General features: G+C 39.0%; 5 protein-coding genes, 1 long non-coding RNA gene, 1 other non-coding gene and 2 pseudogenes across 10 annotated transcripts; 4 read left to right on the top strand and 5 right to left on the bottom strand.

Annotated features, from left to right (window-relative positions):
* Nucleotides 1-21,901: 21,901 nt before the first annotated feature.
* On the bottom strand, nucleotides 21,902-22,306 carry LOC137755880 (small ribosomal subunit protein eS25 pseudogene; annotated as a pseudogene).
* A 14,188-nt stretch (nucleotides 22,307-36,494) lies between these two features.
* On the bottom strand, nucleotides 36,495-43,873 carry LOC137755827 (uncharacterized). The gene is made up of 6 exons (XR_011072117.1): nucleotides 43,831-43,873; nucleotides 41,230-41,305; nucleotides 40,435-40,580; nucleotides 39,392-40,265; nucleotides 37,544-37,714; nucleotides 36,495-36,770 (listed from the first exon to the last, which is right to left on the bottom strand). It is a non-coding gene; the product is annotated as an uncharacterized lncRNA (long non-coding RNA).
* PLEKHA2 (pleckstrin homology domain containing A2) lies at nucleotides 43,054-98,684 on the top strand. 4 transcript variants are annotated; one of them, XM_068531917.1, is made up of 12 exons: nucleotides 43,054-43,201; nucleotides 54,211-54,374; nucleotides 67,963-68,019; nucleotides 73,735-73,783; nucleotides 75,180-75,277; nucleotides 80,818-80,958; nucleotides 81,791-81,937; nucleotides 82,269-82,337; nucleotides 82,690-82,760; nucleotides 86,544-86,607; nucleotides 94,248-94,325; nucleotides 94,763-98,684. In XM_068531917.1, the coding sequence occupies exons 2-12, from the start codon at nucleotides 54,234-54,236 to the stop codon at nucleotides 95,123-95,125; spliced, it is 1,278 nt and encodes a 425-aa protein (XP_068388018.1). In that variant the 5' UTR covers nucleotides 43,054-43,201; nucleotides 54,211-54,233; the 3' UTR covers nucleotides 95,126-98,684. The 4 variants fall into 4 exon arrangements, with proteins under 4 accessions (XP_068388018.1, XP_068388020.1, XP_068388021.1 ...); XM_068531919.1 differs by lacking the exon at nucleotides 43,054-43,201 and adding an exon at nucleotides 43,459-43,569; XM_068531920.1 differs by lacking the exon at nucleotides 43,054-43,201 and adding an exon at nucleotides 51,562-51,633.
* A 285-nt stretch (nucleotides 98,685-98,969) lies between these two features.
* On the top strand, nucleotides 98,970-114,435 carry HTRA4 (HtrA serine peptidase 4). Its single transcript, XM_068532126.1, is given in 14 exon segments — nucleotides 98,970-99,090; nucleotides 99,093-99,207; nucleotides 99,209-99,372; nucleotides 99,749-99,799; nucleotides 99,802-99,847; nucleotides 100,592-100,784; nucleotides 101,614-101,782; nucleotides 101,785-101,807; nucleotides 102,238-102,270; nucleotides 110,017-110,101; nucleotides 110,626-110,683; nucleotides 111,091-111,186; nucleotides 114,284-114,333; nucleotides 114,336-114,435. Coding segments are annotated over 14 exon segments (1,254 nt in total). The 3' UTR covers nucleotides 114,386-114,435.
* Nucleotides 114,436-114,688: 253 nt separating this feature from the next.
* On the bottom strand, nucleotides 114,689-121,300 carry TM2D2 (TM2 domain containing 2). Its single transcript, XM_068532173.1, has 4 exons — nucleotides 120,978-121,300; nucleotides 120,061-120,148; nucleotides 118,253-118,368; nucleotides 114,689-117,263 (listed from the first exon to the last, which is right to left on the bottom strand). Exons 1-4 carry the CDS (start codon nucleotides 121,202-121,204, stop codon nucleotides 117,050-117,052), a joined length of 645 nt encoding a protein of 214 aa, XP_068388274.1. The 5' UTR covers nucleotides 121,205-121,300; the 3' UTR covers nucleotides 114,689-117,049.
* Nucleotides 121,301-121,566: 266 nt separating this feature from the next.
* Nucleotides 121,567-226,550, top strand: ADAM9 (ADAM metallopeptidase domain 9). Its single transcript, XM_068532078.1, has 22 exons — nucleotides 121,567-121,879; nucleotides 132,505-132,602; nucleotides 135,176-135,234; nucleotides 150,422-150,500; nucleotides 156,435-156,511; nucleotides 157,531-157,726; nucleotides 159,400-159,465; nucleotides 161,401-161,472; nucleotides 164,098-164,267; nucleotides 167,411-167,492; nucleotides 168,022-168,155; nucleotides 174,690-174,861; nucleotides 181,362-181,454; nucleotides 182,495-182,690; nucleotides 188,254-188,359; nucleotides 195,178-195,361; nucleotides 209,696-209,776; nucleotides 210,026-210,131; nucleotides 215,243-215,384; nucleotides 217,062-217,149; nucleotides 223,402-223,469; nucleotides 225,198-226,550. Exons 1-22 carry the CDS (start codon nucleotides 121,783-121,785, stop codon nucleotides 225,289-225,291), a joined length of 2,460 nt encoding a protein of 819 aa, XP_068388179.1. The 5' UTR covers nucleotides 121,567-121,782; the 3' UTR covers nucleotides 225,292-226,550.
* Nucleotides 154,477-154,549, bottom strand: TRNAR-CCU (transfer RNA arginine (anticodon CCU)). Its single transcript has one exon. It is a non-coding gene; the product is annotated as a tRNA-Arg (tRNA).
* Nucleotides 226,551-245,338: 18,788 nt separating the features above from the next.
* Nucleotides 245,339-445,559, top strand: ADAM32 (ADAM metallopeptidase domain 32). The gene is made up of 22 exons (XM_068531996.1): nucleotides 245,339-245,345; nucleotides 245,660-245,739; nucleotides 257,297-257,358; nucleotides 260,962-261,037; nucleotides 263,787-263,863; nucleotides 265,225-265,402; nucleotides 279,613-279,681; nucleotides 282,890-282,961; nucleotides 283,397-283,563; nucleotides 313,039-313,120; nucleotides 333,399-333,535; nucleotides 345,251-345,428; nucleotides 358,295-358,387; nucleotides 360,051-360,249; nucleotides 380,122-380,227; nucleotides 380,586-380,766; nucleotides 384,539-384,622; nucleotides 421,166-421,265; nucleotides 422,379-422,432; nucleotides 429,767-429,799; nucleotides 441,802-441,840; nucleotides 445,513-445,559. Exons 1-22 carry the CDS (start codon nucleotides 245,339-245,341, stop codon nucleotides 445,557-445,559), a joined length of 2,121 nt encoding a protein of 706 aa, XP_068388097.1.
* On the bottom strand, nucleotides 341,924-343,145 carry LOC137755974 (L-lactate dehydrogenase B chain pseudogene; annotated as a pseudogene).
* Nucleotides 445,560-462,655: the final 17,096 nt, after the last annotated feature.

The raw sequence follows: 462,655 nt of genomic DNA, 5'->3' as shown, positions 1-462,655 counted from the left end.
TGTTTCCCACTAGTGAGCCCGCTGAACTGCCTGGAGGGAATCCTGTAAAATGACCAAAGGAGGTGGCACAGCATTTAATAAATTAATAAATACATAATAAATATAAATTAAGAGAAAATACTGCAGGAAATAGAGTGCATTGCACAAATGAAGGATAAGTATTGCTTCATGAAGTTTGTTTCGGATATAAGTGAACGTGAGCTAGGTGATGGAGAAAAATTAACTTCTTGCTGTGTCTAGTGGTCAAAGCAAGAAAAGCCTGGTCTAGTTGACAGAAGTCACTTTACAGCGGAAGACAATGAGGCCCAGAGAGAGCAGTGGTGTGGCCAAGATCGCAGAGCTCGAATATTAGTGAACATTGCTGCCCTCACTCAAAATGGGCAACAGAATTAATTGCCTCTTAGTAGTTCTTTTGGAACTCTTGAAATCCAAGTTCTCCCAGGTTTGGATAGTAGTATATTTACATCACTTTCTAAGTCTGTAGGCATTTAAGGACCAATCAAAGCCAAAGACCTTTTTTCTACATTGATTCATTCATTCATTTACCAAATACTGCATTTGCAGAGTTAAAGTGAACATACAGAAGTTTCTGAGGCTAGTTATCTAAAGAGAAATGTTTTGAAGTTTCACTGAAACTTCATTTCAATATAAACAATATGCTAATTAAAACTATTCTTTCCCAGAAACAAAGACCCTTTACATCAATCAGCTAGGAAGGTGGCTGGCGGGTGAACCCAGGTCTCTTTGATCTCAAATCCCGCTCTTCTTAAGGCCAGTATGTGCCGGGCGTACATTGGAAAATCGTCCTCAACAGGACCAAGGATGAACTTTTTATTCACTAAATGAATTTTCTTGCTCTTTTCTCATCTCAAGTGGGAATATTTAAGTGGATGTCAGAGAAGCCATTGCATAATCATGTCACCAAAGTTTAACAGTGTTAAGAACATGGAACCTAGTCAAAGATGCATCATTTGTTACTGTACTGGAAAGGCACAGGAAGGGAAATCAAAGCTCCAAGTTCTCATTTTTGCCATCCCTGTTTGCGGAACAAGCTTTGGCATGAAGGCTGAGATGCGGTTTCTAGTCCCAGCTTCTGTCAACTGCCTTGGACGGGCCTTTAACACCCTCATTTGGACTGAGGATGCTAGAAGCCCCTTTCCTGTGATTTGCGATTTCACAGGTCTGCCTAAAGTGCTACCTATAAGGCAACAGTCCCTGAGTGTTTCTTTCAGAATCATTCTGAAAACGCCTGTCGTGAGATGTTCTGACAGTAGTGGACTTGCCACAAGATGGTGGGTCCACAGGACTTTTTGCTGCGTCCACTGTGGCTACAGCATTCAGAAGAGTGAACGCCAGCCCACATCACCCAGGAAGGGAAAAGGCCTGGGCCCAAGCCCTACACCCACATCCAAGTCCATGCTCTCATTTTCTCTGATGACTGCAGCTCTCTGGGCCTCCGTTTTGTCCTCAGGATGGAGAAGCTGGGTTTATCCTGAGGCCTCTCCCAAGAAGTGAGAGTGTCATGTTCCTGGGCCCTTTCCAGATACTTGGACAGCAATACCGTAGACATGAATATCGCTTCCACAAGACTTAAGGCAAGCAAAGCTTTTTGTTAAAAGAGATAGCTTGTGCGCAAGGGAGAAAAGAGGGGGGTGGGGAATGCCAGCTCCCGGAGTATAAGGGGAAATTGCTTCTAAAAGGGAGGGTTTGGGGGCTTCCCTGGTGGCGCAGTGGTTAAGAATCCGCCTGCCAATGCAGGGGACACGGGTTAGATCCCTGGTCCGGGAAGATCCCACATGCTGCGGAGCAACTAAGCCCGTGCACCACAACTACTGAGCCTGCGTGCCGCAACTACTGAAGCCTGTGTGCCTAGAGCCCGTGCTCCGCAACAAGAGAAGCCACGGCAGTGAGAAGCCTGTGCACTGCAATGAAGACCCAACGCAGCAAAAAATTAATTAATTAAATAAATTTTTTTTTTAAAAAAAGGGAGGGTTTGTCTCATGATCACTGATCATTTCTATTGATAGAAATCGTCAAACTTCTTTGATCAGCTTCAGGTGTCTCCATGGTGGCTGTCAGGAATAGGGAGGACTTCTGTAAGGGGAAAGAAATGCATGAGAATTTTCTGCAGGAAAGCACCGGAACAGATAAGGTTAAAATTTATAGTTGAGTTTCTTGTCTTGTGGCAACTAGGTATACTCGTGGGTGTAACAGAGATAAAGTTAATCTTTTATTCCTGTGAGCCTGGTTTTTGTCTCTGGGACTCGGGCCCCCAGGACCTTTGTTCTTTAGCTTCCAAAGCCTGTCTTGCCTAAGGCCGTTCCCTGGTCCTTTTCCAAAATGGCTGTGCTCTTGTCTTCCTGTCTCAATTACAGCTGCTGTACCCACCACTCAACATTTCCCCAGTAATGTGCCCGCAGACCCTGTAGCTCAGTTGCACGCCCTGTGAAGCTGGCCAGCCTGCGTTGCCTGCATTCCTGAGAATAAGCTGACAAAACATGTCGAAGTCTTAAGATGTGCGAACTCATAATCACAAATATTCGGGAATTCCCTGAATGTCCAGTGGTTAGGACTCTGTGCTTCCACTGCAGGGGGCACTGGTTTGATCCCTGGTTGGGGAACTGAGATCCTGCATGCCGTGTGGCATGGCCAAAAAAATAAAAAATTTAAAAATTAAAAAAAAAAAACAAATATTCAAACATAAGACACTCTGTGGGTTCAAAAAGGCATTTTTGTTCTAGGCACCAAAAATGACAGCACAATGAGTGAATTTGACGCATTCAGGCATAATCACAATATTTTACTAAAATCCTTGAGTCCAGACAGAGCAGTCCAGACCTCGTGGTGATGTGCCATGATGTGCCTTCTATTTCACTGAAAAACTGGCACTGCAAATTTGTCTCTTATGAAATCCTGATTTTTTTCCTGACACATTTTTGTGTTTCTTTCTCCCTTTCAATTGATCTTTGTAACATCACCAATTTTTGGCAAAAATAAGACATCTAAAATACAGTTTTGGGAATTCCCTGGCAGTCCAGTGGTTAGGACTCCACACTCTCACTGCTGGGAGAAACCGTGGGCCCAGTTTCAATCCCTGGTCGGGGAACTAAGATCCCACAAGCCTCACGGTGGGGCAAAACAGAAAAGAAAGAACGAAATAATAAAATAAAATATGGTTTTATTTCCTGCATCAGTTTCCAGTGCAAATGTGTGTGAATGGTCACTGGGGGGTCCCAATCCCACAGGCTTACAGTCAGCCTTTTGGACCATGGTTTTCAAACTGCAGGTCAAAACCCACTTTAGAGGATGTGGATGCGAAAAGGACAGAAAAGAGCATTTGTAAGAGTAAATAGTGGAGGAAAGTATTGTTTTGTGGAACTTTCATTTCACTTACATGCGTATACTGGGTTGCAATTTTATTTTTTTTTATTTTTATTTTTTTAATTTATTTGGCTGTGTTGGGTCTTCATTGCTGTGCACGGGCTTTCTCTAGTTGTGGCAAGTGGGGGCTACTCTTCATTGCAGTGCGTGAGCTTCTCATTGCAGTGGCTTCTCTTTGTTTCAGAGCACAGGCTCTAGGCATGCGGGCTTCAGTAGTTGTGGCATGTGGGCTCAGTAGTTGTGGCTCACAGGTTCTAGAGCACAGGCTCAGTATTTGCAGCACATGGGCTTAGTTGCTCCCCGGCATGTGGGATCTTCCTGGACCAGGGCTTGAACCCGTGTCCCCTGCACTGGCAGGCGGATTCTTAACCTCTGTGCCACCAGGGAATTCCCTGGGTTGCAATTTTAAATGTCTTAGGTTGGGGGCCTGAAAAGTACCCCCAGAAAATTTTTTTTAAGTTTGAAAGCCACTAACTTTAGGTTATGGGGGCAAGAGGGGTTGCTGAATCAGTCGAGGGTTTTATGGGAGGAAAAAATAACTTCCGTTTGCAGTATCCATCTTTTAAAAGTACGCTAGAGTTCCAACATTTAGTAACCGGCAACCACAGTTTATAGTAACTTAAACAAACGAAAACTTCAGCACGTGAAGCTGCATTCAGGAAATAGGACATAATAAGCATTCCTTTCTAATGCTCAGTTGAGAGGGAAAGAAGAAAAGAGGAAGTCAGCGGGGGAGCATATGAAGAACAAAGTCCTCTGAACCTAAAACTGCTCTAAAAAATAAAGCGTTTTCAAAAATAAATAAAAGCGCAAGTCTTCTTTCCTTCCCCAAACTCTTCCTCCCCCTCTGTGGCAGCAGAGGGCGAGCTACTTGGGTTCAAAAGCCCCATTTCTATTTTGTGACAGCTGCTTAAAAAAAAACGAACCTGACTTACATCTGAAAACATGAATCCTCCTCTGTTAGAAGCAAGAATTCTCCTTGATTGTACTTAACTCTCTTTGCACAGTTCAGTTCTAAATGATGAATGTTTGTATCTGCAGCCACCAAGATCTCATGAAAACCTTCACTAGATGGGGGCGATTTTCTATGACCACATATGCCATTCTTCAGCTCAGTAACCACAAGCCGTTCATCCACATGTATGAGGTAAGTGACTAAGTCCCGAGGTGACCTCGAATTTGCAGAAGGGTGATACAAGTTTGAAGTTGAATCCGAGCGTTTGAATCAAGGACATAAACGTAAGGAGAAAACAGGAAGGTTCACCACAAGGTCACGCGGGTAGAAATCAGAGAATTCCAGAGGTCTGGGAAAATAATCAGTCAGTCGGAATATTTGTTGAAATAACCACAGGCTTCTCTAAACATTTTAAACTTATTTTGGAATAATTGCAGATGTACAGGAAAGTGGCAAGTCAGCACTCCCCCCCCACCCCTTTTACAAGCATCATTGTACGTGTGTGGTAAGTTGCACAAAGGGAAAAGAAAGGACCGTGAGCTCCTCACCCCATCTTAGAAACAAGCATCCTTGTGGTTCTCACTAAGCAGTGGTGTCGTGGGTGATCTCTTACCCAGTAAGATGTAGCACTCTAAATTCTTTAAGGCTGCAAATTGATATGTGATTATTCATCTTAGATGAAAGAAAGGCCCCCTTCCTTTCCCTGCCTGCATCTTCTATGCAAAGAGCCAGAGTCAAGTGGGAGAAGAGAGCTTGGCTGAAGGCCTGGCCTGACAACGGGGCTCTGGACAGTCACTGTGGTGCGTGGACCTCCTTCCTCACCAGAAGTTGGGACTTGCTCTATGACTCTCTGCTCTTTTAAAAATCGTATAGGTCTTTAGCCATCCTATCATTTTCTTTTATTTTTTTTTTAAAATTTTATTTATTTATTTATTTATTTATGGCTGTGTTGGGTCTTCGTTTCTGTGCGAGGGCTTTCTCTAGTTGCGGCAAGCGGGGGCCACTCTTCATCGCGGCGCGCGGGCCTCTCACTATCGCGGCCTCTCTTGTTGCGGAGCACAGGCTCCAGACGCGCAGGCTCAGTAATTGTGGCTCACGGGCCCAGTTGCTCCGCGGCATGTGGGATCCTCCCAGACCAGGGCTCGAACCCGTGTCCCCTGCATTGGCAGGCAGACTCTCAAACACTACGCCACCAGGGAAGCCCTCTTTTATTTTTTAAAAATAAATAAATTTATTTATTTATTTTTGGCTGCACAGACTTTCTCTAGTTGCAGAGACCGGGGGCTACTCTTCGTTGCGGCATGCAGGTTTCTCATTGCGGTGGCTTCTCTTGTCGAGCAGCACAGGCTCTAGGTGCACAGGCTTCAGTAGTTGTGGCTCGCGGGCTCTAGAGCACAGGCTCAGTAGTTGTGGCGCACGGGCCCAGTTGCTCCGCGGCATGTGAGATCCTCCCAGACCAGGGCTCGAACCCGTGTCCCCGCATTGGCAGGCGGATTCTTAACGACTGTGCCACCGCCACCAGGGAAGCCCTATTCTATCATTTTAAATGTGTCTTTACAGAGGAAGACAAATATCATGTGATATCACTTATATGTGGAATCTAAAAAAATGATACAAATGAACTTATTTACAAAACAGAAACAGACTCACAGACATAGAAAACAAACTTATGGTTACCAAAGGGGAAAGGGGGGGAGGGATAAATTGGGAATTTGGGATTAACATATACACACTACTGTATAAAATTAACATATACACACTATTGTATATAAAGGACCTACTGTAAAGCACAGGGACGTATATTCAATATCTTGTAGTAACCTATAATGGAAAAGAATCTGAAAAAGGATACACACACACACACACACACACACATATATATATAAAACTGAATCACTTTGCTGTACACCTGAAACACTGTAAATCAACTATACTTCAGTTTTTAAATTTTTTAAAATTTACTTTTAAACAATAAATTTAAAATTTAAGAAAGTTTTAATTAATTAATTTAATTAATTAATTTTGTAATTAATTAATTTAAAAAATCAATGTATCTTTAAAACGAGCTCTCTTCCAATTTCTGTTCCGTTTTCCTTCGTATTCCAGAGAGATTCCTGACATAGCTGTTCTCCTAATGCATCTGGTCATAGCCCTGCATTGAGAAACGCTGCCCTTTATGGGCTTCCTATTTGAAAGTTCACCCTCCACACTAACAACTGCCTGAGCCCTGAATGAAATCGGAGGCACAAAAAAAGAAATAGAATTATGAACCCTAAGCAAAAATACAGCCGTACCTTTGTGCAGGTAACTTCGGTAACTGTGTTCAGGGACCAGGAGCTTCAGGAGGAGACGGTCCACTGGGCTGGGGGCAAATGCCTTTGCTGGTCTGGGAGACAGTACAGGGGGGCATGGGGTGTGCACACCAGGAGGCCAAGCCGGCAGCATCTGGAGGCTGCAGCTGGAGCCTGTTCAGTTTCGTAGGTGGATCCAATTCTGGGCCTCTGTGTTTTTGGACACTGTTATGCCAGTTTCCTATCTCTGGAAAATTCCTAAATCTGGTCTATGAAATTGACCGGTGTCGATATAATATAGTCCGACAAGTTCTAGCTTGTCTGGAGAAGGTATTTGTAATATGATTCAGGTCACATTTTCTGATCAGCATAGGCTATTTAGACTTATTTATAATTCCATTTTGTTCTGAAAAGGATTTTAAGGCAGTTTACAGGCAGACTATAAAATCATGAGTGTCACTGAAGATTTCAGTTAAGAGTGATTATGGGGGACTTCCCTGGTGGCGCAGTGGTTAAGAATCCGCCTGCCAATGCAGGGGACACGGGTTCGAACCCTGGTCCGGGAAGATCCCACATGCCGTGGAACAACTAAGCCCATGTGCCACAACTGCTGAGCCTGCACTCTAGAGCCCGCAGGCCACAACTACTGAGCCCACATGCCACAACTACTGAAGCCCGCGCGCCTAGAGCCCGTGCTCCACAACAAGAGAAGCCACCTCAGTGAGAAGCCCACGCACTGCAACGAAGAGTAGCCCCCGCTCACTGCAACTAGAGAAAGTCCACGCGCAGCAACGAAGACCCAACGCAGCCAAAAATAAATAAATAAATTTATTTTTTAAAAAAACAACTTAAATGTCCCTTCAAAATATTTTCCTAAACAAAAACAACTGCCTCCTTCAGAGGGATTCTTGCAGAGGACTTTTAAAAAAATTCTCAGTATTGAAAGATGACCTCAAATCCACTCTAATCTGTATTTTCAAAGCGATCACTTTCAAAGTTGAGTGCTCTAAGTATTAATCAGGAATAAATTACTTACGATATTATGCTCCCACCTCCCACCCCTGCTCTAGTGGTTGAGAAGGACTGTTTTTAATTTTCTAATTCTGCACATGTGTTAGATTACAAATCTTTCTTGAGGTTCAGGAGTACTGTTTACGAGCTGTCTCCTCACAACCGGAGCTCCTGACAAATGCTTGTTGGATGCAGCCAACTAAAGAGACTTCTCTCCCGAGCCTCCTTCCTGGGACTTGGGATGGCAGAGCTGCTCTGGGATTGGCCAAGTGTCTCTTCCTCTGTCCTCCATGGCACTGGTTTATGACCCTTGGCAGAAAATGTTGGCCAAGTTGTGATTTGATAGGAAACAAAACCCAGGAGGAGCCGTGATTCAGCCCCCACTGCCCCAAACTTAGAACGGAATGCTTTGTTTCCTAAACCCCCAAACTTATCTGGTCAACCTTCTTGCCTCTTTTTTTTTTTTTTTTTTCTTTGCAAAAGTGAGACCCAGAAGGGTTACAGCTGCTATTGAACCTCAAGGGACCACCTCAGTTAATTCCTCAGATTACTACCTCTGGTTTTAATGGTGCAGAAAAGATCCAAGCTCAGAAAATCAAGGAAGAAAATTGGCCTGGTGAGTCCACATTCACTGGACTTCAAAATCCACAGCCTTGCAAGGGGAGTGCGAAGTCAGACCTGGGCTGAACAGCTTGAGATGCCAGAGAGACAAAGGAGGAAAATGACTAAGCCAAAGCTCCTCATCATGGAACGTAATGATCAAAGACATCTCACTTTTCTGCTGATCAGAAAACATCATTGCCAGAGAGCAGGATCCTTAGAGATGATCTAGTCCCATTTCCTTACTTTGCAGATGTGAGACGTGGGTAGCAAGGGGACCTGTCCAAGGCCACGTGGTAATTCTGTGGCAATGATAGGACCATTAGCAATGATAGGTATTCTTTCCACTCAACCAGCTTACCTTTCCTAACGTATAGAAGAAAAATAAAAGATGTCACTAAGTTTTAAAGACAAGTTGCTTGGTTGTTTTTTTGTTTGTTTAATTGAAATATAGTTGATTTACAGTATTGTGTTAGTTGAGGAGAAGTATCTTATTTTGACGAATATATTGTAGTCTACATGAATGGCCCCCACTGGAGTTGTGACCAGTCCCTGTGGCTATTCATGGTGCCGTGATAAAGGGACGTGTTTTAAAACTGAGAGATAGAGTCTGTATAAGGAAAATTGCACCAAATTAGACAAAGCTTTCAACAGCGATGTTGGAAGAAAAGACAGGAGGAGAGGTAACTCTTGTGGGCCTGTTACAAAGAATGATGACATTTGTGGCTGAAGAAGAGGATGTAATTTGCCTGCTTTTCTGGTTGTGACTGCCACGCTCCTGTCAGTCTCATAATTAGAAAGCTGCTCCCCCTTTGCTTAGTCCTGGAGCTAGTCCTCCGGCCTCACGCTAAGCCTGTCTTGTGGGTCCTGAGGCCCCTTCTCAGGGCAGCCCTGGCCTCCGCCGACCACACCTGCATGCACAGTGATGGCTCCCCTTTTTTGACCTGGGCTGGCTTCACTCATCCTAGTGGGTGCAGCTTTGGCTGCGGCCCAGGGGAGATAACCCTGAGAAATGGAAATTCCAGAAAGTTGGGGAAATATTTTCATAAACAGTAGAATTAGTTTGAATTTGAGAAATGGGGAAGTGGGTGAGTGAGAGAGAGCTGAACTGCGGGTGGTAAAGGGAACAGAAGAGGAATCAGTCTGACTGGCCGCTTGAAAGAAGCTGCCTCAAGATGTGAAAATAATTTGCAGGGGAATGTTTACACAAAAACTAATCTAAAGAAAAAACAACTTACACACCAAAATCTAAATGTCACTTGTTCCCAGAGGGAATGAGCTCAGAAGTTAAAAGGAGGGGGAGCCTCTCCAACAATTAAATGTATTTTTTTAAAGGCTCCTTTGGGTTTAAATTGGTTCCAGGAAGCACACAGACTCTCATCCCCAGGGAGGTATCTCTGCAGATGTTAAGAGGAGCTGAGAAGCTCCGGGTTCCGAAGCCGGGTGGCTGGTGCAGAGGGCAGAGAGGTCAGCCAGAAATATTCTGTCAATGGTGGTTTCAGCCGATAAATTCAGCCAGATTTTGAGATCAAACATTTGGAGCTTAAGAAACTCCCTCCGGGACTGCTTTTGTTTATCATACTTTCCTGGCCACTGGAGTTCACAGAGAGTGATATCAGAGAGAGAACTTACAAAGTAGGTCCAAGTTTGCAAAGGCACAATCTTAGGAATGGAAAACAGCTATGGGGTCGGTTTGAAAGGGTCACACATAAACCAGAGCGGGCATTCTTACTAAGCGCTGCCTGAACAGTGAAGGAAGTTGAAAATACAGCTGCCCAAATGCAGACATCTAGCTGGGCACCAGAGGAGAGAGAGGAACCAGGCCTCCTAGTCTAGTTCTTTTATTATAAACTTCATCCTATGGTATAGAAGTCAGCCTCGTAAGTATAAAAGTGCTTCCAAAATGAAGTTGATTTATGTACTAAGTGCAGAAAGAGACAACTAATGTCCTCAGGCACTACACAGAATCAAGACCTGGAAGCAACTTGTCACCATCAAAGGCCATCAAATCAAAAGGGAATCAGGAAGACACTGTCCCCCATCCCGAGAGAAGGGGAGCTTGATCCCCAGGAGGCGTGAGCTAAGGGCCTGGGGAGGCCTCTCTTACCGGTGCTGTAATTTCAGGAGGCTCCAACTTCCCCTTTTGCAAAACCTCCGACTTCCTCCCCACTCTACAGGCCAGGGCCTAAAGTTTTACCTCTAGAGCTTCATTTGTTTGCTTCTGAACCCACCTTTGTCACTGTGCTTTAGGTAGACAAAGGCTGGAGGAATTAATTTTACTGCAGGTGACTTGAAGGGAGTACTGGTAATTCCACCCTCCCCTCTCTATAGGTCTCTCCTCAGCTTTACCTGGGAATGCACTCCCCTCCCCACCTCTCCCTTGTTTTGTTGTTTTTTTTCCCCTCCATTGTTTTGTATCAAAAAGTATCCAAAGTAATTACTGAGATCAGTGTGTGGTCTGCTACCCGCTGAGTCTTCAACAATTTCCATTCACTCAACAAATCTTCCCCAAATGCCTTCGATCCAGGTGGTGTGCTGGAAGTATTAGGGACTCAAAGGCCAGTCCTGGTCCCTCCATAGCCTGGGGGTTGGGGGCCAGACACAGAGTAAAGTACTAAGGACAACTTGTAATGAGGACCCCGTGCCCAGGGGAAGGGGGCTAAGCAGGAGGCTTGCTTTGCTTGGAGATCTAGCAGGGGACAGCCCTGCGGGTAGGATGCAGGGAAAGGGGACCAGAAAGTTCACTCTGGGAGTTTGGGGTTAGCAGATGTAAGCTTTTATGTAGAGAATGGATAAACAACGAGGTCCTACTGTGTAGCCCAGAGAACTACATTCAATATCCTATGATAAACCATAATGGAAAAGAATATTTAAAAAAAAAAGAATGTATAAATATGTATAACTGAACCATTTTGCTGTACAGCAGTAATTATTATTAATTTTTTAAATAAATGATTTAGTTTTTTTTTTTAATCTTTTTTGGCCACACCACGTGACATGTGGGATCCTAGTTCCCCGACCAGGGATTGAACCTGCATCTCCTGCATTGGAAGCGCAGAGTCCCAACCACTGGACCACCAGGGAGGTCCCTGTATAGCAGTAATTAACATGACATTGTAAACCAGGAAGAGAAAAACAAATATCGTATATTAACGCATATATGTGGAATCTAGAAAAATGGTACAGATGGACCTATTTGCAGGGCAGGAATAGAAACGCAGACGTGGAAAGGACTTGTGGACACAGTGGGGGAGGGGGAGGGTGGGATGAATTGGGAGATTAGGTTTGACATAAATACACTACCATGTGTAAAATAGATAGCTAGTGGGAACCTGCTGTATAGCACAGGGAGCTCAGCTCGGTGCTCTGTGACGACCTAGATGGGTGGGATGGGGGGGAGGAGGGAGGTCCAAGAGGGAGAGGATATATGTATACATATAGCTGATTCACTTCACTGTACAGCAGAAACTAACAGAACATTGTAAAGCAATTATACTCCAATAAAAAATAAATAAATAAAATAATAATAATAATAAAAGAAAGTTCACTCTGAACCCAGGGGAAGCTTGTGCAGAGGAATGGGGTGAGAGAGGTCATTTCTGGGGACCATGGTAGTCGGGGAGTGGCAGGATCCCAAGTTGAATGCAAAGGCAAGGGTCAAATCATGAAGGGTTTGCCAACCAGGCTAAAGCATCCCACAGTCTGGGCTTTAAGCTGGAAGGAACGGGAAGCCACTGAAGGTTTTTAAGCAGGAGACAGAGGTAACCGGATTTCTGATTGAGACAATCACCTGGGCTGGAGTGAGGAGGATAGACTGGGGAGAGGTGAGCCTGCAGGCAAATTAGATTGGGATTCCCAAGTGGGTTCTTGGCAACCTTTGTCCCGCTTTGGCAAGTTCTAAATTCTAGAGAAAGTGGCCCATGTGCAGAGATGGGCAATGATCCCCTCGGAGAAGAACTCTACTGAGGCCTCTCCACAGACAGCTGTGGCCCATTTCCTAGGACTCTTCTTCAATCCTCAAGTTCCAGGTAAGAGAACCTGAGACATTTCGGACACACCCGTACAGCAGTGGTTCCCAGAGTGTGGTTCCTAGACCCGCAGCAGCTGCCATGAAAACTCTAGAAAAGCATGTTCTTGAGCCCCACCCCCTACCTACTGATCAGAAACACAAGCCTGGGCTTCCCTGGTGGCGCAGTGGTTAAGAACCCGCCTGCCAATGCAGGGGACACGGGTTCGAACCCTGGTCTGGGAAGATCCCACATGCCGTGGAGCAACTCATCCCATGTGCCACAACGGCTGAGCCTGAGCCCTAGAGCCCGCGAGCCACAACTACTGAGCCCGCATGCCGCAACTACTGAAGCCCACGTGCCTAGAGCCCGTGCTCTGCAACAAGAGAAGCCACCGCAATGAGAAGCCGGCGCACGGCAACTAAGAGTAGCCCCCGCTCGCCGCAACTAGAGAAAGCCCGCGCGCAGCAAGGAAGAATCAAAGCAGCCAAAAAAAAAAAAAAAAAAGCAGCAGCCAACCCACAGCTGCAGCCAGTTTAAAAAAAAAAAGAAAAGAAACACAAGCCTCAGAGGTGGCTCTGATGCAAGGCTAACGTTTGAGGACCATCCCCCTGTGGTATCACACACGAGAAGGAGCTACACGAGAAAACTGAACACAGGCTCAGAAGATTCTTTTTTTTTTAAGAGAGAGAAAAGCGTCTACTAAGCAGGGTAGAAGTTCCCAGACATGGAACTATTATAATCATCATTTATTTAATACAAATCTAGCAAATGATTTTGAAAGCCTACTAAGTGCATGGTACTCGCTGGGCAGAGGGAGGGGAGAGATTTAAAAAGGCACAGGGTTCCTGCCTGCAGTACTATCCAGCCATCATCAGCATCAACATCATCATCTTCAAAAAACCCTTCTTAATGCTAATAATAGTCACTTATAATCCACGTATGAGACCTCACAAGGCTTACTGAGCACGAATGTGGCACCAAGCTCTGTGCCCTAAGGTTCCTGCCCCCATGTGATTTACTGTCAAACTGGGTCAGAACTTGAACACAAGAAGCAGTCATGGTCACCCAAGGTGTCGCATAATCATGAGCTAAACTGTGACAAGGCTACACAGGTCTTGTCAACTGGAGTCCTCCTCCAGCTGTAATCACATGGCCTTCATTCTCACTCTTTCTCCAAAGTCTTGGTTTTTTGTTTTCTTCTGTTTTGTTTTTTTGGTGTGGCATCTTAGTTCCCCGACCAGGGACCGAACCCGTGTCCCTGGCAGTGGAAGCATGGAGTCTTAACCACTGGACCGCCAAGGAAGTCTGTCCAGGGTTTTTTTTTTTTTTCCTTAATCCAGATGGTGGCAATTCCGTTCTCCAAGACATGCAAAGTCAGGCCCCTTTCCATCTTTCTTCTCTCTTATTCTATCAGCAATTTTCTCGTCTGCTTTTCAAAGACCCCAAAGAGATGGTCAGGTCAACCAGACCTCAGATGCTGCCAGAGTTTCCCAGGAACTTGAGTCACACTCTCTGAGGCCACTGAGCCCAGAGTCCCCAAGCAGGAGCATCTGGCCACACCTCTGGGGTTGTGAGGAAGGAAGTTGTAATCCTCAGTGGTCAACCAGCCCTGGGAACTTGGGCCTCCTTCGGTTTGCCCATGGAGGTGGGGAAAGCAGTCCTTTGGTGCCCTGACCCTGAGAACTCTGGCCTTTACCCCTGGAGCCCTGGGCCCACCCCTGTCAATCTGTCATCTATCTCCCAGAGGGGGTGTTGAGGATATGGCAACAGACACTAGGAAAGAGAGGAAAAGGCCGGTTCTATAAATAAACGGGCTGCTCCCGGATGAGGCACCGTCCTTCCACTCCCATCCCCTCACCCTTGTGACAGGCAGAGCAGAGAGCAGCCTTACGCCAGGGATTAGTGCAATCACAAGGTCACGGTGCCAAGGATTAGTGCAATCACAAGGTCACGGTAGATACCCAGGTCTGTAAATACTCCTGGAGAGCTTTAGTCATTGAATAGGAGCCAGGAAGGGAAAGACCGAGGGAGGAGGGAGAGCTAGATGCCGGCTAGAGCTAGCTTGAAAATCTACAGTAAAAACAAAAAGGAAAGAAGCCTGGCTTTCCTCCAGAATGTGAAAATCTATAGAGGGAGTGGAGAAGGGAGGGGAAATGCGCAATTCCCACAAAAGTACTCATTTCTTAGGGTGGTTAGCCTGAACCTCAGAACACAGATCTGTCCCCCAAATGTTGTAAAAAGAAACGCAAGAGCTAATACTGCCAGAAGTTTCAGGATCTCTGGGAATACAGTCAGCATCAGAATTGCTGAAAGTTCAAAGAAGATGAATTTTTGGCACCTTTGCTGGGGGGAGTCTCAGAGAAGCAGGAAGAGAGAACAGGGCTCCTGGGCTGATAGGGCTGGGGGAGAGGTTATACACAGTCTCCTTGGATAAGCAAGGACCACAGAGCGAGGAGATCACTTGTTGAAGGGGCCGCTCTGTGGGTTCTGGGGACCCTCGGGATCCTTAGGTCCTCACCCTCTTTAGGGTCGCACTCTGGGTGGTGCAGGCAGATAGAAGTGGTGGAGAAATGCAATCGGGAGATGAAAAGCTCCACGTGGGAGCAACTTGCCTAAGTGTATGGTACCTAAATAAAGAAAGCCATGGTGTGCTGGTGACAGAGCCACAGAACTGATATTCTGCATTTTCACCAGATGAGGGGAGGGCAGACGAGGGCGGGTCAGCTGCACTCTCACCAGCAGAGACAAATTCCAGAGCAGCTTGGATGAATCATCTTGGCACACATACACTCCAAAATGTTAAATATGGAAGGTGGGGAGATGCCCGTTAGCAAAAGCTAGATTTGGGGTACATGATTTTTGGACCTGGTGTGTCTAATTCTGTTTTCAATGATTGAGTTGTTTGGTTGCTTTTAAGTGAAACTTGGAGTGACTTATCTAAAGACAGACCACCACGAAGCTTCTGTCGTCAGAAGGCAAAGACCTAAGTGACTTAGGGTGACGTGGTTAATGCAAGTAGCTAATCAGAAAACAAATGGGCTAATTGGGACATGGTCACACATTATTAACATCAAATGCTATTCATATCTTTGTTTTCCTTTTAAAACCAAGGTTCCTAGCTCCAGAGTGAGTTTGTGTTTACAGCCGATGTTCAGAGGAAAGAGCTGGAACACAGCCTGCCCTTCCCACACCTCCCTTGGAATCTGTGCTGGAGACAGGGCATTGCCTCGGGCGCACAGCAGATCTGACGCATCGGGCCAGTTCTTATCCACAGAGAAGAGCCTTGAAATTAAATTCCTCCTTTGCCTTTGAGGACATGGGTTCTACCTCTGCAGAAAATAAGGATTAAGGAAGATTGTGATCAAGCACCTGGGAATATAAGAAACTCTCTTAAGAGGTTCAGAGGTTAAAAGCTAGCCAACAAGAGCCATAAAGGCCTTTTGTGTGCTCTTGGAGCTGTGCGAATGTGGACTCTATTAGGTGATATTTAATCAACATGAAATGTCTTGCTGTCATCTAAAAAGTGAAAACTCAAGGTATCAGTCAAGCGACAGATATTTAGTACGAGTTTGTTGTGTGCAATGAACTGCACAGGCCCCTGCTCCGAAGACATCATGTCGCGTATCAAATTAGATTGGTGACTCAAGAAACGTATGGAAAGCTACAGGAAAAAAAAAAATCAACTGAAATTTTGTACCATTAAATGAGGAGATACACGGACTTGAACTTCACCGAGGAGGTGTACATCGTTTGTTGCTTGAGACCAAGTGAAGGCATCACAGTTAGGGTTAATGGAAGGATGAGCCATCATAATCTGTAATTTGATTTAAAGTTTCAAGTCTTTCTTCAGAAGTCGTTAATGATCACATCTCATCTGAGCTCCAGCCAGCCGCCCTCCCCTCAGCATGGCTCCGTGTGAAGTCTCTGCAGGCAATGATGCCTTCTTGGCAAAGCTCCTGGGTGAACTGCTGCAGCTGCAGCTGTTTGGAGAGCAAGAGAATTTATGACCTTCACAAGGAGCACATTTGCCTTTGGAGTCCCATTATGACTTTTTTCAGTGAGAACTCGTAAAAAAGTCATCAGCGACAGCAGAGCGCTCCTGACCCCGGTCAGCAGAGTGCACGGACAACACACATCCCATGTATACTTCCCAGGACTCAGCAAACCTGGCCGCCTCTGAGCTGAGCTCCTCCAGGTCAGTTTTGCCTCCCCTTCTGCTGAGATGCAGCTGCTGAAAAAGGCAGGGTACATTCCGAGTGCATTTCTCAGTACCCGCAAGCACTCTGAATAAACAGCAGAGACGCCGCTCTGAGCACCGGGCAGAGTCATTTTCTGATTCTCCTTTGGTTCATCCTCATTCGGGTCCCACCCATGACAAGCAGATCCAAGCTGGTAGAAGCCACACATTGACCATCAACATCAAGGTCAAGAGACCCTGAAAAAAAATCTACAGCAGTTACTGCCTAGAACATGCCGTCCAGCACTTGATTATATAGTCCTGGGTTATTTTGTAATTATGTCTCACCTATCAATGTGTCAAGTGATAAATACCAATTAGTGTCTTCTGTAGATATCATGATCTCCCATCCCCAAAGAGAGGGAACAAGTTACTTCTTTATTCTCCCCAGCCTACACTCCGCAGTGCTGAACACCTAGCAGGAAATGATAAACTGATAAGTTCAGTCTCCAACCATCCTGCACCAACCAGCTAACCGATGTCCTAGCATCATTAGTCATGGGGTGAGCGCTGCAGAGACAGTGGATGACACGGACATGGCAGAATGCGGAGAGGTGCCTGACAAGCAAAGAGGTTTCAAAACCCATGCCCCATAGATGTTTTTACCTGGTCAAACTCTTTCCCAGTCTCAGCCTTACCAATGAGAATCAATGCACTGATGTAGCTAGTGCTGGGGACCCTGTTAGCTCAGAGACCGGTACATCCGCTACAAGTCTCATCTGACGTGGTCATTACAGCTTTTCCTGAGCTTCAATAGTTCTGGCAGAATTATCCTATGTAATCTTAATATGCAAAACAGAGAAAACTACTTCTCTTCATACAATAAGGTATTCCAAGATCTATGCTAAGTGGTAGGGAATACATAGGAGTAAGAGAGGGTTACGTGTGAACAGGGAAAGATGCATGTAAACTGAGAAGGGCCATGAAGTGTTAACGGGGTTATGCTAGAAGGTCATCCAGGGCACATCGAGGATGGACACAAAGGAAGGAATGGTCCATTCTACTGGGGGGCAGTGACAGGAAAGATTACCCAGGTGAGGGGACATTTGATCTTCGTCTTGAAAGGTGAGTAGGTTTCTGTTGATGATGGGGTGGGGATCACGGTGCTCAGAAGAGACGAATCATGAGTAAGGACTCGGCAGTGAAATAGCAGCTACAGGGACTTCCCTGGAGGTCCAGTGGTTAGGACTCTGTGCTTCCACTGCGGGGGGCACGGGTTCGATCCCTGGTCGGAAAACTAAGATCCCACATGCTGCTTGGTGTGGCTGAAATTAAAAAAAAAAAAAAAAAAGCAGATCCATCAGGGGATTTGGAAGTCGCTTCTCACAGCCCAAGCAAAGGGGTTAAGGAGGCACAGGGAGAAATAAGGGCGGGAGAAATGTGGGGCAAGGTTATGAAGGGACTTGTAAAGCCAGGCTAGGGGGTTTGGGTGTCATTCTGCAGGCAAACAGGAGCCACTGAAAGTTTTTAAAACCACAGAGACGCATAATCAGATCTCTGTTACAGAGGGATCAGCCTTGATGCTGTATTGAAGAAGGATTGGAGGGGCAGACCGAGGAAGACATCTCATTCTCCTGCTTGAAATATTCCAAGGGATTAAAATAAATCCCGGTTGCTCAGAAGGGCCCCGCCTACTCCTCCACCGCCTTCTCAGGGATCTACAGCCACCGGGCCCTTTGTCAGCGCTTCTCACACGTGGCCAGTCTTTCTGCCTGAGGACCCTTGCACTTACTCACTGTTTCTTTTGCCTGGAGTGTTGACCTTGGGCTCTGCCCAGGACTCCTTCTCAACCAGGAGGCCTCCGTTGGAATCTCAGACCATTTTAATGTACTGTATACATGTGATTCTTTAGCTTTTTAAATTACTATCTTCTGTCCCCTCAAAGAGCCTTCACGAGGGAAGGGGTCGTTCTTGTCTTATTCACCAACCTTAGACCCTGAATGAATGAATGGAATTAAAGAGTGTGAAGCAGCGAGAATTCATCCTTGGTGACTAAATGGACATGGGCGGGGAGAGAGAGGGGGGAGGAAGACCGAGATTTAGGTTTCCAGATTGGGTGACCCAGCCGATGGTTATCCTTGACAGAGACGGCGAATGCAGGGGCGAAAGATTTTTTTTTTTTTTGGCCACACCCGCGGGGCTTCTGGGATCTTAGTTCCCGGAGCAGGGATCCAAGCTGGCCGCCCGGACAGTGGAAGGTGGAGTGCTAACCATTGGACCGCCAGGGAAGTCCCGGGAGAGACTTCCGAGGCAAACTGCGTGAGCTCAGTGTTTGTTAGGTGAATTCACTCTGGGACATTTCGGGGTAGGAGACCAGGAAGCAATTGGATATGGGAATCTAGAGCGAAGGACAAAGGTCCAAACTGAAGACACAGATTTAGGAGCTGTCAGCACGTTCGGCAGCTGGAGTCCAAGGAAAGACATCAGTTAAACCGGAGAAGGAGAGGGCGTGGCTGTGAGGGCGAGAAACAGGAGGCGGGCACTGGGCCTGAGAACATGCCTCCCACGTGGGGAAGAAAGCAGGTCCGTGCATCCCAGGCTTCCCCAGGACTCCTGGGATGGTGGTCCCACTGCTGGCTGGGCAGATGCCACGATGCTGGGACTCAGGAAGGGTTTCTAGAGCCTTCCAGGGCTTGGCCTCAGAGAAAAGAACAAAAGGGTTCAGTCCCCCAGAGACCCACCAAGGAATGAATGGCGTTTAACCAGCTGCTTTGGACCCGTGCGCAGGAATTTGATCAATACAGTGTGTGCACGAATCCTCAATCTAAACAACATAAATAGTTTCCTTTCTGAAAAAGAGACATTCTGGGAGAGTGTATAAGCCCACTTTTACAATTCTCCATTGTACCTGTTTATTTGAATAAGTTACACTTCAAATAACAATAGTCTAAACTCATTAACAAAGAAAGGAGAATGTAAGTTATAATCTTCTAAAACTAACACTACAAGTGTTTTTTTCTTCCTTCTAGTTTTTTTTTTCCTCCATGGGCTTTGCAAAGCATAGTTAAAATCATATATATTATCATATATATATATGTATATGTATATATATGTGTATACATGTATTCACTTCCTTTGGATGTAGTCAGTCGTCCCTTGGTGTCTGCAGGGGGGGATTGGTTCCAGGACCCTCCTTGGATACCAAAATCCGTGGATGATCAAGCCACTTACACAAAATGATGTAGTATTTGCATCTAAGCTACACACATCATCCCATCTACTTCAAATCATCTCTAGTTATAATACCTAATACAATATAATTGCTATGTAAATAGTTGCCAGCGCTCAGCAAATTCAAGTTCTGCTTTTCGGAAATTTCTGCGTTTTTCTCCTGAATATTTTTGATCTGCAGTTGTTTGAATCCGCAGATGTGGAACCCACGGACACAGAGGGCTGACTACATCCCTATCTATCTGTCTATCTGTCATCTATCTATCTATCTATCTAAATCATTGTATCTTGCTTTTTCTTCCAAACATTATCTTGTATTTTTTTCCATGCAGCCTCAACATTTTGATGACTGCATAATATTCTTTCCTTATTATTGAACTTTTAGACTATTTCTAATTTTTCTCTATTTAAAATATATAATGATTTTTTTAAATTGTTGGGGCTTCCCTGGCAGTCCAGTGGTTAGGACTCCACGCTTCCACCGTAGGAGGCCCAGGTTTGATCCCTGGTCGGGGAACTAAGATCCCACCTGCCTCTCGGCATGGCCAAAAGTTAAAAATAAATAAATAAATAAAAATAAAAATTGTTGTATGTTAGTTTGCTCAGGCTGCCATAGCAAAGTACCACAGACTGGCTTAAACAACAGAAATTTATTTTCTCACAGTTCTGGAGGCTAGAACTCTGAGGTTAAGATGTGGGTAGGGTTGGTCTCTTCTGAGGCCTCTCTCCTCGCCTTGCAAATGGTCCCCTTCTCGCTGGGTCCTCATGTGGTTTTCCCTGGGTATGTCCTAATCTCCTCTTCTTACAGGACACTAGTCATATTGGATTAAGGCCCACGCTAAGGGCTTCATTTTAACTTAGATCTTTAAAGACCGCATGTCCAAATACAGCCACCTTCTGAGGGCATTAGGACTTCAACATGGCAGTTTTGGGGGGGACACAATTCAGCTTACAGCACATTGTGTATAATTTTTTTTCTCACCTGCATTTCAGATTATTTCCTTTGGATAGATTCCTAGAGTGCAAATCACTGGGCTAAAAAGTAAAAAATACTTTAAGGCTCTTGAAAATTGCTTTCCCCAAAGAATGTAACAATCGGTACTGTAGCAATCCACTTTAAAAAATATTTTTAAAACAAGAGAATGAATCAACGTAGGATTTTGTTCTGCTGCATCTAACAGAAACTCACCTCCAATAACTTAACTCAACAGGGGTTCGTTCTGGGACTTACATTGCAGCCCAGAAGCAGTCTAGAATTTGTGCAGGGGTTCTTACAGATGCACAAAGTATCTCTGGAAAGACACACGAGAAGCTGTCAAAGATGACTGTGGAGAGGGGCAATGGGCGGGGCACAGGTGGGAGAGGTGACTGGCCACCGTGAGACCCAAGGATACCTTTGAATATGGTTACAAAAAGATAAAACGGACAAAAGACCCAAACTCTTCAGTCAACGCATTGCCCCAGCTGCATCCTGCTCATCGTGTCAGATGTGAGCGCTACCCCATGCAACGTGGCCCCGCGCACGTCTCTGACCTCATCGCCTAGACATTCCCCTTGTATGGGGGATACACTCGCTCCAGCCACAAGGGCCTTCTTGCTGTTCCTTGAACAAGCAGAACTCGGTGCCACACGGGGCCTTTGACCTATGTTGCCTTGGCCTGGATCCCTCCTCCCCATCCTTGCACGTCTCACTCCTTCACTCCTGCAGGTCTCTGCTCCGCTGTCACCTCCTGGGGGAATCCTTCCCTCACCACCTTGGATCCCCACTGCTCTCCACTCCTCCCATTCCACTTCCTCTGCCTGTCACTTACTCATAGGTTTCCTTGCTCATATGAGCGCCAGGAGCCAGGGACTGTTTTTCCGAGCACCTAGAATAGGGCCCACCCCAAAGACAGCACTCCATACATGTTTTCTTTTTTAAAAAATTTACTTATTTATTTATTTATTTTATTTATTTATTTTTGGCTGCGTTGGGTCTTCATTGCAGTGCGCGGGTTTCTCACCGCGGTGGCTTCTCTTGTTGCGGAGCGTGGGCTCTAGGCGCGCGGGCTTCAGTAGTTGTGGCTCGTGGGCTCAGTAGTTGTGGCTTGTGGGCTCTAGAGCACAGGCTCAGTAGTTGTGGTGCACGGACTTAATTGCTCCCCGGCATGTGGGATCTTGCTGGACCAGGACTCAAACCCGTGTCCCCTGCATTGGCAGGCGGATTCTTTTTTTTTTTTTTTTTGATTTAATAAAGTTTTCTTTTTCAAAATATACAGTTGGTGGGACCTGTTCGTGCATCTTCACTAGCAGCTGCAGCATCTCCACCCTTGGTATTTCTGGTATGCATTACTTGAGCTCTGTGCTTTGAAACCAGTTTAATAAGTCCTTTACTAAGGAGCTCCTGCAGGGCTGCCCTGGCCAGCGAACCACGAATCTTCAGTCTCTCAGAGACGACAGCTGGAGTTATAAGCTTATAGTTGGGAACTTCTTTACAGAGTTCCTCATATGTTGCTTTGTCAAACAAGACTAGGTTATTGAGCTTGCCCCGAACTTTGCCTTTAGACCACTTCTTCTTTTTGGCCTTGCCCCCAGATTTGTTCACTGGGTCTTTGTCTTTTTTGGCTGACTTTCCAGCATCTTTCTTCTTCTTCTTGTCCTTGGGCGGCATAGCGAAGCCGGGAGAGCAACTGCTACCACTGCGCCTCGCTAAGATGTCGGACAAAAAGGGCAGGCAGATTCTTAACCCTTGAGCCACCAGGGGAAACCCAGCCCCTGCAACTCTTTATATTCTGTTTTTTCCTAACCTGGGGGCTTCATTTTCTCAGAGCAACTTTCTTCACCAGCCATAGGTAATCTCACACCCAGCTTCGACACACCCAAGAGGACCTGGATGCTTAAATTCAGCTCTAGGCTCTCTCGGCCTTAGTGCCATCTTCTGAGAAACCCCAAGCCACGAGAGCCAAGTGGAGGAAGAAGAAAATGTGCAGGCTGACACACAAAAGAAGAAAGATGAGGCAGAGGTCCAAGTAAACTTGTACACCCATGGAAGCCGCAGGAGCAGAGACAAGGGCAACCAGGGGCCAGGGACGCTGGTACAAATTGTTGGACTGCATGCCCACTGTCTAGAACTTGTCTCAGTGGATCTAAAGCATCTGTGGCCATTCTGATCGCCTCAGCCACCTTTGAGAGACCCACCTTGCTTGTATCAAAGTGGTCTCTTTAGGTCCTTTGCCCTGGACGTGGACAGACGTGGGTCACAGGCCCACCCCTGAACCAATCAACTAAGCCATGTAGGTGGGACAGGGTGATGGGCTCAAATTAAAGCAGGGATCCATTGGTGACCAAGTGACGGTACCAGGGAGAAGATGGAGACTCCCCTCTGGAACCAGAGCTGGGCGGGAGAAAGGGCGTTCTCAAGAGATCCGAGGTGTAGGGAGGGGCACTCTCCAAAGCTGAGATACATGAGCAAGTGCACTTGGCCGCTGAGCACGGGAGCCAGTCCCCCGTGACTGGTAATTATAATATAATCTGCTTTCCAGCTCTCCCCTCAAGCCCTCCCAACCCTCGCACCAAATGCTCATTGGCTTTTTGCCCCACCTAGTTACCAGCGATCCTCTTCCAAATCAGTGACTTTAATGGGAATTGTATCGTTACTGTTTTCTAGAATTACTGAGCTTTGTCATGGGCACAGGCTGCAGACCAGCGGCTCCTCTTACCAAAGTCACCTGAAGTGATGTGGGCGGAGGTGCCCTTTTCCTCATGAATTATTCCACCTGCAGTTGACTCGCGCTTTATTTTACTTCCCTTTTCGCATCTGTCACCCAGCTCGGCCCTCTGCCACCTGCTGTGACTGTTATTCCTCCTTCCTTCCATATTGAGCAACGCCGTTCTCTCCTCCCAAGGGCGACACAGGGCCCCGGCAACCCCGGCAGTGTGTCCACTTACTCGTAAACAGTCGTGACTTCTGCAATCTTAGCACGAGAAGGGCCCATAGCAATCAGCTGGTCCAACCCTGTATCTTACCAGGGAGAAAATGAAGCTAAACTATTATATCTGAGTTTCTCAAGGTCACCCAGGACAGCAGGGGCACAGGATAGCTGAGGTCTTGGTGCTTTCTGGTTCCTAACACAGCGATGTCGCCAGGAACAGGACAAAACGACCAGCAAAAAATAGAAACGGGGGTGGTGCAGAGAACCACACAAGCAGTTCCTCGGGTCCTGTGACCAAAATTCCCCACGGTCATCCTGCTCTTTTTATTCTCTCTTAAAATAAATCCGTTCCCCTTATGAACACATGCACTGCAGGACCCCTCACCAAGACAGGACGAGACTCCTGTCTTGCTCAGCAGATGCTTATCAAGCCACTATCATGCTCTGTGGGGAATGGAAAAACAAAACAAAACAAACAAAACACTCCAAACCAAAAACACCCCAGCCAAGCAAACAAACAAAAAACACATTAATTATGGTCCCTGACCATGGGAAAGTTTTCAACCGGTTTGGGGGGAAAGACCAAAAATATTTGATCAAGTTTAGGATACAAGGACTGTCAGAGAGCAGGGTGGGATGTTATTGAACACGTGGTAGAGACCAGCTTCCCAGTATTGCCCTTACTCTGCATCTTGTCATCGTCCTATGTAAAAGAAAATGTAGGGCTTCCCTGGTGGTGCAGTGGTTAAGAATCTGCTTGCCAATGCAGGCGACACGGGTTCGAGCCCTGGTCTGGGAAGATCCCACATGCCGCGGAGCAACTAAGCCCGTGAGCCACAACTACTGAGCCTGCACGTCTGGAGCCTGTGCTCCGCAACAAGAGAGGCCGCGACAGTGAGAGGCCCGCGCACCGCGATGAAGAGTGGCCCCCGCTCTCCACAACGGGAGGAAGCCCTCGCACAGAAACGAAGACCCAACACAGCCAAAAATAAATAAATTAATTAATTAATTTAAAAAAAAAAAAGAAAAGAAAATGTAATACAAACTTCCCCCAACCTCCATAAAGATGCCCCCAAGTCTCCTCCAGTTGACTTTAGAGGTTGAATAAACGTAATTATTGTGGAAAAGGGATAAACATCAAGTGCCAGGAGCTCAGAGGACGAGAAGAGTATTTGGGGAAACGCCTCCCGAGGGCTCTGATGACTGCCCCTCTTCTGGCTTATTCACCAGCTCCTCATCTGATGTATGAGAAACTGAAATCCTGTAGCAGAGGAGGGGAGAATAGGACCAGAACTCAGATTGCCTGGTTTGTCAACTTTCAAACGATCATATGGAAGCAGCAGATGCACACAGGTTTTAAAAAATCAAATAGTGCTACAAGGCTTATCACAAAAAAATAACTCCTTTCTTCAACTGCCACCCTTACCTGAGAGGCGGTCACTTTCACCTCGGCTGTGTCTGATGCGCTTTACCTTCTTAGTTTCATATATCGTGCTTATGCTGCTAGTTCTTGATTTTTCCTTCTATGGACATCTTACTATGAAATATGAGATTTTAGCTCCCTTACTACTCTTCCTTCCAGTTACATAATGATTTTAAAAAATTTTTTATTTATTTATTTATGGCTGCGTCGGGTCTTCATTGTTGTGCGCGGGCTTTCTCTAGTTGCGGCGAGCGGGGGCTACTCTTCGTTGTGGTGTGCAGGCTTCTCATTGCGGTGGCTCCTCTTGTTGCAGAGCACGGGCTCTAGGTGCGCGGGCTTCAGTAGCTGTGGCACACGGGCTCAGCAGTTGTGGCTCACGGGCTCTAGAGCGCAGGCTCAGTAGTTGTGGCACATGGGCTTAATTGCTCCCTGTCATGTGGGATCTTCCCAGACCAGTGCTCAAACCCGTGTCCCCTGCATTGGCAGGCGGATTCTTAACCACTGCACCACCAGGGAAGTCCCACATAACACTTTTTATCAAATCAATGTTCCATGTTCACGTTAGTATTAAATATTTATGTAAGCTTTGTTCAGAGAGGAGCCATGTAGCACACGGTGATTACCTTTTCTTTCCTATATAACTTTCTGTTTTTCCTGGAATTAATAATTGCCTCTTTGTTGTTATTGTTGTTTAATTGGTTTTTTATGTGTCTTTAATTCATCTTCTAACTTTATGAATTATAAAATTATAATTTAAGAGTTATAAAATTCTTAATTTTATAAATTAGAATATAACTCTATAACTAATAAGAGCTATACAATTCTTCCTAATACATCCAAACACATCAGGTGATCTCCCAATTTCTTATTTTTTCTTTTGAATGTCTCTGAGATTCAACAATCCTGAATTTCTCTGACCTCCAGCTCAGATATGGACTGCTTTTTCGTAGGTCTGATGCACAGCTGTGATTCTGAAACTTCCCTTCATCTTCATCCTGGGAATTCCCTCCACTTGTCTGCTGTGTTAGGCCTATTTTCCAGGGATCTTAGTTTGTCTCTTCTTTTGTTTGGGAGGAATGCATCTTCCAGTAGCCTTTTTGGAATGGGGGAAAGGAAAGTGAATTTTTTGAGACAATGGATGCCTGAAAAATAACTTTATTCTGTCCACATGTTTGGTTTACACTTTTGTTGGGTATAGAAGTCTAGGTTATAAACCATTTTTCCCTTTTGAGGCCTTTTGAAGGCCTTGATCCTTTTGTCCTGCTGTTCAGAAGTCTGATGCCATTCTGACTCCTTGACTTCTCTGAGTGTGACCTGTTTCCGGAAGCTTTTGGGATCTTCTCTTTATCCCTGAAGTTCTGAAGTCTCACAGTGATGTATCTTGGTGACGGTTTGTTTTCATTCACTGTGTTGGACACTCATTGGCCCTTTTAATTGGGAAACTGATGTACATCAGTTCCAGGATTCTATCTTGATTTAGTTTCTGTTTTCTCTTTTTGTAACTGTTACTTAGCAGGTATTGAGACTCCTGAATTTATATCAATTTTTTTCATCTTTCTTACTTTCCACCTTTTTGTCTTTCTGTCTTACTTTCTGGTAGAGTCCCTCAACTTTATCTTTCAACCCTCCTATTGAATTTTTTTCTATCATATTTCTAACCTCTATGACGTCTTTCTTGTTTTCTGTATGCTCTCTCTCTCTTTAAAGGGCATCCTGATATTTTTTAAAAGGTATTATCATTTAAAAAATAAACACAGTATCTTTTTTACCTCAATATTATAGTATTTTTTCTCTCCCTGAATTGCCTCTGTTTCTTCAAAGTTCCCCCTACTGCCCCCATTTGTTTTAGTCTACCTTTTATGTTGGAGGATTCCCTCAAATATTCGATGTTTCTTTTTTTTTTGGCTGCTCCATGCAGCTTGTGGGATTTTAGTTCCCCAACCAGGGATCGAACCCACGGCTTCAGCCGTGAGAGCTCAGAGTCCTAACCACTGGACTGCCAGGGAAGTCCCTATTCAATGGTTCTTGGTGGTGGTTCACAGTTATGAGCAAGGCACTAAAATCTATTTGAAAGTGTTGAGCATAAGTGAGCGGCCTGAAGACAGGTGGGTGCACCAAAGCCATTGTACCAGGAGACAAATACCTGATTCTGTAGCCTTTGTCCCTTGAGCTGGAGTGTTTTCCAATTAGATTACACCCCCACGTTCCTGCCTGGGGTTGGGGGTGAGAATTGGGGAGGTATAAGCCTTCTTCAGCATTTTTCCAGCCAAACAGGGCAAGGGAGATGGGGGGTGAGTGGTGGCATTCTGTTCATTATACGGGCTGTCACTCCACTGTCTTATTTCTGTCCTCAGTGGAGCCTGGACCCTAAGCCGTGAGCCTTCCTTGTTCAACCTCAGTCTTCTTCCTCCTCACGCAAGCTTTCAACCCATCTTCCTGTTTCCAGCCCCACCCAAACCATACCTCCCTCCCCACTCCTTTCAGAGGCTCCTGGTCCTTGAATCCCCGAACCCGTCTGGGGCTTGGAGATGACGAACAGCTGGTTTCTTGCTGCTTCCAATCTGCACAGGTCTAGGTTTTCCTGATATGGCAGGTTAGTTTCCACTGATCATAGCTTTTGTGTTTCTTAAAGGTTTAACATTTATTGTTGGTTGTGGCTGTTTTCACATTCTTTGTCCTTGAGGATGTATGCTCCTTTCTTCCATTACTGCCATTTCAGTGGAGGTTTACAAAGCAGCAGCGATAAAATTATGTGTTCAGTAGACCATGCTTGACTCAGATTTCCGCATGCCTCTTTGAAAATTCACTGTTCCAACTTTCTTTCTTTCCTCTGTTTCTCTCCTTCCCTTCCTCCCTCCCTCCCTCCGCCCTTCTCTCCTTCTTTCCTTCTTTTTCTTCCTTCCTCAATCCCTCCTCTCTCTTTCTCTCTTCTAGAACGCTGTTCCTCCCTCCTTGACTGCGTTGGGGAGGCTGATGTCCTCTGCTCTTTAAAATACTTCGAATATAAGTAGTACTTTGGACTCTGGTTTTAATTTAAACACATCACGGTTCCACAATGGACTTAGAAATACCAACAATCCACAGTCTGCCCTTCCTAATCTCTTGCCTTCCTTGTGCTTGCTGGGAAAACTCTTTGGTATTTCTAGGAAGTAGAGTACTGGCATTTCATCCATTGCAGGTCCAACAAATTTTGTTCAGAGTTTGAGTTCCAGAACCTTGGTCCAGGGAGCATAGTGAGAGAGGGCAAAGAATATACTCTTGACCAGGAAGGAAAATGGGGCCAGGTGAGGGTGGGACAGGGTATTAATTAACTGATGAATTAATTCAAAAATATGTATTAAGTGTCTACTATATTGCAGGCATTGTCATAGGTACAGGGGTTACGGAAATGAGTAAGACATTCAGAGTCTGGGGAGTAAGACAAACAGGTAAGCAAACACAACATAAGTGTAAGTGCCCTTCATGCTCAACAAAATTAATTTAGCATCTACTATATGTCAGGCACTGTGCTACTAGGCATTTTTATTTTATTTATTCCTTATAATGACATTGTATGTTAGGCATTATTATACCCATTTTTAAAATTTAAAAAATTTTTTATTTATTTACTGTTTTTAAGAATTTTTTATTGATATGTTTCTTTTTTTAAATTTTTATTGGAGTATAGTTGCTTTACAATATTGTGTTAGTGTCTACTGTACAGCAAAGTGAATCAGCTACACATATACATATATCCCCTCTTTTTTGGAATTCCTTCCCATTTAGGTCACCACAGAGCACTGAGTAGAGTTCCCTGTGCTATACAGTAGGTCCTCATTAGTTATCTATTTTATACATAGTATCAATAGTGTATATATGTCAATCCCCATCTCCCAATTCATCCCACCCTACCCCTTTCCCCCTAGGTATCCATACGTTTTTTTCTCTATGTCTGTGTCTCTATACCCATTTTAATATAAGGAAGCTGTCAAAATAGAGGAATATACAAATTTACCCCCTCTCTCTCTCTCTCCCTCTCTTTCTTTCTTCCTTCCTTCCTTTTTTCCTTTTACTTCTTTCTTCCTCAGTCCTTCCCACTCCCTCCCCCCATCTCTTTTCATGGGAGAGGTGAGCCATCCCTCTGGTGCCCCTGCTGGGCTCAGTGTCCATCTGCAGAACTGAAGGCAGGGGCTCTGGTTAGCGCAGAAGATCCCGTCTGAAACTGGCTCTTCATCCTTGGACATCACCCCTGCCATCTCCTCCCTCCCAACTCCCAATCTAGGGAGAGCGTCTCCTGTTGGATCAGAAGGAGAATACACGTCCCACTGGTAACCAGCAGCTTTACTGAGCGCCGTCTTCAGCATGGAAAGGACCAGGGGATATCAAGTCCTGAAAACCTTGAACTAAAACGGTTCCAAACCACAAACAACTCAGATGTGCCATCCTTTTTCTCTTTCTCATTTTTTTTCCCTTTCCTTTTTCTTGTCAATAACAAAAATGTACCAGAGTATTGAGACACCAGCTAAGGAATGGCCATGCGGACGGAGGGGCGGGGAGGGACAGGGTTAGGTCTAGAGAGATTCTTTAGAAAAGCAGATCAGCTGTCCCCCCTGGGAAGATCAAGGGGGTCATGTGGGTGAGTTGGGGAGAGGGAAGTACACACACCCCTCTCTGAACTTGATCAGTTTTTCAGTTTTTAAAACTGTCTCAGAAACAGGAACTTGCCTTGGGTCTCCTGAACCGAGGGGCTCAGGTCTAGCCCTCCTCCTTGTCACTGTTGCCTTGTCCTTGGCAGCAGTTGGCTGGCCGAGCTGGCTCCCTTGGCAAAGAGCCTTGTTCTTCCCAAACCGGGGCGGGTAAGTGGAGGCTGGGCATTCCTGGGGGGATCTTCTCACTAAGGATGAGGTAGAGAAGGTTTGGGGGTGGAGGCACCCGAATGCCCCATGTATTAAGAACGGGAGGTGGTGGTGGGATGCGACAGAGATTCTGTCAAATTACGGATGTAGCCGACTAGATCCAGAGCAATTCTCAAGGGAGGTCCTCCCACACCCACAGGGAGGCCAAAAAAAGGCTTGAAATTCAAATTATTTTTGGTGTTTGGGAGTGCAAGAGAGGGCAGTGGTAGTAAATAGAACAGAAGGGGAAAGAGAAAACAAAAGGCCTGCTTGGTGTCTTTCCTAAGAAGCAGCTCAGGATGGCGGCAAAGGTGATCCGATATGCAGCTGGACTTGAATAATATTTTCTCTTATGTATCCATGGGCTAGCCTGCAAAGGGGAGTATTCACAAATTTTATATAAATTTGGTGTCTGCCCTGAAGGCAGCGGCTGCTGTTCCCTCTCCTTTTTTTAGCCGCTGTTTTCAAGGTGACAGGGCAGAGATGCTTTGCCCACACTGTACCCACACGCTGTCTCTGCTTCTCTCAAACCAATTCCTGGACCTGGTTTCCTCCAAAACTTTCATCCTTTCAGGAATACCATCATATTTTGTTATTGTTGTTGTTTTTGCTTTGGGTAAGAAGGATGGGAACACCATGGGAGGACAGGTAAAGATGGGCCCCATGATGAGAGGTGAGAAAACAGTAATTACATTTGAGAATCAGGTAGAGGGAGAAATAAAAGTCCCTTGGTCCAGTACTTTGTTCTTTCCAGGTCTCAGTTTTTCTCATCTCTTAAAAAGAATGATGAGGATGAGAAAGGGTTGCCAGATAGACTGTAGATACTGGACTCCCAGTTAAATTTGAATTTCAGATAAACAGCGAATTCATTATTAAAAATCTGACCTTATAATTCTGTGTATTTGAGGTAGCCCTTAAATCGCCACCCTCAGGTGATGTTTAAAGGATGGGCACCCACGGGGCACACAGTTTTAGGGAATCAGTTTCTCCATCTGTCTGAGATGGAGAGAGAGTGGGGTTTCATGCCCGTCTTCTCTGCTCCCACCTGCCCTTTCACACCGGCCCTCTCTCTCTTCTAAAAATGGAAAGAAAGGCATTGCTCTTTGTTGTAAAAACCTCCAGGGCCAAGACAAGGGATGATTAGAAATATCTGTGTTTTTGTTGAGAAAGCAGAAGCCTTTCGTAACTGAGGTACAAATCATTTCACAAGGTAGGTGGCTTCCAATTTATGGCTTTCCATAAAACTTGGAGGAAAAAAGCCTAATTGAGTTGACCACTGTAGATCATTACAACAATTAAAAAAAAAAATAAGCTTTATTTTTTAGAGCAGTTTTAGGTTCACAGCAGAATTGAGCAGAAAGTACAGAGTGTTCCCATATGCTCCCTGCCCTCCAACCTCCCCCACAGAGTAATTTTTGACGTGATGTCTTACCTATAACTCGAAGGAGTTCAAAAATATTGAATGACACTGCCAAATTCGGCTCTGCTGAAAAACAGATTTTGAGTTCCCTGGCAAAGGTGGACTCGCTAGAAATCTTCACACAGGGTTTGTGTTCATTGAGTCATTCCAGACCCCGCTCTGAAGCCATGAGCCCAGAAGTATGTCCCAATTTTCCCTCCTTCTCATGAGCCCTAAGCACTGTCGTAATAAAACTCCTTACAGCCTCACCAATTTGTTCATGTGAACAAGGTTTCTCAGTGCCTACGTTCACAAAAATGAGAAATAGATGGGTCTCTAAAGCTAGAATTGGATCTTGAGGAATAGAAATCTTCTAGTTCTCAAATTACATTGTGATTGCCATATAGCCCAGGTATGTGTCTGTGGCTGTCTTTACATGACTTCTGGTTCTGTTGCTGTTACTTAGTTCCCATGAGGCCTTAGACACTTCTTTTCTTTACTCTTTTTCCATGTGTTAAAAAAAAAAAAAAAAAAGAGAAAGAGGGATAATACTTGTGCTAAACCAGCTCATTCTTGCCCTAAGTAATATTAATTAATGGATATTTTAACTAATTACATATGTATGTAAATATATAAAAATACATATGTTTATGTATTAAGGGAATAATTTCCAATAACATTTTACTGCTCTATGTTTAGTGAGCAATAACATACATATTTACCTTGTTACAAATAATTGTAATGATGACTTAGTTTCCAAAAAATGTTTTAACACTTGGGAGTCTGAAGGTCGTGGGATAGTTTTAAAATTTTAAATTGGAAATCTATTTACATAGGCATTTTTGCTTCAGAAGATGTGAGGGGGTAATCAATAAGAGATGTTCAAATAATAGATATTCAAACAATAAAACATGTCATAAAAATATGAATTTGGATACACTTGTTTAGAAGAAGTGGAATGAATATAGAGTTCCAGGAAGGAAGGAAAGGATTTAACATTTCTGACTTTTAAAGAACTGCTTGTTCATTTTGAAAAAGGAATGATGGTAAGTGTCAAGTTACTGTGGTATTAGATTCTGTTGGATACATTTTAAAAGAGTGTTATGGGAATTCCCTGGTGGACCAGTGGTTAGGACTCCACACTTTCACTGCCGGTTCCCGCAAGCCCTGCGGCACGGCCAAAAAAAAAAAAAAAAAAGCTATATGACAGTTTTATTTTAAAATATACCATGCTAACAGAATACATCCTTTGAACCACTCAAACCTGTGATTAAAAGTTACAGATGTCAATTTAAAATTGTATGCAGAGATATGTAGTTTTCTAGCATTTTTTAGTGGGTGTTGGTAAAGAAAAGTTTGAAGACCACCACTTTATATCATTGTCTTCCCAACATTTCTGCTCATAATCCTTATATTTCTAGATACTTTACAACTTTGAACAATAAAAAATGTAGGCATCATTTTACCTACAGTTTCAGAGGATTCCTAGTCCCCACTTCTTTGTACCTCATCATGTTGCCCATCTTCTCTGAACTGGGTGGTAGTTCCAGGGTCATGATACAAGGGCTTAAATTGGAGAAACCAGAAATAAATCAGCCCCTAGATCTCACGGCTGAACTATTTCAAGAACATGCAGTTACATTTCAGTGACCATGATTTGACTCATGGTGTACTCAGTAACATGTAATTACAAGCTGCGTTCTAACGGACTTGACTTCTACTGTAATGCTTGCTTGTCACCTTCTGAGTATAGGGGAGCCACCTCAGGGTTGGACGGTAACTAATTGAAATGATCTAGCTAACCCTGATGTGCACCCCTCTGGAGAGTGACTGTCTCGCATACTAGCCAAGGTTCTGGTGGACTTTCTTTTCAAGGAGGGCAAAAAAACGAACGGAAGCAACCATATGCCCAAATGGCAAAGGAAATCCACATGGAGGGAAGCTCGGTCACAGGGATTGTAGCAGTTGAAATAGGAGAGAAATGAAGCACCGTTCTTCACATCAGAACTGAAAAGTAAATGATAGTTCTTTTCTGTCATGCGCACTTCTGAGATCTACTCTCTTATCAACTTTCAAACATACTATATGGTATTGTTAACTATAGTTACCATGCATCCATCCACACCATCCATCCCCAGAACTTATTTATCTTATAACTGGAAGTTTGCACCTTTTGACCACCTTCACACATTCCCCTCACCCCACACTCACCTCTGGCAACCACCAATCTGTCCTCTGTTTCTATAAGTTCAGGGTTTTGCTTTGTTTTGTTTTTTTAATAGATCTTTATTGGAGTATAATTGCTTCACAATACTGTGTTAGTTTCTGCTGTACACCAAAGTGAATCAGCCATATGCATACATATATCCCCATATCCCCTCCCTCTTGAGCCTGCCTCCCATCCTCCCTATCCCACCCCTCTAGGTCATCGCAAAGCACCGAGCTGATCTCCCTGTGCTAGGCTGCTGCTTCCCACTAGCTAAGTATTTTACATTTGGTAGTGTATATATGTCGATTCTACTCTCACTTCACCCCAGCTTCTCCCTCCCACCTCGTGTCCTCAAGTCCATTCTCTATGTCTACATCTTTATTCCTGCCCTGCAACTAGGTTCATCAGTACCATTTTTTTTTTTTTTTTTTTTTAGATTCCATCTAGGTCCATCCACCTCACTACAAATACCTCCATTTCATTTCTTTTTATGGCTGAGTAATATTCCATTGTATATATGTGCCACATCTTCTTTATCCATTCATCTGTTGATGGACATTTAGGTTGCTTCCATGTCCTGGCTATTGTAAATAGTGCTGCAATGAACATTGTGGTTCATGTCTCTTTTTGAATTATGGTTTTCTCAGGGTATATGCCCAGTAGTGGGATTGCTGGGTCATATGGTAGTTCTATTTTTAGTTTTTTAAGGAACCTCCATACTGTTTTCCACAGTGGTTTTTTAGGTTCCACATATAAGTGAGATCATACAGCATTTGTTTTTCTCTGTCTCACTTTACTTAGCATAATGCCTTCAAGGTCCATCCATGTTGCTGCAAATGGTGGGATTTCCTTCTTTTTTTTATGGCTGAATATATTTCATTGCATATATATATATGTGTGTCTATATATATATATATATATATATATATATATATATACACCACATTTTCTTTATCTATTCATCTGTCAGTGGACACTTTGTTTCTATGTCCCGGCTATTGTGAATAATGCTGCAGTGAACATGGGAGTTCAGATATCTTTTTGAGATAGTGATTTTGTTTCCTTCTGATATATACACAGAAGTGGAACTGCTGGATCACATGGTAGTTCTATTTTTAATTTTTTGAGGAACCTCCATACTGTTTTCCATAGTGGCTACACCAATTTGCATTCCAATGGTGCCTGAGGGTTCCCTTTTCTCCACGTCCTTGCCAACTTGTCATTTGCTGTCTTTTTGATGATAGCTATTCTGATACGTGTGAGGTGGTATCTCATTGTGGTCGTGATTTGCATTTCCCTGATGATTAGTGATGTTGAGCATCTTTTCATGTACCTGTTGGCTATCTGTATATCTTCTTTGGAAAAATGTCTATTCAGCTCTTCCGCCCATTTAAAAAATCAGATTGTTTGTTTTTTTGTTGTTGAGTTGTATGAGTTCGTTACATATTTTGGATATTAATCCCTTATCAGATATGTGATTTGCAAGTATTTTCTCCCATTCCATAGGTTGCCTTTTCATTTTGTTGATGGTTTCCTTTGCTTTGGTTTGGTGTAGCCCCACCTGTTTATTTTTGCTTTTGTTGCTTTTGGTGTTAAATCCAAAAAAATCATTGCCAAGGCCAATGTCAAGGAGCTTACCCAGTATGTTTTCTTCTAGAGTTTTATGGTTTCAGGTCTCCAATATTTTAATTTATACACTTTTCTTTTCATGTACTTTTTATTTGTAAAGTCTTTTGTGGGGGCATTAAATAATTTAAAAAAATTTATTATTACGCAAAAGAAACATAATGCACATAATATAATATCTGAAAAATATACAAGAGCATGAATGAGTCCTGTCTCCTCTTACCACCTCAGAAGTGATCTCCTCCCCAGAGGCCACCACTCTTACCAGCAAAACTATATGAAAATTTCTCATCACAGTTCAAACACATTTTCCTACCCCAAGGTCATCACTGGGTATGAAGAAGACTGTCTGGGGCACATATAACCTCTGGGAATGCTTGTTAACTTTTCTTTCCCTCCTTTGTTGTTGTCAGCTAATCCATTTACAGAGAGAGGAATGAACTGAATAAAGTCATTTTCCCCTCCCCCTCCCTCCTCCATCTCCAAAAGCTTTTCTATTTTCTTGGTTTCTAATCCACTGAGGACTGGGAAACCACATAACTGGACCTTCTGAAATTAGATCTTCAGCCAGAATCAATAAGCAAGCCTAAGAAAGGCATCTCCATGAAGATGCAGGGACTTGGCTACGCAGAGGCTCTTCCCCTCTTACCTTCCGGTTCAGAGTTCTGTTCCAGGGATTGAAGTTACCAGAAAGTGACCTCCAGGTCAGGACCATGTTCCTGATATGTGTTTGCAGCAAACCAGGACTGTGACATCTTCTGACATCATATGCTGGAGGGAGCATTTGGCCACTTATCCAATTAGAACATCCAAACCATCATTACGCATTAGGTGTAAGGATAAATCTAGCTTGTTATTGTTTAATTACTAAATGAAGGAGTTAAACTGGACTGGGCTAAATCCTCCAGCCTAGTGTTGCACTTAAGTTTAACAACATTTGACAGACACGTGGAGTCATCATACAAATTAGGATGAAATTTGAAAGAAGATTCCTTAGCAAATTACCTGTCTCCAGTGACTCATGCTGAGTTTCACCAGTTCTCGGGGTTCAGACTGCCAGTCAGTTTTGTATATCTTTTCCAGCGGCAGGAATTTTAACGTGAATGGATACAAAGTTGGCTAAAATTTCTTGAAAAATATATCCAAAGACACAATTATTTTTAAGTTGAAGATAGAGTTAGTGGTATGTTGTTGCTTTTTTTTAAAATCACAAAGCAGCTATGAGATCTCTGAGGTACTTTAAAATTAAAAACTAGTTATTTGCTTATAAATCTAACTTTTTTCCTATAATCATAAAATAATACATGCTTATTGAAGAATACTTGGAAAATTCAGAAATAGAAAGGATTCTTTTTATAAATTTATTTATTTTATTTATTTTATTTTTGGCTGCGTTGGGTCTTCATCGCAGTGCGTGGGCTTTCTCTAGTTGCGGCGAGCGGGGGCTACTCTTCGTTGTGGTGCGTGGGCTTCTCATTGCGGTGGCTTCTCTTGTTGTGGAGCATGGGCTCTAGGCGCGTGGGCTTCAGTAGTTGTGGCACGCAGCCTCAGTAGTTGTGGCGCACGGGCTTAGTTGCTCCGCAGCATGTGGGATCTTCCCGGACCAGGGCTCGAACCCGTGTTCCCTGCATTGGCAGGCGGATTCTTAACCACTGCACCACCAGGGAAGCCCCTAGAAAGGATTTTTAAAAATAAAATATTTGTTCACTCTTCCTCTTTTGTACCTTTTGAACTTTGTACTGTGTGCATATATTTCCTATTGACAAAATAATGGAAGGACATAAATCCATCTGTTCAAATATCCTGTTTGATTTTCTTTGTTTTGTAATCACCAGCTTGTGTTGTGAACCACTGAAGTAACAGACAACCCGCTTCACTGACCACCATAGGCATCTCTTGGAATAAACCAGATAGTTTATTTCAGCTGCCAACTTTAACTATATTCACCCCCAGTATTTTCTAATCGTAGTCCCTGTGTAGGCTCGGTGCTGAGGAAATGAATTATGAAACTAGTCTAAGCAAAAATAAAGTTAAATTTAGTACGAAAGCAAGGTCAAGGATCCAAACCTAAGGTATCTATCTATTCATTCTCTCTCTCTGATTCCACAGTCCCATTTCTTCCCTTGCAATCACAGGGCATCACTGGGGATGCAGGAATCCAAGCCATGCACTGCCCTTGTTCAAACTGACAGAAAAACAATGCCATCAGCATGAATCAATAGGAATGGTGCATTTAGCCAGGAGACTGTTATTTCTGGGGACTGGATGGGCACTTCATTTTGAAGTTTATATTAGTGTCAGATTTAGCAGTATGGCAATGTTTTCCAAACTTTGTCACTGGGAAGTAATTTTGGCATGTGTACATATGTAATGTCTCTATATATGTATGAGTATAAAAAGTACTATAGAGTGGGTGGCTTAAACAACAGAAATTTATTTTCTCACAGTCTGGAGGCTGGAGTCCGGGATGGGGTTGCCAGTACGGTTGGGCTCTGGTGAGAGCTCTCTTCTAGGACTGCAGACGGCTGCCTTCTTGCTGTGTGTTCACACGGCTTTTCCTTGGTGCCGTGGAGACAGGGAGAGAGATCTCTTCCTCTTCTTATATGGCCATCGATCCTATCGGATTAGGACCTCACCCTTATAAACTCATTCAACCGTAATTACCTCCTACAAGCTCTATCTCCAAATGCAGTCAGATTGGGAGTTAGGTCTTCAACATATGACTTTTATTTTGGAGGTAGTGTAATTCACCATATATATATATATATATATATATATATATAACAAATTTGATTTTATATACACACTTCCAGGTATTTCACCAAAGTTTTCTCGTTTTTGATTTTACTTTATTACTGTCCCTTATTGCTGTTTCCCTTATCCTATAAACAGAAATTGCCAACGTTCTTTTATTTTTCCTATTCTCAAGGCTCTGAGAATTGGAGCTAAGCGATAACCCTGGGTGTTGGGCAGGGACCACTGAACCAGGACTCACAACTCATGTCTTGCTATGTGATTCTGAGACTGTATCTCTCCTTAAAAACCTAAATTCTTCCACCTGTAAAATGGGATTAATAATCTATAAACCTGTGAAAGTGTGAAGAAAGAATAGTTAATAATTTGTCGTGTAATGTTAGCTCTTTGTAATAAAAGTTTCAAAATGAAATGCAAAGATTTTAATCCAAAGGTATGAAGCTAATTGTTAAAGTTTAACAGACATTCTCAGCAATTACCATGTGCCCTAAAAACATTAACTCACTCAGTCTCAACAACAATGGTATGAGAAAAGTTATCTGTTATCACCACCTTCTCCATTTTATAGAAATACAGAGAAGCAGAGTAACTGGTCCATGGCTATAGAGCTAATTAGGGACAGAGTCGGGAGTCACATCCCGGTGGCAGCTTGGTGTTAAGAGACCAGTTACCATGCAGTCACGAACTACAAAATTGCTGCTTATTTACTTCTAATTGTGTCACTTCCTCGTTCAAAAACCTCCAGTGGCTCTTAAAGTCTAAAGTAATAAAGTAAAACTCATTTGCTTAGCAATAAAGACCCTCCAGCAACCTTTCTTTCTTGTTTTGTTCCCCATGAAAATCCTTCCTTCATCCTCCCTGCTCCCACCATGCTCCAGCTGCACAGGACCAGTCACTTTATCTGGAACCCATTTATTCTCATGCCCCTCTCCACCTTCCACATTTTACACTCTCTACACCTTCAAGGTTCTTCCAAAGCGCCATCTCCTTCATACATTTTCTCCTGCACCTCTCAACTCCAGCTGGTTGTTTTTTTCCCACAAAATTTTCTCTTTCCTCTTGTCTCTGCGTGTATCAGTTTCTGGCTTTTATGACATTTCTTTCTGTTTGTTACATTCCCTCCCAACTAAATGATGGGATTCTTGAGGGGTGCAATATGCTTTCTCATAGAACTTAAAAATTTTTCATTACAATTTTAAATCATTATTGTTCTTCTTTGATAAGCAAATGTATGCAGGCTTATTGCAAAAAATAACACATTACAGAAATACATCTCTTAGAAATTGAGATTAGTCATTATAGCCCCTCTTCCCATGCCCTAAGAGAACTGTGGCTAACAGTTTGGAATATAGTCTTTTAGACTTTTTTTTCATGTAATAAACATGTACGGTTTTTATTTACAGAAATGGGATTGTACTATACAGGCACCTTTGTACCTTTTTTATTCCTACTTATTTAGTATTTTTTCATATAGAGATGTATCTCATTCTTTTTTAACAGCTGCATAGTATAAGATTATATGACATTAATGGTATTTACCTGTTCAATCCCTTGCTGATGAGAATGACTGATTTCCAAATTTCACTATTATGCTGCAGCAAATGTGCATATATATTCCACATATACACTTCAAATATACACGTAAACATACACTCCATCTATACTATATATATCTCCGGATGACTTTCTGTAGGACAAATCTTTGGACATGAAGTTCCTAGCTGAAAAGGAAAGGAGATTCTAAATGATGATAATTAACAAAAATGTGGAGGGAAAGAGTCTTGTTTTATGTCTTCCTGAATCCTTCACAAACTTGGTGGTTAAGAGGGGGCCAGCTCTGGCATCAGACTGCACAGGCTTGTAACTAGGCTTGGTTTCCATGTTTTAGTCACCTCATCTATAAAATGGGGAAATAGTAGTACCTTACTCCCAGTGTTGTAAGACTTAAATGAGACAATACATGTAAAGCAATTAACATTTAGTAAGTACCTGGAAAATAAGTAAGTACAAGATATATGGGAGGAAAAATGGTTAATAGGTTCAGATCATTGTTTGCTGAATGAATAGGACTGAATGGAACAATAGTAGTTTGAGTAATCTTTCTAGAAATGGATGGTACTTTGCTATTGAAACCAACAACAACTCTTTATAAAATGACCAGCTAGCATTAGAAGTGCAATGGCCTTGGAGCAATTCATCTTTGTGCGAAATTAACTGGCCTGAACCAGGATCAACCACTGACCTTGGCCCCTTCAGTCCCACACTTTCCCCAACGGAACTACCTGGCCCCAGCTGCAGCCTGGTACCTTCTATAATGGGTGTCTCTAAGGACAGAGCACAATGTGGTTCCCCGGAGGATGCCCTGGCTCACCACTGAAGGTCGTTAGGGCGTCTAGTTACCCAGCCGTGAACACTGAAAATGAATAGAAAAGTGCATAAATGGCTATAGAGTATAAGGCTCTCTGTTAAATTCTTAGGTTCTGGACCAGTAGTCTCCATCTTCATGGAAAGGTTCCCATATCAATACTAGAAGATTCTGGGGGTAGTCAACCCTGGGTTCTAGAAACATCTCTGCCACTAACCAGCTGCAAAACCTTCAGCAAATTGTTGAACCTCATCTTGCACTGATACAACAGGGGACTGAGATAGCTGATGTGAAAGGCCCTTTTTGACATTCTTTTCCCAATAGGCAGAGTCACATTTTCAGACATCCAGGCTGTTTATTGCACTGAAAAAAATGAATGCATAAAATCAGTCAATGGAAATACTTCCAAAATGTGTCAGAGATGGCAAAAGGACCACACCAGGGCTCAGACTCAATTGACACTCTGTGCCACTAGGGGAGGGGGTGGCGGGAGTCCTCTGAGGAAACAGCGGAAATACAGGAGTCAGAGAAGAAATTGTAGTCTAACTGGGGCCAGGTCCTGGCTAGCGACAAATGTGGCAGTAAACGGGGATCCCAGTGAAGTACAAGCATCAGCCAAAGTGCACTGATGAGCCACCCCCCCAGCCCAACACTGGAGTCAAATTGCCCCCATCTTCTCAGGCCCATTTCAAAATTCACTACTTCCTTCTCGAGGACCCCTCCCAAACACATGCGTGCGCACGCGAACACACACGTCTTTTTCCTCTAAAAGTTGGTAGTACTTTGTCACTCTGTGCCATTTTCATGGCATTTCCAGGAGGCAGACAAGGCCGCGTCAACCTCCTAGTAACACTTGCATCCTCTCAACGAGCTTTGCCTCCCAGGCATCCAATACAGTAGTGCTCAGGAAATATTTGTGGCTCTGTGACTGAGTAACTCAGGCAGGCCCCACAGGGACTAGAGTGTTATGGGTTTTAATATGAACCATACCGTGGAATCTGAGACTTTTTACCTCATGGCTCGCACTGGAAACCATCCGTTCCAGTCGGATTTGCTGGGAGCTGGATGGAATTTTGTTCCATTTCACCCTGAAAACCATAATCTAATTTTAAAATTCAAAAACATTTACATAGCACCTACTTCACGTTCGGCAGTAATCCAAACACTCTACAAATGTGAACTCATTCACTCTTTGTAAGCATCCAGATGTAGAAAATAAGGCATGGAAAGGTTGTCACTTGCTCTGGGATCAAAGCTAATAAGCACCACAGCTGGGATTCAAACCCAGGCCATCTGGTTCCAGAGTATATGCTCTGCCTGAAATTTATGTGAGTGGCAAAAATCTTCATGAGCAGATAGAAAAAAAAAAAAAAAATGACGTTGATGTATTTATTTCAAAGGAAATGCTTTTTTTCTTGTGTCCCCCTTTCCTTCCTCATTCAAAGCAAAATGTTCTAAAGCAAACAGTCTTTTTTCACACCTGAGAGAGCGGGGCGGTTCATTTTTGCTTTGGCAATCAAAATGGAAGAGGAAACTTGTGTGGTTTCATCACTGGTGCTTTCGGGGTGTGTGCTGAGCGTGGTCCTACCTTCCTCCCGGCTCATCTGGCTGGGGCCCCCCTTCCCCCAGGCTTTGCTGCCTCAGGTCCTGGAGACTTTTTAACAGTCTGCCTTTCCCCTTCCAACACTGGGACGTGGACCAGCCTTTCCCGCAATCCCGTCCATCCAGACTTTGAGCCTCAAGGGTCTTCTTCGGCCCTCCCCTGCGTCAAAGCCTTGTAACTAGGACTCGGACCTTATCAACTATATTTGCACCAAAATCCCCAGGAATCGCAGCTCCCGGTCGGTCCTCCATCCCAGGGTGAATCCACTACGTTTCTGTTTCGAATGTTATGTGCCTGGCTGCATGCACATTTAAATATCTATCTCCTCACGTGGGAGGCCGGCGTCAGAACCTGACAGACGAGCCATTGATAACTGTGGGACCCAGGGCAAACTCCTTAACGTCTCTGAGTCTCGGTTTCCTCATCGTGAAGGGGATTGATACCCATAGGGTTGCAGCGTGGATCAAATGCGATAACGCAGAGGCTGCACCTGCACCCGACAGTTCTCTTAGGTTCCTCTTGGCAATATTACTTAATACCTGCTGCTTGTCTGTTTCCCATTTTCCCCCAGAGCTCCCTCCCGCTCCGAGGGCTGGAAGGGCGTCTTTGCGCCACGCTCTGAAAAAGTCCCTATACAGCCGTTAGAACTTACGACCCCCCTGGGCTCCTGGGGCACATGCATGACAACCCGGGACAATCTGAGATGCTTCCTTCGACGCTAACCCTAAACCCCGATGGCTGAAGGCTCCGGGTCCGGGGAAGGCCCGGCTGAAGTCGCTGGAGCGGGGTGGGGGAGGAGGTGGTTGCTTTGGGAAGAAGCAACGGGGTAAAGAGTGAGCCTGCGGGCCAGCTCGTCTCCCTGTTTCTAGGATGCCCTCATCCCCGGGCCCCTTTCCCACTCGGACACCTGCTGCCCGGGGCCGGCGTCGGAAGCAGGGCCTCCCCCGGCGCGGCCGCCCGCCCGCCTGGGCGAGGTGGTCCCGGCGTGCAGCCTCGGGGGCCACCTCCGGGCGCCCCGCCCCCGCCGGGTCCGCGCAGCCCGCGCGCCTGGCCGCGCCCCCTCCCAGCCCGCGGCGCCCCGGCACCCCTCTCCGCCCCCGGCGGGCTCGGCGGAGCATTGTACTCACATCCGGGGCTGGGTTTTGCTTTAATGCGAAACGTAATTAACCCGGAAAAAAGAGCCGAGGGACAAGAGAGAAGGAGGGAGGAGGGGAGGGGAGGAGGGGAGGGGAGGGGGGAGAGGAGCGAGAGGCGCGAGAGACCCCGAGAGTTTGGCGGCGACAGACATCCCCCGAGAGCGACGGCCCGCGGGGCCCCAGAAGCGCTTCCCAGCCCGATGTAACCCACGCACCCTGCCCGAGCCCCGGCCCTGCGCGGCGGGGTAAGTGGGGCGCCCGCGCGGGCCCGGGAGCGGCGCGGCGCCGAGGGGCGCGCGGGGCGGGGGGAGGCGCCCCCGTGCGGGCCGAGGGGAGGTCGCCGCCGCCCCCGGCCGCCTCCGGTGGCCCCCGGCGAGCCCGCAGGGCAGCCCCTCCTCCGGCCCTCGGGAGCGCCCGGGGTGGCCAAGGTCGCGGCCGCCAGGGGTCGGGCTGCGGGGTGGGGCCGCGGGCAGGGTGGGGGCGGGTGTTCTGCGGAGCTGCGTTTTCTCACGTTTGCAGCGGCGAAACTTCTCCGCGGGTTCTGGCGCTGGGGCCCCGGCCCGGCCACGACTGCCCGGGCAGCGGGTAGGGGAGACGAGCAGAGAACGTGCAGGCAAGTCCCCGGGGGCACGGATAGGGCCGTGGAGACTCATCTTTCTCTTCCCCTATTACCTTATTCCGTGGCAGGCCTAGAAGGCTCCCGAGGGAGATCCCTCCCTTTCCTCTGTGTCCAGCCCGGGCCCCTCGGGCTTCTGGAACTACGGGCTCTGGGGTGACTTAAAGGAAACTGTCCTAAAATGCAGATTTGGTGTCAGGTTGGGAAAGCACTCGAGGGGAGCTGTCTGTCTGTCTGTCTCACGAACGTCTTCCTCACCTTACACGCTTCCCTCTTCTCCAGTTCTGAAGACTGCTGTTTCATCGAATTAAAAAAAAAAAAAAAAAAAGAGGAAAGGGAAAAGAGAGGCCTTGTAGGAACGAAGAGTGTGAGAGGAGGCGCGGCAGGGCCACCTCACGGGGGGCGGACCCATCTCCTCCCCAGGCCAGCCCTGACCCCCCCCCCCCCCCCAGCCTCTCGCTGTAAGGTTTCCTTGCTTCTTGGTGAATCTTCCCCTTCTAGCTCCTTCTCCCGCCACCCGCCCCGTCTTTCTTTAGGACTCCAAATGGGGATTTTCAGAGGAGAATAACCCGCAGAGAAGGGGAGGGGACAGGCATTCTGCCGCGACGCCAGCGGTGACACCCCCGAGGCATCTCGGTCCGCTGAGTGGCGGTTGCACTTGGGCTGAAGTTCCAAAATTGTACTTCTGTTTTCTTAATATATCTAAGTCACTCCCCTTTTTCCTCCTTTCTGTAGCTTCGTCATTTTTCTTTGGTGGCAAAGCCTTCAGAAACAGTAAAGCCAAAGATCTTGAAAGAATGGAAGTGTTTGTTTTCTATTTCAGCTGCATTCAGCTGACATTTATTGGGTAATTAAGACACGAAAGGCAGTGATGAACAAAACGTAGCCTCTGTCTTCAGGGAGCTTACCATCTGATGGAGGACACAGGCGGTACACCAGGACCTAGGACACAATGCAGATTGCTAAAATAGAGATCCAGCATGCTTTGAGAAGCCAGAGGAAGCTTTTAAAAAGCCTCCTCATCCTTTCATATATTAGCCTTCTCCATTGTGTGCCCCTTGAACGCAGGTGACTTTTGCCATAGCTTGCAGTCTAGACTCTGTGGCCTAGACTCTGTGTATGACATCTACTAGGTGCTAAGTAAACGTTTCTTGAATGAATGAGTGAGTGACTGCAAGCACATAAATTGTTTGCCCCTATCCAGATGGAAGAGAAGAGAGCAATGTGGTGGTGCCTCAGGCTGGTTTGAGCTGGTTCATGAGGGTTTCCCTTGGGTGTTGCCTTTGGACCTAAGTATCCTTCGCCCTCTTTGTAAACCCCGCTTTTGACAGAGTGCCTATGGCACTCCTACTGATGGGAGCCTCGCTCACTTCACAGATGGGTAATCACCTTGGTATGGACTGGGGAACCACCTGCCCTTTGGTGGAGAGTGTGCAATGCTTCTTTTCCCTTGTCGTTGGTGCTTGCTTCTCTCTTCTGTATGAGGAAGTAGGGCCTGCAAATCCCATCGTGTCATCGTAGTGTGCTGAACTGTAACTCAGCTCGGTGTTTTCCCCCGAGGTTAAATAAAGTAAATCCTGGAGACATGCAGATTTTGGTCAGTGCCTACTTATGGAGAGATTCTGCAAAAATGGGAAGGGAGAATCATCAGCCCTATCAGCCAGCCAAGCCCCTCCGAGCAGCTCTCCTGCTAGCTTGCCTGGTATTTGCTGAAAGTGCTGGATCACTAGGGAGCCGGGAGCAGCAGGGCCGCGATCTCCGGATGTGCATCCAGCTGGCGCTTCATTGATCTCGGGTCTTCTTCATGGGGCAGGTGGGCAGGTGGGTGATGCCCCTGTTAAAAGGCTGGAATGCCTCAGATTAGATCTTGCTGTGGCCCCAGTGCAGTAAATATCTCTTCTGTTTCCCTGAAACTGTAGTAAGTAGTTATTTTGGCCGAGATAGTCGTGGAGCTTGGAAAAGATGATCTGGGTGCTGGGGCGTTGCACTGCTCGGCGTCTTCCCTCTTCCCACCGCTGCCTTACTTTCAGTTTTCCACGTGTCTTAGTGAGCTGGAGAGGACTCCGGCAATCCAATCTGTTAGGCTTTGGAAAGGAAGGAAGCAGAGCAAATATTATAGTGTGACAGTCTATGGCAAGAGCAGAATCCCAGCCCTGCCTGATAAAAGCCCATCATTGAGCCAGGGAATTGGCCAGGGCAGGGAGACAGGGCTGCTGGGGGGCGGGAGGGATGGGGTCCCTTGCTCCCCGTTCTGCACAGGCCTGTGGTTGCTGCAGTGGGACAGTCATTGGAAGGCCCCGTTGACCTTTACTCCGAACCTTGGGCTGCCTTTCTGCCCTGCCAGCTGAGATAAAGAGGGAGGTCCCCTTCTCCCTGAGAAACGCTGTGGTTAAAGTGCAAAGGCAAGGGCTCGCCCTCCCATCAGCTAGGACTCCCTTTTGGCCATCCATGTGCAGAGCGGATCTCTGCTGCTGTGATTCTCCCACGGGCCGTGCAGGAGGTGGCTCCAGAGGCCCTTCCTTGGCATCTGATCGCAGGCCTGGTTCTGTTAACTTTCAGGGTGGCCTGGCCGAGATGGAGTCGGTGGATCTCTCAGACTGTTTTTTTTTAACCTTTTGGAGAATTTTCGAGATGAGAAATACGATGGTTCTTGGAGTAGACAGAAGAGTAAGGGCAGCTTATGCCTTTCTTTGTGAGGGATTCCAGCGTCACTGCTTTCCCAGTGGGATTTACTTATTGACATTTGAGGGGTGGAGACGGCCTGCAGCTGCCTGCCGTGTTTTACGTAGTGGTGGGAGCCACGTACTACTTGTGAGGCACGACACACGCACACATCTTAACTACAACAGTTACCCAGTGCTTAGTCTTTGCCAGACCTCCTCTTAAGCACTTTTCACATATTATTTCGTTTAATCCACACAGCAGCCTTTGAAGTAGGTACAGCGATTCTCTCCATTTTGCAAATGAGGAAATAGGCCCTGAAGCGTTTAGTAGAGTCTGTCTGACTCTAAAACCCATGCCCTTTCACTTCACTCCAGCACATCGGTGGGTAGCTGAAATCAGCACGCCCTCTTCAATGGTCACGTTCTTGCAAGAGTTTCGTCAGATGCTCTCAGACCGATCCTTGTCACCTGCACGTGCTCCGTGCCACACCTGGCCCCTCCTCCTTCCCTACATCCAGAGACGGGAGCACGGTGCCTTTAGACGGGCAGGCTTAGGCCGTTTAGACTTTCCCTCAGCACTTTGCAAAAGGCTAGTACATAGGAGAAATAAGGATGCTTTCTTTTCATTCTCCTACTGCCCAGGTGTTAGTGGGTGAGAAGGTCAAGTTTTAAATGAAGATCAAGCTCCTGGGCTGCTACCATAAAGAGGCCCTACAGTGAAACTGAATCGCAGAGCCTAGTAACTGGATTCTGAAAGTGGGAGATCTCCCCTGGGGCTGCTCCCTGGGCTGGTGAACTCTGGGGTGGGCGGGGGGAGGGAAGGTGGTCTCAGGAGCCTTGAGTCAAGGGCAGGCCTTTGTTTCCTACCAGCTCTAACAACCACATTTTCTCTGAACGTAGATTAAGCTGCTGTTCAGAGAGGTCATGAGTGTTTAAAACGTTTTGCTGTTTTTGGCATCTTTGTTGGAGTGGTATCAGTAGTCAGTCGTTCCTGCCTTTTCCCCAGTATTTTTTTCCCTTAAAAAACTCCTCGAGTGTCTCTTGCCCTCCATTCAGAGTTCTCGGGTCCAGGGGACGTTGGGCACCTTCTCTTGCCCTCCCCATTTCTGTGGATGTCTGCATTCCTCAGCCTGTTCTTCCGCTGGGAATGCGTTCTCAGTACATTCCCTTCTCGCTCACATCATTCTCCGGCCTCAGACTATTTGGAATGTGCTTTATGACAGCTTCAGAATGCAATGATATTATAACAGTAGGAAATAGATGTTCCCACATTTTGGAAGTTAGAGTCTTTGGCCCAGCCTCAGAGCTGTGTTCTGAAATAGCCATGCTTGCGTTTTGTTGTTGTGGTTCTTGTGTTTTCACTGGGCCCTGGGCGTCCGTGGGCCCTCCGCAGTGCGCCCTTATGTAGGCGGGAGATGGAAACATAGGCGAACTCTCTGTTCGCATGGCCCATACGTTTTCTAACCTCCACACCCCAGTTCCTGTCTGCTTATTACAGCCCTCTCTGAGACCTCTGATGTCATTTCCCGATTAACTTTCTCCTGTAGAAATGTAGCAATTTCCTGTTGGTATCCCTCTCACTTACCACTGATCTGCTTCCGCCCTCGGGGATGACAAGATAGCAGATGTGTTCACTGCATCCCTGCCCGCCCCACTATGTTTAGAAACACCTTCCTGACTTTTCTCTGGAGCAAAATCCCTGAAATTCCCTTTCCTACCAACGCCAAGTAACATGAAAGAAAAATATCCAAATTTAAAAATGGATTCATTTTTTTTGAGTTTTGAACTACCGGAGATTATAGTGGATTATTTCATCCTGGGGCCAATACCATGTAAGGCTTTATCTCTGTTACCACTTTCTTTCGTTTGCATTTACCTCAGAAGTATCAGGACGATCAGGCAGATGAATCTCCCTTATTTCACTCTATTTTTTCCTGTATCTTCAAGCCACATTAGAGATCTTAAAAATAAGACGTCCAGTACAGTAAGCCAGAGCTTTCATGACTTAATAGCTCTTTAGCTTTTCTTTAAAAAAAACCAAACCTATTTATCCATCTTTTCATTCATCTATCTAGACATTTAACTTAAAGATGTCAGTCCCATCTCCCAAGTTTCAAGAAGGAAAATTCCACTGGGGGGGAGGGTCTTTGTCAGGATCCCTGCTTCTGGGCTTGCTGTGTTGCAGGCTCTGTGACAACAGAGGGAAAGAGGCACTGACTTGGGTGTGAATCTTCAGTTAGTTGACCCCCAGGACAGGGGCTCCTCTTATGAAGACCAGAGAGCAAGCAACCAAACCCAGAGAGGAAAGAAAGAGCCTCTCTTAGGGGAGGCTGCAGTAGGAAGTAAGAAACCCAACTAGATTGGAGGGTGCCGAAGCCCTCTGGGTAGGTACCTAGCTTTTGGGCAGTTGTGATGGGTGGAACATGGCTTTATTAGATTTAAGACTTTGAAACACTAAGAAGTCCCAAGAGTGCTATAATTTAGGCAAGGTTTTGCTTGTTTATGGACTCTGGAGAATTGAGAAATTTATTCTCAGCTTCAAAACTTGTACCCTGGGGATGGGGGTGTGTGTGGAGTTAAATAGCTTTCCCTCCTGCTAAATAAAGTAACATACATTTCCTGTAGAAAATTTGGAAAACATGGAAAAAAATATAGATGTAGATAAAATTCGCCCGTGACCCATAGATAATAACTGCTAATATTTTAGTGCCTGGATGTCAGTCTTTTTCTATCCAAATATAGAAATATAAAAATAATACTGAGAGGACTGGGATCATATTCTAAATCATATTATTGTATCTTTAAAAAACTTTTGGGGAGTTTTTCCCTAATTCATTTAAAAGTACTTGAAAACATAGCTATTTAAAGATTGTGAAGCATTTCCTTATGTGAATGTCCTATCATTTATTTATTATTCCCTAATCATTTGGACATTCAGGGCATTTCCAACTTTGTGTCATTATAAATTCTGTTGCAGTTGCCATCGTTTTATTTTAATCTGTATTTGCATCTTTGTTTATTTACTTGGATGGAATTCTAGAAGTAGAATTTCTGGGTCAAAGGATATGAACATTTTTAGCTCTCTTGTTCCATACTGCCAAATTGCTTTCCAGAAAGCTTCATACTACTGTCCCGGGTGTATAAGAATCCTAAGAAGTGTCTTCAGGAGACAGCCTTCTTGCTTTTCTTCCCCGCTAAGGCCTCAGTCTCCCGTTGGGACATGTTTTATTTTCTTAGGGTCTTGGTCCCAAGTTGTCTCTCGTGTATTAATGAGCCTGATAAAGATGTCAGTTGTCTCAGTTCCTAGGGGAGAATTTTATTCTTGGCTTGAATCTCCTCCAGTGATGGAGGCTTAGGCACTGGAATGGGCAGTAGAGGAGATATTTGGGACAGGGATGTTGCCCTGTGCCCTCACCTCATTCGATGGTGGGCAGCCATTGATTCTTTTCTCACGAGCTTCATCTCGTCAGCGGGCAAGTGTTGGCCAGGAATCTCGGGTTAGTTGACATTTAACCCATTTTCTGCTGCTGATCAATGGGTAACTCCATGCAAAGTCCCTTTCTTTCTTAAAAGTTTCACTTTTGGGAGTTCCCTGGGGGTCCAGTGGTTAGGACTCTGTGCTTCCACTGCAGGGGGCCCGGGTTTGATCCCTCCCTGGTGGTGGAGCTAAGATCCTGCAAGCCTCGCGGCCAAAAAAAAAAAAGTTTCACTTTTACCATCAATTAAATATTTAACGTATTTTCATTTGCAGCACATGCTTAGCAACTTATGTACTAAGGAAATCTAAATGGTGTAAAACTTGCCTCTTTTCTATTTTACTTTTCATTAAGGTACATTATTTACTTATTTGAATTATTGAGACTATGTTTTGGTTTTGTTTGGGGGGTGTGTGTGTGTGTGTGTGTGTGAGAGAGAGAGAGAGAGAGAAAGAGAGAAAGGGAGGGAGGGAGGGAGGGAGAGGGAGAGAGAGGGAGAGAAATTGATTGTGTGCACACATAATTTTGATTTGCATTTAACAAAGTCTAGGAAGGAATGTGAAGCAGGAAACAAACATGAAAAAATGTTCTGCCTCACTGGGCGTCATTATATATTTAAACTAGCCACAGTTTAAAATAATGAGAACATTATGTATGTAAGATTATAGCAATGGTAACAATATGTTGCTGGCTGCAGTGTAAACAGATGAAATACTTTTAGAAAGCAATTTTGTAATAAGTCTCAAGAGTTATAAAAGTTCATAACCTATGATCTAGTCTTATTACTACTTGGAATTTATGCTGTATCCATGTGTAAAAGAAGAAACAAAGTATAAAAAGATGAATCTTAGCATTAGAAAAATTGGATATCATCTAACTGTCTAGTCATGGAGAAATGGTTTAAGTAAATTATAGTAAATCCAGTCCAGTGATGTTATGCAACCATTAAAAACACTGATTATAAAGACCGTGTAGCAACATGGAACATGTTTACGGTATAATTTAAAGTTTTAAGAAGGTTGATTATGTGGACAGAAGCATGAAAAAGCATGCAAAAGTGAAAACAGTTGGCTAGAGTGATTTTTTTTTTTAATGCCAGCATTGTTATATTGTGAATTTTGCACTAGAAACGGAAAACGCTGGGGAGATTGGCATGCTTTGGAAAGACAGGGTGCTGAGTGCGGTGGACCGAGGTCCCTTCCTGCGCACAGAGTCTGTGCTCTTTGTCGTGCATGTGTTGTGATGGCCTAGGAGCTCCTCGCTGGGTGGTCTCGTTAGGAATTAGAGCGAAGGTGGAGGGGCTGGCCTGAGAGAGTACCGTCCGGTGCTCTGACCCAGCCAGAACACTTTGCGTGCTGTCCCAGGAGATGGGCCGAGAGTCACCGTCCAGGTGAGGGACCCAGGATACGGTGGGGCTGGGGATATGCATGGGGCAAGTGCTGGGGGCGCATCACCCAGTGTCACCCTCCCCCCAGTATTTTTACACTGGGGAACTCGGTTAAAATGAAATTTAAGATAACAAGTGATTTTAAAGTTTATAAGACAGGCTAGAACCGTATAACCGAGGAGCGTCATGCAAGTTGGAAAGGACATTTCGAAGAGGTGATAGACAGTATGTGTATGTGCATCAGGGTGTCCTGCCCCTTATGGATCGGTTGCTGGCACTTCCTTTTCTCCCCTCCCTGCCTGGTTTTCGGGGCTGGGGGTGGGGGTGGCAGAGTTAATCGCATGTGAGAGGCCTCTCTGGGAGAAAGGGGAGGAGCCAGCGGAGACTTGGACGGTGCTGGGGGGCAGGTTGAAGAAGCAGGGAGAGGGGATTGGGGGCCGGGGGCGGCTGGCTCTCTGTACCAGCAGCTGCTGGGACAAGGGATGCACCCACAGGATGAGGATGCAGTGTCAGAGGGCCGGGCTCAGGACCTCAGGTTTGTGTGTCTGCGCCATCTTTGGGTTTGTCGCTTGTGCGTGGGTGGGCTTGTTCGTTCTAACCACACTTCCGTGTGATGCTTGGTTCTCCTGCCGCCCATCCTGCCCCCACCCACCTCCCACATGCTGATGAGCCCTGTGACTCAGCTGCTTCTCAGGACATCTGAGCAGCTTTTTTTTTCTGGGCTAGAACCACAGTCAGGAGATGTGTAACCAGATTTCTTCTTTTTATCATCTTTCCTTTTGGTCCCTGAGGGTCCTCTCCCACCATGCAAGTGGGAAGCCCCCTCTACAAGAGTAGACTGTTGGAGGATTGTGGGAAGAGTGGCTCCTCTGGCCTCTGACTTGAGAAAAAGGCCCCTTGGGCTGAAGAGGAGACATTGGAAAGGCAGCGTGAAGTCGGGTGCTGTGCTGACCGGCTGCACCCAGAGACGGTTGGCTTTGTTATCCACTGCAGTTTATACCCTTCCCCTTAGGGATGTCCCGGGGTGGCGACAGCGCTGAATCCCCCGGAACGTCTGTCTCTGTGGCTGGGCTGGCATCAGGGGAATTTGCTGAGTTTTCTTGGGGGTTGGGTGCACCCTCACTGCAGGGCCGACCCAGCCTTTCCGCCTGGGACTCCTGATTTCCCCTGATTCCCTGGGGAAAGCCGCATCCTTTCTCAGGGATCCGCTTCCTCCCCAACCAGTGCTGGGCCTCTCCCTCCCCATTTTTGACCCTACCCCTTGGCTTGAACCCATCTCTCTCTCTTTCCTGAACTCACATTGGCCAGTGGTGAGACAGGAGCTAGGATGGAGGCTTAGTTTGGGGAGGTACCGAGAAGCTGGGGATCTGGCCCCAGGGACCTCTGACCACGTGATGCACTGCGTGCAGGGGTGTCCCCACTGGCCCTCACCCTCGGGGTCTTCCTCTCCCACTGTGCTGCTACTTCGTTCTCCTCTGCCATCTTTTTAAACCTCCTCTTTCCACTTTTCCTCCTTTTCTCTCCTCCTCTTTTACTCCTTTCTAGCTGTGCTGTTTCATCTGTGTCCTGTTTCCCTGCCTGCTTTCCTTTTTTGTCCCCCATCATTGCCCAGCGAGTCGCCGTGGGATCCCCTGACCCGTCTCCCTCCTGACTGAGTCATCTGCCCCGTTGGGATTCTGCCTGACCTTACCTGGAATCAAGGGATTCACTGTTTCCTGGCATCCTGGTGTGTGAGCAGGGTATTTTTTTCTTGGGGCAGCGTCTCAGCACCGCAAGGCCCCTTGCGGGGGCAGGAGAGAGCAGACCACGCCACCATCCACATCCTTAGAATTCGCCCCGTCTTGTGGAAATGTGCGTCTCTGCATGTGGGACTTTCCTCCTGGCCAGGAAGCCTGCGGGCGTGGCATCTTGGTAGCTCACGGGCTGACCTAGGGTCATGGTGCAGGGCACGGCCCGAAGCCAGCCGTCTCTCAGTCGTGCTTAGTCATAGGCTCAGGGCCATGGCGGGCTTGGGTCACAGTGAATTTTTGCTTTGTTGGAGCCAAGCAGGACCAGGGGTGGGTGGGGTGGGTGGCGTCTGTCCTTGAAGGTCTGACTGTCACGTGGGGTTTTCTAACCCTTGGGCACCGTGTCCCACTTCTGCAGTGCATTGTGCGTCCAGGTGGGGTGTAGCTGCCTGTTGGAGGGTGGTTTTCCTCTTGGGGAGGAGAACAGAGCTCCTGCCTTTTCCTTTGGCTCTTCAGACAGACAGAAGGGAGCCAGGAGAGGGGAGGCCCGTCTGAGGGTGTGGATTGTCTCAAATCGCTGGACCCTCTTCTGCAATCAGGAAAGTGTTCAGGGTTGGGCTTTCTTCTGCTCCCTCATTCCTTCGATTACAAGTGGCTTCTGGGAAACGGCAAAGTGAAGGAAGTGATCCTGGGGCTGAGGGGTGTGGCCCTGCCCCAGGCCCCAGGAACCCCTCGGATTTGATTCCTTGGTACCTTCATGGAGCTGCAGGGGCAGCTCTTCACACCTGAGTTCTCGGCAGAGTTTATCCAGGTGTTTGCACTGGAGCTTAAATCCTCTCTGCAATAGTTTCTTTACGTATAAAATTGGGTTATAACCTACTTTACAAGGCTTTTCTGAAGAGTGATAATAATACCTAGTGTTTATGAATGCTTTATGTCTGTCACGTACTTAATTCTCAACAAAATCTGGTGTAGGTCCTATTATTATCCCCATTTTACAGATGCAGAAACTGAGGCATGGAAAGGTTAAACAGTTTGTGGTCACACAAACATCAGTAAGTGGCCAGAACTGGGATTTGAACCCAGGCCCCTGACCCAGAGTCTAGACTCACATCTTCCATGCATGTAAAGTTGCCTAGCACTCTGCTTGGCACGTAGTGGAGCCTCAGGAAAGTTAGTTGAATTAATGGATTTTGGTGACTGTTCATGGAACAGAGTTGACAGAAGTTTCCAGGGTCTGGTTGGGCTGGGGCATCTGGGGCCCTGGGGAAGGACACCAGTGGGAGAGGGTGCCAGCCTCCCTTCTGGCAGAGGGGAGTCAGGCCGGAGTGAGGCACCCGCTTTACTCTCCTTCTCATGGCCCCTCCCTCCCTCCTGCCACACAGGGTAATGTGAGCAGAGCCCAGGAATGCCTTATGTGGATCGGCAGAACCGAATCTGTGGGTTCCTGGACATCGAGGAGAATGAGAACAGCGGCAAGTTTCTGCGGAGGTACTTTATTCTGGACACGCAGGCCAACTGCCTTCTGTGGTACATGGACAACCCCCAGGTAAGAGATGGTATGGGAAGAGGCAGGGCGGCCGGCCGCCCATCATTGCTGGGGGGATGCACACAGGGTTAGCCTCAAGGGCTCCCTCTCTCATGGGCAGCACAACCTGCTGGTCAGGAGGGAGGGAAAAACCCCACAAAGGCACACACGCACGCGCGCGCACACACACACACCCACACACACGCATACACACATGCACAGGAAACCATCCCAGGTCTTAGCTGGAGGAGGAGGAAGCTCATCTCTCTCCTGCCCCGGGGGATCTGGTGTCTTTTCTCAGGCCTAGGAATTTAACACTTGCAAAAGTCCGGCAGAGGCTGGCTGGGCTGGATGCAGGCTCTGAGGCATGGCTTGCTTCCTCTTACCTCTGTCAGGAGTGCAGCCTCGTGACCACTCCTGCTCTTCCAGTCTGGGGCTCCTACCCAGCAGAGAATTGACCTGGTTCCCTGAACTGGACAAAGGTTGGACCTGTTTGGTCTCCTGCTCAGGCAGTCATAGGATCCTGGGTGGGAGGTGACTTTGGGGCCACCCAGTTTGTGACAGACGAGAAACTGAGGCTCACATTGGAGTTGACTTTGGCAAGGACGCAGCAGAACGGGGTGACTCACTTAGCGTTTTGGGGCATCAGGCACGAAGACGGCCCCCGAGGCTTTATTGCTGTGCCCGGGAATCCCTTGAGTCATCACCAGTCTGGGAAAAAGTTGCTCTGCTCCTGATTTGGGATCTCAGGTCTTCTTTTCTGGTGCTGTGAGTGTGGTTCGCTCTTCCTTTCCTGCTTCCCTGGAGCAGTCTGGTGGGTCCCACACCCCTTCCCGCCCCAAGGCCTGGCATGGCCTCTGGACCCAGCAGGGTCGTGGGTCACGGCCCTGTTGGGGCGGGAAGGGGTGTGTGGGCTGAGAGCTGGCTCTCGTTCAGAGACTTGGGCAGAGGAGAGTCTGAGTGTTAGGGGAGGGGTTTTGCTTTAAGAGGTGAAGTGGAAAAAATCCGGGTACTCACCCTCTAGAGGCCTTTGGCATTTGTCCTCTGGATTTGATGGCTGAGAGAAAATGCTATAAATACAGACAACGTACTCAGGTCACTGCCACTAATCGCCTTCTCTGGGAAAGACTTGACCCTAAATAGAAGCCCCACGTTTCACCCCACATCCCTGGTAAACCCTTCTGTGGGCGACTTTCATTTAATGTGCTGAGCGTGCAGAGTGAAACCTACACGCAGACACTCCCATCCTTGACGTACCTGGAATGCTCGCCTCTTACGATGTTTTGGTCTTGGGTTTGCCTTTGGGCTCTGCTGCATCATTTTCCCTCCATTGCTCTGCACGGCTGCCCACAGCTGGGTCAACACATCTACTATGAAAGGAAGTAGCATTTAAGGTGCTGCCTTCCCACCGTTGGAGGGATTGGAATCAAGTCTTTGTTGCCAGTACACTTGGCTTCTGATGGGCCAGGGCTGAGCCCCAGGCTGGGGTCTCTGGGTCTAATCTTTTCCCTTTTCTCCCTTTGTGTACCTTCTCCTGCTCACCTGCCTTATTAGCTCAGGTGTTTCGAATGGATTTTTGTCCTGATTTACCTGCTTAGTGCCATGCTTCCTGCCAGGACTGTTGCTAACTGAAATTCACATGCTTGGGGAATCCTGCCCAGCTGTTGCCAGCTCCCTCCCCTGAGAGTGGACCCTCCTTCACGCCCTGGGCTACAGGCCGAGAGTCTTGCTGTTGGTGACGGATCACCCAGGACCACATTGCCACCATCTCGGATCTCAACTGTTGCCAGTGCTAGGGATTTCCCTTGCTGTGTCCTGCCCTCTGACTTGGCTGTCCCTTGGTTCCAGAACCTGCACTTCCCTCGGACACTGTGCCTCGGGCCGCCTTGCTGGGATCCCTGGGGTCAGCCTCTGCGGCAGGTCGCACCCTGCCCAGGGCAGCCTCCTGCACCTCTCTGCCCCCTGAGCTGTCAGGATGCTCTTTGTTCTAGAGCCTTCTTTGAGTTTGAGTTACAAATAGAACTTGTGGTCCCTGCTCGAGATTCTTTACATTTTCCCTGGAAGCAGAGGTTTTAGCTGGCTTGGCAGATGCCTAAAAAAGGAGAGTCTTGCTGTGACATAGCAATAGTTCAGAACATTTTACTTCGTCTTCTTCAGTGGTTAGCTTAGCTCTTTGTTGTGTTAACGCCAAACAGCCGTTCCAACTAAAGGGTAGATCTTTTTTGTAAGCTGTAAAATCGTATCAGTGAGCATTTATTACTATGTGCCACGCACTGTTCTAAAGACTGCATTGTTTTTTTTTTTTTTGAGTATATAAATGATTTTACTGCATAACAGTTAGTAGGCATTTTGGATACAATTACTCTAACTTGGGACTTCCCTGGTGGCGCAGTGGTTAAGAACCAGCCTGCCAATGCAGGGGACACGGGTTCGATCCCTGGTCCGGGAAGATCCCCCATGCCACGCAGCAACTAAGCCCGTGCGCCACAACTACTGAGCCTGCGCTCTAGAGCCCACGAGCCACAACTACTGAAGCCCGCGCGCCTAGAACCCGTGCTCCGAAACAAGAGAAGCCACCGCAGTGAGAAGCCCGCGCGCTGCAACGAAGAGTAGCCCCCATTCACCACAACCAGAGAAAGCCCACGTGCAGCAACGAAGACCCAATGCAGCCAAAATTAAATAAATAAATAAATTTATTTAAAAAAACCAATTAATCTAACTTTAAGACTTTTTCACTTTTTCTAAATAAAACATTTAGAAAAATGTTTTTATTATCCCACTCTCTTATATTTTTTATTTATTTATTTAATTTTTATTGGAATATAGTTGATTTACAATGTTGTGTTAGTTTCAGGTGTATAGCAAAGTGAATCAGTTATACATACGCATATATCCACTCTTGTTTTAGGTTCTTATCCCATATAGGCTCATTGGGTTTTCATTTCATTCCGACAGGTCTAGTTGGTAGGCATCATTATCCTCATTCTAAAGGTGAGGTGGGTGAGGCAGAGAGGGAAAGAAATTTGCCCATGGTTTTGTCATAAAAAAGTGACTGAGCCGGTATTCTAACCCTGGCCATCTGAATCCAGCTCGCCTGCTATTATTACTGAGAATGAGACAGTCATCCTAATGCTGCTTGGGAGGAAGGAGAGCTCTCAAAGGTGAGTCTGTGATTAAGAAAGAGAAGCGGGGGGACTCGCAGGGCTGGGACGTCCTAGAGGGCAGGTGCTCATCTGGCTTTTGATCCAACTGTCCAGCATTTGATAAATGTGAGCTCATTGAATGAATGAATGAGGCTATCAGAAGGGATGCCTGTGTGAAATGCAAAGTGTCCAGCACTGCTCTACCTGGGACTGGGGATGGAGTCTACACCCAATGCAATCTCTGCAAAGTGGGGCGAAGCAGGGAGCCAGGAGTCAGGAGGAGATGGATGGGAGGTGACCCAGAAAAGCAAACTGCGGGGGGAGGGGGGTTGGCCTTTCCCTGTGGAGAAGGACATTGGGGACTGTGTGTAGTTACTGAACATCTTAAGTGTATAAGGAAAAGGAGACACCTGATGTAATAGTTTAGGTATTTAATAGGCATTAATAAGCAGGATTTTTTCTGAACTCAGGTCTTTGGTCTTTGCCTGTTTAAACCACTTGGAAGTCGGTGTTTGGGAGCCTGCTTTTACTACCACTGCTACTAGTATTACTAACTGCAGGTTATACTTACTGAGTGGTTGCCATATACCAGCCGTTGTGCGGAATGCTTGGCATGTGTTATCTCATTAGGTCCTCCCAGTAATCCTGGGGCCCGGGGGCTCTCTCACTTTCTCTGCAAGGTGCAGAGATGGTCCGCGGCTTTGTTCAAGGCCATGCAGGTGGTAAGTGCAGAGCGGGCACTGGAGCCAGGTCTGTCTGACTTCAGCGTCTGCACGCTTCATCTTTGTCCGCCTCTTTCCTCCAACGGATATGTGTGCTCCGTCCTGTGCAGGGTCCTGAAGACGGTGTGGAGGGGAATTCAGAGAGGTCTTTGCCACCAGGAAGCTTCAGGTTTAGTTGGGGAGATGAAAACAGCACACATAAAACTACAGTGCTAGTGGTTGCTGAGGGGGGAGGGGGGCAGGGGAGGGATGGAGTGGGAGGCTGGGGTGAGCAGATGTAAGCTTTTATGTAGAGAATGGATAAACAACAAGGTCCTACTGTGTAGCCCAGAGAACTGTATTCAGTATCCTGTGATAAACCACAATGGAAAAGAATATATTTAAAAAAAGAATGTGTGTATATATATATATATATATATATATATATATATATATATATATACGTATAACTGAATCACTTTGCTGTACAACAGAAATTAACACAACAGTGTAAATCAACTATACTTCAGTAAAAAAAAATTTACTGGTAAACAACAACAACAACAACAAAAAGCAAAAAAAAACCCTACAGTGCTAAAAATCCCAGTCCGTCTTTATTATTTTAAAATAAATTTTTAAATTTTATTTATTTATTTTTGGCTGCGTTGGGTCTTCGTTGCTGCACATGGGCTTTCTCTAGTTGCAGCAAGTGGGGGCTACTGTTCGTTGCAGAGCATGGGCTCTAGGCGCACGGGCTTCAGTAGTTGTGGCTCACAGGCTCTAGAGCGCAGGCTCAGTAGTTGTGACGCATGGGCTTAGTTGCTCCGCGGCATGTGGGATCTTCCCGGGCCAGGGAATCGAACCTGTGTCCCCTGCGTTGGCAGGCAGATTCTTAACCACTGCGCCACCAAGGAAGTCACCCAGTCCGTCTTTATAACAAGGTAGCTATCATTAAAGTGAACAGCCCAGATGCCAATAGTTTGGGTGAAGGAGAAGGGGTTGCAGTTTTCCCCTGTGGTCCAGGGAAGATGTAGGGCCTGGAGGTGGGGTCTCAGATGGAGCGGTCCCAGGCCTGGGAGACAAGAGATCAAGGATGAGGTCCTGGCTCTGCCACTGAGTTGCTTTGTACGTTAGGCATGTCATCGTAGGCACTTTGGGTGATCCTTAACCCGGCTTTTCGCCCTTCTGTTTCCCAAGGGGCTGAGACTAGAGCAAGACCTTTGAATTCAGCATCGTTATTTAACACATGTTTGCTAAATACGCCCCATGTGCCAGGCACCAGCCTAGATGCTGAGGCTGCAACAGTGCATAAGACAAAGAAGTCTGGGCCTTCATGGAGCTTGCACTGTAAGTGAGGATATAGAGGATTAGATAAAATTGTGGCAGGGAGAGCTGCAGGGCACCCCTTCAAGGAGGGGTGGCTTAGATCCAGGTCTGCAAGGATGAGCGAGGTTGGAGTCATTATTGCTACAAGCGGTTCACGTTTGTAGCGCATTTTACAGGTTTAAAGTGTTCTCACTTATAGTATCTCACTTGACTGTTAGGCGCCTTGTCCTAAGCACAGCCTAAGGGGACAGGAGGGCACCTGTGAGGAAAGCAGCATCACTATGGGACAGAGGCAGCGCCCAGGAGGGAAGGCGAGCTCGCCTGCTTGGAGCGTGTTCAGGCTCCAGTTCCCCAGAAGCAGACCCTGAGACCAGGGCTCACTGAGACAAGGATTTGTGGAAAGTTCTCTATTAAGGAGAGAACTGGGAAGCAGGACAGGGAAGGGGAGGGAGCCCGACGAGGGTCTGAGCTCAGGCCGAAGTTGGCAAATGCTTAGCCAGATGCCCCGGGGGACCTGCCGTGAGTCAGGCCCAAGAGTGGTCCCAAGGGAGCTGGCTTTGCACGCATACTGCACTGTGGACGGTCATGGCCCTGGCTCTACGCAGGGGGACGGAATGGATCCAGTAACCTGAGGACAGCCCTTGGAAGCAGAGCTGCAGCAAGACGGCAGATTTAGGAGGCCAGCGGCATGTCCGCTGGCGGGATGGTGGTGGGTGCGTGTCGGGGGTCAGCGTGGTGGACCAGGTACAGCCTTGAGTGCCTGATGGAATTTAGAATCCATGTGATAAAGTATGAAATCAAGGTTTTTTTAATCCAGGCAGTGGTGGCACCAAACAGATAGAGGATGAAACCCATTAGCTAAAAAGGACCCTATAAATGGAAAGTTTCAATACTGTTGACTATGGCCCCTGATTTGGTTCATGCATTTAAAAATCAATCCGCTGACAATATCAAGCACACAAATAATTCCTGAATAGAGACAAACATGGGCTGGATTTCCTGCCAAACGTCACAATGATATTATGGCACCAGCACATGTATTTAATTTAATGTTGGTCCCTATCATGACAGAAAAGGTGAAATTTCTTAATTAGCCTGCTCTACTTTATTACCGACCGAGTAACCAACTATGTTTTAGTTGCACGGGGATGCTTACGTTCAACTCTTGTGATGCCCACGTGGATAGGTAATTGCGAGACTAAATTATATAGTCCCGAACAAAGGATAAACAGAAGCATGAAAACAGTATTGCACTAGATAGTTGTCCTTGTCAGATTTACTCTGTAGATTGTATTTTCTCTCTTTTGCCAATAAATACTCAGATGCTCTTACTTTACAAAGGCCATGATGTGAATTATGAATCATCGTAATATCCAAAAAGATAGCATTTCTCCTTGTAACTCTGGGGCCCCGATAAAAGCCCTTTGCTTTTTGCTTTTTGTTTTTTTTAAAGCTGAAAGCCGTTCTTTCCACTGAAAGGGGCAAAGAGCTTCAGCTGTATTACAGAAAGATGGATATTTGGCTGCATTTTAGTAGAAAGAATACAGAAGAGTGGTAGAAAACGATGTTAACATATAACATGGAATGGACAATAGTTTTGCCTTAAAGGCTGGGTGAAAATTGCTATTTTTTTGAAAATTGCATTTTCTGTATCAGAAACCTCCTTGAGCAAAATTTGGCTGAAATCCAACAATGTTTAAAAGATTTTTGCATCATATGCTAAACCTGCCAAGAAAGTCAAAATGCCAAGAAGCAGGAAGATAACTTTCTTTAAAAAATGGCCAGTACATACACATGGTATAAAATTCTAAATGTGGGAAAGCTGATTTAGTGACACGTTTCTCCCTTCCACTCCTGGCCCCCAGTCACAGGTCCCCTAACTAGAGGCAGCCAGGGTTTCCAGGTTCTTGTGTGTCTGTCCAGAGATATTCTCAGCACATATAACCATCATGATAACTTTCAGATCTTTATCAGTTTTAGGGGCAAAATATTGTTAATTCATGGATTTTATGTAATTGGTATATTAACTATCCATGGAGACACATGATTTCAAGGGTTAAGTGGAATTTCTGGCCTGTTTTTGTCCATACTGGGTTAGAGTAGAATGCAGAATTCCTTTGGGGAAAAAAACTCCAAATAGAAGATTTCGAGCAACGGATCTTTTTTTTTTTTTTTTTCAGCAAAATGCAAATTCTGCTTAGGGTAAATTATTATTAAATTAATGGTTTTAGAATTAAAATGTTGTATGGACTTTCTGAGAGTTAATATAAAATACTGTAAGTGTAGTTTTGTTTTATGCGCTTTCTATAGTAATCTTACTCTTTAGGGCGATTCTCGTTTTTATAACAAGATGTACTTTGTTTAAATTAAAAAGAAGTAAAAATTAAGAAGCACTTTGGGACAATCATGTTAATAGCTAGCACTACTGGATATTAAAGTCCAAGCAGCTAAAGAGGTGGAAGCTATGAAATTTAGCAGAGGTTTTACTAATGCAGAACCATGGTGATGACTGTTTTAAGTTTTCTTAAAATTTGTCTTCGGTTATATTGTCGTTAAGTTTTGCTTTAGATTGTAACCTTCAGCATTTGTTTAGTGTATCTATTATATACATCTATTTTTATATAGTTATATATCTATTTATATACAAAAGAATGCCATTTTATTATTTTAAAAAATGTCTCTAAGGCAAAGCAGGCAATGGTGTGTTTGCGAGAAGGGCTGCATATCAGATTTTGCTTCAGAATCCATCTTGTTAGTTATATCAGCCAAGCACAGGACAACTTGATGAACACGTTAATTCGGAAACACCCCTTTTTTTGAGCCTCTGTTGTCTCTACCTCTGACATTGTTGCTGTGAAGATTAAATAAAGTAATGAATGGGAGAGTGCTTTGATAAACTCTAAAGCGCTACAGAGGTGCTATTTGTTAACGTTTGTTCTGGCAGTGACATCAGGATGGACGGGGAAGTGGGAGGGCCTGGAATTGGGGAAGACAGCGAGGAATTTGTCCTGGATTTTCCTGGGGTGTCAGCACGCTGGTGGTGCAGTGGGAACAGAGAGGGAGGGACAGATAGATCTAAAGGCCGATTGAAGGAAGACGGTGGCAGGCTTGGTGACTGACCGAAGGGCGAAGTTCAGCGGTCGAAGGCGTGGTAACCCGGTTGACTGTGGGAGAATGTGGAGCGGCTGATGGACGTGGGGAGGTTGGGGAGGGAATCATTTAGAGGGTGCAGGGGACGTGATGATTGAGTTTGAAGCAAATGTGTTGGAGGCTGAGTTGAGGAAAGGGGTGAGGAGTGGGCTTATTGAGTTTAAGGTCCTGACTGCCTGCTGTGTGTCTTGCTGTCTGCCAGGCACCCAGGAGACACATAGGAGAAGGTCAGAAGGCCCAGCATCTCTCCTTCCCCCTATTCACTCTCTGAATCCTGGTCTTCTGGAGTTGGCACCCAAGAGCCAGTTTGACTAGTTCTTGCCCTGCCCAGTTTGGGCAACTGTTTAGGGCGTCTTGGTGTAACCCTGCTGGTCCGGCTCTTGTATTTACCTTTCGGTGATAATCAACTCTTAGATAATGAGCAGGTCCTGGTAGATGTGAAGGACTGTCTCACAGGAGGTGGCCTGGTATTAAAGGCAAGTGCATGGTATTTGAGAATCAAGAAGGGCTGGGTTCAAATCCTCGCCTGACTACCCAGTACCCATGTGACCCGGAGCACTTGCTTCTCCTGCTCCATCCCGAGTTTCTTCACCTGTGAAATGGGTTGTTAGGATGAACTGACAGTGTGCAGCAGGCTTGGTTCAAAACAGACTCTAAACATTTGTCAGTTTCCGCCTTCCTTTCTCGGGCTGTGCTTTGCCAAAGCACCCGATTGACTCTGGGAGTTCGGACCTCTGTCTGTCTTCACTTGGCTCCTTGAGGAAGTCATTTCCCCAAGGTGAGGCTTAGAGGACTCGTGGTGAATGATGGGGCGGCCGCAGAACCTTCTGGCTCTGACATTCCATGAATTTAGGAATCTGTAGGTAGGTCTTCTGGTCATTTCTGTGTTCTTGTTACTCTCACTAGAAAATGGGGACATTTTTCTCTTTCAAGAAACAATGTTGCTTCTAGAAAAAAGGCTTCCCCTGGGAGGTGTGTCACATCTCTGTGGGCACCTCACTCAGCTCCTTCCTTGGTGATGGGAAAGAAGCAACCCCCTGCTTCCCACTCAAGGGAGTGGGAGGTCCCTTGAGGCCCTTGGTGGCAGGAGAACCCTTGAGCAGAAAGCAAGGGTTGGCCACGTCTTCCTAAAACCATCTGCCATTAAATAGGAACGTGCCCTGTGCCCTACGTTGTTCCAGAAAATTTAGAAGCCCCAGAAGTGGACAGGCTGCTCCTGACTCACAGACACCCAGCGTGGTGCTGGGATCTCCTTTCCCCCTCTCTGCCCACTGCCCTGGCGTCTTCCTCTTCCCTCTTGGTGATGGTGCAACGACAGGGTGACTGGCCTTTCTCACCCGCTGCTGGGTCTCCAGTGCAGAGTCAGCAGGCCCAGCCAGAGTCTGCAGCTGGGGGCCTGAGACCTGGCCATAAGGTGGAATCACCTTCGAGCTTTAAAAACATACTGGTGCCTGGGCCCTACCCTTTGTGTTAAAACCCTGGCATGAAGCACGGGCATTCTTTGTATGAAAATGTCCCCAGGTGATCCATACAGGCGGCCTCCCCACCAACCTCTGTCTCCGCTCCCCGCCTGCTGGCCCCTCCCTAACCCCTTCCTCAACTCCCTCCCCCAGGTCCTTGACTCCCTTCTACTGGGGACTCTTTCCTTTCACTCCCCCCCGCACCCAGTTCCTGCCCCAGGACAGGGGAACTGCAGACTCAAGTGACACCCAAGCTCGAGCTTGAACAGGTCTTCTCGAAGGCACAGTGTTTGCCAGTGGTAGAGAGAAGCTGTCCTGGTTGTCCAGTATCCTATGAGGGTAGCAGGCTCTTAAGGACTGGTTTGCGAACTTAACCACCATGCAAATTGTGTTTTCATTTAAAAATCGAGTTGTCTCCTGGGTAGAGGAATAAGATGCTACTCATGTCCTCAAAGTGCTTAAAATCTAGCAAGAAGAGACTTAAACTCACAGTAAGATACACTCCAATACAAAACTCAGGGCTGGGGACTTCCCTGGCGGTCCAGTGGTTAGGACTCCGCACTTCTACTGCAGGGGGGGGCACGGTTTTGATCCCTGGTCGGGGAACTAAGATCCCGCAAGCCGCACCGTGTGGCCAGAAACAACAACAAAAAGTCCAGGGCTAGATTTTGTCATGTAGACCAGTGTTCTCAAACGTGGGCCTATTTAGGGGATGCTTGAAAAATGAATGTGCACTTTCTGACCGTACTCCACTTGATTCTGATTCAGTGTTCTTTCGGGTGAGGCTTGAGCCTGGGCCTTTTAAAACAGGCTGCCCGGGACAGGCTGATGTGCACCAGAGTTGGAGGATGGCGTGCACGAATTCAGGCGGGGGCGGGAGGGCAGGGCAGGCTGCAGCGGTGGACAGCAAGGCTTTGTGAAGGCAGGGCCTCCCATCCTTTCCCCGGAGGAGATGGTGCTTGCATGGGCTCTGACACCTGGCCCTCCCCAGGTGCTGGCTCCTGGTGTCCTTGCCCTGACATCTGGCTGCAAAGCCCTCTGCTCAGGCAGCTGGCACATTCTTCCTGGCCCGGGAAGTGCCTGCCCCGGGCTGCCATCCTGGCAGCGAGCTGTTGTCATTCATCTCCAAGGTCCAGCAATCGGAGTGGACGCTGAGCCATCCGTCTGGATCGAGCCTCTGTGATCTTGGTGCTATTTTCTCCTGTCACTCACTTCCCCCTGGGTGGGGAGGAAGGTGGAGGGAAGCTGCATTTTCAGACATGCGTCAGATTTTCCTGGCTCCTCATGGTGGAGGGAGGTGCCTGTGAGCCTAGGAGCAGGCAGGCCGAGCGTGGGCCGTGGTGAGGGGCGTGGGGACACCCCCGTCCCAGGGTGGCTGGGCCGGGAGACTGATGTGGCCTTGTCTCTGAAGCGGGAGAGCTCAGGGGGGCAGGGGCTGAGGGTGGAGCTGCCCTCCCTCTGGAGGGTAGGGGGGATGAAGTCGTTGGAATGGGATCAGCTCGTATCTGGCAGGACGCACAGGTTAGTGTCTGAGTGGCTCCCCAAATCCCACTTCATCGCTTGTAATTCAGGCTAAGGCTCTGGAGGCCTTCAGGCTGCGGTCTGGGGTGAGGAGAGCAAGTTGAGCAAGAGTGGCCCTGAGACTTGGCATCTGCGTCTTGTAATTAGCGCTCTGGGTCGGGGATGGGAGCTGCCCTTTGCTGGACTTGTGCTGTTTATTCTTATGTAACTCTCACAACAAGCCTAGGAAACGGGGTGGGGTGGATGAGCCCCATTTTATAGGTAGAGAAACTTGCCTGAGGTCCTAGGGCGATAATGTCTCAGCTGGAATTCCAGCCGCTCAAGGGTTTGAAAGGACAGTGTGCTGCGTCTAGGGCATCAGCGTGGAAGTCAGGAGACCCGAGCCAGTTGTGTGACCTTGAGCAAATCCCCTCACTCATGAGTCACTCTCCTCAAGTGCAGAACGGGGGCTGGGGGAGGGCCAGGTGCCCAGTGTCCAGCAGAGGCCTGGGGTGGTTCACGGCCTCCTCCGGGGAAGTGTCAGCTGCTCACTGGCCTTTTGGGGTGCTGTCGCTCCTTTATGGACTCTAAGTTAGGGATACAAGGCCTATCTTTCATTACCCAATAGAGTTTTTTCTAAAAAAAAAAAAAAGAAAAAACAAATGCAATCACTATGTAGTTAAAACAAATGTGTAAATCTAATCGTCCATATTCAAAATGCTAAATCAGCTACTCAAAAGCAGCTTTTAGACTTATGGCCTCATTTGCAAAAGGGGGGAGCTGTCCTTTCTAGATTTCTCTCTGAATTTCTTGAGCTCTGAGAATCCTTCCGTTGTGGTTTTATCCCCATCCATTTTCTTGTGAATAGGAAACTTCACACATTGCCTCTGCTTCAAGTGATGCATGTTAATTTAGGTAATTGGGCCTAGAAGGACACTCCCCTGCCACCTAAGGTATTTCTTAAGGGCAGTCTCCTGGAATGACAGGTCATTTCACCACTGACCCTTTAGGAAGTTTACTAAATCCCCATTGTCCTAGATTTGCCTCTGTTTATTGCTTTGAGAAGACCCCAGGTCTTCAAAATGAGGGCTTCCAGGTTATTCTTTGAGGCCTCTGGCAGCAGTTTAAGAGGCCACCAGGAGCTATGGACACGTTCTCAGGTCCCTGTGGGATTGGATTTGCCAAGTTATAAATGAGAAACTCCACAGCTGTGATTTCTCATCTTGGCCATTTTTTTTGGTACGCTACCGCCCGTGTGTCTTCATCACTTCATTTCTGACAGTGGAGAAGTTAGAAAGCCAAAGAGATTGTGCCAGGGTAGAATATTGCCAGACAAGGTGCCTGTGAGTTTCTTGATGTTTTAATAGTGCGCTGGCTTAGTGTCTTATAGTGTACAGACATCATTCCATTTGGTACTCGTAAGTGTCCTTTGAAATATGTTTTCTCTTTTCTTTTTTTTCTATATTGTGTGAACCTGTACCCTATTTGTTAAGAAAAGAATTTGAATTTGAAGAATTATATATATATGTATATATATATATATATACATATATATATGTGTGTATATATATATATATATATAAAATAGCTAACACTTGTTCAGAGTCATCTACATACCAGGGACACTTCCAGGTGGTGTAAATCTATTAACTCATCCTTAGAACTGTCTGGTGAGGTAGGTACCATTATTATCCCTCTTTTTACAGAAGGGAAAACTGAGGCTTAGCGGTGAAGGAACTTATTCATAGTCAAATGGTGGAGCCCCCAGTTTTAACCACTGTACTAGAATACCTCTCTATAATAAATGAGGCCAAGGGAAGTGTTAAGTCCACATACCCACGGCAAGAATTACCACTATTTTACAGACGAGGAAAGTGAGCTGAAGAATAGGTAAAGGACTAGAGAACGAACTTATGGTTACCAGGGGGGAAGGGTAGGGGAAAGGGATAGTTAGGGAGTCTGGGACTGACAGGTACACACTGCTATATTTAAAAAGGATAACCAACAAGGACCTACTGTGTAGCACGGGGAACTCTGCTCGATACTCTGTAACAACCTAATTGGGAGAAGAATTTGAAAAAGAAGAGATACATGTATACGTGTAACTGAATCACTTTGCTGTACACTTGAAACAAACACAACACTGTTAATCAACTGTACTCCAATATAAAATAAAAAATCAAAAAAGAAATAGGTAGGGTGACTTGCTCAAGGTTGCAAAGCCAGAAAGTGGCATCAACGGAACCAGAATCTTGGTCTTCTGTCTCTTAGTCGTGCTTCACTGCCTCAGATGGCATCCTTCTTAAAACGCAAAACATGTGTCTTTCAGAACCTGGCAATTGGGGCAGGAGCTGTCGGATCTTTGCAGCTGACCTACATCTCGAAGGTAATGTTGGCCTGAAGCTCTGGGGATTCATGGTCCGTGAGTAGGTTGAGGATGTAAACCGGAGGAAGCGTCACACCTCGGGCATTGGCATCTGGGGATGTTGCTTGGCCATAAAGTGCTCCCCTTCCTCACGGTGGCCCGTGGAAGCTTGCGGCTGACCGGGGCGGGGTGGCCTGTGGTCAGCAGGTTCTTGGAGGGTGGCCTGCGGCCTCTCACTCCTGGCACCCAGCAGTCAGTGATGCTGCCAGCTCCCGCAAAGGAGGGATGGGGGGTGGGGGGAAGAGTGGGACGTGACTTTGTTTTTGTAATCGGGACAAAAAGGAACACAGACACGACAACAAAAACCCTGGTGACTGGAAAGGATCCTCCCAAATGGCGTGGTTGCACTGGCATGGCTCACAAGGAGCGAGGGCTGCACTGGGATTATATGCATCACCTGGACGGGATCGCTGTGGCGGGGAGGCTGCGAGCGCCCCGAGGAGGTTCCCAGATGAGCCAGGAAGCCATTCAGCGGCCAGATAAGGGCTGGAGGGTCCGGCGGGCAGGCCGACAGTCCATCCGCTCCCTGGTCCTGTTTGCACAGACAGGGCGAGAGCAGCCCCTCTTCCGTGCTGAGACCTGGGTGGGGCCTGGGGCTGGCTGCTGATGCCCAAACGTAGCTGCTGAATTCAGCTTTGTTTAGCGGCCCCTCCCTGGAGCAGGCACCAGCGCTGAACTGTGGTGCAGCAGTGATAAAAAAAAAAAAAGGCTGGGAGATTTAGAGCCTCGTTAGAAAGAGGAGCTCTGTCCAGTGAGGAGAGCCAGGTGGCGCCCAGCCAGGACCGAGTTTCCGGAAGGCCCGCTCTCCCCACACACCCCTCACGTCAAGTCTCTTGGGGACCTCGGCTTCCTTGTCCACGTTCTCCCATCCTCAGGGGGATGAGGCCCTGATCTGAGTGGCCCCTGGCTCCTTTTTGGAACAGGCTTCGGGAGTCCTTGGGCAGCCCTCCATCTCAGCTGGGCCGGAGGTGGGAGCAGCTGCAGGGGCTGCAGGCCAGAGTCCGGCAGACACAGCCGGGTGCCAAGGCAGAAGCTGCAGGCAGTGTCTGAGCGCCTTAGAGGGAGCAGGGAAGGACCTGGGGAGGGGGAAGGGCCTGTGGAAGCAGGCAGTTTGCATGCCTTGTGGTTAGAATGTGGCCGCCTCCCGGCCCAGCGGTCAGAGGCCTGGGCCCTCCCCTCTTCTGTCCTGTCTTGCTGAGAGCTCATTAGGTCATTTCGTTAGGAGGTTCAGAAAAAGAGGATTCAGAGAGCGGGGAGCAGAGAACCTAAACATTAATGAAACTCCAATCCCTCTCCTGTTTGAGAGGGTTTTGTCGTCGTTGTTTTTCCTGATGGGAGAAGAGTGAATACAATCTCCTGCAGAATCGTGATGTATAAACGTAGCTCAGATGAGGGTTCCTAGAATTCTCAGCTTGGGAGGCTGCCGTCATTTAGCAGGGGTGGTCCTGCCTTTTACCCTTCATGGATGGGAGAGGCAGGACTGGATGGGTTTTGCAAAACCCCCAGCTGCCACTGGGTCAGGTTTCACAGAGAGGAGAGCCTTTAACTGCTGCCTGACCCAATGTCAGAAAGCAGGGGTTTACCCAGAAAAACATGTAGCCGGGTGCTGGTATCAAATTCAGCATTCCGGGTTACTTCTTGTTAACCCCTAGGTGTTCCCTCCCCGAGGAAAGCGTTTAACCGGCAGTGGCAGCCTGGCCGGAGCATCTGTGTGGCCTCTCCGTTCAGGGGTGCTCCTTCTTGCAGGCTGGTGTCCGGAAGATGGGGTCCTTCAGAGAGGCCAGCAGAGATAAAGGTTCTTGACTTGATGTCGTCCAGGCTGTTGACAGAGGCAGGACCAATTCTTGGGCAAACCAGAAAAAAATGGATGCTGGCCTTTGGTGCTACCCACCTCCCCGCTTTGCCTGGGGGCCCTTCTCTTCCACACAGCCAGGCCCACCGTCCCACCTCCAGCTCGCGTTCCGTTTTGTCAGGGCCTGGCCCTTCCTTAACTGTAATGAAGACCCTCCTGGAACAGTGTTCCTGGCTTTTGCGGGGGCGGGGTGTCAGGGATCCTTTCTAAAGTCCGATGAAAAGCGTGGTCTCATTTCCCAGGTAAATCATGCATGTGTGCACGCACCCTGATTTTGCCTGTGACTTCAGGGCCCCTTGACTCCCTGAAGCTGGTCCAGAGACCCCAGCTTAGAGCCCCTCCGACTGCTCTGGGTAGGTGGCCGCTGCTTCCCCTGCTCTTGGTGCCACCTCGTGGGGCAGGGTCTCTCTGGACACGGAGGCCACGAGCTGCACCGGAGCTCCGAGACCGTGGCCTGCTGCTGCTGCTGCTTCTGCCAGAGGGGCCCCAGCTCCACTTCCGGCCGAGGGCAGACAGGGTGGGGCGGGCTAGCAGTGCCCCGGCGCCCCACGACTTTGCTGCTCCTGTGGTCTGTGCGCGATCTGATAAGAGCAAGTTCCTGAGAGTCTGTCGAGCTGTGGGGCGGCCTCGCTTGCGTCACCCTGCGGGTGACCCGTGCCCGTCCCTCCCTCACGTCCCGACCGCCTCTCGCTGCCTTCTCACCGAGGACCCATCGGTCAACCACCGTCGTGCAGCTACTTAACTGCGGCCAGCGTCAGCCTCAGCCACGCTGCTTCTTCAAGAGCCTCTGTTCCTTTACTTCTTGTGAAGGAGGCTGCATGGCCTGTCCTGGTGACCAACAGACGGTAGGGGTGGGAGGAGTGGGGTTATGCCTCCCAGGAGGCAGGGATTCTGCTGGGGGAAGGCCAGAGCTGTACCTCTTCATGGTAAGTGAGACCCCCCGCAACCCTGGCCCTTCTCTTGGAGGGCACAGCAACCAGTAGCTATGACTTCGTTTTCTTCTTTTGTCATTCCCGGACTCTAAGAAGGGGACTAGTCATTCCACTCTGGCTTTGTCAATCGGGAAGCTGATCAGAGATGTTGAGGGTCTTACCCTTGCTCAACAGCCCATGGGGGCTGACCTGGAACTGACGTCCTGTTCATTCAGCAAGAGCTGCTTTGCCAAATAATCCTTCTGTGGTCACCATGAGGCAAATTATAGACGTGCATGCGTGTAATTGGTGTACCCCCAACTGAACGCTGGATAAACATACAAAAACAAATGAAAAACCAGGCGATCTCTTTGAAAGCTTGGGTTCCGGTAATAAGCACATTCTCCCCGGATAGGCTGGTGATAAGTTGTGGTCAGAGTGGGCCTGTTTGTCACCCAGCCAGGGCGAAAGTGTCCACAGTGGTGCTCTCTCTTGTTGATGATAAATTGTCAGTGTCGGGGAGAAAGAGCAAGCCTCCTAATAAGCCAGAGAAAAGTCTCGAAGCACCCAGCTTTTCACTGCCATTTGAAAGGCAAAGGTAGAAGGGCAGCCGTGAGAGAGGTGGGTACTGAGGACCGGGATGGCCGAGGCAGTTCTGCGACGGTCAAGGTTATACAGGAACCAAGGGCAGGACGCGCAGGAGCTATGGGCTCAAGGACCTGCAGGAACACAGATGCTGAAGGAGGAAGCGCACGAGTCACCGACAGAGCATCAGCGGCAAGCAGGATGAAGGCACACAGTGTGGTTCAGATTGAATTCTGGGGTCTGAACCCCAGGAGAACAAGATGGCACGGGGGCCAGGACTCAACGTCATGAAGCTCCAGCGCACGGTTCCTGGGAGTGCTGACGATGTAACGGAATTTGCATTGTGTGTGTCTGTACTCAGGATATGGGGGCTTACCTTTGCATAAATCTTCATGTTTTTCGGGACCATTTAAACACTTTCTTAGGCCCTCTGTCCTCCACCTCACATCGTGGTAAACATATCAAAATGCACCCACATCCCTCGTTGACTCTTAATTGTCTGGCTGTAAGATATTTGAAAGGATTTAAATCATTTTACTTTTGGAATGATTTGGCTGTAACTCATTTAATTTATGATTAGCTCTAATTTCTCAGCTGTCATTTGCACATCCAAGGATTCTTATGAACCAAGAAAATCGAAGCTACTATTTTCGAATGTAGTGCGATTTTTGTGAATGTTTAATTGAAACGTGAATGAAGTTGACTTAATGTGTGACATCTTGTAGGCGTTTATTTAAATACTTGTCAATGAGGTTGATATAATGTTATACAGACATTTAATTAAATATTTATTAATGTTGCATTTTCTTAGCCCCCGGAGAAGCTCACAAGGCCCTCAGCGTTTTGCCCATCGTGCCAAGCACGGCACGGCTTGTACTGGTATGTGGAGTGGGTGTATATAGCCCCTGCTTGGTTGAGCAGCTCCTGTATGACAGGATGGCTTAAGTGCTTCACCTGCACTGTCACATTTAATCCTCACCATAGCCCTATGAGAACGTGATTTACTAACCCTATTTGATAGAACAGGAAATGGGGTCTGACGACTGGGCCGCCTGGGATTGGGGGCCTGGTGCTCTGGCACCGAAGCCCAGGCTGTACCGCCTGTCCTTCCTTTTGATCTTTTATAGGCTGCCACCTTGGTTCCCGTCTTGAGTATTCCGGGCAGTATTAATTTTAATTCCCAGGTACAGTGGTGGATGCCTGCTCCAGGGAGGTTCAGGTTCCATCAAGGGCAGTCACCTAATTCCATATGATGGAATATGCTTTCCTTTATTTGTTCAGTGTATTTGAACCTGAATGAGGTGGGCTCCCAACATGCACATACTCAGGAATATACATGTAAGAGGCAGGCTTGAAAAAGCAAGATAACACAGCAGGAGATAGAAAAACCCTTCTACTTCAATACAGGTAGGTATGCTCTCTGATTCCATCGGCCCCTCTCTGGGCAGGTGGCAAGTGCTTATTTTCATGGTGAAACAGTCAGGGTAGAGATAAGGGAAATTGATCAGTTGTCCCAGTGCAGTGAGTGACGGGCTGTCTCACCTTTCTGCGAGCTCTGATTGGAATCTATGTATTTGTGACAGTTCCACCTTTAATTCACAGAGCTGTTTAGGGAGGACGTTGGTGGTTGAGAGAGGAGTGGAATCTTGCTTGTGTGAATGGGGCCAGTGCATGTTTGTGGTCCAAAGAGAATTTTATCAGGACTCTGGATTTTAAGAGTTTTTGCAAGGATGAAGATTCAACACAGATATCAAGATAGTGATTATCTCCGAGGGGTGAGGATGGGATTCTATCAGGGAGGGGCACACAAAGGGCTTCTAAGAAATAGGACCGATAGTGGCTTATTTCTTTTTTTTATTATTATTTTATTATCTTTGGCTGTGTTGGGTCTTCGTTTCTGTGCGAGGGCTTTCTCTAGTTGTGGCAAGCGGGGGCCACTCTTCATCGCGATGCGCGGGCCTCTCACTATCGCGGCCTCTCTTGTTGCGGAGCACAGGCTCCAGACGCGCAGGCTCAGTAGTTGTGGCTCACAGGCCCAGTTGCTCCGCGGCCTGTGGGATCTTCCCAGACCAGGGCTCGAACCCGTGTCCCCTGCATTGGCAGGCAGATTCTCAACCACTGCGCCACCAGGGAAGCCGCTTATTTCTTGATCTGGATGATGAGTACAGGGTTTCCACTTAATTATTAGTTTTTAAAATGTTCAAATATATTTTATATACTCTTTGTATAAAGTTTTCCCAATTTAAAAAATTTGAGAAAAAACCCCCCACAACTTTACAACACTGTTGGAAACATATTCATGTTTCTTTTATTTTTCATTTGATTTAGGTGAGCATAGCCACCCCGAAGCAGAAACCCAAGACTCCGTTGTGCTTTGGTGAGTACTGAGCCCAGGATGGGTTTTCTGCACACTCCTACAGCAGCTTCCTCTTTCGAGTGGAGACAGTCCTGTGACCTCATGTGACTTCTACCCTGTGTGTGTGAGTGACTGCTGTCCCAGCCATGTCCGTGGGTCTCAAGTGATACTCCTTTCCTTGGTCTCCCTGCAGAGATTGTTAACAGCATGAGACAGAGGCACAGGGGCCAGTGATGTCTCAGTTCTCCTGGCTCCGCAGGGCAGGGTGCCGGGTATCTACCTGAAGTTTTCGGGAACCTTCATCTCAGAGCAGAGTAATGGTGTGCTCAGGAAACGTGGAGACTCGAAGGAGTTGGGGGATAATAGTAAAGAAGGAACGTTCTGTTGAGAGTCTTGTTGCCAAATGAGTGACCGGTGGGAGTGACACAGGAAGCAGAGCCGCTCAGTGGAGGCAGGTCATTGAATCATCAGCATTTAATTGCCTTCTACTGCCTTCTCAGTGCTGTACTGGGTGCTACGAGCAGATGCTAACAGATAGCTTCTGTTGTCTGTCTGGTTCTGAGTGGGAGCTCCATGAAGGGAGGGATGCTTCTCTGCTTTGTCTTTGCTGTATCCCCAGCACTTGTGTGGTTCCTGGCACACAGCGGGTCCTCACTAAATATCTGCTGAATGAATAAATGAATGAACTAAGGGATTCTGTGTCTACCCCACAATGCTCACCTCCTCCAGTTCCGGCTTATTTATGCCTGGAAAGTAAAATGGTCCTTTGAGCTGTCCCCTTTCCCAACTTCAGGTTGCTTCAGACTTCTTTTGTGCTCTTTCTCCCACTCCCTTTAAATATCATGACCAAGCTCAAACATGACTCTCAGATTTTGTGGTCAGCGGATCTTAAAAAAAAAAGTGAACCCAGAAGTAAATTGTTGACTTTATGGGGTGCTCAGAGGAAAGACCGGGTTGAAAATGAGGTCCAGGTCACAGACTTGATGGCAGGCAAGCTTAGTTACATTTCTCAACCACAGACAAGACCCCTAACCTGGGTCAGTTGTGCCAGTGGAAACTGGGAGCACTGGGGCCAAAATTATATGTGTATCGTCATGACTGTCAGTCTCTTGGCGCCTCTGAAAAGCTGTCCAAGCGTGTGTCTTGTGGATGGTGGATGAGCCGCCTCACTGCACAGCAGCACGTTAAGGCTATTGTTGTTGTCTTGTGGCCGATGGAATAATCCACACCTTTTAAAAATGAGAGCCCGCTGCTTCCCAGATACTCACGCAGGTGACTTTGCACCGTGGGAAACGTCTTCGTCTGCGTGGCGGGGATCCTCCGCCCTGCTAGTTGAAGCGCCTTAGTTTTGTGGAGTCCCTGTGTTGTGTGTGTTCTGACCTGGGTTCTTCTCTCTTCGTCCCCGTGCCTTTTGCAGTCATCAACGCCCTCTCGCAGAGGTATTTTCTTCAAGCCAATGACCAGAAAGATCTGAAGGACTGGGTCGAAGCCCTGAACCAAGCCAGCAAAATCACCGTACGTATGATCTTTCTCCTTTCTGGAGGGAGTCAGGGCCTCTTCCCCGCACGGGAACGACCCAGATGGCGGCGGGGACTTTCCCAGGACCCTGTTCCAGACTAGTTCCCCTACCTCTTCTCACACCTTGGCTGACTAACCACAAGTTGAACTGAGAGTCTGAGTTTGAATCAAGCTCAAGGGGAAGTTTATGGAGTGTCCCCTTTGTGCTTCCTGGGAGGGCTCCTGGTCGGTCGTGGTTTGGGTCATTCTGGGATGCTGATTCAGAATGTGGCGGGATTGGAAGATGGATTGCTGACTCCGAGAAGCAGAGTAAAGGAAACTCACATGAGGAGGGAAGTCAGAACTTTTTCCTGGCTTGGGGGAGACTCTTCTGACTTTAAGAAGCCACCTGGGGACCAGTCCAGGCCATCCACCGACCTGTCCTGGGGAAGCCTTCCGTTTATAAGCACCAGTTTACTGGCTGTTCTGTGAGGACTCTTGTTTTCCTTGACTTGGCTAACTCCTTTCTTAGAAATACAGAAAACGAAAGGGAGATGGGTAGGGAGGAAGAGAGGGGGAAACTATGTTTGGGAAAAAACTAGACCTTTAACCGATAATACAGGCAGGCTTCGGGCATGCAATCCACGCTTTGCTGAAAAGCTTGATTTTCTGTAACATACAGTCAGAAATGCTTACATTCTAGTGACTTCCAGTAACAACCAGTCTGTGCTGGGGCAGATCATTCTCCCCGGTATCTCAGGGTTCCCGTGAATAAAGTCATAGAAGAAACCTGTACACTCTACCCAGCGCTAGTGATACCGCACCCAAGCAGAGTACAAAGCGGATTTGCTTGTTGGCTCGTTAGTCTGATAAATGTTGGTAAACCTATGAAAAGAGAGAGAAATGGCGGGGTGGCATGGGGGAGGAAGCTGTTAACGCCCTTCTGCTACCCACATGTTTGTGTGTGTGGCTCTAGAATGCTGACTTTAGTAAAGGTTTTCTTCGTTCAAGCTGAGGTCTTCACCCTTCTGTGTCTTCCACAGTTTGGGGAGTTTCTTTCACTGTCTAATACCTTCTTCTCGTTAAGTGTTTCCTCCCTTGGTCCTGCCTGGTGAACAGGGCTACACAGCCTGCAAGGCAGCGGTGGCCTCTTTGCCTTGCTGTTGTGCCTTGAGTCTAGAGTTGCTCTAAGCGGCTAGTTCCCTGTCCTCTTTCCTGGCCCCACTGGACAGAAGTGATAGGCGACAGGAGTGGGAGGGAGCGGGATGGTACCCAGAGGCCGGGAGTCCAGAGGCCTGCGGGGAGGGCACAGCCTCTGCAGGGGCTCCGTAACCTCCAGGGTCCTCCTGACTTTCCTTTGCTCCGTTTATACACCTCTTCACTCCTCCTGCCAAAGGTCCTGTGCGACAGAAGGAAGAGGAGGGGTACCCTACTGCCTGATTACATGCATTTTTATCTTAGGGCACCTTGTGTGCAAAGTGAAGCATCCCAGGGGGGATGCAGAGATGAAAGGAACAGACAGCGTATCCAGTGAACCAAGCTTTCTCACGGGCCACATCCTTCACCCCTCACGTCACTCCTGTGAGACAGGTGCATTCACTGCCATTTTTAAGATGAGGAAAACGGAAATGAGAGTCTTGCCCCAAATCTAGAGTTTAGTAAATGGCAGAGCTGGGATTCAAACCCAGGACCTTCTGACTTCCAAGATCTCAAAGAGTTTATAAATATATGAAAAATGAGCAGCAGTTGTAAAAGAGGTTAGATTACACACCACTTTTATATCCATGGCTTCTTTTAGCCTTGTGAAAACCTTAGGTAGGGAGGGCAGGTATGATTATCTCTGTTTATAAACGAGGCAGTGGAAGTGCCTGGAGATCAGTGATTCTCCCATGGTCAGGAGCCAGTTTTTCTGCCCGCAGATCACTGGTCATTTAGTGCTGGGTCATTGAGTTCTTATGATTGAAGATAATGGTCGACATAATGGTATTTAAAGAATTGAGTCCGCTTGGAGTATCAGTATTCCTGTGTTAGTTTTCTTGGGCTATCGTAACAAACTGCGTGGCTTAAAGCAACAGAAACGTATTCTCGCATAGTCCTGAGAAGTCTGAAATCAAGGTGTCGGCAGGGCCCTCCATGTGCCCCCTGAAGGCTCAAGGGGAGAATCCTTGCTTGCCTCTTCCAGCTCCCAGTGGCCCCCAGCCGTCCTTGGCGTTGCCCAGCTAATAGCTGGATCCCTCCATCTCTATCTCCACCATTGTATGGGCCTGTGTGTCTGTGTGACCTCTCCTTTTAGGAGGACATCAGTCATTGGTCTTAGGGCCCACCCTAAACCAGCATGACTTCATCTTAAGTTAATTATATCTGCAAAGACCCTATTTCTAAATAAAGTCATGTTCTGAAGTTATGGGTGGACAATTTTGGGAGACATTATTCAACTCACTAAAGTTTTTCAAAAGGGTTGAAAATTGAGCAGTAAAAGTAAAGCACAGCTTACCCCCGTTCCCTCCCAAGTTGGATTATTCCTTGTAGCAATCTAGCCATGCCTGGTGGGAAGAAAGATGAGTCCCTGTGGACCTCCCCCATCAGAGGACCCTCCACGGTGGGTAAAAGGGGTCCCACCTTTCATTGGGATTCTGGGAGATACACAAACCAAGAGGATGAACTTGTTTTCAAGATCTGGAGTGTAGTTATTGGTGAGTTTGCCCTCCACAGGCTGATTCAGAGTCTCAGGAAGTGGAAACAGCTTTGCAGAGGCTCCAGGTGGTTGGCCAGAGGCAGCCCACGATGCAGGGGCGTGAGTGGTGACAACCAGCGGTTCTCCGGGTGGGCTGACGGGTTGAGAGGCAACACAACAGCCAAGTCACCAGGAGTCCTCTTCTGGCCACCGTGAATGCTGAAAGGCCACTTCCCTCCTTCTTTGCTGGGTTTCAGGAATTCATTTGGGTCATTTGGAGGCAATTGTGTTGGTCCACGGTGATTATATCTCTGGACACCCCAGCACTAATCCACATCCCTAAAGAATTCTATCATATCAGAGCAAAACACAGAGAAATCGGAAAGGGTGGTCCAGGTAGGTAGGTAGGTAGTGGTGTTTAGCAGTGGGGCAATTACTTCATTTCAATGAGCTTTAGTTTACTTCATCTATGAAATGAAGAAAATAAGGCCTACCTGATAAGGTCGTCTGAGATGAGAGATAATGCAGTAAAGAGATGGGTACTGTGCCTGGCACTGAACAGAGGCCCAAAGCAATGGGAGCTGCGGTTGTCCCTCAGCCAGAAGGAAAGGACAAGGTGGATTTCTGGCCCAGTCTGCAGAGGTGGTGGGCAGAGCTCACCATGGTCTAAGCTGAGTGCACAGGCCAGGAAGAGGGGCCCTGTCTCCTTTCTGGGGCCCCAGTGTAATAATTGATGGTCTTAGTCCTTTCAGTAGATGCCAGGGGGTATGGCCCTTGGTCCCTGTCCTTGGCAGGCAGAGTTCTCCTATGGCCCTGAGCTGTGAGCTCTTTTTTTTTTCTCCCCGTGGCTTGCAATAGTTTATTTTTTAAAATTTTTAAAAAAAATTTATGTATTTATTTATTTATTTTATTTTTGGCTGCATCAGGTCTTAGTTGTAGCATGTGGGATCCTCTGCTGTGGTGCGTGGGCTCCTCGGTGCGGCGCACGGGCTTCTCTCTAGTTGTGGCGCACGGGCTCCAGAGCGCGTGGGTGCTGTAGTTACGGCACGGGGGATCTTAGTTCCCTGACCAGGGGTTGAACCTGCGTCCCCTGCATTGGAAGGCGGATTCTTAACCACTGGACCACCAGGGAAGTCCCTTAATTTTTAATTTTTATATAGTTTTTAAAGGTTCCTTTCCATTTGCAATTATTACAAAATATTGGCTATATTCCCTGCGTTACACAATATATCCTTGGGCCATGAGCACCTCAACAGTCTGGATTTTTAGGTCTTTCTAGCTCCCAGGGCTGTAGAAGAAGTGGAAGAGGATGTTAGTTTTTCTCGTGGTGTCTGCAGTTACTTTCCTGGCAGATCCACACGGGACGTTGAGTCCTTGTGAAGAACAGGCTTTTTTTTTTTTTTTTTTTTTTTTAAATTTAATTTAATTTAATTTTTTATACAGCAGGTTCTTATTAGTTATCTATCTTATACATATTGGTGTATACATGTCAATCCCAATCTCCCAATTCATCCCACCATCTCCGCTCCCCACCCCTCCACCCCTGCTTTCCCCCCTTGGTGTCCGTATGTGTGTTCTCTACATCTGTGGAAGGACAGGCTTTGTGGTGCTGTGGGTACTGCATCGGCAGCGTCAGGGGCTGGTCTCTGTCTAGGTATTAATCGGCTTTGGGCAGAAAACTGGACTACTCTGGGCCTCTCTTGTGATGAAAAATTTTCCCGTATAAATGAGAAACGGACAAGGAGGAAGAAAAGCGGCAACATGAACGAGGATAAATGACCTCGCGTTGGGAGGATGTTCAGGACTGCGGCAAACTGAAGAATCCGTTCCCCATCCTTAGAGCCGACAGCTGCTTCACTGGAAATCAAGATTTTTACGTGAAGTATCCCAGATTTTGACAACAGATTGAAAAACACACTGGACAGGACAAATGAAACACAGTTGGGGCAAGTCTACCTTTGGGCCACCAGTTTGCAACCTGTGGTCTCAAACTTGCCCTAAAAATTCCGTGATTCTTTCATCAGCAGTGGTGCTGGAACTCCGTCACGGAGAGGAGGAAAGATAACTCGTTCCGCAGAAAGGGCTGCATTTGTAAATGTTAGCACCATTTATAAAAAGTTACTTAGAATATTTTGACAATTAAAATACTTTTGTGTTTTTATTCATATTTCTAAAGGGTTGAAATTTATATCCTCTATCATTTGATGACCGTGACAACTCTATGACTATGTCACTCAGTTAGTGACAGGTCAGGAGTTACACCCCAGGCCCTGGGGCTCCAGAGCTCATGCTCCCCGAGTCCTGTACCATATACCACAGGCAGCTTACCCACTGCTGAGCGTGCTTTCTCCCGTCTTTATGTTCCTGGCTCCTTTTCGTCCTCCAGGTTACTGTTTCAGCATCTTCTCCCCTTGGAGACCTCCACCACCCACACCAGCCACGCCAAGCATTCCATTTCAGGTCGTTCCCCTGCTGCTGTCAGTCTCAGCTCCTGTTTATCGTCTTCATGGCACTCTCCACGATTTGTAATTACTCTGATTGTCAGTCTTGCTCTGTATTTTTGGTCAGTCTCCCTGATCAGCACGTTATGTGGTGTGAGGGCAGGACATGTGTCTGTGTTTGCTGGTTTACCTTTAGTCTCTAGCCAGGCAAGGGCTGACTCGTAGTAGGCGCTCAGTACATTTGTTGAGTGTGTGTGCGTGTGGTGGGCGTGGCTTGCTGAATTCCTCGTATACAGGTTTGGATGGATGGAAGGGTAGCGGGGAGAGGGGCGTCGTGCTATAATTTCGTACATTAGCTTTCCTCCCCTCCCCCCTCCTGCTGTTGCCTCCCCACTTTTCCTAGGCCTTCTGTTCCCTGTTAACTGTTCTGTCATTCTTCCCAGGTACCCAAAGTTGGGAACCTGCCCCTGACGACCGAAGTTCTCAAGAGCCTAGCAACTCCTCTGGCCCTAGAGAAGAAGCCACAGGTGGCCTACAAGACAGAGATCATCGGAGGCGTGGTGGTACACACGCCCATCAGCCAGGTGCTGGGGCCTGGGGCTGCCAGAGGGTGGGGGGGTTCGGGGGTGTCCGTGGTGTGTCAGTGACATGACAGAAGGGCTGGACCGAGGAAAGGGTGAGGGTAGTGGAGCCAGTACACATGGGGTGGTCAAGAAAATACCGGCAGTGCAGAAATTGAGGCCACCGCATCTGAAGTTCCGTGGCAGCACGGCTCTGCATCATCCACGGGGACCGGCACTTGTGAACCCCGTGAGAAGTGGGGTCGAGCATGGCTGGAAACAAGCCCCACTGTCCCTTGGCCTCGTCCGGTTTGCGTTCAGAGTCTTCCCTTTCTCCCGGGTCTGCCCAACCTCCCCAGCCTTGGTCTGTGAACGCACCCCGTACAGTGCCTTCCCGGGGCAAAGCCAAAGGTTTTTTTTTTTCTGGTTTCTTTCTTTCTTTCTTTTTTTTTTTTAGCATCTTCATTGGAGTATAATTGCTTTACAATGGTGTGTTAGTTTCTGCTGTATAACAAAGTGAATCAGCTATACATATACATATGTCCCCATATCCCCTCCCTCTTGCGTCTCCCTCCCTCCCACCCTCCCTACCCCACCCCTCTAGGTGGTCACAAAGCAGCAAGCTGATCTCCCTATGCTATGCGGCTGCTTACCACTAGCTATCTGTTTTACAGTTCGTAGTGTATATAAGTGCATGCCACTCTGTCACTTCGTCCCAGCTTACCCATCTGGTTTATTTCTTACTTGACTGCCATCGTGGCCCAAGAGGAAGAGATGATTGGCCGGAGAGGGTGGGGTCAGGGGTGTGGCTGCGTCAGGAGCGGGAGGCGCTAATCCTGCAGCTGTTTCCTTGTAGAACGGTGGGGATGGGCAGGAAGGGAGTGAGCCCGGCTCCCACGCCATCCTTCGAAGGTCTCAGAGTTACATCCCCACGACAGGCTGCCGTGTCCCCACCGGGCCCCCCCTCATTAAGAGCGGCTATTGTGTGAAGCAAGGGAATGTGGTGAGTGTCCGTGCGGGGGCTGGGAGGGGGTCTGGGGACCCCGGCAGCCAGTGGGTGTGGGCGAGGCAGAGGGGAGGGCAGTTTGCAAGGAGGATCGTGGAGCCAGCCACGCCCAAACCGCCCATACCAGGGAGAGGCTGGGGTGGGGAGAACTCCCGCCCCGCAGCTCGAGGTGATCCGAGGAGTCGCCCCGTGAGAAGTCCTTGCCCCTGACCCCCAACGTGGGAGCCTGGCTTCGGTGGGACGGGGTCCCCCGGAGCTTAGAACCAGAACGCACCCCCGGAAATGCTGGGAACTCTTCTCACATCCGGCTCTTTACCCTTTATTTCAGCGCAAGAGCTGGAAACGACGCTTCTTTGTGCTGGACGACTTCACCATCTGCTACTTCAAGTGTGAGCAGGTTTGTAGTCACTCTGGGGCCCACCTGAGAGGCCGTGCAGGGCAGAGGCACAGGAGTCGCACCCACGTGTGTGTGTCTGAGCAGAGATGTGGGCACACAGCCTCCGGGGGTGCTTGTGTCTAACCTCCGTCCGCCTGGTGTGCGCATCTTCACGGTGATGTAAAGTGGCCTTAACTCCCTGCCTTTGTGGTCAGGGCCACAGAGCGTCTTCTTAGATTTCTTTCCTCTCTCGATTATTTTGAGACCTTGTCTTGTTTGCGACCTGGTTTCAACCAGTCATCTCTGATGATGATGGCTCCTGGTCTGGGCGTGGGGCTGACAGCCTCATGCACTCCCTCTGTTTCCCCCCCAGGACCGAGAACCACTGCGTACCATATTCCTCAAGGATGTTCTCAAGACCCACGAGTGTCTGGTCAAGTCTGGGTAATTGTCGCTGCTTATTCTTCTCTGGTCAGAACTCCGTGTGCCCTCTTAACTCTTTTCTTTTTTTTTTTTTTCTAAACATCTTTATTGGAGTATAATTGCTTTATAATGGTGTGTTAGTTTCTGCTGGGTAACAAGTGAATCAGCAATACATATACATATATCCCCATATCTCCTCCCTCTTGCGTCTCCCTCCCACCCTCCCTATCCCACCCCTCTAGGTGGTCACAAAGCACTGAGCTGATCTCCCTGTGCTCTGCGGCTGCTTCCCACTAGCTATCTCTTTTACGGTAGTGTATGTAAGTCCATGCCACTCTCTCACTTCGTCTCAGCCTTAACTCTTCTGTTACTCCCCTTCTGAGGCTCTATTCCAGAACCTTCTTCCACGAGCAGGAAGATGTTGTCTCCCTGACATCTGTGGCTGACTCTCCACATCTGAGCTGCCGCAGCTGTGAAGTGGCGCTGGGCAAACCCACCCTCTTCCCATGCCCTTACTCTCACTCCTGAAATGAGCCTATGTGATAGTTTTCTGATGGAGAAAAAGGAAGGATATAGAACAAAGGAGGGAGAGGTGCTTCTCAGGTGTCAGCTGCTCATCTCACAGGAGGACTGGGCTTGGAGGTGGAGGGGGGCTGTGCCCTTAGTCACTTGCTTTTCAGTGCATCTGCTCAGACCCCTGTGTATGCCAGTGCCTCTGCCCTGAACTTGGTATGCCTTTCTCTTCTCCTCATTTTGACAAAGTCCCTGATGTCTTCTTAACACGAGGCTGATTCACAGCAATGCTCTTGGGCAGGATGAGGAAGTATTTTTAATGTGTTCCTCTTTCCACTAGGAAATGGTCACCTTTCCAGTGCCACAGAGCGTAGGACGAGTTTGGGACCTGGGGCCTCTTCGAGGGCTCTCCCATATCCGACACCCATACAGGTGCCCCTGGAACCAAACTTTAGAGACCCAAGGGCATCCAGGCATCTAGCAGTCCTCCTTTGGCCCTCAGTCTGCAGTCTGTAAGGGTGTTATATTGAATCTCCGTCCCACGGACTGTGCATGCAGAGCCTGCGTCCCCAGGGAAGCTGTTGGCAGCAGGCTGACTGTTCTCACATGAAGACATGGGAGGGTCTTGCATGAAAACGAGGTGTTTTGTGGCCCAAGGAAGCAGGGACTGTCGTGAGCCTTGCAAACGGCAGTTGCAGAGTATGGAAGATTAGGGAAGTTCCCACGGACAAATTATCATTCGTGAAAGGTGCTACAGATGGAAGTTGCAGCAGCGTGGCTCCAGAGGTGACAGTGGGTGGAGGAGAGATGGGGCTTGTTCCTGACCCTGGAGGCCCGTGCAGGTTGATGGGCGTATTGGGGCAGCTTAGGGAACCCAGATAAGGTTCGTTCCTAAGAGCGCTTTGCACTTTGCCTGAGCCAGAGTCAGACTGAACTCCGAGGAATAGAATTGAGGGAGTTGAAGATCCTCGGGGAATGAAGTTGCTGAGGCTCTGCAGGTTCCAGGCATGTGAGACTGGGGTCTCCCAAACCCAGTCACGGGGGTCAGGGCATCTGAGTAGTCAGTTAACGTTTTGTTGAATTGAATTGAGTTGAATTAAAAGGCGACGTGTAGCCTGAGAAGTAGATATGAAAAGGGTGGGGACTTCCTCCCTGTTTTGCTTTTACCTCCTCTGTAGTAGATTGCATGATTGTGCTGTATGTGCATGAATAGTTCAAAAGTTTAAACCATCTTATCCAGAAAGAAGAGCCATCTCCACTCAGATACTCAGAAAGTAATTATAATAGCTAATGAATGCATTTCAAACGGCCACTGTGTGACATTCATTGTACCAGGTGCCTCATATAACTTATGAGATGCCTTATATAACTTATAACTGATCTTTGTGGTAAGAAGCTTGATAGAGGAGGGCTTCTGATTTCCATTTTACAGTTGGGGTAGAAAGGCTCACAAAGTTTTAAACATATTCCTAAAATACCTTTTCCCAGTGGAGCCAGGATTGGGCCCCAGGTCTGTCTGAGCCCTGATTGCTGTCCCCGCCCATGTGAGTCTTTAGTCTCACGCTCCTCCTTTGCCCGGGAGCCCATGTCACTGGCAGCGCACCTGCCGTTTCCTTCCAAGTCATGATTCCTGAAGCCAGCCCTGCCTGTGATCAGTCCTTTCTTTCCTTTTCTTTTTCTTTCTTTCTTTTTTTTTTTTTTTTTTTTAAATTTTTTGACCGCACCACATGGCATGTAGGATCTCAGTTACTCAACCAGGGATCAAACCCGGGCCCCCCTGCAGTGGAAGCACAGAGTCTTAACCACCGGACCGCCGGGGAAGTCCCCCTGTGATTAGTCCTTTCTTGGAATTATTCTAACTCTTGGCATATGACACGCAGTCTGACATCTGACTGTATAGTTTTGCTTTCTTATGTTCTTTCGTGGGGAAGGAATTGGATCTTTTACTCCTCATATGTTCCCCACAGTGACGGCATACACAGAGCAGGCATTTCACCCTGTAAATAATTTCGGCCGATGGGAGGTTTGTGGTTGAGCATCAGCTCCCTCTCGCCTTCTTCCTTGCGGAAGCAGGGTCCCTCTTCCAAACCTCGCACCCACTGTGAAGCATCTTCAGGTGGTCGCCTCTCTCCTTCCCTCTTTCCTCTCGAGCATCCAGTCCCCTCCTGAGAGCAGGGACTTGGTGAAGCTGATGCAGCTGCTGTGTGGGTGGAGGAAGGCTTTGGAAATAAGAGATTCAGGTCCCTGAGGAGAGGCACCTGGTAGTGGAGTAACTAAGAGCGTAGACTCTGGAGTCGGACCCGGTTTCAAATCCTGGCTCTGCCGGTTCCTTACTCCGGTGCCACGGACACGTCACGGAACCTCTCTGAGCCTGGGTGTCCCCATCCATAAAGTGGGGAAAGTCTTAACTGCCTCATTGGATTGTTGGGAAGATTGGATGAAATAACACATTAAAAAACACAAAGAACAGATTGGTGGTTGTCAGAGGCGGAGGGTGGGGAGTGGCCGAAATGGGTGAAGGGGGTCGAAAGATACAAGCCTCCAGTTATCAAATCAGTAAGTCCTGGGGATGGAATGTGCAGGACGGTGACTGTGTGGGTGACAGCACTGTATTCTATGTTTGAAAGTTGCTAAGAGAGTAGATCTTAAAAGCTATAATCTCATCAAGAGAAAAAAAATTTGAGTGTTACGAGACAGTGATCATTTGCAGTGTATACAAATATCAAATCATGTTGTACACCTGAAATGAATATACTGTTTTTTATCTTACAAATACACCGCTATATGTCCATCTCTCAATAATATATATGCATATAAAAAATATATATTTAATGGAGCATAATGGACATAGAACAGTGTGTGCTTGTGTATATATATAAAACCAATAAAATTTTCATCTACTTGACCCTCAAATAAAAACACTTGAAACAGTACTTCTCACCAAGCACTTTGTATCAGTACATCTGAGCCACTAAAGAAACACACAGTCGTAGACAGTGTGGGGTGCATGTGAGGCAAGAGGTTTTGGAGGCCAAGGAGCTTTGTCCTGTTAGAACTGGTGGTGGTGTGTATTGGGGAGGGAGATCTATGGGGATGGTTAAACCACTTGAGACCCTCCAGGAAGTGAAGCTAGAGGAAACCCTGTAATGCCGTCTGAGGCAGGGCAGCAGGAGGAATGGCCTGTGAACCCCCTTTTTAGGGTAGGGGGCACGGGTACCTGCCTCAGGGTGAATCAAGTCCTCAACGGGTGACCAGCAGGCCTGGTAACTTTCTGTCTCTTTCTCTGTCTAGAGATCTGCTGATGAGGGACAACCTGTTTGAAATAATAACCAGCTCCAGGACCTTCTACGTGCAGGTAAAAAGCTCGCAGCCAGAAGACGCTGACGTTCCTTCTCTGTGGATGGTGTACTTGTAGGCCTGCCTTTCCCTTTGCTTTCTCTTTTATTTTGTTCGAAGTTTCTAGGTGGTAAATTTAGCCCCCGATAGTCAGTCCGAGTCCCATTTTATTCTAAACAGGATGTTTGCCAAAAGCTTCCCAACCGTAAAATAATAAGGGCGGGTTGAGCCGCTACACTGGGGAATGTGAGTTTGTACCAGCTGCTCGTAGCTGCTGGGCGCCAGCTCAGCAGAGAAAAGGAGAACTGGTCAGTGGTTTCACTTCTCCCTTGGAGGGTATTTATAAGCCCCGTCTATGTGCGGACAGTACTGTGTGACTGTGTGCGGAAGGACAGAAGCACAGAGGGCCCTGTGCGGGCACCAGGTGCACAGCCAGCTGCACAGAGAAAGCCATTGTTTGGGCTCCGACGGTTCGGCTCTCAGAAGCATCTCCCCTCCACCCACAGCCTTGGAGTTCTCCCAACTCCTTCTCAAATCATAGGAGCTAGAAAGGCAGATTTCTAGCCTCTAGCACGGCCTAGACTTTCAAGGCCAAGTCCTCGCTGCAGCCTGCCTAGCCGTCCACAGAGCGTGCCTTGATCCCTGCGGCCTCGCGGTGACGGTGCCCGTCTAGCGCCAAGACTGCCATGGAGTGTGTTGGTTGAAATGTGGGGCTCCCCGACCAAAGCTTCTCAGGGTTCCCCGCGCACTCCCCCCTCAACACCCTCCCTTTCGCGAGGTCGACCCTCACGCATTTCGTGAGCAGCAGGTCCCTCTGAGCGGGTCCCCCTGCCTGAGCCCAGCAGACATGCTAGCAGCCTGAGGCGTCTGTGTGTTCCGTTCATTTGGACAAGCATCTGGGAAGAGCTGTGGAAAAGTGCTGCTGGGGCCCTCGAGCAGCCTGCACTGCCGTTCAGGGACATGGTTGAGCAGTCGGTGCCCCAAAAGAGTTTCCAGTTCTTGGACTTGACAGATAGTGGTAGAGCCTCCTCAGGGTGCCGGGCGTTGCCTCATCCTGGGGACCCCGCATTCAACAGAATGGATCCTGAACCTGAGGGGAAGATAGTCAGGTAAACAGGCAGTTAGAACAGGGTGCTGAGGTGGGGAGGGCGTGTTGGAGAGATGAACACAGGGGAGCTTTCGGGGCAGTGAAGCTGTCCTGTGTGATACTGCAGTGGCAGATGCGTGAAATCGAATTTCACAGCACAGAGCATAAACCTTTAATGTATGCAAATTAAAAAAAATCATTTAGGAGGTCAGGTGATCCTAGCATGGCATGCAGAATATGACCAAAGAACCTCAATGTGTTACAAGTATGAAACAACCTCACTCATGGGGGTGGGGGAATAAAACAACAAAAAACAAAACAAGAAAACAGTGTGAGAAGGGCTACCCTTAGAGTGAGCAGTGGTTGCCATGGGAACTCCAAGAAGGGTACCTCCCCCAGTCGCAGGAGTCAAGGGAGGTTTCCTGAAGGAAGATACGCCGAAGCCAAACCCTTGGAGGAAGAGTGGCCCAGGCAGAGGGAACAGCAAACCACAGGGGTTAAAAAAGCTTGGAGATGAAAGGGGCACAGGTGCTGGGAAGCTGATATGGAGGGCCCGTGGCCCGTGGGCCTTGTTCAGGAGCTTGTATTTTATCCTGGGAGGTAGGGTCCTTGGAGGTTAAGCTAAGGGAGTGACCCAATCAGATCTGCCTCCTAAAAATCCCACTTGGGCAAGTGACCTAAGAGCCTTGTTTTCCTCATCTGTAAAGTGGAGATGAGAGCCCTCCGTCCCGGTCCTGTTGATGGGATGCTGGCGGTGAATGTCCTGTCCGGTGCAGTGGAGGGGACAGGTAAGAAAAGGGTTAGACAGGAGCCAGGGAGAGCAGTTGGAAGGCTGTTGTAATGGTTTCAGTGAGGGATAAAGGAAGCCTGCACTTGGATGGATGGAGAAAAGTGGAAACATTTGAAGCTATTGATGAGTCCTTTCCAGGGCTTGAGAGTTGATTGGATGTGGGGTGAAGGGAGCGATTATGCTGGGGTTAAGAGTCTAGAACAGAGCCTTGGACTGGAGATAGTGATTTGGGAAACATGAACGCCAACCAAAAAAAAAAAAAGTTCAGAAGACACTGCACCATTGGCACGAGTGTCTGCACATTGACCAGAACCTTATCATCATTTATGTCCTACTTTGCCATCTGCTCCCACATTTCTAGGATAAAAGAGCACTCACATCCCCCTGAATAAATAAATGAGCGAATGGACAAATCTGTGTATAGCACCAAAACTCAGAATAGAAGGTTGGAGAAGAGTAGAGATTAAAACTCTTTAAGAATATGTATTTATTCATTTAAAAACAACAACTATAAACTCATTTATGTTAACACAAGTAACATTTAATGAAAAATAACGCTTTGTAAAACAAAAAAGCAACAGGAGTAGCATTTTTTTAAAAAATATATTTTTGCAAATCTCTTGAATGGCTGGTTTATTAGAAGACAGCAGGATTCTCATATCTGCTTCTGCACTCAGTCTGTGGCCATATGTTGTTTTGATGGAAGAGTATGAAGAAAATCTGGCCCCGCAGAGACATGTATTTGGAATAAAGGGATATTTTAATAGCTCTTTCAGATAATTGTGGATCTTCTTTGATTCTATATCGAAACTTGACAAATCGTAGTTTCTTAATGTTTAGGTGCTGTGTGGAATCAGAAGCTGATATCAATAAACTTTCATACTCTCACATTAAAATCCATTGGTCAGTTTTGCACTTTGAATGGATCATATGTGGCAGGGCTGTATCTAAAGGTGGGATTGGTTCTTGGGGAGAGGTAGGGGTTATTAGCTTGTTGGAAAGGGAGGGCTGCAGAGGTTGGGAATAAGATTAAGATGGAGATGCCTAAAGCTTTTGGATAGCTGCAATGGAAGTAACCAGAGGTACATATGGGAAGCCTTTTATTGATGGCCCGTTAGAACTCAGTGCTTGAAACCATTGCAAATGTTATGATACCGGGCTCATACCAGATCATCAAAGCTTATCGGACTGCAATAAAACCACAGACTGCAGTGACTCATTTAATACCCTTTGTTCCTCTCACCTCAAAAACTGCCCTCAAGGACAGAAACCCTACTTTTCCTGTTGAACCAAGCAGCAGAAACATGTACACACTTAAGCAGACCAGGAAGAGACAAAGGTATAAGCTTGGCACTTCCCTTCTTGTACTATTGAGTTTCAAGGCTTTTTTTTTGTTAGTCTCTTAGTAATTCACCACAGGGTGGGTGGATTTCAGCTCTGTGTTTTACTGGTTCATGGAGCTACCTTTGTGATGTGGTTTTAAGATATTTTTGAGTTTTTGATGAAAGCTAAGCACAGGCTTTCCATAAAAGATAGATATACACATACACTGTAATTTTTGCATATAATTTTTGAGGTTTCACTGAATTTCTGTTGCCAGTGGAGTCCAGTTCTTAAAACTACTAATAGAGATTTAAACTGTGATCTCAGTAACGTAATATCCTATTTCTTCTCATGTGGGATCAGTATCTGCTTTTCTCTTTGAATAATATATATATATATATTTTTAAATACATTTAATTATTTTATTTATTTATTTTTGGCCGCGTTTGGTGTTCGTTGCTGCGCACGGGCTTTCTCTAGTTGCGGTGAGCGGGGGCCGCTCTTCATTGTGGTGCGCGGGCTTCTCATTGCGGTGGCTTCTCTTGTGGCGGAACACGGTCTCTAGGTGTGCAGGCTTCAGTAGTTGTGGCACGTGAGCTCAGTAGTTGTGGCTCGAGGTCCCCGGAGAGCAGGCTCAGTAGTTGTGGCGCAGGGGCTTAGTTGCTCCGCCACATGTGGGATCTCCCCAGACCAGGGCTCGAACCCGTGCCCCTTGCACTGGCAGGCGGATTCTTAACCACTGCGCCACCAGGGAAGTCCCTTGAATAATGTTTTAAACATCAGTGAACATTAAAATAATGTTTACTACTGTTTATTATCCTCATGGCTGGGTTCACTACCTAGGTTATCTGACAGAAAAATGTCCTTAAACGGAATTAGAGCATTAGGGAAGAAATGTAATTAGCAAACAATTTCCGTCTCAAATACTAAATGTTTTAAGAAAGAGATTTAATTGTTTTCCCCATCATATTAGCAAAGATTTTTTAAAAATTGTAATATTTAAAGCAAAAAAAAATTTAAAAATAAGAGGGAATTCCCTGGCAGTCCAGTGGTTAGGACTCCACGCTTTCACTGCCGTGGGCCCAGGTTCCATCCCTGGTTGGGGAACTAAGATCCTGCAAGCCGCGCACTGTGGCCAAAAAATAAAGAAAAGTTTTTTAACTGTAATATTTAATTCTAACACGGGTGCATGTAGTATACATACATATATATATATATGTTTAAATGAAATCTATATTATTGACTAGAAATCACTCTGGCCATATATAAAAAGAGCCTTAAAAGCACTGATACTCTGGGCCTTTCCCGGCGGTCCAGTGGTTAAGACTCTGCACTTCCACCGCAGGGGGCGTGGGTTCGATCCCGGGAACTAAGATCCCACATGCCATGTGGTGTGGGCCCCCCCCCCCCCCAAAAAAAAAAAGCATGCATACTCTTTAGCAACTTCCCTGGGAGCTGAAGAATCTTAAGTATGAAAAAAGCTTTATACGCAAAGATGTGAATAGCAGTATTGTTTATATTAGAGAATTGGAAATGATCTGAACGAATTTTAGAGGATCTGGATTCTTGTGTTTGAGTTTCCAGCTGTTAAGTCAGGGGATTCCCAGTATTCTCTGATTCAGGATTCCTTGCTAAGTGGAGCTGGGGTGAGCACACCTAGGCTGGTTGAGTGATTGCTCCTAGAGAAGGAGTGAGTGTTTGTTGACTGTCTCAAAGGACAGTCAGGTAGGTGGTCTGTGGCTTGTGGGTGGAGCGTTTTTTGCTGTGGTGATAAAAGGACTAAAAGTAGCTTAAAAAGCCCTGGAAACTGGCTATTGGACTGTCATCATGGGGGTCTTGCGATCTGTTTAATGAAAGAAAATGTTCCATCTCCTGTGTGATGCGGGAGACCTTTGTCTCTCCCTTAGCTCCCATCCCCATCTTTCCCTCTGTCTTCTCACATTTCCCCACCAAATCAACTTCTGTTCCCCTAGAAGGAAAATCTGTAAGAAATGCTTTTCTGCTGATGGACAATTTAATTGCCGCCGTCTCATTCCAATTCAAAATAGCCTTTCTTCTCCCCCAAATATGTTATCTTATTTGGGTTGGTTTGTTTGTTTTTTTTTTTACAGAAGTTCCCTTTACCTTTTGCTCATATTATTTTAATTTACTTGACAATGACAATAATTTACATGCAGAGGCTTTTTACATATTGACTTGATAAACGCCCCCCCACCCCCCGCCCCCAGAGTTGCAACTTGCTGTCTTCTACATTACTTTTTGTTCCCAGGGTCATCTCTATGATGTAATTGACTAGTGAAGTAATTAAGAATTTGAATATGACTTTCTACATAAATTAAGAAGCATGCTGTAATATTATTCTGCTTACAGTTGAAAAATTTTTTAATTAGCAAAGTATTCTTTTGAAACTGAGATTGGAAAATGCAACGTATAATTGGTCACTTTATCCAGAGAAAAGCAATACAACTAAGGTGAATTGAGATATAATACAGTTTTACTTTAAATTTCCTAACTGTAGAAATAGACATTAGCATTTATGGATAATATTATTTATAATAGAAATAATTATTAATATCTTTTCAAACAACCCAAGGAATCTGAGAGACTTCAAGAAATATAGACATGTGTACAGAAATCCTTAAGAAGGCTGAAAAGAATACAATAGAAAACAGGTAGGCAGTGAAGACCTGGTCACCGTCCCGTCTGTAAGCCATTTTATGGGGCTGATAAACAAGCATATGAAGAAAAAGTATGTTATCTTATTTGATCCCAACAATTTGATCCTTTAGGTAAGAATTATCCACAGTTTGAGTATGAAGAAAATGAAATTAAAAAGTTGTAGGGAGAAGGCAGCAAACATATTTATAATATTGGAATTTAAGGCTTCATCTGTGTCCCTCATATAATAATAATAACAACAACAATAATGACTAATATGAAGCCCTTTCTGTGTATCAGGCACTTTCAAACTGCTTTACCTAAATGAGTTCATTTAATTTTTCCCAATAGTTCTACTTGTGGAACAGGTTAGCTAGCCCTGCTCTCAGTAAAATACCTTCTGGAAGAATCTTGGAGACCATGTCCTGGTTATCTTTTTAGACTAGGGATGGATTTCTCTTTCTGGGAAACCACCAGGTTGTCAAGTAACTGGGAAAAGAAAAGTCCAGGGAAGAGAGCGGGCAGGTGAATTTGCAGCTATGGTGCGTGAGAGGGGTCTTCTCCTGGGGCACCGTTGCTGCCTCTCTTTGGCCCAGCGTGCCAGGGTGTGAAACTGTTCCCCTTGTAAGTGTCCTGCACACACCTAACCAGGGACGGTTGGTTTGGGGACAGGATGGGGTAAGCATGCAAATTTGAGGGTTTTAAAAAGACTGGTCATGTATTACCTTGATATAATGCAAAGAGAAAGAATCATTTTAGGGAAGGGGAGAGTGAGGGGTATATGTGGAGAATTTTGCAGGCCAGCGTGTGTGGTGTTTGCATTCGTGTATGCACGGGCATGCAAATGCACTCTGGTAATTTTGGATGGCTCTATCAGGGGAAGGTGCAGGGCAACAGAGAGAGGTTAACTAATAAAACGTTTCTGGAGGTCAAGGCTTCATTCAATCTTGGTCCCATCTCTGTGCCTGGTACCTGATGTCACGTGTCACCCTGAGTAAGGCCTCAGTAAATGTTTGCCAGGTTCACTTGGATTCAACTCCTGTAAAGCTGGAAAGCACTGAGAATTCCCAGGGCTCTACCTACTGTGGCTTGGCTTCTGATTTTCCTCTTTCTTCACAGAGCCGCTGCTGCCCCCTTCTGGGGTTGCTCGGTATTTCTGGGGGAAGAACTTTTTAAGGCCTCGGCTGTGCCCTCCCTACATGTTGGTGAGCTTGGTGCTGCAAGTCTAGCAACCCTTGAGGCCTGGATGGGACTCAGGACAGACCCAGATCACTTGTGCTTTGCGAGAAGCCCTGTTCCTGGAGAAACCACCTGTCTGGGAGGATTTGCAGAGGATTTGGTTTTAATGGAACTGGAGCTGAAAGTGGGATCATTTGTTGGGATAGCTGTGGTAGAAGGATGACTGCACTGGGTGTCAGGAGAACTGGAATCTAGACCAGCCCTAAACCTTGGGCTCTGGCTTTCTGGGCTTCATTTTCCTTTTCTGTAAAACAGGGGGTGAGGCCAGGCTGATTGTGTTCCAGAGGGGGTGAGGGACTTCAGTAGGGATGGGCCTCTAAGCTCTCTCCCTCTGTCACGACCTCTGCCCCACTTTGAGCCCTTTTATTTATGGGATGACAAATATGATTTTGCTGGGGAAAAAAATGTCCTCAGAAGTCTGAAAGCCACTGGCCTGGATGGTCTCTGAGATCCCTTCCAGCTCTAATGGTGTGATTTTATGAACTTAGAATCGAGTCACAGGCGTGAAAGCTGAAATCACAGCGCCAGACGTGTCTCTGTAAGTGTGGTGGGTGTTTTGCAGGCAGACAGTCCAGAAGACATGCACAGCTGGATTAAGGAGATCGGGGCAGCTGTCCAGGCCCTCAAGTGCCACCCCAGAGTAAGTTACTTCCTTCCTGTCCACAGTCACTGTCAACCTCGTGATGAGTTGTCCCGAGTGGGTGGGTTTTATTTGGTGATGTAGGGAAGCAGCCCGGTGCCCAGATGCAGCTGAAGCCCCGGGCTGTCTTGCTTGTTTTTCTCTTTTGACTGGTTTGGGTACAAATTTTTATTTTTTTGTTTTTTTCAGTAGTTGGAGGAGGTGAGGTAGGGTTGGATAGAGAACCAGAGCTTCCGATGTGTCCTGCACATCTCCCTGCCAGGCAGACCTTGACACTTCTGGGGTGAATGCCACTGGCTATATTTAATTTCTGTAGACGTGTGTCTCTGGGCCTGTGAGGTGGTGATCCTGGAGGGGGTCCTCTTCCTGGGACCTTGGGATAAACATTGTCAGGAAAACTCTTACTTTCCTTTTTTTCCCGCCTTTTATTTTTGTAGGAAATGTCCTTTTCTCGATCCATTTCTTTGACCCGCTCTGGAAGCTCCAGCCTCTCAGGGGGGCCCAACTCTGTCTTGTGCAGAGGGCGGCCGCCTCTGGAGGAGAGAAGGGCCCTCTGCAAAGCCCCCTCCGTGGCTTCCTCCTGGCAGCCCTGGACACCTGTCCCCCAGGCTGGGGAAAAGCTGCTTCCCACTGAAGAGACTCCTGAGGACTCTTTGTTCATGCCTCGACTTGGGGAGAGCAGTACTTCTGGGGTGCTGCCCAGCTCCCGGATAAGGCACAGATCGGAGCCCCAGCACCCCAAGGAGAAGCCATTTGTGTTCAACCTCGATGATGAAAACATACGGACCTCTGATGTGTGATGAGGCGCAGTGCCCAGGAGGGAGGGGGAGGACTCAGACGTCCAAGGGGCCGTGACTCGGTTTCTCCACCTGCTGGAGGACAGTCAGAGGCCTTCCTGGCACTCACATCCCTGTGGAGCTCTCTTGGGGGAGGGGAGCATCAGCTGGTTTTTTTTAAAAAAAAAAAAAAATCAATGCAGTGTTTTTAATTCGGGAAAGTCACTAGGTTAGACCTGTAGGCTTGCTCAGTGGAGAGCGGGGTGCCTCTTACTTTGACTCTTCCATGGTCCACCTGGTGAGAGGAGGTTGGAAGTCCAATTTCATCCCTAACCAAGTTTTAGTTCCTTGTCCTTGTCTTATTAGTTTCTTCCCTTTGTTTTCAGGCCGGGCGCAGAACCTTGAGGCCAGTCATCTGGTTTTATCCTATTCCTGTTCATTGGCTGAAGTTTGACTGTGAAGTAGGAGGGTGGGAACTAACCCAGCTGAAACTGGGGGAAGCGGTGGGGGACACCCAGGCTCCAGCTTGGCCGGGATACATTCTGAGGGAAGGTGTTAAAATCTGGGTGCTGGTGGGGGGGGCCCTGAATGTCGACCAGGGCAGATTCCCCCCTCCTCCAGGGGACCTCCATCGGGGAAGAAATGGGACCTCTTGTAAGGAATGGGAGAATGCACTCCCAACCCCAGTGCATCAGCCAGTTTTGGGAATTACTCTGTTCTCTTTGAGATGTTCTTTGACCCCAAATACTGTCCCCGTGAGAGACAGACCTGCCCACCCTGTTGCTGTGTCAGGCCCTTAGGATGGGTTTATCAGTGTTCAGTGCTGAGAACAGAACAGACATTGCCCTTGATATGGCGTTACTTGGAATGTGTGGAGGGTTGATGAGTGTATGATAATTCACTTGTGTGATAACATCAAATCTGTATTTTAGAGTTTGAGAGTTGCTTTAAAGCAGGTGCCGGGAAGAGATGGAGTTTAGTTCATCCAGCTAAAAATTTTTGATCCATGTTTTCCAGACAGAAGAAAAGGTCTCTTTTCGCAAAGACAGATTATCTTGGGTCCTTGCCTCTCAGCTCTTCTTTCATGGGCCGATAGTAGTCTAATTTTAAGTGCTGTATATTGTATACCTTGGCAGATTTGCTTTCTTTCTGTTCTTTGTGTTGCCCTTTGGATGATGCCTCGTGTCTGTACTTGCATGATGAAATCTTGTCGTCTGACGAGGTTCTACGTACTTAACAGTGAGGAGGTAACAAAGATAATCTTGAGAGATATTTATATCTTTAATAAATTAGAAACTGTGCAGAGAAACATTGCTTTAGAGGCTATGCATTGCTGGTTAGAGATTTCCCAGGTAGAAGAGCATAGATTGTATTTCCCATCCCGTATTTTAGGATGTACCTTCTTCCATTTGACAAGAGATCGTATTTCCAGGGTCCCTGGGAGAAACTATCTGTCCAGCTTATGTGGTGAACTGCTACCAAGGTGCCCTAAAGGGAGGGAGCTTAACTCAGTTCTATCTAGAACTCTTTATCAGCTAGATCAGTTAATTTTGTCTTTAAATTAAGAATTAACGAGTAGAGGCGAAGACTGTGATCAGAAAATCCTTAGTGTCTTGAGGGAAATCTTCTGTTTGTTTCGGGCAGTGTAGTTTCCTTGAAGTCTGTGTCAGGTTGAGAACTTTTCTTGACCGTACTGCTTTGGAGGTAACTTTCACTTAAATTGTTTGCCCTAGTGGTCCTGGTATAAAAAAGGAAATCTACTCTAGATTTCTGTCTCTCTCTTTTTTTCCCCTCTTTTCTGCAGCCTCCTGTATACTTTTGTCCTTAGAAATCCCTGGTTTGGAGATTATTTATTTATGAGTGATCAAGGTGGCAACATACTTCAAGTAGCCTGATTTCAAGAAGCCATTCCCAATTCTTAAAGTTCTTTGTCTCAGGTTTCATCTTCAGATTTTCCTCAAGAAAATTCTTTGGCTAGGTGAAAGAAAGTGCACAGAGATATGGAACTAACAAAGATAAATTAGGAACTTTTGAGATCTCTGTAAACATTCCCTAACTCATGGAAAGGTGTCATCTCTTGGTGTTTAAGTTGTGAAAATCTACCCATTTCTTCCTCTTCTAAATAAACGCTCTGCTAGATTACTACTGCTAAATTAATTGGCCATTATGGTAAGCTGATCTGTTTTTTATTCAGTAAGGTTTATTTTGAGAATGTATTAAATTAAACATACTTATAAATCCAGATTGTATTATCATAATAGAGGGGAAACAAGGATTCTAGTTGGCAGATACTTGGGAATTCCAAGTTAGAGCGTTGTTAATGTAGTTCCAACACCAGATAAATATAATTATCTTCAATGAAGCTTAGAGGCATTCTCATTGCCAAATCTTATTTCAGAATTCCTTTTGTGTTCATATTTCTTAGCTTCTGGTTAATTTCACATCACACCTTTTAATGTCACTACACATGTGAGCCAAAGATGGTGCATATACGACCAAAGCGTTTGGTTTCAAATGTGAAAAATGGAACCAAATGGAAAAAACAAGGAGGGGATGCAATATCGATTAGTAGTTAAGTGCATAGGCTCTGGAATAAATCTGTTTGTTTTGTTTTGTTTTTTTTTTTAAAAAAGGAACCAAAAAAGGTACTGCATTTTTTTGTGTGTGTAAACGTTCTCTGAGTTGTGCTGTTTTCATAAGACTTTTGACATGGTCTTGACCCACTGTGTGTAACAATTTCAGGTGTCTCCCCATAGGTGAACTATTATTGTCCACTGTTCTTGAAAGTTAAGGAATTGCTTGCTCAGGGTCAGCTGATGGCTGGTGAACGTAGTTTGGCCTTTTGCATTCTGTGAGATGACAGTCGTACTAAGGTGTCCATCAGGTAAAGCGATCTCAGGTGAAAATTGCAGAGTTACACATCTGTTTCTGAGTAGAATGCTGAGCTCCCATGAGAAAGAGTCCAACTGCATAGTTCACTTGAAGCAGAAGGTGGTTTGTTTTTGTTTTATTTTTTTCCCCCTGAATGTAACTGTGCTCTGATATGGGCTAAAAGGATCCAATAAATAAGTGGCAGATTCAGTAGTTGAGCAGTGGGATTTGATATGTTTGTTTTCACTGTTAACCAGATAAATAGGCATAAGGAAGTAGCAGAGTTTTGGAAACTGAGTTTCCCAAATCAGCTTTGTTTATAAACTTTGAACATGTCAGAAATGGACAGATTTATTACATCTTTTCTACCAATGTCACTTTTTTTCCTTACTCCCGTTTTCTCTCTTGTTACTGCCTGCAGTAGTGAATTACAGTCACTCATGCTCGGTAGAGTTTGAATAAAGCGAATATTTGGCCAAAAAACATACTGTTTGACCCCTTCCCCCACTGCTCCCCAAGGTGTAGCATGATTCTGTGTTTTGAACCAGTATGTTTCAGCTGTGAAATGCACTGACTGTAGGCTGAGCTGAGTGCATGGAAACTCTTAGGCTTCTCATTTTAAGCGATCTCCTACTTCGTATGTAGCAAAAAATAATTTTCTAAAACTGTTTTGTCGCTTGTTTTGTAATAAAAACCATGTGAAATACTGAAATAGGGTGTGTGTTTTCCTAACTCGGATCGTCTGTCCGTGGGTGGGTGAGTTGTCAGTCTGCCCCGGTTCTTGGTGTTCTGAATTTCACGAGGTGGGGAAGGGCCGGGACGCGGGGCGGGGTGGGGAACGGGTGTGTGTGGAGAGGGCTGCCAGGTTCTGCCCCTTAAAGTCGGGGGCTGCAGGAGGCGGCACCCCAGTCCGCAGAAAGCGTTGCTCGGCTGAGAGCAGCTGCGGGTCCAGAGGAGAGTCCTCGGGAAAGTGGGAGGCAAGGAGGAAGGGAGCGGGATGACGAGACCCCTGCTGCGGCCCGCCGGGCTCGGACCGTTCGTCCTGCCGTGGCTGCCGCTGCCCGCGGCGCCGGGGCGCGGAGTCCAGGCCCCGAGGGCCAGGCCCGCGCCGCGCTGCCCGCCGCTGCCCCCACTGCTCGGCGGGGGACGGCCCCGGGGCTCGACCGCTGCGGGGGCTGCCGCGTCTGCGCCGCGGCCGAGGGCGAGGCCTGCGGCGGGGCGCTCGGCCGGCCGTGCGCCGCTCGCGCCCCGGCTCCTCGGCGGCGGGGGGGCGGCCGTGTGCGGCGGCGACGGGCGCACCTACCCCAGCCCGTGCGCGCTCCGCGCCGAGAACCGCGCCGCGCGCCTCCGTGGCGCGCTCCCGGCCGTGCCGGTGCGGAAGGGGGACTGTGGAGCCCCAGGTGAGCGGAGGGCCGCGCGCTCTCCGCGCCCTCTTCAGGAGCGAGTTCCGTTCGCGCCGTTCTCCCTGCTGCATCGCCAGAGCGATTCAACGCCTCTTACCTCCCTATTTTCTTCCCTCCTTAGGTGTCCGGTTACCGGTTCCCATGTGGTTGCTCCCCAATTTCCTCCCCATAGCTGGTGGCCGCCGTCTTCCCTTTTAAGTTATTTTCAAATCGGGGTGAGCGGTCTGGTCTCCTGCGACCGCGGTGAAGAGAGGAGGGGGAGGGAAAGAGGAGAGAGAGGGAGGAGAGAGGTGATGCCTGATGCGGGCAGGTAGCGAGCGTCGTCCCCCCACCCCCCACCTCCCCGCCCAAAGAATGGAGCACCTCTTTGCAGGGACCAGAAGCGCAGGCTGGCTCAGGAGCAAGTACAACTTCATCGCCGCCGTGGTGAGGCGGTGGCCCCGTCCGTGGTCCACTTACAGCTGTTTCGCGGGTAAAGGAGGTCCGAGGAGGACGTCAGCTCCCCGGGCTAACTGTTCCCGAGGGCCTCCCTGCTCCAGGCGCCGCGCAACCACTCTCCCAGCACAATTTAGTTGTGAAAACCACGGTGAGGAAATCAAACAGCTCAAGGAGGTTGCATAGCCTGTTGGTCGTTTAGCCAAAGAGCAGAGCCATAAGGATTCTGACTTCCAAAGCTGGGCTACTCCTCTCTCTCAGACAAGTTCAAGGTCAGAGGTAAGAGCCAGAAGGCACCTTGATGGTGATCTTGTCCGGCCCCTTCTTTTGCACGTAAGGAATCCCAAACCCAGAGAGCAAGAGAAACTTGTCCTATGTCACAAGGCCAGTTAGTAGTGGAACCTAAGCCGGGACCAGATTTCTCTGACTCCCTCCCTGCCTGGGTGCTGGATAATGTGGCACTAGGTCCACTTTTGCCCCCAGTATTACGATTAGGTTAGTCGTCTTTGAAGCAGAGGGGTGCTGCTTTTCCTGGAAAAGGAGAGTTGGAATCAGCTCTCAGTCCTGTTCGCAAGAGATGGCCAGGACATTGAACACAGACAGAGTCTAATTACATGTGGAGAGAATGAAAACAGACAGGGAAAAGTAAACTGTCTGAGGAAACTGTGGTGGAAGAATGTTTGATAAATGCCAGGTTCCCATGCTTCCAGACTAAGGCGATGCCCTGATTTGCCCGCCTTCTGCTTATGCTGTTGTCTTGCTGAGACAGGTCGCCTCTCAGCAGTGAGGATATTTCTGCATCCGGTGGCTCTGGGTTCATAGTGTCTGAGGATGGGCTTATTGTTACCAATGCCCACGTCCTCACGAACCAGCAGTGGATCCAGGTGGAGCTCCAGAGCGGGGTCCAGTATGAAGCCACTGTCAAGGACTTTGACCATAAATTGGATCTTGCCCTGATTAAAACTGAGCCAAATGTGAGCCTGCGATTCAAGGATTTTCATCAACTTGCTGATATTTTCTTCCCCACCCCACCACATGTCTTCTCTCCCTGGCATATACTTTTTTTTTTTTTTTTCTAGTTTGCTTTCTTTCTATTCTTCACTCCTTCTTTTGTTTATTTTCTTCCATGCCTATCTGTATGTCTGTAACAATTTTTATTAACTACCCAGCTGTCTTTTCTTCTCCTTCAGTTCCTTCTTCAACAGATGCTACTTCTGGGAAACTTACTTCTCTGCTTGTCTCAGAACACCGGAAATGATTGTAATGGATTCAGAGCTGCTAAGGCGTGCTTTGAGTTCCTTGCTATACAAAGTGTGGTCTGCACCCAGCAGCATTGACATCATCTGAGAATTTTTTAGAAATACAGAAACTCAGACCCTACCCAGGTCTACTGATCACTGGGAGATTCATATGCACATTAAGGAGAAGCACTGCTTTGGGTGACCTCCTTTCTGTTCGTGGCTTATTAACTTTGTAAACTTCTGAGCTGGAATGGTGCTAAGTAAATTGCTAATGTCAGTTTATGTTCATCAGTTACTTCACTGGCGGTTTACTTATTGTAATTTCTACAGGCAATAATTTTAGATCTTTAGAGATGATCCCTATCATCTTAACAAGTGAGAGTTTAGTGGTAGTTGGACTGTAAGGAGGAAGACTCAGGCAGTTGTAGAAACTAGGTGGGTGGGTGATTCTTGCATTATAGATGCCGAAATGGTGGAGACCGTGTCATATATGGGTTGTATACAAACGCTGACTGATTCCATTCTTAATTTGTCCATCTGGTCCCTCCTCACCCACGTGCAGACTGGACTTCCTGTATTGCTGCTGGGAAAGTCATCTGACCTGCGAGCTGGCGAGTTTGTGGCGGCCTTGGGTAGCCTGTTTTCACTGCAGAACACAGTGACGGCAGGCATTGTCAGCACCACACAGTGAGAGGGCAAAGAGCTGGGGCTGAAGGATTCAGGCATGGACTATACCAGACGGATGCCATAATTAATGTAAGTCACAGGGGTAGGCTGTCCTCAGCCCATAAGATACTGGCAACGCGGTGGGAAGAACACTTCACGGTGCCTTCTTTTCCCTTTGGCCTTTCAGGGATGTCCAGAGATCAGGTCTATCCTCGTGAGAGGTACGGAATGCCACGCTGTTAGAGGTCAGCCTGTTTGGTGTGATAACTGGCCTCTATGATATTGGATGGTCTCCTAGGGTCTGTCGCAGAGGTCACTGCTGCCGTAGGAGGTGGTGGTCCTCTTGCTGTTGTTCTTTACCTGCACTGACTTCGGAGATGATCATGATGGGGCCCAACTTTGCCTGCCCTGGGGAAACAGGGGCTCACTAGGGCAGGCTGTTTTTGGTAAACCTCTTTGGGAACTATATATAGATGACTGGGAGAAAAGTACTGATGGCTTTTTCAAATTCTGTCTTCAGCACGGGAATTCCGGGGGGCCTCTGGTGAATTTGGTAAGTGACCACTTTCCTTGCTGCTTCACGCTTCTTCTTAACTTTCAAAAACTTGACAAATTTCATGATGCAGACTGGGATGCCGCTCTTGTGTAGAGATTTGTGGTACGATGCTTTTCTATTATTGCATCTTAAGTAAAGGGCTAGGAAAAATTTAAGATCTACGATGGATTTGTCACCTTGGCATGTGAGCTTCTCCAGCCGAGGGCGTCAGGGTTTCCTTAACACCTACTTACATCTCTTCAGTGTGCTTTCTGCTTTCATTGGGTACTTAACAAAAGTCCTGGGTACTAAACCCAAATTATGTCAAATGACAACTATACTATGTAGTGTATATCCTTGAAGACCCCCTGCTTCTGCATGTGAAGAACTAAGTCTCATCCCAAAATGCTAATTTAGTATTGACCTGCTTAGACACGACAAAAAAGCCACAACAACAATCCGTTGCTCTATCATGTATTTAATTCTTAAATTTTATTCAACATCCCTAATGGAAATGCCAGGGTTTCTAGTTGCTCAGATACAACAAGAGAGCAGTGCTGTTTGACACACGGCCTGTGATCATGCTCTCTGAGTCCCTTGAGCTGATTGTTTCTGCTTTCTCTTCACATATTACATTTGCTTGTAGGAGGAGGAATTGTGTGTGAAATCACTGAGCGCTTTTTACTCCTAATATATTTTTTTTCACATCTTCATTGGAGTTTCAATGCTTTACAATGTTGTGTTAGTTTCTGCTGTATAACAAAGTGAATCAGCTGTATGTATACATATATCCCCATATCTCCTCCCTCTTGCGTCTCCCTCCCACCCTCCCTATCCCACCCCTCTAGGTGGTCACAGAGCACCGAGCTGATCTCCCTGTGCTATGCAGCTGCTTCCCACTAGCCATCCATTTTACATTTGGTAGTGTATATGTGTCCATGCCACTCTCTCACTTTGTCCCAGCTTACCCTTCCTCCCCATGCCCTCAAGTCTGTTCTCTACATCTGTGTCTCTATTCCTGCCCTGCCACTAGGTTCATTAGTACTGCTTTTTTAAATTCCATTTTTTTTGGATTCCATATATATGTGTTAGCATACAGTATTTGTTTTTCTTCTTTCTGACTTACTTCACTCTGTATGACAGATTCTAGGTCCAACCACCTCACTACAAATAACTCAGTTTCGTTTCTCCTTATGGCTGAGTAATGTTCCGTTGTATATATGTGCCACATCTTCTTTATCCATTCATCTGTCGATGGGCACTTAGGTTGCTTCCATGTCCTGGCTATAGTAAATAGAGCGGCAATGAACATTGTGGTACATGTCTCTTTTTGAATTATTGTTTTCTCAGGGTATATGCCCAGTAGTGGGATTGCTGGGTCATATGGTAGTTCTATTTTTAGTTTTTTAAGGAACCTCCATACTGTTCACCATAGTGGCTCTATCAATTTACATTCCCACCAACAGTGCAGGAGGGTTCCCTTTTCTCCACACTCTCTCCAGCATTTATTGTTTGTAGATTTTTTGATGATGGCCATTCTGACCGGTGTGAGGTGATACCTCATTGTAGTTTTGATTTGCATTTCTCTAATGATTGGTGATGTTGAGCCTCTTTTCATGCATTTGTTGGCCATCTGTATGTCTCCTTTGGAGAAATGTCTATTTAGGTCTTCTGCTCATTTTTGGACTGGGTTGTTTGTTTTTGTGATATTGAGCTGCATGAGCTGCTTGTATATTTTGGAGATGAATCCTCTGTCAGTTGCTTCATTTGCAAATATTTTCTCCCATTCTGAGGGTTGTCTTTTCGTCTTGTTTATGGTTTCCTTTGCTGGGCAAATTTCATTAGGTCCCATTTGTTTATTTTTATTTTTATTTCCCTTACTCTAGGAGGTGGGTCAAAATGGATCTTGCTGTCATTTATGTCATAGAGTGTTCTGCCTGTGTTTTCCTATAACAGTTTTATAGTGTCTGGCCTTACATTTAGGTGTTTAATCCATTTTGAGTTTATTTTTGTGTATGGTGTTAGGGTGTGTTCTAATTTCATTCTTTTCCATGAGGCTGTCCATTTTTCCCAGCACCACTTATTGAAGGGGCTGTCTTTTCTCCATTGTATATTCTTGCTTCCTTTGTCAAAGATAAGGTGACCATATGTGCGTGGGTTTATCTCTGGGCTTTCTATCTTGTTCCATTGATCTATATTTCTGTTGTTGTGCCAGTACCATACTGTCTTGATTACTGTAGCTTTGTAGTTTAGTCTGAAGTCAGGGAGCCTGATTCCTCCAGCTCCGTTTTTGTTTCTCAAGATTGCTTTGGCTATTCAGGGTCTTTTGTGTTTCCATACAGATTGTAAAATTTCTTGTTCTAGTTCTGTGAAAAATGCCATTGGTAATTTGATAGGGATTGCACTGAACCTGTAGATTGCTTTGGGTAGTATAGTCATTTTCACAATATTGATTCTTCCAATCTGGGAGCATGGTATCTCTCCATCTGTTTATGTTATCTTTGATTTCTTTCATCGGTGTTTTATAGTTTTCTGAGTACTGGTCTTTTGCCTCCTTAGGTAGGTTTATTCCTAGGTATTTTATTCTTTTTGTTGCGATGGTAAATGGGATTGTTTCCTTAATTTCTCTTTCTGATCTTTTGTTGTTAGTGTATAGGAATGCAAGAGATTTCTGTGCATTAATTTTGTATCCTGCAACCTTACCAAATTCATTGATTAGTTCTAGTAGTTTTTTGGTGGCATCTTTAGGATTTTCTATGTTTAGTATCATGTCATCAGCAGACAGTGACAGTTTTACTTCTTCTTTCCCAATTTGTATTCCTTTCATTTCTTTTTCTTCTCTGATTGCTGTGGCTAGGACTTCCAACACTAGGCTGAATAACAGTGGTGAGAGTGGGCAACCTTGTCTTGTTCCTGATCTTAAAGGAAATGCTTTCAGTTTTTCACCATTGAGAATGATGTTTGCTGTGGGTTTGTCATATATGGCTTTTATTATGTTGAGGTAGGTTCCTCTATGCCCACTTTCTGGAGAGTTTTTATCATAAATGGGTGTTGAATTTTGTCAAAAGCTTTTTCTGCATCTATTGAGGTGATATATGGTTTTTATTCTTTAATTTGTTAATATGGTGTATCACATTGATTTGCGTATATTGAAGAATCCTTGCATTCCTGGGATAAACCCCACTTGATCATGGTGTATGATCCTTTTAATATGCTGTAGGATTCTGTTTGCTAGTATTTTGTTGAGGATTTTTGCATCTATGTTCATCAGTGATATTGGCCTGTAGTTTCCTTTTTTGTGACATCTTTGTCTGGTTTTGGTATCAGGGTGATGGTGGCCTCATAGAATGAGTTGGGGAGTGTTCCTCCCTCTGTTATATTTTGGAAGAGTTTCAGAAGGATAGGTGTTAGCTCTTCTCTAAATGTTTGATAGAATTTGCCTGTGAAGACATCTGGTCCTGGGCTTTTGTTTGTTGGAAGATTTTTAATCACAGTCTCATTTTCCGTGCTTGTTATTGGTCAGTTTATATTTTCTATTTCTTCCTGGTTCAGTCTCAGAAGGTTGTACTTTTCTCAGAATTTGTCCATTTCTTCCAGGTTGTCCATTTTATTGGCATAGAGTTGCTTGTAGTAATCTCCCATGATCCTTTGTATTTCTGCAGTGTCAGTTGTTACTTCTCCTTTTTCATTTCTAATTCTATTGATTTGAGTCTTCTCCCTTTTTTTCTTGATGAGTCTGGCTAATGGTTTATCAATTTTGTTTATCTTCTCAAAAGACCAGCTTTTAGTTTTATTGATCTTTGCTATTGTTTCCTTCACTTCTTTTTTATTTATTTCTGATCTTTATATTTCTTTCCTTCTGCTGACTTTGGGGTTTTTTTGTTCTTCTTTCTCTCATTGCTTTAGGTGTAAGGTTAGGTTATTTGAGATGTTTCTTGTTTCCTGAGGTAGGACTGTATTACTATAAACTTCCCTCTTAGAACTGCTTTTGCTGCATCCCATAGGTTTTGGGTCATTGTGTGTTTTCACTGTCATTTGTTTCTAGGTATTTTTTGATTTCCTCTTTGATTTCTTCAGTGATCTCTTGGTTATTTAGCAGCACACTGTTTAGCCCTCATGTATTTGTGTTTTTTACTGTTTTTTTCCTGTAATTGATTTCTAATCTCATAGCATTGTGTTCGGAAAAGATGCTTGATATGATTTCAATTTTCTTAAGTTTTCCAAGGTTTGATTTGTGACCCAAAATGTGACTGGAGAACATTCCATGTGCACCTGAGAAGAAACTGTATTCTTCCTCTTTTGGGTGGAATGTCCTAAAAATATCAATTAAGTCTTTCTGTTCTATTGTGTCATTTAAAGCTTGTGTTTCCTTATTTATTTTCTGTCTGGATGATCTGTCTATTGGTGTAAGTGGGGTGTTAAAGTCCCCCACTATTATTGTGTTACTGTCGATTTCTCCTTTTATGGCTGTTAGCATTTGCCTTATGTATTGAGGTGCTCCTATGTTGGGTGCATAAATATTTATAATTGTTATGTTTTCTTCTTGGATCGATCTCTTCATCATTATATAGTGTCCTTCCTTATCTCTTGTAACAGTCTTTATTTTAAAGCCTATTTACTCTAATATGAGTATTGCTACTCCAGCTTTCTTGTGATTTCCATTTGCATGGAATATCTTTTTCCATCCCCTCATTTTCAGTCTGTATGTGTCCCTAGGTCTGAAGTGGGTCTCTTGTAGACAGCATTTATAAGGGTCTTGTTTTTGTATCCATTCAGCCAGTCTATGTTTTTTGGTTGGAGCATTTAATCCATTTACATTCAAAGTGATTATCGATATGTATGTTCCTATTACCATTTTCTTAATTGATTTGGGTTTGTTTTTGTGGGTCTTTTTCTTCTCATGTGTTTCCCGCTTAGAGAAGTTCCTTTAGCATTTGTTTTAAAGCTGGTTCGGTGGTGCTGAATTCTCTGAACTTTTGATTTTCTGTAAAGCTTTTGATTTCTCCATCAAATCTGAATGATATCCTTGCGGCGTAGAGTAATCTTGGTTGTAGGTTTTCCCTTTCATCACTTTAAATATGTCCTGCCACTCCCTTCTGGCTTGCAGAGTTTCTGCTGAAAGATCAGCTCTTAACCTTATGGGTATTCCCTTGTATGTTATTTGTTGCTTTTCCCTTGCTGCTCTTAATATTTTTTCTTTGTATTTAATTTTTGATAGTTTGATTAATATGCGTCTCGGTGTGTTTCTCTTTGGGTTTATCCTTTATGGGACTCTCTGCGCTTCCTGGACTTGACTATTTCCTTTCCCATATTAGGGAAGTTTTCGACTATAATCTCTTCAAATATTTTCTCAGACCCATTCTTTTTCTCTTCTTCTTCTGGGACCCCTATAATTAGAATGTTGGTGCGTTTAATGTCCCTCAGGTCTCTGAGACTGTCCTCAATTCTTTTCATTCTTTTTTCTTTATTCTGCTCCCTGGCAGTTATTTCCACCATTTTATCTTCCAGCTCACTTATGTGTTCTTCTGCCTCAGTTATTCTGCTATTGATTCCTTCTAGACTATTTTTAATTTCATTTATTGTGTTGCTCACCGCTGTTTGTTTGCTCTTTAGTTCTTCTAGATCCTTGTGAAATGTTTCTTGTATTTTCTCCATTCTGTTTCTGAGATTTTGTATCATTTTTCCTATCATTACTCTGAATTCTTTTTCAGGTAGGTTACCTATTTTGTCTTCATTTATTTGGTCTTATAGGTTTTTACCTTGCTCCTTCGTCTGTAACATTTTTTTTTGTCATATCATTGTGTTTTTTTTGATGGGTGGGGCTGTATTCCTGTCTTACTGGTGTTTGGCCTGAGGTGTCCAGCACTGGGGTTTGCAGGCAGTTGGATAGAGCCGGGTCTTACAGCTGAGATGAGGACCTCCGGGAGGCCTCACTCCGATTAATATTGCCTGGGGTCTGAGGTTCTCTGTTAGTCCAGCGGTTTGGACTCAGAGGTCCCATCACCAGGAGCTCGGGCCCGACCCCCAGCCTGGGAACCAAGATCCCACAAGCCGTGTGGCACGGGAGGAAAAAAAAAAAGAAAAAAGGAGCAATACAATAACAAAGAATAAAAAACAAAATAAAATTAGAAAGACAAAAGATATATTAGGAAAAATAAAACTATAATTGAAACAACTGCAACAAGGTAAAATAAAACCACAACAGAAAAAAGAAAAAAAAAAGGGAACAAGCAAAAAGGAGAACAATAACAGTATAAAGGATAAAATTAGAAAACTAAAAGATTTATTAGAAAAAACAAAAATATAAATGAATCAAGGTAAAACAGAACCCCAATCTAAGAGAGGAAAAAAGAAAAAAGAAAAAAAAAAAAAAGCCTTGGCTATTGGGGGTGGAGTTCAGGTGGGGGTGGAACTTCGGCAGGGGCGGGGTTTAGGGTGGGCGGGAACTAGGCGGGTGGGAGGTGATGTTTGAGCATGGGGCGGGGCCTAGGCGGGTGACATTCAAGCGTGGGGCGGGGCTTCTGCTTAGGGCCTGCAGCGAAGGGGAGAGGCAGCACGTGGAAAGGAGGGCCTCTGGAGTGTGGGGTTCAGGAGTTTGGTGGTAGGGCCCTGGGTGAGGGTGTGTGGGTGGGGTTTAGGCCCAGCACATTGGAGGGGGTCTCTGAGGGGGTCTCCGAGTGTAGAGGTGGGGCCCTGGGTGGGGGTGTAGGGGCGGGGCTTGGGCTCTGTGCGGCAGGAGGGAGGCTCCTAGGGCAGAGGATTAGGCCCGGGAGCCCAGCAGGTTCCCCGTGCCTAAGAGGACAGGGAAAGTGCTGGCCCCGTTCCCTTCCGTTCCTCCACGCCCCTCCCCCACCGTCTCTCCCAGGGTCTCCCCCATTGCGGCTGGATCCCTAACCGTGGGTGTGTCCCGCTGGGTGTAGGAACTCCTCCCCTCCCCCAGCGGCCCCTCAGGGGCGCCAGTCCTGTCCCGCCTCCACTTCTCCTCCCCCTTCACTCCCCCAAGCCCCGCTTCTTACCTGGTCGATGGGGGTTCCTCCCGTCCCCTTAGGTGTCCATGGTCCCCCTCTGGTGCATGGTCCCCTTCCGGTGCCCTAGTTGTGAGGAGACGCGAATTCCACATCCTCCTAGTCTGCCATCTTGACTCCGCCCCTCTTTACTCCTAACGTTGCATGTGATTTTTGTGCCTGCTTTTTCTCCAGTAAACAATGAGTTTACTAGAGCAGGGATGAAATGCAGGATTTCAAGCCACACTCCAGACCTATTGAATTATAATCTGTATTTTAATGTGATCGGAAGTCTCTTTTCTATCCTTCCCGTTACCTAACAAAGGCTAAGGGATGATGAAATGCACAAAAAGGAAAGTATTTCCCACTTCATAAGTTTAGTTTAGTAGAGCTTTGTTCCTAAGGTCAATTTGCTGAATCTTCTGAGTAGTTTCATTGAAGCGTGGTTGAAAGTCAACAGCTTTTTGCCTTTTCCGTGTTTACTTTTAGTCTCATTTAAGGAATGGGAAGACATATACTCCTTGCCCTCATATCTGTGTCAAAATACAAACTGTGGTTCACTTTGAAAAGCAATGTAATTTGGCCAAGAAAAAAAAGAGCTCAACATTAAAACCCAGAATTCCTCAGCAGGAATTTGCACGCCTTGGTCCGCTAAGATGCCACCTGTTGCTCAACCCTAAGTGACCCTAAGCTTCTCTCCTTCCTTTGCTTGTCAGTCTGCAGAACTGCGCTGCTGAACTGACGTCTCCTCCCTTGTCAGGATGGTGATGTGATTGACATAAACACACTGAAGGTGATCACAGGAATCTCCTTTGCAATTCCCTTGGATCGCATTCGACAGAAAGGTAAGGGGAATTAGGACTTTTTCTTCCCCTCCCGCGCTTTTCAGGAGCCCTCAAAGGGCTCCACTGTGGTGAGGACAATCCCTTTTTTTGGCCATGCTGTGTGGCTTGTGGGATCCTAGTTCTGCTACCAGGGATTGAATCCGCGCCCCCTGCAGTGGAAGCGTGGAGCCCTAACCACTGGACCTCCAGGGAAGTCCCTGAGACAGTCCTTTGAGTTCTGTAGAAAACAGAGTCACCGGTACTGAGCTCTGATCACAGTGATCCAGGCAGCAGTACCAGGGGACTAGGTGCAAAACCCAGCCTGAGCTGTACCCAGAGATAGTTGGATGGAATTATTGTGGAAAGGAAAGCCCTGGGCTGGACGTGGGGAGGTGGGCCTGTGTGAGTGACAAAGGTTCTCTGAGGCATGTTTGTCTTGGCTGGCAGCCTGAAAGGGCAGCTAACATTGGAAGGATATTCTGTGACTCGGTCTGCCAAAAGGAAAGGAGGCTTTGTTAGTAACGGGTTATAATTCTCCTTTCCAGGAAAGGCTGTTTCACAGAAGAAATAGCTGGGTCTGCGCACGCTGTCCCTCACTATGAGGTAAGCGCGGGTGTGACCATGTCTGGGTTGTTTTTCAGAAGCACAAGCTATAGGTAGAGAGCCTGAACGGGGAAGGTAAAGCATTTGGACAGCGGCTGGCTCCTCTCGTGACCGCAGGCCCTACTTGTCACAGGGTAGGTGACTGCATCTGCTGGCACCAGCATGCACTGTACTTTTCAGTGGTTTCTTTCACTGTGTCCAATGGTTCTAGGCTTCGGCACAGAGAATCAGACCACCCCTGGGGAAGAATGACGGTGACCAGCTAGAGGGCATCCTCGTCCCATGTGTGTGAGCCTTGAGCAGAGCAGAGAGAGTCCCCACTGACAGTTGGAGGGTTGTCCAGGGCTCAGGAGACTAATTCACTGTGCTTCCTAACCTCATGGGAAAACTCTTCTGACTTTTCTTAGCCTGCTTCAGGAAATGAAAAGGCAAGATCCAGATTTCCCTGATGTGACCTCTGGAGTTTTTGTATATGAGATGATTCAAGGAACAGCTGCCGAAAGGTAAGAGCAGCTCGGGCCTCTGACCATCCTCCTCTGTTCTCACTAGATGTGCCCCGTGGTAAATGTGTGTAGGATCTAGACTTGCCCTGATACGGTGGGCCCTGCCTGCCATGAGGCTATTGAACACCTACCTGAGGGGTGGCTGGTGTGACTGAGGAACTGCATTTTAAATTTTATTTAACTTTAATTAATTTAAATACAAAAACCCAGAAGCAATGTAAAATATTTTCCCCTGAAACACACTTTTTTTGTTTTGGGGAGACTGCGTTTCACTTTAATAACTGCATTGTGTAAGAGATGATCATCGTATAGCAGCATATCGGGTGTGTGCTGTTTCTAGAGGATTTCAAAGACTTAGAACAGAGCATAAAATATGTATTAATAATTATTAAACTATGACATGTTAAATGATACTTTAGATATAGAGTTAAGTAAGATATTATTAAAATATATTTTTATATTATATATTAGTTTCATCTGTTTAAAAATTTTAAAAAGTTTAAAAATTAAAAATTTTTTGAATGTGGCTACCAGAACATTTTAAATTATGTATGTGGCTTGCCTTACATTTCTATTGGACAATGCTGAGTGTACTAGTAAGGGCCCCCCCCCGCTTTTCTTTTTTTGAAAGGGATGGTTCTCTGCAGCCCAAGAATAAATGATGTGAGTTCACGACAAAAGTTTAATTTTGCTAGGAATTCCCAAATCTACTCTTTTGCTACCTTACTTATTAAGAATCAGAAGAATCCAGGGGGTTAGGAGTTTAAGAACCTATTTTAGGTACTTTAAAACACTTTTTTTCTTTGAATTCCGGATGACAGTATCAGAGGCCAGCACTAAACAAACAAACAAACAAATACATACAGTAAGTAAAGCAAAGGCTACAGACGTTTTGAGACATTTATAGTAACTACTGAGAGACAGGCTGACTTGGCCTACAAATATTCTCCTGGTCTCTCTCTTACACTTCTTCCATATCCCTCCCTCACTGTTTTTGTTTTTCAAGAGCTCAACAATCTGCTTAGATTATGGCAACTCTTTTCAGAGGGGAAGAATCTATAGGGTACTAACTGTTCAGAAGAGCTAAGTGTTAGGCCTCCTGTTACTAAATTTGACGCGTCACAGGCTTTTCTAGACGTTCTTGGTCCCTGCCCACCCCCCCACCCCTCCCCCCCACTTATTTTTAACTTCTGGTTCAAGGCCAAAGCTATCTCTTTCAGCTCTTCAAGTCCTTGCTCCTCAAAATGTGGTCTGTAGACCAGCAGCAATAGCATCAGCTGGAGCGTTTTAGAAATGCAGTGACAGGGGCACCACTGAAAAAGAATTTCAAAAAGAACTGGTATGTGTATAGGTATAACTGAGTCACTTTGCTGTATGCCTGAAACTAACACAACATACTCCAATATAAAATAAAAAGTTCAAAAAAAATCAGAATCTGCTTTTTAAACAAGATCTTCAGGGGATTCAGATGCACATTAAAATGTGGGAATTACTGCTTGCTTGAAGGCCCTGATAAACCGCAAATCATTCTGGCGTCACCCACTTATATCTAAGAATAATGACAATAATTCCAGTAATAACAGCTGGCATTTATCAACCACTTACTATGTCAGGCATCATTTAAAGCATCTTACGTACTTGTTCGAGCCCCCAGTAATTCTGGGATATAGGTGTTATTTTACGGAGGCAGCAGCAGCTGTGGTGCAGAGAGGTTAATTACCTTGAGAGTTACACGGTAAGTCAGACGGCAGGGATAAGCACCGTAGCTTAGCCCCTGTATTATCCTGCTCTTGCGGCTACTTTTCTTGTTTCTGAGAGGCAGAGTGATTGGCAAGAAGATGGGTTTTCAAGTCTGAGAGATCCAGGATGAAATCCTACTTTAGCCTCTTACAAGCTGTGGGACACGGAAAAGGTCTTTTATCCTGCCTGAGCCCCACTTCCTCATATTTGGTGCATAGTTTGCATTCAGTAATACTTTGCAGGTTTCTTTCTCACAGAACTTTCATGAATTAAGTTCTTTCTTTATGTACTGTCCCAGGCATTCCCCTGAGCTGTCCTGGTTCTTGAGGCTTTCCCTGCTTTTAGTTCTACACTCCAACTTCACATCCTCTTCCTTTAAACTTTCTTTCTTTTAAAAAATAAACTCTACATACCTTGGTAATCTTCCCACATTATCATTCTTCCCTGGGCTTCCCAGCTTCCAGTTTCTCTCTCTCTTTTTTTTTTTTTTTGGCTGCACCTCACGGCTTGTGAGATCTTAGTTCCCTGACCAGGGATCGAACCCAGGCCCCTGGTAGTGGGAGCACTGAGTCCTAACCTCTGGACCACCAGGGAATTCCCCCCATTTCTCATAAATGGTGTCTCCTGCAGTCATTTAATTTGACTTCCAGGCTATTTTTGACTTTAAGACAGATCATCAGCATGGCTATATATTTATCCTAGTGTTTTGTATTTGGAGCTGGTTTTTGTTTCTAGAATATATATTCTACATGAAGCAAATATGTTGGAGGCTGAATATAATCACAACTTTGAGGAAAAGGAGCCTAGAACCAGAGCCTTAAATATTTAGACCTTGGTGACTGGTTTTTGACTTACTGGAAGCTGCTTCTATAGTGCAGCTCAGCATACCCTCCAGGTCCATAAACTGTGGGTGAAGATGGGGCAAGTAAGTGGGCTGTCAACATCAAACTGATTAGAGTGTAACTGTCTGGAAAAGTATATATTGCTTGGGCTTTTCACGTTTGTTGGTAAGGCCGAGTGTATGCTTCAGGTTAAGTGAGGTCAGGGATTAATAGAAATGAAAAGCTCAACTCCCTATTGCAAACCAAATCTCATATATGGGAGGAGCAAACTTCTTACACATGATTCTGGTAGAATATTAGTTTTGGAAAGGCAAATAGGGTTGTTGCCCTCCAGTGATTTTGCAGAATATATTAGAGCAGGCCTCACATTCGGAAGGATGGAGGCTATTTCTGGTTTCCTGGTTTGTATGTTTAATGCCAGCAAAATGGTAGTGCCTTAAGAGACAGACATTAAATTCTAGATGGGGATAAGTAAAACTCTTACAGTTTCATGGTCCTTTCTTCTCCCCTCCCAGCTCTGGGTTGAGAGACCATGATGTAATAGTCAGCATAAACGGACAACCTGTCACACGACAACCGACGTGATTGAAGCTGTTAAGGCCAATGATTCCCTTTGATTCCCTTTCTATCCTGGTTCGTCGGAGAAGTCAACTGTTGATCCTGACAGTCACACCTGAAACAATCAATTAAGTGTCTTGCTTTAAAAAGAAATGATCTAACAAAACCAAAGCTTTACTACCTGGTTTGTATTGAAGATGTGCCAAAGGTGGCAAGGGGTTTTAGGATCTCTTTTTCATAAAGGAAAATGAATGCTTTAAAACACACATACACACACTCCGGAACCATTAGGTTGGGGGTGTTGTAACTGCTGCTAAGAAGCATTCCTAAGGCAAGTGGAAGAAGGACATGGTGCCAGGAAGTCTGGGGAGCTGATAACATTTTATTTAAAGACAGGAAACAACTGAAAACAGGCAGTTTCTAGTTTAACCTTGACAAGAAGGACACTTCAGTATTTAAAAACTTCTCTACAGTCACAAACTGGATATAACACAAACATACACAAATAGATCTATCTACCAAATATTAAGAAACAAACTGAATCCAGAGTGTAAAGGAAATCACACTTTTCAAAATATTCCTTTATTCAAATAGTTTTTCAGGTTGTATCACATTTGGCCAGGGTTTGTGAATACAGAGGATGGGCATCACCTAGAAGCCGCACTGAAACTGACAAATGCGGATTGTCACAGAGGAATGTAAAGATTCTCAGGCTGTCACCTAGCAGTGGAAACAACTTCGATCCCCATCACCTTTTCTGTGAGAAGGGCTTCTTCTATAAAATACAAAATTTAATAACGTACAGACTTTTACCTCTTTACCCAAGCTCTTCCTCCTGGAAACACTAATGATTAATGATTTTGAGTCTGAAAGCTGCCACAGTTTATTTTTTATTTTTAAAGGAAAATAGCTTTTGATGGGGTTTGTGAATATCCTTAAGGAGATTTTTTTTTTTTTTTTTTGGTGAGATGAAGCAGGATTTGTGGTTTTAAAGTAGTATCTTATTTGGGGTAAGATTTCAATTTTAGTTTGTTTTCCAGATTTTTCTTAGAAGTTTTTTTTTTTTCCTTTTCTTTTTAAAAGGGGGCATCCTTGAACCCTCTTAAGTTCTATGCAAAATTTTATGTTTCTGTGCATTTTTCTGGGGAGAAGGTCCAGTTTCTTCATGACCCACAATTTAAAATATACTGCCTTAGAGTATAGAGATTATAAATAAGAATCTGTCAATTATTACTGTTATAAAGAAGATTAAGGTCAACGTGGTACATAACTTTCAGGAAAAATAGAATAATCTGTTTTAATTTTTACATAATTGCCACCATTTAATACTGTAAGAACAGTGGTCATATTAATCAGAGATAATAAAGCTGAAACTCTTAGGAAAACTTCATAATGACAGAGCATATTCAGAGTTATTTTAACTGGGATTCTTGGTCTTTATGTCAATTATTATGAGACTTAACTTTGAGCAGTTCTACCTTGTTTCTAGAATTTATAAGTTGCCCAAATAGCAGGCTCTTAGTTTGATTTACCTTACAAACCCCATTTTTACTTTATATTTTTGCCTTATATCCTTTTCAACTCAGATTGCAAGGGATGGGAACTAAGTTTTAAAAACCACTTATAATTCAGAACATTTTCTTTTATCCCCAGTGATTTGGGAACTCGAAACCTTGGCTATCTCTTTCCCTATGACTGATTGCTATAGCCCACACTGACAGATATTGGTACCATGCTTATTTTGACAGAATGTGTTCAGTTTCTCTTTGCCCCCCAGATCACATCCTAACTCTACCCAGCACTCAGTAGTAATATCCTTTAAGGAAGAGTCTGCTTTTCTTTCCAGGGGCCTGAGGCCCCTCATATTATCTTACCTAATCATGAAGAACAGATTTACAGTTACTTGTATGAAATCTTTTTTTTTTTTTTTTTTTACTAGTCTACAACATGGGCTCTCTAAACTGGTAAATACTACTTTTTTGATAGGAAAAGTCTGCCAAGAGGATAGCTGAACTCAGCCATGTTCAGCTATCCAAAACATAACTGGAATGAGGAAATTACTGTACTGGATATATTCCCTCTCAGGCATAATAATGATGAAACAATAGGGTTTATTATCAGGCTCAGTTCAAATGCTTAGCTTTAAGCACAACAAATATAATTTTGAGTTTCACTCTACATACTGAAAACACCCAAACGAGCATTCCAGGTTGGCAACATCTATTCTGCAATTTAAATTCAGAAAGTCAGAATTTCAGTGTGTATTAAAATCCATCGCCATTTCTACCTCTGAAGATTTTCATTGGTTCAGCTTCCGATCTCCACCGCATGAGGACTCAGGGTCACAAAAGGCACAAGGCTAAAAATATTCACTTTGCTTATCCTGTTGGGTCCACTTGCTCCAAAGGATTGATTATACAGCAACGCACAGAAATAAAGAGTATGGAGACCCTTCTGCAGCTTATAAGTTAATCACTATCCTTTATATTTTTTGTATATGAGGAAAGGTGCAAACTTGATACCCACAATACTGTTTGCTTGTCATTTCTAGTCTGCAAGGTAAAGTTTGGGTTGAAAATCCACAGTCCAAAGAATCCTTCCCAACCAAAGCCATTCCCTCCAAAGAGGAAGGCAATGGTCAGGTCTGATAATAAGGAAGAGTTCTGAGCCTGTAGAGATGAATTCAGGAGACTTACCTCTCTGGGCCACGGTAGCAGCTCTTTTTAGTAAACAGTGCACCAATTGCTGCCGTCACTTGGCATCAGCCCTCCAGTAATAAGCAAAATAAGGTCAACAAACCACCAAATCCCAAGTCCTCCAAGTGTCAAGAGCTTCCCCACTGCTGTGCCAGTGTGTCCCAGACAGAAACGATCTACTCCAAAACATCCCAGGAAGAAGGAGTAGAGCAAAGTGGTTATGAAGTAGTGTCCGGTATACCTACACAAAGGGAATTAAGAGGAAGATGTTTACCACGTGAAAATGAAAACACTTAACGATTAGTGAATTTCACATAAGTGAAAAGATGGTGGGGCAGTCCCTCTGTGACCTGTTAACTGCCCCCCACCCCGCCCCCAAAAAGGAAAATCTCTAGTTTGTCTAGAGTCTCAAAAGAGTACTTGCTAAGGTATGGAGGACCTATAGGAACCAATACAGAGCTGGACTGGACAAGAAACTATCAAGCACATTTGCACGACAGGTATCCTGGTAGGCGTGGAGTCTGGGCCCCCATCCCTCCTACACAGGCTCCTTTCCTGAGGGAGGCTGCAGTGCTGAATGTAGTTCTCTAAAGAGGTGTTACCTTCCCTTAAATGAATACTGATCTCCATATTCCTTTTCTGCTGTTTTGTGGCACCTAAAAACGGGACTTCTTTGTAAGGTCTTCTGTCTTGTGTACTGTGATGACAGGCAATTGCAGATGCTCTAACAGCATCACTTAACACAGTCACAGACTCTCCATTAGCAAATGGTATAGTAAATTCTGTGCCTTCAAGCGGAGTTTACAGAAATAACCCTAATTCTTTAAGGTAATACCTGATTTTCAGGGAGAATGGCCCATACTTTTTGTAATAAAATCTTTATTCCTGAAATTCTAAGGCTGTTTTCAAAGGATTTATGCCTATCCTAGGACTTCTGGAGCTACATCATCTGGTCCAACTCCTTCATTTTTCAGATGAGAGGATAGAGACTCTGGGTGGCCAAAGGTCCTTAGCTGGTTGGTGAAAGAGACGTTTAGAATGTACAGCCTCTGGTCTCCTGTCCAGTGTCCCCTCTGTTATAACTACATTGCTGGTGTCCATAGAGGATGCACAGTAGTGATCATGTTGCCCCTTTAACACTTACGGTAAAAGAAAAAGTCACATCAAGAAATCACAAAACAGCTCCACCTCCATCCAAGTAACAACGACTCCATTCAGAGTCACACTTACTTTATACAAGGTTTATTCTCTCGTAGGAAGGTCCTAGGACTGGCACATTCGATTCCGTCCAGGGCGTGGCACTGTACGGAGGTGTGTTCCACGTCACTGTAGGCCTGACCACCGAACTGGGCAAGAACGACCAAAACAAAACAACCAACCAAACTCACCAGAGCAAGTAACACAAAATATATCTTTATATTAGTAAAAGCTGACTCAGGACAATAATTATTCTAACAAAGGTGAGGTAAAGCTATGCTAAAGAGCAAGGAATGAATGCAGTGACATGCTTCAAGTGATTTTACATTAGTCCATCCTAAATGTACATTGTTTTAAATAAACTCCTCTTTTTTTTTCTTTCCTTATGACTGCCTTCTTTAATAATATAATAAAAAAGTTTATAATCAGTTTCATTAAATGCCATTTAGAATAGACACAATGCTTTATCCTGTATTTACGGGAAAAAAAGAGCACGTTACTGAACATTTGGGGAAGGGTATTTAAAAAGTCAATGTGTAGTTGAGGTCTGTTTTATACATATTATAAATGAACATCATTAGGAAAGAACTCAGAATAGCAACTGACTCAGGACTTCACCTCGGTCACGAAACTGTGATTTTCAGATGTCTGTAATACATCTATAGTATAAGTTTTAATTCCAGCAAAAAATTTCAGAACAGGACCTCTGACCCTTTGTGTAACTGAATGCTTGCACAGAAAGCACAGCTGTACATTCTCCACTGGCACCTTATTAAGTGCTTCACTACTGCTTTTGCTGGAACATTCCTCAAAGGGAAGGGGTGGGTCCTCCCCCAGGACACGGGTGCCTGAATGCTGACAGTCCTCCAGGACTTCTGGGGGAAGTGACAGTCCAAGCACCTTGACAGGATCAACACAGTGTTTAATGAAAAGGGGTAAAAGTAAGTGATCTCTATACAATACTCACTCAAACTTTTATCAATAATTACCCATAGAACAAAATCTCATTGTATTGAAAATATTTCTTTACACATGACTGCAGTAAGAGTGGCCTTTTTGGCCTTATTACTTTCAGGTTTATTCCTCTGTGTCTGATTTAGCACAAAGAATATTTTCCATAATTCTCTTATAGCTGACTCTGTCTTGACTTGCATTATGTAGCGTGATATAACATAATGGTGAGTCCACAGTGGGGAGGAAGTATGTGAACTTCACTGGTTTTGGGGAGACTGACTAGGAAGCATGCATCCAGCTTTAGGGATATTATTAATGGAACTGAATGGCTTCTTTCCATTCCAAGAGGCCACTGTTATCAAAGGCTTCTCCTAAATGCTATAACCTCCTACAAAGACATATACTGATAGACCCTACCTATTTCCTAAGGACACAGTGGAAACTGCTTGTGTGGCGAAAAGAAAGGTCACTGGCAAGAGGATCTTTGCCCCAAATGCATGTGTAACAAAGATACTGCTCAATCCATCATCAGTTTTAGAAACTGCCTAAACCTTTCTTTTGCTCTTTCGGGGAAAGTACATACCTTGAAGGACTGTCAGGGGTGATATTTGAGTTCCAAATCTGTCAATCTCAATGGCCAAAGGAACCAAAGACAGGTTGGTCTTTGCACCTGGGTAGTTTTGGCACAAGAGACTGCTTCTTCCTGAGGAAACTAAATGTCTTGTTCAGCCACTGACCCTAGCCATGCTGTAAATTTCCAGTAGCAGTCATTCCAATGAATTTTACAAAAAGGTAACTTCATGCCCCTTATACTTTTCTGTAACAGCATTTAGCCAGTACTATTTCTCTATGGAAGAGTTTGCTCACAAAACAAAACAAAAACCCACCTTGAGACAACCATAACCGAGTTCCTGGGATGCCGTTGCATTTCCAACATGATCCACTGGGTCTTCACATTCTATAAATTCATCGGGTCTGTAAATCACCAGTAAAAGCATCATTGTCATCATCATTAAGGTTTTGCAAATGGCTGTTTACATGTATATAATCAAAACAGGCAAGAGAAATTTAAGTTTTCTGGGGGTTAATTTCATTCTGACTCTTCCCAAAGACAAGAAGTGCTGTCAGTTAGGCTGAAGCACCGCCGGTCAAACAGCCATCCAAATGACCCTTTGGTTGTGCCAGGGGCGTGTTTCTGGTCCTATTTCTACACGGATTCTACCTCTGCCATGGCTTCATCTCTTCCTAGGCAAACAGCCACAAGGTATGAGGGCAAAATTGAAGCCGAAGGATTCCCAGCCCTCTTTGCATTTCCCAAACGCCTTTTCTTATTTGACTTAAAAGAGATGTTAAAAATTTTGACTTGGCTCTGCAACAGTAAGGATATTCTTTTTTTTTTTTTTGTAAGGAAGTGCCTTGTAGGTACAAATAATTTACTCCAATTGTGCCCCACTCAGTAGCAGCACCTACGATGGTTTCTCCTTAGGTTAAAGGGAGCAGGACAGAGAAGGCACAACCCGTACACTTCTTCCGGAGGCTATATGATGGCACTCCTCCCTAGTTCTCCTCGTTGGGGATCCCAAAGGATCTGCCACCGACACACAGGGTTTTCCCCTGCATGAGTGAGACAAGTGAGAAACCTGTCACGATATTTACTTCCCGCGTGTTGACTATCAGGTCCTCAGGTGGAGGGGTCTGGGGGAAAAAAGCAGCCTGCCTCCCTCCCTCCCTCTCCCCTGCATAACACCCATATGTCCCAGGCCCCATCTCCATCTCCACCCGCCTCGACGACTGCGTAGCTTACAGGTAGGAGCAAAGGATGACTGGAGAGTGGGGGTCGCCATATTCCCAGCTCGCGGAGCCGGTGGAGCCCTCCGGGTGGGCGGCGCCAGCGGATGTGGGCTCGGGCTCGGCGGTAGTGTTGTGCGAGTGGCTCCGAGAGACACAATGCAGCAGCAGGAGGTTCCCCATCAGCAAAGCCGCCTGGCCGCAGAGAAGTAGGTAACTCACCGTGCAACCACCCAGCACCATCTTCCCGGGCCCAGTGGCGGAGACCCAGGCTCAACCTCAAACCCCGGCCGGCACCGCCGACCCAAGCCCTGCCTGGTCAGGCCTCTCCGCGTAGCCCCGCTCCTCGCCGCCAAACAGCCAATGGGAGAGCAGCTCGACGCTCCGCCCCACCCCGACAGCTAATAAGAAGAGGCTGCGCAGGAGGCGGGGCTGCGCTTCCCTTGTGCCTGTCAATTCCGCTTCTGGGTCTCACGCTCCGCCTTCTTTTGCCTCGATTGCTTCCTCCAATGGGCTCCCTCGACCCCCGAAGTAGGCGGGCCTTGGAGGGAGGAGGCGGGGCGGATAGTGATGGGCGGAGCAGACTAGTGAGGGTCTTAGGGGCCCGAAAGAAAGTCCATTCTCCCGCCGGGGACGGATCGCTCTCTACGTCAGTGTAGCCAGCGCCGCGTCGGGAGCGAGCTCGGACCAGAGCCGACTTGCGTCAGTGCCGAGCGCGCGCATCGCTGCCAGCTCTGGGGCCCCGGCAGGGCTGGGAAATGGTGGAGCGGGCGGAGGCAGGGGCGACCGAGTGTTGAGGGGAACCTGCGGACTCGGCCGAGATGGGATCGGGCGCGGGCTCGCCCTCTGGGACCCTCTGCTTCCTGTGGCTGCTCTTGTTCGGCTTGGTGAGCCCAGCCCTCGGTGGGGCTCGGTCAGGTGGGTGTCCGCCCCCAGGACCCTTTGGGATTCGGGTTTCCTAGGGCTGGGATGCTCGGAGTTACCCCGTGGTGCCTGGGAGTGGAGGGGCCTGGCCTGGGGACTGAACCCGGAGTCGGAGGCGGAGCCGCTCAGCTGTGTGTGGACAGTGCTCGGACCCGAGGCTCGGGGTCTGGCGCCCCAAATTCTTCTCGGCACTGTTCTCGGGTCTGGTTCCTCGTCCTCGGTCTCATGCTGGGCAGAGCCTTTTGCGGCGCGCCCCACCCCCATCTCGCGCAAGGCTGGGGCCCCCAGACCCTCTCGGGGCGACTCTGGGTGCGACCCTGACCTCGGGGACTCGGCTGAGAGCCTTGGAGGCTGGGTGCGAGCGGAGGTTTTGAGAAGTGCTTTGAGAAATGGAGCTTGCTCTTGCTTGTACAGTCAGTGTCACTGGGAAGCAGACCGGGAGATGGAACTTTTGCTCCAGGTTATCATGATTTGAAATTTTGATGTTCATTTTATTAGCGGAGTCACCACTAGGTACACAGAGCTAAATTTAGCGATGGAATGGGGGGGGGTTCTTATTTTTTTCTTGGGCCATTTTGTTGTTGTAGTAAGAATACTTTTTTGGAAACGAAGTGCTACATTTCTATAGCCAAACGGTCTTTTATCTTCTTTTTTATTGGGTTGGTAATATCTGAAATACGGACAAATAATCCCTGCTCTGCTTAACTCACAGGATTATAGTGAGAATTAGATCATTTATGTGAAATCGTTTTTGACTTGTGAAACTAACCTTGAATATATAACGTATTTGTATTGGAGATGCCCGAACATAGTGGAAACAAATCGCCAACACACTAGCTTCTTTCTGGAAACACCTTCTTTCTTTATTTTGGCTCGTGTTAAATTATTGTTTGCACGGTTGTGTTTTCTTTATCAGCCATACAGTATGATGGAGAATGGGGGTTTCTACTAAATCTTTATCTTGAGAGTTGTTCAAAGGTGAAGATTTCAGGGCAGGACTAAATTTAAATTTTTTCTTATGTTTGGTTTATTCTTTTTCAATTAGGTAAATTTGCCCCATTGCAGGAATTTTGAAACTCTAAATGCTGAAACTTTATTGAATGGGAAGCTACCCAATCTTTTATGGTTGAGACTTTTTTTGCTGTAGTATTCTATATGGTTAACATTTACCAACATTTAAGGGGAAGTAGGTTAAACATCTGGAGTTTTAGTAATCCATGATTCTGTCTGTTTATTGCATACCCGCATATAGATGGATGGAATATCCTTATGTTTTCTAACAGCAGCTTTAACAGTTTATGGCCAGTCCCTCACTGAAGCATGTGTATGCTTTCAAAATTTAGTCAGCGTTTATCAAACGCCTATAAACACCAAGCTTAATGCTTGTGGAGGGGCAGGAGGTGACCAAATGTGCTGAGTCTATCTGAGGGATATAGGGGAAGGTTTTATCGAGAAAGTGATATTTGAACTGATCTATATAGGTGAATGTTCAAGGAAAGGAGTAGGAATTCTTTCTAAGCAGAAGGGTTTTTGCAAGAGTATGGAGAGGTATGAGGACACGACTAGTTAGGGAATTATGAGAATGTCACCAGGCAGTCTACATGAAAGGGAGGCACGGAAAAAACCAAGGTAGGTTGGTACCAGCTGGGGAGAGTCTTCTTGTGATGTGCTGTGGGGTTTGGACTTTACCCTGGAGGAAGTTCTTTGGGCAGGATGGTTTTTAAGTAGGGATGTGACATAACTAGATTTGCGATTAATATAACTGGCTACACAGTGGAGGACAGAATATAGGAGGGAGGGACTGGAGGCTGGGAGAGAGCAGTTAAGAGGTTTTTGTACTAGTGTGCAATGAGTCAACTCATGTTTCCCTACGGGAATGTTCTTCCAAAATCAGCTGACCGAATTTTTGCAATACAGGATGTTTAAAGCAGCACTGAAACCTTTTTTGCTAATGAAAGAGGAATTTGCTTACTCAGTAAGTACCACCTACACATCCAGTTACATTAGGAGTTAAATAGGTTTTGTAGGATTTTTTTTTTTTTTTTTTTACCATTTATAACATTGTGTCGATGAGGAAATGCAGTGTAAATTCTCAAAAGCTGACACAGTAAACTATATATTTTTTTAAACTGGGGATGACAAAGGTACCTTTGTATCACTGTGAACAATAACAAAGGGAATCAGGCAGGTATGAAACCTCATCTGATTTCTTTTAAGATAGTGATCATGATGTGCAGACCTAGAATTTTTTTTTTTCAAGACTAGAATTCTAGAAGAAATGAGATTTAAGGCTTACTCATGGTGAATCACTATAAGATGAACTACATGGTAAGAACTTAGGTCTGTACTAATTTTGTTTTTAGGTGCCTGTGAATTATTTGAATTTGGTATGTTTGTTCTGAATAGGAGAATGTAGTCTCCTATATAAATAAAAAGATAATTTGAGTTTCAGACTTTTATGTAAAAAACTAAAACATTTATAATTAAAATATGCACAGAACAAGTTGCTGGGTTCCAAGACAGTTTTCCAAACACACTTTAAATTTTACCTTACCGGGAATTCCTTGGCGGTCTAGTGGTTAGGACTCCATGCTTTCACTGCCGGGGGGTGCAGGTTCGATCCCTGGTGGGGGAACTAAGATCCTGTAAGCTGAGTGGCGAGGCCAAATTTAAATAAATAAATAAATAATTTTTACCTTACCAAAGTTGACTTTATATGTGTGTGTGTGTGTGTGTGTGTGTGTATATATATATATATATATTTTTAATCCTATTTTATGGTAGAATCCCCCCAAAGATGCAAGCTTTAAGTAACTGGAAGCATTTTCTTGGAATAGCCACAAGCTCAAATATATGACATAGATAGCCTCATGATATTTCTTTTTTTTCTTTGATGCCTAGTATATAGCAGAGTCTTGGAGTTATGCCACCTTTGTGTCAGAACTATGGGACTGCCGCATAAGTAAATCTGGTCCTCTAGGTATCTCAGTAACTAACCTCCCAACCACCCTGCCTTTGAATGGGGCCAACATGGACCGAATTAAAGTTGAATTGCACTTTGAATTGTATAGTCTTGTTCATATATTATTTGTAGTTTATTTTTCATTTTGTGAAAGTGTTATTTCAGTCAAATCGTTTTCCCCAAAGTGATCATGTGTCGGGTACTGCTTGAATCACGCCCTTTAAGAATGAGTTAGGGAACCTGAGAAGTTCACTTATAAATACTTTGGTCAGTTTTTAAATATGCAGTTGTTTTCGTATCGGTTTATGTTGATTTTAACGTAAGAATTAGAGTATTTCAGCTTATAATAAGTAAAAATGATGTCACCGCCAAACATTTGTCATACTGTAGGACAAAACCCATTCCCATACATGGGAAATGCTTCTTTCCCTTTGACACATTTTCCTTTTAATGAGATTTTTTTATGGCTTAACTCATTTTTGGAAGGTGCCCCCTACCCATTCCTTTAGTAGCCCCTAAGAACTCTCATACAAGTAGAGCCTGGGAGAGCCTGTTCCCCATCTATTGACACATTGGCTGCTTCAGAGGGGAGGGTAAGCAGTCAATGGCAGAGTAATACAGTGAAATGTGGCATTGCATTAACATGACAAATGTGTGGGCCGTGAGGATTTGTGGAAAATTGATACGAAAGATGCTAATCATAAAAAATAAAGCTTATTTTAGGTTGTACATGATAATTTGCAATTATGAGATCTATGTATGTATAGCTGTAAAGATCAAAAGAGGTCATTTACTCAATACATTTGTTGAATATCTACTGTACCAGTGCAGGAAATAGGGGATGAGTAAGGTACCGTCCTTTGTTTCAAGAAACTTAAATTCCTTGGTAGAGGAATTAAAATTCTTTAGGGCATTAAATCTTATAAATGGTGAGCGTTTTTCCCAGAGGGCCACTTACAAACAAACAGTAGCAAAAGCCCTGTTTCTTTTTAAATGTAAAAAAAAAATTGTAATGGAAAAAATGTCAGAATGTAGGACATAACAGTGGAAATTATAATTATGTTTGAAGATAGCTATTAATATATAATATATGTTTACTTGGCACTGACCTTGTGAATGGAATGGAAATATATGGCTCAAAATAACAGCAATTTATGGATCTAATTGCAATTTCTCTTCAAGAAATAACTCAGACAACAGAATTATCTTCTTCATCTTGTATGTGAAACCCAGGTTTATTTTCTATAGTGAAAGTACTTAAGGGTGGCTCTTTGTTTACACAGTAGGCGGGAAGGAAAGGAGAAAAGCCCTTGGCTGAGGGTTTACATTTGTTTCCTTTGCAATTAGGTAGAATTCTTTTAACTGATATCCGTCTACATTTGTAACTGAGGAAGGGCTTCTGTGTCCAGGGCACAGAAAGCCAAACTCTGACAGCGGGTGTTTGCAGCAAAGTAAGGGTATGTTGCAGGGCGCCAAGCAAGGGAGTGGAAGACAAGTCTCAGATCCACTCCAGCTTGGCTTTTTGAGTGAAGTGTGTGTGTGTGTTTTTTTTTTTTTTTTTAAAGGGGAAGAACAGGGGCTTCCCTGGTGGCGCAGTGGTTGAGAGTCCGCCTGCCAATGCGGGGGACATGGGTTCGAGCCCTGGTCCCGGAAGATCCCACATGCCACGGAGCAGCTGGGCCCGTGAGCCACAATTACTGAGCCTGCGCGTCTGGAGCCTGTGCTCCGCAACAAGAGAGGCCGCGATAGTGAGAGGCCCGCGCACTGCGATGAAGAGTGGCCCCCACTTGCCACAACTGGAGAAAGCCCTCGCACAGAAACGAAGACCAAACACAGCCATAAATAAATATAAATAAATAAAATAAAATTTAAAAAAAAAAAAAAAAGAACAATTTCAAAAAAAAAAAAAAAAGGGGAAGAACAAAGATGCTGGGATTAATCATCATCTTCTGACATTTCTTAATCCTGGTTTTGGGAGTCAGAATGCCTCTGGTTTGCATTCTCTGGCCAGGTGGTCCATGGCTGGGGGCCTATGAGGGCATCTTGCCCTGGAGAAGCAACCTGAGTTTGTACGTGAATGATAGTAGTATCTACAACAGCAGTTTTAGGCACATAATGATGTTATCAACAACGGCAATCTTTGTCATCTGACTCTGGTTGATTAGTGTTCAGTTAGCTCAGGATTGAGGTCAGACGGGGCAAGAAAGGGGATAAAGTTTTGAATAGAGAGATTAATCATAAACTCAGTAAGGGGACTCATTTTTAGGGGGACTCAGTTTCTCAGATGCTATTACAAAACATGTATTTAGACTTCCTCCAAAACACAGTACGTAAAAATATCTAAGGAGTTAAAGGAAGAAAGAAGGGCAACTAACACCTTTTTCTTTCTTTTACTAAGTTTAAGACACTTTAAGTTTCATGTTTCAACTCTTACTTATTTTTTAATACATTTATTTATTATTTTATTTATTTATTTTTGGCTGTGTTGGGTCTTCGTTGCTGTGCGCGGGCTTTCTCTAGTTGCGGCGAGCGGGAGCTACTCTTCATTGCTGTGCGCGGCATTCTCACTGCGGTGGCTTCTCTTGTTGCGGAGCACAGGCTCTACGCACGCGGGCTTCAGTAGTTGTGGTGCGTGGGCTTGGTAGTTGTGGCTCTCAGGCCCTAGAGCTCAGGTTCAGAAGTTGTGGCGCACGGGCTTAGCTGCTCCGTGGCGTGTGGGATCTTCCCGGACGAGGGCTGGAACCCGTCTCCTGCATGGGCAGGCGGATTCTTAACCACTGCACCACCAGGGAAGCCCTCAACTCTTATTTTTATCTCTGGCTCATGTTTTCTAGTAATGTGACTTTTGACGGTGTGCATCAAATTCTGTCAAGTTCTGATAAAATAGTTTGTATTTTCCATGGAGCTGATTGTATTAAGATTTTAGTTTTCATTGTGAACTCTATACCAGTGGTTTTCAGGGGGGGTGATTTTGCCCCCAGAAGGCATCTGGAAGATATTTTTAGTTGTCACACTGGTGGTGCCTCTGGCCAGTGGTGGGTAGAGGTCAGGGATGATCCTAACTATCCTACATTGCACAGAAAAACACCCACAGCAAAGAATTTTCTGGCCTCAAATGTCAATAGTGCTGAGGCTGAAGCTTTATAGTACAAATAATGTTGATGCACGTCCTTTATAGTGACGTGGGAAACTTGATCTTTAGATTCCCATGAGAAAGTGCTACTATTTGGAATTAAAAACAAAAAATAAAAGGAATTTGGGGAAAATCTATGCAAGGTATGAACGGGAAAAAGAATAAAAATAAGCCAGGACTAGGGATGAAGGAATGTTGAAAAAAATACAGGAAGAAGGCGTTTCATACAACCAGTGTATATTGTTTTTCAATGACATAAGCAAAATATGTGCATTTCTTATGATGTTTTGGAACTCCTATGGCGTTCAGAAAGTGGATCCTTGGATTTTAAAACCAAGAAGTCAGTATCAGAATAACAGCTCTTATATGTAAATAGAAGTTATTTTGGGGTGGTATAATTTTGAAAGCCTTTAAAAAATAAATGATTAGTTTTTATATTTTGTTCAAAACAAGAATTGTGCATTAAAATGGAAGAAAGGATAGAATGTGTCTTATATTCCTTTATTGGACTTTCATTCTTCTCTAACAATCTTGGTAAAAGAGCCATAGCTTCAGTCTTGGCCTGAAACTAGCTATGTGACCTTATAAAGTCACTTAACATGTTTCAAAATGAGAGCTCTTTAAATATGTGCCTGCTCATTTGTAGTTGTCTTTTCTGAGGCATTTCTTTTTCTCTGTGATGTTTGCTTCTGAGTTGTGATGAAAAGATTTCAGTTTAGTTACATATTGTTTAGCTTCTAGTATAACAGTTGCCTGAGCCTATTAACATTTTATCCCTGCCTGTAAGGATTTACTTAAGAAATCTTTTATTTTGAAATAATTATAGAATCATAGGAAGTTGCATATAGTAATCTTTTATTTATTTATTTATTATATTTATTTTTGGCTGTGTTGGGTCTTCATTTCTGTGCGAGGGCTTCCTCTAGTTGCGGCAAGCGGGGGCCACTCTTCATCGCGGTGCGCGGGCCTCTTCACTATCTCGGCCTCTCTCGTTGCGGAGCACAGGCTCCAGACGCGCAGGCTCAGTAGTTGTGGCTCACGGGCCCAGTTGCTCCGCGACATGTGGGATCTTCCCAGACCAGGGCTCGAACCCGCGTCCCCTGCATTAGCAGGCAGATTCTCAACCACTGCGCCACCAGGGAAGCCCCGGACGTTGCATATAAATTGCACAGGATGATCGACTTTTTTTTTTATCATATAAATGCACAGGATGATCGACTTCCCAGTTTTAAAGCATTTATTCCTGCCATCTGTTCCTGCCGTTACTTCTAGAGTGACTGTCTTAGTAGTTGAACAAATTACCATGATCTAAAAGAAAAATATTAAGGATAATACTGAAATTTGTGTTTTTAGGAATTTGAGCAAACTGAAGGTCTTTGAAAGGTTTATTCTGGGTGAGGAAATAGTCCGGTACCTCAGTTAATTTAGGATGAAGGATATTTCTACTTAGTGATTTGAAGCCTGCTTCTATCAAGGCCATGGATTTCTTTTGACACGGCTCCCATTTGGCAACTCCAAATATCTGAAGGATATTTTATCATAGTATGTCATAAGTATGCCTTAGATCAGCCAGCCCCTGGTTGCTTTTGTGAGTATTGGAGTCTATTTCTGGTATTTTTATGTAATGACGTGAAGCCCCATTTAGATGGTATGTTATGCCTAATTATTAAGATTTAAGGGGTTGACGGGTAAAGAGTTTGCAGAGTGTTAGTATGACATGTTGTACTGAATGAGATATAATTTATATTTTCCTGTTTACATTGTATCTTTAAAAATTCCAAACTAGACAAGGTTATAGACATTTTTATGTACAGTGTTAGCTTGTGGAAGGTTAGGTGAACATGCTTCATTTTAATCTGCATTTGAGAAATCTGAGAGGCATAAGGCAATTAAGGAGTGAATGAACATAAGTTTGGATCCAAAGGAGAGGAGAGAGCGGGAGTGAGAAGGTATCATAGTCTGGATGCGATGTTAATGAGGCTGATGGGAAGACAGGAGGTGTTGAGATAGTAGATAATCAGCACTTTAAATAGTTTGTGCTTTTCTTTTTTAGTTGAAGAAACACTCCTTTTTCCCCCTTTTAATTTCAATGGTAATTTGGGGTTTCAAAATACTCATTATAAAAACAAATTCAAACAATACGGACGTGCATGAGTACAGGAAATAAAGCCTGAGTCCTTATCTCATTACTCTCTGGTTCTATTCCATCGTGGTAGCCACTTTAAACAAGTTTGGTACATTTACTTATGATACTTACATGTTTGTTTATGACACATCTTATAGTCTCATATATATGATATATGTTGTAATTGTAACGTTTCATAGACACTGTAAATAATACAGAGCTTATAAAGTGAAAAGTCTCTCCTCTCATCCCACTCCCTATAGATAACTACTTAAAAAATAATTATCTTACTATCAAAAATTTTAAACATACACAACAGTAGAGAGAAGAGTAATGAACTCCTCTGTACCCATTACCCAGTTTTAATATAGTTTCATATGTATCTCGTCCCTCAAACGCACACTGGATTATTTTGATGCGAATCCTGGATGTCATGTCATGTTGCCCTTGAATATTCAGAATGAATCTCTATGACATAAGGACTTTTAAAGAAAACATCACCCACAATATGCCTATTACACTTTAAAAAATTAATACTAATTCCTCAAGATCATCACATATGTATACAGTGTTAAAATTTCCCTGGTTGTCTTAGAATTTTTTTTTTTTCTGTTGATTTATTTTAATTAGGATCCAGATAGGTCCAGATATTGCTTGTGGTTATATGGCTCTTTTAATTTATAATGGTCCCCTCTTCCTCCTTTTCATGACATTTATTTGTTCAAGAAATTCTACTTAATGAATTTATTTCCTAAATTGATCCCCACTGAGTAGAAGCTGTGAATCTGTTCTTCCCTCAGTGTTTCTGTTTGTGTATGCCATTCTCAAGCCTCCTCATAACAAATGTGGTTTTGGTATATGGAGATATATAGAGATCGAGATTTTTCATCCGTGGTCCTTAGATGGTGACCATCTACTTCGTCAAGTTCTCTGAACAAACTGACATGCCATCATCGGCAGTTATGCTGGAGGAAGAAGAGATGTGTTGGTTGTATTGAGAGACTGTATCAGATGCCAACATGGGGTGTGCCTTCCTAAGGGATTTGAATGGGCCATTTTAATTATACCCAAATTTTGCTTAAGTGATGACTTTACTTTTTTTCCAGTTATCTTATTTTTTAAATAATATATGATTAGTTAATACCTTTGATAATTTCAGAAATACAAAATGGAAACCTAACAATAAAACTTTGTATTTATACATAAATCCTGCTTGACTGCTTCAATGCAATGAACCAAAATGGCTTTCTGCTCATTGTTTTATTTACTTATTTATTTTCATTTTAATTTTTTTAGGTAGATTTACTTATTTTTTTTTCAATGAAGTATAGTTGATTTACAATATTGTATTGGTTTCAAGTATACAGCAAAGTGATTCAGTTTTTTATATATATATATATTTTTCAGATTATTTTCCATTATAGATTATTATAAGATATTGAATATAGTTCCCTGTGCTATACAGTAGGTCCTTGGTTTTTTTTTTTTTTAATTTTATTGGATTATAGTTGATCTACAATGTTGTGTGAGTTTCAGTTGTACAGCAAAGTGATTCAGTTATGCATATACATATATTCATTCTTTTTCAGGTTCTTTTCAGTAGGTCCCTGTTGTTTATCTGTTTTACATATAGTGGTGTGTATCTGTGAATCCCACACTCCTAGTTTACCCCTCTCCCCTCTCAAGTGATGAGTTTAGAACCCAGGCCCCACTCAGACGTGACGCCACTGTGTGGTGAGCTGTACAGGATTGGAATTGGGAGGAAGTCTTGCATGATGGTTCTGAGTACTTCATTTTTAATACATTTAATCTATTCAGCTTTTTAGGACAGATTAGTGGCAGTAATTTCATTGGAGATAATTGCTACATTGTTAGGTATGTATTTATTAGAGTTAATCCATCAGGCATTAAAAGTAACTTTTCCCTCTTATTGTCCTTTTGACTGTTTCGTAAGTATCCCCGTACCATCTCGGGATGTCATTCATGTTGGGTGAGGGTGGGAAAAGAGACAGGAGTGAACGGTGCCAGGTTCTAGATGCCTTCCCTCCATTTCCTGACCGGAGCAGTTTTTTCCTTCTGTTTATGCCTTAAGATTTCTTTTCAGACAAGGGATTAGGGTTTATAGCTAAAAATTGTTTGAAAATGATTGCTGTGTATATACTGTTTGGATAAAGGCTGACATCCTTTTTTAAGAAATACATTTCTTCCCCCTCATACTTATCTAGTATATTGCTATTTTCCTATAAAACTTTGTATAAAGCTATATATATTTTAGTGTGGGAACATCAGATGATTTTTCTATGAATTGAACATTCAGCTTTTGATTTCCATTGTATTTTAGGACATGTAGTTTTTCAGGTTCAGTTGTTATATAATGTTTGTTATTCCCTTTTCTGTAGGCTTTCAACAGACCTCCCATCTCTCTTCTTATGAAATAATAACTCCTTGGAGATTAACTAGAGAAAGAAGAGAAGCCCCTAGGCCCTACTCAGAGCAGGTAAGTTATCTCTTGAGAAATATATATGTATTTAAATTTCACTTTTTTTAAGACAAGCGTGTTATTTTCAGGAGTGATTGGTTCAGTGAGTAATGTCAGCCAGTGATTATGGCACTGGTGTCCATTGGATATTATTCTAGTAAAGTGACATACTGATCCTTAGTAGCTTTTTTTTTTTTTTAAAGACAAAATAATCAACTTGAAACATAAGAGGATGAAATAGTCAGTTAAGTAAACTTCTATGACCAGGGTAGGATGCTGGTTACATAGATTTCTGACCCTTACCTGACTGGTGATGGTTACAGTGGTCTTGTTATACGAATAAGAATTCACCTCTCTGTCACTCTGTCAATGTGTGATAGGTAGAGTACTACATGCTGTATCTTTACTGACACTGGAGAATAGTAGTGTGTTATATGCATGTATTTCATATCTGGGAATGTTTGCTCAAAAGTGAGTTTTATCTCCATATCAGAAGAAACATAATATGCTAACAGGGAAACCAGTGCACAAAAATTAATTTTATGCTATTTTTCTCTTACTGTAAAGCTCAGAAATAATATATTTGGATATCAACTGACTTTGCAAACCCTTCAACTTTATAGAAGTATAATTTAACTTTATTATAGTCTAACAGTAACAGGTGATGAAGGATAGAGAGTTTAGCTTATTACCTCTGAATTGCCGATATATTTCTAACGATAAGGCAGCTTGTCCATTGTTTAGGGACTAGGCATAGTGAAGAGAACATTGGAGTTACCATCAGGAGCTTTTAGCTTTAGCCCTCCCTCTGGGTGCTACCACGAATTGGGTAGATCATTCGTCTTCATTTACTTCTTTATAAGTAAGGAATAAATGACTCTAAGATCTCCTTCCAGTGGAACAGTTTATAATTTTTCCTTGTTTTGTTTTGAACTGGACATTCTACTCTTTGATTTTTGTTTTGCCTTTAGAGTAGAATTAATTTGTGTTTTCATTGTTATTTTTCCCCTTTTCTTCACTTAGCAGCACAGGGACGTTTTCCACTTTATCGTGTCTCTGATGACCTTTATCAACACTGCACACATAGCTACTTGGGATTGTAGTAAATGTCCTGCGTGCACCCTGATAAATATTTGGGGAAGAGGTGGAAGCACTGTTTAAGCACTGGGGATATGGCAGTGAACAAAACAGACAAACTCCATGCCCCTGTGGAGCTTCCATTCTCGTGGGAGGAGAGGAAGAGACAAATAAGCAATATAGATTAATAATAGAGATTACTTAAGATGGTAAGAAGTGCTATGGGGAAAATTAAATCAGGGAGGGGGTGGAGAATGTTGGAATTGGGGGTGAGGGTGAGGGGGTAGGAGGGTTTGTGTTTTTTAATAGGACAGCCCGGGAAGACCTTACTAAGAAGGTAACCCTGGAGCAGAGCAAAGACCAGAAGCAAGGGAATGAGCAACCCAGGCAGCTGTTTGGGGGAAGAATGTAGTATCACAAAACAATTCTCAGATCCTCAGAATTCTTCTCAGAGGAGATGACAGTGATGTTTTTACGTCCTATGTTTGTCCAAGAGCAGAAAGGATAGAAAGGCACATGCCAAAACTGTGGTGTTGGAAGGAGCTTGGTATTTTTGATGCCTCAGTGGAGAAGGAGGTAGATGGCAGAGTCCTGAGGTCCCCACACAGGATGTGGAAGCAGAACCCCGGGACCTGGATCTCGGTCTCGGCCCTAGAAGTCAGATGTTGAAGTGCCCTAGGAAAGGAGATCCTGCTGTTTCTTGGCAAAACGTTCACTTAGAGTCCAGAAACAGTAGGGAGAATAAGAGGACACTTCTGATACTATTATTATTTGTTGAGTCCCTCCATGACTGTCTTTTTTATGAGAATTATGGCAAAGTTGAATCCCCTGGTTCTAGAGATCACATTAAGTGCTTCTTGCTAATGAAACAGTGAGTCACTGGGCAAGTTATTTTAGCGTTTGAGGTAGAGAAGAGGCTCCCACAAGCTGAGGATGTGTCAGTGTAAGTTGCCTCATCACACTGTTATTTAATGTACCACTAATTAAGAAAGGAACAGAGCGCTACCAGTTAGAATGCTCTGCCTCTGTACGATGTATCCGGATTTCAAAGATGTTCACGTGAGGGGGAAAAAGTCTGTATAGAAGTGATGAAATGTGTTGAGCCATGTGAAGATATAAAATCATAAAAGGCTATTAATTTCGTCTAACCAGAACGAGGGAATATCTTTCGAAACTAAGAGGTTCATTTCATTTAAAACGAAAGGAAGACCTACTTTATACTATAGGTAATATAGGGATGGACTTAGTAAAAATAATCCCTTAAGTTATAGCTCAATTATAAATGAATTTAAGAAGAGTTTAGATAAACATGCAGGTCGTTTTCCACAGTAGTTTATTAAAGGAAGGTAGGGATGATCAGAGTATATTTTTATTATTTACGAGTATATTTAAGGTTCTTTCATAAAATAGTTCTAGTCAGTACCAAGTTATTTTCATTCAGGATGGAATTTCTGTTGTTGAAAAGTTATTTAGAAGATAGTGTTTTATTGTTCTTTTCTCCTTTGTGCATTTAGGTATCTTATGTCATTCAAGCTGAAGGAAAAGAGCATATTATTCACTTGGAAAGGAATAAGTAAGAAATTTAATTTACTTTGGCTTTTCAGTAATTTTTTTTTCAGTGCTATATGGGTATCTTTTCTAGTTAGATATTGCTTAGTAGATTGATAAAAAGGTGAGAATATTAAGAGTAGAAGTATGGAAAAAGCCATACTATTTTGCATTTCCATTGACATTAGAACAAAGGAAAATAAATCTAAATTAAAGGAAGAGAAAGTTGTATTTAAGAAAACTTTAAAATCATGATTGGCCCAAGAAACAGCTGAGCAGGGGGTAAAGAAGTCTTTAGTAGTTTTATCAGTCTGCTAGAGCTGCCACAGCAAAGTACTACAGACGTAAACAACAGACATTTATTTTCTCACAGGAATGGAAGTCCGAGATCAAGGTGCCAGCAGGGTTAGTGTCTGGTGAGGGCTCTCTTTTTGGGTTGCAGACGGCCACCTTCTGGCCAGTGCTCACGTGACCTCTTCTTGGCCTGTGTGCACAGGAAAGTGGGTGGATGGATGAGCGAGCTCTCTGGCTTCTCTTCTTGTGAGGACGCTAATCCTGTTGGCTCAGGGGCCCGCCTTATGACCTCATTTAACCATAACTTCCTTAGTGGCCATATCTCCAAATACAGCCACTCTGTGGGTTAGGGCTTCAACATAAGGATTTTGGGAGGGGGACACAAACATTCAGTTCATAGCAGTGGTCTCTCACCCCCCTTTTTAATCTCTTCTTCTCATTTTGTCATTTTCACCTGATCCCACCTCAGTAAGTCTAGTGATGTATATACATGTGCGATGTCTGGTCTGCATTCCTATGCTTGTTTTTCTTTTTCTTTTTTTTTTTTTTAACATCTTTGTTGGAGTATAATTGCTTTACAATGTTGTGTTAGTTTCTGCTGTATAACAGAGTGAATCAGCTATATGTATACATATATCCCCATAACCCCTCCCTCTTGCGTGTCCCTCCCACCATCCTTATCCCACCCCTCTAGGTGGTCACAAAGCACCGAGCTGAACTCCCTGTGCTATGCAGCTGCTTCCCACTAGCTATCTGTTTCACATTTGGTAATATATAAAAGTCCATGCCACTCTCACACTTCGTCCCAGCTTTCCCTTCCCACACCCCGTGTCCTCAAGTCCATTCTCTACGTCTGTGTCTTTATTCATGTCCTGCCCGTAGGTTCATCAGAACCATTTTTTTTTTTTTTAGATTCCGTATATATATGTATTAGCATACGGTATTTGTTTTTTGCTTTCTGACTTAACTTCACTCTGTATGATAGACTCTAGGTCCATCCACCTCACTACAAATAACTCAATTTCATTTCTTTTTATGGCTGAGTAATATTCCATTGTATATATGTGCCACATCTTCTTTATCCATTCATCTGTCGATGGACACTTAGGTTGCTTCCATGTCCTGACTATTGTAAATAGAGCTGCAATGAACATTGTGGTACATGACTCTTTTTGAATTATGGATTTCTCAGGGTATATGCCCAGTAGTGGGATTGCTGGGTCGAATGGTAGTTCTAATTTTAGTTTTTTTTAAGGAACCTCCATACTGTTCTCCATAGTGGCTCTATCAATTTACATTTCCACTAACAGTGCAAGAGCATTCCCTTTTCTCCCCAACTTCTCCAGCACTTATTGTTTGTAGATTTTTTGTTGATGGCCATTCTGACCGGTGTGAGGTGATACCTCATTGTAGTTTTGATTTGCATTTCTCTAATGATCAGTGATGTTGAGCATCCTTTCATGTGTTTGTTGGCAATCTGTATATCTTCTTTGGAGAAATGTCTATTTAGGTCTTCTGCCCATTTTAGATTGGGTTGTTTGTTTTTTTGATTGAGCTGCATGAGCTGCTTGTAAATCTTGGAGATTAATCCTTTGTCAGTTGCTTCATTTGCAAATATTTTCTTCCATTCTGAGGGTTGTCTTTTCGTCTTGTTTATGGTTTCCTTTTCTGTGCAAAAGCTTTTAAGTTTCATTAGGTCCCATTTGTTTATTTTTATTTTTATTTCCATTTCTCTAGAAGGTGGGTCAAAAAGGATCTTGCTGTGATTTATGTCATAGAGTGTTCTGCCTATGTTTTCCTCTAAGGGTTTTATAGTGTCTGGCCTTACATTTAGGTCTTTAATCCATTTTGAGTTTATTTTTTGTGTATGGTGTTAGGAAGTGTTCTAATTTCATTTTTTACATGTAGCTGTCCATTTTTCCCAGCACCACTTATTGAAGAGGCTGTCTTTTCTCCATTGTATATTCTTGCCTCCTTTATCAAAAATAAGGTGACCATATGTGCGTGGGTTTATCTCTGGGCTTTCTTTCCTGTTCCATTGATCTATATTTCTGTTTTTGTGCCGGAACCATACTGTCTTGAGTACTGTAGCTTTGTAGTATAGTCTGAAGTCAGGGAGCCTGATTTCTCTGGCTCTGTTTTTCTCTCTCAAGATTGCTTTGACTATTCGGGGTCTTTTGTGTTTCCATACAAATTGTGAAATTTTTAGTTCTAGTTCTGTGAAAAATGCCATTGGTGGTTTGATAGGGATTGCATTGAATCTGTAGATTGCTTTGGGTAGTAGAGTCATTTTCACAGTGTTGATTCTTCCAATCCAAGAACATGGTATACCTCTCCATCTGTTTGTATCATCTTTAATTTCTTTCATCAGTGTCTTATAGTTTTCTGCACACAGGTCTTTTGTCTCCTTAGGTAGGTTTATTCCTAGGTGTTTTATTCTTTTTGTTGCAGTGGTAAATGGGAGTGTTTCCTTAATTTCTCTTTCAGATTTTTCATCATTAGTGTATAGGAATGCAGGAGATTTCTGTGCATTAATTTTGTATCCTGCTACTTTACCAAATTCATAAATTAGCTCTAGTAGTGTCTGGTAGCATCTTTAGGATTCTCTATGTATAGTATCATGCCATCTACAAATAGTGACAGCTTTACTTCTTCTTTTCCGATTTGGATTCCTTTTATTTCTTTTTCGTCTCTGATTGCTGTGGCTAAAACTTCCAAAACTGTGTTGAATAATAGTGGTGAGAGTGGACAACCTTGTCTTGTCCCTGTTCTTAGAGGAAATGGTTTCAGTTTTTCACCATTGAGAACGGTGTTGGCTGTGGGTTTGTCATGTATGGCCTTTATTATGTTGAGGTAAGTTACCTCTATGCCTACTTGCTGCAGGGTTTTTATCATAAATGGGTGTTCAATTATGTCGAAAGCTTTTTCTGCATCTATTGAGATGATCATATGGTTTTTCTCCTTCAATTTGTTAATATGGTTTATCACATTGATTGATTTGCATATATTGAAGTATCCTTGCATTCCTGGGATAAACCCCGCTTGATCATGGTGTATGATCCTTTTAATGTTCTGTTGGATTCTGTTTGCTAGTATTTTGTTGAGGATTTTTGCATCTATGTTCGTCAGTGATATTGGCCTGTAGTTTTCTTTCGTTGTGACATCTTTATCTGGTTTTGGTATCAGGGTGATGGTGGCCTCGTAGAATGAGTTGGGGAGTGTTCCTCCCTCTGCTATATTTTGGAAGAGTTTGAGAAGGATAGGTATTAGCTTTCCTCTAAATGTTTTATAGAATTTGCCTGTGAAGGCATCTCGTCCTGGGCTTTTGTTTGTTGGAAAATTTTTAATCACAGTTTCAATTTCAGTGCTTGTGATTGTTCTGTTTATATTTTCTATTTCTTCCTGGTTCAGTCTCGGAAGGTTGTGCTTTTCTAAGAATTTGTCCATTTCTTCCAGGTTGTCCATTTTATTGGCATATAGTTGCTTGTAGTAATCTCTCAACATTCTTTGTATTTCTGCAGTATCTGTTGTTACTTCTCCTTTTCCATTTCTAACTCTATTGATTTGAGTCTTCTCCCTTTTTTTCTTGGTGAGTCTGGCTAGTGATTTATCAATTTTGTTTATCTTCTCAAAGAACCAGCTTTTAGTTTTATTGATCTTTGCTATCATTTCCTTCATTTCTTTTTCATTTATTTCTCATCTGATCTTTATGATTTCTTTCCTTCTGCTAACTCTGGGATTTTTTTGTTCTTCTTTCTCTAAATGTTTTAGGTGTAAGGTTATGTTGTTTATTTGAGGTGTTTCTTGTTTCTTGAGGTAGGATTGTATTGCTATAAACTTCCCTCTTGAACTGCTTTTGCTGCATCCCATAGGTTTTGGGTCATTGTGTTTTCATTGTCATTTGTTTCTAGGTATTTTTTGATTTCCTCTTTGATTTATTCAGTGATCTCTTGGTTATTTAGTAGTGTATTGTTTAGCCTCCATGTGTTTGTATTTTTTACAGATTTTTTCCTCCAGTTGATATCTAGTCTCATAGCTTTGTGGTCGGAAAAGATACTTGATACGATTTCAATTTTCTTACATTTACCAAGGGTTGATTTGTGACCCAAGATATGATTTATCCTGGAGAATGTTCTATGAGCACTTGAGAAGAAAGTGTATTCTGTTTTTTCTGGATGGAATGTCCTATAAATATCAAGTAAGTCCATCTTGTTTAATGTGTCATTTAAAGTTTGTGTTTCCTTAATTTATTTTCATTTTGTATAATCTGTCCATCGGTGAAAGTGGGGTGTTAAAGTCCCCTACTATTATTGTGTTACTGTCGATTTCCCCTTTTATGGCCGCTAGCATTTGCCTTATGCATTGAGGTGCTCCTAAGCTGGGTGCATAAATATTGACAATTGTTATATCTTCTTCTTGGATTGATCCCTTGATCATTATGTAGTGTCCTTCTTTGTCTCTTGTAATAGTCTGTATTTTAAAGTCTATTTTGTCTGATATGAGAATTGCTACTCCAGCTTTCTTTTGATTTCCATTTGCCTGGAATATGTTTTTCCATCCCCTCACTTTCAGTCAGTATGTGTCCCTAGGTCTGAAGTGGGTCTCTTGTAGACAGCATATATACGGGTCTTGGTTTTGTATCCATTAAGCCAGTTTATGTCTTTTGGTTGGAGCATTTAATCCATTTACATTTAAGGTAATTATCGATATGTATGTTCCTATTATCATTTTCTGAATTGTTTTGGGTTTGCTTTGGTAGGTCTTTTCCTTCTCTTGTGTTTCCTGCCTAGAGAAGTTCCTTTAGCATTTGTTGTCAAGTTGTTTTGGTGGTGCTGAATACTCTTAGCTTTTGCTTGTCTGTAAAGGTTTTAATTTGTCCGTGGAATCTGAATGAGATCCTTGCTGGGTAGAGTAATCTTGGTTGTAGGTTTTTACCTTTCATCACTTTAAGTGTGTCCTGCCCGTCCCTTCTGGCTTGCAGAATTTCTGCTAAAGATCAGCTGTTAACCTTATGGGATTCCCTTGTATGTTATTTGTTGCTTTTCCCTTGCTGTTTTTAATATTTTTTCTTTGTATTTAATTTTTGATAGTGTGTTTAATATGTGTCTTGGCGTGTTTCTCCATGGATTTACCCTGTATGGGACTTTCTGTGCTTCCTGGACTTGATTGCCTATTTCCTTTCCCATGTTAGGGAAGTTTTCAACTATAATCTCTTCAAATATTTTCTCAGACCCTTTCTTTTTCTCTTTTTCTTCTGGGACTGCTATAATTCGAATGTTGGTGCCTTTAATGTTGTCTCAGACATCTCTGAGACTGTCCTCAATTCTTTTCATTCTTTTTTCTTTATTCTGCTCTGCGGCAGTTATTTCCACTATATTATCTTCCAGGTCACTTATCCGTTCTTCTGCCTCAGTTATTCTGCTACTGATTCCTTGTAGAGAATTTTTAATTTCATTTATTGTGTTGTTCATCATTGTTTGTTTGCTCTTTAGTTCTTCTAAGTCCTTGTTAAACGTTTATTGTATTTTCTCCATTCTATTTCCAAGACTTTGGATCATCTTTACTATCATTACTCTGAATTCTTTTTCAGGTAGACTGCCTATTTCCTCTTCATTTGTTTGGTCTGGTGGGTTTTACCTTGCTCCTCCATCTGCTGCTCATTTCTCTGTCTTCTCATTTTGTTTAACTTACTGTGTTTGGGGTCTCCTTTTCTCAGGCTCCAGGCTTGTAGTTCCTGTTGTTTTTGTTTCCTGTCCCCAGTGGGTGAGGTTGGTTCAGTGGGTTGTGTAAGCTTCCTGGTGGAGGGGACTGGTGCCTGTGTTCTGGTGGGTTGGGCTGGATCTTGTCTTTCTGGTGGGCAGCGCCTCGTCCGGTGGTGTGTTTTGGGGTGTCTGTGAACTTACTAGGAGTTTAGGCAGCCTCTCTGCTAATGGGTGGGGTTGTGTTCCTGTCTTGCTAGTTGTTTGGCATGGGGCGTCCAGCACTGGAGTTTACTGGCTGTTGGGTGGAGCTGGGTCATAACATTGAGATGGAGATCTCTGGGAGAGCTCTCGCCGATTGATATTATGTGGGGCCGGGAGGTCTCTTGTGGTTCAGTGTCCTGAATTTGGCTCTCCCACCCAGAGGCTCAGGCCTGACATCAGGCTGGAGCACCAAGACCCTGTCAGCCACACGGCTGAGAAGAAAAGGGAGAAAAAAATAATAATAATAATTTTTAAAAATTATTATAAAAATAATAATCGTTTAAAAAAAAGAAAAGAGCAACCAAACGAATAAACAAATTCACCAATGATAACAAGTGCTAAACACTAAGCTAAGATAAACATAAAAATCGGAAACAAATCAGTCACAGACAGCAAACCCCAAGTCTACAGTTGCTCCCAAAGTCCACCGCCACAATTTTGGGATGATTCATTGTCTATTCAGGTATTCCACAGATGCAGGGTACATCAAGTTGATTGAGGGGATTTAATCTGCTGTTCCTGAGGCTGCTGGGAGAAATTTCCCTTTCTCTTCTTTGTTCACACAGCTCCTGGGGTTCAGCTTTGGTTTTGGCCCCACCTCTGCGTGTAGGTCGCCCCCAGGCATCTGTTCCCACCCAGACAGGAGGGGGTTAAAGCAGTGGCTGTTTAGGGGGCTCTTGCTCATTCAGGCCGGGGGGTGGGAGGGGTACGGTAGTTATAATTGGAATGCGGGGCGAGCCTGCAGTGGCAGAGGCCGACGTGACGTTGCAACAGCCTGGGGCATGCCGTGTGTTCTCCCGGGGAAGTTGTCCCTGGATCACGGGACCCCGGCAGTGGCGGGCTGCACAGGCTCCTTGGTGGGGTGTGGATAGTGACCTGTGCTTGCACACAGGCTTCTTGGTGGCTGCAGCGGCAGTGTTAGCGTTTTATGTCCATCTCTGGGGTCCGCGCTGATAGCCGCGGCTCGTGCCTGTCTCTGGAGCTCATTTAGGCAGTGCCCTGAATCCCCTCTCCTCGCGCACCCTGAAACAATGGTCTCTTGCCTCTTAGGCAGGTCCAGACCTTTTCCCGGACTCCCTCCCGGCTAGCTGTGGCTCACTAGCTGCCTTCAGGCTGCGTTCACGCCGCCAACTCCAGTCCTCTCCCTGCGATCTGACCTCTGAAGCCCGAGCCTCAGCTCCCAGCCCCCACCTGCTCTGGCAGGTGAGCAGACAAGCCTCTCGGGCTGGTGAGTGCTGGTCGGCACTGATCCTCTGTGCGTGAATCTCTCCACTTTGCCCTCTGCACCCCTGTTGCTGCACTCTCCTCCATGGCTCTGAAGCTTTATCTCCACCAGTGAAGAGGCTTCCTAGTGTGTGGAAACTTTTCCTCCTTCACAGCTCCTTCCCAGAGGCGTAGGTCCCATCCCTATTCTTTTGTCTCTGTTTTTCCTTTTTTCTTTTGCCCTACCTGGGTACGTGGGGAGCTTCTTGCCTTTTGGGAAGTCTGAGGTCTTCTGCCAGCATTCAGTACGTGTTCTGTAGGACTTGTTCCACATGTAGACATATTTCTGATGTATTTGTGGGGAGGAAGGTGATCTCCACGTTTTACTCCTCTGCTATCTTGAAGGTCCCCCCTATGCTTCTTGAATTAGTGGGCAAATGTACTTTTCCAGGCATTTGTTAAGAGGGGCCAGGTCTTTTTTTTTTAAATTTTATTGATTGATTGATTTTTGGCTGTGTTGGGTCTTCGTTTCTGTGCAAGGGCTTTCTCTAGTTGTGGCAAGCGGGGGCCACTCTTCATCGCGGTGTGCGGGCCTCTCACTATCGCGGCCTCTCTTGTTGCGGAGCACAGGCTCCAGTCGCGCAGGCTCAGTAATTGTGGCTCACGGGCCTAGTTGCTCCGCGGCATGTGGGATCTTCCCAGACCAGGGCTTGAACCCGTGTCCCCTGCATTGGCAGGCAGATTCTCAACCACTGCGCCACCACGGAAGCCCCGGGGCCAGGTCTTTGAATGTCTTTGAAAGGCAGTCATCAAAGCTAATGATCACTAGCGAAAAAGAGTTAGGGTAGATAGCCTATTATTATGGCTATCAATGAAGGGGGTACTCTGTTTGAGTGAGTGCTTATTTTTTTTCTCCCAGGGCCTCTACAATGGCAGTCTTAACCTTTTTTGGTCATGAATCCCTTGCTGAAAGATATGAAGCCTCCTTGCAGAGGGGTGGACATAATTACTTCTGTTGGGTTATTTGGCAGGGACTGGGGGTTGTGGGGCAGAAGATAGCACACCTTTTCTCTGCCTGTGCTCAACAACTTTAAACATAAACTAAAAGGGTGAGTTAGATAGGAGGTCAAAATACCGCTTTTATTTTTGACAAGGGCTGGGTTAGAGGATTTACCATAGAATGAGAGCCTGATGGACCTGCCCGTCCTGAACCCCGGGTTAGGCAGATTCAGCCACTCACGTCAGCCTGCATGGTGGCAGGCCTGCTCCTGGAGGAGCGTGGCGGACTCTGTGGTCCCACTGGCAGGCAGTTACCTGCAAGGAAGAGGAAGGGCAGAGCAAAGCCAAGTACCATCTCCAGTTTATTCTTTTTAAATTCACCACCAGAGGGAGCAAAGAGTGTGTATGTGTTGGGGAGAGAGAGGGGAGAGACGGGGCGGTGACTGAACAGGGTTGGATAATGGAAAGGACTCAAAACTCCACGGGCTACTCCCAAGCTCACTCAAGGAGACTTTCATAAAGGTAAAGGGTACAGGACATCAGGACAAAGAAAGCAGAGGAGATCATCAAGGGGTTTGAACACTTCCAGACAGAGCCCCCCAGGGTCCTTTCTCAGTTGCACAGATGTGCTTTGTCTTCAGATTACAAACCACTGAGATATGACTGAAGCATCACCTTTTCAGGGTAGCCCAGGCACACGTTTACCGGGAGGGTCTTTTATACTATACTGGTCACGTGGCTAAAGTCAGGCTGTGTAACTGATTAAACAGCACGTAAACCATCGATCTCTCCATCTCTTAAACAGTCTAGACAGTCTGAACCTGGAGTTTAGAACGTTAAGGGTCACAGCGTAAACCACTAGCTGGCACCCTGCATCCCTGACTTGTCCGTAAGCCTTGGAGATAAGTATACTGCTCCTCCATTGCTGCTGCAAATGACACAGGTTCTTTGCTTGACCAGACTTTGGTCAGGCTACTGAACTTTCTCCTGGGTCCATCTCTACACTTCCTTGGAAAATCCAGTTTTAGCCGGAACCCTGCTAAGTGAGTTTAGCAAGAACCCCCCACCCTCAATATCTGATCAAATTCCTCATCTTCCACCATCCCCTCGGGTGATGTCTGATCACCGTGGCCCGTCTTCAGTAAGAATCCGTTAGTCGGTTTAGCCAGAGCTTCCTTCACCGCGGTGTTTCATCTTAGTAATTTTCCATCCACTGACCCCCACCCTGCTCACTGGGTACAAGTTCCCGCCTGCCCGTGCTGTGCTTGGAGTTGAGCCTGGTCTCTGTCCCCCGCTGTAAAATCCCATTGCAGTGTCCCCATACCTATTGCAGTGGTCCTGAATAAGCTTGGCCTCACCGTCTTTAACACGTGTCACTGAATATTTTTTTTCTTTGACAGCCATGGCGCCATGACTCGTATAGGATCAGATTCATCACTGGACCCCCCGACCTCTCACTCTGGACCCTAAGTATGCACCTTGAAGCCCTTGTCTTCAGTCCTGACTGACTGATCGGGGATCCATTGGTGACTCGTGACTCCTGAACCATTGCTCCAGACAAGCATCCATTGAATCTGACTTGATTTTTACGGTTTTGAGCATACCCTCTGAAGTTGGGTTAGGGTTCCAGGCTTCTTTCGACAGGTACCTCCTGGGCTGGAAGGTCCTCCTGGCTCCGTGTTCTGAATGGGGATTATTCCCTGATGTCCTGGGCTGGAACTCCTTTCTTCCTGACTCTGTGTGAAGTCTCTCTGTTCTCTCTTTTGGATCTGGCTTCTCCCATTGGAACTTCTCAGCCAACTAAACCACCTCTTCTCACATCCTGCTGACTCTCTGCTGTGCCAGCTCTGTCTGCTTCCTTTCTTGTTGGCATGTTTTGCTGAGGATAATTTGGAACTTTGTTGGCGTCTTTTGGAAACTTGAGATCTCCCCAGGTTGACTGCTCTAATACTGCTCCCTCCCTGTTGCTTCTGCTTCTCCGTCCTCCTCTTACCACCATCAATCTTCCCCCCAGTTCTCTTGGATCCTTTGATATGTCCCACTTCAAACCGCCACCTCCTCCATCCCTCTGTCCACACCTGTCAGACTTTCCCCTCCCACTGCAGCCCCTCAGCTCCCCACAGTCGCTTCCATTTTTGGTCCCTTGCCGTCCATCAGGGGCTCTCAAGAAACTCAGGTAGGCTTGAAAGCAACTACTTGAGTCTGAAAAGAAGAACAAAAGGCTATTTGGAAACAGAACTGAATGATGTGTCCACTCACATGGGCTTTGGAAACATCCAGACAGCAGTTAGATGTCTCTTCAGTCTGTTGCCTAAAATTTAGACCACAGCAAAGGAAGATTACATATCATGGCAAAAGAAAATCTTTAAAAGTCTCCTCCAGAAGTATTGGTAGGCAGGTGACCTTAACTTGTTTTATTTGCCAGAGACAATTCAGATGAAAATACGAAGTGGAGATAAACAAATGAGATTGTATTGCTGTTTTACTGACTCATGGCTAAAATTTTAAAATGAAAACTCTAAGTTCTCTATTTGCGTCTGTATGTTTATGTATTTCTCTATATATGTATGTTATAGGTGTGTGATAGTTTCCTACTTCTGGATGGTATTATCACATTAATTTATAAAATCCCTTAAAGAGTTCTATTCAAATTGGTTTAGAGATAAATGAGCACTTAGATAAATTATTTTCTTAAAACTCTCAGGAATACAGAAACTAACCCAAGTTTTTTTTCAGTTCACATGACCTTGAATAATCTTTTTGCTAGTTCTTATATTGTTGATACAGTTGTTGATAAACTGACAACTTCAGGGTTGTCGGCTTTAAATATGTAATGCAGATATGCAGTTTTTTCCACCTATGTTTACTATTCAAACAAGCTTATGTTATCTCTACCAGATATTTAAGATTATAAATTATAAATCAACCCTTAGAACAAAATGTATAATAAAAAGGAATTGCTTGATGTCAAGCATGGCAGTTAAAAAAAAAGAGGGAAGAAGCATAAATATATAATTTTTTGTTCTTCGCTTTTGTGATTGTTTTTTTGACACTTGCATGACTTGTCAACAAGAAAAACAACTTAAGATGATGGATGGCTAGCTTTGTTTAATTAATGGCTCATGAAATTTTCATGAGTAATTCAAGTATAAATGTTCAGAACAAGTAAATTAAATAGAGGTAAGTGGAATAAAAGTTTATAAATGAACTTTTCAATGGTAATTATGTTTTATGCCTCCTGAAAAACAGTTTCAAAAATTTTTTTTCATAACTTGAAACCTTAAAGCTATACGAAGTTAAGTCAAAGATGGATAATCATTGACTACATAATTTCCAAATAAGATAAAATATTGAAATATTAATTGCTGAAGAGAAATTTAATTTTATTTACTTTTGGCATCTTGTTTTCATATGGTATAGAGAAGCTAAATATATTTGGGTCTGTTAGTAAGCATGAGGAATTGTATTGTGAAAAAGACACATGTCTAGAAATTATGAAATAATGTATTGATTATTACAGAATGATAGTATGTAGCAGACAGTTTGTAATTGCCTGCTTCCTAGTTTTTACTGAAAATTAGAGTTACTAATGATTAATAAATCTAATCAATATAAATAAACGAAACTACCAGGAATACTAAGGGTAAAGAAAACAAACTGTATGCAAGGAAAATATAAGGTGTATTTTTGATAAGGAAGGGTATGAAAGATATGTTTTGCTAAGGGTAAGAGAGAATAATTTTGTCCCAAAGTAGAATGAATGGTTGTTTTAGAATGAGAAAGAAGAAAAATGTAGGACAAAAACTGAGTGATGTAAGAAAATTTCTAAAGAAAGTTTGTGGAAAGGGGACCTTGGAAAAGGAATCTTTCCTTGTGTGGTCAAAACTGGCTAATATTGGATGGATTTATTTGTAAGGTTTTTTGGTTTGTTTGTTTGTTTAATTTGCCTTAGTATTAATAGTACACTGATACAAAACCAGAATTTGGTTTTCTTTCTCTGTTAAAACACAAGGTTTTCTTAGATTATTGGTTTCCTCTTAATAGGAAATGGTAAAAAAGGTTGTTTTTCTTTACATTTAAGTAATCAGCTTGGGAAGATAAGATTTTGTGTTTTAAGATAATTTCCTATGTGTCATGTGTTTATCAGGTCTTTGATTATTTAAGAAAACCAGATCTTCTCAATATTAAGAGAGCTAAGAGTTTGTTTTTTGTTTTTTTTAGTAACTGTGTAACTTTCTGTATTTGCCTTGAAATCTTTAAATTGTGACTTTGGTTAAATGGACAGCTAAGTGTTGTTTCACAGTGACACCTGTGATCCAATTTAGTCAAGTGTTCAAACCTTTTGGCATTTTTGACAATTTCCCCAAATCAAATTCTAAGTGGAGTCTCTTTGACCCCAAACTAACTTCGATATTTCCAAAACGGCCCTTGGAAAGTCTCAAAGGATTTGTCTCTCTCCTTATAAAAAGAGAGTTATTGAACTAATCAGGTTTATTTGAAGTGTTAACACATCTTATATTCACGGCAGTATAGTTATTTGCATAAGTTCAGTCAAAATCTATCCTCCTTGTAACACAAAGCAATTGGAAACCTTGCTTATATTACCAAGGCTTTGATTGTAATGTCATATTTGGGAATGACGTGTACTGAATCAGATATGACCAGATAGCTCTAAGGAACTAAGGTTGACTTTAAGAAGGCAATGTTTATACAGCTCCCCTTGGGAGAACCATCCTGTTCCTGGCTTACAGGGCTTCCTGCCTTACAGGTGAGTAAGGAAGGTCACTTCTGGCAGGCCCAGGAACCTCAGGATATTGGGGGACCTTCAGAAGAGAGGAATTCACCCAAATCTATAGGTATTGCAGTCAGATCTGGTGGCAAGTTCTTGACTTGGCTTCTTAGCCTCGAGAGGCAATGCTCCAGCAAAGCAAACTCACACAAGGTACTATGTGGTCAATCACTATTTTTGCTGTACTTATGTAAATAACCAGGCCAAGTTTAATGAGACCAAACTTCCTTGCAAACAAATTAGTCTTACTTTATCTTTCACGGAAATGGGGGTGACTGTAGAGAGAATGTGCTTTTTTTTTTGTTTCAATGGAAAACTATAGTGAACTGTTGCCGCTTTCATCTTGAACATGTTGCCAGCTTTACCAAATCCTGAATTCTTCTAGTTTCCTCCAGTATCTGGCTACAACTCTCTAAGTTAACATTTCCAATTTTTGTCCTTTCTGATTCAGAATCATTGACAACTAAAACTGCCCTTTTCCTGAAACTCTGTAACTCTGCAGCTGGAAGACTTGATAGAAACTTCAAAAAAAAAAATGATTACAATAGATCATGTATGGGCAAGCTTCATGCCTCCTGCTGTGTGGACCTCTCAGGAAATTCATCAGAATACCTGATGCTATCACCAGTGACATTCAAACTGCAAACTAGGAAAATGTGTCAGGTGGCCAGTCTAACACCTGAATATGCTCCAAGCTCAAGTCTAAAAAATCTTGATGGCTTCCTCCTGGACTCAGAAACTGGGTTTCTAACTAGTAATCTTTGTTTTTCTTTTATTTTTCATAGCAACACCCCTCATTAAATGCCTGACTGCTAGCACCACCCAGCAAATATCCTCTACTATCAGGTTCCAATAGATGATTCAGCTGGTCTGTAATGAACAAAAGACAACTGAATGAGGAAATGGACTTGTATTATTCAGAGGAAAGAAGAATGTCTTTTCTTTCCTTGAACAAGAAGGGAGACTGACAAAGATTCTTTGCTTGACCAAACTTCAGTCAGGTTCCTGAACCTTCTCCTAGGTCCGTCAGTGTAGTTTGTTGTAAAATCTAGTTTTAGCAAGAACTTCCCCCTCCCCACCATATCTGATCACTCTGGATGTCTGATCAGGTTCTTTATCTTCTACTTCCCTTCCCCGCCCAGTGATGTCTGATCACCCTGGCCTGTCCTCAGCAAGAATCTGTTAGGTTGGTTTAGCCAGAATGCCCCTCACCCCTGTTGTTTCCTCTTAGTAATTTTCCATCCACTGACCCTCACCATGCTCCTTGGTTATAAATTCCCACTTCCCCATGCTGTATTTGGAGTTGAGCCTGGTCTTTCTCCCCACCGCCCTGTAAAATCCCTTTGCAGTGGTCCCTGTACCTATGTCGATAATAAAGTCTGCCTTACCACCTTCAACAAGCATCATTGGATATATTTTCGTTGACAAAGCTAACCCTATTTTGCACGTGTGGTTTCCACTATCAGTCTACCTTAACATGGAAGGAAGCTTCAGGAATCAGCAATGATTGTTTCCTCCAACAGCTGACACAGATTTTGCCCCCATACTTAGGAGGTCAAGGAAAGGAGTGCTGCTTCTTTATATAGGACATTTAAAAGAGGGTAAAACCATTTATTTTCTTCTAGAAATATGATGTACTATATAACCTAATTTATACTTTTCCTATGAGATGTATCAGAAAACTTTAAGGATGTTACGTATTTTTTTATGCAACCAGCATTTTATGACCGTGAGAACAAGTGTGCAGCGTTACCATTCTTTCTGAGGGAGTAATGCGCATGATTTCAGATGCAAGTCCCTTCATGAGCTTTTAGTTTTACGGTAGCTCCTTCTTTGAATAACAATTTATCAGGTGAAAGTTTTTATTCCTGCTCATCTCTTCTGGAAATAATGCCTTATAAGTTGTGTCCTTAGTTGCAAATAGATAAAATAATTTTAAATGGTGTGTTTTATTCCTCTTGCAGGGACCTTTTACCCAAAGATTTTGTAGTTTATACCTACAACAAGGAAGGGGCTCTGATCTCTGACTACCCTGATATACAGGTAATATATTTTCCTCTTGACCCTATAGCAGAATTTAAAACAATTATAATTTTAAAGTGCGTTCTCTTCAGGTACTCAGGGCTGTTACCTTGTGCTTCCCCAAGGGCCTCTTTTGATATTATTATATATGGCATTGTCCTGCGGTGGGAGTGTGAGTACACTGACATAAATTAAACTGTATTACCTTACAGCTCTCCTGGTTCTCCATGGTCAAGTGATTTTTAAAAGACCAGGAAAATAATCTTCTATTTAATGATAATCCTTACTGATTATGAAGGGGAAAAGTTTGATTTATTTTTTTATTTTTTATTTTATTTATTTTGCTGAATATTGATGCCTCTTAAAGTACATCTTACTTGCTTATTAAACCATTTGACTTGCCATTAGTACTTAGTAAAGAACAAACACTTGTTTCCTATTATATGTTCTGATTTTTTGCTGAAAACAATTCTTTTCTTAAGAAGTGTGGTCCTTTTTGCATCAGAGAACAGAGTTTTCCTGAGGACAGAACTGGCCAGGAATACTTGAAATAATTGGCAGATGTCAACTTTGCTTTATGTGTTATTTAATTAGAGCATAAACATTTCTAATTTTAGTTGGGAAGAGTGTCTTAAAGTCCCTTTTGGCAGTTAGGTATTATATATTATTATTTTTTGCTATAGTTTTCATGAGAAATCTTTGTTACCATTAAACGTGTATTATTTTTCCCCTGAGCTTTGTTATGTTTTGCTAGGTGGAATTGTTTATGTTAGTTTTGCACTTTTGCAGCTCTCTTCAAATAAATAGAAGGCACAACCTTTATTTTATTTATTTTTAACATCTTTATTGGAGTATAATTGCTTTACAATGTTGTGTTAGTTTCTGCTGTATAACAAAGTGAATCAGCTATACGTATACTTATATCCCCATATCCCCTCCCTCTTGCGTCTCCCTCCCACCCTCTCTATCCCACCCCTCTAGGTGGACATAGCACCAAGCTGATCTCCCTGTGCTATGCGGCTGCTTCCCACTAGCTATCTATTTCACATTTGGTAGTGTATATATGTCAATGCTACTCTCTCACTTCGTCCCAGCTTACCTTTCCCCCTCCCCGTGTCCTCAAGTCCATTCTCTACGTCTGCGCCTTTATTCCTGTCCTGCCCCTAGGTTCATCAGAACCATTTTTTTTTTTTTTAGACTCCATATATATGTGTTAGCATACAGTATTTGTTTTTCTCTTTCTGACTTACTTCACTCTGTATGACAGACTCTAGGTCCATCCACCTCACTACAAATAACTCAATTTTGTTTCTTTTTATGGCTGAGTAATATTCCATTGTATATATGTGCCACATCTTCTTTATCCATTCATCTGTCAGTGGACACTTAGGTTGCTTCCAAGTCCTGGCTATTGTAAATAGAGCTGCAATGAACATTGTGGTACATGACTCTTTTTGAATTATGAAAACCTTTATTTTAGATTAATTATTAGTACTCAAAAAAAAAAAAGGCAGTGCTGACTTAGATCCATCCTTTGCTGGCCCGTTTTCTGATTCCTTTATCTTAGTGTTCTGTTTGTCCACTGTTTTACTTTATTTGTTTCGTTTTGTTTTATTGTTTGTCCATTGTTTAATAGCAAAATAGTAGAGGGGTTTAAATGTATGTGATAGCATAAACCAGAACACAGATAATCCGTTCAGCCATTCATCCATCCATCCAATCATCCATCTGAAGATTACTATAGCATGAGACCAAAAACCACATAATTTATGCCACTCAACGAAAGCAGTGATTTTAAAAAGGCATTTTTTCTCTTGGAACGGTTTCTTGGCCTGGATTTTGGTAACACACATTGCTTGGACTTGATTCCTGGCTCTATTATTTATTTGCTGGTCAAGTTTCTTTAACCTGTTTGTGCCTTGGAATCCTCACCTTAAAATGGGAATAATAATTATAACTTCATGGAGTTATCGGAAAGCTTAAATGAGTTAATACTTGTAAGATACTACTTAGAACAGTCAGTCCGACAACTGTGAACTCAATAAATATTATTTTTTACTATTATTGAAAGTTTATATGCTTAAAACTGCTAAAAATAGATTTCAGTTTTATAGAAATTTATGCAACTGTTATCGTAAAGTATTACCATTTAATTATGTTTTCCTGGGTGTTTGAAAAATATAAACTAAGACAGATGGAGCTTTTCACTTATTGGTTATTGAATATTGTTCAAATAGATAAAAGTGTGACTATAGATTGGAGATAGTAATTAAAACTTTGGTACTGGGATTTTTTTTGTGTGGCAACATTGTCAGATATCATCATGGAATATACTTCTGTTCATAATATGCAGTTAAGTTACACTGAGAAAATGTAAATGCTTTCCCCTGTGATTCTGTTATTTAAATTAATTTGTAAAGCTCTTATGTGGCTTTCATCATCAGCATCTTTCACAAGGCTATTTTTCACAAAGAAACACAGTTTTAATAACCACTTGATATGAGTTGCTGTGTGAAATAAAACTCCAAATTAGTATTAGTCTTTGAACTTTGGGGTACCTTGCAAATGCATTAGAAAGTCTCTCAACTAACTCCCTCAGTTAATTAATGCTCCTTCTTTCCTCTGAAAAATTTGTTGACTGCCCCAAGCTCGCTGGCTCTTGTGGCTGGTTGGCTCTTCTCAGATACTTCTGAGTACTTCTGCTCCCTGTAGTTGAGTTTTTTGCTTACAGTTTTTGTGTTTCCAAAACTGTTTATGCCATTTATACCTTTACTCTAATCATGCGATTCAATTGGATGTTTTGTAAACTTGCGAAGTAGGATTTGTTGTTTTTTTAAAAAACTAAATTGAAGGCTTTGGAAAGATTTAATAAAACCAAGTTATTAAAGAAATACCATCAAGTTGGTAGATTGAGTGATCAAGTGCTGGATTTCAGTCATGTCAAATGAGAGCTTCTATTATAGTGGAAGTGAGAAGCATTTAATTTTTGAGCGCTTTGAGTTACTGTATTACTATCTCATAAGTGCTACCTCATCTGTAATAGAAGAGGTGTTTCTTTTCCTCTAGTGAGAAGAAGACAATATCAAAGCTAGACTTTAACTACAAAGCACTAGAAAGAAAACAGTGGTTGTAAATAGCCTCACACTGGAAAAAGTTGTAAAATGTTGAAATTTCACCTGCTGTTTAGTGCATAATTGTTTAATTTTTAAAAAAATGTTCACAGTTTTAGACTTATAGGAAAAGTTGGAGTAATAATAGAAAACATTCGTGCATACCCCTCACCTAGATTCTCCAAATGTTAGCATTTATCACATGTACTTTATCCCTTCTTCTCTCTCTTTTTTTTTTCCTGAAGAGTATATTGTACACCTGGTGTCCCTTTACCCTTAAATACGTCAGCGTAAATTTACTAAAAACAAGAATTTCTTTTATGTCACCATAGTATAATTCTCAAAATTAGGAAGTTAACATTGAAGGCAATACTGTTACTCAGTTACATACCTTATCGGTATTTGTTTTGGTCCATTATCCTAATAATGTACTTTATAGTGAAAGGAAATCCAAGTTCACGTGTCGTGCTCAACGGTCTCCCGTTTCCTATAATCCGGAAGTCCGTAGTCTTCCCTTGTATTTCACAACATTGGCATTTTTGAGAAGTACAGGCCGACTTTTTGTAGAACGTCCTGCAATTTGGGTTTGTGTGGTGTTTACTCATGATTGGATTCAGGTTATGCACTTTTGGCAGGAATCCACCCTGAAGGGACATTGAGCCGTTCTCTGTATCATATCATGAGCATGTGCTGCAATTAGTTTATCACTGACAGTGTTAACATTGATGATTAAGGAGTTGTCTGCTAGGTTTCTTCTCTGTGAAGTTACTGTGTTTTGCCTTTTTTGATTAGATACTTTGAAGCTTAGTAACTATCCCAATGCTTCTCAAATTTTTACCCACTAGTTTTGGCTGCGCTGGGTCTTAGTTGCGGCATGCGGGATCTAGTTCCCTGAGCAGGGATTGAACCCGGGGCCCCTGCATTAGGAGTGCAGAGTCTTAACCACTGGACCACCAGGGAAGTCCCGCCCACTAGTTTTAGTATTTAGTATTTGCCTGAATCAGTTGTTATGATGGTTGTCAAAATGGCGATTTCCTAATTTCATCAGTGCTTCTGTATTCACTGGTGGTTTCTACTGTAAGGAAGAGTTTTTCCTTCTTATTTGTTTATATCAGCATAGACTCATGGGTTCTTACTGTATCATTAGTGAAATTGAAAGTCTTTTCATTTATATAAGGGCATTTTTTTTTTTTAATTTTATTTATTTATTTATTTATGTTTGGCTGTGTTGGGTCTTCGTTTCTGTGCGAGGGCTTTCTCTAGTTGCGGCAAGCGGGGGCCACTCTTCATCGCGGTGCGCGGGCCTCTCACTGTCGCGGCCTCTCTTGTTGTGGGGCACAGGCTCCAGACGCGCAGGCTCAGTAGTTGTGGCTCACGGGCTTAGTTGCTCCGCGGCATGTGGGACCTTCCCAGACCAGGGCTCGAACCCGTGTCCCCTGCATTGGCAGGCAGATTCTCAACCACTGCGCCACCAGGGAAGCCCCTATAAGGGCATTTTTATATCTTCTTTTGTGAATTGTCTGTTCAACTCTTTTGCTCCATCTTCTATTGGGTTTAATCTTTCCCCTTTAATGTTTCAGAGTTCTTTGTATTATATATAATATAGTATAGTTTTATCTATGATAAAAGTTACAGATACTGCTCATCAGTCTCTGAGTTGTCTTTTGACTTTGTTTTTTTGGTGTTTCTTGTTTTTTTTTTTTTTTGGTGTTTCTTTTAATGTAGAAGTTAAAAAAATATTTTTTTAATACAGTGAAAATTATCAGTCTTTTCTTCTGTTGACTCTAGATTTTGAGTGATAGAAAGTCTTTCTCTACACCAGGTTAAAGAGGAATTCACCCATGTTTTCTTTTAGTTCTTTCATGGGTTCATTTTTTTAAATGTTTGGATTCTTGATCCATTTGGAGCTTATTCTTATGTATGGTGTGAGGTATGGATCTACTTTTATCCTTTTTTGAATGTCTAACCGGTTGGCTGAGCTCCACTTGTTAAAAAGTGCATCTTTGCCTCAGTGATTTGAGATGCCACTTTTATCATATAAGGTTCCACATGTATTTCAGTCTGTTTTGAGACTGTATTCTGCTCCACTAGTTGGTCTCTCAGTTAACGCACCACCAGGACCCTACTGTTTTAATTATTAAGGCCTGATGATATGTCACAAGGTCTGGCAGGGCTGGTCCTCCTCCTCCTCCTCCCACTCCCCTTGGCTTTTTTTTTTAGTGCTTTACAATTGTTTTAAAGATGAAAAAATCTCATTGTGTACTAAAAAAATCTGATATTAGTAAGTGATATGCTTGCATTTCCACTGGTCAATTTCTTGCTCAAGATTAAGGATAAAGTCTCTTTAATTTTTAAAGATGGTTAAATGTATAACATAATAATAATAATAATAATAGTATGATCAGTATGCTTACATGAAGAAAAGAAAATCATCGGATCGAAGTCACTGTTTTTGCCGTGTACTGAATTTTTTCCCCCTTGGTGTCATTAGCCTGTCACAAGGTGCTCTTCTGTATTGGATTTCAGTTGGCTGCTGTGGCATCTTCTTGCCTGTGATTAAAAATGTTAAACATGACGTTATGCTTCCTTGTTCTGCTTCTAGTTATAGGAGTAGAGTTGTTTGTACTTAGTGTCCTCTGGAATTCTGCCTAAACATTTGTGTAGCTGTAGGGTGATAGTAGACAGTCTGAAGATAGTACAAAGAATGCCATGTGATAATTATGGGATGCCAATAATAAAAATTTTTAGTTTATGGACCTTAAATAATTTTGTTAGTTCTGCAGTTTCTATGATGATTTTCAGCAATGTAACAGTATTTGAAGATAATACAGTTTTTATCATTTAGAATCATTGTCATTATCGGGGATACGTGGAGGGCGTTTATAATTCATCCATTGCTCTTAGCAACTGTTTTGGACTCAGGTAAGGAATTTTCTTTATCAATTTTTTGTTTTTTTTTCATTCCCTTATTTCTTTCCCCTTTACCTATCTCTGTCTCCAGATCAAGTCATTTTAGGGGACTTAAATTTAGATTTTACTTTGATGTTGCTGAAGGTCTTTATAGCTGTGTTTCAGATGTCATTTTCAGCATGTTTATTTAGGACAATCTTGCAGTTGATGAATTTTAATAACTAAAGAAAAAATTTCATTTTTTTGAGTCCACTAAATAAACTTTATTTATTTAAAATATTTAAAGTAAAGCATACTTTAAATTTCTGTCACCCTTTAGGTTTATAAAATTTTCACCTATATTCTTTCACCTAAGGTGCATAATGACTGTGAAAAGGGGCTGATTATTTCCATATTTAGGTGAGCAATTTGAGGTTCAGAGAAATCATACCATGTATCAAGTGAAGTGATAATAATATTAAAATTAAATTTATTAAGGGCCAGGCAGTATGACACTGGGCTGGTTGATTTTTTGCATGATTGATTGAACTAAGAAATATTACTTTAAATTCTCAAACCAGCTATATAAGATGGCTATGACTACTATCTCCATTTAAGTAATGATACTTGTAGAACAGTTACTGTGTGCCAGGCAACGTTCTAAGTATTTTGTGTGTATTAAATAATTTAGTTTTCAGAACAACTCTATGGAGAATGTAAACTAAGGCTAGTAGGAAACATTTGGGATTCAAACTCTGGTCCTCTGGCTCCAGACTTCACACTTATAGCCACTGTTCTGAATTGCCTTTCCTTATACAGCAAACCCTCAGAGAGGTTAGGTAACTTTCAGGCAGTCATGCTAGTGAGTAGTCATCTTGTGCTTTAAGTTTAGGTCTGCCTGCCTCTAAAGCCTCTCTGTTTTTCTCTATACCATTCTACCCCTTCTTACATATGTTAAGAAGTAGGACTTTTATTCAGGTTTCTTAATTCCTTTTCCTGTGTATTTTTTTTTTCATTCTAAAACACTGTGTATGTGTAATACAACACTTAAGAGGCTTGCTGCATATAGAGAATGTGAGTTATGGGATTGAACCCCTGCAAAACAGCTCTCATTTTGAGCACATCTTTTATCGAATGGATGATGTCCACAAAGAGCCTGTGAAATGTGGGGTTTCCAACAAGGATATAGAGGAAGAAACCACAAAGGATGAAGAGGAAGAGCCTCCTAGCGTCACTCAGCTGCTTCGAGTAAGGACATAATGTATTTCTTCATGGCTAAGACTCAAGTTTAAAAAAAATGATGTGTTTGTGCCTTAAACCAATACCTGTTATTACTGTGTTTTTGCCAACTGTGTGCCAGACACTGTGATGGGTACTAAGGGGATAAAAAGACGAGCAATACGCAGTTCCCTCCAGCAAGATGAGTACAATCAGGCTTCTGTGTTTTGGAAACTAGGGCTTAAGTCTTAAACAGTAACTGTATTTCTTTTTGTCATTGCTACTTTGAGAGAGCAGTGGGCTTTTAAAAAAATATTTATTTATTTATTTACTTTTGGCTGCATTGGGTCTTCATTGCTGCGCGTGGGCTTTCTCTAGTTGTGGCGAGCGGGGGCTACTCTTCGTTGCGGTGCGCGGGCTTCTCGTTGCGGCGGCTTCTCTTGTTGCGGAGCATGGGCTCTAGGTGCGTGGGCTTCAGTAGTTGTGGCTCGAGGGCTCTAGAGCGCAGGCTCAGTAGTTGTGGCTCGCGGGCTCTAGAGCGCAGGCTCAGTAGTTGTGGCTCGCGGGCTCTAGAGCGCAGGCTCAGTAGTTGTGGCGCACGGGCTTAGTTGCTCCATGGCATGTGGGATCTTCCCGGACCAGGGCTTGAACCCCTGTCTCCTGAATTGGCAGGCAGATTCTTAACCACTGCGCCACCAGGGAAGTCCAGCCGTGAGCTTTTTGATGTGGATATGCTTTACACAGACTGGCGTGGTAATTCTGGAGCTCTAAAGTGAGAAAGAGAGAGGGAAAGAGAGAGATTGAGTTTTAGGACTTTAATGATCTCAGATTTTTTCCAGGGACACTCGTGGTATCCCTGGTTTGAGACTTCTTTAGGATTCCTTGGCTTACTCTTGACAGGAGTCTCTTAACCTGAACTGTTTCTAGGACCAGAGGAACCTCAGTTGCAGAGAAGGCGGCTTTCTACATAATGAGATGATGTCGCTGTGTTAGAAGAGGCTTGTGCCTCTTCTTCTGGTGTATTTTAATTAACTCATACTAGTTTATGGCATTATTTTCATTGCCTCTCGTGCCATTCATTCTTTTGACTTTTGTACTGTTCTTTTTAATCATTGGAAAACATTAAATTTTAACTCATTCTGTACTTTATCTAAATTTCTGTAAGATCACAAAACTAATTTTTTTTTAAAGTGGCAACCTTGTATGTCAGTGTCAATTGTATCTCAATGAAACTGGAAGGAAAAAAAATAAATAAAGGACAACAACAACAAAAGAAAATGACAACCTTGTCCTTCCTTCTGCTCTGGGTTATTGGCAGATATTCTGTCTTCTACTCCCAACAAAGTGATGGAGTTTCCTATTAAAATGTGTGTGTGTGTGTGTGTGTGTGTGTGTGTGTGTGTGTGTGTGTAGTTTAGATATTAGAAGATCAGTTATTCTGCTTTGGAAACTTGAATAACTCATATTATCTTTAACTAGATAGAATTTATCTCAGATCAGTACAGATGGCAGATATCACTTTTTTAAAAAAACGTGGTTTTTTGGCTTTATTGATCTAGGATGTGTTAAAATCATTTTATGAAGTTCTTAACAGACATGAAATAAGTGACTAGAGGTTAGGGTAAGATCATTATGTATGAAAAACGTGTAGTCTTATACCTTTTTTTTTTCTTTTGCCTTTATAATGTTTGTGTGTTTGACAGAGAAGAAGAGCTCTCCTGCCACAGACCCGCTATGTGGAGCTGTTCATTGTCGTAGACAAGGAAAGGGTAGGATTGGTGACAGTTTTTCTTCTTTTTCATGAAAAGCAGATGAGAAGTGAGCATCCCATGAAGGAAATATTAAATATAACGTATTTGTATTGATTTTTGTTAAATGTAATTTTAAAACTAAAATGACTTTTTTTCTTGATATTCATACATGATATTCCTAATACCTCCAGAACTGAATGTAGCAAATGAGATTACCTCTACCTTTATTTTTTACTGGTGATTTTCTTCCCCCTGTTCTTTTGGGTGGTTTGCATATGCCACATTTCTTAAGTGAAACTGTTCTGCCTCTCAGTTAAGCTCTTGAGACTTTTTCAGAGACATTTAAAGGACTGTGGTGATAAACCCAGTTAATCAGGTATTGCTTTGTTGCCTAATAAAATTGCTTTTCTTTCTAGAATTTCAGCTAACCTATTTAAGAGATAGAAAACTATCTATCTAAGAGAAAGATATCTCTAAGAGATATCTATCTATCTGTCTATTCTATTTAAGAGTTAGAAAATTTCCAGTTTCTGGCATGCTTTAGAAGGCAGCAGAGAATGGGTCACCTTAGCATTTACTATTTATTCTATTGTACAGGATAACACCAGGGCATTTTCCTTATTCATACTTAAGAACTGTGCTTTACTCAACTAAAAAAAAGTTATGTATCTATTTCAGCATTTACAGCATTATCAAGTTTAGATACAGCTGCTATATAATTTAACCTATAGATTATTTGAAATGTTTTGTCTGACTTGTACTGCCAACTTTGTTGTTTGTGCGAATAAGCTGTTTGCAGAAACTTAACACGATTGACAAGTCCTTTCTTGTAACCTGCAGAGACAGTTTTGAGGATTTTTATGGTGTTTTTAAAAAAAAATCCCTTATTGTATGTAGACTGGAAAAAAAACAAGCCGTATTTTTAAGAGATAGAAATATATTCAGATTTGTTCATTATAGGTTCATTATCCTCAAGTGTAGAAGGAAGAAGCATAAAGGAATATGAACAGGCATGAACTTTGTCCCAGATAATGTGTAAAATGTTCCTGTAGAATGTTGTGGACAAGTGACAAAAATAGAGATTTGAAAAGTTTTTCTTTATTACTCTCTCCACATAGGTAGAAGATGGTTCAAAATAAAAATGGTTCCATTTTAATCAAACCTTGTCAAATGTATTAAAAAAATTTTGTTTCTTGTTTAGGAGAATCATGATAAAATGTCTAATTAATAAAATCTGATATATTCTGGTATTAATGCCCTTATCATAGAGCAAAACCACATATTCTTTTAAAAATGTTCTTTTAATTAGTTATTAAATTGGTTATATTAAAATAATATTAAAATAGACATTTGGATTTAGCTAGATCTCAAAGAAGTGAATCAGTCATAATCAACTGTTTGGCTTAATATGGTTAAACTTTTATATGTCTCTATATTTCTATCTACATATAATGTTTTCACTAGTGAACGTTGGTTAATCTCTGATAATTAATTTAGCCCAGAGTTTAGAAATTGATTATTGGTAATGTCATTAGCCTAAGAGGTGAAAGGATCAGGAAGTCTTTCAGATTGTCTTTCATTCCTTTATCTATGCATTTTGATTGTTTTAAACTCTACCTTTGTGAAATGCTTGAAAATATTTTTGCATTAAAATGAATTAAAGACTGTTAAGTACAAAACTCATTTTAAAGTTGTACTGCTTTGGAGAAAATTAAGATTTCAGTGCTTTTTCATTATTATTCATTTCACCCATGTACCTGCTTTGCTTTTATTCCTATTTATCACTAAAATGTATCCTTTAGACTTATTAGTTTGAAATGCAGGAGAATGTCTAAGTGCCTCAGTTTTTGGTTCAGAGGAAATATTTGGATTCTTATCTTCATTGTAAGAGATTATAGAAATTTTATTCTTAAATTGCTTTGGTGATAATGATTTCCCTTCTTTGCTTTTCAGTATGACATGATGGGAAGAAACCAGACTGCGGTGCGAGAAGAGATGATTCTTTTAGCAAACTACTTGGATAGCGTGAGTTGTATTTTCTATCAACTGGGATTATTCTGTCCTCTCCTCTCACAGTCTCTGAATAGAATTTTACAATTGTCTCATTTTGAGCTCTGATTATTCTAGAGCCTAAGTAAGTAACTCAGTCTTTCAGGGGTCTGCTCTCTAATTTGTTTTGTAACTTTTTTATGTTTAAAAGTAAAGTATAATTGTAGAGAGAGAGACTCTGAGACAAGCAAGAGATTTCGAATTAGCATCTACTTTATCTTTAGAGTAGTGTCAACGAAAAATTCATCAGCTGATCTAAGAAAGAAATGGAAAATTTTATTGAGCCAAATTTGAGGATTATAACCCAGGAAGAGCATCTCAGAAAGCTCTGAGAACTGTTCCCCTCGTTAGAAGTCAAGGTACAGTTACATAAGTTTTTTGAGACAGAGAGCTGTACATTCAATGAGGTATTATTGACAGTTTACACAATGCAGACTTAATTATCATCGTGGCCCCTAACAGGTCAAGAAGGAATGTTATCTTTTTTTAAAAAAATTAATCAATTTATTTATTTATGGCTGCGTTGGGTCTTCGTTGCTGTGCACGGGATTTCTCTAGTTGCGGCGAGTAGGGGCTACTCTTTGATGCGGTGCTCAGGCTTCTTATTGTGGTGGCTTCTCGGCACGGAGCACGGGCTCTAGGCATGCGGGCCCCAGTAGTTGTGGCTCGCGGGCTCCAGAGTGCAGGCTCAGTAGTTGTGGTGCACGGGCTCAGTTGCTCCGCGGCACGTGGGATCCTCCCGGACCAGGGCTCAAACCCGTGTCTCCTGCATTGGCAGGCAGATTCTTAACCACTGCGCCACCAGGGAAGCCCAGGAATGTTATCTTTTAAGGAGTTGTCTTATTGATGCTAGGAGCATGCTGCTCTTTATGGTTGAGCAGGTATTTCTGCCAATGGGGGAGGTTTGGTCGATGCCTAATGCAGATACACAATGCATAGTGCGGGGAGAGAGGAGGCCAAAGGGCAGAGAAAAATGTATTTGTTTAAATTTTTCTCATCTTGCCATAAAATATGACTTTTATTTCATAGCAGATAGGCTAAGGTACTTTGGTATTTATAAAAAGATCTTTGAATTTTTACAGAGAGAATCTTATTTTAAATAAGGCTGCCTCCTCTGAAACTATAATATGACACTGTGTGTGTGTGTGTGTGTGTGTGTGTGTGTGTGTCTATGTGTGTGTGAGAGAGAGAGGGGGGGGGGGGGGAAGGAGGGATTTGGTTTGAGATTTTAGAGTTTATTCATCCAGTGGGAGATATTGGAGAATTAGCTACATGTCCTTATAAGATAATTTCATCTCTAAGTTGTTCCCCTAATACGCATACCAAGCATAATAATGATGATGATGATAATGATAGCATTCTATTGGATATTTATAACATTCTAGAAACTGAGTCAATTGCCTTATATTTATTAACTCATTTATTCCTCACAGTATCTCTGTGAAATAGATATGAGTTCCATAATCCTTTATCTGAAACCTTTGGGGTGCATGTCATTAGAATTTTAGATAAGAGTTTAGATAGGTAATATAGTTCACTTCACATACATTTATAACATATAGTTCACTATGTATTACATTACACCTCCAACAGGGTCCTGGGGTAGCACCTTGTAATCAACCTCATTGATATTTCTGTAGTGAAATATATGAATATTTACATTAAGTGAGCTAAATATGGACTATAAATAGGCTTGCATTAGTTTAGGGAAAGTTTTGGAATCAAAATACCCAAAACTTTAAATATCCAGACTTTGTCAGATTTTGGAATGGAAGATAAAAAGGATTTTGAAACTTTACTTTTGTTTTATGGATGAGGAAACTGAGACCCTTGAGAAGTTAGAGTCTCATTATATTGAAGGGAATTTTTTTTGGAGGGGAGGAGTCCTGTTTTAAATTTAAGCAGTTGTGTTACTTAAAAGATATTCTCAAATTCTTTATTTTATTGTATTATTTTTTATTGAAGCATAGTTGATGTACAATATTATATATGTTACAGGTGTACAGTATGCTGATTCACAATTTTTAAAGGTTATACTCCATTTATAGTTATTATAAAATATTGGCTACTATTCCTTGTGTTGTACAATATATCCTTGTAACTTATTTTATATATAATAGTTTCTACCTCTTAATCCCCTATCCCTGTATTGCCCCCTCCCCACTGGTAACCACTAGTTTGTTCTCTATATCTGTGAGTCTGTTTCTTTTTTGTTATATTCACTAGTTTGTTGTATGTTTTTAGATTCCACATATAAGTGATACCGTACTGTATTTGTCTTTCTCTTTCTGACTTATTTCACTTAGCATAATACTGTCCAAGTCCATGCATGCTGCTGCAAATATTTCATTCTTTTTTATGGTTGAATAATATTCCATTGTATGTATGTGTATATATATACCTCACCTTCTTTACCCATTCATCTGTTGATGGACACTCAGATTGCTTCCATATCCTGGCTATTGTAAATAATGCTGCTGTGAACATTGGGGTTAACATATCTTTTCGAATTAGTGTTTTTGTTTTTTTCGGATATATAACCAGGAATTATTCTCATATTCTTTAATAAATTTTATATATTTTTATTTGTTTTCTTTCCAGATGTACATCATGTTAAATATTCGAATTGTGCTAGTTGGGCTGGAGATTTGGACAAATGGAAATCTGATCAACATAATCGGAGGTGCGGGTGATGTGTTGGGGAACTTTGTACAGTGGCGGGAAAAGTTTCTTATAACACGTCGGAGACATGACAGTGCACAGCTAGTTCTGTAAGTGATTTTTTTTTAAAGATACTATTAATGGCATGGTCAGAATAATAATTTTTGCTTTTTTGCTTTTATTAGAATCATATTCTCTTAAGGTTTTTGAGCATTCATTTAAATGAGGGAAATTTTTGCTACTATAGGACAAGTGACAGTATGATAATAAGACCTCTCTTTTGTGTTGGAGCCTCTGTAAACTTTCTCCCATGTCCTTCTTCCTCTTTCTTGGGTTACTTCCTCATTTTGGTATGGCATGTTTTCTAGTTTCTTCTTGTGTAAGGATATATTGAAAGAAAAAATTTTGACCTCTTGCATGTTGGAAAATGTGTTTCACGGTCTCGAAACAGAATTTAAAAATTATCTCCTGTACACCAGAAAGTAACAAAACATTGTAAATCAACTGTACTTCAATTAATAAAAAAATAATCTCAATTTGAACTCTGATTATCCTAGGGCTTAAGTAACTCAGTTTTTCAGAGGTGTGCTTTCTAGTTTGTTTTGTAAATTTCAGGTTATTTTGCTGAGTATAGAATTCTAGGCATGAAATTTTTTCCTTCAGAATTTTGAAGGCATGGCCATTGTCTTTTGACTTCCAGAATTACTATTGAGAAGCTTTAATTCATTCTGATTCCTGATCTTTTGTATGTGGCCTTTTTTTTTTTTTTTTTTCTTTCTTCTTTCGAAACTTGTAGGATCTTCTCTTGGTTCCCAGGCTTCTAAATTTTCCTGATGCTATGCTTTGGTGTAGGTCTTTTATCACTCATCATGTTGTGTTCTTAGTGGGTAACTTCAATCTTGAAACTGCAGTTCTAGGAATTTTTCTCAAATTATTTTGTAGATGATTTCATCCTCTTTATTTTTATTCTTCATTCCTTCTGGGATTCCTTTTACTCAGCTATTGAGTTTCTTGTGCTTGTCCTCTAATTTTATTATCTTTTGTCTCCTTCTCTTTGTCTTTTTGTTCTGCTTTCTGGATATTTCTTTAAATTTACCTTCTAAGGTTTTTATTGAGTTTTTCATTTCAGCTATCTTATTTTTAATGTTTAATATTTAGCTCTTTTTTGTCCCCCTGAAAATTTTTATATGGTCAAATTCTTTTTTTTTTTTCCCAACAAAAGGTTCCACATATTTACTACTGAGCCAAAGCATTAGTGCAGAAACACTGACACAAAGAGAAAAATCACTTTCCTAATAAAACCCATCCAGCTGTTTGGGTAGTAGTGATGTTCTCAGAGTGATATGGTAAGATGCAAGTGTCCTTGACCCAGCAAAAATGTGTGCCACCTCATATGCGAGGCTCCTTACAGACCTAGCTTGGTTCTTCTCCAGTGTCTTCTCTTGGAGTTGTACCTGATTTTATTACCAGTTTTCATTTGAATCCACTGGGGAATGGAACGATTCCCTGCTTTTGTTTCTTGGCCAGGAATCACTTGATCCTGAAAGTCTTGTGAGAAAACATGGCGAGGAGCAAATTTAACCGTACATAGGATGGCGGAGAAGAGAAGAGAAGAGAGCTGGTCAAATTCTTATTTCATGGATATAATAATTTTTTTAAACTCTCTTTGAGATATTTCTGATATATTTTTTAAAATTTTCTTCTTTCTACATAGTATTTTCATGGAACCATAATAAAACTTAAGCTTATGTAATCACTTAATACAAATATATTCCAAAAGTTAATACAAAACCCTCACTTAAAAATACTAAAAAAATTCTTTCTTCTTAAAAATCTTCTGGTTGGTGGGCTGACATTTTGCCAAAAAATGTTTCATGTAATAATTTTTGCCTCCCTTAATGTTGATGGTACCTAAAACTCAAAAGTTTTTCTGAGGAGAAATTTCCCTTGATTTTATTTATTTATTTACTTATTTATTTAGTCATACCAGTTAATTTAAAGCAAGGCACTGAGAATGCCTAAATGGATTTTTATGGCCCCATAACCACAAAAGCTTGATCCTGACATTTTTATTAATTTTTAGTAAAATTGCACCTGGGAGTGTCCTCATACCCTGGCGGTGAGCACGCCTTCTCGTTCACAAAAGGGACAGGCACCAGGCACACTCCCTGTGCTTTGCCCACCCACACCTACCAAGCTGTCTCCTCTGTTTGTTCTCCATCTGCCATGTTAGAGGCGTTTCCCAGATGTCTGATAATCCCTGGTTGTTTGTGGTTAGGAATGGGGTACTAAAATGCCTTTTGGAAGCATTGAGGACATAATTGGGGCTTGGGGACTGTGGGGTTCACTACAGGGTGATCTGGCTAAAAATGTTTTCTTGGCAATCCCCTTATGTCAGTATCTCTAGGCGTCTTGTCCCGGCTGTTCAGATGCCCGAGAGAAGGGTTTATTCATTCATTTAAAAGATATTTATTAGATGTATTCCTAGGCTCTGGGGTATAGCAGTGAACAAAACAGACAAAAATTCTTGCTCTCATGGAGTTCATATTGTGGTGGAGGAGATTTATCTCATAAGTGAGGTAAATAAGTGTATATAATATGCTAAATAATGATAAGTAGTAAGGAGGAAAAATAAAGCAGGGAGGGTAGAGATAGAAGTATTGGGGGGAGTGAGGTTGAAATTTTAGGTAACTTGGTGAGGGAAGGCCTCAATGAGAAGATGACCTTTGTGTAAAGACCTGAAGCAGGTGAGGGAGTGAGTTAGGGCTGTATATTGGGGAGGAGAGTTCCAGGCAGAGGGACCAGGTCCTTAGACACAGGTGTGTCCACGACGATTGAGCAGACACACGGAGACCATCGTGACTCTTCTGTTCCCTGTGCTCCCTGCCTGCAGCCTCCTGTGTGAATATGTCATTTTGTTACCTGATCTCAATAGAGTTTTTGAATAAATAAATATACTGCATTTTAGGAAGGTTTTTCATGTAGAAGGTACAAAACAACTTGGTTTGATATCAAAAATGTATCTTCATTTGTCTGAAAAATGAATTTGTAATATTAATCTCCACTCTGATAATAAAAAAGAGATGTCTTTAATTGAATTGTCATTTTTAAAATGTTATTTACCTTTGCCATTTTTCTCCCAGTTTTCGTAGGGTCTACCAATCAGTTTAAGATTACCCAAAGAAATAGGAGCAATGTGTACCTTTTCCTCCCGAAGTAAATTTTATAACTTTTACCTGTTCTCTTCATCTAGGAAGAAAGGTTTTGGTGGGACCGCGGGAATGGCGTTTGTGGGAACAGTGTGTTCAAGGAGCCACGCGGGCGGGATTAACGTGGTACGTTTTGTTCTTGATGTTCATCTTTGGAATCTGCATTAGGAAATGTCCAGCATTCAGTGACTCTATACTTCCTCTCCTAGTCCTTACAGCAATATTTTGGCTATTATGAGGGACATGGTAGAAGTGGCAGATGTGTTCTTTCCCTGGAGACTGGATTAAGTTTTCTAATATTTATTGTGTGTTTATTAGCACCTCACTTTTTATGGATGAGGAGACAGAGGCTCCATTTGAGAAAATTAAGTCAGAACAATGAACTTGTATTCCCATCAACCACCATGAATAATCTGTTGATGCTAAAGGAATTGATCTGTTGCTTAAAGAGTCTATCTCTATCATCAGTATGTTAAGTCACACCAGTTTCCTACTAGACTGCAATGTCTACACACTGATGTTGGATGCTTGCTTTATCACGTAGGCTATCAATATTGTAGTGATGAATTTCCTTTTGTGAAAAAGTAATCTGAGAAACAAAGAGCATATCCTTTTTGTTCAGAAACCTAATGAATACCTTCCTGTGTTTGGGCAGTTTGGGCAAATCACGGTGGAGACATTTGCATCCATTGTTGCTCATGAGTTGGGTCATAACCTTGGAATGAATCATGATGATGGGAGAGATTGTTATTGTGGAGCAAAGAGCTGCATCATGAATTCAGGAGCATCGTGAGTAACTGAATTCTTTCTTTTTATTCTTTTTCCTTTTTCTTTTTTAAAACTACTTATTGAACATTTGTTTAATGCTAAAAATAAACAATGAATTGTTTGGATTGGAGTAATGTGTATCTTTTTGAATTAGAGTTTTCCCCAGGTGAATGCCCAGGAATGGGATTGCAGGATCATATGGTAGCCATATTTTTAGTTTTTTAAGGAACCTTCACACTGTTTCCCATAGTGACTGCATCAATTTACGTTCCCACCAACAGTATAGGAGGATTCCTTTTTCTCCACACCCTCTCCAGCATTTATTATTTGTAGACTTTTTAGTGATTGCCATTCTGACTGGTGTGAGGTGATAACTCATTGAGTTTTGATTTGCATTTCTCTAATAATAGTGATATTAAGCATCTTTTTATGTGCCTGTTGGTGATCTGTATGTCTTCTTTGGAGAAATGTCTATTTAAATCTTCTGCCCATTTTTTTGATTGGGATGTTTGTTTTTTTGATGTTAAGCAGTATGAGCTGTTTGTATATTTTGGAAATTAATCCCTTGTTGGTTGCATTGTTTGCAAATATTTTCTCCCAGTCCGTAGGTTGTCTTTTCATTTTGTTTATGGTTTCCTTTGCTGTGCAAAAACTTTTAAGTTTAATTAGGTCCCATTTGTTTATTTTTTGTTTTTATTTCTGTTACTCATTTTTTGGAGAGGGATCCAAAAAATATTGCTGCAATTTATGTCAACAAGTGTTCTGCCTATGTTTTCCTCTAAGAGTTTTATAGTATCTGGTCTTATATTCAGGTCTTTAATCCATTATGACTTTATTTCTGTATATGGTGTTAGAGAATGTTCTAATTTCATTCTTTTACATGTAGCTGTCCAGTTTTCCCAGCACCACTAATTGAAGAGGCTGTCTTTTCTCCATTGTATATTCTTGCCTCCTTTGTCATAGATTAATTGACCATAAGTGCGTGGGCTTATTTCTGTGGCTTTCTATCCTGTTCCATTGATCTATATTTCTGTTTTTGTGTCAGTACCATACTGTTTTGATGACTGTAGCTTTGTAATATAGTCTGAAGTTAGGAAGTGTGATTCCTTCAGCTCCATTCTTCTTTCTCAAGATTGTTTTGGCTATTCAGAGTCTTTGTGTTTCCATACAAGTTTTAAAATTTTTTGTCCTAGTTCTGTGAAATATGCCATTGGTAATTTGATAGGGATTGCATTGAATCTGTAGATTGCCTTGAATAGTATGGTCATTTTAACAATGTTGATTCTTCCAATCCAAGAACATGGTATATCCTTCTATCTGTTTGTGTCAACTTCAGTTTCTTTCATCAGTGTCTTACAGTTTTTGGAGTACAGGTCTTTTGCCTCCTTAAGTTGGTTTATTCCTAGGTATTTTATTCTTTGATGTGATGGTAAATGGGATTGTTTCCTTAATTTCACTTTCTGATATTTTGTTGTTAGTGTATAGAAATGCAGTAGGTTTCTGTGCATTAATTTTATATCCTGCAACTTTACCGAATTCATTGATGAGCTCTAGTAGTTTTCCGGTAGGGTCTTTAGGATTTTCTGTGTATAGCATCATGTCATCTTCAAACAGTGACAGTTTTACTTCTTTGCTTTCAATTTGAATTCCTTTTATTTCTTTTTCTTCTCTGACTGCTGTGGCTAGGACTTCCAAAGCTATGTTGAATAAAAGTTGCGAGAGTGGGCATACTTGTCTTATTCCTGATCTTAGAGGAAATGCTTTCAGCTTTTCACCATTGAGAATGATGTTAGCTGTGGATTTGTCCTATATGACCTTTATTATGTTGAGGTATGTTCCCTCTCTGCCTACTTTCTGAAGAGTTTTTGTCCTAAACAGATATTGAATTTTATCAAAAGCTTTTTCTGCATCTATAGAGATGATCATATGGTTTTTATTCTTCAATTTGTTAATGTGGTGTATGGCCCATTTTTAAAATTGCGTTATTTGTATTTTTGTGGGCGAGCTGGATTTGACATGAACACAAGTCATGTCTTTCCTCAACGTGTGTTGGAAGCTATCACCTTAGCAGGGGTTGGGACTGGAGATGGGGGGGCTGGAGCTGGAGCTGGGTTTGTGATGGGACTTCCCCTCTGCTTAGTGGCCAACACTGCCATATCGGGCATGGGGTTTGGTCCCCAGTTGCTGGAGCACAAGCGCTGAGGATCGGGTCTGAGCCCGCTCTGTTCCCTTTAAGTGTGTGCTGTCCCCTTTCCCAGCACCAGCACCCTCTCCCTGGGTGGGGGGGAGCAGTGCTGGGACAAGAGGGGCTGGTGTGGGCACTCAGCATGGGTCTGGGCACAAGCTGCAGCAGTCCAACAGCAGGCAGAGATCTGCAAACAAAGACAGTTTTGTTTCTTTCTTCCCAATTTGTATGTCTTTCATTTCCTTTTTTATGGCATTAGCTTGAGTGGTCAGTTTTGTCTGATATTAATTTAGCTGTCCCAGATTTGTTTTTTGTTTTTGTTTTTTTTTTTGGTAATGTTGACAGTATATGTTTTCTATTCCTTTACTTTGAACTTTTCTTTATTCTTGTGTTTTAGATATATGCTTCTAAACAACCTATATTTAGGTTTTATTTTTTTAATCCAGCCTGGCAATATTTGTCTCTTAATTGAATCATTTAATCTACTTATGTTTAATATGATCACTAATACACTGTATTTATGCAAATGTAGGTGACACTGATTATAAGATACCATTATTAACATACCACTTAGAATGAAAAAATGGTGCCTATCAAGTTAATACAAATTTTAAGATGAATCTCAATTTCAGGGTATTTTAAATGTGTAAAGAATGTGTTTTAGAAAAACACATCAAATCTGCTGTATTACAACTGTGGATTTTAGCTCCGTGCTAAAATTTTCAAGCTTCTCATTTTTCTCTCTGACCATAGCAAGCAGAGATTTTCTCTTTTGGGGTTATTGTTTGATAATTCTAGTATCTGGAGACTTTATGGAACTATATCTGTTTTTTTTTTTCCCTTATAGTGTCTTTTAATTTCTTTATAGTTGTTCTCACAGTATCTTGTGTCTTCATGTTATGTTTTGATAAAGTATTGGACATTGTATTTGAACAATTTTTGGTAAGAAATAATTTGAGAAGTAGGATTATGTTATCCTTGGCGTATTAAATCTTCTTTTTGAGGACAGATTTCCCACCTTCTACTTCATATGCTATTTCATGAACATTAGTTGACTGTTGTAAGTTAGGCTTTTTTTTTAGATGCAAGTGATATAGATGCTAGAGTTTTTCCAGATAATCAGTTGGATCCAGTTCTGTTTAAAAAGTGGATAATCTAACTTTGTAACATAATTTTTATCATTATTTAAGATATTTGAGGGACCTGGGAGTATTCCCCTCACACACAGCTCTTGAATTCCTGGACATGTGAGGGGTGCTCTTCCTGGGAGGTACCTTTCTAGAGAAATGGCTTTCTTAATTCTGCCCCTCAATGCCACGTACATCAGAAAGCCTCCATAATCGGAGGCTTTTAAAAGAGTGCTCTTTTTTTAAAAAAAAAAAATCTAATTAAGTGTCATCACTTAGAGTTCTTTCTTAGGACTTCCTATTCCTAGGCTGTGGGGATTAGGATGGTAGTGGTGGAAATGTGTTCTGCTTATTTCCAGATTAGTCATAGAGAGAATGTTTTAAATGATAGTTGGTTTTTTTTGGTCATATCCTGGTAGACCATTTCCATCACTGTTAGTCCCATCTATGTCCTTTTGAATCAGTTTTATAAAACTCACCTAGATGTGACAAAAGAGATTCGGAGATGCTTTAGATTCATATCTTAGTACCCAGAAGTGATAGAGAGTAGGGGTACTTTAGTTGCTATTATTCAAGCCAAGGATCAGGAGAAAGGTCATCCTTCTTATTACTGTAGGTGACATCCAAGGATGACTAGGGAGAGAATATCTTCATTTTATTATCCACAGTGTTAGTGAAGGCCAACTTGGGGATGTTTGTTATTATCCCACATACTAAACAGCATAAGAAGTGGTTATGATTTTGTTATCCTTTTCAGTACTATAGTCAACTTCATTGTGGGTGAAACAGATTTTTTTTTTTTTTTTGTAGATTGCTTTAGGATCACACATATAAAACATTGTTTCTATGAGAAAATGTGTTCCAAGGACTGTATAACAAGCTTATTTCAAAAATAATCTGTTCAGAAGCGGTGAACTTTGTAGATTAAAATTAGGAGCGCAAGTGTAGGAAATATACACATATGTCTGTACAACTCCTGTGACTATCAGCTGATTAATATATTCTTACAGAAAACATTATTGAATGTGTACTTTGTGGTAGGCACTGTACTAGCCATATAAAGAACAATAATAGGAAATAAAAAAACGATCGTTTAAATTGAAGTCTCCTTGTTTATCAGATAATTATCACATGCTCTAGTTTGACATTTCTACTTGAGGTCCTTAGACTCAAACTCTTGTTGTCTTTCCTAAAACCTGCTCTGCCCCCATCTTCCCGTGATAGTTAATGATAGCGCCTTCCTTCTAGTAGCTCAGGACAAAAATCTCAGTCACCCTTGACTTCTCTTTTCTCACATTCTTTGCCTTAATGTCTATTTCTCTAAACCACATAAATAATCCAAACGCTTCTTACTGCTTTCACCACTGCCACGTTTGTCCGTCATCATCTGCTGAGTGGACTTCTTCCTGCTTAACATAGCAAACATGGTGATCTTATTAAAACATAAATCAGATCACATCATTCCTGCTTCACGCTTTCCATTGTGTCATTCCCCCCTCCTTATTTCACTCATCGTAAAAAGTCAGATTCTTGCAGTGGCCTCTTCCCACCTTGCTGTCTGTATCCCGCGCTGTCTCACTCCACTCCAGCCGTGCTGGCTTCCTTATCTGTTCCTTGAACAGGCAGTCTTCTCCCTTCGGGCTTTTGCACTTACTGTTTGTTCTCCCGGCAATGATCTTCCCCTAGAAATCCAATTTTGATTCAGTTGTCTCAGTATTTGAAGTGCCTGTCCTGACAGCTCTTTGAAAAACTGTAGTCGCTCCTCCCCCTGCAAAGGTCATCTTCTTCACCTCCTCATCTTTTTCCCCAACGTCACTTGTCTTCTAATGTACTGTTGAATTTATTTCTTCATTATGTTTATAGTCTGTTTCACTCAGTAGAATGTTGCCTTCACAGGGGCGGGGATTTTTGTCTGCCTTGTTTACTGTTTTCTCCCTTGCACGAAGAAGAGTGCCTTGTACATGATAGATGTTCCACAAAGATTTGTTGAAGGAACAGTGTTGTACAAAAGGACTCCTCCTTACAATATTCCTAAGCAGAGAGTAGCAAGAAAAAGAAGAATGTGGAAAACGAGTGTTTTGGTCATTGTCGGAAATCTTGTGCTAGGTCTTTACTTTCTGTGTGACTGCTTTCCAGTCCGAAGAGCCAGGAGCCAGGAGCCAGGACTGTCTACTTCCTGGGAGACTCTGGGCCGGTTAGCAAAGAAGAGTTTACCCAGGGAACAAAGTCTCCCAGAAAGGATCTGTTTCTTAGATTCCCTGGATGTACAGAAGACACGGAATCAATAGGAATGCTTTCTCAATCACTGTAACGTAACACGGTTCTCATTCCCACTGCTACTTTTGGTACCCTTGCTCAAACTGATAAAAAAGAGATTCTTTCAGGGCACCAAATGCCCCCAATAAAATTTTAATGTGACTTGGATTTCTCAAAGGTTCTTGTTTTATAGTTGAGTGTGTCTCCCACTAGTCTTCAAAAGTGAACATAGCCAGTGGGACTATCTAAAAATATCGTTATTGAGTAAAACAATAACTAAAAACAACCCAGCAACACAAAGAAACACATCAAAATTGTGTTCGTATAAATATCACATAGACGGTTCAGGTTGGACCGTTTCTAGAAGCCCATCTAGCCTTCAGAGTATTAACTACAGTTCTTAGAAATTACCATCAGAGGCATTTAAACCTCAAACTGTAGCTGACATTCTGCCCTGTGCATGCTGCTTCTCGGTAGCTATAGTGCGTGCGTCATCGCTGGATTCACATTATTGTCACATAGCTCCTAGTAAGCGTTAGTGAGGGGAGCGCAGGAATGTCGTTCAGCAGAGTGAAAAGAGGTTGGGGAAACAGAGCTCGCTTCACATATTTGAAGAACCTTTACTATGGAAGACAAATAAAACTTAATTCTAGAGAGGACTAGATAATTTTTGAGGTCTCTTCTGATGCTGAGATTTATGATTCTGTGAATATTTTCTGTATCTTTTGCCATTTTGTTTTTTATTTTTTGCCATTTTATTTTTTACTTTTTTCACCATGTCTCGCGGCTTGCAGGATATTTGTTCCCCGACCGGAGACTGAACCTGGACCCTTGGTAGGGAAAGCGCAGAGTCTTAACCACTGGACAGCCAGGGAACTTCCTCTGTCACTTTAAATGTTCACTTCTTGATGGTTGAAGACATGACTTAAGATTTTCAAAGTGAGTAATTGCTATGACTTAAGATCTTTTTCTTCATGTTTATTACAGAGGTTCCAGAAACTTCAGCACTTGCAGTGCAGAAGACTTTGAGAAGTTAACTTTAAATAAAGGTGGAAACTGCCTTCTTAATATTCCAAAGCCTGACGAAGCTTACAGCGCTCCTTTCTGTGGTAATAAATTGGTGGACCCTGGGGAAGAGTGTGACTGTGGTACTCCAAAGGTCAGTTTAATGTGTGATGTTTGCTTTGCGAAGTTACCTTGGGATTTGCAAAAAAATAAAATAGCTCACTTTGGGCAACTCTAGCATAGGAGCTAAAGTAAAATTTAGTGGCAAAATGAGGATTGGTATTTTGCTTGTGGGGATATGTTCCTGGGGTTGATCATCCCCTCGTTCCTAGAACATGACCAATGGTGTCATCTGTTTTGGTGTCCAGGAAAGCGCCATGTTTGTTCTTCTGTTTTTTTGCTACCTTCTACCATTTCTGTTATGGTTACTGAGTCATTTATTTATTTTAAAGAACGAATCAGTTTTTCTCTTGGCTCTTTACTTATAAGCTTTTACTATTCTGGCACTGCCATTGCAGAAACATTTATTCAGTTGACCTCATTTTAATAGTAAATTGAAGCTGGCCCATTGTCCAAGTTCTTCGTTAACAAAGTTCTTGCTACTCAAATTAACATCCTCCCTTTAGTAAGCTTCAGTTCACCTACCGCTCTCTGGCTTTCTCACACCTGTTACCCACACTTACTGCCATAAGTCTGTGCCCATCTTTATTATTATTCTTCTATATCTCAGCCATTCTCCTCTCAAAATGGCCTACTTAAGACTTCCTAGACAAGGCTTAGGAGGAAAAAAAATTTTAATTAAATTTCAAAAATTAAAAAAAATTAAATTTAAATTTTAAAGAAATTGGTTCAATTGTATGTAAACTTTACTATATTCTCAATCTTTTCCACAAGTGCTGCTTCTTCTCCCTTACCTGACCACACATCCCTGGCTTTTGCCAGAAGGCTTTACATTCTAGAAAGACAGTATGTTTTTTTGTTTTTGTTTTTGTTTTTGTTTTCTGGGGGGAGGGGCGCGCCGCTTGGCTTGTGAGATCTTAGTTTCCCAACCAAGGGTCGAACCTGGGCCCTCGGCAGTGAGAGCACAGAGTCCTACCCACTGGACCACCAGGGAATTCCCAGGCAGTATGTATTTTATGATGAAATTGTCATGGGCCTTCATTGCACTATTGCTGCATGTCAGCAGCCTCTGCTAAATGTTTTCCATGGTATGATCCTCACAATAACTCTAGGAGATTGATATTTCTTTATATTCTCATTTTCAAATGAGGAAAATAAAGCCTAATGAGGTTATGTTTAATCTCTAAATTAATGTTATACTGTTAGGATGACCAAGCTCTTCTTTCCAGGCATTCTCCTAAAATATTATATATGTTTTGATTTCTCCTGACTGTTTACTTCATTATCGAACTAATTGAAATAGTCTATATTTGCTTCTCAAGCTTTTTTTTTTTTAAAGTATTTGTTTATTTATTTATGGCTGTGTTGGGTCTTCGTTTCTGTTTGAGGGCTTTCTCTAGTTGTGGCAAGCAGGGGCCACTCTTCATCACGGTGCGCGCGCCGGGCCTCTCACTATCGCGGCCTCTCTTGTTGCGGAGCACGGGCTCCAGACGCGCAGGCTCAGTAGTTGTGGCTCACAGGCCCAGCTGCTCCGCGGCACGTGGGATCTTCCCAGACCAGGACTCGAACCCGTGTCCCCTGCATTGGCAGGCAGACTCTCAACCACTGCGCCACCAGGGAAGCCCCGCTTCTCGAGCTTTTGCACTACAAATTACTCTTGAAAAAAGTACCACTTCCCCCTCAAATATCACAGGTGTTGTTCTTGGTATAAAAGTTTCAAATAGCAAGCACAAGCAAAATTCCCCTTTATTTCTCCCATACATTTTTTCACTTCCTTCTGCAGTGGTAATCATTCTTATAAGTTTAGTGTGTTTCTTTATAGATTTTATTCTATGCATTTATATACCTATATACAGTATGTACATTTGTACCATAGTTGGGTTTGTTTTAGGATTTTATTTTTTTACATAAATGAAATCCGACTTAATACATTGCATGCAGAGTTTTTTTTCTATTAATATATCCTGGAGATTTTTTCCGTGTCATTATGTTATTTACACATAATCCTTTAATCTGCTGATTAGTATTTCAGTATAAGGATATACTGTGATTTATTTCACCATACTCTCATTAAAGGACATTTACTCACTGTAGTGTATTTTTCTGTTGCAAACAGTACATCCTTGTATATGCTCCATGTATGTGTGTGTGTGTGCATACCTACATATACAAGTATTTCTCTAAGATAATTACCTAAAGGTAGAATTATTGAATTGCAAAGTATGTGTGTTTTTAATTTTATTAGAGACTACCAAATTTCCTACAAAAAGGCTGTGTCAGTTTGCACTTTTACCAACAGTATGTCATGGCATTTGGTGTCCCCCATAGTTTTGTAACTGAGCAAGGTACAAGTTTTACTCCTGTTTCAAGATTATCACCATATAGCCCCTCTATAATTTTTTCTAGCATTTTTGTAATTACAGTTTTTTGTATTAGCTCTATAATTGGTGGGGGGGGGTCATGTGGAGTGAGCTAGAGAATTAACTTTTACCCATTAATTGTCAGTTGTTGCAAAACCATTTAAAATGGTACTTTCACCATAAATAAAATTCCTGTATACATAGTCTATTTCCAGATTCTCTTTTCTTTTATGAAGCCATCTGTCTGTCTTGCACAGTAGCTGTGAAAAAAAATTAACAGCTGTATTGAAGTATAATTGAATACAATGTCAAAAAAAACCACCCCAAATTCAGACTTAGATAAGAAAAGGCTTTATCCAGAAGAAAGACTATTGTAGTAGGGAGAACACGCTGATCTCAGACATCTGGAAGCGTCTCAAAATCAAACAAAAAGGTTTTTCTTTTATAGGTTAAATGTGGGAGCAAACAGAGATAAGCAGAATCTTTTATGGGGAAGCTGGATAAGCAGGGGAGAATAGCCAGTGAGGTCTGATAGGAAGTTGTCTTTTGGTCAGCTGATTGCCAGGAGAAGCTGGGAAGGGGTGGGGATACTTGTACCCTTTTTTTTTTGTGGAGACAAGCAGAGTTCAAGGGCCTACAGGAAAGAGAGAAGGCTCACTAAAGTTTGGTCAAGACAAAGCAAAGGGTAAGAAACAGGCAATTATAAACACTTGTCAACAATGAACTGCACCCGTTTAATGCATACAAGTTAGGTTTTGATACCTGTTTGCATATGTGAAACATATGTTTTTGTGCTTTTGGTGTTACATCTAAGAAATCTTTGCCTAGTCCAAGATTGCAAATGTTTTCTCCTAGAAGCTTTATCATTTTAGGTTTTTTAAAAAAATAAATGTATTTATATTTTATTTATTTACTTTTGGTTGCATTAGGTCTTTGTTGCTGCACACAGGCTTTCTCTAGTTGTGGCGAGGGGGGGCTGCTCTTTGTTGCGGTGCGCAGTCTTCTCATTGCGGTGTCTTCTCTTGTTGCGGAGCACAGGCTTCAGGCACGCAGGCTTCACTAGTTGTGGCACGTGGGCTCAGTAGTTGTGGCTCACCGGCTCTAGAGCACAGGCTCAGTAGTTGTGGCGCACGGGCTTAGTTGCTCCACGGCATGTAGGATCTTCCCGGACCAGGGATGGAACCCGTGTCCCCTGCATTGGCAGGTGGATTCTTAACCACTGTGCCACCAGGGAAGTCCATCGTTTTAGGTTTTACATTTAGGTTTATGATCCATTTTGACTTAATTTTTTGTACGGTGCAAGGTATAGATCATTTTTCAAAGTTTCAGATTTTTATTATGAAATAATTATAAACTAACAGACTGTTGCAAAAACAGTCCAAAGAGTCCTATGTATTTTTCGCCCAGTTTCCCCCAAAGGGTGACAAATTATATAGTGATAGTGCAGTATAAAAACCAGGACACTGACGTTGGTATGTTAACTAGATTACAGACTTTATTCAGCTTTCACCATTTTAACCTGCATTCGTGTGTGTGTGTGAACTTTTATGCAGTTTTATCCCATATATAGATTTATGTAACCACCACCTCAATTAAAATACAGAACTGTTGCATCACCACAAAAGAACACCCTCCTGCTACCTTGTCGTAATCACACCCACCCTGACTCCAGCCCTTATCCCTGCCCCTGGCTTCCATCTGTGGTTTTGCCAGTTCAATAATGTTTGCCATTTCAATAATAAATAGAGGGACTTCCCTGGTGGTCCAGTGGTTAGGACTTTGCCTTCCAATGAAGGGGGTGTGGGTTCAATCCCTGGTCAGGGAGTTAAGATTCCACATGCCTCGGGCCAAAAAACCAAAGCATAAAACAGAAGCAGTGTTGTAACAAATTCAATAAAGACTTAAAAGAAATAATAATAAATGGAGGGACTTCCCTGGTGGTCCAGTGGTAAAGAATCTGCCTTACAATGCAGGAGACGCAGGTTCGATCCCTGGTCGGGGAACTAAGATCCCACATGCCTTGGGGCAACTAAGTCCACGCGCCACAAACAATGAGCTCATGCGCCTCAACTAGAGAGCCCGTGTGCTGCAAACTACAGAGCCCACGTGGCTGGAGCCACGACTAGAGAAGAGAAAACCCGCACGCCACAACTAGAGAGAAGCTCAAGAGCTGCAATGAAGAGCTTGCACGCCGCAAGAAAAGATCCCACATGCCTCAATGAAGATCCCACGTGCCGCAACTAAGACCCGACACAGCCAAAAATAAATAAATAAATCTTTAAAAATAATAATAATAAATGGAATCATACAACATATAACCTTTTGAGACTGACTTTTTTTCACTAAGCGTAATGCCTTTGAGGTCAGTCTAGGTTGTTGCATGTGTTAATATTTTTTTATTTTTTATTAGTGAGTAACTGTCCATTGTATGGATATTACTTCAGAGATTTGGAATAATGTTTAGGTTGGTATTTCCACCAGCCCAAAGGGCCTATCTGAAGTTTGTTTAACCATTCACCCATTAAAGGATATCTAGGTTGTTTTGCTGTTATGCATTTTGCTATTATGAATAAAACTGCCATGAATTATAGTCCACTCTTTATCATCAGAGAATTAAAGAAAAATATGGTCTTCATGAGTAAACATATGAAGAATCTCAGCAGAGAAATGTATAATAAAGAACCAAATGGAAATTATAGAACTAAAAAGTCTAATAAATGAAAGATTCCCTGGGTAGAATTAATAGCAGACTAAGATGGCAGAAAAAGAGTCAATGAACATGAAGTAGAACAAAAGAAATAATCCAATCTAAAGAAAAAAGAAGAAAGATTAAAGAAAAATGAACAGAGCATCAGGGACATGTAGGCAATATCAAAGAGCCTAATGTAATTATAAATGAAATCCCAAGAGGAGAGTGAGAACGAGATGGGAAAAGTATTCAAAGAAATAATGGCTGAAAATTTCCCATATTTAACAGAAAATGTTAAGTTACAATTCTAAAACACTAAGTAAAGCCAAATCAGAATCATTACTAAGAATGATTATAGGCACATTGTAATCAAAGTGCTGAGATAAGCAGAAAATAATGCAAGAAGTCAGAAGAAAATGGGGAACAAATGTATAAATGGCAGGTGATTTTGGGAGCAGAAGACAATAGAACAGCAGATTTATAGTTCTGAAAGGAAGAAACCGTCAGCCTAGAATTCTGCAACATAGGAAAATAAATATTCTTCAAAAATTAAAGCTTATTTCCCCTGCCCCCTTCTCTCCTCCTCCTCCTTTCTCCTATCTTCTTCTTTCCCCCTCTCCTTTCTCCTTCCCTTCTCAAACAATTGATACCTGAAGACATTAGTTGGAATATAGGAGAGTAGATGTCACTGGGTGGAAGGTTTGGGGCAGGGGTAGGGAGCCACGGTGGGCCAAAGTGGGGTGAGAGAAGCCAAGCAAGATAAAAAGAATGTCCACATGGGCGGAAATCCACCCAACAGAGAAGTCAGACCCTGAGCATGAAGAGAAGTGCATTTATGGATGCTTAATTTCCTGTGATCATTAAACACACTGTTGTAAACTGAATGTTTGTGTCCCCCAAATTCATATGTTGAAGCCCTAACCCCCAAGTATGTCTGTATTTGGAGAAGGGACCTCTAGGAAAGTAATTAAGGTTAAATGAGGTCATAAGGGTGGGCCTTGATCTGATAGGATTAGAGTCCTCATAAAAAAGAGACACTGGAGAGTTTGCTTGCTTTCTCTCTGAACACACGCACTGAAGAAAGGCCATGTGAGCACACAGCAAGAAGGCAGCTGTCTGCAAGCCAAGGAAGAGAGTCTGCGCCAGAAACTGAATTGGCTGGAACTTTGATCTTGGGCCTCTAGCCTTCAGAGCTGACGTAATAAATTTCTTTTGTTTAAGTCATTAGTCTATGGTATCTTGTTCTGGCAATCCCAGCAGACTAAGACACATACTTTCTGTGATTTCAGTCCTTTGAAATATGTTGAGACCTAGATAATAGCTAAAGAGTCACTGGTAAATCCAGAAGGATAGTAAGGGACTGTTTCCAGAGAGTAACTGTTACAGCCAGGTTAGAAGGAAGCATAGGTCTAAGATAAGAATTTTAGTAATGAATATTGATGACAATAATTTATTTCTTTATTGACAGTCATTTTCTCTTCACAGGAATGTGAATTGGACCCTTGTTGTGAAGGAAGTACTTGTAAACTTAAATCATCTGCTGAATGTGCATATGGCGACTGTTGTCAAGACTGTTGGGTAGGGAATTCCTCCCTATTTGGAAAAACTAGAAAAAGGAAAAATATGCATATATCAAAATTGGTTTTCTCTGATCTGTAAGAGAGTACTATTTTTATTACATGATTACATGAAAAGTTTTATGACACTTGTTTGCAGTTTTGTATCATGTTCTTTTATGACAAGTGGTCTAAAGAGATTTTTTTTCTTAAGTAAAAACATTTTATTTTTCTGATTTAAGAGTGGTCTATGTTTTTCATTAAAAATTCAACAATAGAAAGTAGACACTGAAAGACCCTCTATAATTTTACCCTCTTCAGGTAGCCATTGTTTGATAATTTGTTATTAGTCACTTTTTCCTATGTAAATGTGAGTATGAGTGTGTGTGTAGGTGTGTGTTTGTGTGAAAGTGGGTAAACATGGGTGTACATATTTTTACTATGCACTGTTTTCAGTAAGATACCATGGATTTTCTTCCATTCATGTAGTTCTACAAGGTTATGTAGTTAGTATTCCTTTGTATGGCTGTACCATAATTTCTTTATCTGGTCTACTAATGATGGACATTTAGATAGCTTCCAATATTTGCTTGTAAGTGGAATTGTTGGGACAGAGTATGCATATGAAAATTTTTGACACACATTTTATATACCTTCTACAAATGTGCCAGTCTGTAATTGCCAGTATAATCAATACACTGATTACTGTACAGTGTACAGTATTGATTACATCATGTAAGCACTATTTTTGTTTCCTCATACTAACATTGGTTGCTAGCCAGTGTTACGATCCAGGTTAGTTTGATAGGTGTAAAGTGCTTTTATATCTTAGTTTAGTTTGCATTTCTTTTGGTTATCAATGAGGCTATGCTTTTTCATTTTCCATGTTTCATGACTTTTATGAATAGCCTATTATGGGCCTTTGTTCATTTTTCTATTGGGTTATTTAATCTTTTGTTTTTGTTAGAACTTTTTATAGATATAAATACTGTGGTTTCCAATTTGATTAATTTGTGGGAATTTTCCTGATATTCCTGTTCAATTTCAATCCTATTACCCTAGTTCCTTCCAGGAGGTACTTTGTGCCGAGGAAAAACCAATGAATGTGATGTTCCAGAATATTGCAACGGTTCTTCTCAGTTCTGTCAGCCAGATGTTTTTATTCAGAATGGATATCCTTGCCAGAATAACAAAGCCTATTGTTACAATGGCATGTGCCAATATTATGATGCTCAGTGTCAAGTCATCTTTGGCTCAAGTAAGATATTTTATTTATATTGATTGCTTTGATTTTATTTTTTTGTTTTAGTTTTTGTTAAAACCTCTTTCCTTCTCTGTAGGCAATCATGGTCATGAATTTGATGTGTCCAAGTTCAGTTGGTGATTTTTGTTTTTATAATACTTTCTCACCTCTCTATCCTGTGTATATTAACATTATATTTATACATATATATGCACAGTATTGTAGTCTAGATTTAATAAATTCATGTAAATAGTATGGGGACATACATATGGGTCTTCTGTTTTAATTGTTCACTCAAAACGTTTTTGCAGTCCATCTGTATTGCTATATTTATTTATTTATTTTTTTTGAGAATGATGTTTGCTGTGGGTTTGTCATATATGGCCTTTATTATGTTGAGGTAGGTTCCCTCTATGCCCACTTTCTGGAGAGTTTTTATCAGAAATGGGTGTTGAATTTTGTCAAAAGCTTTTTCTGCATCTATTGAGATGATCATATGGTTTTTATTCTTCAATTTGTTAATATGGTGTATCACATTGATTGATTTGCGTATATTGAAGAATCCTTGCATCCCTGGGATAAATCCCACTTGATTGTGGTGTATGATCCTTTTAATGTGTTGTTGGATTCTGTTTGCTAGTATTTTGTTGAGGATTTTTGCATCTATATTCATCAGTGATATTGGTCTGTAATTTTCTTTTTTTGTAGTGTCTTTGTCTGGTTTTGGTATCAGGGTGATGGTGGCCTCATAGAATGAGTTTGGGAGTGTTCCTTCCTCTGCAATTTTTTGGAAGAGTTTGAGAAGGATGGGTGTTAGCTCTTCTCTAAATGTTTGATAGAATTCACCTGTGAAGCCATCTGGTCCTGGACTTTTGTTTGTTGGAAGATTTTTAATCACAGTTTCAATTTCATTACTTGTGATTGGTCTGTTCATATTTTCTGTTTCTTCCTGGTTTAGTCTTGGAAGGTTATACCTTTCTAAAAATGTGTCCATTTCTTCCAGGTTGTCCATTTTATTGGCATAAAGTTGCTTGTAGTAGTCTCTTAGGATGCTTTGTATTTCTGCGGTGTCTGTTGTAACTTCTCCTTTTTCATTTCTGATTTTATTGATTTGAGTCCTCTCCCTCTTTTTCTTGATGAGTCTGGCTAATGGCTTATCAATTTTGTTTATCTTCTCAAAGAACCAACTTTTAGTTTTATTGATCTTTGCTATTGTTTTCTTTGTTTCTATTTCATTTATTTCTGCTCTGATCTTTATGATTTCTTTCCTTCTGCTAACTTTGGGTTTTGTTTGTTCTTCTTTCTCTAGTTTCTTTAGGTGTAAGGTTAGATTGTTTACTTGAGATTTTTCTTGTTTCTTGAGGTAGGCTTGTATAGCTATAAACTTCCCTCTTAGAACTGCTTTTGCTGCATCCCATAGGTTTTGGGTCGTCGTGTTTTCATTGTCATTTGTCTCTAGGTATTTTTTTATTTCCTCTTTGATTTCTTCAGTGATCTCTTGGTTATTTAGTAACGTATTGTTTAGCCTCCATGTGTTTGTCTTTTTTACGTTTTTTTCCCTGTAATTCATTTCTAATCTCATAGCGTTGTGGTCAGAAAAGATGCTTGATATGATTTCAATTTTCTTAAATTTACTGAGGCTTGACTTGTGACCCAAGATGTGATCTATCCTGGAGAATGTTCCGTGCGCACTTGAGAAGAACGTGTAATCTGCTGTTTTTGGATGGAATGTCCTATATATATCAATTAAATCTATCTGGTCTATTGTGTCATTTAAAGCTTCTGTTTCCTTATTTATTTTCATTTTGGATGATCTGTCCATTGGTGTAAGTGAGGTGTTAAAGTCCCCCACTATGATTGTGTTACTGTCGATTTCCTCTTTTAAAGCTGTTAGCAGTTGCCTTATGTATTGAGGTGCTCCTATGTTGGGTGCATATATATTTATAATTGTTATATCTTCTTCTTGGATTGATCCCTGGATCGTTATGTAGTGTCCTTCCTTGTCTCTTGTAACATTCTTTATTTTAAAGTCTATTTTATCTGATATGAGTATAGCTACTCCAGCTTTCTTTTGATTTCCATTTGCATGGAATATCTTTTTCCATCCCCTCACTTTCAGTCTGTATGTGTCCCTAGGTCTAAAGTGGGTCTCCTGTAGACAGCATATATATGGGTCTTGTTTTTGTATCCATTCAGCCAGTCTATGTCTTTTGGTTGGGGCATTTAATCCATTCACGTTTAAGGTAATTATCGATATGTATGTTCCTATGACCATTTTCTTAATTGTTTTGGGTTTGTTTTTGTAGGTCCTTTTCTTCTCTTGTGTTTCCCACTTAGAGAAGTTCCTTTAGCATTTGTTGTAGAGCTGGTTTGGTGGTGCTGAATTCTCTTAGCTTTTGCTTGTCTGTAAAACTTTTGATTTCTCCATCAAATCTAAATGAGATCCTTGCCGGGTAGAGTAATCTTGGTTGTAGGTTCTTCCCTTTCATCACTTTAAGTATATCATGCCACTCCCTTCTGGCTTGCAGAGTTTCTGCTGAGAAATCAGCTGTTAACCTTATGGGAGTTCCCTTGTATGTTATTTGTCGTTTTTCCCTTGCTGCTTTCAATAATTTTTCTTTGTCTTTAATTTTTGCCACTTTGATTACTATGTGTCTCGGCGTGTTTCTCCTTGGGTTTATCCTGTATGGGACTCTCTGCGCTTCCTTGACTTGGGTGGCTATTTCCTTTTCCATGTTAGGGAAGTTTTCGACTATAATCTCTTCAAATATTTTCTCTGGTCCTTTCTCTCTCTCTTCTCCTTCTGGGACCCCTATCATGCGAATGTTGTTGCGTTTAATGTTGTCCCAGAGGTCTCTTAGGCTGTCTTCATTTCTTTTCATTCTTTTTTCTTTATTCTGTTCCGCAGCAGTGAATTCCACCATTCTGTCTTCCAGGTCACTTATCCGTTCTTCTGCCTCAGTTATTCTGCTATTGATTCCTTCTAGTGTAGTTTTCATTTCAGTTATTGTATTGGTCATCTCTGTTTGTTTGTTCTTTAATTCTTCTAGGTCTTTGTTAATCACTTCTTGCATCTTCTCAATCTTTGCCTCCATTCTTTTTCCGAGGTCCTGGATCATCTTCACTATCATTATTCTGAATTCTTTTTCTGGAAGGTTGCCTATCTCCACTTCATTTAGTTGTTTTTCTGGGGTTTTTTCTTGTTCCTTCATCTGGTACATAGCCCTCTGCCTTTTCATCTTGTCTATCTTTCTGTAACTGTGGTTTTTGGTCCACAGGCTGCAGGATTGTAGTTTTTCTTGCTTCTGCTGTCTGCCCTCTGGTGGTTGAGGCTATCTAAGAGGCTTGATGGGAGGCTCTGGTCTGTATTGCTATATTTAGATCATAGAGCATTAAAGTATTCTGTTATATAAATGGAATCCATTCTTTTCCTAGTAGTATTTAATATATTTTTTATTGTGTCTCTTTTTAAATATTTCATTTTTATCAAAGTTATACATACAGTAAAGAGCCAAATCATTCACAAGATTTTATGAAAAAGTAAAGTGTGCCTCCACATAATAGCCCCATCCCTTAAGGCAACCATTTTTACCTTTTCTTGCTGATTTCTAGTCGATTACTTTGTTACTTGCTCCAGGTCTTTAGATAATTTCTTGGTAATGCTACTTTTTGATTTTTCCATTCTAGGTATTAACTGTTAATTTTTCACTGCGGAGGATGAGAATTTAATTTCTTACCTTCTCTTCTCTCAACACTTGTCAGCTCTCATCCTACTCATGCTCATTTTTCATTCTCCATCCTCTTAATATGGATTAATTATAATTTTAGGTAGAGCAGTGTTGACTGTTGTGATGTTGTAATTTATAACAAACCAAAAAAAATTGGTCTTTGTCCAGTTCCTGGCATGAGCTCCTAAAACCCTTGGAATTTCCCAAGTAATGAGAGCTGTAAAAGTGTCTTTTGTTATGTCAATGAAGTGACTTTTGGAAAGCCCCTCAGTGACTTAAGGATGGGGCTGGTTGCCAGGGAACTAACCCTGTGATTAGTTGGAACTTTCAGTTCCCTCACCTCTGGGACTGGAGATTGCTGTACTCACAAGTGGCCAGTGATTTAATCAATCATGCCTATGTAATGAAGCCTCCATGAAAACCCAAAACGACAGGGTTTCGAGAGCTTCTGGCTTGGTGAACAAGTGGAGATGCAGGGAGAGTGTCACACTTGGCAGGGCCTGGAACCTCCAAGCCCCTTTCTCTATACCTTGCCCTATGCATCTCTTCCATCTGGCTGTTCCTGAGTTATATTCTTTGATAATACACCAGTAATCTAGTGAGTAAAATGTTTCTCTGAGTTCTGTGAGCTGCTCTAGCAAATTAATCAAACCCAAGGAGGGGGTCATGGGAACCTTGATCAGATAGGGTCGGAGGAGAGAAGACTAAGCATGAAATGGGACTTCATTTATGTTAGGTCATGGGATACAGTGGTAGAGATCTGTGAACTTCTGATATATTTTGCAGGAATGGACAGGTTACTGCAGACCAAAAAAGTACTTACAGATAGGCATTTTAGAGAAGCAAATGCTGTTATTTAGCAAGTATATTATCTTTGTAGAGGCCTGCAAAAAAGTCTAGGATGACCGAAGGAACCACATTACTGGGGGGGGCCTTGTTATTAATTTAGTCACTTTTTCCTAATATAAATGTGAGTGTGAGCATGTGCTTTGCTAGAGTTATTGCCATGTGATGTTTATCCTGTGCAAGTATTCTGCATCCATTTTCAGATTACTTGATCCTCCACCTCTTTTTTCTTCCAACTCCTTTCACTGCATATCCATTTTCTTGTAAACTGAACAACGTAGTATCAGGTGTGTAAGACAGACACATGAATTTCCATTATTAGATAGAATGTACTGCCAAAATGGCTTCAAAATATTTCCAAATAAAACATTTTTAGGAATATATAATTAAGTGGAAAAATCAAACATTAAGTGGTACATATATAAAATATAAGAAAACAAGAATGGATTGATACTTTATTAGCTGTCATGGCTATTTTTCAATGTAATTAATACCTAAAGTAAGCGTCCATATATGGTAAGTTAAAAAAAATAATACCTGGAAGTGTTTTCACCAGCCCTCACAGGCTGATCTAACCAGGGGTGCAGTAGACCTGTGTTTGAGAGCAATGAGAATTAATATGCTGAAAGTGCTACCATACTGTGCATGGTTTTTAATTTCATCATGGTTAATAATTTCATCTTGTTTAATGACACTTCTTTGAGGACTTGAGTGCTCGAGTCCAGGCTAACTTTTAAGTACCATCTAAGCTTTATTTTCACATTTTGTTGTTAATTATAAAATGTGGAACAAAATGTTTTATCTGTAGGTCCTGAAACCTTTTCAGAGGTGTTGAGGCAGTTTATCCAGGCGTGTGGACTGTCGTAGGGAATACTTGTATTTCTGAATCAAATTGCCATAACTTAAAAAAATTTTTTTTTTAATTTTGATTTTATTGGAGTACAGTTGATTTACAATGTTGTGTTAGTTTCAGGTGTAGAAAAAAATTTTTTTTGATGTTACAGAAGCCAAGGCTGCTCCAAGGGATTGTTTCATTGATGTGAATTCCAAAGGTGACAGATTTGGCAATTGTGGTTTCTCTGGCAATGAATACAAGAAGTGTGCCACTGGGTAAGTGGAGGCGAGAGTATAAAAGAATATGAAAGACTGTAAGATCAGTCATCTTTAGTATCTTTTACAGCTCCTTGTGACTGCCGACTGTCTCCCCCTTAAACATCTAACTTTTCAAACTTAGAATTTTGTAACACATGACTTCAGAGAGATTCTGAATAGGAAGGGTAAAATTATTCATACCTTTTGACATTATCTGTCTAAAATATAATGATTTTTAGAATGTTACTTTTGTTTATCCTGTTCTACAATAAGAAGCCCAAATAAACACTCTTCTCCCTCTTCCTTTCATTAAAAGATTATGCTGCTAAATCCATACGTAAAGGTATCTGCAGAATTAATTCTGGACTTCATCATTTTCTTCTGGCTCCATATAATTTGAAAGTGACAAATAAAAAGCCTCTTTTGTTTCTATAACATTTGCACATTGTAAAAAAATTAGTATTATTACAAAAATGTAAACAAAAGTCATCCATAATCTCTGTCTGTATGTATTCACTAATTTCAGTGTATGTCTTCCCTTTTTTTGTTGTTTCTGTGCACTATACATACACACACTAACATTTTGCATAATTGGAATTATTCTATAATACTGTACTTCTCTTCTACTCACTTCACCTTCTACTCTGCCAATTAGGCTAAGCAACTGAGGTAAAACAGTGCTTACTAAGAAGAAATAACAACCGTGACCTCCGTGTTCCGAAATCCAACAGACATCTTTAGGTCTTCATGCTTCTGGACCTTTCAGTAGCATTCAGCTATGTTGACCATTTTCTCCTTGAAGACACCCCTTTCCTTGGCTTTTGTGTAGAATGTTCTTCTAGTATTTTTTTCTGTTTCCGGATGCTCCTTTAATGTATTTATTTGTAGGCTCATCTTTCTCTACTGAGCCATTAAATGTGAAATACTTCAGCTCTACTGGTCTACATGTCGTCCTCTGCCACAGGGCCTTGGCACGTGCTGTTCCTTCTGCCTGGCATGCTCTCCTCTCTGCCATTTTAAGTATAACTTCTCTAAGAAAGACTTCCTCAACTTCCTTAACAGGGTCAGATGTCCCTCTTATAGATGTTCTTAATGCTGTGTGCTTTTATTTTTTTAATGTTAGCCAAATTATGTTGTTCTAATTCTTTACAAATTAGTTATCCACATAAAGTATATTTCACAGAATATTTAGAATATACCTTTCTTGATATATAAAACAGAGTAGGTTGAAGGAAGTTAGAAAAACAAGAAAGTATTTCAAAAGAGGGTATGAACATAACTGTTTTGACTACCTTGTACAGTCTCAGAACTAGTTGTAGATATAAGTTCTCTTGCATTTATATAGCACTCTTTTTCTGGGGAAGTCAAACTATTATTCTTAATAAATTTTTAGTATATTTAAATTGCATGGGAAGGTTATGTCCAAACCATTGCCTTAGCAAGAATAATCACTTAAAAATGATACTGCCTTAGAAAAGATATTCGGTCGGCCAAAAAGTTCGTTCGGTTTTAAGTAAAAATAAAAGACATTTTAAATTTTCACGAAGAACTTTATTGATCAACATATTCACTGACCGAATTAACTTTTTGGCCAGTCCAATAGATAGTGTAATAGGTAATTTTCCAGATAAAGGGAAGGTCAGATACAAAACCAGTTATAGGCATAGCATTTTCAAGATTCTTTTATGGTGTTTAGAAAAGACCAAGGAGGGCTCTGTCCTGCACTTGGAGGAATTGGACCCATCTTGGCTAACATAATTAGGCTAAATCAAAATGAGAAAAGTAGCAATTTGAAAGTTGAAGGAAGGATGAACTGGTTAAAAAATTGTATGTTTCTCTTTCATTGAATTTGATATGTTGTATTTTCCTTATTGTTCAGTTCATGATATTTTCTGAGTTACAGTGTGATTTCTCCTTTGACTCGTGTTATTAAAAGTGTATTGCTAATTTCCAAATATTTGGGAATATTCTGGTTATCTGTTTTTGATTTCTAGTTTAATTGCATTGAGAACATACTCTCTATGATTTCAGTTCTTTTCAATTTATTGAGATGTGAATTAGTGTCCAGCATATGGTCTATTTTGGTGAATGTTCCATGTTCAATTAAGAAGAAAAGTGTATCTTGCAGTTGTTGGATATATTATTCTATAAATGTCAAGTTAATTAATGGTCTTGTTCAAATCTTGTATATTTTGGGTGTGTGTGTGTGTTTATCTGTTTACCCTTCAGTTTCTGAGAGAGGTGTGTTAAAATCCCCAGCTGTGATTATGACGTTGTCTATTTCTTTTAGTCCTATAAATTTTTGCTGTATGTGTTTTGAAATGTGTTCTTCAGTGCTTATGTTATTAGGTGCATACACATTTAGGATTGTTATGTCTTCTGGAAGAACTGATCCTTTCATTACTACCAAATTTAATACTTCAGAATTTTTTTTTGTAGTATTTGTCTCCTAAAACATCTCATTTGTTTAAGTGACCATCTGGTTACCACCCTTGTCACTACACTGTAAAGTCCATTCTGTGTTTAACATAGTGCCTGGCACATTGTCATAGTAAGTGCCTATTAACTGTTTGTTGAATGAATGAAGGAACAGATGATTTATCTAATGGGTGGAATTAGTGTAACTAATTGAATGAGCTGAGCTAAACCTTGGGATAAGTGGATTGATGCAAACCTGTAAGGGGCTTGCTACATATGCCTTATCCTTGTCTTTAGCCTGGTCCCGTTTCCATATTTTTATGAATATCTTAATGAAATTATAGCAACTACATTTATAAAACTTAAATTACTGGGTAGCTGATTTGAAAAGCATTTTATAATAGTAATATAAGGATAATGTAATATAGTCATTAGGAATACACATTTGAAGTTAGACTCTGGGTTTGAATACTGCTTTAACCACTTAAGATCTCTGAAACTTTGGACAAGTTACTTCGCTTACATACTTCATTTTTCTCTTCTGTAAAATGGGAATAATAATGGTACCTATTTCTAAGTGTTGTTTTAAAGACTGAATGAGTTGGTGGATGTTAATACTAAGAAGAGTACCCGGTTCATTGTAGGACTTATCATCATCATCACCCTCTTTATAATCATCCCCATCACAGAAAATACATAAAATCTAGAAAAGTCTCAAGAAACTGGTCACATATGGTCCTGTCATCCAGAGATACTGTTAAATTTTTATTGTTATTTCCTTCTCATGTGTATTCATAAGCATATAAATATATATCATACACATGTATACATACGCATATGTGTACTCAGAGACCCACATCTGTGTGTATAAACAAAATTGCATAGTATGATTTATACTGTTTTATAAGTTGATATATTTACTTTCCACTCTATTAAGGGCATTTATAGGATATACCCAGCTTCTTTTAACCATTTCCTTATGTTAGAAATGTAAGTTGTTTCCAGTAATTTGTTTTTTTAAACAAGGCTGTGATAAATACAGTTTAAGTATTTATGTCTCTGATTGTTTCTTTAGTAGATTTTTCTCAAAAGAAAATGGAAGATAGTTTTAAAGGCTCTTCATAGATGCTTCTAAATCGGCCTTCAAAACGTTTGACTGATTTATACTTCCACTACCCCCTCATCAACGTCAGAGTATTGTCTTAAGAAATACTTTTCCAATTTGTTACATCAAATAGATATTTCATTCTTGCTTTGAATGAATTTGTAAATACTTATTTAATTTCTTGTTGTTGTTTTTCAAAAATGTTTAAAGGGATATAGAGAAAATGTGGTTTCCACTCTTACTCTCTTTTTCCCTCTTCCCACCCTGCTCTTCAAGTGTGTCTTTGAGCTTCTTGTCTGCCTTTCCAGAGTTCATTATGCACATATACACTCCTGGTTCCCACCCGACTCCCACCCCCTGCTGTGCACATTGTCTTGTTCCATTTCACCAAAAGAGCTGTCCTCTCTTTCAGAACATAGATGGTGTCGTCTTTTTAAACTATTTATTTATTTACATTTTTTATATTTTTATACAATTTTTAAGGGTTCCTTTCCATTTACATTTATTACAAAATATTGGCTATATTCCCCATGTTGTATTGTACAAATACATCCTTGAGCCATTCTTAACACTCAATAGTTTGTTAAACTTTTTAAATGAAAAGTTTTAAATACACAGAGAAGTAGAAAGAATAGTATGATGAACACCCATATATCCTAGATTAAAACATTGTTAATATTTTATCATATTTACCTTGTCTAGATTTCGCTGAACCATTTTTAAGTAAATTATCAGCATTATGATGCGTCACTCCTAAATTCTTGAATATTCATCTCCAACATATAAGCCCGTTCTCAATACTGTTATCATACCTAACAAAATTAAGAGTTTCCTAATGTCATGTAATCCCTGGTCAATATTTACATTTCTCCAATTGTCCATGTCCTCAAATTGTCTTTCATAGCTGTTTTTTTTTTTCCACATCAGGACTCAACCAAGGTTCACACATTGTATTTAGTTGTCATGTCACTTAAGGCACTTTTTAAAAAAAAATTAATTAATTTTATTTTTGGCTGCGTTGGGTCTTCGTTGCTGTGAGCGGGCTTTCTCTAGTTGCGGTGAGCCGGGGCTACTCTTCGTTGCGGTGCGCGGGCTTCTCATTGAGGTGGCTTCTCTTGTTGCGGAGCACGGGCTCTAGGCACATGGGCTCAGTAGTTGTGGCTCGCGGGCTCTAGAGCGCAGGCTGAGTAGTTGTGATGCACCAACTTAGTTGCTCAGCAGCATGTGGGATCTTCCCGGACCAGGGCTCGAACCTGTGTTCCCTGCATTGGCAGGCAGATTCTTAACCACTGTGCCACCAGGGAAGCCCCACTTAAGTCACTTTTAATCTAAAATATTCTTCTTCAGTTTATTTATTTTTTTCTTTTCAATGACAGTGACCTGAGGAAATGACTGGGCCAGTGGTCTTTTAGGGTGGCCCATGTTCTGGATTAGTTTGGTAGTTTTTTCTCAACATTGCTTAACTTGTGTCTTTATTCCCTGAATTTTCTATACATCAGAAGTTAAATCTAAAGTCTTAATTAGATTCAGGTTAAACATTTTGAATACTTCATAAGTATTTGAATACTTTGTAAGTGGTAGATGATGTCAAGGAGGCACGTAATTCTGGATTGTCTTATTATTACTGTTACTAAGTGGCAGTGACCAGATCTTGCTCTTGTAAAGTTAGGTCTTTGCCACTGCAACTATCAAGTAGTATGTGGAGTGATGATTTTGTATCGCATAAATATCCAGTTCCCCACCAGTGTTTCACCTCATGGTTTAAGTGTGCATTGATGATCCTCGCCTGAAGCAGTTATTCTATTGGTGCTTGCAATATAATTTTTATTACTATAACAATGAGCATCTCTTAGCTTTGTTGGCTGTTTGCATTTCTTATTTTGTGAATTGCCTATTTGCATCTTTGCTAATTTTTTTCTGTTGAAGTGACTATCCTTTTAATGATTTGTGACAGTTTTCTTTTAATATGTTAAGAGTATTTTCCTTTTACTTCTTAATATGTCACTAAGACTGTACATGAGACATTAAGTATATCATAGCAGCATGAATTTTGGTAGGTTCCAGTAGATGCTAACTGAGATCTGCTTTCTTCTATGCTTTGTTTTAGAGGTTTTCATAGCTAATTTCAACTAATTACGTGAGATAGGCATCATTATTTAGCTCTTGTTTTTCAGATGAAGAAACTGAACTTAAGAAAGTTTAAGCACTTTACTCAGGTTACCTCGTGAATAAATGGTGACATAAGAATAAATGTAAAGATGGGACAAAATAACTAACTCTTAAGTGAAGGATGGAAGGAAGAGGACGCTTAATAGCAGCATGTGCAAAAAGTAAATAGGGGTGTTAGCTGAGGATAAATTCAAGGACATCAATAATGTAATGTAGTTACCATAAGAGCTACTGTCATCCTGGGCTTCATAGAAGTACCGTATCTAGAATAAAGGAAATGACAGTTCACCTTGTTCTTTGCTTGTCAGGCTGTAGCTGAAATTTCATGTTTTACTCCGAGCACTGTGCTTCAGGAGGGAGGGAGACAAACTAGAACATATTTAGAGGAGAGCTTCCTTGTTACATGAGAAATGATTGTAGACTATTGTCCTGTGAAGTAAGTAATTAGGACCTACGTGATAATTGTCCTAAAAAGCTGCCATGTGGAGGAAAGAAAAGACATTATCTGTGTGGTCTCCTGTCGAAGATCTGGGACCAATGAGGAAAAGTTATAGGGAGAAAGATTTTAACTCAAGAAGTAAAAGATATGATAGCTGGTATGAGAATATTTAGGAGGTGATGAATTAGAGGAATTGGAAAACAATATCCTATAATGACTTGGCAGTGATAGCATAAGGGAGATTTAAGAATAGGGTAGGTGCTTGGATCAAAAGACAATCAATTAGGACTTCCCTCATGGCACAGTGGTTAAGAATCTGCCTGCTAATGCAGGGGACACGGGTTCGAGCCCTGGTCCGGGAAGATCCCACATGCCGTGGAGCAACTAAGCCCGTGCGCCACAACTGCTGAGCCCGCATGCCACAACTACTGAAGCCCGTGCTCCTAGAGCCCGTGCTCCGCAGCAAGAGAAGCCACCGCAGTGAGTGGTACCCTACTAATTTGCATCTTTGCATTCACTTACCTGTTCTCTGCCATATTTAAAGAGAGCTACTTTGATCTCTGTTGCTTTCACACACGTTTTCTGTTGAGATTCCCTTTAGCTAAACAGCAATATACTCCCTGCCTATATACTAAAAATATATAATTTTTCTTTTGTATCTACACTGGATGCATTGTAGTTTGCGTTATTTCTCTATCTTTCCAGGAATGCTTTGTGTGGAAAGCTTCAATGTGAGAATGTACAAGAAATGCCTGTATTTGGAATTGTGCCTGCTATTATTCAGACTCCTGGGAGAGGCACCAAATGTTGGGGTGTGGATTTCCAGCTTGGGTCAGATGTTCCCGATCCTGGCATGGTGAATGAAGGCACCAGATGTGGCGTTGGAAAGGTAATCATAATGTTTTCTAAAACAAAGTAAAATTTTAAAAATTAAAAAAATCATTATATAAAACTAGTGGTTCTTTTCTGGGTATAAAAGAAATCTCTGTTTATTGTAGAGATTTGGGAAAATAGAAAGCTGCCAAGAATAAAAATAAGAACAGCTATACCTCCTGATGATTTATAGCCATATAATGCTTTCGTTTTTAAAAAAAAATTTTTATTGCAGTATAGTTGATTTACAATGCTGTGTTAGTTTCATGTAATGCTTTTTTAAACTTTAGAAATGATCACTTTTCATCATGGTCACTGGATCTGCTTAGATTAGAGTATTCATTATCTGCATCTCATTGGATAATTTCCACAATTTCATTAAAGAAACTTCTGCATCCATTAAACAGCTATAATTCTATTATCCCGATTTCTTCATTGGGGTCATATATTAGAACCTGTGTTTTCTATGTTGTAATATACTGGGCATATCCCCCCCTCCCCATCAACGTGCTATAATTTATTAGCCAGGCTGCTATTACTGGGATTTCCAGGATTTTGTGTGAGTGTGTGTGTGTGTGTGTGTATGCATGTATGTGTGCATGCATCCGTGTCTTTGTACTAGAAATGTCATAACGCTTGTCCTGCCCATGCATCCTGCTACCCTGGCCACAGCTGTTTGGATCCAGTGTGAGCCAAGAGTTAGCCGCTGACTTACTACCAGCGGTCCCGGATGACAGGAGCTAGGCCTAATTCCTTTTTTGGGGGGGAATATATAAGTAAAGAAAGGTAGTTAAGAGTAGCGCTGCAACTACGAATTCTTTGAGAGATAGCATGATGTAGGAGGAGGGCTAGAAGGGTTATGGCGAGCTTAAGCTATATACAAGAGACGGAGAGGGCAGGATTGTTGAACAAGTTGAAGAAACCAACTCATGGGAGAATAGAGGAGGAGAGAGCGAACACAATCAATTGATTATGGGACAAATGAAGAAGACAGAGGGACCCACAAGTTACCTCAGTTTCTACCAAGTTTTCAGTTCCAATTCTGTTGCCCCTCACTTCTTACCAAAAAGACCCTGGTATTCTTGTGCCTGCCCTTGCCACGCCGTAAACTCAACTGCTGCAGGTACTATAAACAATGCTGAGGTAAATGGCTTTCTAAAAAATTTCACAAAATCCTAATTATTTTCTGAGGTTAAATTACTATAAGGGGGTGTGTACTTTTAAGGTTTTAGATATAGTTTTGCCAAATTTCTCTTTAGAAAAGTATTTATTAGTTTATCTTCTAAGCAGTTTTCAAAAATAAATGTTTTAACTCTCTATATCCTAGTCAGGATTAGGTGCTATTGTTTTTAAACTTTCATTTGGTAATTTTCTTTTTACTCTTTCTCGATTATTAGTGATGTTGAATTTTTTTGTCTCCATATATTTATTCCTTCTTTTGTGATTTGCTTGTCGATGTTATTTGTTCATTTAAAAATTGACGTGTTTTTCTTATTGATTTTAAAGAACTTTAACATATGTCATATAAGATGTCATGTAATACATGTAATATGTTTGCCCAGTTATTACTTGCCTCTTCCTTTTGTTTTTAGTATTTTTTTGCCATGTTTACATTTTTATGTAAACAAATCTATTATTCCTTTCCTTTATGGTTTCCAACTTTACTTACATGTTTTACAAGACTTTCTTAGTATAGTATCAGAGCATTATTTTCTAGTAGATTTTTAATTTTTTTTAATACTTAACTCTTTAATCCAGGGGAATATGGAGTGTATAGTATGAGGTTGGCATTCTTTTTTTCCTTTTTCATTTTATTCATTCAGAGATGATGACTATATGCTGATTTCTAATGTTACTTTTTTTCAGAATGGTTTGTTATTTGCCTTCACCTCAATTATAATCTCTCTTTTAATTTGAAATCTTATTTAAATTACTTATTAAATTTTTACATACACTTGGGCTTGATTTCTGCTTTTTCTCTTAATGTCCACTGATTGGTCTGACTACTCATGTGTCAGTATTACCTTCTTTTAGTTTTTGTCAGTTTTATATTTTTATTATCTGGTCATACAAATGCCCCCTCATTCTTTTTTCCTAATTTTCTTGGCTATTAATATTCATTTATTATTCCAGATGAACTTGAGATCATTTTGTCAAGGGGCAAAAAAAAAGTTTTTAAATAAAAGCTCTTTGGAATTTTAGTTGGGATCAAATCAAATTTATGAATTTGTAATGGGAAAAAGTGACATCTTTACATTATTCAGTCTTCCCATAGAAGAACATGGTATGTCTCTCGATTTTTTGGGGGGTCTTATTTTAAAGATTTAGTTATAAAGGTCCTTTTTATTTTTTGTTAGTTTTATTCCTAGGTATTTTATATTTTTATTGTTATTATGAATAGCCTCTTATTATGTTTTCTAAGTTGTTATGTTACATTTTCTAATTGGTGTTTATTGATAAGAGAGACTGGTTTGTTTATATTTTTACTGGCTATTATTGATATTCAGAAAAATATATTCACTTGTATATATTTATTTTGTTACCAGCCATATACTTAGTGTCACATATTTTTATTGTTGATTGTATTAAAATTTTCTAGGTAAACAATCATCTGTAAATGATAGAAAGTTGATTTCCTTTCTGATACTTACAATTTGGATTTATTTTCTTGTGTAATTGCAATGATAGAGCTTTCAGGATAATTTTAAAAACAAATGATAATAGTGTACTTCTTTGTCTTCTCCCTAACTTGACTGGGAATGCATCTAGCCTTCCAAGGTTATATATGATTTTGGCTATTGGCTTGGGGTAGGTAGTATTTTTCATTTAATGGAGAATTGTTTTAGTTGTGATTAGTAAGAATAAAAGGACAAATAGATTAAAAATTTTATAAGTAGTTTTTTCAACAGCTATTTAAATAATCACTACATATTTTCCTTTGACTTATTAATGTGCTGGGTTATATTGATAAATTCCTCGACATTAAATTGTCTTTATAAATTGTCTTTACATTCCAGGAGCAAATACTGGTAATGTAGATTTATTCCTGGATTCTGTGTGCTGGTGAATATACTACTTTTATATTTCTGAAGCTGTATACTTATGCTTTTTTAATTTATGAAATTTTACTCTGTGGATTATAGTCAGTACTCTTAAATCTCACAAAAACTCAGCTAAGACTGAATTAAAGCATAGCAGGAAATTTACTGATTCAAACCACAGAATCAAATAAAGAGCTCTGGAACCCAGAATCTGAGATAATGTCCCTGTGGTTCTTTTCCTATATCTTTCATTTCTGCTTCTCCCTTGTTGGTCCCCTCTCCGCCCACCCCCGCCAAGCCCAGCTTTATTGAGATACAATCAATATATAACATTGTGTAAGTTTAAGGTATACAATGTGATGATTTGATACACATATATATTGTGAAATAATTACCACGATAAGGTTAGTTAACACATCTATCACCTCACATAAATAGAACTTTTTTTGTGGTGAGAACGTTTAAAACTTATTCTCTTATTACCAACTTTCAAGTATATAATACAGTATTGTTCACTATAATCACCATGCTGAATATTAGATCCTCAGGACTTGTTCATCTTATAACTGGAAGTTTGTACCCTTTGACCAGTGTCTCCCCATTTCTCCCCTTCCCTGGCCCCTGGCAACCACCCTTCCACTCTCTGTTTCTGAGTTCAGCTTTTTAAAAGATTCCACATATCAGTGAGATCATATGGTATTTTTCTTTCTCTATCAGACTTATTTCTCTTAGTCTGAATGCCCTGAAGGTCCATCCATGTTGTTGCAAATGGCAGGATTGGTTGTTCAGGAATGTGTTGTTTAATTTCCATATTTTTGTGAATTTTCCAGTTTTCTTTCTGTTACTGATTTCTAATTATACCACTGTGGTCAAGATAGAGACCAGATGGGATTTTGATCTTCTTAAGTCTTGCTCTGTGGCCCAGCATATGATTTATCCTGTGGAATGGATACATACAGAATATGTATGTACAGAATACATACCAAATATGTATTCTGCTGCTGTTGCATGGATTGTTCTGTCTATGTCTTTTGGTCCGTTTTGGTCTATAGTGTTCTTCAGGTCTGTTTCCTTATTACATTTCTGTCTGGATCATCCATCCAATATTGAAACTGAAGTCCCCTATACTATTATTGTATTGTTGTCTATTTCTCCCTTTAGTTCTGTTCTTATTTGCATTAAATATTAGATGCTCCAATGTAGGGTGTATATATACTTACAATTGTTATACCCTCTTGATGAATTGACCCCTTTATCACTATGTAGTGACCTTCTTTGTCTCTTGTGATTGATTTTGACTGAAAGTCTATTATATGTGATATAAGTGTAGCTACTTCTGCTCTCTTTTGGTTACCATTTGCATAGAATATCTTTTTCCATCTCTTTACTTTCAACCTATGTATGTCCTTAAAGCTAAAGTGAGTCTCTTGTTGGCAACATATTGTTAGATCTTGGTTTTTTAATCCATTCAGCCACTTTGTGTCTTTTGATATGGGAATTTAGTTCATTTATGTTTAAAGTATTTAATTATTGATAGGTAAAGACCTACTGACTGTCAGTTTGTTAAGTGTTTGTTGACTGTTTTTTAGTTCTTTTGCCACTCTCTGTCTTCTTTTGTGATTTTTTTTTTGTAGTACATGTTTTAATTCCTTTCTCTTTATCTTTTGTGTTTAAGTTTTTTCCCTTTGTGGTTACCATGAGGCTTACATAGAATATTTTATAGCTATAACAGTCTATTTTAAGCTGATAACAACTTACCTTCAATTGTATACACAGCTCTACACTTTCACTTCTCCTTTCCTTGTATTTTATGCTATTGATGTCATACTTTACATCTTTTTATATTGTGCATCCATTAACAAATTATTGTACGTATAGTTATTTTTCATCATTTTTTCTTCCATTTTTATTGAGATATAATTGATGTACAGCACTGTATACGTTTAGGGTGTACAGCATAATAGTTTGACTTACATACATCATGAAATGATTATCACAGTAAGTTTAGTGAATATCCATCATCTCATATAGATACAAAATTAAAGAAATATTTTCTTCTTATGATGAGAACTCTTAGGGTTTCCTCTTATAACAACTTTCATTTGTAACACGCAGCAGTGTTCATTACATTAATCGTGTTGTACATTCATCCCTAGTACTTACTTATCTTATAACTGGAAGTTTGTACCTTTTGACCCCCTTCATCCAGTTCTCTCTCTCCCGAACCCCACCTCTGGTAACCACAAATCTGATCTCTTTTTCTATGAGTTTGTCTGTTTGTGATTTGAAGTATAGTTGACCTACAAAACTATGTTAGTTCCTAGCGCACAACATGGTGATGCGATATTTTCAATTGTTACGAAATTATCAGCATGATAACTCTGGTTACCAACTGTCACCATACAAAGATATTATGTTATTATTGACTATATTCCCCATGCTGTACATTTCATTTCCATGCCCCATTTGGTGTTTGTGTCTCTTAATTTCCCTCACTTATTTCACTCATTCTGCCACCTTCTTCCCCTCTGGCAACCACCTATTTGTTTTCTTTATCAGTGACTCTTTCTACTTTGTTATGTTTGTTCATTTGTTTTGGTTTTTAGATTCCACATATAAGTAAAATCATATGGTATTTGTCTTTCTCTGTCTGAGTTATTTCACTTAGCATAATACCCTCTGGGTCCATCCACGTTGTTGCAACATTCTTATGGCTGAGTAATATTTCATTGTGTGCATGTGTATGTGTGCGTGTGTGTGCATATGAACATAGGGGTGCATATATCTTTTTAAATTAGTGTTTTTGTTTTATTTGTAAAACTACCCAGAAGTTTCACTTCTGGGTCATATAATAGTTCTATTTTTAATTTTTTGAGGGACCTCCATATTGTTTGCCATAGCAGCTGCACCAATTTATATTCTCACCAACAGTGCACAGGAGTTCCTTTTTCTCCACATCCTTGGCAACACTTGTCATTTATTGTCTTTTTGATAATAGCTATTCTAACAGGTGTGAGGTAATATCTCATTGTGGTTTTGATTTGCCCATTTCCCTGATGATTAGTGATGCCTGTTGGCTATCTGTATGTCTTCTTTGGAAAAATGTCTATTCAGATTCTCTTCTCATTTTTAAATCAGGTGGTTTGTTTTTTGGATGTTGAGTTATATGAGTTTTGTGTGTATGTGTGTGTATTTTGGATAATTTACCCCTTATCAGATATTTCATTTGCAAATATCTCTTAGTGTCCTTTCATTTCAACTTGAAGAAGTCTCTTTATCATTTCTTGTAAGGCAGGTCTAGTGGTGATGAAATCCCCTAGCTTTGTTTGTCTGGGAATGTCTTTAACTTTCCATTTCAGAAGGACAGGTTAGTACTCGTGGTTGGCAATTTTCTTCACTCAGTACATTGAATATATCATCTCACTCTCTCTTGGCTTGCAAGGTTTCTTTAGAAAAATCCACTGATAGCCATACTGGGCTGCTGGTGGATTTCCCTAATATGTGATGAGTCATTTTTCTCTTGCTACTTTTAAAATTCTCTCCTTGTCTTTAACTTTTAACATTTTGATTATTGATTATAATGTGTCTCAGAGCAATCTTCTTTGGGTTAATCTTGCTTGGGGTCCTGTGAGCTTCCTGTACCTGAATGTCCATATTCTCCCCAGGTTTCAGAAGTTTTCTGCTATTAATTCTTTTTTTGAAAATTTTTGGCTGCATTTGGTCTTCGTTGCTGTGTGCAGGCTTTCTCTAGTTGCAGCGAGTGGAGGCTACTCTTTGTTACAGTGCGTGGGCTTCTCATTGCGGTGGCTTGCTGTGGAGCACGGGCTCTAGGCACACGGGCTTCAGTAGTTGTGGTGAGTGGGCTCAGTAGTTGTGGCTCGCGGGCTCTAGAGTGCAAGCTCAGTAGTTGTGACACACGGGCTTAGTTGCTTCGCAGCATGTGGGATCTGCCCGGACCAGGGATTGAACCTGCATCCCCTGCTTTGGCAGGTGGATTCTTAATCCCTGCACCACCAGGAAGTCCCTGCTATTAATTCTTTAAATTTTCTTTCTGCCCCTTTCTTCCTTCTCTTTCTGGGACTCCCATGATGCAAATGTTTCCTTGATGGTGTCCCATAATTCACATTGGCTTTCTTCACTCTTTTTTATTCTTTTTTTCTTTTTGTTTCTCTAATGGGCTAATTTCAAGTGATCTGTCTTTGAGTTCACTGATTCTTTCTCCTGGGTGATTAAGTTGGTTGTTGAAGCTCTCTGCTGAATTTTTCATTTCTGTCATTGTATTCTTCTGTAGGGTTTCTTTTTGCTTACTTTTAATGGTTTCTATTTCTTTATTAAACTTCTCATTATGTTCATTCATCATTTTCCTGATTTTGCTGGATTGGCTACCTGTGTTCTCTCACATTTCATTCAGTTCCTTAATGATGATTATTTTGAGTTCTTTGTCAGGCAAACTATAGATCTTCATTCTTTGGGGTCATTTATTAGAACTTTATTAGTTTCTTTTCGTGTTGTCATATTTGCTTGATTCTTCCATGTAGCCTTGCATTGGTGTCTGTGCATTTGAAGGAGCACCAGTCTTTACAGACTGGTTTCAGCTGGTAAGCACCTCCTGTCTGTTCTGTGTGCTGATGGGATTACCTCTGGGATCTCAGTCTGCCTGGTTTGGAGCTGGTTACAAAGCTGTTTCTGGATGTGCAGCAGGGCCTGCAGTTGGTGAACTTTTTATCACGGACTTGGTAGGGCATGGGTGCTGACTGGTCCCTGGGTGGATTGAACTGCCTCCAGTACCTTTCTCAGGAGGTGGCCCCAGGACAGGGGTCTGCCTCAGGGTCCACAGTTGGGTCCTTAAACAGCAGGCCTATTACCAGTTGCATAGACGGGTGGGGCTCCCATCAGGTACCTAAGAGGGCTGCTGTCTGTTCATTAATTGGGTCCCTGGATGGGCAGCACTAGCCCTGGACTGTGACTGAGATTGGCTGGAATGAAATCCCAGAGCCGTTTCAGATTCCACAGCCAAAACTGAAGTCTGTAGGCCTAGTTCTTGAGGCATGGATGTGCATGTCCCCAGCCAGGTCCTTGGACGTGCTGGGCTGCTTCCTGACTGTGGCTTGAGGGACTGGAGCTGAGTGTAGCACCAGTTCAGGATCTCATGAGGCACAGGCATGAGTATCTCCTTTCTAGTGTCTCTTCATATAAGGGCACTAATCCCATTGGACCAGGGCTTCACCATCATGACCTCAACAAACCTTAATTACACATCTTCAGATACCATCACATGTGGATTAGGGCCTCAACATATGAATTTTGAGGGGAACACAATCATTGAGTCTGTAACAGACAGCCACTAGAATGGACTTTAGTTAATTGAAGTTGGATAATATTCATTCCTGCCTCATGCCCACGTAGCTTTTGCTGTTGAGTCGTACATTGCACTTGGTGGGCTAAAGTCTGGTTTACCTCAACATTGGTGCATTTCAGTTGTTTTGGGTTGTTTATTCTTGGTTTGGGCATAAGGAAGAAATATTGGTCAGGGTTCTCCAAAGAAACAGAACCAAAAGGGTGTGTGTGTGTGTGTGTGTGTGTATGTGTTTATATATATAAGGCTTTTTATGAGGAATTAGCTTACACAATTATGGAAGATAAGAAATCCCAAGATCTGCAGTGGGCAAGTTGGAGACCCAGAAGAGCTGATGGTGTAGTTCCAGTTCAAAGGCTAGCGGGTTTGAGTCCCAGAAAGAGTTATGATTCAGTTTGAGTCCAGAGGCAGGAAAAAAACCAATGTCCCACCTAGAGGGCAGGCAGGTAGGAGAAATTCTCGCTTATTTGGAGAAGGGTCAGCCTTTTCATTTTATTCAGGCCATTAACTGGTTGGGTGAGACCAACATACAGACAATCTGCTCTACTCATTTGATCAACTTATGTGTTAAGCATATCCAAAAACATCCCACAGAAACATCTAGAATAATGTTAGATCAAATATCTAGGCACTCTGTGGCCCAGTCAAGTTGATACATGAAATTAACCATCACAGGTCCACACCTTGTCAGCTTGGTGTCCATATGCATCTCCTTAAACCATACATAATCTCCAAGACAATAACAATCTTCAAAACAATCTTGAAGACAATAGCATGATCATAATTCTACCTAACATGGTAGAACTAACTGTGTACAACCATTGTATCCTGCTTACAACCGAAAATGCACTAAATCCTACTTCGAAAAGGAGATAAAATCTTTGGCCATTGTTTACTTTTCTTAATATCCTGTAACTTAAATCCTGTGATGTAAAATTAACAATACTTAAAGTCAATACATTGTGAGTTACCTAAGGGACTAAGAGAGAGAAGAAAAAGATATTTGATACACATATACACCCAAGCATATTCATAACAAAATAAGGAGGAAATACTCATGATAATTACAGTTTTTGTTTCTGTAATACAGTTATAGCTGGCATTTTTAACTACCTTCTTCCCTACTATTTCTGTATTCTCTTTGCCTTCAGCAAGGACCTCAGCTGATTATGGTTCTTTACTTGGCAGGATGCCCTAAACCTTCATTCCTGAAGGCTCTGGGCTAGTAGTAGTCCTGCCAGGATTGGGTTGTTGTAGTTTTCTATTGGTCTTTATCACAGGGTATGATAATACTAAGAAACACCCTAAGGGATCTCCTGTATTCCAGACATACTCTTCCTTATTACCATTGTGGAGTAGCAGTCCAATTTCCCCTTGGGAGTCAGGATCAGTCACCCCAGCCTACAGTAACTCCCTTCTTTGTTCATTCAGAGGCATGAACTTAACTGGAAGTCTTAACTTCCAGTTCAGTGGCGTCACTGTTGTGTCTCCTGATGGAAGCTTTCCTCCCTCTAGAGCTAAGACTTCTAGGCCAACAGAGCATAAGGTCCTGGGAGCAGTAAGCAAACATTTTGCTAGTGGGTCACAAAGAGAAATAGTAAGTGGTGCCACTGCACTTCCACCCCTTCATTCCTGGACCCATGGATCCTGGCGCCCTCTGTCTCATATAGGTGGACACATAAAAGTAATCATCACAGTCAGTTATTACAAGTTATGAAGTTCAGAGTGAAAATATGAATTGGAAAAAAAATCTGTAAAAGATGGTGGATTGTAATATTCATTTATCCTGTTCGTCTTGCCAGTATCTCTCAAAATATAAAGGAATAAATTAGGGAATAGATTCCAGTGTGTGAAGTATATGAGATTTCATCAATAGATAAAAACTTCAACACGTTTTGAAACTGAAAGAGGAGAGAAAGTATTGATAGTTTGACTGAGTAGTGGGACCTACAACTTACAGTGCAGACTGATAGGGTGTGAACAAAGAGCCTGTATCTTAGTCTGGCAGAATCCTAAACAGATTGGTGATTTGGAAACAGTGGTTATAGCTGAGAGAGGTTGGTGGGGGGGAGGCATGGTATTGAAAATGGACTTAAATTTATTCTACCAATGGAGAGGCTAGCTCTTCTGTCTGTCTGCTTCTCCTATCTTGTCAACAAAGCATCAGCAACCAGTTGCCTGTTCCCCTAGGAACAGGTTGGAGATGAGAAGATAAGATTTTTGATATTATTTGGTCATCCTCCTAGGAGATGTCTGTCTCCCTGTCCTAACCCTAGTATACTGTTGTCTCCCTGTCCTAACCCTAGTATACTGTTGTCTCCCTGTCCTAACCCTAGTATACTGTTCTCCTTCATGCATATATAACTGAACTACAGATGCATTGTTACATGAACTTGGACAATTCTGTGAGGAAGCTGAACAAAAAGACTGAAACAGAAAAATGAGAGAGAAGATAAAAGCCTGCAAGGATCAACTAAAGATTTTGAAATCCAACTAATTTAAATCTCTAATTTAGAGAAAGAGAACAGAGAAGCGAACTTGTGTCGGAGTACTTGTGAAAAATAGCTTCCAGAGACAAACTCCCGGCCCCCCCAAAACAAACAAAGGTCACATATAAAAGGATAAGATTGAGAATTGAAATCTGGAAACCAAGGGAGCAACACATTCATGTTTCCGAAAGATTCTCAACCTAGAATTCTATACACAGCCAAAGTAGCAATCAAGTGAGAGGGCACAATAAAAACATTTTAGACAACGTATCTTTTCAAATTTTCTTTTCAGAAAATTTATCTTTATTTATCCTGTCTTAGGAAATCATCTAACACAATGTTCTAACAAATGAGGAAGTAAACCAAAAAGAGAATTATAGTCTAGGACACAGAAGAACGTCAAAGAGAAATTCTAAAATAGCAGCTATGCATCAGGCCAGGAGAGTAATCAATTTAGATTGGAGCAAGTGGACCCTGCGGGAGGTTTCTAGAGAAAGAGGGAACTTGAAAGAGGAAAGGACGTGAGAACTTTTTTTTTTTCTTTTTCTTTTTTTTGGTGAAGAGATTGAATACTGATATGACAAAGGCCAATTGTATAAGAAGAAAGACAAGTATTAGCTGTAGTAAAAACAAAAGCTATATAAGAAGGAAAATACACTCTTAGTAACTCGCTTTGAAATCGACAGTGTTTTGTCCTAATTGTTGGCAAGGGATATTTATTCCCTTCTTCATTGTTTCCTTGCGGAGGAACTTCCATTAGAATAACACTCCCAGGCTTTTAAGTGACATCAGCAACATGGCTGAATAAGAGGTCCCTCATTTTTGTCCCCCCGCCCCAGCAATAACAATTTGGCATCCATCCACGGACAGAAGTGCCTTTGGGGGAACTGTGGGATCCAGTACCAAATGTTAGGGAACCTGGAAGGAGTCTTGCCCCCCATGTATCAGGGTAATAGGCAGACGGACCTCAGTTCTTGACGTGGACCCTGCCATGGCCTGTGCCTGGCTTCAGCCCTTCTGGGCTACAGTCTGGAAGCCTCTGGAAGATACTGTCTTAGTCACCCACGATGAGAGAGCCTTTGTGGTAATCCCAGTTTCCAGAGAAGAAGTTCCAGCACAATGTTGGAGCAAAAAAATATGAGATTGGATGTATTGGAGAGGGTAAGGGGAATGGTTTGATTTTACCCTCAGCACCCCTCACCCAAGATGGCACAGCTTAGGGCTCTGAGAGATATTTTCAGCTTGTGATCTCTCCTGTGAGGGGGAAATGAGAGCAGGTGAGTGAGCACCTGGCTTCCCCAGCTGTACGGGGACCGTTCTGTTCCCTCCTGTTCAGAATACTGGCTTGTGAGCTGCATGACTGGGAGGTGAGAAGAGGCTGGGAGAGTGGCACATAGGACTCTCCGAGGATATTAAAGGAATGCAGATCCTACTGTGAGGTGGACACCATCAAGAAGCCCACCCATGAGCGGCTGGGGATGCTTTGCCTGCAGATCCCCCCAAGTGGCCAACAGGAGCCTCCAGCTCGCTGCATGCCTTACCCAGACACCCTTCACCCTGTGGCCAGCACCCTACGTGCCCTCCCAACAGTGGTGCAAGAGTGCGCTTTTGCAGACAGCTAGTGAGCACGTGCAGAGAGAGCCAGCTAGAATCTGCTGGCCAGAGAGGGAACGCAGATTTGAGCTTCAGCTTTGGAGAGGGTTGTCAGCACTTGTTGGCTTGGTGTGTTGCAGGACTGAGAGAAGAGAATAGGCTTAAGAATTCTTCCCTAAGAGGGAGCAAGAAGTATGGAGCGGGCATATCCTAGAGAATCTGAGAAAGCCTCAGAATCCCTAGCAGGACTGAAAGAAGGTATTTCTCTCATAAAGGTAGTTAGTAAAGACTGGAGGAGTTGATTGCTACTTCAGATGTGAAGATAGTAATGCAGAGCTTCCAGGAACATGAAAAGTCAAGGAAACATGACACCACCAAAGTATCACAATAATCTTCCAGTAACTGATCCCAAAGACATGATGATCTGTAATGTACCAATAAAGAATTCAAATAGCTGTTTGAAGGATGCTCAATGAACACAGAAAACACAATTTAATGAGATCAGGAAAACAATACACGAACAAAATGTTAAGTTTAACAAAGAGATAGAAATCATAAGAAAAGAACCAAACAAATTCTGGAGCTGAAGAATATAATGGACGAAATGAAAAAAAATATAATAGAGAGCATCAATCTTAGAATGGATGAAGCAGAAGAAAGAATCTGTGAGCTGGAAGATAGGAACTTTGAAATGATCCATTCAGAGGAAAAGAATAACAAAAGAATGAAAAAGCGTGAAGGAAGCTGATGTGATCTATGGCATAACATCAAAAGAAGCAATTTGTGAATTATTGAGTTCCAGAGGAAACTAGGGAGAAGGGGGCAGAAAGCTCATTTAACGAAATGATGGCTGAGAACTTCCCAGAGCTGAGGAGAGAATTGGATATCCAGGTTCACGAAGCAAATGGGTCATCAAACAAGCTCAACTGAGAGATCTTCTTCAAGACACATTATAATAAATCTGTCAAAAATTAAAGAAAAAGAATTAAAATGAAAGAAAAAGAATTAAAGAAAACGCAACAAGAAAACAGAAACTTGCAACTTACAAAGGAAACTGCACAAGGCTATCAATGGATTTCTCAGCAGAAATCTTACAGGCCATATTCATATTCATATTCATTTATTCTGCTAAGTCCATATTCATATCTTTCTGTTTTTCTGTTGGGTTATCTTTGTTATTGTTTTTACAGGCTCCTCATATATAAAGAATATTAACTGATAGTCAGTTATGTCTGTTGTAAATATTTTTTTACAGTTTGTCATTTTTTTGCCATAAAAAATTAAAATATCATGGAATCATTTCAATTTTGTCTCTTAAAAAGAATGTCTGTATATTTCCATGAATTAGTTTCATAATTAGTCATGATATTGGAAGACAGGTTTTGTCTTGTCAACAAAGTATCCTTTTATTCTTATTTTGGAAAGAATTTTAAAAATTAACATGAGTGCCAAATTTTATCAAATGCTTTTTTGATATTTATTTTAATAATGACAATTTATGTAAGGTATTATAGTAATAGATTTCCTATCATTGATCCTTTCTTGTAGTAGTGGGATCATCTCTGACTTGAAAAAATCCATTTGTGAATGTTTTACTTTGGATTTTCACATCTATATATGTATGGAAGGATAGATTATAGTTTTATCTTTGTTTTTGGCCTTTGTGTCATCTTTGATCATTAGTTCTATCCAAATTAGTTAATTTCACTTATTTTTCTAAGTTTTCAAATATGTGATATGGGAATTAACTATTTCTTAAAAGTTTGAAAGAATTCACCAATGAAATAATCTACACCCAGGTCTGTTTTTTTTCTGGCTAGTTTATTAATGTGTTCAAGTTTTCTTTACTCATTACTTCTTTTTTTTTTCAGATCTGTAGAAATTTCCAGTGTGTAAATGCTTCTGTTCTGAATTATGACTGTGATATTCAGAAAAAGTGTCATGGACATGGGGTAGGTAATAGCCTCTTTTGGTTTGTTCATGAAAGTAATGCTGAATAATGAGAATTCTTAGGGAGTATTCTCTGTAAGACTTCTTAGATTTTTAGATATTGGGGAATTTAGATACCTGATAAATTGTTCATTCTTAAAAAGAGTGTCTATGGATTTGCATGAATTTAGTCTTTTCTCTTGGTTTCTATTCTTGAGTTCATCATGTAGAGCAACATTCACAATTAACAAAAGTGGTATTTTGTTTTGAAGGTATGTAACAGCAATAAGAATTGTCACTGTGACAGCGGCTGGGCTCCCCCCTATTGTGAGGCTACAGGGTACGGAGGAAGTGTGGATAGTGGACCTGCATACAATGGCAAGTAATGTGGAGGGAAGTTAGTGTGGTCTTTCAGTGGCCCGTGTCAAAAGTGGGGCATCCTTGTACCTTGCCCTCGCTTCCACATCTGTTAATCCATTTGTGTCTTTATATTTAAAGTTGGTTTCTTGTAGGCGGCCTATAGCTGGGTCTTGGTTTTATTTTTAATCCACTCTGCCCATCTCTGCCTTTTGATTGAGTTGTTCTGGCCAATTATATTTAATTTGATTATTGATATGTTTGGGTTTAAATCTACCATATTGATATTTTTCTATCACAGTCTCCCTTTGTGTGATATTGTGCCATTTCAGGATCCTTCCATTTCTCTCCTCTCAGCTTTTGTGCTGTTGTCATCATACCACATATGTTATAAACCTATAATACATTGTGATTATTTTTGCTTTAAACAGTTGATTATTTTAAAAAGAAATTAAGATAATAGAAAAGGTCTTTACCCACATAGTTACCATTTCTGGTGCTCTTCATTTTTTTGTGTAAAGTCAGATTTCCATCTGGCATCATTCAATTTCTGCTTGAAGGTCTTCTTTTCACATTTCTGCTGGTGACAAATACTTTCAGCTTTGTATATCTGAAAAAAGTCCCTATTTTGCCTTCCTTCTGGAATGATGACTGGGTAAAGAATTCTAAGGTAACAGTTTTTTCCCCCCTTTTACTTCTTCACAGATGTTCCTACGTTGTCTTCTGACTTGCACTGTTTTTCCTGAGAAATCTGCCATCATCTTTTATTTTTTCATTTTCTGTTTATAGTGTGTCTCTTTTTTACCCTCTGGTTGCTTGTAAGATTATCTCTTTATCTCTCATTTTTAGTATTTGATTATAATGTGCCTTGGTGTGCTTGGAATTTCTTAAACTTTTTGGATTTGTGCTTTTATAGTTTTCTTCAAATTTGGGAAAAATTTTGGTTATTATTTCTTCAAATATTTTTTTCTTCCTTTTTCCTTCTTTTTCCTCTCCCTCAGGGACTCCAATTACATGTATATTTGGCTACTTGGAGTTCTTTCACATCTCAGTGATTTGCCTTGATTTTTAAAAATTCTTTATTCTTTGTGTTTAACTTTGAATAGTTTCTATTGTTATTCTTCAAGTTCAGTCTTCTTCTGTGATGTCTGATCTGCGGTTAATTCCATCCAGTGTATTCTTTATCTTAGACATTGAAGTTTTTATCTCTGTAAGTTCTATTTCTCCCTCCCTTTTCCTTTCTTTTTCTTTCTTTCTCTCTCTCTCTTTCTTTCTTTCCCTCTCTCTTTTTCTTTGCCTGCTTTCCTTCCTTCCTTCCTCCCTCCCTCCATCCCTCCTTCCCTCCCTCCCTCCCTCCCTTCCTCCTTCCCTTCTTCCCTCCCTCCCTCCCTCCCTTCTTCCCTCCCTCCCTCCCTCCCTTCTTCCCTCCCTCCCTCCCTCCTACTATTTCTCCATTCCTCCCTCCCTCCCTTCCTTCCTCCCTTCCTCCCTCCCTCCCTTCCTTCCTTCTTTCCTTCCTCATGTCTCTACACAGCATGTTCAATCTTTACTTATCTTCTTGAACATGTAGAATACATTTATAATAACTTCTAATGTCCTTGTCTACTAATTCGATCATCTGTATCATTTCTTAATTTTGATTGATTGATTTTCTCCTCATTTTGGGTCATATTTTTCTGCTTCTTTGCATGCCTTCTAATTTTTTTACTAAATGCCAGAAATTGTGAATTTTGCCTGTTGTATATTAGGTATTTTTGGATTTCTATTGCTGAACTTTGGGCTTAAGCTTAAGTGGGCTTAAGTTACATGGTTGTAGTACAGTTCTTTTGAATCTTTTTTTTAAGCTCTGTTGGGGGGACCTGAGCAGCATTTAGCCTAGGGCTGACTTTGCCCCATTACTGAGGCAAACCCCTTCTGTTTATTCTACTCAATGCCATTAACTATGGAGTTTTCCACTGGAAATGGCAGGAACAGGCATTCTTTCCAGTCCTGTGTGAGTTCTCGCGTTTGTTCCCACTAATCCTTTCGGGTGATTCTTTCTCTGGCTTCAGATGGTTTCCTTACATGCATACACTGATCAGTACTCAGCTGAGTATTTGAGGGGAACCCTTTGCAGATCTTTCAAGTTCTGTCTGTGCAGCTGCCTCCCTTCTGGTACTTTGCCTGTGAACTCTAGTTGTCTTGGCTTCTTCCTCAGACAACTAGCGTGCATTCCTCAACTCGAGGAGACCCCTGGGTTTTGCTTGGATTCCCACACCCCTCATCACAGTCTGTTAACTTTCTCTAGGCAGCAAACTGGGATTGTTGTAAAGCTCACCTTATTTGCTTTCTGTCTCTCAGGGGTCATTGTTCTTTATTGCCTTATGTCCAATGCCATGAAAACCATTGCTTCATGTATTTTGCCTGGTTTTCTGGTTGTTATAGCTGACAGGATAAATCTGGTCCCTGTTACTCCATCTTGTCTAGAAGCAGAAGTCAGAACTGTGGATATTAATGGCTGTGTATCATTCCATTGATGGATGTGCCATAACTTGACTTAGCTGTTGTCTAATTATTTGACATTTAGGTTGTTTCTAAGTTTTTGATACACACTGATAACATTGTAGTGTACATCTTAATACTCATGCATTTTTCCCAATTGAAGTATAAATTGCCAGTTATGGTATTATTCGATTGAAGGGTATAATACTTTTTATGATTCTTTTTTTTAAATTAATTTATTTTATTTTATTTTTTAATTTTTTAAAATTTTTGGCTGCATTGGGTCTTCATTGCTGCCTGCGGGCTTTCTCTAGCTGTGGTGAGTGGGGGCTACTCTTCGTTGCGGTGCGCGGGCTTCTCATTGCGGTGGCTTCTCTCATTGTGGAGCACAGGCTCAAGGTGCATGGGCTTCAGTAGTTGTGGCACACGGGCTCAGTAGCTGTGGCTCACAGGCTCTAGAGTGCAGGCTCAGTAGTTGTGGTGCATGGGCTTAGTTGCTCTGTGGCATGTGGGATCTTCCTGGACCAGGGCTCAAACCTGTGTTCCCTGCATTGGCAGGTGGATTCTTAACCACTGCGCCATGAGGGAAGCCCCTTTTTATGATTCTTGATAAAAATTCCAAATGAACTTGTGTAATGCCACTGACAGTATGAAGGTACCAATTTTAACATAACCTGGCCAGTGTTGGATGCTTTAATTTAAATTTTGTCTACTTATTAGTAAGTATAAACTGATATATCAAGCTTGCTTTAATTTTTCATTTTTAATTGGGTTGAGCGTTTCATGTAGTTTCATATAACTTTTGAAACAGAAAGTTTTGGTACTTTTACAAATTTAAAACTATGAGGATAATTTCACAGTTTACCACTCGTGTTCATATTTACTATATTCTTTCACTAAAGAACATGACACAGACAAAATTAATGTTAATGAATGAATTTTTAAAGTTATAGTAAGACTTTAAATCCATAAGCCATAAAAAGTAAGATTGATAAATTCAGCTACCTCAGAACAGTAAACTTATGCATGGAGAAAAGCATTGTACCATAAGACAAATGACAAAATGGGGAAAATATTTCCAACTCACATACAGATAAAACTATTCTCCCTAATATGTAAAGGCTTTTAGAAACTGAGAAGAAAAAAAACCAATAGACCAACAGAAAAACAGTCAAAGGACTGAGAAGGAAAAGAAATACAATGTTTCCTTAAACATGAAAAGTTGCTCAAATCATAGTATAAAAAGAGAAGTGCAAATTAAAATCATAAAAGATAGAGTTTTTCACCTTCCAGGTTAGCAAACATGCAGAAGTTTGACTGTATAGGTGAGGCTATGAGAAATTCTTATATATTGCTGGCTGGCCTTCTAACTTTTAAAAAAAATTTATTTTATTGAAGTATAGTTGATTTACAATGTTGTGTTAATTTCTGCTGTACAGCAAAGTGATTCTGTTATATGTGTATATACATTCTTTTCCATGTTCTTTTCCATTATGGTTGATCACAGGATATTGACTATAGTTCCCTGTGCTATATAGTAGGACCTTGTTGTTTATCCGTTCTATATATAATAGTTTGCATCTGCTAATCCCAAACTCCCAATCCATCCCTCTCCCTCCCCCCATTCCTCCTGGCAACTACAAGTCTGTTCTCTATGTCTGTGAGTCTGTTTCTGTTTCATAGATAAGTTCATTTGTGTCATATTTTAGATTCTGCATACAAGTGATACCATATGGTATTTGTCTTTCTCTGTCTGACTTACTTCACTTAGTAGGGTAATCTCTAGGTCCATCCATGTTGCTGTAAATGGCATTATTTCATTCTTTTTTATGGCTGAGTAGTATTCTATTATATATATATATGTACCACATCTTCTTTATCCATTCATCTGTCGATGGACATTTAGGTTGTTTCCATGTCTTGGCTATTGCTGTTATGAATATAGGGGTGCATGTACCTTTTTGAATTATAGTCTGAATATATGGCATGCTAACTGGTAACCACCACTGTGGTAGAAAGGTTGATAGTGCCTTAAAAAAAATGATGAATGCATTCACCTTCCGATACAGGAATTCTACTTGTGGGAAATTATTCTACAGATATACCTGCACCGAAATGATATGACATATGTACAAGGCTATTCATTATAACATTTTTTTTTGTAACAGCAAAGATTGGAAAAATAAAAATATTAGTAGGGTACTTACTGACTGAATAAACTACAGGACATCCTTGTAATGGAGTTCCGTATAGCTGTATAGAAAATGAAGTGGTGCTCTATATATAGTTTGGGAAGATATGTAGTATAGCTAAGTGATAAAAGTAATGTGTGGAATAGCATTTATGCCATGCTATCTTTTGTGTAAGAAAGGGTTAACAATAAAACATATTTTGTTCTTGCTTATATTTACATGAAGAAATACTGTAAGATTATATAAGAAATTAACAAAAGTGGTTATCTTCAGGGAGGCAAAAATGAAGTGGGTAAGCATGAGGAGTGAACAAGACTTCTCAATGTATTTCAGTTTATATCAGTGTGACTTTTGAACAATGTGAAAATTAATGTAAAATGTATCATCACCTAATATGTTCTAGTTAATATGAGTTAACTTATAATTTAATGATTATTAATGTAAAATCCTTCTCTGTAGAAAAGAATACTGCCTTGAGGGACGGACTTCTGGTGTTCTTCTTCGTCATTGTTCCTCTTACTGTATTGGCTGCTTTTGTCTTCATTAAGAGAGACCAGCTACAGAAAAGCTACTGCAGAAGGAAGAGATCACAAACATATGAGTACTTAGATTATTTTTCTTTTAAATTCATATTAAAAAATTTAAAGTATAATAATTATTAATGATGATAGTCATATCATAGAGGCTGGTTTAAAAATAGGGTTCTAAAAAAAAAAAAAAATAGGGTTCTAAGTTATCTCTCCATTCTTTTGACATGATTAGCAGGAGTTAAAGGGCAGTGGTGACTTAGCCACCTCTTATAATGGTGAGGGGAAAGGATTATGGTGACCAGCCTGTATGCTACTGAAAATGGCTGCTAGGCTTCATTTTACTTGACTTTGATTTCTGATAGTGGAGTAATTGGACTACAACTTCTGATTTGGGCTTCATTAAAAAATTTTCTTCCATGTCTATTTCAAGTATCAGTTCTCATAGGAGAAGTGTTCTTCAGGTCTGTTTTGAAAACAGATTTTGTGAATCATCAGCTTTTAAGAAATAAGCTTTGATGGAAGAAAGGGTTGTCATAATTCAGACAGCTGATATTTCTAGTCTATGTGTTGGACACTTATACAACTGTCTCTCAACGATCACTTCTAATATGTTGGCATTGGAATGTAGCATATATTAGCATGGGCCTTGTAGTCAGATCTAAGTTCAAGTTCCAGTTTGTCATTTGCTAGAATTATGAACTGGAATAATAAAAAAAGTCTCTGAGCCTTGGTTTACTTCCTTTAAAATGGGAATAAGGATATTACCTATCTCTTCGGGTTGATGTGAGGATTAAATGAGGAAATACTAACAAATAAAACCCATAGCACAATGTAATTACTTAATACTAATCTTTATTATGATAATGATTCCAAAATGTTCAAATCTCGCCTCGATTGCTCACCTTTACTTCATTGCCCTATTTCTCACTTACCTCACTTACTGCATAATGTTTTCCTAGAGTATCCTGATGTTAGCTTTATTTTTCTTAACGTATTCTAAAACAGATTTATATTTCTTTTTTTTAAAAAATATAATTTGTTGAGGTGTAGCGCCCTCGCCCACCCTTTTCTTTGGCCACACTGCACTTGGCCAAGCACTTGGCTTAGCGGGATCTTAGTTCCCTGAACAGGGGTTGAACCCAGGCCACAGCAGTAGAAGTGCCAAGTCCTAACCACTGGACTGCCAGGGACTTCCCCAGATTTATGTTTCTATCCTTTTTCTTAACTTCAGACTGACCAATCCCTATAGATAATTCCCCAGTCTGCATCTCTGAAATTTTAGTTCCATAGCAATAGCTATCTCCTATACACTTCTACCTAGCTGACTTACTATCATTTTGGCATGTCTAAATCTTAGCTTTCCAGCCAGCTTGTTTGCTCCTCTTGGACTTCCTAATATTCAGAGTGACTACTTCAAACCTAAGAATATGCTTTTACTCCTCTCTCATTTCAGGAAGACTTGAGGAGAGAAGTTGGAGAACACTGGCCCAATTGACCAAATTACATAATTTCTTAGAATTTCAGTTTATTTAATTGTAAAATGAGGTTAATAAAACTTTCTAGTACTCTAAGGATTAAAACAGGGTGAAAGCTATTAAGAATGCCATAAAAATTTTAGTTGTCTTCATGATCATCATCACCACCACCAACAACATTGTTCTGTACTTGGGAAAATGCAAGGTCTATGTAATATATCATGTAGAAATGTTTTAATCTTAATTTAGCTCAAAAGTAATTGTATCTTTCAGGTCAGATGGCAAAAATCAAGCAAAAGTTTCTAGACAGCCAGTGAGTGTTCCTGGACATGCTTCTTCAGTGGCTCCTCCCAGAGAAGTTGTAAGTTTAAATGAAAAATTCTTTTTCTTTACTATATTATGATATCAAATTTTTAAAGATTAAAAAAATTGTTACATCATATAGGAATAAACATAGATAATTTCCAAAGAATTTAGGAGCTCTGAGTCCGAACCACTGGACTAACAGAGAACCTCAGACCCCAGGGAATATTCATTGGAGTGAGGTCTCACAGAGTTCCTCATCTCAGCACTAAGACCCAGCTCTACCCAATAGCCTACAGACTCCAGTGTGGGGAGCCTCAGGCCAAACAACCAATAAAACACGAACACAATCCCACTCATAAAAAAAAAAAACAGACAGCAAAAAATACGTCATAGATGAAGGAGCAAGGTAAAAACCTACAAGACCAAATAAATAAGAGGAAATAGGTAATCTACCTGAAAAAGAATTCAGATTAATGATAGTAAAGATGATCCAGAATCTCAGAAATAGGATGGAAGCATGGATTGAGAAAATACAAGAAATGTTTAACAAGGACCTAGAAGAAGTACAGAACAAACATAGATGAACAGCACAATATCTGAAATGAAAAATACACTAGAAGGAATCAGTAACAGAATAACTGAGGCAGAAGAACGAATAAGTGAGCTGGAAGACAAAATGGTGGAAATACTGCCCTGGAGCAGATATAAAAAGAATGAAAAGAATTGAAGACAATCTCAGAGACCTCTGGGACAACACTAAATGCACCAACATTCGAATTATAGGGGCCCCAGAAGAAGAGAAAAAGAAAGGGTCTGAGAAAATATTTGAAGAGATTATAGTGGAAAACTTCCCTGACATGGGAAAGGAAATAGTCACCCAAGTCCAGGAAGCACAGAGAGTCCCATACAGGATAAACCCTAGGAAAAATACACCAAGACACATATTAATCAAACTAACAAAAATTAAATTCAAAGAAAAGACATTAAAAGCAGCAGGGAAAAACAAAAAATAACATACAAAGGAATCCCCATAAGGTTATCAGCTGATTTTTCAGTGGAAACTCTGCAGGCCAGAAAGGAGTGGCAGGATATACTTAAAGCGATGAAAGAGAAAAAGCTACAACCAAGACTACTCTACCCAGCAAGGATCTCATTCAGATTCAGTGGAGAAGTCAAAAGCTTTTCAGACAAGCAAAAGCTAAGAGAATTCAGCACCATGAAACCAACTTTACAACAAATGCTAAAGAAACTTCTCTAAGCGGGAAACACAAGAGAAGAAAAAGACCCATGGGAAAAAAACCCCCAAAACAATTAAGAAAATGGCAATAGGGACATACATATCAATAATAACCTTGAATGTAAATGGATTAAATGCCCCAACCAAAAGACACAGACTGGCTGAATGGATACAAAAACAAGACCCGTATATATGCTGTCTACAAGAAACCCACTTCAGACCTAGGGACACATACAGACTGAAAGTGAGGGGATGGAAAAGATATTCCATGCAAATGGAAATCAAAAGAAAGCTGGAGTACCAATACTCATATCAGATAAAATAGACTTTAAAATAAAGACTGTTACAAGAGATAAGGAGGGGCACTACATAATGATCAAGGGATCAATCCAAGAATAAGACACAACAATTATAAATGTTTATGCACCCAAAATAGGAGCACCTCAATACATAAGGCAAATGCTAACAACCATGAAAGGAGAAATCGATAATAATACAATCATAGTAGGGGACTTTAACACCCCACTTACACCAAGAGACAGATCATCCAAACAGAAAATAAATAAGGAAACACAAGCTTTAAATGACACAATAGACCAGATAGATTTAATTGATATTTTTAGGACATTCCACCCAAAAGTGGCAGAATACACTTTCTTCTCAAGTGCACATGGAACATTCTACAGGATAGATCACATCTTGGGTCACAAAGAAGCCTCAGAAAATTTAAGAAAATTGAAATCGTATCAAGCATCTTTTCTGACCACAACACTATGAGATTGGAAATCAATTACAGGAAAAAAACTGTAAAAAACGCAAATACATGGAGGCTAAACAGTACGTTACTAAAGAACCAAGAGATCACTGAAGAAATCAAAGAAGAAATTAAAAAATACATAAAAACAAATGACAATGAAAACATGACGACCCAAAATCTATGGGACGCAGCAAAAGCAGTTGTAAGAGGGAAGTTTATAGCAATTCAATCTCACCTCAAGAAACAAGAAAAATCTCAAATAAATGATACACTTTTAAAACAACTAGGGAAAGAAGAACAAAGAAAACCCAAAGTCAGTAGAAGGAAAGAAATCATAAAGATCAGAGCAGAAATAAATGAAATAGAAACGAAGAAAATAATAGCATAGATCAATAAAACTAAAAGCTGGTTCTTTGAGAAGATAAACAAAACTGATAAACCCTTAGGCAGACTCATCAAGAAAAAAAGGGAGAGGACGCAAATCAATAAAATTAGAAATGAAGAAGGAGAAATCACAACTGACACTGCAGAAAGACAAAGGATTATAAGAGACTACTACAAACAACTATATGCCAATAAAATGGACAACCACGAAGAAAAGGACAAACTCTTGGAAAGGTACAATTTTCCAAGACTGAACCAGGAAGAATTAGAAAATATAAACAGACCTATCACAAGTAATGAAATTGAAACCATAATTAACAATCTTCCAACAAAAAAAGTCCAGGACCAGATGGCTTCACAGGCGAATTCTATCAAACATTTAGAGAAGAGCTAACACCGATCCTTCTCAAAGTCTTCCAAAAAATTGCAGAGGGAGAAACACTCCCAAATTCATTCTACAAAGCCACCATCACCCTGATACCAAAACCAGAAAGAGATATCACAAAAAGAGAACATTATAGACCAGTATCACTGATGAACATAGATGCAAAAGTCCTGAACAAAATGCTAGCAAACGGAATCCAACAGCACATTAAAAGGATCATACACCATGATCAAGTGGGATTTATCTTGGAATGCAAGGATTCTTCAATATACACAAAACAATCAATGTGATACACCATATTAACAAATTAAAGAATAAAAACCATATGATCACCTCAAGAGATGCAGGAAACGTTTTTGACAAAATTCAACACCCATTTATGATAAAAACTCTCCAGAAAATGGGCATAGAGGGAACCTGCCTCAGCATAATAAAGGCCATATATGACAAACCCACAGCAAACATCATACTCAATGGTGAAAAACTGAAAGCATTTCCACTAGAATCAGGAACAAGATAAGGATGACCACTTTCGCCACTCTTATTCAACATAGTATTGGAAGTCCTAGCCACGGCAATCAGAGAAGAAAAAGAAAGAAAAGGAATACAAATTGGAGAAGAAGAAGTAAAACTGTCACTATTTGCTGATGACATGATACTATACATAGAATATCCTAAAGATGCCACTAGAAAACTACTACAACTAATCAATGAATTTGGTAAGGTTGCAGGATACAAAGTTAATGCACAGAAATCTCTGGCATTCCTATAAACCAACAATGAAAAATCAGAAAGGGAAATTAAAGAAACACTCCCATTTACCATTGCAACAAAAAGAATAAAATACCTAGGAATAAACCTGCCTGAGGAGGCAAACGACTTGTACTCAGAAAACTGTAAAACACTGATGAAAGAAATCAAAGATGACATAAACAGATGGAGAAATATACCGTGTTCTTGAATTGGAAGAATCAATATTGTGAAAATGACTATACTACCCAAAGCAATCTACAGAGTCAATGCAATCCCTATCAAACTACCAATGGCATTCTTCACAGAATTAGAACAAAAAAGCTTACAATTCATATGGAAACACAAAAGACCCCGAATAGCCAAAGCAATCTTGAGAAAGAAAAACGGAGCTGGAAGAATCAGGCTCCCTGACTTCAGACTATACTACAAAGCTACAGTAATCAAGACAGTATGGTACAGGCACAAAAACAGAAATATAGATCAATGCTACAGGATAGAATGCCCAGAGAAAAACCCACACACATATGGGCACCTAATTTATGACAAAGGAGGCAAGAACATACAATGGAGGAAAGACAACCTCTTCAATAAGTGGTGCTGGGAAAACTGGACAGCTACATGTCAAAGAATGAAATTAGAACACTACCTAACACCATACACAAAAATAAAACTCCAAATGGATTAAAGACTTAAATGTAAGACCAGACACTATAAAACTTTTAGAGGAAAAATAGGAAAAACACTCTTTGACATAAACCACAGCAAGATCTTTTTTGACCCACCTCCTAGAGTAACAGAAATAAAAACAGAAATAAACAAATGGGACTTAAAAGCTTTTGCACAGCAAAGGAAGCCATAAACAAGGCAAAAAGACAACCCTCAGAATGGGAGAAAATATTTGCAAATGAAACAACAGACAAAGGATTAATCTCTAAAATATACAAACAGCTCATGGAGCCCAATATCAAAAAACCAAACAATCCAGTTAAAAAATGGGCAGAAGACCTAATTAGACAGTTCACCAAGGAAGACATACAGATGGCCAAGAGGCAGATGAAAAGATGCTCAACATCATCATTTGCATTAGAGAAATGCAAATCAAAACTACAATAAGATATCACCTCATGCCGGTCAGAATGGCCATTATCAAAAAAGCTAGAAACAATAAATGCTGGAAAGGGTGTGGTGAAAAGGGAACCCTCCTACACTGTTAGTGGGAATGTAAATTGATACAACCACTATGGAAAACAGTATGGAGGTTCCTTAGAAAACTAAAAATAGAACTACCATATGACCCAGCAATCTTACTACTGGGCATATACCCTGAGAAAACCATAATTCAGAAAGAGTCATGTACCAAAATGTTCATCGCAGCTCTATTTACAATAGCCAGGACATGGAAGCAACCTAAGTGTCCGTCATCGGATGAATGGATAAAGAAGATGTGGAATATTACTCAGCCATAAAAAGAAATGAAATTGAGTTATTTGTAGTGAGGTGGATGGAGTTAGAGTCTGTCATACAGAGTGAAGTAAGTCAGAAAGAGAAAAACAAATACAGTATGCTAACACATATATATGGAATCTAAGGAAAAAACAAAAACAAAAAAAAGGTCATGAAGAACCTAGTGGCAAGATGGGAATAGAGACACACACCTACTAGAGAATGGACTTGAGGATATGGGGAGGGGGAAGGGTAAGCTGTGACAAAGTGAGAGAGTGACATGGACATATATACACTACCAAACATAAAATAGATAGCTAGTGGGAAGCAACCACATAGCACAGGGAGATCAACTAGGTGCTTTGTGACCACCTAGAGGGGTGGGATAGGGAAGGTGGGAGGGAGGGAGATGCAAGAGGGAAGAGATATGGGAACATATGTATATGTATAACTGATTCACTTTGTTATAAAGCAGAAACTAACACCATTGTAAAGCAATTATACTCCGATAAAGATGTCGAAAAAAAAGAGTCATGTACCACAATGTTCATTGCAGCACTGTTTACAATAGCTAGGACATGGAACCAGCCTAAATGTCCATCGACAGATGAATGGATAAAGAAGATGTGGCACATGATATACAATGGAATATTACTCAGCCATAAAAAGAAACGAAATTGAGTTATTTGTAGTGAGGTGGATGGACCTAGAGTCCGTCACAGAGCGATCTAAGTCAGAAAGAGAAAACAAATACCGTATGCTAACGCATATATATGGAATCTAAAAAAAAATAGGTACTGATGAACCTAGTTGCAGGGCAGGAATAAAGAGGTAGACATAGAGAATGGACTTGATGACATGGTATGGGAGGGCGAAGCTGGGGCGAAGTGAGAGTAACATCGACACATATACACTACTGAATGTAAAATAGTTGGCTGGTGGGAAGCAGCAGCATAGCACAGGGAGATCAGCTCGGTGCTTTGCGATGACATAGAGGGGTGGGATAGGGAGGGTGGGAAGGAGACGCAAGAGGGAGGGGATACGGGGATATAGGTATGCATATGGCTGATTCGCTTTGTTGCGCAACAGAAACTAACACGGTTTTGTGAAGCAATTATACTCCAATAAAGATCTATTAAAAAATATATACAATCTTAAAAGAATTAAATATTCTACACTCAGTAACAAAGACATGTTGAATAAGCAAAGTATTTTAAAATGTCAACATTACTAGTCATCTATTCATTGATTTTTAAATAGATTGATTACTTTTATATAGAAAATAAACTTTATAGAAAATATAATTATGAGTGCACTGTGGTAATAACTTTTTTTTTTTCCTTTTTAGCCTATATATGCAAACAGATTTCCAGTACCAACGTATGCAGCCAAGCAGCCTCAGCAGTTCCCATCAAGGTCTGAAGTAAATTTGCTTAGATTACTTGACCAGAATAAAACCCAGGGTTAATGTCTAAATAGTTCCCTTGTATTTTTAATTTAATTTAGGACAAGGTATTTGTTGCTAACAGTTTAGATAGAACACAATTTGCAGAAAAACTTTTAAGAGCTTTTATATAAGTTTTATCATATTAATGCAGTGTCGGAATGAAATTTTAAAGAAGCCCAAACAAGACAGTCAACAGCTGCCGTAGCCTTTGGTGTCTGTAAGATTCAGAAGCAACGACCTTTAAAATAACCAGCAACAGGAAATCAGATAGGCTGAACCAGCCTTCCTATTAGGAACAGCTAGAGAAAAGCTAGACAATATAAGAAAATATGTATTTGAAGGCATCAGAAAACTACCAAGGAAATGAGAGATTATGGGACTATGGTCCAGGAGAGGAAGGCAGTCCAGAGATAATCTCAGCTTTTGGGACCATTTTTCATCCTAGATTGTAAATATCTACCTATTCTGAACGTGAGAGGATACGAAGCTGAGGAGAGCTTTCAACAAACTCATAGGGATGAGGGGACAAAGACTGGAGCCCTGTCAAGGAGGTGGTACCCTGGCAAATATCCCAGTCTTTGTGTTGGGACCCTGGGGTAAGGGTGAATCAGACCCTCAACTTATTTCCTACAGTTTTATTATTATTTTTTTTAATGTTTGGCCCCCAGTTTAAAAAGCTAAACATATAAGAAAAGAAAATGTGACTAAAACCAAGAAAAGCAGACTCAGAGGGTATCCAGTTAATATCAGGGATGGACTTTAAAGTAACTATGACGATTACGTCACGGAATTAATAGTCAAGATTGAGAATTTCAGCACAGAACTAGATGTGCTGAACTTAAAAACCTAAAAAAAGAATTAAATGGAAATTCTAGAACTGAAAAACACAAGAAAAATAAAAGACTCAGTGGATGGGCATAACATCAGCAAGAAAGGAGAAAATTTATTATAACATTTTGCATCACATAAAATACATCTCACCCCTCCTTCCCCGCTAAAGTCCTTCAAATTACAATTGAATTGCACACTGAGTAGTATCCTCAAGTATAATCTTTATTATGCAGTGAGAGTGTACTGAAATTCAACTGAGCATCAGGGGCAGAATATATAAATTGTGAGACACATATTCACCAGGTGAAGTTCTAATATGTTATTGAAATAGAGGTATACTAGAATTGGATGAAGAAGTTAAGGAAGGGTATCCACAGGTTAAAGCATGAGAACTGAGAAGGACAGGTATAGAAGTCATAGCAGGTTTAATTCTTGGGGTGGAAATTGTATTTGAGAGAGCTGGAATTTCAGCTTTATATATGTATGTAAGGTTTATACTTAGTTGTGATTTGCTCCCCTTAAATCCTAACAGGACAAGAGGTGCTTAATTCACATAGTATCTTCACTTGTCTTTTACAGTTTGTCTTTTCTATTTCATGTACCGTACTTTTTAAAAACATATACACCAGAACCTTTGTACATTGTTGATTATACACTAGCATGACTTTAAGGTAGTTACTCCATTTTCGACTCCGATTGGAGACTTTTAACTATTACATACCGGATTCATAATGATCTCAGAATATAATGTACCCTTAAGAATTGTCAGTGATGTCAAGAATGGTGTTACGTTGGGCTTGTAATGAAGGTAGCATTATTTCATACGGTTGAAACATACGATTAACTGTCTTTTTTCCCCCTCACAGGCCACCTCCACCACAACCGAAAGTAACATCTCAGGGAAATTTAATTCCTGCTCGTCCTGCCCCTCCACCTCCTTTATATAGTTCCCTCACTTGATTTTTTTTTTTTTTTAACCTTTCATTTTGCAGACATCTTCAGGGAACTGAGCTAATACGTTTTTTTTCTGATATTTTCTTGAAAAGCCTTTCTTCCTGCTGCAGTTATGAATGAAAACAAAATACCACAAAACAAACTTTATTAATACAGAAAAACAGAACTTGAGTAGTGGGAAATGAGAAATAGAAGAAATGCAGTAAAGCCAGGGAATTTAGAATAACATTTTCATTTCCATTACTGAATCCATTTTATTCAGTCATCTGTGAGGTTAATGCACCTGACATGGATTATGTTATTTGAACACGTTATTGTAATGATTCTCAAATTAACTGTATTGGTTTAAGTTTTGTCATTATGTGCTTAAATGTAATTCTGAATTTTGACCTTAGTTATCATTAATGTAGTTTCTGATTGAACATGTAATAATCTAATACCTGTGAAAACTAATTAGCTGTCAATTAATATCTAATATTTTTAATCTTGCACAGACTAATAATCATCACACGCTAGAATTTTGTGTATCTCATTCACTACATGAATAAAGGAATACTCTGTCTTCAGAAGAATGCACAAAATACAGAATTAAGATATCATAAGACAAATTTAAAAGTGCAAAAACACACTAAAAGTGTGTATGTGTATACTTACACACAGTTATTATCTTCCATTTTAATGAACATTCTATGGATATATGATTCTATGGATTCTATGGATAATAGATTCTGTGGATCTATCTATGGATAATGAATATTAGAAAAGTTAATTTCATAATAGAATTTCTATTATGAATCATGTTAAAGCATAGCATCCTTTTACAATAGCATTATTTTAAATTAATTATAAACTTTAAGGTACGAAGTATTTAATAGAACTAATCAGATACGCTGTTGATTCTTGGCTGTAATAAAAAGCAGGAACAATTATAATATCTTCAATCAATTGAGCTATCATAAAACCACTTGAGAATTTCATAAGCACTTTAATTTTAAGTCCAAAATCTGAAACTTCAAAGATTGCTATTAATATAATTTAGAATGTTTACATTTACTAAGGTGTGCTTGATAATGTCTCTGTTGACACTAATATTTTTAAAGAAATTAGGCTGGAGAAAGGAAGGAAGAAAAAGTTTTCTTAGATAAGTGCAAAAAAGTTAGTGGTATCTGTGAGTTATTTTCCCAGCTATGATAAAAAATGAATTTTTACTGTGGAAGAAATGGTATGAATGATAAAAATTTAAGCACCTAAATTTTTTTCATAATTTTTCATAATAAAGTTTATTAATAAGTTTATTAACTGAATTTCTTTAATTTTTAAAAAATTTTTGGTTTGTGTATACATACATATACAAACATAAGATTTACAATAAATAAAATACTTGAAATTCTGATTTGTGTTGCCCAGTAATTTCTTAAATACTCAGCTACTTATAACCTTATTAATTAAAACATTATACTAGTTTTAGGTAAAACTACTAGTCAAACGTTTACAGATACTATCTCACTAATTTTCCAGACTTCTGCCAAATTGTGAACAGTGGCTTTTTGTTAAAAAGAAAAACAGATTGGTTTTGAAGAAGACACATATCTGTCTTCTGAAGATGGTACATTATTTTAACAATCAGGTACATGTTAAAAATTGTAAACAGTCCCAAATAAAGATTCTTCATTTCAATTTAAATCTCTGAATGAATTAATATATGACCAAAAATGTTTGTGTTTGTCACTGAGATAGTCCCACAGTTTTTGCACAGTTTTGCAATTGTCATTCATATCACTGAAATTTCACAGTTGGTAATAACTAGGCAACTTAAAACTTTTTTCAGAATTAGATAATTCCTTGGATCTTTGCATATTTAGAAAGTTTTTCTAAAAGACTATTGATCAGTCTGAACTTCTTTTGCTTTTATATATATTTTTACATATTTTATATTCTTTTCACTTAGGTTTGTCTTTGATTTATCTTGGATTGTTATTAAAAATTGTAAAATTTCTTGGTCATAGATGCCACTTAAAAATTTGAAAATATTAAAGGTATTCTTTGCCATCTGCTAAAGATGTTTTAATAATCAAGGATAAATTGTATGTAACTTTGGTGTCGCTGTATGACTGTGTTCACAAGCTTATTACCTTGTTCGAGGTATTGCATTTCCCCTTTCTATCAGGCAGCTGCCTGGGTCTCTAACCATATAGTAAAACATGATCTAGGTTTTCTAAGCACAGATCAGATTTTATTAAATTCTATAAATGTTTACTGAAACTCTGCCATCTTGCAGGTAACACAGTAGGTCATTAGGTCCTGTGATATATAAGTTCTGGATGAGACATGCCTCCCATTATAGAGAGAGCCATATACACAAGTAAGAATGACATAAAGTCTGCTTTTTAAAAGATTTAAACAGGAAAGGTTCTGGAGAAGGAAATAACAAAGAAATGAAATAACTGGAAATTCATTCAAAGTACTTACCACTAATTAACAAGTCTAAGCATTTACTGTAACGGTTCTAATGCTGTGAAGCAAGATGAAACCAGCTTTTGGCTCAACTACCCCCTAAAAGAAGTGTTAGTCTAGCATTTTTTGTTCCTGTTGAGATGCAAGCTATGTGTATACAGTTGACCCTTGAACCACGTGGGTTTGAACTGCGCAGATCCACTTGCAAGCTTTTTTTTTTTCCAATAAAAATACAGTGGCACTCCATATCTGAAGGTTCACATCCGTGGATTCAACCAGCCGCAAGTGGCAAATAGTTCAGTATCCATGGTTGGTTGAATCTGCAGGTACGGAAATCGGAGTACCAACATCGGGACTTGAGCATCTGGGGATTTTGGTATCCACAGTGGGTCCTGGAATCAATCTCCCCGTGGATACCGAGAGGCCAGTTGTATTTTTGTTGCCGTGTTTATGCTCATGATATTCTTTTGCAGGCTTAGATTACCCTGTTGAAATCCTATGCATCCATAAAATCACATCTCATCTGTGAGTTTAGATGTGGTGATTCCCCAAATGAACTTTCTGTGTCACCACGGGACCTTTTAGTTTGTGTATCTGCCGTTCTGTTAATTGGTGTGAGAGATTAACTCATTCTTGGGGATTTGAAAAGAATTAAAGGATATTGCATATACGTAGAGACTGGGGGGGTGAGTCTCGGAGGGAGGAGGCATTGCAGTCCAAGGTAATAAGGCAATTTTCATTCAGGAAAGACCGGAAGTCATAAGTAGTCCTAGCGCTGGAGATAGAAGAAAAGAGGCAGCAGCCTGGGCTCCGAATTTAGAAAATTTTGAATACTATGTTGAGGAATTCGGCTAGAATTTTCTACTGGAACATATGTACTGTAATTATGGGCAAGAATCTTGTCCATTTCATTCATTACATGAATGAATGTTTATTGTACTGAGAAGTTACTGAACAAGAGCCGGCCATCACATGAATTTTAGCCAACGGTTTGGGGAGAACCTTTTTGATTGGAGGCAAAAGTAGACACAGCCTGGTTACAAGGTATATTTGGGTAGTGGGTATGGAAAAAACCATAGCAGGTACTTTCCGAAGATACCAAAATCTACTCACTTTTCCCTTTCTTGGAATCGTTTTAAAATCTATCTGGATTTTTGTTGTTGTTGTTGTTTTAATTAAAAAACCTCAGCTTTAGGAAATATGAATGTATAATTCGTGTGTGTGTGTGCGTATGCGCATAGTTTTAAATTCAGCAAGTAGTGTCTGATACAAAACAGCGCACAATAAATATATTAGTTCTTTTAGGTCCATCCACACGAAGCGAAAGGTTTGTGGGGGACGATGACCGCGACGGAGAGGGCTGGGGTGGTCGGGGACCTCCAGACGAACTGCCCATCGGGTAGAGCGGGCTGCTGGGAAAAGAACGCCCTGCAGACCCGGACGCACGACTATAAAGGGGGGCGTGCCCTGCAGGCGATTGGTGGACGGGGCGCTGAGTACCGGGCGCTCCGGCAGGTGCCGCAGCCTCGCGAGAACGCCGCTCACGGACGGCGAACGGCAGTAGAGCTCAAGTCTCCGCTCGAAGTCAGGAGTCACACAATGTTCCGCCTAATGATGTTGCTAGCGGGGCTCCGTGGCTTGCTAACGTCAAGACCCGGTAAGGCCGAGGATGCCCTGTTTGTTACTCCGGTATGGGGAGGAGGAAGATTTTTCTTTTCCTTCTTCCCACGCGTACCTGCTTGGGTCAAACTGCGCCCCGACTCGATTGAAAACTCGGCGCCCTTCCCTGCTTTTAGGTTTCTTTTGCCAGTCAGGAAACCGGGCCGTTTTTAGGCGCTCCGTAGGGATACAGAACTGACTCATGAGAGAGGAAGATACTTTTAATAAGCTCAAGGACTAAATCTCTGACGCTCTGACTCTCTGAATCTGGGTTTGGGGCAGCCTTTTTTTGTAGGTCTGTTAGGCACTCACAGAACTACCTCACAATTTCTTGCGCTCAGAAGCACCCCAGAAACGTCATGAACTCTACTCAGACTCCAGAAAACTGCGTCTCCTCAGATATCATCTGTTCCAGTATAATTTGTCCTGCATTCAATAACTTGTCCTGCAATACCAAAAAAATATTCGATTGCTGACATTGTGACAATACGGGGAACAGTTACAGAGAATCCTCAAAAAATTTAAATATATTAGGGGGGGATTTAGATGCAAGTAAAATTTTAAGATATGTTCTTATTTTCCTTCCCTTTTTATACACTGTTCTGAATCTTGCCGTTCTGTGTCAGTACATGGAATATCTTGTCTTCTCCTCCCCCATCTGCATAGTGTTCTGTGGCTTGGAGGTACCACAATTTATCAGCCAGTTCTCTTATTAAAGGACTATTGGATTGTTTCCAGTCATTTTGCTGTTACATGCTACACTGCTGAACTCGGACTGCGCCCCCCGTTCCCCCAACAAAATACCCTAGACCCGGTGGCTTAAACCACAGAGATTTATTTTCTCACAGTTCTGGAGGCAGGAAGCCTGAAATCAGGGTGCTCTCATAGTGGGGATCTGGTGAGGTCTCTCTTCCTGGCTAGTAGACCCTTCCCTTCTTGCTGTGTACTCACGTGGCCTCTTTGTGAGCAGAGAGAAGGAGCAAACTCACTTGTCTCTTCTTACAAAGGCGCGAAACCCATCATGAGAGATCCATCTTCACGATCTCATCTAACCCTGATTACCTCCCAAAGATCCCATTTCTAAATACCATCACATTGGGGGTTAGGGCTTCAATAGGAAAATTTGGGGGGGGGACACACCCTCACCATAACACCTGCAACATTTAAATACAGTGTTTCTGAAACTTTTTGGAATGTTTCTTTTAGCAAAGAAATGAACAAAAATGTAACAATTATTGAAGTTCTCAGAGAGCTTTTGTTTATGTTTTGCTTATATTCGTCAGTATTTGTCATACTAGAAATTAATGTAGAAATTTAAGAATTTTTATTAATTCGTTAAAAAAATAACAGTAATGTTACTGATCTCTGGTTTGGCTGCTCGTGGCTCGAAAGCCAGTACTCGAGAGACAGGTATTGGTAGGAAAGGAAAGGTTGCTTCATTCAGGAGGCTGGCAACCTGGGGAGAAGGTAGACTCGTGTCCAAAAACCAGCTTGGTTGTTGATCAGGGGGCAAGAGCTTTGAAAGGGGAGTTTGAGGGTTGTATAGGCAGAGGGAGGGGGCTACGACGTGAAGAACAGCACAGTCAGCTCTGACACTCATCTTGAAATTGGTCATGTGGTGGTCTGATCAGTGTCATCTTGATTGTTTTAAGTTCAGTTAATCTTCAGTTCCAGGGTTGGTTCCCATTTCCTTGAGGCCAGTTCTTGGAATTGTGCAAGATGGAGCGGCTTATGCCTTGGCTGCAGTCTGGTCATTATGTAGTTAACTTCTCCCACCTGGTGAGGGTTTCAGTGTCTGCAAAACAGCTCAAAGGACATGGCTCAGAATATTATCTGTAGGTCTTGAAGAGGAACTAAAGGTCCTGGACTTTGTTTAATGGCTAAACTATTATTATTTTGTCTTGTTTGACTGCTTTCCTTTGGTTCTGCTTTTTTTTTTTTCACTTCTCTGATTGAATTTATTCTTTGACTAAAGTTTTTCTACAGACAGGAGGCAGGCAGAGGACATTGGGTGGGGGAGGTCTGTCCTGGGAAAGCCCCATAGGGTCCCGCTCAGTTACAGTAATAGACCTATTATATGTTAACGTAAGTAACATATTTAAAAAATAAAAACTATATTTTCCAAAACAAAGAATTTAGAGTGGTATTGTTTTACATTTTTGTGACTCTCTTTAAGGTTTGGTTTAGTAGATGACAGCTAGAGTCTCATATCTACTTCTACATTCAGTCTGTTGCTAAATGTTTTGTTTGAAGTATATGAAAAAAATCCAGCTTGTGTAGTTGGAAAAGGGAGTAGTTTATGAGCCTTTTCAGGTAATTACCAGTATTCCTCTTTGGAAACTACACCAAATACAGACTTGATAAATGGTAAAGTTTAGTTGCAATGTGGAATCTAAAACATATCAATGAATTTTTCTTAATATGTTATGTTAAAATCCATTGGTCTGTTTTGAACTTTAATGGATATTTTACCCATCTGTTTTTTTTTTAAATGCATTACCTTTGTTTGTTTGTTTTTTTAACATCTTTACTGGAGTATAATTGCTTTACAAAGGTGTATTAGTTTCTGCTTTATAACATAGTGAATCAGCTATACATATACGTGTATCCCCATAGCTCCTCCCTCTTGCATCTCCCTCCCACCCTCCCTATCCCACTCCTCTAGGTGGTCACAAAGCACCGAGCTGATCTCCCTGTGCTCTGCAGCTGCTCCCCACTAGCTATCTATTTCACATTTGGTAGTGTATATATGTCCATGACACTCTCTTACTTCGTCCCAGCTTACCCTTCCCCCTCCCCGTGTCCTCAAGTCCATTTTCTACGTCTACGTCTTTATTCCTGTCCTGCTCCTAGGTTCTTCAGAACCAGTATTTTTTTTTTTTTTTTTTTTTTTACATTCCATATATACGTGTTAGCATATGGTATTTGTTTTTCTCTTTCTGACTTATTTCACTCTGTATGACAGACTCTAGGTCCATCCACCTCACTACAAATAATTCAATTTTGTTTCTTTTTATGGCTGAGTAATATTCCATTGTATATATGTGCCACATCTTCTTTATACCTTTGTTTTAAAATTATTTTAAATTGTGGTAAAATATACAAAACATAAAATTTACCATCTTCAACTATTTTAAAAATGAATAAACTTTATTTTTTAGAGTGTTTCAGGTTCGTAGCAAAACTGAGAGAAAGGTACAGAGATTTCTCACATACCCCTGTCCCCACACATGTACAATCTCTGCTATAGACGTCCTGCTCCACAGTGGTATATTTGTTAGAATTGATGATCCCACACTGGTACATCATTATCACCCCAAATCTATAGTTTACCTTAGGGTTCACTCTTGGTGTTTTACATTCTATGGAATTTGACAAATGTATAATGACATGTATCCCCCAGAGTAGTTTCGCAGCCCTAAAAATCCTCTGCGCTTCATCTGTTCATCTCTCCCTTTCCCCTAAGTCGTGGCAACCACTGATCTTTTTACCGTCTCCATAGTTTTGCCTTTTCCAGAATGTCATATATTTGGAATCTTACAGTATGTTGCCTTTTTCAGATTGGCTTCTTTCACTTAGTAATATGCATTTATGGTTCTTCCATGTCTTTCCAGGGCTGAATAGCTTATTTCTTTTTAACAGTGAGTGATATTCCATTGTCTGTATATACCAGTTTATTTATCCATTTACTTACTAAAAGACATCTTGGTTGCTTTCAAGTTTTGACAGGTATGAACAAAGCTACCATAAATATCTGTGGGCAAGTTTTTGTGTGGACATAAGTTTTCAACTCCTTTGGGTAAATACCAAGGAGTGCTATTGCTGGATCATATGGTAAGGATGTGTTTAGTTTTTAAAATTAGTGTCTTTTTGTTTCAGTATGAAGAACTCGCTTTAACATTTCTTGTGAGGCCATTCTAGTGGTGATGGACTCTGACTTTTGTTTACGAAATTCTTTATCTCTCCTTCAATTCTGAAGGACAGCTTTGCTGGGTATGGTATCCTTAGGTGGAATTTTCTTTCTTTCAGTACTTTGAATATATTATCCCACTCCATTCAAGGTTTCTGCTGAAAAATCCACTGATAGTCTTATGGGAGTTCCCTTGTAGATAACAAATTGTCTTTCTCTTGCTGCTTTTTAAGAGTTTCTCTTTGTCTTTAATTTTTGGCAGTTTAATTATAATGTGTCTCAGTGTAGTTCTCTTTAATTTTTTTTTTTTTTTTTTTGGTTTTCTTTGGGCTTCCTAGATTAGGATGTCTATTTTTCCTTTCTTTTTTCGCCAGGTGAGAGAAGTTTTTAGCCATTATTTCTTTAAATAAGCTTTCTGCCCTCCACCCCCACTCCTTCTCCTTCTGGGACTTCTATAATGTGGATACTGGTCTGCTTGATGGTGTCCCATAAATCCTTTAATCTGTCTTCACTCTTTTTCATTCTTTTTTTTAATTTTAATTTTTTGCTCCTCTGATTGGGTGAATTCTATTGCTCTGTCTTCAGGTTTGCTGATCCTTTCTTTCACTTGATCTAGTCTGCTGTTGAACCCCTCTACTGAAAATTTCAGTTTAGTTATTGTATTCAGCTCTGTGATTTCTATTTTGTACTCATTCTAACCTTTTTTAAGTGTACAGTTCAGTGGCATTAAGTACATTCACTTTGTTTTGCCATCACCATCATCCATCTCCAGAACATTTTTTTTTTATCTTCCCAGACTGAAACTCAGTACCCATTTAACGCTAATTCCTCATTCTTCCCTTCCCCCAGCTCCTGGCAACCACCATTCTACTCTCTGTCTCCATGGATTTGACTACTCTAGTTTCCTTGTGTAAGTGGAGTTATGCAGTATTTTTCTTTGTGACTGACTTCTTTCACTTAGCATAATTGCCCTCAATATTTATTCATGTTGTAACATGTGTCAGAATTTTCTCCTTTTATTCTGACACATGAATAGCATTCCATTGTGTGAAATACATATGGAAAAATACACATTTCATTTTGTTTATCCATTCATCTGTTGATGGATACTTAGGTTGCTTCTACCTTTTGGATATTATGAATAATGCTGCCATGAACATGTATGTACCTGTACTTGTTTGAGTCCTTGCTTTTAATTCTTTTGGGTATATGTCCAGAAGTGGAGTTGCTGGATCATACGGTGTTTCTATTTTTAACTTTTTAAGGAACTGTTACATTGTTTTCCATACTGGCTGTGCAATTTTACATTTCTACCAACAGTGCACAAGCGTTCCAGTTTCTCCACATTCTTCCTAATACATGTTATTTTACTTTTGTATTTTAATGATTATAGTCTTCCTAATGGTTATGACAGGTTATCTCATCGTGGCTTTGATTTGTATTCCCCTGATGGTTAGTGATGTTGAGCATCTTTTCATATGCTTATTGGCCATTTGTATATCTTTTTTGGAGAAATGAGTATTCAAGTCCTTTGCCATTTTAAAGATTAGGTTGTTCATTTTGTTGAGTTACAAGAGTTCCTTTTATATTCTGGACACTAGACCTTCAGACAAATGATTTGCAAATTTTTTTTTCATGCTGTAGGTTGTCTTCACTTTCTCGGGAGTGTCCTTTGACTCACAAAAGTTTTAAATTATGATGGAATCTAATTTTGTTGCTCATGGTTTTAGTGTCATATCTAAGAATCCATTGGCAAATCTAAGGTCATGTATATTTACTCCTATCTTTTCTTCTAAGTATTTTATTGTTTTAGCTCTTATGTTTATGTCATTGATCCATTTTGAGTTAATTTTCGTACATAATGTGAGGTAGGGTTCCAACTTTATTTATTTGCATTCATTCTGGTTTCTTTTTATTAACTATATCCTGCCCCTGTTTATTCCTAATAATGCTTTTTTCCTCCTTTGAGTCTATTCGTGCTAATGTTAACATAGGTATGTCAGCTTCCCTTTGGTTAATATTTGCTGTGAACATATTTTTTCCCATCCTTTTATGTGGCAAAGTCCCCAGTGCTCACTAAGTATCAATCTTCTTGCCTACATTTCTGAGCCTTTTTCCATTTAGTTTGGGTCAATTTAAATACTATTGCTCATGGGGTTGAAAAGCAGTGATTTGCATCACTTTAGATCAAGGCAATTAAGAGCTGGTATTTCTCTTCCGTATTTCTTTTCTGATGCCAGATTTACCTTAGAAGCTATGAGCTGAGTTTATGGTGTTACCACTTGGAGGGAGCTTGGATCTCTGAGTTACTATTTGAATGAGAGCCCGTGGTGACTCCCATCATATTTTGCATGAAAAACAAATAAACTTTTATTGTGTTAAGCCACCAAGATTTCAAGGTTTATTTATTGCCATTCCATAGCCTGGTCAGCCTAAGTTGACTAATATAGAAATTGGAGCTTTGAAGTGGTGTGCTGCCATGATAAACTTAAAATATATGCCTTTGGCTTTGCTGCTGGTTATTGATGGGTATCAGGTGACAAGAAATGGAAACCACCTGGAAAAAATGGAAATCAATGATAAGAAGTGACAAAACATTTGGTAAAAACTGTGGGACAGACTACATTCTGTAGAAGTTAGATAACAGATTGTTAGCAGTGGAGGTTGGTTTCATTACCCAAGTTTGTCAGAGTGTTAAGAGAAAGCGATAATCTCAAGAAACAGTTGACCAGTTTGCAAATCGAATTAATAGGGAATAAATCCAGAAACTTGGGGCCTTTCAGGACTTTAAAGGGTGACCAATTCCAGATTCCAAATAGTAAGAAATGGGATTTAAAAAGGTTTGAGCAACAAAACCTCAGTAAAAACTCTCAGTTAGAGAAAATTGCAGTCAAGGGTGTGGCCTTACATTATATTTTTCTAGGCTGACTTATGGTTGCCATCACTTAGTTGAGAGAGAGAGAGAGATGAGAGAGGAGGGAAGGAGAAATAGGAGTTAGGCAAAGAAATTACAGGATGAGAGAAAATATTTGTAAATGATTTGTCTGAAAAGGGTCTAGTATCCAGAAAATAAAGGGCAAAGAAATAAAGCAGATTTGAAAATTATGACTTTAAAAAGTTTTATATGTGTTTTAATTGCATGACAAAGTTACTGAAGACAACTAGATGAGAAACTTCTACGTTTTTGATGGTAGTGTACTGCCAAACTTCAAACTCAGATTATACAAGCTTTTGACTATTTGAGAATTAAAACAACTCTTGAGCCCTTTACTTCCAGGAAGTAAACTGGAAAAGCCATGCTGCTTTCAAGGAGAGTATATTTGTATTTAATGCTTTTATGATATTTTATGCTTTCTATTTACTATGCTTTTTATTTGATATCATTAGAAATCTTATTTCCTGTCTTACATGTTTTTCTAATTTTAATGTAACATGTATAATTGACTTACAGAGTCTACAATTAAGTAGTGTGTCTTCTTCTAAAAAAGACAATGACCTTAGAAAGTTGTCAGACACTGCCTTTATCATCTTACATGTTATTGTTATTTAGTATTTACTGCCACTTTTATGTATTGTTTCCCAAATGAGTCATCATCTTTATTGTTACTTGTTTACTCAGTCAGTGCTTGCTTAGATTTATCCACAAGTTTATAGCTTTATTTGCTTACCTTCTTTCTAGCACCCTACTCTTTCCTTCTTAGTATCTTTTTCATCAAGAGTTTGAGTGGTAAATCGTCTGTTTACTTGAAAATGTCTTTATGTCTCCCTCACTGTTGAATGACAGTTTAGTTTGATAGCCAATTTCAGACTGACAGTTATTTTTCCAATAGCACTTTGAGAATGTTACTCCATTGCTATTTGGCCTCCATGTTATTAAAATTTTTTTTTTAATTATGAGGATTTCAAATAAATGCAAAAATAGAAGAGTAAAGAACTCAGGTTCAACAATTATAAACTCGTGGTTAATTCTGTTTCTTTTTTACGTTCCCTACCACTTCCTCTATTCTCATATTATTTGGAGCAAATTATAGACATTATATCATTTCGTGTCTAAGCATTTCAATATATATTGCTAAATGGCCAAAAAATATAACCACAGTATCATGATCATGGCTTAGAAATTAACGATTTCTTCTATCACCCAATATTCAGTCTGTGTTCAAATTTTCAATTGTTTCATGAGTGTAATGAGTTTCCTTACAGTTTGTAATCACCTAGAAAATAATGTCCACGCGTTGTTTGAATCAGCATACAAAAGATCTACTCATTGAATTGGCTCCTTCCCTACTCGATTTTATTTAGTCTATGGTTTTTAGTACCATGTTGATGCTGATAACTCCAAATTTATATTTCTTCTCTTGCACTCTCTTAGGCAGCCTGTGAGATGGCTACCAATGTTTCCCACATCCTGGTAATCACGCCCTTGTGTAATCCCCTCCTCTTAAATGTGAGCTGTGTTTTATGGTTTGTTTCTAGTGAATAAAATGTGGTCAGGATGATGGGATGTCTCTGGTGAGATTAGGATACAGAAAGACTGTGTCTTTTGTCCTCGGTGCCCACTTTCAGTCTCTCTTTTTTGAGCCCTTGTTCTGAGGGAAGCAAGTTGTCATATTGTGAGTAGCCTTATGGAGAGGCCTGTGTGGCATGGAACTGAGCTTTCTCATTAACAGCCTGGAAAGACCCAATGCCTGCCAACAGCTAAGTGCATGAGCTTTGAAGTGGATCCTGTGCTAGTCAAGCCTTGAAATGGTTGCAGCCCTGGCCTACACTTTGACTGCAGCTTTGTGAGAGACACTGAGCCAGAGGCATTCAGTTAAGCTGTGCCCAGATACCTGACCTAAGGACACTAGTGATTAATAAATGTTCACTATTTTAAGCTGCTAAATTTTGGGATAATTTGTTATGCAGCAATAGATAACTAACACAACATCCTTCAGCCTATTCTCAACATAAAGTTTTCTTGTTAAAATCTAAGTCAGCTCATGTCCGCCCTCTGCTGAAAATCTTGCAATGGTTTCTTATCTCACCAAGAATAAAAATTAAAGTGCTAACTCTGACCTGTAATGCCCTACAGGATCTCAGCAGCTTGCCTCCTCTCTGGCCTCAGCCCTTACTCTCTTCCTCACTGCTCATGCTACTCCAACAGCAGTAGCTCCCTTGCTGCTTTTCAAACATTTCAGGCAGTTCCTCCCAAAGACCTTTACACGTGATACTTTTTCTTCCTGGGATGGTCTGCCAAAGATATTCATTTGTTCCCCTCCTCACCTTCTTCAGTTCTTTGTCCAGATGCCATCTTCTCAGTGAGCCCTATTTAAAACTGAACTTCACCTTCATCAGCCTCTGTTCTAGCACATGATTCCATGGGCTGGTGGGGCTGTTGTTCTGGTTTGAACTGGCTTAGGTAATCTGTGGCTCATCTGTGCTCTTTCCTGGATCTGTCATCAGCTCCTGAGTTGGTTGGCAGCTGGATGATCCAGATGGTCTCACGCACTGGTCTGTCTGTTGGACTGTGTTCAGCTAGGGTGCCTTGGCTCCCTTTCACATAGTCTCTCACCCTCTCAGGCTTGTTTACATGTGCTTTCAGGGTTCCAGGGCAGTGAGAGGGCAAGCCACAGTGCGCAAGCACTTTTCAGGTTTGCTTCTGTTGCATTTGCTATTGTCTAGTTGACCCAAGTAAGTTACATGGCTAAGTCTAGAGTTAGTTCCTAAGAAGTATACCAATGGGAAAGAATACTTTCTATTGTATCTATCACATCTGATTTCTGTTTTAGAATTTTTCTAGAATCTCTCAACAATGATCACACTTCCATCGTTAGCTTATCTTCCAGAAAATTGTTTGAGACCTCTTAGCTGATGATAGCATCTTTCCTTTGTCTATTTTTAGAGGGTTTTCACTGAGAGAAGAGATAAACATGTAGTGAGTCAGCCACCTTCAATCATAAATCATATTATGGATGTTAATCCTTTGGCTTTTATACTTTGTATTTTCTTCCAATCTTTCCTACATCTTTAAAGATTTTAAAAAGATTTCTATGTATGCAAATATGTTTATCTTTTCCTTTAAGACTTCTGGGCTTTGAATCTTAATCGATTTTGAATATATATGTATTTATGTACATATTATATAGAGAAACATATAAATAAATTTTATTTATTCTTTTTATATATATATATACACACACATATGTATGAATCCAACTTAATTACTTTTCAAATGGATATTCAGTCTTCCTGCCACTATCCATTGACTATATTTCCCCCAGTGATTTGAAAGCCTACCTTTTCATATATCCTATTTCATTAAATTTTTTTGATGATGCCTATTTCAGTTGATTTAATTATAGTAGTTTAGAGTTTTCCTATTGATTCTCTAAGTACTTTTAAGTAGATAGTTATATCATTTGCAAATAATGACATATTGTTTTTTCCTTTCTAACATTTATGCCCTTCTTGTTACCATTTTATCATATTAACTAGGGCATTCAGAACATTTTTGAAAATGGCAGTGATAATAGACTTTGTTACCTAGTTTTATTTGAATTTCTCTGTAGTATTCCATAATTTACAATTTTTAATGTTTGCTTTTTGATACTTTTTCTAGTTAAGGCAATTTCCTTCTATTTCTAGCTTACGTCCCTCTAATTATCTTTGTCAGAAAATTTTGGTCAATTTCTTTTTTTTTTTTTTTTTTTGAGCATGTGAACTTTAGAATCATCTTACGTTGTTTCAGAATACTCCTGTAGACTTTTCCATTGGATTTCATAAAATTTATAAATTAGTTTAAAGAAAATCGCTATCTTTATATTCCGAGAACTGGATATAGCTTTCAATTTATTTGACTTTTTTTATGAACCATTTTAGAATTTAAAGTTTTTTTAAAATTTAAATTATATATATTCCTTTAGGAATTTATTTACATGGGTATTTTACACTTTTTGTTGTTATTGTAAATGGTTATTTTCTAACTATTTTATTTGTGTATAGGGAAATGATTGGTTTATATATTAATTTTGTTTCTAGTCACATTACTAAATCCTCTTTTTAAAATAATAGTTATGATGATTCTTTTGGGTTTTCCAGATATATAATATCACATACAAAAGAATGTTAGGATCACAAAACCTTAGAAAGTACCGAAGAGTCAGGTTTAGATGCTACATAGATGCTACAATGTGGCTAGGGTCACAAGCAGGGAAGAATATCTAGTGATACCGTGGGAACTATACCGGAAGAGTATTCTATTGAAAATACCACTATGGTGTTTGGGCTAGGCAGCAGAATGTCTGTCCCAGCAGTCCAAAAGGACCAGATAATTCTATTACTACAAATGTCAGACGGACCAGATATTCACACATGGCTGCCATCTGACAATGCTCACTTCTGCAACTAAGTCTTTTTTGGGTGAATGAATAGCAGGAACTAGTAACATGCCAGCACCTTAATTGCAGTGGAGTCTGGTATAGAGTTGTTAGGTTTCCAATGTCTAATAGCACAGGGAAACAAGGTAGAAATAGTTTGAATGATTGAACCTCTCTACAGTATCCCACAGTCCACCTCTAGATGGGCTACTTAACATCCATATTCACCCTTCTTAAGGTTGGTAACATTCTTAAACTTTCAAGAAACAACATAATAACTTGCTTCTGCCTCATTTAATGTAATCAGTTCTTATACAGGAAAACTAGACATGTAAGTGTACCATGTGAAATTCTAGTTATGGGGAGAATTTACTTCGCTCTATTCTCTTTTAGGGCCAACTATCTATGAGTTTTTAAGATTATACCTGTGGACTTACTTTTGTGTACTATTGGCATATCATACATCTACTTCCCCTCCTTCAGTTAGCTGGTCATAGGATACCATAAATGTAGGTTTTAAGAAATGATGGAAATGTGATAAGAGTAGGCCTACTGGAGTATTAATCACCTGGTTATGCAACTTAAAGCTTTTAGGACCTGTTCAAACCCAACCATATATATATATAAAACACTTCCATTTGATTAGTACTCCTGCAAATGCCTGATGATGTCAGTCTGTGAAGAGTGGTTCAGGTTGCAAGATCATATAGTCTGAAGATCACATGGTCTGAATTTTAGCCTCTATCAGAGCCCAGTAGTGAGCTACAGGCTTTCATAAAAGAAATATACTTACATACAATATTAGATTCCTGTGGCTGCCATAACAAAGTACCACAAACTGGGTGGCTTAAAACAACAGAATTTTTTTCCCCTTCTGGTTCTGGAGGCCAGAAGTCCAAAATCAGGGTATTGGCAGTGTTGATTACTTTTGGAGGCTCTGAGGGAGAATCTGTTCCATGCTTCTCTCCTAGCTTCTGATGGCTGCCAGCAATCCTGTGCGTTCCTTGGCTTGGAGACATGTTACTCCAGTCTCTGCCTCTATCTTTATATTGCTGTCTCCTCTGTGTGTCTTTTCCCCTGCTCTTACTTATAGGATATTAGTCATCGGATTTAGGGTCCACTCTAATCTGGAATAGTCTCATCTTGAGATCCTTAACTTAATTACACCTTGCAAAGACCCTTTTTTCTTTGCAGGGTTATAAGGTTATAGCCACAGGTTCTGAGTGGACGTATCTTTTGGGGCACCATCATTCAATCCACAGCATATACCAATGAGGGCATGTCTTTGCTTACAAACCTCAGGAGCCTCTGCTGTGATTCTCCTAGAGGGGCTTAACACAGGCTCTGTCACAGACCCTAAGTGTAATATAGTTTCTCCTGGTCATAAAGGAAAAACAGTAGAGCTCCTTGCACAGTAGACTCAGGTAGCTGAGGAGTCTAGTACTCTGGCATCTTACAAATCTGGCAGCCTATGGTTTGTTCAGTAAAAATGGTCAAAGCAACATAGCTACATATGATATATATTGCCTCCAAAATCCAAAATGGTCTACCAAGTGTTCTGCCTCTTACCATTTCTTATGGAGGATATTTTCAAGTGTGGTTTAGACCACTAGACCATTATAGGTGGATTTGTGTGTGTGTGTGTGTGTGTGTGTGTGTGTGTGCGTGTGTGTTAAGACTCTGGCACACCTGCTTCTTCAAGGCATCTAATGTACCTGCTACTTCAGGTCTTTCTCTTAGATGATATGTTAGTTTCCTATTGTTGCTGTAACAAGTTATCACAAACTTAATAGCTTAAACAACACAAATTTATTATCTTACAGTTCTGTAAAATGGGTCTCACTGGGTAAAATCAAGGTGTTAGCGGTGCCCTGTTCCTTCTGGAAGCTGCAGGAGACAATCTGTTTCCTTGTCTTTTCCAGATTCTAATGGCTGTTTGCATTTTTTTGGCTCATGGCCCCTTTCCTCCATCTTCAAACTCAGTGGTATTGGGCTGAGTTCTTTCCACATGGCCATCTCTCTGGTTCTCTTTTCTGGCTCTTTCTTCTACTGTTCAGAACCCTTGTGATTAAATTAAGACCACAGTTAACCCAGGATAACTTTCATATTTTAAGGTCAGTTGATTAGCAACCTTAATTCTGTTTTGCCATGTAACCTAACTGGTTCTGGGGATTAGGACATGGACATCTTTGGGGGCATTATTCCATCTACCACAGACAGTGAGATTTTTAGGGTCCAGGTAGAAGAAGAACCAGATGATAAAGATCTGAGGCATCTGAGGCAATATGATTGGTGAAGGTATACTGTCATCACTACTAAGCAAAAATGGAAACTTGCTCCTGGAATATCCTGCTTATTGGGATAGAGAAAACAGTACATTTTTCTATCCGTGGCTACATACAGGTGCCAATGCCTGTGTTGATTTGGTTCAGTAAAGAGACCATATTTGGAACAATATTTGTTATTGCAATCATTACCTGATTACACTTAAGACAACTCATTGTCATTCTCTATTGCTTATCTATCATTTGCACAGATCAAACAAGTAAAATAACAGAAATCATTGCCCTTGTATATACTTTCTTGGTATAGAAGGATTTTTGGTTTAATGTTTTGGTGATGGTGCAGGCGATATTCAGAGGTTTCCATTTGGCCCTCCCTACCATAACAATCCTCATTCTATGGGTCAGGGAGACAGATGGGCATTCCACAAGTTACTGATTATATCTATTTTGACACACTGTTCCATAATTGGGCAGATTATGATAGGATGAACTTGTAGACCCATGAGTGTGTTCATGGATGTGAACCTAATAATTTCCATTCATCACCTGACTTCTCCTCCTAATCATATATCTTTTCCCGAAGTGGACCACAGTCTTATTTTAGGTACTCAGAAATCATCATTAGGGGACTTCTTCAGTGGTCCAGTGGTAAAGAATCCACCTTCCAATGCAGCGGACGTGGGTTCGATCCCTGGTTGGGGAACTAAGATCCCACATGCCGTGGGGCAACTGAGCCCATGAGCCACAACTACTGAGCCCGCACGCCTCAACTAGAGAGCCCACGTGCCATAAACTACAGAGCCCGTGTGCTCTGGAGCCCGAGTGCCACAACTAGAGATAGAAAATCCACATGCCACAACTAGAGAGAAGCCCGCACGCTGCAACTAAGAGCCCGAGCGTCACAATGAAAGATCCTGCATGCCGCAATGAAGATCCCACATGCTGCAACCAGACGCAGCCAAAAAAAAAAAAAAATCATTATTAGTTTAAAGCCAGTGTTTAATATTCCACCAAAGGTCCGAGTAATTGGGTTTTGATTTTGTGTATCCAATCTGAGAATTTTTCTTTTGTTTTTTTTTGATAACAGAAAAATAGCTTATTAATGTATACAGCATGCATCATGGGAGAAACTTAAACCAAAAGTAACTCAAAATGGCAGCTTTGAGTTCCAGCTTATCTTCAACAAAAAACATTAAATTTGTAGAGAAGTGACAGACATAGGAAGGCAGTTTTAGGCTTCCAAGGGCAGCAAACTGGGAAGGTAAATATATGGGTGAAAACTAATGAGGTAAAGTTTTTTCGTAGATTCCTCTGGTCCCGCCTCTGGGCTGATAAGAGTCTGTCTCCAGTATGAGAGTTTTTCTTTAGGTTGGTCACTTCATCCTACTCACATTTACTGATATGACTGAGATATTTAATCTTAGTGCTTCTTATTTATATCATACTTTTCTGATTTCATGCTTTTCTTTTTTGGTAAATGTTTTCAACATAAAAATATGAGACTTTTTCATTTATTTTCTGGATGCCTTGTGTTTGTATGCTTTTTTTTTTCTTAATATGGAATATTTATAATCTGTTTTACATAATAGATTTAATTTTTTATTTAGGTAGTAACTAGTGATTCCTCACTGTGAGTGTAAGGAAATTTATTTCTTACTGCTTCTTTCCACCTCGTGCTCTCCTCTTTATTATATGACTATAGCTTTAAAAAATCTTAGTTCTTTTATACCATTAAACAATATGTTTCTACTTTTACCACTTGATTTTCAGCTTTTTAACATTTTTTGGAACCACACGGCAATAAATTTAAGGAGAACAGTATTCACATATGGTATTTCTTTTCTTCTGCTACCCTTCCTGACATTATTGAATATGTTGTTATGTCTTTATCATCATAGTTTATAACACTTGCATCCCATTAAATAGTGATGATTCCCACCATTGTTTTGGCCTTTATACTATATTTAAGTTTGTTTTAATGCTCACAGCTAGGCCTTTTACCTCAACTCTATTGATGCCTTTATTGGGAGAAGTTTGCCTGCCTTTTGTTACAGGCACTTGTGAACTATTTTCCTTGATTTTTTGCTTGTAAATAGCTGTCCCTTGCCTGTATATTTGAATGACAGTTTTGCTGGCTATAAAATTCTTGGGTCCACACTTTCTTTTCCTGAATATTTTTTTAAAGACATAGTTCTTCAGTTTTTTAACATTGAATAATGTTTTTAAAGAGTCTCAAGCCAACCTGCTTTTCTCTTCTTATGCCCAATATGATTTTCTCTTTTCCTTTTTGCTCATATGCCCATAGGATTCTTTCTTTATCTTAGACATCCAGTAACTTTAGTAGAATATGTCTCAGTTTTAATTAATTGTTATCAGTTATTCCTGAAATGCAGTGTACTTTCTAGTCTATTGTTTCCAATCTTTTGTTTCAGGAAAGTCTTCCTGAAGTACATATTTGATTATTTTTTAATTCATTTGTTCGCTTTTCTTCAGGAACAGCAAGTTTTGTATAAGTTGAATACCTCTCCGTGCCCCCTTTTAGTCTTTCATAGCTATCTTATCTGTTTTTAAACAAAGTGTTCTCAAGATTTTTATAGGAGTACACAATGATGACTCATATTTGCATAAGCAAGTCTCATAAAAGAACCTGAACAAGTGTTTAGTTAAGTTTAAAACACAGTTATTAACTGTTTTTCTCCTTTCTTCAGGTTTTCAAAATTCATTTCTACAAATTATATTTCCAGAGAAAATCCAAGCAAATACAAGTGATAATTCAAAAGTAGAAAATGTAAGAGATTTTCCATAATGTTGTTATATGAAATTTCTTATTTTTATTACATAGCAGTGAAATACATCAACTCCATTATAGTATGAATATAACTAACCAATATTACTACTGATAAGGAATTTAAAGTTTTGATGGTAAAAGCAAACATATAAATCAGAATGTTCTAATTTGTCTAACGTTTGTCATTTCCTCATGGTAAAACCATTTTTTAAAGTTCAAAGAGAGAATATAATGTAAAAGAATTAGGGTCTTATCTGAATGGTATCTAGATGATTCAAATGAAGAGAATAATTTTCTCCAAAATGGTTAAGGAGAATCTGTTTTAACTAAAACCTGCTTCCTTAATCTCTACCCTTGTACCTTCCAGTTCTCAGAGAGTATAAACCCTTTCTTCTATTATTTTTGTTAGAAAGGGCAATATTTCATCTTATTCATTGATTTATTTAACAGATATTTCTCTGGACTTGTGTGCATAACTACATGCTAAGAGCCTTAGGAGATAAAAAAAGAAATACAAAAAAGCAAGCCTTGCTTATAAGTGGCTAATCTTTTGATAACACTTTATTTTTACCAGTTTTAATGAAGTATAACTTATACACCACAGAATTCACCCATTGTAAGTGTACAACTCAATGATCATTAGTACATGAATAGAATTATGTAAACGTTACCACAATCCAGTTTTAGAACATTTTGATTGCCTTAAGTTCCTTCCTGCCTATGTGCAGTTTTTCTCTGCTTCCATCCCCAGCCCTTGGCAACTGCTGATCTGTTTTGTGTTTCTATAATTTTGCGTTTTCTAGAAATTTCATAAAAATGAAATATGTGCTATGTAGGACTTTGCATTGAGCTTCTTTCACTTAAGATTATCCATTTTGAAACATTTATCAATATTTCATAAATTTTTTATTTCTTAATAGATGTGGATAACACATTTTGTTTATCCATTTACCAGTTAAATTCAAGATTGTTTTCAGATATTGACTATTTTGAGTCATTCTACTATGAATATTTATGTATAGACATATAGTTTTCTTTCTCTTGGGTAGATTCTTAGAAGTGAAATTACTGTGTCGTATGGTAGGTTTATGCTTATCATAGTAATAAACTGCCAAACTATTTTCCATAGTGACTTATTAGTTTACATTTCCCATCAGCAATATATGATGATTCAGTTTTTCCACATACTTGTCAACACCTGATGTTGTCTGTTTTGATTAAATTTATTCTAATGGGTGTGTACTGATATCTCACTGTAGCTTATATTTGCATTTCTCTAATGAAAAATGCTGTAGAGCATCTTTCATGACCTACTAGCTATCTAAATACCTTTTTGGTGAAATGTGTATTAAATTATTTGCCCATTTTAATTTTTTAACCTATTATTATTTTTAACATATTTATTGGGCTATAATTAGTATATAATATTATATTAGTTTCAGGTGTACTATGCAGTGATTCAGTATTTTTTTACCAGTATTTTCAGATTACCACAATAAGTCCAGTTACCATCTGTCACCCTACAAAGTTGGTATACAATTATAATTATTTTTTAAAATTTATTCATCCTGGTATATATGTATGTATTTATTTACTGAAGTATAGTTGTTTTACAATATTGTATTAGTTTCAGATGTACAGCATAGTGATTCAGTATTTTTACAGATTGTCCTCCATTATAGGTTATTACAAGATAATGGCTGTAATTTCCTATGCTATACAGTGTATCCTGTTGCTTATCTATTTTATACATAGGAGTTTGTATCTGTTAATCCCATATCCATAATTTGTCCCTACCTGTTTCCCTCTCCCCTAGGTAACCACAAGTTTGTTTTCTATATCTGTGAGTCTATTTCTGTTTTGCATATACATTCATTTGTATTTTTTAGATTCCACATATAAGTGATATCATAAGTATTTGTCTCTCTCTGACTTATTTCATAAGCATAATATTCTCTAGGTTCATCCTTATGGCTGCAAATGGCAGAATTTCATTCTTTTTTATGGCTGAGTTATATGCCATTATATATATATATATATATATATATACTACATCTTCTTAATCCAGTCATCTGTTGATGGGCACTTGGGTTGCTTCCAAGTCTTGGCTATTGTAAATGGTGCTGCTATGAACATTGGGGTGCATGTATCCTTTCAAATTAGTGTTTTGTTTTTCCCAGATCTATACCTGAAGTGGAACTGCTGGATCATACAGTAGTTCTATCTTTAGTTTTTTGAGGAACCTCCAACTGTGTTCCAGAGCGTCTGCACCAATTTACATTCCCACCAACAGTATACAAGTATTCCTTTTTCTCCACATCCTTGCCAACATTTGTTATTTGTAGACTTTTTGATGATAGCCATTCTGACAAGAGTGAGGTGATATCTCATTTTTGTTTGTTACAGTATTATTGATTATATTCCCTATGTGTACCTTACATCTCCTGATTGATTGATTGACTGATTTTTAAATTGCAGTATAGTTGATTTATCATATATTAGTTTCAGGTGTACAACATAGTGATTCAATATTTTTATAGATTATACTCCATTTAAAGTTATTACGAAATAATGGCCACATATCCCTGTGTTGTACAATATAACCTTGTTGCTTACTTATTTTATGCATAGTAATTTGTACTTTTTAATTCCATACCCTTATCCTGCCCCTCCCCACTTCCTTCTCCCCATTGGTAACCACTAATTTGTTCTCTATATCTGTGAGTCTGTTCCTATTTGTATACATGGTGCAATCACCATGGAATACAGTTGGAGATTCCTCAGAAAAACTGAAAATAGAACTACCATATAATTAAGCAATTCCACTTCTATATACATATCCAAAAAAAACCCTGAAAACACTAATTCGAAAAGTTACATGCACCCCAATATTCTTAGCAGCATTATTTACAATAGCCCAGATATGGAAGCAACCTAAGTGTCCATCAACAGATGAAGGGATAAAGATATATACACACACACATACATATACATACAATGGAATATTATTCAACCATAAAAAAGAATGAAGTTCTGACATTTGCAACAAAGCAGATGGACTTAGAGGGTATTATGCTTAGAGAAATAAGTCAGTAAGTAAAGACAAATTCTCTGTGTTATCACTTATATGTGGAATATAAAAAATAAAACGAATGTCTGTAACATTGAGTGTATAACAATGATATCTCATTGTGGTTTTGAGTTGCATTTTTCTGATGATTAGTGATGTTGAACATTTTTTCATGTGCCTATTGGCCATCTGTAGGCCATTTTTGGAAAATGTCTGTTCAGGTCTTCTGCCTGTTTTTTGATTGGGTTGTTTGGGTTTTTTTGCTATTGAGTTGTATGAGCTGTTTATATATGTTGGATATTAATCCCTTATCATGTGTATCATTTGCAAATATTTTCTCCCATTTACTAGTTATATTTTCATTTTGTTGATGGTTTCCATTGCTGTGCAAAAGCTTTTAAGTTTAATTAGGGTCCATTTGTTTATTTTTGCTTTTGTTTCTTTTGCCTTAGGAGACAGATTTGAAAAATATTGCTATAATTTATGTCAAAGAGTGTTCTGCCTATGTTCTCTTCTAAAAGTTTTATGGTTTCCGGTCTTACATTGAGGTCTTTAATCCATTTTGAGTTTACTTTTCTATATGGTGTAAGGAAATATACTAATTTCATTCTTTTACATGTAGCTGTCCAGTTTTCCCAACACCACTAATTGAAGAGACTGTCTTTTCTCCATTGTTTCTTGCCCCCTTTGTTGTAATTAACTGTAAGTTCATGGGTTTATTTCTGGGCTGCTCTCACGCATTGATCTATGTGTCTGTTTTTGTGCCAGTACCATGCTGTTTTGATTAATGTAGCTTTGCAGTACAGCTTGAAGTCAGGGAGCATGATACTTCCCGCTCTGTTCGTCTTTCTCAAGATTGCTTTGGCTATTCGGTGTCTTTTGTGGTTCCATATAAATTTTAGGATTATTTGTTCTAGTTCTGTGAAAAATGTCATGGGTATTTTGATAGGGATTGCATTAAATCTCTGGATTACTTTGAGTAGTATGGACATTTTAACAATATTAATTCTTCTAATCCAAGAACACAGGATAACTTTCCATTTCTTTGTATCGTCTTCGGTTTCCTTCAACAATCTTTTATAATTTTCAGAGTATTTTCACCCCCTTGGTTACGTTTATTCTTAGGTATTTTATTCTTTGTGATACAATTTTAAACACAATTGTTTTCTTGCTTTCTCTTTATGATAGTTTATTATTAGTGTGTAGAAAAGCAACAGATTTCTGTATGTTAATTTTGTGTCCTGCAACTTTACTGAATTCATTTATTAGTTCTAATAGTTTTTTGGTGGAGACTTAAAGGTTTTCTTTATATAGTATCATATCATCTGCAAATAGTGACAGTTTTACTTCTTCCCTTCCAATCTGGATGCCTTTTATTTCTTTGTCTTGTCTGACTGTTGTGGCTAGGACTTCCAATACTATGTTGAATAGGAGTGGTGAGAGTGGGCATTCTTGTCTGGTTCCTGATTTTAGAGGAAAGGCTTTTTGCTTTTCACCATTGAGTAGATGTAAGATGTGGGTTTGTCATAAATGGCCTTTATTATGTTGAGATATGTTCTCTCTATGTCAACTTTGCTGAGAGTTTTTATCATGAATAGATGTTGAATTTTGTCAGATGAATTTTATGCATTAATTGAGGTGAATATGTGATTTTTATGCTTCCTTTTGTTAATGTGGTGTATCAGATTGATTGATTTTCAAATATTGAACCATCCTTGCATTCCTGGACTAAATCTTACTTGATCATGGTGTTTGATCCTTTCTGTATATTGTGTTTGGTTTGTTTGTATTTTGTTGAGGATTTTTGCATCTATATTCATCAGCGGTATTGGGGTGTAATTTTCTTTTTTGTAGTGTCTTTGGTTTTGGTATCAGGGTGATGATGCTCTTGTAGAATTAATTTGTGAGTGTTCCATCCTTTTCATTTTTTTGGAATAGTTTGAGAAGGATAGGTAGTAACTCTTCTCTGTATGTTTGGTAGAATTCCCCTGTGAAGCCCTCTGGTCCTGGAGTTTTGCTTGCTGAAAGTTTTTTAAAATTACAAATCCAATTTCACCAATAGTGATCTGTCTGTTCACATTGTCTATTTCTTCCTGACTCAGTATCGGAAGCTTGTATGTTTCTAGAGATTTGCCCATTTCTTCTAGGTTGTTGAGTTTGTTGGCATATAACTGTAGTATTCTCTCTCTCTTATGATTTTTTGTATCTCTTGTGATATTGGTTGTTTTTTCACCTCTTTCATGCCTGATTTTGTTTATTTGGGTCTCCTCTTGTTTTCTTGATGAGCCTGGCTAAAAGTTCATCAATTTTTTATCTTTACAAACACCAGCTCTTGGTTCCTTGATCCTTTCTTTTTTTTTTAAATCTCTATTTATTCCTTCTATGATCTTTATTATTTCATTCCTTCTGCTAACTTTGGTCTTTATTTGTCCTTCTTTTTCTAATTCCTTTAGATGGTAGGTTAGGTTGTTTGTTTGATGTTTTTCATACTTTTTGAGGTCAGCCTGTATTTCTATAAACTTCCTTTTAGAACTGCTTTTGCCACATCCCATAGACTTTGGAAAGTTGTGTTTTTGCTTTCACTTGTATTGAGGTATTTTCTGATTTCTCTTTGACTTTTTCATTGACTCATTGGTTTTTTAGTAGCATATTTAGTCTCCATGCGTTTGTGCTTTTCTCATTTTTCTTCCTGTAATTGATTTCTAATTTCATAACGTTGTGGTCAGAAAAAATGCTTGATATAATTTTTATCCTTAAATTGTTGAAATTTGTTTTATGGCCTAGTGTGTGAGCTGTCCTGGAGAACATTCCATCTGTGCTTGAAAAGAATGTGTATTCTGGTGATTTTGGATAGACTGTCCTGTAGATATCTATTAAGTCCAGCTGGTTATTATGCCATTTAAGGCCACTGTTCCCTTATTTTTTCTGTCTGGATGATCTGTTCATTGATGTAAGTGAGGTGTTAAAGTCCCCTACTATTATTATATTGTTGTTAATTTCTCCCTTTATGTCTGTTAATGTTTGCTTTGTATATTTATATAAATATAAAATAATAAAATATATAAAATTTATATAAAAACATGCACCCAATACAGGTATTAGGTGCATATATGTTAATCAGTGTAATATCCTTTTCTTGTATTGATCCCTTTATCATTATATAATGCCCTTCTTTGTCTTTTGTTTTAGACTTTGTTTTAAAGTCTATTTTGTCTGATACGAGAATTGCTACCCCCCACTTTCTTGTTGTCACTATGTGCATGAAATATCTATTTCCATCCCTTCACTTTCAAAAGTGTGTGTGTGTCTTTAGCTCTGAAGCAATTCTCTTGTAAGCAGCATATAGATGGGTCTTGTTTTTTTAATATAGTTAGCCACCTTATGTCTTTTGATTGGACCATTTAATCCATTGACATTTAAAGTAATTATTGATAGATATGTACTTATGGCCCTTTTGTTACTTGTTTTCTGGTTGTTTTTGTAGTTGTTCTCTGTCTTTCTTCTTTTCTTTGTTTCTTCCCTTGTGGTTTGATGATTTTCTTTAGTGTTATGTTTGTGTTCCTTTTGCTGTAGTTTTTGTGTATCTATTGTAGGTTTTTGATTTGTTGTGACCATGGGGTTCATATATGTTGACCTATAACCCTACTTTTCTTAAACAGGTAGTCCTTTAAGTTCAAACACATTCTTAAAGAGCTACATTTTTTTACTCCCCTCCCCCACATTTTTTATTATTGTTGTCATATTTTACATCTTCATGTTTATCCAATACTGATTATTGTAGTTATGTTTGATTTTACAGTTTTTTGTCTTTCAATCTTCATGCTAGTTTGTTTAAGTTGTTGATCCTCAGCCTTTACTAGTGGGATTTTTCCTTTCCTGTAGATTCTTACTTCTTATTACAGCCTTTCTTTTTCACTTAGAGAAGACCCTTTAACATTTCTCTTACGGTATGTTTAATATTGATGAGCTCTTTTAATTTTTGCTTGTCTAAGAAGTTCTTTATCTCTCCTCCAATTCTAAATGATAATTTTGCTCTGTAGAGTATCCTAGTTTGCAGGTTTTCCTTTTCAGGACTTTGAATATATCATGTCACTCCCTTTTGGCCCACAAGGTTTCCACAGAATAATCAGCTGATAGCCTTATGGGAGTTCCCTTGTGTATGATTCTACCTTTCTCTCTCTCTTTTTTTTATTAGTTATGTATTTTATACATATTAGTGTATATATATCAATCCCAGTCTCCCAATTATCTTTCTCTTGCTGCCTTTCAAATTCTCCTTTTATCTTAACCTTTTGCCATTTTAATTATCATATATGTCTTGATGTAGTCTCTTTGGGTTCATCTTGTTTGGGGTTCTCTGTGCTTCCTGCACCCGAATTTCTGTTTCTTTTTCAGGTTTGGGAACTTTTCAGCTATAATTTTCAACCCCCAGTCCCTGGCCAGAATCCCTTTATAATTTCAGTTTGGGTTGTTTGTTCCCTGGCTCTTGAGATACTACTGCAAGAGTTAGTAACCTTCTCTGGAGAATTGCCTTTCAGTTATTGAGCTGCCTGGGAGTTACTCGACCCCATCCCCCAGGGTAACCCTTCAGCCAATGCCTAATTGTTACATGGATCTAAAAGCCCAGCTCCATTGTCTCAGGTGGGAAAGACTCTGAGGCACAATTTTTTTTTTTAATTGGAGTATAATTGCTTTACAATGGTGTGTTAGTTTACACTTTATAACAGAGTGAATCAGTTATACATATACATATATTCCCATATCTCTTCCCTCTTGCATGAGGCACAATTTTTACTCTAGAGTTCCCCCAAAGTATCAGGCTAAGGCTAGAATTTACCTGAAATCATATCTTCTTTAGCTTTATCTTCCTCCCTATTTTGCTTCTCTTACTTCCTTGCAGGTTCCTCCAGAGAGTGCTCCCTAAATAAAGCACTGACAAAAGTATCCTCATTTCAGACCCTGCTTCTAGGAAACCTGACACTAATTGACTAGTCCGTAGTTTTTATTAAACAGAAAGATAAATTCTCAATGTAGGTCACTGTAGATTCAGATACATCTACTTCTTCTGAGGCCCCCAATGCTTAAAGGTCTACAGGGTTTCCAGACCTTTACTAAAATATGTTTTGTGAAGATGAGTGATATTTTTTTTCCTGGAATCCTATGATTTTTTATTGAAAATTAATTTCTATTTGAGTATAGTTGATTTAAAATGTGTTATTTTCTGCTGTACAGCAAAGTGAATCAGTTATACATATATCCTCTCTTTTTTAGATTCTTTTCCCATATAGGTCATTACAGAGTATTGAGTAACGTTCCCTGTGCTATACAGTAGGTTCTTATTAGTTATCTATTTTATATATAGTAGTTTGTATATGTCAATCCCAAGCTCCCAATTTATCCCCCTCTTCCTCCTTGGTAACCATAAGTTTGTCTTCTATATTTGTGACTCTCTGTTTTGTAAATAAGTTCATTTGTACCATTTTTTTAGATTCCACATATAAGCAATATCATATGATATTTGTCTTTCTCTGTCTGATTTACTTCACTCAGAATGACAATCTCTAGGTCCATCCATGTCATTGCAAATGGCATTATTTCGTTCTTTTTTATGGCTGAGTAATATTCCATTGTATATATGTACCACATCTTTATCCATTCATCCATTGATGGATATTTAGGTTGCTTCCATGTCCTGGCTATTGTAAATAGGGCTGCAGTGAACATTGGGGTGCATGTATCTTTTTGAATTATGGTTTTCTCTGGATATATGCCCAGGACTGGGATTGCTGGGTCATATGGTAGCTCTATTTTTAGTTTTTTAAGGAACCTCCATACTGTTCTCCATAGTGGCTGTACCAATTTACATTCCCACCAACAGTGTAGGAGGATTCCCTTTTCTCCATACCCTCTCCGGCATTTATTGTTTGTAGATTTTTTGATGGTGGCCATTCTGACTGGTGTGAGGTGATACCTCATTGTAGTTTTGATTTGCATTTCTCTAATAATTAGTGTTGTTGAGCATCTTTTCATGTGCCTCTTTGCCATCTGTATATATTCTTTGGAGAAAGGTCTATTTAGATCTTCCACCCATTTTTTTTGATTGGGTCGTTTGTTGTTTTGATATAAAGCTGCATGAGCTGTTCGTATATTTTGGCAATTAATCCCTTGTCAGTTGCTTTGTTTGCAAATATTTTCTCCCATTCTGTGGGCTGTCTTTTTGTTTCATTTATGGTTTCCTTTGCTGTGCAAAAGCTCTTAAGTTTAATTAGGTCCCATTTAGTTTTTTTTTTGTTTTTATTTTCATTACTCTAGGAGGTGGATCAAAAAGATATTGCTGCAATTTATGTCAAAGAATGTTCTGCCTCTGTTTTCCTCTAAGAGTTTTATAGTGTCCGGTCTTACATTTAGGTCTTTAATCCATTTTGATTTTATTTTTGTGTATGGTGTTAGAGAATGTCCTAATTTCATTCTTTTACATGTAGCTGTCCAGTTTTCCCAGCACCACTTATTGAAGAGACTGTCTTTTCTCCATCGTCCACTTTGTCATAGATTAGGTGACTCCAGGTGCATGGGTTTATCTCTGGACTTTCTATCCTGTTCCATTGAAGATGAGTGATTTTGGAACCATATGAGTGAGTGAACAGGAAAAGTGTTTTCTGAAAGTGTTGAAATTATTGTAACACTTTACAAATAAAAGTTCCAGAAGGGATTGAATTTCTTAATCATTGAAAGCCTGTTATTAAAAATTAAAACACATATTTGCTGGTATTATTCAATAAATTCTCTTATGGCCTCCATTGATCAACCCCTCTACATTCTTTAAAGATCTAGCTAATTTTCTGTACATAGTCTGCAGAGAGAATGCGTGTCATGCTACCTCTCACGGTATAGTTAGAGGGAGTATATCTGGTATACTAACATCTTAATAATTATTATGTTTTCATTTTGAGAAAAATATTCATCCAAGAACTACTTTGGGGGACTTGTGCATCAGGTCCACTTTAGAAAGAGATAAAAATTCTCCAGCATCTCTGTTCAGTTATTACATTCAGATCTCTAAGGGGAATTTTTTTTCACTCATGTAAATTTTACAGCTAGGACATGTTGCTGCTTCAGTATCAGTATCCTATGTTTGGTATTTCTGCCTTATATCTGACATATACCTGTTTTGCTTCTTTCTTCAATTTATTTCTGGTCTTACTTAAAAAAAAAAACTTTAAAAATTTTGGAATGATTTTAGATTTATGAAGAATTTGCAAAGATGCCACCTTGAATTCCCATATATGTTCACTCAGTTTCCCCTAAAGTTAACATCTTATATAACCATGTTGATACATTTATCAAAAATAAGAAATTAACATTGATACCTTACTATTAACAAATTATAGGATTTATTTGCATTTCACCAGTTTTTCCACTAATGTTCTTTTCCTGTTCCAGGATCTAATTCAGGATACTACATTGCTGTTAGTTTTTATGTCTCCCCAGTCTCCTTTGCTCTGTTTTTCTGTTTCATGACCTTGTCATTTTTAAAGAATATTGGTCAGATATTTTGTAGAACGTCCCTCAATTTGGATTTCTCTGATGTTTTATCAAGATTATTCTGAGGTTATGAGTTTTAGGGAAGATTACCGTAGAGGTAAAGTGCCCTTCTCATCACATCATAGCAGCAGGTACATGGTATCCACTTGACTTAATAATGCCAGTGATGTTAACCTTCCTGTTTCATTTTTGATCATTTACTAGACCTTTTAACAACTTGCCTTATTATTTTTTGATTTGTATTGTCTCCTGGTTGCTTCTTATTTTCACAGATCCGTAAAGGCTTCTCTTTTTTTGTGTTGTGGTATTTGTGTCTTCTTGGTTTTTATATGCTTTAACTAAGTTTTCTTTTTAATGATGTTCTAACTCTGGCTTTTCACATGTTCTCTTTTGCAAGATAAAATCTCATCACTTAGGTTCACTGACCAACTGATATTGCAACTCATTGCCATCCATGTTTTAACTTGAGAATAATTGGGATGGAGGAAAAAAACTATGCCAAATTTTGTTCAAGGGTCTTCTGTTTAAAAATATGGGAAGCAGGCCATACATTTCAGGAAAATGGTTAAAATAAATAATTTTTTGTGCCTAATGGATTAAGTTAAGCTTCACTGATGTAGAGTACCTTATTATCCCAATGATGCTGCCTGAGTAGGCATTACAGCATGGCACATCGCCTCTTCTTTTAGAAGAGTTTAAAATTCAGTCACATATAGATTTCTAGTGCTATACAACTCCTCAGATTGGACTTGTTTTTGTGTATATAGTAAGAATGGATAATATAATAAATAAATATTATAATTTTTGATGTATTATTGCAGATTTTAAATCACACATAGTCTGAGACATTTTAAGCATTATATGGAGGGATTAGTCAATGTAAAATTGTTGATTCCCTTCTTCTATTACATTTATCTTCACTCTCAGTTGTTCTGGATTCTCTAGGAACAGGTATCCTATATTATTCCAATAGATGAAAAACCGTATACCGTGCACCTTAAGCAAAGGTAATTTTTTATTCTTTACTTTTAGATTTAATTTGATTTATATGAATTTATTTACTTACAATAAAAATAGAGTATTAAAAATAATGTACTTGTTATTAAAAATTTTAGTTGTCTCAGATGAACAGATGCTCTCCTGTGAATTAATATTTTGGTGTTAATGCCTCATAGTCTTTTGTGAATAGGGGGGTTAGGAACAGGAAAAATAGGGACTTGTCTCCTGAAGATTAATCTATATGATCTTAAGTTGGCAGAACCAGCAGGACCTATATAATCAGGGCAGGATGTGATAAGAAAGAAGTAAGTCTGTAACTGTATCAGTTAGGGTTTGATCAGGGAGGCAGGCTCACCACCAGGAAAATGAAATAAGGGATTTAATATAGAAATTAGATCATACAGTGTTCTGGAAACTGGTGAATAATTTATGGAAAATAGTACCAGCTACATACCATGTCTAAGAGAATTGTGAACATATTTTAAATAACTTTCTGTAGGGTTTAATTCTCTCTTGGAAACCCAGTTGAGAAAGGCTGGCTTGGAAGCAGTTTGTAACTTTCAAGAAGTAGATTTCAGTTAAATTTTGGGTGTAGAACTAGACTACATGGTATTAAGGAGAGGTGAATTGTGAGAAACTGAAAGTATTAAGTGAAAATGACTTTTTCAGAAATGTTCGGCAGAGAAAAAAAGAAAGAAGAATATGAATGCTTTTTAAGGAAGAAAAAACAAAGTATTTTGGCTGAGAGGAAGTTTCTTAAAGAGAGAAGTATAAACAAGTGATTGATTGTGTTGTTAGATGCCAAAGAATGGCATTGAGTAAAAGAAGTGTTAACCTACTCCTTTAGACAGAAGGGAAGAATAGTAAATGACAACTCAAAGAACTTTCCAAGTGCATAAGAGGGAAAGAGAGAACTCATATTGTATTTGAGTATCTTATTGAAACTATAAGCAATAGTAAGAAATAGAGGGACTGGAGCTTGGGAGACGGATAGAGCATGTACATACTCTGTTTTTGGAAATTACCTGTATAATAATTAGGACACCATGACTATAGGAAGTCATAGGAAGCTATTGCAAGAAAGTTATATGGGAAATAATGGGAAGTATAATTATGACCATGTAGGATTTCTTTTTTTTTTTTTTAAGACATAACTGAGGTGGCAGAAAAAAAGATTAGATAACAGATTGGACATAGTGGTAGCACAGATTTGGTGGGGCAGTGAAAGAGAAGAGCACGTCTGCCTCAGGGGATATCCAGGAGAAATGTCCAGTGGCAGTTTGATTGATTGATTGAAGTATAGTTGTCTTACAATATCATATTATTTTCAGGTGTACAATATAGTGATTCTATATTTTTATACATTACAAACCATATAATTACATTATATTGACTGTATTCCCTGTGTTGTACATTGCATCCCTATGACTTACTTATTTTATAACTGGTAGTTCATACCTCTTAATCCCCTTCACTTATATATTAAAGGCCATTTATGACAAACCCACAGCTAACATCATACTCAATGATGAAAAGCTGAAAGCTTTTCCTCTAAGACCAGGAATAAGACAAGGATGCCCCCTCTCACCACTTTCATTCAACACAGTATTGGAAGTCCTAACCATAGCAATTAAAAAGAAATAATATGCATCCACATTGGAAGAGGAGAACTAAAATGGTCACGATTTACAGATGGCAGGATAACATAGAAAACCCTACAGACTCCACCAAAAAGCTATTAGAACTAATAAATGAATTCAGTAAAGCTTCAGGATACAAAATTAATATACAGAAATCTGTTGCATTTCTATACACTAATAATGAAATATCAGAAAAAGAAATCAAGAAAACAATCCCATTTACAATTGCATCAAAAAGAAAAAAATACCTGGGAACAAATTTAACGAAGGGAGGTGAAAGACCTGTACTCTGAAAGCTGTAAGACATTGATAAAGAAATTGAAGAGAACACAAATAAATATAAAGATATACCATGCTTATGCGTTGGAAGAATTAATATTGTTAAAATGTCCATACCACTAACCAAGGCAATCTACAGATTCAGTCCAATCCCTATCAAAATACTCATGCATTTTTCACAGAAGTAGAACAAATAATCCTAAAATTTGTATGGAACCACAGAAGACCCCAAATAGCCAGTTATATTTAGTTTAGGTCATGCGAGAGAGGTGTGGGTTTCAGAGCCATCTTTTTTCTATGGGTATAAATGAGGCACCAGAAATGAACAAGATACAGAGGTGGGGGTGAATATTAATGATGAGAAGGAAAAACAACCAGAATTGAAGGCCATGGAAGCATTTAAGTGAAGAAGTAAGGATCCAGATGAAGGGACTTATAAAAGTAGACAAAAAGGTATGAGGGAAACCAGAGGTAAATTGTATGATTGAAGTTGAAGTGTAGATGTTTTAAAGAAGGGAAGTGTGGTCAACAGTGTGTTAGAGTAGTTTTACTTGACTCAAACTGCTTTTTGGATTTAACAACAAGCGGGTCATTAGTAATCTCTACGGCATCTGTTTTAATGGAGGATTCCCAGCAGAAGCTAGACTGGGTGCTCTAGTTACATCACATTGGATTGAGGAGTGAGCACCAGGTGAGAAAGCATAAGTAAAATAGCATAGTAAGGACAGGGAATGATACCAGAGAAGGTTGAACTTAGACTTGTAGTTTCAACACCTATGTTCTGGTTAGTATGACTTTTAAAGAATACTCTTCCACTTCATTATAGTAATATATATTTATGATAGTAAAATTGAGAAAGAATGAAAGAATAGGGAATTCCCTGGTGACACAGTGGTTAAGAAACCACTTGCCAGTGCAGGGGACATGGGTTCGAGCCCTGGTCTGGGAAGATCCCACATGCTGTGGAGCAACTAAGCCCATGCACCACAACTACTGAGCCTGCACGCCACAACTACTGAGCCCGCATGCCACAACTACTGAAGCCCACACACTTAGAGCCCGTGCTCCGCAACAAGAGAAGCCACGGCAATGAGAAGTTCACATGCCGCAATGAAGAGTAGCCCCTGCTCACCGCAACTAGAGGAAGCCCACGCGCAGCAACGAAGACCCAACGGAGCCAAAAATAAATAAATAAATGAATAAAAATTTAAAAAGAACAAATGAAAGAATAGAAAACTCTCCTAATCCTACACCCATTTCATATCTTTGTAAATTTTAAAATGCTTTTCTCTCGTCTTGTAGTCTCTTCTTATTTTTTAAAGGAGTATAAGATAGGAAACTTATTTTGGGTAAATGCTTATTGCTTTGAATAAAGATTACATACAGGTCAAAGGAAGATACTACCTTTGTCAGGGATTGGCAAACTTTTTCTTTAAAGGCCCAGATAGTAAATATTTTAGGCTCTGAGGATGATAATATCTTTGTCAAAATGACTCAACTCTGCTGTTGTAGCGTGAAAGCTGCCATAAACCATATATAAGTGAATGAGTATGGCTGTGTTCAAATAAAATTTTATTTACAAACGCAGAAGGTAGGTCAGATTTGGGTTGAGGGATTTAAGTTTGCTGACTGCTGCTTTACATGTTTCAAAAAGAATAACTTAAAATTCTCTCATTCTTTTTTTATATTCAGATTTTTTTTAGCAGATCATTTCATGGTTTATTTGTATAATCAAGGATCTGTGAATTCTCATTCTTCAAATATTCAGGTAAGATTTAAATTTTGTATTTCAAAAATTTTTAAAACCCTTTTTACATTGAATACTTTGCTAATACAGAAGACTCTATTCACAGGGGATGTATTTAAGTGATCCACTTATGCCTCATTTCACCCATTATTAGGCTTTCTTGAAGTCTTGGTAAATTAAAGACAAACTAGATTGACTTACCTTCTACTCTGCCTAGAACATAGGCACAATTTAATTAATTAATTAGTTTATATTTTGTTGAATAAATGAATATACATTAAATAATAATAAAAACAGGTACAAATATTATTGAATCTGAAATCATAGATTGAAATCCTTTCCTTTTATTTTAGTCCCTGTCTCATCCATCAATGAATCATATTGACTCCACCTTTCAAATTATGTACTAAGAATCCACCCTCTTCCTCTGTCTCTATCTGCTGATACCACTGTAAACAAGTAAACATCATATCTAGTTTGGATTATTGCTATAACTTCCGGAATAATCTCCCTGCTTCCACACCTTGCTCACCTCCTCAGTTAGTTCCCAAAATGGCAACCAGATCAATCCTATTAAAACCTGGTCGGATCATGTCACTTCTCCCTACAGTAGCCTCCATGGAATGATTTATCGTTCACAAAGTGAAAACCAAAGTCATTTTAGTATCCTACAGGCTTTACACAGTCTGGTTCTCTTTACTTCTATGACCTCATTTCCAGTTATTCTCTACCTTGCTTATTCTGTTCCAGTTGCGTTGGCTTCCTTGCTATTCTTCAAACATACCAGACATGTTCTCCTTTCAAGAAATTTTCACTTTCTATTTCTTCTGATCCAGATGTTTGCTCTTTCCCAAGATACAATGTTTTTCTCCCTCATTTCCTTCAGGTCTTTGCTCAAAACCATCCTATTAGTCCTTGACTAACCCCTATTTTAAATGGCACTCTTAACCTTATTACTCTCTTACCTTACCTCTTTTGTTTTTCTCCATAGTGGTTATCAATATATGATGTACCATATATTTTATCTATTTATTATCTGTTTTTTTCAGTGCAATATAATCTTCATTTCGCTAGAGGTTTTGGTCTGTTTTATTCAATGATGCATCCCTAGTGCCTAGAAAAATGCCTGGCACATAGCATATAATAAAAACTTGTTGAATTATTGAAATATGTTACTTCACTTCTATAGGAAAGGACCGTTATTTTCCTTTTATTGCTCCTTCTTTCTCCCCATAGTTCTAACATAAAGGCATGTGTTAATAAGAAAACATACATTGATTTATACCAAAATTTATAGCACTATCTTGGAAGTTATATAATTTTCCTTTTTTGTCTGTGATAATGTTTTCTATGTCTTTATGTTAATTGTACTGTGGTCAGAGACTGAACTTGGTGTGATTTCAGTCCTTTACAATTTGTTTTTGTGTTTCCTGGCCCAGAATATGGTTTCATTTTGGTAAATGTTACATGTTCTTTAAAAAGAAAGTGTATTCAATGGAATATTACTCAGCTATAAAAAAAGAATGAAATAATGCCATTTGCAGCAACATAGATGGACCTAGAGATTATCATGTTAAGTGAAGTAAGACAGAGAAAGACTAACATCACATGGTATCACTTATATGTGGAATCTAAAATAATTATATAAATGAACTTATTTATAAAATGGAAATAGACTCACAGACATAGTAAACAAACTTATGGTTACCAGAAAGGATAGCGGCGGGTGGAGGGGGAGATAAATTAGGAGTTAGGGATTAACATATACACGTGACTATGTATAAAATAGATAATCGACAGTGACCTACTGTACAGCACAGTATATTCAGTGTCTTGTGATAACCTATAATGGAAAAGAATCTGAAAAAGGATACACATATAGGTGTTTGTATGTATGTATAACTGAATCACTTTGATGTACACCTGAAGCTAACACAACATTGTAAATTAACTACACTTCAATAAAAAAATGGTTAAAAAAAAGAACTCTGTGCAAAAAAAAAATATTATATATAGTTTTTAAGTAGGGTTTTTACCTATGTTAGGTTAACATTCTGTTCAAATCTTCTATAGATTCTGAATGCTAGATTTATCAGTTACTGACAGAAATGTATATGCTTAAAAATCTTTTAGTATGATTATGCATTTATTTTTATTATTATTTCAGTTTTGGCTTTTTATAGTTTGATGCTATGTTATTAAATGAATACAAACTTGGAATATTTATATCTTCCTGGTGAATTGAAACGCATGTATCATTATGAAATGTCCCTCTTTGTCTCTAGTAATGCTTCTTGCCTTAAAGTCTACATTTTCTGTATTAGTATCGCTTCAGAATCATCCTTTTGGTTTGTCTTGGTGTGGTATATCTTTTTCTAGCTCTTCAATCTTTTTGTCCCCTTAAATTTTAGATGTTTCTTTTTAGCAGAATATCAGAATTTAAAGGAAATCCATACTCACAATCTTTGTCTCTTAATTGATGACCTAAATTTATATATTGGAAAATAATTTTACCTAAAATATGGGATAAAACTTTGGAAGCAGAGTGTAAAATAATAATCCCATGTATTGATCTGAAAAGAGTAGTTAATATAGTAAAAGTGGCAAATATGGGGAGACTTTTTTTCTGAATGTCACTTTATTCATACTGATATAAACTGTATATAGCCTGTGAAAAATATTCAGAAAGTTCTATTAAGTATAAAAAGTTAAGAAATCATTAGAAAGTTTTGTCAACTCCTAGGTAACCACTTTATATTTTCCCCCCTAGACTCAATGCTACTACCAAGGATATATTGAAGGATATCTGAATTCTGTTGTCACACTTAGCACCTGCTCTGGACTGAGGTTATGTATTTTTTTGTCGTTGATATGCAAACACCATGGTTGTGATATTTGTCTGCAGAGAATTTGTTAGTTTATACTAAGTGTGGAAATGCTAGAGGATTCCCATGTGGAGATTATTCAATGAATAATAATAATAATAATAATAATAATAATAATAATAATAATAATAATAATAATAATCTCTTCCTCTGAATATGTTTCTTCTCTGATTTCTCTTTACTTTCCCCACTGACCAGAGACATGTCTTAACTTCCTCGAAGGTTTAGATTTTCTGGTGTCCTTGCTCTGTATCTTGTTTCTTCTTTAGTACAGAAATGACAATTGACTGTGTTTGACTATAGCAAGTTGGAAGAGCTGTTTCGGGTTGCTTATTTTTTCAGCAAATGGAGTATTTTTGATACCTACCATGTACCAGCTACTGGCCTAGTGTTTGGAGATGTAAAAATAAATAAACAAAGCATGTTCTTTCACAAAGGGAAATCATCTTCAGAGAGAGGAAGCACTTCTATATAAACAAATAAGTATTATTATAGTACTCATTTTTCTAGGAATATCACTATCTTAATCTCTCTAAGAACTGTAGGGTTTCCTTTCTAGTGCTTGGAGAGTTTTCCATTCTGTCAGGATATTCTTCACCTTCATTTTATAGTGTAGGATCCTTGTTTCCACAACTGAATTTTACTCAGTGCTTTTTACATGGAATTCTGAAATTTGGTTTTTAGAGAGTAGTCACTTGAACTGTTACCTGTATTCAAGGAAGAATACTTATAAAAGTTGTTTACTCTTTAAAATTTAGCTTTTAATTTCTTATCCAAACTAGGTACATAAACAAAATTCATAAATGCCTTCTTCTAATTACTGCTGAATTTTATTTTTATGAATAAAATTACTGATTATGCATCCTTTTTTTATGCAAGCAATGTAATCATTGCAGTGCAAAACAGAAAGAAATTTATACAGATTTCTATTTACTATTGCTTTCATTAAATTACTGACTTGGGGGACAGGGGAATGACTTGATCACAGTAATACTGTATACTTTCATACCTAGCAACTGATTACATAATTTGTGCTGCGTTTATAACTATAAAGAAAATTAAATGGAAAGTTAGTTTTTTGGATTGGGGAAGACCTTTTTTTATCTCTTCAGAGTCATCTCCAAAACATAAAGAGTTTGGGTCAAAATACTGAGCTCAAAAACATTCTGTATCTTTCTTCTCCCACTCCTCCTCCCCCTCCTTCTCCTCCTTCTCCCCCTCTTTCCTTCCTCCTCCTCCTCCTCCTTTTTTTAGGAATTCTGTCGGAGTTTTATAATATAGAATTTATTAAAAACACTTGAATTTTTATCCTTAATTTTACAGAGGAATATTGCAGTTTGAAAATGTTTCTTATGGAATTGAGCCTATGGAATCTGCAGTTGAGTTTAAGCATCTTCTTTATAAATTAGGAAATGAAAACAATGAATTTGCAGTTCTTACTGAAAATAACCAAGACACAGAACAAAACCCAATGGACTATAATATTTTTATAAGTGAAAAAGTGAGTTATGTATGCTTTATTACTCTTTCAAGGCACTTATTGCTTTTATTTATTTATTTATTTAATTTCTTTTTTTAACATCTTTATTGGAGTATAATTGCTTTACAATGGTGTGTTAGTTTCCGCTTTAAAACAAAGTGGATCAGCTATACATATACATATATCCCCATATATATCTCCTCCCTCTTGCATCTCCTTCACACACTCCATATCCCACCCCTCTAGTTGGTTACAAAGCACCAAGCTGATCTCCCTGTGCTATGCGGCTGCTTCCCACTAGCTATCTATTTTACATTTGGCAGTGTATATATGTCCATGCCACTCTCTCACTTTGTCCCAGCTTACCCTTTCCCCTCCCCATGTCCTCAAGTCCATTCTCTATGTCTGCGTCTTTATTCCTGTCCTGCTCTTAGGTTCTTCAGAACCTTTTTTTTTTTTAGATTCCATATATATGTGTTAGCATACGGTATTTGTTTTTCTCTTTCTGACTTACTTCACTCTGTATGACAGACTCTAAGTCCATCCACCTCACTACAAATAACTCAAATTCATTTCTTTTTACGGCTGAGTAATATTCCATTGTATATATGTGCCACATCTTCTTTAACCAGTCATCTGCTGATGGACAGTTAGGTTGCCTCCATGTCCTGGCTATTGTAAATAGAGCTGCAATGAACATTGTCGTACATGACTCTTTTTGAATGATAGTTTTCTCAGGGTATATGCCCAGTAGTGTGATTGCTGGGTTGTATGGTAGTTCTATTTTTAGTTTTTTAAGGAACCTCCATACTGTTCTCCATAGTGGCTGTATCAATTTACATTCCCACCAACAGTGCAAGAGGGTTCCCTTTTCTCCACACCCTCTCCAGCATTTATTGTTTGTAGATTTTTTGATGATGGCCATTCTGACTGGTGTGAGGTGATATACCTCATTGTAGTTTTGATTTGCGTTTCTCTAATGATTAGTGATGTTGAGCATCCTTTCATGCGTTTTTTGGCAATCTGTATATCTTCTTTGGAGAAATGTCTATTTAGGTCTTCTGCCCATTTTTGATTGGGTTGTTTGTTTTTTTGATATTGAGCTGCATGAGCAGCTGGTAAATTTTGGAGATTAATCCTTTGTCAGTTGCTTCATTTGCAAATATTTTCTCCCATTCTGAGGGTTGTCTTTTCATCTTGTTTATGGTTTCCTTTGCTGTGCAAAAGCTTTTAAGCTTCATTAGGTCCCATTTGTTTATTTTTGTTTTTATTTCCATTCCTCTAGGAGGTGGGTCAAAAATGATCTTGCTGTGATTTATGTCATAGAGTTTTCTGCCTATGTTTTCCTCTAAGAGTTTTATAGTGTCTGGCCTTGCATTTAGGTCTTTAATCCATTTTGAGTTTATTTTTGTGTATGGTGTTAGGGTGTGTTCTAATTTCATTCTTTTCCATGAGGCTGTCCATTTTTCCCAGCACCACTTACTGAAGGGGCTGTCTTTTCTCCATTATATATTCTTGCCTCCTTTATCAAAAATAAGGTGACCATATGTGCGTGAGTTTATCTCTGGGCTTTCTATCCTGTTTCATTGATCTGTATTTCTGTTTTTGTGCCAGTACCATACTGTCTTGATTACTATAGCTTTGTAGTATAGTCTAAAGTCAGGGAGCATGATTCCTCCAGGTCCATTTTTCTTTCTCAAGATTGCTTTGGCTATTCGGGGTCTTTTGTGTTTCCATACAAATTGTGAAATTTTTAGTTCTAGTTCTATGAAAAATGCCATTGGTGGTTTGATAGGGATTGCACTGAATCTGTAGATTGCTTTGGGTAGTATAGTCATTTTCACAGTGTTGATTCTTCCAATCCAAGAACATGGTATATCTCTCCATCTGTTTGTATCATCTTTAATTTCTTTCATCAGTGTCTTGTAGTTTTCTGCATACAGGTCTTTTGTCTCCTAAGGTAGGTTTATTCCTAGGTATTTTATTCTTTTTGTTGCAAAGCTAAATGGCAATGTTTTCTTAATTTCTCTTTCAGATTTTTCATCACCAGTGTATAGGAATTCAAGAGAATTCTGTGCATTAATTTTGTATCCTGCTACATTACCAAATTCATTGATCAGCTCTAGTAGTTTTCTAGTAGCATCTTTAGGATTCTCTATGTATAGTATCATGTCATCTGCAAACAGTGACAGCTTTACGTCTTCTTTTTCAATTTGGATTCCTTTTATTTCGTTTTCTTCTCTGATTGCTGTGGCTAAAACTTCCAAAACTGTGTTGAATAAGAGTGGTGAGAGTGGGCAACCTTGTCTTGTTCCTGATCTTAGAGGAAATGGTTTCAGTTTTTCACCATTGAGAATGATGTTGGCTCTGGGTTTGTCATATATGGCCTTTATTATGTTGAGGTAAGTTCCCTGTATGCCTACTTTCTGGAGGGTTTTTATCATAAATGGGTGTTGAATTTTGTCAAAAGCTTTTTCTGCATCTATTGAGATGATCATATGGTTTTTCTCCTTCAGTTTGTTAATATGATGTATCACGTTGATTGATTTGCGTATATTGAAGAATCCTTGCATTCCTGGGATAAACCCCGCTTGATCATGGTGTAGGATCCTTTTAATGTTCTGTTGGATCCTGTTTGCTGGTGGTTTGTTGAGGATTTTTGCATCTATGTTCATCAGTGATATTGGCCTGTAGTTTTCTTTCTTTGTGACATCTTTGTCTGGTTTTGGTATCAGGGTGATGGTGGCCTCATAGAATGAGTTTGGGAGTGTTCCTTCCTCTGCAATCTTTTGGAAGAGTTTGAGAAGGATAGGTGTTAGCTCTTCTCTAAATGTTTGATAGAATTCGCCTGTGAAGCCATCTGGTCCTGGGCTTTTGTTTGTTGGAAGATTTTTAATCACAGTGTCAATTTCAGTGCTTGTGATTGGTCTGTTTATATTTTCTATTTCTTCCTGGTTCAGTCTCGGAATGTTGTGCTTTTAAAATATTTGTCCATTTCTTCCAGGTTGTCCATTTTATTGGCATATAGTTGCTTGTAGTAATCTCTCATGATCTTTTGTATTTCTGCAGTGTTAGTTGTTACTTCTCCTTTTTCATTTCTAGTTCTATTGATTTGAGTCTTCTCCCTTTTTTTCTTGATGAGTCTGGCTAATGGTTTATCAATTTTGTTTATCTTCTCAAAGAACCAGCTTTTAGTTTTATTGATCTTTGCTATTGTTTCCTTCATTTCTTTTTCATTTATTTCTGATCTGATCTTTATGATTTCTTTCCTTCTGCTAACTTTGGGGGTTTTTTTGTTCTTCTTTCTCTAATTGCTTTAGGTGTAAGGTTAAGTTGTTTATTTGAGATGTTTCTTGTTTCTTGGGGTAGGCTTGTATTGCTATAAACATCTATCTTAGAACTGCTTTTGCTGCGTTCCATAGGTTTTGGGTCGTTGTGTTTTCATTGTCCTTTGGTTCTAGGTATTTTTTGATTTCCTCTTTGATTTCTTCAGTGATCTCTTGGTTATTTAGTAGTGTATTGTTTAGCTTCCATCTGTTTGTATTTTTTACAGATTTTTCCCTGTAATTGATATCTCGTCTTATAGCGTTGTGGTTGGAAAAGATAGTTGATACGATTTCAATTTTCTTAAATTTCCCAAGGCTTGATTCGTCACCCAAGATATGATCTATCCTGGAAAATGTTCCATGAGCACTTGAGAAGAAAGTGTATTCTGTTGTTTTTGGATAGAATGTCCTATAAATATCAATTAAGTCCATCTTGTTTAATGTATCATTTAAAGCTTGTGTTTCCTTATTTATTTTCATTTTGGATGATCAGTCCATTGGTGAAAGTGGGGTGTTGAAGTCCCCTACGATGCTTGTGTTACTGTCAATTTCCCCTTTTATGGCTGTTAGCGTTTGCCTTATGTATTGAGGTGCTCCTGTGCTTGGTGCATAAATATTTACAATTGTTATATCTTCTTCTTGGATTGATCCCTTGATCATTATATAGTGTCTTTCTTTGTCTCTTGTAATAGTCTTTATTTTAAAGTCTATTTTGTCTGGTATGAGAATTGCTACTCCAGCTTTCTTTTGATTTCCATTTGCATGGAATATCTTTTTCCATCCCCTCACTTTCTGTCTGTATGTGTCCCTAGGTCTGAAGTGGGTCTCTTGTAGACAGCATATGTACGGGTCTTGTTTTTGTATCCATTCAGCCAGTCTTTGTCTTTTGGTTGGAGCATTTAATCCATTTACATTTAAGGTAGTTATCGATATGTATGTTTCTATTACCATTTTCTTAATTGCTTTGGGTTTGTTATTGCAGGTCTTTTCCTTCTCTTGTGTTTCCTGCCTAGAGAAGTTCCTTTAGCATTTGTTGTAAAGCTGGTTTGGTGGTGCTGAACTCTCTTAGCTTTTGCTTGTCTGTAAAGTTTTTAATTTGTCCGTCAAATCTGAGTGAGATCCTTGCTGAGTAGAGTAATCTTGGTTGTAGGTTTTTCCCTTTCATCACTTTGAATATGTCCTGCCACTCCGTTCTGGCTTGCAGCGTTTCTGCTGAAAGATCAGCTGTTAACCTTATGGGTCTTCCCTTGTATGTTATTTGTTGTTTTTCCCTTGCTGCTTTTAATATTTTTTCTTTGTATTTAATTTTTGGTAGTTTGATTAATATGTGTCTTGGCGTGTTTCTCCTTGGATTTATCCTGTATGGGACTCTCTGCACTTCTTGGACTTGATTGACTATTTCCTTTCCTATGTTAGGGAAGTTTTCTACTATAATCTCTTCAAATATTTTCTCAGACCCTTTCTTTTTCTCTTTTTCTTCTGGGACCCCTACAATTTGAATGTTGTTGTGTTTAATGTTGTCCCAGAGGTCTCTGAGACTGTCCTCAATTCTTTTCATTCTTTTTTCTTTATTCTGCTCTGCGGTAATTATTTCCACTAATTTATCTCCCAGGTCACTTATCCATTCTTCTGCCTCAGTTACTCTGCTATTGATTCCTTCTAGAGGATTTTTAATTTCATTTATTGTGTTGTTCATCATTGTTTGTTTGCTCTTTAGTTCTTCCATGTCCTTGTTAAACGTTTCTTGTATTTTCTGCATTCTATTTCCAAGATTTTGGATCATCTTTCCTATCATTACTCTGAATTCTTTTTCAGGTATACTGCCTATTTCCTCTTCATTTGTTTGGTGTTGTGGGTTTTTACCTTGCTCCTTCATCTGCTGTGTGTTTCTCTGCCTTCTCATTTTGCTTAACTTACTGTGTTTGGGGTCTCCTTTTCTCAGGCTGCAGGTTCGTAGTTCCTGTTGTTTTTGGTGTCTGCCCCCAGTGCTTAAGGTTGGTTCAGTGGGTTGTGTATGCTTCCTGGTAGAGGGGACTAGTGCCTGTATTCTGATGGATGAGGCTGGATCTTGTCTTTCTGATGGGCAGGTCTGTGTCCCGTGGTGTGTTTTGGGGTGTCTGTGACCTTATTATGATTTTAGGCAGCCTCTCTGCTAATGGATGGGGTTGTGTTCCTGTCTTGCTAGTTGTTTAGCATAGGGGGTCCAGCACTGTAGCTTGCTGGTCATTGAGTGGAGCTGGGTCTTAGCGTTGAGATGGAGATCTCTGGGGGAGCTTTCGCCGTTTGATATTACGTGGAGCCAGAAGGTCTCTGGTGGACCAGTGTCCTAAACTCGGCTCTCCCACCTCAGAGGCTCAGGCCTGACACCTGGCCAGAGCACCAAGACCCTGTCAGTCACATGGCTCAGAAGAAAAGGGAGAAAAAAAGAAAGAAAGAAAGAAAAAAATAATAAAATAAAGTTTTAAAAATAAAAAATAGAAAATAATTATTAAAAATAAAAAAATTAAAAAGTAATAAAAAAAGAAAAAAAGAGAAAAAAAAGAAAGAAAGAAGAGAGCAAGCAAACCAAAAAACAAATCCACCAAGGATAACAAGCACTAAAAACTATACTTAAAAAAACAAAAGAAAAGAAAAAAACCGACAGACAGAACCCTAGGACAAATGGTAAAAGCAAAGCTATACAGACAAAATCACACAAAGAAGCATACACATACACACTCACAAAAGGAGAGAAAGGAAAAAATATATATATCGTTGCTCCCAAAGTCCACTGCCTCAATTTTGGGGTGATTTGTTTTCTATTTAGGTATTCCACAGTTGCAGGGTACATCAGGTTGATTGTGGAGCTTTAATCTGCTGCTTCTGAGGCTGCTGGGAGAGATTTCCCTTTCTCTTCTTTGTTCGCACAGCTCCTGGGGTTCAGCTTTGGATTTGGCCCTGCCTCTGTGTGTAGGTTACCTGAGGGTGTCTGTTCTTTGCTCAGATAGGACGGGGTTAAAGTAGCAGCTGATTAGGGAGCTCTGGCTCACTCAGGCGGTGGGGGGGAGGGAGGGAGGGGTACAGAATGCAGGGTGAGCCTGCGGCAGCAGAGGCCAACGTGACGTTGCACCAGCCTGAGGTGTGCTGTGTGTTCTCCCAGGGAAGTTGTCCCTGGATCACGGGACCCTGGCAGTGGTGTGCTGCACAGGCTCCCAGGAGGGGAGGTGTGGATAGTGACCTGTGCTTGCACACAGGATTTTTGGTGGCTGCCATAGCAGCCTTAGCCTTTCATGCCCGTCTCTGGTGTCTGTGCTGCTCGCCGCGGCTCATGCCCATCTCTGGAACTTGTTTAGACGTTGCTCTGAATCCTCTCTCCTCGCGCACCCCAAAACAATTGTGTCTTGCCTCTTGGACAGGTCCAGACTTTTTCTCGGACTCCCTCCCATCTAGCTGTGGCGCACTAGCCCCCTTCAGGCTGTGTTCATGCAGCCAACCCCAGTCCTCTCCCTGGGATCTGAACTCTGAAGCTGGAGCCTCAGATCTCAGCCCCCACCCACCCCAGCAGGTGAGAAGAGAAGCCTCTTGGGCTGGTGAGTGCTGGTCGGCACCGATCCTCTGTGCGTGAATCTCTCTGCTTTGCCCTCTGCACCCCTGTTGCTGCGCTCTCCTCCGTGGCTCCGAAGCTTCCCCCCTGCCACCTCTCGTCTCCACAGTGAAGGGGCTTCCTAGTGTGTGGAAACTTTTCCTCCTTCACAGCTCCCTCCCAGTGGTGCAGATCCTGTCCCTATTCTTTTGTCTCTGTTTCTTCTTTTTTCCTTTGCCCTACCCAGGTACGTGGGGAGTTTCTTGCCTTTTGAGAAGTCTGAGGTTTTCTGCCAGCATTCAGGAGGTGTTCTGTAGGAGTTGTACCACATGTAGCTGTATTTCTCCACGTCTTACTCTTCCGCCATCTTGAAGGTCTCCTAATTAACTTTTGACATTTAAATTATAATGTGTTTTGGTGTGGGTCTCTTTGCGTTCTTATTTGAAAGATTCTGGGCTTCCTGGGGCTGAATGTCTGTTTCCTTACACATGTTAGGGAAGTTTTCAGCCATTGTGTTTTCAAACAGAATTTCTGCCCCATTCTCTTCTCCTTCTGGGACTTCTGTAAATGCAAATGTTTGTTAGTTTGTTGTTGTTCCATAACCCCTTATGCTATCTTTCCTATTTTAAATTCTTTTTTTTCTTTTTGTTTCCCTGATTGCGTGAGTTCCACCACATTGTCTTTGAGTTGACTGATTTTTTTTTCTTCTGCTTCATCTACTCCAACATTGAACCTCTCTAGTGTATTTTTCCGTTGTTATTATATTGTTCAGTTTTCTGACTTCTCTTTGGTACTTTCTTATATTTTCTCTCTCTGTGTTGACCTTCTCCTCACTGTGTCCATTCACTCTTCTCCCCAGTTCAGTGAGCATCTTTATGACCATTACTTTAAACTCTTCATCAGGTAAATTACATGTCTCCATTTCATTAAGTTTTTTTAATGAGGTTTTATCGTTTTCTTCCAGTTGGAACATATTCCTCTGTTTCTTCATTTTGCTTGACTTTCTGGGTTGCTTTTTATATGGTAGATGGAACAGCCACCTCTCCTAGTCTTGGAGTGTCCTTGTGTAGGAGGTGAAACCCTCCCCCCAGCTCTTTGTCATCTCTCAAAGATGACAAAGCTTTGTGCTTATCCAAGTAGCATATTATATTTTTAATAGCTCCCAGTAGTTGAGAATGTGGCAAGACCTGCCAGTGTCCTGAAGGGGAGGTTCTTACCACTTAGATTCTGGCTGTTTGGAAACCACATCCTCAGGCAGCAGCTTTTAAAAGTAGGCAAATATATATAGTCCTGTGGGATTGCAAGTGTATGCCCTGCTCTCCAGGGTATCCAGCAGTGTCCCCTCCATAACAGTCACAAAAACTGGGGCTCCAGATGAGTGTATAAGCTATCTTCTGGGAGCTGTTGGAGAGCTGAAACAAGGCAGAGGGAGTGTACCAAGATGGTGTCCATCGACTACATTCCTTGAGGGAAGCTCTGTAGTTCACTGGATGTGTGCTAAACCTGAAGCCTTCCACTGAGGTTGAAGCACCAGAACAAGCAAAGTGACCTCCCTCACAGAAAGACTGCGGAATACCTCAGTCTGTTTTCTCCACAGTGCTGTGCAACTGGCAGCTTGCCAAGAACCATCTCTTCAATTGCTACAGTCCTGTGGGTCTCAGAAATGCAAGCCCCCTAGCCACCAGAGCTAGGCAATCAAGGAGCATTCCCTAGGTGGTAGCTGCAAAAACTGGGGCACTAGTTTTAAAAACTAGGGCATCAATTGCATGTAAAATTCCCTTGCAGGAAATACTGGATCTCTGGAGGGTAGCAGAGGGAGTTCTTGAAGATAGCACTCACCCTCTGAGGTGTCTGGAAAGCATGACACTTAGCCCATAGATGTGTGTTTAATTAGAAGTCTGCCTCTCAGGCTGCAGCCATGATGATTAACTAATAGGCCTCTGTAACAGAAAGACTGAGGTCTTGGATCTTTTGCCTCTTGCTGTGTTGGGGCCTGGTAGTTGTTTAAGAATTCTTTCTCTGTTAGCTACAGTTCTATGGGACCCACAAGTATAAGCCCCACTGGCTGCCAGAGCCAGGTGATGTAGAGGTATTCCTGGGTAGCAGCCACAAAAATTGGGGTGCCTAACAGGGGTATGAGCTCCTTTATGATTATTACAGTCCCATGGGATTAGGAATGCAAGCTCCTCTGGCTTCCAGAGTCAGGAAGTCAAGTAATGTCCCCAGGGAGTCAGCTGCAAAGATCGGTGCACCGGATGCTTGTAAAAGCTCTCTTCTGGGAGATACAGTGCTCTGGAGCGTGGAAAAGGGAAAGCACGAAGATGGTACCTGCAAGTCTTCATTACTGGATGTGTGTGCTAATTAGATGCCTGCCTCTCAGGCTGACACCTTCATATAAGCAAGGGAATTTCCTTTACTTTAAGTCTGGGCATGGCTAGCTCCCTCTGAGCTGGGCCCTACAGAAGGTAAGTCCAAGTGCATGGGCCCTTTTTGACCTGGTTCCCAGACTGACACAATCTTGTGAGTCTGGGGACTCAAGCCCCATTGGTTTTCAAAGTTCAGTGTTTTGGAGCTTGTTTCTCAGGTGCAGGTCCTAAAAGTTGTGGTGCCCAATGTGAGGTTCAAACCCTTCACTCCTCAGACAGAAGCTCCATGTTTAGAATTTTCTCCAGGTTGTGGGTCATAGCACTGACGGTGGCATTTACGGTAAGAGTGTGTCTTAGTACATCCTACCCGATTCACCGTGCTTTTCCTCTCATTTGCCTGATGTATAGTTACCACTCAACCAGACTTCAGGTTTTTTAAAAGAGGAAATTGTTCTGTTTGTAGCTGTAGACTCAGTAGGTCTTTGGGAGGAGTTGATTTCAGGATCTTCATATTTTGCCATCTTGAACTGGAACTCACGTTAAATTTTTCCAAGGAAACATGAAATAATAACTCTCACCAGAAAGGTAAATATATAGCAAAGGGAGTGGATTAATCAGTTACAAAGGTACTATGAAGGTTAAAAGACGAAAGTAGTAAAAATAGTAATAACTATGATTACAATAATTAGTTAAGGGATACACAAGATAAAAAGAGATAAAATATGACATAAAAAACATAAAATGTGGCAGGGAGTAAAAATGTTGAGCATTTTCAACAAACTTAAGTTGTTATCAACTTACAATAGACTTATATATATAAGTTGTTATTTGTAAGCTTCATGGCTTACAAATAGCAAAAACCTATAGTAAATACACAAACAATAAAAAGAAAGTAATACAAGTATATTACTAAAGAAAGTCATCAAACCACAAAGGAAGAGAGCAAGAGAAGAAGAAACAAATAGCCAGTAAACAATTAATAAAATGGCAATAATAATTAGTTTTAAATTTTATTTGAGTTCTCTCATTTCTCTACCTATCAGTAATTACTTTAAATGTAAATTGACTGAGTTCTCCAATCAAAAGACATAGAGTGGCTACATGGATTAAAAAAACAAGACCCATCTATATGCTACCTACAAGAGACTTTTGATGTAAGGACACACAGAGACTGAGAATGAAGTGATGGAAAAATATTTCCATGCTAATGGAAACCAAAAGAAAGCTGGAGTAGCTATAATTATATCAGACAAAATAGTCCATTCACTCTTAAAAAAAAAGATTGTAATAAGAGACAAGGATGGGTGTTACATAATGATATAGGGGTCAATTTAACAAGAAGATATAACATTTGTAAGTATTTATGTACCCAACATAGGATAACCTAAATATATAAAGCAAACATTAACTGGCCTAAAGGGAGAAATAGACAGCAATGTAATAATAGTAGGGAATTTTAATATCCCACTTACATCAATGGATAGATCATCCAGACAGAAAATCAATAAGGAAACATCGGCCTTAAGTGACACATTGGAATGATGGACTTAACAGATATGTACAGAATACTCCATGTAAAAGCAACAGAATACACATTCTTCTGAAGTTCACATGGAACATTTTCCAGGAGAGATCATGTTAGGCCACAAAACAATCTTAATAAATTTAAGAGGATTGATGACATATGAAGCATCTTTATTGACCACAATGGTATGAAACTGGAAATTATTTACATGAAGAAATCTGGATAATTCACAAATATGTGGAGTTTAAACAGTATGATACTGAACAACAAATGGGCCAAAGAAAAATCAAAGGAGAAATTTTTAAAAATACCTTGAGACAACAGAAAATGGAAATAGCATATACCAAAAATTTGTGGGATGCAGCAAAAGCAGTTCTACGAGGGAAGTTCTTAGCAATAAATGGCCTACCTCAAGAAACAAGAAAAGTCACTAATAACCTAACTTTATACCTCAAGGAACTAGAAAAAGAACAAATGAAACCCAGGATTAGTAGAAGGGAGGACATAACAAATGTAGGGCAGAAATAAATGAAACAGATTCCAAAAGGACAGTAGAGAAGATCAGTGAAGCTGAGAGCTGGTTCTTTGAAAAGATAAAATTGACAAACCTTTAGCTAGACTCACCAAGAGAAAAAGAGAAATCATAAAGTAAAAAATGAAAGAGATGTTACAACTGATCCCACAGAAATACAGACTACTAGGAAGAATTATATGTCAACAAATTAGGCAACCTGGGGAGGGAAAAATTGGGAGTTTGGGATTAACATATATACACAACAATATATAAAATAGATAACCAACAAGAACCTACTATATAGCACAGGGAACTATACTCAATATTTTGTAATAACCTATAAGGGAAAAGAATCTGAAAAAGAATACATATATATTATATGTTATATATATTAAATATATATATGATATATATATATATGAATCACTTTGCTGTACACCTAAAAGTAACACAGCATTGTCAATCAACTATACTTCAATTTTAAAAAATTAGGCAACCCAGAAGAAATGGATAGATTTCTAGAAACACCTAACCTACCAAGACTGAATTATGGTGAAATAGATAATCTGAATAGACCAATTACTGGTAAGGGAATTTAATCAGTAGTCAAAAATATGCTAACAAACAAAAGTCCAAGACCAGACTTACACAATTCACTGGTGAATTGTACCAAACATTTAAAGAATCATTAATACCAATCCTCAAACTCCTTTTCCGAAGAACAGATGAAGGGGGAACACTTCCAAATTCATTTTACAAGACCAGCATACCCTGATACCAAACCCCAGACAAGGATACCCCCCCCCCAAAAAAAAAAAAGAAAAGAAAATTACTGGCCAATATCCCTGATGAACATAGATGTAAAGATCTTTAAAAAGATAATAGCAAACCAAATTCAACATTAAAACATTAAAAGAAAAAAAAACATTGAAAGAATCATACACCATGCTGAAGTGGGGTTTATTGAAAGGATGAAAAATGGTTCAGCATCAGCAAATCAATTAATGTGATATGCCACGTTAACAAAATGAAGGATAAAAGTCATGGTCATCTAAACAGATGCAGAAAAAGCGTTTGAAAAAATTCAGCATCCATGTATAATAAAAACTCTCAACAAAGTGGCTATAGAGGGAACATACTTCAACGTAATAAAGACCATATATGACATGCCCACAGCCAACCTTATTATACTCAACGGTGAAAAGCTGAAAGCATTTCCTCTAAGATCAGGAACATGTCAAGGATGCCCACTTTCGCCACTTTTATTCAACATAGAATTGGAAGTTCTCACCACAGTAATTGGGTAAGAAAATGAAATGACATGCATTCAAATTGGAAAGGAAGAAGTAAAACTCACTATATGCAGATGACATGATATTATATATAGAACACCCTAACTACTCCATAAAAAACTGTTAGAACTAATAAACAAATTCAGTAAATTTTCAGGATACAAAACTAATGTATGGAAATCTGTTGTGTTTATATACACCAATAAGAAACTGTCAGAAATAGAAATAAACAATGTGATTTATAATGCATCAAAAAGGATATAATACCAAGGAATAAATTTAACCAAGGAGGTAAAAGAACTATATATTGAAAATTACAAGATATTGATGAAAGAAATTGAAGAAGACCCAAATAAATGGAAAGATATTCCATGCTCATGGATTGGGAGAATCAGGATTGTTAAAATTTCTGTACTACCCTAAGCAATCTACATATTCATTGCAATCCCCATCAAAATTCCCATGCTAGTTTTCAAATAAATAGGAAGATAATCCTTAAATTTGTATGGAAACACAAACATCAAATAGCCAGAACAATCTTGAGAAAGAAAACAAAGCTGGAGGCTTCAGACTCTCTGATTTCAAACTACATTACAAAGCTTTATTAATTAAAATAGTATTATATTGACATGAAAAGAGACACATAGATCAGTGGAACAGAATAGAGAACACAGAAATAAACCTAAACATACATGGTCAATTAATTTATGACAGAGGAACCAAGAATATACCATGGGGAAAGGACAGACTTTTCAATAAATGGTATTAGGAAAACTGGACAGCAACATGCAGAAGAATAAATGGATCACTATTTTACACCATACACAAAATTTAACTCAAAATGGATTAAAGACTTGAATGTAAGACCTGAAATCATAAATCTTCCTAGTAGAAAACAAATACACTAACTTGAAACATATATGCACCTCTGTGTTCATTGAAGCATTATTTGCAATAGCAAAAATATGGAAACAATCTAAGTATCTATTGATGGATGAATGGATAAGTAAATTGTCATATGTATATATAATGGTATATTATTCAGCCTTAAAAAGAAGAAAATCCTGCCATTTGTGGCAGTATGGATGAACCTTGAGGATGTTGTTAGTAAAATAAGCCAGACACAGAAAGACAAATACTGCAACATCTCACTACTGGAATCTACAGTAGTCAAACTCATAGACACAGAAAGTACAGTGGTGTTTGCCAGGGGCTGCAGACAAAGAGAAATGGGGAAATGTTGGTCAAAGCATATAAAGTTTGAGCTATGCAAGATAAATAAGTTCCGGAGATTTAATAAACATCAGTGTAACTGTAGTTAGCAATATTGTAAACTTTAAATTTTCTAAGAGGGTTGATTTTATGTGTTCTCACTACACACACACACACACACGCACACACACACACACAAGAAAAAAGAAAATGGTAACTATGTGAGAGTGGATATGTTAATTAGCTTGATTGTGGCAGTTATTTCACATTGTATATATATATCAAAACATCAAGTCTTATAGCTTAAGTATATATATATATATATATATATTTCAACTATGACTCAATAAAGGTGGAAAAATATTTTAAAAGTTCAGAATAAATAATTTGTGAAAGTTTTTAAGTTTTTAAATGCTGCTATTCTTTTTTTCTAGCCAGAATCAGCTGTTTCAGATTTAATTCCTCTTTATGTAGAAATGCATGTCGTGGTGGACAAAGTTTTGGTATGTATTTTGCTTCTTCTTTGCTTTTGAATATTTGATATGAATGTATGATTATCCCTAACTAGAAAGGAACTTAAAGATTCCAGTCTTCTTACTTCCATGTCGCTCCCAGAGAACAGTGGAGACATCTTCTATTTGAAGAATCAAATATTCAAAATTACATTAGTTCTATCAGAAATGTTTTATTTGAAATCTTTACATAACCTGCATAACAAAATGATTTTTTTTTTTTTTTTGCTGGTACTTCACATCTTTAGGGCCCCTCTCAATCCACAAAAAATTTTAATGGTGATTTTTTTAAGTGAAATTCTTTAAGCTTTAATTCTTGTTTTAGGGTACTTGAAGAGCAGCATGTAGTCTAGAGAATCTTTTGCCCTATAAGATATTTATTGGCACAGCAATGATGATAGTATAACTATTTATGAGAACTGCTTACATTAAAATGTCGAGATTTTTTTTTAGTGGTTTTTAATGGTGCAACTGTTTGAGTCTGTTGACTCAAGTCTGATTGAGTCTAGTCTAAAGGCACCTCTAGATTCCTTATTCCCATAAACAATTTTAGGATCTCTGAACTTCAGACCCTTGAGGTGATAACTCAGCTTGTACTCAATCGGGTGTGGTTTTGTTTCTCCTGTATTTCAAAGATTTCAGAAAACAGGGATAAAATATACTTTCCAGGTTTTGTTTTGAAGATAAGTATTTGATTGTCACATTTATGGAATACTACAGAGAATGTGAATTTCCATTTCTATTCATAGGATTGTAGAGCTTGTCAGGAAGCCAGAGTTGAGGGTCAGAGACAGGAGAGATTTGGAGAAGGATATTAAAATACTTGACTTATTAGAGTATTAGGGAAAAGGGCAAAGGGAACATTTAAGAGAAAGTTGAGATATTTCTAGTAAAGATGACTAAATTTCCAGGGAATATTTTGGTTTATGAAAATTATTTTGTTTCAGGATTATGTTGCAAATTTTGAGAGTTGTTTTAAAAGCTTCTTGTCTAAATTGCCAGGTTTGTCAGCCATATAATGCTCATTAAACATCTCTTTTTTATGTTCTTACAAATATTTATGTTTATGTATTCTTTAATAAAACAAACATTGAGCCAGTATGACATCTGTCTTACTAGATATTGGGCATATAAAGAAGAATAGTGATGTCTTCAATCACTTCACGAATTTTAAATCCACAGTTGTAGCCTAGTGAATTCAGTGCCAGATTGAGGGAAGTTTATGGTACTATAAAAACACAGTGCATTAATGGAGAAAGACATGGAGACACACAGCTGTAACCTGAGGTATTGTAAGAGCATGTAAGTAGGTGTTTTAAAATGTAGGTTTTATTATTATTCAGGTATGCTGATGCCAGCAGATCAGGAGATGATTACTATTGGGAGGTTAGTTTGTTATTCGCAGTTCCCAGGAGGAAAGGGCATACCACATCATGCCACATGGAGAAGCACCAGAGTAGGTCAGGAGACAGAGGGAGCAATAGGAAAACATGGCAGGAGCCTTTATTGTGATTTCTGTGGGAAGGAATAGCGAAACAAGGTAAACAGGTTTAGCATTGGCTAACTTGAAAAATTGCAGTGGTTTCTGGAGAATAGAGGTTGTTTCACATTTTTTGCTACCTTGCCCTTGGATGATTAGGACAGAGGAATTGGAGTGTGAGAACCTGGTAAAGGAGATGGTTGGAGGCTGTGTTCTGGTTTGGTTGGTTTGGGCAATGGGGGGAGGATGGGGCCAGGGAAGACTCAGTGTGAAACCTTTCTTTGCAAGGGTGCATAAATATGAGAGATTGTTCTTTTCAGGTAATTGCAAGAAGTTTAGTATGATTAATACACAGGGTTGAAGAAGGGAAAGGGAAAGAGATGAATTGAAGAATTGACATGATATTTGGATTTTATCCTAACGGTAATAGAGAGTCAATGAAAGATTTTAAGCAGGGTAATGATGTGTTCATATTTACATTTAGAATCATTTCTGCAATAGCGTAGGGACAGGAATGGTGGTGTAAAAATTGGAGTAAGATAAAGCGTTTAAGAGACTATTCCAGTAATCAAGGTGAAGTTTTACAAATTAATAGTGTTAGGAATAGCCAGGAAAGGACAATTTTAAAAGTTACTAATGAGGGTGAATTAGAAGAACTTGTAAATTGATTTGATTTATTCATTCATTTAATAAATATATTAAGCATCACCTAGATGCCAGTTACTGTTCTGTTTATTGAGGATGGAGCAGTGAACAAAACAGAAAAAAAGTTTTGCTGTCACAGAACATATAGTATAATAAATGTGGGAGGTCATAAGTGATAAGAGCATTCACTAAAGAAGTGGAAATCTAAGTGGGAGCATATTTTTGAGGGAGGATAATGAGCGTAGTTTTGGATATGTTGAACTTGAGGGTCCTGTGTAATATCCAAGGGATAATGTACCTTAGAGAGTTTTTTCATAGATAAGGAATTTAACATTGACACATTCTTCAGAGCTTATTCAGATTTCAGCAGTTATATACACACTCATTTGTGTGTGTGGTTTTATGTGTTAGTATCACATATGTAGCCGTTCATAACTACCACCACCATGACCAATACACTGAACAGTACCATCACAAGACTCTCTGTGTTATCCCTTTGGAGTCACACACATCTCTCCCCACTTCCTTACTTCTTGACCTCTGGTAACCACTCATCTATTCTCCATCTGTGATTTCAGGAATATTGCATAAATGTTAACATATAGTATGTATCCTTTTGAGATTTGTTTATACTTAGCATAATTTTCATGAGGTTTACCCAGGCTGTTCCATATATCAACAGTTCAGTTACTTTTTATTACTGAATCATACTCCGTGTTATAAATGTACCACAGTTTGTTTAACCTGTTAACCATTGAAGGACGTAGGAGTTGTTTCCACTCATGTATGGGTTTTTGTGAGCGTCAGTTTTTACTTCTTTGGGATAAATGCCCAGGAGTGCAATTTCTAGGTCCATTATTTGTTTTGAAAGAAGTTGCCAAACTATCTTTCAGAGTGGCTATACAATTTTACATAGTAGCATGTGTGAGTGATCCAATTTATATTCCTATTTTAATTGTTACTGTCTTATTTTGAAGTGTTGTAACCCCAAAGCAGCCTCAACCTGAGAGAGCAGATCTCAAACATATTACATAACAAATGATATTTAAGTTTTAAATTAATTCTGTTTTTCAGTATGATAACCTGGGCTCTGATAGCATGATGGTAACAAATAAAGTCATCGAAATTATTGGCCTTGTAAATTCAGTAAGTATTTTCCTTTTCATACTAGTTAGGAAAATTCGTACTAGTTTTGAAATTATAATTTGCATTAACTTGACATGGCAATTTCTTTTTTTAAAAAATTTATTTATTTTATTTATTTATTTTTGGCTGCGTTGGGTCTTTTTTTGCTGTGCGTGGGCTTTCTCTAGTTGTGGTGAGCGGGGGCTACTCTTCGTTGCGGTGCACGGGCTTCGCATTGCGGTGGCTTCTCTTGTTGCGGAGCACGGGCTCTAGGCGCACAGGCTTCAGTAGTTGTGGCACATGGACTGAGTTGCTCCACGGCTGACGTGGCATTTCTGAATAAAGTTATCCATATACATTGAGGGTGGATTTGTTAAAACATTCAATTAATTTCTTGGTTATTATAAAATAACATAAAAATTAATTTTTTCATGTATTTATCTCTTCTGTTTTTAGATGTTTACCCCATTTAAAATTGCTATTGTGCTGTCATCTTTGGAATTGTGGTCAGATAAAAATAAGATCTCTACTGTTGGTGAGGCAGATGAATTATTGCATAGATTTTTAGAATGGAAAAAGTCTTATCTTACCCTAAGGCCTCATGATATTGCATATCTATTCATGTAAGTATAATGTTTCAGTCTTCTTAGAAATCAAAGATTTGTGATATTGATGTAACTTAAATTAGGGAATTGTTGTTCATTTTTGACTATTCATACTTTGATTATCATGCACTCATTCAGACCTCATGCTCTCTTTCTGGTTGTCAGACAGTAAAAGAAGATTGCTAAAATTTACTTCTGTGCTTATCAACACTTACTATTGAGGAGATTGATATTTCAGGAGGTTAAACCAACTAAGGACTCTTGATTGGTGTGTCTAGGTTTTGAACCCACAGTTTGGAACTCCAGAGCCCATAATCTTAATCACTACATAAAGAGATGGGATTTATCTTGTGAAGTTTATATCTTTGTTATGAGTTTTGATCAAAGCCTTGGTAAAGTAGGTTAAAATATTTTATCCTACTGAATTTTCTGCATTATTTTTAAATGTTAGTTTTCTAACAATCAATTATAACTGTATACTTACAATTTTATTCATATAAAATTTACCAGCAATTATGATCAGCATGTCTTTCAATAAATCTGCATATACATACTTTTAAGTTGGCATGATAATGTCAGTATTTCCTTTTGCGTGTGTAAGATTAATCTTTTCCCCACATCTCTGCCAATAATGCGCTGTGTTTCTTTTCATTTTTTGCCAGTCTGATGAATATAAATTGATGTTAACGTTTTTTAATTTGCTTTCTCCAAAGACTAGTAGATTTGAGCATCTTTTCATATGTTTGTTGATCATTTGGATCTGTCCTTCTGGAATTGCCTTTTCATGTTATTTGGCAACTTTGTTGTAATTTGTAAGAGCTTATTGGATGTTTGGATATTAATCCTTTGTTTATGTATATAAAAAATACGTTTTTCCATGTCTGTAATTTTACTATAGATATTAAATTTTTTTTTGCTCCATAAAATCTTTTATGTTTATAGGGCCAAATTTGTTAATCTTTTCTTTTTTAACTTCTGGATTTCCTGTTTTTTTCATTTGTTTGTTTTTGTTTTTTGGATTTCCTATTTGATGACGATCTCTCCTAGCCCTAATTTTAGTCTGCAGATTTTTTTGAAAGAATAAATATTATTACTTTTTATAAATAAATTTGTGATACATCCTAGTCTAATTTTTACATAACACAAAAGAGAAGTAAAATTTAATTTTCTTCCACTTAGATAGCCAGTTTTGCCATGAATTTACCACTTTTGGCAAACATTTGTTAAGTCTCACAAACAACCTCTTGAAATGTTTAAAGAGGTAAATCTATATATCAATTTGTTATTTGTAGACTTTTTTTTTTTTCACAATGTAAATGTGTGTATTTTCATTTCTTTTAATTGGCTCACTTTTTTTTTTTTTAAACATCTTTATTGAAGTATAATTGCCTTACAATGGTGTGTTAGCTTCTGCTTTATAACAAAGTGAATCAGTTATACATATACAATATGTTCCCATATCTCTTCCCTCTTGCATCTCCCTCCCTCCCACCCTCCCCATCCCACCCCTCTAGGTGGTCGCAAAGCACCGAGCTGATCTCCCTGTGCTATGCGGCTGCTTCCCGCTAGCTATCTGTTTTACATTTGGTAGTGTATATATGTCCATGACACTCTCTCACCCTGTCACATCTCACCCCACCCCCTCCCCATATCCTCAAGTCCATTCTCTAGTAGGTCTGTGTCTTTATTCCCGTCTTGCCACTAGGTTCTTCATGGCCTTTTTTTTTTTTTCCTTAGATTCCGTATATATGTGTTAGCATACTGTATTTGTTTTTCTCTTTCTGACTTACTTCACTCTGTATGACAGACTCTAACTCCATCCACCTCATTACAAATACCTCCATTTCATTTCTTTTTATGGCTGAGTAATATTCCATTGTATATATGTGCCACATCTTCTTTATCCATTCATCTGTCGATGGACATTAAGGTTGCTTCCATGTCCCGGCTATTGTAAATAGAGCTGCAATGAACATTTTCGTACATGACTCTTTTTGAACTATGGTTTTCTCAGGGTATATGCCCAGTAGTGGGATTGCTGGGTTGTATGGTAGTTCTATTTGTAGTTTTTTAAGGAACCTCCATACTGTTCTCCATAGTGACTGTATCAATTTACATTCCCACCAACAGTGCAAGAGTGTTCCCTTTCCTCCACACCCTCTCCAGCATTTATTGTTTCTAGATTTTTTGATGATGGCCATTCTGACCAGTGTGAGATGATATCTCATTGTAGTTTTGATTTGCATTTCTCTAATGATTAATGATGTTGAGCATTTTTTCATGTGTCTGTTGGCAATCTGTATATCTTCTTTGGAGAAATGTCTATTTAGGTCTTCTGCCCATTTTTGGATTGGGTTGTTGGTTTTTTTGTTATTGGGCTGCATGAGCTGCTTGTAAATCTTGGAGGTTAATCCTTTGTCAGTTGCTTCATTTGCAAATATTTTCTCCCATTCTGATGGCTGTCTTTTGGTCTTGTTTATGGTTTCCTTTGCTGTGCAAAAACTTCTAAGTTTCATTAGGTCCCATTTGTTTATTTGTGTTCTTATTTCCATTTCTCTAGGAGCTGGGTCAAAAAGGATCTTGCTGCGATGTATGTCATAGAGTGTTCTGCCTATGTTTTCCTCTAAGAGTTTGATAGTGTCTGGCCTTACACTTGGGTCTTTAATCCATTTTGAGTTTATTTTTGTGCATGGTGTCAGGGAGTATTCTAATTTCATACTTTTACATGTACCTGTCCAATTTTCCCAGCACCACTTATTGAAGAGGCTGTCTTTTCTCCATTGTATATGCTTGCCTCCTTTATCAAAGATAAGGTGACCATATGTGTGTGGGTTTATCTCTGGGCTTTCTATCCTGTTCCATTGATCTATATTTCTGTTTTTGTGCCAGTACCAAACTGTCTTGATTACTGTAGCTTTGTAATATAGTCTGAAGTCAGGGAGCCTGATTCCCCCAGCTCCATTTTTCGTTCTCAAGATTGCTTTGGCTATTCGGGGTCTTTTGTGTTTCCATACAAATTGTGAAATTTTTTGTTCTAGTTCTGTGAAAAATGCCAGTGGTAGTTTGATAGGGATTGCATTGAATCTGTAGATTGCTTTGGGTAGTAGAGTCATTTTCACAATGTTGATTCTTCCAATCCAGGAACATGGTATATCTCTCCATCTATTTGTATCATCTTTAATTTCTTTCATCAGTGTCTTATAATTTTCTGCATACAGGTCTTTTGTCTCCTTAGGTAGGTTTATTCCTAGATATTTTATTCTTTTTGTTGCAATGGTAAACGGGAGTGTTTTCTTAATTTCGCTTTCAGATTTTTCGTCATTAGTGTATAGAAATGCAAGAGATTTCTGTGCATTAATTTTGTATCCTGCTACTTTACCAAATTCATTGATTAGCTCTAGGAGTTTTCTGGTAGCATCTTTAGGATTCTCTATGTATAGTATCATGTCATCTGCAAACAGTGACAGCTTTACTTCTTCTTTTCCGATTTGGATTCCTTTTATTTCTTTGTCTTCTCTGATTGCTGTGGCTAACACTTCCTAAACTATGTTGAATAATAGTGATGAGAGTGGGCAACCTTGTCTTGTTCCTGATCTTAGTGGAAATGGTTTCAGTTTTTCACCATTGAGGACAATGTTAGCTGTGGGTTTGTCATATACGGCCTTTATTATGTTGAGGAAAGTTCCCTCTATGCCTACTTTCTGCAGGGCTTTTATCATAAATGGGTGTTGAATTTTGTCAAAAGCTTTCTCTGCATCTATTGAGATGATCATATGGTTTTTCTCCTTCAATTTGTTAATATGTTGTATCACATTGATTGATTTGCGTATGTTGAAGAATCCTTGCATTCCTGGGATAAACCCCACTTGATCATGGTGTATGATCCTTTTAATGTGCTGTTGGATTCTGTTTGCTGGTATTTTGTTGAGGATTTTTGCATCTATGTTCATCAGTGATATTGGCCTGTAGTTTTCTTTCTTTGTGACATCTTTGTCTGGTTTTGGTATCAGGGTGATGGTGGCCTCGTAGAATGAGTTTGGGAGTGTTCCTCCCTCTGCAATATTTTGGAAGAGTTTGAGAAGGATAGGTGTTAGCTCTTCTCTAAATGTTTGATAGAATTCCCCTGTGAAGCCATCTGGTCCTGGGCTTTTGTTTGTTGGAAGGTTTTTAATCACAGTTTCAATTTCAGTGCTTGTGATTGGTCTGTTCATATTTTCTATGTCTTCCTGGTTCAGTCTCGGCAGTTTGTGCATTTCTAAGAATCTGTCCATTTCTTCCAGGTTGTCCATTTTATTGGCATAGAGTTGCTTGTAGTAATCTCTCATGATCTTTTGTATTTCTGCAGTGTCAGTGGTTACTTCTCCTTTTTCATTTCTAATTCTATTGATCTGAGTCTTCTCCCTTTTTCTCTTGATGAGTCTGGCTAATGGTTTATCAATTTTGTTTATCTTCTCGAAGAACCAGATTTTAGTTTCATTGATTTTTGCTATTGTTTCCTTCATTTCTTTTTCATTTATTTCTGACCTGATCTTTATGATTTCTTTCCTTCTGCTAGCTTTGGGGTTTTTTTGTTCTTCTTTCTCTAATTGCTTTAGGTGCAAGGTTAGGTTGTTTATTGGAGATGTTTCCTGTTTCTTGAGGTAGGCTTGTATTGCTATAAACTTCCCTCTTAGCACTGCTTTTGCTGCGTCCCATAGGTTTTGGGTCGTCATATCTCCATTGTCATTTGTTTCTAGGTATTTTTTGATTTCCGCTTTGATTTCTTCAGTGATCACTTCGTTATTAAGTAGTGTATTGTGTAGCCTCTATGTGTTTGTATTTTGTACACATCTTTTCCTGTAATTGATATCTAGTCTCATAGCGTTGTGGTTGAAAAGATACTTGATACGATTTCAAGTTTCTTAAATTTACCAAGGCTTGATTTGTGACCCAAGATATGATCTATCCTGGAGAATGTTCCATGAGCACTTGAGAAAAATGTGTATTCTGTTGTTTTTGGGTGGAATGTCCTATAAATATCAATTAAGTCCATCTTGTTTAATGTATCATTTAAAGCTTGTGTTTCCTTATTTATTTTCATTTTGGATGATCTGTCCATTGGTGAAAGTGGGGTGTTAAAGTCCCCTACTATGATTGTGTTGCTGTCGATTTCCCCTTTTATGGTTGTTAGTATTTGCCTTATGTATTGAGGTGATCCTATGTTGGGTGCATAAATATTTACAATTGTTATACCTTCCTCTTGGATCGATCCCTTGATCATTATACAGTGTCCTTCTTTGTCTCTTGTAATAGTCTTTATTTTAAAGTCTCTTTTGTCTGATATGAGAATTGCTACTCCAGCTTTCTTTTGATTTCCATTTGCATGGAATATCTTTTTCCATCCCCTCACTTTCAGTCTGTATGTGTCCCTAGGTCTGATGTGGGTCTCTTGTAGACAGCATATATATGGGTCTTATTTTTGTATCCATTCAGCCAGTCTGTGTCTTTTGGTGGGAGCATTTAATCCATTTACATTCAAGGTAATTATCGATATGTATGTTCCTATTCCTATTTTCTTAAATGTTTTGGGTTTGTTATTGTAGGTGTTTTCCTTCTCTTGTGTTTCTTGCCTAGAGAAGTTCCTTTAGCATTTGTTGTAAAGCTGGTTTGGTGGTGCTGAACTCTCTCAGCTTTTGCTTGTCTGTAAAGATTTTAATTTCTCCATCACATCTGAATGAGATCCTTGCTGGGTAGAGTAATCTTGGTTGTACGTTTTTCTCCTTCATCACTTTAAGTATATCCTGCCACTCCCTTCTGGCTTGCAGAGTTTCTGCTGAAAGATCAGATGTTAACCTTATGGGGATTCCCTTGTGTGTTATTTGTTGTTTTTCCCTTGCTGCTTTTAATATGTTTTCTTTATATTTAATTTTTGACAGTTTGATTAATATGTGTCTTGGCGTGTTTCTCCTTGGGTTTATCCTGTATGGGACTCTCTGTGCTTCCAGGACTTGATTAACTATTTCCTTTCCCATATTAGGGAAGTTTTCAACTATAATCTCTTCAAATATTTTCTCAGTCCCTTTCTTTTTCTCTTCTTCTTCTGGGACCCCTATAATTCGAATGTTGGTGCGTTTAATGTTGTCCCAGAGGTCTCTGAGACTGTCCTCAGTTCTTTTCATTCTTTTTTCTTTATCCTGCTCTGCAGTAGTTATTTCCACCATTTTATCTTCCAGGTCACTTATCCATTCTTCTGCCTCAGTTATTCTGCTATTGATCCCGTCTAGAGTATTTTTAATTTCATTTATTGTGTTTTTCATCGTTGCTTGGTTCCTCTTTAGTTCTTCTACGTCCTTGTTAAATGTTTCTTGCATTTTGTCTATTCTATTTCCAAGATTTTGGATCATCCTTACTATCATTATTCTGAATTCTTTTTCAGGTAGACTACCTATTTCCTCTTCATTTGTTAGGTCTGGTGTGTTTTGACCCTGCTCCTTCATCTGCTGTGTGTTTTTCTGTCGTCTCATTTTGCTTATCTTACTGTGTTTGGGGTCTCCTTTTCACAGGCTGCAGGTTCGTAGTTCCCGTTGTTTTTGGTATCTGTCCCCAGTGGCTAAGGTTGGTTCAGTGGGTTGTGTAGGCTTCCTGGTGGAGGGAACTAGTGCCTGAGTTCTGGTGAATGAGGCTGGATCGTGTCTTTCTGGTGGGCACATCCACGTCTGGTGGTGTATTTTGGGGTGTCTGTGGCCTTATTATGATTTTAGGCAGCCTCTCTGCTAATGGATGGGGCTGTGTTCCTGTCTTGCTAGTTGTTTGGCATAGGGTGTCCAGCACTGTAGCTTGCTGGTCGTTGAGTGAAGCTGGGTCTTGATGTTGAGATGGAGATCTCTGAGAGATTTTCGCCATTTGGCATTACGTGGAGCTGGGAGGTCGCTTGTGGACTAGTGTCCTGAAGTTGGCTCTCCCACCTCAGAGGCACAGCCCTGATGCCTGGCTGGAGCACCAAGAGCCTTTTATCCACACGGCTCAGAATAAAAGGGATAAAAAATAGAAAGAAAGAGGCTATAATATAGTGAAGTAAAATAAAGCTATTATAAAGCAAAGCTATACAGACAAAATCTCACCCAGAAGCATGTACATATACACTCACAAAAAAAGGAAAAGGGGAAAAATTAATATATCCTGCTCCCAAAGTCCACTTCCTGAATTTGGGATGATTCGTTGTCTATTCAGGTATTCAACAGATGCAGGCACATCAAGTTGTTTGTGGAGTTTTAATCCGCTGCTTCTGAGGCTGCTGGGAGAGATTTCCCTTTCTCTTCTTTGTTCGCACAGCTCCCGGGGTTCAGCTTTGGATTTGGACCCGCCTCTGCATGTAGGTCGCCTGAGGGCGTCTGTTCCCCGCCCAGACAGAACGACGTTAAAGGAGCAGCTGCTTCGGGGGCTCTGGCTCACTCAGGCCGGGGGGAGGGAGGGGTACGGAGGAGGCAGGGCGAGCCTGCGGCGGCAGAGGCCGGCATGACGTTGCACCAGCCTGAGGCGCGCAGTGTGTTCTCCCGGGGAAGTTGTCCCCAGATCACGGGACCCTGGCAGTGGCGGGCTGCACCGGCTCCCGGGAGGGGCGGTGTGGAGAGTGACCTGTGCTCACACACAGGCTTTTTGGTGGCGGCAGCAGCAGCCTTAGCGTCTCACGCCCGCCTCTGGGGCCCGCGCTGATTGCCGCGGCTCGCGCCCGTCTCTGGAGTTTGTTTAGGCGGCGCTCTGAATCCCCTCTCCTTGCGCGCCGCGAAACAAAGAGGCAAGAAAAAGTCTCTTGCCTCTTCGGCAGCTGCAGACTTTTTCCCGGTCTCCCTCCCAGCCAGCTGTGGTGCGCTAACCCCTTCAGGCTGTGTTCACGCCGCCAACCCCAGTCCTCTCCCTGCGATCCGACCGAAGCCCGAGCCTCAGCTCCCAGCCCCACCCGCCCCGGCGGGTGAGCAGACAAGCCTCTCGGGCTGCTGAGTGCTGTTCGGCCGAGCCTCTGTGCGGGAGTCTCTCCGTTTTTCCCTCTGCGCCCCTGTTGCTGTGGGATCCGCGCTGATAGCCGCAGCTCGCGCCCGTCTCTGGAGTTCGTTTAGGCGGCGCTCTGAATCCCCTCTCCTCGCGCACCAGGAAACAAAGAGGGAAGAAAAAGTCTCTTGCCTCTTCGGCAGCTGCAGACTTTTTCCCCGGACTCCCTCCTGGCTAGCTGTGGTGTGCTAACCCCTTCAGGCTGTGTTCACGCCGTCAACCCCAGTCCTCTCCCTGCGATCCGACCAAAGCCCGAGCCTCAGCTCCCAGCCCCGCCCGCCCCGGCAGGTGATCAGACAAGCCTCTCGGGCTGGTGAGTGCTGCTCGGCGCCGAGCCTCTGTGCGGGAGTCTCTCCACTTTGCCCTCTGCACCCCTGTGGCTGCGCCCTCCTCCGTGGCTCCGAAGCTTCCCCCCTCTGCCACCCGCAGTCTCTGCCCGCGAAGGGGCTTCCTAGTGCGTGGAAATCTTTCCTCCTTCACGGCTCCCTCCCACTGGTGCAGGTCTCGTCCCTATTCTTTTGTCTCTGTTATTTCTTTTTTCTTTTGCCCTACCCAAGTACGTGGGGAGTTTCTTGCCTTTTGGGAGGTCTGACGTTTTCTGCCAGCGTTCAGTGGGTGTTCTGTGGGAGCAGTTCCACGTGTAGATGTATTTCTACTGTATCTGTGGGAAGGAAGGTGATCTCCGCGTCTTACTCTTCCGCCATCTTCTCTCCTCCCCCTGTAGACTTTTTGATGCTAGTCATTCTGACAGGTGTGAAGTGATATCTCATGGTGGTTTTGATTTGCACTTCCTTGATGAGTAGTGATATTGAGCATCTTTTCATGTATCTCTTGGCTATCTATATGTTTTCTTTGGAAAACTATCTTTTCAGGTCTTTTGCCCATTTTTATTTTTATTTATTTATTTTTTTTCTTTTTTAAATTATTATTTATTTATTTATTTATTTATTTATTTATTTGGCTGTGTTCGGTCTTCATTTCTGTGTGAGGGCTTCCTCTAGCTGCGGCAAGCGGGGGCCACTCTTCATCGCGGTGCACGGGCCTGTCACTATCGTGGCCTCTCTTGTTGCGGAGCACAGGCTCCAGACGCGCAGGCTCAGTAGTTGTGGCTCATGGGCCTAGTTGCTCCGCGGCATGTGGGATCTTCCCAGACCAGGGCTCGAACCTGTGTCCCCTGCATTAGCAGGCAGATTCTCAACCACTGCGCCACCAGGGAAGCCCCTATTTTTATTTTTAAAAAATTTTAATTGCTTTTTTAAAAATTTATTTATTTATATTTTATTTTTGGCTGTGTTGGGTCTTCGTTGCTGCACGTGAGTTTTCTGTAGTTGCGGTGAGTGGGGGCTACTCTTTGTTGTGGTGCACGGGCTTCTCATTGCGGTGGCTTCTCTTGTTGCGGAGCATGGACTCTAAGCACGCAGGCTTCAGTAGTTGTGGCATGCAGGCTCAGTAGTTGTGGTGCACCGGCTTAGTTGCTCCGCGGCATGTAGGATCTTCCTGGACCAGGCTCAAAACCGTGTCCTCTGCATTGGCAGGTGGATTCTTAACCACTGTGCCACCAGGGAAGTCCCTCTTCTACCCATTTTTAAATCAGGATATTTGATTTTTTAGTGTTGAGTTGTATGAGTTCTTTGTATATTTTGGAAATTAATCCCTTATCAGATATATCATTTGCAAATATCTTCTCCCACTCAATAGGTTGCCTTTTCATTTTGTTGATATTTTCCTTCATTGTGCAAAGCATTTTTGTTTGATGTGGTCCCATTTGTTTATTTTTGCTTTTGCTTTCCTTGCCTGAGAAGACAGATATAAAAAATACTGCCAAGACTGATATCAAGAGCATATTTCCTGTGTTTTCTTCTAGGATTTTTTAAGGTTTCAGGACTTACATTTAATTCCTTAATCCATTTTGAGGTTTTTTTGAATATGGTGTGAGAAAGTGGTCCAGTTTCAGTCTTTTGCATGTGGCTGTCCAGTTGTCCCACCACCACTTATTGAAGAGGCTGTCAGTTCCCCATCATATGTTCATACCTCCTTTGTCATAGATTATCAACCATATAAACTTGTAATTATTTCTGGGTTCTCTATTCTGTTCCATGTATATACGTGTCTGGTTTTTTTTTTTGCCAGTACCATACTATTTTGATTAATATAGCTTTGTAGTATAGTTTGAAATCAGAGAATGAGTTGTCTCCAGCTTTGTTCTTTTTCTCAGGATTGCTTAAGCTATTGGGGTCTTTTGAGGATCCATCCAAATTACAGTATTCTTTGTTCAAATTTTGTGAAAAGTGCCATTGGTATTTTGATAAAGCATTGCACTGAATCTGTAGATTGTATGAGATTTTAACATAATAATTCTTCCAGTACATGAACATATATGTCTTTCCATCTGTTTATATTCTCTTCAATTTCTTTCATCAGTGTTTTATTAGTTTTCTGAGTACAGGTCTTTTACATGTTGCTTAGATTTATTCCTGGGTCTTTTAATTTTTTGATGTGATTGTAAATGAGATCGTTTTCTTAACGTCTCTTTCTGATAGACTTTATTAGTGTATAGAAACACAACTGATTTCTTTACATTAATTTTGTATCCTGCAACTTTACTAAATTCATTGATGAGTTCTAATAGTTTTTTTGTGGCATCTTTAGGATTTTCTATATATACTATCATGTCATCTGCAAACAGTGACAGTTATACTTCATCTTTTCCAATTTGGATTCCTTTTATTTCTTTTTCTAGTTTGATTGCTGTGGCTAGGACTACCAATACTGTGTTGAATAAAAGTGGTGAGAGTGGGCATCCTTGACATGTTCCTAGTCTTAGAGGTAATGCTGCCAGCTTTTCACTCTTGGGTATGATGTTATTTGTGGGTTTGTCATATATGGCCTTTATTATGTTCAGGTATGTTCTTTTTTACCCACTTTGTTGAGAGTTTTTATCATAAAATGATGTTAAATTTTGTCAAAAACTTTTTCTCCATTGATTCAAATAACTGTATTACTTTTACTCTTCCATTTGTTAATGTTTATCACATTGATTGATTCATGGATATTGAACTATCCTTGTCTCCTGAGATAATCCCACTTGATCATGGTGTATGATTCCTTTAATGTATTGTTGGATTTGGTTTGCTAATATTTTGTTCAGGATTTTTGCATCTGCATTCATCAGTGATATTGGCCTATAATTTTCTTTTTTTGTGATATCTTTGTCTGGTTTTGGTATCAGGGTGATGATGACCTCATCATAGGATGAGTTCATCGAACTCATCATGGAATGAGTTTGGAAGTGTTCCTTCCTCTGCAGTTTTTTGGAATAGTTCTAGAAGGATAGCTGTTCACTCGTCTCTAAATGTTTGGTAGGATTCACCTGTGAAACCTTCTGGTCCTGGACTTTTGTTTGTTGGGAGTTTTTAAATTACTGTTTCAATTTCAGCACTTTTAATCGGTCTTTTTATTTTTTCCTGGTTCAGTCTTGGGAGATTGTACATTTCTAGGAGTTTGTCCATTTCTACTAGGTTATCTATTTTATTGGCATATAGTTGTTCATAGTAGTCTCTTATCCTTTGTATTTCTGTGGTGTCTATTGTAACATCTCCCTTTTCATGTCTGATTTTATTGATTGGGGCCCTTTTTATCTTGATGAGTCTGGATAAAGGTTTATCAATTTTGTTTATCTTTTTAAAGAACAAGTTCTTAGTTTCATTGATCTTTCCTATTTTTTTCTTCGTCTCTATTTCATTGATTTCCTCTCTGTTCTTTTTTATTACCTTCCTTCTACTAACTTTCTCATTCTTTTGGTGTAAGGTTAGGTTGTTTATTTGAGATTTTTCTTGTTTCCTGAGATAGGCCTGTATAACTATAAACTTCCCTCTTAGAACTGCTTTTGCTGTGACCCAAAAATTTTGAAATGTTGTGTTTTTGTTTTCATTTGTTTCAAAGTATTTTGTGATTTCCTCTTTAATTTCTTCAACAACCCGTTGCTTGTTTAGTAACATGTTGTTTAGACTCCACGTGTTTCTGTTTTCTGCAGCTGTCTTCTTTTGGTTAATTTCTAGTCTCATACTGTTGTGGCTGGAAGAGTTGCTTGCTATGATTTCATTCTTAAATTTACTGAAACTTGTTTTGTGCCTACCAGGTGATGTGTCCTGGAGAATGTTCCATGTGCTCTTTAAAAGAATGTGTATTCTACTGTTTATGGATGGAATATATATATATATGTGTATATATATATATATATATATGTGTATATATATATACATATATATATACATATATATATATATATATTTAAGTTGATCATCTGTTAAGCTACAACACATTCTTACAGTTCTACATTTTATTACTCCTACATGTTTTTTTTTTTTTGATGTCATATTTTACATCATTTCTGTTTTGTGTATGCCTTAACTACTTGTGGATACGGATAACTTTAATACTTTTATCTTGTAACCTTCCTACTTAGCTTTATATGTTGTTGATCCTTATTCTTTACTATCTGTTTCTCTTTACTAATGAGATTTTTCCTTTCATAATTTTACTTATTTCTAGTTGTGCCCTTATTTGCTTGCAGAAGTGTCCTTTAGCATTTCTTTTTTCTTTTTTAGTGGTGCTGAACTCTTGTAGCTTTTGCTCATCTGTAAAACTCTTTATCTCTCCTTCAAATCTGAATGATATCCTTGCCAAGTAGAGTATTCTTGGTTTTAGGTTTTCCCCTTTCATTACTTTGAATATATCACGTCACTGCCTTCTGGCCTTCAGAGTTTTCACTGTAAAGTCAGGTGATAGTCTTATGGGAGTTTCCTTGTACTTGATTATTTGCTTTTCTCTTCTTGTTGTAAAGGTCTTCTTTATCTTTTATTTTTGACATTTTAATTACAACATTTCTTGGTGTGGACATTTTGGGGTTCATCTTGTTGGGTTCTCTCTGTGATTCCTGGACCTGGATGTCTGTTTTCTTCCTTAGGTTAGGGAATTTTTTAACCTATTATTTTTTCATATAATTTCACTGCCTCTTTCTTTTTTTCTTCTTTTTCTTGGACGCCAATAATATGACTGTGAATGTCACTTCATGTTGCCCCAGAGCTCCTTAATCTATTATCATTAAAGTTTTTTCTTTTTTCTTTTTAACTTGGGTGATTTCCACTACTCTGTCTTCCAGAATGCTGATCCATTCTCTCTATCATCTAATCTGCTGTTGATTCCTTCTGGTGTATTTGTTATTTCAGTTATTGTATTTTTCAGCTCTGATTGTTTTTTTTTTTAAACATCTTTATTGGAGTATAATTGCTTTACAATATTGTGTTAGTTTCTGCTGTATAACAAAGTGAATCGGCTATATGCATACATATATCCCCATGTCCCCTCTCTCTTGTGTCTCCCTCCCACCCTCCCTATCCCACCCCTCTAGGTGGTCGCAAAGCACTGAGCTAATCTCTCTGTGCGATGCAGCTGCTTCCCACTAGCTATCTATTTTACATTTGGTAGTGTATATATGTCAATGCTACTCTCTTACTTCGTCCCAGTTTACCGTTTCCCCTCCTCGTGCCCTCAAGTTCATTCTCTACGTCTGTGTCTTTATACCTGTCCGGCCCATAGGTTCATCAGAAACATTTTTTTTCTTTTAGATTCCATATATATGTGTTAGCATATGGTATTTGTTTTTCTCTTTCTGATTTACTTCACTCTGTATGACAGACTCTAAGTCCATCCACCTCACTACAAATGACTCAATTTCATTTCTTTTTATGGCTGAGTAATATTCCATTGTATTTATGTGCCACATCTTCTTTATCCATTCATCTTTCGATGGACACTTAGGTTGCTTCCATGTCCTGACTATTGTAAATAGTGCTGCAATTAACATTGTGGTGCCTGACTCTTTTTGAATTATGGTTTTCTCAGGGTATATGCCCAGTAGTGGGATCGCTGGGTCATATGGTAGTTCTATTTTTAGTTTTTTAAGGACCCTGCATACTGTTCTCCATAGTGGCTGTACCAATTTACATTCCCACCAAGAGTGCAAGAGGGTTCCCTTTTCTCCACACCCTCTCCAGCATTTATTGTTTGTAGATTTTTTGATGATGGCCATTCTGACCCGTGTGAGGTGACACCTCATTGTAGTTTTGATTTGCATTTCTCTAATGATTAGAGAAGTCTAACGATTAGTGATGTTGAGCATCTTTTCATGTGTTTGTTGGCAATCTGTATATCTTCTTTGGAGAAATGTCTGTTTAGGTCTTCTGCCCATTTTTGGATTGGATTGTTTGTTTTTTTGATATTGAGCTGCATGAGCTGCTTGTATATTTTGGAGATTAATCCTTTGTCAGTTGCTTCATTTGCAAATATTTTCTCCAATTCTGAGGGTTGTCTTTTCGTCTTGTTTATGGTTTCCTTTGCTGTGCAAAAGCTTTTAAGTTTCATTAGGTCCCATTTGTTTATTTTTGTTCTTATTTCCATTTCTCTAGGAGGTGGGTCAAAAAGGATCTTGCTGTGATTTATGTCATAGAGTGTTCTTCCTACGTTTTCCTCTAAGAGTTTTATAGTGTCTGGTCTTAGATTTAGGTCTTTAGTCCATTTTGAGTTTATTTTTGTGTATGGTGTTAGGAAGTGTTCTAATTTCATTCTTTTACATGTAGCTGTACAGTTTCCCCAGCACCACTTATTGAAGAGGCTGTCTTTTCTCCATTGCATACTCTTGCCTCCTTTATCAAAGATAAGGTGACCATATGTGCATGGGTTTATCTCTGGGTGTTCTATCCTGTTCCACTGATCTATATTTCTGTTTTTGTGCCAGTACCATACTGTATTGGTTACTGTAGCTTTGTATTATAGTCTGAAGTCAGGGAGCCTGATTCCTCTGGCTCCGTTTTTCTTTCTCAAGATTGTTTTGGCTCTTCGGGGTCTTTTGTGTTTCCATACAAATTATGCAATTTTTTGTTCTAGTTCTGTGAAAAATGCCATTGGTAGTTTGACAGGGATTGCACTGAATCTGTAGATAGCTTTGGGTAGTATAGTCATTTTCACAATGTTGATTCTTCCAATCCAAGACATGGTATGTCTCTCCATCTGTTTGTATCATCTTTAATTTCTTTCATCAGTGTCTTATAGTTTACTGCATACAGGTCTTTTGTCTCCTTAGGTAAGTTTATTCCTAAGTATTTTATTCTTTTTGTTGCAGTGGTAAATGGGAGTGTTTCCTTAATTTTTCTTTCAGAGTTTTGATCATTAGTGTATAGAAATGCAAGAGATTTCTGTGCATTAATTTTGTATCCTGCTACTCTACCAAATTCATTGATTAGCTCTAATAGTTTTCTGGTAGCATCTTTAGGATTCTCTATGTATAGTATCATGTCATCTGCAAACAGTGACAGTCTTACTTCTTTTCTGATTTGGATTCCTTTTATTTCTTTGTCTTCTCTGATTGCTGTGGCTAAAACTTCCAAAACTATGTTGAATAATAGTGGTGAGAGTGGGCAACCTTGTCTTGTTCCTGATCTTAGAGGAAATGGTTTCAGTTTTTCACCATTGGGAACAATGTTGGCTCTGGGTTTGTCATATATGGCCTTTATTATGTTGAGGTAGGTTCCCTCTATGCATACTTTCTGGAGAGTTTTTATCATAACTGGGTGTTGAATTTTGTCGAAAGCTTGTTCTGCATCTATTGTGATGATCATATGGTTTTTCTCCTTCAATTTGTTAATATGTTGTATCACATTGATTGATTTGCGTATATTGAAGTTTCCTTGCATTCCTGGGTAAACCCCACTTGATCATGGTGTATGATCCTTTTAATGTGCTGTTGGATTCTGTTTGCTAGTATTTTGTTGAGGATCTTTGCATCTATGTTCATCAGAGATATTGGCCTGTAGTTTTCTTTTTTTGTGGCATCTTTGTCTGGTTTTGGTATCAGGGTGATGGTGGCCTTGTAGAATGAGTTTGGGAGAGTTCCTCCCTCTTGTATATTTTGGAAGAGTTTGAGAAGGATAGGTGTTAGCTCTTCTCTAAATGTTTGATAGAATTCACCTGTGAAGCCATCTCCTCCTGAGCTTTTGTTTGTTGGAAGATTTTTAATCATAGTGTCAATTTCAGTGCTTGTGATTGGTCTGTTTATATTTTCTATTTCTTCCTGGTTCAGTCTCAGAAGGTTGTGCTTTTCTAAGAATTTGTCCATTTCTTCCAGGTTGTCCATTTTATTGGCATATAGTTGCTTGTAGTAATCTCTCATGATCCTTTGTATTCCTGCAGTGTCTGTTGTTACTTCTCCTTTTTCATTTCTAATTCTGTTGATTTGAGTCTTTTCCCTTTTTCTCTTTATGAGTCTGGCTAATGGTTTATCAAATTTGTTTATCTTCTCAAAGAACCAGCTTTTAGTTTTATTGATCTTTGCTATAATTTCTTCTTTTTCATTTATTTCTGACCTGATCTTTATGATTTCTTTCCTTCTGCTAACTTTGGGTTTCTTTTGTTCTTCTTTCTCTAATTGCTTTAGGTGTAAGTTTAGGTTGTTTATTTGAGCTGTTTCTTGTATCAATATTAAGTATAAAATTGCCATACAGGTTTTGTAGATGCTATTTATCAAATAAAAAGTTTCCTGTATTATGTTTGCTAAGAGGTTTTTAAAAATCATGAATGAATATTAAATTTTATCAGATTTTTTTCTTCATCTATTGAAAGAATTATATGATCTACCAATGCTTCTGGAATTACAGTCTACTTTATTTGATATTGATATAGACAGACATGGAATCAACCTATATGTCCAGTGATGGATGAATGGATAAAGAAAACAATATGTTTATATACATAATGAAGTGTTATCCAACCATAAAAAGAAGGAAATCTTGCCGTTTGTGACATGTATAGGCCTTACGGGTATTTTGCTAAGTGAAATAAATCACACAGAGAAAGACAAATATTGCATGATCTTAGTTGTATGTTTAACCAAAAAAATACAAAACAAAACAAAACCCTGAACTTATACAGAATAAATTGGTGATTGCCAGAGGTTGGGGTGTGGTTGAGTGAAGTGGGTAAAGGTGATGAAAAGGTACAACTTCAGTTATAAAACTAATAACTCATGGGGATGTAATATACAGCATGGTGACTATAGTTAATAACACTGTGCTGTCTATTTGAAAGTTGCTGAGAGAGCAAATCTTAACAGTTCTCATCACAAGAAAAATAATTAATTTTGTGTGGTGATGGTTGCTAACTAGGGTTATCATAACGATCGATCATTTCACAATATATACATAGATCAAGTCATTATGTTGGACACCTGAAACTAAAATTATAAGTCAATTATACCAATGAAAAAATAATATAGAGTGGCCTCGTACTCTTTAAACAGTTTCCATCAGTGTTAACATCTTACAAAGCAATAGTACAATACCGTAAATGGGAATTTGACACTGATACAGTAAAGGCATAGATCATTTTTTATCACCAAAGAGATTCCTCATTTTTCCCTTTTATAGCCATACCTATTTCCTCCTATAAACCTTTTCTCCATCCATGTCCACTGGTAACCACTAATTTGTTCTCTATTTGTATATTATCATTTCAAGAATGTTACTTAAGTGGCATTATATCCTATGTAACCTTTAGGGATTGACGTATTTTTACTCAGCATAATACTCGAAAAAATCAAACAAGTTTTTCCACGTATCAGCACCTTTTATTGCTGAGTAGTATTCTATCATATGTATGTACTCAGTTCGTTTAACTGTTTACACATTGAAGGCTATATATATATTTTACTTTCAGGCTTTTATAAATCAAGGTATGATGAACATTTGTGTACAAGTTTTTATGTGAATATGAGTTTTTATTTTTAAGATGCAGATACCTAGGAGTATAATTGTTGTGTCATACAGTAGTTGCATATTTCGTTTTTTAGTTAGTTTTTAAAGAAACTACCAAATTTTTTTTCAGTGACTACCATTTTACATTCTGGCCAGCATTATATGAGTATGCATCGCTTACCATGTTTGGTTTTCTCATTATTTTTAATTTTATTGTTTGATAGTTATGTGGTGATATCTAATTATGGTTTTAATTTGCATTTTCCAAATGGCTAATGATGTTGAAAATATTTTTATCTGCCTTTCTGCCATCTCCATATCCTTTTTGTTGAAACGTCTGCTCATGTGTTTTGTCTCTCTTCTAACTGAACTGCTTGTTTTCTTACTACTGAGTTTTGGGGTTCTTTGTATATATGAGAAACTAATTCTTTGTCAGATATAATATATGATTTGCAAGTATTTTCTCCCAGTCGGTAGTTTGCTTTGTTATCCTCTTACGTGGGTCTTTTGAAGTGAAAAGTTAAAAATTTTTTTGAAGTCCAATGTATCAATTTTTAATTTTATGCATCATGTAAGGTGCATAGCGTCTTTGCTTAGCCTTAGATCCTGAAGAGTTTTTCCTACATTTTTCTGAAAGTTTGATAGTTTTACATTTCATATTTGAGTCTGTGATCCACTTTGAGTTAATTTTTGTGTAGAGTCTGAGGATTAGTTTGACTCTAATCATTTTTTAACCTATGGATTTCCATTTGTTCCTGTACCATTTATTGGAAAGACCATCCTTATTCCAGTGAAGTGCTTTTGCATCTTTGTCAATAATCGGTTGGGCATATTTATATAGATCTATTTCTCGGTTCTCTATCCTGTTCCATTGATCCATAGGTCTGTCCCTCTACCAATAACATAGAGTCTTGATCACTGTACCTATATAATAAGTCTTGAAATTGCTAGACAGATTTCTGTCTATTTATTCTTCTTTTTCTAAAGTATAGCTATCTAATGCCTTTGCTTTTCCACATAAACTTTAGAAAAATATTAACTATAGCTACAAAAAATTTTTCCTGGGAATTTGATAGGAATTGGGCCAAACCTATATATCATTTGGGGCAGATTTGACATCTGTAATATGTTGACTCTTCCAGCCCATGAACACTCTACGTCTCTCCATTTTTTTAGACCTTTGATTTCTTTCATCAGCAGTTTATAGTTCACAGCATCCAAGTCCTGTACATACTTTGTAAAATTTATACCAAAGTATTTCTTTTTTTGAGCAATTGTAAAAGGTATTGTATTTTTAATGTCAATGTTTCAGTGTTCATTGCTACTAAATAGGAACACAGTTGATTTTTGAATATTTACCTGTTATTTCCTGTAATCTTGATGAGCTCACTTACTAGTTCTAAGAGTATTTTTGTGGATTACCTAGGATTTTTTTACATAGACAATCTGCCATCTGCAATCTGTCATCTACAAATAGCGACAGTTTTATTTTTTCTTTTCTCATCTATATGCCTTTTATTTCCTTTTCTTTTTTAGTACTGTGTTGAATAAGTGTGGTGATAGCTCACATCCTTGCTTTATTACAAATTTTAATGGGAAAGTCTTCAGTTTGCAACATAAGTATAATGTTAGCTGTAGGGTTTTTTTTTTGCAGAAGCTCTTTATCAATTTTTAGAAAGTTATCCTCTATTTCTATTTTTCTGAGAGTTTTTTTTTTTTTTTGGTCAAGGGTGAGTGTTGAACTTGTCAGATGTTTTTACTGCATCAATGGATATGATCATGTAGTTTTTCTTCTTTAACCTGTTAACATGATGGATTACATTGATTGATTTTCAAATATTAAACCAGCCTTGCTTTCCTGGAGTAAACCCCACAAGGCCATGGTGTTTTATTCTTTTTATATATTGCTGAATTCTATTTGCTATGCTATTAAGTATTTTTGTGTCTATTTTCAGGAGGGACATTGGCCTGTAATTTTCACTTTTGTATTCTTTCTCTGGTTTGGCAACATGCAAAGGTGTTTGCTCTCACCACTGGTCTTCAACACCACACTAGAGATCTTAGCCTGTTCTGTAAGGCAAGAAAATAAAATGAAAGGCATATGGATTTATAGATGATGTGATTGTCTACCTAGAAAATCCCAGAGTCTACAAAAAAGCTACTGGATTTAATAACTGAATTCAGCAAGTTTGCATGTTTCAAAGTCAATTTACAAAAATGAATCTGATTTTTATATGCTAGCAATAAAATATTTGAAACGTAACTAAAATGAACCATTTATGATAGAACTAATGTTGTTTCAGAGTACAAATCTGCAGCAAGTAGGAAATAAGACCTAGAGATGTAATACACAGTATAGTGAATATAGACAATGATATTGTATTATAATTTTCAAACTTGTAAGGGCCTACAATTTAATTATTCAAACCTCTAAAAAGAAATAATAATTATGTGATGTGATAGAGGTGCTAATTATTGCTATAATCGCAATCATCTTACAATATATAAATGCATCAAATTCACATATTGTATACCTTAAATATGCATAATTTTATGTGTCAAATATGTTTTAATAATAAGTAAATAAAATTGTTTTCATTCTGTGTTCAAAAAAAAGAGAAAATAACAGCACTAAAGACTTGAAATACTTAGATATTGTTAGCATAATGTGAGAAAGATCTGTATACTGAAAATTGTAAAATGTTGATGAAAGAAATCAAAGAAGACCTAAGGAAATGGAGATATATATCATGTTCATTGATTGGAAGCCTCAGTATTGGTAAGTTGTCAGTTCTCTCTGAACTGATGTATAGATTCTACGCAGTTCCAGTCAACATTCCAGCACTATATTTTGTAACAACTGAGAAGCTGATTCTAACGCTTATGTGGAAAGGCAAGAACTTAGAATAACCAAAAAAATTTCCAAAAAAAAAAAAATAACACGTATGGATAACTTACAGTACTTGATTTAGATAGTTTTTATAATGCTACAGTAATCAAGACAGTGTGTTATTCACAAGAAGATAGACCCAAAATGGACTCACACATATAAGGTCAAATGATTTTTCACAAAAGTGCAAAAGCAATTACATGGAGGAAGTATAGTCTTTTCAAGAATTGGTGCTGAATAACTGGTTATTCATATGCAAAATGACCTCCATCTATACCTTATAACATATATAACAACTCAAAATGAGTGATAGATCTAAATAACCAAAACTTAAAACTATAAAACTTTTAGAAAAAGACATGGTAGAGGAATCTTTGTAACTTTGGATTAGGCAAAGATTTTTTTTAGGTGTGACACCAAAAGCATGATTCCTAAAGTGAAAAATTGATATAGTGAAGGTAAGAATTTAATCAAATTACTGCCCTTTGTTATATACTTTAAGAAAATGAAAAGACAAGTCACAGCGAAATACTCACAGAAAATATTTTGAAATCACTTATTAGATAAGGGACATGTACCTGAAGGCTTAAAAAAGTTAAAACTCAATAATAATAATAATAATAAAAACAATAAAAAGTGGATAAAGTATTTGTCATTCACCAAATAATTATACAGATGGTAAATAAACATGAAAAGATGCTCAACATTATTATTCTTTAGGAAAATCTAAATTAAAACCAAAATGAGAAACTATTACATTCTTATAGTGGCTAAAACAAAACAAAACAAAAACCTGACAATGCCACCTGCTGGAGAATATGGAGGACACTCTTCTGCATTGCTGGTGGTAATACGAAATGGTACAGTTCCTTTGGAAAACAGTTTGGCTGTTTCCTATGAAGTTAAACATACCTGGTAATACCACTCTGAGATATTTACTGCAGTGAAATAAAAACCTGTTTAAAAATAACCTGTAAGAGAATGTTTATAGTGACTTTATTAGTAAGCACCCAAAACTGGAAACAACCCAAATGTCCTTACTGGTAAATGGATAAACAAGTTATGATTTATCTATACAATGAAAAATAAAGATAAATGAACTATTGATACGTGTAACAAACACCAAGGATCAATCTCAAATTTATTTTGCTGAGTGAAAGAATCAGTTTTATACACAGACACATACACACACACACTAAACACACGTGCATGTATAACATACATGTATTTTCTGGAAAAGGCAAAACATAGGAACCAAAAAACAGATCAGTTGCCAATAGCTTGGTGTAGGGGGAGGTGTATGGGGAAAATTTGGGGGTTAATGGAACTGCTCTATATCTTAATTATGGTGTAGTTATATGAGTGTATGCTTTACTCAAAACAACACTATACATTAAAAAGTAAATCTTATTGTATGAAGTTATAAATTAATTTTTTAAATGCAAAGATTATGAGTTCATATGGATATTTGTAGTCAGTTTAACCTGATCTAATTATAATTAGCATAATGGTATTTTTACCAAGCTTCTTTAATTTGATCATTATGTCTTCTCTTTCTCTGAAAGTATAGATTTCTCATGTCATTCACATGACTATGTATTGCTTTAACCAACAGTTGTTTTTTGAATATATCTTACTAAAGATGTACAAAGAACTTTACTCCAAAGTCTCTTGAAATAAATCCTTTCTTTATTATCAGATTTATATGAGATTTGATATTGATTTATTTAGCTTTGTTCCAAAACTTAATGTTATGTTTCTGAATTGATAACACATTTATATTATTCAAAAGTCAAACCTATGTAGAAAATTATACACAGAAAATTCTTAGAATTTTTTTACACATTTATAATTATCTTTATTACATGTGTTTTTATTTTATTTTTTATTGAAATATAGTTGATTTACAGTGTTGTGTTAGTTTCAGGTATACAGCAAAGTAATTCAGATATGCATACATATATATATATATATATATATATATATATATATATATATATATATATATATATTCTTCTTCAGATCCTTATCCCTTATAGGTTATTACAAATCAGCTGATTTTTCAGCAGAAACTCTGCAGGCCAGAAGACAGTGGCAGGATATACTTAAAGTGATGAAAAGGAAAAACCTACAACCACGAACACTCTACACAACAAGGCTCTCATTCAGATTCAACAGAGAAATCAAAAGCTTTACAGATAAGCAAAAGCTAAGAGAATTAAGCACCACCAAACCAGCTTTACAACAAATGCTAAAGGAACTTCTCCAGGCAGGAAACACAAGAGAAGAAAAAGACCTCCCAAAACAAACCCAAAACAATTAAGAAAATGGTAATAAGAACATAGATATTGATAATTACCTTGAATGTAAATGGATTAAATGCTCCAACCAAAACACACAGACTGGCTGAATGGATACAAAAACAAGACCCTAATATATGCCATCTATAAGAGACCCACTTTAGACCTAGGGACACATACAGACTGAAAGTGAGGGGATGGAAAAAGATATTACATGCAAATGGAAATCAAAAGAAAGCTGGAATAGCAATACTCATATCAGATAAAATAGACTTTAAAACAAAGACTGTTACAAGAGACGAGGAAGGACACGACAAAATGATTACGGGAACAATCCAAGAAGAAGATATAACAATTATATATGCACCCAACATAGGAGCATCTCAGTACATTAGGCAAGGGCTAACAGCCATAAAAGGGGAAATCAACAGGAACACAATACTAGTGGGGGACTTTAACACCCCACTTACACCAATGGACAGATTGTCCAGACAAAATAAATACGGAAACAGAAGCTTTAAATGACACAATAGACCAGATAGGCTTATCTGATATTTATGGGACATTCTACCCAAAAGTGGCAGAATACACTTTCTTCTCAAATGCACACGGAACATTCTCCAGGATAGATCAAATCTTGGGTCACAAATCAAACCTCGGTAATTTTAAGAAAATTGAAATTGTATCAAGCATCTTTTCTGACCACAGTGCTATGAGATTAGAAATCAATTACAGGAAAAAATCTGGAAGAAACACAAACACATGGAGGGTAAACCATTCACTACTGAATAACCAAGAGATCACTGAAGAAATCAAAGAGGAAATAAAAAAATACATAGAAACAGATGACAATGAAAACACGATGACCCAAAATCTATGGGATGCAGCAAAAGCAGTTCTAAGAGGGAAGTTTATAGCGATTCAATCTCACCTCGTGAAACAAGAAAAATCTCAAATAAACAATCTAAACTTACACCTAAAGCAACTAGAGAAAGAAGAACAAAAAAAACCCCAAAGATAGTAGAAGGAAAGAAATCATAAAGATCAGAGCAGAAATAAATGGAATAGAAATGAAGAAAACATAGCAAAGATCAATAAATCTAAAAGTTGGTTCTTTGATATGATAAACAAAATTGATAAACCTTTAGCCAGACTCATCAAGAAAAAAAGGGAGAGGATTCAAATCAATAAAATTAGAAATAAAAAAGGAGAAATTACAACCGACACTGCAGAAATACAAAGGATCATAAGAGACTACTAGAATCAACTATATGCCAAAAAAAAAAAAGACAACCTGAAGAAATGGACAAATTCTTAGAAAGGTACAACCTTCCAAGACTGAACCAGGAAGAAATAGAAAGTATAAACAAACCAATCACAAGTAATGAAATTGAAACTGTAATTAAAAATCTTCCAACAAACAGAAGTCCAGGACCATATGGCTTCACAGGCGAATTCTATTTAACATTTAGAGAAGAGCTAACACCATTTCTTGTCAAACCCTTCCAAAAAATTGCAGAAGGAGGAACACTCCCAAACTCGTTCTATGAGGCCACCATCACCGTGATACCAAAACCAGACAAAGATGTCACAAAAAAAGAAAATTACAGGCAAATATCACTGATGAACATAGATGCAAAAATCCTCAACAAAATACTAGCAAACAGAATCCAACAACACATTAAAAGGATCACACACCATGATGAGGTGGGATTTTTCCAGGTATGCAAGGATTCTTCAGTATACATAAATCAATCAATGTGATACACCATATTAACAAATTAAAGAATGAAAACCATATGATCATCTCAATAGATGCAGAAAATGCTTTTGAAAAAATTCAATACCCATTTATGATAAAAACTCTCCAGAAAGTGAGCATAGAGAGAACCTATCTCAACATAATAAAGGCCATATATGACAAATCCACAGCAAACATCATTCTCAGTGGTGAAAAACTGAAAGCATTTCCTCTAAGATCAGGAACAAGACAAGGATGTCCACTCTCACCACTCTTATTCAACATAGTTTTGGAAGTCCTAGCCACTGCAATCGGAGAAGAAAAAGAAATAAAAGGAATCCAAATTGAAAAAGAAGTAAAACTGTCAGTGTTTGCAGATGACATGATACTATACATAGAAAATCCTAAAGACACTACCAGAAAACTACTAGAGCTCATCAATGAGTTTGGTAAAGTTGCAAGATACAAAATTAATACACAGAAATCTGTTGCATTTCTATACACTAACAACAAAAGATCAGAAAAAGAAATTAAGGAAACAACCCCATTTACCGTTGCATCAAAAAGAATAAAATACCTAGGAATGAACGTACCTAAGAAGGCAAAAGAGTACAGTTTTGTACTCCAAAAACTATAAGACAGTGATGAAAGAAGTTGAAGATGATACAAAGAGATATACATGTGTTTTTAAACACTTCTCTAAATGCATTACAGAATGACTATCACATCCATTCCCTGAAATAACACTGTTCTCAATGTAGCAAGTGGTTAGCACTAATTACCGCCTTTACAGAAAATTCTTACTTCCAGTCTGCCACCTACATCCTTTGCTTCCTGGTCCCAAGGAGTTAAATCATTTTTATTAGTGACTTCTGTATTCTCTTAGTGGTCTTTGTGCAAAAATATGAAAATAAGTGTATTTATTCTTATTCTGTATTCTTTCTGAAACAAGAGGATGCATGTTATGTAACTCTTATTCTGTCCTCGTTTTATTAACTTAGTATATCTCAGAGTCTTCTTCATATCAGAACACAGAGCCCTTACTTATTTTTAACCAGTTTATAATAGGGTCTAAAAATTGTGTGTAGTTTATTTAACTAGTTCTTTAATAATTGGTACTTGGCTTGATTCCAATATTTTATTATTTAAAAAAATCTTACAGTGAAAAAAACCTTACGTGTGTCATTTTTATATGTGCATGTGTATCTACAAGGCAGATTCCCAGGAGTGATATTTCTAGGTAGTATAATTCTAATTTTGATAGCTAATACCAGATTTTGGCACTGATTTTAGTGCTTTGCACACTTACCAATAACATATGAGAAGGGTCTGTTTCCCCACAGTCTAGCCAACAAAGTGTACGGTCAAGTTTTTTTTCCACCTTTGGTACATGAGAAATGGTATCTTGGTATAGTTTTAATTTTCATTTCTTTTTCATGAGCCTGATGGTAGATAGCTAGATATCTAGATATATAGGGATAGATGCATTTAGATATCAATTGCAACACAGATATAGGTAAAAAGATAAATTTCTTTGCCTTGCAATGAGAAGTAGTTTTCTTTCTTAATTTGTCTTTTGGCTTGGCTTTTTGTGTGTGTGTATTTTTTAACTGCCATACAAAATACTTTTATTTTTAAGGCAGGACTCATCAGGTTTTTATTTGATGGTTTCTAGGGTTTGAGTCATAATTAGAAAGGCCTTCCCACTTCATGGGTATGAGGGAAGTTTTAAATTTATTTTCCATGGTAATTTTAGAATCAACATGTCTAGCTCCTATTTTTTAAGACTATGTTAAATTTATAAATTGAGCTATAGAGAACTGTTTAGTCTTCACACCTCACATTTTGTCTTTCCAGTTTTTCGTCATTCAGAAGTTAATTTCTCATAGGTTTTATACATTTATTGATAACTTTTCTTAGATATATTGTCTTTCTGTTTGCTGTTGTAAATGTGTCTTCTATCTGGTTTAGGTCCTACAGTAGGAACAATGAACATAGCAAGCTTAATTTTTTAACCTTTTACAATCTGTCCTTTATTCAACAAATGTTTATTGAGATAATATTGCATAGTGATTCAAATTTAAACTCTGGAGGCCAACTGCCTGCATTTAACTTCAGCCCTGTCCCCTAGGGCAGTTGATGCTCTCTGCCTCAGTTTCCCTATATTTGCTTTTATTATTTTTATTCTTTTACAGCTTTATTGAGGTATAATTGACAAATAAAAATTATACATATTTAAGGAGTACAATGTGATATTTGAGATATGTATACATTGTGAAATCATAAACTAATTAACATATACACCACCTTACGTAGTTAACATTCTTTGGTGTGCTGTGAGAAATCTTAAGATCTTCTCTAGCAAATTTCACATATACAATGCAGTATTATTAACTATAATCATCATGCTGTACATTAGGCCTCCAGGACTTATTCATCCAACATAATTGAAACTTGGTACCTTTGACCATCTCCCCATTTCCTCCATCTCCCAACCCCTGGCAACCACTATTCTACTTGCTGCTTTTATGAGTTGGACTATTTTAGATTCCACACGTAAGTGTGATCATACAGTACTTGCCTTTTTATGTCTGGCTTATTTCACTTAGCATAATGTCCTTCAGGTTTATCCATGTTGTAAATGTCAGGATTTCCTTCTTTCTTGAGGCTGAATTATATTCCACTGTATATGTACATCACATTTTCTTTATCCATTCATCTCTCAGTGGACGTTTAAAAAGTGGGCCTCTTTGGCGTCATCTTGCATGGCTGGCAGTATTCACTATACTCTCACCTTCCCTTGTGGGAGAAATCATGGCTGAAGGCAGCTCTCTTGGCACTGAGCTGTGCTGCCTTGGGGGAATGGTGACATGGGTAAAGTGAAACTGTTTTTACCTTCTTCAATATGTCTATTCTTGGATTTTTTGCTCCAGTGTGGCGTGGGGCCTTTCCTTGGATCTTGGGCCACATCTGTGGGTGTTTGTCGAAATTGTTGTTTCTGTGGAGAGATGAGGGCTAAAAGACTCCTATTCTGCCATCTTGCTGATGTCACTCCAGAAGATTAATGTTGGTACATTATCTCTACTTGTTTATAGTTTACAGGAGGAAGAAACAATGAGAGTGAGAGCAAGAGCAAGAGTGAGAGACTCGAAGTAACATATAACAAAAGGGCCAAACTACAGAAGTGCCAATCAAATTAAAAGTGAGAAGGCAGATTGAGGAATTTTAAAAAAAATATTTATTGTTTTTACTTATTAATATAATTCATTTTTAAAAAATTTTTGGCTGCGACGGGTCTTAGTTGCGGCACTCGGGATCTTCGTTGCAGTGCGCGGGCTACTCTCTAGTTGTGGTGTGCTGGCTTACTTGCCCCGTGACATGTGGGATCTCAGTTCCCCAACCAGGGATCGAACCCTCATGCCCTGCATTGGAAGGCAGATTCTTTACCACTGGACCACCAGGGAAGTCCCAGGAATGTTTAAATTCAGTGAAAGGAGGTGGAAAGCATTCCAGGTTATGGAAACAATATGCCTAGAGACATGGGACTAAATAATAGTTATTTTCAAAGAGTACAGAATTCATAGTTATAACTGGAGCTGAACCTCTGAAGGAGGGGAGGGATACAAGAAAAGTTGAAGAAGTAAAACAGTAAATCTTGATAACTGATTTGATGTGGAGACTGGGTGGGCCGTATTAAGTAAAAAATAGCTATTATTGAATCCAGGTCATCAGGAGTATGCATAGAGTTTGGGGGAAAGTCTTCTCTATTGGGAGAACTATCTTGAATGAAGAAAGAGTGTAAACAATACTTTGATACTGGAATGTAAAGCCAAAGTTGGGTGTTAAAGGCGAATACTTGGAAACAAGTGCTTACGTATAAACAATATCAGCGAGGCAGAATAAGGGAGCAGTGGAGAGACAGTGCAATTGTGAAGTGAAGTGCAGTTGAGACTGAGGAGGCGTTTCAAATTGAGAATTGCGTACCAAGCTTTCTTACACACGTCTTGGAATGTTCGTTTTGGCTGGGGCTCTAAAGATGGCAGAGTATGTTTGGAGCATCTGTATCTTAGTGATTGAGAGTATGGCTCTGGATTCAAACTGTCCAAGTTCATATCCTTCAGCAGCACTTAACTGTGCTGCCCTGAGCAAGTTACTTGTACTTCCCATCTGATGTTTGATTTGTTCAGTGGGGAAAAAATAGGATCTAATTCACTGGCTGGATTTGAGGATTAAATAGAATAGTTAATGTAAATGCATGAGAATAGTGCTATTATTATATGGCAGTTTATATGGACTCTTCTTCTCAAAGCAGAAAAAAATAATGTTAAGTTGCAGAACAATAAAATCATTCCAGTGAGAAAATGGTGAGCTTTTCTACATTTGAGTGAAAACTTTTAATCCATACATTAAAACTATTTTTCATTGTAATTCAACAAAATGCTTTTGATTGAAATGTTTGATCAAGGCTTTGGTAACCCTAACCAAACATCACAAGAACAGTAAAGTCATCAGTAACTTGGATCCATTGGATATGTTTTAGAAACCCAGATTGCCTAATCTCATTTAATTAAGACTATTTTACAAATTTGAAACAGTTAAAGACATACGGAAAGATTGTACTTCAATTTGCTTCAGACTAGAATTTATGAACTACAGACAAATTACTAGCAGGAGTTATCACCTGTGAATTGTTTGTCAAAATTAACTATAATTATATACTTATTTATTTAGCTATAGAGATTATCCAGATTATGTGGGAGCAGCATTTCCTGGAAAGATGTGTGTTACCAGTTATTCTGCAGGAATTGCTTTGGTATGTAATTACTTAATCTTATTATTTGAAAAAAATACATTTAAAAATTACCCAGCATTACAGCATATATTTTATACACTTCACATTTATATTTACATTTAGAGATTGCATTTATATTCCATCACTCTGAAAACTTTGAACTATGTAGAAGGAATAGTATTCTGAAGTACAAGTGTCTTATTGCAATTATTTGGAAGTTAAAGTGGAATAAAAATATAATAAATACACATGTATTCCTTATTATATAGAAGAGTGCATTATGAAAAATTATCTGTAAAGATATTTCTATAACCAAAATAGATTTATTTTTCTTGTAGGTATAAAATTGGAAAAATAGTCTTATAGATAAATTAACTTCAAAATCAAAACAAATGGTTAACCAAAAAGTATGATAAAAATCCATTAAAATCTTTCAAATTTTTCTACATAATATTTAAAGAAACTTTTATGTCTATTTTAAATATTTATAGTTCTTATAAATATTTTATATTTACATAAATTATTGGTATAATTAGATGCATCACTGAAAGAGAAGTAATTCATTGAGCCTTTCCCCCACCTATTCATCCTTTTTAAAAATAAGTTTAAGTACTATATAGTATTTTAAAATTACAAAGTAATTTATGTTATTCATGTCCATTTTTAAAAGAACATATAGAAACATAAATGGAAACTTATATAATCTGGCATCTTCCGAGGGATGAAGCAATAATCACTGTTAACATTTTGATTAATATGTATCTCCTACTTTGGGTTTTTATCTGTTACTGTGGCTCCCCACTATATGTTTTTGCAAAAATGGGATTTTGCATGCATATTTTTATTTCTGATACTCTTCCAATTATTTTTATTACAGAATTTATGCCTGCATGCATGTATATGTAAAATTGTTTAAATTGTAGCTATAAAAAGCAAAGTTTGTTAGCAAAACTCTCTTCTTTATCCGCTTCATGAAGTCCTATGAGAATTTATAATTTCTATTTAAATTCTCTGGTAGTTATTTATTTAAAATATATATACTTTGACCCCTACTTTGATTAATAAACTTTAGACAACATTGGTAATATTACCTTTGACATATTTAACCCACTCTCTCTATTTGTCATATATATTGTGAAGTTTTTATTACTTTATTAATACTTATAATATTAGTAATCTATATTAAACACATTCTTAAATATTATATGTATATACATAATATATGTAATTATATATTATAGATGTTATACAATATATAATACACAATAATATATAATATATTAAATATTATTGCATAATATATTACCATCTTAATGTATTTATGTTTTTTATTATTTATATTAATTATTTTAAAAAATCTTTTTACCTTAAGCACAGTCCATTGATTATTTGCTATGAAAAATGAGACATGTAAAATAGTGCACTTCTCATATCCATTGTTAAGAGTTATAAAATTTATAATTTATTTTATAGAACTTTTGTACTTTGTCTACAGGTTGATTTTTAAGTTAAATCAATAAATATTATTTTATGGTATCATGAATATAAAAATGGTATTAACTCTGAATCAAGAAATAAATATGTTGTTATTCTGGTAAAGCTTTGATGACCAAAAGAGGTCTAATGGAGCTTCTCAATTTTTTTCTAACTTATTTTACTTCTGTGGGTGGAAACAACTGCCACAGAAAATTAAACTTCATTTTCCTTTTCTTGGAATTCTTTGCTCTTTTTCTAGAATAACTTCAAGTTTAAAAAATTTTGAACACAGTGTATATAAGTGGCAAACACTGTTATTTTATTAATGAAAACACTTTTGCTCTCCCTCCACATTTGATTGATAATTTGGCTAGGTTTAGAATCCTAGTTCTAACATCCTTCTCTCTCAACATTCTGAAGATTGATGTATTGTGTTTTTGTCAACTCATTATGAAGTGCAAGGATGGCAAGGAAATTGAGGGTGTTTGTAAGAGAATCTGAACTGCTTAAAGGAGGAGAGAAGTCAGTAAGGAGATTAGGAACAGTGAAAATGTAGGAACCATGGTTTAGTTGTGCTGATGGGTGTGCAGATTGTTGTAGTTGAGGTGCTGGTGGAGTTATCAGGAGAGACAGCAAGTGGTCAGGATGTGGCATGCACAGAGATGACGGAGGGCTTGCAGTTATTGATAAAAATCTGTTGACAAGGTCTAGAGTGTGAACCATAGGAATGAGTGGGTGAGGCAGGATGTAGGATAGAATTATTAGAGGAGTTGAATTCAAGGAATGATGCTTTTACAAAGCTTTTATACTTATATTTTTATAAACCTTTATATTTCTTTGTTTAAAAGCTCTTATACTTTTACCACAATTGAATATGTTTCTAAATAAGAATTGTTTTTTATGCTTTAAACATAATATAAATTGTATCCTGCTGTATCATTCTGCAAATAGATTGTTTTGGTTTCCACTTATAATTTTGAGATTTAATGGAATTACAGTTAATTTTTTTTTTTTAATTAATTAATTAATTTATTTATTTATGGCTGTGTTGGGTCTTCGTTTCTGTGCAAGGGCCCTCTCCAGTCGCGGCAAGCGGGGGCCACTCTTCATCGCGGTGCGCGGGCCTCTCACCGTCGCAGCCTCTCCCGTTGCAGGACACAGGCTCCAGACGCGCAGGCTCAGTAGTTGTGGCTTGCGGGCTCTAGAGCGCAGGCTCAGTAGCCGTGGCTCACGGGCCCAGCCGCTCCGCGGCATGCGGGATCCTCCCGGACCAGGGCTCGAACCCATGTACCCTGCATTGGCAGGCAGACTCTCAACCACTGCCCCACCAGGGAAGCCCTACAGTTAATTTTTAAAAGACTTTGTTTTTTAAGAGAAATTTTAGGTTCATAGCAAAATTAAGAGGGAAGTACAGAGATATCCCATATAGTCCTTGCCCCCCTACACACATAACCTCCTTCACTGTTAGCGTCCACACCAGAGAGGTGCATTTGTTACAGATGATGGACCTACACTGACACATTACAACCACCAAAAGTTCACAGCTTACATTAAGGTTCATTTTGGTGGTATACATTGTGTGAGTTTTGACAAATATATAATGACATATATCTAGCATTATAGTGTCATAGAGAGTAGTTTCACTGTCCTCAAAATCCTTTGTGCCTAGTAAATTTTTTGCATTGGTGCTTGATACTTTATTATATGAATGCCACACTGTATCCTTTATGCTTTTCATGGGAATTTTGGTTGTTTCTATTTTTGCCATTACAAACAATATTTAATAAACATCTCTATACATAACTCTTCCAATTTCCATTTGATCCTTTTGTAAATTGAAATGTAGTTGACGTACAACATTATGTTAGTTTCAGGTGTACTACGTAGTGACTTGACATTTGCATACCTTACAAAAAGTCATGACAAGTCTAGTAATTGTCTGTCCCCATACAAAGTTAATATTATTGACCTTATTTCATATGCTGTATATTATACCCCCATGGCTTATTTATTTTATAACTGGAGGTTTGTACTTCTTAATCCACTTTACCTGTTTCACCACCACCCCACCCCCTCCTCTCTGGCAGCCACCCATCTGTCTTTGCTACCTGAGTTTGTTTTCATTTTCTTTTGTTTGTTTCTTTTGTTTTTAGATTTCAAATATAAGTGAGAGCATACATATTTGTCTTTCTCTGTCTGACTTATTTCACTCAGTGTAATACTCTCCAGATAGACCTTCCATGTTTTTGCAAATGGCAAGATTTTTATTGGGGGGGTGTATAGTTGTTTTACAATGTCGTGTTAGTTTCTGCTGTACAGTGAAGTGAACCAGCTGTATGTATACATATATCTTCTCTTTTTTGGATTTCCTTCCCATTTAGGTCACCACAGAGCATTGAGTAGAGTTCGTGTGCTATACAGCAAGTTCTCATTAGTTACCTATTTTATACATATTGTATAAATGTGTATATATGTCAGTCCCAATCTCCCAGTTCATCCCACCCTCCCTCCCCCTTTCCCCCCTTGGTGTCCATACATTTGTTCACTACATCTGTGTCTCTATTTCTGCCTTGTAAACAGGTTCATCTGTACAACAAATGGCAATATTTTTTTAAAATTTATTTTTAATTTTTTTTGACTTTTTATTTTATATTGGTGTATAGGTGATTAACAATGTTGTGTTAGTTTCAGGTGTACAGCAAAGTGATTCAGTTATACATATGCATGTATTTATTCTTTTTCAAATTCTTTTCCCATTTGGGTTGTTACATAATATTGAGCAGAGTTCCCTGTGTTATACAGTAGGTGCAAATGGCAAGATTTTATTGGCCGAGTATTAATCTACTGTGTGTGTATGTGTGTGTGTGTGTATACATATACATACATATATATATGTATGTATATGTATATACACACATGTCATATCTTCTTTATCCGCTCATCTAACAATGGATACTTAGGTTGTTTCCATATCATGGCTATGGTAAATAATGCTGCAATGAACATTGGGGTACATGTTGTTTAGTATTAGTGTTTTTGTTTTCTTTGGAAAAACACCCACAAGTGAAATTGTTGGATTATATGCAGTCCAAGTTTTAATTTTAAGAGGAACCTCCATACTGTTTTCCATAGCGGCTGCACCAATTTACAGTCCCATCAACAATGCACAGGGGCTCCCTTTTCTCCACATCATTGCCAACACTTGTTTTTGTCTTTTTGATGACAGCCATTCTGACAGGTGTGAGGTGGTTTCTCACTGTGGTTTTGATTTTAATTTCCTTGATGATTAGTGTTTTTGAGCATCTTTTCATGTGTCTGTTTGCCATCTGTATGCTTTCTTTGGGAAAATGTCTGTTCAGGTCCTCTGCCCATTTTTATATCAGGTTTTCAGGGGTTTTTTTGATGTTGAGATGTGTGAGTTCTTTGTATATTTTGAATATTAACCCCTTATTATATATATTGTTTGCAAATATTTTCTCCCACTTAGTAGTTTACCTTTTAATTTTGTCGTTGGTTTTCTTCACTATGCAAAAGCTTTTTAGTTTGATGTAGTACCATTTGTTTATTGTTACTTTTATTTTCCTTGCTTGAGGACACAGGTACAAAAATATTGCTAAGATTGATGTCAAAGAGCATACTTCCTATGTTTTGTTCCAGGAGTTTCATGGTTTCTGGTGTTGCATTTAAGTTTTTAATCCATTTCAAGTTTTTGTGTTTTTTTTTTATTGTATATGGTGTGAGAAAGTAGTCCAGTTTCATTCTTTTGCATGTACCTGTCCAATTGTCCCAACACCACTTATTGAAGAGACTATCTTTTTCCCATTAATTATTCTTGCCTCCTTTGTCACAGCTTAACTGACCATATAAGCTAGGGTTTATTTCTGGACCCTCAATTCTGTTCCATTAATCTATGTGTCTGTTTTTGTACCAGGACCATACTGTTTTGGTTACTGTAGCTTTGTAGTATAATTTGAAATCAGGGAACATGATAACTACAACTTTGTTCTTTATCAAGATTGCTTTGACTGTTCTGGGACTTTTGTGTTTCCACACAAATTTTAGAAGTATTTGTTCCAACTCTGTGAAAAATGCCATTGGTGTTTTGATAGGGATAATTGAAGCCAAGTAGATTGCCTTGGCTAGTATGGTCATTTTAACAATATTAATTCTTCCAGTCCATGAACCCATATAGCTTTCTATTTATATGTGTTGTCTCCAATTTCTTTCATCAGTGTTTTATAGTTTTCTGAGTATGGTTCTTACACCTCCTTGGTTAGATTTATTCCTAGGTATTTTTTTTTAATGCAATTTTAAAGGGGATTGTTTTCTTAAAATTTCTTTCTGATAGTTCATTGTTAGTATATAGAAATGCAACAACAGATTTCTGTATATTAGTTTTGTATCCTGGAACTTAACTGAATTCATTTATTAGGTCTAATAGTTTTTTGTGGCATCTTTAGGATTTTCTGCATATAGTATCATGTCATCTTCAAACAGTGACAGTTTTGCTTCTTCCTTTCCAATTTGGATTCCTTTTATTTCTTTTTTTAGTCTAATTGCTGTGGCTAGGACTTCTAATACTATGTTGAATAAAAGTGGCAAGAGTGGACATCCTTGTCTTGCTCCTAATCTTAGAGGAAATGCCTTCAGCTTTTCACTGTTGAGTATGATATTAGCTGTGGGTTTGACGTATATGACCTTTATTATGTTGATGTATGTTCCCTCTGTACCAACTTTGTTGAAAGTTTTTTTTTAAATCATAAATGGGTGTTGAATTTTGTCAATAGCTTTTTGTGCATCTATTGAGATGATCATGTGACTTTTATTCTTCAATTTGTTAATATGGTGTATCACACTGATTGATTGGCAGATATTGAACCATCCTTGCATCCCTGGGATAAATCCCACATAATCATAGTGTATGATCCTTTTAATATATTGTTGAATTTGGTTTGCTAATATTTTGTTGAGGATTTTTACACCTATGTTTATTAGTGATATCGGCCTGTAATTTCCCTGTGTGTGTGTGTGTGTGTGTGTGTGTGTGTATGGTGTCTTTGTCTGGTTTTGGATTCAGAATGATGCTGACCTTGTAGAATGAGTTTGTAAACATTCCTTCCTCTTCAAAATTTTGGAAGGATAGGTGTTTGGTAGAATTGGCCTGTGAAGCTGTTAGGGTCCTGGACTTTTGTTTTTTGGGACTCTTTTGGGTTTTGATTCAATTTTATTACTGGTAATTCATCTTTTTAGATTTTCTATTTCTTCGTAATTCAGTCTTGGAAGATTGTACATTTCTGGGAATTTATCCATTACTTCTAGTTTGTTTAGCTTGTTGGTATATAATTGTTTGTAGTAATCCCTCATGATACTTTATATTTCTGTAGTGTCTGTTGTAAATTCCCTTTAGTTACTGATTTTATTTGGGCTCCCTCTTTTTTCTGGATGAGCCTGGTGAAAGATTTATCAATTTTAAAAAATCTTTTCAAAGAACCAGCTCTTAGTTTCATGGATCTTTTCTATTGTTTTTTGTTTCTTTGTTTGTTTGTTTTTTGTCTCTATTTCATTGATTTCCCCTCTGATCTTTATGATTTCCTTCTTTCTCCTAACTTTGGGCTTTGTTTATACTTCGCCTAGTCTTTTAGGTTTAAGGTTATATCGTTTGATATTTTTCTGGTTAATTGAGGTAGGCTTGTAGTGCTATAATCTTCCCTCTTAGAACTGCTTTTGCTTCATCCTGTAGATTATATATCATTGTGTTTCCATTTTCATTTGTCTCAAGGTATATTTTGATTTCCTCTTGATTTCCCCAGTGACCCATTGGTTGTTTAGTAGCATATTTTTTACACTCCACATGTTTGTATTTTTTGCATTTTCTTTTGTTGATGATTTTTAATCTTATGTCCCGTGGTGAGAACAGATGCTTGATATGATTTTAGTCTCCCTAAATTTATTGAATCATTTTTTGTAGCCTAGCATGTGATCTATCCAGGAGAATGCTCCATGTGCACTTGAAAAGAAGGTATAGTCTGCTGTTTTTGGATGGAATCTATTAATTTCATCTATTATCTATTATATTTATTAATTACATCTGTCTAATATGTCATTTACGGCCATTGTTTCCTTGTTGGTTTTGCCTGTGGATGATCTTTCCGTTGATGTATGTAGGGTGTTAAAGTCCCCTGCTATGTTGAATTACTGTCAGTTTTTCCCTTTAGGTTGTTAATATTTGCTTTATCTATTTAGGTTTTCCTATGTTGGGTGCATATGTATTTACAATTTTTATATCTTCTTGTTGGATTGATACCTTTGTCATTATGTATTGTTCTTTTTGTTTATTACAGTCTTTGATTTAAAGTCTATTCATCTGATATGTGTTGCTGTCCCAGCCTTCTTTTCATTTTTATTTGCATGGAATATCACTTTCCATTCTCTTACTTTCAGTCTGTGCATGTCTTTAGAGCTGAAGTGAGTCTCTTGCAGGCAGCATTTATATGGGTCTTGTTTTTGTATCCATTCAGCCACTCCATTTCTTTTCCTGGGAGCTTTTAGTTCATTTACATTTAAGTAAAATATGGCTAAGTATGTATTTATTTCCATTTTGTTTATTGTTTTCTAATTGTAGTAGCTCTTTTTTGTTCCTTCTTTTCTTTCTCTCTTCCCTTTTGATTTGATGACTATCTTTAGCGTTTTGTTTGGATAACTTTCCTTTTTTGTATTTGTGTATCTATTATAAGTTTTTGGTTTGTGGTTACCATGAGTTCATATATAACAACCTACATATGTACATGACTATTTTATGTCAATGATCTGTTAAGTTTGAATGCATTCTAACAACCCTGCATTTACACCCCCCCTGCCCATGTTTAATATTTTTGACATCATATTTTACACTTTTTGTTTTGTGTATCTCTTACTACATATTGTGGATATAGGTGATTTTACTACTTTTATATTTTAACCTTTTTACTAGCTTTATAACCAATTGATCTACACCTTTACTCTATGTTTGCCTTTCCAAAAAGATTTTTTTCCTTTCATAACTTTCATGTTTCTAGATATGGCTGTTTGTGCTTAGAGAAGTCCCTTCAACATTTCTTGTAAAGCCAGTTTAGTGGTGAACTCTTTTAGCTTTTGCTTGTCCATAAAACATTTATCTCTCCTTTAATTCTGAATGATAACCTTGCCTGGTAAAGTATTCTTGGTTGTAGGTTTTTTTCTTTCATCTCTTTGAATATATCATCATGCCACTCTCTTTTGGCCTGCAGAGTTTCTACTGAAAAGTCAGCTGATAGTCTTATGGGAGTTTCCTTGTATGTAACTGGTTGCTTTTTTCCGGCTGCTTTTAATATTTCTCTTTTTAATTTTTGGCATTTTAATTATAATGTGTCTTGGTGTAGACCTCTTTGGGTTCATCTTGTTTGGGACTCTGTGCTTTTTAGACCTTGATATCTGTTTCTTTCTCCAGGTTAGGGAAAATTTCAGCTATTATTTCTTCAATTATGTTCTCTGCCCCTTTCTCTCTCTTTTCTCATTCTGGGACCCCTGTAATGGGAATGTTAGTATGCTTGATGTCATCCCAGAGGTCTCTCTCAAACTGTTTTCATTAAAAATTTTTTTTTTCCTTTCCTGCTTTGGTGATATCTACTACTCTGTCCTGCAGTTTGCTGATCTATTCCTCTGTATTATCTAATCTACTGTTGATTTCTTATAGTATAGTCTTAATTTCAGTTATTGTGTTTTTTAGCTCTGTTAGGTTCCTCTTTATATTTTCTAACTCTGTTGAAATTATCATTGTGTTCATCTACTCTTCTCCAGAGTTTATTGAGCATCTTTAAGATCATTACCTTGAACTCTATAAATTGCTTTTCTCACTGTTTAGTTCTTTTTCTGGAGTTTTGTGTTGTTCCCTTGTTTGGAACATATTCCTCTGTCTCCTCATTTTGCCGTATTCCTTATATATATTTTTTACTATATCATCAATGTTATAAAAGGATACAACTCAGGAACATTCAGATGGAAGAGATGCACAGGGCAAGGTATGGGAGAAGTATTGCCGAGTCTCAGTACCCTTCTCAGGGATGCTGCACTTCTGATACCTCCACGTGTTCACAAACCCAGAAGCTCCCTGAACTCCTTCAGGTTCTTTTATGGAGGCTGCATTTTGTCCCTTAGCATGATTGGTGTAATCACTGGCCATTGGTGATTGAACTCAATCTCCAGCCCCTCTTCCCTTACTAGAGGCCTGGAGCAGGGTGAAAGTTGCCACCCTTTAATTAAATAGTTGGTTCCTCTCCATCCATAGGGCTTTCCAAAAATACATCATTAACATAAACTATGATTGAAAGGGGCATATTATGAATAACAAAAGATGCTCCTTTCACTTTTATCTTTCCTGAGCTATTTTGGGACCAAAATCCCACAATTATAACAAACAATGCTTTTATTGCTTTTGCTCTTAATCTTTTAGGAAATTACAATGGCTGAAAATAAAGACCAAAACCAAAGGTGTTCAGTTAACACTATACATTTCCCTCTAATGACTATTTTCACTATATCCCGCAGATTCACGTAAGTTGTGTTTTCATTTTCATTGAATTCAAGGAGACCTTGAGACTCTTCTTTGACCAGGTGATTATTTAGAATCATGCTGTTCATTTCCCACATATTTTGGGAAAATTCCAGCTATCTTTTTGTTTTTGATTTTTAGTTAATTTTTAGTTTAATTCCATTTAGTTTGAGAACACTCTTAACATGGTTTATTTATATTTTTATAAATATTTAAAGGAATGTTCTATAATGCAGAATGCAGCATATCTTACTGAGTGATCTATGTGAGCTTAAAAAAATGTGTTCCTGTTGTTAAGTGGAGTACTCTATAAATATCAATTAGATCAAATTGATTAATAGTGAATTTTATGTCATCTGTATTCCTCCTAATTTTCTACCTGCTTCATCTGTAAATTACTGATAGAGAGATGTTGATGTCTCCAACTATTTTAATAGATTTTTCTGTTTCTATTATTAGTTCCATCATTTTTTAAATTGAAGTATAATTGCTTGCAATATTGTGTTAGCTTCAGGTATACAACATAGTGATTCAGTTATTTTTTCTGATTATATTCCATTATAGGTTATTAAAAGGTATTGAATGCAATTTCCTGTGCTATACAGTAGATCCTTATTGCTTATCTGTTTTATGTATAATAGTTTGTATCTGTTAATTCCATACTCCTTCTTTGTACCTCCCTACTCCCTCTCACTTTGGTAACCATTAGTTTGTTTTCTATGTCCTTGATTCTTTTTCCGTTTTGCATATAGATTCATTTGTATTATTTTTTAGACTCCACATGTAAGTGATATCATATAGTATTTGTCTTTCTCTGTCTGACTTACTTCACTAAGTGTAATATTGGGTTGGCCAAAAGGTTCATTCGGTTTTTTTCTGTAAGATGGCTGTAGTAGCACTTAGTTGTCTTTAACTTCATTTGAAACAATTTTGTTAGATTGTATGTGACAGCTGTCATATCAGTGTGCATTTAAAAAAAGATTTATCAAAATTGGTGCATTTTTATATAGTCATTTTAATATTGAAGATCAAAGAAAAAAAGCAACATTTTCAGCATATTATGCTTTATTATTTCAAGAAAGGTAAAAATGCAACTGAAACACAAAAAATGATTTGTGCAGTGTATGGAGAAGGTGCTGTGACTGATCGAACATATCAAAAGTGGTTTGCAAAGTTTTGTGCTGGAGATTTCTCGCTGGGCGACACTCTATGATCAGGTAGACCAGTTGAAGTTGATAGCGATCAAATCGAGATATTAATTGAGAATAGTCAACGTTATACCAGGTGGGAGATAGCCGACATACTCAAAATAACCAAATCAAGCATGGAAAATCATTTGCCCCAGCTTGGTTATGTTAATCACTTTGATGTTTGGGTTCCACAAAAGTTAAGTGAAAAAAACCTTCTTGACCGTATTTCCGCATGCAATTCTCTACTTAAACGTAATGAAAACATTCCGTTTTTAAAACAAATTGTGAAAAGTGGAAACTGTACAGTAGTAATGTGGATGGAAGAGATCATGGGGCAAGTAAAATGAACCACCACCAACCACACCAAAGGCCGGTCTTCATCCAAAGAAGGTGATGTTGTGTATGTGGTGGGATTGGAAGGGAGTCCTCTATGATGAGCTCCTTCTGGAAAACCAAAGGATTAATTCCAACAAGTACTGCTCCCAATTAGACCAACTGAAGGCAGTACTCGACGGAAAGCGTCCAGAATTAGTTAACAGAAAACACATAATCTTCCATCAGGATAATGCAAGACCACGTGTTTCTTTGATGACCAGGCAAAAACTGTTACATCTTGGCTGGGACATTCTGATTCATCCGCCGTATTCACCAGACATTGCACCTTTGGATTTCCATTTTTTTGGTCTTTACACAATTTTCTTAATGGAAAAAATTTCAGTTGCCTGGAAGACTGTAACAGACATGTGGAACAGTTCTTTGCTCAAAAAGATAAAAAGTTTTGGGAAGATGGAATTATGAAGTTGCCTGGAAAATGGCAGAAGGTAGTGGAACAAAATGGTGAATATGTTGTTCAATAAAGTTCTTGATGAAAATGAAAAATGTGTCTTTTATTTTTACTTAAAAACCGAAGGCACTTTTTGGCCAACCCAATGCTCTCTAGGTCCATGCACGTTTCTACAAATGGCAATATTTCATTCTTTTTTATGGCTGAGTAATATTCCATTGTATATATATCTTCTTAAGCCAGTCATCTACCGATGGACACTAGTTGATTCCACGTCTTGGCTATTGTTAATAGTGCTACTGTGAACATTGGGGTGCAAGTATCTTTTTGAATTAGAGTTTTCATTTTTTCCAGATATATACCCAGGAGTGGGATTGCTGGATCCTATTGTAACTCTACTTTTCGTTTTTTAAGGAACCTCCATACTGTTTTCAATAGTGGCTGCACCAATTTACATTCCTACTAACAGTGTAGGAGGGTTCCCTTTTCTCCACACCCTCTCCAGCACTTATTGTTTATAGATTTTTTTGATGATGGCCATTCTGACTGGTGTGAGGTGATATCTCATTGTAGTTTTGATTTGCATTTCTCTGATAATTGGTGATGTTGATCAGCTTTTCATGTGCTTATTGGCCATCTGTATGTCTTTTTTGGAGAAATGTCTATTTAGGTCTTCTGCCCTTTTTTTGATTGGTTTGTTTGTTTTTTTGTTATTGAGTTGTATGAGCTGTTTGTATATTTAGAAATTAAGCCCTTGTCAGTAGCATCATTGGCAAATATTTTCTCCCAGTCTGTAGGTTGTCTTTTCATTGTATGGTTTCCTTTGCTATGCAAAAGCTTGTAAGTTTGATTAGGTCCCACTTGTTTATTTTTGCTTTTATTTCTACTGCCTTGGGAGACTGACCTAAGAAAACATCACTACAATTGATGTCAGAGAATGTCTTTCCTGTGTTCTCTTCTAGTAGTTTTTGGTGTCCTGTCTTATATTTAAGTCTTTAAGCCATTTTGAGATTATCTTTATGGGCTTTGTTTTAAAATCTATTTTGTCTGATATGAGTATTGCTACTCCTGTTTTCTTGTCATTTCCACTTGCATGAAATATCTTTTCCAACCCCTCACTTTCAATCTATATGTATCTTTGGCCCTAATGTGGTTCTCTAGTAGGCAGCACATTGTAGGTTCTTGTTTTATTATCCAGTCTGCCACTCTGTGTCTTTTGATAGGAGCATTTACTCCATTGACGTTTGAAGTAATTATTGAGAAGTATATATTTATTTCCATTTTAAACCTTGTTTTCCAGTTGACTTTGTATTTCTTCTTTGTTCCTTATTATTTTTGTTTTTCCTCTTGTGGTTTGATGGTTTTCTTTTGTATTATGCTCGAGTTCCTTTGTTTTTGGTTTTTGTGAATCTATTATATGTTTTTGATTTGTGGTTACCCTGGTTTTCAAGTATGTTAGCCCATAACTATATCTACTTGCTTTAGACTGGTAGTCAAATGAGCTCAAACACATTCTAAAAGATCTACATTTTCTTACTCCCTTCCCCCAAATTTTGTGATTTTTACGTCTTCATGTTTATTTCTTTGCTGTTCATTGTAGTTATAATCGCTTTCACAGAACTTTTCGATTGTTTTTTAATCTATGTACTGGCTTATTTAAGTGATCTTTAATCTTTTTTATATATTTGCCTTTCCTGTTGTAGTTTTCCCTTTCCTATAGATTCTTGCTTCTTTCTATTTACAGAAGACCTTTCATTATTTCTTTTAGGATAGGTTTAGTATTGCTGTATTCTTTTAGTTTTTTCTTGTCTGAGAAATCCTTTATCTCTCCTTCTATTCTAAATGATAATCTTGCTTGATAGAGTATCCTAGGTTGCAAGTTTTCCCTTTCAGGACTTTTGAATATATCTTGCCGTTCCCTTCTGGCCTGCAAAGTTTCTGTAGAGAGATCAGCTGATAGCCTTATGTGGGTTCCCTTGTAACTGACTCTTTTTCTCTTGTTGCCCTTAGAACCCTCTCTTTATCTTTATCTTTTGCCATTTTAATTATGATATGTCTTGGTGTAGGTCTGTTTGTGTTCACCTTGTTTGAGACCCTCTGTGCTTCCTGTACCTGGATATCTGTTTCCTTCTTTAGGTTTGGGAGTTTTTCAGCCATAATTTCTTCAAGCATATTTTCGATCCCCTTTCCTCTTTCTTCTCCTTCTGGGATTCCTATTATTTGTAGATTGGCATGATTTATATTATCTCATAGATCTCATATGTTGCTTTCATTTTTTTTCATTTGTCTTTCAATCTGCTGTTCTGATTAATTTTTATTATTCTATATTCCAGATCATTTATCTGTTCTTCTGCATTATTTAGTTTGCTATTTATTGCCTTTAGCTCTTTTTTTTTTGCCACGCGGCTTGTGGGGTCTTAGTTCCCCGAACCCATGCCCCCTGCAGTGGAAGCATGAAGTCCTAACCACTGGACTGCTAGGGAATTCCCCTAGCTCGGTTTTTATCTTGGCAATTGACTTGTCTAATTTTATTTGGCTCCTTTTTATAGTTTCTAGTTCCTTGTTTCAGTAATGGGCATTTCTGTTGATAATCTTTCTTAATTTCTTCAGCACTTTTATTACCTGCTTTTTTGAACTTGGGGTCTGGTAGATTTGGGAGGTCTGTTTCATTGCTTATTTTTTCAGGGGATTTCTCTTGTTCTTTTCATTGGGAGTAGTTGCTCTGCCTTTTCATTTTACTTATATAGTTCTCTGACTCTATGAATTTAGGAGAAACCATTATCTACCGTGGTCTGAAGGGCAGTTTTTATGTGGGAGTGACCCTGTGTAGACTGTGTGAGTCCAATATTTTTGGCTCAAGGGCTGTTTTTGGTATGGATGCTTGCCATGTCTTTCTCATGGTGTGCTGGCCCTTGTCCCCTTGATAAGGGGGTGTGCTTGGTGTTGTGACCAGAGCCTGCACTGGATGTTGGGCAGAGACTCCTCTTTGCTCTGTGGTTGTCACAGCCCTGTTGGGGACAGGGTCGGCTCCGCAGTTGTTGGAGTAGAAGCCCCCAGATCCATTTCTAAGCTGCAGTATGAGGTAGATGGGACTGGAGCACTCCCTCTGGGACAGGAGCTGCTGCACATTCCTCCCCAGGTGCTGTCCACCAAGATGTGTGACTCTGTGATGTTGCCTGCGACTTGGTGTGTGTGTCCACAAAGTTCGCTGCTTCTGGCACCAGGAATCACCTCTGCCATGGGAGTACCAATAATTGGCTCAGATGTCCGGCATGCATGTGCAGTCCTAGTCCCAAAACCCGCCGGCCTGAGATCCCACCAGTGCCATACCACCGTTGCCCACTGTGGGAGCATGGATAGTTGGCTTAGATTTCAGCCCCCCACTTCCACGTGTGGGTGCCCCAAAAGTTTGCAAAACCCTCGGCAGTGGGTACCGTGCCCTGTTGTGAGCATGCTGACAAAGAGGCTGGTATGGTAAACCCATGACCCTCCTTTCATGTGTTGACAATGGGGCTCTTATGGTGAACCCATGCTCCATCCTGCACACATCCCCAGTTGCAACTTGGGCCACACTCCAGGCCCTTCAGGCTGTCTCTGTACAGCCAAACTGAGTTCTCTCCCCAGACTGTCCACTGAAGCCCAAGTTTCAGAATCCAGCCATTGCGCACACCAGCAGGCATGTGGAAAGTGCAGTGACATGGCAAGGGCGGTCTGTGCTGGTCTCTCTGTACCCTGCTGGGCCACACTCTCCCCTTGAACCTCTAAAGCTCCCTATTTGTCCCACCAGACCTCGCAACTGGTGAAGGAGGTTCCTGGGGTGGGGGAACCTTTCCTCTTTCACAGCTCCCTCCCATGGGCACAGGTCCCATCCCAATTCCGCTTCTCCTCCCTTTTCCCTTCATCCTACTCCACTATGTGGGGATCTTTCTTGCAGCTTTGGTTGTATGAGATCGTCTGCCTGCTTTCAGTAGGTATTCTGTGAGACTTGGTCTGCATGTAGATGTATTTTTGATGTATTTGTGGGAGGTGGTGAGTTCCAGGTCCCTCCACTCTGCCATCTTGATCTCCTCCCTCTCAGTAGCATTTTTAAACTTTATACTTTTACTTCTCTTCTCCCTCAGGTTCTTATTCTTTTTTTAGTTATTGATGTTATAGTATACATATTTTTTATATTGTGTATCCTAAAACATATATTGTACTATGATTATTTTTAATATATTTGTTTTTTCACTTTTAGACTAGAGTGAATTATGCACCACCATTACACTATTACAGAACCTAACTTTGACTATATATTTACCATTAGCAATGGGTTTTATGCTACTTTCTCATGTTTTAATGATGTTAATTAGCATTATTTTACTTCAGTTCAAAGAACTCCCTTTCGCATTTCTTGTAAGGCATGTCTAGTGGTGATGAACTCCCTCAGCTTTTATTTGTTTGGGAATCATGATCTCTTTTCTGAAGCACAGTTTTGCTGGGCATAGAATTCTTGGTTGACAGTTTTTTTTCTTTCAGTATTTTGAATATATAATCCCATTCTCTCCTCACCTGAAATATTTCTGTTGAGAAACCTGCTGATAGTCTTATGGGGGTTCCCTTGTATGTAACTTGTTTTTTTTCCTCTCTTCTTTCAAAATTCTTTCTTTGTCTTTACTTTTGACACTTTAATTATAATGTGTCCTGGTGTAGCCCTATTCAGGTTCAACCTATTTGGGGTCCTTTGTGCCTCATATATTTGGGTGTCCATTTGTTTCCCAGTTTTTGGAAATTTTCAGCCATTATTGCTTTAAATGTACTTTCTGTCCCTTTTTCTTTTCCTTCTGGAATTCCCATGATATGGATATTGGTGTGTGTGTGTGTGTGTGTGTGTGTGTGTGTGTGTTTGTCCCATAGTCCTGTAGGCTTTCTTTCTTTTTCATTCTTTTTTAATTTTTGCTCCTCTGACTGCATAATTTTAAATATTCCTGCCTTCTAGATCACTGATTCTTTATTCTGCATGGTCGAGTCTACTGTTGAAGCTCTCTATTGAGTGCTTCAGTCGTGTTTTTCAGCTCTAGGATATCTCTTTTTAGTGGTTTCTGTTCCTTTGTTGAACCTGTTTTGTTCATTCATTGTTTTACTAATTTCATTTGGTCTTCTGTGTGTTCTTGTAATTCACTAAACTTCTTTAAGGAGATTATTCTGAATTATTTCTCTGACACTTCATAGATCTCCATTTATTTTGGGTTAGTTATTTTGCAGCATTTTTAGTTTCATTTGATGGTGTCACATCCACCTGATTTTTCTTGCTCCTTCATTCCTTACTTTGGCACCTGTGCGTTTGAGTTATTGGTCTCCTCTTCCAGAAATTACAGGCTCACTTTGGCAGAGACAGTTCTTCACTAGTCAGCTCAGTTTAGGTTTCTGGACATGTCCTTGGGCAGGCAGGATCTATTTTTGGGCAAGGCCACTGCCCAACCTCTGAGGTCAGGGGAGGGGGTACCACTGGCTATTAACTGTTGGATAGGACTGATAGTGTGGTTCCCTGCCCAAGAGAGGCAGTAGGATATACTCTGTGGTTGTCTAGATTCACTGGTCAGGCTTCCTAGAAGGTCAGAACAGGGAACTTTACTCAGCAATAGCTGGGAGATGAATTCGCTTCCCTGCCCTGACGGGGAGCACATGACCTGCATGGCTCATTGTTTGTGGACCCACATTAAGCAGACTGTGCCCTTAATTCCTTGGACACATGGGGCCACTGGGTTTTGCTCTGAAGATGGGGAAAACCATGGGCTGTGCTCTCTGTTCAAGTGCCACTGTGAGCAGGGTTGTTGAATGGGTGGCACAGCTTCCTGTGTGCTCTGGCTAGATTTGTTGGTTGGGCTTTCTGAAGGCTGTATTTCGCAGTGGGCAGGGCTATGAATTTGTGTCCTTGTCCAGGTGTAGTGGGAAAACCAGCTTAGCTCTTTGTTTGTGGTCTTAACTCAATCTAACTGGCACTCCAAGTTTCCTGGCCAAACAGTGCCACAGGCTTTGCTCTGTGAACAATCAACTCTGCCTGCCATACTCTGCTCAAGTGTTGCTGCACTATGCAGCTACCAGGTGTTCTGACCAGGCTTCCGGCCAGGGGGAGCCGGGAGCTATACTAGGCATTAGGCAGGGCTATGAACAGATCCCCTGACTGGGTGGAAGTGGGTAGCAGATCAGGTTCCAGGGCTGGCAAGGCTTTTCATCTGAGGACTCAAATCAGGCATTCCTATACCTCATTGACTTCCCTTGTCATACTGTTCCACTGTCCTGGCTCTGCAGATGAGCAGAGCTGCTAGTTGGCACCTACAGGTGCTATAGATGGGAACTCGGCCTGCCAAGATCCAAGCAATGATTGCTGCAAGCCCCTCCTGTCTTCTCTGTCATGATCAGATTCCCAGGGGTCAAATCTCACTCATCCTTTAGGGGCTCCCAGAAGTGACCCACAATACTAGGGGATCTGGATGTCCACTCTAGGCCCTTTTCCCACTTGAGGGACTGTAGGCTCTGGGAAGACCTCTCGGTGTGGTGCTGCACCAGTCTTGGGGAGGGGCAATGCATTCAGTGTATATCTGCTCCTCCTAACCTTCTAATGAGGTCTGTCTTGGTCTCTGGTACAGGGGCTGCTTCAGCCTCACCTCCACGTTCTAGAATTTTCTCAGTGATGTCCATGAATAGTTGCTAGTTGTTCTTCTTGTGAGGGGGAGTGAAGGGGGAAAGACCTATGTTGCCATCTTGGTGATATCACTCCTGTTGGAATTTACTTCTTATTATGGACCTGGAGACAATGAGGGGTGATGAGACAAATGTCCCAGGTATTGTCATTAAAAGTGTCATATTTTTAAATGTAGGGGCTCTTTGGTTGTTGCTTTTTTTAAAAAATTAATTTATTTTTGGCTGCATTGGGTCTTCGTTACTACGCACGGGCTTTCTCTAGTTGCGGCGAGCGGGGGCTACTCTTCGTTGGGGTGCATGGGCTTCTCATTGTGGAGCACGGGCTCTAGGCGCACGGACTTCAGCAGTTGTGGCACGTGGGCTTCAGTAGTTGTGGCTCGCGGGCTCTAGAGCGCAGGCTCAGTAGTTGTGGCTCACGGGCTTAGTTGCTCCGCGGCATGTGGATCTTCCCGGACCAGGGCTCGAACCCATGTCCCCTGCATTGGTAGGTGGGTTCTTAACCACTGCTCCACCGGGGAAGCCCTCTTTCATTGTTTAGAGGGAGGCTTACTCTACGGGCAAGGGACGTCCAGGGATATTTGTTCATGTCACTCCAGTTGTTCCCACCCCAAGTTTCAGATTCTGACTCCTTTCACACCAAACATGGTAGGTTTGATAGTTAAATTGGAGCTGGAACCCTACAGTACTTATAGCTAGGCCCTGAGCTTGGTCTTCAGCTGTATCAAACCGACAACTGCAGGAGGTGATAGTCACTACAGTGCTCGTGCAGAGGCTTTCTGATTGCCTATTTGCATTGTCAGTTGTTCATTTACAGTTTTTCCGTTCTGTTTTTCGTAATGTGCTTCCTCTAGCACTGCCATAAGAAGCCAGTTGACCCCAAAATATTTATTATAGCTTGTCTTTATAACAGTGAAGTGCCTTGATGTTCCTCACAACTTGGCCTCTACCTGCACCTTAACTTATGCCACATTTGGCACAATTTGAGAAATGATGATGTCATTGCGTATCATGAATTACCAGTGTCCCATTTCTCCTTGGCAAGGAAGATATTTATGCACTCGTTAAATATGTGACAGCCTAATCACAAGAATGCTTTCCTGAGGGTCTGTTTTCTGTGGTTTCTCCTGATACTAGTTACTGTGTCATTGAGAATCTTGGCAGGAAGCAGATAGCGTACTTACAACTGAGGAATTTGGTTATGTGGCCACTTTGTGAGCTGGGAGGAGGAGTATTATGTGGACTCTCCTGAATGAACATGAGAGCTGTTCTAAGAAATTAGGTAAATGGAACATCATGGTCCATATAGCCAAAAATCTAATGTAAAAATAGCCCTTTTATATAGTTATGGCAGTTATTTAAGAATTATCTTTAAAGCATTCAATTGTTAAATCATGGCAAAGCTAGACATAGGCTCAATATGCTTATATCTCAATAAAATTTCATAAGAAGCTCTTCAGCTTCTTACTTGTCCAATGAACTGTATTTCCATATTCTTAAGTATTTGATAAAACAATAAAATGTTCATAATTAGAAAAATATTACTTTTACCACCCTTCAGTGAATTGTCTTTTATTTGAATTTTCTTTGTTGTTAATGTAGTATCCCAAGGGGATAACCTTGGAGGCATTTTCAATTATTGTCACCCAGATGCTGGGACTCAGTCTGGGCATATCATATGATGACCCAAGGAAATGTCGATGTTCAGGAGCCATCTGCATAATGAGTCCAAAAGCCATGTAAGTTTTTAAAAAATAAGATTTATTTATTTGTTGTATTTATTTTGTTTTAAATAACTGAAGTGAAAAATTTTAGTATTTGCTTATAGCACGAATTAACTATAAATGGACGAAGGACCACAAAAGATAAATATGAGATTTTAAGCCTAAGAGTAGTATGGTGGGAGGTTAGCATTAAGAACAGTCAAAGATAGCAAATCCAGTCTGCAAGGTACATTAGCAAAGGAATTCTCCATAGGCTGTGTATTTTAAGAAATCACTTAATAAGGATCTTTAAAAATGTGTCGTAGGCCAAAACAAGTGGCCTTTGTTTTTAGACAAAATTTTCTGCTTTGCTTTTAGAGTATACTAATGTTGTGGAAAAACTACGATCTAAAGAATATAATATTTGTGTGACTTTGGATAAATTACTAGGCCTTGCTTAGATTTATTTTTGTCATCTTTAAAATGGGAATAATTATGCCTGTTCTCTTATTTCACAGAGTGATATAAGAATAAAATGAGAAAATAAAATAGGAAAGTGTTTTTTAAATTGTAAAATCCTACAAGTATGTGATGGATTAGTTACAGTGATTTCTAAATTTGCCAGTGTTCCCCACATAGTATATCGTACAAGGGCTACAGCAGATGTCATTAGTATTCTACAGTTTTTATTTGTTAAAAGGGCCTATGTTGAGTATGACCTATTCATAACTGAAGAACAATCAACAGTCAAAAGTGAAAACAAGCCATTAATTTCTGAAAACATGCTCTTTTTATAGTTACTTCTAAGCACCACCTGAGGTTAACTCTTACATTCTAAAAAGAGCTCAAACACAAACATATATATTTTTATATACACACATTTTATTACAATTTAGTTCTCCATGGATTATATATAAAAACAATATTTTATATGTATAAAATATTGTATAATTTTATTAAATTAAATGTATAATAAATTAAATATATTATAATAAAATTTATTAAATCAAATATAAAATTTGTATAGCTATATAAGCAATATGAAAATTACCATTCTGGGCCTATTGTCCATTTGGCCAACTATTCTCAAGTATGCTATGACAAGATGTTTTGTGTAGGTCACCCAGAGTCTGGTATTAATGATAATAAAAATAACAGATATTTACATTGTGCTTGCTATGTGCTAGAGACTCTTTCAAACACTTTACATATGTTAAGTCATTTGATCCTCACATCTCTTTAGGGCAGGTCCTATTATTCTCATCTTTACAGATAAGAAACTGAATTATAAAAGGATAACTACCTGTGGTCAGAGAGCTGGTTGTGGCAGTCCTGAGTTTTGAACCCAGGCATTCCGGCTTTAGAATCTGTGTTAATAAACATTTGGATTTGTATGGTGCTTTATGACATTTAAACTGCTTTCATACATATTCTCCAGTTTCTTAAAAAACTTTTGTGATGTGTGTAGAGCAAGTATTATCTTAATTTTTACAAAATCTAACAATTTTAAATGCATATATATGTAAGATATATAAATGAATATATAAGATCTATCTATAAATGTAGATAGATATATCTTTTGCATTTCTAGAGTACATCTCATTCATTATTTTATGTAATTTTCAAAGAAGGCATGTGAGTAAATAAGGCAAATATTATTATTTCCATTTGTCTTTTTCCATGTGTGTTTTTTTTTTTTTAAAGCCCTGGAGTACAGAGAGCCTAAATGACTCTACATTGGATATACAGATAATAAGTGGCCAACTTCAGCTGATATCAGTAATGTCACCAGTGATTTATTGGGTACTCACGATAAGCCAAAGAGTTGAATTAGGCACTTTACTTGTTTATTAACATCTAATCCTCATAACAACCCTAAGAAGTGGATGGGTACTATCCGTATCTTGTAGATGAGAAAACTGAGACTTAGAGAGTTTGATCACTTTGCTTAAAATCTCATAAGTCACAAGATTGGTACTAGTCAACAGGTTTATCTAACTCAAAGCTTTTGTTATTTTCTCTACTCCGTATTGACTTCATATAGAGGACAGTTAATATACTGGAATTAATTTAAACCAAGTAGCAAAAGAACATTAAAATGTATTCGTACAAACTTCATTCTTTAGTTCAGTAATACTTCTAGTATATTATTTTGATGATGCAATTTATATCTACTTTTTAAAAGTGGGTAACTTTTAACATAGTCTGCACAAACAAATGAGTTCAGAAGTGGAGGGAGGAAAGAGCACAGAAAATGGCAAAAGCTATGAATGTAGGAACTTAGGGAAAACTCATGGTGAAGGTTTGCTTACCTATCCAGTTGCATCATTTTACAAAAAGGCAAAAACATTTAGAAGGAGTATAGAGTTACCAGTTATCCAAAGAAATTGAATTATTTTATTCTTACTGCTTTCTCTTAATTTCTTACTAAGACCAATTTTGTTAAGCTATGGGAATTTGATTGGGGAAGAGGAGATACCATCTTGGAGTAAGGAATACATTGAGGGGAATGTGGGCTTTGGAATCTTACACTTGTTTGCTATTTTTCCTATCCCTTATTTTTCTCATCTGAAAAATGAAGATCATGATAGGTACATCTCACAGTTGTTGTGAGGATGCAGTTAATCAAGTAAGTTATCAGTGTGCTGGTATCTCTTCTTATTTGAGGAGTAGAAAGACGTAGGAGGTATTAAAATGGTGGTGTAGGGATACACAAGAACAGTGAGAATATGGAATGTTGGGAAAGAAGTGTAGACAAGAGACAGACCCTGAAAGAAAAATGAAATACTATAAAATGCTGTCAAGTGCTAACCCCAACTTCAGGAAAATGGTAGAGAGTACAACATTTTTTTGCATAATTTCCTTCTGTCACATAATTTCTCTGTTCTTTGAATACAGAACTTAGGCTAGTTATATCATAGTTTCAATAAGCCTTTATAAAATAATTTGGGAGCAAAATAACATAGCATTAGAATTTAGAGTGCAAAATTGCAACCAAATGAATGTTAATAAAAACTTCAGATAATTGATTCAAGTAAACTTTGGGAACACACATTCTTAGTTAAGAACTGCCATATGGGCAGCAAAAAGGTGAATAATTAGGGTTTAAATACAGTTAACTATAAATAGCTCCCAGATCAAAAATATTATACAGTTTTTTATTTAAAAGTTTTCTTCACTAAGATCATCAAAATTTATGGTTTATAGTAAAATATCTATTAATATTTAATGGTAAATATTTTATTGAATTATTTACTGTTCAGAGATGAAATTTTGAGTAAAAAGTACCTGAATTTGAAGTCTTAGATAACTGTGTGTGAATAGTGATCCCGCTAATGTACAAACTATCTGAGTTTGAGGAGGTTTCTAGCTTCTCTAAACTTTAATTCAGTTTCTATAAAATGTTGATGACAATACCAACCTCTCTGGTTTGTTGTGAGGATTAAATAATCAAGTGAATAAAATACCTGGCTGATAATAGGCGCTCAATAAATGTCAGTTACCTCCTTACCTTACAAAGTTGTACTGCATGTGGAGAGTGACTCATCTTATGGAAATATTGTCTGAAGTTATTTTTATTAGTGGTATATGGACATAATTATGTTAAATATTGATTAATATACAATTTCTGTGAAATCTTTGAGAAAGCTCAGGACTAAGCACAGTACAGTCTGTTTAACAAAAGTTTGTTGTTATTAGGAAGAATCAACAGACAGTTGGTTCTATGTTTGCTTAGAACTGTGCAGGTAATAAGTGATACCAACCATAAAGATGACAAAATTCCTGCTTCAAACAACTTACAATTCAATGAATTATCTATCATATTATATATGTAGTACAAACCTATGAATAAACATTGAAAAACCATTGAAATAGAAGAGATTCAAACTTTCAAAGAGTTTGGTTTTAATTTGGTCAAGGGAAAGATAGAGGAAATAGAAGTTTGAAGAGTTGTTGATATACATCTGGGAATTTACATAAATGGATATTTGGTTTTCTCCATGCCATTATTTCAGTTGTATTTCACCTAGGCAGAGGTATCATACACATACATAACCATATTTTTTCTGTATATGCAAGAATTTACATACAACCACACCCAGAAGCTCAAAACTTTCTCTTAGGTAGATTTAGTTTGTAATGCATATAAAAAATAAAATTTATCTATTCTGTTTTTTCTTCCAGTTTTACTGAAATATAACTGACATACAGCACTGTATAAATTTAGGGTGTACAGCATAATGATTTGATTTACATCCATCATGAAATGATTATCACAATAAGTTTAGTGAACATCCATCATCTCATATAGATAAATAATTAAAGAAGTAGAAAAATTTTTTTTCATGTGATGAGAACTCTTAAGATTTACTCTCAACAAATTTCATATGTAACATAGAGCAATGTTAATTATATTTATAATATTATACATTACATCCCTAGTACTTACTTATAACTGGGGGTTTGTGACTTTGACTGCCTTCATGCAGTTCCCCTTCCCCCACACATCTGATTTCTTTTTCTATGAGCTTTTTGTTTGTTTTGTTAGTCCTGTTATACAACGTAGTATTTGATATTTCTATACATTTCAAAATGATCACCATGATAAGTCTAGTTATATATCACCATACAAAGATAGTACATAGTTACTGTGTTCCCCATTTTATTTTAAATATTTTACTTTTATTTATTTTATTTTAAATATTTTACTTTATTTATTTATTTTGGCTGCGCTGAGAGGCATGTGGGATCTTAGTTCCCCGACCAGGGATCTAACTGGCTCCCCCTGCAGTGGAGGTGCAGAGTCTTAACCACTGGACCGCCAGGGAAGTCCCCACAGTACATTTTATACCTGCGATTCATTTATTTTGCAGCTAGAAGTTTGCACCTTTTAATCTCCCTCACCTATTTCTTTCCCCCACCACCCCCGCCTGGAAACCACCTCTTTGTTCTCTGATTCTATAACTGTTTCTGTTTTGCTCTGTTAGTTCATTCGTTTTGTTCTTTAGATTCCACATATAAGTGAAATCATACAGTATTTATCTTTCTCTGCCTGTCTTATTTCACTTAGCATAATGCCCCCTAGTTCCATCCACATTATCACAAATGGCAAGCTTTCATTCTTTTTTATGGCTGAGTATTTTCCACTGTGGTGTGTGTGTGTGTGTGTATGTATGTATATATATATGCGTATATATATATATATATATATATATATATATATATATATATATATATATATATATATATATATATATATATATACACACACACCACATCTTCTATTCCCATTAATCTATTGATGGGCACTTAGGTTGCTTCCGTACCTTAACTATTGTAAATAATGCTCTAATGAACATAGGGATGCATGTATCTTTTCTAATTTGCATTTTTGTTTCTTCAGATAAATACACAGGAGTGGGACTGACAAATCATATGGTAGTTCTGTTTTGAAATTTTGAAGCATCTCCATCCTGTTCTCCATAGTGACTGTACCAATTTACATTCCCACCAACAGTGCATGAGGGTTTCCTTTTCTCCACATCCTCACCAACACTTGCTATTTGTTGTCTTTTTTGGTAATAACCCTTCTGACAGGTGTGAGGTAGTATCTTCTTGTGATTCAGTTTCCGTAATGACTAGTGATGTTGAGCATATTTTCATATGCCTGTTGGCCATCTGTATGTCTTCTTTGGAAAAGGTCTATTCAGGTCCTCTACACACTTTTTCAGGTGGGTTGTTTCATTGACGTTGAATTGTATGAGTTTCTTGTATATTTTAAATATCAACCTGTTATTAGCTATGTCATTTGCAAGTATCTTCTCCCATTCAATAGGCCACCATTTCATTTTGTTGATAGTTTCCTTCACTGTACAAAAGCTTTTCAGTTTGATGCAGTCCCATTTATTTATTTTTGCTTTTGTTTCCCTTGCCTGAAGAGACAGATACAAAATAATATTACTAAGATCAATGTCTAAAGAGCTTACTGCCTGTTTACTTCTAGAAGTTTTATGGTTTAAGGTCTTACATTTAAGTCTTTAATCCATTTTGAATTTATTTTTCTACATAGTGTGAGAGAGTAGTCTAGTTTGTTTCTTTTGCTTGTAGCTGTCCAGTTTTCCCAGCACAATTTATTGAACAGGCCATCTTTTCTCCATTTGATATTCTTGCCTTCTTTGTCATAGATTAATTGACCATAAGTGTGTGAGTTTATTTCTGGGCTTTCTGTTCTGTTCCACTTATCCATGTGTCTGTTTTTGTGCCAGTACCATACTTGTTTGATGACTGGCACTTTGTACCATAGTTTGAAATCAGGGAGTGTGATACCTCCAACTCTGTTCTTTTTCAAGATTTCTGTGGCTATTTGGAGTCTGTTGTGCTTCCATACAAATTTTATAATTATTTGTTCTAGCTCTGTGAAAAATGGCATTAATATTTTGATAGAAATTGCATTGAATCTATAGATTTCCTTGGGTAGTATGATCATTTTAACAGCAATTGTTAATGGGATTGTTTTCTTAATTTCTCTTTCTGATAGTTTGTTGTTAACGTATAGAAATGTGTCACATTTCTGTATGTTAATTTTGTATCCTGCACATTTACTGAATTCATTGATCAGTTCTAGTAGTTTTTTGGTGGCGTCTTTAGGATTTTCTATATATAGTATCATGTCATCTGCAAAAAGTGACAGTTTTCTTTCTTTGTTTCCAATTTGGATTCCTTTTATTTCTTTTTCTAGTCTGATTGCTGCGGCTAAGACTTCCAATACTATGTTGAATAAAATTGGTGAGAGTGGAAATACTTGTCTTATTCCTGATCTTGAAGGAAATGCTTTCAGCTTTTCACATTTGAGTGTGATGTTAGCTGTGGATTTGTCATATGTTTAGATCTGAAGTGAGTCTCTTGTAGGAAGCATATGTATGGGTGTTGTTTTTGTATCCATCCAGCCAGCCACTCTGTGCCTTTGATTGGAGCATTTAGTCCATTTACATTTAAATTAATTATTAATATGTATGTACTTATTCCCATTTTGTTAATTGTTTCAGAGTTGTTTTTGTAGTTCTTTTTTGTTGAGGTCCTCTTCCTTTTTTCTCTTTTCTTATGATTTGATGCCTACATTTGGTGTTATGTTTGGATGCCTTTCTCTTTTTTGTGTGTATATCTACTATAGATTTTTGATTTGTCGTTACCATGAGGTTTGTGTATAGCAATATATATATATGCTTGTTTTAAGATGCTGATCTCTTAAGTTCAAACACGTTTTAACAACCCTGCATTTTTACTTCCCACCCCCAATGTTTACTGTTTTCGACATCACCTTTTTGTTTGTGTATTCCTTAACTACTTATTGTAGATGTAGATGATTTTACTACTTTTGTCTTTTAAGCTTCCTACTAGATTTATAAGCTGTTGATTTATTACCTTTATTGTATATTTGCATTTCCCTATAAGATTTTCTCTTTTGTAATTTTCATGTTTCTAGTTTTGGCCTTTTCTTTTTCACATAGAGAAGTCCCTTTAACATTTCTTGTGAAGCTGGTTTGGTGGTACTCTTATTAGCATTTGCTTGTCTGTAAAACTTTTGATCTTGCCATCAAATCTGAATGAAAGCCTTGCCAGCTAGAGTATTCTTGGTTGTAGTTTTTCTTCCTTTCATCACTTTAAATATACGGTGCCACTCTCTCCTGGCCTGCAGAGTTTCTGCTATAAAGTCAGATGATAGCCTTATGGGAGTTCCCTTGTATGTAACTTGTTGCTTTTTCCTTGCTGCTTTTAATATTCTGTCTTTATCTTTAATTTTTGTCACTTTCACTACAGTGTGTCTTGGTGTGTTCCTCTTTGGGTTGATCCTCTTTGGGACTCTCTGTAACTCCTGTACCTGGATGTCTGTTTCCTTTCCCAAGTTAGGGAAGTCTTCAGCTATTATGTCTTCAAATACAATATGTTCTCTGCCCCACTTTCTCTCTATCTTCTCTTTCTGGGACTACTATAATGTGACTGTTAGTATGCTTGATATCGTCCCAGAGGTCTCTTAAGCTGTCCTCATTTCTTTTTATACATGTTTCTTTTTCCTGTTCAGCTTCAGTGATTTTTCACTTCTCTATTCTAGCTCACTGATTTGTTCCTCTGTATCATCTAATCTATTGTTGATTCCTTGTGGTAGATTTCTTATTTCAAGTATTGTATTCTTCATCTCTCTTTGTTGCTTTGGATTTTCTAACTCTTTGTTCATGTCTCACTCTGTTCATCCATTCTTCTCCCGAATTTTTTGAGCATCTTTATGATTGTTACCTTGAACTCTATATCAAGTAGATTGCTTGTCTCCACTTCACTCAGTTCTTCTTTTGGGGTTTTATCTTTTTCCTTCATTTGGAACGTATTCCTCTGTTGCCTCATGTTGCCTAATTTGCTGTTTTGTTTTTTTTTTTTTTTCACACTACGATAGTTAATTTTATTTGTTCAAGGACTCATCTTGCAAGCATTAAACCAAGCTTGGGCTTTGATTCTGGGAGCCCAGATTCACATACTTAGGAAGATGAGAGTAGACTGTGCTCCACCTACAGGGATGAAAACTAAAGGCTCATGGTTAATCACACTGTAGTTTTAAGTTTCTACAGCCTAGCAGCCAGAAGTCACAGGTCCTTTAGGTCCTTCTGGATGTCCCAGAGGGTGTCTGCACTTTTCTTGAGTTGTGCAACCTCATCATCCTTCAGCTTCTGGCTGATAACACTGGTTAACCCCCGAGCATTCAGGATACATGGAAGGCTCAAGAAGACTTCATTCTCAATGCCATACATCCCCTTCACCATTGTTGACACTGGGTGAATCCTGGATAGATTTTTCAACATAGATCCAATAAGATCAGCCACACTTAATACACTAGCCCAGTTGGTGTATCCTTTTAGCTTGATGACTTCATAGGCACTTTCAACCACCATCTTGTGCACTTTCTTCCAATTTTCACTATCATTGTCCATTCCCATTTCTGGATTCAGTTCCTGGAGAGAAACACCTGCCACATTCACCCCACTCCACACAGCCACACTTGAGTCGCCATGTTCTCCCAAAATCCATCCATGGCAGCTGCTGGGATGAATGCCAAGTTTTTCAGCCATAAGATAGCGAAATCTAGCAGAATCCAGATTACATCCACTTCCAATCAAATGGTGCTTGGGTAATCCACTTAGTTTCCAGGTGAATATCCACTGGGTTAGAAACCACAATTATGATGCAGTCAGGACTGTACTTGACGATCTGAGGAATGATGAACTTGAAGACATTAACATTCCTCTGCACCAGATTCAGACGACTTTCTCCCTCTTGCTGGCGAACTCCTGCAGTTAGCACCACGATCTTGGAATTGGCGGTCACAGAGTAATATTTGTCTGCCACAATTTTTGGTGTCTGAAGGAATAAGCTCCCATGCTGCAGGTCCATCATTTCTCCTTTGAGTTTATCTTCCAAAACATCCACAAGAGCAAGCTCATCAGTCAGAGACTTTCCCAGAATGCTGATGGCACATGCCATACCAACTTGTCCAACACCTACTACAGTGATCTTATTGTTTGGGACCGTTGCCTCTTCATCTGCAACTGGTGCAATCAGTTTTTCCTTAAGAGTTGCCATTGTGCCCAGGGGAGAGAAAGTTCTCGAGATGGTGGTGAGGGTCGCACCTAATTTGCTGTTTTTATTTCTATGTATCTGTTATTTCGTTGTTTCCCAAACTTGGAGAAGTGACCTTTTGTAGATGTCCTATGCATCACAGCAGCACATTCCTCTCTGGTCCCAGAGCTATATGCTCTAGTGGTCCCCCTAAGAGGACTGTGAGGGTCCTTCTATTGTGACGGGCTGACTACTGTGGGTGGTCTGGTAGACTTGGCTGGACTGGTCCCCTGTCCAGTTGGTTGCCAGTCCCTGCCTTGTTCGGAGGCTGCTGGCCACTGGTGGGTGGAGCTGTGTCACAAGGTGGCTGACTGTGGAAACCCTTGGGGTCCTGGGGCTAGTGCTGGCCCAGTGGTGGGTGGACCTGGGATTGGGGTGGGTGGCTATGGGGCCAGGGGTCCTGGATCTAGTATCAGTCTGCTGGTGGGTGGGACCAGTTCCTGACATGGCTTACTGCATGGTCCAATGTGTCCAAAGCTGTTGACAGCCTGCTAGTAAGCAGGGCTGGATCCCAGGTTGGCTGATGAAGGGGTCCGAGGTGTCCCAGAGCTGGTGTTAATCTCGTGTAGCTCAGAGGGTCCTGGGGCTGGTGCTGGCCTGCTGGTGGGTCAGCTGTGTCCTGACAGGGCAGGCTGCAGGGCTCTGATGGTCCTGGTGGGGCTGGTGTCTGCCCACTGGTTGGTGGGGCCAGAGTCCAGGGGATACCAGGGTTGGTGGTATCCCCTGGTGGGAGAGGTTGTGCGAGTGTTGAGCTGGCTGGTGGGGGAAGCTGGTCTCAGGGAGGCTAGAACTGGCTCACTGGTGGGTCACCCACCCAGGGGTATGGGTCTTGCCTTTACCACGTCTCCACCCTTCCCACCCATCTACTTGTGGTTCCTTCTTCATATCTTTAGTTGTAGAAGATCTTTTCTGCTACTCTTCTAGTCTTTCTCATCAATAATTGCTCTGTTAATAGTTGTAAATTTGATGTGCCCATGGGAGGAGGTGAGCCTAGAGTCTTCCTACTCCAACATCTTGGTCATTCTCTAATCTGTCCGTAATTTTTTTTATTGTAATTGAAATACTCAACAGGAATTCTCTTAACCAATTTTAAATTTATTACTTAACTACAGGCACTATGTTGAACAGCAGATCTCTATAATTTATTCATCTTGTATAACTGAAACTTTATACCCATTTTACAACTCCCCATTTCCCCCTCCTCCTAGCCCCGTGGCAACTCTGCATCTATGGGTTTGACTGTTTTAAGTATCTCATATAAGTGAAAGCATGAAGTATTTCACTTTCTGTGACTAGCTTATTTCACTTAGCATAATGTCCTTGAGGTTTTTCTGTGTTGTTGCATACGGCAGGACTTGCTTCTTTTTTTTTAAGGCTGAATAATATTCCATTGCAGATATGTACCACATTTTCTTTATCCATTCATCTTTCAGTGGACATTTAGGTTGACTCCATATCTTTGCTATTGTGAATATTGCTGCAATAAACATGGGAGTGCAGATATAACTTACATATCCTAATTTCAATAGTTTTGCATATATACCCAGAAGTAGGATTGCTGGATCATATGGTAGTTCTAGTTTTAATTTTTTGAGGAACCTCACACCTGTTTTCAAAAGAGCCTGGACCAATTTACATTTCCATAAACAATGTACTAGGGTTCCAATTTCTCCACATCCTCGACAGCACTGTTTATCTATTTTTTAAAGAATCATAGCCATCTTAACAGGTGTGAGGTCTTTTTTTTTTTTTTGCATTTCCCTGATGATTAGTTATATTGGTAACCTTTTAATGTACCTGTTGGTTATTTATATGTGTCTTCTTTGGGGAAATGTCTATCCAAATCCTTTGCCCATTTTCTAGTTGGGTTGTTTAGTTTTGCCTATTGAACTTAATTTTGTTTTAAGAAGATATGTATTCCAGTGAATGAAATCACATGACCTCCTGCGGAATGACTTTGGCTTCTGAGCACTTGTTATGAACATTTATCATTACCTCTTGAATTTAACATTTTGAAATTAACTTATATAATATAGAATTGTGTTTTCAGAAGTATACTGCCATGACATTATACGGATTCATCTTTAGGCAATCCAGTGGTGTGAAGACTTTTAGCAGTTGCAGTTTGAGTGACTTTGAAAATTTCATTTCAAATATGGGTGCCCAATGTCTTCAGAATAAGCCACAAATGCAGAGGGCTCCGGCAGCAATCTGTGGGAACGGCAGAGTGGAGGGAAATGAAATCTGTGACTGTGGTACTGAGGAAGTAAGTCTGATAATTGGAAAATTGATAAATTTATTGTTTTAGTTCAACTCTTTGTCATAAATGTTATATATCTCAAATATGACTGAGTACCGTGCAAAATATTGGCAGTAATGAAATCAAGGTTGAAATACATACAAGAATATACCATGTAGATTTAATAGGTTGAAGATTTTTTGACAAATATAAGAATATTCCCAAAAAATTATTGCTGACAGGAAAAATGGGAAGTCTACAATGAGCTTTTGGTTCCAGACTAAATACGTAAAATCTTTCAAACCTGTGCTTAACCTTTGGACATTTGATAAGTGTCTTATTGAAGATTAATGTGGGAGCAGACCATCAAGTACTCTTTAAGGTATTGCCTCACAATGGAATCAGCAGTATGGGGAGGGAAGACTGTTAAAGTTACAGTCTGAACATTGGGTGATTTTGATTACTCACTTGATAGAGAAGCCCTAGAGAAAATATAATGAATGTAAAAGGTCCAGGGTGTAATACTTCTAGACAGTTCAGTTTTTGCAGCAGTACTGCAAATATCATAAATGTTCATGATCATAAGATAGAAATGATATTAGGATTGGATACATGCATGGGTCAGAACAAACTTGTACTCATATCACATTGTTTTAATACTGTGCCTTTATATTATGTTTCACCATTTGGTAGAACAAGTCCTCCCTTTTTACTCTTCATCTATTTTTAAATCAGTTTTCTTGGAGGTATCATCTGCATACAATAAAATACAACAAGTATAAGTATACAGGTGGATGAATTTTTGTAAATGTACACAAGCATTGGTACAATTCAGATAGAGATTTTTTTCATTTTTTAAATTGACCCACAACACTGTGTTAATCCCTCTCACACAACATAGTGAATCAATATTCTATACATTTCAAAATGATCATCTTGATAAGTCTAGTTATGATATGTCACCATATAAAGGTATTACATAGTTATTGACTATGTTCCCCATACTGTACATATTATACTCATGACTCATTTATTTTGCAACTAGAATTTTGTACCTCTTAATCTCCCTCACCTATTTCTTTCCTCCCCCCAAACCCCTTCCCTCTGGCAACCACCTGTTTGTTCTTTGTATCTATAACTCTGTTTCTGTCTTGCTATGTTTGTTCATTTGTTATATTTTTAGATTCCACATAAAAGTGAAATCATAAGGTATTTGTCTTTCTCTGTCTGACTTATTTCACTTAACATAATACCCTCTAGGTCCATCCGTGTTTTTACAAATGGTAAAATTTCATTCTTTTTTTTATGGCTGAGTAATATTCCATTGTATATATGTACCACATCTTCTTTATGCATTTATCTATTGATAGGCACTTAGTTTGCTTCCATATCTTAGTTATTGTAAATAATGCTGCAGTGAACATATGGGTGCATATATCTTTTTCTTTTATTGAGTATCAATGATTTAAAATATTATATTAGTTTTAGGCATACAACATAGTGATTAAATATTTTTATAGACTGTACTTCATTTACAGTTGTTATTTAAAAAAGGGCTATATTTCCCTGTGCTGTACAATGTATTTTTGGAGCTTATTTATTTTATACATAGTAGTTTGTACCTCTTAATTCCCTACCCCATCTTCCCCCTCTTCCCTTTCCCCACTGGTAACCAGTAGTTTGACCTCTATATCTGGGAATCTGTTTCTGCTTTGTCATATTCATTCATTTGTTTTATTTTTTATATTCCACATATAAATGATAACATAGAGTACTTGTCTTTGTCTGTCTGACTTATTTCACTAAGCATAATGCCCTCTAGGTCCATCTATGTAGTTGCAAATGGCAAAATTTTATTCTTTTTTATGGCCAAGTAATATTCTATTGTATATGTATACCACATCTTCTTTATCCATTCATCTGTTGATGGACACTTACGTTGCTTCCACATCTTGGTAATTGTAAATAATGCTGCTGTGAACATTGGGGTGCATGTGTATTTTTGAATTAATGTTTTTGTTTTCTTTGGATATATATTCAGGAGTGGAATTGCTGGATCATATGATAGCTTGATTTTTAGTGTTTTTTTTTTTTTGAGGAACCTCCATACTGTTTTTCATAGTGGGAAACAGTGTACAATGGTTCTCTTTTCTCTACTTACTTACCAACATTTGTTATTTGTGATCTTTTTGATGATAGCAATTCTGACACGTATGAGTTGATATCTCATCGTGGTTTTGATTTGCATTTCCCTAATGATTAGTGTTGTTAGCATCTTTTCATGTGCCTATTGGCCATCTGTATGTTTTCTTTGGAAAAATGTGTATTCAGGTCTCCTTCCCATTTTTAAATCAGGTTATTTGTTTTTTGGATATTGAGTTGTATGAGCTGTTTATATATTTTGGATATTAACTCCTTATCAGGCATGTTATTTGCAAACATTTTCTCACATTCCGTAAGTTGTTTTTTGCTTTGGTCAGTGGTTTCCTGTGCTGCACAAAAGCTTTTAAGTTTAATTAGGTCCCATCTGTTTATTTTTGTTTCCTTTGCCTTAAGAGACAGATCCAAAAAATATTGTTGCAGTTCATGTCAGAGTGTTCTGCCTATGTTTTCTTCTAGGAGTTTTATGTTTTCTGGTCTTATATTTATGTCTTTAATCCATTTTGAGTTTATCTTAATACATGGTTTAAGAAAATGTTTCAGTTTTATTCTTTTAATGTAGCTGTCCAGATTTCCAGCACTACTTATTAAAGAGATTGTCTTTTCCCCATTGTATATCCTTGCCTCTTTTGTTGAAGATTAATTGGCCATAAGTGTGTGGGTTTATTTCTGGACTCTCTATTCTGTTCCATTGATCTATGTAGCTGTTTTTGTGCCTGTATCATACTGTTTTGATGACTGTCTCTTTGTACTATAGTTTGAAATCAAGGAGTATGGTACCTCCGGCTCTGTTCTTCTTTCTTCAGATTGCTTTGGCTATTTGGACTCTTTTATGTTTCCATACAAATGTTAGAATTATTTGTTATAGCTCTGTGAAAAATGCCATTAATATTTTGATAGGAATTGCATTGAATGTATAGATTGCCTTGGGTACTATGGCCATTGTAGCAATATTAATTCTGCCAGTCTATGAACACTGTATATCTTTCCATCTGTGTCATCTTCAATTTCTTTCATCAGTGTCTTATGGTATTCCAAATACAGGTCTTTTACCTCCTTAGTTAGATTTGTTCCTAGATATTTAATTCTTTTTGATGCAATTCTAAATGGGATTGTTTTCTTAATTTCTCTTTTGTTAATTCATTGTTAGTGTAAAGAAATGCAACAGATTTCTGTATATTGATTTTGTATCCTGCACTTAACAAAATGGCAGTAAGTACATACCTACCAATAATTACTTTAAATATAATTGTACTAAATGCTGCAATCAAAAGAAACAGAATGGCTGAATGGATAAAACAATAAGACCCATATATATATACTGCCTACAAGAGACTCACTTCAGATCTAAAGACACATGCAGACTGAAAGTGAGGGAATCAGAAAAGGTATTCCATGCAAATGGAAATCAAAAGACAGCTGAGGTAGCAATACTTACGTCAGACAAAAGAGACTTCAAAACAAAGACTGTAAGACAAAGGACGTTATATAATGATTAAGGGATCAATCCAAGAAGATGCAACATTTATAAATATATATGCATTTAACATAGGAACACCTAAATACATAAAGCGAATATTAACAGACAAAAGGGGAGAAATTGACAGTAACACAATAATAGTAGGGGACTTTAACACCTCACTTACATCAATGGACGGACCATCCAGACAGAAAATCATTAAGGAAAGACTGGTCGTAAGTGACACATCAGACCAGATGGAATTAATAGAAGTAAATATAGAACATTCCACACCAAAGCAACAGAATACACATTGTTTCAGGTGCCCTGTAACATCTCCAGGGTAGATCACATGTTAGACCACCAAACAAGTCTCAGTAAATTTAAGAAAATTGAAATCATATCCAACATCTTTTCTGACTAGAATGCTATGAGACTAGGAATCAACTACAAGAAAAAAAGTGCAGAAAACAGAAATATGTCAAGGCTAAACAATATACTGCTAAACAACCAATGTACCACTGAAGAAATCAATTAGGAAATTTAAAAAATACCTGTAGGCAAATGAAAGCAAAATGCAATGAACCAAAATCATGTCAATGGGACAAAGCAAAAGCAGTACTATGAGGGAAGTTTTTTAGTGATACAAGCTTACCTCAGGAAACAAGAAAAATCTCAAATAAACAACCTAATCTTACACCTAAAGTAACTAAAAAAAGAAAAAACAAAACCCAAAGTTAGTAGAAGCAAAGAAATAATAATCAGAGCAGAAATAAATGAAATAGAGACCAAAAAAATAGATTAATGAAGCTAAGAGGTAGTTCTTTGAGAAAGAGAAAGAAAATTGATAAACCTTTAGCCAGACTCATCAAGAAAAAGAGAGAGAGAACCCAAATCAATAAAATCAGAAATGAAAAAGGAGAAGCTACAACCAACACCACAGAAATTCAAAGGATCATAAGAGATTACTTCAAACTATATGCCAGTAAAATGGACAACGTGGAAGAAATGTACAAATTCCTAGAAATGTGCACTCTCCTAAGACTGAACCAGGAAGAAACAGAAAATATGAACAGACCAATTGCCAGTAATGATATTGAATCAGTAATAATATTTTAAAAAACTACCAACAAAAAATGTCCAGGACCAGATGGCTTCACAGGTGAATTCACTGAACATTTAGAGAACAGTTAACACCTGTTCCTATGATAATAAACGACCATATATATGCGTCTTTCCCTGAATTCTTTTCTGTTTATTTGTCTGTCCTTATGCCAATTCCACACTGTCTTAACTAATGTACTTTTCAGTAAGTCTTGAAAACATTGTGTGTAAATCAGCCAACTTTGGTCCTCTTTTCCAAAATAGCTTTACTCTTCTAGGACCATTTTATTTCCATGTAAATTGGAGAACCGGCATGTGAATGTAGGGACTTTGATTCGAATTGTGTTGTATTCATACATCAATTTGGGGGGAATTACTTTTCTTACCAATGTTAAGTCTGCCATTCTATGCACATTGTGTATCTCTCCACTTATTCAGATCTTCTTTAGTTCTTCTATAGATTTCTTGTTTTGATAGTGTTTAAATTTTTCATTTAACAATTGTATCATTTATTTAACAATTGTATCACAATTGTATTAACAGTTGTGTAACAATTAACAATTAAAATTTAACAAATAAAATTTAACAATTTTATTTAACAATTTTATACTAACAACAGTATAAAAATTACAGTGGACTTTCCTGAATTCTAGTGTTGATTAGAAGTACTGAGAGTGGCCTTCTTTGCTTTGTTCTTATTTTTAGGGGGAAAGTTTTCTGACTTTCACCATTAAATATGACATTAGTTCTATAAGCTTTTTTAAAAAATAGATGCCCTTTACCATATTGAGGAAATTTCCTTCTATTTCTAGTTAACTAAGAGTTTTTTAAATTGAATAAATTTGAAGTGTAATATTGCAAGCTTAAGTTGTACAGTGTGTTACTGTGATACATTTATATATTATATGACTGCTGATGTAGTGATATTTATTACATTACATAATTACAGTACAATATTAATGTCTATATTCATTATATTGTGCATTAGATCTCTGTGGCTTATTTATTGCTCAATACAAGTGTGTACCCTTAAATACCATCACTCTTACTCCTCTGCCTCCGCAACCTCTGGTAACCAGTACTTTACTCTGTTTTTCACAGGTTTAAAGATTCCACATATAAGTGATATCACACAGTTCTTGTCTTTCTATGTTTGACTTATCTCACTAGCATAATGTGCTCAAGGTCCACACATGTTGTTGAAAATGGGAGGATAGCTTCCATTTTCATGGCAGAATAACATTCCATTGTGTATGTGTACCAAATCTTTTTTATCCATTAATCCATTGATGGGCATTTGGGTTGTTTCCATATCTTAGCTATTGTAAATAGCCAAGATTTATTGTGATAAATGCATATATCTCCTTGAAATTCTGTTTTCATTTCCTTTGGGTATATACCCAGAACTGGAATTGCTGGATCATATGGTAGGTCTTTTTTTAATTTTTTGAGGAACCTCCATATTGTTTTCCATAGTGGACCAATTGGTTGGACCTATTTACATTCCCACCAACAGTGTATAAGGCTTCCTTTTTCACCACATCCTTGCCAGCACCTGTTGTCTCTTGTCTTCTTGGTGATAGCCATTCTGACAGGTGTGAAGTGGTATCTCATAGTGGTTTTGATTACCATTTCTTGATGATTAGTGATGTTGAGCATCTTTTCATGTGCCTGTTGGCCATCTGTGTGTCTTTAGAAAAATGTGTATTTCGTTCTTCTGCCCATTTTTAAATTGGAGTGTTTTTTTGTTGTTGTTATCAAATTGAGTAAGTTCTTTATATAGTTTGGATATTAACCCCTTATCTGATATATGGTTTGCAAAAATTTTCTCCCATCCTGTAGGTTGTTTTTTCCATTTTGGTAATTGTTTCTTTTGAGGTGCAGAAGTTTTTGAGTTTGATGTCCCATTTGTTATTTTTTCTTTTGTTGTTTGTCCATTTGGCATCACACCCCAAAATTTATACCCAAGACTAGTATCAATAAGGTTTTTCCCTACATTTTCTTCTAGGAGTTTCATGGTATCAGATCTTATGTTTAAATCTTTGATCCACTTTGAGTTAATTTTTCCGGGTAATGTGGGATAGGAGTCATTGTCATTGTTTTGCATGTGTTTCTCTAGTTTTCCCAGTTGTTGAAGAGAGTATCCTTTCCTCATTGGTTATTCCTGACTCCCGTGTCGAATATTAGTTGACCATATATGCCGTGGTTTAGTTTTGGGCTTTCTGTTCTGTTTAATTGGTTTACATGTCTATTTTTATCCCAGTACCATACTGGTGTTTGTTTGTTTGTTTTATTATATAAGTTTCAGGTGTACAGCACTATAATTCAACATCTGTATACACTACAAAGTGATCAGCGCCACAAGTCTACTTACCATCCATCACCATATAGTTGACTCCCTTCACCTGTTTCTCTTACCTCCTAACCCCCTTCCCTTCTGGTAACCACTAATCTGATTTCTGCATCTATGAGGTTTTTTGGTTTTATTTTGTTGGCTTTTGTGTGTGTGTGGATTTTTGTTTGTTTGTTCATTTGTTTTGTTTTTAGATTTCAGATATGAATGAAATCATATGGTATCTGTCTTTCTTCATTTGACTTATTTCACTTAGCATAATACCTTCAGGTCCGTCCATGTTGCAAAAGGCAAGATTTCATTCTTTTTATGGATGAGTAAGTATTCCACTGTGTATGTATACTAGGTCTTCTTTATCCATTCATCCATCAGTGGACACTTAGGTTGTTTCCACATCTTGGCTGTTATAAATAATGCTGCAATAAGCAGAGGAGTGCATATATTTTTTCTAACTAGTGTTTTTGTATTCTTTGGATAAATAACCAGAAGTGGAATAGCTAGGTTGTATGGCAATTCTTAATTTTTTGGGTAATCACCATTGTTTGTCATAGTGGCTGTACTGATTTATAGTCCCACTAACAGTGTACTAGGGTTCCCTTTTTCCATATCCTCTCCAACGTTTGTTATTTTTTCTTTTTGATAATAGTTATTCTAACAGGTGTGAGGTGATATCTCATTGTGGTTTGATTTGCATTTCCCTAATAATTAGTTATGTTGATTATCTTTTCATGTGCCTGTTGGCCATCTATATGTTTTCTTTGGAAAAATGTCTGTTCAGGTTCTGTGCTCGGTTTTTAGTCAGGTTGTTTAGTACTTTGTTATTGAGTTGTATAAGCTCTTTATGTATTTTGGGTGTTAACCCCTTATCAGATATATGATTTGCAAATATATTTTCATTCAGTAAGTTGCTTTTTCATTTTGAGATGGTTTTCTTTGCTGTGAAGAAGAATTTTAGCTTGATACAGTCCCATTTGTTTATTTTGCTTTTGTTTCTCTTGCCTTTGGAGTGGGTTCCACAAAAACCTTACTGAGACTGATATCAGTGAGATTATTGCCTATGTTTTCTTCTAGGAATTTTATGGATTCATGTCTTATATTCAAATTAATCCATTTTGTGTTCATTTTTGTGTATGGTGTAAGGTATTGGTCTAGTTTCTTTCTTTTGCATGTGACTGTACAGTTTTCCCAACACCAGTTGTTGAAGAGACTCTCCTTTCTCTATTGTATATTCTTTGTTCCTTCATTGTAAGTTTATTGTCTGTGTATGTGTGGGTTTACTTTTGTGCTCTCAGTTCTGTTCCATTGATCTGTGAATCTGTTTTTGTGCTAGTACCATCCTGTTTTGCTTATTGTGGCTTTGTAGGAAACAAAACATACAGTTTTGATTACTGTAGCTTTGTAGGAAACAGTCATCCCTTGATATCTACAGGGGATTGGTTCTAGGACCCTTAAAGTATACCAAAATCCATGGATATTCAAATCCCTTTTATAAAGTGGCATATAACCTACCCCCATACTCCCATATACTTTAAATCATCTCTAGATTACTTATAATACCTAATACAATGTAAATGATATGTAAATAGTTGTAAATAAAATGTAAATGATATGTAAATAGTTGCCAGAATGCAGCAAATTTAAGTTTTGCTTTTTGGAACTTTCTGGATTTTTTTCTGAATATTTTCAATCTAAGGTTGGTCGAATGCATGGATTCAGAACCCACAGATATGGAGGACCAGCTGTAATTTGAAATGAAGGAGTGTGATACTTTCAGCTTTGTTCTTCTTTCTCAAGATTGATTTGGCTATTGGGAATCTTTTGTGCTTTCACACACATATGGTTTTTATTACTATGGCTTTGTAGTTTACTTTCAAATTCAGAAGCATGGTACCTCCAGTTTTTTTTTTTTTCTTCTCAGAATCACTATTTGGAGTCTTGAGTTTCCACACAAATTTTAGGATTGTTTTCTCTATTACTGTGAGGAATACCTTTGGTATTTTTATGGGGATTATGTTGAATCTGTAGATGGCTTTGGGTACTATAGCCATTTTAACAATATTAATTCTTCCAATCCATGAACAGGGGGTATCTTTCCATTTCTTCATGTCTTCTTTGATTTCCTTCAGCAAAGTTTTGTGGTTTTCATTATGCAGATCTTTCACTTTCTTGGTTAAAATTATTCCTAAATATTTTATTGTTTTTCATGCTATTGTGAATGGGATGGGTTTTTAAAAAAATTTCTCTGTCAGATGCTTCATTATTAATGTAAAGGAACGTGATTGATTTCTGTATGTTGATTTTGTATCTTGCCACTTTACTGAAATCATTGATTAATTCAAACAGTTTTTTGACTGGTTCTTTGAGATTTTCTGAATGTAGGATCATATCATCAGCAAATAACCACAGTTTTACTTCTTCTCTTTTTATTTGGATGACTTTAATTTTTTTTTGTCTTGACCAATTGCTCTAGCTAGGTCTTCCAGTACTAAACTGAATAGGCATATTGAGAGAGGGCGTTATTGCCGTGTTCTTGATCTTAGGGGAAATGCTTTCAATTTCTCTCCATTAAGTATAATCTTAGTTAGCTGAGAATTTTCAATGAAGAATTAGTGTTGAATATTGCCAAATATTTCTGTGTCGATTGAGCTGATCATATGAATTTTCTGTTTTTATTCTATTATTAATATGATACATTTAATTCATTGGTTTTTGAGTGCTAACCCAGCCATCATGCAGTCCTGAGATTAGCCTCACTTGGGTTATTTAATGCTTTCCTTTTTTTTTTTTAATTTTTATTTATTTATTTATTTTTAATTTATGGCTATGTTGGGTCTTCGTTTCTGTGCGAGGGCTTTCTCTAGTTGTGGCAAGTGGGAGCCACTCTTCATCGCTGTGCACGGGCCTCTCACTATCGCGGCCTCTCTTGTTGCAGAGCACAGGCTCCAGACACGCAGGCTCAGTAAATTGTGGCTCACGGGCCCAGCTGCTCCGCGGCATGTGGGATCTTCCCAGACCAGGGCTCGAACTCGTGTCCCCTGCATTAGCAGGCAGATTCTCAACCACTGCGCCACCAGGGAAGCCCGGGTTATTTAATATATATAAATTTATGTGTATATATATAAATTTAAAATTTGCCAATGTTTTGTTCAGGATTATGGCACTTATTTTAACAAGGGAATTGTCTGTAGTTTTATCTTTTCTTGCAATCTTTTCTTCTGGTTTTGGTGTCAGGGTAATTTTGGACTCATAAAATGAGTTGGAACGTGCTCCCTTACCCCTACTTTCTGAAAGAATCTGTTTAATATTGGTATTCTTCCTATTTATTTATTGTGGAAGAGCACTTAATAGGAGATTTACCCCCGTAAATCTAAGCCCCTAGAAGTTTTATAGTTTGGATTTTAGTTTTAGTCTTATGACCCATTTGAGTTATTATTTGTGTGTGTGTGTGTATGTGTGAGAAAGGTGTAGAGTCAGTGTCTAGAGTCTTATTTTCCTTGTGAATGCCCAGTTGTTCCAACACCATTTATTGGTAATTCTCCATTGAGTTGCATTTACTCCATTAACAAAGATTTTGTTATCTCTATGTAGGTCTATTTCTGGGGTCTCCATTTTGTTCTAAGCTCTTTGTCTATTTTTTTGTGCATACTACATTGCCCCATTATAGTTTTTATTAAGTTTTGAAGCTGGGTATTTTTGGTCCTTCAATTTTCCTCCTCCTCTTTCTCTTCCGCCTCTTCTTTTTCTTCTTCCTTCTCTTCCTCAGCATTAGGTTGTCTACTCTGAGTCTTTTGCCTTTCCATATAAACTTTAGAATCAGTTTGACTATGTCCACAAAATAATTGCTGGGTTTTTTATTGTAATTGCACTGAATCTCTACATCGAGTTGTGAAGAACTGACATTTTAACAATATTTAGTCTTCCTATCCATGAACATGGACTATCTCTCTATTTATTTATACCTTCTTTGATTTTCTTCATCAAGTTTTGTAGTTTTTCTCATATTGATCCTGTAAAATTTTGTTAGGACTATTCCCAAGTACTTCATTGTTTTGGTGCTAATGCAAATGGTATTGTGTTTTTTATTTCAGATTTTTATTTTTCATTGTTGGTATAAAGGAAAACAATTGAGTTTTGTGTATTAACCTTGTATCCAGCAACCTTGCTATAATTGCTTATTAGTCACAGGAGGCTTTTATTGTTATTGTTCTTTGGCTAATTATTTTGTATTTTCTTTACATAGGCAGTCATGTAATCTATGGACAAAAATAGTTTTTGTTTCTTTCCCACCTGTATATTTTCACTTCATTTTCTAGTCTTATTGCATTAGCTAGGACTTCCAGTAAGATGCTGAAGGGAGTGCTGAGAGGGGGCATCCTTGCCTTGTTTCTTTTTTAGGAGGAAAGCTTATAGTTTCTCACCATAACTGTGATATTAGCCACAGATTTTTTTTCTAGATGTTACCAATTGAAGAAGTTCCCTCTACTCCTAGTTTGCTAACATTTTGTATAAATGAGTTTGGATTTTGTCAAGTGCTTTTTCTACAGCAATTGTTATGGTCACTGATTTTTATTCTTCAGCCTGTCAGTATGATGGATTATATTAATGGATGTTTGCATAATAAACCAGCCTTGCATACTTGTGATAAATCCCATTTGGTTGTAGTATATAATTATTTTTATACATTGTTGGATTCAATTTCCTAATTTTTTGTTGAGGAATTTTGCATCTATGTTTATGAGATCTATTTATTGATTGATCTGTAGGTTTATTGATGAGATCTATAGATTTATTGATGTGTAATTTTACTTTGTCTGGGCTTGATACTAGGCTAATACTGACCTCATAGAATGAGTTAGGAGGCATCACATATCAGTGCTGGGAGAGTAATATGGCTGTGATTCCATGGCATAAAGGCAGTAGAAGCTCCATGTTTAATGCTTCTCCTGGGTTCTGTCCTCAGTGCTTTTTCTATTGACTGATTTTAACTTGTATCCTTTCCATATAATAAACCATAACTGTGAGTATAACAGCTTTCAGTGAGTTCTATGAGTTCTTCCAGTAAATTATAAAACCTGAGGGTGGTTTTGGGAATCCACTGAACTTGAGTTTGGTGAAAGAAATGAGGACAGTCTTGGGGACTGTTCTCTCTAACTTTGCAGTGGGTCTAAAGTCTACCCACCCTTTTTTCCCCCAGCTTTATTGAGGTATGATTAGCAAATAAAAATTGTATATATTTAAGGTGTACAGTTATACAATGTGATGTTTTCGTATATGCACACATTGTGAGATGATTGCTGCATCAAACCAGTTAACATATACATCATCTCACACAGTTATCATTGTTTTGGTTTGGTGAAAATACTTCTTTTACTGCTTAGCAAATTTCAAATATGCAGTACAGTATTGTTAACTATAGTCATCAAGCTGTACGTTAGATCCTGAGAAATAACTCATCTCATAAATGAAAGTTTGTACCCTTTGATCAGTGTCTCCCCTTTCCTCTCACCTTTCAGGCACTGGTAACTACCATTCTACACTCTGTTCTATTGTTCAGTTTCTTTAAAAAGTTATTTTATATGTTTTGCCCAGTTTTCTAGTTGAATAAGAATTAGTAAGGTACCAGTTACTCTGTTGTGACCTGAAGTAAAAATGGCACCTTAGTATTGTAATTGTTTAGAGATGCGAAAATCTATAAATGTTAACAGCATGCATATTGTTACCCCGCAAATAAAAAAGTAAGCCCTGTAGCACAGCTCCTGACAAAGTTTATATCACTTCCATGATGTATTTTTACTTGTGCCTTCCACTCATTTATAGCAATGCGGACCTGATAGCTGTTGTAATCCTCAAACTTGTGTGCTGAAACCAAATACACAATGTGATAGAGGATCATGCTGCAACAATTGTCAAGTAAGATTTTAGTTTATTACTATCTTCTAAGTATATAATGAATTATGTCTTGGATACTTTAGAATACATAGACACTTAGCTGTAAGTCAAAATAAATGACCTTTCATGTAAAGAAAAAAAGACTAAATTCGGGGTGATGTTTCTGATTTTATGAATTATAGTTGGATGTTGAGGTCTCCTTATAATGCCATTATTCTCCCTAACGATGCTATTGTTTTTAAGCCTTGACTGAGAGGTATTACAGAATTTTTTGATACAGAAGATCGCCATTAAAAGGGACTGTTTTCATTTATTTTATCCAATATTTATATTTTTGTGAATGAAAATTATGTTTTGGGTTGTGATGGGTATCTGTAAGTATGTAACTGAAAGATACAGCAATTTCCCATAAATGCATAAATAATGAAACTCACTAGACGTAACACTTTTCAAATGCTCCACGTTAGCACAAAATTTAAACTAGGAATTTGTTATACAAAGATCATTTGACTTAAATGTCACATTTTAGCTTATATGGTGAAGATGTTGATTCCTGTCCCCTGTTTTACTTTTCAGCTCTTCCAACATATATGTGACAGATTCGTCACATAAGAACCCCTCTATTGAACAATCTGCCACTGTTCTGTGTTCTTCACTATCCTTTGACTGATGCGGATTTATGTTATTTTTCTCCTAGAATCTTGTCGTGGTTAATTCTTACCTCCGTAATCTTTTTAGTGTAAACTGGAAGTCATCAATTAAGAAGTATGAGATAAATGCCCAGTTAAGGTTCTTTATATAATATTTCAGGGCTTCCCTGGTGGCGCAGTGGTTGAGAATCTGCCTGCCAATGCAGGGGACACGGGTTGGAGCCCTGGTCTGGGAATGTCCCACATGCCACGGAGCAACTAGGCCCGTGAGCCACAATTACTGAGCCTGCGTGTCTGGAGCCTGTGCTCCACAACAAGAGAGGCCACGATAGTGAGAGGCCCGTGCACCACGATGAAGAGCGGCCCCCACTTGCCGCAACTAGAGAAAGCCCTTGCACAGAAACGAAGACCCAACAAAGCCATAAATAAATAAATAAATAAATTAATTAATTTAAAAATATTTCAGAATAATATACATGAAAGTGTTAATTAACCATAGGATAATTCAGGAGAAGAATTACAATTGGGTTCCTTCTTTTCTAAGACTTCAGTAGTTGACCTGCCTCTTTTAATCACTCTTTGGTTTTCCACTGTTCATTCTCAGTTATTTAGGTTTCACATTTTCACAGAATTACAGATATTCCATACTTAAAAACTGTGGTTTGAATAAGTATATTTTATTTGGAAATTATCTAAATTTCATAATTTTTGCCCCAAAGGAATAATTATCCCAAGCTAAAAACTACTATTCCTCCCTTCTACCAAAGCACAAACAAAACTTGGGCTCTCATTATATCATATTTGTGTTATCCTTTTCCTTGTACATATGTCTTATCTCCTGTTTTGGTTGATAACATTCAATTTTTTTCAATATGATTATCATAATGCTTTATAACAAGAAAATAGTAAGAGACATTAATGAATAAGTACATCATCAAACTATAAATAGAATTAGAGCAATTTTAAAATAAATATTGATGAACACAACAATCTTATATATAATGCTTTAATTTTTATGTTTTAATTTCTATTAGTTTATGCAAGCAGGTGCTGTATGTAGGCCTGTTGCGCATCCTGAATGTGATGTTTCTGAGGTTTGTAATGGAAGCTCAGGAAGCTGTCCGGCTGATATAACTATACACAATGGACACAAATGTAAAGGAGGAGAAGCTTTTTGTTTTGATGGAGGCTGCCAAGATCTTGATGCACGTTGTGAGAGCATATATGGAAAAGGTATTGTGTTGTAACATCTATGTAGTTGGTGCTCAGTATTTTTATTAACATTACCAAGACAATGGGCAATTATATATATTTAAATTCTTTTTTCTGTTTAACTCTCTATTTTTATTTTTTTTTGAGCTTATTAAGGTATAAATGAGAAAAATATGTTTAAAGTGTACAACATAATGTTTTGATATACATATACATTGTGAAATAATTGCCACAGTCATCTGCTTAACATATTCATTGCATATATATACCCAGGAATAGGCTTACTAGATCATAAGGTAGTGCATTTAAATTTTTGAGAAGGCTGTCTACTGTTTTCCATAATGGCTGTATCAATTTTCATTCCCACCAACAGTATATAAAAGTTTCCTTTTCTCCACATCCTTGTTAATACTTATTATCTTTTTCTTTTTGATAACAGCTATCCTAAAAGCTGTGAGTTGTGGTTTTGATTTGCATTTCCCTGATGATTAGTTATGTTGAGTCCTTTTCACATATCTGATGGTCTTTTGTATGTCTTTTATTTCAAGAAATGTCCATTTAGGTCCTGTGCTATTTTTAGATCTCATTATTTGTCTTTTTTATTGAGCTGTATGAGTAACATATATTTTGGAGATTAATCCCTTATCAGATATATGGTTTACTAATATTTTCTCCCATTCTGTAGGTTTCATTTTTGCTTTGTTGATTGTTCCCTTTGCTGAGAAGTTTTTTAGTTTTATGCAGTCCCACTTATCTTCTGTTGCCCAGATTAATGTTCAAGAGCTTTCTCCCTATGTTTTCTTCTAGTAGGTTTATACTTTCAGGTAAGTTTAAGTCTCCTCAACCACCCGCTTTATTGAGGTACAGTTGACATATAACATTGTGTAAGTTTTAGTTGTACAACGTATTGATTTGGTACTTTTATATATTTCAGAATCATTACCTCCATAGTGTTAGCTAAACTTCCGTTATGTCACATAATTACCATTTCTTTTTCATGGTGAGAACATTTAAGATCTACTCTCTTAGCAACTTCCAAGTATATAATGTGGTATTATTAAGTATAAACATCATGCTGTGCATTAGATTCCAAGAGCTTATTCATCTTATAACTGGGAGTTTGTAACCTTTGATGAACATCTCCCCATTCTTCCCACCTTGCAGCCTGTGCTAACTATTGCTCTACTCTTTGTTTCTCTGAGTTCAATTAGATTCCACATATAAGTGATATCATATTGTCTTTCTCCGTATGACTTATTTCACTTAGCATAATGCCTACAATCTTTATCCATGTTGTTGCAAATGGGAGGATTTCCTTCTTTCTCATGACTGAATAATATTCATATCTCATATTTTCTTTGCCCATTCATCCTATCAGGAAGGGGAAAGTTTCCCATCCCCCTTACCTTCTCTGGTTCTTTCGCCAGGTCAAATAATTAAAATGACATAAGATGGCTTAACTGGAGATATAAAATTTTAATTCATACATATGAGAACTCCACATACATGAGAGAGTCAGAGATCCCACATACATAAGAGGTTCAGAGACAGAAAGGTAAAATGAGTTGTATATGACATCCTGAGCTAAGGAATCGGATAGGGGCCTGGGGCTTTCAAGGACAGCAGGGTCATTCACAGGACAATAAGAAGAGCAGATGTTTGGTAATTAGATATTTGCCCTGTCATACAGATAGGGCCAGTTAGATAGAATTTTTTTTTTATAAAATACAATCAAATTTTTTAAAAATTATTTTTTAAAATTAATTAAGTTTTGGCTGCGTTGGGTCTTCATTGCTGTGCGAGCGGGCTTGCTCTAGTTGTGGAGAGCTGGGGCTACTCTTCGTTGTGGTGCATGAGCTTCTCATTGCAGTGACTTCTCCTGTTGCAGAGCATGGGCTCTAGGTGTGCGGGCTTCAGTAGTTGTGGCTTGTGTGCTCTAGAGCACAGGCTCAGTAGTTGTGGCTCACGGGCTTAGTTGCTCCGCGGCATGTGAGATCTTCCTGGACCAGGGATCGAACCTGTGTCCCCTGCATTGGCAGGCGGATTCTTAACCACTGCACCACCAGGGAAGCCCTGAGATAGAATTTATCTCTGATAATTACTCTTTTTCTGGGAAAAATCCCTAATTTAAATTATTCTAGGTAGCTAAGGGAAGGGTAGTAGTTTCTCTTGAGCCTGCAGGGTCTCAATTGCCTTTAGCTCAAAATAATCCACATGCCAAAGTGGTACATCATGGGGAGGCTTGTTCTGAACCCCTACAATCCAGCAGAGTTTTAGGTTGTTTCCGTATCTTGCCTATTGTGAATAATGCTGCAGTGAACATGGGTGTACAGATATCTCTTTGAGATCCTGTTTTCATTTCCTTTGGATATGAAGTGGACTGAAAGTGGAATTGCAGGATCATAGGCTAGTTCTATTTTTAACTTTCTGAGTAATCTCCATACCATTATTCATAGTGGCTGCACCAATTTACATTCCCACCAACAGTCCACAAATGTTCTGTTTCCCCCACATCCTCACCAACATTTGTTATCTCTTGACTTTTTGATGAAAGCCATTCTAACAGGTGTGAGGTAATATCACATTCTGGTTTTGACTTGCATTTCCCTAATGATTAGTGATGTTGAACACCTTGTCATGTACCTGTTGGCCATTTTTATGTCCTCTTTGAAAATAGTCTATTCAGTTACTTTGCCCATTTTACAATACGATTTTTTTTTTGGATATTGACTTCCACTTCTTTATATATTTTGGAGATGGTTTTAGTCAGGTATATAATTTAAAAATATTTTCTCCCATTCCATAGGTTACCTTTTCATTTTTTTGATTGCTTCTTTTGCTGTGCAAAACCTTCTTAGCTTGGTGAAAACCCACTTTTTGTTTTTCTGCCTTTATTGCTAGTGCTCTTGGTGTCATATCCAAAAAGTTGTTACCAGGACCAGTGTAAAGGGGATTTTCCCGTGTCTTCTTCTGGGTGTTTTATGGTTTCTGATTTACATCTAAGTCTTTATGAGTTCATTTTTTTTGATCCATGAACACAGAATATCTTTGCTTTTGTTTTTGTCTTCTCACAGTTCTTTCATGAAAGTCTTGTAGTTTTCAGGCTATACATCTCTTCATTAAATTTATTCCAAAGTATCGTATTGATTTTGATGCTGTTGGGAATGGTATTTTAAAAATTTTTCAGTTGTTTTGTTGTTAGCGTACAGAAATTCAACTGATTTCCATATGTTGATTTTCTATCCTGCAACTTCACTGAATTTGTTGATTAGTTCTGGCAGCTTTTTGGTGGAACATTCAGGATTTTTTCTATATGAGATTATATTGTCTGTAAACAAAGACAATTTTACTTCTTCTTTTCCAATTTGGATGCCTTTTATTTCTTTTTCTTCCCTAACTACTCTTGCTACAAATTCCAGTACTAGTTGAATAGAAGTGGTGAGAATGAGCACCCTTAGGTTGTTCCCAGTGTTAGAGGAAAAGCTTTTAACTTTTTACCATTGAGTATGATGTTGGCCGTGGGTTTATTAGATATGGCCTTTATTGTGTTAATGTCTGTTTCTTCTAAACTTAATTTGTTGATCATTTCTGTCATGAAAGGATGTTGTATTTTATCAAATGCCTTTTCTGCATCTATTGAGAGGATCATATGATTTTTTTATCTTTCATTCTGTTAATGTGGTATATCACATTTATTGATTTGCATATATTGAACCGTCCTTGCATTCAGGGATAAATGCTGTTTTACCCCATGATGTTTGATCCTTTTTATGTTCTGTTGAATTTGGTTTGTCAATATTTTGTTGAGAATTTTTGTATCTGTATTTATCTGGGATATTGCCCTGTAGTTTTCTTGTATGTTCTTATGGGGCTTTGGTATCTGGGTAAAGCTGGCCTTGTAGGATGGTATTGGAAGTGTTCCATTTTCTTCAGTTTTTTGGAAGAGTTTGAGAAGGATTGGCATTAATTCTTTAAATGTTTGGTATAGTTCACCAGGAAAATCATCTGACTTGGGCTTTTTTGTATTGAGAGGTTTTTGATTACTGATTCATTCTCCTTACTACTAATTAGTCTGTTCTGATTTTCTATTTCTTCAAGATTTAGTCTTGGTCAGTTGTATGTTTTTGGGATTTTATTCATTTTTTTCTAGGTTATCTAATTTGTTGGTGTATAATTGTTCGTAATAGTCTATAACAATCCTTTGTGTTTTTTTTAATGTATACATTTCCATATATTGGTAAGTTCACCAACTGTTATTAATTTCCAGTTTCATACCATTGTTTTTGGAAAAGATATTTTCTATGACTTCAATCTTCTTAAATTTACTAAGACTTGTTTTATGCTGTATCGTAAGATTTACCCTGGAGAATGTTCCATGTGTGCTTGAGAAGAATGTGTGTTAAGCTGTGGTTGAGTGGAATATTCTGTATGTCTGTTAGGTTTTTGTTTATGGTTACCATGAGACTTACATAAAACATCTTATATATGTAACAGTTTATTTTATGCTGTTAATAATTTAACTTTGATAGCAAGCAAAACTGTACTCCTTTTCTCACCTCCTTTTATGTTTTTTATGTCACAATTTACATGTTTTTGCAGTCTGTATTCATTAAGAAATTACTGTAGGTATTGCTATTTTTAACACTTCTGTCCTTTAACCTTATACTAGAGTTATATATACTATAGTTAATATGCCGCCATATCACAGTTTTAGAGTATTATGAATTTGACCATATCGTTGGCCTTTAGCACTGTGTTGTATAGTTTTGTTTTCATGTTACTGATTAGCTCCTTTCATTTCAGCCTGATGAACTCCTTTCAGCATTTCTTGTAAGGCAGGTTTAGTGGCGATCAATTCCCTTAGGTTTTATGTATTAGAGAAAGTCTTTATCTTACCATAATTTCTGAAGGACAACTTTGCTGGGTAAAATGTTCTTGGTTGGCAGTTTCTTTCTTCCAGAACTTCGAATATATCATCCCGTTCTTTGCTGGCCTGCAAGGTCTCTGCTGAGAAATCTGCTAATAGCCTATGGGTGTTCTGTTTTATGAGACAAAATTTTTCTCCTGCTGCTTAAAAATTCTCTTTGTCTTGATTTTAAATAGTTTTGTTATAGTGTGCCTTGGAGAAGCTCATTTTGGGATGAAATTTTGGCGCACTCTATGAACTTCACGAACTTGAATATACAGATCTCTCCACAGATTTGAGATGTTCTCAGCCATTATTTTCTTTTCATAAATTGAGGTATAGTTAATTCACAATATTGTATTAGTTTCAAGTGCACAGCAAAGTGATTCAGTGATACATATATATTCTTTTACAGATTCTTTTCCATTATAGGTTATTACAAGGTATTGAATATAGTTCCCTGTGCTATACAGTAGATTCTTGTCGTTTACCTGTTTTACATATAGTAGTGTATATTTGTTAATCCCCAAATCCTACTTCATCTCCCCCTGCTCACTATTCCTGTTGGTAACCATAAGTTTGTTTTCTGTGTCTTTGAGTCTATTTCTTTTTGTAAATAAGTTCATTTGTATCCTTTTTTTAGATTCCACATATAAGTGATATCATGTGATATTTGTCTTGTCTGATTTACTTCACTTAATATGATAATCTCTAGGTCCACCCATGTTGCTGCCAATAGCATTATTTCATTTTTTATGGCTGAGGAATATTCCAGTGTGTGTGTGTATGTGTGTGTGTGTATTTGTGTGTGTGTGTATATGTCACATCGTCTTTATCCATTCATCTGTTGATGGACATTTAGCGGTTGCTTCCATGTCTTGGCTATTATAAATAGTGCTGCTGTGAACATTAGGGTGCATATGAACATTAGGATGCATTTTGAATTATGGTTTTCTCCAGATATATGCCCAGGGGTGGGATTGCAGGATCATATGGTCACTCTATTTTTACTTTTGTATGGAGCCTCCATACTGTTCTCCATAGTGGCTGCACCAATTTACATTCCTACCAAGAGTGTAGGAGGGTTCTCTTTTCTCCACACCCTCTCCAGCATTTATTATTTGAAGACTTTTTAATGATGACCATTCTGACTGGTGTGAGGTGATACCCCATTGCACTTTTGATTTGCATTTCTCTAATATTTAGCGATGTTGAGCAGCCTTTCATGTGGCTGTTGGCCAACTGTATGTCTTCTTTGGAGAAATGTCTATTTAGGACTTCTGCCCATTTTTTAATTGGGTTGTTTTCTTTTTTTAATATTAAGGTGTATGAGCTGTTTGTGTATTTTGGAAATTAAGCCCTTGTCTGTGGCATCATTTGCAAACATTTTCTCCCATTATGTTGGTTGTCTTTTCATTTTGTTTATGGTTTCCTTTGCTGTGCAAAAGCTTTTAAGTTTAATTAGGTCCCATTTGTTTATTTTCGTTTTTACTTCCATTACTCTAGGAGATGGATCTGAAAAGACATTGTTTTGATTTATGTCAAAGAGTGTTGCGCCTATGTTTTCCTCTAGGAGTTTCATAGTACCTGGTCTTACATTTAGGTCTTTAATCCATTTTGAGTATATTTTTGTATATGGTGTTAGAGAATGTTCTAATTTTATTCTTTTACATGTAGCTGTCAATTTTTTCAATAAGCACCACTTATTGAAGAGACTGTGTTTTCTCTTGCCTCCTTTGTTGTAGATTAATTGACCATAGATGAGTGAGTTTATTTCTGAGCTCTCTATCCTGTACCAGTGATCTATATTTCTGTTTTTGTGCCAGTACCATACTATTTTGATTACTGTAGCTTTGTAGTATAGTCTGAAGCCAGGGAGCTGGATTCCTCCATCTGCGTTCTTCTTTCTCAAGATTGTTGAGGCTGTTCTGGGTCTTTTGTGTTTCCATACAAATTAAAAAAAAATTTCTTCTAGTTCTTTGAAAAATGCCATTGGTATTTTGATAGGGATTGCATTGAATCTGTAGATTGCCTTAGGTAGAATGGTCATTTTAACAGTATTGATTCTTCCAATCCAAGAACATGGTATATCATTCCATCTGTTTGTGTCATCTTCAGTTTCGTTCACCAGCATCTTATAGTTTTCTGAGTACAGGTCTTTTGCCTCCTTAGGTAGGTTTATTCCTAGGTTCTTTTTTTTTTTTTTTTTTTGATGTGATGGGAAATGAGATTGATTCCTTAATTTCTCTTTCTGATAGTTTGTTGTTAGTATATATACATGCAATAGATTTCTGTATATTATTTTTGTATCCAGCAACTTTACCAAATTCATTGATGAACTCTAGGAGTTTGTTGGTAGTCTCTTGAGGATTTTCTATGTGTCGTATCATGTCATCTGCAAACAGTGACAGTTTTACTTCTTCTCCAATTTGGATTCCTTTTATTTCTTTTTCTTGTCTGATTGCTGCGGCTAAGACTTCCAAAACTCTGTTGAATATAAGTGGTGAGAGTGGGCATCCTTGTCTTATTTCTGATCTTAGATCGAATGCTTTCAGCTTTTCACTGTTGAGTATGATGTTAGCTATGTGTTTGTCATACATGGCCTTTATGATGTTGAGGTGTGTTCCATCTGTGCCCACTTTCTGAAGAGTTTTTATCATAAATGGATGTTCAGTTTTATTAAAAGCTTTTTCTGCATCTATTGAGATGATCATATGGTTTTTATTTTTCAACTTGTTAATATAGTGTATCACATTGATTGAATTGCGGATATTGAAAAATCCTTGCATCCCTGGGCTAAATCCCACTTGATCATGGTGTATGATCCTTTTAATGCATTTCTGGAGTCAGTTTGCTAGTATTTTGTTAAGGATTTTTACATCTATGTTTGTCTTGGCAGATGATCGATAATTAGTGCTTGATTATTAATCTGTCTTCATTTTTAGATGGTTCTTGTTCTTACATCTACTAGATATCTCATTACAAAATTCCATCAATAATCAGTGCCTATTTTTGCTCAGTGCTCCCAAGCTAACTTCTGAATTTTATGTCCATTGCTGTAATTCCAGCGCATAGATTAATACCTGGCACAATATAGTTGATCAATAATTGAAAAAATGAACAATGAAAGGATCTTTTACCACTGTACTTTGCTTTTGCAAGCAGCTCGTATGTCAATCTCCAAAGCGAGGATTTGAATGTTGTATTAGTTAGCGACCTTTTTTCCACATTAATAGACTGCCTGAAGAAAAGGGATTAAATATTAGGGATTTATTTTTCATGTGTATTAAAAAAAGACGAGATGCTTTTAGAATTTGATCTTTGACTTCCATCATTGTCAAGTTTCTGGACTTGATGACTTCCCCATCATTCTCTTGACTTTCCCCTTTGTGATGACCTGGTAGTTTCTTTGTTCAAAGATAGGGAAAGGGGGCTTATATAGTTCTACTTATCTCTTTTACAAGAAAGAACAGTCTTTTCCAGAAGTCCTTAGCATAACTTCCCTCAGGACCACTGGCCATGATTGTGCCACATGCCCAGGATCTGGCTGCAAAGGAGGTTTAGAAAGGTAATATCTGGCATTTTTCAGTCTTTATGATGGGAGCTGGTTTCTTATAGCAAGAAGTAGAGTGTAAGAATATTTTAGATCAAGACATGAGTTATGAAAAGTATTTATTGTAAAACAAACAAACAAAAAATAGTGCAAGCATGATGGTAAAGGGAATCTGATTCTCAGCTTTGTGTCAAGGAGTCATGATGGAATTGTGGAGACTGTAGCAACCTGGAGAAAGTACATCATGTTTAAGGAAGGCAGATGAATCTCAGTTCTCCCCAAATTATGAAACCTGAGCTGCCCATCATGAAAACAATGCTATGTGAAATACCAAGAGGTGCAAAGCATCAAAGAGGAAGATCTAAGTAAGTTGTATGAGCAGGTGGCTAAAAGTCCTAAGCCATCTGCTAATCCTTTCTCAATGCATTTCTATGGCTTTATGGGAAGTTTACTGTAACTAGTTGCTGGAGGAAGAAAAAATTAAGGCCTGGTGCAGATGGGTCTGCTCAGTATTTGACACCACTTGGAAGTGGATTCCCTCTGCATGATTATAACCTCTCTCAGAGGTGTTTTTGAAAAATGATGTAGGAAAATTCTCTTATTGTGTAGAATTCTAGCAGTGTATGTGGTTTTCTACTTTGTCCAAAAGAGAGTAATTCAGAGGCAGTATTGATATTTGACAGTGGCTAATCATGTGCAATTAATTAGGACTTGAAAAAATAATATTAAAAAATTGATGACAAGAAGTTCTGGAGAAGATGTATGTGGTTGTGCCTGTCAGGTAGAGCATGGAATGTGAAGATATTTGTGTTACATGTAAAGTTCAACACAGGGCATGCCACATAGAGGAGGCTATGTATAATCAGATAAATAACATTATCTGTCCTGTGAATGCTAGCATTTTTCTCCAGGTACCCTAGTACTTTCATAGCGAACCCATGTACAAAGAGTTTATGGCTGCAGGGATGGAGACAATGTGTGGGTTCAAAAATAGAATTTCCCTCAGCAAGATGATCTGATTACTTTTGTTGCTTGGTTAGCAACCATGGGCTAAGTCAACAGCAATGGGCCCAAATTCAGATTCTGATATAGCACAATGCTATGACAGACTGGCCGGCCACTGTGCCAACTTGATGACATTAGATCTCTCCCAACATATAAAGGGCAGCATATAAAGGGCAGCATATAACATATAAATTTCCTCTCACTGGAATAGAGACATAATGTGGATATGGATTTACCTTTCAGATATCCTATTTCTACTAGCAGCATTAACCATGAACTTTTAAAAATTGGGATATAATTGTATAAAGTGAACTTCATAGATCTGAAGTGTATATTTTGATGTAATCCTCACTTCAATTAAAGAGTAGAAAATTTTCATCAGCTCAGTAAGTTCCTTTCTATCTCTTTTCAGTCAGTTCCTTTAAGACAATAATGGTTATCTTTCCTATTATCATACATTAATTTTACCTGTTCTTGAACTTCATATAAATGAAGTATTTCATCGTATGAATATTCTACAAATAGTTTTTATATTCTCATATTTATGGACATTTGGATTGTTTTTAGTTTTTTTTTTCAATTATGAATAGAGGTGTTATGAGGCTTCATATATAAGTCTTTTTGTAAATATATGTTTTTGTTTCTCCTGAGTAAAGATTTTGGAGTGGAACTGCTGTTTTAAGAGTAGCTGTATGCTTAATTTTATGAGAAACCTGCTCACAGTTTTCTAAAGTCATTATACTACTCCTTATCTCTATCAGCAACATGAGAACTTCAGTTGCTCCATGTTCTTGGTGACATTTGATGTTGTGAATCTTTTTAATTTTAGTCATTGTATTGGTTGTAAAATGGTAGTTGATTCTGGCTTTAATTTGCATATCTATCATGATTGCTATCAAAGATGTTGAGCACATTATTTGGTGCTTATTGACTACATATATGATATATGGAATATATATATTTTCCATTTGTAGTGTTTGTTCATATCTTTGCCCATTTTTAATTGGGTTTTTGCCTTTTTATTATTTATGTGTGTAATTTATACATTCTATATTCAAATGCATTTTAAGATATAAGTATTGTATTTTTTTCCCAATATGCAGTTTCCCATGTACATTTTTAATGGTGATTTTTGATAAGAAAACTTTAATTTTGAAGAAGTTTAGTTCATCAAATTTTTTCTATAGTTTTTCTAAGAAGTATTTGCCTACTCCAAAGTCATCCACTTATTTTCCTGTTTTTCTATGAGGTTTTGATTTAACTTTTATTTTTAAATTTTAATTAATTAATTTATTTAAACTTTTCAAAACTTTTTATTGGAGTGTAGTTGATTTACAGTGTTCTGTTAGTTTCACATGTACCGCAGAGTGAATCTGTTATACGTATATGTGTATCTACTCTTTTTTAGATTCTTTTCCCATATGTGCTATTACAGAGTATGGAGTAGAGTTCCTTGTGCTATTCAGTAGGTCCTTATTAGTTACCTACTTTATATATAGTAGTGTGTATATGTCTATCCCAATCTTCCAGTTTATCCCTCCCCTGCCCCTTACACCCTGGAAACCATAAGTTTATTTTCTACATCTGTAACTCTATTTCTGTTTTGTAGATAAGTTCATTTATAACCTCTTCTTAGAGTCCGTATATAAGTGATATCATATCACATTTGTCTTTCTGTGTCTGACCCACTTCACTCAGTATGACAGTCTCTAGGTCCATCCTTGTTGCTGGAAATGACATTATTTCGTTCTTTTTTATGGCTGAGTAATATTCCATTGTATATATGTACCACATCTTCTTTATCCATTCCTCTGTTGATGGACATTTAGGTTGCTTCCATGTCCTGGCTATTGTGAATAGTGTGCTGCAGTGAACATTGGGGTGCATGTATCTTTTTTTTTTTTTTTTTTTTTTTATGGATTCAATGTCTAGCCATTCTTAGATGTAATCTGAACAGTTAATCTGTTAAAACTGCCTTGGCCTAATTTTTTTTTAAAATTAATTAATTAATTTATTTATTTATTTTTGGCTGTGCTGGGTCTTCGTTTCTGTGCGGGGGCTTTCTCTAGTTGCAGCAAGCGGGGGCCACTCTTCATCGCGGTGCGCGGGCCTCTCACTATCGCGGCCTCTCTTGTTGCGGAGCACAGGCTCCAGACGCGCAGGCTCAGTAGTTGTGGCTCACGGGCCTAGTTGCTCCGTGGCATGTGGGATCTTCCCAGACCGAGGCTCGAACCCGTGTCCCCTGCATTGGCAGGCAGATTCTCAACCGCTGCACCACCAGGGAAGCCCTGCATGTATCTTTTTGAATTATGGTTTTCTCCAGATATATGCCCAGGACTGGTATTGCTGGGTCATATGGTAGCTCTATTTTCAGTTTTTTAAGGAACCTCCATACTGTTCTCCATAATGGCTGTACCAGTTTTCATTCCCACCAACAGTGTAGGAGGGTTCGCTTTTCTCCAAACCCTCTCCAGCACTTATTGTTTGTAGATTTTTGATGATGGCCATTTTGACCTGTGTGTGGTGATACTCATTGTAGTTTTGATTTGTATATCTATAATAATTACTGATATTGAGCATCTTTTCATGTGCTTTTTAACCATCTGTATGTCTTTTTGGAGAAATGTCTATTTAGATCTTCCACCCATTTTTTGATTGGGGTTTTTTTTTTTCTGATATTGAGCTGCCTGAGGTGTTTGTATGTTTTAGAGATTAATCCCTTGTTGGTGGCTTCATTTGCAAATATTTTCTCCCATTCTGAGGGTTGTCTTTTACTTTTGTTTATCATTTCCTTTGCTGTGCAAAAGCTTTTAAGTTTAATTAGGTCCCATTTGTTTATTTTTGTTTTCATTTCCATTACTCTAGGAGGTGGATTGAAAAAGATCTTGCTGTGATTTATGTCTGAGAGTGTTCTCCCTATGTTTTCCTCAAAAGTTTTATAGTATCCGGCCTTACATTTAGGTCTTTAATCCATTTTGAGTTTATTTTTGTGTATGGTGTTAGGGTGTGTTCTAATTTCATTCTTTTACATGTAGCTGTCCAGCTTTCCCAGCACCACTTATTGAAGAGACTGTCTTTTCTCCACTGTATATTCTTGCCTCGTTTGTTTTAGATTAGGTGAGCATAAGTGTGTGGATTTATTTCTGGACTTTCTATCCTGTTCTATTGATCTATATTTCTGTTCTTGTACCAGTACCACACTGTTTTGATGACTGTAGCTTTGTAGTATAGTCTGAAGTCAGGGAGCCTGATTCCTCCAGCTTTGTTTTTCTTTCTCAAGATTGCTTTGGACATTCGGGGTCTTTCCTGTTTCCATACAAATTGTAAAATGTTTTGCTCTAATTCTGTGAAAAATGCCATCAGTAATTTGAAAGGGATTGCATTGAACCTGTAGCTTGCTTTGGGTAGTATAGTCATTTTCACAATATTGATTCTTCCAATCCAATAACATGGTATATCTCTCCATTTGTTTGTGTCATCTTCTATTTCTTTCATCAGTATCTTATAGTTTTTGGAGTACAGGTCTCTTGCCTCCTTAGGTAGGTTTATACCTAGGCAATTTGTTCTTTTTGATGTGATAGTAAATGGGATTGTTTCCTTGATATCTCTTTCTGATCTTTCGTTGTTAGTGTATAGGTGTGCAACAGATTTCTTTATATTAGTTTTGTATCCTGCAACTTTACCTAATTCATTGATGAGCTCTAGTTGTTTTCTGGTAACATCTTTAGGGTTTTCTATGTATACTATCATGTCATCTGCAAACAGTGGCAGTTTTACTTCTTTTCCAAGTTGTGTTCCTTTTACTTCTTTTCCTTCTCTGATTGCTGTGGCTAGGACTTCCAAAACTATGTGGAATAAAAGTGGCGAGAGTGGACATCCTTGACTTGTTCCTGATCTTAGAGGAAATGCTTTCTGCTTTTCACCATGGAGAATGATGTTTGCTGTGGGTTTGTCATATATGGTCTTTATTATGTTGAGGTAGGTCCCTTCTCTTCCCACATCCTGGAGTTTTTTTTTTTAATCATAAATCAGTGTTGAGTTTTGTCAAAAGTTCTTTCTGCATCTATTGAGATGATCATATGGTTTTTATTCTTCAATTTGTTGATGTGGTGTATCACACTGATTGATTTGTGGATATTGAAAAATCCTTTCATCCCTAGGGTAAATTCCACTTGATCATGGTGTATGATCCTTTTAATGTGGTGTTGGATTCTGTTTGCTAGTAGTTTGTTGAGGATTTTTGTGTCTATGTTCATCAGTGATATGGGTCTGTAATTTTCTTTTTTTGTGATATCTTTGTCTGGTTTTGGTATCAGGATGATAGTGGCCTCTTAGAATGAGCTTGGCAGTGTTCCTTCCTATGCAATTTTTGGGAAGAGTTTCAGAAGGGTAGGTGTTAACTCTTCTCTAAATGTTTGATAGAATTTGCCTGTGAAGTCATCTGGTCCTTGCCTTCTTTTTGTTGGAAGATTTTTTTTTTTCCAACAAAAGATTTCACATATTTATTACTGAGCTACACAGTGAGCAGTGGAAAGATCAAGAAAAGAGGAGAGAGCCATTCCATTTTTCCCATCAAACACAGGCAGCTGTTCCAGACACTAGTGATGTTCTGATATGGTAAGACACAATTGACCTTGATGGCATAAATGTGTGACACTTCACGTGAGGTTCCTTATAGACCCAGCTTAGTTCTTCTCCAATGTCTTCTCTTGGAGTTTTATCTGATTTTATTACCAGTTTTCATTCAAATCCATTGGGGAATGGGATGATTCTGCTTTTGTTTTTGGCCAGGAATTGCTTGATCCTGAAAGTCTTGTGAGAAGACATGGCGAGGAGCAAATTCAACCACACATAGGATGGCAGACAAGAGAAAAGAGGAGGAAGTGAAGGGAAGGACGTATTTAGAAGGCCTGTTGGAAGATTTTTAATCACAGTGTAATTTCAGTACTTGTGGTTAGTCTGTTCATATTTTTTATTTCTTCGTGGTTCAATCTTGGAAGGTTGTATCTTTCTAAGAATTTGTCCATTTCTTCTAGGTTGTCCATTTTATTGGGGTATGGTTAGTTGCTTGTAGTAGTCTCTTATGATCCTTTGTATTCTGTGGTGTCCATTATGACTTCTCCTTTTTCATTTTATTGACTTGAGTCCTCTCCCCTTTTTCTTTATGAGTCTGGCTAAAGGCTTATCAATTTTGCTTATCTTTTCAAAGAACCAGCTTTCAGTTTCATTGGTCTTTGCTATTGGTTTTTTTGGTCTCTATTTCATTTATTTCTGCTCTGATCTTTATAATTTCTTTCCTTCTACTAACTTTGGGTTTTGTTTGTTCTTCTTTCTCTAGTTGCTTTAGGTGTAAGGTTAGGTGGTTTATTTGAGATTTTTCTTGTTTCTTGAGGTGAGATTGTATTGCTGTAAGCTTCCTTCTTAGAACTGCTTTTGCTGCATTCCATAGGTTTTGGATGGTCGTGTTTTTGTTGTCATTCGTCTCTAGGTATTTTTAGATTTCCTCTTTGATTTCTTCAGTGATCCATTGATTACTTAGTAACATATTGTTTAGCCTCCATGTGTTTGTGGTTTTTATAGTTTCGTTTCCTGTATTTAATTTCTAATCTCATAGCATTGTGGTCAGGAAGCATACTTGATATGATTTCAATTTTCTTAAATTTACCAAGGCTTGATTTGTGACTCAAGATCTGATCTATCCTGGAGAATGTTCTGTGTGCACTTGAGAAGAAAATGTATACTGCTACTTTCAGATGGAATGTCCTGTAAATATCAATTAATCTCTCTGATCTAATGTTTCATTTAAGGCTTGTGTTTTCTTATTAATATTCTGTCTGGATGATCTGTCCTTTGGTGTAAGTGCGATGTTAAAGTCCCCCATAATTATTGTGTTACTGTCGATTTTCCCTTTTATGGCTTAACATTTGCCTTATATATTGAGCTGCATGTTAGGTGCATCTGTATTTACATTTGTTACATCTTCTTCAATTGATCCCTTGATCATTATGTAGTGTCCTTCCTTGTCTCTTGTAACAGTCTTTATTTTAAAGTCTATTTTGTCTGATATGAGTACTGCTACTCCAGCTTTCTTTTTATTTCCATTTGCCCCTCACTTTCAGTCTGTATGTGTCCCTAGGTCTGAAATGGCTCTCTTGTAGACAGTGTATATATGGGTCTTGTTTTTGTATTTATTCAGCCAGTCTGTGTCTTTTGGTTGTAGCTTTAATTCATTTACATTTAAGGTAATTATCAATATGTATGTTTTTATTGCCATTTTCTTAATTGTTTTGTGTTTGTTTTTGTAGGTCTTTTTTCTTCCCTTCATCTTTTGTTCTCTTCTCTCTTCTCCTTAGAGTTTTCCCTCTAAGGACTCAAAATTATCATAAATAAAGCTCCAGAGTTTTGGGCAGCTATGTTTTTGACCATGTGGAAAAAGATGGGCCTCAATGAGACAGAAAAATGAAGCTGGAGTATAAACATAAATGAAAACAAGAGGTAGAGAGATAAGCTTTACTTACATTTCTTACTTGAGTGCCAATATAATAAATATTTCATTTAATCTGTCTCGTGTTATTCTCATAATTAGTGATGAATTTCCTAGACTTCTTTGAAAATAGTTATTTCTCCATTATTTCAGCTGGTGTTATAGTAATAATCTATAGTTTATTGGAGATGGAAAAGAATTATATAGCTCAAGTGGCTTCAGATTATATTAGTAAGTTTATGCTTATTTATCTTAAATATCTCTTAGGACTGTTTTAGGAGCCATGAGGAAAAAATTTCAACTCTTACTTCTTATCATGAATTTGTGGAAATTTTTAATTGGTTCTATCTACAAGTTATTTGAAAAATGTAGAATTGATATTGCCTCTTTCAATAAAAAATATTTAGAAGGCCACAAAACAGAAACTAATGAAATTAGTGAGGTGACGTTGGAAACATAATTTGGGAGAGATCACTAAGGAGTTTGTTTCAAATGTTAATCTTTAAAAATCTCTCTTGCTTCAAATAGAAGAGGTGTAATTCCTATTGGAGGTTTTGATTTTGGATGTCAAACTCCATAAGAAAGACAGATCATGGAATATGTTCCCCAAGGTGTTGATTTTTTTCATTCATTCAATAAATATTTATTTATCACCTTAATTGGGTAAGGCATTCTTCTAGGACTGGAAACCCAGTGATGGGAAAGACAAAAAAAAAAAGATTCCTATTCTTATGGAGGTTATATTGCAGTGAAGGGTTCAGGCATAAACAATAAAAAATTAGTAAATAAGTAAATAAATAAATGTAATCATTTCCATTAGTGGTGAATGTTATGATAACAACAACAACAAAAAATTCCCCAAACAAAGCAACAGCAAACAGAGTAATAGGGAAAAAACTGATGATGAAGGTGAGGCTGTTCAGACAGGGTGTTCAGAGATGGTTTCTGTGTGGAAGTGAAATTTGAGTAGAAACTTTAATATTAAGAAGAAGTCAGCCAAAGGATGATCTTAGAAAAGAGCATTTTGGGCAGAGAAATGCAGCAAATGTTATGGTTCTGAGTTAGGAATGAATTTGGTGAGTTCAAGGATGAAAAGAAGGGCAGTGTGGCTGAAAGGTAGTGAACCAGGCTGAGTAAGGACCATGCCAAGAATATTGGATTTTATTCGTAATGTAACGGGAAACCACTAGAGATATTTAAGTAAGAGGCTGATGTATTTTTATTTTTTAAAAAGATCACTCTGACTTATGATATGGAGGATGTACTATGGAGAGTAGAAGTGGGGAGTCGTTTAGAAGCTATGGTAGCATATTAGAAGAGAACTGATGATAGCACAGGCTAGAGTGGTGGCTGTGCAGAAGATGAGAAGTGGTCATGCTCAGGCTGTATTTAGGGGCAGTGTCCGTAATACTTGGATTAGATGGTGGAGGCAGGTAGTGAGGGGGGAAAAAAGAAATCAAGAATTCTTCCTAAGTTTTGGCCTGAACATTGGTTGACTAATGGTCCTATAAAGAAGCCTAGGGTGTAAAACAGAATTTGGTTTTAGGATGTGTTAAGTTGCAAATGCCTATTAGTCATGAGATGAGGTGAGAAAGATGTCAGGTTATGAAAGGTAGAACTTAAGCCAACATTTCAGTGGCTCTCTTTATTACAGTTGAGATGGGGTGGCCTTCTAGTCCATCTAACTGGAAACGTAAACTAGTCGTCTCTAATAGTGGTCAAGGGAGTATAACCTCAAACTCCCTACTCTGCAGTGCTATTTATGAGTCTTGCCTAAATTACTTGCAATAGTTTTCCAGCACCCACATTTACTGACCTAGTACCAGCCATGCACATCTGTCTGTGAAAGTCCATCTACAATTTTGTGGTACCTCATAGCATTTGATAATAGGTTAGAGGGAATCTAAATACACTATTTGGACTATGGAAGGGCAAATTCTCTTACTTTGTAGACTTGGTCAGTATACTGGATTTAAGGAAATATTTGACATGTGATTTCACATTTTCAAAGTGTTGCCCTTTTGGTGTTTCCATATCACCTTGGAAAACCCAGACTGAGCTGAGAGAAAGTCCCTAACACTAGTGAGAGAGGGTATTCAAGGGAGAAATTAAATACATGGCTCATTGGTACCTTTAGAAGCACTATTTGAATGAGTAAAAATTGGCCTGGATGAAGAGCATTCCTAACCTGGTATTCTCAGATTCACAACTGAGCTAATAAACATTGTGAATACTCAGAAATACCATTACCTGTCCTCACGGTACGTATACAAGCACCTTTGATGGACCAATGTTTAAAAATGGTGGAAAGAGAATTAGGAGAACGTAAAAAATTAAAGGGAATAGTGGGGAAAATGTAAATCATAGAAAGAGCTGGTAAATAGGAGAAACCTTCTTAATCTCAAAAGAAAATGGAGAAGGATTAGATGGGAATTAAGAGTGGCTAAATATGGGACTTCCCTGGTGGCGCAGTGGTTGAAAATCCGCCTGCCAATGCAGGGGACACAGGTTCGAGCCCTGGTCCGGGAAGATCCCACGTGCTGTGCAGCAACTAAGCCCATGCGCCACAACTACTGAGCCTGTGCTCTACAGCCTGCGAGCCTAGATCCCATGCTCTGCAACAAGAGAAGCCACCGCAATGAGAAGCCCACGCACCGCAGTGAAGAGTAGCCCCCGCTCACCACAACTAGAGAAAGCCCATGTACAGCAATGAAGACCCAACGCAACCAAAAATAAATAAATAAATTAATTAATTTAAAAAAAGAGTGACTAAATAAACATCATCTTAATTAAGTTTCATAACAATCCACTGAGGTAGATATTATTACCTACTTTTATATTTTATAGATGGGCAGTTAGACTTAGCAAGGTTCATTTTGGAGAAGGTAACTGTGCTAGGTGGAATTCTAAAATGGCCCCCAATATTTTTCTGGTGTACATTTCTTGTATAATCCCCTCTCTGAGATGGGGGAGAACCAGTGAATATATGATGGAATATCATTCCTATGATTAGATTATATAGTAATTATGAAGGAATTTTAAAGATGTAATTAAGGTCCATAATTAGTCAACTTTGAATTAATTAAAAGGGAGATCATTCTGAGTGGGGCCTCACCTAATAATGTGAGCCTTTAGAAGATGGAAGATGTCAGAAGATTCTCTTGCTGGCTTGGCAGAAATAAGCTGCCATTGTTGTGAGAGGGCCATGTGACTAGGACCTGAGGGGCCAAGAGTAACCCCTGGCAAATAGTAAGACAATGGAGCAATGGGTGCAAAAAAATGAATTCTTCCAATGACCAGTGAGATTGGAAGAGGACTCCAGCCTCAAATGAGACTGTAACCCCAGCCAAGAACTTTATTTCAGCCTAGTGAGACCCTGCACAGAGAACCTGCTTGTGCTTTGCCAGGCTCCTGACTTATAGAAACTGTGACGTGGGTGTTGTTTTAAGGTGCCAATATATTGGTAATTTTTTACACAATGATAAAAAAACTAATATAGTAATGAAGGAAAAATAGGTAAATTTATAGTTTGGCAATTTTGGTCCCTTCACTTCAGACTTTCTGAAGATACGAGGTTTCTTTAATGAGATTTTTTTATACACCTGGCTTTTTATAAATTCCTACTCAGAATCTAGGAGAACAAGTATAGTTAGTCTCTCTTGTCTTCTTTCACAGAGCCCTCTCAAGGTTTACACTTCTATAGCTCTCCCCTATTCTCATAATATGTTTTGTGATGGAAATGACTGAAAATGAAGTAAAAAGAGAAATAACCATGAGCGTTACTTTTCACTTTAATCATTTCTCTTTTCTTACAACGTCACTAGGAAACTTTTGAATAGATGATAATAATAGAGAAAAAAGCATAAGAAACATAAATATATGAGGAAATTGAGGAAGATGGAAAAAAAGGAAGTTTTAATCCAAATATATTTCTAACTTTGACAGGTTCAAAAAATGCTCCATTTGCCTGCTATGAAGAAATACAGTCTCAAACTGATAGGTTTGGGAACTGTGGTAGAGAAGGAAGCAGATATAAATTTTGTGCATGGAGGTATGCTATGCAAATATTAAAGATACTTCTCTTATGTTCTGTAAGATTCTGTTTTTAGTTTTTCTCTATATATGTCATTCATTCCAGTGGTTTCAAGTATCACATGTGTATGGGAGTAAATCTGAAATCAAAATCTCTAGCCTTGGCATCTTTCTTGTGTTCCAGGCTTATTAAGCCTGTATCAATGGCTTTCCTTTTTACTTTAAATGTTAGCATTAAAGTGTTACATTTTCCTTAGATATACTGCCATAAATCTAGAACCATTGTTTATTTTTACTTTTTTGTCAAAGAAAGCAATCTGATGCATTCCTAATAAATGCCTAATGCATAATAATCATATAATTTATTATGTTTGCAGGAATCTTATATGTGGCAGATTAATTTGTACCTACCCCTTTCAAACTCCTTTCCTTCGAGACGGTGCTTCTGTGATTTATGCTTTTGTACGAAATACTGTATGTATAACTATGCACTACACAACGACGGGTAGAGAAGATCCAATGATGGTCAAAAGTGGCTCTATTTGTGATACTGGGAGGGTAAATGACTTAAAATCTATTTTTAAAAATCTAGTTTTATTAATTCCTTTAATAAATATTGCAGTCAATTACTAGTGCTTTGTAAACTTAAATATTTGGTTAAGGAGAAAATGAATAAGCTTCAGTTGGTCTCTGAGGGAAATGAGAGTTGTTTGATCCCCGTTAGAATTTCAGTGTTGTGAGCAAGGAAAATCCAAGTGTTCTGGGGCTGGAGTGGGGAAGAGAGAAATCTTGGGAATACTTGTACTTGTAGTTAAATATTCCATAACATGGAAATTCACTTTTCTTCTTGGAGAAGAAAGAAGAAATCCCACTTAGTAATATATGTCTCTTTGCGGCCCAGTAGATAAGAGCACAACTTAGATGGGGCTGCTAAGAATCAGTCTTCACCTCTTAGTTTTTGACATTTTGCAAGTTACCTAACCAGTCTGAGATATCACAACTGTATGTAAAGTGGGGATAATAATAACATTTACTCTATGGAGTTATTGCAAAGATTAAATGAGATAATAGTATAAAGTGCTTAGCACAATGCCCAGCACATAGTAAGAGCTAAATATAGGTTGGCTATTATTATTTATTGTTATTATAATTTGTTATCTATGAGACCAACCAGCCAAACCTGGAGAAAACATAGAGGGAATAAATTTTCTTCAAAATCTCTACGTTCTAAAAGGAGTTGTTAGACACACCACAGAGGCCAATAACTAATGAGAAGACTGAACACATTGAAGGCTTTTAAAAGGGTTAGGGTGTTGGGGTTTAGAAAGGGTTTTGTGAGGCCATTTCTCTGAAGGGTGTTGTGATTTCATGTTTGAAAGGAAATCATTTTCACATACATTATTTCATTTTAACCTTGAAACAAATCTCAAATAGTTTAGAAAAAGTATTATTGTACTCATTTAAGAAAACTGCGACTTAAGGAAGTTGATATTGCTAGAAATAAGGGAGTTGGGAATATATCCTTAATCCTCTGATTATTATACTTTATACTTAAAAGAATTAATATTTGGATGTTTAATACATTCCATAATAGAATATTAGATATCTGTAGTATATTTTAATGAAAACTTCTAATATCTTTCTTAGGAACTCGAATAATAGCGCATATTTAGTGAAAACTCCTGATTATTGAATTGATTTTCTTTCTATGCAAACTTTCGATATGTGCAGTAATGCAGAATATTATTTAAACTGTGCTCTTAGGGATGGTTTTGTTAGATTTCAGGCTATTGTAATTAAAAGTGATTTTTTGATTATGATTTTTTTTATGTCAGTCTTGTTTCGTTTGTTTCTCCCATTTCCCTGCCCTGAATCATTTTTTTGGACTGTTTTTAAAGAACAATTTTAGATTCACAACAAAATGGAAAGGATGTTAGAGGGATTTCCTACATGCCCTCTTGGCCCCACACAGGCATGTCTTCCCCGTTACTAACATTGCCCACCAGTGTGGTACAGTTGTTACAATTGATCAACCTACATTGACACATGCTTATCACACAAAGAAAATAGTTTACGTAAAGCTATTGTACATCCTATTAGTTTCTGACCTATATTATTTTCCTTCTCTCTTAAGAACTTCTTTTAACATGTCTTGCAAGACAGCTCTCTTAGCGAAAAATTCCCTCCTTTTTTGTGTGTCTGAAAAAGTCTTTATCTCTCTTTCACTTTTGAAGGATAATTTTGCGGTATATAGAATTCTAGGTTGGGGATTTTTTTCTGTCAATACTTTAAATATTTTGCTCCACTCTTCTGACTGCCTGGTTTCTGAGGAGAAGTCAGATGTAATTCTTATCTTTGTTAATCTATAGGTAAGGCTTTAAAAATTTTTTTTGCTTTTTTCAGGATTTATTCTTTGATTTTCTGTTTGAACACAATATGCCTAGGTGTAGGGGTTTGTTAGTTTGTTTGTTTGTTTGGCATTTATCCTGCTTATTGTTATCTGAGATTCCTGGAACTGTGGTTTGGTGTCTGACATTAATTTGGGGGAAATCCTTAGTCATTATTGTTTCAAATATTTCTTCTGTTCCTTTTTCTTTTTCTTCTGGCATTTCCATTACATATATGTTATACCTTTTGTAGTTGTCCCACAGTCCTTGGATATTCTGTGTTATTTTTTTGTCTTTGTTCTTTTTGCTTTTTCATTTTCAAGGATTCTATTGATATATCCTCTAGCTCAGAGATTCTTCCCTCAGCTATGTCCAGTGTACTAATAAGCCCATTAAAGGCATTTATTCATTTTTGTTACAGTGAGTTTTTTTTTTTCATTCCAGCATTTATTTTTATTTTTTTCTTAGGATTGCTGTCTCTCTGCTTCCATCTCCCATCTGTTCTTGCATACTGTCTACTTCGTCTATTAGAGCCCTTAGCATATTAATCATAGTTGCTTTAAACTCCTGGTCTGATTATTTCAGTATCCCTGACATGTATGGTTTTGATACTTTCTCCGTTTTTCCAATTATGTTTTTTAGCTTTTAGTATAACCTTAACTGTTTTCTTGAGAGCTGGACATGATGAACCAGATAAAAGAACTGCTGTAAATAGACCTTTAGAAATGTGGTGGTGAGGTGTTGTGGGAAGGGGAAGTGTTCTTTAGTCCTATGAACAGGTCTGAGTCTTTCAGTGAACCTGTGCCTCTGGACTGTGAACTTCACAAGTGTTTCTCATGTTTTTTCTCCTCCCTTAGATGGGACAGGATGGCTGGAGTGGGCTGGAGTTGGGTATTTCTCTTCTTACACATGGAAGGTTAGAGCCGACTGAAATTGGGTATTTCCCTTCCCCCAGATCAGTTAGGCTCTGATAAAACACCACCAGATTAGGCTCTAGTTAACTAGTTTCTCCTGAGGGCAAGCTTGTTAAGAACAGAGTGCTCTGGCTACTTCAGAATGGTTGCTTTTCCCCTCCTCCCGCCAGAATACAAGAAATTTTTTTCTCTAATATTTACTGTGAGAACCCGGTTGAGCTCCTGGATGTACATCTCACAAAACTGTGGGGCTCTCCTGGAGTTCCTAACTCTCAGAGGTGTCTGTATTGAGCCTCCAGCAATTCATCAATTACAGTTCAGACTTTCCTACCCTGGCGCGGGTACCTGAGGAGGTTTCCGCTTGTGAATCTTTTCTCTGGTAAGCTGTGACTCCCTGTGTTCACTTGTCTGTCTCTCCAATTTGGGGGCAGTGGTTTGCCCCCAAATCACTTCTTTTATGGATCCTAAAAGAGTTGTTGCTTCTTCAGTCTGTTCAACTTTTTACTTGTTGTTAGGATGGAGTGGCAACTTCCAAACTCCTTAAATGGGGAACCGAATACCAGAAGCCTGAATCATTTCTTTAAAATTTATTTTTAAAAATAGACTTTATTTTTTAGGGAAGTTTTAGGTTCACATCAAAAGTTGCAGAAAGTACAGGGAGTTCCCATAACCACTTACCGCAAAGAAGTGCAGACACCTACACTATCCACAATCCTACACTATTACATCATCCTCACCCAAAGTCCATAGTTTACATTAGACTTATCAGAAAAATCCCCAAATATTTGTAGCTTACACTACACATTTCTAAATAACACTTATGCCAAAGGAGAAATCTCAAGAGAAATTGAAAAATATTTTTAATTAAATGAAAATACAACATATAAAAATTTGTGGGTTACAGCAAAAGCAGTACTTAATGGAAATTTACTGCATTGAATGGCTGTGGTCTTATAAAATTACTGATGGTAATGTTACAATAACTGGACTCCTCTAACTCAGAAAAAATTTTTTTTTGTTTTTCTTTAGATTTGTGTAAATCGTGAATGTGTAGAATCAAGGATACTTGCAGACAGATCATATAATTGTTCACTAAAGTGCAATGGACATGGAGTAAGTAAGCACATGATTCATGTTTTCCCAAATCACCTCTCTTGGACACTTTTCAGCATCATTTGTTAATTTATTCAACGTTTATTGGGTTCCTACTGTGTGCTAGGACATGTTGTATCTACTTAAAATGTGGGGCTGAATTGGGTTACTAAATTTGTAGCCATATGTTTTAGAGGACATTGTACAGAATTAAACTGCTGATGACTCTAACAAATTTATTATTACAGTTGGGCACTTTTCAGAGGTATTAAATATTCCAGTAAATACATTAACCTGTTCGTTACGTGAAGATAATTAAACTAAAGTGTGTGTGTCTATGAATATATAGGGTGAGGGAAAATTATTGGTTTTATCCCTCATTTTGTAATAGACTTTTTTTTATTTTTCCCAATGAGACCAATTTACTTCCCATACCAAAAAAGTAAAAGTGCAGTGGATAGAAGGTTGGATTGTCGATCTCAAGTGATAGTAGAACACCCCTATTTTATTTTTTTTCATTTTTTTAAAAAATTGGAGTATAGTTGATTTACAATGTTGTGTTAGTTTCAGGTGTACAGCAAAGTGGATCAGTTATACATATACATATATCTGTTCTTTTTTAGATTTTTTTCCCATATAGGTTATTATAGAATACTGAGTAGAGTTCCCTGTGCTATACAGTAGGTCCTTATTAGTTATCTATTTTATATACAGTAGTGTGTATATGTTAATCCCAAACACTTAATTTATCCCTCCCCCACCTCCTTTCGCCTTTGGTAACCATAAGTTTGTTTTCTACATCTGTGACTCTTTCCGTTTTGTAAATAAGTTCATTTGTACCATTTTTCAGATTCCACACATAGGCAATATCATATGATATTTGTCTTTCTCTCTCTGACTTACTTCACTTAGTATGATAATCCCTAGATCCACCCATGTTGCTGCAAATGGCATTATTTCATTCTTTATTATGGCTGAGGAATATTCCATTGTATATGTGTACCACATCTTCTTTACCCACTCCACTGTTGATGGACATTTAGGTTGCGTCCATGTCTTTGCTATTGTAAATAGTGCTGCAGTGAATATTGGGCTGCATGTATTTTTTCTTTCTTTTTTTTTTTTTTGTTTTTTTTTGTTTGTTTTTTTATACTGCAGGTTCTTATTAGGCATCAATTTTATACACATCAGTGTATACATGTCAATCCCAATCGCCCAATTCAGCACACCACCATCCCCACCCCACCACAGTTTTCCCCCCTTGGTGTCCATATGTCCATTCTCTACATCTGTGTCTCAACTTCTGCCCTGCAAACTGGCTCATCTCTACCATTTTTCTAGGTTCCACATACATGCATTAATATACGATATTTGTTTTTCTCTTTCTGACTTACTTCACTCTGTATGACAGTCTCTAGATCCATCCATGTCTCAACAAATGACTCAATTTCGTTCCTTTTTATGGCTGAGTAATATTCCATTGTATATATGTACCACATCTTCTTTATCCATTTGTCTGTTGATGGGCATTTAGGTTGCTTCCATGACCTGGCTATTGTAAATAGTGCCGCAATGAACATTCGGGTGCATGTGTCTTTTTGAATTATGGTTTTCTCTGGGTATATGCCCAGTAGTGGGATTGCTGGGTCATATGGTAATTCTGTTTTTAGTTTTTTAAGGAACCTCCATATTGTTCTCCATAGTGGCTGTATCAATTTACATTCCCACCAACAGTGCAAGAGGTTTCCCTTCTCTCCACAACCTCTCCAGCATTTGTTGTTTGTAGATTTTCTGATGATGCCCATTCTAACAGGAGTGAGGTGATACCTCATTGTAGTTTTGATTTGCATTTCTCTAATAATTAGTGATGTTGAGCATCTTTTCATGTGCTTTGTGGCCGTCTGTATGTCTTCTTTGGAGAAATGTCTATTTAGGTCTTCTGCCCATTTTTGGATTGGGGTGTTTGTTTCTTTAATATTGAGCTGAATGAGCTGTTTATATATTTTGGAGATTAATCCTTTGTCCGTTGATTCATTTGCAAATATTTTCTCCCATTCTGAGGGTTGTCTTTTCGTCTTGTTTATGGTTTCCTTTGCTGTGCAAAAGCTTTGAAGTTTCATTAGGTCCCACTTGTTTATTTTTGTTTTTATTTCCATTACTCTAGGAGGTGGCTCAAAAAAGATCTTGCTGTGATTTATGTCAAAGAGTGTTTGTTCTTCCTATGTTTTCCTCTAAGAGTTTTATAGTGTCCAGTCTTATATTTAGGTCTCTAATCCATTTTGAGTTTATTTTTGTGTATGGTGTTAGGGAGTGTTCTAATTTCATTCTTTTACATGTAGCTGTCCAGTTTTCCCAGCACCACTTATTGAAGAGACTGTCTTTTCTCCATTGTATATCTTTGCCTCCTTTGTCATAGATCAATTGACCATAGGTGCGTGGGTTAATCTCTGGGCTTTCTATCTTGTTCCATTGATCTATGTTTCTGTTTTTGTGCCAGTACCATATTGTCTTGATTACTGTAGCTTTGTAGTATAGTCTGAAGTCAGGGAGTCTGATTCCTCCAGCTCCATTTTTTTGCCTCAAGACTGCTTTCGCTATTCGGGGTCTTTTGTGTCTCCATACAAATTTTAAGATGATTTGTTCTAGCTCCGTAAAAAATGCCATTGGTAATTTGATAGGGATTGCATTGAATCTGTAGATTGCTTTGGGTAGTATAGTCATTTTCACAATGTTGATTCTTCCAATCCAAGAACATGGTATATCTCTCCATCTGTTGGTATCATCTTTAATTTCTTTCATCAGTGTCTTATAGTTTTCTGCATACAGGTCTTTTGTCTCCCTAGGTAGGTTTATTCCCAGGTATTTTATTCTTTTTGTTGCAATGGTAAATGGGAGTGTTTCCATAATTTCTCTTTCAGATTTTTCATCATTAGTGTATAGGAATGCAAGAGATTTCTGTGCATTAATTTTGTATCCTGCAGCTGTACCATATTCATTAATTAGCTCTAGCAGTTTTCTGGTGGCAGTTTTAGGATTCTCTATGTATAGTATCATGTCATCCACAAACAGTGACAGTTTTACTTCTTCTTTTCCAATTTGTATTCCTTTTATTTCTTTTTCTTCTCTGATTGCCGTGGCTAGGACTTCCAGAACTATGTTGAATAATAGTGGTGAGAGTGGACATCCTTGTCTCGTTCCTGATCTTAGAGAAAATGCTTTCAGTTTTTCACCATTGAGAATGATGTTTGCTGTGGGTTTGTCATATATGGCCTTTATTATGTTGAGGTAGGTTCCCTCTATGCCCACTTTCTGGAGAGTTTTTATCAGAAATGGGTGTTGAATTTTGTCAAAAGCTTTTTCTGCATCTATTGAGATGATCATATGGTTTTTATTCTTCAGTTTGTTAATATGGTGTATCACATTGATTGATTTGCGTATATTGAAGAATCCTGGCATCCCTGGGATAAATCCCACTTGATCGTGGTGTATGATCCTTTTAATGTGTTGTTGGATTCTGTTTGCTAGTATTTTGTTGAGGATTTTTGCATCTATATTCATCAGTGATTTTGGTCTGTAATTTTCTTTTTTTGTAGTGTCTTTGTCTGGTTTTGGTATCAGGGTGATGGTGGCTTCATAGAAGGAGTTTGGGAGTGTTCCTTCCTCTGCAATCTTTTGGAAGAGTTTGAGAAGGATGGGTGTTAGCTCTTCTCTAAATGTTTGATAGAATTCACCTGTGAAGCCATCTGGTCCTGGACTTTTGTTTGTTGGAAGATTTTTAATCACAGTTTCAATTTCATTACTTGTGATTGGTCTGTTCATATTTTCTGTTTCTTCCTGGTTCAGTCTTGGAAGGTTATACCTTTCTAAGAATTTGTCCATTTCTTCCAGGTTGTCCATTTTATTGGCATAAAGTTGCTTGTAGTAGTCTCTTAGGATGCTTTGTATTTCTGCGGTGTCTGTTGTAACTTCTCCTTTTTCATTTCTGATTTTATTGATTTGTGTCCTCTCCCTCTTTTTCTTGATGAGTCTGGCTAATGGCTTATCAATTTTGTTTATCTTCTCAAAGAACCAACTTTTAGTTTTATTGATCTTTGCTATTGTTTTCTTTGTTTCTATTTCATTTATTTCTGCTCTGATCTTTATGATTTCTTTCCTTCTGCTAACTTTGGGTTTTGTTTGTTCTTCTTTCTCTAGTTTCTTTAGGTGTAAGGTTAGATTGTTTACTTGAGATTTTTCTTGTTTCTTGAGGTAGGCTTGTATAGCTATAAACTTCCCTCTTAGAACTGCTTTTGCTGCATCCCATAGGTTTTGGGTCGTCGTGTTTTCATTGTCATTTGTCTCTAGGTATTTTTTTATTTCCTCTTTGATTTCTTCAGTGATCTCTTGGTTATTTAGTAACGTATTGTTTAGCCTCCATGTGTTTGTCTTTCTTACGTTTTTTTCCCTGTAATTCATTTCTAATCTCATAGCGTTGTGGTCAGAAAAGATGCTTGATATGATTTCAATTTTCTTAAATTTACTGAGGCTTGATTTGTGACCCAAGATGTGATCTATCCTGGAGAATGTTCCGTGCGCACTTGAGAAGAACGTGTAATCTGCTGTTTTTGGATGGAATGTCCTATATATATCAATTAAATCTATCTGGTCTATTGTGTCATTTAAAGCTTCTGTTTCCTTATTTATTTTCATTTTGGATGATCTGTCCATTGGTGTAAGTGAGGTGTTAAAGTCCCCCACTATGATTGTGTTACTGTCGATTTCCTCTTTTATAGCTGTTAGCAGTTGCCTTATGTATTGAGGTGCTCCTATGTTGGGTGCATATATATTTATAATTGCTATATCTTCTTCTTGGATTGATCCCTGGATCATTATGTAGTGTCCTTCCTTGTCTCTTGTAACATTCTTTATTTTAAAGTCTATTTTATCTGATATGAGTATAGCTACTCCAGCTTTCTTTTGATTTCCATTTGCATGGAATATCTTTTTCCATCCCCTCACTTTCAGTCTGTATGTGTCCCTAGGTCTAAAGTGGGTCTCCTGTAGACAGCATATATATGGGTCTTGTTTTTGTATCCATTCAGCCAGTCTATGTCTTTTGGTTGGGGCATTTAATCCATTCACGTTTAAGGTAATTATAGATATGTATGTTCCTATTCCCATTTTCTTAAATGTTTTGGGTTTGTTATTGTAGGTCCTTTTCTTCTCCTGTGTTTCCCACTTAGAGAAGTTCCTTTAGCATTTGTTGTAGAGCTGGTTTGGTGGTGCTGAATTCTCTTAGCTTTTGCTTGTCTCTAAAGCTTTTGATTTCTCCATCAAATCTAAATGAGATCCTTGCCGGGTAGAGTAATCTTGGTTGGAGGTTCTTCCCTTTCATCACTTTAAGTATATCATGCCACTCCCTTCTGGCTTGCAGAGTTTCTGCTGAGAAATCAGCTGTTAACCTTATGGGAGTTCCCTTGTATGTTATTTGTCGTTTTTCCCTTGCTGCTTTCAATAATTTTTCTTTGTCTTTAATTTTTGCCACTTTGATTACTATGTGTCTCGGCGTGTTTCTCCTTGGGTTTATTCTGTATGGGACTCTCTCCGCTTCCTGGACTTGGGTGGCTATTTCCTTTCCCATGTTAGGGAAGTTTTCGACTCTAATCTCTTCAAATATTTTCTCTGGTCCTTTCTCTCTCTCTTCTCCTTCTGGGACCCCTATCATGCGAATGTTGTTGCGTTTAATGTTGTCCCAGAGGTCTCTTAGGCTGTCTTCATTTCTTTTCATTCTTTTTTCTTTAGTCTGTTCCGCAGCAGTGAATTCCACCATTCTGTCTTCCAGGTCACTTATCCGTTGTTCTGCCTCAGTTATTCTGCTATTGATTCCTTCTAGTGTAGTTTTCATTTCAGTTATTGTATTGGTCATCTCTGTTTGTTTGTTCTTTAATTCTTCTAGGTCTTTGTTAATCATTTCTTGCATCTTCTCAATCTTTGCCTCCATTCTTATTCCGAGGTCCTGGATCATCTTCATTATCATTATTCTGAATTCTTTTTCTGGAAGGTTGCCTATCTCCACTTCATTTAGTTGTTTTTCTGGGTTTTTTTCTTGTTCCTTCATCTGGTACATAGCCCTCTGCCTTTTCATCTTCTCTATCTTTCTGTAACTGTGGTTTTTGGTCCACAGGCTGCAGGATTGTAGTTTTTCCTGCTTCTGCTGTCTGCCCTCTGGTGGTTGAGGCTATCTAAGAGGCTCGATGGGAGGCTCTCTTTCTTTCTTTTTAAAACTTTTAATTTTATATTGGAATATAGTTGATTAACAATGTTGTGTTAGTTTCAGATGTACAGCAAAGTGATTCAGTCACACATATACATGTATCTATTCTTTTTCAAATTATTTTCCCATTTAGGTTGTTACATAATATTGAGCAGAGTTCCCTGTGCTATACAGTAGGTCCTTGTTGGTTATCCATTTTAAATATAGCAGTGTGTACATGTCAATCCCCAACTGCCTAACTATCCCTTCTCCCCACCCTTCCCCCCTGGTAACCATAAGTTCATTCTCTAAGTCTGTGAGTGTTTCTGTTTTATAAATAAGTTCATTTGTATCATTTCTTTTTAGATTCTGCATATAAGCAATATCATAGTTCTCTTTCTCTGTCTGACTTACTTCACTCAGCATGACAGTCTCTAGGTCCATCCATGTTGCTGCAAATGGCATTATTTCATTCCTTTTAATGGCTGAGTAATATTCCATTGTATATATGTACCACATCTTCTTTATCTACTCCTCTGTTGATGGACATTTAGGTTGCTTCCATGTCTTGGCTATTGTAAATAGTGCTGCAGTGAACACTGGGGTGCATGTATCCTTTCAGACCATGTTTTTCTCCAGATACATGTCCAGGAGTGGGATTGCAGGATCGTATGGTAGCTCTATTTTTAGCTTTTTAAGGAACCTCCATACTGTTCTCCATAGTGGCTGCACCAATTTACATTGACACCAACAGTGTAGGAGGGTTCCCTTCTCTCCACACCCTCTGCAGCATTTGTTATTTGTGGATTTTTTTGATGATAGCCATTTTGCCTGGTTTGAGGTGATGTCTCTTTGTAGTTTTGATTTGCATTTCTCTAATAATTAGTGATGTTGAACTTCTTTTCATGTGCCTCTTGGCCATCTGTATGTTGTCTTTGGAGAAATGTCTATTTAGGTCTTCTGCCCATGTTTTGATTGGGTTGTTTTCTTTTGATGATATTAAGTCTTACGAGCTGGTTGTAAATTTTGGGGACTAATCCCTTGTTGGTCACATCATTGCCAAATATTTGCTCCCATTCTATGTGTTGTCTTTTTGTTTTGTTTATGACGTCCTTTGCTGTGCAAAAGCTTTTGAGCTTAATTAGGTCCCATTTGTTTATTTTTGTTTTTATTTCCATTACTCTGGGAGACCGATCGAAAAAGATATTGCTTTGATTTATGTCAGAGAGTGTTCCGCCTATGTTTTCTTTTAAGAGTTTTACAGTGTCCTCTCTCACATTTAGGTCTAATCCATTTTGAGCTCATTTTTGTGTATGGTGTTAAAGAATGTTCTAATTTCATTTTTTTACATGTAGCTGTCCAGTTTTCACAGCACCATTTATTGAAGTGACTGTGTTTCCTCTATTGTATAGTCTTGCCTCCTTTGTCGCAAATTAATTGACCATAGGTGCATGGGTTTATTTCTGGGCTTTCTGTCCTGTTCCATTGATCTATAAGTCTGTCATTGTGCCAGTACCATACTGTTTTGATGACTGTAGCTTTATAGTATAGTCTGAAGTCAGGGAGCTGATTCCTCCATCTTTGTTTTTCTTTCTCAAGGTTGCTTTGGCTCTCCAGGGTCTTTGTGTTTCCATACAGATTTTAAGATCTTTTTTGTTGTTCTAGGTCTGCAAAACATGCCATTGGTATTTTGATAGGGATTGCACTGAGTCTGTAGATCGCCTTGGGTAGTATAGTCATTTTGACAATATTTATTCTTCCAGTCAAAGAACATGGTATATCTTTCCATCTGTTTGTATCATATTCGATATCGTGCATCAGCATCTTACAGTTTTCGGAGTACAGGCCGTTTGCCTCCTTAGGTAGGTTTAATCCCAGGTATTTTATTCTTTTTGATGTGATGGTTAATGGAATTGTTTCCTTATTTTCTCTTTCTGGTCTTTTGTTGTTAGTGTATAGAAATGCAACAGATTTCTATGTATTAATTTTGTATCCTGCAGCTTTACTGAATTCTTTGATGAACTCTAGTAGTTTTCTGGTAGCACCTTCAGGATTTTCTATGTATGGTACCATATCATCTGCAAATAGTGACAGTTTTACTTCTTCTCTTCCAATTTGTATTCCTTTTATTTCATTTTCTTCTCTGATTGCTATGGTTAGGACTTCCAAAATTATGTTGAACAATAGTGGTAAGAGTGGACATCCTTGTCTTATTCCTTATCTTAGAGGAAATGCTTTCAGCTTTTCACCATTGAGTATGATGTTAGCTGTGGGCTTGTCATATATTGCCTTTATTATGTTCAGGTATATTCCCTCTATGCCCACATCCTGAAGAGTTTTTATCATAAACGGGTGTTGAATTTTGTCAAAGGCTTTTTCTGGATCTACTGAGATGATCATATAGTTTTTATTCTTCAATTTGCTAATGTGGTGTATCACACTGACTGATTTGTGGATACTGAAAAATCCTTGCATCCCTGGGATATATCCCACTTGATCATGGTATATGATTCTTTGAATGTTTTGTTGGATTCGATTTACTAGTATTTTATTGAGGATTTTTGCATCTATGTTCATCAGTGATATTGGCCTGTAATTTTCTTTTTATTTGATATCTTTGTCTGGTTTTGGTTTTGGGGTGATGGTGCCCTCACAGAATGAGTTTGGGAGTCTTCCTTCCTCTGCAGTTTTCTGGAAGAGTTTCAGAGAGTAGGTGTTGACTGTTCTCTATATGTTTGGTAGAATTTGCCTGTGAAGCCATCTGGTCCTGGACTTCTGTTTGTTGGGAGTTTTTTACTTACAGTTTCAATTTTAGAACTTGTGATTAGTCTGTTCATATTTTCTATTTCTTCGTGGTACAGTCTTGTCCATTTCTTCTAGGTTTTCCATTTTATTGGCCTGTATAGTCTCTTATGATCCTTTGTATTTCTGTGGTGTCAGTTGTAACTTCTTTTTCTTTTCTAATTTTATTGATTGGAGACCTCTCCTTTTTTTTTTCCTTTCCTTGATGAGTCTGGCTAAAGGTTTATCAATTTTATCTTTTCAAAGAACCAGCTTTTAGTTTCATAGATATTTTCTATTGTCTCTTTGTTCTGATTTCATTTATTTCTGCTCTGATCTTTATGATTTATTTCTTTCTACTAACTTTGCGTTTTGTTTCTTCTCCTTTCTCTAGTTGCTTTAGGTGTAAGGTTAGGTTGCTTACTTGAGATTTTTTTTCCCTGTTGTATGACTGTATTGCTATAAACTTTCAATATTTAGTTTTATGAGCTGTTTGTATATTTTGGAAATTAAGCCCTTGTTGGTCACATGGTTTGCAGATATTTTCTCTCATTCTGTAGGTTTTCTTTTCATTTTGTTGATGGTTTCTTTTGCTGTGCAAAAGCTTCTAAGTTTGATTAGGTTTCATTTGTTTATTTTGTTTCTATTTCTATTGTCTTGGGAGACTGACCTAAGAAAACATTGGTATGCTTTATGTCAGAGAATGTTTTGCCTGTGATCTCTTCTAGGCTTATGTTTAAGTGTTTAAGGCATTTCAAGGTTAATGTTTTTATGGTTTGAGGCTGTGTTCTAACTTCATTCATTACATGAAGCTGTCCAACTTTCCCAGCACCACTTGCTGAAGAGACTGTCTTTTTTCCCATGGTATATTCTTGCCTCTTTGTCAAAGATTAATTGACTGTAACTGTGTGGGTTTATTTCTGAGCTGCCTATTCTGTTGCATTGATTGATATATCTGTTTTTGTGCCAATTCCACACTGTTTTGATTACTGTGGCTTGGTAATATTGTCTGAAGTCTGGGAGGGTTATGCCTCCCACTTTGTTCTTTTTCCTTAGCGTTGCTTTGGCAATTCTGGGTCTTTTATGGTTCCTTATAAATTTTAGGATTATTTGTATTTTCTTAGTATATGCATTTATTGCTATAAATTTCTAAGAGCTGCTTTTACAGAACCCCAGTTTTTGTCTGTGTTGTTTCCATTTTTATTTGTTTTGAGATTTTAAAATGTCCTTTTTAATTTCTTTCTTGACCTATTGGTTGTTCAGGAGTGTGTTGTTTAGTTTCTACATGTTTGTGAATTTTCCAGCATTCCTGCTGTTGATTTCTAGTTTCATATCGTGTTGGTCAAGTAGATACTTTGTATGTTTTCAATTTTCTTAAATTTGCTAAAATTTGTATTGTGGCTTATTATATGACCTATCCTTGGTAATGTTCCATGTACACTTGAGAAGAATATGTATTCTGCTGCTCTTGGGTGGAATGTTCTGTATATATCTGTTAGGTCGATTTGGTATAAAGTATAGCTCAGGTCCAGCATTTCTTTGTGATTTTTTGTCTGGATTATCTTTCCATTGTTGAAAGTGGAGTATTGAAGTGTCTTACTATTATTGTCTTGTTGTCAATTTCTCCTTTCAGTATTTGCTTAGTATATTAGGTGCTCTGATGTTGGGTGTGTATATTCACAATTGTTATATCTTGCAGAGTTGACCACTTTATAATTATATAATGATCTTCTTTTTGTCTTGTTACCATTTTTTGGCTTAAAGCCTTTTTTTGTCTGATATAAGTATAGCTACCCCCTCTTTCTTTTGGGTTCCGTTTACATGGGATATTTTTACATCTCTTTACTTGGAGGCTATGTGATTCTCTTGAAGGCAGACTTAGTTGGGTCTTGTTTTTTTATCCATTCAGCCACTCTGACCTTTGATTGATTAATTAATTTCATGTATTAGGGTAACTATTGATATGTAAGTACTTACTAATGCCATCTCTTTCATTACTTTTTGGCTGGTTTTTTGTTGTTTGTTTGTTTTAGTTCCCTTATTCTTTTTTTCCTTCTCTTTTTGCCTGCCTTTATGAATTCATGATTTTCCATGGTGGTATGCTATGATTGCCCTCTGTTTATCCTTTATGAATCTACTATAGGTTTTTGCTTCGTGGTTACCATGAGGTTTACATAAAGCATCTTATAGATAAAACAGTCCATTTTAAGCTGATTGTAACTTAACTTTGATCACACACAAAAGCTCTACCCTACTATCTCCCCCTTTTTTGTTTTTGATGTCATAATTTACCTCTTTTCATATTGTGCATGCATTAGCAAATTATAGTGATTGTAGTTATTTTAATACTTTTTCCCTTTAACCTGTATACTATTGTTCAGTAGTTAACACACCATTCCCTTACAGATTTAGTTTTTAAGATCTGTGTATTTACCTTTATGAGTGTGTTGTATGTTTTCATGTTACTAATTATCATCTTTTTATTTCAGGTGGAAGAAATTCTTTCAGCATTTCTAGTAAGGCAGGTATAGTGGTGATGAATTTCCTCAGTTCTTGTTTGTCTCGGAGAGTTTTTATTTCTCTTTTACTTTTGAAGGATATGTTTGCCAGTTAAAGTATTCTTGACTGACTTTTTTATTCTTTCGACACACTGAATATATCATTTTATTCTGTCCTGGCCTGTACCTACTGGGTTTCTATTTGTAGATTACAATCATTTTTTTCCTTTTGCTTTATTTTATGATTCTCTCTTTGTCTTTGATTTTTGTCAATGTAATTATAATACATCTTGGAGAAGGTCATTTTGCATTGAGATAATGGAGTGATCTATTCGCTTTGTGACTGGATGTTTCAGTCTCTCCCAGGTTTGGGAAGTTCTCAGCTATTATTTTTTTAAATAGACTTTCTGCCCCCTTTCCTCTCTTTTTCCTTTTGGAACTCCAATTATTCTAATATCTGTATGTTTGATGGTTTCCCATAGATCACATATGATTTGTTTTCTCTTTTTCAGTATTTTTTCTTTGGCTACACTGACTGGGTTATTTAAAAATTCCTGTCCTTTAGATCACCAGTTCTATCTTCTGTTTGGTCTATTCTGCTGCAGATGACCTATTGCATTTTTCTTTTTATTTATTTAAGACTTCATCTCTAGAATTTCTTTTTGGTCCTTTTTTATCATTTCTACCTCTTTGTTAAATTTCTCATTTTATCCACGTGTTTATCCTGATTTTATTGACTTGTATGTCCATTGATTCTTGTAGGCAGTTGAGTTTGTAAAAACAGCTAGTTTGAATTCTTTATCAGCTAAATTGCTAAATTCTGTATCTTTGTGTTCAGTTACTGGAGTATTACTGTTATCTTTTGGTAATGACATACTTCCTTGATTCTTTATATTCTTTGCAGTTTTGCATTGCTTTTTTTATATTTGAAATAGTAGTCACCTCCTTAAATCTTTACTAGTTGTCTTCAGGTGGGAGATTTTATTCACTGGTCTTGCTTATGTCTAGGTCTTTCTCTAACTTTATGGATATCTCTGCTCCACATTTGTTGTTCCATTTTGTGGCAGAGTTTTAAGTTTGTGTGTCATCTATGGTTCTTAAAAACTCACTAAACCAGCTGCTGGAAACCTCTCTTTTGTTTTCCAGAAGGTGTGCTACAGCTCATGTTTGTGCTTTCTCCTTTGCCCAAAGACACTGGCCTGATTTTCTGAGGGCACCCCATGTCTACCAGAGCTTGCTCTTGCCACTGAACTCAAATGTGCATACAAAGAGCGGCCAAAAAGTGGGGGGAGTTGTTGGTTTAGCACTTGGGGCATTGGAGGTGGCTGTGGGTCAGGTGGTGGTGGGATCCTTGGGTGAAGTTCTCCCAGCACCTCATGGACAGGCTTTCTGCTGGAGTACTGAAAGCATTCATCAGGAACCATGTCCCTTTAAGGCCCTTTGATATTCTTATCTGCCTCTTTCCTGATATCTGTCCCCCAGTCATAGAGGTGCTGTCTCGGTACTCTGGATGCTATGGGAAAGAAATAGATTTCTCCAGCTATGTCCTGTATAGCTGGGTTAGCTTTGCACTCACTCACTGCTTTCCCTTTCCCCTGAGAGGTCACTGCTGTCTAGTTCAGCCCCATGCTGTGTCACATTGAGGGAGGGGTGGTGCTGGCAAAGTTACTCTTACCCTTTCCAATGTGTCCAAACTTATTTATTTATATATTTGCTCCAAAGGAATTCAGGCATCTATTACCAGGAAGGTCAGACTTCTGCAAGGCTCTCTTGTCCATGAGTGTCTGCCCAAGTCAGCACTCTCCAAGTTTTCCCTGACTACAACCAAGAGAGGCTGAGGCCTAGTCACTGGCTCCTGCTTCTTCCACAGCTTATACTGTGGTCTGTCTGCCTATTACTTGATGCACAGATGGGAAAGACTCCTCCTGGGTCCCTTGGTGTATGGTGCTTGATCCTACAACTTCCACAGAGGTGCTTTTGTTCATAGATGGATGCCAAAATTTAGTTGTTGAACAGAGGAGCCAAAAAGAGAGACATATTATGCAACCATGATGCTATCATTACTCCCAAAGTCAGTTTTATTTCTTCCTTTCCAATCTGTGTACTTTTTATTTTCTCATCTTTTCTTCCAATATGATGTTAAAAAGGAATGGTGAGAGGGGACTTCCTTGCTTTGTTCCCGATCTTAGCAAGAAGGCTTCTAATCTTACCATTAAGCATAATGTTATTGTAGGTTTTTTTTTTAAAGATATTCTTTATCAAGTTGAGGAAGTTTTCTTCTATTAACAGCTGTCTGATGGTCTTTTATCATAAATGGCTATTCAATTTTGTCATATAATTTTCTGTAACTGTGGTATGATCATGTGATTTTTATTCTTTAGCCTGTTGGTTTATGATGGATTACATTAACTGATTTTCCAAATGTTGAACAATTCTTCCATACTTGAGACAAAATTCACTTGGTTGTGGTGTGTATTTCTTATACGTTGTTGGAATTGATTTGCTAATATTTTGTTTGAAGATTTTTGCATCTTCATTCATGAGAGATATTGGTCTGTAGTTTTCTTTTCTTGTAAGGTCTTTGTGTTTTGTACTAGGGTAATGCTGGCCTATAAAATGTGTTAAGAATGTGTTCACTCTACTTCTAACTTCTGAAAGAAATTGTAGAGAATTAGTATGATTTCTTTCTTAAATGTTTGGTAGAATTCACCAGAAAATCCAGCTGGACCAATGCTTTTTGTTATGGAAGGTTATTAATTATTGATTCAAGTTATTTAATAAATATAGGCTATTCATAGTGTTTATTTTTGTGTGAATTTTGTCGTATTTTGTCTTTCAAGGACTTGGTTTATTTCATCAGTGTTATCAAATTTGTTGGCATAGAGTTTTTGATATTATCCCTTTATTATCTTTTTAATGTCCATGGGATCTGTAGTGATGTCCCCTCTTTCATGTCTGATATTAGTAATTTGTGTCTTCTCTCTTTTTTCTTAGCCCAGTTAGAGTCTTCTCCATTTTATTGATCTTTTCAGAGAATCCACGTTTGGTTTTGTTGATTTTCTCTATTGATTTTCTGTTTTCAAGTTCATTGATTTCTGATCTGTTAATTATTTTTTCTTTTCATATTGATATTAATTTACTGTTCATTTTCTAGTTTCATAAGGTAGAAGTTTAGATGATTGATTTTATATCTTTCTTGTTTTCTTATGTATGCATTCAATGCTAGAAATTTTCCTTTAAGGGCCTCTTTTGCTGCATCAGATAGATTTGATAAACTGTATTAACTCTTTCATTTAGTTCAACATATTTTAAATTTTCTCTTGATATTTCTTTTTTGACTCATGTGTTATGTAGAAGTGTATTGTTTAATTTTCAAGTATTGGGGAAGTTTCCAGGTATTTTCCTAGTGCTGATTTCTAGTTTAAAGCCATTGTGATCTGAGAGCAGACATTGTATGATTTCTCTTCTTTTAAATATTGGTAAGGTGTGTTTTATGGCCCAGAATGTGGTCTATCTGGGTTCCATGTGAGGAGAGAAGAATGTATATTCTCCTGTTGTTAAATAAAGTAGTGAGTAGATGTTAATTATATCCAGTTGATTGATGGTGTTGTGGATTTCAACTGTGTCCTTACTGATTTTCTTCTTCCAGCTGGATCTGTCCATTCCTGACAGTGGGGTTTTGAAGTCTCCAACTATTACAGTAGATTCATCTGTTTCTCCTTGTGGTTGTATTGGTTTTTGCCTCATGTAGTTTGGGGCTCTTTTGTTAGGCACCTACACATTAATGATGTGCAAAGATGTTGCCAACTAGTATCCATCCCTGGAGAGTATCTCAGTAGGCCTTTAGATGTGTGCCAAACCAGAAGACTGCCCCTCAGGGTGAAGCTTCAAGACAAGCAAATAAGCCTGTTCAATAGAAAGGCCTGTGGTATATTTCAGTCTTCTGTCTTGGTGCTATGCCCTGGAGGTGGTTGCCAGCTCAAAACTGTCTTTCTGTTTATTGCAGCCCCCTGGGAATCATGAATGCAAGTCCCACTGGCCTCCAGAGCCAGGAGATCAAGGGGTATCCCCTAAGCGGGAATTGCAGAACCCTGGGTGCTACATGCTTGCACAAGCTCCTTCCTGGGAGATCCCAGTGACCTGTAAAGAGGCAGGGATAGAGCACAAAGTAGGTGTCCACTGGCCTCTGTCTTTGGAGAGTATTTCAGTAGGCCCCTAGATGTGTTAAATTATATGCCTGCCCCTTAAGCCAGAGCTTTAAGATAAGCAAATATGCCTCTTTACTGAGCATTTCAACCTGCTGCCTCTGAAGTAGGCCCTGGAGAATACCGAGGTGAGCCTGCACAATCCCTTTAAGAACTGTTTCTTACTTCACTACAGCTTTGTAATTTTCTTTTTGTGCACATGTGTTGCCAATTTTTCTGGTTTTGGTATCAAGGTGATGTTCTCTTTGTAAAATGAGTTAGGAAGCATTCCCTCCTCTTCAGTTTTTTGGAAGACTTTGAGAAGGATGGGTATTAAATCTTCTTTGAATGTTTGGTAGAAATCACTTGTGAAGCCATATGGTCCTGGAGTTTTGTTTTGGGGAGCTTTTTGATTACTGTTTCAATTTCTGTACTAGTGATTGGCCTTGCAGATTTTCAGTTTTTTCATAAATCAGTCTTGACAGATTGTATGATTCTAAGAATATGTCCATTTATTTAATTTTCATTTTCATTTTCATTTATTTATTTTTTAACATCTTTTTTGGAGTATAATTGCTTTACAATGGTGTGTTAGTTTCTGCTGTATAACAAAGTGAATCAGCTATACGTATACATATATCCCCATCTCCCTTCCCTCTTGCATCTCCCCCCCACCCTCCCTATCCCACCCCTCTAGGTGGGAACAAAGCACCAAGCTGATCTCTCTGTGCTATGCGGCTGCTTCCCACTAGCTATCTATTTTACATTTGGTAGTGTATATATGTCCATGCCACTCTCTCATTTCGTCCCAGCTTACCCTTCCCCTCCCTGTGTCCTCAAGTCCATTCTCTACATCTGTGTCTTTACTCCTGTCCTTCTCCTAGGTTCTCCAGAGCCTTTTTTTTTTTTTAGATTCCATATATATGTGTTAGCATACGGTATTTGCTTTTCTCTTTCTGACTTACTTCACTCTGTATGACTGACTGTAGGTCCCTCCACCTCACTACAAATAACTCAATTTCATTTCTTTTTATGGCTGGGTAATATTCCATTGTATATATGTGCCACATCTTCTTTATCCATCCATCTGTCGATGGACACTTAGGTTGCTTCCATGTCCTGACTATTGTAAATAGTGCTGCAATGAAGGTTGTGGTGCATGACTCTTTTTGAATTATGGTTTTCTCAGGGTATATGCCCAGTAGTGGGATTGCTGGGTCATATGGTATTTCTATTTTTAGTTTTTTAAGGAACCTCCATACTGTTCTCCATAGTGCCTGTATCAATTTACATTCCCACCAACAGTACAAGAGGGTTCCATTTTCTCCACACCCTTTCCAGCATTTATTGATTGTAGATTTTTGATGATGGCCATTCTGACTGGTGTGAGGTGATACCTCATTGTAGTTTTGATTTGCATTTCTCTAATGATTAGTGATGTTGAGCATCCTTTCATGTGTTTGTTGGCAATCTGTATATCTTCTTTGGAGAAATGTCTATTTAGGTCTTCTGCCCATTTTTGGATTGGATTGTTTGTTTTTTTGATATTGAGCTGCATGAGCTGCTTGTATATTTTGGAGATTAATCCTTTGTCCGTTGATTCATTTGCAAATATTTTCTCCCATTCTGAGGGTTGTCTTTTCGTCTTGTTTATGGTTTCCTTTGCTGTGCAAAAGCTTTGAAGTTTCATTAAGTCCCATTTGTTTATTTTTGTTTTTAATTCCCTTTCTCTAGGAGGTGGGTCAAAAAGGATCTTGCTGTGATTTATGTCATAGAGTGTTTTGCCTATCATTTCCTCAGTTTGATAGTGTCTGGCCTTACGTTTAGGTCTTTAATCCATTTTGAGTTTATCTTTGTGTATGGTGTTAGGGAGTGTTCTAATTTCATTCTTTTACATGTAGCTGTCCAGTTTTCCCAACACCACTTACTGAAGAGGCTGTCTTTTCTCCATTGTATATTCTTGCCTCCTTTATCAAAGATAAGGTGACCATATGTGTGTGGGTTTATCTCTGGGCTTTCTATCCTGTTCCATTGATCTATATTTCAGTTTTTGTGCCAGTAGCATACTGTCTTGATTACTGTAGCTTTGTAGTATAGTCTGAAGTCCGGGAGCCTGATTCCTCTACCTCCGTTTTTCTTTCTCAAGATTGCTTTGGCTATTCGGGGTCTTTTGTGTTTCCATACGAATTGTGAAATTTTTTGTTCTAGTTCTGTGGAAAATGCCATTGGTAGTTTGATAGGGACTGCATTGAATCTGTAGATTGTTTTGGGTAGTATAGTCATTTTCACAATGTTGATTCTTCCAATCCAGGAACATGGTATATCTCTCTGTCTGTTTGTATCAGCTTTAATTTCCTTCATCAGTGTCTTATAGTTTTCTGCATACCAGTCTTTTGTTTCCTTAGGTAGGTTTATTCTTAGGTATTTTATTCTTTTATTGCAATGATAAATGGCAGTGTTTCCTTAATTTCTCTTTTAGATTTGTCATCATTAGTGTAAAGGAATGCAAGAGATTTTTGTGCATTAATTTTGTATCCTGCTACTTCACCAAATTCATTGATTAGCTCTAGTAGTTTTCTGATAGTCTCTTTAGGATTCTCTATATATAGTATTATGTCTTCTGCAGACAGTGATAGTTTTCCTTCTTTTCTGATTTGGATTTCTTTTATTTCTTTTTCTTCTCTGAGTGCTGTGGCTAAAACTTCCAAAACTATGTTGAATAATAGTGGTGAGAGTGGGAAACCTTGTCTTGTTCCTGATCTTAGTGGATATGGTTTCAGTTTTTCACCATTGAGAATGATGTTGGCTGTGGGTTTGTCATATATGGCCTTTATTATGCTGAGGTAAGTTCCCTCTATGCCTGCTTTCTGGAGTTTTTTTTTTTATCATAAATGGGTGTTGAATTTTGTCGAAAGCTATCTCTGCATCTATTGAGATGATCATATGGTTTTTCTTCTTCAATTTGTTAATATGGTGTATCACATTGATTTGCGTATACTGAAGAATCCTGGAATTCCTGGGATAAACCCCACTTGATCATGGTGTATGATCCTTTTAATGTTCTGTTGGATTCTCTTTGCTTGTATTTTGTTGAGGATTTTTGCATCTATGTTCATCAGTGATATTGGCCTGTAGTTTTCTTTCTTTGTGACATCTTTGCCTGGTTTTGGCATCAGGGTGATGGTGGCCTCCTGGAATGAGTTTGGCAGTGTTCCTCCCTCTGCTATATTTTGGAAGAGTTTGAGAAGGATAGGTATTAGCTCTTCTCTAAATGTTTGGTAGAATTTGCCTGTGAAGCCATCTGGTCCTGGGCTTTTGTTTGTTGGAAGATTTTTAATCACAATCTCAATTTCAGTGCTTGTGATTGGTCTGTTTATATTTTCCATTTCTTCCTGGTTCAGTCTTAGAAGGTTGTGCTTTTCTAAGAATTTGTCCATTTCTTCCAGGTTGTCCATTTTATTGGCATATAGTTATTTCTAGTAATTTCTCATGATCCTTTGTATTTCTGCAGTGTCAGTTGTTACTTTTCCTTTTTCATTTCTGATTCTATTGACTTGAGTCTTCTCCCATTTTTTCTTGATGAGTCTGGCTAATGGTTTATCAATTTTGTTTATCTTCTCAAAGAACAAGCTTTTAGTTTTATTGATCTTTGCTATCATTTCCTTCATTTCTTTTTCTTTTATTTCTGATCTGATCTTTATGATTTCTTTCTTTCTGCTAACTTTGGGGTTTGTTTTGTTCTTCTTTCTCTGATTGCTTTAGGTGTAAGGTTAGGCTATTTGTTTGAGATTTTTCTTGTTTCTTGAGGTAGGATTGTATTGCTATAAACTTCCCTCTTGAACTGCTTTTGCTGCATCCCATAAGTTTTTGGTAGTCGTGTTTTCATTGTCATTTGTTTGTAGGTATTTTTTGATTTCCTCTTTGATTTCTTCAGTGGTCTCTTGGTTATTTAGTAGTGTATTGTTTAGCCTCCATGTGTTTGTATTTTTTACAGTTTTTTCCCTGTAATATCTAGTCTCATAGCGTTGTGGTTGCAAAAGATATTTGATACGATTTCAATTTTCTTAAATTTACCAAGGCTTGATTTGTGACCCAAGATATGATCTATCCTGGAGAATGTTCCATGAGCACTTTAGATGAAAGTGTATTCTGTTGTTTTTGGATGAAATGTCCTATAAATATCAAATAAGTCCATCTTGTTTAATGTGTCATTTATAGCTTGTGTTTCCTTATTTATTTTCCTTTTGGATGATCTGTCCACTGGTGAAAGTGGGGTGTTACAGTCCCCTACTATTATTGTGTTACTGTCGATTTCCCCTTTTATGGCTCTTAGAATTTGCCTTATGTATTGAGGTGCTCCTATGTTGGGTGCATAAGTATTTACAATTGTTATATCTTCTTGGATTGATCCCTTTATCATTACGTAGTGTCCTTCTTTGTCTCTTGTAAAATAGTCTTTATTTTAAAGTCTATTCTGTCTGATATGAGAATTGCTACTCCAGCTGTCTTTTGATTTTCAATTGTATGGAATATCTTTTTCCATCCCTTCACTTTCAGTCTGTATGTGTCCTTAGGTCTGAAGTGGGTCTCTTGTAGACAACATATATATGGGTCTTATTTTTGTATCCATTCAGCCAGTCTATGTCTTTTGGTTGGAGTATTTAATCCATTTACAGTTAAGGTAATTATTGATATTTATATTCCTATTACCATTTTCCTAATTGTTTTGGGTTTGTTATTGTAGGTCTTTTCCTTCTCTTGTGCTTCCTGCCTAGAGTGGTTCCTTTAGCATTTGTTTCAAAGCTGGTTTGGTGGTGCTGAGTTCTCTTAGCTTTTGCTTGTCTGTAAAGTTTCTAATTTGTCCGTCGAATCTGAATGAGATCCTTGCTGGGTAGAGTAATCTTGGTTGTAGGTTTTTCCCTCTCATCACTTTAAATATGTCTTGCCACACCCTTCTGGCTTTCAGAGTTTCTGCTGAAAGATCAGCTGTTAGCCTTATGGGGATTCCCTTGTATATTATTTGTTGCTTTTCCCTTGCTGCTTTTAATATTTTTTCTTTGTATTTAATTTTTGGTAGTTTGATTAATGCATGTCTTGATGTTTTTCTCCTTGGATTTGTCCTGTGTTGGACTCTCTGTGCTTCCTGGACTTGATTGACTGTTTCCTTTCCCATATTAGCGAAGTTTTCAACTATAATCTCTTCACATATTTTGTCAGTCCCTTTCTTTTTTCTCTTCTTCTCATGGGACCCCTATAAGTTTGAATGTTGGTACGTTTAATGTTGTCCCCGAAGACTCTGAGACTGTTCTCAATTCTTTTCATTCTTTTTTCTTTATTCTGCTCTGCAGTAGTTATTTCCACTATTTTATCTTCCAGGTCACTTATCCTTTCTTCTGCCTCAGTTATTCTGCTATTGATTCCTTCTAGGGGATTTTAAAATTTCATTTATTGTGTTGTTCATCATTGTTTGCTCTTTAGTTCTTCTATGTCCTTGTTAAACGTTTCTTGTATTTTCTCCATTCTATTTCCAAGATTTTGGATCATCTTTACTTTCATTACTCTGAATTCTTTTTCAGGTAGATGCCTATTTCCTCTTCATTTGTTTGGTCTGGTGGGTTTTTACCTTGCTCCTTCATCTGCTGTGTATTTCTCTGTCTTCTCATTTTGCTTAACCCACTGTTAAGGGGTCTCCTTTTCACAGGCTGCAGGTTCATAGTTCCTGTTGCTTTAGGTGTCTGACTCTAGTGGTTAAGATTGTTTCAATGGGTTGTGTAGGCTTCCTGGTGGAGGGAACTGGTGCCTGTGTTCTGATGGATGAGGCTGGATCTTTTCTTTCTGGTGGGCAGCGCCATGTCCGGTGGTGTGTTTTGCGGTGTCTGTGAACTTATTATGATTTCAGGCAGCCTCTCTGCTAATGGATGGGGTTGTGTTCCTGTCTCGCTAGTTGTTTTGCATGGAGTGTCCAGCATTGGAGCCCACTGGTCATTGAGTAGAGCTGGGTCTTAGTGTTGAGATCGAGATCGCTGGGAGAGCTCTTGCCGATAGATATTACGAGTGGCTGGGAGGTCTCTGGTGGACCAGTGTCCTGAACTCAGCTCTCCCACCTCAGAGGCTCAGCCCTGACACCTGGCCAGAGCACCAAGACCCTGTCAGCCACACAGGTGGGTCATCCTGGAGAAGATGGACTGAAGCCAGGTGAAAGCTAAAGGATGGGAGACCTGTCAGAGGCTTGTTTGATGAAATCAGGCAAAGGATGGTGACATTCTGTACCCAGGCTCTACTCGTGAAGGGGAAAGGGGTGCCACGGGAAGTCGAGTGCACGCTTCCACATCCGAGGCACACGTGGCCCTGTCCATTTATTTTAGATTGTCCTATTTGTTGGTGTATAGATATTCATAATATTCTCTCACGATCCTTTGTATTTCTGTTTGTTGTTATTTGTTGTTATTTCTCCTCTTTCATATCTGATTTTATTTATCAGAGTCTTCTCGCTTTTTTTCCTCAGTGAGTCTAGCTAAAGGTTGTCAATTTTGTTTATCTTTTCAAATATAAACTAGCTCTTATTTTCATTGGTATTTTCTATTGTCTTTTTAGTCTCTGTTTCATTTATTTCTGCTCTGATCTTTATTACAACCTATCCTTCCTTCTACTGACTTTGTGTTTTGTTTGTTTTTCTTTTTCTAGTTCCTTTAGATGCAAGGTTAGATTGTTTATTTAAGATTTTTCTTGTTTCTTGAGGTAGTCCTGTGTTGCTATATACTTCCCTCTTAGTGCTGCTTTTGCTGCATTACATAGTTTTGGTATTTCATATTTTCATTTTCATTTGTCTTCAGGTAATTTTTTATCTCTCCTTTTATTTCTTTTTTGACCCAATAATTATTCAGTGGCATGTTGTTCAGTCTCCACATATCTGTGATTTTTCTAGCTTTCTTCTTATAGTTGATTTCTATCTCATACCATTGTGATTGGAAAAGGTACTTGATGTGATTTCAATCTTCTTAAATTTATTGAGACTTGTGTCCCAACATATCCTTGAGAAAGTTCCATGTACACTTTAGAATAAAATGCATTCTGATGCATTTGGATGCAATGTTCTGTACAAATCTATCAAAACCATCTGGTCTCATGTTTCCTTTAAAGCCACTGCTTCTTTGTTGAGTTTCTGTCTGATACATTAATGCAATGGGGTATTAAAGTCCCCTACTATTATTGTATTGTTGTCTATTTTTCCCGTTATGTCCTTTAATAATTGTTTTATATATTTTAGTGCTCCTATGTTAGGTGCATGTATATTAATAACTGTTATGTCTTCCTGATGAATTGTCCCCTTTATCATTATATACTGTCCATCTTTGTCTCTTGTTACCTTTTTTGGATTGAAGTCTACTTTGTCTGTTATGAGTATGGCTACACTTCTTTTCTTTTGGCTGCTATCGGCTTGGAGTGTCATCTTCCGTCCCTTCACTTTGAGCCTATGTTTTCTTTAGAGGTGAGGTGAGTCTTCTGGAGGCAGCATATAGTTAGGTCTTGTGTTTTAATCCGTCCTGCCACTCTGTGTCTTTTGACTGGTGAATTCAACCCATTCACATTTAGGGTGATTATTGATAAATGAGGACTTAATACAGCCATTTTATATTTTGTTTTCTGGTTGCTCTATATTGCCATTGTTTCTTTATCCTTGTGTTTCTGTCTGCTATTTTGGTTTGGTGGTTTTCTATGATTTTTTTCAGTTTCATCTTTTTTTTTGTTTCATGTCTCTGCTCTAGATTTATGTTTTGTGGTTACGTTGGGGTTTGTATAAAATTTCTTATAGATAATATAGTTGTTTTTCTGCTGATAGCATCTTATCTTCATTTGCCTATACAGGTTCCATCGGTTTCCGCTTCCTTTTTGTGTTTTTATTGTCTCAAATTATCTCTTTTTATGTTGTGAGTTTGTTACCAAATTGAAGTAGCTATAGTCATTTTCTTTACTTCCTTTCCTTTAATCTTTATGTTATAATAAAGTTTTACAAAATCTATTCTGATACAGAGTTGCTTTTTTTTTTAAAATTCTGTCTGTATATCACCTTACTCAAAGTTTTATGTGCATTTGCCTTTTCATTTAAGGTAGAAGATGGCCTTTCAAGATTTCTTATAAAGCAGGTCTAGTGGTGATGAACTCTCTCAGCTTTTGTCTTTGGAAAGTCTTTATTTCTCTTTCATATCTGAATGATAACTTTGCCACATAGAGTATTCTTGGGTGACAATTTTTATCTTTGATTATTTTTGAGAATGTCACTGCTCCACTCCTCTGCCAGCCCTGTAGAGTTTTTCTGCTGAGAAATCTGCTGGTAGCCTAATGGGGGTTCCTTTGTAGGTTACTGTCCTTCTTTCCAGGCTGCCTTTAAAATTCTTTCTTTGTCATTCACCTATGCTAATTTTAATATGTCTTGAAGGTCTTTTTGTATTAAGGTAATTAGGAGTTTTCTTAGCTTCATGCCCTTGTATATCCAGTTCCTTCCCCATGTTTGGGAAGTTGTCAGCTATTATTTATTTAAATATGCTCTCTGTTCTTTTCCCCCTTTCTTCTCTGGGATACCCATTACCCAGATTTTGCCCTTCCTAAAAGAGTTGGATAGCTCTCATAGAATTTCCTCATTTTTTAAAAATATCTTATTTCTCTTTCCTGTTCTACTTGTATCATTTCTAGTTTTCCATCTTCATGCTCACATTAGCTCTCTCTTCTGTATGGTCTGCTCTATTTCCAATGCTTTCTAATGCATTCTTCATCTCGTTTATTGAGTTCTTCAGCTCCAGAGTTTCTGTTTGGTTTTTTTTTAGAGTTTCATTCTCCTTGGTAAAGTATTCCTTCTGTTCGTTAATTTTATTCCTGAGCTCATTGAACTGCCTTTCTGAGTTTTCATGTAACCCGTTGAGTTTCTTTATGACAGCTGTGTTGAATTCTCTGTCAGTCAGGTTGCGGTATTTTGTGACTTTAAGTTCATTTTCTGGAGAATTCATTTTCTTCTTGTGATACTGTGCTAACTGTGGTTCTTCATGGTGCCTGATGAGTTGTTCCTCTGCCAGCACATTTTAAGTAGGGAACACCTTTCTCCTTGGTTCTAATCATTCAACAAGTTAGAAATTAGAGGTTATTTTCCAGTAGGTGGTGTAATAGCACAAGTTTGGGGGTTTTCTTACAGGAGCTGTTTCTGGTTATACTTTAAAGCCTGCACTTTCCACCCTCCACCACTTCTGTCAGAGTTGTTGCCTGTGCCCTCATTATCACTTCTTGTGCCTCTGGGGTTGTTGGTGCCTTGTTTCTGTCAGTGTCACTGTCCTTGCCACCTGTACCCCTGAGATGGTGGGCTCTTCCCTCCTGTCCAGGATCGCCTGAGTCTCTAGCTCCATCACCACCGTGGGAAGGGAAGAGTAATATGGGAGCCAGGGTCATGCTGGTGCCTCTGACATATCTGATGTTTTAATGTTCGTGGGCTCCACTGCTGTGGGTTGGGGGGCAGGGGGCTGGAGTCATGGGCACCTCAGCAACTGGAGGAGCAGTGTCCCAGGTCCCATTGCTGCTACTGCTCTGTTACCTGTGGCTGCAGGTGCTGCTGCAGCCAGGAGGCCAGGGTCATGCATGCCACCTGCCCTCCTGCTGCTGGGTTCTCTGTGATTGCAGACTCAGCTGTCACGGCTGGAGGGCCAGGACTGTGGGCACAGCCTCTGCTTTCCCTTGTTTCTGCCTTCTCTATGTATTCCAGTTTACCCACCTTTAGCTGTAAAGATGTGTAGAATTTGCTAGTGTCCTGGTGTGTCGGGGAGAGACAACTTTCTTGCATTGTGGATATTTTACTAGTTGTAGATTGAAGGGGAAAAACAAAGGTAGCTTTTCACTTCGCCATATTGCTGACATTATGTCTTGCTATAACCTTGTGGATATCGTGGACACAAGCCCTGTTGGCTTTCCAAGCTGGATTTTGTGAGGCGCATTTCTCAGTTGCATGCCTGAAAAGTTGGGGTGCCGGAGGTGAGGTTCAGATCCTTTGCTGCTCTGTGAGAAGCTGGGTGTTTTGAATTCCCTCCTGGTTGTGGGTTACTGTACTGGGAGTGGGGTTTATGGTAAGAAGCCTACCTGCTTCCATGTGGGTTTTCTCATTCGCCTGGTGTGTTGGAGTCACTCAGCTAGTGTTTGGAGTTTTTTTCAGAGGGAATTTTTCTATAGTAGCTGTAGATTCAGCATGTCCATGGGAGGGGGCGAGTTTGGGATCCTCCTGTGTCACCGTCTTCAACAGGACTCCTCCAGTTTCTTTTAATTGGTATATTAGAACATTAACATCCAAAGTGCTTATTGATATAGTTGGGTAATAGCTACCGTATTTGTCACTGTTAGCTATTTATTGCCTTTGTTCTTTGTTCTTATTTTTGTCTTCCATGCTTTCTTCCTTTTGTGGTTGTAATCGAGCCTTTTATATGATGCCATTTTCTGTTCTTTCTTAACATATCAGTTATGTTTCTTGGTTTACATTTTTTAGTGGTTGCCCTAGTGTTTGCAGGATACATTTTACAACTAATCTGAGTCCACTTTCAAGTAACACTATACCACTTGTAGTGTAAGTAATCTTGCAGTAAGAAAATTATCTATATCCTCCCCCCATCTCTTGTATCATGCTGTCATTCATTTTACTTACCTAGGAACATGCATAATTGATTACATTGTTGCTATTATTATTTCAAACTATCTGGTTTCTGTTAGATCAGTTAAGAAGAACAGCAGAAGTTTTTATTTTATGTTCACTTACTCTGTCTCTAATGCTCATTTTTCCTTATGTAAATCTGATTTTTCTGACCTATATAATTTTCCTTCTCTTTGATGATCTTCTTTCATCATTTCTTCCACAGCAGGTCTGCTGGTGACAAATTTCTCAATTTTGATTTGTCTGAGAAAGTCTCCCTTTCATTTTTGAAAGAGTAATTTTGCAGGATACCAAATTCTAGCTTGATGATTCTTTTCTTATAAACACTAAATATTTCACTCCATGCTCTTCTTGCTTGCATTATTTCTGAATAGTAATCCAATGTAGTTTTTATCATTGTGCCTCTATAGGTATGGGTTTTTTGTCCCCTTTGGCTTCTTTCATGATTTTCCTTCATCTTTGATTTTCTGAAGTTTGAATATGATATACTGGCATGTAAACTTTTGGCATGCATCCTGCTTGTTGTTTTCTGAGCTTCTTGGATCTTTGGTTTGGTGTCTGACCTTAATTTTGTAAAATTCTCAATCATTATTGATTCAAATATCTTTCATATCTTTCTTTTTTTTGCCTTCTAATATTACCAGTCTACATAAGTTATACCTTTTGTTGTTGTCCCACAGTCCTTGGAATTTCTGGGATTTTTTCAGTATTTTTCCTCTTTGTTTTTCAGTTTTGGAAGTTTCTATTGAGAAATCCTTAAACTCAGAGATTCTTACCTCAGCTCTGACAAGTCTACTCCTTACCCCATCTTCATTTCTGTTGTAGTTTTTCTAACATTTCTTTTTGATTCTCTCTTAGAATTTCCATCTGTCTGCTTACATTACCCATCCATACTTGTTTGCTCTCTACTTTACTCATTAGAGCCCTTAGAATATTAATCATTGTTGTTTCAAATTCCTGGTCTGATATTTCCAACATCCTAGCCATAGGATGCTCTGATGCTTGCTCTGTCTGCTCAAACTGAGTGTTTTGCTTTTTTATAAACCCTGTGATTTTTTTTTTCTTGATAGCTGGACATGATGACTGGGCAAAAGGAACTGCAGTAGTGTTAAGCCTTTAATAAAGTAGTGGTGAGCTGTGTGGAAGGGGAGGGGAAGCATTCTATAGTCCTATCCTTAGGTCTGTCTTTTAAGTGAGCCTGTATCTTTGGTCTGTGAATTTCACAAGTGTTTCTCAGTTTTTCCCCCTTCTTAGGTGGGACGGGATGGCTAAGTAGGCTAGAGTTAGAAATTTCCCTTCACCTATGTCAGTTAGGTTCTGGGAAAAAACCTCAGTAATTTTAGGCTCTGATATAATAATTTCTCTTAAGGTTAGGCCTTGTTAAAAAGAACAGAATACTCTGGTATATTTTAAAACTGCTTCCTTTCCCCTCCCCCTGCTGGAAATACAAGGGAATTTTTCTCTGATATTCACTGTGAGAATCTGGTCCAGCTCCTGGAGGTAAAACTCACAAGTGTGGGGCCCACCCATAACTGGACAGTCCTGGAGTTTTTAACTCTCAGACTTGACCAAACTGAGCCTCCAGTAAGTCAATGACTATTGAATTTTTCCTATTCTGGTACTAATTGCCGTGGGGGTTTCTGCTCTGGTAATTCGTGATCTCTGTGTTTGCCTCTCTGCCTCTCCAGTTTTGGAGGCAGCAGTTTGTCCTGTGACCTTAGTTCTCTAACTGACATAAAAATTGTTGATTTTTCAGTTTGTTCACCTTTTTATTTGTTAGGATGGAGTGCTGACTTCCAAGTTACTTACGTGCCAGGCTGTTTTGTTCTCACAAAAATTTTTAAAAGTGGGTCTCTGCTGCTGTAACTAGAGAAATATAAATTGGGCATATATAAATGGAAATTTTATTAAGATGCTTTTCTGAAGACAAGGAGTGCTTTACTAACACTTCACAGAAATCTTCCAGTGCAGTGACAGCCACCCCACCCAATCAATCTTGTATAATTTAATAGCTTAAAAAAAACAGTAAATACTCAGATTTGATCATTTGGCATTCCAAAATACTAAATAGCTATTTCATGAATTGACTATTAGGTAGTCTGACATTGGGTGAATTGGCCTAGGCAAATTGGCTTTCTATGAATTGACTTTCAGAAAATTAACTTAAAGCCCCAAATCATACAATATTAAAATAATAAATATTAGAATAATAAAAAACAGACTGCAGTATGAAGTCAGTAAGTTAAAAAAAAAACCCCGTCACATTTGAATACAAGTGTAAAGCACTATCCAAATTTAAAAATATTCTTTCTGTTGAAAACTTTCTTTCAGGGGTCACAAATTTAAATATGCCAATGGACTAAATCAATGGGTAAATTTCATTTGGTGTCCAAAGAAAGACATTAAATTACTTGTGTCACCATTGACACACCTACCTAGTTATGTTGCTTTATTGTAGTTTATTTTTTGAAATGTCTCTGTGCACGCACATGTGTGTTTGTATACATGCATATATATACAGACACATAAATAAATTCAGTAATAAGTTTAACTTTAAAATTATACCAGTGTTATCACATTAGTTTTTGACTGTTCTCTTGTTATCAATTTACCATGTTTTGTTACTGTTTTTTTTATTCTAGACTCATTTAATCATGTACAGAAATATATACACATATATTCTTTGATATTAGCAAGAGCTCAGAGCTCTGCTTGGCGCATAGTAGGAACTCAAATCTTTGCTGAATGCATATCTGTCTGTGGATTGATATTAGATAGACATAGGTGGTATTGCACTTTTCTGTGTCTTACTTTTTCATTCAACCATATTTTATTTAAATCCTTCCGAGTCAGTAGATATAGGTTTAATAAGTATTTTTTTGTGCGTATGTCACTGCACGCTGGCACCTGTATTTCTGTGGGAAGATTACCAGGAGTGTGACTGCTTGGTTGAAAGGTATATATGTTTAAAATTCTAATATAAATCTGTTAAAGCCATATTTCTTTCCCAAAATGCCCAAACACTTTTAAATTTACTTGCAATGTAAACAAATACCTCCTCTACTTCGTCTCTCTCCCTTACCCCCAATCTTCTTGAGCTTGAGATCTAGAAATATTCCTTTGAACACTCTGGGCATGTCAAATAAAACTTATCTGGAGCCTAAATTTGTCCAACAGGGCAATTGTTGACCTGCTAACAGTCTTAAGTTCTCACTCCTTCAAATTCACGGACATTGCTTATTCTTTTCTTCCCCATAAAATAAGTAGTACTTACGCATCATTGAAGACTTTGAAAATTTAGAAATCTAAAGTAGAATGCAAAAAATTAACCATATATTTTTACAATACAGAGTTAACTCTTCTCCTGCAAGCTTTGTTTCTTTGTCAGTGTATGTACATGTGTACATATGTATAAATTCACTTATTCATTCATTCATCAAATGTGTTTACCTGTGTGAGTATGCAAATTTATTCATTGAGTCACTGATTCAACAAAGCAGACATGGTACTATATATAAAGGGAAATAGCTTGCTTTTTTAATCCCACACATTTCTCTCTTTAAGAACTTTTCCATGCTTTAAATATTGCCTAAAAATCGTTATAAGAAACAATATTATTTACAATTGGCCCTCCATATCCATGGATGTGGAACCTGCAGATATGGAGGGCCAACTATACTATGCAGTTTATATAAAGCACTTTGATATCTATAGGGGTCCCGGAACCAATCCCCATTGGATACTGAGGGATGACTGTAACTTTTTAATTTTAACCATTCTGTTATGTTAAATGTCATATGATATTTGATTCTTCATTATTATCAAAATTTGCTTTGATGAACAAACTTGTACACAAATATTTGTAAGCATTCTTGCTATCTCTATAGGATAGATTCCCAAAACTAGAATTACAGAGTGTACGGGGGTAATCCCCTTTAAGATATTAACCTAAAATTTTTAAATGCTTTCCAATAAGTTTTATAAATTTATTCTATGAGAATAGGCATACGAGAATGCCTCTTACATTTCTTCCTCTCAAGTCTAAGTACTGTTTTATTTTTGATATTTGCCAACTTGATACACAAGAGAAAGTTCTTCACTATGGTTTTAATTGTCTCCTTTGACTGTTAGTGAGATTGAACATATATTCATATGTTTAATAACCATGTGTTGATCAGTAAATTATCTATTCCTGCCTTTTGCCCATTGGTGTCTAAGATGTGGTGCCATGTATATTATTCATTTGTCAAATACGTATAATGGCTGTTTTATTTTCTTGACCTATCTATTCTCATGCCAGTATAATATTTTTTACATTTTATAGCTATTGGTAAAAATCAAATATTTATATTGATATGTCAAATTTTCTAATTATCCCATTTTTGGATTATTTATTCAAGTCTTTGTTATTTTCAGGATAGTTTTATGTTTTCTTCACATGATGTTGCATATTCCTTGTTAAAATTATTTATACGTATCACATAGTTTTGTTACTGGTGTGATTAGGGATCTTTCCTCATTACACTTACTGTGTAAGAAAGTTAATGATATTTGCGTATTCATTTCTATTCAGGCAACTTACTAAACTATAGAAAATTTTTGAGGCTTTTGGTAGACAGTCATCTCTTGAAAATAACAATAAAATTACCCATTTATTTCTAGTGGCTGTACTTTCAGTTCTTTCTATTGCTTTATTATATTGACTGGATCTTAAAGGAAAATTGAAAATAATAGTGGTTATTTCCTAGGTACCTTGGAAGTCAACCTTGCCCTCTGATGCAATGTGTCTCAGATTCTTCTTGAGTTATCCAGCCCTATTTATGTAACCAATCACTCTGAGAAGCTCTGGTACTTTTGAAAAGGGGATGATATTCAAGACCATAATTAGATCCCTAGGGGTACACACTGTATTTTTTTTCACATGAGGAGAGACACAGTGGAGAAACAGTGAGGCTACTATCTGCTGTTTTTAAAAGAATTACCCTTTTTTCAGAAGTTCATGGATTTTTTGGAGTATGAAAGAATACATGGATCTTTAATCACAGTTTTGCCATAAACAAGTAGAAAGCTGGAAAGAAATGTATGAAGCAACAGTTTTCAGATATTAGACAATAGGCAGCATGGGGCTTTATTCCCTGAGAGAAGGGAAACAAAAGAGATGTGATTTCCCTGGCTCTCTTCCTATTGTCAGGTTTTGGACTGCAGCGCCTTGGGTGGGATCTGGACTGAGCGCAGGCTCAGTAGCTTGAGGAGAAGGAGATTGGCATTATGAGAGATTAAAGTGGATGGAATCTGTGAGGCAGTGTTCCAGGGAAGAAGCATTGATATGCAGGAAGAGGTTCAGAAATTTGCTTAGAGGTCCTTATGGGTCTATTGATGAAGATCAAACCACACAAGACCAGGGAAAGAATGACAGAACTGTTAAGCCGAACAATTATCAATGTTTACAGAAGGCTGGGAGTTAATTTGAGTTACAATCAGTCAGAGTGAAGAGGTGTTTTTGAAAACCTGGGACATTCACTAGAGATCCCAGAAGAGTCATGCTTTACTAGTAGCACTAAATTAGCCTTAGAGAAAAGGATATTCTAAATCTGCCCTATCAAAGTTTAAAAACAAGCCTTGATGAAGCTGTTCTGCAAGTAACTTAACTGCCTGCCAGCACCAATATGGCAATCTTTAAAGGAAAACAACACATTCTACAATATGATATTCACAGTATCCATCATAACATTTTAGAAAGTAACAAACATACAAAGAAGGAGAATTATGTGACCCATACCAGGAGAAAAATTTAGTCAATAGAAATAGACCCAGCAGTGTTAAAAATGATATAATTAGTTGACAGGGATTTTAAAAAGCTATTACAAATATTCTCATGGATTTAAAATAAAACATTAACATGGTAAGAAGAGAACTGGGAGATATAAAAAAGCACATGGAATTTATAGAAATAGGAAAACACCATAACTGAAATGAAAAATTCTTTGGATGGTATTAACAGCACAACTGACACAGCAGAAGAAAATGTCAGTGAACTTAAAGATAAGGCAATAGAAACTATTCAAACTGAAGCAAAAAATGTAAAAAAGACTGAAAAAAAAATGAATCAGTGACCCATTAGATGCTGTCAAATGGTTCAGCATATGTGTAATTAGTGTTGCAGAAGAAGAGAAAGAGGGGAGGCTAGAAAAAATTTTCAAAATTTGATAAAGCATGAACTCAAAGTTCCAGGAAGTTCAATAAATCTCAAGCCAGAAAAACACAGATACATACCAAGACACCTTATAATCAAATTACTGAAATCAACAATAAAGGGAGTATTTTTTTTTTCAGGCTAAAAAACAACTTTTATTTATTAAGAATGAATAATGATATAATATATAATAATGAAAATAATCAAGAACTAATAATGTATCAAGAAGAAGGATTATTACTGACTGATACACATAACTGAAAAGCCCAAGCATGGCTAGATTCCAAGACTCAGATGATGCTGTCAGGATTCTGCCTCCCTCCATCCCTCGATTTGGCTCCCTTCCCTCTAGGATTCACTTTCATGCAGACTCTCCACACATGTGGTACTGAAAGTGGCATTCAGCAGCTCTAAGTTTAAATCCTACCAGCAGTAACTCTGAAACAAATAGCTTCTCTTTCTAAAGGTTTCCAATACATTGACTAATTGGCCTGATCCGGTTCATGCACCAACCTCTGGGCATGGAAAGTGTGATGCATCAAAGCTGGGCAGAGTCACGTCCCACAGTAACCACACTGCCGATTTATAAAGGATTCATTTCCCTCAAGAAAATTTCAGATACTGTTGCCAGCTGAATAGTGTAGATTCTGGGAAGAAAAAAATAGCAGGTGTTCATTACTATTATCTTAAGACCATAACCACTTAACCATATTTCTCAGATAAAGAGGTTTACTGAAATAGCTATGTGTGTGATGGTTAAACTATTACATTAAAAAGGGACATTGAGTGATTAAGTCTACACCAATATATTCATGAAGGTAGTCTCAAATGCCCACAAACAATATCGAACACAAGAACAGATGCTCAACTTTGGCTTGTCACAATAATAAAATAAAAATAAAAATATACAAAGGACCAAGAGCAGAGATTTGAGGCCTAAAATCCATATCTATACTATGATTTCTACTCAACCAAGGTTGATTGAAACAGGTAGCTTCCAATTAATAAAAGAGGTGGTTGCTTTAGTTATAAAAAGTTAAATTATTGGTGTCAGTCAATCCTATTCATTCCGAAACAAACATGAAAGCAAAATATGATGTTCTTTTGTCCCCATTTTTTTCCCCTAACAATTTCAAAGCTACAGAAACACTGAAGACTATTACAATGAACATCCACGTACCCTTCACTTAGATTTACCAGTGATTAACATTTTGCCGTACTTGCTTTCCCTAATAAAGGGAATATTTTAAATGTAGTCGGAGAAGAAAGACACATTGCATCTGGAGCAACAACGATAAGAATGACTCCAGGCTTCTTATCAGAAAATATGTAAGACAAAAAAAATTAAATGACATCATTTAAGTGTGAGAAAAAACCTGTCATTTAGTGTTCTGTATCCAATGAAAATATTTCAAAAATTAAGGATATAAAAGAATTTTTTCAGATATAAACATCTGAGAGAATTTGTTGCTAGAAGATATGCACTAAAGGAAATATTAAACTATATTCAGATGGAAGGAAAATAATGTCATATGGAAATGTGGATCTACACAAAGCAATGAAGAGTGCTGGAAATGAAAAAGATGTGGATAAATATAAAATAGTGTATTTCATTTAAACTTTTTTTTTTTTTTTTTAATTTAAGGCTGTGTTGGGTCTTCGTTTCTGTGCGAGAGCCCTCCCCAGTTGCGGCAAGCGGGGGCCACTCTTCATCGCGGTGCGCGGGCCTCTCACTATCGCGGCCTCTCTTGTTGCGGAGCACAGGCTCCAGACGCGCAGGCTCAGTAGTTGCGGCTCACGGGCCCAGTTGCTCCGCGACATGTGGGATCTTCCCAGACCAGAGCTCGAACCCGTGTCCCCTGCATTGGCAGGCGGATTCTCAACCACTGCACCACCAGGGAAGCCCTCATTTAAACTTATAAGAAGACAATTGACTTTTTAAAGTAAACACAATAATAATGTATTCTGGCATTTATAGCACATTTAGGCAAAGTTGTTTGTTGTTTCTATTGCTGTGATTTTCATTTGCATTTCTCTTATGATTAATGGTGTTGAGCATCTGTTCATATTCTTGGTGCCATTTGTATATCATCTTTGGAGAAATATCTACTCAAGTCCTTTGCCCATTTTAAAGTTAGGTTATTTGATTTTTTTTGTTGACTTGTAGGATTTTGTTGTATATTCTGGATATTAACCCTTTATCAGATATATGGTTTACAAGTTTTCTGTTCTATAGGTTGCCTTTTCACTCTGTTGATTGTTTCCTTTGATGCACAAACGTTTTTAAGTTTGTTGTATAGTCATTTGTCTATTTTTACTTTTGTTGCTTGTGCTTTTAGTGTCATATCCAAGATATCATTGTGAAGTCCAATGTTACGAAGCTTTCCCCCTATGTTTTCTTCTTGGAGTTTTATAGTCTTAGGTCTTACATTTAGATGTTTAATCCATTTTGAGTTAATCTTCATATATGATGTGAGATAAGGGTCCAACTTCATTCTTTTGCATTGGGTATCTAGTTTTCTGAGCACCATTTGCTGAAGTGATTCTCCTTTCCCCATTGAGTGGTCTTGGCACCCTTGTCAAAGATCCGTTGACTATATCAGTAATATGTTTACCAATAACAGTAACTGAATAGATAAATGGAGATATGGGAAAACTCTTTTTTATAGCATAAACAATATAAAAGGAATAATGGAGTTAAATAATTATCAATGGATGCTAAAACTAGTGGATGAAAGTTTTATGAGGACCCAGATACTTTCATAATCTCACAAGTATCTCCTCACAAATTGCTTATTAATTACAAATGGAGGCATGGTAACTTACAGTGGAAGAAAGTTGGAAGACAGCACCTTAACCAAGTGATCCAAAAGTAACAACACAATATTATGACAAAGTGACAACATGGTGTCTCCTGAGAAGGACGACATTACTTCTGTGAGGTATTTCACAGTAGACATACACATACACACACAACAACATGAAGGTGATGTGATAGAGCTAAGGCAATGGATACCCCAAACAGAATAATTTTTTCCTGTACATTTAAGCCATGGAATAAAGAAATTAGATTCATGTTCTTAAATTGAGATCTTAGAAATTGAGAGATGTTTTATATTATTTTGAGAAGTAGCATAGCATAGTGGTCAAGGGCAGAGACTCTGAAACCAGATAGCTTCAGTTTAAATCCTGTCTCCATCACTTACTAGCCATGTGACCTTTGGCAAGTTAAATATCTATGCCTCAGTTTATTCATCTGTAAAGTAGGAATAATAATAGTCCCAACCTTATAGGGCTGTTGTGAGGATTTGATGAGTGAATCTATATAAAGTGCTCAGAATAGAGACTCACACATAGTAAGCACCATAAAGTTGTTTGCTATTATTAATTAATTAAAGAAATTAATTATCTGATGCCCTCTTGGAATACAAAAAAACCTTTGCTTAAAAATCAAACAAACAAAAGCTAACAAATTAAACAAACCTGATCCTGGTCAAGGGCCGTATTATGCTAGTAAATGTTTACCAACTAGTGTGAGGAAGGGTAAAGCCCTCATTTGTAAGTATAAATACTTCAAACTACCCCATGATGTCACTGAACTTGGAGATGGGAAGAGATGTTACACACTCAGCCCTGGGAGCTGATACTGGCTGGCTCTAACACACCACTGGAATGGTCTCATTTTCATTAGAATTTATGTAGGTGTTTCTGAAATTGCACACTAAATTTTCAGGTGAACATTTGAAGGTGTTAAATTTTCCAGGTGCAAATATTGTGAGCCTCACTTTACAGCTGCTTTTTAGCGTGTGTGTATGTGCGTGTGTGCACTTTAGGCTAAAAAAACAAGCATTCAATTTGTAGAATTCTCTCTCTAAATAAATCAAATAAAATTACACTAGATGAAAATACAAAAGTAAGCTTGATGATCCATCTGATAATTTTACTTTCTATGAGAAAATATTTTTAAATGATCATTTGAATTAAAAAAATGATTCTAGGTGTGCACTTCCGAGATGACATGCAACTGTTCTAGTGGCTACAGCCCTCCAGATTGTCAAGCGCGCTCCAGAGAGTCTTCCAGGTTGCCTGGGGGACAGGGCAAGTATCTGTCTCTTCTTGTATCCAGTTAATAAAATTCTCAAATTGCTTACCTTCACAAAGACAAAGTTCGATTTTTGCCACTTTGAAAGAAACCAGTATTTGTAATTAAAAGGTAAATAGGCTTCCTCAAGAAATAGACACCAAATATGCTTTCTTAATCTTGCTTTTTGTCCTAATATCAATTTTGAATATGATTGAAGCTGAGGGTATCTTTTAAAATTTTTATTTACTTATGTCTGACTTTCTCCTTTAAACTGTCTTTCAACCTTTCCCCCTTTTATGCCTGATCCTGTGGTCTCAGCTCTATACAAACAACACACTCTGTGTCCAGCACCATTAATATGTGTCTGTTATAGAAGAAATAGAGGAAATAGAAGATAAGTTTTTAGTCTGGCGTTTATAGTTTAAATGAGAAAAATCTATTAATTGCTGCTAAAGAGATGACAGAAGGGGCTAAAACAATATTCTGTTTGTTCACGATGACTTTAGTTTTTGTCATTCATTCATTGATTTAGCAAATATTTATTGACAGGTGTTCATCATATGGCACTAAGCATGTACAGTAAGCAAAACAGAGTCCCACTCCTCATGGAATTTAAAGAATACCCAGTGCTAACTAGCTGCAGAATTAGGATTAGGAATCAAGTCTCATGTTTTTTATGGCAGTGACGTTTTAGTAACACTGCAGTGACTCCGTATGTAAAAACAGATCCCTAAATGTCAAAGAGCCAACAGTCTAATAAAGAAAAACAGGATATGCACAGATATAGTGGAATTCTGTGATAATGCACCTTGTAACAATGCAAGTTTGTTGGATAACCTTACATATTATATATCATTGAAGTTTTGGGGTCCCACTTATAGTGGGATTTTGCTGTAGCTGCTGTATAATGTAGAATACGTTGGAACTTTCTGGAGCTTTGTTTCTATTCTTTTAGAATGAGAGTTTATAAAGATAGTCTTAAGTATTATGATTCTATTATTATTTTTCCATATTCCTTGAATAACAATAAACATTAAGAACATTGTAATTAGTTTGCTGTAACTTGAAAGTAAAAGTAGACAGCTTAATTTTTTTACTCTGACTTTTTAATGTATTTTTATTTTTAGGTTTAATCAAGGAAAGAGGTTTTGAGAAGGCTGGGAAGAAGCGGTGGCTTTTGGGTATCTACATTGCTTTACCTGTTCTCGTCGTAGCAACCATAGTAGCTGTTTCATGGAAGCCTTTGAAAAAGTGGTTCAGCAAGAAAGAGGAACCCCAAAGTAGCGAGTAAATTGAATTTGTGTTCTGAAGTTAAACTTTAGTACCATTTAAGTCTAGTCACATATAAGGAAATATTATGAGCAGCCATAATACTTTACATTTTACAGGAATTTTGAATGCTACATGAGTATCTCATTTAATTATTTGAGATAGTTTTGAATATCCTTATTTTAAAGATGCAAAAATTTTGGAATGTGGTTTTAATAACTTCCCAATGTCATCGCCTTGGTAATTGAGAGAGGAAGAACTAAAATGTATCCATATCTATTGCTTTCAAATGCCCAGTGATCCGTGCCACCTACAGGAGAAGTACCAGAAGTATTTATTTGGAATGCAGATTTATGAGCCTTATCACAAATGAAATATTTCAATTTGCATTGCTGCCTCATGTAAGAAATAATTTTAAAAATATTCTCTGGGAAAAGTCTTCAGAAGGCAAATTTATAATTTAGTATATAAAATATTTTTATTTAAAAATATAGTTCAAAAACAAAGACAGAACAAGGTGACAAACAACCGTTTGCCCACCACTGGAAATAAACATGAATATTTTGTTTCTCTTATGAAATAAACCGCTGTCTATACAGCTGCAATCCCCATCTCCCTCTCTGCGGAGAACAACCTCTGCACTGAAAGCTGGTGTGTATCATATATTTTTACTACACGTGGCTACATCCCTGTGCCATATCTAGAATTATATATAATTTTAAATATTTATACTTTATACATATGTTTACCCTTCTAATTCTAAGTTTGTTTTTCTTTTTTTTCCTTTTTCTTTTTTATGAGCAGTCTTCTCAGAGGTTTTTCTATTTTATTAGTAATTAAAAAATATAATTTGTGGTTCTGTTGAGATGCCTATATTTCCGTGTGTTTATTATCCTTAACTTAGTCTCTGTTCCTCTTTGCTACTCTCTTCACCTTTGCTATGTGTTTGTTAATTTTACCTTTGTGGAGTCTAATGCTTTGTTTATTAATTTTCAATTTTTCTTATTTTCCTAATATGCTTTTAAAGTGAAAACTTTCTCCCTTATATATCATTTCATCTACATTCTCCAGTTTTTAAGATACAGCTGATGTTCAGTTAAAAAAATTAGAAACTTCCAGCACGATTTCTTATTTAAATCATGAACAAATCATGGTCTTTAGTTGTCAGTTATATGATTTATTTTTGTTGCTGTAAAAGTTATTTTCCAATTTTGTTACCTTATTGGGAAAGCTTTGTCTCTATGATTTAGACTCCTAAATGTTGGAACCAGAAAGGAAGTCATTTTTTTGTAAAAATGTATGCTTGATACGCATGCTTCAATTAATGTGATGCAGTATGTTTTTTTCTTTGTTTTTAGAACAAACTTTTTAATTGTGCTGTTTCAAATCATCTTTATCCTTACTGGGTTTTTTAATTTTTTCTCTACTTGATAATTTATTTTCTATGAGAGGCAAACTAAGATTTTCCAACATGTCATGGCTTTCTCTTTGATTGTTGAGACTTCAGCTTTATATACTCTGAGGCAGTGACTAAATGCATAATGTTCAATGTAGTTATATATTCTTTGTGTATTTTCTTTTTATCATTAATAGTTGTATCTTAAATTCTATTCTCACTCTTATATTGCTATATATCAACTTGCTCTTTGAAAGTTAGACTTACCTATTACATATTTTTCATCCCTTATTTTCAACCTTTCTTTGATTTTAGTTGGTATCTTATAAACAGCCTTTATATGAAATGCAGTAGTGGAGTTTGTTACATTTATATGCTTAATATATGATGGCATATATTCACATTGAAATTTACCATCTTATTTTCTTCCTACTTACTATCCTCTTTTTTTTTTTTTTTTTTTGCATTTTTTCCTTTTCCCAAGATCCATTTTCTTGATTGTGCTTTTTCTTCTTCTTTTCTTTTTCTCTTCTACTATTTTGTACATTTTTATATTCTGTTTTTATTGTTTTAATGATTCTTGTTAACTTTTAGCATTTGTAGCTAATGTTGTATAATGTCTTAATTTAATCATTGTATATAATCTTCTGAATAACACAAGGATCTTAGCCATTTAACACTAACCTATCTTTTTCAATCTGTTTGTCATTTGGCTTTTCAGTTCCCTCCAAATAAGTTTTGTGTTATTGTGTTCTTATCATTATTATATTTAGTTAATACTTATTAGGATTTCCTGATATATTTCCCAGATTCTTTATGATTCCCTTTTTTTAAACTTAGTTTTGGAATAATTTAAGAAATATAAAAAGTTGCAAAAATAGCACAGAATTCCGTTGTACTCATCACTTAGGTTTTCTCAATAATAACATCTTACATTAACATAGCGCATTTTCAGAGCCAGAGAATTGGTATTCGTACAATATTATCAATTAAACTATAGACCTTATTCATATTGACCAGTGTTTACATACATACACTCATTTTTGAGTATGTGTGTGTATATATTATGAAATTTTGTCACATGGTTTGTGTACCAATGCCATAATTATCGCCATTCTTTTTGGAATCCTGCTTTTTTCATTCTAGGTTCAGTATTCTTGGAGAAGTACCTGCTTTGGTAGTTATTGCAGTGACGGTCTATGTGTAATCATCTGTTTGCCTTATATGCCTGGAAATGGTTTTATTTCACTTTCACTCTTGAAATTCTATATGGGTATAGAATTTTAGGTGGACAGTTATTTCTGTCAGCCCTTTTATGATGCCATTGAATTCTGGCATTTACTGTTGTTGAGATGTCTGCTGTCAGATTAATTAATTCATTTTTACCTTTATACTTGTTGCACTTTTTTTCTAAGTTAGCTTCTCAAGTTTTCTTTTGTCCAAGGTATTATGTTACTGAATTATTACTTGTTCTGATATGAGTTTGTTTTTATTTTTCCAGCTCTGAATTCACAATAATCTTCTATTATCATGTCTTTCTTCAGTTCTGGAAGATTCTCAGTCATTATCTCTTCAATGCTTGACTCTTCCCCATTCTATCCCTTTTATTTTTCTGAAATCCCTATATTTTAGGGTCTTCCATTCTAGCCTGCATGGTAGATGGTGATGGTTGTTCTCTTCCTCATCTTTATACTTCTCCTCCTTTTTCTTCTTTTCTTTTAACACTAAGAATGAAGTTTTTAAAAGCTGAGATACAATTTACATGTAGTAAAATTAATCTCTTTAGTTTATGTAATTCTATGAGTTTAACAAATATGTACACTTACCACAACCCCAATAAAACATAGAACAATTTGATCACCTCAGAATTCCCTCTCACCCCACCTTCAGCTCCTGGCACTGACAGATGTCTTCTTTGCCTATAGTTTTGCCAATTCCAGAACTTTGTATAAATGGAATCATATACTGTAGTATGTAATCTTTTGAGTCTGTCTTCTTTCCCTTGGCATAATGCATTTGACATTTATCCATGATGTTATGTGTATCAACAGCTTGTTCTTTTTCTAATGTATAGTTCTATCGTGGTATAATTGACATACAGTAAATTACATATATTTTAAGTGTATAATTTTGTATGTTTTGATAATTTGAAAAGTAACACTGATGAAACCATCACCGTGATCAAGATTATGAAGATATCTGTCATGCCCCCAAATTTCCTCGTGCCCCTTTGTAAGCCCCACTCCTGCCTCTTCCACCTGCTTTACCCCCATACTGCTGCTGATCTGCTTTCTTAGTTTGCATTTTCTAGAATTTTATATAAATGGAATCATACAGTATGTACTCTTCTTTTTGTCTGATCTATTTCACTCACCATGATTATTTTGCAATCCATCCATGTTCTTGTGTGATCATTTTTTTTCCTTTTATTGCTGATAAGTATTCAGTTGTATGATTATACCATAATTTGTTCATCCATTCCATCTGTTGATAGTTATTTGGATGCATTCCAGTTTTGGGCTGTTATAAATGAAGCCATTATGAACATTTGCTTACAAATTTCTATGTGAACATATGCGTTCTTTTTCTTAGTTAATACCCAGGACTGGAATGACGGGGTAATATGGTAGGTATATGTTTCACTTCTAAAGAAAGAGCTAAACTGTTTTGCAAAGCAGTTCTTCTATCTTATATTCCAGCCACTAGCATGTGAGAGTTCTAGTTCCTCCACATTCTCACCAACACTTATATGGTCATATATTTTTTTAATTTTAGCAATTTCGATAGTGTGCAGTGGCATCTCATTATGGTTTTAATTTGCATTTCTCTAATGACTAATGATGCTGACAGTTGTTTCATGTGGTTATTTGTCAGATGTACCTCTTCTTTGGAGAAGTGTGTATTCAAATATTTTACCCATTTTAAATTAATTAATTAAAATTACAACCCGGAGGTCTTTTATTTATTTATTTTTATGCCTATTATGGCATGATTTCATAGGGAATGGCTTCCAGCTCACTGGTTCTCACAAAGTGTGCTTCTCTGGATGGAGCAGGCTGGTGCTTCAGTCAAACCCATGTTCCTTTCCCTTTGGCTTCCTTCTTTTTCTGATCATATTTCCTTCACTCATTTCAGGGAGCGATCTTGGTTCTTAGAGTGCTTAATATCCTCAATAAGTACATTAATTCTCTTGGCAAGAATCTTGCCCTTAATTTGTTTGTTTTCAACAATGCCAACAGCCTGCTGGGTAACATTGTAGACTCCCAGTTTTTGTAACCTTTGTGGGACATTCCTTTTTTAAATAGTGCCAGTTCCCTTGCTGTCTACAATATCACTTTTTTGTAGATTCCCATGTATGTGACCAAAGGAACAACCCCATGTTTTCTAAAAGGTCTAGAGAATGTATAGCAGGTGCCTCTTCTCTTTTCTTTTGTGTTGGTCTTTTTGACAAATTACTGGAAGATGGCAGTTTCAGCTGAAAGACCCCATTTTTTGATTGGGTTGTCTTTTTATTATTGAGTCAGTCAGAACTTTCTGATCATTTAAAAACTGGATTGTTTGTTTTCTTATTATTGTATTTTGAGTGTTCATTATAAATGCTGGATATAAGTGCTTTATTATATATATGATTTGCAAATATATTCTTCTAGTCTAAGGCTTTTCTTTTCACTCTTTTAAAGAGCAAAAGTTTTAAATTCTGATGAAATCCAATGTATCAATATCTTCTTTTATAGATCATGATTTTGATGTTGTATCTAGGAAATATTTGCCTAACCAAAATTCATGAAGATTTTCTCTCATGTTTTCTTTTAAAAGTTTTATAGTTTTAGGTTTTGCATTTAGGCTTATATCCAATTTGAACTAAGTTTTGTATGGGTATGAATTGAGTGTTTTTCTTTTCCTGCATAAGAATATCCAGTTGTTCTAACACCATTGCTTTTAAGCTTCGTTAAGCAGGATCAGAATGGTTAGCACTACGGAGGCAATACCCTTCCATGTAACTCTACCAAACTCACTGTGAATTATGAGATTTTTCAACTCAGATGGTGGGAACACAAACTATTCCTGTTCCTATATGAGTACAAGAGATTGCTTCCTTTATTAATTTCTAATAATTTTTCTCTGGCTCAGGGAGTTTCTTCACTTGCATTCAGTGATTGGTACTCTGCAGAACACTCAAAGAGGACCCTCCACAGATCTCAGGAGCTCTCTGTGCACCTCCTTCCTTCTCTGGTATTCTGCCCTGAGAAGTGTAGCTGCCTTGGCATCCCCACACCCTATTACCTCAATTCAGGGAGACTTCTGGCTTTGCCTGGGTTTCCCTTGCTGTGCTACAGGATGGCAACTCTCCTCAGGCAGTAACAAGGGGCAATCACAGGTCTCACCTTTATTCCCTTCTCTCATAGATCACTATCCTGCCTAATAGTCAGTGTCTGAAAACCAGCATTTAATATATTTTGTCCAGATATTCATTTGTTTTGGGCAGGAGGGTAAATCCAGTCTGTTACTCTGTCTTCACCGGAATTGGAAGTGTGTCTTTATGGTTTGTAACTGCACTTTCATAGCTCTCTCTCCATCTCACATTCTGTTTGATTTCCTCAGATCACTCTCATTTCACCAATTCTTCCTTCTCTGTCCTGTTCTAGACTTTTGGATTCTATTCTTGCAAAAATCTCTATGGAGATTCTAAATATTCTCAAAGTTTTTTAATCATTTGTATTTCTTGGTGTGTGAACTCATTGTTTTGCTCTGGCTGTTGACATTATCTATTAGGGGTTTGTAATTGTACAAACCTCTTTACTCTTCAGTGTCTTTTCTTTTCAGTGTCTATGCTTTTCCCATGAGAATTCTGCATGCCCTGTGTTGAAGACATACACATGTCGGTGGTTTCATTTTTGCTGCTTTTAAAGCAAAAATATTTGGAACAACTGCTATGCATGGTGTTCAAGAAGTTGTAGGAGTGTGACTGGGGCCCTGAAAGTACATTTTTTGGAGGCTTGGGACTCTGCAGTGATGCATTTTCCCCCATCTATTCCTGTTGCATATCCCCCTTTCCCTGCTGCATTCCAAAGGCCACTGGTCAGAATTTTTACTATCCCTGTGTAATGGGTGGTACGGACATTCATGGCTCCCAGGTTAAATGGCTCCAGTTAAGGAGCTCACTTAGTTTCCTTGCATGCAAAGGCCTCATAACTTCTAAGGAATGGCTATTAAATCTCTAGTCCCAAAGTCATGTCACTGGTTTAGACACCCCTGCAATCATTCACTTTTATCTCCTGTTTACCCTTTGAACTCTCAGTTTCTTCATCTTTTTCTAGCACCAGGAGAATTCTTTTCTTGTTGTTAACCTCAGTTATGTATTAACTGTTTGTCTTATTTTTTTTCAGCACTCCTCTATGAGGAATGGAAAGGGGAATTGTCCCACCAGCTCATTCTGTCAGATTTTCTAGAAGTCAGTATGGGTTTTAACTTATAAAATGTAGCATTTCTTTATCAATGAATAAAAAGTTAAAAGTTGGGGTATAAAGGTCAGAATCAGGAATTCAGGGTCAAACCTATATTCTGTGTTTAGAAGTGATAAGGAAAAAGAAAATTTGTGCCTTCTTGATAATTTCTTTAGTACAAGTTTGAAATGCACTCTTTGTGGATGAGGTATATAAGTAAATAAAAATGTTATTTATTTGCATCTTTGTTCAGTGACCTTGGGCATTATTTTCTTTTTTGGTAACTTACCTTGTAAAAGAGATAATACTGCTTATAAAATGGCCTGACTTTTATTTATGCAGTTGGCAAGTGCTCTTAGGACTAACTTTGGACACTATTTTCCTTTTTTTTTTTTTTAATATCCAGATCAGAAGGCAGCACTCACAGAAATGCTAGCAGGTAGGTAAACTGGAAGGCATCTTAAGACACATGTTGAAAATTAAGAATGAATTAATAATTCACAATGTCTAGATACTGTTTGAACAGCTACATTTGGTAAAGTAATCCACTGAAAACCAGGCTACTAGTATATAGTAATTTAGTTTCTAGTAAATTAGTCTTTTATTCATTTAATAAATACTTATTGGAAGTCTACTCTGAGGAAACAAGGAATAAAATAGCTGACTCTAATAAAAGATAGGATATGTATAATTAGTAAAGAAAAAGGATGTATAGTGCCTGGAAATTACCCAACTTGGGTTATATTTATGTACTGCTTGGGTAAACAAACAAGCAAATGCTTGACATTTGATAGATGTACATGACAGAACTCATGTATAAATTTCTATAATAATTATGGGTTGATGAGAACTAATTACACTGACTTAGCTGTGCTTTTCTTTTAATCATTAATAAATAGCATATTGTCCCTGTTAATATTTCTTAACAATAAATTCAGTCCTTACTGTTTTATAACTGCTATACCAACATTCTATTCTATTACATTATCTAATGTAACTTTTCATCCCCTTACTTTCAACCTTTTATTTAATTTGGTCTCCTGAAAACAGCCTGCCAATGGAATTTTAAAATATGTAACCTCAAGAGTTTCTCAGTAGTTGAATTGAATATGTTTATATACTTATAATATGTTTGCTGATATGTTTAAACTAAATTCTACCATTTTGTTCTGTTTTTTTCTATTTATCATGCTTTTTCAGTATTTTCTCTACTTTCATGTATTCCATCATATTGATTGTGCTTTCATTGTTTTTTCTTTCCTTCTATCAGTTTGGTCATTATAGGTTCTAGTTATATTCTTTAGTGATATTCTTTAATTCTTTAGTTATTATATTATGATTTATTAAATTATTAAAATTAAATGTAGATAAAGTTACAATTTTAGATATGAAAGTACTTATAATCTTCTTCTAACAATTTATGGATCTTAGACCATTAAACCTTATACTCTTTTCTTCACTCTTCCATAGCATTATCATTTGGTTTTCAGTTACTCCTGAATTTTAACCTGATACAAATAAGTCATCATTATCATTATTACATTTAATCAAAACATACTAGGATCTCACTACATATTTGTAACTTATTTACTCACTATTCTTTTTTGAATTTAATTCCATTTTTTAATGTTCAATCTCCCTTTTGGTGAAGTACCTCTCTTAGAATTTCCATCAGTGAGTCTGTGTGTAGTAAACTATTTATCTTATCCACCTAAAATTATCTTTATTTTCACTCTTGAGTATGAGTTTATGTAGTATGGACTTCTATGCTGAGAGTTATTTTGCCTTCGCTATTTGAAGATATGTCAGTGTAGTGTGGCATTTACTACTGGTGATGATAAATCTTCTGGTAGTGTGTGGATTCATTTATTCCTTTATGATTAATATGAGTTTTACCTAGTCATTGTATTCCTATTGCTGCATAACAAACTACCACACACTCAGTGACTTAAACAACATTCATTTACTACGTGCAAGTTCTGTAAGTCAGAAATTCAGGTGGATTTGGCTGGGTTGTCACAAGTCTGACCTGAAGGCCTGAAGGCCAGGCTGGGATCATAGCTCATTTGGGTTGTAAGAAAAATCCAATTTCTTGCAGCTGTAGGTCTGAGGTATCTCTTTCCTTGTTGCCTGTCTGCTTGGAGCCCCTCTCTCTCCCAGAGGCCACCTGCATTGCTACTCATGTACCTCCCTTCACCTTTAAAGAAACAAGGGCAATGTAAGTCTTCCTAAGGCTTTGACTCTCTCTTAATTTCTTTCCTCTACCAGCAGGAGAAAACTCTACTTGTAAAGAGCTGACCTGATTGGGTCAGGCCCACCAAAATAATCTCTGTATTTTAAGGCCAACAGATTTGGAGCTTTAATTACATTTGCAAAATCTTTTCAGAGCAGTACTTTGAAAAGTGTTTGAATAACCAAGGAATGGAACCTTAGAATTCTGCCTAACATAGCCATTGTTAGAATTCTGCCTAACATAGCCTCTACATGTATTCTTTGTCCTTAGAGTTGTTATTTTGTTATAATGTATTCTGGTAGAGATTTTTTAAAAAATCATGAGCTGGACTCAATATTTTCTTTCAGTGTGAAGACTCATACCTTTCTTCAGTTCTGGAAAAGTTCTAGACTTTTTCTCTTCAAATACTGACTCTCCCCCATTCTAAATTTTCTGTGTCTAAATTGTTCCATGTTTCTTAACTTGACTTTTATGTATATTTTATATTCTGTTTAGTATTCTAGGTGATTTCCCTAAACAATTCAAAATCAACAATTCTTTTTTTTTCAGTTCTGTCATTTCTTTTTTTATTGAGGTATAGTTGATTTACAAAATTATACGTTTCAGGTATACAACATAGTGATTAATAATTTTTATAAAGATTATGCTACATTTATTGTTATTATAAAATATTGGCAATATTCCGTGTGCTGCACAATATACCCATGTAGCTTATATATTTTATACATAGTAGTTGATACCTCTTAATTGCCTATCCCTCTCTTGTCCCTTGCCCCCTTGCTATCTCCACTGGTAACCACTAGTTTGTTCTCTATATATGTGACTCTATTTTTGTTATATTCACTAGTTCATTTCATTTTTTATATTACACAAATAAGTGATAACATGCAGTATTTGTCTTTCCCTGACTTATTTCGTTAGCATAATACCTTCCAAGTCCATCCATATTGTTGCAAATGGCAAAATTTCTTTCCTTTTAATGGATGAGTAATATTCCATTGTGTGTAAATATACCACATCCTCTTTATCCATTCATCTGTTGATGAACACAAGTTTGCTGCCATATCTTGGCTATTGTAAATAATGCTGCTACAAGCATTGGGGTATGTGTATCTTTTCGAAGTAGTATTTTCATTTCTTCAATATATACTCAGGAGTGGAATTACTGGATCATGTGGTAGTTCTATTTTTAGTTTTTTGACGAACCTCATACTGTTTTCCACAGTGTTTGCACCAATTTACATTCCCACCAACAGTGTATGAGGGTTCCCTTTACTTCACATCCTCACTAACATTTGTTGTTTGTGGTCTTTTTGATGATAGCCATTCTCACAGATGTGAGATGATAGCTTGTTGTAGTTATGATTTGCATTTCTCTGCTGATTAGTGATGTTTAGCATCTTTCCATGTGTCTGTTAGCCTATGTATATCTTCTTTGGAAAAATTTCCATTCAAGTCTTCTGCACATTGTTTTAATCGGTTGTTTGGTTTTTTGATTTTGAGTTAGATGCACTATATATTTTGTATATTAACCCCTTTTTGGTCATATAACTTGCAAATATTTTCTCCCATTCAGTAGGTTGTCTTTTTGTTTTCTCAATGGTTTTATTTGCTCTGCAAAACCTTTTAAGTTTACTTAGGTCCCATTTGTTTATTTTTGCTTTTGTTTCCTTTGCCTTAGGAGACAGATCCAAAAAAATATTGCTACAATTTATGTCAAAGAGTGTTCTGTCTACATTCTCTTCTAGGAGTTTTATGGTTTCTGGTTTTAATTCATTTTGAGTTTATTTTTGTATATGGTGTAATAAAATGTTCTATCTCATTCTTTTAGATACAGATGTACAGTTTTCCCAGCACCACTTACTGACAAGACTGTCTTTTCTCCACTGTATATTCTTACCTCCTTTTTTGTAGATTAATTGACCATAAGTGTGTGGGTTTATTTCTGAGCTCTCTATTCTGTTCCATTGATCTACATGTCTGTTTTTGTGCCAGTACCAAACTATTTTGATTTCTGTAGCTTTGTAATATAGTCTGAAATTAGGGAGTGTGATACCTCCAGCTCTGTCCTTCCTTCTCAAGATTGTGTTGGCTATCAGTGGTCTTTTGTGTTTCCATACAAATTCTAGAATTATTTGTTCTAGTTCTGTGAAAAATGCCATTGGTATTTTGATAGGGATTGCATTGAATCTGTACATTGCCTTGGGTAATAGGATCATTTTAACAATATTAATTCTTCCAATCCAAGAACATAGTATATCTTTCCATCTGTTGTGTCATCTTCAGTTTCTTTTAACAGTGCCATAGTTTTCTGAGTACAGGTCTTTTGCCTCCTTAGGTAGGTTTCTTCCTAGGTATTTTCTTCTTTTTAATGGAATGGTAAATGGGATTGTTTCCTTAATTTCTCTTTATGATAGTTTGTTGCTAGTGTATAGAAATGCAACAGATTTCTGTATATTAATTTTGTGTCCGGCAACTTTACTGAATTCATTGATGAGAATTTTCTGTGTATAGTATCATTTCATCTGCAAAAAAGTGACAGTTTTACTTCTTCCTTTCCAACTTGGATTCCTTTTATTTCTTTTTCTTGTCTGATTGCTATGGCTAGGAATTCTGTTACTGTGTTGAACAAAAGTGGTGACAGCGGGCATCTTTGTCTTCTTCCTTTTCTTAAAGGAAATGCTTTCAGCTTTTCACCATTGAGTATGATGTTAGCTGTGGGCTTATCACATGTGGCCTTTATCATGTTGAGGTGTGTTCCCCCTATGCCCACTTTCTGGAGAGTTTTTATCAGAAATGAAAGTTGAATTTTGTACCCAGAATCTTTTTCTGCACCTATTGATATGATTATATGATTTTTATTCTTCAATTTGTTCATGTAGCATATCACATTGATTGAATTATGGATAACAAACCATGCTTGCATCCCTGGGATAAATCCCCCTTGATCATGGTGTATCATACTTTTAATGTATTGTTGGATTTTGTTTGCTAATATTTTGTCCTGGGTTTTTGCATCTGTGTTCATCAGTGATATTGGCCTGTAGTTTTCTTTTTCTTCCTTTCTTTCTTTCTTTCTTTCTTTCTTTCTTTCTTTCTTTCTTTCTTTCTTTCTTTCTTTCTTTCTTTCTTTCTCTCTCTCTCTCTCTCTCTCTCTCTCTCTTTCTTTCTTTCTTTCTTTCTTTCTTTCTTTCTTTCTTTCTTCGTTCCTTCCTTCTTTCCTTCCTTTCTTTTTACTGGTTTTGATATCATGAGGATGCTGGCCTTGTAGAATGAGTTTGGAAGCATTCCTTACTCTGCAATTTTTTGAAATAGTTTGAGAAGAATGGGTGTTAACTTTTCTCTAAATGTTTGGTCCAATTCACCTGTAAAACCGTCTGGTCCTGGACTTTTGTTTGCTGGGAGTTTTAAAATCACAGTTTCAATTTCATTACTGATTATTGATCCATTCACATTTTCTATTTCTTCTTGGTTCAGTCTTGGGAGATTGTACATTTCTAGGAGTTTGTCCATTTCTTCTAGGTTGTTGATTTTATTGACATATAGTTGTTCTTAGTAGTCTCTTATGATCCTTGTATTTCTGTGATGTCAGTTGTAACTTCTATTTCTGATTTTATTGATTTGGATTCTCTCTTTTTTTCTTGATGAGTCTGGCTAAAGTTTTTATCAATTTGGTGTGTATTTTCAAAGAACCAGCTCTTAGTTTCATTGATCTTTTCTATTTTTTTTTTTTCTGTCTCTATTTCATATATTTCTACTCTGATCTTTATGGTTCCTTTCCTTCTACTATTTGGGGTTTTGTTTGTTCTTCTTTTTCTAGTTCCTTTAAGTATAAGGTTAGGTTGTTTATTTGAGATTTTTCTTGTTTCCCTAGGTAAGCTTGTATAACTATAAACTTCCTTCTTAGAACTGCTTTTGTTGCATCCCATAGATTTTGGATGGTTGTGTTTTCATTTTCATTTGTTTCCAGGTATGTTTTTTTTAATCTTCTCTTTGATTTCTTCAGTGATCCATTGGATATTTAGTAGAATATTGTTTAGCCTCCACGCGTTTGTGTTTTCTGCAGTTTTTTTTTTCTTATAGTTGATTTCTAGTCTCGTAGCGCTGTGGTCCGAAAAGATGCTTGATATGATTTCAATGTTTCTTAAATTTACCGAGGCTTGTTTTGTAGCTTAGCATGAGCTCGGTCCTGGAGAATTTTCCTTGCACACCTGAAAAGAATGTGTATTCTTCAGCTTTTGGATGGAATGTTCTATATATATATCTATTAAGTTGATCTGTTGTAATATGTCATTTAATATTTCCTTATTGATTTTCTGTCTAGATGATCTGTTCATTGATCTAAGTAGGGTGTTAAAATTCCCTACTATTGTTGTGTTACTCTCGATTTCTCCATTTATTTTTGTTGAAATTTGCTTCAATTATTTGGGTGCTCCTATGTTGGGTGCATATATATTTACAATTGTTATATCTTCTTGGATTGAACCCTTGATTGTTATATCATATTCTTCTTTGTCTCTTCTAACAGTCTTTGCTTTAAAGTCTATTTTATCTAATATAAGTAATGCTACCCAAACTTTCTTTTAATTTTCTTTTACATGGAATACCTTTTCCATCCCCTCACTTCCAGTCTTTGTGTGTCTTTAGCACTGAATAAGTCTCTTGTAGGCAGCATATATATGGGTTTATTTTTGTATCCATTCAGCCACTCTATGTATTTTGGTTGGAACATTTAGTCCATTTTCATTTAAGTAATTATTAATATGTGCATACTTATTAATAAATATGTACTTATTAATATGTATGTACATACATACATATTCCCTTGCGTGTAACTTGTTGCTTTTCCCATGCTGCTTTTTATACTCTCTCTTTATCTTTAATTTTTGCCATTTTAATTATAATGTGTCTTGTGTTCCTCTTTGGGTTTATCCTTTTGGGGACACTCTGATTCCTGGATTTGTATTTCTGTTTCCTTATAGTCATCTATTAGGACATATTGTACAATACAGGGAAAAAATCCAATATTTTATAATAACTATAAATAGAGTATAGCCTTTAAAAATTATGAATCACTATACTGTACACCTGTAACTTATAAAATATTGTATATCAACTATACCTAAATTTTAAAAAAATTTTAGGGCTTCCCTGGTGGCGCAGTGGTTAAGAATCTGCCTGCCAGTGCAGGGGACACGGGTTCGAGCCCTGGTCCAGGAAGATCCCACATGCCACGGAGCAACTAAGCCCATGCGCCACAACTACTGAGCCTGCGCTCTAGAGCTCGCAAGCCACAACTACTGAAGCCCGTGTGCCTAGAGCCCATGCTCCACAACAAGAGAAGCCACAGCAATGAGAAACCCATGCACCACAACGAAGAGTAGCCCCCGCTCGCCACAACTAGAGAAAACCCACGCACAGCAACAGACCCAACGCAGCCAAAAAAATTAATTAATTAATTTAAAAAAATTTTTTTAAAAAGGAGAAAGGAAAGAAAAAGCAAGTACTTGCAACCCAATGATTAAGACTACAGTTATCTATCCTGTTGTGGGGTTAATGATTTTTTGTTAACCTTTAAGGACTGATGTTTTATTTCAAAAAAATTTTTTTAATGAGGTTCTTTTTGACGTAATTGAACAGCATCAGGGAAAGAGTATGCCAAAGCAACTTATTCCTTTTTTTCTTCCCTTTGAACTTATTTATTTTTAGACTATTAAAATGACCAAACCAGGATAAGACACCCAATAAATCTTTATATCATTATGGCTTGGTTTTGATTGCCATTCTCATAAAGCTGCACATAACTGTGACATTTATTTCTTTTTAAGAGAACTTGTAGTCTAGCCAGAATGATCTTTGAAAAATGCAAATTTAAACTCCTGATGAATTACTTTATCTAGATGTTTGATCATCAATGGATGTTATCATAAAAAGACAAACAACCAGATATTACGTCCCTTCCACTGGAAGTGCACAATACCACCTAAGAAAGATTCTTACCAAAAGAAGTAGTTGACTCTCTTTATGATTCTGTATGTAATCACCAATGTATAGCTAATATAGAGGTCACGTAACTGTCAGCTGGGCCTTTTGGAATGCTTGCTCTTGCATTCCTCTATCTTGGAACCCAGCTGCCATGCTGCAAGATGCTCCAGTACATGGAGAAGCTACATGCAGGCACTTTGGGTGACAGCTCCAACTGAGCTCCCAGCTGATAGTTGTCATTAGTTGACAGCATGTAAACATCCACCTATCTTAGATATCCATCTGACACATGACTACAACTTCATGAGAGACCCCAAATGAGAACTACTCAGCTGATCCCAGTCAACTCACCGAACCAAGAGAGTTAATAAATGTTTTGAGGTACTAAGTTTTGGAATGAGTTTTTAAGTAGTCTTATGGACTGAATGTCTCCCCTTCCCAAATTCACATGTTAAAACCCTATCCCCCAATCTGATGGTATTAGGAGTTGGGGCATTTGGGCTGAAATTAGGTTTAGATGAGGTCATGAAAGCGGGGTCCCCATGACAGGATTAGTGTTCTTATAAGACAAGGAAGAGAGACCAGAGCTCCTTCTCTCTCTGCACCATGTGAAGACACAGCAAGAAAGCAGCCACCTGCAAGCCAGGAAATAGGTTCTCGCCAGGAACCAAATTTGCTGACACCTTGATCTTGGACTTCCCAGCCTCCTGAATTTTAAGAAACAGATGTCTGCTGTTTAAGCACCCAGTCTGTAATTCCTGTACCTGGATGTCTACTTCCTTTCCCAGGTTAGGGAAGTTTTCAGCTACTGTGTCTTCAAATATGTTCTCTGCCCATTTCTCTCTGTCTTCTCCTGGGACTTCTATCATGAGAATGTCAGTATGCTTGATGTTGTCCTGAAGGTCTCTTAAACTGTTCTCATTTCTTTTTTTTTTTTTTTTTATGTTCAGCATCAGTGATTTCCACTACTCTTTCTTCCAGTTCCCTGATCTATTCCTCTGTATCATTTAGTCTACTATTGATTCCTTCTAGTGTATTTTTCATTTCAGTTATTATATTCTTCATCTCTGTTTGGTTGTTCTTTATATTTTCCAGACTCTTTGTTAAAAACTTCTAACTTCTTATTCTGTTCATCCATTCTTCTCCTGAGTTCTTTGATCCTCTTTCTGATCATTACCTTAAATTCTTTCCTGGGTAGATTGCCTATATCCATTTCACTTAGTTCTTCTGAGTTTTATCTTTGTCCTTTGTTTGGAACTTGCTCCTCTGTTGCCTCATTTCACCTAACTTGCTATTTTGATTTCCATGTATCTGGTATGTTGATTATGTTTCCCAATCTTGAAGAAGTGACCTTTTGTAGGAGATGTCCTATGTATCCCAGCAGCACACTCCCTGTTCGTTACCGGAGCTATATGCTCTAGGGGTGCTCCCTATGTGGGCTGTGTGTGTCCTTCTGTTGTGGCAGGCTGGCTACAGTAAGTGGTTTTATAGGCTTGGCTGGTCCCTGGTCTGGTTGGTTGCCAGGCCTCGCCTTGTGTGGAAGCTGTGGGCTGTTGGTTGGCAGGGCTGGGTCGCAAGACAGCTGGATGTGAAACCCTGCAGGGGTCCGAGGCTAGTGCTGGCTCACTGGTGGGTGGAGTTGGGGTCTAGGAGATCCTGGAGATGTTGCTAACCCCCCAGTGAGTGAAGCCCATTCCTGGGGCTAGTGTTGGCCCACTGACAAAGCTAATCTTGGGGTCTGCCTACAGTGCCCAGGGGTCCCAAGGCTGGTGTCAGACCACTGGTGGGTGGGGCTAGATCCTGACACAGCTGGCTGCAGGGCCCAGTGTGTCCTGAAGCTTGTATTTGCCTTCTAGTGGGGGGGGGGGCACAGGCTATGGGGCTGCACTTGTCCTGGGCCTGGTGTCCACCTGCTGGTGGGTGAGCCTGGTCCTGAGTCTAGAGCAGGCTCTCTAGTGGGTGGGATTATGGATTCTGGGGCTGGTGCCTGCCTACTTAGGAGTCGAGCTGGGTCCCAGGGTCTCTGGCTGCAGAACCATGGGGGTCCTGGGTCTAGTGCCTGTGCACTGCTGTTTGGGGCCTGGCCCTGCACGCTCTGGTGGGCAGGGCCATAACCAGGGGCGGCCGTGGGCTCAGGGGGTCTTAAGGCAGCCTGTCTGCTGGTGGGTGAGGCTGTGTCCCTGCCCAATTATTTCCTTGCCCTGAGCTGTCCCAGTACTGGTGCCTGTAGGATGTTGGGCGGGCATGGGACTAGTCCTGGGGCTAATAGGCTAGAAAGAGGATTCCAGAATGGTACTTGCCAGTACTGGTGTCCACGAGGTAGAACGAGCTCCCCAAAATGGCTGCCGTCAGTGTCTGTGTCACCAGGGTGAACTCCGGTTGCCTCCTGCCTCTCCGGGAGACTCTCCAAGATCAGCAGGTGGGTCTGACCCAGGCTCCATTCAACTCACCGCTTCTGCCCTGTGTCCTGGAGCGTGTGAGATTGTGTGTGTGCCCTTTAAGAATGGAGTCTATTTTCCACAGCCCTCTGGTCTCCCGAAAGTGAACCCCATTAGCCTTCAGCAAATGTTCTGGGGACTCATCTTCCCAGCACAGGACTCCTGGGCTGGGCATCCTGATGTGGGGCACCTCACACCTTGGGGAGGACCTGTGCAACTGTAATTATTTTCCCATTGTGGATCACCCATCCGGGACGTATGGGTCTTGACTATATTATGACTCTGCCACTCCTACCCATTTCGTGTGGTTCCTTCTTTATATATTTAGTTGTAGATCTTTTCATGTAGGTTCTGGTGTTTTTCATCTATGGTTGTTCTGCAAATAGTTGTGATTTTGGTGTGAGAGAAGTTGAGCTCAATATCTTTATTCTGCCATCTTGGCCGGTCTCATTCTGTCATTACTTGTTTAATGAATTTTGTTCCTTTACTGATCTCTATGGAAATCCTAAACATTCTTTTTTTTGAAGTTTTTCCTGTTACCTATAATTGTTAGTGTATGAATTCATTAGTTTACTCTGTAAGAGGTGGACATTACCTCTTACTGGCTTTTTTATTTGATTGTAAGGCCATGTTAAGCAGCAATGATTGTCTCATGAGAATTCTGCATATCGTGCTTTGTAGACTCCTCCTTGTCAAGATTATTTTGTTTTACTCTCCTAAGTCATAAACTTTTTAAAAGAGCTTTTAATTTTATATTGGCGTATAGCCGATTAACAGTGTTGTGATAGGTTCAGGTGCACAGCAAAGCGACTCAGCCATACATATACATGTATCCATTCTCCCTCAGACTCCCCTCCCAGTCATAAACTTTTGAGGTGTTTGTTACACATGGAGATCTAGAATTCATAGGAAACATGAATTAGTATCCTGAACCTGTACAGTAAAGGCTTAAGATTCCTCTTTCTGTGTGTGATGTTTTTTCCCATCCATATCCCTAAAGCATTTTAAGCACCTAAGATTCCTGTGTCTCTAGGTGATCCTTTTCCATCTATACTTCTGAAGCAATCTCCCTGCAGCATCTCTAAGACTCATGATAATACTGTCTCCACTTAGTGGGTGGTATGGCCTTTCATGGCTTCCAAGGTTAGAGGAGGTGGTCAGCTCCAGTTTTCCAGGTGGGCTCCACTCCCTAACTGATTCCCCGACCTCTAGGGTCATTCAGCTTTAGTTCCTATTTACCTTTCGTGCTTCCTATATCCTCTCTTTTTTTCAGACTATCATTAGAAATGTCGCTTCCTTCCCTTAAATTTTCATTAGCATTTTGTGTTATTTTTTTTCACTATTTCTCTGTGTGTCAAATAGGAGGTGGAAATTACCCTGTCAGCCCAGTCTGCCTGATTGTTTAGAAGTCAGTGAGGGTTTTAAATCACCACCTACAGTAATTTGTTTACTAGTGGGTAAAACATTAGGTTAGAACCTAAAGCCCAGAATCAGGCATTCAAAATCAAGCATATATTCTGAGCTGGGAAGCGACAAGTCTGTTTTCTTTCTCCTCTATTTGAGAATTTGACATTTATATTCTCTATGGACATGGTATATTGGTAAATAAGAATGTTACTTATTTGCATACTGTAACTTAGTAATCCTTTGAAATGATGCATTAGTGGTGATTAGTGGTATAAAAGAGTTAATACAGGTTACAAAATGGTCTGATACTCATTTGTTATGGAGGCACACTTTTTTTAAAGTATTAACTTAGAAGCATTATTTTCACTTGCATTTTAGGTCCACATCAGAAAGTAGTAGCCAAACAGATACTGTCAGGTAAGTAAATTAGAAAGGATTTCTTAAAATAAGTATGTGTTAAAAAATAAGATGAACAAATTGATAATCAACAAGTAATTGCTAAGTATTAATTGAGCAGCAACAATTGATAAGGTACTACACACAAAAAAATTCCTCTTAGTATTTGCTAACTTAAGTAGTGAGTATTTGTCCAAATAAATCAATGTCTTCTTTTCTTCAGTTTGTTAATGTATGTTGGGAGTTTATTCTGGAGAAACAAAGGAATAAATGATTGGTGAAATGTTTATGGTGCTAACTCATAAATGGGGAAGTTTACTTCTTTAACTGGGGACTCTAGAAGTCCAATATGTATGCTCATGAACAACTGAATGAGGGCTTACCCTGGTCACGTAGGGAAAATCTGCTGAAGAAAAAGATTGTAAAGGAGTAACAATTCTGTGTGTTCCATAGCCTTTCAGGATTACAAAGTAGTTTTAATTAGGTCTCCTTCCATTTCCTGAAAGCTGGATATGTCTGTATAATAATACAATAATTGTTTAGTTTTCTACATCCAACAATTTTGGATGGTGTTATTCTACCTAGGTCCCTCCAAAGTACACTTAGCAGACACACCCAAATCTACAGAGTAAGCTGTCTAGGCTGCACAACAGGGTTGTTTAATTTCTTTTATTCCAGAAGAGGTCTTCCTCTTCCATTACAATGCCTGCTTTTCTTATCCTTTATCTCTCTTTTGACATTATGATCTTCTCCTTTTAGTGACACTTATGGAGACATGAGTTACTCTCACCAAGCTAAAAAAATTGATTTTCATTATATATCCTCTCAGTATCAGGGAGTTATCTTATGGTCCTCAAACACAGTTACTTTTTCCTCACCTTGGACATATGTCTTATTATACTCTGTTACCATAGAGGATGGCACTGTATAGCCAGCATGTAGCAGAGTTCTTGGTTTATGGTAAGTGCTTAATAAATATTTGTTGAATGAATGCATGATTACTTAATCTTTTCCACACACAGGCAACCAGACCAAAAAAAATCCACAAACACAAAGGTACATAGACAAATACACACACACACACAATCTATGTATCTATAATGTTATAACTGCCCCCATTTCTCCCTCTCTTATTATATTATCTCTCATCCTGAAACCTTGTCAACATAATTCATCTCTCCTAGGATATTAATTCACCTACATTGGGTGAGGGATGAATAGAATTACCCATAGGTAAATGCACATTTCAACTAGAGTAGTATAATTTGGAATGTTAATCCACTGGTCTAGCCTTCAGGCTTGGTATACACCAGGGAAACATTTTTAGGATAATTTTATTCATTTATATTTAAAGAATGTCACTTGACTCTACTGCTATGTTTTACTAACATAACATCCACTATAGTTTTCAGGTCATTTATTTTTGGAATAATCTTTTTCTGGAAGAAAGTCAGTGGGAAAGACTGTTGAGGTCAAAGAAGGCAGGGAGGTGGGATGAATCCTGGTATATGTTATATTAGTACTACTTTAGGTCTAATTAATTTTTTAAATATCTAAAATTCAATATTTTCAGTCTTCTTCTAAACAACCGAAGGATATTAGATCACCTACACAACTCCCCCTCCATTTGTCAGTTATTATTATTATTATCATTTTATATTAAATGAATACTTACTAGGGTTTAACAACATATTTACCAATTGCTTTGGTCACTATTCATTCTTTTTTTTAAATGGTATTTAACCCTGTATTTTATTTTATTTATTTATTTTAGTTTTTTGGCCGCACTGCATGGCTTGCGGGATCTTAGATCCCCATCCAGGGACTGAACCTGGGCCGCAGCAGTGAAAACACTGAGTCCTAACCACTGGACTGCCAGGGAACTCCCACTATTCATTCTTGAGTCCGTTTTTTTTTTTGTTCATTTTGATTTCAGCTTCCTTTTTCCTGAAGTATAACCCTTTTAGTTTTAGTTAGTTTCTGTGATTATAAGCATTTGATGTTAAATGTCTGAACATGTCTTTTTCACACTCATCTTTGAAAGGCAACTTAGACGGTTACAGACGTGTGGTTGGGAGTCACCTTCCACAGCTCTTTTAAAGTATTGTGTTGCTGTAATGTGACATTTCCTGGCATTGATGAGACCTCAGTTGACAGTCTGATTAACTTACTTATTCCCTTTCAATTAATGTGTTTACTCTAAGTGACTTCTAAGATTTCCTCTTTGTCTTGTTATTTTATTATGATATGTTCTGATATAATTTGTTTTTATTTACGCTGCTCTGGATTCCATATAGTCTTTAGATACCAGCATTCAGGTCATTAATTCTGGGAAAACAATCAGTCATTATCTCTTTAGTTATCGCCTCTTTTCCATTCTTTATCTTTTCTACATCTGAAATGACTATATTTGGGAGAGTCTTCTCACTTTATCCTCCATAGTTGTTAACCGGGCTGTTCATATGCTATGCTTTTTCATGTCTCTCTCTGGCACTGATTTCCTCATATTAGTTTCCAAATCACCCATTCTCTTAACAGCTATCCTTTTCTTGCCTTACTTCTGACTGAAACTCTGTGGAGATCCTAAACGTTTCTATTAAAGGTTTTTTATATTATCCATCGATCTCAATATGTGAATTTTTTGTTCTGCTGTGCTGTGCCTGTGGGCACTTAACACACAGTTGTTTGTAATTTAGACTTGTAAGCTCATCCTCAGGGGCAATGATTGTTCTCATGAGAACTCTGCACACCCCGAGTTGTAGAGGCATACGTTAGGAAGAGGGAAATGTTTCAGCTTTCCCTGCCTTGGGGCATGAATGTTTTAATATTTTCTATGCTTGCTAGTTCATATTTGTGGGTAATGAAATTGAGGAATTGTGGTCCTGCCTCTATAGATGGTGGAGGTCTGGGGTCCTGCATCTCTAGGTGATCCCTTTCCATCCACATGGCTGAGACAATTTGCCTATTGCATTCCCAGTGGCCATACCTTTTGTTAACTCCATTCAAGACTACCAGGCTTGGGCTTCACTCTAGCTTTCTAACATCTAAATATCTGTACCCTAAACTCCTACCAAGCTAGGGTTATTAAAATCATATCCCTTAGGGTACAAGTAATTCAGAGTCCCTTGTAGTCATTCAGCTTTTGCTCCTGTTTTCTTTCTGAATTTCTCGTTTCTTCATTTTTTACTGACAGACAAAGAGCCTTTTCTGGCTGTCAGTCTCAGTTCGGTATGAAATTTTTGCGCTATTATCTTCAGCTTTTCTGCAGAGTAGAAACGGGAAACTTTCCTTGTGGAATAGAAAGGGGAACTTATTCTGTCAGTTAAGTCTGCTAGTTTGCCCAGAAGTAAATGTGAATGTTAATTTGCAAAATGTGGCAATTTACTTGTCAACAAATAAAAAGCTAACTTGTAACTGGAAGGCCAAATTTAGGCATTCAGAATCAAACTTATATACTGTGCTTAGAGGTGATAAAGAAAAAAATGCATCTCTGCTGTCTTGATATGTTTCCCCACTGGAGGATTTAAATTTTGCACTATGTGTTGCACTTGGTGTTGGGTAAATAAGATTGCTACTTATTTTCCTGCTCCAGGTGTTAAAAGAGTTAGTTTTGGTATGAAATGGCTAGATCTTCATTCTTAAAGTAGGCAGGTTTCTTAGTATTAACTTTTGGACATTTTTATTTTTATTTAGGTCGAGTTCAGAAAGTAGTGCCCAAACAAATACCAGCATGTAAGTGACATAAGAAATGTTTCTTATTAAGTAAGTATATGTTGAAAATAAGAATGAACAAAAAATTGTTTAATATTTTTTGAGCAGCCACAATTGATAAAGTACTACACTAAAAGCAACTTATTAATATTTTCCATTCTGGGAATGAGTATTAATTAACTCAGTCTTTTCTTCAGTTTATTAAATTTTTATTGTTTGCCTACTCTTTTGATACATAGGGAAAAGCTAGTTGTCTTAATGAGAGACAAGATGTTTATAATTATTTTGTGAAACTAACTCATAGAGCATTTTTGCATGTTTTATGATGAAATACAAAGGGAAATATTACTGTTTTGTTTAGATTACATTTATACCCACAAACTCAATATGAACAATTGAGTGAATTGTTACCCCAATCAGGAGGAGTTTATCTAAGAGACAGTTATAATAAACACACTAAAATTCTACATTTTCCACATTCCCCACCTCAGTCCCACAGCCCTCAATTGTGTTAATAAGGGTTCTCTGAGTTTTCAGTTTCCCATGTGGCCTTGTGATCCTTCTGAAGTCATCTAATATATACTGATTTGCTAATCTTCTTTTCTCCCTTGTAGAGTTTTAGTTTTCTTGTCCCGCCCGGCGTTTTTCCTTAAAGTGTCTTCTTTTAGTTACATTCAATCCACTGATATTCCAGAATATCCTTCATACCCACAGATTAAGTTTTCAGGCTACACCCCACCACGTTATATAGTTTCTGTCGTCCCTGATGAAGTCACCCCCTCCATTTGGGAAGCTATTGGCATTTCTCTATCCTTTATTCTGTTGTTTTTGTATGTTTCCTAACATAATTACCTTTTTATAGATATTATTTTCTCCAAACGAAGGATGAAGGAAAAAGCTGATTTTCTTTATTACCTCCACTCTGTCACCATTACCAAGGGATTTGTGATATAGTGCTCAAACACTCTAATACTTCCAAACTTCTGTTTACCTAAATAAAGCATTACTTTGCGATACTCTCTGAAATTGCTTGAGGATAATGGCCACGTGTATTTTGCGAACTAATTTGTAGTTAGCACCTAGCAGAGTAAATGCTCAATAAATACTTGCTTAGTGAATGAACATCACATACATCTTGAACTTCACATACACACGTAATTGATGTTATAACTACTCCAGTTGTCCCCTCACATTATCTCTCATTATAGAGTATGTCATTTGCACAGTCATCGTCTTCTAGAAGTGGTTCAAGATTGAGGGATAGTCATCATCCGTAGAACAATATATATTGCATTTGAAGAGTGTAATCTGGAGTGTTAACCCATAAGTCTAGCTTGTGTTTAGCATATACCAAAAAAAGCATTCTTGGATTATTCTTTTTTTTTAGTTTAATAAGCTAGGCAGACGTAGTTGCTCTGCTTTACTGTTATAGCACCCATTATATTTTCCTTTTTTCCCTGTTTTAAAAACTTTGAAAACCAGTGCGAGATGTTAGTAGAACCAACCCCGTGGGTAAACACTACCACGACAAAAAAAATTTTTTAAGCCAGAAATACGATGGGATATATATCCAGTAGACTCACAGATCTATATATACAAATCCCTTTATTGGTTTGGAGAGAACTAACTGTATTAAATAGGGGAGTTTCATGGTCAGAATAGTAGGAAAAATCTACTATGAGTTTTGAAGATATAAAATAGCAGAGGTAGGGAAAGGATAGGAGGGGTAAAATTGTGCCACTCTTATCACTGAATTCTCTCCCTAATCTTACTACCTGTATTATCTTCTTTGTCAATTAAACTCAATTAATTTGTCTTCAATGTATTCTTTTTCATTCTTTTGGTTGGGGGATCAGAAATAGAAATCTGTGGATATAAAAAGGAAAAGAGGCTGAAGAATTTGATTTTGACTTCTGGTAATAATGAGTATAAAAATAGAAATGTGGCAGATATTTCTTTTTTACCACAATTTTGAAGAGAAAGAAGAAGAAACCGCCATAAAAATATATCTTTGTCAGACTGTATTGTATCATGATAAAAGCATTATTTTCTTATTTATTTAGCTCCAAGTCACAGAAAAGCAGTGAAACACTTAACAGTAGGCAAGTACATTAGGAAATATCTCTTAAAATAACTTGCTTTAAATTAAAATGAAATTTATGATCCACAACTAATTCCTAAATATTTATTGGTTAGATGAATTCATAAAGTACTGCACCAAAAATAATGTTTTAATCTTTACTAATCTTGTTATTAATGAGTATTTAAATCATTTTTTAAAGACTTTTAGTCTTTTTTCCTCAGTTTAGTGAAATTCTCTTAAGTTTGTTGGGAACTTGCTCTTGTGGACAGAATGGAATTAGAGTTGACTCTAATAAGGTATATGATATGTAAATTAGTCTTTTAAATGAATTCATAATCAAGCCACTTTATCCAGTAGGCACTGTAGGCAAAATGCTTAAGGCCTATGAGTTTCCAAGTGCCCAAACCAAAGCACTGTTTACTATATGAAAAAATTAAAAAATGATTGGCTCCAAGATATGGAAAAAGTAAAATTGATATGTATTTAAATTTCTAAAAACATACAAAGATTTGACTTGTTATATTCAAGAACATTTCATTGCATGTGGAAAAAATATTAGATTTTCTCATTTGCAAGTACTTCTGATTAAATACAATAGTTTCCCAGAAATCACAATTGCTAGTAAATAAGTTACTCACAGCTAAATAATTTCACAAGCAAAATTGTAAAAATTCTTCCTAGAATTCTTTTTTTTTTTTCCATATGAATTTTTCACTTGGCAGTATGCCAACTGTATGTTTTGCAGTGGAAGGTAATTTATTTGTTATACTTAAATACCTAAGCATATGTGTCTTTGTTCTCTTCCACAGTAACTAATAATTCCTTCAGAAGGCAATGGATATTACTGGGGATCTCACTGAGAAATGAAAATGCAGCCTGTTCTCCCCTGGTCACAGCTGAAGGAAGCAATAAACCAAGATGGACCAATTTGCAGGAGCGTCTGTTTTTATTTCTTCCTCCACCCCTGAGGCGCAGTTTTGCCATTTCAGGGCCCTTGACTGCAGATAGTCAGTCTCAGCTCCCACTGACTCCCTGAGCTCTTCTTCACAGCTCTCTCCACCACCCACTCGGATTTACTGCCTGGGGCCCCAGATGCTGGGGATCTGCATCAACTTCTCTCACTCAGGAAAGGATCTGGGTGCGGACTGTGTTCCCTCTCCGGGTCCTTCTCACTGGACTTGGCTGGCTGCATGCAGATCTCAGTTAATACAGTCATTTGACCACCTCACCCTCCCCACAACCACAGAACCAGGGCTTCTCAGGGAAGCTGTGCTCCTTCTGGGGACTGTGCTTTACCTTCCAGGCCTCTCTCTCTGCTTACCATCTTTCTCTTGCCCCTCGGCTGGGTGACCTGCAGGGTGAATCCCAGAAGGCAGAAGGACCCAGAGAGCTTGGGCTTCGGTCTCCGGGGCAAAGATTAATCCCTTATGAGAGTTTGGTATGAAGATTGATAAATCGAGTTAGGAAAAATATCTCTCATTTTCCATTTTCTCAAAGAGTGTATAAAATTGTTCAGTTTTTCAATTAAATATTTGGCCAAATTCATCAATGAAGCTAGAGTTTTCTTTGTGGGAAGATTTTAAATTATGGATTCAATTTCTTTAACAGACAAAGGACTATTTAGATTTTCCATTTATTCTTGTGATTTTTTTTCACAAGTTGTATTTTTAAAGGAGTTTATTTCATTTACGGTCAATCTTTTGACATAAAGTTGTTCATAATATCCTTTTCAATGTCTGTAGGATCCGAAGGTATGTCCCCTCTTCGTTCCTGGCCATGGTGATACTTTATTGCATCTCTGTTTTCTGTTTCATTGATCTATGCCTTTTTAAATTTGCTCGTTTCCTAGCTTCTTGAGGTGAAAGTTTAGGTCCTTGATTTTAAACCTTTTCTAATTCATTTAAAGATATATATTTGCTCTATGAATCTCTTTAGCTTCTTTTCACAAATTTTGATGTGTTGTATTTTCATTATTCAGGTCAAAATATTTTCTGATATTTAGTTTGATCTCAGAATTATGGGTTACTTAGAAGTGTGTTGTTTCATTTCCAAATATTTGGATATTTTCAGTTTAATCTTATTGATTTTTAGTTAATTCAGTCATGGTCAGAGAAAATACCTGCATAATTTGAATACTTTGAAATTATTGTTTTGCTTGTATCCACCCTATGGTCTATTTTGGTGAATGTTCCATGTGCACTAAAAATGTGCATTTTGTAGTTGTCAAATATATAAATGTCAAGTTAGGCTTATTAACACTGTTTTTAAAATCTTCTTAATTTTTTCCCCTTATTCTATCATTTCCTGAGGGAGGTGTGTTAAAGTTGCCAATTATTTTTGTTGATATGTCATTTGTTTTAGGTATATTATTTGTGTTTCATGTATTTATTTCATGTGTTTTTATTTTTTTAACATCTTTATTGGAGTATAATTGCTTTACAATGGTGTGTTAGTTTCTGCTGTATGATAAGGTGAATCAGCTTTACGTATACATATATCCTCATATCTCCTCCCTCTTGCGTCTCCCTCCCACCCTCCCTATCCCACCCCTCTAGGTGGACACAAAGCACCGAGCTGATCTCCCTGTGCTATGCGGCTGCTTCCCACTAGCTACCTATTTTACATTTGGTAGTGTATATATGTCCATGCCACTCGCTCACTTCGTCCCACCTTACCCTCCCCGTGTCCTCAAGTCCATTCTCTACATCTGCGTCTTTATTCCTGTCCTGCCCCTAGTTCTTCAGAACCTTTTTTTTTTTTTAGAATCCATATATATGTGTTAGCATACAGTATTTGTTTTTCTCTTTCTGACTGACTTCACTCTGTATGACAGACTCTAGGTCCATCCACCTCACTACAAATAACTCAGTTTTGTTTCTTTTTATGGCCAGACAGTGTTTTTAAATTGGAGTGTTAAAAGGATTTACATTTAATATAATTTCTGATACTGTTGGTTTTTAAAAGTCTATCATTTTGTTACATGTTCTCTATTTGTCCCACATTTCTTTGTTTTTTTGGGGTTTTTTTTTCCCCTCTGTTTTTCTTTTAGGTTAATTGAGCAATAGTCTACTTTTTCTTTTCTGTGGTTTTTAGCTATCCTTTTTTATATTATTAACATTTTTTGGTAGCTCTTCCAGAGGTTACAATGTGTATCCTTAATTCATCACAGTCTACCTTGAATTAGTATTTTCCTACTTAACAAACAACAAAAGAACTTTACAACAGCATGTTTCCTGTTCCCTCCTCCTGCCCTTGGTGCTACTACATTTAATTCTATATATTTTATAAATTCCATTTATACATTGCTGTTATTTTCACCTGAAGCAGTCAGTAGTGTTTTCAAAATTTTTAAATGGCTTTTTATATTTACCCACATGTTTACCCTTTCTGTTGCTCTTCATTTCTTATAATTTGTGCTTTCATATGGGATCACTTCCCTCAGCTTGGATAACTTTCTCTAGTATTACAATGTGTTTCTGATGGTGACAATTTCTTTCATCTTTTTTTTTTCTGCTTGAAAAGTTTTTTTATTTTCTTTTCAGTGAGATACAATTATTGCACACAGAATTCTAAATTGCCATTTTTTTCCCTTTCAGCAGTATTTAATCTGTTATCTTCTGGATTTCATTATTTTTGATGAGAATTCAGTTATTATTATTTTTGGCATACTGGATTGTAATGTGTCTCCTCACACACCCAGGCACTCCTAAGATATTTTTCCATATCTTTGGTTTTTGGAAGTTTGATCATGATATGCTTAAGGGTGTTTTCCTTTGAATTTACCCTAATTTGTATTCAAGTAACTTCTTGGATCTATTACTTAATGTCTTTCAACAGTTTTGGAAAATTCTCACCCATTAAGTATGTCTTCAGATCTTTCTTTTGACCCATTCTCATTTTTTCCCTTAGGGAACTCCAGTTACACATTTTCCTGATTATTAGATACTGTCTCATAATTCTCTGAAGTTCTGTTTTGATTTTTAAATTGTTTTTCCTATTTTAATTCAGTTTGGATAATTTCTGATGCCCTATCTTAAGCTCACTGATTCCTTCTTCTGCTGTGTCCAATCTGCTGTAAGCTCATCCAATGGTTTTTTTAAGTCTTAGAATTTCCATTTGGTTCTTCTTTTAGTTTCCCTTCTTCTGTTGAAATTATTGATTTTAAATCCTTTTTGTCTATTTTGTTCTTCACATTCTGTAACATGTTTATAATAGTTATTTTAAAGTTCTGATCTGCCAAATCAAATACCCCCATTTTAGTGTGCTTGTTACATGCCCTTGGATATCTGTTGTTTGGTATGTGTTTTTATCATGATAATGTCCTACATATTTGATGCATTCTTTTTTACTATTTTCAATCAATACTGATGTTTGTAATATTTAATTCACATGGATATATACATATTAATATAAAATGCATTATTTATAATATTTATAAATATATATTTATAAAATATTTCATTCATACTGCTACACAGTATTTCATATTGTACGTCTATTAAAATTTTTCTCCATTTTCTTTAATGATTAATAAGTAAGTTGCTTACAGCTCCCACTATCACAGATGATACTGCTGACAGCCTTGTACATGTTCCTGATAGTTCTTTGCAAGAGTTTCTCTGGAGTGTTTTTTATGTACGGATGGATGTATGTTGGCTAATTATTCTGTCATGTGATCACCACTACATCCAACAAATAGCATGTTTCCATCCCTCCACAGAAATTCCTTTGTTCTTGTTTGCAGTCAGTCCTTCCTCCACCTTTAGTCCCAAGGCAACCAATGATCTCTTTCTGTCAATACAGTCTTGCCTTTCACAGTATTTCATGTACACGACATCATGTATATGAGGGCTTTAAGCTCTCTGCAGATCCATAGCTTTCAGAGTTCCCTTCTCCTTTAATTTCCAGTTTCTTTGACAGCCCCAAGTTTTGACCTTTGAAACCTCAAGCCAGAAAGCTCCTACTTTCTGCCACCTGAGCCTGTTTGAAGGCTGGGGAGTAAATTCAGTCAAAAGTGCAGAACACTCACATATCCCACCAAGAGCAGTTCTGCCCTTTTTAAGAGTAGACCCCCATCTTTCTTCTTTTTTGTTTGCCTTTTTTTGTTTTGTTTTTTGAGGCAAGGAATATGACTTTATTCGGAAAGCCCACAGACTGAGAAGATGGCAGACTAAAGTCTCAAAATAACCATCTTCAACCCCCATCCTTCTGTTTGCTTTTTTTGCCAGGCTTCCTGGGGTCTTTTGCATACATACCTAGTTTAGTGGTCAGCCAGGGATTTAGATGAGTTTATTCTCAAATTTTGGATCTCAGCCTTTCTCTTGCTTCCAGAATTTCCTGCTTTATATTTTCTTTTTTAAAATAAAAATTGTATATATTTAAGATGTACGACATGATGATTTGATATACATATACACTTGACTATTACTACAGTCAAGCTAACTAACATATCCATCTCTTCACATAGGTACCAATCTTTTTTGGGTGGTGAGAGCACCTGAAATCTAGTCTCTTAGCAAATTTCCAGTCTTTATTATAGAATTACTAACTTTGGTCATCATGTTGTATATTAGATCTCTAGATTTACTCCTCCAGCATAACTGCAACTTTGTACCTCTTGACCAACACTTCCCCATTTCCCACACCCTCCAACCCTGGTAACCACCGCTCTACTTTCTGCTTCTATATATTTTAGGTTTCACATATAAGTGAGATTATACAGTATTTATCTTTCTGTGTCTTATCTCACTGAGCAAATGTCCTCTAGGTTCATCCATGTTGTCACAAATAACAGGATTTCCATGTTTTTCATGGCTGAGTAATTATATCACATTTTCTTTATCCATTCATCCTTTATGGACACAGGTTGTTTCCATATCTTGGCTATTGTGAACAATGCTGCAAAGAACATGGTTGTGCAGATATCTCTTTGAGATATTGATTTCATTTACTTCTGATATATGCCCAGAGATAGGATTGCTGGATCATATGGTGTTCTATTTTTAATTTTGAGGAACTGCCATATTGTTTTCCATAATGGCTGTACCAGTTTATATTCTCTCCCACAGTGTACCGCAGTTCCAATGTCTCCACACACATACTGGGTAATACTTGTTCTCTTTATCTTTTTGGTAATAGCCAACAAATTGTATATACAGAAGGACCATACCTCATCATAATAAAGCCATATATGACAAGACTAATATACTCAACAGTGAAAGGTTGAAAGGTTTCCTCTGCGATCAGGAACAAGACAAAGGTGTCCACTCTCACCACTCTTAAGTACTGGAAGTCCTAGCTAGAACAATCAGGAAATATGAAGTAATAAAAGGCATCCAAATCAGAAAGGAAGAAGTAAAGTTGTCTTTATTTGTAGATATGATCTTATACAAGAAAATTCTAAAGACTCAACCAAAGAACTGATCAACAAATCCAACAAAGTTGCAAGATATAAAATCAACATACAGAAATCAGTTGCATTTCTATGTACTAAAAATGACATGAGAAAGAAGTAAACAATCTCATTCACAATACATCAAAACAATAAAATAGGAATAAATTTACTAAGGGAAGTGAAAGATCTGCACAAAGAAAATCCTAAGACTTTGATGAAAGCAATTGAAGAAGACATGAATAAATGGAAAGATCTCCCATGTCTATGGATCGGAAGAGTTAATATTGTTAAAATGTCCATACTACCCAAAGCCATCTATAGATTCAATGCAATCTCTATCAAAATTCCAATGGCATTTTTCATAGGAACAGAAAAAACAATCCTAAAATTTGTATGGAACCACGAAAGACCACAAGTAACCAAAGCAATCCCTAGAAAGAAGAACAAAGCTGGAGATATCACACTTCCTGATTTCAAGCTATATGACAAAGCTATAGTAATCAAACAGTGTAGTACAGGCATAAGAGTAGACACAGACCAATGGAACAGATCTAGAGCTCAGAAATAAATCCTTGTACATATGGTCCAATAATATTTGACAAAGGAGCCAAGAATACTCAATAGGGAAAGAATAGTCTTTTCAATAAATGGTTTTGGGAAAACTGGATAACCACATGCAGAACAATGAAATTGGACCCCTGTCTTATACCACTCATAAAAATTAACATGAAATGGATTAAAGGATTAAATATAAGACCTAAAACTATAAACCTCCCAGGAGAAAACATAGGGGAAAATCTCCTTCACATTGGTCTTGGCAACAATTTTTTGCTTATGACACAAAAATAAATAAGTGGGACTGCATCAAACTAAAAAGCTTCTGTACAGCAAAAGAAACAATTAAATAAAAAGATAACTTAGGGAATGGGAGGAAATGTTAGCAAATCATATACCTGATTAAGGGGTTAATATTCAAAATGTATAAAGAATTCAAACAACTCAAAAACATAATATTTTAAAAATATTATAAGATGGCAGAGTAGAAAGACCCTGAGTTCTTTCACCTCCTCTCATGAGCACACCAAAATTGCAACTATCTGCAGAATAATTATCGATGAAAAAGACCAGGACCTACCGGAAAAGATCTTCTACAACTAAAGACATGAAGAATGAACCACAACAAGACAGGTAGAAGGGGTGGACTCATGATATAGTCAAGTCCCATACCCCCGGGTGGGTGACTCACAAACTGGAGAACAATTATATTGCAGAGTTTCTCCCACAGGAATGAGAGTTCTGAGCCCCACTTCGGGCTTGCCAGCCCAGGGGTCCAGCATCAGGAAGACGAGCCCCCAGAGCATTTAGCTTTGAAAGCCAGAAGGGATTAATTTTGGGAGTCCCACAGGACTGGCAGAAATAGAGACTTCACTCTCTATTTAAGGCTGCAAACTTGGCTTCTCCAAGTGGAGCTCAGAAATACTTAAAAATAGCTGTAATGCCTGCCTTAGGAGAGATAGTGTTTATTCCAGTTTGCATTTTTATGGTGAAATAAAATCCTTTACCAATGAACTAATGTTTCCCATTTAAAAAAAAAAGGGGGGGGGACTTCCCTGGTGGTGCAGTGGTTAAGAATCTGCCTGCCTATGCAGGGGACATGGGTTCGAGCCCTGTTCTGGGAAGATCCCACATGCCGCAGAGCAGCTAAGCCCGTGTGCCACAACTACTGAGCCCACATGCCGCAACTACTGAGGCCCGCATGCCTAGAGCCCGTGATCCGTAACAAGAGAAGCCACTGTGGTGAGAAGCCTGCACACCACAACGAAGAGTGGCCCCTGCTCTCCGCAACTAGAGAAAGCCCATGTGCAGCAATGAAGACCCAACGCAGCCAAAAATAAATAAATAAATAGATATAGATTAAATAAATAAATTTATTTTTTTTTTTAAAGTTTTAAAAGGCTCACACAAAATCTTTTGTGCACCAGGACTTAGGTCAAAAGAAGTAATTTGATAGAAGCCTGGGCCAAACCTACCTGCTGGTCTTGGAGTCTCCTAGAGAGGCAGGGGGCAGCTGCAGCTCATCCTGGGGACATAGACACGGGCAGCAGCCATTCTCAGGGGCTCCTTCCACCGCATAGATGCTGGTGCTGGCAGGTGCCATTGTTGAATCCTCCCTCTATCTCACTAATGCCAAGATCTGGCCCACCCGACAGCCTGTAGACACCAGTGCTGGGATCCCTCAGGCCAAGCAACTAATTGGGCAAGGGAGCATAGCTCTACCCATTAGCAGACAGGCTGCCTTAAGATCTCCCGAGCCCACAGCTCCCTCTAGACATGGCCTTTCCTACCAGAGGGCCCAGGACCCAGCTCCACCAACCAGTGGGCAGATACCAGTCCCAGAAACCCCTGGACCCTGGTCCTGCCCTGCAGAGAGCCTGTTCTAGCCTCTGGACCAGCCTCACCCACCAGAGGGCAGATACTAGATGCAAGAAAACCACAATCCCACAGACGGGGGATCCAGCCCTCCAAAAGCAGGCCAGACCCTGCCCTGGGACTAGCTGGGCCCCAGCCCTGCCCACTAGCAGGCCAACACAAGCTTCAGGACACTCCAGACCCCACACTGAACTGTGTCAGGAACAACGCCCCCAACCTCACCCCAAGGAATCCGACGCTAGCTCTGGGATCCCTGGGCCCTGCAACCAGACTCCAGGATCTGGCTCTACCTGCCAGTAGACTGGCACTAACCCCAGGACCTGGCTTCACCCACCAGTGAGCCAGCACTAGCCCTGGGGCCCCCTGGGGTTCTGTAGTCAGCTGCCTTGTGACCTGTCCCCACCAACCAGCAGCTGACAGCCTCTGCACAAGGCAGGGCCTGACAACCAACTGGACCAGGGGCCAACCAAGCCAAACAGACCACCCACATAATCAGCCTGCCACAACAGAAGGACCCATGCAGCCCACATAGCGGGGAACCCCTAGAGCATAGAGCTTGGGTGACGAGAAAGGAGTGTGCTTCTGGGACAAAGAGGACATCTCCTACAGAAGGCCATTTCTCCAAGGTCGGGAAATGTACACTCTCCCAAGACTGAACCAGGAAGAAATAGAAAATATGAACAGACCAATTGCCAGTAATAAAATTGAATCTGTAATTTAAAAGCTCCCAACAAACAAAAATCCAGGACCAGATGGTTTCACAGGTGAATTCTACCAAATATTTAGAGAAGAGTTAACACCTACCTTTCTGAAACTATTCCAAAAAATTGCAGAGGAAGGAACAGTCCCAAACTCATTCTATGAGGCCACCATCACCCTGACACCAAACCAGACAAAGATATCACAAAAAAGAAAATTATAGGTCAATATCACTGATGAAGATAGACTCAGAAATTCTCAACAAAATATTAGCAAACCAAATCCAACAATACATTAAAAGAATCATACACCGTGATCAAGTGAGATTTATCCCAGGGATGCAAGGATTTTTCATTATTCACAATTCAATCAATGTGATATACCACATTAATAAATCAAAGAATAAAAACTGTACTATCATTACAAGAGATGCAGAATAAGCTTTTGACAAAATGCAACATTCATTTACAATAAAAACTCTCCAAAAAGCATAGAAGGAACATACCTCAACATAATACAGGTCATTTATGACAAGCCCACAGTTAACATCATACTCACTGTGAAAAGCTGAAAGCATTTCCTCTAAGATCAGGAGCAAGACAAGGATGTCCACTCTTGCCACTTTTATTCAATGTGGTATTGGAATTTTTAGCCACAGTAATCAGAAGAGAAAAAGAAATAAAAGGAATCCAAATTGGAAAGGAAGAAGTAAAACTGTCACTGTTTGCAGACGACACGATACTATACATAGAAAACCCTGAAAACACCACCAGAAAACTACTATAGCTCATCAATGAATTAAGTAAAGTTGCAGGATACAAAATTAATATACAGAAATCTGTTGCATTTCTGTATACCAACAATGATCTATCATAAAGAGAAATTAAGGAAACAATCCCATTTACCATTGCATCAAAAAGAATAAAATACCTAGAAGAAATCTACCTAAGGATGTAAAGGACCTGTACTCAGAAAACTATAAGACACTGATGAAAGAAACTGAAGACAACACAAACAGATGGAAAGATACACTGTGTTCATGTTCATGGATTGGAAGAATTAATGCTGTTAAAATGACCATACTAACCAATCAATCTACAGAGTCAATGCAATGCCTATCAAAACACAAAATGGTATTTTTCACAGAACTAGAACAAATAATTTAAAAATTTGTAGGGGAACACAAAAGACCCCAGCAGCCAAAATAATCTTGAGAACAAAGAACAGAGCTGCAAGAATCTGGCTCCCTGACTTCACACTATATTACAAAGCTACAGTAATCAAAACAGTATGGTACAGCCACAAAAACGGAAATATAGTTCAATGGAACAGGATAGGAAGCCCAGAAATAAACTCACACAACTATGGTCAATTAATCTACAACAAATGAGGCAAGAATATACAATGGAGAAAAGACAATAAGCGGTGCTGGGAAAACTAGACAGCTACATGTAAAAGAATGAAATTAGAACATTCTCTACACCATATACAAAAAAAAAAAAAAAAAAAGCAACCCTCAAGGTGGCGTAAAGATCTAAATATAAGAACAGAAACCATAAAACTCCTAGAGAAAAACATAGGCAGATCACTCTTGACATCAATCATAGCAATATTTTTTTGGGTCTGTCTCCTTAAGCAAACGAAATAAAAGCAAAAAGAAACAAATGGGACCTAATTAAACTTAAATCTTTTGCACAGCAAAGGAAACCATCAACAAAATGAAAAGACAGCCTACTGAATGGGAGAAAATATTTGCAAATGATATGACTAATAAGGGGTTAATATCCAAAATATACAAACAGCTCATACAACTCAATACCAAAAAAAAAACAACTCAATTAAAAAATTGGCCAAAGACCTGAAGAGACATTTTTCCAGAGAAGACATCCAAATGGCCAACAGCTATATGAAAGATGCTTAACATAGCTAATCATCAGTGAACGCAAATCAGGGAACGCAAACTGAAGCTAAAGTGAGATTTCACACCTGTTAGATTGGCTATAATCAAAAAGACAAGAGATAAGTGTTGGCACAGACGTGGAGAAAAGGGGACACTTGCGCACTGCTGGTTAGAATGTAAATTGGTACAGCCACTATGGAAAATGGTATTAAGTTTCTTCAAAATATTAAAAATAGAACTACCATATGATCCATCCGTCCTACCTCTGGGTATATACCCATATAAAAGGGAAACAGGATCTCGAAAAAATATCTGCCCTCCCATGTTCATTGCAGCATTATTCACAATAGGCAAGATATGGAAACAAATTGTGTCAATCAATGGATAAATGGATAAAGAAGATGTGATTGAATGAATGTATACCACCCGCCCCCCACACCTTCAGGGAGGGGAGAGGAGGTGAAGATTGAGTTGAATCACCAGTGACCGTTATTTAATCAATTATGCTTATGTAATGAAGCCTCCATAATAACCCAAAAGGATGGGGTTCAGAGAGCTTCTGGGTTGGTGAACACATGGAGATACAATGAGAGTGGTGCACTTGGAGAAGGCAAGATGGCTTTTGACTTTTTCCCATACCTTACCCTATTCATCTTTTCTAGCTGGCTGTTCCTGAGTTAAGTCCTTTCATAATAAATAGGTAATCTAGTAAGTAATGTGTTATCTCTGAGTTCTGTGAGCCACTGTAGCAAACTCAAGGAGGACATCGTGAGAACCTCCAGTTGACAGCTGGTTTGTCAGAAGCACAGGTGACAACGTGGATTTGGGATTGGTATCTGAAGTATGAGGGGAGGGGGCAGTCCTTTGGGGTTGAACCCTTCATCTATGGGGTCTGGCACTATCTCCACATAAATGGTGTTAGAATTGAGTTGAATAGTAGCACACCCAGCTGGCGTCAGAGAATTGCTTGTTGGTGTGGGGAAACTTACCCCCTTCCCACATTGGAAATGGGTGCAGAAGCTTAGGTATCCAATTTTGTTTTAAAATGAAACCACCAAACATATATGTAAATACACTAACCAGTTTTTAAGGAAGAGGAGAAAATTATTGTCAATCCATTTTCCTTAATTTCAGTGACGAAGAATTTATCTTGGAACTTGGCACATTTGTAATATTCACTCTGAGGAGGACTGCATTCTTTTCAACTGGCAAAGACTGCCATGATAATTTCTTAAATGTAATAAGTATTATAGAAGCATTTGCTTATTGTTTTCAGATCGCTGGAGATCTAGTAAGCTTTTAACTTCATAATATCCAAGATCTTGTCTTCTTTTCAAAAGTTCAAGCAAGGGCCAAGAGCTTCATGGGCTTTTTTGGATGCTTATGGGCAGGCTGTAAAGAGGATCGGGATCCTTTCTATTCTGTTTTCAGCTGGTGTCTCTAATCCCAGAAATGCTTTCTGTAAGAATCTGTCCGAGTATAGATTTAAAAGATGAAAGTCTAAGGTAGACTTTTTGAATCTTGGCCTGTTACATTTCTATCAGTTTTCTAATTATTTCTCTCTGTAATTAAGCAGTGACAGAAAATTCTGTTTATAGGATCTGAGTATTTAACTAACATATTATGGAAGTAGCTTCTTCACAATCCTTAATCGAGTCAACATATTTGGTTTTAATTTTAACTTCTTTGGAGAAGTCCTGGAATATCCAATTGAATAGTTACGTGCATCCGTGTGAATGCTCAGGATTTGATATTTCACACAATACTCTTTCAAATGATTGAATCAGTTGAGTTCCACAGTCCTTAACCTGGCCATATTAGGTTACAGCACTGATGGCTTCTGTGAATCCTATAATTGGGAACACTACCACTTAATTACAAGGTGATTTTTAATCGAGGCTTTCTTTTAGCCAATCAGATGTAACAGTACCTTCTTCTTGGGCTTTTTGGTTCAGGGAATTGTTAAACACACAAAATTCAATTAAATCCCTGTGCTCTTCTAGCTTCTCTGTGTCTTCTTTGGCCAAATATGCCAACAGAAAGTTTGCTTCTATTCCAATATTGAAGCTCAGGTACAATGGTTTATATGTTCTCCTTGATAAATTATATTGGAATATCCTCCATAATTCTGGGCTTACTGAACTTTTCCAGGGTTTGGGGGTCACTTATTTTTTCTTTTTTTCTGTTTTCACCTGAAGTCTAGAAGAGATTTGGAGGCAGGAGTGGTGCTTCTCCTATTTGGTTGCTCAAGGAAAAAATAATTTACATTTCATGAAATAGGCCCACCACAAGTGTGATCTAAAAACTGTTTGGATACCTAGCCAAAGCTTCCCAAGAAGCTGAGAGAAAAACTTTAACCTAGAAGGGAAAATTCTGACTACATAACTTTACTTCAAAGTTGAGAGAAACTTTGAGTACTGGGTGAAAGTTAGCATTTGGCTTTTGAGAGACACTGTTTTTCTCCTGTCTTGCCTGTGCCTACCAAGTCCCACTATTACAGAAAGCTTTATGTAGTTCTCTTTGTATCCAGAAATGTTATCATTAGGAGGTTATAGTTTTTGCTAGAAGGTGTCTTCAGATGCCAAATCATGTGGTTTGGGATCATTTTTGCCAACTCAAATACTGTCTTTCTTTTGATGGCAGGTGACTAAATTTGTACTGTACATATTATTTTCATTCTCATCCATAGAGATATTTAAACTGGGCCTTCTCTAAACAATCTTGTACTACAGGTTGTTCTCTTTGAAAAATAGACTACTGAAAGCTTGAATGAGCGGAAATAACTTGTGTGATACCTGCATGTTTTTGTTTGATTGTTTTGGGTATTTGGGCTTCTTGAGACTCCGAATGAATTTTAGGATGGGTTTTTAAATTTCTGCAAAAAATGCCATTGGGATAATGACTGCATTTAGCTGGTAGAAAGCTTTGGGTAGTATTGATCTTAACAGTAATAAATCTTCTAATTCACGAAAATGGGATATTTCCATTTATTTATGTCTTCTTTATTTTCTTGCATGTCGCTCTGTGGATCCAGATGAAAGGATATTTCACAATCAATAATATAAGCAGCTAGTGCATGGCTATAATACAACACATTTCAGCCAGAGTGACAACTACTTGCAGTAGGTCAGCTCCAGGAAGATTTGAAGAGAAGAGTTGTGGCTTTTCCAGCCACTACATTTGCAAATCTCCCTCTCCAGTTTATTGGCTTGTGGAATAGTTTCCTGAACCCAGCTGAGCTGCCTAGACCCTTGGTCCAGCCTTGCCAACCTCAGACATGGATATACCATGCGAAAGCTAGACAGCAGGTGCAAAAATGTGTTTTCTGAACAGGTACTATGGAATCCAGGATAATGTAGCTCCTGCAGAGTTGCCTGTAAATGGCAGAAATAGAGACACAGATGTAAAGAATAAATGTATGGACACCAAGAGGGGGATGAACTGGGAGATTGGGATTGACATATATACACTACTATGTATAAAATAGATAATTAATGAGAACCTGCTGTATGGCACAGGGAACTCCACTTCGGTGTACAGTAGAAACTAACACAACATTGGAAAACAACTATACCCCCCCAAAAAATAAAAATTAGCTCAAATGAAAATATACTTTTTC

This window comes from Eschrichtius robustus, chromosome 21 (genome assembly GCF_028021215.1).
Source record: "Eschrichtius robustus isolate mEscRob2 chromosome 21, mEscRob2.pri, whole genome shotgun sequence".
NCBI classification, from domain to species: Eukaryota; Metazoa; Chordata; class Mammalia; order Artiodactyla; family Eschrichtiidae; genus Eschrichtius; species Eschrichtius robustus.
Note: the sequence above shows the minus strand (reverse complement) of the source record. Positions and strands in the feature narration are given on the sequence as shown.

What these genes read in the sequence shown, in the direction of transcription:
- TM2D2 (XM_068532173.1), bottom strand. Translation starts at nt 121,204, where the DNA reads ATGGTGCTGGGTGGTTGCACGGTGAGTTACCTACTTCTCTGCGGCCAG. An exon ending in GTCATCCTTTGCTCCTACCT is followed by an intron (nt 120,149 to 120,977) that starts GTAAGCTACGCA and finishes GGTGATTTACAG; the next exon opens with ACCCGATGAATTTATAGAAT. An exon ending in TCGGTTATGGTTGTCTCAAG is followed by an intron (nt 118,369 to 120,060) that starts GTGGGTTTTTGT and finishes GTTCTTGCCCAG; the next exon opens with TTCGGTGGTCAGGCCTACAG.
- ADAM9 (XM_068532078.1), top strand. Translation starts at nt 121,783, where the DNA reads ATGGGATCGGGCGCGGGCTCGCCCTCTGGGACCCTCTGCTTCCTGTGG. An exon ending in TGGCTCCTCCCAGAGAAGTT is followed by an intron (nt 217,150 to 223,401) that starts GTAAGTTTAAAT and finishes TTTCCTTTTTAG; the next exon opens with CCTATATATGCAAACAGATT. An exon ending in CCTCAGCAGTTCCCATCAAG is followed by an intron (nt 223,470 to 225,197) that starts GTCTGAAGTAAA and finishes TCCCCCTCACAG; the next exon opens with GCCACCTCCACCACAACCGA.
- ADAM32 (XM_068531996.1), top strand. An exon ending in ACCGTGCACCTTAAGCAAAG is followed by an intron (nt 257,359 to 260,961) that starts GTAATTTTTTAT and finishes TTTTATATTCAG; the next exon opens with ATTTTTTTTAGCAGATCATT. An exon ending in ACTCACAGAAATGCTAGCAG is followed by an intron (nt 429,800 to 441,801) that starts GTAGGTAAACTG and finishes CTTGCATTTTAG; the next exon opens with GTCCACATCAGAAAGTAGTA.
- PLEKHA2 (XM_068531917.1), top strand. Translation starts at nt 54,234, where the DNA reads ATGCCTTATGTGGATCGGCAGAACCGAATCTGTGGGTTCCTGGACATC. An exon ending in CAAGACTCCGTTGTGCTTTG is followed by an intron (nt 73,784 to 75,179) that starts GTGAGTACTGAG and finishes TGCCTTTTGCAG; the next exon opens with TCATCAACGCCCTCTCGCAG. An exon ending in CCCTCAAGTGCCACCCCAGA is followed by an intron (nt 94,326 to 94,762) that starts GTAAGTTACTTC and finishes TTATTTTTGTAG; the next exon opens with GAAATGTCCTTTTCTCGATC.